This window comes from Chlorocebus sabaeus, chromosome 25 (genome assembly GCF_047675955.1).
Source record: "Chlorocebus sabaeus isolate Y175 chromosome 25, mChlSab1.0.hap1, whole genome shotgun sequence".
Lineage (NCBI taxonomy): Eukaryota > Metazoa > Chordata > Mammalia > Primates > Cercopithecidae > Chlorocebus > Chlorocebus sabaeus.
The window spans coordinates 48,746,320-49,300,391 of record NC_132928.1 but is presented as its reverse complement, the minus strand read 5'-3'; the positions used below and the strand labels follow the sequence as shown (position 1 = coordinate 49,300,391).

The following is a 554,072-nucleotide window of genomic DNA, read 5'->3' as shown; positions in this document are numbered from 1 at the left end:
GATATACACAGTTTGCCCTCATCTCTTTCAGGTCTTTGCTCAAATGTCACATTAATACAAACTTCCTTGACAACCCTATTAAAAACTTGCAACCCCACTCCCACCAACACTCCCTAGTCTATTTCTTTAGCACTCGTTGCATCTAATACATGGTATCTTTTACTCATTTATTACATCTAATCTATATAAGTTTCATGAGGGAAGGGATTTTTGTCTGTTTATATTGCTGCTATACTCTCCAGAGTTGACACATAGCTAAATATTTTCTTTTCTTTTCTTTTTTTTTTTTGAGATGGGGTCTCACTGTCACCCAGGCTGGAGTGCAGTGGCACGATCTTGGCTTGCTGCTGATACGGCTCCAACGAGTAGAGGAACACCTGGGTTGTTTGTCTCAAGTCAAATTAGATAAAACGGCACGGACACACCTGTAGTGGTTTTAAGAGCAGAGAGTTTAATAGGCAAGTAAGGAGGAAGAAGCTCTCCCATATACAGACGCGGGCGGGAGCCGGGGGTGGGGGGTGCTCCAAAGCCAAGAGAGAAAACCCCACCAGCAGTGGAAAAGTGGCTGCTTATATGAATAGACTGGAGGAGGTGGTGTCTGATTTGCATAGGGCTCAAGGGACTGGTTTGACCAGCCATGTCATTCATGATAGCCTGAGGAAAAAACTGGCCCTCCCACCCTAGCCTTCTGAAACGCAAATGCGGGGTGCCATGATGTTCTACATAGGTAGGGATATGTGGGAGCAGCCGTGTTACCAGGCACATGTTTGGGCAAGGACAGGAATCGCCATGTTTGGGTGGACCCGGTTTCTAATGGCCTGTATTTGCGTATCAAAGGGTGCTGGCCTAGCTCTAAGAGCCAGGACTTTCCTGCTAGACAAGAAATGTTTCTGGAGCTGCTTTAAGAGAAGTAACTTTACAACAACTCCTTTTCCTCTCTATCTGCCCAACATAATCTTAGTAACTCTTGTAACGCTGCAACCTCCCCCTCCTGGACTCAAGCAATCCTCCTACCTCAGCCTCCCGAGTAGCTGGAACTACAAGCGTGCACCACCACGCCTGGGTAACTTTTGAATTTTGGTACAGATGGCGTTTCGCCATGTTGCCCAGGCTGGTCTCCAACTCCTGACCTCAAGTGATCTGCCCGCCTTAGCCTCCAAAGGGCTGGGATTACAGGGGTAACCCACTTCGCCCAGCCAGCTAAATCTTTATTGAATAAATAAATGAGTGAAGTGAGTGTATAAAAGACACAGTCGTTGTTCTTTTTTTTTTTTTTTTTTTTTTTTTTTTTTTTTTTTTTTTGAGACGGAGTCTCAGTCTGTCGCCCAGGCTCCTCCGCCTCTGCTCCGCCTCCCGGGTTCACGCCATTCTCCTGCCTCATCCTCCGGTGTAGGTGGGACTACAGGCGCCCGCCACAACGCCCAGCTAATTTTTTTGGTATTTTTAGTAGAGACGGGGTTTCACCGTATTAGCCAGGATGGTCTGGATCTTCTGACCTTGTGATCCGCCCGCCTGGGACTTCCAAAGTGCTGGGATTACAGGCGTGAGCCACCGCGCCCGGCCCCAGTAGTAGTTCTTTAAGGGTTTATAGATAGTAAATTAATAAGGTCAATAAAATACCGCAAGTGATGCAGAAAAGGGCATGCCACGCAGAAGCTGTACGGGCAAAGGCACAGTAGTAGCGGAAAAACAACAACCGGTGTTGCTTGTTTTCACTTGAAAATAAGTAAGATTCAATAAGCAAACAGCAGAAATGCAGTTAGCTGTTTTCCTCTCTTATCTAGCATACATTTGTAATTGGGATGGGTGTTATATTCTTAACAAGATAAAACTTGCCTAACAAAGGCTGCCTTATTTTGCAAATATTTATAATTTAAAAGAGGAGAGTTGTTATAAGTGTAAACAAATATGAACCTGAAAGACCCAATCCTTCAAGATAAATCCGGACCGGCTAACTGGGCCTAAATTTAAAATCAAGCCAAGCAGTCATTTGCTGACCATGTCATACATGTACCCTGAGTTCCCCAGAAATCCACACCTCTGTTCAACTCTGTCAGTTTCAGAGCTCACCCAAACAGACAAATTAGGGCTCACCTACCTCTGCCAGTCAGGGCTCAGCTGTCAATCAATCGGAACTAAGCAAATTTGAATCATTCATTTTTGTAAACAGACCTGATTGGGAACCAGGTCAGGAACTTTATAAAAGCCAAACCCTCACTTTATTCTCTGACAGGCACCTTGGTTTCACGCTGGAAGCTGTATATTCCTGATTTGTAAACTGGTCACTAAAATAAAATCTTGCATTTTTACTGCACTAAGTCAAATTGGCAGTATTTACTGAAGACATAATCTCCTAGGAAATCCATGACCTCTAATCCAACTCTTTAAGCACATTAGCAGGACTCTAGCATATAGGCAGATAAACAGGTAGAGATATTAGACAGCATTATCTAATTTGCATAATCTGGAAGTTCATTTGACAACCTTCAAATAAAATAATTACAGATTTTTATTAAATGCAAAAAAAGGAATCACAACAGGAAAACCAGAGTCTTGACCTTGGAGTCTTTGTGAAATCTGTATAATGAGCAAAATTTAATGAAAAAAATCACATCTTCAAGTTCTCAGAAATAGGTATTTCCTACTAAAAATTAAGAAGAAGAAATGGGCCAAGCATGGTGGCTCATGCCTATAATCCCAGCACTGTAGGAGGCCAAGGTGGGTGAATTGCTTGAGTCCAGGAGTTCAAGACCAGCCTGAGAAAAATATCGCTACCCTGTCTCTACAAAAAATACAAAAATTAGCTGGGCGTAGTGGGATGCACCTGTGGTCCCAGCTACTCTGGAGGCTGAGGTGGGAGGATTTCTTGAGCCCAGGAGGTGGAGGCTGCAGTGAGCTGTGATAATGCCACTGCACTCCAGCCTGGGTGACAGGTTTCAAGGAGGAGGAGGAGGAGAAAAAGGGGAAGGAGGAGGAGGAGAAGGACGAGGAGGAGAAAATGTCGTGAATTTTGAAACCCCCTCGGCAGAGGCCGTTTGATGATGATGGACAACTTAAGAGGCTGTTTGATGATGATGGACCACTCAGCATGAATAAGAAAGACTTCTGGGGAATGTGTTTGTGGGTTTACAGGCTGACTTTAGCGATGTTATTTATCATTACATGATACAAATATAGAGGCAAATCAAACGCCACAAAGCAAAATAGGATTAGATCATAAAAGCCTAGCATACTCTTAGACACCAGTCCTGAAGAAGTTCCACTGTGCTTGATAAGTATGGAACCACTGAGGAAAGCAAATTTGGTGGACTCAATTAAGGACATAGTGGCTAGCTGACTTCTGCCCACATTTGTAACATTTTTGTTGTTGAAAATACAGTAGCTATTATATTAAATGTGCTCAGTGTGTATTTATTAGTAAATATATTTTTAAATGTTCATATCATTTTGACTCCCTAAAAATTGATCAACAATAACTTATTAAATGCTGACACTAATCTTTCAGGTAATGTAATACAGTAAAAAGTACACAGACGGGAGTCTGATGTCATCCTTGCCATTAAGTAACTTAAATTTTAGTCGGAGAAACAAAATTAGTGCTCATGAAACAATTAGAAAGTCCAACAAGACAATAAAATTAAGTACTAAGTTTTGTGGTACATACTGAGGTTAAATTATAATAGGATTTTTTAAGCTGGATATCCTCTCCATAAAAAGTTCTCCACTGAACCCCATTATTTTCCAGAAGAGGCCCCTTAAATACTAGGTGACTTGCCTTAGACCTTACATTTAGGTGAGTATCCAAGTGGATCTAATTCCCAGGTCTTCTAAGGAGTGTGGGCCTTTTATATCTACTAAAACACATTCTGCTCCATTGGCAGAAGGTGCTATTGAACTATTTGCAGGTGCATTTGAAGTAAAGTTTTTTGTTTGTTTGTTTGTTTTGAGATAGGATCTCATTCTGTCATCCAGGCTGGAGTGTAGTGACAGGCTCAAAGGGCAATGTAACTTTGAACTCCTGGCCTCAAACGATGCTCCCGCCTCAGTCACACAAAGCACTGGGATTACAGGCATGAGCCACTGAGCCTGGCCTGGAGTAAAGATCTTTAAGGAAAGTATCCCTGAACTTGAAGCTAAGAAACATTTTTTAATCAATTTCTGCAATATCTTTCTGGTTTCACTTACTGGTTTGAAGAATAAAGGGTCTCAGTAAGACATAACATAATATCTAATTTTATATTGTGCCTTCATAAAATATAATTTCTTTGCATGAAAAATGAGTCCTTAGGGTTTGAATTCCATTCTGGGTGGTGGTTCAGGATTCCGGACATCCATCGTCTTCTGCGCACTGCCCGAGTGCAAGTGGAATATACATATTGACCAGATGATGGCGGCATGGAGCTAGGTTTGGGTTCTGCCCGTGTAACGGGCTAGCTGGATTATCTTTGTTCTTTGGGTCCTTAGACTTGGCAAAGAGAGGCGTTGCCGTTGTATGACATAGTAAATGGAACAAATTGTTTATGTATTTATATCTTTATTTTAAACAGCAGCCAAATCCTAATTTTGTTTCTTCTTTGGACTTAGAACCCAAGAACTGAGAGTAAAGAGGAAAACAGACTTTAAGATGTGCTTGATTTAAAAAAAAAACATGCTCTGACAAGTCCACTTACCATTCTGAATGTTGCAACAATGAGAAATAAAGGTCATACTGTGTAGGCTGAGATCAACTTAGCTCTGAACCTACATCATTACCCCCTTTGGATTGTTGTTTTCGCTTTTGTTTGGATTTTCTTTCCTTATGTGTAAATTAACATTTTTACCATTCCCCAGTTCCTGTGCCTCACCCTCTTCTCCCAGATATTTTGGGGAACTTTAAATTTAAAATTGACATTCTAAGATATGCAAAGAAGATGAAATGTTTAGCATGTGTATGTTAACACTTGTTTGCTAAAGTTTAAAAACTGCAAATGAAAATGTACTAAAAACTAAAATTTTTTATTTGGTAAATTTTCTTTAAGTTTGTATTCATTAAAATATCCCTTCTTTGTTGATACTAATGTCCACAGCTGAGTATCATCCTGGGAAAAAAACCACAACTTTGATTAATTTTGTGGCATTTATGTTTGGAAGAGTTAATCAGACGTTAGTCTTCAAAAGCTGGGAATGGTTTTTATCATCAAGAAAATTTGGTCAGGCACACACAATCAGATATAAACAATTTTATTTATTTTACCTTAAAAACAGGAAATAACATTGAAATGGTTCTGAAGACATTCAAAAAAATGTCTTTAGATTAAAAATAAAATTACCCATGTATTTTTCTGGTTGAAGTCTTGTTATGTTTTAAATTTCTATTGCTTCAAATGTCATATGACCGTGAATACCTTTAGGCCATTATTTTGGCTGTAGAATTAAACCTCTCCTCCCTCATCCTCTAGATGAGTCAAGAAAATAGTAATATTTATTTGAGTGCATCAAATATAGCTTTGAAATGACAGCACTGTAAACCTTACAGGCAGGTATACCATCACACACACACACACACACACACACACACACAGAGAACACTGGTTCTTTTAATTGGTCTGAATATTGATGTTTCTGCTTCTGATGTTTTTTTCATGATAACTTGTTTTTTTAAATAAACCATTATGAAAATTCTCAAACGTACAGAAAAGTTGACAGAATAGTAAATGACCACTCATATATCTACTTCCTGAATTCAACAATTGTTAACATTTTGCCATATTTGCTTTATCACCAATATTTTTGATAAATGACTTGAAAACAAGTTGCAGACATTATGATCTTTCAATCCTGAACACTGTAATATGTATCATCTAAAAATAAATTCTATTATAGAGCTATATTGACATTATCATACCTAAGAAAATTGACAAATATCGTCTAGAATGCAGTCCTCGGTATTCAAATTTTCCATATTTCTTTTTTTTTTGGTTGGGGGACGGAATTTAGCTCTTGTTGCCCAGGCTGAAATACAATGGCGTGATCTCAGCTCACTGCAACCTCCGCCTCCCGAGTTCAAACGATTCTCCTGCTTCAGCCTCCTGAGTAGCTGAGATTACGCCCCCCATCACGCCTAGTTAATTTTTGTATTTTTAATAGAGACGGGGTTTTGCCATGTTGGCCAGGCTGGTCTCGAACTCCTGACCTCCTGATCCACCCGCCTCGGCCTCCCAAAGTGCTGGGATTACAGGCGTGAGCTAACACGCCCAGCCCAAATTTCCCAGTTTTCAAAGAAAGCTTTTAAATACACACACAGGCCAGACATGGTGGCTCATGCCTGTAATCCTAGCACCTTGGGAGGCTAAGGTGGGAGAACTGTTTGAGGCTAGGAGTTCGAGTCCAGCCTGGGCAACATGACAAAAACCAATCTCTACCAAAAAATAAAAAATAAAAAATAAAAAATATATATATATACACACACACACACAAAATTATATAATATGTATACAAAAATTAGCAGAGCATTTTGGCTCACACCTGTAGTCTCAGCTACTTGAAAGGCTGAGGTGGGAGGATTACTTGAACCCAGGAGGTTCAGGCTACAGGGAGCCATGATTGTATCACAACACTCCAGCCTGGGTGACAGAGCAAGACCCTGTCTCAAAAAACCTATATTTTTAAAAAGAAAAGTAAATGGCCAGATGCAGTGGCTCATGCCTGTAATCCTAGCACTTTGGGAGGTCGAGGCAAGTGGATTGCTTGACCCCAGGAGTTGAGAACAGCCTGGGAAACATGGCAAGACCCCGTCTCTACAAAAAAATCCAAAAACTTAGCCAGGAATGATGGCACACACCTGTGGTTCCAGCTACTCAGGAGGCTGAGGTGGGAGGGATTGCTTGAGTCCCAGGAGGTCGAGGCTGCAGCGAGCTGTGATTGTGCCACTGCACTCCAGCCTGGGTGACAGAGTAAGACCCTGTCTCAAAATAAATAAATAAATACACACAAACACAAATTATACATGACTAATACGCACACACCCCTCACATATACAGCGTCGGTAAAAGCTAGCATATGAAAGCCAGAGCTTTTTGAAAAGGATTGGTGAAAAAAATCACTTTGTATGGAAGGTGAATAATCAGCAAGAATTTAATGACAACTGCCCTCATGTTAATTACCACTTCTGAGTCTATGAGTATGTAAAAGCATCAAAGGCATTGAGTCTATGTTTACACTTAATATAACTAATATTTTGAGCCTATAATATAACTAATATTTTGAGCCTTAATATAATAAAAGCATAACATATCAGTGAAAGGCTCCCCAAATTTCTTTTTATTTGGCATGTTTAAAAAATGTTTCAAAGAGACATAATTTCATATAAAATATCCAGAATATAGAAATAAAGTGTATTTGTGATATTTTATCCTAAATAAGTAATTTGTTCTTTGCTTGCTTTCATTTTTATTATTGTTTTTAAGCCTAGTCAAGTGAAGCAGTGGGAGTGGAGAAGGAACAAAGAAATCTGTAACTGACTGTGTGATCAATGAGTTGTAAACACCACTGCATTTGGACCAGCCTTTTTCTTGCTTTTGTTTAAAAGCATTTTCACTGTTTAGTGAAATAGCTTCCATGTGATAGTCGTCTTACATAGATCATACTTTTATGAAAGGGCATATTATCTATCATAAGTAAAGGTAATATTTGAATTATTTTGAGTACATTATATTGTCATGCTCTTTTTGTTTTGGAGACAGAGTCTCACTCTGTTACCAGGCTGGAGTGCAGTGGTGCGATCTTAGCTCACTGCAACCTCTGCCTCCCGGGTTCAAGCGATTCTCCTGCCTCAGCCTCCCCACCTGGGACTATAATCATGCACCACCACGCTCAGCAAATTTTTGTATTTTTAGTAGAGATGGGGTTTCACCATGTTGGCCGGGATGGGCTCGATCTCTTGACCTCATGATCTGCCCCGCTTGGCCTCGGAAAGTGCTGGGATTACAGGCATGAGCCACCACGCCCAGCCGTCATGCTCTTTTTAATAGTAAGGTCTGTTTCCTGTTGCATTTCAATGCATGGTACAGGGTGAGTTGTTTATGAAGAGAGAAGACTGAGAAAGAAGAGTTGGAAAAGGAAGAGAATTCTTGAGGTGTGCACAGATGCATATAGCAGCAGTCCCCAACCTTTTTGGCACCAGGGATGGATTTTGTGGAAGACAAGAAGGGAGGTGGTTTCGGGATGAACTGTTCCACCTCAGATCATCAGGCGTTAGATTCTCATAAGGAGCGTGCAACCTGGATCCCTTGCACTTCACAATAGGGCTTGTAGTCCTGTGAGAATCTAACACCACTGCTGATCTGACAGGAGGCAGAGCTCAGGGTTGGGGTCCCTGCCATAGAGTGATTGAGAGACAGGACTGCCACACATGAAAGAGGGAGACCCGTTATGTAAGTCAGCACTAAATAGTGTGCTCAGAATTTTTGCTGCCTCAGGAATTCAGGAAAGAGGAAAAATCCATGAGGCCTGGAGTTGAGAAAGAGGCCAGTGCTTCCTGGAGATGGGAGCTGAGCCCAGAGGGATGGTCAGATTTGAATAGAAAAAAAGTGAGAGAGATGGGCATTTGGCAGGTGAGTGAAGGCGTGGGAGGAAGGCCATTAGGACGCACCTGCAGGACAGTGGTTTAGGGTAAAATGAATTGATTGGGAAGCTGGGAGGGAAAAGGAAAAATGGTCAGTGAAATGATAAAGCCATGGCAGAGTAAACCTCCCGTTTTCCTAGGATAAAGAAATAGTTTTAGTCTGGGTCTTTCATTTGTACCCTGCCTTCACCCTGGAGGTTGTTTATTTGTTGATTGAGACAGGGTCTTACCCTGTCACCCAGGCTGGAGTGCAGTGGCACTTTTATAGCTCACTGGAGCCTCGAACCCCTGTGTTCAAGCAATCCTCCTGTCTCAGCCTCTCAAATAACTGGGACTACAGGCATGCACCACCACTTCTGGCCCCCTGGAAGTAATTTTAGGTAGCTGTGGAAGTTATTGTCGAAGTGTTGGAGTAGAATTTTGGCTTTGTTAAAATAATTGAGAACAGGAAGACTTTGACATTAATTTAATTTGATGACTACAGTCCATCTATTAAAATGACATTCAGCTGACTTGTTTTTCTTCTTCCTTTTTCCTTTATCCCTTTGCTTTTCATAATATTCTCAGGACTTTATTGCTCAGTATTGGCTAGAATGAAGTTGTATTAACCTTTATCATATCAAGGTATTTCATAGTTATCCAATGCATCTATTTCAACTCAGCAGTAAAAATAAATGTGTTCTAGTACTTCCTGCTAAAACCTGTACAGCCTCTCTGGAGCCCAACCTTGGCCTTCCTGACAGATCTGCTGTGGCAGGTGAACACCCAGGAGAATCTGCTCTAGGGAGCCCTTTTCATGCATCTGAGAACTCTGTCTCATTAACACTGACGATGTAGGTTAGTTGGTCCACAGGAGTTGACATGCAGAATTCACTGTCAATTTTAGTCAGGACAGGACAGGTTATATGGCAGTAACAACAACAACAACAACACCCCAAAACTTCAATTGCTTAACCCCACAAATCTTTTATTTTATTGTATTTATTATTATTATTATTTTATTTATTTATTTATTTTTTTATTACACTTTAAGTTCTAGGGTACATGTGCATAACGTGCAGGTTTGTTACATATGTATATTTGTGCCATGTTGGTGTGCTGCACCCATCAACTCATCAGCACCCATCAACTCGTCATATACATCACATATAACTCCCAAAGCAATCCCTCCCCCCTCCCCCCATTTATTATTATTATTACTATTTTTGAGAAAGAATTTTGCTCTGTCGCCAAGCTGGAGTGCAGTGGCGCGATCTTGGCTCACTGCAACTTCTGCCTCCTGGATTCAAGCGATTCTCCTGCCTCAGCCTCCCGAGTAGCTGGGATTACAGGTGCCTGCCACCACACCTGGCTAATTTTTTTGTATTTTTAGTAGAGACAGGGTTTCACCATGTTGGCCCGTCTGGGCTTGAACTCCTGACCTCAGGTGATCTGCCCACCTCACCCTCCCAAAGTGCTGGTATTACAAGCGTGAGCCACTGTGCCCGGCAAATCTTTTATTTTCGCTCGTGTTCTGTTGCTCTGCTCGTCAGCATCACTTGGGGAAGCATGCTGACAAGACCCCTCTTGACATCTGCTCCCACAATCTCAAAGGCAGCAGTAAAGGAGAATGCAGCATATTGTGACTCTTAAAGCTTTCACTCAGGAAGGACATAGGTCACTTCTGCACACATTTCATCAGCCAAAGTGAGTCACATGGTCAAACCCAACTTCAAAGGGGGCAGTTACGTGCAGTCTTACTACATTCCTGGAAAGAGAGGAAAGCCAGAATATTTGTGAATGTCATTAGGGATGTTCTTTTTATTTTCTCTTCCTTCTCCCCTCCTTTTTGTGAAAACATATAATATTATTTAATGGAAAACTCCCTGCCAGGATAGGATCACTTGCTGAATGGTAAGAGGTGAGATACCTCACGCACATTATTACTTTGAAAAGTAATTCCATGCGGTGTTTTCAAGGACTATAGCACAATTTCTGCAAATGTAGCCCAATCCAGAGACCATCTATAGTTTATGGAAAATATTAACTTTAGTGACTATAATTATGCTGAGCCACATGTCAGTAGCGCCCTGTTTTCCATGGAAACATGAGACACTTTGCAATTTATCAACAAGTGTGCTGACCAGATTCCAGTCGAAGGCTTGCTTCCAATCCATGGGGCTTGTCCAGGCATGATCACTTAACCCTAATGCATGGGAGAAGAAGCTATGTATTTCCCACTGGACTCCTTGATCTTCAGCTACTGGTTGAGGACTGGGCAATGTGTTACGTTGTCACCTTCCGGCAGGGTTACTGTGAGGGTTTTCTATTTGCATTACGGGAATGACGGGAATGACGAGCATGCCTTAGCAATTTGGAGGAGTTAGTTATCTGATACCATAAAGGACACTGGCTTTGACACAGAAAGCTTTGCACGGGCTTGTCATTCGCCTGGGGATATGTCTACTTATTTTCTGCTTTTAAAATGATTTCTCATTTTGTTTCACAATTTTGCCACCCGTCTATTTTTAATTTATCTACCTTGGAATTCCTTCTAGACATCATTATATGTTGATAATGAAGGTCATGACTGAAGACGAGTCAAACCATACTTTGAGCTGTTTTTCTAGGAGAGCAGCAGTCATGTCTGTCTGGTTTGCCACTGAATCCCTATTGCTTGGGATAGTTCCTGGCACATGGTGCTCAATAAATATTATTGAATAAATACATGAATGAACGACAGATAGAGAAGACATTATTGGCTCACGTGCAAGGTAGTTGTCTATCTTTCTTTTGACCAATGGCAAAAAGTTGCAAGTTATTGGACTGGAATGAGAGATGCAGAGACCTTCACCACAGTAAACTAAGCTAATAAGTCCACAGCTTTGCTTTCCGATTATTTTAGTTGCTAGATTGTTTTCCTCTCGCGCCACACTCTAGTCATACCCAACTTTCCAGCCAAATGGAACTACTGGCCATTCTCAGAATAGGCATGTTTCTTTTTATGGGTTGGATTTTGTCCCCACCCCGCCCCCCCTCCAAAAAAATATGTTGAAGTCCTGATCCCTGTACCTGAGAATATGACCTGATTTGGAAATAAGGTCATTGCAAATGTAATTAATTAAGATGAGGTCATACTGGATTACGGTGGGCCTGAGAAGGTGCCACTGTATAAGAAGATGTCCTTATAAGAAGATGGCCATGTGAAGAGAGACACACAGAGGGAACACCATGTGACAATGCAGGCAGAGATTGAGGTGGTGCAGCTGTGAGCCAAGGAATGCTAAGAACTGCCAGTGAACCACCAGTAGCCAGAAGAGGCAAGGAAGGATTCTCTCCTCTGCGTTTTATTGGGAGCATGGCCCTGCCAACACCTTGGTTTTGGACTTCTAGCCACTGGAACTGTAAGACAATAAATGTCTCCTGTTTTAAGCCCCTTATTCTGTGGTTCTTTGTTATAGCAGCCCTAGAAAACACACACTCCTCAAGCCTGTATGTTTTGTTTGCTCCATCTGATCCATGCCCCATTGTCCGTCCGAGGACCTCCTTTGTTGTGATGCAATCAAATTCTCTCCTTTTGGGTAAAAAAAAATCTCTAAATCCTTTCTAAACTATCATAAGAAAACCGCCTGCAATGGCAATTACTCGAGAGTAAAGACAGCCATAAGTGGTACAACCGTTCCACTTGGTTCAAAGGAAGGTGTGAGAAGTTTAGGGAGGATTGTGCCACAAAGAATGAAATCATCAGATCAAGATTTTGAGTTAGGCATAAAAAGTAGGTTCAGGTTTGAATTCACTTTGAAAAAAAAAGAAAGAGAAGGGTCGGGGAGAGGGAGACAGAGAACAAAGGAGGGAGGAAGGGAAGGAGAGAGTGAGAAGCCTCCTAGGCATGCCTGTTATTCCTCTCATGGCCTTTTAGTCAATCAATTTGATAATAAATTATTCATAACCTTCTCTGCTGGCATTCAGGTACTTGTAGTGAGAAATGATGGATGTTCTGGTGACCCATGTAAATTTGCTTGGGTTCAGAACCATTGTCTCAGCCTGTTGTTCAAATTGCTTTCTCTATTCCTAGTATCACATTGGGCCTGGCTGCAGGAGGGACTGTTAAGTCAATACATACCTCTAGCATAATGCCTGCCACCAGGTGTTTTAGTCATCTTTGTCCCTACACCAATGAGTAGCAATCAAGTCAATGAGAATATGTTGAAGAGACAAAACAGATACACGCATTGTCACTCTGTCTTGAGTGGATGGGAAAGAAGAGAAGACGTGGCTTTGCTGGGGGAATGAGCTAGAAGCAAGGTATGTGGTGAGCCCACAAGCTGGACCGAACAGTGCAGCCCAGATGGTCAGTCCTTACAGGTGCCTTTGGTCAGCTGAGCACGGGGCTAGAGAGGAACATGCATCCATCACCAGTGGACAGGGTAAGCATGGGCTTTTGGTATCAGCAAATCAGGCGTCCAAAATATTTGAGCTGGAGGAGCTTTTGACAGTTAAGAAAGCATTTAAAGGGTCATCATTTAATTTGTTGGGGTTTATATTTATTTTATAATTTATAATGTAAAATGTATAGTTTACATATTTCATCGCTTAGATGTTTTAAAGGCTTTAGTCCACTCCTAAGTGTTTGAGGTGGAGGAAAGCTGGGACTCTGTCCAACAGGTGCTGGAGTTTGAGCCAGAGAAATGAGTTTCTAATATGAAGGACAGAAGCTGACATGTGGAATCAGAAGTAGAGAGGAGGATGAGTAGGAAAGCAGAGGTCACTGATGGGAAAGCTGAGAATGACTAATGAGTAACAGAGTGAGCAAGTGGGAGAGGGTCTGGAGGGATCCTGAAGACTTAGGACACAGGCCTGCAAAGGCTTTCAAGCCACATGTGAGGGTGGACTGGGTTCACTGAAAGAGGTAGGAAAGAATGAGTGACAGCAGTTCACTCCTGCCCTTAGCAGAGCTGCTTACCTTCCAGAAGACATCACAGGCAGAGTAGGGAGACTCAACAGTACCACAGGATAAGGTGAGAGCCTGAGAATAGCAAGGCCCTGCTCCTGCTTGTATATGAGGATGGGCCCTGTCCCCAGAACCAGGCAAAGGAAGCACGTGTGTGCAAGGGCATTCCCCCAGAGGGAAGTCAATCATGAGGGTAGTGGCCACAGTGGCTGGTTCGTCATCTGAGGAGCTTTGTGAATTGTTTCACTGGTAGGTGCTGGAGCAGCCAGTCAAGGAAGGGTCACTGCTGCCCTGGACACAACACAACAGCAGTTGTGAGCCATCCTAGAAATCCTTCCTCATTTGGAGCCAAATCATTGTTGTGCTATTATTAATTTGCCTCCTTGCTTAGACCTGAGGCTGGCCACCTGGGGAAACCCTCCTGTCACAGACAGGAGAAGTATGAGTGCATGGAGCAACAACTGACACTTGGCAATGCTGGCCTCATAAACTGCACAGGTACAGACTAATTAGAACGTGCTAGAGCTACTCCAGGTGAATCTATCTTACTCTGTAAGGGATAAACTGCCGTTAGGCAAAGGGCCTAAGAAAGCCTTCTTACCAACTCTCAGCTCTGGGTTGATTCATTCAACAACAAATGGTATTTCCTGATTCCTTCTTCCTGTTTCAGTTATGAATGTGATTGTAACCTGGTTGTTACCAAGTCCAGTTTGCTTCTGAGACCTCCTGCCTTTGCTGTTCATTGTGGAAACACCGTTGCCCTTGATGCATCCATCACCTCTGGCTCTGGAATCCTGCTTCCTGCTCAATCCTTGCTGCTTGCTCTTTCCCCCGTCTCGAGGTAGCCAAAGCAGACACAGCCTGTCTCCTCTCTGTTGCAGAGCACCACTAACACAGAGCAGTTGCATGAAACAGATTTTTCTGAAGATGTCATAACTAATGAGAACAGACAGAGCTATTATAGCCTGGAGTAGGAAATAATTTCAAATACAACATCACAGATGATTGTTTCTAGAAATGCATTGGCCATTCCCTCCATGAGGAATTTCTTTCTGTCTGTGTCCCTCCTTGGCACCCCCAGGGCACTCCAATGCCAGAATTGCCTAAAAAGAGATCAAGAAATAGCCTTCCGTATGGATGGAACTACCATGTATTACATGCCAGGGACTGAGTGCACTAACAGTCTGATTCTGTCACTTAATCCTCTCAGCAGTACTCTGTGGTAGACATTCCTATTTTATAGATGAGGAAACTGAGTCTCAGAGATGGTAACTTGGCCAGGAACCCACCGCTGAGATTTGAATCCAGTTCCTTCTACCCCACACCCATGCCCCTCACTGTGACGCTTGCTGTCTCCCTGTGTAGTCCTAGTCTTCGCAGACTCCTTAGGCCATCAGAATTGAAATCTATTACTTTACCCCTTAACTCAGCAAAGCTTTCTGTAGAGTCAGGTAAAATTTCTCCCTAACACTTTCTTCCATGCAATTGAATCCCTTCTCCAAGAGCTCCCTTGCAAAAACGGCCCTCCCTCTCCCGAGATAAGTTTCATATTCACTCTGATCTCCTTTGCGCTGAAGTGTTTCTCCTCACTTACTCTTCTAGATAACTTTCTGCTGTCTCTGCTTCCCCCACTCCCCTTTTCTCTGCTTTGTCAGCACTTCTAAGCAAAGAGCCTCATTTAATGCCAGGAACTAGGATCCATTTGCCTCCCTCCCCTCTTGAAGCAGGTGAATCAAGACCCATAGGTAAGGCCACAGGACGGTGGACTCTGAACTGAATTTCTCAGGTGCCTTTTCCAGTGGTGCGGGAGAGAAGGGGGACCCCTCCCCAACCCAAAGCCATATTGTCTTCCTGAGCTTGGCCCTCCATTAAGCCAGGACTTTCAGCCCCACTGAATTCTCATAATTCTTAACTATGTGCTTGCCGCTGGTTGGGATAACAGCCACAGATAAAAGGGAGCAGACATTCAAATGGAGTCATAAAGTACACACTGTGGTTCTCCTCCCTTGACCTTGTTTTACACACTGTCACTACACATATCCACAGTCCCACAGAGACCTTAACCCAGAGGATGGTGAGAAACAACCCAAACTAATATATAGCCCTGTCTCTCGGTGCCAAGAGATGACAATGACAGCAGTTGGTTACACGGAGGCATGAACCAATCATTGGGTTTTTTTGAGAACCAATTTGGTAGGAGGCATGCTATCAGGGACATTAAAAAAAAAAAAAAAGGATGAAAGATAAGCTGCACTGATGGAATTTACAGCCTGTTTCCAAAGATAGGATAGAAAAGAATAATTATCCGTTCCGGAGAGGATGTGCCAAGTTATAAATGTGTTAGGTAGACAGCGAGGGCTCCGGGAGTTCAGAGAGGGGAGGCAGCCTTGACCTGGGGAAGGACAAGGAAACTTTCACTGAGAAGAGATAAGGTTTGTGCATAGCCTTCTTCAGTAGACCAGAGGGGGAAGGACATACAGGGTCTGGTGTGGAGAACGGCATGAGCAAATGTGCGGGGGCAGGAATGTGAATGGTGTATTCAAGGGACAATGACTCATCCACTTGGCTTTCTTTACAGCTGCCACATAATAGTGAACACATAACTGGTTATTATTTTTTTCTGCTTTTAAAGACCTCAAGAATAAAGCAAGAGATCCAGCTCTCAATTTAGTGCTCAGTGACCCCAGTGCTCAGTGACCCCGAGGAGGTCAAGGTGAAATCTGAACCCTGTCAAAACTCTCACCCTCATTTACTGGAAACTCCATTGATTTAATGCTGTGGTTCAGGACTCTAATCTTTGGAAAACCTAAAAAATAACCTGGTTAAATCTTATTTACTAAGCATAGCATCATTTATGGTTTTGACTTTGTCAGAATTGGTCATAAACTTTCCCCCGTTTTAAAACACTTCAGAGCTATTTGGAGTCAGGAAATATATCTACGAGGAGGCTAATCCTGTTAGGAAACATTTTTGTCCTTTTTTTTTTTTTTCCTTGAGAAGGAATCTCACTTTGTTATCCAGGCTGGAGTGCAGTGGTGTGATCTCGGCTTACTACAACCTCCACCTCCCAGGTTCAAGCGATTCTCCTGCCTCAGCCTCCCTAGTAGCTGGGATTACAGGTGCACACCACCACACCCGGCTAATTTTTCTATTTTTAGTAGAGGCAGGGTTTTACCACGTTGGCCAGGCTGTTCTCGAACTCCTGACCTTAGGTGATCTGCCCACCTTGGCCTCCCAAAGGCTGGGATTACAGGTGTGAGCCACTGCACCTGCTGTTGCCCTCTTTAATGAGTGCTAGCTACACAAATGTCTTGGTGATTTCACATCCGCGGTTGTTGTGGGGTGTGTTTTTTGTTTGTTTGTTTTTTATTTTATTTTATTTTATTTTGAGATGGAGTCTCGCTCTGTTGCCCAGGCTGGAGTGCAGTGGTGCGATCTCGGCTCACTGCAAGCTCCGCCTCCTGGGTTCACACCATTCTCCTGCCTCAGCCTCCCGAGTAGCTGGGACTACAGGCATGTGCCACCACGCCTGGCTAATTTTTTTTTTTTTTTTGTATTTTTAGTAGAGATGGGGTTTCACGTGTTAGCCATGCGTTTCTTGAGGATTAGACTGCTGTTGCAGATGAGCGCCATCCTCCGTCTCTGAGTTCCCGGGTTTGTGTTCACGGCAGTGGTTTGTGTGGTAGTTCCCCAGCGCTGACCCAGTCTCACCCCCATGACAGAAGCAGGAAGATTTTTTTTTTGTTTTTCTGATATTTTCTATGGAAGACTCTTTTGTTTTCCAGTATTGAGGAATACTAGCTACCTCTAACTCAAAACATACACGAAGCTCTCTATACTTATCATCTTTTTAAAATATTTTTTAACCAACCTAGCTTTCCTAAATAGTTACTACACATTTCCAGTGTATTTAGAAAGGAAATTAATTCTCACTTCATGACTTTAGCAAAATAAAAAGCAAAACAAACACCAGAGTACTAAAGGAACAACTACTCGAGACATTGTGTTCTCTTAGTCACAGGCACATAGGAGGGAAAATTCAACTAAGCCTCATTTGGATGTATTAAAATAGCCTTTTTCCTAGCTCAGAATCACATTTCAAAGGGTGCCTAGGTGCAAAGCTAAGCCAAGTATAACCTAGCCACAAAGTAGTGCCAAGGGTAATACGCCGTTTTCCATTTTGTTTTGAGCAACGAAATGCAGCAGGAAACTGTGAACATGCACAGAACTAGCAGCAAGCAAACCCGAGCTGCAGTGTCCTTGGCCAACTCACCCAACCTCTCGGATCATCTTCATTAGAAAATAAGTGGCTGGGCACAGGGCCTCACGCCTGCAATCCCAGCACTGTGGGAGGCCAAGGCAGGCGGATCATTTGAGACCAGCCTGGGCAACACAGAGAGACCTCGTCTCTACACAAAATACAAAATATAAAAAAATTAACTGGGCATGGTGGTGTGTACCTGTAGTCTCAGCTACTCGGGAGGCTGAGGTGGGAGGATCACTTGAGCCCACAAATTTGAAGCTACAGTGAGCTAAGATTTGTGCTCTAGCCTGCCTTAACACATAATGACCAAGTGAGAAAATGTATACAAAAGCACTTTGTAAATGACAGGTTTTTCTACCACACAAAGGAATTATAGAGGTGGCTATTTGGGGGAAAATGAGGTATGTGCAAAGCTTCTTTTTAAAAGGTGACTTTAATGTCTAGCATTTTTGTGTGATTTAAATTCAGCAATTAGAGGATCATTATTTAATACCCTAAGAAAATACTGTTATATTGTGTCTTCCAAATGAACTATTTCTCTTTTTACTGTCACTTGGAATTTTCTCCATGAAAGAAAAGTATTTAAAGGACAAATTACCTGGAAGATAATGGGCGAGATTTTTCTAAGTGCCTTCTGTATGGGGACAAAGGGCTTTTTCTGCTAAACCTCCAGTACGCCAGCTGAACAGAGTTTGATTTATTTGACAATATAATACATTTTTTTCAAATAAGATAAGGAAATAGGTGTTCCAGCAAGTGATATGGGGGTGACAGAGCGGGGAGGTGTTGAGGGGAGGGTGTCAGAGAGGGAGGAGAAAAGAATATTGGGAGGAGCTGACCGGGAGAAGTCTCAGGCAATCATACTGAGTATCTTCAGAATTGTAGTCGGGTACACAAGGACTCTCCCAGGTGAATAAAGCCTCCATCATCCTGTGAAGGTGTCCGGGCTTCGGCCGGCCCAGAGGACTGAGGGAGACTGGTCCTACCTCTCCTCCCCACTGCTGTGCTCTTTTTTGAAGGCTGATCAATAAAACGTCACTGAGCACTTTTCTAAGAAGGCCATGATCTGATATTCAGGCAAAGACAGAATGCTTCAAGGCAAAGTCGATACGACACTCTCCCAATAACTGACTTTGCTGCCTAAAGCATGAGGCACCCGAAATCCCAATCGCTCAGTCCCTATTTAGAGCTTATCCTTAAAGAGCTGGATTTCTAATTCATTTTCATTGAGGCAAAATCATTAACAATAGTTGATCTTAATACGTTGGCAACTGTGACCTCAATCTTACTAAATGGAATATTATTTCTTAGCTACTTTTCAATATTACTTAACAAATGTCTTTGCCCATTTGCAGGAAACTCAGGTTTCCTGACTGTCAGTCCTGACCACTCCCACCAGCGAGCCTCCTCCTCACATAGTTGTGGGACCGCATTTGCTGCCCTCCTAAGAAGCCAAGAGACAAAGCAATCCTGGAAATTCCCTTTTGACTCTGTACTGTAAGGAAATGCCATGTAGCAATAGCAGGAGGGCAGAGTTTAACCAAAGCACCACTTTCTCCATTCATTGCCCATGTTTAGCTGCTGGAATCTCATATCCACCAGAAGCCTAAAGTCTTGATTCCTTTTTTTTTTTTTCTGGGGGGGGGGGTGGGGTGGGTGGTGGAGTCTCGCTCTGTTGCCCAGGCTGGAGTGCAGTGGTGCGATCTTGGCTCACTGCAACCTCCACCTCCCTGGTTCAAGCAATTCCCCTGCCTCAGCCTCCCAAGTAGCTGGGATTACAGGCATGCGCCACCACACCTGGCTAATATTTGTGTTTTTAGTAGAGAAAGGGTTTCACCATGTTGGCCAGGCTGGTCACAAACTCCTGACCTCAGGTGATCCACCCTCCCTGGCTTCCCAAAGTGCTGGGATTACAGGCGTGAGCCACCAAGCCCAGCCCATTCTTTTTTTTTTTTTTTTTAAAAAAAAAACAAAACAAAACCTGGGAAGGCACATCCAATTCATGAACTTAGTCAAACCAGGTTTGTTGAGTAAAAAGAGGGCTATTAGTCTTGTTAAATAGCAGATTGTGGAATCTGATAGGAATTACCTGGGATTTTGCTCTCGGGGCTATTGAAGACACCACTCTCTGACTTCCCAGCCCATGCAACTAGAGACAGAACTGGGGGTCAAATCTAAGAAATTGCCCTGAGTTTGCATGATTCTGCCAGCCACTTCATGATGCCTCTCCCGGTGTCTGTCCAAGTCCCATTTCTTGACAGAGTTAGGAGGGAAGAGGAGATGTTTTCCACTGTGAATCCATCTGGTCTCCTGATATCTTCATCACAATTGGCAAGCACCCTTCTCAGCCACAGGCTCTCCCAAAACCCTGGTGCATCTACTGCATTTCTAAGTGTTCAGGATATATATGCTACCCACTTTCCCAACTCCTAACTCCAGTTTTCCTCCCATCAGATACGCTGTTTTACTGTTACCAACCCAGTTCACATCTCAGCATCTCAGAAATTGATTGCATTGTCTGGTGAAGCATAGGAAATTGTTCTCGAGGATAAGGGTCACGGTAAGAAAATATTAATGTTTCAAATGAGAAGCTAAAGAATCACACATATTTCCAAAGGAGGAAGTCCTAATGGTTTTCTGAATGCACAAATGACAGCTTGTGAGAAGCATTTAAAGAGCTTTCCTGCTAACTCTAAAGGCCCAAGGTTTGTTTTCTTTGAGGTTTCTTAATGGAGTCTAAACACTTCATTGTGTTCACCGGAGCAGTGAATTGAATATAAAGTGGCAGGCCTTAAAAGGGAAGCCAGTGACTTGGAGCATCATTTGTGTGAAATATATTATTATTGTATGTTTTCGTCAATGGTATTTAAATGCTTTTATGAGAAATGAGTATGACCTCTTCTCAGATTGTTTCCTTTTTTCATTACAGTCACCCTAGCGGGGTCATCCCTCCCACTGCTTTCAAGGCATCATGCCCAAGTCGCCACTTGGGGGCAGTCTAATGCCTCCGTCCCTTCCCATCGCCATTTTCCCGCCTGCCTTCTCTCCTAAGGTGTTTGACCTGGTTTCTGGTCTCTATAATAGAATAGTCATTACCAATCTCTGCAGTTTATTTAAAAAGAAACAAAGGGTGGCATTCTAAACATATGGAAAAATACTACATTGCACTCATACCGTTTTTCAAGGAGCATTCAGGAGTACTATGTCTCAGAAGGACGTAGGTGGGGCAGTCATGGAGATCACCTGTTTCAGAACAGATACCTTGGCTTGGGAAGGTTAAATCAATGTTTAAACCTCAAATGGCTCTGAAGGGGTAGGTTCTCTGATTCTTTGGTCAGTGTTCTTTCCTCCAATCATGCTGAAATAAAACCCAGCTTTTATTTTGCAGGAAGATCGTTGTTTAATGAAGACAGCCAAACAACAAATAGCAGTACAAATAATTCAACAGAAAAAGGAAATCACATAATCACATCATTTTCCTGTATGTGCTCATAAAATGGTTTTAACTCAGGGAAGAAAAAAAAATCTCAATTCCCTTTCAAAGTTTAATAAAAATTCACTTAAACATGGGAATAAACAGCTTGCGCAGATCCTTTCCCCATCCTTCCATGCTCACCAGGCAATTTAATGAATGGGCAAACAGCCCGATGGTAGATTTTTCTGATACAGTGTCATGAACGAGTGAGATCCATCTTTGCACATAGCTTGTTGGCATCTCACTCTGGCTGCATTACAGAAACAGAACAGAGTCGTATGGTTCCTGGAAAGTAATTATTTGGCAGGGTTCTACCCCTGGGTGAATCCACACAGAAAAGGTACTCAGGTGGCCCTCACTGGTGCCAGGGCCTGGAGTGGATGGCAGAGGGTGTACATTGAATATGTGTGTAATGGTTTGAGTTCCTGAGGTGGGGAGGGAGAACACAGCAAGGGAATACAAACCCATAAGAACAGGGCTGTAGATCATGCCTACTTCCTCTGAGCCTGTAATTTATTCATTTAGCCATCAAATATGCATGGACTATTACATGCTCAGCACTGAGCAAAGGGTTTTGCATAAGTGAGCACAAGAAATGAACCTTTTTTTTTTTTTTTTTTTGAGAGACAGGATCTTGCTCTGTTGCCCAGGCTGGAGTGCAGTGGTACTTCTCACTGCAGCCTCAACCTCCTGAGCTCAAGTGACCCTCCTACCTCACTTTTTTAAAAGTCTAAGTTACCATCTTTTTAAGGAATAGCATGGGAAGCAGGTTTGCCCTAAGTAGCTCCCAGCTTGGCTTTTCCCTTTGGCTTAGTGATTTGGGGGTCCCAACATTTATATTCCTTTCACAGGATTAAAAGAAATAAAAAGGTTCAGCACTTTGGAAGGCCAAGGCAGGCAGATCACTTGAGCTCAGGAGTTTGAGACCAGCCCGGACAACATGGTGAAACCCCATCTCATCTCTACATACAAAAATGATCTAGGCATGGTCGCACATACTTATAGTTCCAGCTACCTGGGAGGCTGAGGTAGGAGGATCGCTTGAGCGCAGGAGGCAGAGGTTGTAGTGAGCCAAGATCAGCCACTGCACTCCAATCTTTGAGTGAGACCCTGTCTGAAAAAAAAAAAAAGTTCATACTTTGGATCAGCTTTCATTTCAAATGAGGAAGTAGTTTTCAAAGTTATTTTAAAAATGTTTATTGAACTTCTACTCTGTGCACTGGTGATGTCTGAAAAGCCCCAAGGCTCCAAACTGAAATATTGATATATTACAGTGAAGAGAAGCAGCTGCTTTTAAACCCCATTTTATTGACATGATCAAGGTTATACAGAAGTGCTGATGAGATGGTGGGGGTGAAGCGAGTACTGCTTTTAAAACTGCTCCCAAGATTACACTCAATATTAAAGTTACGATCAGTTAGAGAACCGTTCAAGGAATTTGCCAGAAGTCTTTCCAGGATTCTAAATCTGAGTAGGCAGAAGGGCCAGATTTTTGGCTAATTAGGCATTTGCCCCGTTCCTAACACCGAGACTTGCTCTGAGAGATACCCCACTACCTTTGTATCAATGTCTCTACAAAGTGTAGGTCAAATATCAGCCTCTAGCACAGTCAGTGTTGTGTAACCTGGTTAACAGAAATGCCCTAAGCACCGTGGTTCACAATGGACAGGATGCCATGTCCCTGTCCACTTCTAGCGAATGGAAGGAGCATGCCTGTGATCTTACATCCCACACAAACCAATAGTACATCAGCCTCTTACTGAAGACAGGAGCTGGTCAGATTCTCAGCCAGTGTTTGATCTGTCCCTTGCTACCTTCTGTCCCTCTGAGCTCGGTCTTCTGGGTGCTGCATCAAGTGTGTGTCTTCGCTGCTTCTATCCATCATTTCTCCAAGCATAGGAACTGTCCTGTGATGCAGATACAGGTCAATGCACCATCATGAAGTGATTACGACAGGAGACTGGAAGAGCAGCAGCTGCAGCCACCAAAGGAGGAAGAGGCCAGGCTTCCGTTGCTACCTGACAACACCAGCATTGCCCAGCAGCTCTATATGCAACCCCAAACCCAGATGTCCAGCTTGATGCAAAAGCTGCCACAAAGGCACTCTGCAAAATAACGTCTGCACAGAGAGCAGAACATACCTTGGTTTCCCCCGTCCCTAGCTTTGATTTTAAGCAAGTCATTTATACTTTTTGGACCTTATTTTTTCTGATTCTTGAGACAAAAGAGTAGGACCAATGACTTCGGATGTCCTTTTCAGCTCTAACTTTTTATGATTCTGTGTATGTAAAAGTCAAAGGAGAAAAAATATCTGGCACGAGCTATTGACTCACTGCCCTGTAGCAGAATCAAGAGAATCAGTATTAATATTTTTCAGGCAATTAGCACAGGGTTAGCATAACAATTAGTGGTTTTTGTACACAGAAGAGCCTCAGACTGTGAATCAAAAGACATAAGTTCCATGCCATCAAGGAGGCATTGTGCACTACAGAACTGAGAAAATCCTGATTTTGGAGCTGAGTTCAAATTCTGACTCCATCATTTGCTAGGGTGACTTCGTGCAAGTTACTTAACTTTTCTGAATCTGTTAACTTTGTTAGTAAAGGAGACTAAACAATACTTCACAGAATTGTAGCTTCAGATTCAGACGCAGACTTGAAGATTTGTTATAAGCTCTTCGCACATTGTAGGAACACACACAATACATATGCATTTATCTAAAAGGCTTTTGTAAGATATCTTAGAGAAGGAAAACTAACCTATCTTAAGTTCCAGCTTTGTGCCAGAAACTTCCATGACTTTTGTCATTTAATCTTGATGAAGTGGCTGTTATCTATATTTAACCTAAATTTACTTTCCCCAGAAATAACATTAACCTAATACCTTTCCTACCTAGCCTAAAGAGTTCTTATGAAGATGGAAAAAATTTAATGTGAAATGATCTTGCAAATTGTCCATTTTTATTTGTGAATATAATAGCTATTCTTTCATGAAACACTCTTTATAGTACTATGAAAAGAATGTTCAATTGCACAACATGCATTTATTCAGATCCTACTATTTGGCCATTTATTCAGAACATGATCTCTGTGCTTGGAGGCTTTATAACCAGGGATCCAAAAATGACACCCAGGAAACCAATGAGAATGGTCAGAAGCAGCTGAGCTACCATCGAAGAAGAAAGGAATTAAAAGAGAATGATCTGACTTAAAGAATAAATAGATTTAAGGAGAAGCGATTGAGAGGAGACATTTTATATAAAGGGGTTAGCATGAAAATAGGAACACAGGCAGGAAAAAAAGTCTCTTTTGAAGCCTGTGAAGAAATTAGAATTTTTCCCCTTGTAATTTACAGGAACATTAAGCATTGAATCATGCATGCAGAAAATATTCATTGAGCACCTCCTATGTGCCAGGCACTACTCTAAGTGCTAGGGATACATTAGTGGACAAATTAAAAGGTTGAGGAGCTTATGTGCTAGTGGGTGAGACTGTCACTAAACATAATAAATAAATTATACAGAATGTCAGAAGGTTATGAGTGCAATAGAAAAGAAATACTACAGTAGGGTAGGGTGATCTAAAGTGCCAGGAGTTTGAGATATTAGGTGGCAATATAGGGTGGTCAAGGTGGGCTTCATTGAGATGGTAACATGTAAGAAAGGCTTGAAAGAGGTGAAGGAGTGAGTCAAGCAGATATATGGAGAAGGAGCTTCGAGCAGAAGGAACAGCTAGAGTGATAGTTCTCAAAATGTGATTCCCCATCCAGACAAGGAGCATTAACATAATCTGGGAACTTGATGGAAATACACATTTTCAGGCCCCATCTGAAACTCTGGAAGTCCCAGCAATCCTTCACTGGAGGGCTCTGGTGTTCTGTAAAATTTGAGAGCTACTGAGCAAGAGGAAAGGTCTAGTGGGTTTGTGCTGAGCTTGTGCCAGGCGTGTACAAGGCCTGTATAACTAAAGTGAAATGCACCAGATAAAGAGAAGCGATAGCAGAGATTGGAGGGGCTCTATTGAATGCTCTCATGCTAGACGTCGCATTTTTATCTGAAGTTCTACTTATGTAGTAATTTCAGAAGCCTCTCCCCCAAAGGAAAAAAAAAGAAGTACGGTAGCATTAGCTGGCCCTGCTCAGAGTACATGACAAGAAGCTCCCATCATAGACCAGTTGAAAGTGTATGTTACAGAGAAGCCAAACACCTCACTATAATTAACTGTTTTATCAGCTGCTTTGAAAACCTATCATTGAGAATTTCCAAACCAAAAAGACTTGGGTTTCCCAGCTGAGACTGTTTGGAACCTGGTTGATGGGGTTTTCCACAAACTAAGTTATCATTAAATATTTCTACCCCTGAAGGGGGTCATTAGGTGTGCAAGCCCATTCAATTTAAATTCCTACTTATTTTGGTTGCGGATCTCGATATAGATTTGTGTCCCTAAGGCAGAAAAGAAGATGTTGGCATTTATGGATCTTAAAAATGTATTTTTTTCCCAAAGATTTTAATGGATAAAGTAACTAGGGCTACAACAAGTGGTGGAAGCTTACATCCAAATATTTTGCCTGAACAATGGCTCCTTGTTTTATTTCTCAGTTAAGAAAAATGACCAGGGACTGGCCAGGATAAGCAGTTCTTCCCTCATACTCATCCACCTGGCCATGCAGTAATGTTCAGCTCTGTGGACACTGACAGCAAGAGGAGGTAGGCTGGGAAAGGGCTTGCAGGGGAGGCCTATGGGGAAGACACTGGGCTCAGAGAGCAATGTCTTTAAAGTAGACATACAGCCTGGCCAACATGGTGAGACTCCATCTCTACTAAAAATACAAAAATTAGCCTGGCATTGTGGTGGGCTCCTGTAATCCCAGCTACTTGGGAGGCTGAGGCAAGAGGATCACTTGAACCTGGGAGGTGGAGGTTGCAGTGAGCCAAGGTCACACCACTACACTCCAGCCTGGGTAAGAGAGCGAGACTGTCTAAATAAATAAATAGATAGATAGATAGATAGATAGATAGATAGATAGATAGATAGATAGATAAATAAAGTAGACATAGGCCTGCTAACCGTGTCAGGTCCTCTGGTCTTCAACAGGGGCCAGACGGAAAAGAATTTTAATGGGTCTGTGCTGACTGGTGCCATCCCAATTTTATGCCTTATCTTCCTGACATATTTTGCCAGCTTGTTTACAGATATACCCTGAAGTTTTATACATATATATATATATATCCACCTGGGATTCTGATTTGAGCAGGTACCGAACCTTGGACTGTATCAACTCTACTTTGGTTTCATGGACTAAATTCTAGTGTCCAGCCCAGCCTTTCCCAGCACCAATCTTGGTCTGTCCCCACTTTATCTTGACAGTATCCCAGTAGCTAAGTTCCCCTGTGAGCCCCTCACTCTGACTCACCTGGAGCTCAGAGGTTTCCCTGTGCTTAGGTCCATCTCCCGTGGTGCCTCTACCTAGAGTCCTTCAGCTGCAGTTTTGGCTTCACTGTATACTCCTTATTTTTTTGAGGTCTGACCTCAGAGTATCTTAAGAATGCAATATTTAACAACACGTATCCCTCCAAGCTTTCCAATATCCCCTGTGATCCCACTTCATGGGTAAGAAACCAAAATGATTATAGTTGATGAATAATAACCCCACTGATTCACAGGAGCATGAAGAAAACCTTGCCAGGCTACGTAATTCCCGGCAGCCTTCAGCCGCCACCACCGGCGATGAATCACAGAGGCTGCCGCCAGAGATGGGACATTTTGGGACTCTGCACATACGACTTAAGACACAGGATGAGAGTGGAGGTGAGAAAGAGAAGACATAGATCTGTCCAGGGCAAAGGATCCAAAGGTCACCAGGACTCCGCTCACCTCCTGAGACCTGGTGACAGCAAAAACATTTCCTCGACGTGACTTCTGTTTGGGAGTTGAGGAGACACTTCAGCCATCCTGTAGAGTAGTTTGCATCAGCGAATGCTCCCTGGCCTGACACACTCACAAACTCTGACCCATTTAGATAACCTCCCCTCAACCAAAAAAGGCAGCACTTTCACCAGCCCCTGAAAATCCCCCAATGAAGTTATCTTTTTAAAATGAGATAATTACACACGAAGCACTTAGAACAATGCCTTAGCACTTAGAACATATTCAGCACTGACTACATGCTAGCTCTAGTTGTTATTTTTGTCTCTGGTCTGAAGACAGATGCAGTGCCACTTGTCTCCTCAGATGCCAGTATCTCAATGCCCCTCTTCACCCCTACCACACCCAGCCTACCAGGTCTCATCTCATCGAAAAACAAACAACAATAACGACAACCCTCCAGCCCCCAAGCATTCTAATCAAACACTGCCTCTATATGCTATTCAGATTGCTTTTAAAAAATTAAAATAGAGCTCAAAATGAAACAAATCAGGGATGCTTAATGATAGCCAAAATGCAATGTGGGGACCTTTTTTGGGTCCTGAGTCAAACAAACCAATTATAAGAAGACACTTTAGAGACAATCAGGGAACCTTAATTACAGACTGGGTAGCCATAATACCAAAGCACTGTGGTTACTTTTGTTAGGTGTGATAATGGCATTATGGTTATTTATTTGTTTTGTTTTCAAAAAAAAAATATTTTGAGAGATTCAGAGGTGAAATAATATGATGTCTGGAATTTGCTTGAAAGGAGCTCAGCAAATAAACAATAAACAAAAAAGGGAGGATACATCAAATATATGTAGCAAAAACTTCATAATTATGGATATGGGGGGGTGGGCATATAGCAGTTTCTCCTATTTTTTTCTCTACTGAATTAGCTCTCATGCAAAAAAACCAAAAAACAAACAACAACAAAAAAGTTGTTGACCAAAAGTTTTTGGCAGTGGAAACTCAAGGTTGGGAGGCCATGAGCGACGGATTGAATGCTGACAGCAAGGGAGGCCGTGAGGGGCGACTGAAACCTGCGTCAGAGGTGCACATTACCGGGGCTGGAGGTAGTGAGAGTTTTTGGTGAAAGTGAATTCTGTATCCTGGAGTCTAGGGGAGGGAAAGGGATGTAAAGTGAGACAGGCCAGTGCTGTGTCAAGGACTGGAGGAAGAGGAGAGAGATCCAACCGAGACACAGGCTGCAGGATTCCACCTCTGCTCGCTGGGTGCCATCCAGGCCATGTTACAGCCCTGTTGCTTCTTGGAATGTGCTAGCCTGTCTCCAGCAGAGCAGGGCTAGTCTTTGGCTAGTTTTTCCTCTGGAAACAGAGAAAATGTGTAGGGAGAAAAAAATAGAAATTACTGTTTTCTCTGGAGTTCACATGCCCTAAAATGACAAGATTCTCTTAACAGTGCTTTTTAGGAATAGGCATGGTGTGATTGTGGGAGGCTTGGGAAGGGCTGTCTCTGCTCCCAAAATATTTCCCCTCCCTCTTTCTTTACCTAAAATTCTACCCAAAGGGGTGAGGTCTTGCTTTTTCACATCTAGAGCTCAGTTTACAGTGTTAAAATTCTTAGGCTGTGACTGGAGCTTATTCACCCTAATGCAGAAAGGGCTAAGATCACGTTCTTCCTTCCCTTGCTGGCAAAAACTAGAGACAGCAGAGGGCCCTGGGCATAGGGAGGATGAAAACAAACTTAAATTTCCTACAACGTGGCCGAGCACTGTTTCCCTGAATCTACTGGACAAATAGAAGTGGATGAAGAGTATGCAGCCATGTCTAGTCTCAGATGGCACTCTGAGGAAGACTAAAGGATCTGCATTCCCTTAATGACTCAAGCATCAGAGACGTCTCTTCTCTCCCAGGCCCCACTCAGAAAAAATGTCAGATGCTGAACATATCCATAGCAACCAAGAACACTCCTCGGTGCCACCTTGGCCTCAGTTCCTGAATTTCTGAAATGGATTGAGAGAGAGGGGGAGAGGAGGAGGGGGAGAGGGAGAAGAAGAGGCGAGGAGGGAGGAGGGGGGAGGGAGAAAAAGGGGGAGAGGGAGTAAGGGAGAGGGAGAGGGAGAAGGAGAGGGAGAGGAAGAATCGTACTTCTATATTTATCTCTTCCCTCCCTACTCTGGGATTTTATAAAAATTAATAAAACAGTGACTGCACCTGGCCCCCTGGAAGAAGACCCCTTTCTGTGCCATGGGAATGATGCCGTTTTCTTCTCATACTCTCCTCAGATGTCTTTTCATTAATCACCTGATTTTGAGAAGCATAAAGGAATTTGGTTTCCTTTCTATTTTAGTCCATCATATTATTTTCTAACTCAACCATATTTGTAAAGAAAAGCTAGGTTGTATTCCAACTAACAGTTCAACAGAGCAATGTTCCAAGTGGGTTGTAGTAAAATAATGTTAATCTTTTACTTGGAGCAGGAAGAAATATAGCGTCCCTTTGTCAGTCTTCCACTTGCTGCAAGAAATGGGAATCTTGCAGAAACACTGGACTTGCATAGGCAATGGGAAAGCATTGAAAGAATAGTTCACCGAGAAATGGTATTTTCCCTTTTATTTTTTATTTTTTTTGAGACAGAGTTTCGCTCTTGTTGCTCAGGCTGGAGTGCAATGGTGTGATCTCGGCTCACTGCAACTTCTGCCTCCCGGGTTCAAGTGATTCTCCAGCCTCAGACTCCCGAGTAGCTGGGATTACAGGCATGTGCCACCACACCCACCTAATTTTGTATTTTTAGTAGAGGCAGTGTTCCTCCATGTTGGTCAGGCTGGTCGCGAACTCCTGACCTCAGGTAATCCGCCCACCTCAGCCTCCCAAAGTGCTGGGATTACAGGCATAAGCCACCACCCCCGGCCGGCAGTTCCCCTTTTATTCTGATGACGTACTCCCTCTTTTCTTTAGGAATATATCCCTTCTCACCCCCTCAGGCCCTGGTGAGGTTGTCAATCACAGTACCCCATCCGTCTTCTGGCTCCACTGGGAAATATGCTGACCCAGATTGGCCAATCTGAGTACACCATCATTCTGACTATTGTCATTAGTTCAGGGAAGGCAAATGACCCAAGCAGGTCAATCAGGGCTGTCAAAAGCTGGCACTGCACAATCCAACAGAACTTGTTTACTCTGCAGCAACGTCCTTGCCAACTCAGGTCCCTGCTGCGATGGACTCCTGGCCTGGCTCTGAGGTTTGTTCACACTCTCCATGCCCAGCCAGGGCAGCTACATGCCGAGGGGCTTCCTGCCTGTACCACATGTTCACCAGAGCACTGCCAAGCTTCCAGGGAAATGGAACCGCCTGAGTGTGTCAAAGCCAGGTCTCACACAATACTTTCGGATCTGCTGTGGTCGGGATGAACCAGTCCCTCTGAGGAAAGAATATTCCTGTGATGTGTAAGAAATACATTTTTTTGGCTGGGCGCAGTGGCTCATGCCTCTAACCCAGCACTTTGGGTGGCTGAGGTGGGAGGATTGCTTGAACCCAGGAGTTCATGACTGGACTGGGCAACATAGCAAAAACTATCTCTACAAAAAGCACAAAGGTTAGCTGGATGTGGTGGTACACACCTGTAGTCCCAGCTACTTGGGAGACTGAGGTGGGAGGATCGACTGAACCCTGGAGGTCGAGGTTGTAGTGGGCCATAGTTGTGCCACTGCACTCCAGCCCGGTGACAAAGCAAGACCCTCTCTAAACAAACAACAGTAGCAGCAGCAAAACAGAGAGAGAGAGAGAGAGAAATACATATTTGTTCTCTGCCCTCTTGGACCCCATGAGTAGACACTGGAAACTTTTAGTCCCATCCTTTGTCCTTCAGGGAGGGGAGAGGAGCTAGAGATTGAATTAATAATGCCTACCTAACGAAGCCTCCATACAAATCCCCAAAGCTCTCTTTGGAGAGCTTTGGGGTTGGTGAGCCAGACTGCACCCACACACTGAGAGGGTTGCAGAACTCGTCCATGGGGACAGAAGCTTCCTACGCTCAAGACCCTTCCAGACCTTGCCCTGTGTGTCTCTTCATGTGGCTGTTTGTTTGTATTCTTTAATATGCCCTTGGTAATAAACTGGTAATCTAGTAAGGAAACTGTTCTCCTGAGTTCTGCGAGCTGCAATAGCAAATGGTCAAACCTTTGGAGAGGGTCCTGGGAACCTCCGATCTGGAGCCAAGTCAGGCAAAGTTGTGGGTAAACTGGGGGGACACCACTTGCAGTTGACATCTAGGGTAGGGGGCAGTCTCATGAAATCGTGTCCTTAGCTTGTGAGATCAGATGCTAACTTCAGATAGATAGTGTCAGAATTGAGTTCACCTGTGGGACACCTGGTGGGCATCTTCTGAGAAGTGAGGAATTGGTGTTGGGAAAAAAATCCCACACATCTGGCATCAGAAGTGCTCTGTAGTAAGCATGACTATAGAGAAAAACAGTCTATTTTTTCCATATCACCCCCAAAGGGAGACTCACCAGGACAGAAGGAAGATTTGGAGCTGGTGACCTGGGCTTTGTGCTGAGACCTAAAGATTTTTCAGCTGGGCTGCAGTGGCTCAAGCCTGTAATCCCAGTGCTTTGGGAGACCAAGGCAGGAGGATTGTTTGACTACAGGAGTTTGAGACCAGCCTGGGCAACATAGTGAGACCCCCATCTCTACAAAAAATTTTAAAAATTAGCCAGGTAAGGTAGTGTGTGCTTGTAGTGTCAGCTGCTTGGGAGGCTGAGATGGGAGGATCGCTCGAGCCTGGGAGGATGAGGCCGCAGTGAACCATGATAACACCACTGCACTCCAGCCTGGGTGACAGAGCAAGATCCTGTCTCAAACCAACCAACCAACCAAAAAACAAATCAATAAATATATTTGAGCTAAAAGTATCATTGATCGGCTTTGGCAGATCATAAAAAGACCTACCCCTTCCCCCAAGGTAACAGATGCTTGTGCACAGCCGCAGCTGACTAACGAGGCAGGGATTATACAAGAGAGAAAAAAGATGCTGCAGAGGGACCTTAGTCACCTCTAGGCATATGATAGATAGGCTGTCATAACTTTGAAGCCCCTTTTTCAAGGCCCACAGAGTTATACCACACTGTTTCCATCTGAATGCTTCAGAGAACAAGTTTCACGAAAGACAACCTGGTAGCCAGAAGTAGAGGCAGGGCACTCTTAACCAGCATGCACCTGGCATGAGAAATACTCTAGGCCTTTCTATACAGCAGATTAAGAAATATGGGGATCGGCCGGGCGCGGTGGCTCACGCCTGTAATCCCAGCACTTTGGGAGGCCGAGGCGGGCGGATCACAAGGTCAGGAGATCGAGACCATGGTGAAACCCCGTCTCTACTAACAAATAGAAAAAAATTAGCCGGGCGCAGTGGCGGGCGCCTGTAGTCCCAGCTACTCGGGAGGCTGAGGGAGGAGAATGGCGTGAACCCGGGAGGCGGAGCTTGCAGTGAGCCGAGATTGCGCCACTGCACTCCAGCCTGGGCGACAGAGCGAGACTCCGTCTCAAAAAAAAAAAAAAAAAATTAAAAAAAAAAAAAAAAAAAAGAAATATGGGGATCCCAGTTGGGTTAGGAATTAAGTGCCTTTCGAATTGACTTAGCGCTGGTGAGGGGAGACAGTGGGGAATGGTGGTGTCTTATTTTCACTGAAGGACATGGTCTACTTCACTGAAGTAAGGCCAGTTTGCATTTTTTCCAGTTATATGTGGAGCCTTGTGTTGGACTTAGCTGGCACTGTATTTCTACTTTATTCTTTTTTTTGAGACAGTCTCGTTCTGTTGCCCAGACTGGAGTGCAGTGGCGCGATCTCTGCTCACTGCAACCTCCACCTCCCAGGTTCAAGCAATTCTCTTGCCTCAGCCTCCCAGGTAGCTGGGAGTGAGGCTCATGCCACCAAGCCTAGCTAATTTTTTTTTTTTTTTTTTTTTGAGACAGAGTCTTGCTCTGTTGCCTGGCTGGAGTGCAGTGGCGCAATCTTGGTTCACTACAACCTCCACCTCCTGGGTTCAAGCTGTTCTGCCTCAGTCTCCTAAGCAGCTGGGGCCACAGATGTGCAACACCATGCCCAGCTAATTTTTGTAATATTGGTAGAGACGGGGTTTCACCATGTTGGTCAGGGCGGTCTTGAACTCCTGACCTCAAGTGATCCACCCGCCTCGGCCCCCCAAAGTGCTGGGATTATGGGTGGGAATCACCATGCCTGGCCATCTACTTTATTCTTAAAAGTGGTCTTTAGAAATTGACCCCTAGGGCAGCTGTCCTGCCTGCCCCTCAGTCCAGTTCTGCATCTGTGCCATTGCTTCTTGGCACCCTCTCTGCTTCTCTAACCGTCTTTAAATAGGTCGCTATCTCCCACCAGAGGGCAATGGAATGAATGTGTTAAGAAGAATTCTGCAGATAAAGCCCAATCTGATTTTTCCACTGTTACCTGCTGTGTGTTTAGAGCCTGCTTGCCCATTGACCTGAGGCCTCACACCACTGGGCCTTGCCAGTGACTGCCTCACTGAGACCCCTTCGGATTTTTCATCCTGTAATGCTAATGAAAGCTTTATCCAGTTGATGGCATCCCACTAATAACAATGTTGGCATGCATGGCCCTTTCATATCCTCTTGGCTAGTGATAAGTAGTCTGTGATTCCAGTTGGAAACGATTTTGACTCAAGGGGTTTCTTGGCCAGAGGTAAATTGTCTCTTTATATCCATACTGGTGGCCATCTGAATTGTATAAGTTTAAACATTTTTCTGTCAAAGAAAATATCTCAGATATAAAGTGTGACTTTTGGCTAAAGTATTCTAGGGAGACAGAGAATGGTGTCCAGGTTGGATTACTTCATATAAAAATAGAATAATATTCTCTTACTTGCATTTTTCTTTAAGCCACGTTTTTGACACACAGTACCAAAAGCATTTCAGAGGTCAGTAGCAGGCATCTGAATCCCCTCAAATGGAGCAACAACAAACAATCAACTAGTAAATACTATTTTTAAGGGATTTTTTTTTTTTTTTTTTTTTGAGATAGAGTCTTGGTCTGTCGCCCAGCCTGGAGTGCAGTGGTGTGATCTTGGCTCACTGCAACCTCCGCCTCCCAGGTTCAAGAGATTCTCCTGCTTCAGCCTCCTGAGTAGCTGGGATTACAGACACATGCCACCAAGCCTGGGGTATTTTTGTATTTTTAGTAGAAAAGGGGTTTCACCATGTTGGCCAGGCTGGTCTCAAACTCCTGACCTCAGGTGATCCACCTGCCTCAGCCTCCCAAAGTGCTGGGATTACAGGCGTGAACCACCACTCCCAGTCTAAGGATTTTAAGGCAGCAAAAAACCCAGTTTCAGGCTCTGCCTTCTTAAACACAGCAAGATAAGACAGAATAGGATAAAAATATATGGATCCATATTTAAAATATGCAGATAGAAATTGCCAAGTATTAGTGCCATGCACAGGGTTTAAGGTGACCAATTGCCTCAGTTTTCCCAGTATTGTCTGGGTTTTAGCACTGTAAGTCCCACATCCCAGGAAACACCTTGGTCCCAGGCAAACTGGAACATTTGGTCACCCGGGAGCAGGCCAATTCACAGAACTCAGGCCATGGCCAAAATGAATAGACTGTCCAGGTATTTTTATGGTTGATGTATATTATTTGTCTCAATTTATTTGTGTCTTAGTAAAAGAAGGGTTAAAATCTGAACCTCACACTCAGAATTGTTGTAAGAAACTGCCTTAATTAGTCACTAGGCAATTTGCAAATGTGAGATGGTATGAAATTATAAATAATAGCTTGGAGTGATTTTAATGTAGCTAGTAGACCTAACCTGGCTGATGCCAAGGTCTTGCTGTGTAACTATTAGAGCTTTCCCTATGAAGAAAATCTAGTCCATTGTGAGCAATTTCACATTTCTTTCATTCCTGCTAATGCTAGGCCACCTCTCGGGACAATCCAGGGCAACCTTGGCTCCAATTTTGTTTAACCCGGCTGGATGCAGCCAAATTATGGGCTTCTTTTTAGGTGGAGCATATTTTTGTGGGCTGTGGGAGACCTGTAATTCTTTTTTTTTTTCCCTCGTGCAAACCATTTATAGCTTTGGGGATGTAAAATCCACAGGGTGCCCACAACAGTGTCACGCAACCAAAGGGCTTCCCACATGATCCATCTGGGACACAGTGGAGCCAGGGCCTCACCCAAGTCTCTGTCCACCCACTTTCAACTCCTCCTGCCCCCTCCCCCAATCCCCCAAGTGGGGCAGCAGCCTACAGAGCCTTTGACTTCTTTCACCGCTTGTGGTTCAGCAGCTTCAATTATCAGCCAGGTTTTCTTTTCATCGACAGAGCTATTGTTTGATGCTGCGCATTCATCCATCCATAAGCACCTCAAATCTGTCTGACTCGCTACTTTCAGAACCATGGCAACAGCACAGCTTTGTGCAGGAGTCCTAGATTAGGAGGCAAAACCTCACTTTTAGGTCCAGCTCTGTCATAGCCTTGCTGAGATGTCTCAGGCAAATTGCCCCACCTCTCAGGACTTCTGTTTCCTCATCTATTAAATGAGAGGTTTGGATTAAATTAACTCTAAAGCACCTATAGCCTCTAAAATTCGATGATTCAATATAAGAGTGCTAACTGGCAGGGAAAATAGGAATGAGAGGGAAGAGATTAAGAGATACAAAGCCCAATAAGGTGGAAGCCAGGGCTCGTGTAAGATCCTCAGTCAAAGGGCTGGCCAACTACTGTTTAGAACAGAAATATGTGCTACTGGATTCCAAGGAGTTTGTTGGGCTGTGGTGTGATTTTACTCTTTTCCCACCATCATCCTAAACTTTTAGTCAAAGGGCTACTCAACCAGCCTTCCCTTGGGGCTAATATGGAGAAAAGTTTACCATGAAGTAAACAAAGATAACAGTAAAAAATTGGTTCTGGCCGGGCGTGGTGGCTCACCCCTGTAATCCCAGAAAGTTGGGAGGCCAAGGCACGTGGATCACGAGGTCAGGAGATGGAGACCATCCTGGCCAACATGGCAAAACCCTGTCTCTACTAAAATAAAATAAAATAAAATAAATTTAGCTGGGCATGGTGCACTCCTATAGTCCCTGCTACTCCGGAGGCTGAGGCAAGGGAATCGCTTGAACCCGGGAGGCAGAGAGTGCAGTGATCCAAGATCATGCCACTGCACTCTAGCCTGGAGACAGAGCGAGACTCTGTCTCTAACAAAACAAAACAAAACCAAAAAAATTGGTTCTAAGGAAACAACCCAGAAACCTATTAAATTGAAATCTATTTACAAATAGCTTATTTTCTCAGAACATTAAAAACAAAACAAAAAAAATTGCAGTTCGATACATCTCAGCAGGAGACCTTGCATTTAGCAAACAGTCCTACAAATGCAGATTCTTGGAAATTACTACACACAGCATGGCTGTACTGAGAGGAAGCAAGGAAACAGACATCATCACTGTTGTGTCCACTGGCCTTTACTCTGGGCTCTACAGCCCTGGTCCTTTGTTCTTTATTTTAGGCATTCAGGAATTTTACTTTACTGGGATCTGATAACTCCTATGATTATAAAGGATCTAATTAATTAAAGCAGGCTCCAGAGGAAGATTACCACTGGAACTCTTCAGTTCCTGCTGTTATTGGTGGGCCTCAATTATTGCTATTCCCTTTACCCTAATTAACTTCTTGGATATAGTCCACAAAGGAAAATAGCAATTTAGATAGCTATTCTAGATTCTTTCATCCTGGGGTCTCTAGAATCCCAAGGGTATGCACAATAGTAATAATCTTGGAACTACTTTTGTAATTTCAAACCTCATATTAACAATTATGATTTTCTCTGAATCTGTTCCATTCTTTTTTGAATGTAGCTACCTTTGCATTCACTATACTCAAGCATGCACATTAAATAATGTCTGTCCAGGAATTCACTCAGGTCCAGTCTCTATTTACTATTTCATTCCACTGCTGGCTACATTTATAATCCCAACCTTGTGATGCCTCCAGATACAAGCACTCGATAGCTTGCATTTGGTCTCTCTAATTTTTAAAAACTTTTTATTATGAAAAAATACATCGGCCGGGCACGGTGGCTCAAGCCTGTAATCCCAGCACTTTGGGAGGCCGAGACGGGCGGATCACGAGGTCAGGAGATCGAGACCATCCTGGCTAACATGGTGAAACCCCGTCTCTACTAAAAAATACAAAAAACTAGTCGGGCGAGGTGGCGGGCGCCTGTAGTCCCAGCTACTCGGGAGGCTGAGGCAGGAGAATGGCGTAAACTTGGGAGGCGGAGCTTGCAGTGAGCTGAGATCCAGCCACTGCACTCCAGCCTGGGCGACAGAGCCAGACTCTGTCTCAAAAAAAAAAAAAAAAGAAAGAAAGAAAGAAAAAATACATCGAAGTAGAGAAGGTAGATTAACAAACCTCCGTGAACCTATCACAGAGTTTCCATATTACCAACTCACTTGATGCCCAACTACATTTGATGCCCAGAACAGTCATTTTTAACACACCCCTCCTCTACACGATGAAGTTAGTTTTGGTAATCCTTATAAAATGAAACAAACAATAATAATGATCAAAATAGAAAGGCAGAAAGTGAAAATTTTCTTTTATTGAACTTTATAGATGTAATCATCTCAGTAAAAAAATTATAGTACTAAAAAAGAAAAAGGCACGATATTTATTCAATACTGTTTATATTTCCCTAGCAATTTGAACTTTGACCCTTTGGTTACAGCCTGATATAATAGTATATTATGTACATAAGTGTCCACTAGCTAGTAAGTAAATATGAATAAAACCAAAATGTTTACAAAAGGTTCAACTCAGGCAACTACTAAATCATAAGGCATATATATATATATATATATATATATATATATTTTTTTTTTTTTGAGTCAAGGTCTTGCTCTGTCACCCAGGCTGGAGTGCAGTGGCGCAATCTCAGCTCATTGCAACCTCTGCTTCCCTGGCTTAAATGATCTTCCTGCCTCAGCCTCCCAAGTAGCTGGGACTACAGGCACACCATCATGCCTGGCTGATTTTTGTATTTTTAGTAGAGGCAGAGTTTCGCCTTGTTGCCCAGGCTGCTCTCAACCTCCTGAGCTCAAGGAATCTGCCTGCCTCGGCCTCCCAAAGTGCTGTGATTATAGGCATGAGTCGCCGTGCCTAGCCAAAATGTCATATTTTATTTTCTTGATCCATTCTTCAGTTTTTAAAATAATTAATAATCAAGAAAGCAAAATACATTTCTATTTTAAAGATATTCAAAATCAGTAAAATGTTTCAGGTATGAACTATAATTTATATTTATCAACAACAAAATTACACCTTGCAGTTTATTCCGTTTCACTATTTCACAATTTTAAGCAGAAATAAACATTCCAAAATGTCACATAGAATGACAGAATTGAAGTACCTCAAGTTCTTTCTTTCTTTCTTTCTTTTGACTTTTACAATTGCTACACTTTTCTAGTTAATTTCAAATCTACTTTTTAAAGACAGGCACATGTGTTCCACAGGGCTAAAGACATGCACTGCCGCAGAAGGGAGCTTTAATGATTCCTCACTAGTATAGACGTTTACACTTTCATTTTCTCTACAGACAATGGATATTTTTATTGTCTGCATCTGGGGTGACCTGCTCCAACCACCCTTGCCCTTGGTGTGCCAATGCTCCATACATTTTAACACAGCCTGGGCACTATGTTATATAGTTACCCATAGTGACTTGGGGACCATGTCCTTCCCATTACTCTGGCTCTACCCAAGGCTTTGTCTTGTGATTCCTTATGATGAGTCAGCATGCCTGACTTTGTTCACACTAATTTTAGATTGGACCAGAAAATTCAGCTTTGACAATTCTGTAAGGTGCATGACTTTTCTGGCCATGCAGAAAGGGCCTCTCTTTAATAAAACTGCCTGTTTTTTCTTTCTGTTCTCAGTGGACCAGCTAAAATAGAAGGTTTGTTTTTGTTTTTGTTTTTGTTTTTAAAGACATAATTGAAAGCTTTAAGAAGCAGCCAACATACCCAAAATCCTACCTGATACCTTTTTACAAAGTGCTCTAAATTTCCAGCCTTAGGAGGCACATTGTCTGACCCCATGAAACAATAGGAAACAATATAACCAGTTACTTTGCTACTTTCTGAAAGGGTTGCCATTTTCCCTCTAGAGAAAGAGGGAGGCGCTAGCAAACTCAGTTCAGCAAATTCCACATTTTAGCGCCCATTACTTTAAATACCCCGTAAGTATTTACCAGGACACCAAATGGAAAAGAGATTAACTCAGGGAAATTTTGATAACAGCTAGGACATAAAGAAAATCAGTTGAGAGCCATAGTGTGGACAAGGACAGGTCGGCAAGACTAGATCAAGACAGGTTCGGAAGGCTAATAATTCAGTTCCTCTTCAAGCCAATGCTTTTAGATGTTCATTCAATATTTATTTTGTGGGAGAGAAATATTTTAAAATTTCCATTTGAGATTACTATCTGGTTTGATGAGAGTATGACTGAATTATATTTTAGCCAGCTATATAAAAATTCTCTTGTGGAGACCTGCGTTAACTGCCACCATATAGCCAATGTATTCTATTGATGTTTTCTTGCCTACTTATTACTGGGTGCCCTGGGCATCTGCACAGCTGGTACACTCCTTAATCCAAAGTTTGATCAGGACAAAGGAAAAAATAATTAGGAGCTCAGGGTAAAAGAGTATGATAAAGCCTGGTGGGCTATGGGCTATTGCCTTGTTTTTTGTTTCTGTTCATTTTTTCTTTTTTCTTTTTGTTATTTTAACTGTTGTGCTCTACTTGTTTTGCAACTATACTATTTATTTATTTATTTATTTTTGAGACGGAGTCTCACTCTGTCACCCAGGCTGGAGTGCAGTGGTGAGATCTCGGCTCACTGCAACCTCTGCCTCCTGGGTTCAAGCTATTCACCTGCCCGGGCCTCCCCAGTAGCTGGGATTACAGGCACCCGCCACCATGCTTGGCTAGTTATTGTATTTTTAGTAGAGATGGGGTTTCACCATGTTGGCCAGCTGTTCTTGAACTTCTGACCTTAGGTGATCCACCTGCCCCGGCCTCCCGAAGAGTTGGAATTACAGGTGTAAGCCACTGCCCCCAGCCGCAACTATACCCTTCATGAACCAAAGCAGCCAGTTCCATGCCAACTGTTAAGTATACTGAAAAATTCTGCAACCTAAAGTTAGTTATTTTTAAAAATATCTTTTGAAGTTCTTTTAGAGGTATGCTGCAGTAATTCAGTGTTTGTTGCCCCCAGAATTAATTTCATGTGCCCCCTCAGTCAGTTGCCATGTCTTAGCCAATTCAGCGATCCATAGCCCCTTGGCTGAAAAGGAGATTGGGCCATTTTGAAGAAGAATACTACAATGCTGCAACAAAAAGATAGTATAAGTCTTCCTACAACCCTTCTGCAAAGGATCTACATTCACTTACTAGACTGCTTGTACGTGGGAAAAAGGGGAAAACCCCATAATTTTATGAAATTATGAGACACTGGCTCTGTAGTAGGTTGAATAATGTCCCCCCAAATTCGTTTCCACTTGGAACCTCAGAATGTGATCTATATGGAAATAGAGTCTTTACAGATGTTATTATAAAGTAAGGGTAAAATGAGATCATACTGGACTAGAGGAGGACCCAAATCTATGAAAATACTCTTTTTTGAGATACAGAGTAAGGGAAGAAGGCCATGTGTAGATGGAGGCAAAGTTTGGAGTTATACAGCCATAAGCCAAGGACTTCCAGGAGCTGCCAAGAGCTACCAGAAGCCAACAGAAGCTGGAAGCACCCTCCCCTACAGCATTTGGAGGCAGAATAGCCCTGCCAACACCTTAATTTTAGACTTCTGGCCTCCAGAATTATGAGAAATTATATTTCTGTTGTTTAAAACCACCAAATTTGTGGTAATTTGTTATTGCAGCCCTAAGAAATTAATACAGGTTCTAACTTGATGCTGATCTCTGAGGACCCAAAAGCCCACCAGAGGGAATATGGAGGTCAGGTAAACAAATGACATTTTGGCATAAGGCCATCCCACAGTGAGCCCAGTAGGTCCATGGACCCCTGTATGGTTATTTTCCAAGTTCCTAAATGTATAGTTGGAATAGACATGCTAGGCAACTGACAGAATATCCACATTGACTTCCTGACCCATGGAGTTGTGGCTATCATAATAGGAACAGCTAAGTAGAGCATCTTGGAGCATTCACTCCTGATCAGAATAGTAAACCAAAACCAATACTGCACCCCTGGTGGCAACTGTCAATTTTAGTGATACCATCCAAAACCAGAAAGATCCCAAGGCAGTGATCACTATCGTATCCCCGTTTAACTCACCTGTTTGGATTGTGCAAGAGGTAGATACATTTTAGAAAATGACTATAGATTATTATAAAGTAATTGGGTTTTTTTTGCAGCTGTTTTTCCCAATTTGGTATATATATTGGGGCAAATCATCTCAGACCTTGGCTCCCAATATACAGTTATTGATCTGGTGAGTGCTTTTTTCCTCACATCAATTTAAAAGACCCACCAGCAATGGTTTGTTTTCAATTGGCAAGGATTTGCCTCAGGGTTATATCAACTCTTTTGCTTTCTGCAATTATCTAGGCTCAAGATACCTTAGTCATCTTACCACTCCATGTAACTTTATGATGCTCTATTAATTGATAATTTGCTAATTAGGCCTGAGGAGCAGGAGATAGCACGTACCAAAGACGTCAGCTAAACAGATGCACGCTATAGAGTAGCATGATATAAACCTCATGAAAATGCATCTTTTTACGAATCTTAGAGGTAATACGCGCCTAATTTTGGTAGGTGACCACAAGCTGGTTTACTGAATCACCCAAAGGCTGGCAGTTCTGAATGGGGCTCAAAACAAGAGAAGGTTCTACAGCAATTTGTGGTCATGTGACCTGGCAGATCCAGTGATACTCAAAGTATCTGTGGCAAATAGGGACACTTCTGGCAACTTCGAACAGGAGAATCACAATGCAGACTCCTAGGATTTGTGGGCAAAGCTGTGTTCTCTTCTTCAGATGACAATTCTCGTCCCATGGAATTCCTTACTTGCTATTGGGCTTTGCTAGAGGCAGCAAGTGACAATGTAAACCAAGATGCCTATCATGAACTTGGTGGTATCTGGTCCAGCAGGTTCTAAGTTGGGAGTATGCCCAGCACTAATCCATCACCACATGAAAATAATATATGAGATGGGACTCAAGAAGATCCTAAAGACACAAGTAAGTTGCATGAGCAGTGCCTTAGACTCATACAGCACTTAGTCCTGTGGCATTGCCTCCTGTTTCTCAGTACAAACCTTATGGTGTCATGGGGAGTTTCTTTTAATCAGCTGACTGAGGGAGAAAAACTCATATTTAGTTTACAAATGGTTCCAGAAGTAGACTGCTGCAGGATTACAGCCCAAATCAGGTGCATGTAAGAGAGTAGTAAAGAGAAATTCTTCCAATGGGCAAAACTGAGAGAAGCACATTTGGTTACCCACCCTGTCAGAACTGCAAATAGGGAGTCATTCATAAGCAGTGGATCGATGGTCAGAGAGAACAGGATTGGAAAGAACAGGATTGGAAGATTGGTGATTGGAGGACTGGAAAATGGCATAAGGATAGACATCTTGAAGCGGGCAGGGGGTATGAGGATATTTGTTTCCCTTGTGAATGCTCACTGCAGAGAAGGCCATCAAAAAATCAAAGTGATGGGTAGAAGTATTCTGTGGCTTTCAGACACTCCAGCCCTTACTCGATGGGTCCATGTCCTAAGTAGTTGTGGGCTCAACTATACGAGCTTCTCACCAAGGTCGATATGGCTACTGCCATTGCTAAGTGCCTCATTTGCCAATAGCAGGGACCCATGCAGAGTTCCTGGGGGGACCCAGCAGCCACCTGGTGATGGGTTTATTACATTCAACCTTATCCACTATAGGAGAGGCAAAAGAAGAATAGAGAAAATCAGTGAAACTAAAGTAAAAGAAATTGCTGCATTTTGCATTCTCTACCAAAAGGAAGAAAACACAGCTCCTGGTCTGCCCACTTTGAGTTTTGGAGGCAACACATTTCACACCTAGATATGTTGCTCCAGTCAGTATTCAAGGTGACACCAAAGGTTTTCAGTTTTTGAGTAGAGCCCAGAGCAGGAAGACTCTGCAGCAAGTCCAGGCTTTGCTGCAATCAACCCTGCCACGTGGGCCACATAATCCACCAGATCTTATGTTATTGGAAAAATCATAGGTAAGGGAACACACAGTAAGAAGTTTATGGCAAGCTCCAGAAAGAATCATCCCAGTGCAGACCTCTGAGATTCTGGAGTAAGTTCATGCCAACCACATCAGAAACGATGTGCCCTTTGAGAAGCAGCTCTTGGTGTGTTACTGGCAGGGGTAGGGCACTTGATCATGAAACACCAAGTGACTATGATTCTGGAACTATTAACTATGAGCTGGGCTTGTCACATACACCAAGTCATAAAGTCAGATAGTCTCGGCAAAGCAGCACAAGCAAACAGTGGTACTCGGGATTGAGCCCAGGCAGGACTTGACGGTATAAGACAGCTGCATGACCAGGTAGCCTGGAGCCCCATGTCACCCACTATAGTTGCGATCATATGGGAGGTCCCACTGAACCAGCGGAAAGACCTGCCCAAGTTTAGCTTATAAACTGGTGAGTTTTATTTGTGGGTGTTTTAAGGGGTGGCCTTGAAAGACAGTTGAAAAGGGAAAATCTTCCCAATGGGTGGTCCGGAGAGCAGTACATCTGGTCATCCAGTGTGTGTGGAAGAAGGCATTCAAGGTAAGAGTACATACAGGTTCCCAGAGAGTGGATCCGATCAGGGGCTTAGAAGAAGAAAAAAGACAAAATGACTGAAGACAAGGAGGTCTGGGGTGAGGGTATGTGGCTGGATGTAGACATGGGCACATGCATAAGGATATTTGGATCACACATTAATACTTGCACTTTCATGGCCCTAATAGTGAATGCCTATCAATTTTGCAACCTAGGCACCTCCGTTGATTCACCCTACTCCTAATCTTGCAAAGAAAAATCACACATTTTCACCAAACCCTGTTGTCTATACATGCCCAGATTCAAGTAAAAGGGACATAGATCCAACCTCTCAACAGGCGGAATAGCAAAGACGTTTGAAATGATCACATAAACACCATGCTTAACATAGATGCTTGGTGGCCAATGTCAATATTTTTCTGGAAATGACATACAAAGAGGCTCCCATTCTATCTCAAAGTGAACAAATGGGCCATGAATGAAAGCATGCTATTCTCCAAACAGAAAAAATTGTGGTGGCTCAAACCCAAGTCATAGTAAAGTCTTCCCCAACTACCACTTTAACTTAGACTAATATTAGATGAATTTGTAGGATTATAGAAAGCATACTTCTCTGCAGTTTCATGGGTTACTATTTAGATTTAAATTTCATAAATGGAGTCAACAACCAGCTGAAAGCATTACTGACTATAAAATTATTTCAGGCCAGGTACAGTGGTTCACGCCTGTAATCCCAGCACTTTGAGAGTCTGAGGTGGGCAGATCACTTGAGGTCAGGAGTTCAAGACCAGCCTGGCGAACATGGTGAAACCCCGCCTCTACTAAAAATACAAAAGAGTAGCCGACATGTTGACGGGCAGCTGTAATCCTAGCTACTCAAGAGGGTAAGGGAGGTGAATCACTTGAACCCAGGAGGTGGAGGTTGCAGTCAGCCGAGATCGCGCCACTGCACTCAAGCCTGAGTGACAGAATGAGACTCCATCTCAAAAATAAATAAATAAATAAATAAATAAATAAATATTTCAGTGTACCCATTTGGAGAATTTTATAGGTGCTATCCTTGATAAGATCAACATTAGATCATCCTGAATTTGACATTTATAATAAACACCCTCAAAATGTGCTTCTTTCTTGTTTTTGTTTTTGAGATAGGGTTTCACTTTGTCACCCAGGCTGGAGTGCAGTGGTGCAATCACAGCTCACTGCAGCCTTGAACTCCTGGGCTGAGGTGATCCACCTCAGTTTCCAGGGTAGCTGGGACTACAGGTGTGTGCCACCACACCCAATTAATTTTTTATATTTTTTTTGTAGAGATTGGGTTTTGTCATATTGCTTGGGCTGCTCTTGAACTCCTGGGCTCTAACAATCAGCCTGCCTTGGCCTCCCAAAATTCTGGGATTACAGGTGTGAGCTACTGTGCCCGGCCTGTGTTTCTTGATTTAATAAAATTTGGCATTTGTGATCATGAAGTGATCATGTAAAACTTATCTCTACTGCTTCCTTCCATGTTGATGTGGTTTGACTGTGTCTCCACATAAATCTCAACTTGAATTGTATCTCCCAGAATTCCCATGTGTTGTGGGAGGGACCCAGGGGGAGGTAACTGAATCATGGGGGCTGGTCTTTCCTATGCTATTCTTGCAATACTGAATAAGTCTCACGAGATCCGATGGGTGTATGAGGAGTTTCCACTTTTGCTTCTTCCTCATTTTTTCTTGCCACTGCCATGTACGAAGTGTCTTTCACCACCCCCACACCCTACCACGACTCTGAGGCCTCCCCAGCCATGTGGAACTGTAAGTCCAATTAAATAAACCTTTTTCTTCCCAGTCTCAGGTGTGTCTTTATCAGCAGTGTGAAAACAGACTAATCCAGTAAATTGGTACCGGTAGAATGTGGCGTTGCTGAAAAGATACCCCAAAAAGTGGAAACAACTTTGGAACTGGGTAACAGGCAGAGGTTGGAACAGTTTGGAGGGCTCAGAAGAAGATGGGAAAATGTGGGAAAGTTTGGAACCTCCTAGACACTTGGTGAATGACTGACAAAAATGCTGATAGTGATATAGACAATAAGGTCCAGGCTGAGGTGGTCTCAGATGGAGATGAGGAACTTGCTGGGAACTGGAGCAAAGGTGACGCTTGTTATGTTTTCTCAAATAGACTGGTGGCTTTTTTGCCTCTGCCCTAGAGATTTGTGGAACTTTGAACTTAAGAGAGACAATTTTAGGTATCTGGTAGAAGAAATTTCTAAGCAGCAAAGCATTCAAGAGGTGACTTGGGTGCTGTTAAAAGCATTCCATTTTAAAAGGGAAACAGAGCATAAAAGTTCAGAAAATTTGCAGCCTGACAAACCAGTAGAAAAGAAAAACCCGGACGGGCACAGTGGCTCACATCTGTAATCCCAGCACTTTGGGAGGCCGAGGTGGGTGGATCACGAGGTCAGGAGTTTGAGACCAGTCTGACCAACATGGTGAAACCCCTTCTCTACTAAAAATACAAAAATTAGCTGGGCGTGGTGGTGTGCGCCTGTAATCCCATCTACTCAGGAGGCTGAGGCAGTAGAATCGCTTGAACCCAGGAGGCGGAGGTTGCAGTAAGCCGAGATCATGACACTGCACTCCAGCCTGGGTGACAGAGCCAGACTCCGTCTAAAAAAAAAAAAAAAGAATGACGAATGACTGAAACTATAGCCAGCTCAGGAAAGCAAAATAATAGTAATAATAGCTAACATTGATTGAACGGTTACTATGTGCCAGGCACTTCGCTAAGTACCTTCCATGCTTTGTCTCCTTTAACCTTCATAATAACCATATGAGAAGATACATTAGTATTATTACAGAGGAAAAAAGTGAGGCTTAGAGAGGGTAAGTTGACAAGAATTAGTAAGTGGCAGAATTGGAATCAAAATGCTATTTTGGTCTCCCCAAGATGTGAGCTGAGGGAGCAAAACAAAATAAGAATGTAAGGGCCTCCAGGGTGGAGGTGAAACGGATCAACAGAATGAGGGTGAGGTACAGAGATAAAGTAGGTGAGATCAAGTAGTTCAGAAAATGAAGCCCACAAGCACTCGATACAAGAACCGTGTATCTCTTCAGAGCAGGGGCAGTTCGTGGGAGGCACTGTGCCAGCCAGGAGGTAGTTAGAATCTACAGGAATGCGAGGTCATAGAACCAGGATCATACAAAGTCGAGAGTGCACAGGGCATTACACTACTGTTTAGCTGTTCCTCCTGGGGTGTCTCAAAAAGAGAAGATACACTAGAAGTTACATTTAGAGGTACCTGGCATTTGGATTTTTAGCTATATCTCAGAGTTCCAAAGAAATAAAGATATGTCTCTTCTCAGGCCCAGCAGCTACTGAAATGGTTTTATTTTATAGATCTATATAGTTGACATATATTGGAAATGACTTTGTATAACCTATACCTTTACTGGCTAAGTTAGCAGAGAGAACATTCAGCTCATTAAATATTCAGCAGTATTTACTTAGTTTACAAGCTGTTGCGACTTTGCCCTGCAACAAATTAGGTTAGTATTAACCTAACAGCTTATAAAATACTACTTCTATAGTTAGTAACTTACATAGTAATCAAATTCCTTTTAAAACTGTATAGTTTTTGGCAAATCAAATTATGTTTTAAATATCTGCTGAATCCAAAACACCAAGCTTACATTTTTTAAAGGTTTTATATGGTAAGTCATCTTAGGGTAGAGAAAACCTGAATTGGCCTTTCTATTTTCAGTCCCATAGTGGGGCTTGAGTCACTGCGTTCCAGGCTCATTGAATTAGTGATAATAGAAAAGGGCACAAAAAGGTTATCAGGAACCAGGGTTATCTGGTATATTTGCTCTGCTCTCCCCGGCACCTCTCAGTGGTTGCTCCTGCCTGAGCATGTTCCTCTTTTCCATCTGTGTTGTTTTTCACCCCAGTATACTGTTGGAAGGGGTGTTCAGAAGGCATTTGACTGAAGGGTACTTGGAAAGACCAAACCCAAACCACAGTAATGACCAGATACTTAGTGGCAGCCCCAGCTGCAGGTATGGCAAGAAGTGGCCAAGGAGGGGGAATCTCCATGACCACAGAGGATGCAGTGGGCATTAGGGACCTGGCATTTGCTGTCAGAACCATCCAGCCAGGGTAACAGGTGGTGTTGCAGGAGGTGGGTGGAGTACACAGCAGGGATTTGGGGAACAGGAGATCCATGGAGATCCAGACATGCTGACAGCTCTCAGCATAGGGTTATCTGGCAGCTCAGAGCAGTTGCTTTGCCTGGAGAGGTTGGGTACTCAGCCTGGCTGAGGCTTGTCTGGGAGAACTTTCTCTGTCATTGTTGATCCTGATTGTGAGGAGCTGTAGGTGCCCCTACAGCTCAGTGGGAAGATAAAAGCCCAACAAGTTGGTCTGGAAAATTGAAGACCAGCAAGCGGGTATGGTCATAATAATTTTAATTTTTTTTTTTTAATTAGAGTTCTGGCCAGGCCCAGTGGCTCACACCTGTAATCCCAGCACTTTGGGAGGTCGAGGCTGGCAGATCATCAGAGGTCAGGAGTTCGAGACCAGCCTGGCCAATGTGGTAAAACCCCATCTCTATTAATAATACAAAAATTAGCCAGACATGGTGGCGAGCACCTGTGATCCCAGCTGCTTGGGAGGCTGAGGCAGGAGAATCACTTGAACCGGGGATGCTGAGGTTGCAGTGAGCTGAGATTGCACCACTGCACTCCAGCCTGGGCGAGAAGAGTGAAACTCCATCTCAAAAAAAAAAAAAAAAATTAGAGTTCTCTTTTCATTTTTGGCATTCGTAGACGGTGCAGGTGTCAGCAGGAAGACCAGCCATCCACTTTGGCTACGGCAGCGAGGCTTTCTGGTCAGTCTAGAAATCAGTAGGTATAGAGATTGGCTTGCAAGTACTTATCAGAGCTCCTATTTTCTTTTCAGGAGGCATCTGTATGGAGGCCAATATGCAGACAAGGGAAGTAACTCAGGCATTTTGGGGGAGAGGTACAGAAAGAAGAGAAACAAACTGACTGCTGTTCTGAACAAGAACTATGACTATATGTGGTATTCTCAGAATGGTGAGGTCTAGGACACTTGAATAATTTGGCTATACTGTGAATGATGTTACCTAGACAGAATGTTTATCCCAATTAAGTGACAGATAGGGAACTAAGGTACTGAGGGTCTCAGGTATAATGTCCTGAGTGGTCCCATGAAAGCAAAGATAACAGAAGGTGTATCTCTTATGCCTCTTAGAGCTGTACGAATGCTGTAACTCAGGGACCTATAAAGCCCTAACTCAAGCAGAGGCACAGGTGGAAAAAGGAGCAAATTTGATAACTGAGAGAAGAAAGCCTGGTGATCAAAGCAAGGAGACAAACCTGAGGCTGCCATCAGGTGCTGAGTATGAAGTTTGGCTGTCATGGGACACATGGTATTCAGTAGCGGATGGGGTGTGCACAGAGAGGAAGGCTGGACAAATATCTGAATCAGGGCCATGGCCCAGGGCTGATATTTTCTGAAATGCCTAAGGCGTGATGTGTGGGCAGGCCACTATAGTTAGAGTGACACAGACAGAGTGACAGAATAGAACAAACAGCAGAATCAGTTTAGTGTTGAGTGTGTTCATCTGGTTAGACTAATTTCCTAGTCACAAAGATAAAACTGAGAACATGTTTTTCTCCTCTAGCCAAGTGGTCCTTTACAGGCAGATTAAAGACACCAGCTATAGATAAACACGAAAGCAGCTTTACTGCTACTTCCCTTCGTTTTCAGTTCTGGTGGGCAAGTAAGGCGTCTCCCACTCCAAGAGAGAGCAAAGGTTTATAGCTCTTGCTACTCCCAGCAGGGTGCAGGGCATGCCTGTGGCAGAGAGGGGACTTGCCATCCCAGCCTCCTGCAGGCCCTAGGATGGCCTGGGTCTAGCCAGAGAAGGGCAAGAGTGAGTCAGCAAGTTATAATGGGTTTAACAGTAACAGCAGGGGTGGAGTTCACGTTCTGTTTCCTCAGGCTTCCAGAAAGAAAACCAGAGATCTGTTATGTAGGACTAAGCAAGTATAATCTTGTCTTACTGAATACAGCCAAGTATTCACAGTTTGGGTCACCGTGCATGGAACTGTTAGCAGTGGAGAATCTGTACGGGTCGGCAGCAATCTCAGTTCTTGCCTCCTCTGAAGAAAGAATTCCACTGAGGGGCATAAGGCAGAGGGAGAGACCAAGGCAAGTTTTAGAGCAGGAGTGAAAGTTTATTAAAAAGCTTTAGAGCAGGATTGAAAGGAAAAGATACTTGGAAGAGGTCCAAGTGGGCCACTTGAAGGACAAGTGAGGTTTGACTTAGGGTTTTATATGTTGGCATACTTCTGGGGTCTTCTCCCCTGATTCTTTCCTTGAGGGTGGTTTGTCCATATGTGTGGTGACCTGCTAGCACTTGGGAGGTGAGCATGCACAGTGTGTTTACTGGAGTTGTACTCATGCTCACTTGAAACATTCTTCCCTTTACTGGTGACATGCCACCGGAAGATCATATACCAGTTAAACTCTGCCATTTTGCCTCTTACTGCACATGTGTGAGTCCCCAAGCCCAACTCCTGGGATCTTATCAGGAAGCTGATCACCAGTTTCAGGTTTCTTCTATCTATAGGGAGACTGCCTTTCCCTGGAGCTGGCTGCAACCAATTATTATTTTAGAGAGACAGTTAACAATGGCCCGACCATTACCCGATGGTCACCTGACTTTCCCCGGTGGGGTGTGGGGGCCCTCTTCTGTTCTGTTTGTGTTTGACTAGCTACCTACTGTAACAGGATGACCATATAATTTATCATTCAAACTACCAGACACTTTTGAGAGTGAAGGGGGGCACTATTAGTTATGTTGGCAAAACAGGTGTGGATATGGCTGTCTCTGGATAATCAATATCTACAGCCACCCAACTCATATGTGATAACCCAATCCTTTCCATTTTTTCTAAAAAGCTAGCCATGCTCTTAAATTAAAACACAGCATTTGAGTCTAAAGTCGGATTGCCAGTTAAAATACAAGATGCTCTGTTAAATTTGAATTTCAGATAAATGAATACTTGTAAGTATAAATATGTCCTAAATATTTCATAAGACATACTAAAAATTATCATGGTTTATTTGAAATTCAAATTTAACTGGGCATTTTGTATTCTTATTTGCTGCTGACAACCCTAGTCTAACTACGATTAGACTAGTTTAACTAGTCTAAAGTTAAACCAGTGTGTTGTATTCAATTCTATCATCCTGCTTACGATGTAAGTCTTTTAGGCTCCAAGTGATTTAGGACATAGGCTGGTTAGCAAAAGGAGAAAATTGAGGCATCTGTTTCAATTGGACCAGTCACCTGAGTCACTAAAATCAGCTTTCTTAAATGTCACTGAACTAGGAATAGGCTGAGACTAAGTCCCAGTGCCTGGGGTGAACCAGGCCAGCAGGTGAGTGTCCTCAGCTGTGGGACAAGGAGCTTAGTAGATAAGCATCTTCTCCCCACTCAATGTCCACCTTTGTTTGATCTCCTACGCCAGCAGTTCTCACCACTCAATGTCCACCTTTGCTTGATCTCCTAGGCCAGCGGTTTTCACCACTCAATGTCCACCTTTGCTTGATCTCCTAGGCCAGCGGTTCTCACCACTCAATGTTCACCTTTGCTTGATCTCCTAGGCCAGCGGTTCTCACCACTCAATGTCCACCTTTGCTTGATCTCCTAGGCCAGCAGTTCTCACCACTCAATGTCCACCTTTGCTTGATCTCCTAGGCCAGCGGTTCTCACCACTCAATGTTCACCTTTGCTTGATCTCCTAGGCCAGCGGTTCTCACCACTCAATGTCCACCTTTGCTTGATCTCCTAGGCCAGCGGTTCTCACCACTCAATGTTCACCTTTGCTTGATCTCCTAGGCCAGCGGTTCTCACCACTCAATGTCCACCTTTGCTTGATCTCCTAGGCCAGCGGTTCTCCCCACTCAATGTCCACCTTTGCTTGATCTCCTAGGCCAGCGGTTCTCACCACTCAATGACCACTTTTGCTTGATCTCCTAGGCCAGCGGTTCTCACCACTCAACGTCCACCTTTGCTTGATCTCCTAGGCCAGTGGTTCTCACCCCTGGCTGCTTATTAGAATCTCCTGCGGAGCTTGTAAACCCACTGATGTTTGAGCCCCACTCCAGACCAATTAGATTGGGATCTCCAGGGGCAGGCTGTGGCATCCATGGGTTCCAAAAGATACCCAGGTGATTTTAAGGTTCTAACAAGAACGATTGTCCTATACCCTCACTCTGTTCCCAGTGGCATCAGTTCTTCTTATTTATTTATTTCTTCTCCTTTAAATGCCCTCCTTGTAGTATTGGACATTTTATAGCCCAGAAAATATGACTGGAGCACCTGTTCTGTGTTAAAATGGTGGCATGGATGGGATTTGCCCAGAAGGGTTCCTTGTCCTTCTATGACCTTGTCTTGTGCTGACTCCTGGCTCTCTCCAAACCTCCCTTCTCCTCCCTCCTGCTTCCGCCTCTTTTCAGCTTTGGCTTTCCTTGTCTCCTCCTTCATTGCTTGTAACAAATCAATTTCCATTTTGCAGCTGACTTCCTTTCAGACCCATCCAGTGGCTGTCCTCTTGGCTTGGACTGAAGACCCCCTCTGGAGAACTATCTCTGCAGCCTATACTGATGACACTGGCCACTGTCCAGGGCTCCACCCCAACGAGTCCAAGCCCCAGACATTTAGCCTCAGAGAGAATCCAGATTTTGCATTTCCAGTGCAGGGATTGATGGAGCCTTCAGGGATAGTGTATCAAAGTGCCAATTTCTTTCTAACAAGCTGAGGAGGATACCGCTGACAGCAGCAGAAAGGGGTAGCAGTGCTTTGCTTTCCAAATGGTAATAAGAAGGGCCTGGCAGTGGCACCCTGTCCACGCATCATTAAAAATGGACTCTCCTGCTTCATTTGGAATTCGACCCAATGAACTTGAATAAACTCTGGACAATGACCAGCACAGAGCTCTGAGCAGGATACAGCAAGATTATTTGCTTTACTTATCCACTGAGTACCTACCATATGGCAAATACTATGCTATATGCAGAGTGTACACTGGTAAGTAAAACAGATACAGTCCCTGGAGCCTATGAATCTTACCATCTAGCCATAAATAATAAAAAGTAAGAAGAATCTGAAGGACAACTGGGACAGAAATGATCTTAGCCAAAAGGCCGAGAAGAGATCACAGTGCTTTTTAAAGGTAGCATTTCACCCAGACAATAATCAGTCCCTCTGGCCTTCTTGAGGTGCAGGGCCACACATTCAAATTCTTTAATCAAACAACAGGCTAGTGCAAATGGAGCTATTTCTTAAACCCAGCTGTTTACGCAGCAGCTACAAATCTGTTCAGAAAGAATCCCCCACCATCCACAACTGTCTATCGAGCAGATGTGCAAGAGTATTTGTCTCTCACCGCCAGGGCTGCAGTCAGGACAAGAGAGCAGGTTTGAACGTCTTCGGCTCCTAGAACTTCACAAGCTGTGTCTTCAGTGCCCAGAGGCGGCTGCAACCTCTTCCCAGTTCTCCTCTCAGAACAATGGCGATTTTTTTTAGAGGTGTAATAAGGAAGGTTTGCATTGAATTATTAAACAATGGGCATTGAAAAATATGTTTTCTTTGACCTCTGTACCTCTAGCTTTTACCAGTCAGTGTTTACTTGTACCAAGGCTAAGATATGTATAACACTGAAGTGGATGTCTTCTTATATAATATTTTACAAGCTTTTGAAAACCTGTGCCCTTTAATAAATTTTAAAACATCTCATGCCCTTCTTTCATTTTCTGAAATTCAAAATAAATTAAATATCAGGGGACACAAAAGCACGAGAAGAAAGCACTGCTTTGTTTTCAAACCAGGCCCCAAGCCACTGCCCTTGAGATTCTTGTGGGTGAGCACAAGCGCCCCTCCCCCCTCCAGTTCCTGAGACTCATTGTTCCAAATGGTAATATTAACATTTGCCATGTTCACTCGTGGATAACTTTCCATTATTTCAGTTGTAAACATTTCCTATGTGAAATAAAATATGAGATGCGACCAATGAAACAATAGAGTTTAAACAAATCAAACAAGAATTTTTGCAAGCAAAGCAGCATCATGCCTTTGAAATGGCCACTTTTGGGGGCCATGCTTCTAGGGCTAAAATACACATGCTTCTAGGGCTAATAGTTTGGCTCCAAAAATTGGGAGGTGCTCATTTAGTGCAGCGGAAAGGAGTATAAGCTGCGGAAGCAGGTGATCTGGATGCAAATCACATTCTGCCACATTTTAACTGTTGCCACTTTGACCTAGTTGTTTAACTTCTTTCTGAGCCTCAGTTTCCTCAATGGTAAAAGGAGAAAAAAGATAAGAAAAAATGAATGCAAAATGTCTGCACATCTCAGGAAGCTAGTAGTTACCAAGATTAGAACTATCACTAATGATATGTCTTTTCCTTAGAGATCTTTTAGGAATATATATACATATATATATAATCTCATGTCTTTTAAAGTCTAATTAAGAGAATAGAAGTGGATAATAAATGGCTGGCCATTCTAGTTTTAGTGGGAAAAAAGACTGTTGCTATAGTCACTATCCTACAATTTTATGTGGTTCATTAAATGACTCTGAAGTTCACTCCAAAACATGTTTCCTAAATGTTCTGAACGACCACATTCTCCTTAGAATTGTGCACAGACTGGCTGGGTGGCCACTTTGAAGGGATTCAATTCCTTTGAATGTTTAAGTAAGTTGTTTGGTGTTAAAGAAATTCTCTTTGTTTTATGGTCACACCACAAATATGGACCCTGTAAAAAAGGCTTAATTATTGTAAATCTGCCTTGTCATTTCCTCTGTGTCCAGATATATGCCTTTTTAGAATAGTGATGTATAGTAAGTAGACTTTATTTTTCCTTTTTAATTTTTTTCCCTTTGATTCCTGAACCTTTGTCATCGACACAGGAAGATTAGACCCAGTCCCTGCTACTAAAAGCTACCACGATCATTCCACAGTTTCACACGCTTTCAGGTTTCCATTTTCCTTCTCTCACCCCAGATGCCTGGCATACGCGATAGCAGCAAAAACAAAGTCTGTTGCATTTTTGGAATGTTATTAACACTAAAGCAGCCCAAGGATTGCAACAGCTAAGATAGGGATCCCCACCCCCAACTTTTTTCTCACTAGAGAGCAAAGAGCAACTCTTAAATCCAGAGAGCGAGGAGCACTTTTTCCAGAAGAGGCACCCAAATGCATTGAATCCACTGATTTCCCTCTGCTTGCCACCCCAGCCTTCACCACCCCATCTCGACTTTCCTACAGGAAAACCATGTTAGGTGTTAGACAATGATGCTACACAATAGAAATATAAATCCAGTGTTTGTCTAGGATAATATAAATGGTACTGCTGAACTCCACCCTTCCTCCCATTGACAACATCAGAGAGAGAGAGTTAGTGAGGGGCAAAATCTTCTGTGATTGTCTCTGTATGGATGTTGAAATTGCTTCCCCCCAGGGTCTTCTAGGGTTTTTAAGCATAAAGGTGTTCATCCAACTGAAAAAATTGTATGTCTATAAGCAATTTGAGATTCAGCGTGTCTGGCAATGCACATTTTTTTAAGGATGAGAAAATGCAGCATGAAATGTGTTTATGTATGCTGCGTCGGGGAACTTCTGAACCTATCACTGTCATCTGGAAGCCTTTAAGAGGGAAGCTCTTGAGGCTGTTGGATTATAAAAGTCATTCTCTCATTTCTGGGACTTAAGGACATGTCTCTGAGCATAACAAATGTACGATCCCAAATGAAGGTGCTTTGAGCTTAACGGAAGAAAGGTTAATCTTCAACACTGACATTTCTACTTCTCTAATAAAATCATATTGTGCCTCTCTTTTTATTAAAAGGTTTCTTTGCCCTTCCCCTTTCCTAGGGCTGATGGGATTCATCCCCTAAAGCTGGTGTGGTTGGCAGTAACAGGACTGAGTAGATTTAGCTAGTATGATCAGGAGGTTGGTTACAGGGTAATTGAGCAAATAAGTAAACATATTGAGAATGATGGCAGCCAGGCCACTCACTGTTGGAGAGATCTGCATTTGAGGAGTTACAAATATAGAATGAAAGAAGGCTAGAATAAATGCTGTGGTGTTGGAATAGAACTGAAAGTATTGGTGTGAACTCCTGATTTTTAACGTAAATACATGACAAAGATTTATGTGTATTATGTGTGTATATATAAATATATACATATATAGAGATACACATATACATGCGTAGACATATCTATCTATCTACCTACATACCTAATTTCCTAGCTCTATCTCCACAGAGTGCCTGAAAGTAAAGGCACCCAAGTAGCAATAAGCATACATAGCATCCACATCTTGGCTTCTAGATATTATTCTTTATTAAAAGGAAATAGGACTCCATCAGGAAATGGCTGATTCCAGGATGTGGTAGGCTTAAAACTGGCCCACTCGAAGATACCTACATCTTAACCCCTGGAATCTGTAAATGTTACCTTATTTGGAAAAAGGATTTTTGCAGATGTGATTAAGTTAAAGATTTTTAAATGCGATTATCCTGGATTAGGCAAGTGGGTCCTAAATGCCATCACAAGTGTCCTTATAAGAGAAAGACAGGGGGAGATTACAGACAGAAGAGGAGACAGCGTGACTATGGAGGCAGTGATTCAGTCACAAGTCAAGGAGTGCCAGCAGTTACCCCAAACTGGAAGGGGCAAGAGATAGATTCTCCCCTAGAGCCTCTGGAGGGAGTGTGGTCCTGCCAATACCTAATTTCAGCCCAGTAATACTGGTTTCAGACTCCTGGCCTCCAAATTTTTAAGGGAATAGTTTCTGTTGTTTCCAAATCTGCGGTAATTTGAAACGGCAGTCAAAGGAAGCTAATATACAGGCGTGGGGCAGGGAATGTCCAAGATGAGCCTGGAGCATCTTCTTGGGCCAGAAAGTGAGGTGATGCTCAGGATGAAAAAGGACACAGGGACCAGCCTGAAGGGACTTCCACGGGCCAAAGTGAGGGCAATAAAGAATCAAAGGGAATATCAAGAATAAAAGACAGGTGCAGTGGCTCATCCCAATAATCCTAGCACTTTAGGAGGCTGAGGCTGGTGGATCAGCTAAGGTCAGGAGTTCGAGACCAACCTGACCAACATGGTGAAACCCCATCTCTACCAAAAGATTACAAAAATTAGCCAGGCATGGTAGTATGTGCCTGTAGTCCTAGCTATTCAGGAGACTGAGGTGGGAGGATTGCTTGAACCCAGGATGTTCAGGTTTCAGTGAGCCGTGATTGTGCCACTGCACTCCAGCCTGAGCAACAGAATGAGATCCTGTCTCAAAAACAAGAAAGCAGAGAGAGAACGAGAGGAGAGAGAGAGAGAGAGAGAGAAGAAAGAAAGAGAAATGGAATTAGAATATCACCATTTGGCAACCATCAGAATGGAAATTAATTTGGACAAGAATCATCAATGGATGCAAAAACTAGTGGATGACAGTTTGATGAGAAACGGGATCTTTACATCATCTCACAGTATCTTTTAACAAAATACTTGTTAACTCTTATTACTCCTTTTTAATTTAACATCACCAGTAATGGGACAAATGGACATCATGTACCCTTGATATGATAGACTGAGAACAAAGCATTACTCTGTGGTGTTCCTGCCAAAAATGCATGACCTAAAGCTAATCATGAGGCAGTATCAGACAAACCTGAACTGAGGAGTATTCTACAGACAATTGGCTGAACCCTTTGTAAATGTCAAAGGCATGCAGAACAAGGAAAGGCTGAGAAACTTTTCCCAATTAATTGCTTCCAACAACCAATCCTTAACTGCATTCTGGACCCATAAAGGATATTATCAGGACAGATGGTAAAATTGGAAGTTTATTTGTGAATAAGTGGTAACATTGTATTGATGTTTCTATTTAGTTATGTAGGAGAATGTCCTGCTTTTAAGAAATGCACACTAAGATATTAGATAATGAGACATTATGTCTGCACCTGCCTCTCAAATTGTTCAGCATAGAAATGTATAAAAATACGCAGAAAGATTAAAAGACAAATGTGGTAAAATGTTAACAATTAAGGAATCGAGGTAAAGGACATATGGGAGTTTGTTGTAGCATTCTTGGAACATTTTTGTAAGTTTGAAATGATTTCTAAATGAAAAGTTAAAAAGAAAAAAAGATAATTATTCTACCATGGTACCCTGTAACTTTCATTCAAAAAGTACTCATGGAATTCCCATTCAGAAAGTGAAAGGGCGTGAGGGGAAAATCCAGGGTACCTGGTTCTGCCACTCTCTGGGTCCCCTTGGGCAGGTAACTTAACCTCTCGGAACCTCCATCTCCTCAGCTTTATTATTCTCTGCTTTTCTACACCTAAGGCAATTGATTTCACTAGTTGGTTTAGTTCTGATTTAGAAGGAACCAACAATGGCATAGTGAAAAATCATTACTGTGGAATGGGGAGTGGCTGCTAGTGAATAATTGAATGTCATTTCTTTTTGCAGGCAAAAATGTTCTAAAATTAGATTGTGGTGATGGCTGAATAACTCCATGAAAATAGTCAAAAACATTGAATCATGCACTTGAATGGGTGAATTATTTGGTATGTAAATGATATCTCAAGAAAGCCGTAGAACTCATTGCTGTTGCTTTTCTCACCCCACAGCCAACCGTGATTCTATAAGGTTAGACCGAAGAAGCCTGTGATGTAATGGTGATGGTTTAACAGCTGGGTGAGTAGAGAAGACATTCTCATTCCAGAGGCAGGGTGCGAAAGAAAAGAAAAAATGCTAAAGGAACGTTTCCCAATGGCCGAAGGAAAGAGTGTGAGGGACACTTCAAGTGCCTGCCCCTAGCCTCTGTCATCATCCTTTGCCCTCTCACTCTACAAGGTCCTTGGCTGACCTGATCCTTTACTGTGGTTTCAACTTCCTCCCATAGGTTGGTGACTCCCTGTGTGATTTAGGATTACATGTGGCTGCAAGAGGAAAAGGAAACTAAAATGCTGGGAGCTTAAGAGCTTAAGCAAAAGCTAAGTTTTAGAATGTCTTTTTCTTTCTCACATAATGTCTAAGTAAACAGTCCAGAAGCTCCGTGAGGTCTGAGATGGTCTCTTTGGGCCTCCCTTTACAGCCTCAGAGGCTGAGTGCTGAGCAGCTCTCGGAAGCGTGATTCCCATAGACAGCCTGCGTGGTTCCTTCCGGAGTAGAGCAATGTGATGGCCCTGCCTAGGACCCTTCTCTCTTGTCTTCTTTAAGTGGTCTCATCTGTGTTGTCCAAGATGGCAGCATTTATCTTCCAGGAGGGAAAATGGCAGAAGGGACAGAGGCAGATGAAGGGGCGCAGGGTACACGTGGGCTGAATCTTAAGTAAGGTTTTCAGAACTTCGCATTGTCTTAGTCATGTGACCAGACTCAGCCTTAATCATACATGTCTTAGTCATAGGACCATACTCAGTTGCAGGTGAAGCGGGGAAATGTAGTTTTTATTCCAGATGGCCATGCACCCTGCCCCCCACAAAAAAGGGAAGGGAGGGAAGGAATCCTATTACCATAAGAATAAACTAATATTAGGGGACAACTAGCAGCCTTGGTTACTATTTCCAATCTATGCTTCTAGTGCACACCCATATATATAGTCAATTGTCTCCTGGACACCTCTACACAGATGACTCACAGACAGCGAAAGCAAACCAGCCTGAAAGGGAAAGCACCGTGCTTCCCCACCTACTCCCATCCCAGACTTGCTCCTCCTCCTGTAATCACCACCTCAGTGAATGGTAATGTCATTCATCTACTTGGATGAGAATCATCTTAGACTCTTTCACTGCCTTCACTGCCTGTCCTCTCCCCCTGCCCCGAGAGTGCCACCCCTGCAAACCTCCTCCTCTCATCCCCATGACTTTAACTGAGACTCATTTTTTTACCAGTCTGGATTACTGTAGGGGCCTTAAACTGGACCTCTTACCTGCAGGTTGTCCCCACTACAGTCCTTTCCCTGCCTTGTGTCCAGAGTGCTCTTGGTGAAGAGAAACCTAATTTTCACCTACCCCTCCTTCAAACTCTTGGGTTTCTCCATACCTTTGGTGGTAAAGGGGCTTCCCCGTACCTTTGGTGGTGAAGTTCACTCTGTTTAAGCATAGCACCCGAGGCTCGTCAAGATCTGGCCTCTGCCTGCCTCTCCTGCTCCATATGCTACCTCTCCCCACCACACAACCTTTGATCCAGTCCAGTGGTGCTGAACTATGGGCAACAGTTCCCTAAACAGTCAGCTGATGCACGCCGCTCTGCCTCTGCACAGCTGCCCATTCAGTCTGAAATGACCTTCCCTTTTTTGTCTAATTCCTACTTCTTCAAATCTCAGTGTGAGCAGCACTGCGTCCCCAAGGAAGATTTCCTGGGTTCCCCAGTCCAATTTAGGCATTCTTCCTTTTACTGCCCTAATACACCATCCATAATTATCTCAGTACTCATGTATTTGTATATCTTTCCCACTATACTACAAACTCTTCAAAGGCTGGGATCTTGTCTTTTTTTTTTTTGCTTTTTTATCTCATATGCCTGGCACATGAATATTTGTTGAGTAAATAAATATGCCGGGCTCAATCCTACACATGCTTATATGTCATTTATATGGGGAAACAGGCTCAGAAGAATTGCATGACATGTCAAAGACCACAGCGCTAATAGTACAAATGGAAATTAAATCCAATATTTGTGTCTCCTTGTATGTTCCTACTTAGACAAATAACATTTATGACTGTTTTGAATTGAAATATGGATGCATCCACTTTGGAGGTGATTAACCTTCATCCTAAGTCTATTTTCAGAGGTGTGTATTTCTTCTCTTCCTCTAAATTCTTGAGTCTATGAACACATTTCTAGGGTACTTACAAAAAACAGAGTCTTATCCAGGCACGGGGGCTCACGCCTGTAATCCCAGCACTCTGGAAGGCTGAGGCAGGTGGATCACCTGAGGTCAAGAGTTTGAGACCAGCCTGACCAACATGGTGAAACCCCGTCTCTACTGAAGATACAAAATTAGCTGGACATAGTGGCACATGCCTGTAGTCTCAGCTACTTGGGAGGCTGAGGCAGGAGAATCGTTTGAACCCATGAGGCGGAGTTTGCAGTGAGCCGAGATTGCACCATTGCATTCCAGCCTGTGCAACAAGACTGAAACTCCATCTCAAAAAAAAAAAAGAAGAGTCTAGGCTGAGCACAGTGGCTCATGCTTGTAATCCCAGCACTTTGGGAGGCAAAGGTGGAAGGGTCACTGTGCCCAGTAGTTTGAGACTAGCCTGGGCAACATAGTGAGACCCACATCTCTACAAAAAATATTTAAAAATTAGTGGTGTGTGCCTGTAGTCTTAGCGATGAGAGAGGATTGCTTGAGCCCAGGAGTTCAAGACTCCAGGGAGCCATGATTGCACCAATGCACTCCGGCTTGGGCAAGATAGAGTCTAGAGTCTTTGCCTCCTCCTAGAAAACTGTTTTCATTGTTCTCTACCAGTGGAGTCTGTTTCTTTACTCCTCCACTCCTTCAATGAACATTTGTTAAACACAGCTCTGTGTTAATGCCTAATTGACACATAAACATGCAGAAACTAAGATGTTTCAGACATTATCAGAACCTTTTAATCTTTTTGTTAGAGCCAAGGAGATTCAGCCTTGTCTAAGGATACAGTTACAAATGAAGAACAAGGAGAAGGACTGTATGTGCAAGTTCAAGGTTGCATGCTATTATTGTTCCTTCTGAAGCAAGGCAAGTATAATCCTTGTACTGGAAACAGGTTTCAGGTACAATAAACAATGTGCTTCCTTATCTCAGAAGCACAAAGGTGGTTCAGCCAGTTGTTTACCACTCAGGTATCCCTTATTCAGCAGTTTTCGTACAAAAATGCTACCTTTTAAATTTCCTAATGCTCTGCCCTCCCAAAAGGTAATAAGAAATAGAAACTAGGTACTGCCTAAATGAATTCACTTGTGTGGAAAACAAAGTCATTTTTATATACTCCTGCAATGTGCATTTGACTACAAGCCAGAATATTTTACACAAGCAGTGGAATTCATCTCTTGAAATTGATTCAGGTTTTCTCTGATAGGAGGGGCGGAAAAGGAAAATGAAAAGCACGTGATTATAATTGCACTTGGAAGCAGTCCCAGTTACAAGAGCAGTTCTTTAAAATTATTCTTTTGGTTTCATCTTAAATTATCTTAATGGGAGAGTAAAGTTTAGTAGGAACAAGGAAAAGTGGGAAAAGGAAACCTGGGAGCTTTTTCTTTCCTTTTCTTTTCTTTCTCTCTCTTCCCCTTCCCCTTCCCCTTCCCCTTCCCTTCCTTTCCCTTCACTTCCCAAGTCTATCACCCAGGTTGGAGTGCAATGGCATGATCATAGTCCACTTCAAGCTCAAATTCCTAGGCTCAAATGATCTTCCTGCCTCAGTCTCCCAAGTATCTGGGATTACAGGTGTCTACCACCCCAACTAGCTTTTTATTATTATTATTATTATTTTTAGTAGGAGTCACTGTGTTGCCCAGGCTGTTCTTGAGGGCTCAAGCAATCCTCCTGCCTCAGCTTCCCAAAGTGCTGAGATTACAGATGTGAGCCACTGTTCCCAGCCTGGAAGTTTTTATTTATTCATTCAATAAATATTTAGCACTCACCACATGGAAAGCACCACATTGGGACCTGTGGAAACATGTTGATTAGTCAGACGAGAGGTCTACCTTCAAGAGAGCACAATACTGCAGGCAAGTTAATACATACACACACACATATTATTCTCACTAATCTAATTCAGTCTTAAAATTTTTGCTACCTAAACCCAAGAACTAAATAGATTCAGATACATTTTAGAATAAATCCATCTCCACCCCAACTTTCACTACTTGCTTTATAAAACTCAAGAACCTCCAGTCATCAGTACTTGGACTCACCATTCAAAATTTGAAGTCTCCAAATTCAGGAACCTGATCGGTGTGGCTGGCAGGATACTTTAGTACTATGTAAACGTGATTAGGGCTATAAGAGTGGCCCCAAATGCCATGAAGCTTGGAAGAGTGTGAGACAGGGGTACAACCTGGTGGAGAATATATTTTACCTTTGCCTTGAGCAGTGGGTAGAATGTTTCATCACCAACCTCAGTGCCATGACATGTCAAAGACCACATCACTAATAGTATACATGGAACCTAAATCCAACGTTCACGCCTCCTTATGTGTTCCTACTTAGACAAATAACAACCTCAATCTCAGCGCCCTCTAGCAATCCTTTTATTTCTCCCCTATATGTCCCTTCCCCAACACTCCCCTTTCTAAGCCTTTCACCACTCTTTCAAGTCCCCTACTTCTACTTTCCTCCATTCACTCTCAGAAAATGACCTTCCCTCTTACTTGATAGAGAGCGTGGGGACTGCCAGCCCTGCATGACCTCGTTTTCCTGACCACATTCACCTCTCCCCAGTAAAACTGCCCACCTGTCTACATTTCATCCATCCTTCCTGAAGCCATCCTTCCAGCGTTAACAAGAATTCTGGACAGAAATATAGTTATAATTAAGCGTTAATCAGGCTGCACGTTGACTCACTTACTTGTAACTGAAAGTCACGTAACACTAGATATTAACCATTTGTATCCCTATTATGCCAATAGATAGAATTTCTGACATTAGAATCATAAGGCTTTCATTTAAGAGTTGTTTAAGCAGATCCTAAATTCCAGGAGAACAGCTAACAACCAGTTTAGAGGCTCTCACGGAGGAATCAGTTCAGCATGAGAATAGAGTTTCTTCATCTCCCTATCCCAAGACTTCATCCTGCACTCTTGGACCAGTTAATGATGACACTTCAGCCCACTCCAAAACCCTTAAAAACCCTAGCCCTAAACTTCTTGAGGAGATGGATTTGAGGTTTCCTCCTCTCTCCTTGTTCAGTGGCCTTATGATTAAACCTCTTTCTGTGCTGCAACTCAGTGTCTCAGTGTACTGACTTGCTGTGCATGGCGGGCAGCAAACTTACTACAGTTACATTATCTCATTCCCATCTCTGTTCGAATGAGATCATGAGAAGGGATGTTAGACTTTGCTAAAGAAACAGAACCAATAGGATATATATATATATATGTGTGTGTGTGTGTGTATATATATATCCCAAAAATTATATATATATATATATATATATATATATATATATGTTATGAGAATTAGCTTACACAATTCTGGAGGACGAGAAGTTCCACAATCTGCTGTTTGCAAGCTGGAGAAGCAGGTCTAATTCATTCTGAGTCTGAAGGCCTGGGAACCAGGAGAGCCAATGGTACATCTCCCAGTCCAAGGCTAAAGGCTGGAGAACCTGGGGGGCCACTGCTGTAAGTGCTAGATTTCAAAGGCCTGAGAACCAGGAGCACTGATGTCCAAAAGCAGGAGAAGATGGATGTCCCAGCTCAAGAAGAGAGAGAGTAAATGCACCCTTCTTCCACCTTTTTGTTCTATTTGGGCCTCGAAGGATTGGATGGTGCCTGTGCACACTGGTGGGAGAGGATCTTCACTGTGTCCACCAATTGAAATGCTGATCTATTCTAGAACTGCCCTCACAGACACACCCAGAAATTATGTTTTTATGAGGTACCTGGCCAACTCTTAGCTCAGTCAAGTTGAAAAAACATTAACTGTCATAAAAGTAATCCCCTAGAATTTGACCTTTGAATTTCTACTTTGAATTTCATCCTCTCCCAAATCTGTAGGTCTGTGACAAACACCTACTGTCACTTTTTTCTGCCTTCAGGGCATTCCTTCCTTTTCTAATTCCCGCTTCCCCTTTCCATGTGCTTTGAGCTGCCAATAATATGACTTTTCCTCCCTAGCATGGGTTGGCCCATGTCCCAAACAAGGCCAATTAGAGTCTGTTTCAAGGGTGGGTATGGGCCCTGGTGGGCAGAGTCAGTTGCATTATTTTCTTTGGGATTGCACCTATCTGCCTAATATAAGCCTGACCATCTTATACAGGGTGAGTCTGCCTGAGAACAAAGCCAAGGAGAGGCTAATGCCAAGAAATACAGAGCTAGAGCACTGACAACATTGTTTTTAAAGCCTTGGAGTTTTCAGTTATGTGAGCCAAAAATGTCTCTTTTAGCTTAAGGTTGTTTGAATTGGGTTTCTGTTGTTTGCCACCAAGAATTCTGATTAGCGTTCTTATCTGTCAGTCAACTCTCCTCTCTTTCCAGTAACTTTGGTCTCTCCCCTCAAAATTAACTTGTTCCCTTCACCTAAACACATGCTCCAGACTCCACCTGTTTAGGAAAACCCTCCTTTAGTCCTGTAGCCCCTGCCTGCTCTCCCTCATTCCCTTCCTAGCTACAGGCCAGAGTTGTAAGTGATGAGGTCTTCCCTAGTCTGTGGCATAATCAACAAAATTAGTAAATGAATAAGAATAATGATAATGCATTGAGGTGGTTTTTGTTTGTTTGTTTTGTTTTTAGAGATAAGGTCTCACTCTGTTGTCTGGGCTAGAGTACAGTGGCACAATCCTAGCTCACTGCAGCCGCCAGCTCCTGGCCTCAGGCAATCCTCCCACCTCAGCCCCCCACCAGCAGTTAGGACTACAGGTGTGTGCCACGATGCCCAGCTACATTTTTTTCTATATATATTTTTGATAGAGACAGGAGTCTTGCTATGTTGCCCAGGCAGGTCTTGAACCCCTGGCCTCAAACAATCCTCCCTCTTCAGCCTTCTAAAGGGCTGGGATTACAAGTGCGAGCCACCCACCATAGCCAGCCCCCCAAATCTCATGTTGAAATGTAATCCCCAATGTTGGAGGTGGGGCCTGCTGGGGGGTGTTTGGGTCATGGGGGTAGATCCCTCCTGGCTTGATGCTGTTCTTGAGACATCGAGTGAGTTTTCATGAGATCTAGTTTTGTAAAGTGTGGCACCTCCCCACCAGCCAACACATCTTGCTCCCATTCTTGCCATGTGAGATGCAGTCTCCCCCTTTGTCTTCTGCTGTGAATAAAAGCTCCCTGAGGCCTCCCTGGAAGCCAAGCAGATGCCAGCACTATACTCGTACAGCCTGTAGAACCATGAGCCAGTTTAACCTTTTTTCTTTATAAATTACCCAGTCTCAAGTGTTTTTTTTGTTTGTTTGTTTTTTATAGCAATGTAAGAACGGCTGCTATAAACATTTGTGTACAGGTCTTTGTGTGGACATATGTTTTTGTTTCTCTTGGGTAAACAGTAAGGAGTGGGATTGCTGGGTCATATGGCAAATGCATGTTTAATCTTATAAAAAAACTGCCAAACTCTTTTCCAATGTTGCTGTGCCATTTTGTATTCCTATCAGCAATGTGTGACAATTCAAATTACTCCACGTCTGTGTCAGTACTCGGATTATCAATGTTTGTTTGTTTTGCCCTTTTAATGGGTGTGTAGCAATGTTTCATTGTGATTTTAATTTGCATTTCCTTAATAATTAATGATGTTTAGCATATTTTTATGGCCTTATTTGCCACCCATGTCTCTTCTTTAATGAAGGGATCTTTTGCTCATTTAACAAATTGGATTGTTTATATTCTTATTGTTTTGTGAGAGTGCTTTATATATTCTAGATATAAGTCCTTTATCAGATATATTTTTGTCATATAGTTTCCTCTTAATCTGTAGCTTGTCTTTGAATGACATTCAATGAGTGGAGTTTTAAATTTTGATAAAGTCCAATTTATCAAATGTTTCTTTTATGTTTCATGCTTTTTGTGTCCTATCTAAGAAATCTTTAATCAGTGATTTTGTTTTTAAACTATGCTTATTTAATCAAAGCATTTACATTTAGAGATTGTGATTCTTTCTTTATTGGACTTAAAGTATCTTTTGAAAATAATAAAATAACAATGATAGCTAGAATTGTGTATGTGCATGCACGCATGTGCACACATTTTCATGCCTAGTAAAATAGAGTTGACCAACGTTTCTATGTGGGCATCATAGGTCAGTTTCAAGAAACATACATGTGACAAATATTCTCTCCTTGACTAAACTTTAGTAAGGCTTCTCTAACCCCTTTCCTCAATCAGGCTTTGACCTTGGGCTTCAGTGTCCTTTCTTGTCAGAGTCGCATCACCCAGTTTAGCAAGAATCCTGTTAATTCAGTTCAGAGAGAATCTACTACTCTCTTTATCTGATCACCCTCGATATCAAATCAAATTTCTCATCCCCCGCCATCTCCTAGGTAGTATCTGATCACCCTTGTCAGCCTTCAGCAAGAATCTTGTTGAGTCGGTATAGCCAGATTCCCTTACCCCTGAGTTTTCATCTTAGTGGTTTTTCACCCACTGAACCCTGACCCTGGTCCTGGCCTATAAATCCACACTTGTCCTTGTTGTGTTCAAAACTGAGCCCTCTTCTATACTGAGGCCTCTTTCTCCCCGTTACGATAGTTCCTGAATGAAATCTGTTTTTATCACTTTAACTACTGCTCAGGAATTGTATTGGGAAGTGCTACCAGAAACAACACCTCTAAAGGTGTGGGCGAAAGCACACTGAAAAAGGGAGACGAATGATGCTGTGGCAGCAGAGGCCTCGGCTGCTCCCGTGGGGAGTTCTGGAGCTTGGATGACCCTGCGGAGCTGCACAGAATAGAGGGAACGGTCTGGACTTGCATCCCTCAGCCCCTCTGCCCATTGAAGGAGATAATGTGAGAAATTAATATAAAATGTGGTGTAGAAATGGGAGAGAAAAATTATTTGAAGTGTAGTGAGTTTGGTGAGGCAATCCTTCTATAAGGACAAATAAAACAAAACTAATTAGTCATTTGTGAAACCCTTCCCATGGCTCTGTGACCTCTGCCACCCAGCAACCCGGTATCCTGGCAACAGTCTCTGGGCCTTTTGCCTGGTTTGCCTCATTCCCCCAGGGTGAGCACACCACTTTTACCTGTTCTGTTTTGTCTTACCCTCAGAAGAAAAGGAATGACTATTTGTCATTGCACATGGCTGCCCTTCTAGGCCAGCAGGTCTAGGTGATAAAGAAACTGCTGAGGGGAAAGACCCTCATGCCCAGTAGCAAATCCAAGGAGATGTGGGCAAGGCTTTTACAATAACTTTAATGAAGAATAACTCGGCCAGGCATGGAGGCTCATGCCTGTAATCCCAGCACTTTGGGAGGCCAAGGTAGGTGGATCACCTGAGGTCAAGGGTTCGAGACCAGCTTGGCTAACATGGTGAAACCCCGTCTCTACTAAAAATGCAAAAATTAGCCAGGCGTGGTGGTGCATGCCTATAATCCCAGCTACTCGAGAGGCTGAGGCAGGAGAATCACGACAGAGAGACTCCGTCTCAAAAAAAAAAAAAAAAAAATTAACTCCTGGCTAGGCACAGAGGCTCGTGCTTATAACCCCAGCACTTCGAAAGGCCGAGGCAGAAGGGCCCTTTGAGGCCAGGAGGTCAAGACTAGCCTGGGCAACATAGTGAGATCCTACCTCTACAAAATAAAAATAAAAATTTTAACTTGGTACACACCTATAGTCCTAGCTCTTCAGGAAGCTGAGGCAGGAGGATTGCTTGAGCCCAGGAGTTGGAGGCTGCAGTGAGCTATGATCATGATCTTGCCTTTTGGCCTGGACAACAGAGTGAGACTTGTCTTCAGAAAAAAAAAAAAAAAAAAAAAGAATAACCCTTGAGTGTATGTGGGAAATGACGGTTTGCTGGTTTTAATTCACATACTTGGTCATCACCCATGCATCATTAAGCCCTCTGCTCCACTTCTCAAATCATTAAAAATTGCTGTTAGTCTAAGCCGAAAGGCAGACAAAAGCTTAACGTTATCTACCAAACAACTCTACACAAATAAATACAGTAGAGGAAGAGGGGTTTTTCCTTCCCCAGAGTGGCCTAACCTCTTTTAGTACTCTCAGCAAAAAAGAACTCCTAGCCAGGCACGGTGGCTCACACCTATAATCCCAGGAATTTTGGAGGCCTAGGCAGGAGGATTGCTTGATCCCAGAAGTTCGAGACCAGTCTAGGGCAACATAATGAGACCCCATCTCTCTCTCTATATATATATATAAAGAGCTCCTGGGCATTGGAGGAGTCAGGGGAGATAAGGTCAATCTGCTATCATTTTTTTTTTTTTTTGAGACGGAGTCTCACTCTGTCGCCCGGGCTGGAGTGCAGTGGCGCGATCTCCGCTCACTGCAAGCTCCGCCTCCCTGGTTCACGGCATTCTCCTGCCTCAGCCTCCCGAGTAGCTGGGACTACAGGCGCCCACCACCACGCACGGCTAATTTTTAACATTTTTAGTAGAGATGAGGTTTCACCATGTCAGCCAGGATGGTCCCGATCTCCTAACCTCATGATCCACCGGCCTCGGCCTCCCAAAGTGCTGGGATTACAAGCGTGAGCCACCGCGCCCGGCCCCTGCTATCATATTTTTAATCTGACCCACTAGAAATGAGGAAACCAGCCTAGAATTGCTCAACTAGCTTGTGGCAAAGCCAGAATTAGACTCAGATCTCCTCCCAGCCAAACCAGAAGCCCAAGCAATCCTTGATTATCCTAGCTTCCCCACTCTCACATCCACTGAGTCACCAAGTTACATTATTTTGACTTAAAATAGCTCTCAGGCTTATCTCCTCCTTTCCAATGATCATTGCTTCTGTTTTTGCTGAGGTTCTACCTAATCTCTTAGATAGTTGCAGTAACTTCAAAACTGGTCTCTTTCCTTGGTTTATCCATTGCCAGTCCAATCTGCACACAGCAGCCAGTGTAATAATTTCTAAGCACAAATCTGACAACTCATTCCGTCACCTAAACCTTTCCACAGCTCCCATTCCTCTTCATGGTAAGTTCCATCCTTGAAATGACAGCAGTTATAACAAATGTGGCTGCAAGCACAACTGATGGTGACTTTAACTATAAAGACATTTATTATTTTCTTAGTTAAACGTTCTAATATAGGCCATCTCAAACTTGTTTTGGTGATATTGTTGAAGACCCAAATGTTTTCTGTCCTTTCTCTCCTTTTTTTTTTCTTGGGGGGACAGAGTCTCGCTTTTGTTCACTCAGGCTGGAGTGTAGTGGCACAATCTCAGCTCACCACAACCTCTGCCTCAGACTCCTGAGTCGAGTGATTTTCCTGCCTCAGACTTCTGAGTAGCTGGGATTACAGGCACGCACCACCACGCCTGGCTAATTTTTGTGTTTTTAGTAGAAGACGGGGTTGGCCAGGCTGTTCTCGAACCCCTGACCTCAAGTGATCTGCCCACCTCAGCCTCCCAAAGTGCTGGGAATAGAGGCAGGAGCCACTGTGTCTGGCCTGTCCTTTCTCTTTCATCCTTAGGGTGAGGTTTGCATCCTCAGGCTTCTCATTCTCACTACGGTGGTAAGATGGCTACTGTAACTCTAGATATTGCATCTTCATATGACAGCATCTAGATCACAAAGGAAGGGGAGGAGCAAAGGAAGAACTTCTGTTACAGAATTCTTCTGTTTTTAATCAGGGAGGAAATTCTTTCCTTGATGCCTTCCTCCAGACTTCTTATATTTTAGGCCAGAATTGAATGCCATATGCAGCCCTAAACCATGCATTATCATCAAAAGTAAAGGGGATTGCTATGATTGGTGCTATGGTTTGACTGGGCTCTCCAAAGTTCTTGTGTTGAAAACCTAATCCTTAACGTGGTGGTGCTGGGAGGCGTGGCCTAATGGAAGGTGTTTGGGTCATGGGGGCACCATTAGTATCAAGAATAGATTAATGCTTGGGAATGGCTTATCTTACAAGCATTATAAGCATTCCCTTATTCTTGGGAATGGGTTCCCTATAAGAAGATCTTGGGAGTGGGTTCCCTATAAGAAGATGAGTTCAGCCCCCTTTCTCGCTCTCTCTCACCCTCTCTTGCCCTTCAGCCTTCTGCCACAGGATGATGGAGTAAGAAGGCCATTTCAAGATGCTGGTCCCTCAATCTTGGACTTCCCCTTCTCCAGGCCCGTAAGAAATAAATTCCTTTTCTTTATAAACTCCTCAATCTCTGACATTCTGTTATAGCAGCACAGAACAAACTAAGACAATTGGCTTAGGCCAACTGCAATTTATACTCTCTCCTGGGCACTCTGCCACCTGAACAAAATCAAACTCTTTTAGCAGTAAGAAGAAATGGCAAATGTGATGACAGCCCAACCTATAATGTGTGCACCCCAACCTATAAGACTTGCGTGAGCTAGCCTCTACCTACTTCTTCAGCTTCATATTCTGCCACACTCCTTTATACAGCCTTTCACTCTAGCCACATGGAACCACTCACATTTCCCACAGCAGTCCTCCATGACTTTGCACATGCTGTTTCCCCTGCCTGAAGTATCCTGCTGTCCTGGATAATCTTATAAACTCTCTTTCTTCTTGGAGAGCTTGACTGAACTGTAAGACTTCTTGATCCTCCAAAGCAGGGTCAGTCTCCCTGACCTTTCCTGGTCTAGACAGTGCTGGCACATTGTAGTTGCACAATAAATGGATGTTAAATGAATCTTTTCATCATTCCAATGTGCTACTATTTTGAACCCTCATAATTGCCACTGCTTATAGTTTAACTAAAATCATTACTTTCATCATAGAGCCAGTTAACAGATTCCTTAGCATGTGAAAAATATTTCTAAATAGTAGGATTGGGTTACTTCTCAATTTAAGTAAGAAGTTGTCTGATATAGAATGTGATTTTGAGGGAGCTAAAATACCCTAATTTGATGTTAAGTCTCATATTTTATCCTATGGTACCTGTGACAAATCATTTTTTCACTGCTGTGTATCAGGCATATGTTTTCTTGCTGTCAGACAATTTTTATTTTTATTTTTATTTTTATTTTTTTTTTGAGATGGAGTCTTACTCTTGTCACCCAGGCTGGAGTGCAGTGGCACGATCTCAGCTCACCACAACCTCCACCTCCCGGGTTCAAGTGATTCTCCTGCCTCAGCCTCCTGAGTAGCTGGGGTTACAGGTACCTGCCACCACGCCCGGCTAATTTTTGTATTTTTAAGTAGAAACGGGGTTTTACCACGTTTGCTAGGCTGGTCTCCAATTCCTGACCTCAGGTGATGCACCCGCCTCAGCCTCCCAAAGTTCTGGGATTACAGGTGTGAGCCACTGTGCCCAGCCAGACAAATTATCTTACACATGTTATACAGAGGTATGGATACTTAGAAATGCTAATTTGTACTGGGGCTAATACTATTCAGAGAGTGCATACAGAAAATGTATTCAAATACAAGCAGTGAGATAGAGGGGGAAAGGATGAGAGAATAGGAAATAGGAAATGATATTTAGAATGTAGTTTATCACAGAGTACAGGAAGCAAATTCAAAATAATTTCAGATGCTACAGGTATTTAGCCTTAAATAACACTAATGTATACAGAGCTTATTTCCTTTACAATTCTTCTCAATTATTGTAAATGGTTCATTTCCGCAAGTCTTCAGGCTCAGAAAGTGGCGTTCCACCTTCTCTGGAGCTCTGTGCTAGCTGACCTAGCTGACAGTGGCTTAGAGCCATTTCAGCAAAGTAGATGGTACAAATATTTGGCATTCTGCTGCCTTACCAGTGTTAGTAATGAAAAGAAACAAAAAATGTCAATGTAGCCACAGAATGGGACTTCGAGCTGGAAATTACACATGTCAACAGAATGAGACTTTGGCATGGGATGGTATGTATGATTAAAAAGAAAACTGGCCGGGAACAGTGGCTCATGCCTGTAATTCCAACTCTTTGGGTGGCTGAGGCAGGAGGATCACCTGAGGTCAGGAGTTCGAGACCAGCCTAACCAACATGGTGAAACTCCATCTTTACTAAAAATACAAAAATTAGCCAGCCCTGGTGGTGGGCACCTGTAATCCCAGCTACTTGGGAGGCTGAGGCAGGAGAGTCGCTTGAACCTGGAAGGTGGAGGTTGCAGTGAGCTGAGATCACGCCACTGCACTCCAGCCTGGGTGACAGTGAGACTCTGTCTCATAAGAAAAAAAAAAAAAAAAAAGGAAAACTGGAGCTAAAAGCGAACTAAAGAGAAAAGGAAAGAAAGATAAGAGAAAGGAAGGAATTCAAACCTCTCGGGGTAAACTGGATGTCTGAAGTTGTTTAGACCGTGGCTTCCAGGAAGCTCTGCCTCATTTCTTTGAAATATGACTCAGGTTCTTACCCAGGAGCATGTCTGACCTTGTTCCAAGAGACCTTTAAAATATTTACTCTGTACTCCCTCTAGGCAGCTTCTCCATTCTTAGTCTCCAGCCATCTGCTTGGCAAGGCAAGAATCACAGATGACTAAGGTACCTCCTCTCACATACCTGACAAGAGAAAAGCTTTGATTCTCTTGTCACGGGCCCCAACACCTTGGGCTGCTTCTGCTGCAAAGGGCAGGATCTGTGGGCAGAAGAAGAGGACTGGGCTACATACTGTGCTTGTTTAACAACGGTTTTGGGGGGCCATTTTAGCCAAAGATCCTTCTTTAAGTTTAGAAAAGTTACACACCTTTTAAAATCTGAGGCTGGAGCTTCTTGAGGGTGCCTAGCAAGGACAGCCAGGCCAAAACTGCATAGGAAGATGGCAGGAGTTTCCGTCGGCCACATCTTCTGGGTGTGGCTGTGTCTGTCTTCATCTCTCAGGGCAGCCAGGGGACTCTGCTATCTCTATAGGCCACTCAAAATCTGCCCTCAGGAATGGAGCTCATGGATTCATTCATGCAGGTGCTATAGCTAAAAGATAAACTTCTCTTTCAATGTCTGAAAACAAAGGGATTGACGACAATTTTTGACAGCTGGGGCTATCAGTGCCGAGAAGGCAGAGAGGTGTTAGGATAGGAAAGACTTCTTGAAATTGCTGATTTCGTATCTCGTGGGATTCAACCTACCAATAAGACTGGCCCTTCACCATGCCTGAAAGAGTTCACTTGATATTCACGATAATTATGGAGTCCTCTCTTTTCTGAATTAAATTCCATAATAGGCACAATTAAGCTAACCTTTACTGAGCACTTACTATACCAGGTATTTTGCTAAGCACTTTACATTATTTTCTTTAATTCTCAAATTTAGGTAGAATACCACTTAGGATCCTCTTGATAGATCTGAACCAAATGGGTGTAAATGCAAAGAGCATTTATTGGTTTACAAAACTGGGGAGCTCAGGCATAGTGCTGCCTTCATACATGACTGGACTCAAACAACATTATCAGAACCTTGACTCTCTCCATCTCCTGGCATGGCTCCACCTTCCTTTATGTGTTGGCTTTGTTCTCAGGTTCCCTGTGGGGGCAGGTGGCTGGAGCTGCTCCAGCCAGACAGTCTTCCGGCATCTCCATTTCAGCAGGAAGTAGAAAGCAGCACTCAAGAGTGGCACTCAGCTTCCTCCTGAGTGCTCAGATGTACTCTAATTAGACAGCATCACATGCTCATCTCTGAATTGGCCTCATGGCCAGGGGCTTTGAAGAATCTGTCCTGAGTCATAGTCTGCATTCTTATTATTTTTTTTTAGACTTTTTTTTTTTCCTCTGTTGCCCGGGCTGGAATGCAGTGGTGCAATCACAGCTCACTGCAGCCTTGACCTCCTGGGCTCAAGGGATCCTCTCACCTCAGCCTCCAGGGTAGCTGGGACTACAGGCGCACTCCACCATGCCTGGCTAACTTTTGTATTTATTGTAGAGGTGGTGTTTCACTATGTTGCCCAGACTGGTGTCAAACTCCTGGACTCAAGTAATCCTCCTGCCTTGGCTTCCCAAAGTGCTGGGATTACTGGCGTGAGCCACCGTGTCTGGTCTATGTTCCTGGAGTGAGGTGGAGGAGCCTTAACTAGGCAGGATAGAGACTAGGGGAGAAGGATCTCCAGATGGAAATTTGAGGTATAGATGTAGAGCAAGCAATGAAAAATAACCCCTGTGAGTGTTAATATTCCACTTTGATAGATGAGGAAACTAAGGTTCAGGGGTGTACCCTGCTGGTAATTGACAGAGCAGGAGCTCAAATCCTGTCAGTTACATTTAACAAGAGGTTAAGGTGATGGATATTTGTGAGGTGAGGTGAGGTGAGGGTGATGGATATTCAAGCCAAAAGAATCAACCAAGTGCTGTGGCTCATGCCTGTAATCCTACCATTCTGGGAGGCTGAACTGGGAGAATTGCTTGAGCCCAGGAGGTTGAGGCTGCTGTGAGCCATGATTGTGCCACCACGCTTGAGCCTGGGAGACAGAGTGAGATCCTGTTTCAAAAAAAAAAAAAAAATTAAAGAAAGGAAAGAATAACCTGAACTGAGGAGAGACACAGAAGACCAGGATGCATTTAGAACATTTATGTCCATATAACTGGACTACAGAGTGTATGTGGCTCACAGGAAGCTGGAAAAAGCGAATAGAGAGGTAGGCAGAGGCTGGATCATGAAGAGCCTTGTAAGACAGGTTTTTAAATTAGCTTTGATCATGAGGGCAATGCAAAGACATCAGGGAGGTTTCAGCATAGAAGTGATATGATCAGATGTGCAGTTGAATAATAACAAGTAGTATGTATTCCAAACAAAATTTGGAAAATCAGAAAAACACAAAAAAAGTGTAACAGATGTTGTTGAAAGTCCAGGCCACACTATAGGTCTAAGAATGTTTTTGTAGACCTATAGTGTTGCCTGGACATTCGTGACATGACCTTTTTATTTATTTTTTTCTGTTGCTTCAGAAAAATCCATTCTAGGATAAAATCCTTGCTTCTCTGATCCCATTCTGTCACAAAAATGCTCTCATTTGAGTACCGCAAAAGTTGTGTGAAATGTAATATTACACCTTCAATATTTTATTCATTGGAAAACTCTTCTCATCCATCTGGCTAGGCTTGCTTTAGTCTTGGAAGCTTGAAGAGAACAAAGGGTGCACAGTCAGCTTTTTCCCTCTTCTGCTACCCACTAACTGCTCTTTCCTCAGGCCTCTGGGGATGGATTTAGGGGCAAATTACTCGGATTTATGTGACTGACACATATGGTGTGCCATTTGTACCTTGGAGATCCTTCTCCTAGAGAAGTCATATGGTATGCCATTTGTACCTTGGAGATCCTTCTCCTAGAGACCCCTGGCTAGAGTGCCCTTCTGCCAGGTAGCTTCACCCTGCGGGTGGTTTTCTTGGGCAGTGTCTCTTTTGACATGGACTGTGAGTGGGTCCTCATTCCATGATCCACCCATCAATAACAGTGCCAATGAATCCTCTCTCTTTATTCTGTTGCAGGGTAGGCCCTTCTAGACTTTCACCTTTAGACTTCTTCTGGTGAAAGTCAGTCCTGTGTCTCTCAAACTCCAGGAGACTCAGATCAAGGACTCACTCCCAATGACTCTTGTGAAACCTCCTCACTTGGCTTAAAGGGAGGTGGTGTTTCCTGTGGCAGGAGTAGGGTGGGTTTGGAATGGTGCACCAGGACCACTGTCTATAAAGAAGACCTTGCTCTGGCTTCTTAAGCCCCCAAAGGATGTTTCTAGCTTCTCTTCTATAGCCTAAAGTGGGTAATGGGCGTATACTGACAGAGCCCAGTTCACAATCTCTTTGGGTGCCCTGAACATAGCTAGGGGGTCTAGCAATTCTGTTAAAAATTGGTCTAGCAATTGTTTTAGAATGTGCCAGTGTAGGACCTACCTTAGTATTCTTAGTCTTTGAAGGGTTGAGAAAATAGAGGAAGCGATTTTCTTTAAAAAATGAAAATCACTCATAATTCCACTAGTTGTTTTTTTTTTTTTCTTTTCTCCTTTGGAAGTATAGAGAATAAGGAGAGAAAATTCTGCTTCTACCTTTCAACTATAAAAGTTTGGTGTGTATCTTTCAAAAATGTTTTATGCTTATACAAATACAGACAATAGATAGACAGGTGATTGTGAAACGTAGCTATGGCCAGGTGCAGTGGCTCACGCCTATAATCCCAACAATTTGGGAGGGCGGAGCAAGAAGATTGCTTAAACCCAAGAGTTCAAGACCAGCTTGGAAAACATAGAGACACCCTATAGTCTCTACAAAATTTTAAAAATTATCCAGGCATGATGCCATGTGCCTGTAGTCCTAGCTACTCAGAAGGCTGAGGTTAGAGGATCACTTGAGCCAGGGAGGTCAAGGCTGCAGTAAGCTGGGATTGTGCCACTGTGCTCCAGCCTGGGTAACAGAGAGGAACCCTGTATCAAAAAATAAAATAAAATAAACAAATAAATAAAACATAGCTACACAGTGTTTGACATTTTTTCTATTAAGAGGTGGAGTTTATGTTCCCTTCCCTTGAATTGGTGCAGGCTTGTGACTGCTTTGACCAATGGAATATAGTGAGAATGAAGGTTGTGACTTATGAAGCGGGGTCCTAAAAGGCATGAAGCTTCCACCTTGATCCCTGGGGACACTAGCATTTGAAGCATTGGGCCACCATGGAAGAAGTCTGACTACCCCAAGGACATGATGTTGGGGAGGCCACACATAGGTCAGTGCCAGCTGAACCCATCGTTCAGCATTGCAGGCCAGGTGTCAGGACATGTGCATAAAGAAAAATGTAAGGAGTACCTCTTCTAACTCCAGCTGTTCCACTCCCAGCCATTCAAGTCATCTCAGCTCTAGATATCATGGAGCAGAGAAAAACCAACCCTGCTATGCCCTGTCTGAATTCCCGCGCCACAGAATCTGCAAGCATAATGAAATGGTGGTTGCTTTATGCTACTAAATTTTGGGGTGACTTGTTACACAGTGACAGGTAACAGGACCAGACAGAGCTATTTAGAAAGTTCACTGAACAGCAAATGGTAAAGATGGAGTCGAAGCGGGCAAGACTGGGAGCAGAAAGACGAGGGAGGAGAGTTCTGCAGTAATCCACATGAGAGACAGGGGCTAAATTAAGGCAGTGGTAGTAGGGAAGGAGAGATAGGGCCCAGTGGAGAAATATTCGGGCTCACACTTACGGCCCCACTGGCCGGTATCAACAGCACAAAACACAAGAGATGGGCTAGGAAAAGAAGGTGTAGAGCAGGGGTCTTGTGCATGCTGCTAGCGTGATTCCTTTGGTATATCTCAGCTTTTTCCTCTGTGTGCAGACCCGTCTTTGTTACCCCAGGCTGTGATTACATGGTTTAGTTTCTCAAACGGGATGCCCTGAATGTTAGGCTGTGGATTACATTAATCAATCTATTTTGTTTTATCTTACATGCTTACTTAAAAGCCCCTTGTACTTAGAAAGAAAATATATGCAAAGTAATGTACAAAGCAGAGACTTGTCATTGTTTTAAGCCGAGCCCTTCTACCCTGTCAGTGAACAAAGAGGCCCCTGGGTGAGCAGGATCAGTTTATAGTGGTCAGCCTCTGAGAGATCCACCTCCCTGCACTAGGGCAGTGAAGGAGGGTGGGAAGGACAGGGTGTGTGGAACAGAAAGATAGAAAAAAATTGCTCACAGCCAGCTTACTGGCACGTTTCAAGATATGCTAGGCCTAGACTGCAGGACAGTGTGTTCTAGAGATACAGGTGCAGTCTACAAAAGGTCTGCACATGTGTAAGTATGGACAGACAAAAGCCCGTGCTGCCCAAAATGGTAAGGCTTGTTACCTCTGGGGGATGGAATTACTTCTGGTTTTTTTTTTTTGGAGACAGGGTCTCGTTCTGTCACCCAGGCTGGAGTGCAGTGGCATGATCTTGGCTCACTGCAACCTCCGCCTCCTGGAGCAATTCTCCAGTTTCAAGCAATTCTCCTGCCTCAGTCTTCCGAGTAGCTGGGATTACAGGCGCCTGCCACCACACTTGGCTAATTTTTGTATCTTTAGTAGAGACAGGGTTTCACCATGTTGGCCAAGTTGGTCTCGAACTCCTGACCTCAGGTGATCAGCCCGCCTTAGCCTCCTAAACTATTGGGATTACAGGTGTGAGCCACTGTGCCCGGTCTTCTTCTGATTTTGTTGATGTGTTGGGTCCTTTGTGCTTTTTTATATTTTCCAAATTTTCTGCATATATATTACTTCTGAAAATAATTTTTGAAAAAACTACATTCTTTTAAAAATGATAAGGCCCTCACAATTTCACCCATGTGGTTTTTATCGGCACTAGTGTTTCCTGCAAGTTTCACCCTAGATCGTCTTACTACTCCTCATCTTCCTAGACTAGGGGACTGCACACACAATAAGGGACCACTTCATACACAGTTTAGGGTCATCTGAGTCTCCCTTTCAGAATTCTTTCCTGAGCACTTCTTGAATACTCAGCTCATTCTCCAAGTGCTCAGGATAGCCTCTGAGTCCCCCCAGCCCTCTCTGCAGCGCCAAGTCTGTGGTCTTTAGCAACCCATGTCTGTGCTCCCAAATCACTTCTCTCTCTCTCCTATTCTCCCATTTCCTACCCTCCATGCAAGTGCCCACTTAACTTCCCAGGAAGAATCTCAGTTGGACGTTAGAAACAGAGCTAATAAATATTAAACTCATTCACAACGTTTGAATGAGTAGCTAATAGCTTCATACTCACTGAGTTTTAAAAGAGGTTGCCCAATTAATGTTAGTGTCTCTAATTGGTGATATTAAAGCTATAGTTGAATGCAGATTTTCCCGCTCCCATTAAATCTATGTGCAAGTAGGTCACAACCTCTTTTAGCCAAGCCGGAAGGGTTTCCTGTAGCCAGGAGCCATCACCATTAATATCAGATAGAGTAGTAACTAATTCAGTCATGTTGATGGACGCCGAGATGGTGCCTAGACTCATCTGCAGTGGGAGCTACGAAGCTAGCGCACGAGAAACCAATTTCCTCCAGCCTGAAGTGCTCTAGGTCACCCCTGGTTACAGAGAAAATGACATGAGTCACTGCATCTCCTAAGCCAGCTTATCCAGAATGTTGTGCACAGCTAAGCCAACAAATAACAATAGCTGTACACAGAATACACATTATCTCACCCCATTAGTCCTGAAGATCTATTCTGATTTCCCAGAAAAAAAGGTTAGGGAAACTGCAACGTGTGGCAGTTACAAAAACACTTCAAACCAATACCCAGCAGGGGAAGAAATGCAGACACGCTCTGAAGTCCAGCCAGCATGCCAGTTCAAAACAAGGCTTTACCTGCCCAAGGAAATCCGTTCCCTGGGGGACATTGAAAATGGCTTAGAGGCTTTCTTTCTTTCTTTCTATAAAGCAGATGTTGGGGTGCTCTCTTGCTCTCGGGGTACTCCTCTCTCTCTCTTTGTCTCTCAGTTTCGTGCATAAGTATCTACTATGTGATAAGTATTATGCCAGGCACTGAGACTTCTAGCATAAATATGACTCAGTCCCTGCTCTAAAAGAAGCCGAAATTCAGTTAGTGGGTGGCAATGGGCATAGGTACAAATGATGGAACAAACAATACAATCAATTAAGTCCTATAAGAGAAGATAGAAGAACAGGGACAAGGAAGTGTTGAAGTCCTCCTGCCAGGACTGAGGCACAGGTGGGAATCGGGTGGGTGGAGAGGCAGGAAGCTGTGAGGCAGGGAGGCGCAGGTGACCCTGGAGGAAAGGCTTCAAGGATAATTAGTTAACCAAGTGGCTAAGTGAGGTACAGGAGAAGAGAGGGAGATAAACTCTCCTCTACTCGGGAGAGTTCCAACCCTAGATTTTTATGTTTTTATATTAGCTTATTTTTCTTTTGTTTCTCATTTAACTCTAAAATCAAAACTAAGTGCAAACAACATTTTGTAACCCTTGAAAATGGAAATGGTACACTATGACCTGTTCATTTCACACAGTTAAGCTTCTTCAAATCTTCCATTCTCTGATCCTAGACTTTTGGATTCACATTTGTCCTAGAAGATAGATCAGAGAGATGCAAGAAAAAAAAAAGTGAAAATCACTCATTTTTAAGTAGTTAATGCTTTATAATCTACTTCCAAAAAAACTCAGAGGAAACAATTAATGTATCTGTTTAACTGATCCGGTTAAAATGATTGTGAAAAAGTTAGAAACGAAAAGCTACATTTCAACTTTATTTCCCCAAGCTATTCCTTTCCTCAATTAGCCTGATAATTGGGAGATAACTACAGAGCATGCCACATCCACTTTAAAGCATATTTATAGGAAAAATGCCAGAGATCTGGCTGTCTATTCTTTAGTTCTAAATAAAGCATTTCCAGATGCCCAAAATGCACCTAAAATATGTTATGTGTATATGTGTGTGTATATATATATATTTTCTTTTTTTCTTTCTTCTTTCTTTCTTTCTTTTTCTTTCTTTCCTTCCTTCTTTCTTTTCCTTCCTTCCTTCCTTCCTTTCTTCTTCCCTCCCTCTCCTTCCTTCCTTCCTTCCTTCCTTCCTTCCTTCCTTCCTTCCTTCCTTCCTTCCTTCCTTCCCTCTCTCTCTCTTTCTTTCTTTCTTTCATTTTTCTTTCTTTCTTTCTTTGAGATAAAGTTTCACTCTTGTTGCCCAGGCTGGAGTGCAGTGGCACGCACAATCTCAGCTCACTGCAACCTCCACCTCCCGGGTTCAAGTGATTCTCCTGTCTCAGCCTCCAGAGTAGCTGGGATTACAAGTGTGCGCTACTATGCCTGGCTAATTTTTGTATTTTGAGTAGAGATGGGGTTTCACCATGTTGGTCAGGCTGGTCTCGAACTCTTGACCTTGTGATCCACCCACCTCAGCCTCCCAAAATGTTGGGATTACAAATGTGAGCCACCATGCCTGGCCAAATTTATTTTTTTATATAGCAAATTGACTATGGGTGTATTCCTTTTAAGTTCATTTTAAAAAGTATAAGTGCTAGGCTGGGCATGGTGGCTCACACCTGTAATCCCAGCACTTTGGGAAGCTGAGGCGGATGGATCACCTGAGGTCAGGAGTTCGAGACCAGCCTGGCCAACATGGCAAAACCCTGTCTCTACTAAAAATACAAAAATTAGTCGGGCATGGTGGCACACACCTGTAATCCCAGATACTTGGGAGGCTGAGGCATGAGAATTACTTGAACCCGGGAGGGAGAGGTTATAGTGAGCCGAGATCACACCACTGCACTCCAGCCTGGGTGACAGAGTGAGACTCCATCTCAAAAAAAAAGTATAAGTGCTATATACTTATAGATTAAAATAGAAGTGCAGAGCGAATAACAGTCACTCCCCAGAAGTAATCACAGTCAACAACTTTGTGAATCTCTTTCCAATATACATATGTTTATTGTATACATATGTATATTAGAAATATAATACAAGAAGATTGTACTGTAGACCATGGCATCTCCACAATTTCTATACTGGAGAGGCTCAGGGGAGACATCTCGTTAAATGGAAAGGCTAGGAGAGAAGCTGCCTTTTCATAGTAAGCAATTAGTATTTTATATTGAATTGATTTGACATGGTTTGTGGGGATAGGGGCTGGAGGAATTATGGGAGGAGCTAAAAGCTTTCCTGAGCCAGCCATAGCAAGCACTGCCACATATTTCCACAACCTGCTTTTTTGACTTAAAAATGTCTTGAACATTTTACCATGTCACCAACACATATAGACCTACCACCTTCTTTTATAACAGTTATATTGAATTCCACTGCATTTAATTAATCTCTTATTGATAAACATTTAGATGTTTTCCAGTTTTCACTAAGCATTCCTCTCTCTTTCTCTCTTTCTCCCTCTCTCTCTCTCTGTGTGTGTGTGTATGTCTTCTGTTTATAACATGAGATTTCTGTAGAATAGATTCATAGAAAGAAGATTTATAGGACGAATTATATGTACACTTAAAATTTTGACAGAAAACTGTCATTATTTAATATACAGTTGTTATATGACTCTGCTGCCACTGTGATGGCAGAATACTGTCTTCTATGATTAATAGAGTGACCATATAATTTAGCAGCCAAACCAGAACACTTTTGAGAGAGAAAGTGGATGCGATTAATTATCATGCTGGAACCACAGGCATAAACCAGGACTACTTCTGGGCAAACTGGAACATTTGGTCACCCTAATAATTATTAATATAAACATCATTAGTGAGAATCAAATCACTGAAAAATTGACAGATCTGTAAATAATTTAAGAAATTTCAATTATCCTCCTTTTATCCTTCCAAAACCTACTTTATTACTCCCATGGTGTATTATCGTGAAAGAGTATATGAATCTTCCAGCAATCTACTTGTTGGATCTTGTGTTAATGACAACAAACACAAAATCTGGGGGGAAAAGGGGAGATTCTGCTTCTAAATATTTAGCACTATTCAACTTTTCAGTTGAAAAAGGGGAGATTCCCAAAGCAGGAATCATAGTTGGATATCAAAATATCTCATGGAATACAGAAATAATATGAAGAGAGGAAAAAAGTGTAAGAAGATAGTATAGAACACAATGGTATAGAAAATAGTATCACAAAACATTTGTTTCTAGTAAATCTAGGCTCAGTATTCTCTAATAAGCCCAGACATTACATAAAAGCCATGAAAAAGAAGATAGCAGAGTCAGTTTTCTGAGGTCTATGACTTGGGTTCCAGCAGACCAAATTTTAGGTAGTTCCTGGACTAATGTTGATTTTTGTGGCTCAACCTGAGAACATATATTCTCTTTGGTGTCCTGTGAAGTACTGGCAGGGCTTGGCCTGCTTCCTTGGTTCTTTATGGACAGTCCAAACCCTGGGATACCAGACATATGGCCTTCTGTGAGTGTGGTCTACCAAACATGTCACTTCCCATTTCCAAGACAGCTGGGAAAAAAAAAAAACAAAAAACACCAAACTTATTTTGCTGCCAGGCAGGATCAATCTATGGTAAAAATCTGTGTAAGTTCAGAGACAACTGGTTGTTCCAGATGGAAAAGGAGAGCCCATCTCGTGTCTTGTCTGTGTGTGTTCCCATCCTTCCAGCAGTGGCCTTTGTTGCTCATTAGGGATTAGATTCCTTTTTCTGCCTGTTATCCCAGGCTCAGGAAAAAAAGCCCTTGATGGGTTAATGAATTGCCCAGCACACTGAATCATCTGTCTTGTGTTTCTCACTAAAAGAGAGGCTTTAACAGATCAGCGCTGAGGTGTTGGGAAGTGTGTTTCTAGCAAATGGCAAGCTGATGAAAATGCCTCAGAGCCTTACAATTCACGACCTGAAGGCGACTCCATCAGAGGATAGTTTCCAAAACATCCCTCCTTTCAGCTCTTGTCCATTGGCTGCAAATTCAAAAGGGGGATGTAATTGCCAAGTTTTTTTCAAGGGCTGAGTTAGTTACAACAATGTACTGTTTACTAGTAGCAACTATTAACCTACTTTTTTTTTTCAGGAGTGACAATGGGTATAATACATAGCAGTATCCCCACTTTCTCACCTTGACTTTGCTTTAATTAAAGCGTGCATTGGCAAAACATTTGAAATGTATTCTCTTTTTGTGAAATGGATGTTTTCCTTTGTCAAAGGCCATCTGAAAGCTGAGATCAACCTATAGGTACTGACAAAGATAGTTAAGATGTTAAGTCAAAAACAAACAAACAAATTGCCAAATAGTACGTATGGCAGATCCCATTTATGTAAAAATATGTGTAAATATAGTATGTGTTAGTATTTGAGTAGAAGGAATTTGAAACACTATGAACCACATTATTAATAGCTGTTATGTCTGAGGGTGGAATTGCCAGGGCTTTTTACTTTCTAAGACATCTGTATGGTTTGCCTTTTATATAATAAGCATCTGTTACTTTCCAATCTGAAAGGGAATGGGGGTGCAAAAATAAAGTTACTCCAGAAAATTCAACTGATTTCTTAGTCCCACAGTCAAACTAGCTGAGCTATCCAAACGCAAACATAAGAAGCTTACCAATGGGGAATGGACTGCACATATTGTAAAAGGCAGCATTGTTATATATTAATAAATATTACACAGGATAGGCTTCTGAGGGCAGAAGCAAAGAACAAATGCCAGAGAGAAAGAATTTTTTTATAAGTATTTCTCATTAAAAATTAACTTGTTAAAAAATAAACTTATTTAATTTGCTTGGAGAACTTTTTCAAATTCACAGACTTATTTTGGAAGATTACTCGTTTTAGTTGTGTAACCTGAACCCTCAGTTTAGGAAAACGTTCAGCAAGAATACGACAGATGTTAATCAGTAGCATTTAATGGCAAATTGCTGATACTGTTCAATTAATCATATCAGATCTAACGTCCTATTTTTCTGTGATTTGTGAGTCATCCCAGTGTGGTGTAATGAAAAGTACATAAGTTTTAGAGATTCCACCTAGGTTCAAATCTCCCCTCTCCCACTACGCTTCCAATTTGATTTTGGATCAATTACTTAACCCCCTTAAGCCTCAGTTGTTTGATTAAAGGTATTTTGTAATAATAACTACTTAATAGGCTCGTGATAAGGCCTAAACAAAATGATCTATAAAATACATTTTATAAACTGTAAAATGCTGTAGCATATAGTAGGCACTGAATATTGAGTGAATAAATGAATTAATTAGGGAATATTATTCTAGACTTTGTTTAATGCCAACACAAAATGAGAGAGAGAGAAAAAGAAAAACAGAGACAGAGAGAGTGAAAAGAGAGTGAGAAAAGAAGAGAGAGAGAGAAAAGAGAGAAGAAAGGAGAAAGTTCCAGTTCCTTCAGGTGTGGTTTCCTAAGAATGAAAGTGACTCATGATGTAGAAAAGGAAAAAAGTGAACGAGCAATAATTGAATGAAGGTCCTAGGTTTGGAATAGTGCTGCAACATTCTGAAACTGCCACACAAGTCACACATAACACCTACTCTCCTTTAAGGCCGTCTCAAATGTCACAGCCATGATGAGGCCTTTCCTAATTTCCCAGGCAGTGGTAGGAGCTTCCTCTACATGCTCCACAGCTAAGCGCTGGAGGTGTCAGCCATGAGCAACTTTGCCTTCCATCATAAAGTGCACTGCTCACAGCTCCTTCCTAGGGAATTACTGCTAGGATGCTCTTTGCACAAAGGTAACTTTGGATTAGACTTGGGGGGTACGTGCCTGACCCAAGGTGGCCCATCTAATGAGGTCCTAGCATGAAAAGATTAGCTGGGCCAATCAGATTCTCTTTCAGAGAAATTGAAACTAATAGAATCAAAAGAATTTGCTGGTTGGAGAGTGGAGCCCACTTGCAGAGTGAGTTCCCTTAATGGCAGCACTCCAGAATGACAATTCTGTGACCCAAGTCTACTCTTGGTTCCATAGTTAGGAAATAGGTAAAGCTGAGCATACACTCAAGGATCTCTTAACTTAGTTATCCAACACAGGTGGTTTTGGCGTGTGTAAGCACTTCAGAGAGAAGTTTAAAAGCCCTGTTCTTTTAGAAATAAGTTGATCTAGCAGCTTGTTTTTAGCTAATCACCCATTACTTTTCTTTCCTTATCCTACAGCTCTTCTCACCCTCCTGTTTTTCACCTAACATACTTGCACAGCAATCTAGACACTAGTAACACTTGAAGGACCACAGAGCCAAACAGTTCAGGTGTGAATCTGATGGCCAGTAGACAGGTAGGGACCAGATATATAGGTTGGGAAATTAACAAAACTGCTGATTTAAACTCCGCAAAAGTAGAGGAAGATGCCCAGTGATTGTAAGGGTGGTTAGAAGAGCCTAGAAGAAATTCTGTAGATATAAATGCTTAAACAATGAGCAACAGAGAAGGAGGAGGAGGAACTGGTGGAGGAACACTCAGAGAAGAGGCCAATATAGAGACAACTCGTAATCCTTTCCCAAGAGGTTTCAGTGGGAAGGTAGAGATAGAATTGAGACTGCAATGTGTTTTGAAATGAAGCTGAACTAAGGAAGTGGAACAGTGATTGTTGCTAATCCTTTAAAAGAGATTAGCAGAGGAGGAAGTGTCCAGGAAGGCTTGGCATCCTTAAATGCTCCCTCTCCACCCATGGGCAAGGCTACAGACATCCTATAAATGCAGGCTTGAACTAGCTATTCAGACTTGAGAAATCTTTCTGCTCTGGCTCTCATCCAACTTTCTAAAACTTTTGGTTCTATTCTTCTATCCCTACTTACTTATCTTTTAACTCCCATCCATTTTTTCCCTCTTTGCCCAGCACATTTTAGATTGATACAGTGGTGGCTGTCTCTTTGGTTCTGACCCTATTTCACCTGGAACGCTGTCTTTAGTTCCCTTTTTGTTTCATGGCCTGAGCTCTACCCTACTCCCTTTCCATCTGAGCACCCAGACCCTGGCTCCTGGCCTCCCTGAGCCTCCCATTTTGCCAAAGTTTGGAACAGAATTGGTTCATAAGGAGAGATATAGGGCAGTGATAGAGAAGGATAGAACCAAAGAAGAATTTCACTCTGAGAGAAACCGGTTAGAGGGTGAAAAAAAACCAGTAGAGGATGTTAAAGGTAGAAGAGAGGAGGCAAGACTGCTGGGACACATTTCCTGCAGGTGGAGTGGAAAGGGATTAAGGACATAGATGTTGGCCTTGACCCAGGGAAGGGACCTTACCCTCTAAGGCAAGAGGGAAGGAGATGATAATAAGGATGAGTACAACTAAGTTTGTAGGAGGTAAGGATTCCCCTGAGAGTTAGGAACCTGAAAGTTAGGTTGGGCAAGAGGTTTGAAGACTTGCGAAGGTTTGGTGCCACTCATATGAAAGGTAAAGTGAATTAATCAAGGAACAGGATTATGGAGTAGCACTGCAAGAGCTGTAGAAGCTAAAGACTCAGCACTCATACCAGTACCTCCTGTGCCAGTGTATGATTTTCTCCAGCAGTGCTTCAGCCAGTAAGGATCATCTCTTATTATCCAGGCTGACCATCAATCCTAGTGGTTAAGACTAGCATTCCCAGGACCTGCCTTGGTTCTGGGCCAGGGGTCAGATGCACTGTCCTAAGGACACTGGGGGAGTCAGAATGGAAGAATATTTATTTATTTATTTATTTATTTATTTATTTGAGATGGAGCCTGGCTCTGTCGCCCAGGCTGGAGTGCAATGGCATAATCTCAGCTCACTGCAGCTTCCGCCTCCCGGGTTCAAGTGATTCTCCTGCCTCAGCCTCCTGAGTAGCTGGGATTATAGGTGCATGCCACCACCCCTGGCTAATTTTTGTATTTTGATGATGAGATGAGGGTTCACCATGTTGGTCAGACTGGTCTTGAACTCCTGACCTCATAATCCGCCTGCCTCGGCCTCCCAAAGTGTTGGGATGACAGGCGTGAGCCACCGCGCGGGGCAGAATGAAAGAATCTTAACATCCCTTCAACTCATCTGTTCACTCTGTGGACATACATGAATTTGACAGGAGAATAGAAGACTATATGGAGGAATTATTATTTTGCATGATCAAGACCAGTCTCCTACTTGCTGCACATCATCAGCTCTGTCCAGATTGAACCCTGATGGAGACCCAGTCTGCTTGCTGGGCTTCCTGCCACAACTGGAAATTCTTGTGACCCTTATAACCCAGGCTGCCCATTTTCCAGTGGGGACTGAGCATGTGGCTTTCCTGGTGTTTCTGCCATACGGAACATGACGCATTCTTGGGCAGGCTGTGCTTCATGTATGGAAGTTTGATCCAAGTGAGGAGTATCGGCTGAGCCATTCACAAGCTCCAGCAGGGTTAAGACCTTATCAGTCACTCTGCAACAGGGCTCTGGATCCTGGCCTGTGACCTGCCTGGAGCAGTGCTGCTCTGAGTTTCATTTCCAACAGCCTGTCTGGATGCTCCACAATGAGCTGCCTGAGACCGTTAAGGGGCTGAGGGCATAGCTGCCATGGTTCTCTGGAATGAAGTACCACTCTATCCAAGGGTGTCTTGCTTGGGGAACTGCATTTCCACAAAGAAATATCATGTTCTCTCAGCAGAGAAGGAAGCCAGCCAGGACTGAGGGGATCCCACCTCCTTCCTTACCTGTCCATCTACCTTCCTTGGAATGTTCTGGCACACTTGTGGTTGCACGGGGCCAAAGGTCCCTTAGAGCCTAGGCCCTGTGGGTGCTTCAGCTTCACTTTGCTAGTTATTGCATTCTGATCTGGATACACAGCTACCCATCTGCCAGAGTTTATCATTTCCTTCTTGGGATGATTGAATGCCCTAAATTGGCCTCTGCTAGTCAGGGCAGGGTATTACAAAGTAACGATCACATGTTTTATAATATGCCCCTTCTGATTCTTGCTGATGCAGGACCTGGCATGCCTGCCAATGCAAGACCTCACCATAACCTGCATCCCAGGTGTGAGGCTGCACATTTCATAAATTCCCCAGGCACATGATGCTCATCCTGCCTACCCTGTTATAGCCTCTGAATCAGTGGCCAACACAGCAATGTTATGCTCAAAAGGCCAAGGAGACTTAGCTTGAAAGTGGGCTGGGCACACAGACAACTCTGCCACATGGATATGCTAAGTTTGTCTCTCCTACATACACAGATCCCCTTGTGTCACCTATTTAACCATTTGGTATAAAAGTAAACCCATCTTAGAAAAAAATCATATCTAGAAGTGTAATAGGGAAGGAGAGGGGTTGTGTAGAGGTGAAAAAAATCACATTTGTGCCTCCACTGTACATTGAGAACATGAAGATGTAAGAAACTCTGTGGAACTTAGCTTTTTATATGCAGAAAGAACTAAGTTTCATCTGCACATTCTTGTATATACCTGTACACACACACACACACACACACACACACACACACACACGCAGAGAGAGAGAGTGAGAGAGCATCCTAAAACTTCTGGCACACATAAATGAGTTTAAGTCCTGCAGGACCTTACACACCCAGCGCTTTCTGTACATTGATGAGTAACAAGATATTAAAATGGGATCCTTGGGAGGTTGAGGTCGGGGGATCACTTGAGGCCAAAAGATTGAGACAAGTCTGGACAACATAGTGAGACCCTGTCTCTCAAAAAAAAAAAATTAGCCAGGTGTGATGGCGTGTGCCTGTAGTCCTAGCTACTCAGGAGACTGAGGCTGGAGGATCAATTGAGCCCAGGAGTTTCAGGCTGCAGTGAGTTAAAATCACGCCACTGCACTCCAGCCTGGGTGACAGAGTGAGACCCTGTCTCAAAATAAAGATAAAATGGTATTCTTTTAGTTACAGTCTCAAAGTTCCAAATGCAAAGGACAAAAATAAAATAAAATAAAATAAAATAAAATAAAATAAAATAAGCGCCAAGTACCTACGCATTCCAAAACAAGGTGCTAGACCACCTATGCAGAACCTGCCGGCCTAGCCATCACCTATCTCTGCTCTATAAAAGAGTGGAGGGAAAGAAGCTGACTGGGAGATGGTGGGTGGTGTGATGTGGATCCTGCCTCGTCTATGGGAGATGGGAGTTGGGTTCCCCCTTCATCTCAGGTCCAGGGGAAGAGGCGTCAAGGAAATACTCAGCTAACTTGACACATCCTCATGACTGGCTAACTAATTTGTGGGATCCAGTACAAAATGCAAATGTGGGGCCCCTTTTTCAGAAAGTAGGAAAAGATGGCATTAGAAGTACCAAATTATTTAAAGGGAAAAAAATCGTGCCATTACTCTTGAAAACAAATCCTGGTGAAGCAGGCCTTGAGGCCCACTTTGGGCAAAACACAAGGCCCAGGCCCCTCAGGAATTCAGAGATGAAAAGCAAGTATGTTTTTCGTTAATTGCCTACTGTGTGCCAGGCATTGTGGGAGGAATTTTACATGTGTTATCTTGTTTGACCTTCATGACAATCCTCGTTTTTTCTACACTAGATGCTACAAGGTCATGTAGATGGTTAGTGGCAGAGACAGGATATGGTCCCAGGTGTTACAGGTTCTCAAGTCTGAGTTCTTTCTACTGGACTTCAGTGTCTCCCAGGGAAGATGGGAAAGGATGGGATGCTGGCACTTTTGAAGCATCTCCTGGTGCCAACACTGTACTTGATGGAGTTGATCCAACTTTTTGAGAATAAGCTTCTGTTTCTGGGGGATTCTTTCTAGGCTCTCTAGAGATGCCCCTAATTTCCACTATTCACCATAGTGGCCTGACTGCCAAGCAGAGGAACTGGAATGCTGGTGGAGAAGACAACAGAAATGTCTGTCTCTCATACATTCATTTGTTCATTCATGTACATCACTTGCTTGAGCCTTTCTCCTTTGCATCCGTGATTTCCCAGGGCAATTGTGACTCTCTCTCTCTCTCTTTCTTTAAACTTCCTCTTTGTTTAGGGCCAGTAGAATTTAATGAAAAGACAACTGGGAGGTTATGTACATGATGAAAGGAAAATAAATTATTTCCGGATAGCATGCTTTCTGAAATGAGATTTCAATGTATTAAACAAACAAACAAAAAAATGACCTGTCTGGCTAATTATCTTCTTTGTCCAAGAATTATTTTATTACTCAATTCAATCATGAGGTCCATATAACTAACTGCGATCAGATAAAACAAAAAGGGTCATAATTAAGCAGAAGCTGGGCAATGAGGTTAATGATCCTTTTCCCTTAAGGTTATGATCTTGGAATGTTTGTAAATTCATGACTGTATTTGATGCCTTGTCTAAAACGTGGCCTGAAATGCTGGAGCTGCAAGTAACCTTAGCAACAAAGCAAGTAAGGAGAATGGCTCATTGTGGAATCCAAGGATTTTAACAGCTTAACAGTTCATGGTGGTCATTTAGTCCAGTCCCCTTGTTTGAAAGACAAGGCAACTGAGGACCAGAGATGCTGGATAAATTTTCCATACACATCCAGCTCATTAAGGTAGAACTGGTATGCCTCCCAGATATAAGTCCAGGACTTTCCCATTATATCCTATTATTTTACTTATGGTTTCTTTTCAGAGGTTACATTTGCTTAATTGCTTATTTATATTTAAATGCTTTTGTTTTCGTTTTTGTTGCTTTTATTGCAAAGAAATTTACAACAGAAGTATAAGTCTCCCTCTAACTTCTCTCTTTCAGCAGATACATTCTCTCCAGTGGTAATCTCTGTTAATGAACTGGTGTGTATTCTTCCTGACTTTCCCCATGCATTTATAAGCACATATATTGTTTTCTTTTTCACAAGTGGAAACATATTATTCATATTGTTCTGAGGCTTGCTTTTTTCATTTAACATTCTACTGCATCAGTACAAAGATACCAATCTCATTCTTTTTAAAAAGTAAGCTATAACCCACATAATATAAAATTAATCATTTTAAAGTGTACAATTCAATGGTTTTTAGTATACTCACTATGTTTTGCAATCTTCACTATGACCTTAATTCCAGAACATTTCCATCACCCAAAAGAAGTCCTGGTATTAGTCATGTTTCTTCAGAGAAACAAAACCAATAAGATAAATCTAGATGTAGCTGTAGATCTATAGATATGTAGATATATATAGATGTGTGTAAATATACACAGATATGTATAAAAGGAAATGTATTATGGGAATTGGCTCATGCAATCATAGAGGCCAAGAAGTCCTACGATATGTCATCTGAAAGTTAGAGACCCAGGAAGGCCAGCAACAATTTAGTGAGAGGCCAAAGGCTTGAGAACCAGGGAAGGGCTGGGGAGGGGTTGCTGGTGTAAGTCCCAGAGTCTAAAGGTTAAAGGTCCAAGAACCAGGAGCTCCAATCTCTAAGGATGGGAGAAGATGGATGTCAAAACTGAGAGATGGAGAGAGAGAACTCGCCCTTACTCTGTCTTTTTGGTCTATCTGGACCCTCAGTGGATTGGATGTTGGCCACCCACATTGGTGAGGGCAGATCCTCTTAACTCAGTCTACGGATGCAAATGCTACTCTCTTCTGGAAACACCCTCGCAGATACAACCCAAAATAATGCACTACCAGAGAACCTGGCATCACTTAACTTAGTCAAGTTGGCAATAAACTCAACCATCACATCCTGTTCTTATTAGCAGTTAGTCTCAATTCTCCCCATCTTTTCAATCCCATGGCAACCACTAATCTACTTCATGTCTGTCTAGATTTGCCTATTCTGGACATTTCATATAAATGGAATCATGCAATATGTGGACTTTTGTGTCTGACTTCTTTTACTAAGCATAACGTTTTCAAGGTTCATCCATATGCTAGCACTGAATAGTACTTCATTTCTTTTGATACCTCATCAATATCCATTGTATGTATGTGCCACATTTTGTGGTTCATTCATCAGTTGATGGACATTGGGTTGTTCCTACTTTTTGATTATCATGAATGCTGCTACTATGAACATTCTACATGTTTTTGTGTGGCAGTATGTTTTCAATTCTTTGGGGTTCATTCTTTTGAATTACTGCATAATATTCTATAAATCTGAATTTACCACTTGTAACCATTTCTCAAGTTGGTGAACGTTTACATTTTATTCATTTTTTATCAATTATGAATAATGGCACAATGAAAATCCCCATGCATATTTCTCTGAGAGAGACACTCCAGTGTAAAGAGAGCACTTTATCTGAATCCCTGCACAGCAACTTCCTAGTTAAGCCAGTTGCTTATCCTGTTTCTTCATCTGTAAAATGGGAAAGGAATAGAACTTAACTCTCAGGGATAATGATTAATATAAATAAAGCAGTTAGATGGGGATTGACACATGGCATGTGTTCAGTAAATATTGTTAATATTATATGTAAATGTTTCTATAGTTTAGATTACTAAAAACAGATTTTTCAGTCAAGGTATTTATATTTTAAAAATATTGCTGGGCCCGGGCATGTTGACTCATGCCTGTAATCCTAGCACTTTGGGAGGCCAAGGTGGGCAGATCACCTGAGGTCAAGAGTTCAAGACCAGCCTGGCCAACATGGTGAAACCCTGTCTCTACTAAAAATACAAAAATTACCTGGGTGTGGTGGCACATGACATGCCTGTAATCCCAGCTACTTGGGAGGCTGAGGCAGGAGAATTGCTTGAACCTGGGAGGCAGGGGTTGCAGTGAGCTGACATCACACCACTGCACTCCAGCCTAGGTAGCAGAGCGAGACTCTGTCTCAAAATAAATAAATAAATACATGCATAAATAAATTGTGCTAATTGTCCTCCAATAAGGTTATACCAGCAGGAATGAGAATGTCAGTTTTCCCACACCTTGGCGAATTCTGGAAATTATTAAGCTTCTTTTTGTTTGTTTTTCAGAGACAGGGTCTTGCTTTATTTTCCAGGCTGGAGTGCAGTGGCACAATAATAGCTAAGACTCCTGCACCCAAGCAATCCTCCTGCCTCAGCCTCCTGGATAGCTGAGACTACACATATTAAGCTTTTTAAGTTTTAACTTTTGTCTATCTCACAGGTAAGAATGGTATCTTGTTGCTATGATTTTCATTTCTCTAAATTACAACTGGGGTTAAGTATCTTTTTTTTTTTTTTTTTTTTTTAAAGATGGAGTCTTACTCTGTCGCCCAGGCTGGAGTGCAGTGGCACAATCTTTGCTCACTGCAACCTCCGCCTCCCAGGTTCAAGAGATTCTTCTGCCTCAGCCTCGCCTAAGTAGCTGGGACTACAAACACGTACCACCACGCATGGCTAATTTTTTGTATTTTTAGTAGAGATGGGGTTTCACCGTGTTAGCCAGGATGGTCTCGATCTCCTGACCTCGTGATCTGCCTGCCTCAGCCTCCCAAAGTGCTGGGATTACAGGTGTAAGTTACCACACCCAGCCTGAGGTGAAGTATCTTTTAACATATTTATTGGCTACTTATATTTCTCCTACTGTGAAATATCTATTTATATCTGAGGCACACTTTTCTACTGATTTGCAGACTCTCTATATAGTTACTAGCTTTTTCCTGTATATTTTGATGCCAATTTCTCTTAGTTTGGTTCTTACCTTTTAACTTTTTCCCTCAGAAAGAGTTCATCACAGTGAGCCATGAACTTTGTCCTCATAATCACTCAAGTTCTCAGGCTGATGGAGCAACTGCTATTTTGAGAATTACTGGTTGCCTTTCTGGAGGGAAGAGATTTCTGGAAGGTCTCTCATTGGCCATTGAAAGCTCAACCTAGAAATGACACAGACTACTTCTGCTTACAACTCATGGTTTAGAACTGGTCATATGGCCCCACCCAACCATACAGGGATCAGGAAGTATAATCTTAGCCTGAGCCCAGAAGGTGAAAAGCTGGAAATGTTCTGTGAGCAGCTTGAGACAGATGGGAACAAGAGAAGAAACAGTGGAGTGGTAACGGAAGTGTTGACATGACTCCAGATACTAGGCAAGAAGGCTGTGATCAAGTAATAGAGAAGTAATTTCAGTTGTGTTAGAAAGATGTGGCTTCAGGATGGCATTTCATATGAAGTAACTCTGGAACAGGAATCCGAGAAGGGCCACATTTTCTGAAATGTTTCTGAAGCTGATAGATTTCTTAACATTTAAAGAGTGAGCATTCAAAGAGTGTTTTTGCTCATCAGCCATTGATTCAATCCTGATGTGAGGAGTTTATATAGATCATCCAAATATTAAGTCACCAAGCCAGACGGTATTTTGAGTACATTTGGGGAATGGCAGAGCTGTCTGTTCTTGACTAAGTGTCTACCCAACCCCCATCCTCTATAAGCACTCTTAGTATGTGTGTGTGCACTTCGGGGAGAGAAAAATCAATACCTTCTTGGATAGGTGGAAATTGAGCTATGTCAACGCATACGTGCATTGTCTGATAGCATCTTTCTGCCAGGAATCTAATATATTGATCAAACTTCCCTAGCAGGACAGCCATGCAATATACAATAGCAATACAGGCTAACGGTAGGAATGTTGGCTATGCATTTCTTTTGAAATAGTTCCTTCACCCAAGAAAACAAAGCTTGAGATTTCCATGCAGGGCACTGCCCCTCCTGATGAGTGTCTTAATCTCCTTGCAACTTCTGGCAGAAGAACAACATGCTCTCCTATCTGTTTCTGTGGTTCACCTGCTCCTCACTGAGGGTGAGAAATGATCTTCTCAGTTGGAACACTCCTGTCAAACACAGTGTTCTGCCCCTTTCTCTTGTTTGCCTCCTCCTCTTCCTCCACGGTTCTTTATTTTTACTTTTTTAGATGGTCTTGCTGTGCCACCCAGGCTGGAGTGCAGTGGTATGATCATGGCTCACTGCAGCCTCGACCTCCCAGGCTCAAGCAATCCTCCCACCTCAGCCTCCCGTGTAGCTAGGACTACAGGTGGTCCTGCCATGCCCAGCTAATTAAAAAAAAAAAATTCTTTGTAGAGACAGGGTCTCACCATGTTGCCATGGTGGGTGTGCCAGTCTGGTTTCCAACTCCTGAGCTCAAGCGATCCACCTGCCTGGGTCTCCCAAAGTGCTGGGATTATAGGCATGAGCCATCGCCCCCCAGCCCCTCCCCTCTTCTTTGAACCAAAGCAACATTTCCTTTCTTCCCCAACAACAGCAGCAAACACGTGGCTGGCTATTTGGCTGCAGCTCTATATAGCTATAGAGGTTGTACCTTTGCATTGTGCCCATGCTGTTTTGATTGTTGTTAATAACTTTTGTTTGTTGTTGTTGTTGTTGTTAAAATGATGACGGAGAAGAGGAAAAGAGCTCTCTGCCTTGGGCCTTTCAAATATGCCCGTGCTCATTCCTATCTTAGAATGATGACACAGAAGCACAACCGGCATTGGCTGACACCCTGTTCATCGATGATAGGCCTGCCTTCAGCTGCTAAAGAGGAAGTGACATGGAGAAGCAGAGAAGAGGATGTGCCTGTATTTTTAAATAAACTGCCTTGTGATGCAGAAGGCCTGTGAAACATTTGAGATATTGAACCCTAGATACATGGAAAATTACTCACATGATTTTGTATTTTTTTCCCCCTAATGACTCCAGTAATCCAAAGGAAGATTATTCTGGTTAAATGACTCATCTAAAACACATTTTTCAACTGTATCTTGGGCAAAGATGAATCTATTCAGAGATAACAATTTATTATTTAACGTTTTGACAGGTCTACAGAAGTAAAAGTCAATTGAGTCCAAATAAAGAACTGTGCTATTTTTAACGACTTCTAGATGTTCTTGGCAGAAGCAAGGCCAGGTTTTGTTAGAGGAAAGAACAGGTTTATGGTTTTCTTCCTTCAGGTTTTCACATAAAATTTGATAATCAAAATAATATTTTAAAGGAAAAGTCAAGAAGTAGCCTTGGTAATGTTTATGAAAATATGATGAAAGGGTTAGCAAGGAAAAAAGAGTAATGTGAAAACTAACTGTACCCTGGAACTAGAAATAGACGCATCTGTTAAAAGAGAAAAAATTGTAATATTTTTACTACTTCATTTCTATTATTGCATAGACTGTTGGAGGATTATGTACATTATAATATGCTTTTCCTTTCCCTATAACAAAGCCATCCCATCCTTTATAGATGAAAAATATCATCCTATTTCAACTTTATCATTCAAATGTACAACAAATCTAATATAGTATTTTAATATTTTTACAATGTTTTCAAACATTTTAGAGTTGTTATTTTACTTGATAAGCATGCATTATTGTCAGGTAGGTAGGCATGGTTATTATTCTTATTTTATTAAGGAGGCAATGAAGACCAAGGTCACATAGCAAAGTAATAATAAAATTGTAACATACTTCTTTAGACCAAAAACTAACCATATTTTTAGGCGTAAACCTATCTTCATTTTCTTTCTTTTCTCTGGCACTGAGTTAAGAGTCCACAGAAGTCTTTGAAAAGTTTTTTTGATGTATAATTTTTTAAATCTTTCTTCTGAAAGAGTGACAAATGAGGGTTTTATTCCCTTTGCGGTGAAAATTGATATTATATTGCACTTTGAAGGCCCAAAGAGAGGGAATTGGCCCAATTTGGCCTTATACCACTTTCCAATACCTTCACTTGGAGTGACTTACACTGTGGTTAATTGCAGTTACAACGAAAAGATTAACATGGGAATGTCATAATAATTGAATCTAGAGAAGACATAATTTCAAAATAAGAGCTTGAGTAATAATATCATTGTGTAACAATCTGATTTCCATCCCTCTTATTTTCCCTATATTATGCAGTTTAGTTCTTTACTATCATATGTGTTTCACGTTTGTTCGGTTTTACCAACACATCATAAGTAAATTGAATGTAGGACTTCTCATTTCTTTTGTAACCCTACATCTAAAAGATTTTAGTCTTTAGAATCCTCTTGAAATGTTCTCAATTTAAAATGGAGAAATAGTTCATGCTTTCTCATCTAAGTAGGAGCTAAAATCTAAAAAATAAATAAATAAATTAAGATAGTCCATCCTCTATTATTATTACTGAATACTGTATTTTAAAATTATTATTTATTTTTTGAGATGGAGTTTCACTATTGTTGCCCAGGCTGGAGTGCAGTGGCATGATCTCGGCTCATTGTAACCTCTGCCTCCTGGGTTCAAGTGATTCTCCAGCTTCAACCTCCAAAGTAGCTGGAATTACAGGCCCATGCCACCATGCATGGCTAATTTTGTATGTTTAGTAAAGATGGGGTTTCACCATGTTAGACAGGCTGGTCCCAAACTCCTGACCTCAGGTGATCCACCTGCCTCGGCCTCCCTAACTGCTGATATTACAGATTACAGGGTTCTTTTTTGTTTGTTTGTTTGAGACAGAGTCTTGCTCTGTCACACAGACTGGAGGAGAGCAATGGCGCAGTCTTAGCTCACTGCAACCTCCACCTCCCGAGTTCAAGAGATTCTCCTGCCTCAGCCTCCTGAGTTGCTGGGATTACAGGCACCCACCACCATACCCAGCTAATTTTTTTGTATTTTTAGTAGAGATGGAGTTTCACTATGTTGGCCAGGCTGGTTTTGAACTCCTGACCTCAGGTGATCTGCCTGCCTCGGCCTCCCAAAGTGCCGGGATTACAGGCATGAGCCACTGCGCCCAGCCTGAATACTGTGTATTTATTGCCTGTGTTTCATGTCGATTTTATTATGCTCTGAAATTTTCCATGCTCATTCATTCATTTCTTCATTTATACATCTATACATCTAGTACAGTAAACATGTAGTGTACTCCCATGATACTTACCACACTATGTTGTAACTATTTGTTTCTAGATTTGAATGTATGGAGCAGAGACTGTGTGTCTATAATCTTTTCATCTGAGGAAGTACCTAGTAGATCATAGGTGCACAATGAATGTATTTTGATAAATGGCATCTAGTAAAATACCACGTACCTGGCGGGTAATGATTGAATGCTATCTACTGGCAAAGACAACACTGCTTTCTTTTACTTTCTGTTTTAATCATTTTTCTCATAAATGAAATCTTGAAATATTTGAAAAAAAAAACTCTACCTTTTGACTGGAGTTTAAAATTGCATTACCACGCAAGATCCTATTTAGATAAAACAGACAAACAACCTATTTGGGAGGTGGGTGAATATTGAATGCCCCTGAAGCATTAAATATTTTATCAATATGCATGATTTTTCAGTAGATTGATATATGCATAAAGGCAAGAAACCTTAGGTGGGGATCAATAGGTACTATATTTTAAATCCTATTAGAATAAACAGAAAATAATGAAAAAAGCAGTGAATAATTATTTCTATGTTCATTTGAAATTCTGCCTCTGGTTAAACTGAGCAGCCTTTTCAAAATCACTGGAACTGTAATAACACGCCACTAAATGCATCTGCTTGTTCAATTTTTCATTTGCAAAGGTAATCCATGCTTTAAAACCTGGAAACTTTTGAAATATGCATCAAGCAGGAGGCTGGTGTGGAGATTGCCTTGAGGTCAGGGCTTTCAGCTCCTTGGTTGCTGAGTCTGAGGTTTTTGCCAAAGGCCATGAAATAGCCCTTCATTAACGGATTCTTGGCGGCAAATATAATTAAGAGCTAGCCATAGATCAGAATGTTGTAAAGGGATAAATGTCTCCTGTGGTGTGAAAATAGGACCAAAGACGCTGATCCTATGACAAGAGTTCTATACACTCATCACCCTATAGTTGGTGGGGATTTGATTTAACGAAATGGTTTGGGATAAAGCACCTTTGTAATGGTGGTGGTTTCTGACACATAGCACAATCTTTTGTGGTTCTGGCCTGTATAGAGCGCAGCGGCTTGACTCCACATGTTGGCAATTGCTGTTTTACCAAAGCCCTTTCCCAAGGACTCTCACGGCAGGCCAGTTAGATGCACGTTTGTACAGATGGTAAATCGGCTGTTTTCCCTGGGTGTTATCTTCTTCTCTTTCCAGTTTTTCCTTAGAGGGTCACTCAAGGGTGACAAGAAGTTTACTGCTCCTTGAAGGGTGAGTCTGCTGTCGCCAGGGCTGCCAAAACACAGCCTCAAAGAGACAATGATTTGAACCTGGTTTGCTGACTGCTGTCTCTAGACTCCCTGGCACCATGCAGTTGGGGGAAGAAAAAAATATACCTGGTAGCATTCAAGTCTAGAATTGTAATGAAGTTAGGGTGTCCAGATGTATCTTTTTAAAGGGATTAACCCAGTGTTCCAGGAAGGCTTTTGAGGATAATACATTTACTTTCTCCAAAGGAGATAGGGATAGGAAATCTTTTATTGTGCTCATAGAGATTAGATTTTTTTGATAATCAGACCCTTTATGAGTAGGGAGGAGGTAGCTGTTTGTGTTATATAAATACACCCAAGCAGACCTTTGTTTTCACCTGGGTCATTAGTGCATGAGTCTTTTATGCCAGGGTCCCATGAGCATGCCAATTACACTTTGCAGAAGTAACATGATTGGGTGGCGTGTTTAAAAGAAAAATTCAGAACCATCATGGGCTGAGAAGGAGGGATTTTGAAATGCTAGTATTTGCCTTTGCAAGATTATATACTGCTGATAACCCCTTTCTTCTATCATGGAACTCCCTCCTCTTTTGGCTCAACCATTTGCCAAAACCTCTTTTCACACCCTTGACACTAGTCAAACTGGATTCCTTGCCATTTCTGGAACACAATATCAAATAAATATTTATCAAGTCCATGTTATGTGCCAGGTATGATGTTATGTGTTCTATATACACAGAAATTCTTCAAGGTGATTAGTTATTACTTGTTCTTTCATTAAATCAAAAAATGCTTAATGAGCACCTACTATCTGTCAAGTATATGCTAAGAAGTGAAGGTGTGGCTATCAATAGAGCAGATATGTTTCCTGTCCTCATGGAACTGACAGCGTAGCAGAGGAGATAGATATTTAACAATATTATAATATGGAGGATGGGAAGATATGAGACAGAGCAAGGAGATCTGACGCTGAGGAAGGGATGTTTATACTGAGTCATGAGGGAATTATAGGAATCAGCCAAATATAAAGGATGGTAGTGAATGCTGGGACTGAGGGAGGAGTCTAGAGGCATGCAGGTAAGATCAGAGAACAGAACAGGGGCTGGACTGCACTGCAGCATTTGAACATTTGGTTCAAATCCTGGCTTGCTATTACTTTCCTTGCACTTTGGGCAAATCACTTAACTTCTGTGCCTCCCTTTCCTTATCATTAAATGACGATAGCAATAGTACTAATCTCATTGTTGCCCTGAGAAGTGAGTTGCTATATGCCCAGTTCACAGTAAGCATTATGTGAATGTTATTATTTTAATGAGGAAGTGACAGTATTTTGAGTTACTCTCTAGCCTAGAGTGTAGCATGTTAGAAGTACAGAACAGAGTAAGAGGTGAGGCTACAAAAGCTGATAGAGCTTGGATTATGAGGGATCCAGCCTGGAGAGAGGTCTTGTAAACATGTGAAGGATTTTCTTGATCGGTACGGCACTAGGAAATCACTGAAACAGTTTAAGCAGAACAGTGACAAAATGAGGCTTGTTTGGGCCAAGCTGGTGGCCATGGCGAGAAGCAAAAATGTGTGGCTTGGCAAGCTATCTGGTAAGTAGACTTAACATTTGCTTATGGATTGAAAGTGTGAATGAGGAAGAGGGAAGAATAAAGAATGACTATCTGGACCAGAAAAGTGCTTTCGTGTCCAAATAACAGGGAGAAATCCACGACAGCTGTGGATATATGCGGGTTGGTAGGTTTAGTGGTGAGAGTTGGGGGATATTTTTTCTAAGGTTTTGTCTTTGTTCAGTGCTAGGAATGCCCTGCTGGGGATGAGCTGAGAAATGGGGGTGGTGGAGGTTTGAGGAACCACAATTTAGAATACATCGTAGTGAATAGGAGAAGGCATTTACTAGGGAAACCAAGGCAGGGTGAAGGACTCTGGTGAGATTGGTGATATTTACCTTTTAGTGACACCAGATTGCCTAGGTGTGAGGTTTTCTCAGCAGCTTTCGGCAGATCTTAGATGCAGAGGAGATGAGCAGCTGAGAGCTCAAGGATTAGGACAATTAGATGACAATATTACTGACACTATCCAACATATATTGAAGCTTTACTAGGTGCCAGGTACTGTTTTAAGAGCTTTACATACATTATCTCATTTAATTAGATGCAGGCTGGTCTTAAAGTTGCATGAAATGTACTAGTTAGTGGCACATTGACCAAATTCAAGTCAGCAAATAAAAACTTAGCTCTTTGGCATGTTTATTTTTATAGTTTTATATGTAAGTTGTGTTTCTGTGGCTTTGAAAATCTATGGGGGAAAATTAGGGTCAAAATGGCTCTGTCCTATTCACTCTGAAAAACTCTCCTCCTGAAATTCTGTGTTAGTTCCCCAGGGCCGCTAGAGCAAAGCACCACAGTGGCTTAAACCAACACGAAGTGATTGTCTCACAGTTCTGGAGGCTACTCTGAATCCAGGTGTCAACAGGGCTATGTTCCCTCTGAAACCTATAGAGAAGGCCCCGTCCTTGCCTCTTCCTAGCATCTGGTGGTGGTTGCCAATCCTTGGCACACCTTGGCTTGCAGCTTCATCACTCTAGTCTCTGCTTCTGTAGTCACGTGGCATTGTCTGTGCATCTCTGTCTTCACGTGGCATTTTAATCTTCTTATAAGGACACCAGTAATATTGGACTGGGGCCCACCCTAATGGCCTCATCCTAACTTGATTACATCTGCAATGACCTTATTTCCAAATAAGGTCACGTTCTGAGGTACTGGCGGTTAGGCCTCTAATATATCTTTCCAGGGCACACAATTCAACCCATAATCAATTCCTTCCAATTAGTTCTGAAAGTGCCCAGGAGTGCTCCTGGGTGGTCATGAGCTAGTATTCTTTGTTTCCGCATGCATTTCCCCTCTCTTGTTTTGGTTTGTCACAGCACTGTCTCCCATTCTGCAGCCAAGGTCAATATACTGCTGCAAATGCTTCCAAAGCTGCAAAGAAGCATCACAGGCACAATGCTCACCAAAGGTACCAGGGGCTCCTTGATGCTATTGCAGCCTGGTCTCCAGTCCTGTGCCCTCTCTGATCCAAGCTATAGGTTGTTCTGCTGTGTCAATTCTGAGTTCTCACGTGCTCCACATTGCAACCTGCCCGCCTTCCCATAGTCCCCAGTTATTTTGTAGATTGCAAAGTAGTGCTCTACATTATGCTTTGTTTTCGTTCACTCCTCTGATTGTCCCTGAGCTACACTGGACTAGGGGACAATCAGAATGACAGATGCTGTCTGGGACTTAATTATGCCTCCTGCTGATACTGACCTTGAACCAAAGTTGTGAGCCTCACCTCTTTTTCCCCCTGGTCTGATGGCTATTATAGGGCCTCTTGGTACATAAACTTCTGCTATACCCAGACATGTCCTGAAATATTAACAGGAAACCTAGGGTGAATGCAGCTTAGCTTCTCAAGCCAAGACTATGGGTTCCCATGATATATTTAAATTAATTATACCACAAAATATTTAACCACAGCATGAGGCTTATCATCAATAACTGTCGGATTGGGCTGTCAACTGGGACTGCTGCTGAAGATATAAAATATCATTTTCTGCCCAAGTAGAAAGGGCTTTCTCTATGCCCCTCATATTTAACATCTACTCTCCTTCTTTTTCCAGGCCTGCTGAATAAACTGAGATGTTTGATTTCAGTCCACAGCCCTTTTTAGTCAATGATAGCTTCTCATTGCGTGTAACATAACCATGCCCAGTAATATTCAGCTATAGCACATCTTGCTTTCTTTTTCTTATGAGAGATCCTATCATTAAAGTAATTATAAATGTTTGTACCTAATCCTCACTATGATAATTTATACTTTCACCACAATAAGAAAAGGGTTGACTGTCATTATATCTCAGTATCTTTGATCCTAACCTACCTCTAGGTGTGATACCTTTCTTCCCACCCAAAATATCAATCTAAAGTTAGTTAGTCAATTAATTAACCAACAAATATTTGTTAGGTGTTTCTTATGTATTAGCAGAAAACAGACACAGCAAATTATTTTTTTGGTAATTATTATTTTAAGCTCTTCAAACCCTTGGCTAAATCATCCATTCTAGAAACACTGAGTACCTACTCTTCATCTAGAGGATAAAACAGAAGCCAACAGAAGCAAAACAAACAAAATCTCTACCTACTAAGAATCCGTTATCCAGGAGGAGGACCCAGACCTTAACAATCTTAGAAATAATATTTATCCACAAACTGTAATAAGAATGGTAAAAGAAATGTACAGGGTTCTATGTATGATAGGGAGAACCTGAGTTAGAAGGGGCATGGATAGTCAGTAATAGCTAAGTTGAAGTTTGAAAGTTGTGCAGGAAGAAAGGGAGGAGAACATCTCATGCAGAAAAATAATACATGCAAAAGACCTAACAAAGATAAGAGCTTGCTAGTTGGGTTTGGTGGCTCATGACTGTAATCCCAGTGCTTTGGGAGGCTGAAGCAGGAGGATCACTTATAGTCAGGAGTTTGGAACCAGCCTGGGCAACATAGTGAGACCCTGTCTCTACAAAAAAAAAAAATTAAAAATGAGCCGAGTGTGGTGCCATGCACTTGTAGTCCCAACTACTTGGGAGGCTTAGGCAGAAGGATTACTTGAGCCCAGTAGTTTGAGCTTACAGTGAGCTATGATCATGGCACTGCACTCCACCCAGTGACAGAGCAGAACTCTGTCTCTAAAAAGAAAAGAAAAGAAAAGAGCTTGATGCCTCAAAGAAAGACGAGTGAAACTGGAGCACAGTGGAAGCACAGGAGTCGGGTGGAAAAAGATGATGGAGAGAGAGAACAAGAGCCAGATTCTCTGTGGCCATGGTAAGTGCTGTGGCTTGAATATGTTCCCAAAAGGGCATATGTTGAAAACTGAATCCCAATGCAACAGTGTTGAGAGGTAAGACCTAAAAAGAGGTAATTGGGTCATTAGGTCAGAGCCTTCATGAATAGATTAATGTCACTATTGTGAGAGCAGGTTAGTCATCACAAGAGTGGGCTGTTACAAAATGAGTCCAGCCCCTGCTGCCTTTCTCTTTCTTATGTGCTCACCTTCCACCTTCTACCATTGGGATTACCCTCTCCAGATGCCAGCAGCACGATCTTGGACTTCCAAGCCGCCAAAACCATAATCCAAATAAATACCGGTTCTTTGTAAATTACCCAGACTGTGATATTCCATTATAACAGCAGAAAATGGACTAAGACAGAAAATTGGTACCAGAAGTGGAGTTGTTGCTATAATGGACACCTGAAAATGTGGAAAGGGCTTTGAAACTGGATAGTGGGTAGAAGCTAGGAGACTTTAGAGAAGCAGGATAGAAAAAGACTAGGTTGTCATGAACAGAACATTAAGCATGATCCTGGTGAGGGCTCAGAAGAGAAGACTAGAGAAAGTATGGAACTTCTTAGAGATTACTTAAGTGGTTGTGACCAGAATGTTGGCAGAAAAATGGACAGTAACGGCCTTTCTGATTGGGTCTCAAGTGGAAATGATCTGATGAGGTCTCGGTTGGAGATGAGGAAACTGGAGTACAGGCCATCCTTGCTATAAAGTAGCAAAGACCTCGGCCAAATTGTGTTCATATCCTAGGACTTCATGAAATGCAGAATTTAAGAGCAATAAGCTGAGATATATGGCAGAATAAATACCTAAGCAGCAAAGCATTCAGGCTGCTGCGTGGCTACTTTGAACTGCATGCAGTGAGATGTGAGTGCAAAGATATGACTTAAAGACATAATTAATAGTTAAGAGGATGGCAAGATTTGGAAAGTTTGCAGACTGGCCATGTAGAGTGAAGAAGCATGTTCTCCACGGACACTTTGCTAAAAGATTGGTTCAGATAGAAGGGAGCCAGAGGCTAATCATGAGACAATGGGAGAAAGACCCCAAAGGCATTTCAGAGATCTTTAAGGCTGCCCCACATCACAGGCCCAGAAATCTAGGAGGTCATAGACCCTCAAATCACCATGCTTATTACTCCAGGAAAAAATAAAAGCATATATTGAAGAATCTATTCATGTTGCTATGTGGAGTCTACTGTGTTAAGTGCTGTTAAGAGTGAGTAACATAGGCATGATTCCTATCCCTAAGGAGCTAGCTGCAATTTGGGAAAGGTTATTTCTCCAACTTTAGAGATTTAAGTGTTGGCAGAAAATAGTGTTTCTTTCCTTTGATCAAAACATTTGTGAGACTCATAAAAGACAAAGTCATGTCAAAGGGAGCTACATAATGGCCTACGGCAATTTTTATAGCCTGAATAAAAAGCAAAGAGCTCTTTTAAGTAACTGAAAGAAATAATCTAAACCACTGTTCCCTAATCATTTTGATTCAATAACAAAATAACCATGGCTTATGCCTTTTCATAGTTTGCATGATTGTTTTGTTTGCTTTGCTTTTTGGTCAGAGCTTACGTGCAGATAACAGAAAACCACTCTAGCAATTTTAAGCAGGAAGGGCTAAATACGGGGCATGAGGTGCTTACAAATTCATTAGAGGGGCTGGAGGAGTGGGCTGCTGTCTGAGAAATCAGGAAGGCCCAAGAGAAATTCCTGACTCCAAGGGGATGTTCATTCCTATTCTAGTTTGCTCACAATGGCACTTTTATATCCTATAACCTGAGGTATAACTTAAAAAGTGCGCTACCTCCAACACAGTAATATAAAATGGTATAGAAAGAGGAAAAACTAAACAAAGGAAATTTATTACTATATTCAAAGCAAGGAAGAAAATTGGAGTAGCTAGGACAGACCATATTTCTGCATCTGGTCCCAAGCCCATAGTTGATATTTTTCACTTTCTTCTACTTCCACCTCATGTTCCTTTTTAACCCTCAGCCAGCACCTCAGCTAGTCATGCTACTTTACTTGATGCAGTAACTCAAACTTTCATTTTAAGGGGTTTGAACCCTTGCTGATCCTGCCTGTTGAGTCTCTAAGTGGAAGCCATCTTTTTCTCATTATTAAGTCTTCTAAGTCAGCAGAGAGCCAAGAGCCATGAGAAACAGATACAAAACCTTTGTGTCTGGGTCCTTATATGAAGTAATGGAGGGTGATACTACCACTCCTTGGTTTCTAGACTCCTGCTGTTATACTGGGAGAAGCAGCAGTATGTATTGGCTATTGGTTAGAGCATTATCTCATTCTATAGCACAGCACCCCAATGTATCAGGTGGCTGTTGTCTAGCTGGTACCATAACTGAGTCTCAAGTAGGTTATTCTACCATTCTGTAAGGGCATGTGCTTGTAGGTGATGGTACACATGGTGAGACCAGTGAAATCCATAGACATCTCTTTCTCTCACTTCTTTGGTAGAAGCAATGCTCAATGGGACAATGTTTCTGTGGTGATGAATAAAGGTGTTCACAGTCAGTATTGCTGGCAGAAACATAGCTGGCAGGAAAGTCAAAAATACGTCTATAATGAGTATCCTATTCCAGTGATGATAAATTACTGCCTCTCTCCCTCGCCTCCATGATGAAAAGAAATTGATGTAACTAACCTGCCACCACATATTTCACTGATCTACTTCTACTTCAAATATGGTATTATATTAGGGACTCAATGTTGGTTTCTGTCATCAGCAGGTTAGACAATCAGCAGTTGCCAAACCAGCCTTGGTGAAGGAAGGCAGTATTTTTGAGCCCTTGCATATCTTCCATCTCTGTTACTATGGCTACATTATGCATGAGCCCATTGACTAAGCCCCAGGGTGGCTGGGGAAAGAGGCTAACTGACATCTATGGAAAAGAATTTTGTGTATCTGATTATTGGATGTCTCTTTGGTAAGAGCTGTGGGCAAAATTCTTAATCCTTAAGACCCATTCAGGGTTTTTGGCTACAAATAGGAAAATCTGACTCAATTTAAGCACAAATAGACTTGATTGGATGGCTTTGGGTAGCTCTCAGTATGAATGTGAAGGTAGGTAAATGACTCTAAGGAGAAGGCAGAGCCCAAGAAAATTTTATAGTTAAGAACAGAAGAGAGGTCATGCCAGGGGAAGTCAGGTTAGGACCTTGACTCTGGTAGTCCAGCTTAGGACACTACTGCCATTTTCACTGCTGGACTCCTTTTTTTTTTTTTTTTTAAGATGGAGTCTTGCCCTTTTGCCCAGGCAGGAGTGCAATGGCGTGATCTCGGCTCACTGCAACCTCCCCCACACTGCCCTCATTGGTTCAAGCGATTCTCCTGCCTCACCCTCCCAAGAAGTTGGGATTACAGGTGCCCCGCCACCATGCCCAGCTATTTTTCGTATTTTTAGTAGAGATGGTGTTTCACCATGTTGGCCAGGCTGGTCTTGAACTCCTGACCTCAGGTGATCCACATGCCTTGGCCTCCCAAAGTGCTGGGATTACAGGTGTGAGCCACCGCACCTGGCCACTGCTGGACTCTTAAATCTGCTGCAGCCTCAGAGAATGTTCTCTGCCTATTGCTGTCATTGAGTACTTACACATGAGGCAAAATCCCTGACAGGAGCATCTGTTTGGCCAAATCTGGGCCACATGCTTCTTGTCAAGGGATTGGGATAGGGATATATGCTCACTTCAGGCATAGTGAATTTGGATCTTGCCTCCCAACAAGACTTGAGAGATGGGGATCCTTCCATCTAGGAAGAATGCAGATAGGCAAAACCTGACAGATGTCAACCACACCCTCTAAGCCTCAGTTTTCTTTTTCTTTCTTTCTTTTTTTTTTTTTTTTTTTTTTTTTTGAGACGGAGTCTCGCTCTGTCGCCCAGGCTGGAGTGCAGTGGCGCCATCTCGGCTCACTGCAAGCTCCGCCTCCCGGGTTTACGCCATTCTCCTGCCTCAGCCTCCCGAGTAGCTGGGACTACAGGCGCCCGCCACCTCGCCCGGCTAGTTTTTTGTATTTTTTTTTCAGTAGAGACGGGGTTTCACCGGTTAGCCAGGATAGTCTCGATCTCCTGACTTCGTGATCCGCCCGTCTCGGCCTCCCAAAGCGCTGGGATTACAGGCTTGAGCCACCGCGCCCGACCTTTTCTTTTTTTTTAAAATTATACTTCAAGTTCTAGGGTACATGTGCACAACATGCAGGTTTGTTACATATGTATACATGTGCCATGTTGGTGTGCTGCACCCATTAACTCGTCATTTACATTAGGTATATCTCCTAATGCTATCCCTCCCTGCTCCCCTCTCCCCACAATAGGCCCCGGTGTGTGATGTTCCCCTTCCTGTGTCCAAGTGATCTCATTGTTCAATTCCCACCTATGAGTGAGAACATGCGGTGTTTGGTTTTCTGTCCTTGCGATAGTTTGCTGAGAATGATGGTTTCCAGCTGCATCCATGTCCCTACAAAGGACATGAACTCATCCTTTTTTATGGCTGCATAGTATTCTATGGTATATATGTGCCACATTTTCTTAATCCAGTCTGTCATTGATGGACATTTGGGTTGATTCCAAGTCTTTGCTATCGTGAATAGTGCTGCAATAATCATATGTGTGCATGTGCCTTTACAGCAGCATGATTTATAATCCTTTGGGTATATACCCAGTAATGGGATGGCTGGGTCAAATGGTATTTCGAGTTCTAGATCCCTGAGGAATCGCCACACTGTTTTCCACAACGGTTGAACTAGTTTACAGTCCCACCAACAGTGTAAGCGTGTTCCTATTTCTCCACATCCTCTCCAGCACCTGTTGCTTCCTGATTTTTTAATGATTGCTGGTGTGAGATGGTATCTCATTGTGGTTTTGATTTGCATTTCTCTGATGGCGAGTGGTGATGAGCATTTTTTCATGTGTCTGTTGGCTGTATGAATGTCTTTTGAGAAGTGTCTGTTCACATCCTTTGCCCACTTTTTGATGGGGTTGTTTGTTTTTTTCTTGTAAATTTGTTTGAGTTCTTTGTAGGTTCTGGGTATTAGCCCTTTGTCAGATGAGTAGATTGCAAAAATTTTTTCCCATTCTGTAGGTTGCCTGTTCACTCTGATGATAGTTTCTTTTGCTGTGCAGAAGCTCTTTAGTTTAATTAGATCCCATTTGTCAATTTTGGCTTTTGTTGCCGTTGCTTTAGGTGTTTTAGACATGAAGTCCTTGCCAATGCCTATGTCCTGAATGGTATTACCCAGGTTTTCTTCTAGGGTTTTTATGGTTTTAGGTCTAACATTTAAGTCTCTAATCCATCTTGAATTAATTTTCGTATAAGGAGTAAGGAAAGGATCCAGTTTCAGCTTTCTACTTATGGCTAGCCAATTTTCCCAGCACCATTTATTAAATAGGGAATCCTTTCCCCATTTCTTCTTTTTGTCAGGTTTGTCAAAGATCAGATGACTGTAGATGTGTGGTATTATTTCTGAGGGCTCTGTTCTGTTCCATTGGTCTATGTCTCTGTTTTGGTACCAGTACCATGCTGTTTTGGTTACTGTAGCCTTGTAGCATAGTTTGAAGTCAGGTAGCGTGATGCCTCCAGCTTTGTTCTTTTGTAAGCCTCAGTTTTCTTATCTGTTCAATGCAAACAATACACTTTTAAAATCCTTGTCCTTTGCTATGATATTTTATCTGAATATCCTTTTCATCCTTATCCATTGCTGAGGATTAAATTAAATAATGCATGTAAAATGCAATAAATCTTAGTTTTTATTGTTTTTATTATTACCTCAATGTCTTTATGTCCTTGTCCTGAAGCAATTTCTGCAATTCCTAATCTTGGATCAATCCAACTATCCTTCCCCTCAATTCCTGCTCTGGATTGCTGGAATAACTGGTAAAATCATCCCAGATGATTCTGTTACAAATGATTGTAATAGAATCACAACCACAAGGGGCCCTCAGTGCTGCCTGCATACCTCTTGCCCAACTCTGTTCACATTTCCCCGAACCAGTGGATTAACTTGTCTCCTTTAGAGAGGAAAGACAGATTTTGCATGTAAACTCCCTTAAATTCCCTCCCATCCATCTACTAATTCATGTATATTCGTGCTAATTATTGCTATCATCCCCACTCCCACGTCAGAAGTGATGTCAGATCTCTCCTCCTTTTAAGGGCCAATTCCTCCCTGTCTGGACTATTTTGCCTTCTTTGGGCTCTTGCTTGGGCTTCCCTTCCTGGATTTTCTTTTCTTTTTTTTTTTTTTTTGAGATGGAGTCTTGCTCTATCACCCAGGCTGGAGTGCACTGGTGTGATCCCAGCTCACTGCAACCTCTGCCTCCTGGGTTCAAGCGTTTCTCCTGCCTCAGCCTCCCAAATAGCTGGGATTATAGGCGCACACCACCATGGCTGGCTAATTTTTGTATTTTTAGTAGAGACAGGGTTTCACCATGTTGGCCAGGCTGGTCTGAAACTCCTGACCTCAAGCGATCCATCCACTTGGGCCTCCCAAAGTGTGGGGATTACAGGTGTGAGTCACTAGGCCTGGCCTTGATTTTCTGTATCTCTTGGTCTACTGGTTTCATCTCTGTGGCTTGCAGTATCGAATACTGCACAGACACTTTGTGACACTTATTGGATACCACTGGTTCTGGGGTTACTGAAATAGAACTCTTACTGTTTTTGTAGATTTGATAAAGGTATCTTGTAAAAATTAAAAGCAACATAGAAAAGTGCAAGGAGTAAAAATCAGTTGAAATTTCTAACCCAGAGAAAACCATTCTGAACATCATTCTTGATGTTGTCTCCCTGTTCTAATCCATGTGTATTTTATATCTGGTTTTACATACAGAAAATGTATATCCTCTTTCTTTCCTGTATAATCACTTTTTTCTTTCTTCACTGAATCATTCCCATTAGAATATATACACGATGTTATTTCTCCCCTTCGAAAAGCACCCTCTTTTATTCAATTCTAATCTATATAGCACCTTATTACTCTACTCCCTTTTATGGAGATATTTCTTAAAATAATGATGAATTTCACTGCATGGATTTCATCTCCTCCAGTCTCCTTTGTGAATTTCTCCTCATCTTTCCAACCTTTAAGCATTGCCCAGGGATCTGACTTACATCGTCTTCTCTTTACGTGAACGCCTGGCATCAAACAATCCTTTCACCTTGGCCTCCCAAAGTGCTGGGATTACAGGTGTGAGCCATCATGCCCAGTCATTCTTCTCTTTTCTGTCTACACTTACTCTTTGGGTGATCTCATGGAGTTTTGTGGCTGTAAATACTATTCTTATTCTGTTGACTCATACATTTATATTTCTATCTAGGGCTTCTCTGCTGACCTCCAGACACCAAGTTGCCTATTGGACATTTCCACCTGCATGTTTGACCTGCATCCTCAACATAACATACCTGAAACTGAATTCTTGAGTTACTCCCTCCACTCCAAACCTGCTTTTTTTGCAATATTCCCAACCTTATTCTTCTGGTCACTCAGACAAAAGATCTTGGAGTCATCCTTAATGCCTCTCTTTTTTTCACATCCCCCATCTAATCTGCCAACAAATCCAGTTTAATCTACCTTCAAAATATATTGAATTTCCAACTGTTTCTTTTCACCTCTGTTGCTTACCCTCTGATCAAAACCACCATCATCTCTTCCTTGGATTATTTCAGTAGTGCCATTACACTCCCTGTGTTGTGGGTGGACCGTGTTTCCCCAAAAAAGATAAATAGAAATCCTCATCCTCGGTACCTCTGAATGTAATCTTATTTGGATAAAAGGTCTTTGCCAACGTAATCAAGTTAAGATGAAGTCATACTGGATTAAGGTGAGTTCTACTCCAATAAAACTGATGCCTTTATAAGAAGAGAAAACAGACACAAGGAGTGAGAACACCATGTGAAGATGCTGAGACACATGGTGGGAGAACAGCATGTGATGATGGAGGCAGAGACTGGAGTTACGTAGCTACAAGCCAAGGAATGCCATGGATTGCCAGTGACAATAGAAGCTAAGAGAAAGGCGTGGAATGGGTTCTTTGCTAGAGTCTGTGAGAAAGCATAAGCCTACTAAAACCTTGATTTTTAGACTTCTGGCCTCGAGAACTGTCAGAGAATACGTTTCTGTTGTTTTAAGCACCCAGTTTGGGGTAATTTGTTATGGTAGCCCTGGGAAACCTAATATACCCTGCTTCTTCCTTCTCTCCCCTGAAGACTATTTTCCACTCAGCAAAAAAAAGCGTATGATTTATCTGATTAAAGATGTCACTCAAAAATCTTCATTTCCTCAAAAGGTTAAACATAGAATTCCCATATGATCTGGCAATTCCACTGCTGGATATATGCCCAAAAGAACTGAATGCAGGGACTCAAACGGTTGATAAGTCTATTGTATTTTAAAACTGAACTGGGTCCCGTATAATTCTGAGTCTAAGCTATACTGAAAATGTGGTATTTACTCCTGAGACACCTTAGCTTATTCAGTTTCAATGGGAGATATTGCTTAAGATTTTAATCTCTCTGCAGGTCAGTTCTTCACCTTTCAGCATGATCCCCAGTCTTGTTTTTTCAAGCAACAATTTGACTTTATATTTATCACACATAATTCTAAGTTTTAGAATAGTTACTTTGTGGTAAGTATAACTCTTCCAGAACTTAGCATTATGTGTGATAAATATAAAGTGTTTTGACTCAGCACTTATGAATTTCTAGATAAACTGCTGAGTATACTATTAAGTTCTCATTCCTGGTCATCTTAAAACTTGTACATGGAATAAACACAGTTTATGATATACAAAAACAAAATACTGTTCAGCCGTTTGTAGCCCTTTGTGCTATCAAAGCCATTTTTCTGAGGTTACTAATGACTCTCTACTTGCTAAAAACCCAATGGCTTAGAAGTCACCCTACTCAATTTCTCTGTGACATTTGACATTGTTGATCACTGCCTCCTTTATGAAAGTTTCATCTTTTTATGGCTTCCTTGACACTACTCTCTCCTAATAGTCTTGCTGCCCACTCTGACCACATCTCAGCCTCCCTCCTTGACCCATTGTCTTTATCGGGCTCACGCAAGGATGTTCCCTTGGGCTCTTTTCCTTTTCACTCTATTCTCTCTCTCAGCAGATTTACCAAACTTAATTATCACTTAAATGCAAATAGCTCCTCAGTTTTCAGTCTGAACTTCTCTTTCTAGAGCTCTAGATCAGTATTTCCAACTGGAGTACTGCATGTTCCATTGATTCCTTCATATTTCCCACATCTCATAGGGCCCCAGACTTGCTCTCTACTTTCATTTCTCATCTCAGCTCACGGCAGCAGCCTCTACCCAGTCACTAGAGTTAGAGTCACATGTCACACCTCCTTCTGTCCTTGATCCTAACTGGCTGGAGCTGTTGTATCCACAGTCAGCATAACACTCATAGTACTCAAGAGCAAGGACTCTGCATCTGGGTTGCCAGGGCTCAGACCCAGGTCTACTGCTTAATAGGGGGGTGATCTTGAGTAAGTTGCTTAACCTCTATGTCTAACTTTACTCAAGTATAAAATGAAGATAACAATGTAGCTACCTCTTAGAGTTCTTGTGAAGATTAAATACATTTATATTTGTAAAGTGCTTAGAACAGTGCCCGGCACATCATAAGTGTTACATAGGTGCTTGTTAATAAATTGGTCTTGAGTTTGTCCCTGCCCTAGTTCATCCTTCACACCGTTGACAGATGTTTTTGAGGGGCTACCAATTTTTATCTTAAACCAGGGGCCAGTCATTATGTTAAATGTTTTTTATATAGAATCTCATTTAATTCTCCAAACAACTTGTGAGGAAGGTGTGGTAATACCCACTTAAGAGATGAGGAAACTGGGGCTTTAAGAGCTAGTGCACTTTGCCAGAGGTCACACAGTTTGTAAATGCCAGAGCTGGAATTTTAATTCAGGCCTGTTTACTCCCAGGGCTAGTGTTCAAACCCAGGAAGCTACACTAGCCTACTTTTCCAAACCTGAGTTAGTCACTCGCTGCTTAACCTTCTTCAAAGGCCCCACACTGCCTATGCTGTCATGAACTATTCCTTCACAATTTTGTTGCAACTTAACTTCATTTCCTACAACTCTCCTCCATGTGGCCTACTGTTTCCTTCTTCCTTCCCCCTCTTGCCCTCCTTTCCTTTGTTCCTTCAACATTTATTGAATGCCTGAGTGCCAGGCACTGCGCTAAATTGGAGAAAACAGGAGATAAGCAGTTTATTTTCAAGGACCTCATAGTCTAATACAAATTATTATTGACAATAAGGGGACTGCACTCGGGCAATGTGGGAGCCAGACTGGGAAGACAAAAGACAGGAGCAAGGAGAGTGTATTAGCCCATTTTCACACTGCTAATAAGGACATACCCAAGACTGGATAACTTATAAAAGAAAAGAGGTTTAATGGACTCACAGTTCCACATGGCTGGGGAGGCTTCACAATTATGGTGGAATGTGAAGAAGGAGCAAAGGCACGTCTTATGTGGTGGCAGGCAAGAGAGTATGTGCAGGGGAGCTGCCCTTTATAAACCCATCAGATCTCATGAGCCTTATCCACTATCACGAGAACAGCATAGGAAAACTTGCTTCCATGATTCAATTACCTGCCACTGGGTCCCTCCCAAGATGTGTAGAGATTATAGGAACTACGATTCAAGTTAAGATTTGGGTGGGGACACAGCCAAACCACACCAGGCAGTTTCTTTGAGAGGGGTCATTTGACTGCCTTAAAGGGTACTCTGGTCAGAAAATTTCTTGTCATTCTTTAACAATTCTGACTTTTTGCCTTTTGCCTTTGGGGTGATCTTTGGGGTGTCTTTTTCCCTGCCAGATGATTGACTAAGACTGGATTTCAAAATCAGCTTCTCTGATCCTTGGATGTTTGTTTCTTTACACATACCTCAATTATAGCATGTATCGCACTGTAGTCTAAGAGCTATTGGTCTATCTGCCCAACTTTTTTTTTTGTTGTTGTTGTTGGTTTTTTTTTTTTTTTTTGCGAGAGAGTCTTGCTCTGTCTCCCAGGCTGGAGTACAGTGGTGAAATCTCGGTTCACTCCAACCTCCGCCTCCTGAGTTCAAGCAATTCTTGTGCCTCAGCCTCTTGAGTAGCTGGGATTATAGGTGTGTGCCACCAGGCCTGGCTAATTTTTTTTTTTTTTTTTTTTTTTTTTAGTACAGATGGTTTCTCACCATGTTGGACAGGCTGGTCTTGAACTCCTGACCTCAAATGATCCACCCACCTCGGCCTCTCAAAGTGCTGGGATTACAGGTGTGAACCACCACCCCGGCCCCATCTTTTTGACTGAATTATGATTTCCTCCAAGGAAAAAACAGTCTTAATTTATTTTTGAACTGTCCTTCATTCCTAAAGTGACATGATTGGAATATCACAGGCCTCAATGAAGTTTTGTTAAATGAAGGGTTGCTTGCCTATCCACAAAAGAAAGTCTAAGTCAGGGGGCTCTTCTGATTCAGAGTAAATCAGAGAGTTGGTGTTCAATAAATACTAAGTATTTGATGGTTCTATCACTAAAATATCCAAAAATAATGCTGGGAATAAGGAAATGTATTTATTTATTTATTTTTAGATGGAGTCTTGCTCTGTCACCTAGGCTGGAGTACAGTGGTGCAATCTTGGCTCACTGCAACCTCCACCTCCCGGGTTCAAGTGATTCTCTCACCTTAGTCTCCTGAGTAGCTGGGACTACAGGTGTGCACTGCCATATCCAGGTAATTTTTGTATTTTTAGTAGAGATGGGGTTTCACCATGTTGGGCAGGCTGGTCTTGAACTCCTGACCTCAGGTGATCCTCCCGCCTCAGCCTCTCAAAGTGCTGGGATTACAGGTGTGAGTCACTGCGCCTGGCAGGAAATTTATTATTAAATCTTCTTCTGTGGATGAATTAAGATTGTCATGTCCTAGGTGGCAGGGCTCTGGATCAGGCATGAGAAAAATCAAGAATTTTAGAGTGAGTTTTGAGGGTTTCCTTACTTTCTTGGGTTGGGCCATGGTTCCAGAATTTTGTGCACAATTAAGGCATGGAGGTATGGTGCTGCTGGGAGCAGTGTGCCATGGTCCACCAGGGTTGCTACTAAGAATTTCCCATTCTAGTCCATGACTGGCTAAAGGCAGGAATCTCTTTTGTAGCTGTCCCTGGTTCCCTTTTCCCAGGCGCAACATACAGCCATTTCCTTTCTGTGGTCTCGCCTTCTTCCTGGTAGTACAGACATTCTTTTTTGCTGGTTTCTTTCTCCTGGCAAGGTTTACCTCCAGCAGAGGGGAATCTTGATGGTGAGCAGAGGGAGGTCTGAGGTGAGAGGAGTCCTCACTCTTATTCCTTTATTTTTTTGACCTTGATTACCTTTTTACCAGAGGTTAAGGCTTTTATACAGAAAAAGCCAGAAAGACTCATAGTCTATGCCTATTTTCCATCTTGTGTCATCCCTCTCCTGGGAAGTGATTGCAGAATCCCTACTGGCATGAATAAAGGGGAAGGGAAAGGGGGAAAGTACATGGAGAAAAAAAAAAGACAGCAGAGAATGGTATCTCAGAATACTGCTCCAGGCATAGTAGTTCCTTACGAAGTCTTGAAGTCTCATCGAAATTGTGAGGGTTAGGCTGAGCAAGGTGGCTCATGCCTGTAATTCCAGCACTTTAGGAGGCCTGGGTGGGAGGACTGTTTTAGCTCAGGAGCTCAAGACCAGCCGGGCAACATAGCAAGAACCTCATCTCTCCCAAAACTAAACAAAAAAATTAGTTGGGCATGGTGGCATGCACCTGTATTCCCAGCTACTCAGGGGGCTGAGGTGGGAGGATTGCTTAAGTTTGTGAGGTCAAGGCTGCAGTGAGCCATGATAGTGTGACTGCACTCCAGCCTGGGCAACAAAACGAGACTAAAAAAAAACCCAAAAAACTGTTAGAACTAAGGGACAAAGTCATGTAAGAGGTTTAGAATGGTACTTGGTACAGGAACAGTGAGTGCTCAATAAATTATTATTAGGTCTCTTCCACCCAGGGCAGGACCTGGATTTCTGTCTTGAATCAGGACTTCCAAGACTGTCACTCCCACATTTAACGTAGTACAGAGCTCTGTGAGTGATCGCTGCCCAAGTTCCCCAGGGACAGCTCAGCCTGGATGCTGGGCCTGTTTCTGGTTTTACTGGGGTGGGCTTACAGCTGTACTTCTAGGGGGTTCTCTTTCCTCTCAACATTGGTTTCCCTGCCAACCCTCACCCCCAACCCCAGGAAGCTCAGTTTTACAAGTGCAGTTGGTACCCGCACTTGGTGTTTTTATTGGCCTTTCTGATAGTCCCGGGACTAGACAACTACATTGAAATTCAGAAATAGCAAACACTTTTTGTCATGGATGTCTTTAATTAAATTCAGTGAGCATTTATTGAGCACCTAGAGTATGTAAAATACTGTTCCTTTAAATACATTTAGTTCTGAACTATCTGTTTCAGCTTCTTAGTTTGGATTAGTGCTGATCCATTTCTTAAGGGTTTTATGAAGAATAAATATCAAAATGGAAAAATATTTGCACAGTTCTTTGTAAATATAAACGTCTTGTGTGGATTATTGTTGCTACAGTATTAATATTAATTGCAATAACAACACTGCTGCTTCCCAGACTGGCGGTAGAGAGCAGCTGTAGGCCAACAGGAGCCAGACTGAAGAGGTCCGGGGAGGTGCCTCCAGCACGTACAGCCCACAAGGGGCGGAGTCTTAAGAAACGTATCTAAGCCCCACCCCTTACAGCACCCCCTTCGTCAGGGCGGTGTAGGCGGTTACCATGGCGATGACGTCTAGAGGGCGGGGAGGGGCGGGGCTATGGAGAGGAGGAGGAAGATGGCGGGCGGGCGGCTCTGAAGAGACCTCGGCGGCGGCGGAGGAGGAGAGAAGCGCAGCGCCGCGCCGCGCCGGGGCCCATGTGGGGAGGAGTCGGAGTCGCTGTTGCCGCCGCCGCCGCCGCCGCCTGTAGCTGCTGGACCCGAGTGGGAGTGAGGGGGAAACGGCAGGATGAAGTTCGCCGAGCACCTCTCCGCGCACATCACTCCCGAGTGGAGGAAGCAATACATCCAGTATGAGGTACCGGCAGCGGCTGGGGTGTGGGAGGGCTCGGAGGGGCCACCATCTCACCAGTCCTGACGTCCACCGCCGCCTTCCGCTTCGGCTGCCTCCCTGTGCCCGGGCAGACTTTGACCCGCTGCCGCGGGGAGCCACTGCGGCATCCCTGCCGCGGCCGGCCGCCTCCCGGATCCGCTGTCCTTCCCCTCCCCCGCAGCCCCGCTGCCGCCGGGGTAACGGATATGCAGGCGGAGGGCCGGGAGGAAAGGCGCTCCCCGGGCTGGGGCCGGGGAACGGTGGGAGGGTGAGCTGCAGGTGGGGGAGTCACGGTGCGAGGGCAGCCCCGGGTCGCACCGGTTCCGCGCTAATCCCCTTCTCCCCACTCGCCCTGACCTCTTGTCCTCACCCTGGGCGAGCGCCCCCTCGCCAAGGTTAGGTCTTGTTTCTCTCCACCTCTCACCAAGGAATCCTTCTCTTCCAAGAGAAACCCCTCCAGTGATTTCCTTCATTCCAAAGAGCCCTTCGGCTTTTTCCCTCTTGCCCACTGTTGACAAAGGCTTTGTAACGGGGTTGAAACTTGACTTAAGTGTGTATCACATAGGCAGTGGTTATAGTTTTTGTAAACACGTTGTAATCAACTATTCTGCTTTGATAATAAGACTCTTTACTGATTGCATGAAGTCTACAGAGTAGTAAAATCTTTGTTTTTGCCTCTTGTTTTGGAATGGAGGGAAGAGGAAGGAGTGAAGAGAATTATTTACATTTTTATATTTTCTGCTAAGTTTTTGCTAGCTGGGGAGATAATTAGTATATTGTAAACAATATACCTTACCTGTGTATTACGGGAATCGTGCTCCCCATTCCCTCCCAATTTCTGTGCTAACACTCCTGGAAGGTTAGATAATAAGGAATCTTACCTTAATACAGGGAAAAATAAAGATAATGAACCCATTTATATGTTCAGAAGACAAGATACCTAAGAGGCTTTAAGCATTGCAGTAGGTTATTCTCAGTAGCTGGCAATTCTCAGTAGCTGGATAGAGAAAGACCGACTTATCTGTAACCTCCAGGAATTCACATCTATTTTGTGTGCAGGAACAAAGAATATAAAAATCAGTATGAACACACATAACCTAGCTAGATTTTATGAATTAAACTATTTTAGTTCTCCATTTGATTTTTTATATGAGCTTAGTGATAGGATGTTTGGGCAATAGTAGTGAGTGTATTTATTCATATAGCCATTGTAGTAATTGAAGAAGACAGAGAAAGAGATGCAGGTAGGTTAAACAGAATCTTGAATATTGTGAAATAAATTCACTTGCAACCTAGAGTATTTGATTATTGCTAGAAGTGAAAGGCCTGGAATTATTAATGCTTTATTGTCACTGAATTTCTTACAGTGTTTTGTGCCCATGCTTTGTAAGAATGAATGAAATAAGGGACTACCATTTCAGCCCGCAGAGTTGATTTATTGTTTCTAATAACATTCAGTTTTAAAACCTTGGCTAGAGTCCAAGTGATGGTTTTTATTGAAAGAAGGGTATTGGTCTTTCATCTTTCTAGTAGTAATTTTCAGCACCACTGCCAGTTCTTCATAGAGGCACAGGACAGGAGCATGCTGAAGCACATCTTATATTTGTTATATAGCATGGAATGCTTTGGGCTGAAGATATTGGCTGGATGTATGCCATGATTCGTTTTAGGTATTTCAACACTTAACTATTTCATAGAATTTGCAATATCTGAAGCTGGAAGGAGAAGCATACGATTTAGTTTGAAAATGCAACCCTCTTAATTTGTAATGTCACTTTTGTGGCTGGAGGAACCACAGTGATTCTTGGGCTCCTCGTTCACATAGTTCACTTGGATACTGTTCCTAAATGTTTACTGTAGGTTGGTCACAGAGGGGCAAAGTTCCTGAGATTATGTTGTGTCTGCATTATTTTTCTCAGGCCAGTTATAAATTATGTTTTGAAAAGTTCATTTATTCCGGATAATTGAAATTTGATTCTGCAGAGTTCCTACTATATGGCTCCTGTCCTAGATAAACTCATCGTTTGGTAGGCAAAATTAAATAAGGCACACTTTTCTTTGTAAGTTGAAATCAACGAATATTTTATAGGGTTGGAATCTCCGTTTTGTATGTTGTTTCCGAAGAGTTGGTGCTATTCCTTTAAAAGTAATAGAGAGATGTAAATGAGAGTCTTTAGAGTTCAGGAATTTTAACAGTTTAAAAGTTTGGGGAAAAAGGACATCCATAAAAATTCGCTAGAGGAAAAAGGACCTTTTCACAGTGAATTAAACTGTAGTTTCTCATATGAGGATGATGCTCTTAAAACACTATCAGTAGAACAGATGCTGGGGTTTGTTTTTCAAGCACTGATGGTGAAATTTTGGTATTTTACCTTTGGTTTCTAGCCTAGGGTGCTTTCTAGTGTTGTGAATCAATATGAACTGTTCAGCTTCTTTGGTTTTTATGTCATTTTGCTATATTAAATATTACTTGAAATAAACAGAGAATTAGAATCTGAAAATTGTGTTTTACATCTATAATCATATTTAATTATACATAATATGTATATATGGTAATACAATAAATACTAGTGTTTGTATATGTTAGCCATGAGACCTGGGGACAATCTTTTTTGCCTTTCCCGGGCTCGTTCTTCTTCCATAAAGTAAGTATATAGGGCCAGAGCTTTTCAAGGTTCATTCTAGGTCATGTTTTTGATTTAACTTTTAATGGTTTTTATTCCTTGAATTGATAAAATTGTTAATGGTAATAACCCATCAATATCCTGAAAATTATTATATTTTTTAATTGAAAAGTAAGTTGTGGTGTTCGTAGATTCAGTCTTCATAGGCAGAATAATAAAGCATAAAATAATAGACCAACATGGAGAAGCCATATAAAGAAAATCTATTCGATCCATTTGTAAGTAGTTTTTCCAAAGAATAAACACAAACAAGCTGAGACTATTCCTGTTTCCAGTAATCTGTTTGAGTATAAATCTTGGCATATAAAATAGAACACTGGTAAATCTTTGTAAGAGCTTTTTTAAAATTTAGAATTAGTGACTATATATTTTAAATCTCTGCAATTGATTTATCAAAATTAACTGAGCCTGGTTTCAACCAAATACACTAATATGACCATGTTAATATTTTGCAGAATATTAGCAGAAGACGCAAATGTATTTGGTTCCTTAGGCTGCTGACTTTCCCTAGGGCCTTGTGTTTCTTTGGTTTCTCGGGATCCATGAATGATTCTTTTCAGTGTACCCTTTGTTTTGTAATAAAATAACAAGGTTTCTAAATTACAGGATTTTGGAGCTAAAGGGAATTTAAAGATTATCTACCTTGTTTTTCCAGGCAAGGAAACTAAGGTTCAGAGGGGTTGAGCCACTTGTTTAGGAATATGTGTATGTCTCTTGAGCATGTGTAAGCATTGAGAGTCAGGTCACACTGTGTGATCCTGATGAAATCATTTGTTCTTTCAGCTAAGACACATCTTAAGTTTCTTTAATGTTAGAGAATTGGACTTGATTTCTAAGCTCACAACCCCATATTATTTAAGGACTCATCCAGCTCTAAAATTCTGTGTTTTTTAATGGTTTAATTATGTTTGATGTATGAAGAGGACAGAACTTAACAGGACTATTAATAGCATCCTTTAAAATTAATAATATCCTTTCAAAAATTTTTGATATTTTGATCTGTGAATAAGATGTTAACCCAGTGAAACTCTCATATTTAACTTAAAAAGGGATGATGATGAGTTCATTTTTTATTGCAGGATTTTGGAAAGGAGAGGTTCTGCGTGAACTACACTTCCCTTATATTCAAGTATAAGGAGACATTATTACAATTTTCATTTATAGAACTCTCCCATGGGAACACTTGTGTTACAGGCTTCAGTTTCCCAAAGGTATTATGTTGGTTAGGTAGAGTTAACTTGCCTTGCTGCAACTTGTTTGAAATTTCCAGTTTGGCCACCCGATGGGGCACAAACCACACTTTTTCTTTCAGACACTTTTGTAAATGAAAGTATAGTGTAGTGTATTTAAGATAACACTTGTAAATGATTGCGTCAATGAGTTGGTTGGCATTTACAAATGTTTCTTGAGTGGAATGAATGTTGTAAAGACAGGAAGCTATAACTATTTTTTATCATCTTTAAGTGTGTTAGCATGAGTATCCTGAAAAGATTATACTTGTCTGTTTATCCTGAAGGTTGGTTTTGGATCAGCTTTTGGGTGAAGGCCCAGATCATAAGAACCTGAGAATCTTATTTGACCTGGGGTGACCATGGAAATTTAGTCCTAGCTTCAAATTCAATCCTAATCTGGGAAGCATTTAAGAGAATGATTGAGTGTGCTGGTTAGGGATTTCAGGTATGTTTGAGTTGTAGGCCTCAAAGGAGTGTGCCCAAAACTCCCATGGAGTAAGAGAAGACAGTATTAGAAAAGTAAGGGGGCCAGACACAGTAGCTCACGCCTGTAATCCCAGCACTTTGGGAGGCCAAGGCAGGCAGATCACTTGAGGTCAAGAAATCGAGACCATTCTGGCCAACATGGTGAAACCCCGTCTCTACTAAAAATTCAAAAATTAGCTGGGTGTGGTGGTGCACGCCTGTAGTCCCAGCTACTCGGGAGGCTGAGGCAGGAGAATTACTTGCACTGGGGAGGCAGAGGTTGCAGTGAGCTGAGATTGTGCCACTGCATTCCAACCTGGCAACCGAGTGAGACTTTGTCTCAAAAAAAAAGGAAAGAAAAGAAAAGTAAGGACATGTCTTAAAAAGACTCCTGTAAAGATTCCGTAACAGTAATACCAATAATGCAAGCACAAGTGAACAACAAGAAAATGACAACAGAGCTGAGGTTTCTCCTTCTAGTACTAGCTTTTTGGCAGCCAAATTACAGATAAAAACAATGACACTTTAGTAAACTTGACAAGAAGTTTGCCAAAAATTTAAAAATTGTTAAATTAATGCTTTTTTTTTTTTTTTTTTTTTTTTTCCGGAGACAGAGTCTTGCTCTGTCACTCAGGCTGGAGTGCAGTGGCCTGATCTCAGCTCACTGCAACCTCCGTCTCCCAGGTTCAAGCCATTCTTGTGCCTCAGCTTCCCAGGTAGCTGAGATTATAGGCGCGCACCCCTACACCCAGCTAATTTTTGTATTTTTAGTAGAGACAGAGCTTCACCACGCTGGCCAGGCTGGTCTCGAACTCCTATTCTCAAATGATCCGCCCACCTCAGCCTCCCAAAGTGCTGAGATTACAGGCATGAGCCACCACTCCTGGCCTAAGCTAACTCTTTGAAGTAAGGTTTTACATCTACTGTCAGTCACAATGAACTTGACTGTAAGTATATATATTATGCATTCATGAGGTCTGTTTTTTCAGTTTATAGCCATTATAATTAAGTTTCAAAATCAAATTAATCCTGAACTTTGAACCAGACTTTTGAAATACTGTATCATAAAATGTTAAATGAAGATTTTATTTATTTAAAAAACTTTTTTGTTTTTTTAATGAAGATTAAAAAAAAGTGAAACTTTTCAGTTTTGTTCTGAAGGCATTGTTATTGATGATTTCTTAGATCAAAAATATTTTTGTACTATTCATAAATGAAAGGTAGAAATTATTTCATCCTTTTGTCATCTTTTTAAAACTTCTATTTTGAACAGTTTTACATTGGTACATAGGTATAGATGGGTATAATTAATACATAAATATGCATATATTGGAGATACATAAAGCTTTTTTAAAATAGGGATTTGACCTAATAAAAGTTTGGAAACTTTGCCCAACTTGTACAGATTAACCACAGCTGGTTTGTGGGTTGCCTGGTATTGAGGTGGCCTTTGGGAATGAGAGAGTGTCAGAATTCAGCAGGATTCCTGCCCAGCATATTTGCCTTTTCAGGTCTTTCCTTTTCTAGTAAATGCTAAAAGAAGCCAGCAGAGAAAGCTCATGAACAAATACCTTACAAATCATTCGTTCATTCCACAAGTTTATAGAAGTCTTCCTTTGCTATAGGCTGATTTGTCATTAAATGCTAGCTTTCAGTACCTTAAAAATAGCAGGAAAAAACCAAAACACACACACACCAAATTTGTGTGTATGTGTGTGTTTGGTTTTGTATTTCAGTCAACATAGTATTTTTAAAATTAAAAAATGGTATAGAAAGGGAAGACTGAAGATTGAGGACTTGAAACATGGTTATAAATTTGTAACATGGTTACAAATTACTTTTGTATAAATTTGTATTACTTTTGTAATACAAATAAGTCTTGTATTACTTTATACTTTTGTATAAATTTGGATTACTTTTGTAACTTAAGTTATATATCTTTAAAGTCTTAGTTGTTTACTCAGACTGATATTTAGTCACCTATTTCTTCCCATCACCAAGCAAGTGTGGTATGTATAGAGACTGATCAGAAAATCTTTTAAAAATTGGGCTGAGCATGGTGACTCACACCTGTAATCCCAGTACTTTGGGAGGCCAAGGCTGGCAGATCGCCTGAGATCAGGAGTTCAAGACCAGCCTGGCCAACATGGTGAAACCCCATTTCTACTAAAAATACAAAAATTAGCTGAGTGTAGTGGCATGTGCCTGCTACTTGGGAGGCTGAGGCACAAAACTTGCTTGAACCCAGGAGGCGGAGGTTGCAGTGAGCTGAGATAGCACCACTGCTCTCCAACGTGGGTGACAGAGTGAGACACTGTCTGGAAAAAAAAAACACACAAAAAACTAAAACCCTTTAAAAATTGGTTGTTTGCTAGGGAGTCAAAGGAAAATATAATTAATCTACTGTAAACATAACATTTTCATAATCTCTATAACAAGAGGCTTAATATATTGATTAAGAAAACATAGTCATCTCTTATTAATTGAGGATGACCTGCTGTATTAGAAAGACCTCGGACTAGAAATCAGATATAAATCCTAAAATCCAGTTCTATCATTGACTGTTCATAAATAACTAGTGAACAAGTGATTTTTTTGAAGATTGAAGGACTGAAATTTAATCATAAAGTGGGAAGTTTTTAGGTTATTTTTGTGTGAGTTACTTATTTAGGCTAAATTTGGTAAAGTTGTAATTCATAGAGTAATCCATGTGCTTTGTGGGCTTTTTTGGTACCTTAGAGTAGTGGTTCTCAAACTTTTTGGTCTCAGGACCACTTGAAACTCTTACCAGTTATTGAGGATTCCAGTGTACATTGATACATATGCTGTATTAGAAGTTTGAAGATAGCCTGAAAAAAAGGTTCTCTAGTCTTATCAAACATGGAAGAGGATAAAGGAGTCCCGTGGTTGAGGAGTGTCTGGTATCTGCCCCACAGCCAGGACAATAGAGAAAAGAAAGTTGGCTTCCTTGGATCTCATAATTCTACTTTCCTTTCTTTAAATTGAATTAGCAGAAGTGTGGTAAGCTTGTCATTAAGGAGAAAGGAATTAACATTTATTGAGCAGTTAGGAACCAGGTGTCAACTGTTTTACATATGTTATCTCAATGTTCACAACAGTTTTGTAAGATAGATGATATATTATCTCCATTTTACTGATGAGGAAACCCAGGCTTAGAGAGATCAGTAATTTGCTTAAGGCTATATGCTTAGTAAGTAAATAGAACCAGAATTTGAAATCAAATCAAATCAGACTGTGGAGCTTTTGCTTTTATATGGAAATTGTAAATAACAACAATGATGGTAGTAGTGGCAATAACAGCAGCTGTTATTTTTTGAGTGCTTATTGTATCAGGCGCCGTGGTAAGCTCTGTAAAAACACCTCTTACAGCGTAGGTTGTTGGCTCTGTTTCTAGATGGGGGAGACTGAATCTTGGAGCCATTAGGTAACTGATTATGTCGATAGTAATTGTGGATAGCTAACTGTGGAGATTGTAAGAGCCCATGCTCTTCGTTCCTATATCCTACTGTTTTATGAAAAATGAATAAATCCATCCACTTATACATACATACATTTAGGTCTGGTCTGACCTGTTCTCAGGCACCACTGACCTTTCTACAGCCCAGTGAAGTAATGGCTGGTCTATTTTTAGTCCCAGGTCTTAGTCTGCATAGTTTGGAGATAGTAGAGTGTGATCTGTGAGATAGTGTTCACCTCTGTTAAATTATATTTCCCTCAAGGTTATCAGTGTAACTATTACTGGACAGCCAGCTGGTAAATAAAGGAACTTAGGAAGATGAATCAGAAGAAAAAGGTAAGGAGATAAGGTGATAAGGGTAAAAAGAGGAGGACAAAAGTGGACAGCTGTTTGCTATGCCACAGTTTTAGTGTTTGGCTTCTGGATCATAAATCATGGAATGTTAGACTTGCAAGGAACTTTAAAATTTAGCTCAACTTCCTTTTTTACCCAAATGGGAAAAGAGGTTAAATGATTCAGGTTATATGGTTTGGTTCGTAGCTGAGTTAACACAATCACCCTGATTCATTTTATTGCTCATTATTTTATTTAATATGCTAGTATATTAATAACACATAGAGAGGAAAAACTCTGAAGCCAGTCTGCCTACGTTTATATTCCAGCTCCACCACCTGACTAGTTGAGTGACTTCAGGCAAGTCAGTTAACCTTTTTGTGCTTCAGTTTCCTCATCTGTAAAACAGGGATAATAATAGTACTTATGGGATTATTGTGAGGATTAAATGAGTTAAAAATATGAAAAGTGTTTAGAACAATGCCTGGCACATAGTAAGAGCAATAAATTTCCTATTAGAATTATTTCTTCTGCAGAGCTCAACAATACTAAATAATGATTGACTAATATTAGTTTTGACTGGGAAAATAAGACTCAAAGCTTGTTCTCCAGATTGGTCTAGTTTAGGTTTTCATGGAAAATGGCTTTGTTGATTTTTTGCTAATATTTTTCTTATCTTAATAAATCCCACTTAACCTTTTTGTATAGATTAAGAAAACCAGGTGAGAACAATTATGTGGCTGTGAGGTAAATTAGTTCTCTTGTAACTTGTATTCATCTCAGTTATAGACTGTGTCTGTATATTCATTTTTAAAATTGAGGTGAAGTTTGCATGTGTATTCTTAAGTATGTCTGAATGGCTTAAGTGAGTTGCTTGTGTTTTTAGTGGATATCTGATTTTGGTTCTTTTCAATTTTCTAGTGAAAATTTAATTTTTAATCCTTTTTAGAGTTGAAAGAGACCTTCTCAACCCCTCTGTTTTACAAATGAATAAATAAAGAGCAGAGATGCCAAGATACCTGGTCAGAGTCTCACAACTAGCTGATGGCAGAGCCTGATGTAAGAATATTGGCCTTCTGCTTACTGCTGTACCTTGTTAAGGCTTATCATTGCTATATAAACATTGCTTTTAAATTTTAAGAATGAAGTTTCTTTGTAAGAGTCAGTAGGGATTTAAATGTTCTTACTAATGATTACTCAGATACTCTGCATTAATACATTTATCTGTATCTAATCCATTAGATCCCATTAACCTGAAATAGTTCTTGCAAATGCCAATTAAAAAACTGGGTAAATTAATGATGTTATTATTTACCCAACAACAAGAAAGTTAGGCATTGCCCTATTTACGTATGGTCACAAGTGGAAACCTATCTTGAGTGAGGAGATAGGACCAAGGAATTAATGGGGAGGCTTGAGGGGTCAGGTAACAATGAAAGCAAGACTCAGGAAGGTTTAGAAATGGATTGGCCTTGTTCCTCTGTAACATACCTGTATTTGAATGTTAGCACAGGTTACATGTGTTACCTGTACATGAAGAGTATATCCTCCACTTGTAACCCAAATTGCCAAGCCAAAGTCAGAGCATATATGGGTAGAGAAGAAAAGGATATGAATGAAACCAGTTTACTAAGTATACATGAGTGTCCCGTCTTTTTTTTTTTTTTTTTTAAATAGTAAAACAATAATGATGATAATAACAACTCATGTTTGTTGAGTGCTCTAGTGTGCCAGGCATTTTACATTTAATCCTTACCTTCTAAGGTAGGTTTTGTTATCCCCTTTATAAGAAGATACTGAGTCTGAGATTAAGTAGATTGCCGAAGGTCATGTAGCTAGGGAGTGGTCGAACCAGAATTCAGACACAGGTATGACACAGATATTTCAGACACTGAATTCTTGGTATTTTGCTGTCAGGCAATATAATAGGTAAGCCTTAGTTCCTGCCTTAGAGGAGTTCTTAATTTGGGTGGTCTCCTAATCACAGTATATGCTGTGATTATGTTATAGAGGAATGACCAATTGATTTTGCCCTAGAGTGCAAAGACATTTATCTTGGAAAGATCTACAGAGGTGGTGTTTGAACTGGGTACTAGAGATTGAGTATGATTTTAACACATAGTGAAGAGGGGAAAGGGCACCTGGGGAAGTCTAGGCAGTTAGAGCAATAGAGAACAGAGGCAAAGATGAGTGGAAGTATCCAAACATAGTTAATGCAATCTGGTTTAGTTAGATCTGTTGAAGAGCTGGTAAGGTGAAGTTGAGAAGGTGAGCTGGGAGGGATGAAAGGGTGAAGGGCCTGCAATACCATTCTAAGAAGTTTAAACATTTTCCTGGTGTGAAGCATGAAGGATTTTAAATAAGAGATTGGGAGAGGGGTTAGTTTAAAGTGAGGTGTGTAATCTAGATCTTGGAGGATACTTTGGAGAGTGCAAGACCAAAGACAAGAAAACCAAACAGCATAGCCAAAGATAATGAAGGCTTGAATTAATACCTTATTTAATCAATTTTAATATGTGGTTTTTTCACATTTTAACATCTGAAATCAGGGTATGTCAGGGTATGTCTTATAATTAATACTATGCCATAGTTTAATTGGCAGATATTTTTCCGTTCTTAGAAGCACATAAAATAATGGTGTATGTTATTATTAGTGGCATTCTAGATTTGATGAAATACAATAGTGGTAACATAACATTCACTGAATGCCTACTATTTGTCAGGCAGAGTAGTAGATAGTTGTCAGTGTCCATCATCTAGCACAGTGTGTCTGTCACATTTAGCAACTCACATATTTGTTGAATGAATTATCTCGTGATCCTTACAACAGGCCTGTTGGCATAGGTGTTTAGCACATTTTATATGAAAATAGAGTCTTATATTTAAGTAATTGTCCAAAGTCAAACAGCTAGTTAATGGTGGAGTTAAGATAATGAACCTAGGTCTGCCTTACTCCAAATTCCATTTTTTTAATCACTATGGATGCTCTGTGGTTTTACTGAGATAGGAAGAGGGTTCAAGAAGAAGAGTGGATTTGAAATTTGGTAGAAATATTAGGACTTTCACTGATGGAGTTCAAGTAGAGGGTGCATTTGAGGTCACTGTGTTGCTTGGGAACACCATTTGACTGGCTGCCAAGAAGCCTCTTAGAATGTCTTTACCGTGGTGAATTCAGTGTGGCCCAGGTTCTCATCAGAATTTGGTCTTTTCCGTAACTCTGGTTTGATGGGGCTTGGGCAATAGTATATAACTGATTGATTGAATGATATTAAGCTCACGTGGGAGTGATGTATAAACATGTGGGTGCCAAATTACTAATTTACAATGAGAAATGTACCTAACGTTCACATTCCAGGCTAAAATATGTTTTTCCTGTCACCAAGCTGTGAAAGGAGATACATAATAACTAGAAGGTGGCTGGCTGTTTATATACTATAATTAGAAAGAGAGAATTAATGGTGCATTTATTTAATGCTGTTAGGCCAGTGTCCCATAATGTTTAAATGGGTCAGGTCCTCGGTTAGGGTTGTCTTCTTCCTGGATTATGCTTGTATGTGCTGCCATTGTTTTGAGACTTTCCTTTTCCTATACTTTTAACGCTGACCTCTCCCTCTTCTGATTTACTTACTTATTTATTTTTTTTTAAAGATAACGTCAATACTACTGATACTGGTCTGTGACTGTTTTTTTAACTTTGTATCTATCTTCTGATCTATTGTATGTGAAGTTTAGAGTTTAGTTAGATTCCAACAGACTAATTTGAATTTTGGTCTCATTGTTCATTAGATATAAGACCTCTCTGAGCCTTAGATTCTATCTGTAAAACAGTGGAAATATCTTTCTCAGTAGTTGTGATGTTGAGATATTTTGTATGTAAAACACCTGGCCTATATGTTGTAGGCCAGTGGTTCGCAACCTTTTTGGCACCAGGGACCGGTTTTGTGGAAGACAGCTTTTCCACATACGAAGGGGAGAGGGAATGGTTTTGGGATGATTCAAGCATATTACGTTTATTGTGCACTTTATTTTTATTATATTTACATTGTAGTATATAATGAAATAATTATACAGCTCAACATAATGTAGAATCAGTGGGAGGCAGAGCTTGTTTTCCTGCAACTAGATGGTCCCATCTGGGACTGAGGGGAGACAGTGACACACAAAGTGTGTTGCTTATGTTCAGTCTACTCCGTAATCTGGTTTTGGTTGCTGTCACTGCAGAAAACCTGCTTCACAAAGATAGGAAGTTGGAAATAGAAGCAGGCTTTTCAGTGCTTTTGTGACAATCTCAGGATATTCTGCCTTGACTTGAATCCAGAATATATGGAAATTTGAAGTTGTCTCAGACAGACTTTTAAGTCCACCGTCATTTGTGATCTCAAGCAGTTGTTCTTCTAGCATGGACAAAGCCGATTCACCTGGTTTATTCGCAAATAGGTTGCGGATCCATTCTTTCCCAGTTTGGGGGTCTTTTGTGGTTGGGAGGTAATGCTTAAACTGTTTTGAAAGCTGAGATAGGTGATCATGCACCAGCTGGGAGAAAGAAGGCCCTGGCTGAGTCTCTTTCAGAATCTCTGCTATGTTTGAAACATGTCAGAAATCTCAGTGTTCACTTGTCGCCCCCATAATTCCAGTTTGGCTTTGAATGCAGCTACTTTATCTGCAGACTTGAACACAGTTGTCCATCTCTCCCGAAGTGACAGATTGAGTTTGTTGAGCAGGTTGAATGTGTCACACAAGTTTTGCAACCCATTCTGTGTCACAGAAATGTGCTGCTAGTGGTGACTGTTTTTCTGAAATCTCTGGAGCGGCTCTTGTAACCAAGAAACTCTCACCAGTGATCTACCTTTAGAAAGCCCTCTCGCTGAGAGAAGATGTGTGTGCTCTGCATCCATCTCCTCACAGAGCTGTGCAAACAGATGTGAGATAAGGACATGTACTTTAATGTTAATAATTTTAGTCACATCTTGCAAAATATTGTTCAGGCGACATTTTTCAGCTAGCCAACATTTCTCTATGGATGACACAGTGCATAGACTTGACATTCAGAAGTGACCTCTTTGACCTGAGTAGTGAAACCAGAAAGCCGTCCAGTCATGGCAGCTGCTCTGTCCATGCATATACCAACACAAAATGGCCAATTCAGTTTTCCTGATATGTAATCATTCAAAAACTTGAATAGTTCTGCAGTTGTGGTGTTGGTTGGCAACAGAAGTGCACATAACATATCCTTATGCATATCCTCCTGAAAACATGTAACACAAAAACAGGCATTGTTGCCTTATTGTCAACATCGGTAGACTTGTCAACCTGGATTCCATACCACGGTTCCCATTAATGTTAACAATTGTGCCTCAGTGTCCTCTGCTATTTCATCCATTCGTCTAGTTACAGTGCAAGCCAAAAGAGGAATACGTGCCACCTTTTGAACTGCAGCCTTTCCTTAAAGGTCATGACAAACGTCCTCAGCAGCAGACACGATCAACTCTTCACCAATAGTAAAGGGCTTCTTAGCTTTATCAGTGCGGTTAGCCACTAAGAATGATGCTGTCAGTGCAGACACATTTGATGAAGTGGTGGCTTTCAATAACTGCTTCTGTTCTTCATGTTCGTGTTTTGTTTTGTTTTGTTTTCTTTCGAAAAAAACTTGTCTTTTAATGCAGGGTGCTTGGTCTCCATGTGATGAAGCAGTTTTGAAGGTTTCATGGCTTTCTTGGATAGCTGGTCGCCACATATACAAAGCTGGCTTGGAGAATGTGAATCACCTGTTGCAATGGACCCATTATTTAAGTAGGAGCCTTGGTATTTTCTTTTAAATGCAGCTTGCTTTTTGTTGACAGTCTGAGAATCGTCTGCTGTCTCATCATTGGGTCTTTTCCCCTTTTCAAAGAAGCTCTCTGCTCACATTTGTTTTTTACTCATTTTGGCTAGGGTTAGCTTGTGGGCTTACCAAAACTATGACTGAGACAAGTGCGCAGTGCAGGAAAGAGGTGTGGATGGAAGTAGTAAATAAAATAAAATAATGGGTGGGCCATGTGCGGACTGAAGTAAGTGTCAGATTCTGACTTAAAGCCTGCCACCAGATGCAGCTGTACAATTGATGTACATCAATCCCTGTGCTGCTATAAAGCCTGCCACAAGGTGCAGCTTAATTGTCACTTACCACTCACTGGTAGGGTTTTGTTATGAGTCTGTGCAGTCAAACCTCTCTGCTAATGTTAATCTGTATTTGCAGCTACTTCACAGCACTAGCATCACTGCCTCAGCTCCACCTCAGATCATCAGACATTAGATTCTCATAAGGAGCAGCAACCTAGATCCCTCACATGCGCAGTTCACAATATGGTTCACCCTCCTATAAGACTCTAATGGGGCTGCTGATCTGCAGAGCTCTGGCCGTAATTTGAGCAATGGGGAGCCGCTGTAAATACGGATGAAACTTCGCTTGCTTACTTGCCCACTGCTCACCTCCTGCTGTACACTACTGTAGATTTTATGTAAACACTGTACAGTTAGGCTACACTAAATTCATAAAAATTGTGCTTTAACATTATGATGGCTACAACAGCTGTGACTTTACTAAGGCAATAGAAATTTTTCAGTTCTATTATAATCTTATGGGACCACTGTTGTATATGTGGTCTATTGTTGACCAAAACATTATTATGCTGTGCATGACTATATTTTATTATCAAACTAGGCCAGGCGCTTAACTACTGTAGGTTTTATCATTGTCATTTTTCTTCATTGCTTTCTAAGGAAAGCAGCCTTGGTGACTGTCTAAGTAGGTAAGCTTTAGAATATAGCACTAGCCAGGCTGGGCCCCGTGGCTCACCCCTGTAATTTCAGCATTTTGGGAGGCCAAGGTGGGCAGATCACCTGAGGCTGGGAGTTTGAGACCAGCCTGGCCCAATGTGGTGAAACCCCATCTCTACTAAAAATACAAAATGAGCCAGATATGATGGTGCATGTCTGTAATCCCAGCTACTCCAGAGGCTGAGGCACGAGAATCGCTTGAACCCAGGAAGTGGAGGTTGCAGTGAGCCGAGATTGCGCCACTGCGCTCCAGCCTGGGTGACAGAGTGAGACTCTTATCTCAAAAAAAAAAAAAAAAAAAAAAGGAAAAAGAAAAAGAATATGGCACTAGCCAGTAGATCTTTTCTGCAGTGTGGGTGTTCTATATCTGCATTGTCCAATATGTGGCCACTAGTCAGATGTGGTTGTTTAGCATTTGAAATTTGGTTAGATAGACCAAGGACCTGAATGTTTAATTTTAGTTTATTAAAATTAAAAAAATTTGCTTTTGATGGCAACATGTTGGTAGTGGCTATTGCTCAGCTCTAAAACTTTCACTAAGTCATGGCAAAAAGGACAAATTATTCTAATTCAGTTTCCCTTCATTGTTGTGTGTATGTATTTGTGTGTGTATCTCTCATTTTGGGATTTTCCGAGAATTTGTAGCAGCAGAGGTTAAGGTCTAGGTCTGTCTCTGCCATTAAGTGGCAGTGCCTGTTTAGCTGCACTAGATGAGAGTCTCTCATTTCTGAAATGTAGGATAGTGTTTTTCAAAGATTGGTTCACTGCCCATGTGCATCAGAATTAACTGGGCTGCTTCTAAAAATACAGAAATGCAAATATGTGGACCCCACTAAATATCTATAGAAAGTAGAATTTCTGGGGGTTCAAACCTGAGAAATCTGATTTTTTGTTTTGAAACGAAGTCTCACTCTATTGCCTCGGCTGGAGTGCAGTGGCACAATCTCGGCTCACTGCAACCTCCACCTCTTGGGTTCAAGCGATTCTCCTGCCTCAGCCTCCTGAGTAGCTGGGATTACAGGTGCACACCACCACACTCAGCTCATTTTTTGTATTTTTGGTAGAGATGGGGTTTCACCATGTTGGCCAGGCTGGTCTCAGACTCCTGACCTCAGATGATCCACCCGGCTCAGCCTCCCAAAGTGCTGGGATTACAGGTGTAAGCCACTGCGCCCAGCCAGAAATCTGATTTTTAAAATTGTTTTCTATAAATTCCTGAGACGATCCTGATTGCTATACTGATTACATCTGTTCCTTTCATCGCTGATAATTTTTGACATCTCTGATAATAATCTTTTAGCTATTTGTTATTTAGTTTTTATATGCATTTTTTGCAGTTAGCATCTTTTGGGGGGACTTACACACTGGGTTCCTGAAAATTACATTGTATTTCTCACAATTTTCAGATGTTTGTGGGAGGAGTATAAATCCTTGTGTTTGTGAAACTAATCCCCAAGAGCATTTTCTAGTGCAAACTAATAGCCATTTAGTATTTTGATTAAACAATTAAAGATGCAGGCCAGGCGTGGTGACTCACACCTGTAATCCCAGCACTTTGGGAGGCCAAGGTGGGCGGATCACGAGGTCAGGTGATCGAGACCATCCTGCCTAAGACAGTGAAACCCCGTCTCTACTAAAAATACAAAAAAAATTTATCTGGGCGTGGTGGCGGCTACTCAGGAGGCTGAGGCAGGAGAATGGTGTGAACCCAGAGGTGGAGCTTGCAGTGAGCCGAGATCATGCCACTGCACTCCAGCCTGGGCGACAGAGTGAGACTCCGTCTCAAAAAAAAGAAAAAAAGGAAAAAAAAAAGGTGCATAACTAAATATTAAGTGCTTAACTTTAGAGGTCACTCTTGAATGATACATGCAAATACTCTGTGTTGTGGACAGTCTGTAATTCATGTGTCATTGTTGAAATAATGGATATTTGGAACACACAGCCAATATCCTAGTTTTCTTGCAGTTAGACTTTTTAAGTAAACATACTCCTAGTTGTGGGTGTTATGGAGTTAGCTAAAGGAAGCAGGCTAGAGATCCTACTATTTAGTATGTAGACATATTTTCAATCTGTGTTTCTCACCTTTGCCTTCTGCTGAGTCTGGAGTGATACCCCTGAGTCCTTCCTCCATCCTTTAATTGACTGCAGGCTCCTGGGTATAGTGTAGTGAGGATGGAGGTGGTGGAGGTGGGAGTTGAGTGGACCTGTTAACTGCTTCTTCAGCCAGTCGTCCTATATTTAGCCCTGTCCCCTTAACTCTACCTTCTCAAGTACCTGATACTTCCACTTCCTCAACATTTCTGGGGTCTAGGGGCTAAAATGACTTGCTTCCTGTTGGTATCCCTTTTTGAAGGTGTTTCAGGTTTTCCATTTTGTGTGCTGTCAGTTTACTACTATCTCTGCTTTCTGTCTTCTAAAAATTTATTAAAACCTCTTATCTGCTGCTGTCACCTTCCCCATTCTTTTTATTCTTAGAGTTTTATACTTAAAAAAATTCCTAGATTGTCATTTTAGTGGGGTTTGGGGACAGAAAGAAGATAAATGTATGTAGTCAGTCTGTCATTTTTTGCTGGAATATCTGCTGTCCTCCCCCAACTTTTTTTTCTTTCTTAGAGACAGGGGTTTTGCTTTGTTGCCTAGGCTGGAGTGCAGTGGCATGATCATAGCTTACTGCAGTCTTGAATTCCTGGGCTCTAGGGATCCTCCCTCCTGAGCTTCCTGAGTGGCTGGGACTACAGGTGCACAGCACTATGCCTGGCTCCCCACACACTTCTTGATTAAACAGAGTTATTTGATCACCTGTATTAGTACTGTCACTAGCTAAATTTCTCAGATGAAAAGTACACATTTGTTGTCTCAATGCCCTTTACCTCTTAAAGCCTAGAAAAAAGCCAAAAACAATTTATGTTGAGAATTCACTATGAGCTCTTTCTGTCATTTCCAAAGGCCTATCCTTAATCTTCATTTTCATTATTATCTCTAGTAACAAGAGTGAGGAAGATAAGACAGAATCTTTAGGAATGAGAAGGGGTTCTTTAAGGATATATGAGATCTATTCATATTTGAAGGCAGTAGAGAAAGTAGCTGAATTTAAATTTGTTGCAATTCAGCTTTTTTTCATTTATTATCTGTGAGACCTTTAAACAGTGATTTTCTCTTTCTGAATCTTAGTTTTCTTGTGTATAAAATGGAGGCAATATTTACTTTGTAAAGTTGCGGTAATTAGATATAATATTTGAAAGTGCTGCAAGGGCCTGGCCTGTAGAATATACTTTCTGATAAATTGTAACTGTTAATTTCTGTTATCATTAAAAATAAGCCATAGAAATAACTTTTTTAAAATCAACAGATATTTATTTTAAAGTATTAGTACTCAGTCTTTTTTGCATAACAGGACCCCTTTTCAATGTCATAAAGTTTCTTAGAAACTGAATGATGGTAGCTGAACATTTGGAATCCATTTCTTTTTTTTTTTTTTGAGACGGAATTTCGCTCTTGCCGCCCAGGCCTGATCTCGGCTCACTGCAACCTGTGCCTCCTGGGTTCAAGCAATTCTCCTGCCTCAGCCTCACGAGTAGCTGGGATTACAGGCACCTGCCACCACACCCGGCTGATTTTTGTATTTTTAGTAGAGGAGGGCTTTCACCATTTTGGCCAGGCTGGTCTCAAACTCCTGACCTCAGGTCGTCTGCCCACCTCAGCCTCCCGAAGTGCTGGGATTACAGGCGTGAGCCACGCGCCTGGCCTGGAATCCATTTCTTAAACAACACTGTGATAAGATGAATGACTGTATTTCATGGATACTAAGAGGCACATTGCCCTGTTCCACATTTGAACATCTTTAACATTGGGATGCATCTTATGGATGTCACAGTTGAATTGGTAATGTTTTTCTTTCTTAATAGTACGTAAAGTAATGGTGACTCTTATTTTAGATTTGATAAAATACAGTAGTATTTTATTAGTACAACTATCTTCTTATATTTTGAAATACAATAGTGTATTTGTAGTTTATTAGCCTGCAGATAATGCCTAGTTTATTAAGGGCTTACAGTATTTAAATTGGAGCCCAGAAGTGATCTGGGACCCACGGATTAGAAACTATGTTTATAACCATATAGGAAATAACATTGTAGAACCTTTTGGTTCTACAAATGAAAAAGGACTTTGCATTTTGATGTTTCATGAAACTGGAAATGCTGTAAACTAATTCAATAAAAATAACAATAGCTCACACTTAAATTAACTGATGCGCTGATTTTAGACATTTAGATCATGCAATACAAAGCCTGTGCAGTTTACAAACATATTTTGAACTGTACTAAATCCTGTGGCCTATAAAAGTTGAAGTGACAGGCCGGGTGCGGTGGCTCACGCCTGTAATTTCAGCACTTTGTGAGGCTGAGGCACGCGGATCACATGAGGTCTGGAGTTTGAGACCAGCCTGGTCAACATGGTGAAACCCCGTCTCTACTAAAAATACAAAAATTAGCTGGGCGTGGTGGCGGGTGCCTGTAATCCCAACTACTTGGGAGGCTGAGGCAGGAGAATTGCTTTAACCTGGGAGATGGAGGTTGCAGTAGCCGAGATGGCGCCATTGCACTCCGGCCTAGGAGATAGAACAAAACTTCGTCTCAAAAAAAAAAAAAAAGGTTGAAATGACATTGCTCTCTGCCCTCAGAGAATTTACAGCTATTACCACAATCATGTAAGAATGAGCTATATAGATTTAATTTTTAGAAGAGAACATTTTGTTAATCATCAGCTCTATTATATCATCAGAATAGGATTGGTAGAAAAAGAAGATGATGACTTAGTCTTCTGTCTGGTCTGCTCCAGCCTCCAGCCCAGGAGTGTGTCCGTGTGACTTTCCAAGAGCATTTAGTGGAAGTTAAATTACAGTGTTGGTAGCTTTGACATATGGGAATGTCATTTTATTATGGTTAAATAAATCACTTATTTGAAATTGTAATAGTTTTCCTTTCCATACTTTTTATAAGAAGTAAAGATTTTAGCTACTTTGATCAAGACAAACCAAAGATGTCACATGTGATGTAATAACATGTAAATTTTGTGGTATGAAGTATTTTTCAAATCTAGCCTGATGTATTAATTATCTATGACTGGTTAGCAGATTACCTCAAAACTTAGTGGCTTAAAACAATAATAAACATTTATTGTCTCACACAGTTTCTGTGTAGCGTGAGTTTTGGAGCTGCTTACCTGGGTAATTCTGGCTCAGGGTATTTTGTGAGATTGCAGTCAAGATGTTAGCTGGGGCTGCAGTCATCTCAAGGCTTGACTGGTCTAGAGGATCCAATTCTAGGCTGACTCACTCAGATGGTTTGCAATTTGTGCTGGCTTTTCAAAAGGCCTCAGTTCTTCACCACTTCGACCTCTGCTTAGGACTGCTTGAATTTTTTCATGGCTAGCTTACCCCAGAGTGGGTGAACTAAGAGAGAACTAGATGAACACCACAGTATCTTTTATGACCTAGCCTTGGAAGTCGTACTCTGTTATTTGTACAGTATTCTGATTGTACAGATACAAGGCTAACCTCTACAGGGTTAGCTTTACCTGTACAGGGCTAACCTTTGTAATCAGTAGAATATTGTAGAGGTAAAAATCACTGGGAGGTGGAAGGTGGTGTTATTTCAGAGGCTAGGGTCCACCAGATATACAAATCTAATGGTATAGAAAAGTCTTGGAAATAAAAGGGGAAATATTGGAAAATTGAGAGGCCCAAAGTAAGAGGTAAATTTTAAAAAGTAAGATGGCACTTCAAATTGGTGGGCTATTTTGTTGTCTTTCTCAAAGAAGCATGGATTATAGAATGAGCAATACTTGGCAGTTATTGGGCAAGGTACAGTAGTCCCCCCCTTATCCACAGGGGATACTTTCCAAGACCCCCAGTGGATGCCTAAAACCATGGATAATACTGAACTCCATATTAATACTATGATTGTTTCTATACATACATACCTATGATAAAGTTTAATAAATTAGGTACAGTAAGAGATTAACAATAATTAATAATAAAATAGAACAATTAAAATAATATGCCAGAATCACCACTCTCCTACTTTGAGGCCATTACTGAGTAAAGTAATGGTTACTTGAATATAAGCACTGCAAAAAAATACTGTGGCAGTTGATCTGGTAACTGAATTAACTACTAAGTGACTAATGGGTGGGTATCCTGTATAACGTGGATATACTACATGCTACTCAGAATGGTGTGAAATCTAAAACATATGAATTACTTACTTCTGGAATTTTCCACTTATGTTTTTGGACTTTGGTTGACCATGGGTAACTGAAACTGAGGAAAGCGAAACCTCGGATAAGGGGGGACTACTGTACTTTAATAATCTTTCTGAATCTCAGTTCTTCAGTGGTAAAATGAGAATCATTTACCTTAGAGAATTGTAAGTTTTGTTAAAGTAGTGTGTTTCAAATATTCAGAACATTATCTGAGAGTAGGCATTCAATAAATGTTAACTATTACAGTTTTAATATTGATAAGTATTTGTGGCCGTCATAGTCTCAGCTCTCATGTGTAGTCAGCCTAATATAACCTAGCTTCTGCCCCATCACACTACTAAAACTACTTTCCTGCAAGTTGCTGGAGAGCAATAATCCTCAGATCTAATCACCTCTTCTCATCTTCTTTGATTCTAAGCAACTTTTAATAGTTTTTAATATCTATTCCTTCTTGAAATGCTTGTCCCTGAAGGTTTTTTAAAAATTGTGGTAAAATATGCATAACATAAAATGTATCATCTTCATCATTTTTAAGTACAGTTCAGTGGCATTAAGTACTTTCACATTGTTGTGCAACCATCTTTACCATCCATCTCAATTCTTTTCATCTTGTAAAACCTAAACTCTTTCCTCTTAAACAACAACTCCCTATTTATTACTCCCTCTGGTTCCTGGCAACCACCATTCTACTTTCTGTCTTCTTGATTTTGACTACTCTAAGTACCTCGTATAAGTAGAATCATACAATATTTGTCCTTTTGTGATGCCTTAGATCACTTAGTGTAATGTCCTCAAGGTGCATCCATGTTGTGCATAATGTAGAATTTCCTTCCTTTTTAAGGCTATTATTCTACTATATGGATATATAATATTTTGCTTATCCATTCATCTATTGAAAGACGCTTGGGTTGCCTTCATGAGTTTAGCTATTGTGAATGCTAAAATATGAAGGCAAAATATCTCTCTGTGTTCAAAGAGCTATTTCAACACAGGTGTACAAATATCTATCTGAGATCCTGGTTTCAGTACTTTTGGGTATATACTCAGAAGTATAATTGCTGGATCTTATAAAAAATGAAAATCTATAGTTTTGATTTTTTGAGGAACCACCATAGTGTTTTCCACAGCAGTTGTACCATTTTACATTTCCACCAACAGTGCACAATTTCTCCACATTTTTGCCAACACTTACTTCCTGTTCTTTTTTTAAGTAGTAGCCATCCTATCAAATGAATATGATATCTCACTGTAGTTTTGATATGCACTTCCCTGATGATTAGTAATGTTGAGGCTCTTTTTATGTGGTTAGTTTGGTTATTTCTTTATCTTCATTGGAGAAATAATCTGTTCAAGTCTTTTGTCCATTTTTGAATTGGATTGTTTTTTATTGTTGAGTTTAAGGAGTTCTCTGTCTCTTCTGGATATGAACCCCTTATCAGATATATGATTTGTAACTATTTTTTCCCATTCAATGTGTTGCTTTTCAATTCTGTTGATAGTCTTTCTCTCTCTTTGTTTATTGAGACGGGGTCTCATTCTGTCGCCCAGGCTGAAGTGTAGTGGTGCGATCTTGGCTCACTGCAACCTCTGCTTCCTGGGCTCAAGCAGTCCTCCCACCTCAGCCTCCTGAGTAGCTGGGACTATAGTCATGCACCTCCATACCTGGCTAAGATAGTGTCTTTTGATGTACAATTTTTATAAGTTTTCATGAAGTCCAATTTGTCCATTTTTGTTGTTGTTGCCTATGCCTTTGGTGTCTTATGCTAGATCCAGTGGTGTTAAACTTTTGTCCTGTGCTTTCTTTTAAGAATTTTATAGCTTTAAGTCTTACATTTAGGTCTTTTATCCTTTTTGAGTTAATTTTTAAAAAAATTTGCACAATTTTTCTTATCCTTGATTACTGAGTACCATCTTTTTTTAATTTTTAATTTTTGTGGATGCATAGTAGGTGTATATATTTATGGAGTATATAGCTTATTTTGATATGGGCGTACAGTGTATAATATTTATCAGGGTTCATGAGGTATTCCTTACTTCAAACATTTATTCTTTTTCTTACAAACAATCTAATTATCCTCTCTGAGTTATTTTAAAATGTACAATGAAATTATTATTGACTATAGTCAGCCTATTGCATTATCAGATACTAGATCTTATTCAGTTTTTATAACTATTTTTTGGTACCCATTAACTATCTGCCCCCCACTACCCTCCTGAGCCTCTAGTAATTATCCTTCTACTTTCTATCTCCATTAGTTCAGTGGTATTAATTTTTAGCTTCCACAAATAAGTGAGAAGATGCAAAGTTTGTCTTTCTGTGCCTGGCCTCTTTGACTTAACCTAATGACTTCTAGTTCTATCCATGTTGTTACAGGTGCCAAATCATTCTTTTTAATGGCTTAATAGTATTCCATTGTGTGTGTGTGTGTGTGTGTGTGTGTGTGTATGTGTGTGTGTATATATATATATCATATTTTCATTATCCATTCATCTGTTGACAGACACTTGGGTTGCTTCCAAATCTTGGCTATGGTGAACAGTGCTGCAGCAAATGTGGGAGTGCAGATGTCTCTTGAATATACTGATTTTCTTTATTTCAGGTATATACCTAGCAATGGGATTGCTGGATCATATGGTAGTTATATTTTTAGTTTTTGAGGAAGCTCCAAACTGTTCTCCATAGTGAATGTACTAATTTACATTTCCACCAATAGCGTTTAAGGGTTCCCTTTTCTCCACATCCTTGCCAGCATTTATTATTGCCTGCCTTTTGGATACAATTCATTTTAAATGAGGTAAGATGATATCTTGTTGTAGTTTTGATTTGCATTTCTCTGATGATCAGTGATGTTGAGCACCTTTTCATATGCCTGTTTGCCATTTGCATGTGTTCTTTTGAGAAATGTCTGTTCAGATCTTTGGTTCATTTCTTAATTGGATTATTAGATTTTATTTTCCTATAGAGTTGTTATAGGAGATAGTTTTTCCCATTCTGTGGGATATCTCTTCATTTTGTTGATTGTTTCCTTTGCTGTGCAGAAGATTTTTAACTTGATGTAATCCCATTCGTCCATTTTGCTTTGGTTGCCTGTGCTTGTGGGGTATTGAAGAAATCTTAGCCTAGTTCAGTGTCCTGGAGACTTTCCTCAGTGTTTTCTTTTAGTAGTTTCATAACTTGAGGTTTTAGATTTAAGCCTTTAATCCACTTTTATTTGATTTTTGTATATGATGAGAGTTGGGATCTAGTTTTGTTCTTCTGCATGGGTATATCCAGTTTTCCCAGTACCATTTACTGAAGAGACTGTCCTTTCTCCAATGTATCTTCTTGGCACCTTTGTTGAAAATGAGTTCACCTTAGATGTATGGATTTGTTTCTGGATTCCTTATTCTTTTCCATTGTTCTGTGTGTCTGTTTTTATGCTAGTACCATGCTATTTTCGTCACTATAGCTCTGTGGTATAATTTGAAGTCAGGTGATGTGATTCCTCCAGTTTTCTTTTTGCTCAGGATTACTTTGGCTATTCTGGGTCTTTTGTGGTTTCATATAAATTTTAGGATTTTTTTTTTCTATTTCTGTGAAGAATGTCATTGGTATTTTGATAGGGATTGCATTGAATCTATAGATTGTTTTGGGTAATATGGACATTTTAACAATATTGATTCTTCCAATTCATGAACCTGGAATATCTTTCCATTTTTTGCATGTGTGTCCTCTTTAGTTTCTTTCATCAATGTTTTATAGTTTTATTGTAGAGATCTATCACTTCTTTGGTTAATTCCTAGGTATTTAATTTTATTTGTAACTACTATAAATGGGATTACTTTCTTGATTTCTTTTTCAGATCATTTGCTGTTGACATACAGAAATGCTACTGATTTTTGTATGTTGATTTTGTATCCTGCAATTTTACTGAATTTGTTTAGCAGTTCTAATAGTCTTTTCGGTGGGATGTTTAGGTTTTTCCAATTATAAGATCATATCATCTGCAAACAAGAATAGTTTGACTTCTTTCTTTCCAGCTTGGATGCCCTTTATTTCTTTCTCTTGTCTGATTGCTCTAGCTAGCACTTCTAGTACTATGTTGAACAACAATGGTGAAAGTGGGCATCCTTGTCTTGTTTTAGATCTTAGAGGAAAGGCTTTCAGTTTTTCCCCATTCAGTATGATACTAGCTGTAAGTCTGTTGCGTATGGCTTTAAATTGTGTTGAGGTATGTTTCTTGTATATGGAGGTTTTTGAGGGTTTTTATTGTGAGAGGATGTTGAATTTTATCAAATGCTTATTTGGCATCAACCAAAGTGATTGTATGGTTTTTATCCTTTACTCCATTGGTATGATGTATCACATTGATTTGTGTGTGTTGAACCGTCCTTGCATCCCTGGGATAAATCTCACTTGGTCATGATGAATGATCTTTTAAATGTGTTGTTGAGTATTTTGTTGAGGATTTTTACATCAATGTTCATTAAGGATATTGGCCTGTAGTCAGTCTGCCTGCCTGCCTGCCTGCCTGCCTGCCTGCTTTCCTTCCTTCCTTCCTTCCTTCCTTCCATGTTCATTAGGGATATTGTCCTGTACCCACCCTTCCTTCCTTCCTTCTATCCATCCATCAATGTTCATTAGGGATATTGGCCTGTACACTCCCTCCCTCCCTCCCTCCCTTCCTTCCTTCCTTCCTTCCTTCCTTCCTTCCTTCCTTCCTTCCTTCTTTCCTTCCTCCCTCCCTTCCTTCCTTCCTTCTTTCCTCCCTCCCTCCCTCCCTCCCTCCCTTCCTTCCTTCTTTCCTTTCTTCCTTCCTTCCTTCCTTCCTTCCTTCCTTCCTTCCTTCCTTCCTTCCTTCTTTCCTTCCTCCCTCCCTTCCTTCCTTCCTTCCTTCCTTCCTTCCTTCCTTCCTTCCTTCCTTCCTTCCTTCCTCCCTCCCTCCCTCCCTCCCTCCCTCCCTCCCTTCCTTCCTTCCATATTGGCCTGTACCCTTTCTTCCTTCCTTCCTTCCTTCCTTCCTTCCTTCCTTCCTTCCTTCCTTCCTTCCATCCATCCATCGGTCTGTCTGTCTGTCACCCAGGCAGGAGTGCAGTAGTGCATTCTCAGCTCACTGCAACCTCCACCGCCCAGGTTCAAGCAATTCTCCTGCCTTAGCCTCCCGAGTAGCTGGGATTACAGGCGCCTGCCACCATGCCTGGCTAATTTTTGTATTTTTAGTAGAGATGGGGTTTCACCCTCTTGGCCAGGCTGGTCTTGAACTCCTGACCTCGTGATAAACCCACCTGGGCCTCCCAAAGTGCTGGGATTACAGGCGTGAGCCACCACGCAACCTAGTTTTCTTTTTTTTGATGGATCTTTTTCTGGTTGTGGTATCAAGATAATAACTGACCTCATAGAATGAGTTTTGGAAGTATTCCCTTTTCCTCTATTTTTTGGAATAGTGTGAGTAGGATTGGTATTAGTTCTTCTTTAAATGTCTGGTAGATTTCAGTAGTGAAACCATTGGGTCCCAGTCTTTTCTTTGCTGGGAGACTTTTTATTACAGCTTCGATCTTCTTACTTGTTATTGGTCTGTTCAGGTTTTAAATTTTTTCATGGTTCAGTCTTGTTCGGTTGTATGTGTCTAGGAATTTATCAGTTTTCTCTAGATTTTCTAATTTATTGGCATATAGTTGCTCATAGTAGCCTTCAATGATCCTTTGAATTTCTGTGGTATTGGTTATATTGTCTCCTTTTTTATCTCTGATTTTATTTATTTGGGTCTTCTCTTTTTTTCTTAGTCTGGCTGAAAGGTTTGTCAATTTTGTTTATCTTTTCAAAAAACCAACTTTTTGTTTCATTTATTTTATATTTTGTTTCAATTTCATTTATTTCTGCTCTGATCTTTATTATTTCTTTTCTTCTAGTTACTTTGGGTTTGGTTAACTCTTGCTTTTGTAGTTCTTTAAGATGCATCATTAGGATATTTGAAGTTTTTCTTCTTCTTCTTTTTTTTTTTTTTTTTGAGACGGAGTCTCGCTGTGTCTCCCAGGCTGGAGTGCAGTGGTGCGATCTCAGCTCACTGCAAGCTCCGCCTCCCGGGTTTACGCCATTCTCCTGCCTCAGCCTCCCGAGTAGCTGGGACTACAGGCGCCCGCCACCACACCCGGCTAGTTTTTTGTATTTTTAGTAGAGACGGGGTTTCACCATGTTAGCTGGGATAGTCTCGATCTCCTGACCTCGTGATCCACCTGGCTCGGCCTCCCAAAGTGCTGGGATTACAGGCTTGAGCCACCGCACCCGGCCGTTTTTCTTCTTTTTTGATGCAGGCACTTATAGCTATAAACTTTCCTCTTAGTACTTCTTTTGCTGTTTCCCATAGGTTTTGGTATGTTGTGTTTCCATTATCATTTGTTTCAATAAATTTTTCCCTTCTTAATCTGTTTGTTGACCCACTGGTCATTCAGGAACATATTGTTTCATTTTCATGTGTTTGTATAGTCTCCAAAATTTCTCTCGTTATTGATTTCTAGTTTTATTCCATTGTGATCAAATAAGATACTTGATATTATTTCAGTTATTTTGAATGTTTTAAGACTTATTTCGTGGCCTAACATATGGTCTGGCCTTGAGAATGATCCATGTGCCGAGGAATAAGAATGTGTATTCTGCATCCATTGGATGAAATGTTCTGTAAATATCTATTAGGTTCATTTGGTCTGTAGTGCAGATTAAGTCTGATGTTTCTTTGTTGATTTTCTGTCTTGATGATCTGTCTAGTGCTGAAAGTGGGGTGTTGAGGTCTCCAGTTCTTATTGTACTGGAGGTAATCGCTCTCTTTAGCTCTAAAAATATTTGCTGTATATATCTGGGTGCTCCAGTGTTTCATGCATATATATTTATAATTGTTATAACCTGTTTCTGAACTGAACTTCTTATTGTATAGGGACCATTTTTATCTCTTCTTGTATTTTTTGTTTTGGAATCTTTGGTATATTTTGTATTTTCTGTAGCTACTCCTGCTCTTTTTGGTTTCCATTGGCATGGAATATCTTTTTCTATTCCTTTATTTTCAGTCTTAGAGTGTCTTTATAGGTAAAGCGCGTTTCTTGTAGGCAACAAATTATTGGGTCTTGTTTTTTTTAATCCATTCAATCACTGTTTGTCTTTTGATTATAGACTTTAGTCCATTTATGTTCATGTTATTATTGATAAGTAAGGACTTTTGCCATTTCGTTGTCTTCTGGTAGTCTCTTCCTTCTTTCCTTCCTTCTTGTATTCTTTTTAGTGAAGGTGATTTTCTCTGCTGGTATGTTTTAATTTTTCTTTGTGTGTGTGTGTGTGTGTGTGTGTGTGTATCTGTTGTATGTTTTTTGATTTGAGGTGACCATGAGGCTTGCAAATATTATCTAATAACTCATTATTTTAAACTGACTGGGCATAGTGGCTCACACCTGTAATCCCAGCACTTTGGGAGGCCAGTGGGGGCAGGTCACCTGAGGTCAGGAGTTCAAGACCAGCCTGGCTAACATGGTGAAACCCAGTCTGTACTAAAAAAAATATATGCAAAAATTAGCTAGGCATGGTGGCACGTGCCTGTAGTCCCAGCTACTCAGGAGGCTGTGGAAGGAGAATTGCTTGAATGCGGGAGGCGGAGGTTGCAGTTAGCCAAGATTGTGCCACTATACTCCAGACTGGATGACAGAATGAGACTCCGTCTCAAAAACACAACAAAACAAAACAAAAACCCCTCGTTATTTTAAACTGATGACAACACTGATTGCATAAAAAAACAAGCAAAAAGAAAACTAATAAAAACTCTACACTTTAACTTTGTCTCCCCACTTTTTAACTTTGTTTGTTTCTATTTATATCTTATGTTATTATGTGTTAAAAAGTTGTTGTAGTTATTTTTCATCAGTTAATCTTTTCATCTTTCTACTTCAGATATGAGTAGTTTACACACCACAGTAACAGTGTTATAATATTCTGTGTGTGTCTGTGTACTTACTATTACCAGTTGGTTTTGTACATTGGGATGATTTCTTATTGCTCATTCTTGTCTTTTTTTTTCTGGTTGAAGAACTTCTTTTAGCATTTCTTACAGAACAGTTCTGGTGTTGGTGAAATCTTTTATTTGTCTTCAAATAATCTTTTATTTTTATTTTATTATTCCAGATGAAATAATCAGCTTTTATTTGACCGGAAAAGTCTTCATTTCTTCTTCATATCTGAATGATATTTTTGTCAGATATACTATACTATTCTAGGATGAAAGTTTTTTTCATTCAGTGCTTTAAATATGTCATGCCACTCTCTTGGTCTGTAAGGTTTCCACTGAAAAGCATGCTGCCAGGTGTATTGAAGCTCCATTGTATGTTATTTGTTTCTTTTCTGTTGCTGCTTTTATGATCTTTTCTTTATCCTTGACCTTTGGGAGTTTCATTATGAAATGCCTTAAGGTAATCTTCTTTGGTTTAATTCTGCTTGGTGTTCTATAACCTTCTTGTAGTTGAATATTGATATCCTTCTTTAGGTTTGGGAAGTTCTCTGTTATTATCTCTTTGAATAAACTTTCTAATCCTCTTTAAGGCCAATAACTCTTAGATTTGCCCTTTTGAGGTTCTTGTCTAGATCTTGTAGGCATGCTTTACTCTTTTTTATTCCGTTTTCTTTCATCTCTGCTGACTATGTGTTTATAAATAGCCTGTCTTTAAGCTCACTAATATTTTCTGCTTGATCACTTCTGCTATTAAGAGACTGTCATGCATTCTTCAGTACGTCAGCTGCATTTTCAGCTCCAGAATTTCTGCATGATTCTTTCTGATTATTTCAATTTCTTTGTTAAATTTATCTGATAAGTTTCTGAATTCCTCCTCTGCTTTATCTTGAATTTCTTGGAGTTTCCTCAAAACAACTGGTTTGAATTCTCTCTGAAAGATCACATATCTCCATTTCTCTGGGATTGGTTCCTGGTGCCTTATTTAGTTCCTTTGGCGAGTTCATATTTTCCTGGATGTCTTAATGCTTGTGGATTGTTCATTGGTGTCTGGACATTCAAGAGTTGTTTATTGCAGTCTTTGCAATCTGGGCTTGTTTATACCCACCCTTCTTGCAAAGGTTTTCCAGATATTCAAAGAGACTTGGGTGTAGTGATACAAGTTTTTAGTCACTGCATCTGTATCTGCATTGGGGGGTTCCCCAAGCCCAGTAACATTGTGGTTCTTGTAGAATCATAGAGTGTACCACCTTGGTGGTGTTGGATAAGATCTAGAAGAATTCTCTGGATTGCCAGGTAGAGACTCTTGTTCTCATCTTTTACTTTCTCCCAGAAAAACAAGAGTTTATCTTTCTGTGCTGAGGTGCCTGGAGCTTGGGGATGGGTGACGCAAGCACCCCTTGGGCCACCATCACTGGGACCACACTGCGTCAGACCCGAAGCTAGCACAACACTGGGTGTTTCTGAAGGACTGCTGTAACCACCACCTGTCTATTACCTATATTTGCTCAAGGACCTAGGGCTGTATATTCAGCAGGTAGTGAAGCCAGCCAGGCTTGTGTTCTTCCCTTAAGGGTGGCAAGTTCCCCAAGGCCCCGGGCAGGTCCAGAGATGCTGTCTGGGAGCCAGGGCCTGTATTCTGAAACCTTAGAAATCTACCTGGTGCTCTATTCTACCTCAACTGAGCTGGCGCTGAAACCACTGTTCTTTCTACTCTTTCCTTCCCTTTTCTCAGGCAGAGGAGTCTTCCCATGTCCACCACACTATAGGGCCACAGGAAGTACTGCCAGGATACCACCAATGTGCACTTATGGCCCAAGGGTTCTTCAGTTAGTTTGTGGTGAACGCTGCCAGACCCGGGACTCATGCTTCAGGGCAGTGGCCTCCCCTCTGGCACAGGGTAGGTCTAGAGATGCTGTCTAAGAGCCAAGGCTTGGAACTGGGGACCCCAAAAGCCTGCTTAGTGCTCTTTCCTACTGTGGATGAGCTGGTACCTAAGCTCAAGACAAAGTTCCTTTTGCTCTTCCCTCTGTTTTTCTCAAGCTGAAGTGGTCTCTCCTCATAGCCACCACAGCGATGAATGTGCTGGCTTACACGTGAAGCCAGCATGTCTCAGAGTCTCACCCAAGGCCCATGGTGTATACTACCTGTTTACACAGGGTTCTGTGTTCCGCAGATGATGAATCCTGCCAGGACTAGGTTTTTCCCTTCAAGGCAGCTGTTTCCCTTCAGGTCCAGGGTGTGTCTAGAAGTGTTGTCTGAGAGCCCCGGCCTGGAATGGGGGGCCTCATGACATTGCCCAGTGTCTTTTCCTACTGTAGCTCAGCTGGTATCCCAGTTGCAAGATGAAGTCCTCTTTACTCTTCCCTATTCTCTCTTCACACAGAAGGAAGGAGTTTCTTTTGGAGCTTCAATCCTTGCTGCCTGGCACTGGGGGACAGATGACATGAGCACCCCCTTAGTTGCCCTGGCTGCTGTCTTACTAGGTCACGTGTCCTCCCAGTTGACTGGCTCTGATCCTAGCACAGCACTAGGTCCTGCCTAAGAGTTGCAGTCTTTTTTTGTGTAGATAGTCATTAAATTTGATGTTCCTGTGGGGATGATGATTGATGGAGGCTTCTGTTCTACCATCTTGCTCCGCCTCCCCTAACTATGATTTTTGAGTTAATTTTTGTGTGCGGTGTTAGGTAAGGGTTCACCTTCCTTCTTTTGGGTGTAGATATCCTTGTGGCCTAGACCAGCATTCCCCAACATTTTTAGCACCAGGGGCCAGTTTCATGGAAGACAATTTTTCAATGGGGTAGAGGAAGAGAAATGGTTTCTTGATGAAACCGTTCTACCTCAGATCATCAGGCATTAGATTCTCACAAGGAGCACACAACCTATAATTCCTTCCATGTGCTGTTCACAATAGGGTTCATGCTCCTGTGAGAATCTAATGCTGCCGCTGATCTGACAGGAGGTGGAGTTCAGGCGGTAATGCTCACTTGGCCACCTCTCACTTCCTGTGTTTGTCCATTCTCACGCTGTTATGAAGAAATACCGAAGACTGGGTAATTTATTAATAATATAAAGGAAAGAGGTTTAATTGACTCATAGTTCCCCATTGCTGAGGAGGCCTTAGGAAACTTACAATTGTGGTGGAAGACAAAGGAGAAGTAAACACTTTCTTCAAAGGGTGGCAAGATGGAGTGAGTGCAAGCAAAGGAAATGCCAGACGCTTATAAAACCATCAGACCTTATGAGACTCACTCACTATCACAAGAACAGCATGGGGAAAACCACCACCATGATCCAAGTACCTCCACCTGGTTGCACCGTTGACATGTGGGGATTATGGGAATTTCAATTCAAGATGAGATTTTGGGTGGGGGACACAGCCAAACCATATTACCTCCTGCTGTGTGGCCTGGTTTCTAACAGGCCAAAGACCAGTACTGGTCCAGGGCCTGGGGTTTGGGAACCACTGGCCTAGACAGTCTTTCAGGTTTATTTAGAGTGACAGAGCACTTTAGCCCTTGGTGGCAAGGCTTGCTGAAACTCAAGTTCCTGCTACTAGGATAGACGATTCCCCTCTGGCTAGGGCTGGACTAAATGCTCCCTCCATGGGTGCTGGCTGAATTCAGCCTGGTGTTGGCAGCACTGGGTTCCAATGTGAAATCTCACAACTCTCCCTCCTTCAAGTGCAGAGATTCTCTCTCTGTGCCACACAGCTGGCCACACTGGGGGGGATGGGAGAGGGGTAGTGTCAGCAATTCAAGACTGTCCTTCCTGCCTTCTTCAGTACCTCTTTCAGTGATATGAAGTAAAAACCAGTTACTGTGTTTACTCCCCTGATTTCTGATTCATATGAAGGCTTTTTTTGTGTAGATAGTCATTAAATTTGATGTTTCTGTGGGGATGATGATTGATGGAGGCTTCTGTTCTACCATCTTGCTCCGCCTCCCCTAACTGTGATTTTTGAGTTAATTTTTGTGTGTGGTGTTAGGTAAGGGTTCACCTTCCTTCTTTTGGGTGTAGATATCCAATTTTCCCAATACTACTTGTTGAAAAGACTGTTTTCTACATTAAATGATCTTGGCACCTTCATCAAAATTTGTTTGACCATATATAGGAGGGTTTATTTCTGAACTCTCTATTCCATTGGTTTAACTCTATGTCACTACCGTACTATTTGGATTATTGTAGTTTTGTAGTAAGTTTGGAAATCAGGAAGTGTGAGTCCTCTGGCTTTGTGCTTCTTCTAAGATTCTTGTAGCTGTTCAGCGTCCCTTGAGATTCCATTTGAATTTCATAATGGGTTTTTTCTGTTTCTGCAAGAAAAATGTTTAGGATTTCGATAGGTATTGAACTGAATTGTAGATCGCTTTAAGTAGTATTGGCATCTTAACAATATTAAGTCTTATGATACACATGAACGTGGGATGCGTTTCCATTTATTTGTCTTTCATTTCTTTCAGCAAGATTTTCTTGTTTATATTGTACAAGTCTTTCCCTTATTTGGGTAAGTTAATTACTAAGTATTTTATTCTTTTTGATGCTATTGTTAAATGGAATTGCTCTCGTTTTCAGATTGTTTCTGCAATTTGTTTCCTTTTCAGATTGTTGGTTGTTAGTGTATAGAAATGCAACTGATTTTTGCATGTTGACTTCATATCCCACTTTGCGTCAGCTTTGTATCAGCTACTTTGCTGAATTCATTGATTAGTTTTTATTTTTTTGGTATGGAATCTTTAGGGTTTGCTACATGTAAAATTAGCATATGCAAATAGAGATAATTTTACTTTCCAGTTTGGATGTCTCATTTCTTTTTCTTGCCTAATTGCCCTGTCTAGAACTTACATTGAACACAAATGATGAAAATGGGCATCCTTTCCTTGTTCCTGATCTTAGAGGAAACCATTTTCAGTCTTTTTTTTTTTTTTATGACAAGGTCTCACTCTGTCACCCAGGCTGGAGTGCAGTGGTGCAATCTTGGCTCATTGCAACCTCCACCTCCCAGGCTTAAGTTTTCCTCCCACCTCAGGCTCCCGAGTTGCTGGAACTACAGGTGCGTGCCATACTCAGCTAATTTTTGTATTTTTTTTTTTTTTGTAGCAGCAGGGTTTCCTTATGTTGCATGGGCTGGTCTCAAACTCCTGAACTCAAGCGATCTGCCTGCCTTGGCCTCCCCGCCCTGGGATTACAGGCGTGAGCCATTGAGCCTGGCCAAATTTCAGTCTTCTTTCACAACTCATTGTGGGTTTTTCAGATATGGCTTTATTATCTTGAGGTAGTTTCTATACCTAGTATTTTGAATTTTTTTTTAAATCATGGTTTTGTCAAATGTGTTTCTTTATCAATTGAAGTGATCATGTGATATCCCCCCTTCATTCTGTTAATGTGGTATGTTACATTGATTGATTTCCCTACGTTGAGCCATCATTTCAACACAGGAATAACTTCATTTTAGCAATAAATCCCACTTGGTCATGGTGTATAATCCTTCTAATATGATGCTGAATTTGGTTTTATGGTATTTTGTTGAGGATTTTTGCATTAAAGTTCATTGGAGATATTTGTCTATAGTTTTGTTTTCTTGTAGTGTATTTGTCTGACTTTGGTATCAAAGTAATACTGGCCTCATAGCATGAGTTAGGAAGGATTTCCTCCTGTTCAGTTTTTGGAAAAGTTTGGGAAGGGTTGGTATTCTTTAAATGTTGGGTAGAATTCACCAAAGAGCCATGAAGTCCAGGGCTTTTCTTTTTATGGAGTCAATCTTCTTACTAATTATAGATCTATTCGGATTTTCTGTTTCTTCATGGCTTAGTCTTAACAGGTTTTATGTTCCTAGGAATTTGTCCGTTTCATCTGGATTATCCAATTTGTTGGTGCATAGTTGTTCACAGTACTCTTTTATAATGCTTTTTATTTCTATGGAATCAGTAGTAATGTCCCTACTTTCATTTCTGATTTTAGTAACTTGAGTCTTCTCTCTCTTATTTCTCAGTCCATCTAGCTAAAGGTTTGTCAGTTTTGTTAATCATTTCAAAGAACCGACTTTTGGTTTCATTAATTTTTCTCTATTGTTTTTCTATTCTCTATTTTATTTATCTTTGCTCTCATTTATTTCCCTCGATCTTTTTTTTTTTTTTTGAGACAGAGTCTTGCTCTGTTGCCTAGGTTGGAGTGCAGTGGTGTGATCTCGGCCAACTGCAACCTCCACCTTCTGGGCTCAAGCAATTCGCCTGCCTCAGCCTCCCAAGTAGTTGGGATTACAAGCATATGCCACCATGTCTGGCTAATTTGTGGGTTTTTAGTAGAGACGGGGTTTTACCATGTTGGCCAGGCTGGTCTTGAACTCCTGACCTCAAGTGATCTGCCTGTCTCAGCCTCCCAAAGCACTGGGATTACAGGCGTGAGCCACTGCACCCAGCCTGTTTCCCTCTTTCTGTTACCTTTGGGTTTAGTTTGTTCTTCTTTTTCTAGTTCCTTAAGTTGTCACGTTAGGTTTGAAATCCATTTGAGATTTGAATTTGAAATCCATTCACAGCTATAAATTTGCCCCTAACACTGCTTTCACAGTGTCTTACAGATTTTGGTATGTTGTGTTTTTATTTTCATTCCTCTGTAAATATTTTACAATTTTCCTTGTGTTTTCTTCTTTGATCTATGAGTTATTGAAGTATGTGTTGTTTTCTTTCCACAATTTTGTGAATTTTCAAGTTTTATTTCTGTTAATTGATTTCTAATTTCATATTGTTGTGATCAGAGAAAATACTTTCTTTGTATGATTATCTCTTTTAAAGTCTATTGAGATCGAGCGTGGTGGCTCACACCTATAATCCCAGCACTTTGGGAGGCTGAGGTGGGTAGATCACCTGAGGTCAGGAGTTCAGGAGCAGCCTGGCCAACATGGTGAAACCCCATCTCTACTAAAAATGTAAAAATTAGCTGGGTTGCTGACAGGCACCTGTAATCCCAGCTACTTGGGAGGCTGAGGCAGGAGAATCGCTTGAACCCAGGAGGTGGAGGTTGCAGAGAGCTGAGATCGCACCAGTGGACTCCAGCCTGGGCAACAAGAGCGAAACTCTGTCCAAAAAAAAAAAAAGTATTGAGGCTTAATTTCTGGCCTAACAAATAATCGATCCTGGAAAATGTACCACATGCACTTGAAAAGAATGCGTATGTTGTTTTCATTGGATAGAGTGTTACATGTGTGTCTGCTGTCTGGTTACTTTATCTGTTACTGGTCGGGGGATATTGAAGTCTCCAGCTGTTATTGTGTAAGTATCTATTTTTCTCTCTTTAATTCTGTTAATTTTTGCTCCATATATTCTGATGGTCTGTCTTTAGTATATAAATTTTTTTTTTTGTTTTTTAGAGATGGAGTCTCGCTATGTCTCCCAGGCTGGAGTGCAGTGGCACAATCTCAGCTCACTGCAACCTCCGCCTTCCAGGTTCAAACGATTCTCCCACCTCAGTCTCCTGAGTAGCTGGGATTTACAGGCATGCGCCACCATTTAGTAGAGATGGAGTTTCACCATGTTGACCAGGCTGGTCTTGAGCTCCTGACTTCAGGTGATCCGTCTGGTTTGACCTCCCAACGTGCTGGGATTACAGATGTGAGCCACTGTGTATAAATGTTTATACAGTAGTTCTTGCTTCTCCATGGGGGATGTTCCAAGACCCCCAGTGGATACTTGAAACCATGGATAGTACCAAACCCTATAGGTACTGTTTTTTCCCATACATATATATGTATGATGAAGTTTAATTTATAAAGCAGGCACAGTAAGAGATTAACAGTAATAACTAATAATAATATAGAACCGTTACAACAATATACCATGATAAAAGTTATGTGAATGTGGTCTCTCTGTCTTAAAATATCTCAATGTACTGTACTATGGGTAAACAAAACTCTGGAAAGTGAAACTGGATGAGGGGTGACTATTGTAAATGTTATATTTTCTTGCTGTATTGAACCTTTAAAAAAATATGATGTTCTCCTTTGTGTCATTTAGGTTTTTCTTAAAATCTTTGTTGTTACTATTTGTACAGAGTATCTATTTCCATCCTTTCACTTTCAATCTGTTTGTGTCTTTAGATCTAAACTGAGTGTCTTGTAGACAGCTTATAGTTGGAGCATGTGTTTTTATCTATTCTGCCAATCTCTGTTTTTTTAATTGGAGAATTTAATTCATTTACATCTAAAGTAATTACTGATAAGGTGTAATTACGTCATTTTCCAATTTTATGTATTCTTTATAGTTTTTTTGGCCCTCATTTCCTCCTTCTGTGTTTAGTTGATTTTTTTGTAGTGAAATGTTTACATTTCTTTTTCATTTGCTTTTATGTATGCACTATAAATATTTTCTTTGTGGTTATGATGAGGAGTACGTTTAACATCCTATAGTTAAAACACTGTAATTTGAATTTTTACCAGCTTAACTTTAATAGCATACAAAAACTGCTTCTTTACAGTTCCATCTCCATCACTTTCAGTTGTGCAGATGTCATAAAATTATATTTTTGTAGGCTGTGTGCCCAGAAACTTAAAACAATAATTCTTTTGAATGTGTTAGACTCTTAAATCATGTAGAAAACAAAAATGTAGTTAAAAACCGTTCTTACAATAATACCAGCTTTTATAACTGCCTGTATATTTATCTTTATTGAGATCTTTTATTTCTTTATACAGCTTTGAGTTACTGTCCAGTGTTCTTTAATTTCTTTTTGTAGGATTCCCTTAACTGCTTCTTACAGGGCAAACCTAGCAGTAACAAACTTCTTCGGCTGTTTGAGAATGTCCTAATTTCTCCCTCAATTTTGAAGGACATTTTTGCTGAATATAGGATTCTTGGTTGATAGCTTTTCTCTTTTAGCACTTTGACTATGTTGGAAATTTGACCTGGATCTTGAAGGATGGTTAAGATTTACAAGATGGGTTAAAAGATGGGGGTAAAGGGGAAGGATTCCAGGTGGAGGCAACAGTAAAAAAAAAGGCAAAGATAGAAGAAATACTGAGGTTTCTAAAATGAGTAATATGTAATTTATTTTGTTTTGAGGGTTAGATTATGAAAATCAAAGTGGTTTTCTCCATTTTGAAAGATAAGCCTAGAAAGGTGGATTGGACCATTCTCTGTGTTTTAGAGGCCAGCAGAGGAGTATAGATTTTATTTTGTGGCCATGAGGAAATCTTTGCAAGTTTTTGGATAGGAGAATGAGGCTGCTGGTTTGGAAAGATTGATTTGGCAGCATTTTATAAGATGTGTGAGAGAGATGAAAACTCATAGGTGGTTAAACCAGTTAAAATTCTGTTGAAATAGTTTAGGTAGAAGGATAGGAGAGTATGAAGGCAAAAGAGGATGTGGCAGTGGAATTAATTGACTGTATCAGATCTGTACATGCATGAGTGGAAAGAAGGAAAATGTAATAATGTTAACTACACTAGGGCAGTGTTTTTTATTTTCCTCATGATGTATCCGAAGTGTCTAATACAGTTCCTGGCACACAATATATTCCTTTTGTTGTTGTTGTTGTTTTGAGACGGAGTCTCACCCTGTCGCCCAGGCTGGAGTGCAATGGCGCAATCTTGGCTCACTGCAGCCCCCACCTCCTGGGTTCAAATGATTCTCTTGCCTCAGCCTCCCAAGTAGCTGGGATTACAAGTGTCTGCACCACACCCAGCTAATTTTTGTATTTTTAGTAGAGACCAGGTCTTACCATGTTGGCCAGGCTGGTCTTGAGCTCCTGACCTTGTGATCCACCTGCTTCGGCCTCCCAAAGTGCTGGCATTACAGGTGTCAGTCACTGCACATAGCCAACTTTTTTTTTCTTTTCTTTTCTTTTTTTTTTGAAGGAAAATTTGTATTTTAATTATTTTTATGTACAGAAAACTCAACAGTGTACATTTAACCCAGCTTAGTGGCAGGTTCTTTAGCCTTTGCCTTTTCGAGCTTGGCGATACGAGCCACAGACTTGGAACCCAGGACGTTGCCGCCCCAGTGACGGCGGATCTCATCGTATCTGTCGTTGTAATTGGTCCTGATAGCTTCCACCAGCTTAGCCAAAGTGCCTTTGTCTTCCGAGTTCACCTGTGTGAAGGCGACAGTGGTGCAGGTCTTTCTGTGGACTAGACGGCCCAGTCTGGCCTTCCCCTTGATAATGCAGTAAGGGACCCCCATTTTACCACACAGGGCGGGCAAGAAGACAACCAGCTCGATGGGATCCACGTCATGTGCAATCACTACCAGCTGAGCTTTCTTGTTCTCCACCAAGGTGGTGACGGTGTTAACTCCTGCTTGAAGGACAGGTGGTCTCTTAGTGGGGACGTCCCCTTTGCCAGCAGCTTTCTTCTCGGCCCGGGCCAACAGCCTCTGCTGCTTCTCTTGCTTTGTCTCTGGTCTGTACTTGTGGGCTAGCTTAAGCAGCTGAGTAGCTGTTTGGCGGTCCAGGGCCTGGGTGAACTGGTTAATAGCAGGAGGCACTTTCAGCCGCTTATAGAGGATGGCTCTCTGCCGCTGCAACCTGATATAGCGAGGCCATTTCACAAAGCGGGTGAGGTCTCTTTTGGGCTGGATGTCCTGTCCAATGCCGAAATTCTTAGGTCTTTTCTCAAACAGGGGATTCACCACTTTCTTGGCCTCCTGCTTTTTCACGACAGCAGGGGCCGGAGCCACCTTCTTTCCCTTGGCCTTTCCTTTCGGCATCTTGGGCGGTGGGAGGAGCTTCTTTTTTTTTTTTTTTTTTTTAAAGAGACAGAGTTTTGCTGGTATTACAGGTGTGAGCCACCATGTCTAGCCAATATATTCTTAAATATTTGTTGAATGAGTGAGACTGTTTTGACCGAGGTTATTAATCTGTGTGATTTAGATACTGGTGATGACATTAACAGAAATAAAGCCTTGAGAAGAAAATGAATTGAATTTTGAACATTGTGAGTTTGTGTTATCAGACATGTGGCCAGGGATCTAGATTCAGGAGATACCCACATGGAAAGAATAAAAACCATGTCAGTAGATGTCAGGGAATATTAGTGCAAAAATTTGTAAGTGTGAATATAACATGACATATTCCAAATTAATTCCTCCTATTACAAATTACGTATATCTTATATATTTAATATACATTTAGTTTAATCAATTCAATAAAATTTTAGTGTTGTAACAACTTCTCCATATTGAATTGCCATTTACTGACTGGGTTCTTTTGAATTCCATGAAAATGAGTCAGGCTTAATGCTTATATACTCTAGGCTTTGGCTCGTTAAGTATGTACAAGAGTATATTAATGTTAAATTTTAATATGATAATTTGTGTAAAAGTTTTTCTTGGCTTTGCTGATTATTTCTATCATCAGAATCAAAGCTAAGTAAGTTTATTCATATTTTGGGATAGAAATGAAGATTATTTGGTATGTTGATTCTTTGTACAGTACACATGAGAATGCTAGATGTCCTCTTTTGAGGTTTATAATTTGATTTACAAAACTGTCCTGTTTATTTTAGTATTAGGAAAACATTTCTAATTTTCAGATGATGAGACAAACCATATTAGATGTAACTGACTTGTACATTATTCACCCAATATTTCTGGTGAAGTAACTTAAAAAGAGAATACAAAAAGAGGAAGTGGAAACTGAAAAAGATAATTGGGGAATATTTCTAGGGTATTGTAGATGAGCCTATATGCACATATTTAAAATAATATATTCAAATTTTATTTTTCAAGGTTTCCATTTGGAAAGGTTGTTCAAATAAAAAAGTATCTGATGTAATTTTATTCAGTTGTGAAACATTATTAACAGGGATTATGACTCCTTTAAGGTTTATGTGAACAAATATTCCTTGCCCTTTCTCTTAATATGCTTGTCTTTATTTATTTTATTATTTATTAATCCAGTAGATTGTAAAGTGCTAACTTTGAATGACTGTTGAAGCGAATGAGAGCAACATAACAGTAGACATTTTGTTGATGATTGTCATAATATTTATAGTATATTGTGTATGAGGCAATGGTTAGCTGATAGGAAGTAGGAGTTTTTCTAGCTTCGGATCTCCTTTAAATGGTCTGTGAAACGCATTTGTGCCTTGGAAAGGAGATTAGAGATGATCTAATGTGGGTTATTAAAAATGAACAACATAAGAAATTTGTTCTCATTGAATATACATGTTAACTTTTAACTAAACCCTATTTGTACAAAAAAAGGTATATTGTACAAAATTTAAATAATTTTTTAGATTGAATAATATAATTAGGATATGTTATTATTAAAATCATACTCAAACTGGCATCTGCATATATTTTCTTTGGAGTCTGTAGGTTTCCTATGAGAATGAAAGATATTGTGTGTTCACACCAGCACTCATCTAAAAATAAAGTAGGAACATATTTTATATCATCTAGATCAGGGGTCTCCAACCCCCAGGCCACGGACCAGTACTGGTCCATGGCCTGTTAGGAACCAAGCTACACAGCAGGAGATAAGCAGTGTGTATTACTTCCTGAGCTCTGCCTCCTGTCACATCAGCAACGGCATTAGATTCTCACAGGAGCGCGACCCCTATTGAGAACTGTGCACGTAAGGGATCTAGGTTGTGCGCTTTTTATGAGAATCTAACTAATTATCTGAAGTGGAACAGTTTCATTTCCCCTGCCAACCCAGTCTTTGGAAAAATTGTCTTCCATGAAACCAGTCCCTGGAGCCAGAAGGGTTGGGGACCACTGATCTAGAGGACCATTTAATAAACCAGTAATACCAGTAGATTGCAGTGCCCTTGTGTATGCTTGTTTTGCTATTGGTTCCAGATAGAACCGTACTTTGTGATGAGCTTAAAAGAACTGAGACATACCTCATGCATAAATGATGCATTTGTGGACAATACAGGGTCAAATAATGTCATAATATTGTGATGTAAGTTTTGTGGTAGTTCATATTCTATTAGCTAACATTTTGAGCATCTTCCACGTTCTTGGCACTATTCTAAGTGTTCTTCATGTATCATCATGAATCAAACTTAGTATTGTTTTAAGAGTTTTTTTGATAGTCCTCATTAAAGACTTGTGTGATATGTGCCATCACTGTTCCTGTTTTATAGATGAGGGTGCTAAAGTACAGAGAAGTTAATTTTCCTAAGGTTATACAATTTTTGTTGTTGTTGTTGTTTGTTTTTGTTTTTGAGATGGAGTCTCGCTCTGTTGCTCAGGCTGGAGTGCAGTGGCACGATCTCAGCTCACCACAACCATCGCCTCCCAGGTTCAAGTGATTCTGCTGCCTCAGCCTCCCGAGTAGCTGGGATTACAGGTGCCCGCCACCCTGGCAGAGGCAGATTTTTGTATTTTTAGTAGAGACGAGGTTTCACCATGTTGGCCAGGCTGGTATCGAACTCCTGACCTCAGGTGACCCAGCTGCCTTGGCCTCCAAAAGTGCTTGGATTACAGGCATGAGCCACCACACCCAGCCAACTTTTTTTTTTTTTTTTTTTTTTAAAGAGACAGGGTTTTGCTATGTTGTGCAGGCTGGACTTGAACTCCCAGGCTCAAGTGGTCCTGCCCCAGCCTCCTTAGAAGCTGGGCCTTCAAATACATACCACCATGCCTGGCTAAGAGTTAGTTTTCGTAGACATTGTCTGACATCATAGCTCCCAGCCATTCTGTTATGTTGCCTCACTGTAAAGACAAGTACTTGTACAATTACATCACATTTGACACAGTAATATAGCCATTCCAAGCTCAAAAGAATGTGTATGTTGGCAGTCAACACCACATTCATGTTACAATTTGAGATTTTGTTTTAGCCAAACACCATCTTTTTTCCTGTCATGGTAATGTTGTTGGTTGAATATTATTGGTTTGTGGTTATCTTTGGATTCAGTTTGTAAGATTTTACTGTTATATGAGTTGTTATAAGTACTAGGAGTTTGTCCTAGTTTACGTTTATATATATTTTAATAACAGTATATAAACCAAACAGTATCTGAGACATGTCTTAACCAATTTAGAAGTTTATTTTACCAAGTTGAAGATATGCCTGGAAGAAATAAACACAGAATCACAGAAACTGTGGTCTGTGCCTTTCTCCAAAGATAATTCTGAGGGCTTCAATATTTAAAGGGAAAAAATGGACTGGAGGAGAAAGAGGGAGGGTATGGTAATCCCCATGTTGCAAGAGAAAAGGAGCAGACAGGGGAATAGTCAATTATGTATTAGTCTCATGCTCAGTAAAGCAGCACTTTACACAAGATAAGGAGAACATAGAGTAGCTACCTCTGGAGATATTTAACCTTTTATCTGTAGCTATCTGCCAAGGAACAAAAGGAAAGGCCTTTTCTTGCATTACTTAGCTTTCAGCTTAATTTTTTTCTTTTGGCATAGTGAATTGGGGTCGCAAGTTTTATTTTCCTTTCACAATTATAACAGAAATAACAGAAATTAGAGTAGGGATGCTGATGCAAAGGATTGCTTTTAATCCTTTGGAAATCAAAGAACTCATGTAATGCATATGAATACATATTGATTTATTTACTGTACAAATTCAGAGTTTTATATAAAGTGCTGGATTTCCTTAAACAGCATGAGTTGAGGAAACACTTTTAATTTGTTGTTCTGTGACTTGGATGTATTGCTCCCAACCCAGGCATGTGGTCTGGGTGACTCATAGACAAACGGTCCATAGGTAATAATATAGACAATACTTTAGAGGGTTTGTTTCCCCCCTTGTTTCTAATTGGGAACTATTCTCTTGTCACAGGCCTAGAATGTTATCTTACTTATGGAATTCTTTTAGAGATCATTACTACCAAAAATATAGGGCCTCTTAATCAGATGAACACAAAGTAGTAAGAAGCGAAAAGAGTTCCCTATGATTTCAGTGAGATTTCTTACTTAAACGAAACTTTGATTCAGTTTTATAATCAGAATGAAGACTATCGTCATTTTTCTCCTTATAAAATTCAAATTCATCGTCTTCAGAATTTAATTTGGAAAGGTTTCCTTTTGCAAATTAAATTTATGTGTATTACATGCCAGAGATTCTACTTAATGTGCTTTGTTAATCATCTTTGAAGTAATTTCTCCAGAGACGGAATGATTTTGAATTCAGTATTTATTGAGCGCCTACTGTGTACAAGTCATTGCAAGGCAGTGGTGATGTATTTTGTTCCTGATAGCATTATTTAATTTTGCTACACATTCCTAGTATACCCAAGAAGTGGAAGAACTTCATTCAAACATTTGAATCTCTGATATTATTTGTTCCCATAATGGATTTATTTCTGTAACTATTCTCTGGCTGGATCAATTTGTTCCTTTCTCCTTACATTTTTCTAGTACTTTTTTGTTTTTAACTTCTAGAGATTTACTCTGATTTTAGCAGTCTTTTGTTCATTGACCTTCTGGAAATATTCTATTGAAGAACCAAAATATTACCACCACTCTATACTTGTAGAGGACTTTAATATCAAATTCTAATGTGGGTACAAAAGACTTTCTGATGTTTGATAAGCTCTTCTTGACTAACCTCTTATTTTAGTCTGGCAGTTAGTTAATGTTCCCTGAGACACATGAAATTATAAAGAAAATACTGAGTATATATATATTTTAAGAAGAGGTTTCATAATTTTGTCATATTCAGCCTCATATTTACAGGGTATTCTTAAACATGTTTGTATGTTGAATTAATAACATGTTTAAGAATGTGATCTTAGAAAATGTAATGTAATCTTAGAAAAGATGTGGTCAATACACCCTCCCAAGACTAGACCAGGAAGAAGTTGAATCCCTGAATAGACCAATAACAGGCTCTGAAGTTGAGGCCGTAATTAATAGCCTACCAACCAAAAAAAGTCCAGGACCAGACAGATTCACAGCCAAATTCTACCAGAGGTACAAGGAGGAGCTGGTACCATTCCTTCTGAAACTATTCCAATTGATAGAAAAAGAGAGAATCCTCCCTAACTCATTTTTTGAGGCCAGCATCATCCTGATACCAAAGCCTGGCAGAGACGCAACAAAAAAAGAGAACTTTAGACCAATATCCCTCATCAACATTGATGCAAAAATCCTCAGTAAAATACAGGCAAACCGAATCCAGCAGCACATCAAAAAGCTTATCCACCACGATCAAGTGGGCTTCATCCCTGGGATGCAAGGCTGGTTCAACATATGCAAATCAATAAATGTAATCCATCATATAAACAAAACCAAAGACAAAAACCACATGATTATCTCAATAGATGCAGAAAACGCCTTCGACAAAATTCAACAGCGCTTCATGCTAAAAACTCTCAATAAATTCAGTATTGATGGAATGTATCTCAAAATAATAAGAGCTATTTATGACAAACCCACAGCCAATATCATACTGAATGGGCAAAAACTGGAAGCGTTCCCTTTGAAGGCAGGGATGCCCTCTCTCACCACTCCTATTCAACATAGTGTTGGAAGTTCTGGCCAGGGCAGTCAGGCAGGAGAAAAAAATAAAGGGTATTCAAATAGGAGAAGAGGAAGTCAAATTGTCCCTGTTTGCAGATGACGTGATTGTATATTTAGAAAACCCCATCATCTCAGTCCAAAATCTCCTTAACCTGATAAGCAACTTCAGCAAAGTCTCAGGATACAAAATCAATGTGCAAAAATTACAAGCATGCCTACACACCAGTAAGAGACAGAGAGCATGAATGAACTCCCATTCACAATTGCTTCAAAGAGAATAAAATACCTAGGAATCCAACTTACAAGGGATGTGAAGGACCTCTTCAAGGAGAACTACAAACCACTGCTCAACGAAGTAAAAGAGGACACAAACAAATGGAAGATCATGGATAGGAAGAATCAATATTGTGAAAATGACCATACTGCCCAAGGTAATTTACAGATTCAATGTCATCCCCATCAATCTACCAATGACTTTCTTCACAGAATTGGAAAAAACTGCTTTAAAGTTCATATGGAACCAAAAAAGAACCCTCATTGCTAAGACAATCCTAAGCCAAAAGAACAAAGCTGGAGGCATCACGCTACCTGACTTCAAACTATACTACAAGGCTACAGTAACCAAAACAGCATGGTACTGGTACCAAAACAGAGATATAGACCAATGGAACAGAACAGAGCCCTCAGAAATAATACCATGCATCTACAACCATCTGATCTTTGACAAACCTGACAAAAACAAGAAATGGGGAAAGGATTCCTTATTTAATAAATGGTGCTGGGAAAACTGGCTAGCCGTTTGTAGAAAGCTGAAACTGGATCCCTTCCTTACACCTTACACAAAAATTAATTCAAGATGGATTAGAAACTTAAATGTTAGACCTAAAACCATAAAAACCCTAAAAGAAAACCTAGGCAATACCATTCAGGACATAGGCATGGGCAAGGACTTCATGTCTAAAACACCAAAAGCAACGGCAACAAAAGCCAAAATTGACAAATGGGACCTAATTAAACTAAAGAGCTTCTGCACATCAAAAGAAACTACCATCAGAGTGAACAGGCAACCTACAGAGTGGGAGAAAATTTTTGTAATCTATGCATCTGACAAAGGGCTAATATCCAGAGTCTACAAAGAACTTAAACAAATTTACAAGAAAAAAAAAACTCCATCAAAAAGTGGGCAAAGGATATCAACAGACGCTTCTCAAAAGAAGACATTTATGCAGCCAACAGACACATGAAAAAAATGCTCATCATCACTGACCATCAGAGAAATGCAAATCAAAACCACAATGAGATACTATCTCACACCAGTTAGAATGGTGATCATTAAAAAGTCAGGAAACACAGGTGCTGGAGAAGATGTGGAGAAATAGGAACACTTTTACACTGTTGGTGGGACTGTAAACTAGTTCAACCATTGTGGAAGAAAGTGTGACGATTCCTCAAGATCTAGAACTAGAAATACCATTTGACCCAGCCATCCCATTACTGGGTATATACCCAAAGGATTATAAATCATGCTGCTATAAAGACACATGCACACGTATGTTTACTGCGGCACTATTCACAATAGCAAAGACTTGAAACCAACCCACATGCCCATCAATGATAGACTGAATTAAGAAAATGTGGCACATATGCACCATGGAATACTATGCAGCCATAAAAAAGGATGAGTTCACGTCCTTTGTAGGGACATGGATGAAGCTGGAAACCAATATTCTCAGCAAACTATCGCAAGGACAGAAAACTAAACACTGCATGCTCTCACTCATAGGTGGGAATTGAACAATGAGAACACTTGGACGCGGGAAGGGGAACATCACACACTGGGGCCTGTTGTGGGGTAGGGGGAGGGGTTAGGGATAGCATTTAGGAGATATACCTAATGTAAATGACGAGTTAATGGGTGCAGCACACCAACATGGCACAAGTATACATACATAACAAACCTGCACGTTGTGCCCATGTACCCTAGAACTTAAAGTACAATAATAATAATAATAATAATAATAATAATAATAACAACTCAGAATCTAATTGTGGACCTTAGCAACTATTTTATTGAAAATGAAACAATTTTTCCTTTGTCATGTATTAAAGAAAATAGCTGCTTTGAGTTATAATTCACATACCATAAAGTTCACATATTGAAAGTAAAAAAATAAATAAATAAAAGAAAAGATGTGGTCCATTAATAAAGGTTTCCCCACAGGGTTAATCTGTGGTGGGGTGTTTTTTGTTTGTGGGTGGGGGTGGGGTTCTGGTTTTAACAGAATAGTATGATGTTTGATGACACCACTTCTGGGACCAAATGTGTTATCTTTTTTGTGACACCAGAAACCAAATTTCTAACATTAGCTGGGTGTCCAACAATTGAGTTCAATTCTGACACTGATTACCTGGAGGTAGTACAGATCCCACAGCTTAAGGGCTCCATTTCATAAGACTGCCCCTGCTTAAGATGCTAGCTGCAAATGGGATGCCCGGGCTACCCACATTTTGTAACCGCCCAACTGTTTCTCCTTGCCCACTGCCTAGACAGAGCCAGTTTGTTATGACAGGGGAATTGCAATAGTGAAAGAGTTTAATTCACATAGAACCGGCTACACAGGAGACCAGAGTTTTATTATTTCTCAAATCAGTCTCCCCGAAAATTCGGGGATTGGAGTTTATAAGGATAATTTGGTAGGTAGTGGGCCAGTGAGTCGGGAGTGCTGATCGGTTGGGTTGGAGATGAAATCATAGAAAGTCGAAGCTGTCCTCTTGGTGCTGAGTCAGTTCCTGAGTGGGGACCACCATACCAGATGAGCCAGTTTATTGATCTGGGTGGTGCCAGCTCAGAGGACAGGGTCTGCGAAGTATCTCAGGCAGTGATCTTAGTTTTGTAATAGTGATGTTATCCCCAAGAGCAATTTGAGGAGGTTCAGAATCTTGCAACCTCCAGCTGCATGACTTCTAAACCATAATTTCTAATCTTTTGACTAGTTAGTACTACAAAGACAGTCTAGTCTCCAGGCAGGAAGGTAGTTTGTTTTGGGAAAGGGTTAATATTGTCTTTGTTTCAAAGTAGAACTCTAAACTATGTTCCTCCCAAAGTTAGTTTGGCCTATGCCCTGGAATGAACAAGGACAGTTTGGAGGTTAGAAGCAAGGTGGAGTTGGTTAGGTCAGATCTGTTGCACTGTAATAGTTTTCTAAGTTATAGTTTTTGCAAAGGTGTTTTCAGTTTCTTCCTGCCTCTGCAAATTTGAGGATTCCCATGATTTCCACCTCCAGGTTTGATAATTTGCTAGAACTACCCACAGTACTTAGGAAAGCACTGTACTTACCATTACAGATTTATTATAGAGGATACAACTTAAAAACAGCCTAATGGAGAGATGCACAGTGCAAGATGTTAGGATGGGGATGGCACACAGCCTGCACATTCTTGTGTTCACTAACTTGGAAGCTCTCTGAACCTTGATGTTTAAGGGTTTTTATGGTGGTTTCATTACACAGGCACAGTTGATTAAATGCTTTTCTACTAGTGATTGAGCTCAATCTTCAACCCTTCTCCATTCTTCAGAGGTCTGGAGGTGGGGCTGAAAGTTATAATCCTCTAATCACTTGATTTTTTTTGGTGACCAGCCACCATGAAGCATCTAGGACCCTTTGTCCCACTTCCTCCCATTGAGCGATCTCATTAGTATATAAAAGACAGTACATTCCAAAGGCTTTTGGAGCTCTATGCCAGGTACTGGACACAAAGACCAAATATTAATTTTTTATTATACCTCAGTTGCATTTTTGTATTGCTTCAGATTCTGTATAAGTAGTGAATATTACTGAATATTTTTTGGATTTAAGTATATGCGACATTAAAAAATTTTGTACATACATCATTTTCCATTTTTGTACATCCAGTATTTCAATAAAACTTTGGTTAAAATGAACAAAAATGCATTGATTTAAAATTTTTAATTTCTCTTGTTTCATTGGAAATTTTTTACTTTATATTATTAGGCCTGGTTAGTCATGGATCTGACAGTTTGGCCACTAATAGAGCAAATAGTAAATTCACTTGGGAAGAATATAATTTACTGGACTTGAGTACCTGTATTCTTTTCTTTGAAAGAGTGGGTTACTCTGGAAGTTTACTTCTTCCTTTTTGGTATTTATATGCTTGAATATTTGTGCTGGTTCTGGGGAGGGACGTTTTTGACTTCAAGGGCCATTCGGCAATGTTTAGTTTTCACAGCTGGAGGATGGGGATTGGTACTGTTATCTAATGGGTCTCTGGATGCCAGGAATGCTACTAAAAATTCTATAATTCACAGAGCAGCCCCTGCAACAAAGAATTATCTGGCCCAAAATGCTAATATTAACTGAGTTTGAGGAATCCTGCTATAGGCCAATATGGGCATCACCAGTGTTTAGATGGTATTTGAAGCTTTGAAACTGTGGATATCCTCATCCACTGAATTGATTTTACCATTTTGATAGATACAGAGAAATATTTCTCGTTCCTGTTCCCCAACGACTTATTGAGAGATTAATCTGCAGCCATCCAAATTACCTAAATACAGTTGTTAGCTAATCTAGAGTGTGGTTTTGGGGGGGGGGGAAGCAAACTATAAACCATACTATCTTTATACTCCTAAACCTTAGGGAAGACTTTCCAGATCACCACTGAAAAATGCTTTAGGACATTGGTCTGGGAAAAGATTTCATGAGTAAGAACTTAAAATCACAGGCAACAAAAACAAAAACAAAAACAAAAATGGGTTTATGTCAAACTACAAAGCTCCTGGACAGCAAAGGAAACAACAGAGTGAAAAAAGAACTTATAAAATAAGAGAAAATATTTGCACACTACTCACACTACAGGGGATTAATATCTGGAATATACAAGGAACTCAAACATCTTAACAGCAAAAAAAAATTGATTTAAAAATGGGCAAGTGATCTGAGCAGACATTTTTCAAAAGAAGATGTACAAGTGGCTAACAAATAAATGAAGAAAATGCTTAACATCACTCTTCATCAAAGAAATGCAAATCATAACCACAGTAAGGTATCATCTCACCCTAGTTAGGCTGTTATCAAAATGGCAAAAAACAAAACAAAACAAAAAAGCAATAAAAATGCTAGTAAGGATGCAGAGAGAAAGTAAGTTTTATACTCTGTTGGTAGGAATGTAAACTAGTACAGCTACTATGGAGAACAGTATGGAGATTCCTCAAATAACTACAAATAGAATTTTTTTTTTTAGACGGAGTCTCACTCTGTTGCCAGGCTGGAGTGCAGTGGTGCAGTCTCGGGTCACTGCAACCTCTGCCTCCTAGGTTCGAGCAATTCTCCTGCCTCAGCCTCCTGAGTAGCTGGGACTACAGGCACGTGCCACCATGTCCAGCTAATTTTTGTATTTTTAGTAGAGATGAGGTTTCACCATGTTGGCCAGGATCTCGATCTCTTGACTTCATGATCCACCCGCCTCTGCCTCCTGAAATGCTGGGATTGCAGGCGTGTGAGCACTGTGCCCGGCCCAAATAGAACTATTAATATGATATGATTCAGCAATGCCACTACTGGGCATGTATTCAAAGGAAAGAAAGTCAGTAAACCAAAGAGACATCTGTACCCCATTCTTACTGCAACACTAGCCAATAGCCAAGATAGGGAATCAACCTAAGTGTCCAACAACAGATGAATGACTAAAGATGTGGTGTATATACACAAAGGAACATTATTCAGTATAAGAAGGATGCAATTCTATTATTTGTGACAACATGAATGGAACTAGAAGACATTAGGTTAAATGAAATAAGCCAGGAACAGAAAGTTAAACACCACGTGTTCTCACTCACATGTGGAACCTAAGAATAGTTGATCTCATAGAAATAAAAAGTAGTGCAGAGGATACTAGAGGCTGGGAAGGGAAGAGGGCAGGGGGGAGGATAGGGAGAGATTTGTTAAAGGATACAGAATTACACAGCTAGATAGGAGGAATAAATTCTAGTGTTCTGTACCACTGTAGGATGACTATAGTTAACAATGGTATATAGTTTCAAATAGCTAGAAGGAGGATATTGAATGTTCTCAATACAAAAAATTATAGATGTTTTACATGATGGATATCCTAATTACCCTGATCTGATCACTATAGACCATATGTATTGAAATGTCACTGTGTACTCCAGGCATATGTACAGTTATTATTTGTGGATTAAAAATAAAATTTCTTAAAAAAATTATTTTTTTATTTTTTATTTATTTTTGAGATGGTTAAAATGAACATCATTTTAACCTGTCTCCCAGGCTGGGGATGTGGTAGCACACTCTGTGTCTGTCTCCCAGGCTGGAGTGTGGTAGCACAGTCTGTCTCCCAGGCTGGGGTGTGGTAGCACAGTCTTGACTTACTGCAACTTCCGCCTCCTGGGTTCAAGCGATCCTCCCACCTCAGCCTCCTGAGTAGCTAGGATTACAGGTGTGCATCACCATGCCCGGCTATAAAAAATAAAATTTCATTAGAAAAAGTATTGAAGGTGAAAAGAGTTCTGGAGAATGGTTGCACAACAGTGTGAATGTGCTGAACACTATTGAACTGTACATTTAAATATGGTTAAGATGGTGAGTTTTATGTTACATATACCTTACTACAATTTTAAAAAGATACTTGTATCCAGTTCTTGATAGTTTCTTATGCAGTTTTCTAGTTTTTTTCTCTAGGACTTTTGCTCTGTTTTCTTCAGTGTTTTTTCTTAGTCAAGAGAGTTTATAATCTCTCAGGTGATTTTTCATCCTTTTCCAGCTGTTCCTTAATTTTAAAGTATACAAGTTAGCCCTCATCCTAAAAATTGGACAATACTGGACTGATGTGAAGGTATAATGTTTGGATTTTAGTTTATAAATGTTAATTGAAGTGTTTATCAATATAGGGAACTATGTGTGTTCACTGAATATTGAAAAAGAACTATTTAGCTTCAGATACTTTCAGTATAAAGCTTACTCATGATTTCATATATTGTTTTTCTTTCTTTCTAATAGGCTTTTAAGGATATGCTGTATTCAGCTCAGGACCAGGCACCTTCTGTGGAAGGTAAGATGAATTAACCCTTAAGTTTAATCACAGAAAACCTCTTTTTAAGGAAAGATATTTTGTACCGCAGAGTATAAAACTAATATGATGATAAAACTAAAACTGTCCTATTATATAGGTCTTTTTTTCCTTTTAATAATATATATTATGATTATTTTCTATTTTATTCTAAATTTTTCTCTTGTCTAGTTCACCTTTACCCTATGACAGATCTTTTACTATGTCCTTATGTCATCTTAGGACTGTGTATCATATGTATTGGTTTAGTCAGAAGTTTTTCTCTGTAATGCTTCCTTACTTCCCCTCCCCTCTCCTCCCCTCCCCTCCTTCCTTCGTCCATAATATGCACAACACAGCTTTTCCTTTCTATTTATGTCATGCCTTTAGAGTGGGACCAGTAAAACAATGGAGAATGTTTACAATGGATGTATGTGTGTGTAAGCATGTTTATGTATACATGTGTACATGTTCTCATGTCAGTAAATAGGAGTTAATTCAACAACTGTTCTTGAGGGAGAATGTTCCTTCTGAGGCTGGATATTCTTTTTTTTTATTATTATACTTTAAGTTCTAGGGTACATGTGCACAACATGCAGGTTTGTTACATCTGTATACATGTGCCATGTTGTGCTGCACCCATTAACTCTTCATTTACATTAGGCATATCTCCTAATGCTATCCCTCCCCGCTTCCCCCAACCCCTCACAATAGGACCCAGTGTGTGATGATCCCCTTCCTGTGTCCAAGTGATCTCATTGTTCAGTTCCCACCTATGAGTGAGAACATGCGGAATTTGGTTTTCTGTTCTTGCGATAGTTTGCTGAGAATGATGGCTTCCTGTTCTTGCAATAGTTTGCTGAGAATGATGGTTTCCAGCTGCATCCATGTCCCTACAAAGGACACGAACTCATCCTTTTTTAATGGCTGCATGGTATTCCATGGTGTATATGTGCCACATTTTCTTAATCCAGTCTGTCACTGATGGATGTTTGGGTTGATTCCAAGTCTTTGCTTTTGTGAATAGTGCCGCAATAAACACACGTGTGCATGTGTCTTTACAGCAGCATGATTTATAATCCTTTGGGTATATCCCCAGTAGTGGGATCACTGGGTCAAATGGTATTTCTAGTTCTAGATCCATGAGGAATCGCCACATTGTTTTCCACAATGGTTGAACTAGTTTATTCTTTTAAAATTCCACATCAGGTTTTTAAAATGAGAGTTGAGTGTGAAAAAATATGTATCGAGAATATTCTAAGTTGGATGTACAGAATAATATCTTTATAAGACACCAATTCTGTGAAGTTATTCTAGTGACAAGCTATTAGAGACTTGTTCTTATGACAACAGATAGTGAAGTTGTTTAATAAAACTGTAGATTTATAGTGAAAAGTATCATTTCATCAGTCATATAGAAATATCCATCTTTCATCTCAAACCATTCTGAATTAAAAACATATTTCCTCTGAACACGTAAAAATCTTTTCTCTTATATTAAGTCAGGAATTGGCAGTTAGTTTCATGTCACTGAATTTTAGACTATAATATATGTAATTCTCTAATATTTAACTCAGGACACTTAAGGTTTATCAATATGTTTGGTTTTTTATTTGGTTATCTCTTATAAAGAATACCTCCTTTAACTATTTAAAAAATATAAGAAAAATGAAATTCCATAGAAGCTGAACTGATTCCTAACCCTGTGTAACTTGCTTTAATATTGGTTCACTTATTTTACTATTCTGTTTGCAACAAAGATACTCTGAGATATATTGAAAATGATGATGATATTTATTCATCCCTTTTAGTCTGGAGCATGTTTCTAGTATTTTAAAATTTTCTTTCAGCAGTTATTAGAGAAAAACTGAATTTTGTGAAAGTATGTTCAAAATGACAAACATTTATAGTTAAGAGCCTTTTCTTTCTCTCATTCTCCAGAGACATTAACTTCTTTGGACCATGTTATAGGGGAAGTATTGTAGGAACATGTACTACTTTCACAAGAAAAACATCTGCACACATTCTTTCTTTATACTTTCATGTAAACATACTATACAACTATAGTTTTATAGTGAATTATTACTTTCTTCTTAGTAGGACATTTCAGGGTACTACCTTAACTTCATTGATAAAATGGGCTTTTTCTCAAAAGCAAGTCAGTATAACAATTTCAGTGTATTGAGAAATTATTTTACTTTAATTTGCTCTCTATGACTCAAACAGACACATTCAAATTCCTAGTTATTTTGTTTCATCCTTTGAGAGTGAATTTTAATGAATCAGTTATACATTGCAAAAAAATCTCTATTTAAAATAAATGATTTATGATTATAACTAGGAAGTGCTAATATTCTGAAATAATATAGATAAGGACTTACTCTCAGGTATTCCTTATCAATTTATATGTAAATATATATTTCAGATATATTTCTGATACATTTCATTATCTACTCTTCTATGTAATCACTGGTATTTCTGATATATTTCTGACGTATATCATTACCTACTCTTCTATGTAATTGCTGGTATTTTTGTGTAACCATTTACATTGGAAATATATGACTGAGATATTGACTTAGAATTCTGTGTTACAGATTATACAGTATGTTATTAATTTTTCTTTTCTTTTTCTTTTTTTTTTTTTTTTTTTGAGACAGGGCCTTGCTCTGTCACCCAGGCTGGCTTGCAGTGGCGTGATCTTGGCTCACTGCAACCTCCGCCTCCTGGGGGTTCAAGTGATTCTCCTGCCTCAGCCTCCTGTGTAGCTGGGATTATAGTATAGGCGCCTGCCACCATGCCCAGCTAATTTTCGTATTTTTAGTAGAGATGGAGTTTTGCCATGTTGACCTGCCTGGCCAGTTTTACCATGTTGGCCAGGCTGGTCTCAAACTCCTGACCTCAACTGATCCACCCACCTTGGCCTCCCAAGTGCTAGGATTACAGTCATGAGCCACTGTGCCCAGCCTATTGATTTTTTAAATAATGGCATATTTAAATTTTTACTATTTTGTTATGCTTTTCTGCAGAAAGACTTATAAATATAGAATACATGGCAGTAGATTAGGGGATTAAAGTGACTAGAATTGTGAGGTTTTTTAATTCCTGATGTCAGTGAGTATACTACCTCTTGATATTTGTAACAAATTAAATTAAACTGCAAATTGGAGGTTTCCCATCAGTGCGTCAATCAATTATACCTTAATAATCAGGATTGTTCTGAGGCAAGATAATTTTTTACCTTTATAGATTAAGTATAACAATTCTTACATATAGTACCCATTTGACATTGTAAGTGTCAAGTTTTCAGTGATATAGAACTGTGGAAAATATAAATTGAAATATCTTTTACCTTTTCTCATGTTCCCTACTCCCAGTTTACTGTCTCAGTAATTTTATGGAATTAATCTACTTGGGTAAATGCTCACATCCTTACATCTTTATTTTTTTTTAAACTGTCTTCCCTCTTTCCCAGGATACTTTTGAAATTATATATATATAAATTATGTGCTGTATTTGTTTAATCTATTTTAGTTTTTCCTCTGAATTAATTTCAAGAAAAGCTTCAAACTTCATTTTGTCATATTCTTTTTAAATGTATTTTTTGCTTAAAAGTATCAATGTTTTCTACTCTTCATTTGTGATGGAAAAATATGAGAATCCAATAGTCAATCTAGGTAACGGAACTAAGAAATTTATATTTCTAATGGAAAGGGACATTAAAAGATCATTTTGCTTAACCTTTGTTTTAGATTTGTGTATTGTGAGACCACTTTAAGGTTGCATGACTCAATAATGACAGTTGGGATTATTATTGCTCTATTTGACAACAAAAGAGAATTCTGGAGATTAAACTAATATAAAAAGACTTTTTAAAAAATGACTTTGCATTTTTCTCCAAATGATATATTTGAATATAATTTTAATTTGGACATTTCCTTGTGTCTCTATTTTTAAAAGATTTAAGAATTTTTAAAAACATTACTTTGAAAAATACTAGGCTATTTAACTTGTTAGAATAAAGCAAATTGTATCTTTCAATAAATTTCTCTCCTCATTTTTTTATTACTCCATATAGTTCCCAGAAGTATTGGGGAAGGTTTATAGAATAAGATCGCACATATTAGATAGGAATAGTTACAGAACTTAGAATAAGGGGAAAATGAAGATAGAATAGTGAGAGTAAAACTAGAGTAAATTTAATAGAATAGATACCATGAAGATTCTGGAACAGAAAAAGAACATCAGGCATAAACTAGAGAAATCTGGGTAATGTATGGATTTTAGTTAATAATAATATATCATTATTGATTCATTGATTATGACAAATGTACCATATTTATGCAAGATGTTAATGATAGAGGGGCAGCTGGGTTGAGGGAATATTGGAACTCTCTGTACTATCTTTGCACCTTTTCTGTAAGTCTAAAACTATTCTAAGGTTAAAAGTTTATTTGGCCAGTTGCAATGGTTCACACCTGTAGTCTCCTGACTACTTGAGGTCAGGAGTTCGAAACCAGCCTGGACAACATGGTGAAATCGTGGCTCTACTAAAAATATAAAAATTAGCTGAGTGTGGTGGCGCATGCCTGTAGTCCCAGCTACTCTGGAGGCTAAGCAGTGGGAATTGCTTGAACGTGGAAGATGGAGGTTGCGGTGAGCTGAGATCGTGCCACTGTACTGCAGCCTGGGCAAAAGAGTGAGACTGTGTCTAAAAAAAAAAAAGTGTATTTAAATAAAATAGATACCATAAGATTTTGTACAATTGACACAATGTAAATTCAACTCTGAATTTTCAGAGGACAAAGATATTATTTCAAAATTGATATAAGGTGAATTTACACTAGTTCCTCAAAAAACATAGCTTTTACTGGAGTTGAAATTTGAGAGGAAATTCTTCCTTGGACTCTCATGGAGAGTCTTTTGTTTGTGTGTTGAATAGTATCTCCAACAATAGTTTTACAAAGAGCATGACAGTGAGTTTTAAAAGACTGCTTCTTATAATCCAAGGATGTAATGTAAAAATGTGTTACTTGTGACCTACAATCCCTAAATAATCTGGTCCTAAATCATAAATGTCCATGATCTCACCTTCTACATTTCCCCCATTTTTTCCTAGGCTCCTTTCTTTCTTTACCTAAATCAGGCCAAGCTTCCTCTTGCGGTCTGATGTAGCCACTTAGTCACTTTATATTGCGTCACTCTAGTTTATTTCTTTGCATAGCATTTGTTACTTTCTGATATCTTGTTTTAAAAAATTGATTAATTCTCTTAATGGAATGTAAGTCTCTTGTGACTAGTGATTATGACTTTTTAAAATTTTTACATGTAGTATCTGAAATAGGCACGTAAGTTTATGTATTTACTGGACACATCATTGAGTAGGAATAAAAGTGAATCATTTTCCTCAATTCCTTGAAGCCAACGTACTGTTTATGAAAAAAGGAGTAAATTAACCTAGCTTGCTTCTCTATGTGTGTGTGTGTGTTTTAAAATTTTTTCAAATTCTCTTGATCTATTATGTTTAGATGCAGAATTTTACCTGCTGGTTAGATGACCAAACATATTATTATTAGTTGTTTTACAGTACTAGCATTTTGATTTCATAAGGTATAGTCTGAGATGACACATAGGGTATTTTTAAAAAATTAGTAGAGGAGCAGATGATACAAGATCATAATTTTAAAGGTTTTTTGTTTTTGTAGCATCATGTTTTATTGCTGAGAAACTATATTTTATGAAGTATTGAGAGTATTTTGTTAAAACACTAATTAAACCGTTTCTAAAGTTTTTATGTTTAGTATGCCTCCTTTCAAAGATACATGAAATCGGCATAGATTTGAAAGACCATATGTAAGTTGTTAGAGGATTTTTAAGTATCTACTCAGTGGAATGTATTTTTTAGACTAAATTAAAATAGACCTATTGACTGATAATTTTCCTTTTATATTTTGTTTCTGTTTTTATCTTATAATACATTCCTTTTGATGGAGAGTATACATAGCTAATGTTAGCTTAATTCATCTCTGAGTCAGTTAGCTTAATACAGCTATCTGACTTTCTGAAATTGGATAAATAAATAGAGATAAGGACATAAGTAAATGGCCACCACACTAGTCTCTGTTTTTCTGCCGTTTCTTCTTTAGTCTCCCTGTTCCCTCCCCAGTCTTGTGAACAGGTTTTGTTAGAAATTTTGGCTTAGGTTCTCTCTGCTTATTCTATTTGGTTAGCAGATGTGTTACAGTCTCCCTAAGCTCCTTAGAATTCAGTTCTTAGTGACATTGAAGATGAAAGTGTGCTTGTAAATTATTCATTCTTATTATACGCTTCAATGGACAGGGTCCACTTCAAGCATCTTCTTCCATGTCACCCCTGTCCCCAGATCTTTGTTGTTTTAACAGATGTGAGCTTGCTTTTTAGTTCTGGAGAATGGAAGACTGAATTGCATTTCTAAAATTCATGAAGTAGTTTTCGCATTTATAGGATTACTGTCAAATATGTGCATTTATATAACATTACTTTTTCATGTTATTTTAAACCTTGTCCCCCCCCCCCCCCCGCCGTTTCCACTTTGTTATCCTGCATATTTATTTCGAAAAAAATTATTTACATGACTTTTCTGACCTAGGTATAAAACAATTTGGTGTTTATAATAGGCAGAGCTATATTTAATCTGCTACATTTTCAGCTGGGCAAAGGCAGGAGAATAGCTTTTCTAAGTTCTATTTTTCTGTTAATGTTGTTTTGTCAGTAAGGTATCCTAGTCATTTACTGTCTCTGCTTGAAGTGAGTTAATGTTGCATGAGAAGACTATACAAGGGATTAGTAATGAGGTTAACCCCAAGAATGAAATGGTAGATCTATCTGTAGGCACTGAGCCTTGTTGTGAGAGCCATAAAGAAATACAGATGGCTAAGATTGGAGGTTGATACAATAGCCAAGCCAACAAAATAATTGCCATCTCTTTAAGAATGATATATTTTATTCTTCATTAACTCCCTTTAGAAAGGATGAAAAGACCTGATTGATACTCAAAAGTCATGTAATGGAGTTACTGCTGAAGGATGTGCCTTATTGATTATTTGTTTCATGTTTACATTGGAAAATGATTTGCGTGTTCATTTGTGTTATGGCAGTGACAACTTGTAGATAACAAGAACTATTAACTTCAAAAATGGACTCGTATATTCTATAAAGATGTCAGTAACCTCAGTGTAGTTCGCTAATAGGCAAGGTGTACTTCTGAAGAACAGATAGCATTGATACTTGATTTGAAGAAATATCTACTTCTTTTTCACAGAAAGAGAATTAGATCTAATTTAATGCCCATTGTTATGACATTAGATAATGATATAAATAGTAAAATTATGTTATGAAAACAAATACGGTTTTTAGTAGCATACAGGTAGGAAGCTGGAAGCGGTGAAGAAATGTTGTGAACACAGGTTTATAATCCTTTCTTCGTGACACTGTATTTAATAAATCTTTAGTGTTTAAAGTATTTCATCACCTGTAAAAGTCACTAATATATAAAGTCACTGTTTTAGTTATCACACAGTGTCATTTCTTTTTTATTACCAAGTTTGAGAGAAGGTCATGAAATAGGGAAGAGATAATGATAAAACATTAAATCATGGAACAAAAAAGGTCTGGGAATTAAAAATGTAGACTCTACACTGTAGAGGAAAAGGTAACAGCAGATGGATATGATGATTTCAGATAGAATTTCCTGAAGTAGACATTAGAAAGCTGGAGCAATTGTTAAAGTTTAAAGTTGGCAGAGTTCAAAGTAAGGGAAGTTCCTCCTTGAGTTCTTTTCATTTTCTTTAGGCAAGACCACCTAAGGTGTTTAGTAAAGAAGCAATGAGAAAGCTAGAAAGAAGCATATGAAGTTGTGATCAGAGAGTAGTGGTTTTCCAGTACTAGGTATCATTGAATAAAAGAAAAATTCCTGCCATTGAAATGGAAGAGATGCTCTAAAAATCATTTAGAGTAGCATCGACTTCAATTATCTGAGGCAGTATGAAGAAAAAAGAGGAAGTCAATAATTGGAAAAGTAGATAATCTCTTGTGTTAGTTTCCTTCAGTTGCTGTAATAACCACAAACTTGGTGGCTTAAAATGACAGACATTTATTCTCTCACAGTTTTGGAGGCCAGAAGTCTGAAATCAAGGTGTCTGCAGGGCTACCTTCCTTCTGGAATTCTGGGGGAGAATCCGTTTTTTGCCTCTTCCAGCTTCTGATTATTGCTGGCTTTCTTGGCCTGTGGCCACTCCAATTCATGCCTCTTTACCTTATCCTTTGTCTGTCCTCTGGGTATCTAAGGACATTTGTCATTGGATTTAAGGTCTGCCTGGACAATCTAGGATGATGTCATCTCAAGATCTAGAATTACATTACAAAGACTCTTTTTCCCAGTAAGATCACATCACAGATTCTAGGGATTTGATATAGATATCTTTTTTGGTGGAGGGGAAGGGACACTTTTATGCCTACCATATTCTTAAAAAAATTTTTTTTAGTTGTTGTTTTAGAGACAGGATCATACTCTGTCATCCAGGCTGTAGTGCAGTGGCACAATCATAGCCCACTGCAGCCTCAAACTCCTGAGCTCAGGAGACTGTCCCATCTCAGTCTCTCGAGTTGCTAGGACTACAGGCCCATGCCACTGTGCCTGGATAATTTAAGAAATTTTTTTGTAGAGACAGGGTATTGCTATGTTTCCCAGGCTGATCTTGAACTCCTGGGCTCAAGCGATCCTCTCGCCTTGGCCTCCCAAAGTGCTGGGATTATAGGCATGAGCTGCCATTCTCAGCCTACTATATTCATGCATTTACATTTAAAAAATACATTTTAATGTTCTTCAAATTGTGAACTAGAGCTTGAAGTCCAAATGAGGCATTTGCTTCAAGTGTTTCTACCTGCTGTATTTTGAAAGGAGCAGTCAAATGGTGTCAAAGAAAAATTCAGGTATGATTCCAGAAAGTGAAAAACTGGCCAATAGATATTAGTCAGACTTGAGTGTATAAAATATAGTAAAGGACCATTTATCTGTCTCTAGTGATAGTTACCTACAAAATATTCCAAGTTATATCTCAAATTTATCTTTATTTCCAATATCCTTCACGGGGGAAACAAGGACCACAGATCTCTTTTTAGTACACAGGATCAATGTATTCCCCTCCCCCAATTTTTTTTGATTGTGGAACTTTTAAAGACATACAAAAGTAGTGAGGATGTATAAAGAACCCCACTTTTCAATAATTGAACTTTAACCATTATCAGTGAAAGGGCTAATTGTGTTTCACCCTACTCCTGATTGTTGTGTGTGCGCGCGTGCATACACACACACACACACACACACACACCCACCATGTTTTCTTTATCCATTCATCTGTTGATTCCATATCTTGGCTATTGTGAGTAGTGCTGCAGTATGCATGTTGGTGCTGATATCCCTTTGATATAATTTCCTTTTCTTTGGATTGGTGGATTAAGTGGTCGTTCTATTTTTAGTTTTTTTAAGAACCCTCCAATCTGTCGTTCACAGTGGCTGTAGTAATTTACATTCCCACCAACAGTGAATAAGAGTCCCCTTTTCTCTGCATCTTCAGCAGTATTTGTTATTTTTTATCTTTTTGATAATAGTTATTCTAACTGGGGTAAGTTGATATCTCATTGTGGTTTTGATTTGCATATCCCTGATGATTAGTGATATTGAGCACTTTTTTCATGTACCTGTTGGCCATTTGTATGTCGTCTTTTGAGAACTGTCCATTCAAATCCTTTGCCCAGTTTTTAATGGGATTATTTGTTTTTTCATCATTGAGTTGTTTGAGTTCCTTGTGTATTCTGGATACTAGTTGCTTTTCAGATGAATAGTTAGCAGATATTTTCTCCCACTCTGCAGGTGCTCTCTTCACTCTGTTGATTGTTTCCTTCGCTGTGCAGAAGCCTTTTAGTTTAATATAGTCCCATTTGTGTGTGTGTGTGTGTGTGTGTGTGTGTTTTACTTTTGTTACCTGCACTTTTGAAGTCTTAACCGTGAAATGTTTTCTCAGACCAATGTTCTGAAGCATATCCCTTTGTTTTCTTCTGGTAGTTTTATAGTTTCAGGTCTTACATTTAAGTCTTCTATCCATTTTGAGTTGATTTTTGTATGTGGTAAGAGAGGGGGATCTAGTTTCATTCTTCTGCATATGGATATCCAGTTTTCCCAGCATCATTTTTTGAAGAGGTTATTCTTTCTCAAGTGTATGTTCTGGAGCCCTTGTTGAAAGTCAGTTTTCTGTAAATATGTGGGTTTATTTTTGGATTCTTTATTCTGTTCCACTGGCCTGTGTATATGTGTTTAGTCCAATATCTTGCTATTTTGGTTACTATAGCTTTGTAGTATACTTTGAAGTCAGGTAGTGTGATGCCTTCAGCTTTGTTCTTTTTGCTTGGGATTGCTTTGATTATTTGGAGTCTTTTGTGGTTCCATGCAAATTTTGGGATTTTTTTTTCCTATTTCTGTGAAGAATATCATTGCATTTTGATAGGGGTTGTATTGAATCTGTAGATTGCTTTGGGTAGTATGGTCATTTTAATGCTATTAATTCTTCTGACCCATGAGCATGGGATATCTTTCTGTTTGTGTTGTCTTCACTTTCTTTCATTGGTGTTGTTTAGTTCTTATTGTAGAGGCCTTTTGCCTCCTTGGTAAAATTTATTCTTGGGGGTGTGTGTGTGTGTGTGTGTGTGTGTGTGTATACATATGTATGTATGTATATGTATATATATGTAGCTATTGTAAATTAGATTGCTTTCTTTTCAGTTAGTTCATTATTGATATATAGAAATGCTACTGATTTTTCATATGCTAATTTTGTATCCTACAGCTTTACAGAATTTATCAGTTCTAAGAGGTTTTTTGGTGAAATCTTTAGGTTTTTCCATATCTAAGATCATGTCATCTATAAAGCAGGACAACTTGACTTTCTCTTTTCCAATTTGGATTCTTTTTTATTTCTTTCTCTTGTCTGATTGCTCTGGGTAGGAATTTCAGTTCTATGTTCAATAAGAATGATGAAAGTGGGCAGTTCTTATAAGAAAGGCTTTCACCTTTCCCCCTTCAGTATGATGTTAGCTGTGGCTTTGTCATATATGGCCTTTGTTATGTTGAGATACGCTCTTTCTGTGCCTAGTTTGTTGAGAGTTTTTATCATGAAAGGACATTGAATTTTATCAGATGCTTTTTTTGTGTGTCTGTTGAGATAAGCATATGTTTTTGTTTTCTGTTGATGTGGTATTTCATATTTATTGATTTGTATATGTTGAGCCATCCTTGCATCCCTGGGATAAATCCCACTTGATCATGGTGTATTATCTTTTTGATGTATTGATAGATTTTGTTTGTTAATATTTTGTTGAGGATTTTTGCTTCTGTGTTTGTCAGAGATATTGGCCTACAGTTTTTTTTGTTGTGTCTTTGTCTGATTTTGTTATTGGAGTAATGCTGGGCTTGTAGAATGAGTTAAGAAGAGTTTTCTCCTCTCCAGTTTTTTGGAATAGCTTGAGGAGAACTGTTGTTAGTTCTTTACAAGTTTGGTAGGATTCAGCAGTAAAGCCATCCAATCCTGGAATTTTCTTGGTTGGGAGACTATTTTTTATTATTGATTCGGTCTTACTACTCGTTATTGGTCTGTTCAGGTTTTCTGTTTCTTCCTGATTCAATCTTGGTAGGTTGTTCAGGAACTTATTCATTTTCTCCAGGTTTTAAAATTTGTTAGCATTAATTTGTTTATAATATTAGCACTAATTTGTTCATAATAGTCTCTAATAAGTTTGTATTTCTGTGGGATCAGTTGTAATGTCTCCTTTTTTCTTTCTAATTTTATATGGGTATTCTTTTTTTCTTGGTTAGTCTTACTAGTGGTTTATCCATTTTACTTTTTCAAAAACTTATTTTGCTGATCCTTTATATATTTTTTTAGTCTCTATTTTTTGTTTATTTCTGCTCTGATCTTTATTATTGCTTTTTTTTTTTTTTTTTTTTTTGAGACGGAGTTTCACTCTGTCACCCTGGCTGGAGTGCAGTGGTGCGGTCTCGGCTCACTGCAACCTCCGCCTCCTGGGTTCATGCCATTCTCCTGCCTCAGCCTCCTGAGTAGCTGGGACTACAGGCGCCAGCCACAACGCCCGGCTAATTTTTTGTATTTTTAGTAGAGACGGGGTTTTAATGTTTTGCATTTTTAGTAGAGACGGGGTTTCACTGTGTTAGCCAGGATGATCTCGATCTCATGACCTTGTGATCTGCCCACCTCAGCCTCCCAAAGTGCTGGAATTACAGGTGTGAGCCACTGCACCTGGCCTATTATTGCTTTTCTTCTACTGATTTGGGCTTGACTTGTTCTTGTTTTTCTAGTTCATTGAGGTGTATCATTAAATAATTTGAAATCCCCCTACTTGTTTGATGTAGGTGTTTATTGCTATAAACTTTCCTCTTAGCACTGTTTTAACAGTGCCTGTAGGTTTGGGTATGTTGTGGTTCTATTTTCATTTGTTTTAAGACATTTAAAATTTTTCTTTTTAATTTCTGTATTGACCCAGTGGTCATTGAGGAGCATGTTGCTAATTTTCATGTATTTGCGTAGATTACAAAGTTCTTCTTGTTATTGATTTATAGTTTTATTCCATTGTAGTCTGAGAAGTTACTTGACATGATTTTGACTTTTAAAAAATTTTTGAGATTTGTTTTGTGGCCTGACATATGGTCTGTCCTAGAGAATGTTCCATGTGCTGATGAGAAGAATGTTTATTCTGCACCTGTTGGGTGAAATGTTCTGTAAGTGTCTGTTGGGTCCATCTAGTTTAAGTGCAGTTAAGATGTTTATTTGTTTATTTTCTGTCGAGATGATTGATCCAATGGTGAGAGTGGCGTGTTGAAGTTCCCAACTATTAGTGTATTGGAATCTCTTTCTTTAGGTCTAGCATTTGCCTTAAATATCTGGGTGCTCTGGTGTTGGTACATACATATTTAGAATTGTTGTATCTTCTTGCTGAATTTTTTTTATCATTATTTAATGACCTTCTTTGTCTCATTTTACAGTTTTTGACTTAAAGTTTGTTTTATCTGATGCTGACTTACTCACTTTTGGTTTCCATTTGCATGAGATATCTTTTTCCTTCCCTTTGAGTCTATATGTGTCTTTACAGGTGAAATGGGTTTCTAGTAGGCAGCATATAGGTGAATCATGTTTTAAAAATCCATTCAGCTAGTATATATCTTTTAAGTGGGGAATTTAATCCATCTACGTTCAAGATTATTATTGATAGTTGAGGACTTATTCCTGTAATTTTGTTCATTGTTTTCTGTTAATTTTATAAATCCTTTGCTTTTTTATTCTGTTCTTGTTTATCATGTGGTTTGGTGGTTTCCTGTAATGACAACATTTGTTTCCATTTTCTTTCTCATGTTTGTGTATCTGCTGTACCCGTGATTTTTATACTTTAGTGTGTTTTCATGATGGTAGATATTATTCTTTAGCTTTCAGATGTAGAATTCCCTTAAGTATTTCTTTTAGGACTGGTTTAGTGGTGATGAATGAATGCCCTCAGTTTTTGCACATTTGGAAAAAAAAAATTCTCCTTCATTTTTTAAGGATAGCTTTGTTGGGCATAGTATTTTGGCTGGTGGATTTTTTTTTTCCTTCCAGCACTTTGAATATATCATCTCATTGTCTTCTGACCTGTAAGGTTTGTAGTGAGAAATCTACTGTTAGTCTGATGTTAATTACTGTATATGTGACTTGACAATTTTCTCTTGATGTTTTTAGAATTCTCTCTTTGACTTTTGATAGTTTGATTATAATATGCTTTGGGGAGGACCTTTGTGGGTTGAATCTGTTTGGGAATTCTTGAGCTTCTGGATCTGGATAACCAAATCTCTTGCAAGACTTGGAGAGTTTTCAATTATTTTGTTAAATAGGCTTTTTATATCTTTATCCATCATTTCACCTTCTGGGATTCCTAGAATTAGAATATTTATCTGCTTTATGGTGTCCCATATGTCACATAGGCTTTCTTTAGTTTCTTTTATTCTTTCTTTCTTTTTTTTTTAGACTAACTGGGTTATTGAAAAGTATTTGTCTTCAAGTTCAGAAATTCTTTCTTCTGCTTGATCTAGTCTATTGTTGAAGCTCTTTATTGTATCCTTCATTTCATTCATTGACTTCTTCAGTTCTAGGATTTGTTTGATTTTTTTAAAAATGGTATCTTTTTGTTACTTTCTCATTCTGATCATGAATTGTTTTCCTGATTTCTTTATATTGTTTATCTATGTTCTCTTGTGTCTCATGGAGTTTCTTTAATACTATTTTGAATTATTTTTCAGGCATTTAATAAATTTCTCTTTTTTGGGATTTTTTTTTTTTTTCCTGGAGAACTTGTGTTTCTTTCATATTTTCTTGCTTTTTCATGTTTCTTGCATCCTTATGCTGATGTCTGCACCTCTGATGTAACAGTCACTTCTTCCAATTTTATGTATTGACTTTCTTGGAGAAAGACTTTTTCCTATAGGCATAACTATAGTGTTGATTGGGTAGGTTGCTTTGGTTTTGATTGTAGGTAGGGCAGTAGTGTAGTTTCTGAATTATTTATTTAGCTTTAATCAGTGTCAGTGGTATCTATGAGTTTCTCATTGGCTTAGACTGTGTTTTTTAGTGAAGGCTGTTTTGAGGCTTTGCTGGGGATGAAAACACTAGACCAACTAGTCCTTGGGCACCAGTGGTGGTGGCACTGGGCAAGGTGGGCAAGGTGGACATGTTCCCAAGCCACTGGATGGCATATATGGATGCCAGCAGTAGTGATCAGGGTCACCAGGTCAGTAGTTGGCACACTCATACTCAAGCAGTGGTGGTGGTGGGCGGAGTGGGCTTGTCTTCAGTTCCTGGACATCATATGTGTATGTCAGCAGTGGGCAGAGCAGACCTATCTGCAGGCCTCTGGATAATGCATATGGGTGCCAGCATCTGTTGGGGTGGGTCATTCCCAGTTCTTAGGCTCCCAGATGATGTGTGTAGGTGCTGGCCATGGTAAGCAGGGTAGACCTCTTCTCAGGCCCCTGATTATGCACATAATGCACCAATGGCAGGCAGGGCAGATCAATTCTCAGTCATGCTGATGACAGGCACAGCTACTGGCAGCAGTGGTGGACGAGGGCAGGACTCCCCTCATGCCCCCAGATTTTTTACATGGCCCCTAATTGTTTTATGTGTATTTTGAGATTTATTAGCTTAAATAGGGACCCAAATAAGAGTCATCATACAATATATTGTGATTGATTAGTAGGTCTCTTAATTTTTCATTGGTCTATAATGTTACCATTCAGTACAGAAGGCACTAGCCATATGTAGCTATTTACATTGATTAAAACTGAAATGAAATCATCTGGTCCTTAGTTGCCCTACCCATATATCGAGTACTCAGTAGCGATGTGAGGTTAGGGGCTACCATACTGGACAGTACAGATTATTTCTGTTATTACAGAAAATTCTGTTTGTTAGAGCTGATTTATAGGTTTCCGCTCCATCTCTTTTTTTTCTTGAATTTTTTGTTTGTCTTTTTACAGTTTTGTTATTATTGTTGTTATTTTTTGATGGAAGAAACTGGCTTATTCAGGTTTTTTTGTTTTTGTCTCCTAGAGTCTGGATTTTGCTGATTGTACTCCTGTGGTGCATCTTAGCGTAGTTTCTGTTCTCTTTATTTACTGTAAATTTGTAGTTAAATCTAGAGGCTTGTTTCCATTCTGACTATATATAATGTGTATATGTTTTTTTCTCAAGAACACTTTATAGGTGCTGGAGTGTATTTCTATCAGGAGGAATATATATATATATATATATATATAAAAATCAAACTATCTGTTTTGTTACTACTGATGATCATTGCCTAACCCTAGATCTTTTAATTCATTATGGTTTACAAAATAGTGGTATCCTAACGCTCCTGTGTTTATTAGCCAGAATTCTTCTATAAAGGGAAACTTCCCTTTGTCAATTATTTGGTTATTCTTACATACAGATTGTATAGGAAAGAGAGCATAAATGCTTAATTATTTCCCTTAGTTTATCTTTTTCAAAATAATGTCGATTCTCTAACATTTTCCAAAGATGACAGTGAAACGTTTTAAGTGTCTTATTCAATTTGTATATTTCAATGTATTTGGTACAATGCAGTTTTATCCCTATTAATGATTAAATTCCCATCTTTGGCCAATGGGAGCCTATTCAGTTTGTTTTCTCATTCCTTTTGATAGAATCCTAGTATCCTATTATAGCTTCTTTTCTATTTGATATGACAAAATTTTCCAGACTTATCATATGTATTTCCAGCCTGGGACCTCCAATCAGCCAGTTTTCCAGGGACTGTTGGTTTGTTTTTTGTTTTTTTTTTCAGTCATAATCATGGAATCTTACTTCCTTTTAGACGCCACATACTGGAAACTGCTTTGGAAGTATCATTGCTACTGGGTTATTCACTGTTTCAGGCTTTCTGTTTCATGGAATAGAAATGCATGCATGTACACACTCTTATAAATATAAATGTATATATATATTTAAGGATACAATTCTTTATTCTTTAAAGCTTAAATTCTTAGTAAGTACACTTTGGATTTGACAAAATGTGTCTACTGTAGATGAAAAGATAAACTGTGATGATTTTAATCTTTGAGTAATACTCTTAGGCCTGGCAACCACAAGCATAACTTTTTGGGATTAGGGTGTTGGGGTGGGGGATCTACCTGTATTGATTAAAATTTCATTTTCTTGTTGAAGGTTGAAAGGTAAAAGATTGTTTATCACCTTGGAAACAGAGTGCCAATTCGTGTTTCCTGATGAGAAATTGACCAGCTATATGTTTACTATAAGAGGTACAATCAGTGAAATTGGAAAAGGAAATTAAATTTATATTGGTATATTATCACACGCAGTTAATTTTGCAAATGCCCTAACGCACATGAATTTTGTGTGAGGTTGAGATGTCTATACGTACTCTGAAACAAGGTGTTGGAAATGTAGTGTGATTAAATATATTTCAAATTTCCTCTTGTTCCACAATTGCTGTGCAGTTCCAAAATATGTTCTTATTAGATTCCTCACAAAGTAATCTTTTGACCATTACAACAAGAAAATGAGATAGTTAATTTTAAAGGATACATCAAAATAAGATAACTTACATTGTAAGATTTATTATTTTCACATTCCTGTTTTTTCTATGTGGGATCCTCTAGCATGTTAGTCAAACAATATGTCATTTTTCTATAAGACTATAATTTCCACTTAAGGAAAAATATGATATGGTTCACTCTTGATATGGCAAAAAAAATTAGGTTAATAAATTTACAGCAAAGAAGAATTTTTAACAATACCAAAATAACACAATATATTATGTAGATATCCTCAGAAGCAGCTTATTCACAATGGCCATGAAAGAATCCTCCTAAAAGTAGTAGTAAGAGAATGACTAATGGAGAAAAAGGGAATTGAACTGGATCTTGAAGCACGGTTAACATTTAGATAGCCTTAGAAGAGGGCCTTCTAAGCACAGAGAAGCCATAAGACAAAACCAGAAGAGTGGACATTTATAAGACATTCAGGGAATATTTAGTAGAATACTTGAAATGAAGCATGGAGGGTTATTACTGGAGAAGAGTTAGCTGTATGGATAAAGCCAGCTTCCCAAGGGGCTTAAATAATTTAAAAAGTTGGACTTTATTTGGTAGACTAGTGTATTCTAACATTTGGAGTTACTAGTTTAATGCAGACTGGATTTAGAGACCTTCATGGGTTCCTTGTTCTGGTTCAGAAGTATCCATAAAAATATAGGCTTTGTGCTATCTTGAACTGATTAAGTCTAAGGAATGCAGGCTTCAGGTATGGTACCATTGAGTTTCCAGCTCAAATGATTCTCATGGCTGTGTCATTATTCATGTTGGAGTTTTCCAGGTGTCTGCCAGGAACAATTAGAGCCATATGCTCCCTTCTTCAGGAATATTGGAAAAAATAGATGCATGATTTTTAATTAGCTATATGACCCAGAATATGCATAGAAATATTATCTTTTTCACATGAAAGTTCACATAACACAAAATTAACTATTTTAATTGCATTTAGTACATTCACTGTTTTACAATATCTACATCTATCAGGACACAGAAGCCTTTTTTTTTTTTTCCCCAAGACAGAGTTTCGCTCTCTCACCCAGGCTGGAGTACAGTGGCATGATCTAAGCTTATTGCAACCTCTGCCTTCTGGGTTCAAGCAATTCTCCTGCCTCAGCCTCCTGAGTAGCTGGGATTACAGGCACGAGCCATCATGCCTGGCTATTTTTTATGTTTTTTCTTTTTGGTAGAGACAGGGTTTTATCATGTTGGCCAGGCTGGTCTCGAACTCCTGACCTCGTGATCTGCCCATCTTGGCATCCCAAAGTGTTGGGATTACAGGCGTGAGCCACCATGCCCAGCCCCACAGAAGCATTGTTAAATGGAATTTATTTAAGCTGAAAACAGTATTTCCTATAAAGTAACTTTTTGGCATATGTTTTTCTAGCTAATTTTTCAGTTGATATCAGTTGTAGAAATATGTGTTTTAAAAAAGCAATCCTTATTCATATTAAGAGTTAAGATTTCTAATTTTGGAGAATCAACAAAAGTAACTATCAGAATAGAATTTTTGTCTTGATAGTAGTTGGAAGAATAGTTACACGGTGAGAAAACCAGGATAGATTTTTAAATCGAACTTACATGTGCAGGTTTGTTACATAGGTAAGTTTACATCACGGGGATTTGTTGTATAGATTATTTCATCAACCAGGTACCGAGCCTAGTACCCATTAGTTATTTTTCCTGATCCTCTCACTTCTCCTACCCTCCACCCTGTGATAGGCCCCAGTGTGTGTTGTTCCCCTCTATGTGTCCATGTGTTCTCATCATTTAGCTCCCACTTATAAGTGAGAACACGAATATAATGATGTGCAGTAGTTTAATTTTAATAGTGGAATTGTTTTTCAAGTTAGACCTGTCCCTGGTGTCCTTTGGACTTGGAGAGATTCTACCTTTTTAAAGTACCTACGTAACACTATCTGAATAGGGCTGTGGAATATAGGCAGACCTAATTCTCCCCTGTTCCTGTTTATAGGTTGTGTGTTGTGAACCTAGAAGGATTGTGCTTCCTGATTTTAGTTTTCTTTTTCTTGTTTTTACTGCAGCTCTCCAGAAAACCTACAGAATGTTTATTGGAAACACCTTGGTAGAAGAAAAGTGTTGTTTGTTGTAAACATAAATCCTAATCTTTTGTGCAAAATATTTTAGAAATATTTTAACTTTTATTTCTTAGTAAGAGACCTTTCAGGGTCCTGATTATGGTTGTGGAGATCTTTAATATCCATTGGTAATTTTTCTCATGGTTTCTTTTTGTCTTTTTGGAGGTAGTGGTATTGGTGCTGAAGTAGTGATGTGAGGATGATGACAGTAATATTTCTAATTAGCATTTCTTATTGAGGTCTTTTAGAACGCCTAGTAAGAAATTTAAATAAAACAATTAGGTCAAATGAATTTAGAAAAGCTGAATGGACTATTTAGGCACAATATTCGGCCAATATAAAAAATTTGGAAAAAATAGATACATGATTTTCAATTAGCTGCATGGTACTGTTTTTAGATTAATAAGTAAAAGGAAGTTTAATTGAACATCTGTTACAAATAGGAGTTTTCAGAATTTTCAGGTGGATGTAATCAGTAGCCAGTGGTTTTTGCCTACTGTTTTTGTGGATAGTAGCATCTGACTCTCATATCATCTGTGATTTACAAGAATGCATCTAAAGAAGTATGTTCAATTTCCTGTTTTTGTTTTGTCTAATAAACACTTTGTAATTCCTTACTATGTGTGTTTGAGGTGATGAAAATTTTGGAGGTAATAATGGTGATGGTTGCCCAACATTATGAATATACGTAATGCCATTGAATTGTATTCTTAATATTGGTTAAAATGGTAGAATTAATGTTGTATATATTTTACCACAATAAATAAAAGGTAGGAAAAATTTTATCAGTAAATTTACATTTCTGGAAGATTTAGTTCTGAAATTTTTTAGTGGAGATTTTATTGCAAGGTGATTTTTTTTTTAACCTATATTCCTGGCATAACTGACTTCTATTTTTAGCCCTAAATATTCAAAAGAACAGGAAAACGTGACTCTGCCTATGACTTTCCTTAAATATTTTTATGGATGGTTTATTTGAAATATGCAACTAAAATTACAAACTCTTTCCTAAAGGTAATGTTTAATTTTATATGTTGTAAAATTAAATATTGTTTTTTAACAAAAATTTTCCCCAAAATGAAATGTCTAATTTGCATTTTTAAAAGATAATTTTTAAATCTTTATCTTCAGATAGCTGTAGTCTTACAAGCATGTAAAGTTTTTTTGTTTTTGTTTTTGTTTTTTTCCAGAGACAAGTGTCGCTCTTTCTCCTAGGCTGGAGTGCAGTGGCATGATCTCGGCTCACTGCAACCTCCATCTCTCAGGGTCAAGCAATTCCCCTGCCTCAGTCTCCTGAGTAGCTCCTTTTACAGGCACCCACCACCACACCCGGCTGATTTTTGTATTTTTACTAGAGACGGGGTTTCACCATGTTGGCCAGGCTGGTCTCAAACTCCTGACCTCAGGTAATACACCTTCCTTGGCCTCCCAAAGTGCTGGGATTACAGGCATGAGCCACTGTGCCTGGCCATAAGTATGTAAAGTTTTAAAGAAAAACAGCTTTTATCTCTCCTGGTTAGTGAGTTTTTTAAACCGCTTTTTTGAAGTATAATTGACATTTAATAAACTGTATATATTTAAAGTGTGCAATTTGGTAAGTTATGACATTTGTATACACTGGCGAAACCATAACCACACTCAAGATAGTGAACATATCCATCATCCCCAAGAGTTTCATCATACCTTTTTGTAATCTCTCCTTCCCACCCTGTCTCACTCTATCCCTTCTCAGTCAAACACTGATTGGCTTTCTTTCATTGTTTATCAGTTTACATTTTCCAAAGTTTTATGTGTATTTATATAGTATGTACTCTTGTTTGTCTGGCTTCTTTCAGTCAACCTAATTATTTCGAGATTCCAAAGTAGCAGTGCAATTTTACGTTCACTTGGAATGTGTGAATGTTCCATTTTTTTTCTATGTCTTCACCAATACTTGGTATTGTCAGTCTATTTAATTTTAGTCATTAGAATAGGAATGTAGTGTTATCTCATTAGGCTTTTAATTTACATTTTCCAAATGACTAGTGATATTGAGACTTTTCCTATTGTTTATTTGCCATTGGTATATCTTTAGGAAAATATTCAAATCTTTTTCCTTTTTAAAAAACTGGGTGTTTTTTCTCCTATTCTTGAGTTTTGAGAGTTCTTTTTATATTTTAGATACAATACCTTTATCAGATGTAGATTTTGCAAAGATTTTTCAAAAGTAGAACTTTTGTATTTTGATGTAGTCCAATTTATCAGTTCTTTTATGGATCATGCTTTTGGTCAAATCTTATAATTCTTTGCCTAATTCAAGGTCACAAAGATTTTCTCCTCTGTTTGCATCTAACAGCTTTGTAGTTTTAGGTTTTACATTTAGATCTGTGTCCATTTTGAGTTAATTTTTTGTATGTGGTGTGAGGCATGGAACAAAGTTCATTTTTTATATACACATATCAGTTGTTCTAACACCATTTGTTGAAAAGACCATCCTGTCTCCACTGTATTGCTTTTGTATGCAGTAGTTCCCCCTTATCTGCTGGGGATACATTTCAAGACCCCCAGTGGATGCCTAAAACTGTGGATAGTACCAAATTACATATACAGTATTTTTTCTATATATTTATACATACATATGATAAAGTTTAATTTATCAGTTAGGCACAATAAGAGACTAACAGTAATAAAATACAACAATTATAACAGTATGTCAGCATCATTACTCTTGCCCTTTGTGGCCATTAAGTAAAATAAGTGTTACTTGAACAGAAGCACTGAAGTACCGTGATAACCTGATAACTGAGATGGCTACTAAGTGACTAAGGGGTGGTAGTGTTGTTCCCTAGACGAAGGGATGATTCTCATCCCAGGCAATATGGAGCAGGATGGTGTGAGATTTCATACTGCTATTCAGAATGACATGCAGTTTAAAACTTATGAATTGTTTATTTCTGGAATTTTCTATTTAATATTTTCAGACAGCTGTTGACAATGGTAACTGAAACCATGGAAAGTGAAACCATGGTTTAAGGGGACTATTTTATTTGTCAAAAAATCAGGCTGGGCACGGTGGCTCACACCTGTAATCCCAGCACTTTGGGAGGCTGAGGCAGTGGATTACCTGAGGTGAGGAGTTCGAGACCAGGCTGATCAATGTGGTATAACCCTATTTCTACTAAAAATATAAACATCAGCTGGGTGTAGTGGCATACGCCTGTAGTGCCAGCTACTCGGGAGGCTGAGACAGGAAAATCGCTTGAACCTGGGAGGCGGAGGTTGCAGTGAACCGAGATGATGCCACTGCCCTCCAGCCTGGGCGACAGAATGAAACTCTGTCTCAAATAAATAAATAAATAAATAAATAAAATAAATCAGTTGTTCATGTATATGTAGGTCTATTTCTTAATTACTGTAGCTTTAATAATAGTCTTGAAATCAGTTAACATTGTTCTTATTCTAGCTTTGTTCTTTTTTTTTTTTTTTTTCAAAGTAGTTTTGTCTATTCTAGGTCCTTTGCATTTTCTTACGTATTTTGGAATACTCTATCCGTTTCTATAAAAAAAAAAAGCCTGGTAAGATTTTTATTGGGATTCTATTGAATCTCTAGATAAATTTGGGGAAAACTGACGGCTTAACATTTAATCTTTCAACCTGAGAGTAAGGTATATATTTCCCTTTGGTCTTCTTTAATTTTTCTCAGCAGTGTTTTATAGTATATGAGTTTTCCACATCTTTAATCAGATTTATTTCTAAGTATTCAGTATTTTTTGATGCTCTTGCAAATGATACTGTCTTTCCATTTCAGTTTCCAATTGTTCATTGCTAGTATGCAGAAGTACTATATATATGAAGATTTTTACATATTGATCTTGTATTGTGCAAGTTTGCTAAACTTATTTTTTAGTTTCAGTAGCTTTTTAAAAATAGATTGATCAGATTTTCTATATAGACCACGTGTCATCTGCCAGTAAAGACAGTTTTACTTCTACCTTTCCAAGCTGGGTGCCTTTTTATTTCTTTTACTTGCCTGGTTACACTGGGCTGAATCTCTAAAACAATGTTGGATAGAAGTGGTGTGAATGGGCATCCCTTGTTTGCTGAGAGTTTTTATTTTTATTTATTTTTATTTTTATTATACTTTAAGTTCTAGGGTACACGTGCACAACGTGCAGGTTTGTTACATATGTATACATGTGCCATGTTGGTGTGCTGCACCCATCAACCCGTCATTTACATTAGGTATATCTCCTAGTGCTATCCCTCCCTGTCCTCCCCACAATAGGACCCGGTGTGTGATGTTCCCCTTCCTGTGTCCAAGTGATCTCATTGTTCAATTCCCACCTATGAGTGAGAACATGCGGTGTTTGGTTTTCTGTCCTTGCGATAGTTTGCTGAGAATGATGGTTTCCAGCTGCATCCATGTCCCTACAAAGGATGTGAACTCATCCTTTTTTATGGCTGCATAGTATTCCATGGTGTATATGTGCCACATTTTCTTAATCCAGTCTGTCATTGATGGACATTTGGGTTGATTCCAAGTCTTTGCTATTGTGAATAGTGCTGCAATAAACATAAGTGTGCATGTGTCATTATAGCAGCATGACTTATAATCCTTTGGGTATATCCGCAGTAATGGGATGGCTGGGTTAAATGGTGTTTCTAGTTCTAGATCCTTGAGGAATCGTCACACTGTTTTCCACAATGGTAGAACTAGTTTACAGTTCCACCAACAGTGTAAAAGTGTTCCTGTTTCTCCATATCCTCTCCAGCACCTGTTGTTTCCTGATTTTTTAATGATTGCCATTCTAACTGGCATGAGATGGTATCTCATTGTGATTTTGATTTGCATTTCTCTGATGGCAAGTGATGATGAGCATTTTTTCATGTGTCTGTTGGCTGTATGAATGTCTTCTTTTGAGAAGTGTTGGTTCATATCCTTTGCCCACTTTTTTGATGAGTTTTTATTAGAAGTAAACATTGCACTTTGTTAGGTGCTTTTTTCATATTTATTGAGATGATCATACAGCTTCTGTCTTTTAGTTTGTTAATATGGTGAATTAAATTGATTTTTACATGTTAAATTGACCCTGCCTTCTTAGGATAAGCCCCACTTTGTCATTACATATCCTTTTTATATATTGTTGACTTAGATTTGCTAAAATTGTATTAGAATTTTTACATCTACATCTATATTTATATGGGATATTTTTCTCTAGAAGTCTTATAATGTCTTTGTCTTGTTTTGGTATCAGGGTAATGTTTACCTCATAGAAGGAGGTGTAAAGAATTCTTTTCATTAGTGCGGAAGAGTTTATATATATCTGATGTTATTATTTTTAACTATTTGGTAGAATCCACTTATAAAGTCATCTGGACCTGGAACTTTCTTCATGGGAAGATTTTAATAGGAGTGTTTAGGTTATCTGTTTTTTCTTGAGTGAACTCTTGATAGTTGGTATCTTTCAAGGAATTTGTCTATTTAATTTAAATTGTCAAATTTATTGGCATAAAGTTATTCATAATATTTCCTTATTATCCTTTACATAGTGATAGAAGCTATAACCTTGACAACTTTCACATTCCTGATACTGGCCATTTGTGTTGTCTTCGTCCCCTTCCTCCTCCTCCTCATCCTTCTCCTCTAGCATCATCATTATCAGTCTGGTTAGAGATTTATCAATTTTACTGTCTTAGTCAAAGGACCAGCCACTTTTCTTGATTTTTCTTGCAGATTTTTTCCTGTTCTCTTTTTCTCTCATTCTGTTCTCTCTCTCTCTGTCTCTCATTCTCTCTCTCTCTCTCGCTCTCTCGTCTGTCTGTCTGTCTGTCTGTCTGTCTTGTCTCATCTTGTTGCCCAGGCTGGAGTGCAGTGGCACAATCATAGCACACTGTAACCTCAACCTCCTGGGCTCAAGCATTCCTCCAATCTCAGCCTCCTGCATAATTGGGGCTACAGATGCATGCCACCATGCCCAGCTAAGTTTTCCATTTTTTGTAGAGACAGGGTCTCACTATGTTGCCCAGCCTGGTGTTGACCTCCTGGGCTCAAGAGATCCTCCTGCCTTGGCCTTCCAGAGTGCTCAGATTACAGGTGTGAGCCACCACACCTGACCCTATTTTCTTTTTAATTGATTTCCTCTTCGATTGTTATTATTTTCTTCCTTCTTTCTTTGAGTTTAATTTCCTCTTTTTCTAGTTTCTTTTTTTTTTTAACCGGAAACTATATTTCTGTTGCAACCCTTTTCTGTTGTTTGGCAATTTTAATGAGCATTTTAATCAGTGTTTTTGATGAGAATGCTGATATACAGTAGTATGCGATTCAGAATCAATTTACTTTATTAGCTGGAAAGAATAGCTGATATTCTGGAATGTCAGAATCCAAGAAGCTAAGATGGTAGCCTAAATATATTAAGATGTGGGCTAATTAAGAAAAATCTCAAATTCTCTGCTCAATACCAAAAATCATTTAGGAAAATAAGGGAAAAGGGAGAACAAGATTTTTAGGGCAGTATTGGTTAATTGTAGTCAGTAGCATCCAAAGTGCCTGGTTTGGATACTACTAAGTATATGGTTGTTTAAATGTAATATAGCCCCAGATAATCTAATCTGATGAAAGTATTAATGTAAATAAAGTGTTCAGAAATAAGGAAGTAATTATCTCTCACTTCTTTACTGAATAGACTACTTCAGGAATCTTGTATTTATTTATGAGCATCACCCTGCTGGGTTTAGACACACTAGAACTCTGTTGGCCAGAGTAGGCAAATTAGTCAGTGGACAGACCATGCCATAACGAATCCTGGACTCATAGAATGTTAGAATGGATAGGGATCTTAGAGATTGCCTTATTTTTCATCATAGGAAACCAAAGCTGGGAGCTGTCTGCTGGTTTACCCAGTGTTACACAAATAATTGGTGACAGTGTTGAAGATCGGATTTTCAGTTTCTGGAGGGCATTCACCGTGCCCAGCCGAGAAGTTGTTTTAATGAAAGCTTCTTGAGCTCTGTATGTGGTTCTCAATTCTTGGAGGTAGCCATCAAGGGAATGGACAATCCCTAGAGTGGAATGTCATATAATAGATAAATCAGATAAACTTTGGGCTATATCAGCTATAGCGTTTTGGTTTCTTTTCGTTTGTTTGTTGGAGTCAGGGTCTCACTCTGTCGCCAAGGCTGGAGTTCAGTGGCGCAGCCTCAAACTACTGGGCACAAGTGATACAAGTGGATGCCACCATGCCTGGCTAGTTTTTTGGTTTTTGTTTGTTTGTTTGTTTGTTTGTTTTTGTAGTGATGGGTCTCACTGTGTTGCCCAGACTGGTCTTGAACTCCTGGCCTCAAGTGATCCTCCTGCCTCAGCCTCGCAGAGTGTTAGGATTATAGACATGAGCCACCGCATGGCCTTAGATTTTTTTTGTTGTCTAATTTTCAAGCCTGTGTGGTCTTTTCAAACTAACCTGTTTTGGTATCATCACTTTTCTTTATTGTTTACCTATGTTGTATTTTATTGATTTCCACTCTTTATTATTTCCTTGCTCTGTGCTCTTTGGGTTTAATTTATCCTTCTTTTTCTAGTTTTTAAAAGTGTAAGCTTTTTTCTCTGCTAAAATCTCTGTTGCTTTATTTTTGGCTCTTAGCATCAGCCCTCTGCAGGTATAAATTTCAGGTTCTAGGCTTCACACCTGATTGTCAAATTGGTAAATGTTCTAGGCTAAGTGTCTTCAGAAGGTAAGTTCACCTCTCTAAGATTCTTCCCTCTCTGGAATTAGGTCCTTTACCTCTAGTTTTTGCTCTTTCAGCAGCTATTTGTTACCTTGAAACAAATGACTTAGGTATATTATTCAGTTTTCTGTTTGTTTAACTTATAGGTGGTAGTTGGCCTTCAGGTCCTCCTTCTGACCTGGAAGTGGACCGTCCTTAAATGGATTATTTTTCAATATTCAGTAATCTGCTCATCTTCTAGAAGCTCCTATTGATTCACAAAAGCAAGCCATGCCAAACACATATAATTTTCTTTTTCCTTTTTTTGGAGACGGAGTTTCACTCTTGTTACCCAGGCTGGAGTGCAGTGGCACAATCTCGGCTCACTGCAACTTCTGCCTCCCGGGTTCAAGCGATTCTCCTGCCTCAGCTTCCCAAGTAAAGCTGGGATTACAGGTGCCTGCCACCATACTCAGCTAATTTTTGTATTTTTAGTAGAGAAGGGGTTTCACTATGTTGGTCAGCCTGGTCTCCAACTCCTGACCTCAGGTGATCCACCCACTTTGGCCTCCTGAAGTGCTGGGATTACAGGCATGAGCCACCATGCCTAGCCCTAATTTTCTTTTGAAGTTAGTTCTCTTAATTGAATAGGAGAATGTCATGGGCATAAAATTTGTTTTTTAAAACCTGTTCTTGTGGAGGATCAAAATATGCGAGATTAATGATAATATAGTTAGGAGGATTTGGAGTTGATTGAACAACTTATAACCAGAGTATTGACAGATTAGTGGCAGCCAAAAGTGTTTTTTTTTTCTGAGCATGTGCCTCAGAACTACCTGGGGATTGTTAAAAATATGCAAATACCCAGATCCCACTCTGTATCTCCTACATAGAATCTTAGGTGTGGATTGGGAAATATTATTTTCAAAATATGTTTTTAGAGTCTGTGATGGAAAACTCTGGCTAAGGATGATGAATTAAATTTAGTGGTGTGCTGGAACTGTCTCACACGAGATTATGATAATTGTCTTTATCTCTTCTCAACCCAGTGTTCACTGCTGGTAGCTTGAAATTGGCCACAATGGGAGTATTTACACTATAGAAATTGGCAAACCTGCCTAAAAACACCCCAGGAAACATTTTCTAGCACACTACTATTAGGTTGGTACAAAAGTAAGTGTGTTTTTTGTCATTGTGGCAAAAACCGCAATTACTTTTGCACCAACCCAATAGTTACATTTAATAGAATTGAATAGATATGAAGTTTAAAAAAATCTGTAGGATAGAAGAATGGTAGCATGATTGCAATTAATATAATCTAAGGGTTTAGCTGTTTCTTTGGTATGAGCCAGTAATAAGATACAACTTTAAAAAACATTAATGCTATGTATTAAGTTTTATACAGCAACAACAAAAAGGTGATAGTACTACTGTGCAGAGCATTAATCAGACTGTCCTTTTTTGGAGTATTGGGTATTGGTTATAGGTGCTGTGTTTTTAAAAGATCACTGAACTTTTCTAGAAATGAGCCATCACCACATGGGAATGGGTTTGAAAATTGTTGTAAAGATAATAGTTGAAGAAAAGTTTAACATAGAGTACTTAGGGGATACTTCATAACTGATAATGAACAAAACTTAGAATCATTTTATGTGACCACATAAAACAGAATTTGAACCAGTGGGTATGGCGTGGCAAATTTTGCTTGTTAGAACTTTCACATAGTGCAATTTGCCCCCAAATAAAATTGTTGGAGATGTCGTAAGTTTTGGAATTGAATGTTATGTAGCTACCACATAGGGACATTGGGGAGAAGTTTTGTATTTGGCAGGAAGAGGACTAGATCAGTGATTCATAACTGTGGTTGCACATTAGAATCACCTGGGCAACATTAAAAAACAAAAATCTGAACTGACTGCATGCACCTTAAGCTGACTAAATCAGAATCTTGGGACTTGACCATCTGTATTTTTTTTTTTTCAGACAGAGTCTCACTCTGTCGCCCAGGCTGGAGTGCAGTGGCATAATCTTGGCTCACCACAACCTCCACCTCCTGGGTTCAAGCGATTCTTCTGCCTCATCCTCCCAAGTAGCTGGGATTACGGGTGCCCACCACCACACCTGGCTAATTTTTGTATTTTTAGTAGAGGCGAGGTTTCACCCTGTTGGCCAGGCTCGTCTCGATCTCCTGACCTCGTGATCCGCCCAGCTGGGCCTCCCAAAGTCTGGGATTACAGGCATGAACCACCGCGCCCAGCTGGATCTGTATGTTTTAAAGCTCTTCGGGTCACGATAATGTGCAGCAACATTTGAGAATTGCTGAATTAGATTATAATGTATTTTCCCACTTAATTTTACAACATAATTCTGACTATTCAGTGGTAACACTTTGTTTTCCTGGAACAGATTTTGAATGATCTTCATTTGTAAAATATATAGAAAACCTGGGATGTATAAATACCAAGGAAATGTACAGACATAGATTTATTGAATCTGAGAACAGAGATTCTAATTCTGGAAACACTAGTCAAATGTTTGTTTGATAATTTCATAATGATTATCAGTAATTTATTTAAAGTCCAATATGATTAAATAAAAATGCATTTTAAAAATTTATGAAACTAATAAAGAAAAAAGTTGGAAGTGTATTTAGAATTTTATTTCTTATGGTTAAAATGTGACTGATGACATTGGCATCAGTTGATGACACTGGCAAAGTGTTAATAATTGTTGAAGCTCAGCATTGGACATGTTGGGGCTTAGAATATTATTCTCTGTACTTTTTCCTTTATTAGTTTCGGAATTTCAATAAACAGCTAAAAAAACCACCCAAAACTAAATTAATGCTTGTCTTATATCACTTTGAAAGGAAATGTGTAGCTGGTATGTCCTAAAAACAGAATGCAGTCAAATTTAATATTCTTTTAAAATTGGTTCCTCTGTAATTTTATGTGATTATATCTTTCTAGGAAAAACAAATTATTGGCATATTATATTGGATGCTTGGAGCAGAGACTCTTGGAAGCTCACAAGGCTCCATGAAATTCTATGAGAATATTAATATCTAAAGTAAGAGAATATAGATTATATTTGCTAATAATATGCAAAGAGAGAGTCTCTTCTCCGACCAAAAAACCCTGAAGTATATGGAACTCGGTGTCTTTAATAATTATTGTGATAATTTGTACTTCTTTTTCATATACTAGTAGACTGTAGGGGTCATTCCTTTAAGTAATGAATTTATGAGTGCAATCCCTGTTCCCCAAGGTTGGAGTGATGTGAGGGGGAGCTTCTTTCCCCTTCCTCTTCTGATTTTCTTGAGTTCCTTTTCTTCCTGCCTCCTTTCCTTTCTTCTCGCATGTGTGCCCACTTCCTCTCTGTCTCACTCTTAGTGTTTCTTCCTTTTGCCTACTCCTTCTCAGTCCTCATATCTGCATCTATCCTTGCCTGTCTTCCTCCTTGACAGTGTTGCCTTGTCTCTCTGACTCACTCTTCCCTCTTTATCATTCCTGTCTGCCTAATTCTGTCTCACTTTTTTTCTGATCCTCTCTCTCCCATGTGTCCCCTGTTTGCCCCCTGTTTCAGTCTCACTACCCAATCATTGTCTCTCCTCCTTCACTGTTAGTCCGTTTCTCCCTGCCCCTGCCTTTTGGTCTGTTTTTCTCTCCCTGTCCATTTGTCTCCCTGTTCATCATTTTGTCCCTCCTTATTCATCTTTCTCTATGCATCTGTCTCTTCCTGACCATCTGTCTGTTTCTTTCTTTCTGTCTTTGTCTTGCTTTATTGTTTTCTCTGTGTTCTGTTCTATCCTTGCTACTCTCTCTTGCTCCCCCATGCCTCTTGTCTTGTCTTTGCTTTTGCTCTCCCTCTATGTCCCTTACCCTGTTTTTCTCCCTTGCTCATATCTGTTACTTGTTCAGTTTCTGTCACTAGCTTTTCACCTGTTCTTTCTCAGAATAGAGTCATCGCTGATAGCTTGTATACCTGAGGAGCCCAAACTGTGCAGAGATATCCTGGGGGTGCCATAGGAGTACCAATGGGATATTTTACGTTTTTGAGGGAAGTACAGCATTACTTGACATCTGTTGGGAACTGCCAAAACTACTAGTGCAAGGTAATTAACAGTTTTGACATTAGATCTCACTGCATTTATTTTGACGTCATGTATTTGTAAAGATGGATTTTTAATGGTTTCTGAGATAAAACGTGAGTACTGTGTGAAAACCAGTGAAATCAGGAAATGAGAGTGGTAGTGTCCAATGTGATTTCAAAGTTTGAGAAGTTGTGTAGTGTCCAGCAGGACATAAATATTTATTAAGCTGCTTGGACCTAACTGCTTAATAAATAGAAATATTTGTTTTTTCTTTTGGCCTAGGATCACCATGAAGATATTATGGGAACAAAATGTGGTATGATTCAGATAGGTTCTGAAGCTATGTCTCCAAATACAAACTGAGGTATATTATGTGACACGTGGGTACAATGAGGGACCAGATGAAAGCACAAATTTCTTGTGTAGGGACAGTTCAGGTAAAGGTGAGATACTTCCTGAATATAATTCCTTAAATGTATCATCTTAAAAATTTCCTATTGGCCAGGTGTGGTGGCTTATGCCTGTAATCTCAGCACTTTGGGAGGCCAAGGCAGGAGGATCACTTGAACCCAGGAGTTTGAGACCAACCTGGGCAATATGTGAGACAAAAAAATTTTTTTAAATTTCCAGGCATGGTGATATGTGGCTGTGATCCTAGCTACTCTGAAGGCTGAGGGGGGAGGATCGCTTGTGCCCAGGAGGTCGAGGCTACAGTGACCTGTGTTTGCATCACTGCACTTCAGCTTAGGTGACAGAGCAAGACCCTGTATCAAAAAATATATATATATAATATATAAAATGCATAAAAATATATAATATAAAAATATATTTAAATATATAATATAAAAATAAAAATATAAAAATATATATTACATATATATATTTCCTATCAACTTGGAGGAGAACTTTGGTAATTTTATGACTTTAATCACTCCAAGTTCTTAGACTACATCTTTTTTATGCATGTGTGTGTGATTTACTACCCTCTGTGGCCAAAGACTTGCAACTACTTTACCCCAGTAAATGTCCTTGTATAGAAAACATCGGCTACAGGTCTTCTTGGGTCATCTCTAAGTAGGGCCAAAATTTTTGCCCAGTGCCTGTGTGAATATGAAGTAAGCATGTCTCTCCAGCATCCTTTCCTCTTGATTACAGTGTTAGACTATCTTTTTTGGTTTTGTTTTGTGTTTTTGTTTTTATTTTGTTTGCTTTTGAAACGGAGTTTAGCTCTTAGTTGCCCAGGCTGGAGTGCAATGGCACGATCTCTGCTCACCACAACCTCCGCCTCCCAGGTTCAAGGGATTCTCCTGCCTCAGCCTCCCAAGTAGCTGGGATTACAGGCATGTGCCACCACACCCGGCTAATTTTGTATTTTTAGTAGAGACGGTGTTTCTCCATGTTGGTCAGGCTGGTCTTAAACTCCCAACCTCAGGTGATCCACCTGCCTCAGCCTCCCTAAGTGCTGGGATTATAGGCGTGAGCCACTGCGCTCTGCTCTAGACTGTCTTTCTTCAGGTGACTCTACCAACTTCTTTCCCTTTATGGCTGCCACTCTAAACATATCTGTGTTATATTTATAGCAGCTTTTTTAGTTTTATACCTGCAATCTTTCTCTCAGGATAAAAGGTTTCTACTGGACTTATCTTACCCTATCAAGTTTATTAATTTTTGCAAATTTATATCAACAGTCATTTGTTTGGCTTTGAGATTATGTTTTCTGTATTATAATTAACTCGGAACTATTTACCAGCTATATAGTTCATGATTTTATGATGGCAGATCTTTAACATTTGCATTTTTCTAGAAGCCGATAGAATTACATTTTTTAACACTGGAGATTACAGAATGCATTCTTGAATTATTAAATATGATACAAATTACTACTTTTTAACCATTTCCCCAGTAGAACTTTAGAGCCTTTAATACTTCATCTGTCACCCTTCACTATTATATATTGTTTTCACATATTTTGATTCTACACATATTTTAAATTTTGCAAAACACTGTGGGTTTGTTTTACAGTTAATATTCCTTTATCTCATTTTTCCGTTTTTTGGTATTGATTATCTCTCCATTTCCATTTTTCCATCTGAGCCCATTTTCCTTTTTTTTTTTTTTTTTTTTTTTTAAAGAACTGCCAGGTCTGCTGGCAGCAAATTCTGCCAGGTTTTCTTTATTAAAAAAACTTTATATCACCATTACTTTTCAAGATTGTTTTCACCAGGAATATAATGCAAAGTAGACCTTTGTTCTTTCAGCAATTTAAAGATGCTGTTCTGTTGCTTTCCAGCTTTGGTATTTTCTTTTTGTGCTGTCTTTTATTTTTAGTTGACACTTAATAATTGTACATATTTGTGGGGTACAGAGTGATATTTAGATACATGTATGCAATGTGTAATGATCAAATCAGGATAGTTAGATTTTTACTTTCAACATTTTATCATTTCTTTATATTGAGAGCATCTTAAAAAATCACCCATTAAACCTGCACGTTATGCACATGTACCCTAGAACTTAAAGTATAATAATAATAAATAAATTTAAAAAAAATCACCCATTTAAATTAGCTGTAATTTAGAGGAAATGATTAGATAAATAATAATCCTACCTTACATAAACTGTTCAGTCATTTCATCTCATTGTAAGTTAGATGCTCTTAAGTATTTTCTTTTGAGCAAATAAAACACTGGACTTATGAAAGGATCAGACATATCTGAAAGATAAGATTGAACAGGTATGTTAGGGCTCTGTCTAGTAGACCAAAATGTTTGAATTTGATATTTAATGAATATTGATGTGTTTTAGCATCTTTCACATTTTTTTTCTTGGGGATTAGTAGAGCCAAAATATTTAGAATGGTTTATAACAAGGTAAGCGGTTCTGACAGAAAGAAGAAAAGCAGGGAGCAGGGCTTGGGAGGGGGTGTTAGTAGATAGGAGAGGGGATGCTTTTAAAAAAGAAGATGGTAATAAAGTTCATTAGATTATCTTTCAATAATTATTAAAAAGAAAAAATAATTAAACCAAGGCAGAGTGTCTTGGAGAATAAACCTGATTGATGAGGGATGGCAAATGTAATAATATGTTGACATAGGGTAGAATTTCTAGACTTTCAGATTCCATTGTCTTAAAACAGTTGGTAATGTGATAGTTCTTTAGCCTTTTTGGAAGTTTTTCTTTTTTGGTAGAGATACAACATAAAAGACTTGAGGAAATAAGTCATGGTAATTATCTGTCATCCAGTAAAAGAAATTTGAAAATCATTGGCATAAAGCAGCATTTATAAATTGATGAATTAGAGTAATCTGAGGTATGGTTTTATATGACATGAAAAGTGAATATTATAATTTAATATATTACTAGAGTGGTGATTTTCAAAGTGTGGTTCTTAGACCAACAGCATCACCTGGGTACTTGTTATAAATGCTAATTCTTGGACCTCACCGCAGACCTACTAAATCAGAAACTTTTGGGGTGGGGCCTGGCTATTGGTGTTTTAACAAAGTCTTCAGGGGACTTGAATTCATGCTTAAGTTTGAAAACCATGGATTTAGAATACTATTGCCTTTTGTTGTACCAGCCAATAAATTAAATTTTATATATGCTATTCTATTCAAGAGTTATGTGCCCTTATGCCTTTGTGTATATATATCCATATCAGTATGTTTAAAAGAATCAGAGGGTAAAATGAGAGCCTTTTGTGGTTAAACGTCTTTCAGAGTTAGAAGGAGGCCAGGTGTGGTGGCTCATGTCTGTAATCCCAGCACTTTGGGAGGCTGAGGTGAACAGATCTCTTCAGGTCTGGAGTTCGAGACCAGCCTGGCCAACATGGTGAAAACCCATCTCTAGTAAAAACAAAGATGGGACATGGTGGTGTGCACCCATAATTCCAGCTACTTGGAAGGCTGAGGCAGGAGAATTGCTTGAACTCAGGAGGTGGAGATTGCAGTGAGCTGAGATTACACCATGGCACTGTAGCCTAGGTGACAAGATCAAAACTCTGTCTCAAAAAGAAAAAAAAAATTAGAAGGAAATTCTCCCATTTTGCACTGACATTGGTGAAATCCAGGTTCAATATTAGTGTTTTAAATAAATTTATCATATCATTTTTTCTTTTTGGTGCCATTTGTTGACATTGAGCTAACAAGTCTGAGAGTGTTGAATTTGACAGACTGTGGGTTGACTCAGGTGGTTGTTCTTAATTGATCTGGAATGTCAGTTGGCATAAAATATTAAAGTAAGTTTTGAGAAAAGGGAAGAAAGAAATTATGCCTGCCTTGAATTTGAGCAGGGATTGAAACCGTCATTTTACTTCTGGCTATGCGGTTCATAGTTTGAAAGTCATTGTCCTACTATATGTAAAACATGTCTTACTAAAATTTATATTTTATTATATAGTTGACCATTGAACAACATAGATTTGATCTGTGCAGGTCTACTTATATTGGATTTCCTTTCACCTCTGCCACCCCTGAGATGGCAAGACCAACCTCCCATTTTACTCTTCTTCCTTTTCCTTAGCATATTCAATGTGAAGTCATTGAGGATAAAGACTTTTATAGTAACCACTTCTGCTTAATTAATAGTAAATATATTTTTCTTATGACTTCCTTTTCTCTAGCTTACTTTATTGTAAGAATACAGTATATAATACATAAAACATACAAAATATGTGTTAATTGATTGTTTATGTTACCACTAAGGCTTCTGGTCAGCAGAAGGGTATTAGTAGTTATGTTTTGGGGGAGTCAAAAGATATACGTGAGGCCAGGCTTGGTGACTCCTGCCTGTAATCCTAACACCTTGAGAGGCTGAGGTTGGCGAATTGCTTGAGCTCAGGAGTTGAAAACCATCCTGGGCAAGGTGGTGAAACTTCGTGTCTACAAAAAATAGAAAAAAAATTAGCCATGTGTGGTGGTGCATGCCTGTATTCCCATATTCCCAGTTATTCTGGAGGCTGAGATGGAAGGATGGCTTGAGCCCGGGAGGTCAAGGCTGCAGTGAGCCTCCCAAGTAGCTGGAATTACAGGAGCCCACCACCACACCCAGCTAATTTTTGTATTTTTAGTAGAGACAGGGTTTTGCCATCTTGGTCAGGCTGGTCTTGAACTCCTGACCTAGTGATCTACCCGCCTCAGCCTCCCAAAGTGCTGGGATTACAGATGTGAGCCACTGCGCCCGACCTTTAAAATGTTACTTTAAATTAACATACATACTCAGTTATATGTTTTGATTTTATTTAGAACTTTTATTTTAAGACAAGACTAAGTGAAATTGTAGAAATTAGTTGAGAAATGAGACTGTGCATTTCATATTGGCCCATGGTGTAAAATGATCTGATGTATAATGAAACTTAGTTGAATACAAATGTTATTTTATCAGTTTTGTTTTTAGCTGATAAGTTAATTTATAATTATTAACCTTGATTTGACTGTCCTTTTGAAAAATCTTGCCTAAGAAAACTAAATGACCATCAAAACACTGGTCTTAAAATAGAGTTCAGACTATTTTTTAGCTTGACACAGTTGTCTCTCTTGCTTTGCTTTCCTTCTGAAATGATGTTTCCATTTTGGGGACTGGGAAGAGCAATGATTATTTATAGACTAGTGTGTTTTGGACAGGTGGTATATTTACACAGATCAGTGGAATTATTTGTCCCTTAAGACCTTTAATATGAATGCATTTCATTTTATCACTTTTTGTAATTAAAAGAGCAAAATAATTATGCGGGTGAGTAGAGAACATCGTCTTTAATTTTGTCTGTTAATGCAACAGGTGTCCACTATGTATCAGGAATTTTTCAGAGTTTTGGGGTTACCGATAAACCACATAGCTTTGTCACTGAAAAATTTTAAAGACCATTTTTGTATTTTCTTACGGAGCATACAACGTAAAAATATCTCTCTGTCTTCCCCGTTTCGGCTTTCTGTTTGATAGAAGTATTCTAGGGAGTCAAACCCTGTAGAAAATTGGAGCATTCATACATTGCTGAAACTTTTTATGCTACATTCTATATTTGAAAACTTAAAGTTATAAAGTAACCATTAGCAGTACTGCATAACAAAAGCTTTACAACTTAAAATACTTCTGAAATTTAGCATGTGCACATATTTTTGAGATTTACAACTATTGTTATATTAATTATGTAGGTAACGTCAGAGTTACACACTCTGGTTATTATACCAGGGGCTTTTTGCCATAAAAGATACCAAATCAAATATCATCAAGTGAAATTCTTTCCGTCAATCTATATATGGTAGCGGTTTTCTCTATTAAAATTCTATATAAAGAACTGCTTTCTTCCTTGTAGCAGGAACTACTTTCATTTTATTCCTTTTTGAGAGCCCCTGACTCTTGAGAAAATACTTTCCATCTTGTTAGAGACTAGATGACATAATATAGTCCCATTCAGAAAGATATTGATAGTAAAATAGTCTCTTCCTTTTCTCTTCCCTTACCTGTCTTCAACTCTTCTGGAACCTCCTCTCTGTCCTTTATCTATTATGCCCTGGTTATCCAGAGCCATCTTAATTTTAAAATTCTCCATCATATTTTTTTATTATATTGAATTCACAGTTCATTCTAGGGTCATCCAGATACATCATTTACCAGGAGAAGCAGTTAGCTTGCCTCTTGAGTTATTTGGCCATTTCATTATCTTGCGTCACAAGGTTGAAAACCTTTCTTTTTGGATGTTGTATATGACTATTAGTGCTTTTCAGTCTTTTCTGTTCTTACAGTTCATATTTTTACCCTTCTTTTTACAAACAAAGTTGGAGAGAAAATTAAATACTCTTCTGAATATGTTAATACTTAGTTTAATAAAAAACCAGAATTACATCTCAATTTCTGGAGGTGAGGCGGTAGTCAAAAAACTGAGTAAGCTATGGTCCTATAGGGGAGAGAATAGATTAGAATACTTATCTAATGTGAGACACATGTTCTAAAAGAAAAGAGAATCAAGTGCTGTCAGAAAAAAAGGTGGCATACTGACTTGAGGTGAATTTGGGATATCAAAGAATATCTAGAGGAAGTGACCTTTGAGCAGGGCCTTGGAGCAGGGCCAACTTACCCATTAAGCACAGTAAGCACAGTGCTTTGGGCCCATGCTATTTATAGGAGCCCATAAAATTCACTTTAATTTTAATTAATTTTTACAGGAGAAAAAATGAGTATAATAGTGATGAATAATGAATCCAGCCTGAATTATATTTGTCTTCATATTAATGAAGTTGTAAAATATAATTTTTAATATACACTATTTTTAAATGGAGGAAGTGACTTACAGAAGTGAAAGTGCCTGGGACTTGGAAAAGTCATAATGTAAACTGCCTATAAAGTTAAGTAAGGGTTTGTGGGTGTAAGTGGCTAAAGTTGGCAAAATGTTGAGTAAGAAATTGATAATTAAACAATAAATTCATTTTAAGGAGTTAAATATATATGATTTCTTTTCCATGTGCTGCCACTCGTTGAAGCACAGCAATGACCAGATAAACGTTATTTAGCTAGAACTAATAAACACCACTTGATATGCTGAACAAGAAAGATGCCTTCAGTTAGTCAATGTAAAAGTCATTGTATTGAGAGGCAATATCTGCTTCAATATTTCCTCAGTTATCAATTTAATATTAGTTTGTAAACATTTAAGGTGTATATACATCATTGATAACAGAAACATAGTTAAAATGTGGTGGTATGGAGAATACATTTTAGATTCTAAGACGTGCTGCAATTTTTTGTTTCTACAAATCCATTGCCATAAAACTCATACCATAGCATAGAATGAGCCTCCATGGTGAAACAAGGATTGAACATTTCAGACCTTGACTTTATTCATGCTTATAAACAGTTACAGAGTCTATATATAGGTGGTACTGAGTAAGGATCCCTAAAGGTATCGAACACATTCAAGTATAAGTTAGAAATACTGAGGCTTCCCTTTCTCAAAGGGTAATCTGTGAGGCATCTGGAGAGTCTGGTTAAAAATCTTAACCATACCCAGGATTTATTGTAGCATCATTTTAGTGGATACATCCTGGAATAATGTGCATTTTAAATGTTATTTTTAAGGACTCAAAAGTTGGAGAACCAGTAAGATAGTGTGAATTTTTTTTGAAGATCTGACTAATCTTCCTGATGAAAGATACTAAGAGAGAATAGGGATAGGGAGTAAAGGGTAAAAATGTGGGGAAAAAAGGATGTAGAGTGATTTAGTGGTAGGTGACCACTATTGCACTGTCACCCTGACATGAATAAAAAAGCCCCATCTCTATCCATTAATCTTTTATGACTTCCAAACCTTTCTTGTATTGTACTTATTTTTTATCCTTCACTGTTTGCTTTGATTCCCCCAGCTAAATTATAAGCTAATTAAGGAGAAACATATTTTTGCATTCTCTTGCAAAAGACTACACATAGTAACTGCTTAAACTGATTTTACTGAATAAGAACAAATTCACCAAAGTCTCATTGAACTTACCTATATATAGTATCTCTCATTTTAACACTTTTGTTGTAAGTAAATCTGAATTTCCCCTGGCATCTCTTGCTTTAAAAGGGGATACTGCAAAGTAACTCCAAGTGTGGGCTTCAGTGTCAGAAAACCTGGATTGAAATACTGGCCCCACTCCTTAATTGCTATGTGCCCTTAAGCAAGTTTTGTACTCTTTGAACCTTAGTGCACTCGACTATGACATGGCCCTAATAGTATCTACTTCAAATTATTATTAGAATTAAATGAGATAATGTATGTTAAATATTTAACATAATGCTTGGCATACTTAATGAATGTTAGTGGTTCTGAGAGGTGAAGCCAGCTGGACTTCTTGGGTTGAGTGGGGACTTGGAGAACTTTTCTGTGTAGCTAGAGGATTGTAAACGCACCAATCAGCGCTCTGTGTCTAGCTAAAGGATTGTAAATGCACCAATTAGCCGTTTGTGAAAACCCACCAATCAGCACTGTGTGTCTAGCTAAAGGATTGTAAACGCACCAATCAGCATGCTGTAAAAACGCACCAGTCAGCGCTCTGTGTCTAGCTAAAGGTTTGGGAATGGACCAATCAGCACTCTGTAAAATGGACCAATCAGCATGACGTGGGCAGGGACAAATAAGGGAGTAAAAGCTGGCCACCCCCAGCCAGCAGGGGCAAGCTGCTAGGATCCCCTTCCAGGCTGTGGAAGCTTTGTTCTTTCACTCCTCACAGTAAATCTTGCTGCTGCTCACTCTTTGGGTCTGTACCACCTTTAAGAGCCGTGACACTCACCATGAAGGTCCGCGGCTTCGTTCTTGAAGTCAGCAAGAGCAAGAACCCACTGGAAGGAACCAACTGCGGAAACTCGGGACATAGTTCTGTTTCTTATAAGCCAGCAGTTATCAAAGTGTTATCCATTCAACCTCTTGGGGTCCCTGAGACTGAAAACTATTTACATAATAATGCTGAGGCTTTATTTGCCTTTTTCACTCTCATTTTCTTATGTGTAGAAAGTGGAGTTTTCCGGAGGCTAGCTGAAGCAGATGTGAGAATCCAGCTTCTATAAATCCAGACAGACACCAGAGAGATTTGTACACATGTAAAATAATGCCACTTTTCTCACCATTTGGGAGGGAGGTAGAGGGAATGCTTATTTTTGTAAAATTGACTCATTTATGTTAACATGTAATGGATTTATTTTTGTTATTTTTAAATTGATAGGTAAATATTTTAAAATGTGTGTTTTAATTTCTTCTTCTTTTTTTCTTTTTTTTAAAGACAGAGTCTCGCTGTCACCCAGGCTGGAGTGCAGTGGCGTGATCTCGGCTCACTGCAAGCTCCGCCTCCTGGGTTCACGCCATTCTCCTGCCTCAGCCTCCAGAGTAGCTGGGACTTAACGGGCGCCTGTGACCGCACCTGGCTAATTTTTTTGTATTTTTAGTAGAGACGGGGTTTCACCGTGGTCTCGACCGTCTGACCTCATGATCTGCCCGCCTCAGCCTCTCAAAGTGCTGGGATTACAGGTGTGAGCCACCGCTCCTAGCCATATGTTTTAATTTCTAATATGATAAAGAACAAGAAATAATACAATGTAACTGGGATATAGGATGCCTGAAGAGGTTATGTTGTAACTGTTACCAGAAAGGGGTCCTGATCCAGACCTTAAGAGAGGGTTCTTAGATCTTGCACAAGAAAGAATGTGAGGCGAGTCCACAGAGTAAAGTGAAAGCAAGTTTAATAAAGTAAAGGAATGTCACGCCTGTAATCCAGCACTTTGGGAGGCTGAGGTGGGTGGATCTCCTGAGATCAGGAGTTCAAGACCAGCCTGGCCAACATGGTGAAACCCTGCCTCTACTAGAAATACAAAAATTAGCCAGGGGTGGTGGCGGATGCCTGTAATCCCAGCTACTTGGGAGGTTGAGACAGGAGAATCACTTGAACCCAGGGGGCAGAGGTTGCAGTGAACCGAGATCACACCATTGCACTGCAGCATGGGCAACAAGAGCGAAAATCTGTCTCAAAAACCAACCAACCAAACAAACAAAAATAAAAGAAAATAAAGGAATGAAAGAATGACTGCTCCATAGACAAGAGCATACTCAAGGGCTGCTGTTTGCTCATTTTTATGGTTATTTCTTGATTATATGCTAAACAAGGGGTGGATTATTCATGCCTCCTCCTTTTAGACCAGATAAGGTAACTTCTTGACCTTTCCATGGCATTTGTAAACTGTCATGGTGCTGGTGGGAGTGTAGCAGTAAGGATGACCAGAGGTCACTTTCATCATCATCTTGATTTTGGTCGCCTTCTTTACTGCAACCTGTTTTATCAGCAAGGTCTTTATGCCTGTATCTTGTATCAACCTCCTATCTTATCCTGTGACTTAGAATGCCTAACTATCTGGGAATGCAGCCCAGTAGGTTTCAGCCTCATTTTACCCAGCCCTTATTCAAGATGGAGTTGCTCTGGTTCACATGCTTCTGATATAACCAGTCTTTCTGTAAAGCAAAAGGATTTATGTTTAATGTGTATTCAGGGGCAATTTTAAAGAAAATTAAGATTTTTTAAAAGATATGGATGATTTAGGAAAAAGTCTTAGAGACAGAAAATATGAATGAAAAAGTAACACTGGTATATGGCGGTAGTGAGAAAAAGGAGTTGTTTATAATTGGGGGGGTGGTAATGAAAACTATGTTGATGGGGCTACAAGCTGTGGGCAGTGAGAGAGGATACCATAAACTGATACCAGCCAGCTGTGAATACTTGAAAGTAAAACTCAGCTACTTAGAGGAACTGCTGGAAACAAGATCGTAGGTAGTATTTATCCTCAAAGTCAGTACTTTTCAGACTTAATTGGACAGATGTATCATCTAGGAGCTTGTTAAAGTTCATATTCCGATTAACTGATTCCAATTAACTAATTCTGTATTTCAAATAAGCTCCCAGAGGCTGCTAAAACTTTAGGCATCACTTGATAAGTCGTATATGCACATTAGAGTTTGAGAAGCATTGCTCTATGTCATTATTTTACAGGTGAGGTAATGGAAGCTCAGAGAACTTAGTTGATTTGCTCAGGATTCCAAAGTTTTCTAAGAACAAAACCTGGATTAGAATACAAATGGCTTCATACCAGACTTCACAATGTTTCCCTAATTTCTTAGAAAGATCGAATGCCAAAATTAGGAATTACAATAATTGTTAAATTAATTTTCAAGTTCTTTTTTGTTGAATGTTTATTTTAGATTCAGAGATATATGTACAGGCTTGTGATATAGGTAAATTATGTGTCATAGGAGTTTAGTGTACAGATTATTTCATCAGCCAGGTAATAAGCATAGTATATGATAGGCAGTTTTTTGGTCCCCACTCTCCTCCCACCCTCCAGCCTTAAGTAGGCCCCAGTGTTTGTTGTTTTCTTTGTATGCATGTGTACTGAATGTTTAACTCCTGCTTATAAATGAGAACATGAGGTATTTGTTTTTTTGTTCCTGTGTTAGTTTGCTTAGGATAATGGCCTCCAGCTCCATACATGCTCCTGCAAAGGACATAATCTCATTCTTTTTCATGGCTAGATAGTATTCCATGGTGTTATATGTATCACATTTTAAAAATCCAGTCTACCATTGATGGGCATTTAGGTTGATTCCATGTCTTTGCTGTTGTGAATAGTACTGCGATTAACGTATGTGTGCATTTGTCTTTATGGCAGAACATTTTACATTCCTTTGGGTGTATACGCGGTAATGCGAATGATAGTTCTGTTTTAAGTGGGAATGGTAGTTCTGGGTCATTCCCAATAGTGGGAATGATAGTTCTGGGTCAGATGGCAGTTCTGTTTTAAGTTCTTTGAGAAAACACCAAACTGCTTTCCACAGTGGTTGAACTAATTTACATTCCCACCAGCAGTTTATGTGTTCCCTTTTGTCCTCAACCTCGCCAGCGTCTATTATTTTTTGACTTTTTAATAATGCCATTCTGACTGGTGTGAGATGGTATCTCATTGTGGTTTTCATTTGCATTTCTCTAAGGAGTGGTAATGTTGAGTATTTTTTAATATACTTGTTGGCCGTGTGTATTTTCTTTTGTAAAGTGTCTGTTCATGTCCTTAACCCACTTTTTAATGGGATTATTCGTTTTTTGCTTGTGAATTTAAGTTCCTTATAGATTCTGGATATTAGACTTTGGTTGGATGCATAGTTTGCAAATATTTTCTCCCATTCTGTAAGTTATTTACTGTTTATATTTTCTTTTGCTGTGCAAGAAGCTCTTTAAGTCCCATTTGTCAGTGTTTGAGTTTGTTGCCATTACTTTTGGCACCTTCAGCATGAAATCTTTGCCAAGGGCTCTGTCCAGAATGGTATTTCCTAGGTTATCTTCCAGGGGTTTTATTGTTTTAGGTTTTACATGTAAGTCTGCAATCCATCTTGAGTTGATTTTTACATATGGTGTTAGGAAGGGGTCCAGTTTCAGTCTTCTGCATATGGCTACTCAGTTATCCTAGCACCATTTATGGAATAGGTACTCCTTTTCCCATTGCTTGTTTTTGTCAACTTTGTCAAAGATCAGATTGGTAGGTGTTGCAACTTTATTTCTGGGCTCTCTATTCTCTTCCATTGATCTGTGTGTCTGCTTTTGTACCAATACCATGCTGTTTTGGTTACTGTACCCTCATAGTATAGTTTGAAGTTAGGTAACAGGATGCCTCTGAATTTCAAGTTCTTGACTTTCATTTTCTAAAAGAAGGATTTATAGAGAAACCTTTATGATGAATTTTTTTATCAGTACATTAGCAAATATTTATTGAAATTGTATATTCTACACATGAAATATATATGACACAAATTCTGCCTCCAGTAAGCTTACTGTTTAGAAGAGGTGTTAAGATTTACATGAATAATTTCCCCCCTATATTCCATACTTAAAGTTTCCATCATTTCCTGAATGTGCCAGAGTCTGGCAGCCAGGCTCTATCATAGCCCCTTGCCTTTGCATATTAAGTCCTTCTCCTTTTGGCAAATTTTTCCCCCACTGTGGTATTTTTGTTTTGTTTTGTTTTGTTTTTTTAGATAGGGTCTCACTCCGTCACTCAGGCTGGAGTACAGTGGCACAATCACAGCTCACTGCAGCCTTGACATCCATGCTCAAGTGATCCTCCCCGCTCAGCCTCCTGCATAGCTAGGACCATAAGTATTCACCACCATGCCTAGCTAATTTTTTTATTTTTTGCAGAGATGAGGTCTTGCTATGTTACCTAGGCTGGTCTTGAACTCCTGGGCTCAAGTGATCCTCCTGCCTTGGCCTCCTGGATCAAAAACTTTCTTCTTTAAAAATTCAATGCAAGTATCCTTGCTCTGGTGAATCTTTGTGTATTTAGATGATTCTCTGTTCCCTGCATCTATAACACTTCATTCATTACTCTAGAATTTATTACATTGTATTAATATATTAGGTTATTCAGATAATTAAAGTGGTTGTGATATGCCGTTTTACTAGTGCCTAGTTTAGAATTATTGGTGTTGATCTGCACCATTCAATAGAAATACAGTGTGAACCACATATGCAGTTTAAAATTTTCTGTATGTAGACATTTTAAAAATAAAAAGAAGTGTTACGGAAACACCAGAAGTTAGGTCTAGGTCCTGCTACTTGCCACACAGAAAGCTAATCACCGATAAAAGTATTGCTAAGGAAGGAGGCTTTAATCAGGTGCTGCAGCCGAGAAGATGGGAGTTCAGTCTCAAATCCGTCTCCCTGACTGACCAAAAGAAGGAGTTTATATAGCAGGGAAAAAAATGTAACAATATGTAAGAAAGCAAGAACTAGGGAGGGGCAAGGAGGCATATGGTGCTGTGATCTGGTGACTTTCAGTTCTTTGATACCTTTTTTGAGAGACCTGAAGGTCCTTTCCTGAGGAACTCAGATAAAACAACTACAAGTGTCAAACTTTAACAGCAGAAGGGTTAATTTCTATGTCCATCCAAAAGGACAGTCCATGGGAATATTGGACTGGTTTCAGAAGCAAGGTGAAATTAAATTTAATAGTATTTTATTTAACTCATATCCAAAGTATGATCATTTTAACACATAATCAATATAAAAATTGTTAATGAGATATCTTACATTTTTATGTTGTCTTCAAAATCTGCTATGTTTTTAATTCTTAAAGCACATCTCAATTTGAACTGGCTACCACATTTCAGGTATTCATGTGGCTAGTGGCTGTTGTATTGGACAGCACGGATCTAGAGTTTTTACAGGTTTTAAAAATGCTTTTTGAAATGCCTTTCTGGGCTGGGCGTGGTGGCTCATGCCTGTAATCCCAGCACTTTGGGAGGCCGAGGTGGGCACATCACCTGAGGTGAGGAGTTCAAGACCAGCCTGGCCAACAGGGCAAAGCCCTGCCTCTACTGAAAATACAGAAATTAGCCAGGCATGGTTGCCTGTGCCTCTAATCCCAGCTATTTGGGAGCCTGAGGCAGGAGAATTGCTTGAACCCTGGAGGCAGAGGTTGCAGTGAGCCGAGATTCCCCCACTGCACTCTAGCCTGAGTGACAAAGTGAGACTCCATCTCAAAAAAAAAGTAAAGTAAAATAAAATGCCTTTCTGAAGTAAGACATTTTTTTCAATATGTCAAGTAAAAATAACTTTCTGGGTCTTGATGATTAAAATTTTCCCTTTTACTATGAATTTGATATATTTTCTCATGGTTATTTGTATCTTAATTAATATGCTTAACTCCTAGTAAGATTTTTCAGAAGCTTACGTTTTTTTTATTACTGTTTTGTACTAGATAATACTCTCATAATTTTAAGGTGGCCTTTTAATTGAATATTCCAGAAGTAGATCTTAATGAAATATTGGTGTGAAACTATTGATGGTGATTTTTGACAAAGAGATGTTGTTTTTGAAATGGGGAAAGTTCCCGTGTCCCCCTCACAGGATGTGCGATGGGGGAGTGGCTTGATTCTTCAGTGCCCCAGTGCTCAGACTTCTAGGGGAGCATACAGATGGGCAGGTTGTGGGCTCTGACCCCATGGCAGTGTCTAGGAGTAAATGTTTACAGGTGAAGCCTCAGTGGGCATGTGTTACCTTGTGCTCTTTTAGTTTTGCCATCTCTAGGCGGCTTGTGTTCACCAGCTCAATTAGACCTTTCACCTTGTCGCAAGGACAGAGGGCTTTCTGTATCCCGGTTCTTACCTTGGTGTACGGGAAGAATCCGATCACATTTGGGCTTGAAGAATAACTACAAGATTTGATTGAGTGGCGGTGGCTCTCAGCAGACCAGAAGGGAGATGGAGTGGGGACGATTTCTCCTGGAGTCGGGCCGCTCAGCGGCCTGGGCTCTCTTTACGGCAGCCAACCTGAGCATCTTTCTGCTTCTAGTTGTTGGTGGCTCGTCGGTGTCCCCATGTATGTCGGTGCATTCCTCTCGACGTCCAGCCGCCTGCGTGTTCCTTCACTGATGTGCTCCTTTCCATGTCTAGTGGCTTGTGTGCCTGCCTGCTACGGTCTTGGGGGTTTCTATAGGCACTGGATAGGGGCGTGGCAGGCCAAGGTGGTCTTGGGAAATGCAACATTTGGGCAGGAAAACAAAAATGCCTGTCCTTACCTATGTCCATGGGGACTATTTTTGTTCCTACCCCTAGCTAGGAACCATGCCCTCCTCTACCCCGCACTTCCCTTCTCCACTTGCATATCATTTAAAAGGGCCATGCTCTTCCCTTCCCAGCACTCCTCTTATCATTTTGGCTCTTTCCAAATTATAAATTGACTATAAATTTGCAGAGTTTCCTTGTTCATCCAACAAATACAATCAGTATTGTGCTATATTTGGTAGGTACAGAGGGTAAAAAGCACTAGGTGGAGATACGCGTGGAACTAGAAGCTTTTAACTGAGAAAGGGGATAAGAGAGATGAAGGAAGGGTTTGGCAGCAATAGATTAGAAGAAGGGCTCATCTGGAAACAAGGAAGACAGTTCAGAATCTGTGTTAATAATCTAGAAAGAAGTAAAAGGAGAGGTATATGGAGATAGAGGTGGTAGAAATGTAGAGCAGTGGCTTTAAGAACTATTAAAGGAACTAGGGAAGACAGGATTTTATTTGGTAGAAAAGTAATAGGAAGGAATCAAGGATAACTTTCCAGTTTCTAGTTTAGGCAATTGATAGCCAGTTAAGGCAACTGAATTAAGAAAACCAGAAAAAGATGTTTTTGAGGGAAGTTTGAAGATGATGATAATGTTAATAGTAGCTGATATTTTGAGTGCTTCCTGTATGTCAGGCATTTTGCTAAATGCTTTATATACATAATTTCATTTAATTTTCGTAACAGTCCTTTGAGGACACTTATAATTATTATTTTGGTTTTACTGATGAGAGAAACAGTTAAAAAAAGATTAGAGTATCTTCTTCAGGGTCAGATATTTAATAAGAAAGAGGCAGAGCCAGAATTTCAACCCAGGCAGTCTTTATTCCTGAGCTTTTGCTTCTAACTATTACACTTCCAGGTTACTGAAATTAGTGTTGGACATGTTAAGTTTAAGGTGCATGTGTTACCAAAACACTGGGGGTTTAATTGAGGGCCTGCTGCTTGCTACTCAGAAAGCCAACCACTGAGAAAGGAGTATTGCCAGGGGAAGGCTTTAATCAGGTGCTGCAGCCGTGATAGGAGACCGGTCTCAAATCCATCTCTCTGACCAACTAAAATTAGGGGTTTGTTTATATAGCAAAAGAAATGTAACCATGTGTGGAAAAGCAGGAATTAGGGACGGGTAAGGAAGAGGAGTTGGTCAACAGCAAACAGGCAGTGGGTTAGGCAATCATGATGGGTCAGGGGTCTGGCATCTTATTGTTCAGATGCAATGATCTGGGAAGTTTCAATTCCTTGATCTGAGAGGCCTGATAGTTGGTTTCCAGAGAAAGGAACTCAGATAAGACAAATGTAACTTGAAACTTTCTCAAGTTTCAAGACTGAGAGGGTCCATTTCTATGTGGTACAGTGGACCAGTTTCACATGTGGGACAGCCAGTGGCAGATCTTCAGTATGGCGTATCAGCCCAGTAAGTAAGTGGCTAGAGAACAAGATTTTGAAACCTTCATTGTATAGGCGAAAGATTTTAGTAGGAAGACCCTATCGTGAAGATTGGTATCTTGGAAACGAAGATGGGGTTTTGAGGGGGCAGGGTATCAAGAACTATGAGTGATCAGAATTGTGAAATACAGTGGAGGAGGTCTCAGAAAATAAGTACTGAAAAGGGACCATTGTCTTAGCAGCAAGGATATCATTATGTTACCCAGAATATGACCTCATTTGGAAATAGGATCTTGGCAGATGTACATAATTAGTAGAATTCCTCATCTGTAATGAGTGAGCTAGTGAGGAATCACAGAAATAAAAATTAGTTCTCTTGACTACTGATAGGAATTGGTCTTGAATATGTTTTTATTGTGGCTCTTTTCGATAATGCATTTGAAGTGCAGAAACACTTCATTTCAGAAATAGATATTGTCAGACAGAATGTGTCTGTTCTGTATTTAATAGTCCAAGTCTATTTGAAAACTGTCTAATCAAATAGTAACTTTAAATGGTTTTAAACAGATTTGAGTATTCCATTATGGCTCTTGCTAGACATTTAACTTGTTTAGACTGAAGAAAAAAATGATTTCCAATTAACACCAGATTTTATAAGAAAGAAAATATTAACTAAATAATTAATTCCATGAAATGACTTGTATTCCAAACAAAAACAGGCAACATCTGTTAATTCAATTGGGAAGACAAGATTGAGCTTGATCCTTTACGTTTTTAATTAAGTGTTGTTCAGAATTTTTATTTCAAAAATGTTTTAAGTACCTTTAGTGAATAAGACTGTGTCACACCACAACTTGAAGCATTTGATTTGTGTACAGTCACTAAATTTAACATTTTATTTATTGATTAAATAGTGAAAGCTGATCAATCTGACATTCTCTTGAACTCTGTTAACTATTCCCTTCATCTACAATTTAATGATAATGCTTTTAACAAATCCGAATCTCTAGAGTTTGTAAAACAGACTTCTAAATAAGACAGTTAAGAATAAGTTATGTTCACAAGTTTCATTATAATTTCCACTGTATTCTAATTATTTGACAATTTACTTTTTAAAATATATATACTTTAAGTTCTAGGGTACATGTGCACAACATGCAGGTTTGTTACATATGTATACATGTGCCATGTTGGTGTGCTACACCCATGAACTCATTTACATTAGGTATATCTCCTAATGCTATTCCTCATCCCTCCCCCAACCCCACGACAGGCCCTGGTGTGTGATGTTCCCCTTCCTGTGTCCAAGTGTTCTCATTGTTCAGTTCCCACCTATGAGTGAGAACATGCGGTGTCTGGTTTTCTGTCCTTGCGATAGTTTGCTGAGAATGATGGTTTCCAGCTGCATCCATGTCCCTACAAAGGACATGAACTCATCATTTTTAAAGGCTGCATAGTATTCCATGGTGTATATGTGCCACATTTTCTTAATCCAGTCTGTCATTGATGGGCATTTGGGTTGGTTCCAAGTCTTTGCTGTGTGAATAGTGCCGCAGTAAACATATGTGTGCATGTGTCTTTATAGCAGCATGATTTATAATCCTTTGGGTATACATCCAGTAATGGGATGGCTGGGTCAAATGGTATTTCTAGTTCTAGATCCTTGAGGAATCATCACACTGTCTTCCACAATGGTTGAACTAGTTTACAGTCCCACCAACAGTGTAAAAGTGTTCCTATTTCTCTGCATCCTCACCAGCACCTGTTGTTTCCTGACTTTTTAATGATCACCATTCTAACTGGTGTGAGATGGTATCTCATTGTGGTTTTGATTTGCATTTCTCTGATGGCCAGTGATGATGAGCATTTTTTTCATGTGTCTGTTGGCTGCATAAATGTCTTCTTTTGAGAAGTGTCTGTTCATATCCTTTGCCCACTTTTTGATGGGGTTGTGTGTTTTTTACTTGTAAATTTGTTTGAGTTCTTTGTAGGTTCTGGATATTAGTCCTGTGTCAGATAAGTAGATTGCAAAAATTTTCTCCCATTCTGTAGGTTGCCTGTTCACTCTCATGGTAGTTTCTTTTGCTGTGCAGAAGCTCTTTAGTTTAATTAGATCTCATTGGTCAATTTTGGCTTTTGTTGTCATTGCTTTTGGTGTTTTAGTCATGAAGTCCTTGCCCATGCCTATGTCCTGAATGGTATTGCCTAGGTTTTCTTTTAGGGTTTTTATGGTTTTAGGTCTAACATTTAAGTCTTTAATCTATCTTGAATTAATTTTTGTGTAAGGTGTAAGGAAGGGATCCAGTTTCAGCTTTCTACATGTGGCTAGCCAGTTTTCGGTAATCCAAATTATAGTAAAAATATCATTTTTATTTGTTGAAGGTCTTCTAGTTTCAGTTCCCATCCTTTACATGAATCTCTTTTATATTATTACTGAGATGGATGGTCACATATCCTTCTTTTCACATCTCTGGAGTTCATTACCCCTCAGCGCATACAGCAACCAGTCATGAGTATCTATGAATACTAGACACCAGGATACGGGATATGGCAATGAATAAAATAGATACTAGCCCTGTCCTCCTGGAGTCTATAACTTCATTCTGATTTTAAATACATAATTAGAAGTATGTAAACAATGTGAAGAAGAAATAGAATGCTACAGAAGAACATGATGGGAATTTAACATAATGGGGGATGGTCAGAAAACATTGCCTTATGTTATTAATGTTTTAGCTGATACTTGAAGGTTGAATTAACTAGGGGGAAGGATAGGGAGGTTTTTCAAGCTGAGGAAATAGCACGTACCAAGATCTAGTGTTGACAACATGGTATATTAAAGCTACCTGAAATAATTACAGTGAGAGGGTATTTTCCTCATTTTTGCAGGAACCTAGCATGGCTCTTATGAGGACTAAAGGACTCTTTTAAGGGTTTGCAGCTTTGGAAGGGCAGCATTAGCAAACCTTCACAGATGCACATTAGAGTTTGAGATGCATTGTTTTACAAATGAGATAATTGAAGCCCAGAGAACTTAGTATCATGGTTTGCTCAGTATTCCACAGTTATAGAATACCTGGATTGGAATCAAGATGTCTTCACACCATGGTCTAGGGCTTGTTTGTCTAATGTCACAAAAAGATAGAATGCCAAAATTCTCTCTGTATGTCAGGCACTGAGCTAAATGCTTTACATAGATTATTTCATTTAATAATGTGTTAAGTGACTTTATAAGAATGAGACATCAACAAAATAGAGACAAGAAATGAATAACATATAAACACTTGTAAGACATCTTGGCCTTCTGTAAATAACTGGATTTGGGGTTGGGGTTGGGGTTGGGGTGAAGAGTGGAGACCAAAAAGAGATTAGACATTATGTGTTCAACAGTGAGCAGATATATGCAGATTTACCCCCAAGGCTGAGGGAGCTGGAAGGCCATAGAAAGAGCCTGACAAGTCCAGTTTCTCGGAAAGAAATACTTAATAGGAACTTAGGAAAAGAAGGGCTGTCTCAAGCAACCGCAAGATAGTGGATACCCACACCTGCTCTATGGAAAATATTCTTTATAGAGCAAGCTTTTAAGGTAAAACATGTGCACCTGGTCCTATCTTCGGACTTTCTTGCCAAGACTTGTGACCACTGGGGAGTTTAGATAAGCATCTTTATGAGAGTTATGTATGTTATAGGCCTTTGTTTAAAGACTTTACTGCAGAACACCTTGGTATGTGGTGGAGGGAGAAGCAAGTGGATCAAACACTAGTTATCAGGGCAGTTTTGCTTCAAGATGGCATCACCCTTGCCATGGAATAGTCTGTTTTCCTACGTTATATAAGGGCAATGAGTAGCAAACATTGGAGTTATCATTGAAACACCTACAGGTTGGTGAGGCTGGGGAAAATTCAGGCTATGTATACCTATTATAGCATTTTCTAAAACGTGATATACTGTTTTCCCCTTTTTATTTAATTTTCTCTTTGCTCGGAAATGGCCTCTTGAAATAGTAATCATATAAATTGATATTGTAAATTTTTTTAAGTTAACATATAGTGACATTGACTTCTTCTTGTACAGTTGTATGAATTTAAACACAGATATAAATCCATGTAATCAGCACCCCAATGAAGATACAGAAGAGTTCCATCAGCCTAAAACATTCCTACTGTTATTCCTTTGTAGTTATACACTCCTCCTATGCATAACCCCCACCAACTGCTGATCTGTTTATCATTACTATATTTTTAACATTTTGAGAATGTCATATAAATAGAATGAGACAGTATGTAATATTTTGATACTTGGCTCTTTCCATATAGCATAATCCTCTGAGATTCATGCCAGTGTTGCTTAAGTCAATAATTCATTACTTTTTATTGCTGAGTAGCATTCCATGCATAATGGGTATACCATGATTTGTTTATCCAGTAGGACATTTGGGTTGTTTCCAGTTTTTGGTGATTATGAAAAGAAGCTGCTTCAAATATTTGTGTACAGGTTTTTGTGTGAAGTTAAGTTTTTATTTCTGTAGATACTAAGGAGTGGGATTGCTGGGTTATTTGGTAAGTACATAACTTTATTTATTTTATTTATTTATCTTTATTTTTTTGAGACAGCGTCTCGCTCTGTCACCCAGGCTGGAGTGCAATGGCGTGATCTCAGCTCACTGCAACCTCCTGGGTTCAAGTGATTCTCCTGTATCAGCCTCCCGAGTAGCTGAGATTACAGGCATGCGCCACCATGCCCAACTAATTTTTGTATTTTTAGTAGAGATGAAGTTTGGCCATGTTGGCCAGGCTGGTCTCAAACTCCTGAACTCAAGTGATCTGCACACCTTGGCCTCCCAAAGTGCTAGGATTACAGGTGTGAGCCACTGCACCTGGCCCATAGCTTTATGAGAAACTGCCACACTGTTTTCCAGAGTAGCTGTACCATTCTGCATTCCCACCAGCAATATATGAGTTGGAGTTGCTCTGTATCTTTATCATTTGATACTGTTAGGATGTTTTATTTTAGCTATCTTAATATTTTTATAAATAGTATCTCATTGCATATTTAATTTTTTAGAATCTTTATTGAGGTCTAATTCACCTAACATAAAAATTGCTCATTTAAAATGTTCAACCGTTCAGTGGTTTTAGTATATTCAGAGTTATGTAACCGTCACAATCTTGTTAGAACATTTTCATCACTATGGTTTTAATTTGCATTTCTCTAATGGCTCATGGTAGTGAACATCTTTTTATGTACTTCTTTGCCATTAGTATTTTCCAGTCTTTTGTCCATTTTTAAATTTGGGTTTTCTGTGTTCTCACTCTTGAGTTTTGAGAGTGTTTATATATTCTAGATACAAGTCCTTTTGTTGATTTTGTGACTTGCAAACATTTTGTCCAAGTCTGTAACTTGTAGTTTTTTCATTCTTTAACAGTGGCCTTCACATAGCACAGTTTTTTTATTTTGATTGAGTTCAATTTATCAGTTTTTTTTTCATTTTGATGTCGTGTCTTAAGATCTTTTTGTCTAACCCCTGGTCACAAAGATTTTCTCCTTTGTTTTCTTCTAAAAGGTTTATAGTTTTTCATTTTACATTTCACTCTGTCATCCATTTTGAGTTAATTTTTGTAAAAGTTGTGGGGTTTAGACCAGTTCATTTTCTTAGATGTGAACATCCAGTTGTTGTAACATAATTTGTTAAAAGAGTCTCTCTCCCTTGTCCTTTGAATTGCCTGTGGACCTTTGTCAAAAATCAATTTACCTTATTTGTTTGGGTTTATTTCTGAACTGTCTATTCTGTTTCATTGGTTTGTATGTCTATTCCTTTGCTAATACCACGGTGTCCACTTTGTCTTAATTATGACTTAAAATTGTCTAGGATGATTTCTCTGACTTTATTGTTTTTCAAAAATTTTATGGCTATTTTCATTCTTTTGTCTTTCTATTGGCTTTTGCCTTTTTATCTAGTTATTTTAGTTGTTTTGCCCTTATATTTTGCCTAATATAAAATTTAGACTCCATTTGTCTATATAAAAAAATATTTCTGGCATATCGATTAGAACTGTGTTAAATCTGTAGATCAATTTAGGGAGAATTGACATCTTTACTGCATTTTGGCTTCCAATACGTGATTATGGAAAGTGTCTCCATTTAGGTCTTCTTTGATAAATTTTATCAGTGATTTGTAGTTTTCCGTATACAGATCCTATACAAGTTTTGTTAAATTTATACCCAATTATTTCCTTTTAAAACTGTTGTAAATGGTATGTTGTTTAATCTCCCAGTTGTGCATTGCCAGTGTATAAAATTATGATTGATTTTTTTTTTCCAGACAAGGTCTCACTATGTTGCCCAGGCTGCAATACAGTGGCACGATCTTGGCTTACTGCAACCTCTGCCTCCAAGATTCAAGCGATTCCCCCACCTTAGCCTCCTGAGTAGCTGAGACTACAGGCACTTTTGATGGAAACAGGGTTTCACCATATTGGCCAGGCTGGTCTCGAACTCCTGACCTCAAGTGATATGCCCACTTTGGCCTCCCAGAGTGCTGGGATTACAGGTGTGAGCCACTGTGCCTGATCAATTTTTTAAAAAATGTATTGACCTTGTATATTGTGACCCTAATAAACTCGCCTACTATTTCTAAGAGTTTTTGATAAATTCCTTGGGTTTCTCTACACGGTCATCTTGTCTACAGTTTTATGTCTTCCTTTTCAAACTATATGCATTTATTTCTTTTTCTCATATTATTGCCCTGACCAGGATATTCAATGTGATGTTGAATAGGTGTGAAGAGTAGCCATTCTTTCTCCTTGTTCCCATCTTAGTCTTTACTATTAGTTATAATGTTTGCTGCAGGGTTTTTCCCCTCTTCCATAGATGCCTTTTGTCAAGTCGGGGAACTTTTTTCCTATTTCTAATTTGCTGAGAGATTTTATTGTTGATGGACATGGAGTTTTGTCACATGCTTTTTATGCGTCAAGTCATACGACCATGTGTTTTTTTTTCTTTACACTGTAATTTAGATTACATTTTTTGATTTTCAAATATTAAGCTAGTTTTGCATTCCTGGGATCTACTCCCACTAGGTTGTGGTATGCTATTCTTTTTACATATTGTTGGACTCAGTTACCTAATATTTTCTCAATGATTTTTACATCTCTATTTATAAGGGATATTGGTTTATAGTTTCCTTTGTGTACTGTCTTTGTCTGATTTTGGTGTCAAGATAGCATTGACGACCTGAAATGAGTTGGGAATTGTTCTCTCCCATCTTGGTCCTTTTGGACTACTATAACAAGAATGCCACATCGACGGTGCCGCATATAAACAACAGAAATTTAAGATTAGGAAAATTTGTTTATCTTAGCACTCGAGGCTGTGAATTCTTAGGTCAGAGCATCAGCAGATTCCATGTCAGAAGGGCCTGCTTTCTGGCCCCTAGATGACTGTCTCCTCACTCTGTCCTCACATGGTAAAAGGGGCATGGAAGCTTCCTGGGGTCTCCTTTATAAAGGCATTAATCTCTATCAAGAGGGCTCTGTCCTCATCACCAAATTGTTCACCAAAGGCCCACCTCCTAATACTATCACACTGGGGGTTAGGATGTCAGTGTATTTATGAATTTTGGGGTGACACATTCAATCTATAATACCTCCTTCTGTTTTCTGAGATTATACTGTATAGAGTTGGTATCACTTTGTTGAATGTTGGGTTGATCACCTCCTTGAAATTATCTGCGTCTAGAGATTTCTGCTTTTTTTTTTTTTTTGAGGCGGAGTCTCACTCTGTTGCCCAGGCTGGAGTGCAGTGGCGCGATCTCTGCTCACTGCAACCTCTGCCACCAGGGTTCTAGTGATTCTTCTACCTCAGCCTCCTGAGTAGCTGGGATTATAGGCGCCTGCCACCATGCCCAGCTAATTTTTTTGTATTTTTAGTAGAGGCAGGGTTTCACCATATTGGCCAGGCTGGTCTGAAACTCCTGATCTCAGGTGATCCACACCCCTCGGCCTCCCAAAGGGCTAGGATTACAGACATGAGCCACCACACCCAGCCAAGATTTCTTTCTTGGAAGGTTTTTTTTTTTCTTTTTTTGAGATAGAGTCTCACTGTCGCCCAGGTTGGAGTACAGTGTCACAGTCTTGATTCACTGCAGCCTCTGCCTCCCGGGTTCAAGTGATTCTCCTGCCCTCAGCCTCCTGAGTAGCTGGGTTTACAGGTATGTGCCACCATGCCCAGCTAATTTTTGTATTTTTAGTAGAGATGGGATTTCACCATGTTGACCAGGCTGGTTTCAGACTTCTGACCCCAGGTGATCTGCCCACCTCAGCCTTCCAAAGTGCTGGCATTACAGGCGTGAGCCACCACGCCTGGCCATTTTGGAAGGTTTTTAATAATGACTCAATTTCTTTAATACTTATAACTCTATTTAGGTTGTCTATTTCATTTTGGGTGAAGTTTGGTAGTGTATGGTTTTTGAGGAATTGACCAGTTTTATCTAAGATGTCAAATGTAGGCACATAGAGTTGTTTGTAGTTTTCTCAGTATCCTTGAATGTCTGCAGTGTCTGTAGTTCTTCTCTATTTCATTTTTATTGTTGGTAATTTGTGTCTTTTCTTTTTTCTCTGTCAGTCTTCCTTGAGTTTTTTTGTTTTTTAAATGAGTTACATTACTGTTTCTGAAGAACCACCTTTTGATTTCACTGATTATTAGGGTTTTTTTTTTTTGGTTTGTTTTCAATGTTGGTCATTTCCATTATTTCTTCCATTTGCTTTTGGGTTCATTTTGTTTACATTTTCTATTTTCTTAAAGTGGAAGCTTAGGTTAGTGGTTTGAGATTTCTCATATAAACATTTAATATCATAAATTCCCCTCTAAGCACTGTTTTAGCAGTATCCCTCAAATTTTGATAGGTTGTATTTTTATTCAAAATATTTTCTGATTTCCCTTGATATTCCTTTTTGACTCATGGATTATATAGAATTGTGTCATTTAATTTCCATGTGTTTGGAGAATTTGCTCTTATCCTTTCATTATTGATTTCTAATTTTGTTACAGTTTAGGAGAACATACTTCGCATAATTTCAATTCTTTTAAATTTGATAAGGCTTATGACCCAGGATATAGTCTATCTTGGTACATAGTTCCATGTGCATTTTGAAAAGGATAAGTATGTATATTCTGGTGGTGTTCTTGAAGTTTTCTTTAAAGGTTAATTACATCCACCTGGTTAATTGATGTTCGGTTCTTCTATATTCTTGCTGATTTTCTGTCTACTCATACTCATTTTATTGATTACTAAGAGTTATGTTGAAGTCTCCAGCTATAATTGTATATTTGTCTCTTTCTCCTTTCATTTCTGTCAGTTTTTGATTCATACATCTTGAAGCTCTGTTGTAGGTGCATCTGCATTTTCAAAGTATTTTTTTTTTTATGATTCTTTTATGGTTATTGATATCTCTATCCTTGGTAATTTTGTTTACTTTGATGCTTGCTTTGATATTAATATAACAGTTTCATCTTCCTTTTGATTAGTATTTGCATGGTATATCTTTTCCCATCATTTTACTTTCAAACTTCACTTTATATTATGTTTGAAGTGAGTTTCTTGCAGGCGACATACATAGTTGGTCATTTAAAAAACTCATTGTGACAGTACATCTTTTAATTGGCATGTTTAGATAGGTCATTTACATTTAATGTAATAATTGTTATGTTTGGATTTAGATCTACCATTTTATTATTATTATTATTATTATTATTATTATTATTTTGCTTTTCTGTATGTTTTCTGTTCATTTTCCCATTCTTGTTTTTTTTGGGGGTGGGGGGAGTATTTTAATATTTTTTGTATTTTAATGTATCAGTTGTATTTTTTCTTGTATCTGTTTCTACAGTTATTTCTAATGGTTGCTTTAGGGATTATAATATACATACTTTAAACAGTCTGCTTAGGATTAATATTTTACAATTTTGTATAGAATGTAGAAACCTTTACACCAAATAGATCTCTTTCCCTTTCCTCTTAAGCTGTGATTGTCTTATGTTGACATCCACATACATTGAAAACTCCATTAGACAATATTATAATTTTTGCTTTCAGCTGACAAAGATTTTATAGAACTCAAGAAGAATACTTCATTATATATATACCCAGATATTTGCTGCTTCTGTTGATTTTCCTTCATTCCTGATGAGGTTTTGAGTTTCCTGATTATTATTTCTCGCCCATCCAAAGAAATTCCTTTAACAATTTTTTTAGAGTAGTCTGCTGGCTACAAATTCTCTTAGATTTTCTTTCTCTCAGATTATCTTTATTTCACCTTCATTCCTGAAGGATGTTTTCAGTGGATATATATTCTGGGCTGACAGTTCTTTTCTTGTTGCACTTTAAAAATTTTGATCTACCTCCATGTGTGGAGATTTCAATAAAAATTTCACAGTTGTTAAAATAAGCAATGAGTTGTTTTTCTCTGGCTACTTTCAAGAGTTATTTTATCTTTAGTTTTTTGCAGTTTGATTATGATCCATCTGGGCTTGGACTTCTTTGGATTTATCCCATTTGGAGTTTACTTAGCTTCTTGAATATGTAGGTTTATGTCTTTCACCAAATTTGGGGTGTTTTTAACTATTATGTCTTAAGATTTTTTTTATGTACTGTATTCTATTTCTTTTCCTTTGGGAACCTGGTTGACATGAATGTTAGATTTTTTGTAGTCCCTCAAGTCCCTGAGATCCTCCGTCTTCCTCTCCCCATCATTTATTCCTCTGTGGCTTAGAGTGAATAATTTCTATTGATGTGTCTTCAGGTGTACTCACTCTTTGCTCTGTCATCTCTATTTCTGCTTGCATTTGGTGAGTTTTTATTTTATTTGTTAAATTTTTCAGTTCAAAATTTTTTATTTGATTCTTCTTTTGATCTTCTATTTTTGTGCCAGAGCATTCCTTTCTATTCCTTTCAAGCATATTTGTACTTCCTTGGTGAAGCATTTTAATGATAGTTTTTGTTACATAATTCCAACATCTGTGTCATCTTGGAGTTGGCATTTGTTGTCTTCTGCCATGTGTTGAGATTTTCCAGGTTATTTGTATGCCAGGTGATTTTTGGATTGTATCTTGGGCATTTTGGATATTACGTTAGGAGATTCAAGGTCTTGCTTATATCCTGTATAGAGTGTTGACTGACTTGTTCAGGTTTAGGCACAATTTCTTTTTCTTTTTTTTTTTTTTTTTTGAGACAGTGTTTCACTGTGTCGCCCAGGCTGGAGTGCAATGGAGCAATCTCAGCTCACTGCAACCCTCTTCTCCTGGGTTCTCCTACCTCAGCCTCTTGAGTAGCTGGGATTACAGGCACATGCCGCCATGCCCGGCTAGTTTTTTTGTATTTTTAGTAGAGATGGGGTTTCACCGTGTTAGCCAGGATGGTCTCGATCTCCTGACCTCATGATCCACCTTCCTCGGCCTCACAAAGTGCTGAGATTACAGGTGTGAGCCACTGTGCCCAGCTGGTTTAGGCACAATTTCTAACTAACCTTGTGTGATTTGTGATTTCAATATTAGTGTTGTTTTCAAAGCCTTTGATACGCTATTCAGATATGTCCCACATGATATGCTATCCAGATATGTCCCACATATGACTAGATATGTGTCAGGTGCCTGGACAGCAGTATATTCATAGTTTAATTTTCAGAGTCTCTGGTGTGCTGTTTAGGTTCAGATCCAATTATGCAAGCTTTTCTCTCTATGCATTCTCCTTGATCTCTGAAGTGTCCCTTTTCTGTTCTCTGGTCCCTTTTCTGTTCTCTGGTCCCTTTTCTGTTCTCTGGTCCCTTTTCTGTTCTCTGGTTAGATAACTAGGGCTTTATTTACCCCGCTCTGCAGAGCAATTCCTGTGACTTTCCTTGCTTCCAAAGTTAAACAGTGGAACAGGAGGGAGGGAGGGGAAGAGAGAGAGACAGAGAGAGACTGCAAGAGAGAGAGCACGAGTGAGCAAGAGAGTCCGAGAATGAGAGTGAACATGCAATATGCAGTAGGGGTCAATTTCACTCTCTGGGGAGTACTACTTCTCTGCTGTAAGAAGAAAATTTCTTTTCCTCAGTGTTTTAGGCTCTTCCAGGCTCCTGTTACTACTGTTCTCACTGCCATGACTACCACAGAGTTTCATGGGAGTTTGGTTACAAGAGAATGGATAAAAGAAAAAAAGGGGGAATGTTTCCTCACTGAGTGTTAAGAAATCCCTTTCCTACACCTCAAGACAGATTTAGAGGATTTTTGGAACGCAGTCTGTCTGCACTGATGCCTATATCTTGGTTTTGGGCAGCATTGAGTACAGGCCCGCAGATACTGAAGAGGAAAAATATATGGTAAACTGACTGCTGGTTTGGTGGCACTTTGATTCTTGTCTTTTTCTGCAAACCTTAAGAGTCTTCAGATAGCTGCTGCTTACATTTTTGTTTAGGTTTTATGGATGAATTCACTGGGAGAGACAGGTGGAATAAACTTACTTCACTTTATTCAGAACCAAAACTTTGCTTGCTTTTTGTTCTGTTTTGTTTTTAGCTTAGAACAACACACATTTATCATCTCATAGTTCTGTAGGTCAGAAGTCCAAAATGGATCTCTCAGGGCTAAAACCAAGGCAGGGCTATGTCCTTCTGGAGTCTGTGTTCCTTTTTTCTTTTTCTGCCATACTTTTATTTTACTAATTTTTTTATTTAAATAGCTTTAGGTGTACAAGTGGGTTTTGGTTACATGGATGCATTGTATAGTGGTGAAGTTTCAGATTTTAGTATACCTGTCACCTGAGTAGTGTACATTTTACCCAATATGTAGTATTTTATCTCAGCTCCCCCACCCTCCTCTCTTCTGAGTCTCCAGTGTCCATTATACCATTCTGTATGTCTTCGAGTACCCATAGCTTAGCTTCCACTTATAAGTGAGAACATACAGTATTTGGTTTTCCATTCCTGAGTTACTTCACTTAGAATAATGGCCTCCAGTTCCATCCAAGTTGCTGCAAAAGACATTATTTTGTTCTTTCTTATGACTGAGTAGTATTCCATGGTGTGTATATACCACATTTTTTTTTTATCTACTCCACTTGATGGGCACTTAGGTTGCTTCCCTATCTTTGCAGTTGTGCTGCAGTTAACATATTTGTATAGGTGTTTTTTTGATATAATGACTTCCTTTGGGTAGATACATAGTAGTAGGATTACTGGATCGAATGGTAGATCTACTTTTGGTTCTTTGAGAAATCTCCATAGTAAAACTTTGCTTGATTTTTTTTTGATAGGACATTTAAAAAACTATCCCCTTTATTCCTAGACAAGCAAAAACCAAACAGTTGAGCAAAAAGTCAGACCTTGCTAGAACTCAGCTATTCATTAATACATCCCGTGGAGTAATCTTCATAAACCTTTGAAAGATGATCTTTTTTGGGGGTTGGGGACCTGAGTACAGGAATTACTTAAAAGTTTGTTGTTTTGTATGTAAAATGTCTATCTACCTAACTGGATTTAAAATATATTTTTTTGTACAGCACCATTAAAATCATCTTTATAATTTTTATGGTTAATATTTCAAATTGAAATTTAATAATCATATTGCCTTTATGTCAAATAGTGGTCTTTTGTTCTTAATCATTAGTAATTAATACAAAGTTACTTAATATTTGAAATGGTTAACATATTCCTTCTCTTAACATCTACTTTTCCACAACCGTTTAGTGGATTTAACCAAAGAAGCTAAGTGTTATTTAATTTCATTGACTGAATCCTAAAACTTTGACAAAAGTATACATTTTTTATAAAAGAATACTAGTAATCTTAACAGTTTAGCTTCATAGGGTTATTGTAGTTACCTATAACCAGCTTTTATCTTAGTCTTTGTCTTCCTTGGCTTTCAGAAGGTGCTCAGGGCATGAGAAAAAAAGGAAACTGATTGTGAGGCACCTATTGTTTCAAACCTCTAATCCATTTAGTTGCTACTGCATTGTTTATTTGTACTTATTAGTCAGTAAAAGTTTTCAGAGGAATCTTATTCTTTGTTTGTAATTTGCCTTGTTAGATTTTTAGTGATCTTAAGTACAGAAATTATCTGTTATTTATTTAGTATTTACTATTTCCCACCTAATGGCTTCTCAGTGAAGAATGATAAATTGATTAGACTTTGGATAGTGAAGATTTTTTAAAGTAAGTTAATAGGGAAGGCTTTTTACTATCTAATTATTACATGATACAGAAAATTTAATCTGATTTTAATTGAACTCTACAAGGTAGAAACAATGAGACAGCACAGATATCTGTACAGAGAGAATAGAATATATGTAGAAAGAAAAATAGAGGCTTTATAGCCACGAAAGAGAAGCAAGCTGGTCAGTTTCTCAATTGCCATGGCTTTCCAATTCCCATGAAGCATGCCTCTATCAAGGTTTCTGTGGTTGGCACCCCAGCTCACCAACTGAAACCATTATATCTGTGAAGCAAACCTTTTATTTAAAGTGATTGTCTGTTCTTTGAAATCAAAAGAACAACAACAACAACAAAAACAACTAAATACAAAAAACATAACAGATTTTCCACTTAAACATTTACAAACAAAAAAATCTTATGTGAATCATATTATAAAAGTTTACTGTAAATTATATCTTTGATAACCTGGTATGGTAGCGTAAACATTTAAAGTCATTCATACCCCAGCTTGAATCACTATGTTACCATTTACCAACTGTGTGATTTTTGGACAAATCATTGCTACATTTTAGTTCTCTTGTCTGTGAAACATTTCTATGGTGTCCAGTCAGTAGTATATTGGAGCTGGCTTGTACCAGCTCACAAGAGCCAATTGTTAAATTTTCAGAAATCTTGTGAGCTGATTGTTAAACACAGCCATTATTAAAAATTGTATAAACTTATAATTAAATAAGTTAAATTAAAAGCAAAGTCAATAAATGCTCAAAACTCTTCACTTAATTATTTTGCTACACTGTGTTGTTATTTATGTCTGTGTGTGTGTGTGTGTGTGTGTGTGTGTGTGTGTTTTTTTTTTTTTTTGAGATGGAGTTTCACTCTTGTTGCCCAGGCTGGAGTGCAATGGCGTGATCTTGGCTCACCGCAGCCTCTGCCTCCCGGGTTCAAGCAATTCTCCTGCTTAAGCCTTCTGAGTAGCTGGGATTACAGGCATACGCCACCATGCCAGGCTAATTTTGTATTTTTAGTAGAGACGAGATTTCTCCATGTTGGTCAGGCTGGCCTCAAACTCCCGACCTCAGGTGATCCACCTGCCTTGGCCTCCCAAAGTGCTGGGTTTACAGCATGAGCCACTGTGCCTGGCCATTTATGTCTGTTATATCTGTATGGTGAAATACTGTATAAAGATGTGCTGCTTGCATATCTCTTCCCAACTCTGTATTCAGTGATGTCATATTAATAGCTTGAAATCTGCAATTGTAGTATGTATGTTATGGAAATTGGTAAATATAAAAATCACGGCTTGGATTTGTTTTGTTGACTGTCTAGATTTAAGAAATTGACAAAAGCTGGACGAAGTGACTCATGCCTATGATCCCAGCACTTTGGGAGTCCGAGGCAGGAGAATCACTTGAGCTCAGGATTTTGAGACCAGCCTGGGCAACATAGCAAGACCTTGTCTCTACTAAAAATTTTAAAAATTTAGCCAGGCATGGAGACGCATACCGTTAAGTCCCAGTTACTCAAGAGGCTGAGGTGGGAGGATTGTTTTGAGTCTGAGAGAGGCTGCAGTGAGCTATGATTGCATCACTGCACTCCAGTCTAGGCAACAGAGCAAGACCCTATCTAAAAAAATAGAAGAAAAGGAAGAAATTGACATGCAAAATGCCAATAAAGCAGATTAAACTTAATTTTTTATGTCTGTTTTTCATTATTGTGAATAGCACAAAACATTGAGGACAAGTTCTAAACTATTGTCTAATTTAGCAAAGAAGTTGCTTATGTCATTAGTGAACAAGTGAAGTTATGATATATATCTTTGTTGTTTCTTTTTTCAATGTAAGTGAAAATATCATGCATTCAGATTGGACCCATACTCATTCATTAGTTGCAACCTTAGGTTGATTTCTCATGAGTTTTCCAAATCATGAGATTTGTAAGATTCACCTGGCTTTATGAAATTACAAAAAAGAGTATTGTATTTTTATTATACTTTGTAAATTATGTGCTATATATCCTGTATATCAGTAAAATTTATAATAAACACATATACATCACACACACACACACACACACACAGAGCTGGTTGTTAAACATTTATTAGCATACTACTACATCTAGCACAGAGTAGGCATTCATTATATACTGCTTTCCCCTTTACTTTTCTCCCATTTGACCTTTTCAAACATAATCAAAATGTCTGCCATACTTAACGTAATCAGGGTTGTTGAAAGAAAACCAACCTTTAGCTTCAAGTCTGTTGTATCCTTTAATATTATCACTTTTCACCAGTATTAAAATTTAACATACCTACATAAAAGGCCAAATGAAGGGATGAGGGTATATGGTTTTCTTTTGAATTCAATATGCGGGAGCTTTCAGATCTAAAAATACCAATACTTCATTATGTTTCAAAGAGGGATAGTAGAAGCTTGAATAACATAATGTTTATTGAATATTGAAAACACTATGAATCATAGCACTTGTCAGTATTTTCTTGGAAATACTTTTTAAGAAATAGAAGTAATTTAATCTTTGCTTTTAAATTGGAAACTTTTTATTCTTTTTTATCTTTTTTCTCCTTTCTCATGTTAATAAGAAAATGATTTTATAAGAAGCATTGCAACATTGGATACAGTCACAGGCCCATTTTCTTTTTCAGTCATACCAAAGAGATGTTACGGATTATTTCACAATGTTAAATTTTCCATCATTATGCTAGTTTTTCTGTTGTTTTTCTTGCCATTTTAAATCTGGAATAAAACATTTTCTAAGGCTCCTATTTCTCAGGTTTTGGTTTTGTTTTCCTTACACATTGAGAATTTACCATAGGAGTCATTTAGTCTTCTCACTTCCTCTATCATCGTGTAGTTTAAAGAAAAGAAAGGGCAGCTTTATTTCTGTAGTGCATGGCTGATGTTTTTCCAGCTCCCAAAGGAGAAGAACTAATTGCTGATCATTCACAAAATGGAACATGGGGATCCCTTTCTATGTGGATTTAATATGTTACTAATCAGGGAAAAGTAAGCCTTTACACGTTTTTGGTTCTGTTTATTTCCAAAAGAATGGCATGGAATAATCGTGTTTTCCCCTAACATGTTTGCAAATATATTAAGGAAGAATTGAATTATGTTGACACCTTTGTAGGAAATCAATTGACCATGCATGTGTAGGTCTGTTTCTCGGCTCTCTTATTCCATAGGGTTTATCTTTATGCTGGTGCAACACTTGTCTTCATTACTGTAGCTTTATAGTAAGTCTTGAAATCAAACAGTATACATTTAATATTTTTCATTTTCAAAATTGTTTGACTTAACTTTTCTTGAATTTCCATATAAATTTTTAAATCTACTTGTCAGTTTTTGCAAAACAGCCTCCTGGGATTTTGATTGTAATTGCACTGAATCTATAGATTATTTTGTAGAAATTGACATATTAACATTGATAAGTATTCAACAATTCTAGTCCACGAACATGATACACTTTTCCATTTGTTTAGGTCTTCTTTAGTTTGTCTTAGCAACATTTTTAGTTTTCCATATAGTTTTAGTTTTCTACATTTCCATATACAGATCTTGCACATATTTTGCTAAATTTATCCCTATTTCATATATTAATGCTGTCATCAATGGTAATGATTTTAAATTTATTTTGCAATCATTTATTGCTAGTTTATAGAAATACAGTTGAATTTTGGATATTGTCTTTAACCTGAAACCTAGTGAAATTCATTTGCTCTAGAAGTGCTTTTGTAGGTTCTGATAATTTTTTACATAATATGTTATATTGTCTAGGAAGAAACAGTTTTACAGTTTTCCTTTCCTATCAGTATGCCTTATATTTTTTATACTTTTCAACCCACAAGCTACAAGGCATTTTATTTATGTCTTTTGTCTAATCATTAATAACTTTAATTTGAGATCATCATGACCAAATTTTCTTGCCTAATAATAAATAGAGGAATTCTTTGTTACAATTCTTCTAATAAAGCCAGTTATTTAAACATGCTTTTTATATCAGTACCTAATAAATAATAGTTGGAATGAATTTATTAGAAAATATGGGGTTCTGATTTTTACAGAAAACTGAGGTCTCTCTCAAGCTTCTTTGAAGCCATATCTTTTATCCACTACTGTTTAAAAACTTAAGACAAATATTTTAGCAAGATATTTTACAGTAAACACATTTGGTGAGCATTAACATTAGTTTTATAAATAAAATCACAATAAAAGGGAATTCAAACCTACTGCTAGTGTTTAAAATTTTTGTTTCATCTTCCATACTTGCCACAGTGCGTAATTACTGGAAAATCAAATATAGGTCACTACCTGAAGTAGAATAATTTAAATAAATCAGTATTTTAATTTCCAATGGTAGACTCTCTCTCTTGTCAAGTAGAAAGAGCAGATGACAATAATCATTGAAATAAATCTCACAAGCTTGTCTATAATGTTAAGTATGTAAAGGGACAGTGAGCTCATCTTTCACATAGACTATTGAAAATTGTTTCCATCAAGGAGGAAGGAGAAAGGAAGAGTTAATGTCTAAGGGGAATAAACGTGTCGCCCATAAGTCTGGGGATATGAACTTGGAACCTTATAATACAAAAAAAAACAATATAATGATATCATCATCTATGACACTTAGTAGTGGAAACACAAGAGTGCTAGAAAATGTGAAAGGAAATAGCATGAGTGAAAATATGATTGAAGCTAAGTAAAAGTTGAATATTTATGGCATGAATTAACACTTACTTGCAGGCTCAGATGCTAACCATGGCTGGCAGAAGATGCAATGGGATAGAAAAGGAATGTTGGTTATAAAAACAGAAGAAATGTGACAAAATAAAGGATAGTTGTTAACTTAGAAAACTACATTTTAAAAAGGATTATTTATTCTTTTCTTTTTTTGATATTATGTAGTTAAATTAGTTGGTTCTCTGGTATAATTTTAGTGTGGATGCTAAAAGTATGCATATGAAAATTTGGATTTGAAAGTTTACCATAAAACTGGACAGTATTGGTATCTCCCTATTTTTATCTGTATCTTTTCTGAGAGCTTTAGCAATAATAACTTTTTACCAAAAGTCTTAGCTTATATGTTTGATATTCAGCATATGAAACTTCCCTGATTTTTATTTTCTATATGTAAGTCTCACTACCATGTTTCTTTGGAGATTTTAGGAATTTTTCCTTTGTTCTTCAGTGGCCATACATCTTGTTTGGGGTGAAGGGGCTTGATGAACTATAATTTTAACTAAGGATTAACATGTTTTGATTAATAGATCCCAGAGGAAGAATTCTCTTCCATAGTCTGTACCTCTGGAATGTTTTGGCTGTACAGTAAAATTCAACGTTTGGTTATTATTTTTAGAAATATAACAATTTCTAAAACACAGCTCTTCTGGCCTGTCACTTGTGGCCTATACTCTTTAAAAGTACTCAAAATAATAAAGGTCAGGTTATTGATAATGATTTTAGATAATAGAACTTAAAAATAATTCTGTAATTTTATATTGAAACATTAAGCCTTAGAAGTTGAAAGAAGTATTATGTATTACGGAAGTACCAAGTAGTTAAAAGTTGCTCTTAATGATTTAAAAAATAAAAGCAGAAGATAGTTTAGCCATACATCATGTAGAAAGAACATTGTGTTAGCAGCATAATCTGAATTTGAATCCATATTCTGCCCCTTAGTCAACTGTTGGCAATCACTTTGAGCCAACTTTGCTTACTACAAAATGATAATTGCAGTACTCACATTTCAAGATTGTTATATGCAAGTTCCTAGCAAAGGACCTAGCATGTCGTAGAGATTCAACAAATAATAAAGTAGAGCAATTGAAAAGTACTTGTTAAGGCAATCATCTTTAAAGAGGCACTGCAGGCTGGTCATGCTGGTTTACTCCTGTAATCCCAGCAGTTTGGGAGGCCAGGGCTGGTGAATCGCTTGAGCTCAGAAGTTCAAGACTAGCCTGTGCAACATGGTAAAACCCCATCTCAACAAAAATTAGCTGGGCATGGTGGTGTACCTGTAGTCTCAGTTACTTGAGAGGCTAAAGTGAGAGGATGGCTTGAGCCCAGGAGGCGGGAGTTGCAGTGAGCTGAGATTGTGCCACCGTACTCCAGCTTGGGCAACAGAGTCAGACCCTGTCTTTAAAAAAAAAAAAAAAAAAAAAAGGCAGTGCTGAAAATGTTAGAAGTATCACTTTAGTTGCATTACTAATAAATAAGCTGAGAGGAAGACTAATTTTCTCTTTTTTGGTAGTTTTATAATACTCATTTCAGTTACTCAATTATGTGACATATTAACTATCAATTTGATATATATCTATATAGTCAGTATATTGTATTTTGGCTGAGAGAAGGAAGTGTTCTACTTATAGTCCTAGCACACAGCTAAACATATATTTGTTTGTGTGGTTAACAAATTGGTGAATATGTGTTTTAAATTGTACTTTTACTTCGTTTTCACAACTACTGTTCTTAAAGTTGTTTTATAGTGCTATTTCCCACCATTCAAACCTATCTGTCCTGAAATATGTCAAGCATTCTTTAGAGCCTTTAGATTTTCTGTACCTTCTGCTCTTACAACTTTGCAAGGCTGACTCCTTGCCTTTCAGCTCTCAGGTCAAATGCCACCTTCTCCAAGTTTTTCTTTGACTACCGATTCTAAAGTCACTCTCCCGACACTTGTTCAAGTATCATATCACCTAGTTTCATTTTCTTCATCGCCATTATGACTATTTGAAAGCGTCTCAATTTATTTAGTTACTTATCTTCCAATAGAATGTGAGTTTCCTAAGAGCAAGATCCTAGTATGCCTTATAACTAGTATCTATTCTGGCTACTAGGTTCTTTCTCTGTCTCTAATTTATTTGTTGTATTCCTTTTCATTGATAGGTATATGAGAGCTCATTGTACTTTCCCCTCTAGTTTTGTATATGTGTGAAATTTTCCACAATAAAAAGTTCTTTTTGTAAAGGATGAAATGGATTTATAGTATAGAAAAATATTTAATACAGAATGATACAAAACCCAAGTTTGTCCTGTACTCTTCTCCTTTCTTGTATTTTTTGTTTTTACCTTTTTTTTTTTTTTTTTTGAGACAGAGTCTCCCTATGTCACCCTGGCTGGAGTATACTGGTGCGATCTCATCTCACTGCATCTTGGACCTCCTGGGCTCAATGAATCTGCCCACCTAGGCCTCCCGAGTAGCTGGACTATAGGTGCGCATCACTATGCCCAGCTGCTTTTTGTATTTTTTGTAGAGATGGGATTTTGCCGTGGTGCCCAGGCTGGTCTTGAGCTCCTGAGCTCAAGCAATCTGCCTGCCTCAGCCTCCCAAAGTACTGGGATTACAGGTGTGAGCCATTGTGCCCGGCCTCCTTTCTTGTATTTTAAAATGTGGTGAGAGTAGGTTTTCTCCTTTCTCGTGTCTTCCTTTCTTTAAAAAGTCTTTTGTCCCCCTCACTCCCCCGTTATAATTTAGTCCAAAAGCTCAGCACATGGTGTTAAGCCTGAATGGAATGAGGATAATATCTGCATGGGTGGGGGTGGGTCACTGCAACCATGGGATATTACACACATAGAATGGATCGAATAAGGAAATATGTTCAAAGTAATGGGAACCAGGTTTCTAACTTTTAGAGAAGGAAGTTACCGATATGGAGAAGGAGAAAACTAGAATGAACCCTAATGGTGTTAGATTGGCTAAGAGATATTACTATAAACTCCTGGTTTTCAACATATGTCGGTAGATGTAGCATGTGTCTATGTATACACATATGCCTAGCTCTGTCCACTGAGAGGGCCTAGGAAGCAACATCCCAATAACAATGAGCACACTCAGTGTCCAGTTGTTGGTTTCTAAATGTAATTAGTTCTGCTATAACATTTGTTTTGAAACATGAGGTTTCAGTGTAATTAATACATTAAGAAATAGGTGAAATACAATGTAAATTTTACATTTATTTCTGCATGATTTTGTGTTTGAGAAACACTAGGTGAACTCAGGATACTGTATGTAGCTGAACCAAGCTGTGTAGAAATACACAAAATGCATACATGTGCACATCTCAGACATCTACCAGCTACTTCAGTTACTGCTTGTGTTATGTGTCACACACATTTACAGCTGGTGTAAACTTTCCCTGATTTCATATAGCTAGCCCTCTGCACTATTTCACAATAATTCATAAACTAAAACCCTTCTGATACCCACCTCCACAAGCAAACCTCAGGTCTTTTTCAAAGGTAAAATGCCATGTTTATTATGGTATTTGTGTATTTTAACATGTATAAAACTGTGATGCCATTTTTATTAGGTTCCTATTTGTTTTTATGTGCCCTGATGAAGGCTTTTAGCTTTGTGCTTCTAACTTCACTTTTCTCATAAGCCCTGTGGTTTTATTGAATGACTTTGCATAGTGCAGTGATCTTTAGGAACATGTATATTACCTTGTAGATCTGACTGAACCTCTCTTCATTAAAACAAATCAGACCTCCTTGAAGAAGGTACTCAGGAGCTCCTCCTGATTCCAGGGCTGGGAGAGCGTCAGAGTACCTCCTCACAAAATGCTTATTAATTACAAGAGGAAAACAAATTAATTTACCATGGCGATGCCTCCCACTTAAGTCATCACCTTAATCAAGAGATCACAGTCACCAATAATCAGACAAGTCTGTCATGTGCCATCGATTAAATGCAGTGAGAAGAATAGAGCATCACTTTTGTGATATTCCTGCCAAAGATGCATAACTTAAATCCAATCATGAGGAATCATCAGACAAACCTGAATTGAGGGGCATTTTACAAAATAACTGCCTTGCAATCTTTAAAAAATCAAAGAAATATTGAAGCTGTGTTTCAGATTGCCACACTTGTTATTTTCTAAGTTATAAAATTATTGCCATCTCAGAGGATATTGATATCTCATTGCAGTTTTTATTTGCATTTATCTTCTGGGTAATGATGCTGAGCATGTTTTCATATGCTTATTAGCCATTTTTATTTCTTCTTTGGGATAAGACTATTCACATCCTCTGCCCATTTTAAAATTGTGTAGTCTTTATATTATTGCATTATAAGGGTTCCTCATAAATACAAGTCCTTCGTCAGTTGTATTGGCAAATATTTCTCCCATTCTGTGTTTATCTTTTCATGTTCTTGATGGTGTCCTTTGAATAATAAAAGTTATAAATTTGGATGAAGTCTAATTTATCTCATTTTTCTTTCAGTGTTTAACTTTTCATGTTCTTGATGGTGTCCTTTGAATAACAAAAGTTATAAATTTCGATCAAGTCTAATTTATCTCATTTTTCTTTCATTCCTTGTGCTTTTAGTATCATATATAAGAGAGGTTTGTCTTATCTTCAGTCATGAAGATTTTCCTGTTTTGATTTTCTAAGAGCAATGTAATGATAGTGTCGTGGATGATACTTAGTAGTGAAAACAATACTGGAAAAAGAGGAAGGTTTTTGCTCCATTTTGAGTTAATTTTTGCACATGATAGAAAGACTCTCCCTTCATTCTTTTGCATATGGATATTCAGTTGTCCCACCACCATTTATTGAAAAGACTATTCTTTCTCACATTGAATTATCTTGTCACCCTTGTTGAAAATCAGTTGAACACAAGTGTGAGAATTTATTTCTGGACTCTGAATTCTTTTTCATCGACCTATGTTTATTCTTACGTCAGTACTATGCTATCGTGATATGATAGCTTTATGGTAAGTTTTAATATCAGGAAGTATTAATTCATCAACTTTACTCTTCTTTTTCAAAGTTATTTTGGCTATTTTGGGTTCCTTGCATTTCCACATGTATTTTAGCATCAGCTAAAATTTAATCTGTCTTTCAAGGTAGGGGTGACATTTCAACAAAAAGAAAGAAAGTATGTTTTTCAAAAGCATACTAACTGGAGACAGCACTTTGGAAAAGGGTGTTTGGAAATGGAATTTTTTTGTTGTTGCTGCTCCTGAAAAATACACACATAAATCCTTCTGCCTCTACACTAAAAAATTTGGAAACAACTTTTTAGATTTTAAAAGATCTCACAAATGAATGTCAGTGGGTTTTGAATACATCTGAAAAAAACTAGAGATGCAGCTAATGCTATTGGTTTGGAACAGCAACTGATGGCTTTCAAAGAAGACGGAAATTTACTAGGCCTTTTTTTTTTTTTTTTTTTTTTTTTTTAAGAGATAAGGTCTTGCTCTTTGTCCATGCTGGAGTGCAGTGGCCCACTCATGGCTCACTGCATCATTACAGCCTCAAACTCCTGGGCTGAAGAAAGCCTTCCACCTCAGCCTTTTGAGTAGCTAGGACTACAGGTGCACACCACTATGCCAGGATAATTTTTACAAATTCTTTTGTAGGGATAGAATCTTGCTGTGTTGCCCAGACTGGTCTCAAACTTCTGGCCTCAAGCGATTCTCCTGCCTCCCAAAACACTGGGATTGCAGGTGTGAGTCACCACCCCTTGCTTCACTGTCTTTTTGCTTATTCTCTTCTCTGTGGTATAAAGATATTGTTGGAAATGTCAAAAAAAAAAAAACCAAAAAAGGCCTGTACATACCCCTATGGGTTATAAGATAAGAAAAAGAGGAAGCCTTTATGTTGATGTTGATCTATAGTACAGAAAGCCCTGCTATTGGAGAAACTGGATAGTAGTTTAAGTGTGAAATGTCTTACAGAAGAGTATGGTGTTGGAATGACCACCATATATGACCTAAATAAATAGAAGGATATATGTATACATATATATGAAGATATAGAAGGATACCCACACACACACACACACACACATATACATTATTCAGCCACATAAAAAAAAAAAGAACAAAATCCTGTCATTTGCAGCAATGTGGATGGACCTGCAGGGCATTGTGTTAAGTGAAATAAACTAAGCACAAAAAGATATAGTATGTTCTCATTCATATGTGGGAGCTAAAACAGTGGATCTCATGAAAATAAGGAATAGATTGGTAGTTACCAGAGCCTGGGAAGGGGAGGGGAGATATGAAGGGAAAATAAATAATATAAATGTATTTATTATCACTGAAGTATGCACTTAAAAATGGTAAAGATGGACCAGGCACGGTGGCTTATGCCTGTAATCCCAGCACTTTGGGAGGCCAGGGTGCACGAATCACTTGAGATCAGGAGTTCAAGACCAACCTGGTCAATGTGGTGAAACCCATCTCTACTAAAAATGCAAAAATTAGCCAGGCATGGTGGCACATGCCTGTAATCCCAGTTACTCGGGAGGCTGAGGCAGGAGAATAGCCTGAACCCGGGAGGCAGAGGTTGCAGTGAGCTGAGACGGTGCCGCTGCACTCCATCCTGGACAGTAGACCAAGACTCCTTCTCAAAGAATAAAGGTAAAGATGGCAAATTATGCATGTATATTTTACCTCAATAAAACATGAAGAAGAAACAGAAAGATAAACTGTTGAAGTTCTGTGGTGAAGGTTACGAACAGGAGTTAATCAAAAATAGAAAAACTGCATAAAGCTAAAAATGATTATCTAGATCATATATTGAAAGAGTGGATCCATCAGCATTCCAGTGAATACATGCCATTTAATGGTATGCTGTTCATAAAACAAGCAAAGATCTTTCATGGTGGACTAAAAATTAAAGGGAACTGTGAACCAGAAAGTTAAGGGAACAGGCTGGTTGCAGAAATTTAAGAAAAGACATGACATTAACTTTTTAAAGATTTGTGGTGAATGAGCATCTGCTGATCACAAAGCAGCAGAGAAATTGGCTAGTTTGCCAAGGGACTGCTGATGAAAGTCAGACACCAGAATAAGTCTATAATGCTAATGAAACATTCCTGTTTGGTGTTAACTGCCCCAGGAAGACACTGACTACAGCTGATGAGATAGTTCCTATAGGAATTAAGGATGCCAATGACAGAGTAACTCTACTGGGATGTGCTAATACAGCAGGCACGTATAAGTATAAACTTGCTGTGATAGTAAAAAGCTTGCATCCTTACACTTTTTTTAAGGAATGAATCTCTTGCCAGTCTGTTCTTAATGCTAACAAAAAGGCATGGATTACCAGCGACATCTTTTCTGACTGGTTTCACAAACATTTTACACGAATGACTTGCGTTTACTGAGAAGCTGGACTGTATGACAACTGGAAGATTTTGTTATTTCTCGACAGCTTATTATCCTCCAGCTGAAATTGTCATCAAAATAGTGTTTATGCCATGGAATTCCCCTCAAATGTTAGTTCATTAATTCACCCATGTGAGCAAGGTATATTTAGATTAATGAAGAATAAATATAAAAACACTTGTCTTGAACAGCATGCTAGAAACAGTGAACAGAGGCATGGATGTAGAATGTTTGCAGAAGGAGTTTAGCATGAAGGATGCTGTGTATGCTGTTGCCAGTACTGGGAACACAGTGACTAAAGACACAGTTGTGCATACTTGGCATAATCCCTGGCCTGTGACTATTTTCGATGATGATGATGAACAAGGTGGTGACTTTGAAGGATTTTATGTCAAGTGAGGAAAAAATGATATCTGACCTCCTTACGACTATGCAAAAAGTATACCTTCAGAGGCTGTGGGTGAACTGGGAGAAATAGATATTGAAGACATTTTTAACATCAGTCCTGAGACTCCAGTTGTTCATTCATTGACCAGTGGTGAAATAGCTAAAATGTTTCTGAATCAAGGTGATTGTGATAATAGCGATGATGAAGATGATGATGTTTAACACTGCAGAAAAAGTACCCATACATGACACGGCAAAAATGTGTGATGGGCTTATTGAAGGACTAGTGCAGCATGCATTCATAACAGAACAAGATATATTGGTTAGCTTATAAAATTAAAGGGTGACTTCTAAGTCAAAAACTGTTGCTAATGAAGCAGATGACTCCGGAGGTAACATTTTAAAAAGCCATCCAGCAGATGTGTCCTCACCCCTAGAGGACCCGCTTCCTGGTCCCTCAGTTGCTTCCAATATTTCATCTCACCTAAAAATATAAACTACTGTGTACACAATAACCTTTTAATCAAAACATAGAATTGGAGGTTGTTGCTGTTGTCTAACAACTGATACAGATATTCTGGTGATGCTACTGTGCTGTTACCCTGAATGCATTATTTTTCACTTTGTTAATGGTATTTCTTAATTTTTTCTGATAAGTACTTATGTGTGAATATGTGTAAGAAAGTGATTGCTTGTCAGTATAGCATATAAATTCCAAGTTGGGATTGATGGTGATGCCAAACAACCACAGATTGTTTACGAGGGTGGCTGAGACAGTGACACCTTTGCTTTCTGATGGTTCAGTGTACACAAACTGTTTTATGTGCAAAATTATTTAAAATATTGTATAAAATTGCCTTCAGCCAATGTGTGTAAATATATATATAAATATATATTTATATTTATAAATATATAAAACATTTATGTTTTATATATAAAGTGTATATATAAAACATAAATGAATTTCATGTTTAGACTTGGATTTTATTTCCAAGATACCTCGTTATATATATGCAAATATTCCAAAATCCAAAAAAATTCAAAACCTGAAACACTTCTAGTCCCAAGCATTTTGGAAAAGGGTACTAAACCTGTAATCTTTTTTTTTTTTAACTGTTAAAACTTCCTTTTTTTGTTGTTTCTGTTTTTATTTTTTGAAATGGGGGTCTCACTCTCTTGCCCAGGCTTGATTGCAGTAGTGCGATCATGGCTCACTGCAGCCTCGACTTCCTGGGCTCAAGCAATCCTCCCACCTCAGCCTCCCATATAGCTGAGACTACAGGCATGTACTACCATGGCTGACTAATGTTTGTATTTTTTGTAGAGATGGGGTTTTGCTATGTTGCCCAGGCTGGTCTTAAACTCCTGAGCTCAAGTGATCCACCCGCCTCAGCCTCCCAAAGTGCTGGGATTACAGGTATGAACCACCATGCCCAGCATTATGGATAATTTTTTATGTGCAGGAACTGTTACAAGAATTTTACAAGCATTGCCTCCTTTAACCCTCGTAACAGTGCTATGGATGAGGTAAGTGCAAAGAGTAAGTGACTTGTGCGAGCACCCAGTTAGTGAGTGGAAGAGCTAGCATTTAAACCTAGGTTGTCTGGCTCTAGTCATTTTTTTATAGCCACAGTATAGTCTACCAAATTCCAGATTATCTTTATATTTGCCTCAATGCCATCCAATCTAATCTTCTTATTAACTTGCTCATACATTGTGCTGGACTGATTTCAGTATTCTGTTCTAAGTCAGTTATGCAAACTATTTTCCTTATTTGTTTGTATCTCTTCTATTCTCTCTGACTACTAGATCTTTCTTAGCCTCCAAAAATCCAGGTCAAGTTCCATCTACAACTGCTTTCAAATACAGTTGTCCCTTGGTATGTGTTGGGGGTTGGTTTCAGGACTCCCCTCAGATATCAAAATCTGTGGGTGCCCATGTTCCTTATATAAAATGGCATAGTATTTACATATAAGCACATTTTCCTGTACATTTTAAATCTTCTCTGGATTACTTATCATACCTTATGCAATGTAAATACTATGTAGTTATATTGTTTTTAAATTTATATTATTTTTTATTGTTTTCTTTTTCTTTTTCCAAATATTTTCGTTCTGCAGTTGGTTGAATCTGAGGTTGGTTGAATACAAGGATGGGGAACCCATGGATACAGAGGGCTTACTGAATATGCTCCCTTTTTTTCTGAACTTTTTAGTGTATTGGTAATATTGTGAGTTTTACCATTTCATCATTCACATGCACACGTATGTTTATTGCAGCGCTATTCACAATAGCAAAGACTTGGAATCAACCCAAATGTCCATCAGTGACAGATTGGATTAAGAAAATGTGGCACATATACACCATGGAATACTATGCAGCCACAAAAAAGGATGAGTTTGTGTCCTTTGTAGGGACATGGATGCAGCTGGAAACCATCATTCTTAGCAAATCACAAGAACAGAAAACCAAACACCGCATGTTCTCACTCATAGGTGGGAACTGAACAATGAGATCACTTGGACTCGGGAAGGGGAACATCACACACCGGGGACTATCATGGGGAGGGGGGAGGGGGGAGGGATTGCATTGGGAGTTATACCTGATGTAAATGACGAGTTGATGGGTGCAGCACACCAACATGGCACAAGTATACATATGTAACAAACCTGCACATTATGCACATGTACCCTACAACTTAAAGTATAATAATAATAAATAAATTTAAAAAAAAATTCTCATTTTCTTTATGGTGCTAACATATTTTTCAAGGAGACAATCAATTCTTTGGAGTAGAAATTTAAGAGACAGTAGGAAAAAAGAAAAAACAAAAGACACCTGAGGTATAAAGAGTTTAACTAGCTGTAGTCTTATAAGTTATCATTAATGGATTTATAGTAGAACTTAACTTTTCTTCTCCTGGTTCATTATCTGTTTCATCATTCTGTCCTGCCTCCCAATTTAGTGAATTTTGATTTAGTTTTTGTTGTCTTATTTAATATCTGCATTTGTTGGTAATATAGACATACCCTCATGGTATGAGACCAATGAGGCAATAATGATGCGTATTTCCAAAAAAATGCAACCTAGGCATGTAAGAGATATTTTCTGTACAGATTGGTGCTAATGGGAAGGACTGAAATTAACGTTAGCAAGAATGAAGATAGTTTTGGCAAATCACATTGCTTTTCTCATGCACACAGTGTATTTCAATGTCATTAAGGAAAGAAATGTTGAATCTGGTACATAATAAACATGCAGTAGACATTATTTGGGTATGTTTGATTATCAAATATAATTCTAGGTATTAATAAACTTTTGTGCTTCTAGCCCAGGTTTGAGATGTAAACTAAAGGGAAGAAATATAATTTCAAAAAGTATTTTAGAAGAAATTGTCATCACACCCATAAGTGAGTTATTGTAAAGTATTTCTAACATTTTAAAAAAACCTTTTGTGAAATTGTAATTGAAAATAAATTGTGAATAAGTTCAGAGTTCTGGTGGCTTAAAACTAAGAAGATGTATTTGTTCTGGAGAGGAGAATTGATTTCAGGGAGAAAAAGTACAAATGAAAATCAACAATAAGTACATTTTCATTTTGTATCCCTAACTTAGCATCTATTTTTTATGCCTTATATTTCTTACATTTGGAGTGAAATAGTGAAACCGTGATCCATAAATTTGTTGATTATTTTTGCTTCCTAACTTCATTTGACAAAAGTTTTATTCATACCCTGGCTTAATGTAGGTATTGTTATCAGATAAGTACATTTGTCCCATATATGGTGACCATAGTCATTATGCTACATAAAGCTTCTGATGGTGAAGCTATAAAGACATGCTCAGCTCGAAAGACAAAAAGTAAATTCTGAAGGACATCCTCTTTTTCTTTCTTTTCTCGCTCTCTCCATTTCTTACTTGACCAAGTTCTTGTTAGAGCTTACAAATGGCTATTTGGATTTAAAAGGGGGAGAGGAATCCTACTAATTGAGTTCTAGACAAGTTCTGTTTGTTACTTTTCAATAAGAAGGAAGTTTTTATATCTTTGTAGTAAACTTTCCAGCTTAAAAGCAATATAATCAGAAGAATTTTAACGAGTAAAAGCTCCCACTCACTGCCTTCAAAATAAAACCATCATAGTAAGAAGCTGAGTTTAGATGTCATAGGCATAACTATTAGAAAATAATTGAAATTTTGTTCATTAAAATGGTAACAGGAATTGCTGTTTTCGAGCAAGAATAAACTGTTGAAGGATGGATCTGTTCAGTAATTTTGATAGTGTAGGAATTTTTAAAATACATAACTGGTGATTCTTAGTGCATTCTCTTTTCTTGCAGGATTCCTATAGCATGGGTAAAATAGTTTATTCTAACATTGTCTAAAGTAGCAAAAAAATGTAAATTTTAAATAATATGAAATGAAATAAATTCTAGAACATGCAGGTGAAAGAACATTATGAAGCTGTTAAAATTATGATTTTAAAGAGTATATAATATGGGAAAGTATACCTCACATAATATTACATAAAAGGGTATTTTACACACAGATTATTACCCTGATTCTGTACAGTATGTATACATGCATATGTATTAATAGAAAAATATGCCAATATAGTGGCTGAGATTGTCATGAGGATTAGGAGCACTGCTATTTTTATAGGAATGAAGGTTTATTACTCTTATCATAAGAAACTTTTTAATCAAATTTTCTTTTAAACTGAATGAGTAGAGGTTTGACCTAAAACTAAGATTTACTGTAGAGGGTTTTTTTTTGTTTTTTTTTTTAAAGTTTGAGTGCTGTGTAAACTCTAGAGACTGTGTATTATGTCCTGTTCATAGCTTTCTAGGAGGATTTGCTTCATTCATAGACGATTTGTAGGTTTCTGAACTTCATGTGCCAAAAATAAATGGTCAGAATCGATGCTTCTATAGGAGAACCTCAAGTTCCATAATGACATTTATTTCTACTATAATCTTTTGGGGAATGCCATGTGAGTGGCATTTAGATTGAAAACATGAGTACAATTACATTTATGTAATGCTCTGTGACTGTGAGAAGGATTTTTGTGAGGAGGATTTTACACAATGAAATGATAATTATCAGCTCTTGCATTCTGCAGGATTTAGGAATGCCACCCTTTACCAAAGTTAAGTAGAAAATATTAAGGGTAGGGCTAGTGAGTCTGAGGAGCACATAAGCTTTGCTACAAGGGCCAAAGGCTTCTTGTCCCACTGAATCTATTCTAACACCATAGACATGTCATACTCCTTGCTTTTAGTAACAAGAGCCAGAGCCGTTCATTTCTCAGTATCCTTAAGGCTTTTAACTGTTACTGTTCATAGTGATTCTCTGAATCTTGCTCAAAGAAAAGAACTTTATTTCCCTTATGTGAATAAAAATTCTATGACTAAATATTTCAGTAAGCTCAGGAAAGCAACACTTTACCCTAACATTTAATAAGTTTAGTGAACTGTAGTCTACTTGGACTAATTTGTTCCAGGCTTCCTGGAATAGAAAGAATTACTGTTGTATCTCTCTCTCTGTCTCTCTCTCTTTTTTTGGAGGTGGAGTCTTGCTGTGTCACCCAGGCTGGAGTGCCAGTGGCGTGATCTCAGCTCACTGCAACCTATGCCTCCTGGGTTCAAGTTATTTTCCTGCATCAGCCTCCCAAGTAGCTGGGACTACAGGTGCATGCCACCACGCATGGCTAATTTTTTGTATTTTTAGTAGCGATGGGGTTTTGCCATGTTGGCCAGGCTGGTCTTGAACTCCTGATCTCCTGACCTCATGATCCGCCCGCCTCGACCTGCTGAAGTGCTGGGATTACAGGCATGAGCCACCGCGCCCGGCCATCTTCTTCTCTTTACTTAGAGATTTTAGCATTCTGAAGCAGTGTTTCTTTAAGGTGAATGAACCAGTTTAAGCATCTTAAGAAAAATACAGAGCATCTCCAGGGTCTTTAACATTTTACATCCAGTTTTAGAAGCAGTTCATAGTTCATCTGGGAACCTCTGGTTAAGAATGCCAGTTTTAGGGGTGTCTTTGTATCTTTATTTTTGGGTCTTGGGAACTCTTTGCATAATTTTTGTCCTTTTGTAAATTAGAATTCCCACCCTTTTGCGTCCTAGAAACTGTATTAATTAATGGCTTACATTTTAATACTAGTTTTCCTCAATTTGATGCTTTTAAAACATTAAACAAAAGGTCTAGTTTTCTTATCAGAGAGTCAGTGAGGTACTAAAATGCATTTTCAGGGTTAAACCTGGAAAGTGTGGAGTTGCAGCCCTGCATACACAGAGTATGTCCTTCTGTTTTGCAAAGGAACAGATCATTACCTTGAGCTTGACAAAGCAAAAATAGGATTAAGTGCCCCCTACTCTCAAATTAAGGGCAATCTTGATTGGAATAATTATGATTTATCCTAAAACTTACTGAATAAGAAGTATATGCTAACTCAAGCCCCTTGGAGGAACCTGGGAGCCAAGTACTCTATAAAAGAGTCCAGTGACCTTGGCATAAGATAAAAATGAGAGGTAAAAGATGTTGAGACGAAATGAGTGTTATTATGATAGCTAAATCACCTGAAGAGCATTTCATTTATACTAAGGAATTTACTCCTTGCATTTAGCTGTAGATTGTAAAATAAAGTTGCCTAACTAAGGTTTTACTGTCTCAACTCCCCTAAACACATGTTGTGTTTCACTTGGTTAACAGATATCCTAAATGTAGGTAGAAATTAATTCACCTCCATGTACTACTTTAGGTTATATAAATGCTTATTGGTTGGGTTCTTTCATTGCAAGCAACTGAAGTTGGATGACAAAGTAAAATGGGCATTTATTGAAGGATGTTATGGTGGCACATAGAATTGAAAGAACAGAATATTCAGATCAATTCGAAAGAAAAAAGTAGGTCAGCGTTGGTGCTCCCAGCAGTGCAATGCATGAACTTATTTGTGGAAGAATGTTTCTCAAATTGTCTACAGCCAAGAACATCTATATCTGTTGTTTTTTTAACTCAATATTTTTTCCTTTTTTAAAAAAAGTATTTTTAATTTTTGTAGGCACATAGTAGGTATACATACAGGGTACATGAGATGCTTTCATACAGGGATGCAATGCATAGTAATCACATCATGGAGAATGAGGTCTCCATCCCTTCAAGCATTTATCCTGTGTGTTACAAACAATCTAATTAAACTCTTTTAAGTTATTTTAAAATGTACAATTAAATTATTATTGACTATAGTTACCATGTTGTGCTATCAAATAGTAGGTCTTATTCATTATTTCTGGTGGTTATTTATTTATTTATTTATTTATTTTTGTATCAGTTAACCATCCCCACCACCCCCTAACCTCCCCACTAAAACCTTCCCAGCCTTTGGTAACCATCCTTCTTCCTCGCTCTCTCTCTCTCTCTCTCTCTCTCTCTCTCTGTGAGTTCATTTGTTTCCATTTTTAGATCCCACAAATAAGTGAGAACCTGCAATATTTGTGTTTCTGTGCCTGGCTTATTTTGTGTAACATAATGATCTCCAGTTCCATCCATGTTGTTGCAAATGCCAGGATCATATTCTTTTTTATGGCTAAATAGTACTCCATTGTGTGTATGTACTACATTTTCTTTCTCCATTCATCTGTCAATGGACGTTTAGGTTGTTTCCAAGTCTTGGCTATTGCAAACGGCTGCAACAAACATGGGAGTGCACATACCTTTTCAATATGCTGATTTCCTTTCTTTTGGGTATACCCAGCAGTGGGATTGCTGGGTCATATGGTAACTCTACTTTTAATTTTTTTGAGGAGCCTCCAAACTGTTCTCCATAGTGGTTGTACTAATTTACTTTCCCATCAACAGTGTATGAGGGTTCCCTTTTCTCCACATCCTTGTCAGCATTTGTTATTGCCTGTCTTTTGGATATAAGCCCTTTATATCCAAAAACTGGGGTGAGTCAGTATTTTTTCTCTTAAATAATTATTTTGGTTTTGAGCTTATTACTATGTTTATATATAAATACTGGTTAATTTTGATAGTTTTATTATTTCATTAGTCATAGCATATCTCTGTAGTCGTCTTTGACATAGCCTTTTGCGCCAGTGCCCAGCTACCTTCCTGTATTTTGTTTTATGTTTTTGTCTTCTGAAAATTTCCCTTTCAGTTACACATTTAAAGAGATGATGTTTTAGTTTGGGCTGCTACAGCAGATTATCATAGACTGGTTGGCTTAAACAGCAGACAGTTATTTTTCATGGTTCTGGAGTCTGAAAGTGTAAGATCAGAGTGCCAGCATGGTTGCGTTCTGGTGAGGGCTTCCTGATTATGTCCTCACGTGCCATTTCCTTGATTTCTGCATGCGGAGAAAGATCTTATGTGTTTTTCTCTTTTTAATTTCATCATAAGGGCTCTATCCCCATGGGTTCATCCAAACCTCAATAGCTCCTAAAGGCCCCACCTCCAAATCCCATCATATTGGGGATTAAGTCTTCAAGATGTGAAGGGAGGCTGGGGAGACACACAAACATTTAGTCTACAGCAGATGGTTTTTACATTTTATCCAGCATTTTTAGATGTTCTGTGCTATGAAGGTTGCTCAGAATATCTGATTTACTTTGTTTCCAGAAATGAAAGTCTCAGTCTTTTCAACCTCAACTAAAAATAACTTTGTTTAAAAATGCACCAGATTATGTTACTCCCCTGCTTACTGTCTTTTAAAGTGTTACATGGCCCCTTCATCTGGCCATCCCTCTCTCTTCAGCCTCATTTTACATTACTTTCTCTTTCATTTGGTATTGTTAATCACTATTGGTTTTCTTTCCCAAGTCAGCCTTGCTCTCAACTCCTGCTTAATGTTATTTTTCCTGCCCTGCATCCCTCAGCTCCTTCTTTATATCTCAACTGAAGTGTTCCTTCCTCAGGAAGACTTTCTGGATCTTTTTGTAATGGGTTAGTGCCTGTTCATGTGCTCCCCTAGCATTCTGTGCCTTCCTATTTATTACATACATTGATTGTTCTTCTAATTACTTATGTCTGTTTTCCCTCAAAGCACAGGGAACGTGTTTGCCTTCTTCATCACTGTATCCTTAGTTAATATCATGGTGCCTGGCATATAGTAGACATTTTAAAAATATTTGCTGTTGAATATATAACATTGATATTTAAGATTCATTATTAGCCTATCTTATGAATTAAGTAGCTCAGGTAATGGTATTATAATTAATTAAATCATTCTCTTGATTAAGTTTGTATTTTTTTTTTAATTTGTCTTTAGGCCCTAGACATTTTGAATTAATCTGTTTTTATATGAAATAATTTAAAACTTACAGAAAAGTTGCAAGAATATTACAGAAAGAGTTCATATATACTCTTTATCCAGCTTTCCTTAATGTTAAAACGTGCTCAACCATAGTGCAATTACCAAAACCAGGAAGTTAACATGTTGGTATGATATTACTGACTAAACTACAGACCTTATTAAAGTTTTACCAGATTTTTTTCTTCATGTCCTTCTTGGTGCCAGGATCCAATTCAGGATCTGCCTTTGCATTTGATTGTTGTGACTCTTCAGTATCCTTCACTCTGTGACACTTCGTTAGTCATTACTTTAATACTTTGATGAGTATTGTACTTTGATAATTGATTTGTACAGCATCTAAGTTTATTTCTGCCTGATGTTTTCTCATTTTTGGATTTAGGTTGTACCTTTTTATCAAGAATACCAGAGAAGTGATGTTGTGTCCTTCATAGTGCATTATTTCAGGGAGTACCTGTAGTTGCTATGTCTTACTTTATTGGTAGTATTAACCTTGATTACTTGTTTAAAGTGGTGTCTACCAAGTTTCTCCATGGTAAAGTTACTGTTTCTCCCTTTGGATGGATAAATATCTTCTTGTTCCTCAAACTTTGACCCATTGATTTTTATTATCTATGGATGGATCCTGCTCACAAGAGTTACTACTGTGGTATTTGCCTAGTGGTGATTTTGTATTTTTCTCGTTCCTTCTACATTTATTAATTAGAATTATTCTATAAGGAAGAGTTGTTCTTTCTCACACATTTATTTATTCAGTTATTTATTTATACCAACATGGACCTTTGAATATGTGCTTTATTCTATGGGTTATAATCTAGTACTGTTACTGTCATTTATTTTATTGCATTGGTCATTGGGAGCTTCTTCAAGTTGGCAGAATTTAATTTATGTCATTTTGACCTGCCACCATTCTTTTGCAAAAGTTTCTTATTTTCTGGTATCATAAGGTATTCCAGGTTCACCTTGTATTTTCCTTGACCCAGCCCTGGAAATCAACTTCTTCTCCTAAGACCCCTGACTCCTTTTTTTGGAGAATGGTATTTAGGAACCAAGATCTGAGTGCTAGACTTATTGTTACTAGAGCATTATTGCTGCTAGATTCTACCAGCAGAGGAGCTAAGAAATGTGTGTATGTGTATGTGTTTGTGTGTGTGTGTGTGTGTGTGTCTTTGTGTTTGAACTTTGTATACACACTGATAGGGTTTGGCTCTGTGTTCCCACTCAAATCCCTTCTTGTAGCTCCCATAAATCCCACTTGTTATGGAAGGGACCTGGTGGGAGATGATTGAATCATGAGGGCAGGTCTTTCCCATGCTGTTCTCATGATAGTGAATGGGTCCCATGAGATCTGATGGTTTCAAAAATGAGAGTTTTTCTGCACAAGCTCTCTCTTTGCCTGCTGCCATCCAGGTGAGATGTGACTTGCTCCTCCTTGCCTTCCACCGTGATTGTGAGGCCTCCTCAGCCATGTGGAACTGTAAATCCAATAAACCACTTTCTTTTGTAAATTGCCCAGTTTTGGGTATGTCTTTATCAGCATGATGAAAACTCACTAATTCATACACGTGTCTGTATTTCTATATCTATTTGCATATATATTAACAACCGTAAGTTCACACTGTTACTCTGATTTTACTCTATCACTCTAGCATACAAATTTTATTGTAGCACCCCAGGTTTTCTGGCTCCCCAAAGTACAGTTCCCCAGTACCCTTTCTCCTATTGTGTACCTGAAATTTACCTGATACTCCTTATATCAAGACATACAGACTAGTAAATAGTCAATCATTTAAGGTGTTGAATACGCTAAGGGTTATGTTGGTCAATAATGTCTCTGAGAAGGGTTATTTAAGAGGGTAAGTGTCAGATGACTAGGGAGAAAATGTGACTATGAATGTTGGGATTTGGGAAAAGAGATGGTTTGGGGATACTTAGGGAAAAAAATGTTCAGACAGGAGAATAAACATCGTGTATTTACGGTCCAGAGATAAGGAAAGTATGGCTGCTCCCAGGAACTGAAAATCGCTCAGGATAGTTATATAGGTTGAGATATAGGGTGAATTAAAGCTAAAGAGATGTAGTACTGACTCTTGTAAGACTTTATAAACTATGTTGCAGGGTATGAACATTATCCTGAGAACAACAGAGAGTTATTATTTTAAGCTAAATAATTATATTCCCTTTCCTTTCACAATAGAAAACCATTTTTAGCATAACTTTTTGTTATTAGACTTATAAATGTAAAATTGTACTCATACTTATTTGTATCTCATATAATGCTACAAAGGTTTTGACATAACATTTTCTTTGAAAGAGAGTCCCAAGGAAAGGAATTTAGTCATTCTTATGAGTCAGTGAATGTGTGTCATTGAAATACTGAGGATTATTTTTTCCCTTTTCTAAGATGCCATGTTTTTTTTTTCCTTTTTCCCTCTATGTTTTGCTTTAAGAGCAATGCAGCTATAAAGTATGTTTCAGTTGCTTAGATGATACATTTGTCTATATGTAATTAAAAGCCAAAACTGTGATTTTACATTAGAAATGAATTAAGGTTTATTAATTGAATGTGTAATCTCTTCTTCAAGAAAATAGAGATTTTATCACCTGTCCAGATCTTCTATTTAAATATATAATCACTAAACTTTTTTTAAAAATTGCGTTTTTATAGTCAGTTGTTTCCTTAATTTCATTGTTTCATATGCTTTTCCTTTGTTCTCTCATCTTTCTCAGTATGATTCTGTGATGTATTTTGTCGGTTTTCTTTTAGTCATTGGAAGAGTCTCTTTATCAGACAAACAAGTGGCTACATTTCTGGTCTAATTTGAAGAATATTGAAATGTCCCAGAATATAGAGGAAGAGAGAAGTGTATAAAACCCTGACTCTGAGGGAATTTGAGCTAAGAACTTAATTTTCTTTAGTTGGTTATGTTGCTGTGAAATCAGAAGAAAAGAACATTGCAGGAATTTTACAACAAAGATGCAGTTTATGGATATTAAAGAATTAACAAAGGATAACCCATATCTGGATTTTTAAAATACTTTTTTTTTTTTTTTTTTTTTTTTTTTTGAGACGGAGTCTCGCTCTGTCGCCCAGGCTGGAGTGAAGTGGCGTGCTTTCGGCTCACTGCAAGCTCCGCCTCCCGGGTTCCTGCCATTCTTCTGCCTCAGCCTCCTGCGTAGCTGGGACTACAGGCGCCCACCACCACACCCGGCTAATTTGTGTGTGTGTGTGTGTGTGTGTGTGTGTGTGTGTGTGTGTGTTTGTAGTAGAGACGGGGTTTCACCGTGTTGGCCAGGATAGTCTCCATCTCCTGACCTCGTGATCCGCCCACCTCGGCCTCCCAAAGTACTGGGATTACAGGTGTGAGCCACCGCTCCCGGCCTGTCTTTCTTATCTTTTTATATCTGACCAGAATATTGATGTTCGTCATACATTCTCTCTTTAGCTATATGTCTTAGTCCATCCTTTCTGCTACAACAAAATACTTTAGTCTGGTTAATATATAAATATAATAGAAATTTATTTCTCCTAGTTCTAGAGGCTGGGAAGTCCAGGATCAAGGAACCAGCAGACCTAGTGCCTGATAAGGGCTTGCTTTCTGCGTAAGGGCTTGCTTTCTGCTTTCAAGATGGCGTCTTGTTGCTGTGTCCTCTGGAGGGGTCCAACACTAGGTCCTTAGTGGCAGAAAGGATGAAAGGGACTAGGGAGATTTCTTCAGCCTCTTTGATAAAGTCACTAATCCCGTTCACCAAAACACCTTTTAAAGCTGCATCTCTAAATACTATGGCATGGGTGATTAAGTTTTATCATTAATTTGGGGGGACACATTCAGACCACAACATTACATATATGCTTGGCACTTTGGAGACAAATTTGATGGTTACCTAACTATCATTCTTTGAAAACTTTTTCCCTGGCGTAAGTCACCAGAGTAATTAAGACTCTTAGGGTTCATTGTTTTACTCGTCTTTGCAACAGTGAGACTGAGAAGTCAGGGCCGAGCACCGTGGCTCCCACCTGTAATCCCAGCACGTTGGGAGGCTGAGGCAGGGGGATCCCTTGAGCCCAGGAGTTTGAGACCAGACTGGGCAACAAAGCATGACGCTGTCTCTATATAAAACTGAAAAAAAAAAAAAAAAAAAAAAAAAAAAAAAGGACTGAGAATTCAGTTAAGCTAATAGTAGTATTCATCTTGGATTATCCTCAGGTATTTTTTGTTTGCTTTGTTTATTGTAACTTCAGTCTTAATAATAATTTTGATCTGTTGCTTTGCAAGAGTGAAAAAGAACTAGGATTACTAATGGTTCAGTTAAAAGTGGATCTAACTAGATAGATTACTTAACAAAATGACTTTAAATAATGGTATAGTTTGTGGTATATAAAGTAATTAATTAGCTGAAAGAATTAGAAAATAAAAGGCCTTCAGCTAAAAATAGCTAATTCTCTTGAAACTATCATCGGTATACAAAGTAGTGTTTTGTCATATTTGTTAAATGGAGAAGAGTGCTGGAAAAAAATCCCCTTTTTATTGTCCTTTAAGGGAATTCATTTCCAGATGTATATCCAGATATATATGGATATATTCATTTACATATGTGCTAATTCCTGAAATTGATTGGTCTGAATAATTAGTCTACAGTCAAGAAGTCCTTTTTCAAATTGTCTTTCCTTGACTTTATAAAAGAAAGGCTTGTGTGTTACACAATCCAAATTTTGCTATGATACGTTGTTACCATTCTGGACCCCAAACAAAGGAATTCTCTGAAATACTCAAATATTCATTGTAGGTATTAAGAAGGTGAGTAACAGGATAACAGATCCTTTAGAAGTTCAATTTATTTTTTGTTTTCACTGAAACTGAAAGAAGACTTAATTGTAAGCTTATTTATCATTAAAATTAATTTTCAATAATAGATCATCAGGTGACTTTTGGAAAATATGTAGGCATTCAAAGATTGACATTGCTGCAACAAACTTTCATTCTGATCTACTTATTTATGTTAACAAGATTTTTTAGCATTTATGTCTGTAATATGAAAAATAGGAATAGAAATTCTTAATTGTGTCATTCTATAATATTTGTAATATTCTCGCAAATAATGTAATATGTATCATTTTAACAGTAATGTGACATTTATCAATGGATATCTGAAGTAATTAGAAAAAACTCTGTTCATTTAACTGTAAGATTTATTTTCAAATTTCCAATAACATTTTGCTTTTTATGTTTAATATTTATCAAAACTTAGTACATATATATGTTTCAATGCAGTGTGCTGTAACTGATATCTCAATCCAGAAGAAATTTTAACATTTAAAGGTTGATGATTAGAAAGGGTTTTTATTTGTTTTAATTTATATACATATTTAATGACTAGGAAGTATAAAATGATCAATAATTGACTCCAAACTTTAAAATATATTAGGATAAATCCTGTAATGTAGGTAGAGTGGAAGTACAAATTCAAGAAGAAAATAGAATGATGTGAATCTTCCAACTGTTAAAGAAGAGCTTCTTTATGTATTTGGTAGTGAGCTAGCATCAAGTAATTATTGAATTATTGTGGCAGTTAATTTCCATTATACAATTAAAACAATGTCCTTGTATTTTAAAATGCAATTATGAATGTCTTCTTTTGAGAAATGTCTGTTCATATCCTTTGCCCACTTTTGGATGGGGTTGTTTGTTTTTTTCTTGTAAATTTGTTTGAGTTCTTTGTAGGTTCTGGATATTAGCCCTTTGTCAGATGAGTAGATTGCAAAAATTTTCTCCCATTCTGTAGGTTGCCTGCTCACTCTGATGGTAGTTTCTTTTGCTGTGCAGAAGCTCTTTAGTTTGATGAGATCCCATTTGTCAATTTTGGCTTTTGTTGCCGTTGCTTTTGGTGTTTTAGACATGAAGTCTTTGCCCATGCCTATGTCCTGAATGGTACTACCTAGGTTTTCCTCTAGGATTTTTATGGTATTAGGTCTAACATTTAAGTCTCTAATCCATCTTGAATTAATTTTCGTATAAGGAGTAAGGAAAGGATCCAGTTTCAGCTTTCTACTTATGGCTAGCCAGTTTTCCCAGCACCATTTATTAAATAGGGAATCCTTTCCCCATTTCTTGTTTCTCTCAGGTTTGTCAAAGATCAGATGGCTGTAGATGTGTGGTATTATTTCTGAGGACTCTGTTCTGTTCCATTGGTCTATATCTCTGTTTTGGTACCAGTACCATGCTGTTTTGGTTACTGTAGCCTTGTAGTATAGTTTGAAGTCAGGTAGCGTGATGCCTCCAGCTTTGTTCTTTTGACTTAGGATTGTCTTGGAGATGCGGGCTCTTTTTTGGTTCCATATGAACTTTAAAGCAGTTTTTTCCAATTCTGTGAAGAAGCTCATTGGTAGCTTGATGGGGATGGCATTGAATCTATAAATTACCTTGGGCAGTATGGCCATTTTCACGATATTGATTCTTCCTATCCATGAGCATGGTATGTTCTTCCATTTGTTTGTGTCCTCTTTGATTTCACTGAGCAGTGGTTTGTAGTTCTCCTTGAAGAGGTCCTTTACATCCCTTGTAAGTTGGATTCCTAGGTATTTTATTCTCTTTGAAGCAATTGTGAATGGAAGTTCATTCCTGATTTGGCTCTCTGTTTGACTGTCACTGGTGTATAAGAATGCTTGTGATTTTTGCACATTAATTTTGTATCCTGAGACTTTGCTGAAGTTTCTTATCAGCTTAAGGAGATTTTGGGCTGAGACAATGGGGTTTTCTAAATATACAATCATGTCGTCTGCAAACAGGGACAATTTGACTTCTTCTTTTCCTAACTGAATCCCCTTGATTTCTTTCTCTTGCCTGATTGCCCTAGCCAGAACTTCCAACACTATGTTGAATAGGAGTGGTGAGAGAGGGCATCCCTGTCTTGTGCCAGTTTTCAAAGGGAATTTTTCCAGTTTTTGCCCATTCAGTATGATATTGGCTGTGGGTTTGTCATAAATAGCTCTTCTTATTTTGAGGTACGTTCCATCAATACCGAATTTATTGAGCGTTTTTAGCATGAAGGGCTGTTGAATTTTGTCAAAAGCCTTTTCTGCATCTATTGAGATAATGATGTGGTTCTTGTCTTTGGTTCTGTTTATATGCTGGATTATGATACAGCCAACAGACACATGAAAAAATGCTCATCATCACTGGCCATCAGAGAAATGCAAATCAAAACCACAATGAGATACCATCTCACACCAGTTAGAATGGCTATCATTAAAAAGTCAGGAAACAACAGGTGCTGGAGAGGATGTGGAGAAATAGGAACACTTTTACACTGTTGGTGGGACTGTAAACTAGTTCAACCAGTATGGAAAACAGTATGGCGATTCCTCAAGGATCTAGAACTAGATGTACCATATGACCCAGCCATCCCATTACTGGGTATATACCCAAAGGATTATAAATTATGCTGCTATAAGGACACATGCACACGTATGTTTATTGCAGCACTATTCACAATAGCAAAGACTTGGAATCAACCCAAATGTCCATCAGTGACAGATTGGATTAAGAAAATGTGGCACATATACACCATGGAATACTATGCAGCCATAAAAAAGGATGAGTTTGTGTCCTTTGTAGGGACATGGATGCAGCTGGAAACCATCATTCTTAGCAAACTATCACAAGAACAGAAAACCAAACACCGCATGTTCTCACTCGTAGGTGGGAACTGAACAATGAGATCACTTGGACTCGGGAAGGGGAACATCACACACCGGGGCCTATCATGGGGAGGGGGGAGGGGGGAGGGATTGCATTGGGAGTTATACCTGATGTAAATGACGAGTTGATGGGTGCAGCACACCAACATGGCACAAGTATACATATGTAGCAAACCTGCACGTTGTGCACATGTACCCTACAACTTGAAGTTTAATAATAATAAATAAATTTTAAAAATAAATAAATAAATAAAAAATAAAAATAAAAATAAAAAATGCAATTAATTACAGCATGCCAGAAATTACATTGTTTATAACTATTTAAATGTGTTCAAAATCAGTTATCATGACTTAACAATTGCAAGATAGTTATTCAAAATTATTTTAGAAGTTACAAGAGCAAAAATAATTTGAAAACCACTGTTACATACCTCCCACTTTACTAATGAATTATACCCTTGCTTGAATTATTTATTGATATTTCATTTATTGTTGATCTTTACCTAGCAGATATTAGGTAAATACTCATTGGGATATTAAATAGCTTGGATTGTATTATATCTAGTGCTAGTGAGATTGATTTTTTTCTCACTTACATGTCACTATTATAAGTGAAAAGACTTTTTTGTGTATGTTCTACCAAGAATATTTTAAAACCACATTTAGTTAAACCTCATCTGATAAAACCTTAAGATAGACTCAGATCAGAACATATTGTCTACGGACTGCTTAAGCCTAGTTAGATTCAGAATCATTTTGCAGAAATAAGCAGTTTTAGTTAGAAATTTGCAATTAGGAAAAGACTTAGAGGTTACCTATTCAAATGCCCTTATTTTTCATGGTGAAAACAGGCCCAGAGTGTTACTTGCTCAAGCTAATATAGGTAGTTGGCAACAGAACCATGTCCAGTCTGCACTAAAACCTACTGATTTTACCTCCAGAATATCTTTTGAATGTTTTCACTTCTCTGTCTCCAGTGCCCTCACTCTAGTTGAGGCTGAGGCTGTTGTAATCTCTCCCTTGGTATGTACTGTACTATGTCTCGTTGGTCTCCCGACAACCTCATTTGGAAAGCATATTTGATCATGCTATTCCCTCTGCTTAAAATCCTTCAAAAATGGCTCATTGGTCTCAGGAAGAAATCTAATCCTTTATTCTACCCTTTGTATATTTGTATGATTATTTGATTAAAGTTTTTTTCCTCAGACTGTAGACTGTAATCTCAAAGGGCAGAATTTATGTTTATTTTGCTTATCACTGTATCCCTACCCCTGCCACATTGCCTGGTACATAGGAGGGACTTGATACTTGTTGAATGAATGACTCCTGATTTAGCTCTATTTCTACTACACCAATGATTTTAGAGTAACATTTTTATCTTTGAAATCTTTGCCATATGCTTTATATAATTCGTCTACCCATCTGTTGATGTAATAGCATCTGGAAAAAAAGGATTTCAAGTTAGTTATTCTCAGTTTATAAATCACACTCTTAAAAAAACACACACCTTTTTTTTGGTACAAGCATGAAACAGTAGTGCTAAATATTCTTTCTATATTTGATGGAGCCTGGTCATATATTTAATTTTTATTTCTCTGCTGTTATAAGCAGGAGAAACTAAGAAATCATAGAAACTATTGTGTAGGGAATATAATTAAAATGCAAATAGGTGGTGTGATAGTAAAGTTAGTGCCTCTCAAACTGGTATTCCACAGAATACTGTTTCAGGAGATCTTTTTTTTAATTTTAATTTTATGTTTTGAGACAGGGTCTTAGTCTGTCACTCAGGCTAGTGTATAACATGATCACAGCTCACTGCATCCTTCATCTCCCAGGCTCAAGCGATCCTCCCACCTCAACCTCCCAAGTAGCTGGGACCACAGGCGCACACTACGACACCCAGCTAATTAAAAAAAATTTTTTTTGTAGAGACTGGGTCTCCCTAAGTTGTCCAGGCTGGTCTCCAACTCCTGGGCTCAAGCAGTTCTCCCACCTCAGTCTCCTGAAACGCTGAGATTACAGGCATGAGCCATCACGCCTGGCCTATTCCTGCAGATTTTAATAGGTATTCTACAACCCTTTCTCCGTCTTTCTGCCGTCATTCCCCCTCTACCACCAAGGATTGTCTTCTTATAAATAACTTTGGGAAACACAATGTATTAGTTCCACTTCTCATAGAATAACAGTGTATATTAGCATAGTCAAGCTTTTTTTTTTTTTTTGCCTTAAAACAGAGTTTCTCAACCTTGATACTGTTGACATTTTGGACTGGATAATTCTGTGTTTGGAGCAGGCAGTGGGAAGGATTGCTCTCCTGGAAATTGTAGACTATTTAGCAGCATCCTTGACCCCTACCCATTAGACTCTAGTAACACTAATATACTCGTGGTTGCCCAGCTGTGACAACCACAAGTATCTCCAGATATTGCCAAATGCCCCTTTGTCCCCTGGAAGCCAACCCACCCAAGAGTGAGAACTACCTTTAAAAAGTCAGTTTTATCCTGTTTTATATTCATAATTCCCAGATTTATTTGAGGATAGAATACTTCTCCTTCTCCTTCATTTTCTCACCTAATTTCCTAGGAAATGTGATTTTAAAATTATCATTTAATAAAACAAAAACTAATTCTCCTATTTAGGCTTCCCCCTAAAACTCATCAATATTTTCTATGGCACTCAGAATAAAGTTCAAACTTCGTAACATGGGCTTTGTGCATGAAAGGGCGTTTATCTGCCTCCGTTACCTCACCTCCTATCACCACCTGGTGGCAGTCACATAGTGAGCTTCTTTCAGTTCTTTAGGCATCTCAGTTTCTTTTCTAACATGCTGTTCCCTCTGTTGGGAATTATTTTGTCCTTGTTCTTTCGTATCCTTTAGGTTCAGTCTTAGATTAAATGTCATCTCTTAAAAAGAGATATTTTCTGATCATTTTTTACCCTGCCAGAAAGGATAGCTATCTATCCCAGTTCTTACGCTCTGTCTCATCACCCTATTTGTTGTCTTCATTCACTTTTTATAGTTTGTAATTCTTTGTTTACTTGTGTAGATTTCTTTCTGCCTCAGTCGCTAGAATGTAAACTGTATGAGGGCAGGAGCCACATTTATCTCATTCATCATATCCCTAGCATTTAATAGAGAGCCTAGCATCTAATAGGTACAATAATTATTTGTTGAATAAATACATTTTGTTAATATAATTCACATATTATAAAATTCACTCTTTTAAAGTGTATAATTCAAGACTGGGCGTGGTGGCTCATACCTGTAATCCCAGCACTTTGGGAGGCTGAGGTGGGTGGATCACCTGAGGTCAGAAGTTAGAGACCAGCCTGGCCAACATGGTGAAACCTCATCTCCAGTAGAAATACAAAAATTGGGTGTGGTGGTGGGCACCTATAATCCCACCTACTCAGGAGGCTGAGGCAGGACAATCACTTGAACCCGGAAGGCAGAGGTTGCAGTGAGCCAAGATCACGCCATTCCACTACAGTCTCGGCAACAGAGCAAGACTTTGTCTCAAAAATAAATAAATAAATAAATAAATAAATAAATAAATAAATAAAGTGTATAATTCAAAGGTTTCTAATATATTCACAAGTTTGTGCAGCCATCACCACTATCTAATTCAAGGACATTTTCATCACTCTCCACTCCTCCTTCCCCCAGCCCCTGCCTGCCACACCACTCTACTCTCTGTCTCTATGGATTTGTATATTCTGGACATTTCATATAAATGGACTCATACAACATGTGATCTTTACTGTCTGGCTTCTTTCTCTTAGCATAATATTTCCAGAGTTCATCCATGTCGTAGCATGGAACCGTACATTATTCCTTTCTGTGACTGAATTGTATTCAGTTGTATGGATATACTACATTTTGTTTATCCACTTATCCATCGGGAGACATTTGGGTTGTTTCTACTTTTTGATATTATAAATAATGCTGCTATGAACATTCATATATGAGTTTTTCTGTGAACATATGTTTTTACTTCTCTTGGGTATGTACCTAGAAGTAGAACTGTTGAATCATATGGTAATCTGTTTTTAACTTGTTGAGGAACTACCGAACTGGCTTCCCAAGTAGCTGCATCATTTAACATTCTTACCAGTAATATATGAGGATTCTAATTTCTCCATATTCTTACCAACCCTTATTATTGCCTTTTTAAATTATAGCTATTCTAGTGGGTATGAGATGGTATCTCATCGTCATTTGATTTTTATTTCACTAATGACTGATGTGTTGAAATATTTTCATGTACTTATTGGTCATTTATGTGTCTTCTTTGGAGAAATGTTTATTCAGATTCTTTGTCCATTTTTAAAAATTTGGTTATATGTCTTATTGTTGAGTTAGAGGAGTCTTTTTGGCATATTTTCTAAAAGAGATGAAAGAGTTTTAAGTCTTTTTATATTCTGGATACTAAACCCTTGTCAGATAGTTTTGATATGGGTTTGCAAATGTTTTCTCCCATTGTGTTTGTCCTTTACTTTTTTGATAGTGCCCTTTTAAGCAGAAAAGTTTTTAATTTTGATAAAGTTCAATCTATCAATTTTTTTATTTATTGCTTATGTGTTTGGTGTCATATCTAAGAAACCATTATCCCATCTGAGATCAGGAAGATTTTTACCTGTGTTTTCTTCTAAGAGCTAATGTAGTTTTAGCTCTTACATTTAGATCTTTGATCACTTTTGACTTAATTTTTGTATCTGTGTGGGAGTCTAACTTCATTCTTTTGCATGTGACTATCCAATTATTGGAGGGTTTTTTTTTTACTTTAATAAAGTATCATAATTTTCAAAAAATGTGAACATGGTTTCAACATTTACAATTTTAAAAATAGTGTGTGGAGCACATACTGTGTATCAGACATTATGTTGGGTATATATCATCTATACAGATTTTAAAAAGACATAATCCCCGTCCTAAACGTCTCACAGATCTGGAAATTAAGAAAATTGAGAATAGTAATAAAAACTTGAATGGAACATTAAAGATATTTGATGGTGTTAATAGTGGTTTTAAAGAATGGTTTTTGAGAAGATTGGCCTTTTATGTATTTAACCCAGAGATTGCATGAGAAAATTTGATGACATTAATAGTATAAAAATGAAAATATTCCTGAATGTTGCTGTAAAAAGCACTTGATGGTGGCTGCTATGCAGTAGGAGTATTTTACCTTGATCGGTACTCTTAAAGAATTATTTTCTTTTTGAGACAGTCTCTGACACCCAGGCTGGAGTGTGGTGGCGCGATCTCAGCTCACTGCAACCTCCGCCTCCTGGGTTCAAGCAAAGAATCATTTTCTATTAATGGTTTGCGGGGTGGATGAGAAAGCAATTGTCTGTCATCCACAAATGCAAGTTGGAGATAAGACGATTATAGAGATGACAAAGAAATCAGTCTCTCTTTCTCTCTCTCTCAGTGTAACTGTGGGTCTCTATTTTAGTATAACTGATTTAATATTTATTTAACTCAGAGCAAGGGAATCTCTAAGACAGTGTTCTTTAAGTCGTTCTTTACCTGTTTTTAATTTTTTTCACTCGTTTGACTTCCTTTTTTCTGTTACTGCTAATCTTATCATTGTTAATATAGCTTGCTATTATTTGTACTTATTTATGCTAGCTCTCTCTAAACTAAGCTTAGTCTTTTGTGACTAATTATTGAATTCAGGACATGTTTAGCCCATTGTATTAGTCTACTCAGACTGCCGTACCATAATAGTACAGACTGGGTGCCTTAAACAACAGAAATTTGTTTTCTCATATTTCTGGAGGCTTGAAAGTCCATGATCAAGATGCAGGCAGAAATGGTTTCTAGTAAGGCCTCTTTTCCTCTTTGCAAGCATTTCCCCACACATGGCCTATCCTCTGTGTGTGACTGGAGTGAGGGAGGCAGAGGGAGAGAGAGAGCACGCACTTATGTGTTGGGCGGGGGCAGTGGGGAATCTCTGGTGTCTCTTTTTTTATAGGAACATTAGTTTTGTGGGATTAAGGTTCCATTAATCTTAAGTCCTCGTTTAACCTTAATTGCCTCTTTAAAGGCCCAGTCTCCAAATACAAGTCACATTGTGGGGTTAGGGCTTCCACATATGATTTTGGGTGAGACACAGTTCACTCATAATACCCATGTAGCTCTTAGTAGTCACTTTTATACAGTTAATATGTTTATATTCCCTATTTTATAAAATACAGTGATTTTTCTATAAAACTTATATTGATATTGGGGAGGGGAAAACTCACGTCACCTAGGCTCTTTGTACCTCAGTTTTCTCATCTGTAAAATAAGAATATTGGGCTAGTTGATTTGAATGCTGAAATTCTCTGATTCTCCAATTCAGAGTTACTGATTTCTAACATTCAGCAGGTACATTATTGGAAGCATCTTATAATAGAAATTGATGTTCTGTACATTAGCATTCTGTAAGTTTCTCATAACTGAAGTGAAAGGCTTAATCATTCTATATACCGCTATATTCTGGTATAGATAATCTATTTCCTGTGGTCCCAGCTACTAGGGAGGCTAAGGTGGGAGGCTCGATTGAGCCTGGGAGGTTGAGGCTGTAGTGAGCCATGAATATGCCACTGCACTTCAGCCTGGGTGACACAGCTAGGCGCTGTCTCAAAACAAACAAACGAAAAAACTCTATTCAACTAGCTATGCTGGGCTGATTAGTTTTTACTATATATAGTTTAAAGGTCTGGATATGGTGTGTTTCTTTTTTTCTTCCAGTTCATAATATCCTTTATTTATACAGTATAATTTATTTATCCTTTATGAATACCTTTTCATTTTAATGGGTTCACAGTATAATAATTGAAGATAGCAAAATGTGAGAATCTTTCTCATACCTACTCCCCTTTCAAAGGAGGTAACCACAACAGATTGTTATGCATCCTTGCAGTCTTTCTATGAATGCATATATGAATATTAACTTATGTACATATTTTTCATTAATGGGATCATGCTATATATATTCTGTTATTTATTTTTTCCTCAACAGTGTTTCTTGATTTTTTATACACACCAGGATGTATGTATATTATTTTTTAAATGCATAGTGTTACGTAATATCATAATTTACTTAACCACTCCCCTTTTGGACATCAATTTGTTTCTTTTTCACTATTAAAAACAGTGGTGAGGCAGGGCGTGGTAACTCACACCTGTAATCCCAGCACTTTGGGAGGTTGAGGCAGGTGGATCACCTGAGATCAGGAGTTTGAGACCAGCCTGACCAACATGGTGAAACCCCATCTCTACTAAAAATACAAAAATTAGCTGGGCATGATGGCGGGCACTTGTAATCCCAGCTACTTGGGAAGCTGAGACAGGAGAATCGCTTGAACCCGGGAAGTGTAGGTTGCAGTGAGCCAAGATCGTGCCGTTTCACTCCAGCCTGTCTGTTTCAGTCCAGACAGAGCAAGACTGTGTCTCGAAAAAAAAAAAAAAAGTGAATGAAGATCCTTGGAAATACATCCACTTGTATAGAGATTCCTTTAGAATACATTTCCTACATGAGGGATTAAACACTGAAAATTTTGATAGCTACTGCCAAATTGTCTTCCTAAAATTTACACTTCCATCAACAAGGAATGAGTATGTTCATTTATCCTTACCATTGCCAAATGATACCACTATTTTAAAACTCTTTCTAACCTGATGGTTGAAGAGCTGTATTTCCTTTTTTAAAAAAGTTGCATTTATATGACATCTGGCATCCTTTCATTTGTTCGTTGGCCATTTATATTTCTTTTTCTATGAATTGCTGTAATTAACCTACTTTTCTTACAGAATCAAATTATCTTTTTAATATTGACTTGTAAGAATTTTAAAAAATATATTTTGCATGTTATCATTTATTTTAAATGTTGTAGATATATATTTCTGCTGCTTTTCTTTTAATTTGCTTGTGGTGTTTTGTGAAATGGAAATTTTTATTTTGTGTAAGTGTCAATCATTTCCTTTATGGCTTCTGTGTTTTGTGTAATATTAAGAAGGCCTTCCCCATGTGGAATTATTTAAATGTTCTGTTTTTTATAGTGTTTTATATCATTTCTTTAACTCCATTTTGAGTTTCTTCTAAATTGATGGCTGGTTGACCCAGCCCTATTGATGTATAATTCATTCTTTTCTCACTAAGATTTGAGGCCTCCTTTATCGTAATCTAAATTTCTATATATATGAAGATTTACTTCTGGACTCTGTTCTTTTTGCTGTGTTTTTCTTACTTACTAAAAGTGTACTTTTAATTACAGTAGTTTACCAAGTCTTTTGATATCTGAGAAGGCAAAAACATTGTCCTTCATTTAACTTATTTTGCACACAATTCTTGCTGTTTTTATTTATATTTTTCTCCTTCTCTCTGTTAGTTTTTTTTTTTTTTGTCTTGGTCTGTGTGTGTGCATGTTACTGTAACCTTACTCTACCTTCTTCTGATTAGTGGCTATTTTATGTCTGAACTAGAAAACTAAACAAACTGCCGTTTTAGATAAAACAATCTCTCTCTCTTCTTTTTTTTTTTTTTTTCCTTTTGAGATGAAGTCTTGCTCTGTCACCCAGGCTGGAGTCCAGTGGTAGGATCTCAGCTCACTGCAACCTCCACCTCCTCCCAGGTTCAAGCAATTCTCCTGCCTCAGCCTCCCGAGTAGCTAGGATTACAGGCAGGAGCCACCATGCCCAACTAATTTTTATATTTTTAGCAGAGACAGGACGGGGTTTCACCATGTTGGTCAGGCTGGTCTTGAACTTCTGACCTCAGGTGATCCCCTCTGCCTCGGCCTCCCAAAATGCTGGGATTACAGGCATGAGCCATCACACCTGGCCAGATAAAACAATCTTTAAAGCAAAGAAATAAATTCTTAGGAGACTGATTCATGGGTAGAATATTCATGCTTTAACACATGGAGTTTATGTATATTTTAGTTTCTCAGAGGCCTAGATTTTTTGTTTCTGAATTCTTGGTCATACTATAAATAGCTGATGTTGAATATACAACCTATGTGAACATTAATATATATTAAAAATTATTTTAAGAACAGAAGCTATGTTTAAATCATTTTGCTGAACAGTTGTATTTCTTTTTTTTTTTGAGACGGAGTCTCGCTCTGTCGCCCAGGCTGGAGTGCAGTGGCGCAATCTCGGCTCACTGCAAGCTCCGCCTCCCGGGTTCACGCCATTCTCCTGCCTCAGCCTCCTGAGTAGCTGGGACTACAGGCGCCCACCACCGCGCCCGGCTAATTTTTTCTATTTTTTGTAGAGACGGGGTTTCACCATGGTCTCGATCTCCTGACTTTGTGATCCGCCCGCCTCGGCCTCCCAAAGTGCTGGGATTACAGGCGTGAGCCACGGCGCCCGGCCTGAACAGTTGTATTTCTATTGCTTTATGTTAATAAAAGTTGTCTGTTAAGAGGAAAACACAGTAAATATGACCAACCAAGCCCATGTTTTACTTTTGGGTTTTCTTTCCTAACAATAGAGAATAAAATAAAAATAATTAGGTAATTAATTAGAATAAGCTGTTACTCTTATTTTAAATCAGCTATTCAGATGCTATTGTAAGAGCTGCATCTGTTACCATGGAGTTTCCTTAACTCAAACTCAGCTTTAAAAAAAAAAAAGGCAGGAAAGAAAGAAAGAAAGAAAAGCTGTGACCTGCTTCATGCTTTGAAAAAAATAATTCCCAGTGACCTTGGGCAGCTGTAGCCCTTATTGTACCTAGATTGCAGAGTTTAAAGTGGCCATCCTGTTTTACTGCAGAATCAATACAACATCCTGCATTATCTGCTCAGGTCTAAAGCATAGGAATTAGAGAAGCAGGTATGTTTAAATAAAAGTTTTGTGCAGTGTTATTCAAATAAAATGAATGGATTCAGCATGCTTTTTAGAACCTTAAGCTTTTGTTCTTTTTTTTTTTTTTGAGACGGAGTCTTGCTCTGTCTCCCAGGCTGGGGTGCAGTGGCCGGATCTCAGCTCACTGCAAGCTCCACCTCCCGGGTTTATGCCATTCTCCTGCCTTAGCCTCCCAAGTAGCTGGGACTACAGGCACCCGCCACCACGCCCGGCTAGTTTTTTGTATTTTTTAGTAGAGACGGGGTTTCACCGTGTTAGCCAGGATGGTCTCGATCTCCTGACCTCGTGATCTGCCCGTCTCAGCCTCCCAAAGGGCTGGGATTACAGGTGTGAGCCACCGCACCGGCCTTGTTTTTCTTTAAAATATCTCTGGTACTACAAATTATACCATGCAATAATATGAATTTATGTATATGTGTATGTGTATCACATACTGTTTTTGGACCATTTTCCTTATTCCTAGACAGGTGGAGTATTTTAAGAGTTTCTGGGACTGCACTGAGTTTTGGGAGACCTGGGGTTCAGAAAGGAACCTATACTTTTTCTACACTTTTCAATCTTAGAGTACCTCAGAGATCCAGAAATAGGATAGTTCTATATTATTAATATTATTAGCATCTAGAGAGTCTACATAGATCTCACTTGGCCAAGAAACCTACCCTTTTAGGCTTGGGTTCCTGAAGTTACATATATCTCTACATATGGGATTCAGTAGGTTGATAGGCTACATGACAGAACTGACAAAGTGAATCCAGCCTGCAGAGACAGGTATTGATTGGCCCACACAGTATTTTTAAAATATCTGGATTTATAGCTTCTCCTGAAAAATGGAAAGATTTGACAAACTGGGCCGACATCACCACATGGCAGCAACTAGACAGACATATCCTTTCCAGCTTGTCAGAATCCCAACCACTCCTTCTCCTGAAGGTGTCACTTTGTCATTTCTGACCACGTTTGCACAATCATCTACTTGCTCAACACATTTATGTTACCTTCCCAGCTCCTGAAGATTTGGAACTTGTAATTTACACTATTCAGTGCACAGTTCTTTCTCTGTATGTGGTACAGTTAAAGTAAAATAGATAGCAATTTAATATAGAATAAAATCAACTTGTTTTCCCCAGAAACATATTATACATTCATGTCTTCATACCTTTGCTTTGCATTTTTTCCTTCCCTGAGATATTTATTCTCTTGCTGAATGAATTCTACTCAGCTCAGCCCCTAGTACCTTGAATCTTCCTTGATCAATTCTGTCTACAGTTTTTGATCTCTTCTACAGTCTTAGAACCTTATTTTCTCCCACATTATAAATTTATTATAGTAGAGCTTTAGGAAACTCTCATTCACTTAAAGAAGGCTTGTGTGTGGTCTTATGAAGAGGTTTTTTTGTTTTGTTTTTGTTTCTGTTTTTTTGAAATAGGGTCTTGCTCTGTTACCCAGGATGGAGTGCAGTAGTGCAATCTTGGCTCACTGCAGCCTCCACCTCCCTCAGCCTCCCAAGTAGGTGGGATTACAGGTGCCCACCACCACGCCCAGCTAAGTTTTGTCTTTTTAGTAGAGACGGGGTTTCACCATGTTGGCCAGGCTGGTCTTGAATGCCTGACCTCAAGTGATCTGCCCGCCTTGGCCCCCAGAAGTACTGGGATTACAGGCGTGAGCCACCGCACTTGGCCTGAAGAGGCCTTTGATTAGTCTTTTCTTAATATGGTTCACAATTCATTTTTTCAGAGAAATATATATAAAGTTGTCATTTTAAAAACTCAAAAAGTAATCTTAGTTTTTGTTTCCTTAGTTTTCTCAATTGGCCTTTGGGCATTAAATTTAAATACCATTTTCCTGTCTTTCAGTTACAGATGAGGACACAGTAAAGAGGTATTTTGCCAAGTTTGAAGAGAAATTTTTCCAAACCTGTGAAAAAGAACTTGCCAAAATCAATACATTTTATTCAGGTGAGTAATTAAGAGACTGGTTTTTTTTTTTTCCTGCCAGGGAAGGATAAATTGTACCATATCATTGTTGAAACTTCTGATCAATGATCATTGTTTTTAAATTGAGTCTTGTTTTCCTTACTATACTACACTTAAGAGGTATTTTCTTAGCTGGGATAAGAACACATCTGGTTTCTCAATGTTTAAGCTTTCTGTGGTCATTGCCTAGAATCTTCAGTCAAAAGGATATTGGGACTTCATTGAGAGGCAGTAGCTTGGTATAGCTTCACTGTGGCCCAGTTCAAAGCTTAAAGAGTCAGAAACTTGATATTATCATTTTAGCCAGAGATGAATTACATAGTTCCAGCTTATCAATGGTGGCAGTTTTATACCTTTTCATTGCCTAGAACACTCATACTTATTTCTCTAAAGCACTGGCCTCCAGAGTAGCATCTACAGTATGCCATTTGAATGTGAGAAGAAAATGTTGGAACTTATATAAATTTATGTCTGAGTCTTTTGAATTTTATTTTTCATACATGTATTGTTGTAACGTACCTAATATACATTACTAAAACAATGTCTTTATAGTGAAAAATTTTGGAAACTTTACTCTAGAGCACTACCTTAGACATCAAGAGTCCTGTGAGACCTAGTTAATAATCAGATAGTTTCATGAGTACAGAATCTGAACAAAGTGAGTTCGATTCAGAAGGATATTTCATCTAGACTTGAAACCTTACACATAGTTCCTGTTACACTGCCAAATTTACAGCCTAGTAACTGGAATACCTATCCCTTTGAATGTAATGTATCTATCCCCTGAGCAGTAATTTATGAAAAAAATTTTAGTCTGTAATTGTATTTAATATCAAAAATATAAAATTACTCTATTTTTTCTTTTCATATTTAATATGTAAATTACATGCCTGCTATTGAGAATATACTCTCATCTCTTGGCAAAGACTTTAGAAATACCATAATCTTATAACTAGCATAATCATAAACCAGATATTAGTGTGAATTAGTCTAAAGATGAAGAGTTTCATGACTTTACTAATTTGTTTTTTGGATGATTTTTTTCCTGGCTTGTCCACAACTTCTGGAAGCATCTTACTCAGATAACCTTTTTCAGCAGCCCCTTCAACTAGAGGCTGATCATTCTCTTTTACAGAGTATTGAGAGTCAGGAGATGGAAAAAGGTAAAAAGAGTCAGTGAGAAAGAGCTGCCAGAAGACAAGAGACTGAGTCTAGCATTCTCTTAGCTACCATTGTTCTTCCAAATCAGCATTTCTGTGTATTTCTATAAAAATGAATCTTCTTCTAAGCATCAGTATTGTTCTATTTCTGCCACTCCTGTTCGTTAGCATCTGCTGACCTCTTGGTTGCTCACTGTGAACTTGGACTCCTGGCTCCCAGTCAATCTCTATCTTAATTTTTCGTATCATGCTGGATGACTTCATTGTCCTTGTGGACAGTCATTTTCAGTTACACTGTACTTTAGCCCCATACACACATAGCCATACCCATCACCCAGAATTCCTCTCCTCTAAAATACCAAAACCTAATATGAGTCTATGACCATGTCTCCCAGCCTTTTAGCTTTTTACTCCCCTACTCCTTTAATATCTGTTTTTCCATGTCACAGAGCTCTAGTTTCTTGACTCTCCCATTTTATTTCAGTTTATCACACACCTCTTATAATTATTTCCTACTTTTTTTTTGTCTTCTTTTTTCCTTTTTTTGGAGAATGGGGTCTCACTATGTTGCCCAGGCAGGTCTTGAATTCCTACGCCCAAGCTATCTTCTTGCCTCTGTCTTCCTAAGTGCTGGGATTATAGGCATGGCCACCACACCCAGCCAGAATTATTTTCTTCTCCATCAATCATTTTAACCATTTTGACCCCTGTGTTTTTAATCCCTTTGCCTTCATTGCCTTATGTTGCATCTGCCTAGTAAAACTCAATCAATTGATCCTTTACCTTCTTCATGCCTACCCCAGAGGCTGCGTAGGACAACAGCAGAAGAAATTGGAACCACAATCAATTCGTTGTTGCACCCTTAACTACACCCTCAAAGCTTCCTGCGGGTCCTAATCAGTATCCTTTTTCATGCTCCAAAGTGCTTTTGTAAACTTTGTATCATTCTCCAGAATTCTCTAACCCCACCACCTTCCCCATCATGCTCATTATACCTGCTGCTTTACAAATAAAAATAAAGGCCATCAGCTTCTGTTGATGTATAATGCCATGCAGATATATGGTATTATATCTGTACCTCTCTCCCAAATGCCTATAGACATTCTCATCCTTATTTATATTCCTCCAGTCTTTGTAGAAGAGATATATCCCTCTTTATTCCATCCGAGATCTTTACAACTACTGACTAAATTTCAGCTCTTCAAGACCTTGCTCCAGTAATTATTTCCTCTAAGAATGATTAAATAAATATAACTTCCCTTTTTGTTGATTCAATCTCCTTAGCAAGTCATTCCCTTCAAAAAAAAAAAAAAATGAGCAAGCAAATTTCTTAACTTTATATCCTCCTCCTCCTCATCTTTCATTTGTAGCTGGGCTTTTTCCTTTGGCAGAGGGAACAGTTTATGCACAAGCAAGAGCCATGAAAGAGCATAGCATGTATATATGTCTCTTTCACAAGGATAGAGGCACCTAGAAGACAGAGACAAAATATAAATTTTTTTTTTTTTTTTGAGACAGAGTCTTGCTCTGTTGCCCAGGCTGGAGTGCAGTGGTGTAATCTCAGCCCACTGTAAACTCCGCCTCCCAGGTTCCTGCCATTCTCCTGCCTCAGCCTCCTGAGTAGCTGGAACTACAGGTACCCGCCACCATGCCTGGCTAATTTTTTTTGTATTTTTAGTTGAGACGGAGTTTCACCATGTTAGCCAGGATGGTCTCGATCTCCTGACTTCGTGATCCACCTGCCTCGTCCTCCCAAAGGGCTGGGATGACAGGTGTGAGCCACCGTGCCCAGTCAAAATATAAATATTATTTAAAGCCATGCAAACAGGTAGATTTTCTGCAAGGGAAAAATGTACAGAAGGGATTGCAGTGTTCTCAAGGAGAAAGATAATTTCTATAATTAGGAGATAGCAGGATTAAGAGCAATCAGCGATGTAGACAGAGAAGACCATATAGTAGGAGGAGGAGGAGACTAAAAGAGGAGGGCATTTGCAGTGAAACAAATGTTTAGATTGAGAAAGGGTATTGGAAATGATGTAAGGCTGTAAACTATGAATATATAAAATCAAGTTTATTAGCTTTTTTCTTTTACTATGACATTTTTTTGAAAAAGAAGAATCTCTTAAGGTTAACTCTAAATGGATGATTTGTTTCACAAAGAATAGAAAATGCTTCTTTGTTTATGAAGAAAAATATCTACTCTTGGTAGTACTTCGTTTTTTTTGTTTGTTTTTAAGACAGGGTCTCACTCTAGGCTAGAGTGCAGTGGTGTGATCTTGGCTCACGGCAACCTCTGCCTCCCGGTTCAAGTGATCCTCCTGCCTCAGCCTCCTGTGTAGCTGGAACTACAGGCATGTGCCACACACCTGGCTAATTTTTTATTTTTATTTTTAGTAGAGATGAGGTTTCACCATGTTGGCCAGGCAGGTCTTGAACTCCTGACCTCAGGTGATCCACCACCCTCGGCCTCCCAAAGTGCTGGGATTACAGGCATGAGCCACTGCGCCTGGCCAGTAGACACTTTTTATATTTTGAGTTATAGTAAAAAAAAAAACTACCTTATGATCCAGCACACATATACAGATACATTTGTTTTATATATGTTTGTATGCATCTATATGTGTGTGACTACACAATGTATTTAAATAATTTAAGATTTTTTTCATGAAACAGTACTTATCTTTAGTACTTGTAGTATATTCCGTTTTCTATATTTTTCTATTCTGTTCGATTTTTTTTTTATTACACTTTAAGTTCTAGGGTACCTGTGCATAACGTGCAGGTTTGTTACATATGTATACTTGTGCCATGTTGGTGTGCTGCACCCATCCACTCGTCAGCACCCATCAACTCATCATTTACATCAGGTATAACTCCCAATGCAATCCCTCCCCCCTCCCCGCTCCCCGTGATAGGCCCCGGTGTGTGATGTTCCCCTTCCCAAGTCCAAGTGATCTCATTGTTCAGTTCCCACCTATGAGTGAGAACATGCGGTGTTTGGTTTTCTGTTCTTGCGATAGTTTGCTGAGAATGATGGTTTCCAGCTGCATCCATGTCCCTACAAAGGACACAAACTCATCCTTTTTTATGGCTGCATAGTATTCCATGGTGTATATGTGCCACATTTTCTTAATCCAGTCTGTCACTGATGGATATTTGGGTTGATTCCAAGTCTTTGCTATTGTGAATAGTGCCGCAGTAAACAAATGTGTGCATGTGTCTTTATCGCAGCATGATTTGAAATCCTTAGGGTATATACCCAGTAATGGGATGGCTGAGTCCTATGGTACTTCTAGTTCTAGATCCTTGAGGAATCGCCATACTGTTTTCCATAGTGGTTGAACTAGTTTACAGTCCCACCAACAGTGTAAAAGTGTTCCTATTTCTCCACATCCTCTCCAGCACCTGTTGTTTCCTGACTTTTTAATGATTGCCATTCTAACTGGTGTGAGATGATATCTCATTGTGGTTTTGATTTGCATTTCTCTGATGGCCAGTGATGATGAGCATTTTTTCATGTGTCTGTTGGCTATATGAATGTCCTCTTTTGAGAAATGTCTGTTCATATCCTTTGCCCACTTTTTGATGGGGTTGTTTGTTTTTTTCTTGTAAATTTGTTTGAGTTCTTTGTAGGTTCTGGGTATTAGCCCTTTGTCTGATGAGTAGATTGCAAAAATTTTCTCCTGTTCTGTAGGTTGCCTGTTCACTCTGATGGTAGTTTCTTTTGCTGTGCAGAAGCTCTTTAGTTTAATTAGATCCCATTTGTCAATTTTGGCTTTTGTTGTCATTGGTTTTGGTGTTTTAGACATGAAGTCCTTGCCCATGCCTATGTCCTGAATGGTATTACCTAGGTTTTCTTATAGGGGTTTTATGGTATTAGGCCTAACATTTAAGTCTCTGATCCATCTTCAATTAATTTTTGTATAAGGAGTAAGGAAAGGATCCAGTTTCAGCTTTCTACTTATGGCTAGCCAATTATCCCAGCACCGTTTATTAAATAGGGAATCCTTTCCCCATTTCTTGTTTTTCTCAGGTTTATCAAAGATCAGATGGCTGTAGATGTGTAGTATTATTTCTGAGGACTCTGTTCTGTTCCATTGGTCTATATCTCTGTTTTGGTACTAGTACCATGCTGTTTTGGTTACTGTAGCCTTGTAGTATAGTTTGAAGTCAGGTAGCGTGATGCCTCCAGCTTTGTTCTTTTGACTTAGGATTGATTGTCTTGGAGATGCGGGCTCTTTTTTGGTTCCATACGAACTTTAAAGCAGTTTTTTCCAGTTCTGTGAAGAAACTCATTGGTAGCTTGATGGGGATGGCATTGAATCTATAAATTACCTTGGGCAGTATGGCCATTTTCACAATATTGATTCTTCCTATCCATGAGCATAGTATGTTCTTCCATTTGTTTATGTCCTCTTTTATTTCACTGAGCAGTGGTTTGTAGTTCTCCTTGAAGAGGTCCTTTACATCCCTTGTAAGTTGGATTCCTAGGTATTTTATTCTCTTTGAAGCAATTGTGAATGGAAGTTCATTCATGATTTGGCTCTCTGTCTGTCTGTTACTGGTGTATAGGAATGCTTGTGATTTTTGCACATTAATTTTGTATCCTGAGACTTTGCTGAAGTTTCTTATCAGCTTAAGGAGATTTTGGGCTGAGACAATGGGTTTTCTAAATATACAATCATGTCATCTGCAAACAGGGACAATTTGACTTCTTCTTTTCCTAACTGAATCCCCTTGATTTCTTTCTCTTGCCTGATTGCCCTAGCCAGAACTTCCAACACTATGTTGAATAGGAGTGGTGAGAGAGGGCATCCCTGTCTTGTGCCAGTTTTCAAAGGGAATTTTTCCAGTTTTTGCCCATTCAGTATGATATTGGCTGTGGGTTTGTCATAAATAGCTCTTATTATTTTGAGATACATTCCATCAATACCGAATTTATTGAGAGTTTTTAGCATGAAGGGCTGCTGAATTTTGGCAAAGGCCTTTTCTGCATCTATTGAGATAATCATGTGGTTTTTGTCTTTGGTTCTGTTTATATGCTGAATTACGTTTATTGATTTGCATATGTTGAACCAGCCTTGCATCCCAGAGATGAAGCCAACTTGATCATGGTGGATAAGCTTTTTGATGTGCTGCTGGATCCGGTTTGCCAGTATTTTATTGAGGATTTTTGCATCGATGTTCATCAGGGATATTGGTCTAAAATTCTCTTTTTTTGTTGTGTCTCTGCCAGGCTTTGGTATCAGGATGATGTTGGCCTCATAAAATGAGTTAGGGAGGATTCCCTCTTTTTCTATTGATTGGAATAGTTTCAGAAGGAATGGTACCAGCTCCTCCTTGTACCTCTGGTAGAATTCAGCTGTGAATCCACCTGGTCCTGGACTTTTTTTGGTTGGTAAGCTATTAATTATTGCCTCAATTTCAGAGCCTGCTATTGGTCTATTCAGGGATTCAGCTTCTTCCTGGTTTAGTCTTGGGAGAGTGTAAGTGTCCAGGAAATTATCCATTTCTTCTAGATTTTCTAGTTTATTTGCGTAGAGGTGTTTATAGTATTCTCTGATGGTAGTTTGTATTTCTGTGGGGTCGGTGGTGATATCCCTTTTATCATTTTTTATTGCGTCTATTTGATTCTTCTCTCTTTTCTTCTTTGTTAGTCTTGCTAGCAGTCTGTCAATTTTGTTGATCTTTTCAAAAAACCAGCTCCTGGATTCATTGATTTTTTGTAGAGTTTTTTGTGTCTCTATCTCCTTCAGTTCTGCTCTGATCTTAGTTATTTCTTGACTTCTGCTAGCTTTTGAATGTGTTTGCTCTTGCTTCTCTAGTTCTTTTAATTGTGATGTTAAAGTGTCAATTTTAGATCTTTCCTGCTTTCTCTTGTGGGCATTTAGTGCTATAAATTTCCCTCTACACACTGCTTTAAATGTGTCCCAGAGATTCTGGTATGTTGTATCTTTGTTCTCATTGGTTTCAAAGAACATCTTTATTTCTGCCTTCATTTCTTTGTGTACCCAGTAGTCATTCAGGAGCAGGTTATTCAGTTTCCATGTAGTTGAGCGGTTTTGATTGACTTTCTTAGTCCTGAGTTCTAGTTTGATTGCACTGTGGTCTGAGAGACAGTTTGGTATGATTTCTGTTCTTGTACGTTTGCTGAGGAGTGCTTTACTTCCAATTATGTGGTCAATTTTGGAATAAGTGCGATGTGGTGCTGAGAAGAATGTATATTCTGTTGATTTGGGGTGGAGAGTTCTGTAGATGTCTATTAGGTCTGCTTGCTGCAGAGATGAGTTCAATTCCTGGATATCCTTGTTAACTTGCTGTCTCGTTGTTCTGTCTAATGTTGACAGTGGGGTGTTGAAGTCTCCCATTATTATTGTATGGGAGTCTAAGTCTCTTTGTAAGTCTCTAAGGACTTGCTTTTTGAATCTGGGTGCTCCTATATTGGGTGCATATATATTTAGGATAGTTAGCTCTTCCTGTTGAATTGATCCCTTTACCATTATGTAATGGCCTTCTTTGTCTCTTTTGATCTTTGATGGTTTAAAGTCTGTTTTATCAGAGACTAGTATTGCAACCCCTGCTTTTTTTGGTTCTCCATTTGCTTGGTAGATCTTCCTCCATCCCTTTATTTTGAGCCTATGTATGTCTCTGCATGTGAGATGGGTCTCCTGAATACAGCAGACTGATGGGTCTTGACTCTTTATCCAGTTTGCCAGTCTGTGTCTTTTAATTGGAGCATTTAGTCCATTTACATTTAAGGTTAATATTGTTATGTGTGAACTTGATCCTGCCATTATGATATTAACTGGTTATTTTGCTTGTTAGTTGATGCAGTTTCTTCCTAGCCTCGATGGTCTTTACATTTTGGCATGTTTTTGCAATGGCTGGTACCAGTTGTTCCTTTCCATGTTTAGTGCTTCCTTCACGGTCTCTTGTAAGGCAGGCCTGGTGGTGACAAAATCTCTAAGCATTTGCTTATCTGTAAAGGATTTTATTTCTCCTTCACTTATGAAACTTAGTTTGGCTGGATATGAAATTCTGGGTTTAAAATTCTTTTCTTTAAGAATGTTGAATATTGGCCCCCACTCTCTTCTGGCTTGTAGAGTTTCTGCCGAGAGATCTGCTGTTAGTCTGATGGGCTTCCCTTTGTGGGTAACCCGACCTTTCTCTCTGGCTGCCCTTAAGATTTTTTCCTTCATTTCAACTTTGGTGAATCTAGCAATTATGTGTCTTGGAGTTGCTCTTCTCGAGGAGTATCTTTGTGGCGTTCTCTGTATTTCCTGAATTTGAATGTTGGCCTGCCCTACTAGGTTGGGGAAGTTCTCCTGGATGATATCCTGAAGAGTGTTTTCCAACTTGGTTCCATTTTCCCCCTCACTTTCAGGCACCCCAATCAGACGTAGATTTGGTCTTTTTACATAATCCCATACTTCTTGCAGGCTTTGTTCATTTCTTTTTCTTCTTTTTTCTTTAGATTTCTCTTCTCGCTTCATTTCATTCATTTGATCCTCAATCGTTGATACTCTTTCTTCCAGTTGATCGAGTCGGTTACTGAAGCTTGTGCATTTGTCATGTATTTCTCGTGTCATGGTTTTCATCTCTGTCCGTTCGTTTATGGCCTTCTCTGCATTAATTATTCTGGTTATCAATTCTTCCACTCTTTTTTCAAGATCTTTAGTTTCTTTGCGCTGGGTACGTTATTCCTCCTTTAGCTCTGAGAAGTTTGATGGACTGAATCCTTCTTCTCTCATCTCGTCAAAGTCATTCTCCGTCCAACTTTGATCTGTTGCTGGTGATGAGCTGCATTCCTTTGGAGGGGGAGATGTGCTCTTATTTTTTGAATTTCCAGCTTTTCTGCCCTGCTTTTTCCCCATCTTTGTGGTTTTATCTGCTTCTGGTCTTTGATGATGGTGACGTACTGATGGGGTTTTGGTGTGGGTGTCCTTCCTGTTTGTTAGTTTTCCTTCTAAGAGTCAGGACCCTCAGCTGTAGGTCTGTTGGAGATAGCTTGAGGTCCACTCCAGACCCTGTTTGCCTGGGTGTCAGCAGCAGAGGCTGCAGAAGATAGAATACTGCTGAACAGCGAGTGTACCTGTCTGATTCTTGCTTTGGAAGCTTCCTCTCAGGGGTGTACTCCACTGTGTGAGGTGTGGGGTGTCAGTCTGCCCCTAGTGGAGGATATCTCTCAGTTAGGCTACTCAGGGGTGAGGGACCCAGTTGAGCAGGCAGTCTGTCCCTTCTCAGATCTCAGCCTCCGTGTTGGGAGATCCACCGCTCTCTTCAAAGCTGTCAAAGTCGCTTGCGTCTGCAGAGGTTTCTGCTGCTTTTTTGCTGCTGTTGTTGTTGTTGTTGTCATTGTTGTTTAGCTGTGCCCTGTCCCCAAAGGTGGAGTCTACAGAGACTGGCAGGCCTCCTTGAACTGCTGTGAGCTCCATCCAGTTTGATCTTCCCAGGGCTTTGTTTACCTACTTAAGCCTCAGCAATGGCGGGCGCCCCTCCCCCAGCCTGGCTGCTGCCTTGCGGTTAGATGGCAGACTGCTGTGCTAGTAATGAGGAAGGCTCTGTGGGCGTGGGACCCTCCCGGCCAGGTGTGGGATATAATCTCCTGGTGTGCCCGTTTGCTTAAAGCGCAGTATTGGGGTGGGAGTTACCCGATTTTCCAGGTGTTGTGTGTCTCAGTTCCCCTGGCTAGGAAAAGGGATTCCCTTCCCCCTTGCGCTTCCCAGGTGAGGCGATGCCTCGTCCTGCTTCAGCTCTCGCTGGTGGGGCTGCAGCAGCTGACCAGCACCGATTGTCCGGCACTCCCCAGTGAGATGAACCCAGTACCTCAGTTGATAATGCAGAAATCACCTGTCTTCTGTGTTACTCGCGCTGGGAGCTGGAGACTGGAGCTGTTCCTATTCGGCCATCTTGCTCCGCCCCCCCTCGATTTTTTTTAAATGCTGATTATGATCCACTAAATTGGTTTTATGACCTCATACTGGGTTGCAACCCTCAGTTGGAAACATGATTTCTTTAAGTTAGGTTGCTTCTCAAAAATAATTTTAGGCTAGCTACTATTAAAAATTTTGGTGCTATAATTTGATGACTTCCTGTTTTGTGTGTGTATTGGCAGGGCCAGTGAGGCATGCCTCTTGATGTCCTCACTGGTACAAATTGATAGTCTCTAGAGTGACTCTTGCCAGATCAGGAAGTGGTAGGTAATACGAAGACATGATTGACAGAAATATAATTTGGTTCTGGTCCTCAACAGTATCTTTTTTCCCTCCTTATTTAGCAACCTTCTCCCCAGAAGATTGTAGACTGCAGTTCTCAGACACTAGGGCACAAGAAAAACTGTAAACAATATGGGGTGAGTTTAGCTTAATAACCCGCCTCCACCCACTTATATCTCACACATTAAGTAGTTTAAAATGCTCCATTTTTAAGTGAGATGTTTTTGACTAAAAAACTTTAAATGTCCTGAAACAAATTGCTGTATTTTATTTGTCTGTTTCTAATCACATTCAAAAGGCCAAACAATCAAAATATAGCATGAATGCTGCTAAAATTTGGAATGTTTTTCTTGCTGATGCTATTTACTGTTGAACCTTCCTAGGCTTCCACGCACTCGCTTATAAAACAAGCAGATTGATTCCCAACTCTGTAGGGTTCCACACGTTAGGATCAGAAGTTATTTTCAATATTCAGAAAACCTGATGTAAGTTATTTTGTTAGTCTTTATTTTTTATTATGTGTTTTTGATTGAAAATTGACATTTATTTAGATGACATTTATTTAGATTTACAGATAAAATCAGTATTCGAAGATCATAGGAAGAGAGGGGAATTGTGAAAGGGAGAGGTTCTTCATGGTAAAAACATTGCTAATCCCTAACCTGGAAGTCTCTTAGGTCTCTTCTGTCACTAGACAAGGTATCAATCTTGAAGTCTACACCATTAGAAACCTTTTTATTTGTGTTAACCAGTAATGTCTTTTTCCAGTGGACAACTGATCCAACTGATCACTTCACTTTTTTCAAACCAGTTTGCCTTTTCTCTTTATTAAAAATACTTAGCTTCTAAACAGTGTTTATGTGCCTAATGTTAAAAAAAAAAGTCAGAATATATGTGTTGCTTCTAATATTTCACAAAACATTCAAGCCTCTTTTATTGGCTGGAATTTTGAAATAGCTAAGTGCTTTTTCTTTGTTTTTGAATAATTTCATTTTTTTTTCTGGCTGACTTTTTTTGGCTTCAGTGACATTGGGAAGTCACAGCGGTGTTAATATGCTGTCTCTTTCTTTACTAAAAAGGATAGGAGGGAGAGAGGGAAGAAGGAAGGTAATTGCATTGGTGTTTTATTAGTAGGAAAATTATAATAGAAACAGACTTATTTCTTGCCTGTAAAATATGTTCTTGATTCATGTAAATGCAAGACCAATTAGATAATAGTTACTAAGAGCTATTCTTATTACATAGTTATTCCTGTTATTCCTGTAATCCTTTTACAATGTCTTGCTGTATGTTTTTTTCATTATTGATTTATATTGTTTTTATACAAAAGGAATTTGAGGCACTGTATATTGTTATACCACTAAATGTGTGCAATTAATAATTAGAATCTTTTACACTGAAATAGTAAATGTTCATTTTACAAATAATACATGTGTCTAGTATGCATGTATTTAAACTATGACTTAATGACTGGTTTTGTTCTTTGCTCGTGTGTGTGTTAAAATGTGAATTAAGTAGGTATTTTCAATGAGAGTGGTCATAGGTTGGTATATTGTTTTAAATTCCCATGTCTTAACATGTCTTCCTGCGTCATGAGTCTCTTGAGTTCATTACAGTAGAATCAGTTACTTAAGAACTGTTTAAAGGAGTAGGGAGGGTAGTAGGGGAAGTGAAATTAAAGCAGCCACTCTTGCTTGCTTTCTTGTTAATACATCTAAAGGAAATTACAATTACAATATTTGTATTGTCCACAATAAATTTTCCTTTATTCTGTTAAAAAAAAAAAGTGTTTGATAAGCCTCTATTAAAAACAAGCCATGTGAAAACCAGACTCATTTTCTTTCTCTCCTTTTTTTCTCTCAGCCTCATTTTCTTTCTCTCCTTCCTTCGTTCTGTGTCTCTCCTATTTTTCATTTTTTCTTTCTGAGACTGAAAGAAAGGATGAGGAATGTCTATGGTCATGAGTAACACAGTTTCCAAATGGCATCTTCACAAACAAATACAATATCATGTAAATTAATTTTTTTAAAAAATTGTAGGTCACAACCCAATAAATTGGTCAGAAAATTAAAATACAGTCACGTGTCACTTAATGACAGGGATAATTCTGAGAAATACGTCATGAGGTGATTTCATTTTGGGAACATCATGTGTACTTACACAAACATAGATGGTCTATCCTGTTACACATGTAGCCTATATAATATAGCCGGTTGCTCCTAGGCTATAAAACTGTCCAGCATGTTACTACAGAGAATACTGTAGGCAATTGTAAAACAATGGTAAGTATTTATTTATCTAAACATAGAAAAGGTACAGTAAAAATAAAGTATTATATCTTACGGGGCTCCTGTTGTACGTGCTGTCAGTTGTTGACCAGAATGTTGTTCTGTGGCGCTACGACTGTACGTGGGTCATTGCAGGCATTTTTTAAAAAATATAGATAGAATATAGTAGAATAGAAAATATCAGAGTGTTATTTACTAAATACATCTGTTGTGTTTATTTACAAATTATATGTATTTTTTAAAGTTTATGTGCAATATAGCATTTAGTATTTTACAGTTATGCAAAGTACTGTGAAAACTGACATGAAGAAGCATTGACTTTACTTGGAGGAAGAAAGCAGGATTGAGGAAAAGCCTTTAGAAGAAGTGAAATTTAAATTGGGTCTTTGAAAATGTGTAGGCATTGGCCAAATGCTCTTAAGGGAGGTTGTTTGGGGATGGCTGTAGGGGGAGGTGGAATTTAGTGCTTCAGAGCAAGGGAAAAAAATCTATCCAGATGCATAGTGGCATTAAAGTACGTGACATATTTGGGGATGAAGACAATAACAAATAGTCTTTTGAGGCTGAATTTGTAAGATATCAAGGAGTAAGTTGCTGATTAGAGAGAAAAGCGGAAAAATTAGATGTTTTATTCACATACAGATTTCAGACTTCAGTATCTGAGGTACACAGTTTCAAGTGTGTAGGAATTCCAGATAAAAGCAGTATAAAAAATGCATGTAATGTAACAAGATTAACTACCCTGAATCATCTGTGATGGGTCAACATTCTCATTAACTTACTTTATATTTTGAATAACACTAAGGTCCATAAATTGAATTAGCAAGATAGTAATATTGTAAGATGGGTAAACAAATAATAAAAATACTCTAAGACATTAATTTTATTTTAAAAAGAATTATTCTTCAATTGCATAACAACAGCATTGCCATTCTGAAGATAGCTTGTAGTTCTTGAAATAACTTTTTCCAAAAGTAAAAGAACAATGAATTTGGTGAAAGCAAAAGATATTGGTAACCCTTATTCTAGCTGTTTGAGGGATACATAGGTTCTTTGAAAATTCTTGAATGGTTACTGGAAATTTTTATCAAATATTTAGTATGAGAGCCTATGGCGTTAACATATTAAAATAATCATATTTGTTCTCATATTCAGGGTCACTTGATTTACTGGCATAAGTAGAAATTGTAGTTTATTGGCAAAATAGTCTATTTTCATCAATATTTATAAAATTGCTTAGAAGTATTGTGTGTAATATTTTTTCAGATAGCTTCTAAGTTGTTAGGACATAAATGCTTAAAGTTGTTTGAACCTGACTACTTAATAAATAGAAGCATTAGGTATTCTTTTGGCCTAGAAGCATCATGAAAATATTACTGAGACACAAAGTACACCATGAACCAAGAAAGAACCTAGAAGTTCTACATTGTTTTTGATCTTGAGGATAAGACAGACACATTTGCAATAGAAATGTTTAACATATGTAAAAAGAGCTGTAAGATTCATTCATTCATTCATTCATTCATTCATTCACTTATTTATTTATTTTGAGATTGAGTCTTGCTTTGTCGCCCAGGCTGGAGTGCAGTAGTGCGATCTCAGCTCACTGCAACCTCTGCCTCCTGGGTTCAAGCAATTCTCTGCCTCAGCCTCCTGAGTAGCTGGGATTACAGGCGCCCACCACCACGCCTGGCTAATTTTTTTGTATTTTTAGTAGAGACGAAGTTTCACCATCTTGACTAGGCTGGTCTTGAACTCCAGACCTTGTGATCCACCCACCTCGGCCTCCCAAAGTGTTGGGATTACAGGCGTGAGCCACTGCGCCTGGCCTCATTTTTATAAGTGTGTTTGTAGATACTCATCGTAGATCAAAGTATACACTTTCATACACACACACACACACCCTTTTCCAGAATCTGTGCAATCCCATGTGTTTGAGCTTTCTGGCGATCTGGCTCTAGAAAACTGAAGTGTCATTACAAAATAGATTGGGATACTTGGTGTCAAAAGCAGTATTTCTTATTCTTTTTAAACCTATACCCCTTTGATAGATATGAAAATCTCATACCATAGCTGTAGTAATATTTTTTTTTTTTTTTTTTTTTTTTTTTTTTTTTTTTTTTGAGACGGAGTCTAGCTCTGTCGCCCAGGCTGGAGTGCAGTGGCGCAATCTCGGCTCACTGCAAGCTCCGCCTCCCGGGTTCACGCCATTCTCCTGCCTCAGCCTCCCAAGTAGCTGGGACTACAGGCGCCTGCCACCGCGCCCGGCTAATTTTTTTTTCTATTTTTTGTAGACGGGGTTTCACCATGGTCTCGATCTCCTGACCTTGTGATCCGCCCGCCTCGGCCTCCCAAAGTGCTGGGATTACAGGCGTGAGCCACCGCGCCCGGCCAGCTGTAGTAATATTGAATATGATTTTTTCAAACTACATATGCTTTATATTCCCCTACCCCCACCCAGGGATTTTCATAGACTCCTCTACATAGTTATGCCCTTAAGGAAGAGAATCATTACTTTAAAGAAAGTAGCAAAATACACCTGAAATGTTGATTTCTTCTCCATTTCTATTTGGGAATGTAGGTTACTAGAGAGAACTTTTACCTATTTATTCATTTATTCAACAAACGTGGATCGAGTATACTATATGCAAGCTCTTTATGGTACAAAGATAATGATGATAGGCCACACAAAAACTTGTATGAGAATGTTAATAGCAGCATTATTTATATAGTTTAAAAAACTAGAAACAATTCAAATGTCTGCAGACTGAAGATTATTTAAACAAAATATATATTCACACAATGAAATACTATTTGGCAATAAAAGGAGTTCAGTATAACAGACTTACATTATGGTACAAAATGGATGAACGTCAAAATTATCATGCTAAGTAAAAGAACCCAGACAAACACAAAAGATTACATATTGTGTGATTCTTTTATATGGAATGTTCAGAAAAGGCAATTCAACAGAAATGGAATACAGATCAGTGTTTGCCTGGGGTAGGGGCTGGAAGTGGGGATTGAGAGCTAATGGACATGATGGAAGTATATGAGGTGACAGAAATGTTGTTCTAAAATTGGATTTTTATGATGATTGCACAACTCTATAAATTTACTAAAAGTCAATGAATTGCATGTTTACAGTAGATGAATCCTGTGGTAGGTAAGTTATACCTCAAACATTATTTAAAATAAATTTTCATTATGAATAAAGATAAAGATTTTAGAACTGTTACCTTTAGAGTTCAGTCAGTCAGTGAAGCAGACATAAACGAAGAATTATATGTAGTGTGCTTTGGCTGCATGTATGTGGTCCCAAAAGAGCCCTAAGGTGGGAGTTTCATTTGTGACTGAGAGAGTTGTTAAATATGAAAAACTTTATATAGAAAACAGTGTTTGAGATTAGCCTTGCAAAATAAGTAAGGAGTTTTCCAGATGGAGAGGCATTTGTGTCTTGACTTATTGTTGGCACACAGGAAGTAACAGTCCTCTTTCTTTTCATTTTTGGGCTTCTTACATTTTTAATATGCATGTAATGAGAAGTGTAAGTGTATTGACAGTTCTGACTAAGGACGCTAAACAGTTAGCAAATTTATATACTAATCTTTTAACAATTAAAGTTAAGCAATCTTATTACATATGATATTCTGTCTTCTGGCTAATTTACCTGAGGTTTTTTTGTCAGCAGAATAATTTATAGTTGCCCTTAGATAAACCCTTGTATTATTTCATTTTATGTTTGTGTGCATATTGTGTGTAATATTTTTTCAGATAACTTCTAAGTCATTAGGACATAAATACTTAAGTTGTTTGAACCTGACTACTTAATAAATAGAAGCATTAGTTATTTCTTTTGGCCTAGACAGATGAAAATATTACTGGAACACTAAGGGCATCGTGAACCAAGAAAGCACCAAGAAGTTCTATACTGTTTTTGATCTTAAGGATGATAAGACAAACATATTTACAATAGAAATGCTTAACATGTGTAAAAGAAGCCCTGAGATTCATTTTCTGTTGACTTCAGTAAGAGATTTTAAAATATGTGAATTGTTCTGTTTTTTACAATATGGAAGACTAGAAAGAAATCCTAACAATCTCTTCGAAACACTAAAGTGACACATAAAATATACAAAATTATCAGGAAAATAATAAAAATATGTATCTAATATGATTAAAAACATAAAGGAGAGCACAAAAACCATAAACAAAGAAGAAATCATTAAAATTGACTAGGCATATTTTTTAATCGACCAATTAGATCTTCTACAAATGAAAATATAATCACGGTAATTAGTACCTTAATAGATCAATTAAACTGTAGATTAGGTAGAGTTAAAGGGACAATTTATAAACCGGAAGATAGAGCTGAAAATTTACTCAGAATGCAACACAAATTGATAAAGAGAAGAAAATATGAGAGATGTAAGAGACAAAGTAAAAAGATCAAGGGGTTATAATTGGTATCTTTATTTTCCCATGACCCATTCCATATTTCCTTTGCCCTCAGCCAGAGCCCCAACTGGTTATTGGGTGACATGACCTAGACTTTAATTCGTAAAGGATCTGAATCTCAATAGTTCTTTTATTAATTACTGTAGGTTTTTTTTTGTTTTTGAGACATAGTCTCACTCTGTCACCCAGGCTGGAGTGTGTGGTGCCACAATCTCAGCTCACTGCACCCTCCACCTCCTGGGTTCAAGTGATTCTCACGCCTCAGCCTTCTGAGCACCTGGGATCACAGTCGTGCACCACCACACCCGGCTAATTTTTGTAATCTTTGTAGAGACAGGATTTTACCATGTTGGTCAGGCTGGTCTCGAACTCCTGGCCTCAAGTGGTCCACCTGCCTCAGTCTTCCAGAGTGTCAGGATTACAGGCGTGAGCCACCATGCCCGGCCTGTTGTAGTTTTCCATTAACATATATTATTGATCATGGAAGTAATCGAAGGTGTTCCAAAGTCTCCTGGGTTCCATACCTTGTTGCTCCTATTATGTTTCAGCAATTCACCTTTCCCTTGGTAATCAGGATCAGTCACTTTTAGCTAGTAAACCCCTTCTTTGTCTATTGTTTCATAGCACAAAGAACCCAAAATGGCCAGGTGGCAGTTGCATCTTCCAATTCAGTGGAACCATTGTTGTATTCCTCTGATGGAAGCATTTTCCCCTTGAGAACTAACCGACAGTCAGAGTTTTTAAGTCGTAGATTGGGAAGCAAAAATTATGTGAGTGGATTATTACAGTATTGAGAGGAGCCACTCCTTCTTCTACCCCTTGATTCCTAGACTGGATATTTTGGTTATGGTAGAGACATATGGCCTCGTTATTGTATCCTGTAAGACAGAACCCCATCCTTTCAGAGTCTTGTCTCCCAACTTTTCTGTTAGGCCGTTGATTAGCTTTTCTATTAGGCCATCTATTTCTGGGTATACAATAAAAGACTATTTTATTCCATGGCTATGAGCCCATTGCTTTTACTATTGTTGCTGTGAAATGAGTTCCTTGATCAGAAGCAAGGCTGTATATAATACCATGATAGTGAATAAAGCATTTCAGGAGATGGTGGTGCTAGAGAATCATTATAGGTAGGGAAGGTACATCCATATCAAGAATGCTTTTATTCCAGGGAGGACAAATCTCTGTCCCCTGCCCAATAGAAGACATCCAACACAATCAACCTGCCAGTAGGTAGCTGGCCAGTCCCAAGGAATAATGGTAACATGTCTGGGGTTCAGTGCTAGTCTCTGCTGCCTGGTGAGTAGCTGCATTATCAGATGTGTAGCTGCATGCCAGGTGCTAGAGGTTGTATTGATTTTCCTCAGTGAAAATACCATATCCAGAATAGCAACTGCCATCACAGAGACCACCTGGTTTACACCCATCCAGTTATTTGCCAAGATTCATCAAACTTCCGTGTAAACAAATGAGTTGAGAGAGGATGTGGTAGATATCCTATCCCTTTGTCTTTAAAGTCTGTGATTGTTGTACTAATTTCTGCAGTTCTATCTTGATAGGAAAAGTTCCAGGAACTGTCACAGCCCTTCCTTTCATCATGTTTCTTACCTGTGGGTCAGAATCACTGGAGAGTCTACCAGGAGCCTAGTAGTTCTATTCTAATTATACATCTTGGAACTGAAAAAGGAATCATAGGATGAATCTGTGGACCAACTGGGTCTTCTGTGAGTCTAATCTGGGCTGACATTTCATCTGTCACCTGAATATCATAAGTGTATAGTTTGATTGCTAAACCACAGTGATGGCTGGAGTCTCCAGAAGTTTGCCACTCCTAAGGAAAACACTCCTAGGGAAAAAGATTCAAAGTATGAGAGGGACTTGAAATGAGCAAGTTTCTCAATGGTTGACTTTGAAGATAGAGTTAAGAGTAGTCTCGAGGAGCTAAAAGCAGACCACAGATGAGAGACAGCAAGGAAATGGGAACCTCACTCTTAAAACTACAGAGAACTGAATTCTGCCACAACCAAGTGAGCTTGAATGTGAGCTTGAGAAAGCAGCCTAGCTAACACCTTGCATTTAGCCTTAGGAGAGCCTGACAGAGAACCTAGCCACATCATCCTTGGACTTCTAACCTACAAAACTGTGAGCTAATAAATGGAGTTTCTTTAAGACACTATGTGTGTGATAATTTGTTATACAACAATACAAAGCTAATATACAAAAGCCAGTGAATAGTAATCTTTGCAAAGTCTGGATATTTCCCTTTCCCCAGTGCACAGTCACTCTAGTAAAAAGACACGAGGCCCTCTGAGGAAGGATTAGAGGAAGATCTACAGTATATACTTGTGACAGTGCTGCAGGAACAACCCGAAAGCAAGGCCAGCTTCCACTTCAGTCAGGGGTCTCTGGGTTTTTGAACTAGCATAGGTCTGGAGCTAGTGAGAGGTAGTGACTCTCTCTTGTAGTGACTAATATCAAGTATTTGGCCACCAGACCTGGAGTTTTTTTCTGTTACATCAGTCAAGCAATATTCTAGTAGGTTGCCCATTTCTGTCTTTCCTGGGGATAACCATGACCAATTAACCACAGCCGAAATCTCAGCGGGCAAAAACATCTGTCCTCTTGCCTTTTATGGTAAATGTATCCACTTTGTTTTGACAGTTAAGTGCTGCCCTCTGGCCCTTCTGTTCCAAGGATCATTGAGTGTGCATTGCAATTAGGGAACCCATCTCAGTGGATACATCTCTCATGGCCATTCCTGGCCTTCAATGGAGAGTAAACGTAGAACTTTTTAAGGATGCAGGTGCTCTTCTCACTAACGTAATTCTGGATGCCTTAATGAAGGGATTATTTTCTGGGCCCCCTCAGGAGGATGTGATTGGTGTTGGAGAGGCGTAAGAGTGGTCCCTAGGAGCTAAAAGCAGGTCCCAGATGGGTTGACCCACATAGATGGATGAAATTTATTTGTAAAGAGGAATGGAAACATGATTTTGGTTTTGAATGCAATCTTAGATCATAGGAAATACAAGAAGTTATAAATAGATTATAAAAGTTAAGAAAATGAAGGTCATGTAAAGGATTAAGAATAGAGATGAATCTTGGAAACATCCTATAGAAGGAAATTCTCTAGGAGGAGAAAGAGTGAATCATGAAGCAGTGCCAGACAGGACAAAAATACTAAAGGTTAGTTAAAGACAACAGCAAGACAGTATAGCAGTAGATAAAGCAAGGAATGGGAGAACTTTGATAAAGAATAAGTTGTAAATAATTCTTTGTTATTATTATATAATTTTTATCATTATTTATTGAGTGCTATGTCCCTTGGCATTTCTTTTTTTTTTTCTTTTGAGATGGTGTCTTGCTCTGTCACCCAGGCTGGAGTGCAGGGCCACAATCTCGGCTCACTGTAACCTCCGCTCACTGCAGCCTCCGCCTCGCGAATTCAAGCAATTCTCCTGCCTCAGCCTACCAAGTAGCTGGGATTACAGGAGTGCGCCGCCACACCTGGCTAATTTTGTATTTTTAGTAGAGACGGGATTTCACTATGTTGACCAGGCTGGTCTCGAAATCGTGACCTCAGGTGATCCGCCTGCCTCAGCCTCCCCAAGTGCTGGGATTACAGGCATGAGCCATCGCACCCTTCCGGTCCCTTGGCATTTCTATGCTTCATTTAATCTTTACAACCACTTTATGAGGGAGTTGGTATTTCCATTTCATATGAAAGTTGTAGAAGAGTTATAAAAAAAGAAAACTCAGTAAAATCATACAGCTAGTTAATGAGGCAAGAATTTGAACCCAAATCTTCCTAGTTCCAGTGAACTAAATTGTGACCTTGGAAGAAAAATTATAGAGTACTATTTTTAAATGTATGTGTAACACAAACACATATATTCAGATATACCTAATATTTTAAACACATAGCTTGCAAGTCTTAATCTCTTATAATACCTGTCTTAGAAAAGTAATGAAGGATAGTGGGAAATACAGGAGATTAAAAATCTAAAGCCCAAATTCGAATCCTGTTTCTGACCTGAACTGTATAGCCAGAAACATTTCTTAATGGCTTTTTAAAATTGAGATATTTCTATACCATAAAATTTGCCTCCTTAAAGTTTGTAATTCCATGGTTTTTCGTATATTCACAAGGTTGTACACCCATCACTACCAATTCTGGAACATTTTCATCATCCTAAAGACATATCTTGTACCCATTAGCAATCACTTCCCATTCGCCTTCCGCTTAGCCCATGGCAAGCATTAATCTTCTATCTGTGTGGATTTCGTGATTCTGGACATTTCATATTAATGGAATCATACGGTATTGGGTATTTTGTGTCTGATTTCTTTCACTTAATGTCTTCAAGGCTCATCTATGTCATAGCGTGAATTAGCACTTCATTCTTTTTTAATGGCTGATTCTATTGTGTGTTTATATGCACACACATGCATGCACACCACATTTTGTTTATTTGTTCCTCAGTTGATGGACATTTGGATTGTTTCCACTTTCTGGCTATTATAAATGCAAGTTAGTGTGTGTATGCAAGTTTTCTTGTGAACATATGTTTTCACCTCTCTTAGGTATATGCCTAGGAATGGAATTGCTGAATCATATGTTTAACCTTTCGAGAACTGCCAGCTTTCTTCCAAATACCGGAGAGGCTGCATTTTCACTCTTAGTGGCTCTTTACATTTTATTTATTCATTTTGTAAAAAGAAAGGTACATGAGGTTTTGTAGGGGGTAAAATGAAAGGAGTGTGTTACACAAAAATATTTTTTCCTATCGAGTTCTAAATATTACAAGTAGCAGTTTTTTTTTCCTAGAAATTCTAGGGGAACAAATGGGAATTATTATTAAAAATTCAGAAGTCAGTAGGAACTTTTTTATCTTACTGATTTGACAATTCTGTTTTATTTCTTATAGAGAAGCTCGCAGAGGCTCAGCGCAGGTTTGCTACACTTCAGAACGAGCTTCAGTCATCGCTGGATGCGCAGAAAGAAAGCACTGGTGTAACTACGCTGCGACAACGCAGAAAGCCAGTCTTCCACTTGTCCCATGAGGAACGTGTCCAACATAGAAACATTAAAGACCTTAAACTGGCCTTCAGCGAGTTCTACCTCAGTCTCATCCTGCTGCAGAACTATCAGGTACTTAGATTCTTACCCTAGAAAATGGCACTTTCAAGTAAATGAGAAATTTCAATAAATGGAAATACCCTAAAGTATTACTAGTGGGTCAGTTCCAAAAAGGAAAATCCTTAACATGTTATTATTCTTGGGGTTCCTACTGACTAAAAGCCATGTGTCAGAGGCGATAAAACTGTGTTAACAAGACTTCTATGTTTGAGGATTCATATTCTAAAAACTTTTGTATAATATTTAGGGGTAGCCCACAACTCAGGGACTAACAATTTGCTTCCTGTTTTTAGAGGCAGCTCTGATAGTCATGAATAGAAATAATATGTCTCTCCAGTCACAGCCACTGTTGGCTATGTAAGGGCTTTTTTTTTTTTTTTTTCTTTTTTGAAACAGAGTCTTACTGTGTCACTCAGGCTGGAGTACAATGGCATGATCTCGGCTCAGTGCAACCTCTGCCTCCTGGGTTCAAGTAGTTCTCCTACCTCAGCCTCCTGAGTAGCTGGGATTACAGATGCACGCCACCGTCCCCGGCTAATTTTTGTATTTTTAGTAGAGATGGGGTTTCACCATGTTGACCGGGCTGGTCTTGAACTCCTGACCTAAAGTGATCTGCTTGCCTTGGCCTCCCAAGCTTTGGGATTACTGGCATGAGCCAATACTCCTGGCCCGTACGGGCTTTTATAGTCCTCCTAACCAATAGCAAAATTTCTACAAAAGCTATCAGATAGTTAATTTTTCTGAAGCTGACACTAATAAAACAAAGACCCTGACTTTTCAACTTGCAGCTGAAAGAATCCTTCCAATCTTCCTGTCCATAGGCTGCAATAAAATCATATTTTTTAAAGTTATTGAGAAAAGCATCTCCCTGATCTTTAAAGAGACCTTATGCGCTATTTTTTTTTTTTCGTTTTATTCTTGTGATTATTACTTATAGTGAGTGGTTAGGATCATCACAGGATGGTATACCATGTTAAAACTAAAGATTATGTAACAAAAGTATTACCTGGAGTGTTAGAATTTTAAAATGAAAAGTAATTCAAGTCCCATATCTGCAGTAACCTTAAATTGCTAATGCATGTGCTTATTTTTATCATTTTCTTCTATAATTCTACTTTGTTCTTTAGTGATTTAATATTTTATCATTTGAAGACAAACCTAGTAAGAAAACAATTTCGTAGAAAAATAATTACATATGTTTATATAGTGATAAATTCCTTTGCTTTGAGATTTGTTCATTGCTTTATAATTTAAAAAACAAACAATGTATTTCCTCTTTCCTATAATGGTATAACAACGTTACCATATCATAGTTCATAAATTATGTTTGTGTGTTACATGGAAAAATCTTTGTTAAATTTCATTGTATTAACTTTCCTAGCAACTTTTGTTTGGGGTCATTATAAAATGCTCCTTGGGAAAACAAAAGTAATAGTTAATTATGAAAGTTCTGCTTTATCTTCTATTCTTTGGGGGTCGTCTATTCTGTAAGAATACATTTATTTTGAGAATGAAGGAGAAAGGAAGATTGATTAAAAGCTATCTCTAAGTCATGATATATGTATGCACCCCACACAGATTTTAAGATCATACATTAAAGCATGAGGGAAAAATATGTAAACAAATAAGTAAGGAAAGCCTATTTTGGAGTGAGTGCACAATATTTTACTGTTAGGAACATGTAATCAGCAAATTTGGGAGACCTCTGGTTTGAAGATCTAACCTTGCAATTTGAGTTTTCAGCTTTCTTGCATGCTGGGCAAAGAACAGCAGAATTTGAGATGTTGAAAGTATAGTATTTTGTTATTGTAGAAATTGGGGAAAAGTAGGGACTTCTACCCATTATAAACTGAACCCTGTACGTATGATCACTGCTTTGTTTCTATTTACTCTTCTTAGCACTCCCATATGCAAACTGAGAATGGGTGGAAGGAACATGAAAGTGAAGAGCACTGGGTGATCTTCCGTTTTCCTTACTGGAACATGCGTGACTGCATGGCAGGGAGAGATGCGTACTCCTGTACCAGTCCTTCAGAAAACAAAGAACTAAATAAATGTGTTCCATGCATGGCAAATGCAAAACATTTTCTGAAGATAATTCTTTTGACCAAAGCAGCAAAATAATAGAAATTAGCTATTTTGAAAATAAATATACACAGAAAACAGGAAATAAAAACATTTTGAGCTTAGGACTTTCATTAATTTACTTGGAAGAGAAATAATAGTGTTCATAGTTCAGGGTTTCTTTGTGTTACTAATAGCATACTACCTTGAAATAAATAAAAGAAATAAAAAAGAAGAGTCATCCTTTTAGTAGTAGATGCTTTTATGAAAGCTTTGCCATTTCCTTGAGTACTCAATCTTTGTCCAGCCAGCTCTGTCAGTGCTTAGTGCTTATTCTTTTTCATCTTTTTTGATGGTAGTAGAAATTATAGTTGTGTTTCTCATTTCTTTCTGTAGAATCTGAATTTTACAGGGTTTCGAAAAATCCTTAAAAAGCATGACAAGATCCTGGAAACATCTCGTGGAGCAGATTGGCGAGTGGCTCATGTAGAAGTGGCCCCATTTTATACTTGCAAGAAAATCAACCAGCTTATCTCTGAAACTGAGGTATAATAATCTCGTTTATTTACCACATATTTTCAGTTACATGCTTTATTTTTAGGGAAGCAATTCCTTATTTCTGTTGTTTTGTAACTAGTTGCTAGCTTTGAATATATATGCCTTGTGATTTGTTTTTCATTTTCTTTTATCAGTATACATTCACCAAAAAGTTGTCAGAATATCATATATATAAATGGTGCAGAATTATTTGTGCATCACTCAAGTTTAGTATAACGTAACCAAAATGTAATACTTTGTCTTTCTAGGCTGTAGTGACCAATGAACTTGAAGATGGTGACAGACAAAAGGCTATGAAGCGTTTACGTGTGCCCCCTTTGGGAGCTGCTCAGGTTAGCATTTGGTTCCCGCAGTTTGTTTGGTTTCACCTATTAATAATCAGCATGATATTTAGCTGGCCCCATTACCTTAAAAAAATTTTCAGCCAAAGTTTGTAAGTAGTTGCTACTTTTCTTATTTTAGTTTTTAAAATATTATATGCTATATTTTACTTCATTCTGAATTATAATGTCTTCCACATTTCTCTTCTCATACTGTACTTTTCTCTTGTTTATTCTTACTGACATGTTAACTTATTGGTATCATCAAATGATTAAGATGTGACTAAAAAAAAATGGTCTGGTGGGTTCAGATGTGCTAGATTGCTATATAGCTTCATCCAAAATGCAGCAGTTACTCCACAAGAGCATTTATTAAATGATATCTACACAGTAGTTATAAAAAAAGAAAGCATTTATTAAGTGATATCTTCTGTGTCATAAAACAAGTCTCAATAAATATAGAAGGATTTAAGTCATACAAAGTATATTTTCAGGCAATAGTGGAATAGAAATCAATAACAGAAAGAGCTTCCATAACCTAATGAAAGGCATCTATTAAAAAAAAATAAAACCTCTACAGTTATTATCATACTCAATGATGAACACTGCATGCTTTTTCCCTAAGACGTGGCCCAAAAAAGGGTATTCACTTTTAACACCTGTATTCAACATCGTGCTGGAGATTACAGCCAGTATGGTAAGGGAAGAAAAAGAAATGAAAGTCATTCAGGGTAGAAAGGAAGAAGTAAAACCAGTGGGGTTTTGCCAGCGACGTGATGATCTATGTAGAAAATCTAGTGAATCTATAGAATAGCTACTAGAACTAATAAATGAGTTTAGCAAGGTCACCAAATATAAGACCAATATGTAAAATCATTTGTCTAGATACTTGCAAGAACAATAAAAAATGTTTTGAAACATTTTTGAATGGAAATCAAAAAATGTTAAAGCAATGTTATTTATAATATGATCAAAATATACAATGCTTAGTAATAATTCTGACAAAAGATGTGTAAGGCCTTTACATTGAAAACAACAAAACACTGCTGAGCAAAATTAAAGACTTGAATGAGAGAGATCCTGTGTTCATGGGTATCTTGCACAAACCCAGTATTTTACAGATACATTATTTCTTCCTCAGGTGATCTATAGATATAATACTGTCCAGCTCAGAAATCTCAGAACACTTTTTTTTTTGTAAAATTGGTAAACAGATTTAAAATTTTATTTGGAAGCCAGGCACGATGGCTCATGCCTGTAATCTCAGAACTTTGGGAAGCTGAGGCAGGTGGATCACTTGAGGCCAGGAGTTCAATACTAGCCTGGCCAACATGATGAAACCCCATCTCGACTAAAATACAAAAATTAGCTGGGCTTGGTGGCACATGCCTGTAATCCCAGCTACTTGAGAGACTGAAGTACAAGAATCACTTGAACCCAGGAGGTGGAGGTTGCAGTGAGCTGAGATTACACTGAGTGACAGAGCAAGACTCTGTCTCAAAAAAAAAAAAAAGTATATGGAAAGGCAGAGGACCTAGAATAGCCAAAGCAACTTTGGAACATAAATTGAAGGATTAACATTATCTTATGAAAGCTTATTAAAGCTACAGTAATCAAGAGAGTGTGGTAGTAATGTCATGGTAGGCAAATAGATCAATGGACCAGAACAGAGTGTCCAAAAATAGAATAGCATATTACAGACAACAGATATTTAATACAGATATAAAGCAGATTAGTGGAGAAAGATAGCATTTTCAACTAATGATACTGAAACAGTTGAATTCCATATACGAAAAAAAAAATGAACTTTCATCCATTCTTCGCACCATACAGTTCTAAATGTACCATAGATCTAAATGAAAACTGAAAACTGAAAATTTCTAGAAGAAAATATGGAAGAAAGTCCTAATGACTTTGAGTTATGCAAAGATTTCTTAGAAGTGACACCAAAAGCACCTCATCAAAGTTAAAAATGTATGCTCTCCAAAAGACACATAAGAGAATGAAAAGCAAAGCAAGAGACTAGCAGAAAATATTTATAAAACATATCTGTTAAAGGACTGATATTTAGAATATGTAAGGAACTCCCGTACTCAATAGAAGGAAAACAATAAAATGGGCAAAATGGGCAAAAGACCTGAACAGTTCTTCACAGATGTACAGGTGGCAAATTAGCATGTGACGAAATGCTCAGTATCATTAGGCATTATGGAAATACCAGTTAAAATCACAGTAAGATAATACATTCTCTGTTAGATGACTAAAAACGACTAATCATACTAAATGATGGAGGAGTAGGAACTCTCTTTTCTAATACGCTGTGTTGAATATAAAATGTATAATGAATAAACACATTTGAAAACAGTTTGGAAGTTTCTTAAAAGTACATCTACCATATGATCTAACTGTTACACTCCTAGGTATTTACCCAAGACAAATGCAAATACATGTTCATATAAAGACTTCAACACAAATGTTCATAGCATCTAAACAACCTAAATGTCTATCAGTAGGTGAATGGATAAACAATTTGTGGTATGTCCATACAATGAAATACTACTCAGCAATAAAAAGCAACAATCTATTGATAAATGTAACAACGTGGATAAACCTCAGATTAATTATATGGAGAGAAAGAAAGCATAAAAAAAAAGTGCCTACTATATGATATCATTAACCTAAGACTCCAGGAAAACTGCCAACTAATAAATAGTGACAGAAAGCAGATCAGCGGTTGCTTGTGGATAGAGTGAGGTAGGGTAGGCTGGGAGGAAAGGATTACAAAGGCACATGGGAAATTCTTGGGAGTCATGGATATGTTCTTTGTCTTGATTATGCTGATGGTTTTGTAGATATTTATACAGTATCAAAACTTATCAAAACATACACTTTAAATATATACAGTTTATTGTATATCAATTTAGGCAGTAAAGCAGTTTTTAAAAATCCTAAGCATATTGTTGTCAAACTGCTTGTAAATAAAGAGAAGAATCTTAAAAGCATCCAGGGAGCAAAGACACAAATTCTATACTTTAAGTGTGTGTAATTTATTTATGTCAGTTGTTTTTGAATAAACATTTTAAAATTGGTTTCAAAAAATTAGGGTGTTTAAGAATGCCTATAGATGTGGTAAGCTAAAGAAAACATAGAAATGGTTATCTCTGGTGAGGAGGGAAGGTTTTGGGATCAGGGAGGAATAGGGACTTCAAAGTTAATGGAAATGTTCAGCTCCTAAATATGGATAATAGTTATAGGTTCACTTTATTATTATTTGATATCCTATGGATACCAAAATCCATGGATGCTCAAGTCCCTTATAAAATGGCATAGTATTGCATATAACCTGTACACATCCTCCTACATACTTTAAATGATCTCTGGGTTACTTATAAGACCTAATATAGTGTAAATGCTGTGTAAATAGTTGTTAATACTCAGTGTTTTTATTTGTATTACTTTTTCTTGTTGTTTTGTTATTTTTTACTGGTTTTTGTTCCTGAATATTTTCAATCCACAGTTGGTTGATTCCTCGAATGTAGAATCCACATACTATAATTTAAGCCTAAGATTGTAATCTTGCTTATTTCATGACACAGATTTCTATAAAAAAAAAACCTCAATTAATTGGCAACTTGAATAGTATTATAGTATGATGAAGGTTGATTCTCTTGTTCCAATTTATAAAAATTTAGAACATAAAATATTATTTTCATAGTAGAATGTTGAGACTCACTCTACTATTTTATTACAGCATATTAGTAAATACAGTCAGTGTTTTGTCCTATACTCAAAATGCTATTTTTCTGTCCACAGCCTGCACCAGCATGGACTACTTTTAGAGTTGGCCTATTTTGTGGAATATTCATTGTACTGAATATTACCCTTGTGCTTGCCGGTAAGTAGTTTAAATTTTGAATTAATTTATTCTTACCAATATGCCTGTGTCATATTCTGCCCCTCTGTAAGGAATTATGCATGCAACTACCAAAGCTACTGAAAGATAAATCTATCAGGGCTAAGTTTCTTGTCCTTATAAATGTGTGGGGTTTTTTTAGCTGTTTGTTTTGTTGGAGTTTTTCCCCTTATGAGGATGGTTATTCTCTAAAACATTGCTTGTTTATGACCTCTTTTTCTTCATCATTTTCTAGTTTCTGTATGTAACTTCCATATAATTTTTTAGAGTTTATCAAAAACCTTGGCTGTCTTGATCATAGATGAGGATAAATAATGTTACCAAATTCATTCACAAAGCTCTTTCACTTTGCTCATTGGAGACCCTCTCACATCGTTTTCAAAATCTATTTAAAATTACTTTGCTTATAGTGTTAAGAAGCTTGGTTGTATAATTTCCTATTATAGAAGTAAAAACAATTAGAAAGAGGTAGGAAGGATTCCTAGGAGCAGCTGTACTCCCAACATCAAGAAATGATATAACAGCAAAGGAAGCATAATCTTACTAAATCGCCCCAAAGAATTTGACACACCCCACAGTAGCATTTGACATAATCAGTCACCACTTCTTGAAACACTCTGTTTGATTGTTTTTTCTGGAGAAACCATACTCTGCTGGTTTTCCTGTTAAATTTTACTGGCAGTTTGTTCCCAATCTCCTTTGCTAGCTATACTTTTCTTTGTGACATCAAAATGTTGGGGTATAGTGCTGGGCTGAATCCTTCAATCTCCTCTGTCTATATTTGTTTCCTATCTAGGCAATCTTATTCAAGCCTATGGCTATAAATACCGTCTATATGCTAATGCCTCCCAAATACATGTTTTCTCTTCTGAAATATGTCTACTTGGCTGGTTGGATTTGTCTAGTAGATACCTCAAACTTACACAGACAAAAGATCCCTTGATTTTTACCCCCAAATATGCTCTTCTGTCTGGCATCACCTTTCATCCATTTCCCAGTCCAAAATCTTTTAGTTTCTCTTTTCCTTCATATTTAATCTTTAGTCCATCAGCAAATCTTGTTGGTCTGTCTTCAAAATATGTTCTAAATGTGTTTACTTCTCACCACCTTGGCCAGTGCCACTCTTGTCTAAGCAGCCATTTCTTTTTTTTTTTTTTTTTTTTTTTGACATGAAGTCTCGCACTGTCGCCCGGGCTGGGATGCAATGGTCCGATCTCGGCTCACTGTAACCTCCGCCTCCTGGGTTCACGTGATTCTTCTGCCTCAGCATCCTGAATAACGGCTTACAGGCACACACCACCACACCTGCCTAATTTTTTGTATTTTTAGTAGAGACAGGGTTTCACTATGTTGGCCACTGGTCTTGAACTCCTGACCTTGTTATCCACCCACCTCAGCCTCCCAAAGTGCTGGGGTTACAGGCATGATCTGCTGCGCCTGGCCAGCAGCCATTTCTTGTTTAGTATATAGCATCCTTCTGGACTCGGGTCTCCTTGCATCTACTCTTGCCTCCTTATAGCCACTAGTGTCTTTCCCCTCCTCCCCCAATGGAAGTTAGATCATGTCACTCTCCTATTCAAAATTCATTCATGGCTACTCTTAAAATAAAATTTGAACTCCTTACCATTGCCTACAAGACCCTACAGGATCTCACCTCTGTGGGCCTTTCCGATATTATATTCTGTCATCTTCCCCCACACTCAGCTTCACTTTATTTCCAACCACACTTGTGCTAGTATTTCTTAGATGCATCAAGCTCATTCTAATCTAAGAGACTTTGCAGTTGCCTAAAGAGCTCTTCCCCAAGATGTCTATCTAGCTTATTTCATCACTTCATATAGGTCTGTATTCAAATGCTATATTCTTAGTAGGGTGTTCCCTGATCACCCAACCCTAAACTAATCTATTCTGTCCCTTTAGCCTACGTTAGTTTTCTTCTGAGTACATATACTTACCTGACATTATATATTTATATTTCTTGTGATCTGTTTTCCCACTGGAATATATATTTTCTTGATGCCTGGGCTTTTTTGTCTCTCCTATATCTCTAGCACCTAGAACACTGCTTAGACCATAGTAGGGGCTCGAAAAGTATTGGGGAAGTTTGAATGGCTGGAAGAGGAAGAGAAAGATGAAATTAAATGATATTCAGAAAACACATGCACAAACAGCAGAAAAACAGACACAAATCTCAAACCTTCTTATAGTCAAGGACTTTTAAGGGCAGATAACCTTGGTATACCTAAGGGTCTATGTAATTGGGCTCATAATAACTGAATCATTAATAAAGGCCTAAATTTTGTTCAGTGAAGTCTGCAAAGAAATATTAGGTTGGTGCAAAAGTTGCCATTACTTTTAATGGAAAAAACTGCAATTACTTTTGCATCAACCTGTATGATTTAGAAATAGATGTTATTATTTGAATATCCATAATATTCCATTTCAGACTTTTAGTAATCATCATAATGCCCAAATAAGGAAGCTTTATGTCACTGTCATACTTACTGTTCTTGATTGCAGGGACTATGTATTGTTGCATTTTAAGTTCCCAACACATTGTCCAGGTTTATAGCAGATATTCAAGAGATAAACTGAACTAATTATTCCTCATAAACATTCTGCTTAAGACTATCAATTGTATATTATGAAATGATAACCTACATTGTAATGGCTTTTAGAGAGCATATGAATTTTACCTATTAACAGTATGTTTTCATTTGTATTGTTAGAGTTCTTTCTACCAGTTACTAAAAATCAACTCTAATAGTTATTGTCAACCCTGAGTTTATGATGTAGTGTTGCTCTAATTTATGATCATATTTTGATCTGGTTCTATTTCCTTAAGTGAATACAGTCTACTTATGTAGAATACATGAAAATAATACAACTAAAAAACTCAGATCTGTGTTACCAAGCTAGCTGTAGTGGAAGGAACAAGAGGTCTGCCTGGGTTTCAGTTTCAGCTCCACTGTTAGTTGTTTTGGTTTTAAGGACATCATTTAACTTCCCTGAAACAGTTCCCTCATCTGTTAAATGAGTTTAACACCTTAAATTTGCAGGGTTCTTTAGAGTTCATTCATTCATTCAACAAGTAAATTTTATGTGTCTAAAGGTTATGCTTGATGCCCACAAGTCTTAAGTAAGAGAATCCCTTTCCTTATGAAATGTATTATGCCAGGGAGATTAAGGCAAATATTAAAGCAATATACTGCAAGATAGGAGGTGTTAAATATTCTAAGCAGTTCAAAGAGACAAGTGATTACTTTTAAATGAGAGCATCAGGGAAGACTTCATGGGAGAGATAATGTTTATGCTAGACAATGGTGGAATGAAAGCCATTTCAAGAGAAGGAGACAGATGAGCAAAGAGATTTAGTTGGCCTGGGGTGGGGATGGAGTGTAGAATGAGGGAGTGAGTTATGAAGGAGAGAAGTGATAAATGGGCCAGAGTGGGGAATATTAGATGAGAAGGGTGAAAATGTAGCTTGAGGCCAGCTCATAGGGATCAGATAAGAAGTGTAAGTAAAACATGTTTGTAGTTGCAAAGTGCTATGTCAATATAAGGTATAGATGGTGGGGAATGTTCTTTCTGTAAAAAATGCCTTAGTCATTTGTAGGTGGAATTTTTTTTTTGTTGTTTAATTTTCAAGATGAGCATGGTGGTATTATCATTAAAAAAAGACATAAGAAAAAAATAAATTTTTCCATTCTTTTTATGTGAATTAATTGAAAGTTTTACAATTTGAGGTTTTTTTCTTTAGTATGTACAGACTATGTTTTTGTAAGACATTCTGATTTGTTTTTTATGTGTGCGGTGTATGCATTTAGTGTTATGCATTATGTTGTCTCACCTCAGAACCTTTCTTTGTTTGATCTTTGTGTGTGTTGTAGCGGGGAGGGTAAATATAGTTAAAGCCAGCTGTCTATCCTTTTTTATCTCCCAGTGGGTGCTTGAGAGACAACAGTGTTGAGAGTCAAAGAGAAACACAGTTGTAGTATGCATGTACAAGCACGATTCTTTTTTTCAAACACTCACGTTAAAAAAAATGTGCATAATTGCTGTGGTTTTTCAAGAGGATGTGACCTAGTGTTTAATAATTTCTCTGAAAATCACATATTTCAGATTTTAATTTCATGAAGATGAAAAGTTGACTATTTAGATTTTTTTTCAAACTTGTTTCTTTTGCAGGTTCCTACTAACATATATAACTTAATTTGGTACAATAACAGTATACCATATTTCACTTACTGGTTTGATCGTTTACAGTGAGTATAAGGCGTGAAATAGGCACTGGTACACTAGTGGTAAGAGTACTCATTGTTGCTATCTCTTTGGAGGATAATTTGGCAGTGTGTGTAAAAATTTTAAGCCTAATTACATTGATTAAGCAGTTTTGTTTCTGGAAATTTATCCTACAAACATACTTGTACATGGTTGCAAAGACATGTATGCCAGGAGGATAGTCATTGCCATTTTGTTTATAGTAGAAAAATCCTAGAAACCACTCAAATATTCATAAATTGATATCTCTTTAAATTGTATTACCTCTATATGGTGGAATACCATGGAGATAATGAAATGAACGAGGTAGTGGTGGGAGTGAAAATGGACACAGCACTTTGGAGAAGTTTTTGGCAACAGGAATCGGTTTTGTGGAAGACAATTTTTTCACTGGGCTGGCGGGTAGCAGGGGGAATGGTTTCAAGATGAAACCCTTCCACCTCTAATCATCAATCATTAGTAGAGATCCCTCCCATGCGCAGCTGACAATAGGGTTCGTGCTCCTATGGGAATCTAATGCCGATTATCTAACAGGAGGCGGAGCTCAGGCGGTAAAGCTCTCACCAGCTGCTCACCTCCTGCTGTGTGGCCTGGTTCCTGACAGAGCACAGACCAGTACTGGTCCGTGGCCTGGAGATTGGAAACCCCTGTACTAACCTATGACCCAGTTCTAATAGAAATGCTTACATATGTCCACCAAAAGACATGTATGAGAACACTTAAGTAATATTGTTTGTAATAGTATCCAGTCATGCACGATGTAACAATGTCTTGGTCAGCAGCAGACTGCAGATATGAAGGTAGTCCCATAAGATTATAATGGAGCTGAAAAATTCCTATTGCATAATGGAGTAGGAATCATAGCTGTCATAGCATAACACATTACTCACATGCTTGTGGCGATGTTGGTGTAAACAAACCTATTGCACTGCCAGCCACATAAAAGTTTAGCACTTAAAATTAATGTGCATAATACTTGATCATAATAAATATTACCGATTTATGTATATACTATACTATACTTTTTATTATTTTAGAGTGAACTCCTCCTACTTATTAATAAAAGAGTTAACTGTAAAACAGCCTCAGGCAGGTCCTTCAGGAGGTGTTCCAGAAGAAGGCGTTAGTAGAATAGGAGATGACAGCTCCCTGTGTGTTATTGCCCCTGAAGACCTTCCAGTGGGACAAAATGTGGAGTTGGAAGACAGTGATATTGGTGATTCTGATCCTGTGTAGGCCTAGGCTAATATGTGTGTTAATGCCTTAGTTTTTAACAAAGTTTAAAAAGTAAAAATAAAAATGTAAAAGCAGAAAAAAGTTTATAAATAAGGATATAAAGAAAAAATATGTCTGTTTTGTTATATAGTGTGTCCATGTTTTAGGCTAGGTATTATTACAGAAAGTTAAAAGGCTTAAAAATTTTTTAAGTTTATAAAGTTAAAAAGTTACAGTGAGCTAAGGTTAATTTATTATTGAAGAAAGAAAAAAATTTTTTTTTGATTCAGTGTAGCCTAAGTGTGCAGTGTATATAAAGTCCACAGTAGTATAAATTAATGTCCTAGGTCTTCACATTTACTCGCCACTCACTCACTGACTCACCCAGAGCAACTTCCAGTCCTATAGCTCCATTCATTCTAAGTACCCTATACAGGTGTACCATTTTTTTAAGCTTTTATATTGTATTTTTACTGTGTCTTTTCTATGTTTAGATATGTTTAGAGACACAAATACTACCATTGTGTTACAGTTGCCTACAGTATTCAGTACAGTAACATGGTGGACAGGTTTGTAGTCTAGGAGCAATAGGCTCACATAACTGTAAGTGATGAGAATAACAAACTAACTACATACAAGAACATGATGGCGCTAACAAATGTTGAACAAAACAAGCCAGACACAAAGAGTACATATTACATTATTCCATTTACATAGAGTTCAAAAAACAGGCAAGAATCAGGAGTTTACCCTTGGGGAATGGATAGCAATTAGAAAGAATATGAGCAGGAGCTTCTAGGATGCTTGTAATATGCTGTGTTCTGGGTGCTGATACACTTCATTCTTCATCATGCTGTATACTTAGGATTTATCCATTTTTCTATATGTATGTAACACTTAGATTCAAAAAGTTTACATTAGAAAATGAGTGAGATCTTTGTGCACTGATACTGGAAAATCTCCACTCCAGGACGTAAGTGAAAAAAAAAAAAGATATGGAATAGCATATATAGCATGCTCCCAGTTGTAATTGGTGATTTGTTTTTTAAAAAATAGTATGTGTTTCTCTATGCATCAAGAAGTTCTTGAAAGATAATAGACAATTTTGTTAACATGTTTTTCTTCAGAAGATCTGGAGTGAGACAAGGCTTCTCATAATCTTTATAATATTTGAGGTTATTTTCCTATACACATATATTACTTGTTAAAATGTTTTTAATGTTCCTTTAAAGAAAAGTGATTTGGCAACTTGATACAGAGAGGACTGTAATTTTGTAAGTTTTAGAACAAATTTCTGTTTGATTTTTTTTTTTAAACAGGTACATTTTGGCTTATGTACACAACCTAGCGCCATTGTTAAGTGTGCAGGCTTTGGTGCCAGATTGTAGGGTTATTAAATCCTTGTGATCCTGGGCAAGGAACCTATTTTGAGTAAGCCTTAGTTTCTTCATGTATCTGCTGAGGAAAACCAATATATAGTGTTGCAGTGAGAACTAATGAAATTTTGCCTGAAAAACATTGAGCACATTGCTTACCCCAAAATAAATGCTTGAGGAATGTTAGCTGATTTTTAAGTTAAAAATTCATGAAGCCATGGGGAGTTTGTGATGGGACCTTATATATCTTTTATTCTTGGGACTCACAGATCAGAGAGTTGATATAGTTATTCTTAAAAAGAAATGACACTAATTTGTTTTTTGATTCCCTGGAATCTTTTATGATGATCTTGTCTAGCAAGAGTTATTATGGTTTAATCCCCAGTAAATTTACAAAAGCTTACTTCAGGGAGATCATGCCAAATGAAAGAGGTTTCATTGTATTGCTTATATATGCCCTTAGGTTTTAGATTTATTTGCAATTGAAAGTTTTGGATCTTTGATGAATAACTTGACTATTAACAGTTAAAATTGCTTTTTGCTTTTTGAAACTCTTTCTCCTTCAGAGACAGGGTCTCTCTCTATTGCCCAGGCTGAAGTGCAGTGGCCCCATCCTAGCTCAGTGGAGCCTAGACTAGACCTCCTGGGCTCAGGCGATCCTCCTGCCTTAGACTCCTGAGTAGCTAGGAATAAAAGCATGCAGTAGCACCGTGCCTGGCTAATTTTTTAACTTTTTTGTAGAGACAGGGTCTCACTATATTGCCTAGGCTGGTCTTGAACTCTTTGTGATCCTCCCACTTTGGCCTCCCAAAACACTGGGATTACAGGAGCCACCAGGCCTGGTCCCTGTTTTTTGAATCATTTTGAAAGTAAATGAGTTCATTAGCTTAAATATAGTATTTGCATTCAGAAGAATATATCTTTAGCATTTACTGTTTTACAAAGGTCCTTGAGGTTTTTGTTGTTGTTGCTGCTGTTTTGGTTTTTACTGGCTTTTCTAACAAATTGTGGAGTTCAAGGATATTTTATTCAGATCATATTTGCTGAAAGCCTTAGAGATTTTTCTAGTTCCTGTGTTGTCAAGTAGAACTTAGGTAAACATGTGTTTAGATTTTTATAAATATGGATTACATTTTCTGTTCATGGCAATTTTTTTCCTGTGTAGAACAGAATACTACTTTTGCTAAGGTCGTGAATATTTGAACCCTAACCAGGCTATTTTGCTTTCTTTTGTGTATGGCCACAGATATTACCTAGACAGAATTAGAAGATTTTGATATATTAGAGCAAATCTATCATCACCACTACTAAAACGGTTCAAAATATATACCTAGGCCAGGCGCAGTGGCTCACGCCTGTAATCCTAGCACTTTGGGAGGCCAAGGCAGGTGGATTACCTGAGCTCAGGAGTTGGAGACCAGCCTAGGCAACATGGCAAAACCCTGTCTCTACTAAAAATACAAAACAATTCCCTGGGTGTGGTGGTGTGTGCCTGTAATACCAGGTACTTGGGAAGCTGAGGCAGGAGAATCACTCGAACCCAGGAGGCCGAGGGTGCAGAGAGTCAAGATCGTGCCATTGCACTCCAGCCTGGGCGACAGTGCAAGAGTCTGTCTCAAAAAAAAAAAAAAATTACATATATATATGCGCCTAACATAGGAATTAGTAATGACATCGTAAGATGTATTTATTACTTTTTTCCTTTTCTATTTTTTTTTGAGGTGAAGTTCACATAACATAAAATTAACCATTTTAAAGTTAACAATTCAGTGACATTCAAGTACATTCACAGTGTTGTACAACCACATCTATCTAGTTCCCAGACATTTTCATCAGCCCAAAAGGAAACCTCACTCTCCATTCCCTGTCCTCAGCTGCTGGCAACCACTAATCTGCCTTCTGTCTCTATGAATGTTCCTATTCTGGGTATGTCCATAAATGGTGTCACACAATATGTGGTATTTTGTGTTTGGCTTCTTTTACTTGGCATAATGTTTTCAAGGTTCATCCATGTTGTAGTATGTATTAGTACCTCATTCTTTTTTTGGCTGAGTAATATTCCATTTTTTGTATGTATCACAATTTGTTTATCCATTCATTCATTGACATTTGGGTTATTTCTATCTTTTGGCTGTTGTGAATGGTACTGTTAGAAACATGCATAAACATGGATTTGTTTAGTACCTGTTTAATTTTCTGAGGCGCCACCAAACTGTTTTTCACAGAGTCTTTACCATTTTCCATTCCTACTAGCAGTTTATGAGGATTCTGTTTTCTGCACATCCTTTCCAACACTTGTTTTCTGTATTTTTATTTTCTTCATTATATCTATCCAAATGGGTATGAAGTGGTATCTCATTGTGGTTCTAATTTGCATTTCTCTAATGACTAATCATATTAAGCATCTTTTCATGTGCTCATTGGCCATTTATATATATGTTTGGACAAATGTCTATCCAAGTCCTTTGCCCTATTTTAATTGAGTTGTTCATCTTTTCATTGTTAAGTTATAAGAGTTCTTCATGTATTCTAGATACTAGACCCTCATTAGATAAATGATTTGCAAATATTTCTCCCTTTTTTTTTTTTTTATTTTCTTGATAATGTCTACTGATGTTTTAATTTTTGATGAAGTCTCATTTATCTATTTTTCCTTTTGTTGTGTGTACTTTTGTTGTGATACCTAAGAATCCATGGCTAAATTCAAGGTCATGAAGATTTATCCTTATGTTTTCTTCAGAATTTTATGGTTTGAATTCCTATATTGAAGTCATCGATGAGTTTTGAATTGATTTTTATATATGACGTGAGACAAGGGACCAACTTCATTTTTTTTGCATATCCAGTTGTCCCAGGACTGTTGTTGAAGAGAATATTCTTTTCCACTGAATGATGTTGGCACTCATGTTAAAAATCAATCAGCCATCAATGTATAGGTTTATCCCTGGATTCTCAGTGCTATTCCATTCATCTATATGTCTGTTTTCATACCAGTGCCACAATGTTTTGATTACTATAGCTTTGTATTAAGTTTTAAAACCACAAGGTATGAGTCCCTAACTTTGTTCTTTTTTCATTATTGTTTTGGCTATTTGGGACCTCTTGGAATTCCATATGAATTTAAGGATTGACTTTTCCAGTTCTGAAAAAAAAGCCATTGGAATTTTGGTAGGGATTGCATTAAATCTGTAGATTGCTTTGGATAGTATTGCCATCTTAGCAATATTAAATCTTTCCATGAACACAGGATTCTTTTCTACTTTAATTTCTTTCAGCAATGTTTTGAGTTTGTAGTATACAAGTCTTTCACTTACTTGGTTAGTTATTTCTAGATGTTTTGTTCTTTTGAATGTTATTGTAGTTGCTATTGTAGTTAGAATTATTTTCTTTTTTTTTTTTTTTTTTTTTTAAGATGGAGTCTCACTGTGTCGCCCAGGCTGAAGTGCAGTGGCTGGATCTCAGCTCACTGCAAGCTCCGCCTCCCGGGTTTATGCCATTCTCCTACCTCAGCCTCCTGAGTAGCTGGGACTACAGGCGCCCGCCACCTTGCCCAGCTAGTTTTTTGTATTTTTTTTTAGCAGAGACGGGGTTTCACCGTGTTCACCAGGATGGTCTCGATCTTCTGACCTCGTGATCCACCCGTCTCAGCCTCCCAAAGTGCTGGGATTACAGGCTTGAGCCACCGCACCCGGCCAGAATTATTTTCTTGATTTCATTTTCAGATTGCTCATTGCTGATGTATGTGAACACAACTGAATTTTGTGTGTTGATCTACAACTGTGATGAATTTACTAACTCTAGTAGTTTTATTGTGGATTCTTTGGGATTTGTGTTATTTTTGTTTCCTGACTGTTGTAATGTATCTGTGGTCTTTGCTTAGGATTCAGGATGTAAAACTATATATCATTTTCCATTTATAAGTTCCTAACTAATCTTGCCTTTGTACTTGTTCCCTGGTAGTCTGTTCACATAACAGCTAGAGTAGCTCTTTAAAATAATTCATGAGGTCATGCCATGTATATACAAAACCTTCTACAGGCTTGTACATAAGAGTAAAAGCTTAAGTCTTGACAAAGTACTGCAGAGCTCTGTCTGATCTGCCGCTGGCCAATTCTTTACCACTATACCTTTGTTTATTCCAATCATAGCAACCTGACTTTCTTCCTAGAGCAATCTGTCTTAAGGCCCTTTGTACTTTCCTTCTCTACATGGAGCCATCTTCCCCCAAACATTCCAATGCTTTGTTCTGTATTTCCTTAAGGTCATCTCCTTAAATGTCATCTCCTGAGAGTCTTCCCTGACCAGCCCTACCTAAAATAACACCTAACATCATTATTTATCTCCTTACTCTATTTTTCCTTCAAATCCCTTATCTGACTTTATGCAGAAGAGAAATTTCCTGAAGATGTGTATTTTGTCTGTTGTTCATCACTGAATCGCTACCTCTTAGAATGGTGTCAGGTATAATAGGCACCTAATCAATACTTGTCAAATGAAAGAATAAAGTTTTCTCAAGTAAAAGGAAAAAGAAACTAATATATACTGAATACTCATAATGAGCCAAACATTATTCTAGGCCTTTGATATATGTTGTTCACATTTAATCTTCTTAATAAAGTTATGAGAATAGATATTATGCCCATTGATCAACAAAGAAACAGAGACTTAAAAAAATAAATAATTTGGCATAGCTAGGATTTGAAATCTGGTCTGTAGTACTTGATTCCAAAGCAAAGGCTTTCTCTACCCTGTTATTTTAAAATTATTAAATCTTCTATATACTGCAGAGAATGCAAAGATAAGCAATAAATGGTTATTTAATTAAGTATATAAATTAGTATACAGGCCGGGCACGGTGGCTCACACCTGTAATCCTAGCACTTTGGGAGGCCGAAGAGAGCTGATCACCTGAGGTCAGGAGTTCAAGACCACCCTGGCCGACATGATGAAACCCCATCTCTACTAAAAATACAAAAAATTAGCCGAGTGTGGTGTCATGCACCTGTAATTCCAGCCACTCGGGAGGCTGAGGCAGGAGAATCATTTGAATGCAGGAGGCGGAGGTTGCAGTGAGCCAAGATGACACCACTGCACTCCAGTCTGAGCGATAGAGCAAGACTCCATCTCAAAACAAAACAAAACAAAACTTGTATATAATTAAATTCCAAATGAGCAGTACTGTCAATACATTCTATAGTTATTTGGAAAATCATTAGGCCAAATGGAAATGTTTCTCATATAGTGGGCTCAAAACCAAATACGTTGATTCAGTGAATTTATGAACAGGTAAGGATCTGGCTCTTAAATAGTAAGTAGAATTTGAATTAGTGGAGAGAAAGAACAAGGCCGTTTTAAGTACAGGGAACAACATAAGGAAATGTGAAAAGCAAACTTATTAAAAGGATAGTAAAATTCATCAAGAGTCAAGAATTAATATTTTAGGGGTGCTGCGAGATAAGTTTGGGAAAAGTGAGTTGGTGATTATGAAGAATTTGAATCATGAGGCTAAGGGATCTAAAGTATTTGAACATTATAATTACTGGTGAGCCATAGAATAATGATGATATTGAACATTTGTGTGGACATATAGGCAACAGAATGTAGTGCTTAGGAGTATGAGCTTTGGGCCGAGTGCAGTGGCTCACATCTGTAATCCCAGCACTTTGGGAGGATGAGGAGGGCAGATCACGAGGTCAGGAGATCGAGACCACGGTGAAACCCCGTCTCTACTAAAAATACAAAAAATTAGCCGGGTGCGGCCGCAGGCACCTGTAGTCCCAGCTAGTTGGGAGGCTGAGGCAGGAGAAAGGCATGAACCCGGGACGTGGAGCTTGCAGTGAGCTGAGATTGCACCACTGCACTCCAGCCTAGGCGGCAGAGCGAGACTCCATCTCAAAAAAAAAAAAAAAAAAAAAAAAGTATGAGCTTTGGAGCAAAACTGGGTTCAAATCCTGGCTTAGCTCAGTAACTAAGCAAATGACTTAACCTCTCTGTGCTCTAGTTTCCTAATCAAATAGAGATCATGGTTTTTAACTCAAAGAGCCACTATGCTGGTTAAATGAATTACCAATTATTCTATGTAAAAATACTGAGAACAGTGCTTAGCACATAGTAAGCATTCCATAAATATTAACTATTGTTATTTATATGACATTTAAATTTTCACACTACTTTCATGTGTACTGTTCCTTTTCATTTTCATGGCTACTCTGTGAGATAGGTATTACTATATCCAGTTTAATAATGGAGTAAATGAAGCCAAAGAGGTTTTGTCATGCCAGATCCTCAGCTGACAGAACCGATCACATGATTTTAAGCCATTTCACCATGATTCTCTATAATCTAAAAAACTAATGGAACAGTGGGATGACATACTGAAAGTCAAATTTTAGGGAAATTACTCTAGTGACAGTCTGTGGAGTCAAATAAAGAAGAGAAAGAACCCACAGGCAACTTTATAAGGCTCTTAAAATAATCTAGGTTTGGCCAAGTACAGTGGTTCATGCCTGTAATCCCAACACTTTGGGAGGCCGAGGTGGGTGAATCACAAGATCAGGAGATCGAGACCATCCTGGCCAACGTGGTGAAATCCTGTCTCTACTAAAAATACAAAAATTACCTGGGCATGGTGGTGCATGCCTGTAATCCCTGCTACTAGGGAGACTGAGGCAGGAGACTCGCCTGAACCAGGGAGTCAGAGGTTGCAGTGAGCCAAGATCGCGCCACTGCACTCCAGCCAGGTGACAGAGTAAGACTCTGTCTCAAAAAATAAATAGATAGATAGATAGATAGATAGATAGATAGATAGATAGATAGGTTTAGGTTTCATTTATGAAAAATTTCTATGCCAGGACTATATCATTGAGAATGAAGACAAAGGATTTTTAATTCATGGGATGTTATGAATTTTATAACTAACCAATATATTAATATTCTTTCAGCTGTATTTAAACTTGAAACAGATAGAAGTATATGGCCCTTGATAAGAATATATCGGGGTGGCTTTCTTCTGATTGAATTCCTTTTTCTACTGGGCATCAACACATATGGTTGGAGACAGGCTGGAGTAAACCATGTACTCATCTTTGAACTCAATCCAAGAAGCAATTTGTCTCATCAACATCTCTTTGAGGTAATCAAGGCAAGACATAACACCTCATGAATATAGTTTGCATTCGCTATATAGCTATCTGGTTTAGTGTAATCCATCTTCTACTTGAAGAGGATTGTTGACTTAATAACAAATCATGTTTCTTTTGTTTTATTAAAGATATTTTAAGTAATGATAAAAGTAAAAATAATGATTTTCTGTATCTTTCTGTCTTCCCCATCCTTTACTAGATTGCTGGATTCCTTGGGATATTGTGGTGCCTGAGCCTTCTGGCATGCTTCTTTGCTCCAATTAGCGTCATCCCCACATATGTGTATCCACTTGCCCTTTATGGATTTATGGTTTTCTTCCTTATCAACCCCACCAAAACTTTCTACTATAAATCCCGGTTTTGGCTGCTTAAACTGCTGGTAAGTCCAGAAACTTGTGTACCACTTTTAGAGGGGTATATTGGTTATTGACTTCCTCTAAGATAAAAACCGAGGCTGCTAGGTTGTACAACTGCAAAGGCCATGTTTCACATTATAGTTTATGTGAATGGTGACCCAGCTCCAGGGCAAAGAATATAGTGTAACTAATAGCCCTGAAGTTGTGCAACTTGGAGGCCCTGGAAAAAAGCACTCATGTATATTTTCCTCCTAAGATCGAGTATCAAGTGGCCAAATATTGAGATGATTTTGTAAATTATAAACATTTTTTACTTGTTTAACTAGCTGAGATAAGTTGTAGAACTCTGTAAGTTTCCTTCCCCCAAAAAAATTTGGTAAAAGAATTATTTTCCTATTAAGTTGACATGATTATCAACCGAACATTTTATTTTAGGAAAGATTTGTTCTCTAAAAGCAGTAGGAATATCTTACCAGATTACCAAATTTAATTTGAAAAATTGACTTTGGGCCGGGCGTGGTGGCTCATGCCTGTAATCCCAGCACTTTGGGAAGGCAAGGCTGATGGATCATCCGAGGTCAAGAGTTTGAGACCAGCCTGACCAACATGGTGAAACCCCGTCTCTGCTGAAAATATCAGATTAGCTGGGGGTGGTGCACATGCCTGTAATCCTAGCTACTTGGGAGGCTGAGGCAGGGGAATCGCTAGAACCCCAGAGGTGGAAGTTGCAGTGAGCCACGATTGTGCCATTGTACTCCAACCTGGGCAACAAGAGCAAAGCTCCATCTCAAAGATAAGAAAAAGAAAAATTGACTTTGATTCTTGTTTAGAATAAGTTCTTTTTTTCCTTCCACTTTACCTGTTTCTTAATGGTCTCAAAATCATTTAGCTTCCGCAGTGATATAAAATTTCCTGCAAAACTGTAAAACTTTCTCCTGTAAAGATAACTCTGGAAGGGGATTTCTGTTTACTTGTAAATTGAGCCAGCTCTTTTTGAAAATCATTTGAGGCCAGGCGCGGTCGCTCACGCCTGTAATCCCAATACTCGGGAGGCTGAGGTGGGTGGATCCCTTGAGCCCAGGAGTTTCAGACCAGCCTGGGCAACATGGTGTAAACCCTGTCTACAAAAATTTAAAAATTAGCTGGGTGTGATGGTGCACACCTGTAGTCCCAGCTACTCGCGGCACTCAGGTGAGAGGATTGCTTGAGCCAGGAACGTCAAGGCTCCAGTGAACCACGTTAGTGCACTCCCAGCCCGGGCAACAGACTGAGACCATGTCTCTAAAGAAGAAAAAAGGAAAGAAACAAAGAAAGTACATCAATTGAGAAAACTTTCATGTAATTGTTTCTTAGATTATGAATTACAGCTAACAATAAAGATTAGTGATTAAATTGACCAATCACTATAAAAACTTTAAGAATTACTGTATTTTCTCCCCTCTTTCTTACTTTATAAGTATACCTCCATGAAAACTGTAGTTCCTATTGTTTTTCTTTTGTATGCCCCTTAGGTTAGCAGAGGTTTTTTTTGTTCTTAGCCAAACATAACAATTTTTCTTTTTAATCTGAAGACATAAAATATGGCTCTTTATTAAGAAAAACTGTAGAACCAGGTGCAGTGGCTCACCCCTGTAATCCCAGCACTTTGGGAGGCCAAGGTGGGTGGATCACCTGAAGTCAGGAGTTTAAGACCAACCTGGCTAACATGGCGAAATCCCGTCTCTACTAAAAATACAAAAATTAGCCGGGTGAGGTGGCAGGTGCCTGTAATCCCAGCTACTTGGGAGGCTGAGGCAGGAGAATCGCTTGAACCCAGGAAGCGGAAGTTGCAATGAGCCAGGATGGTGCTGCTGCACTCCAGCCTAGGTGACAGAGCGAGACTCCTTCTCAAAAAAGAAGAAGAAAAAAAAAAGATAGGGTCTCCTTTGTTGCCCAGGCTTGTCTCAGACCTCGTGGCTTCAGGTGTTCCTCCCACCTTGGCCTCCCAAAGTGCTGGGATTACAGGCATGAGCCACCGTGCCTGGCCATAAATTATTTTTAAATGAGACTTTGGAAGATTCAGAAAACTCAAGTTTTACTATGATTGCATAATTACAGTAACAGGATAATATAGTTGTCTACATTGTGTGCTAAGTGAGCATTTCCCCAGTATATCCTTCTTTGTTTAAATAGCAAGCTGTGATTCATGCATGACCAGTTACTCTTGTTAGCAGAATGATTGCCCATTGAGTAGACATTTATCTGTGCATCTGCTATGTTTTTGTTAATAAATGAGGACTTGTTGATGGAATAGGTTGACAATGGTATAAGCAGTAATAGAATAATAAAATGTACTATCAGATACAGTGAAATATAAAAGGAAGCATTGTGGTTTGTTGTTTTTGTAGTAACTTATAAATAGAACAATGTTACCATTTATAGATAATTTTAGTATTAATTGACTTGCTGACTTATTTTAATTTAAATCTCCCTGGGAAAACTACCCTTAGACTGATTCTTAGTGAATTAACAAGAATGTGTCCACTCTAGTTATGTTTTTCTGATACCACTTCATCCTAAAGTAAAAGTACATTTTTTTTCTTTCTTTTTTTCTTTTCTTTTCTTTTCTTTCTTTTTTTTTTTTTTTTTTTTTGGAGACAGGATCTGGCTCTATTGCCCAGACTGGAGTGCAGTGGCGTGTTCTCGGCTCATTGCAACCTCCACCTCCCAGATTCAAATGATCCTCCCACTTCAACCTCTCCAGTAGTTAGGACCACAGGTGTGTGCCAATGTGCCTGGCCAATTTTTTAGTAGAGACGGGGTTTTGCCATGTTGCCCAGGCTGGTCTCGAATTCCTGGGCTCAAGTCGCTTGCCTGCCTTGCCTCCCAAAGTGCTGGGATTGTAAGTGTGAGCCACCACGCTCAGCCTTTTCTTTAATTTTCAGTGAGAAAAGCACATGTCGTTTAGCCATAGTGGTAGGCGCTGGGTGCCATTTATATCCATATTTATATTGGAATCTATGGAATTGATATATGCTATGCTCCCAAAAACAAAGCTAAAAAAAATTTGTAAGACATTGATTTTGATGTGAATATTGTATGTCAAATTAGTACAGATTATTTACATCCATAGGTTATACTTTCTTTCCGTAAATCTGTATTTACCTCAGTCAGAAATCTAATTGGGTAGCATAAACAGTGTCTCAGATTTTCTAAACAAAAATATCAAAGTATAACTCACTATATTAAAAGTAAGCTCATTAAAAATTTTAAATTATAGTCCTTTATTATATAATTTAGACATCAATTTTTACCAACAGTTTCTTTAGTTGTATAGTAAAAATTTTACACATTTCTATTATAAGAATAGAGAGGTGTTCTCATTTAGTAACTACTTTATGTATTTTAATTTTTAAAATAACCCACAAGTTGGAACTGCTATTAATTAATCCCCATTTTATAAATGAAGAAACCTACATTCAGAGAAGTTAATTAACTTGCCTAAGGTCACATAGCCGGTAAGTGATGAAGATGAGTTATGAATCCAGGCAGTCGGGCTTTATAATCTGTACTCTTAAACACTAACATTTAACACTTAGCCCTATTAGTCATTTATGTAAGATGTTTAACTTTGATCTAGTAGATCAAACTAGTAGAATATAAAAATCAAATTTGAGGCCAGGCACGGTAGCTCATGCCTGTAATCCTAGCACTTTGGGAGGTGGAGGTGGGAGGATCACTTAAGCCCAGGAGTTTGAGACCAGCCTGGGCAACATGGCAAAACCCTTTCTTTACAAAAAATGAAAAATCAGTGGTACGTGGTAGCACGCACCTGTAGCCCTGGTTACTTGGGAGGCTGAGGGAGGAGGATCGCTTGAGTCCAGCAGGTTGAGGTTGCAATGAGCTGAAATTGCACCACTGCACTCCGTGAAAAGTAGAAATTAAAACTTCATCTTCTTAGCTATTTATCAGTATTAACTTAAAAGATGATGTTAACATGTTCTTTGTAATAACTTAATAGTGGCTTTTTTGTGTATGTGGTAAAATATCAGCTATCCAGAATTGCCTCTGGCTTCCATAATACTGTTACTCTAGGAATTGTCATTTTAATCAGAATTACAGGGTAGAAGTGGAAAAGTTAGAAGGTCTTATCCAGATTAAGAAGAGAAGGAGGGACGAGTTACAGAATTCTCTCTCAGAAGGCGAAATCAGATAAATCTAGAATGAATTTGACTGTGTGTAAATGTCAGTGAGTAAATATGATCTGTTTATGATCTTCCTCTCACCCTGCCTCTGACAGAGTGACTTCTTCTTTTCTCTGTATTTCCAGGGTATTTTGTGTGTATCTCTGTAATATGGTGCTATAATTATACCTTTATGTATTTATTTACCCAACTAGACTGTGGATCATTAAGGCCTTTAAGCCTCAGTGCCTGATATATAATAAATACTTGATAAGTCTTTGTTAAATACATGAATGGCTGTAATTGTGTTCTTTCCTTCATTGGTTATATTATACTAACATTTACTACTCCCTTCTTTCTTCCTTTTTTTCGTTTTCTCTTTTTGTAAATTTTCCCTTCTTCCCAGTTTTTTTTTTTTTTTTTTTTTTTTAATTTTCACATCACTCCTATCCTTTTCCAGTCCCATCCCACCATCCCTTTGTTCCTTATTTAATGCATTATCTTTCTCTTCTGCTCTTATGGAGATTTTCTGAATTAGCCACATTTTGAGGATGGGGTTGGAAGAGTGTGAGAGTAATGATAGTTTGTCTCATGTCAGTTATAAAGAAATTGTCCTAGGCTACCAGTTTCATAATAGTTCATGATTAGAGATGGATTTAGACTTCTGATCCTTTGGTGTTATATCCTAAATTCTATATTTTCATCACTTTGAATTCTTTAAGTCCATTCTGCACCCTGGAATTTCTTAAAATATTACAAAAACTGATGCCAGAATTTCTTCGTGCATAGATGACTACCATCCTACACTCCCCCACTTCCCCACAAAAAGTTTGCTTTATCAGGAGCTTATGGCTGCAAATGTACAGATTGTCTCTCTGGTTTGTTGAACTCATAGAAAGAGTATGATAATGATTAAGAGACTGAGCCATGGAATGAAAATATAGCAGCACCAGAAAATAATGTCTCAAAGCCTGTATGATGTCCCACAGACACCTGGTCTAGCTTCCAAAGCTCCACGAAAGTACCTGTCATAGGCGGTTGACACCCAGGATTGAGTCATAATATGACCATCTCCCTGAAATAATAAAGATACATATTTAGAGAAAGAGTGGAAAGATCCAGATAAGTCTGAGAAGATAGTTATAGACTCTCAAGTTGAATATGTCTATGAAATGAATATAACTAGATCTCCAGAGAGTTAGAGATTAGATTCATTTTCTCAAAACTTCTACTTACTCAGAATTTCTTTTTTCAGGAGTCACATTTCCTCCTGTATAAGATAAAAAGGGGTCCTTTAGGATGAGGATTAAGGCTTCATCCCATCTTCACTTCACACATCGCTTATCAAGACAGTCTGCACAATTTGAGCCTATTTCTGGTAATTGCATTGGTACCTACTTCCCTTCTCTGCAATGCCAAGATTTCCCTTTGTAGTGATAAACAGGCTTACACAGAATAGGTTAGGAAGAGTCTGTGTCGGTCTTCTGTAAAATGGGGATATGAATAGTTCCTAGCTCATGGAATTGTTGTGAAGATTGAGTTAATGCCTGCATAAGCCTTGAAGAGAATATACTGCATGAGTTACTGCCCAGTACATTTAATACATTTATCATGTGTTCAGAACAGTGGGAAGAGGGCTGATTTCTGTGGTGTAATTTCAAGATGAACACAGTCATTACCATGTCATTAGTGAAAAGAAAGTGACTTTGGTTAGAGAATGAAGCATGCCTCAGATGGAGTACCATCCTTTCCTACTTAATCATTTGTAAGCAAAGAAGAGCTTTGTATTCAGTTAGGTAAGATGGAGAACAGTCTAGAAATTTTAACACTTGCCTCTCCAGCAAAACTTCCTAACTTTAGAGCCTCTCAGTGCTTCTATCTTTTGCTGCTCTCTGCTTTCAAATTCAACTCTCCACCTTTTTGCTTTCTATTTTCTTTCTTTCTTTTTTTTTTTTTTAGATAACATGGGTGAATTTCTTTTTTTTTTTTTTTTTTTTTTTTTTTTTTTTGATACTTTGAGTTCTGGGGTACATGTGCAGAACGTGCAGATTTGTTACATAGGAGTACATGTGCCATGGTGGTTGGCTGCACCCTTCAACCCATCATCTGCATTAGGTATTTCTCCTAATGTTATCCCTCCCCACTTCACTGGCCCCCCACCCAACGACAAGTGTGTAATGTTCCCCTCCCTGTGTCCGATGTTCCTCTCCCTGTGTCCATGTGTCCTCATTGCTCAGCTCCCACTTACAAATGAGAACATTCGGTGTTGGTTTTCTGTGCATGTGTTAGTTTGCTGAGAATGATGCTTTCTAGCTTCATCCATATCCCTGCAAAGGACATGAACACATCCTTTTTTGTGGCTGCATGGTATTCCATGGTGTATATGTGCCATATTTCCTTTATCCAGTCTATCATTGATGGGCATTTGGGTTGGTTCCAAATCTTTGCTATTGTGAACAGTGCCACAGTAAACATACATGTGCATGTGTCTTTATAGTAGCATGATTTATAATCCTTTGGGTATATACCCAGTAATGGAATTGCTGGGTCAAATGGTATTTCTAGTTCTAGATCCTTGAGGAATTGCCACACTGTGTTCCACAATGGTTGAACTAATTTACATTCCCACTAACAGTGCAAAAGCGTTCCTGTTTCTCCACATCCTCTCCAGCATCTGTGGTTTCCTGACTTTTTAATGATTGCCATTCTAACTGGCATGAGATGGTATCTCATTGTGGTTTTGATTTGCATTTCACTAATGACCAGTGATGATGAGCATTCTTTCAAACGTTTGTTGGCTGCATAAATGTCTTCATTTGAGAAGTGTCTGTTCATATCCTTTGCCCACTTTTTGATGGGGTTGTTTTTTTTCTTGTAAGTTTGTTTAGGTTCTTTGTAGATTCTGGATATTAGCCCTTCATCAGATGGATAGATGGCAAAAATTTTCTCCCATTCTGTAGGTTGCCTGTTCACTCTGATGATAGCTTCTTTTGCTGTGCAGAAGCTCTTTGGTTTAATTAGATCCCATTTGTCAATTTTCATTTTTGTTGCCATTGCTTTTGCTTTTTTAGTCATGAAGTCTCTGCCCATGCCTGTGTCTTGAATGGTATTGCCTAGATTTTCTTCTAGAGTTTTTATGGTTTTAGGTCTTATGTTTAAATCTTTAATCCATCTTGAGTTAATTTTTGTATAAGGTGTAAGGAAGAGATCCAGTTTCACCTTTCTGCATATGGCTACCCAGTTTTTCCAACACCATTTATTAAATAGGGAATCCTTTCCCCATTGCCTGTTTTTGTCAGGTTTGTCAAAGATCAGATGGTTGTAGATGGTGTGATGTTATTTCTGATGCCTCTGTTCTGTTCCATTGGTCTATATATCTGTTTTGGTACCAGTACCATGCTGTTTTGGTTACTGTAGTCTTGTAGTATAGTTTGAAGTCGGGTAGCGTGATGCTTCTAGCTTTGTTCATTTTGCTTACGATTGTCTTGGCTATGCCAGCTCTTTTTTGGTTCCATATGAAGTTTGAAGTAGTTTTTTCCGATTCTGTAAAGAAAGTCAATGGTAGTTTGATGGGGATAGCATTGAATCTATAAATTACTTTGGGCAGTATGGCCATTTTCACGATATGGATTCTTCCTATCCATGAGCATGAGTGTTTTTCCACTTGTTTGTGTCCTCTCTTATTTCCTTGAGCAGTGGTTTGTAGTTCTCCTTGAAGAGGTCCTTCACATCCCTTGTAAGTTGCATTCCTAGGTATTTTATTCTCTTTATAGCAATTGTGAATGGGAGTTCACTCATGATTTGGCTCTCTGTTTGTCTGTTACTGAAAGCACTAAACATGGAAAGGAACAACCAGTACCAGCCACTGCAAAAACATACCAAAATGTAAAGACCATTGACATTATGAAGAAACTGCATCAACTAATGGGCGAAATAACTAGCTAGCCTCATAATGACAGGATCAAATTCACATATAACAATATTAACCTTAAATGTAAATGGGCTAAATGCCCCAATTAGAAGACACAGACTGACAAATTGGATAGAGTCAAGACCCATCAGTGTGCTGTATTCAAGAGACCCATCTCACATGCAAAGATACACATAGGCTCAAAATAAAGGGCCGGAGGAAGATTTACCAAGCAAATGTAAGGCAAGAAAAAAAACGAAAAACAAAAAAACAGGGGTTGCAATCCTAATCTCTGATAAAACAGACTTTAAACCAACAAAGATCAAGAGAGACAAGGGCATTACATAATTGTAAAGGGGTGAATTTATTTCTTAAGATTTGAGTGCAAACTTAAGAACAAAGCTTTTATCAAGAATAAACACAAAAGCTAAACAATTCTTCAGTTGTGCATTTTAACAAAGTACAAATATGAATGCATTATAATTTATAACTGCATTTAAAAAATTAAAATATTTCTCTCCAAATCCAAAACAGTACACGGTCTTTAATCTGTGCTCATCTTGTTTAGATGAATTAGAAACATTTGTCGTATGCTATCAAGAAAATATAGACAAGAATTACTAATCAGTTCTTTATGATCAAAGAAACATTCTTCTCCTTAACTGTGACTTTTTGAATCACTTATCTGTATTTCAGTTCTGAAATACCACACAATTATACCTCCACTCTAGAGAAAAAAAGAATGAATACAAATATCAAGGAGATAGGAACATTCATGGAATTAAAGCAAAAGTCACAAGTGTTTGACTTAGAAATGTACATATTGTAATAATTTTTTATTTGTTTTTGTTTTGTTTTGTTTTGTTTTTTTGAGACGGAGCCTCATTCTGTCGCCAGGCTGGAGTGCAGTGGCGTGATCTCAGCTCACTGCAACTTCTGCCTCCTGGGTTCAAGCAATTCTCTTGCCTCAGTCTCCTGAGTACCTGGGACTACAGGTGGCCACCACCATGCCCAGCTAATTTTTTGTATTTTAATAGAGATGGGATTTCACTATGTTGGCCAGGCTGGTCTCAAACTCTTGACCTCGTGATACACCCACCTTAGCCTCCCAAAGTGCTGAGATTACAGACGTGAGCCACCACACCCAGCCCTGTAATAATTTTTTTTTTTTTTTTTTTTTTTTTTTTTTGAGATGAAGTCTCGCTCTGTTACCCAGGCTGGAGTGCAGTGGCATGATCTCGGCTCACTGCAAGCTCCGCCTCCCAGGTTCACGCCATTCTCCTGCCTCAGCCTCCCAAGTAGCTGGGACTACAGGTGCCTGCCACCATGCCTGGCTAACTTTTTTGTATTTTTTAGTAGAAATTGGGTTTCACCATGTTAGCTAGGATGGTCTCGATTTCCTGACCTCGTGATCCGCCCATCTTGGCTTCCAAAGTGCTGGGATTACAGGCGTGAGCCACCGTGCCCAGCCGATAAATTTTTAAAGTACAACTTTAGTTGATGGCTGACATGTATGTAAAAATTGTGAACAATTTAAACGGGTATAAAAATGTGAGATCAAAATCTTTAGGCCCAAATACTTGAAAAGTCACTATGAATATGGAAAGATTTGTTTATATAGATTTTTAGATGAAAAATCAGGGGGTAATGGCATCTCCCTGATCCCTTAACAATATTTGGATTTTTGCAAAGAATTAGCAGCACCCATGCTTTCTGTTTTCTAACTATAGTTATTCCTGCTTTTTTTCCTCCTTTACTTCCTTTCTTAGTTATCCATTCAACTGATTCCCTTCACTGCTAATTCTCAACCACTATAACCACTGTTGCCAGGTCTCTGTGTTTATGATTGGTTCTTTGGTTTCCATTTTATCAACTAAAGTAATCATGCTGAATGGTCAGACATGAAATGGAGACATTTAATATGACTTTTCTTGTTTCTGTGTTTTCTGATTTTTTTTTTCTTTCTCTCAGTTTCGAGTATTTACAGCCCCCTTCCATAAAGTAGGCTTTGCTGATTTCTGGCTGGCTGATCAGCTGAACAGCCTGTCAGTGATACTGATGGACCTGGAATATATGATCTGCTTCTACAGTTTGGAGCTCAAATGGGATGAAAGTGAGGGCCTGTTGCCAAATAATTCAGAAGGTAGGATATGAATTTGCCTCTGTACTACTAAATCTCTGGTGTAAACCAAGAAATATTGGGAAGGATAAATGAGAAAGTTAAGGTCATGATGAAAACTTACCCAATAATATTACAAACTTAATTAAATGTACTTGGCATTCTGTTAGCAGTCTCTTTATCTGATATAATTTGGCTTTTAAATTATGCATTAGGATTTCGTCTGTCCATTTGCCAAGAGATTTACAACTTACACTTAAAGAATTCTAAAACTTTTTCTAGCACATTGGTAGTTATATTGCAAATACTTTCATGCCAACAATTTGTTGTCACACTATTGCTGTGTAATGTAACCCAGATACCAGTGATCAAAAATACTGATTATTTAGAAATAGATCAAGTGCTTTGAGAGTAATTACAGATTGCTTTTTAATTCTTACTTGGGGTGTTATTTTTCTTCTGGCTCTTCCCCCCCCCCCCCCCCCCCCCCGCCACCTTAGTTTATTCCAGCAGTTCAAGTTATTAAGGAATTTTGCCTTCATGACAAAGATCTAATTTAGATAGATTATGTAACATGTGACTAACGAAAGTTAATGATGAAGCCGATGCTGACACATTTTTATTGATTGCCAGTGGATCACAATTCTATTGTAAGTTGATCACACTCAATTCTGAATTTCAGAATTCAAGGAAAAATTGATTTACCAACTCTATTCTTATTTAAACACACAGTTTGTTCTTGGTTTAAAAAAAGAGGGGAGGTAGGTGAACAAGAGCATGTGCTCTTGGGTGTCTTGTGTTGTGGTGGTTTGGAATTCACAAAATTGTATAGAATCACTGGTGATACTTGTAGGCTTTCCAGATGTTTCAAATTACAGAGCAAACCTGTTTTTTCCTCCTACTGTATACTCATCTTCTAATTTTCTTACAGTTTTATCACACTCCAAAGAAAGTGATTCCTGGACAGATATCCATAAATCTGAGAGAGCAGATTTCCCCACTAGTTCCCCCACAACACATTTTACCTTCTCTCCTTGACTTATCTATCACTAAAAAGCTTGAGAATAGACTGGGCGCGGTGGCTAACGCCTGTAATCCTAGCACTGTGGAAGTCTGAGGTGGGCAGATCACTTGAGGTCAGGAGTTTGAGACCAGCCTTGGCAACATGGCAAAACCCCATGTCTACTAAAAATACAAAATTAGCTGGGTGTGGTGGTGTGCACCTGTAATCCCAGCTACTCAGAAGGCTGAGGCAAGAGAATCACTGGAACCGGGAGGCAGAGGTTGCAGTGAGCTGAGATTGTGCCACTGCACTCCAGCCTGGACCACAGAGAGAGACTCAGTCTCAAAAAAAATAAAAAGCTTGAGAATATGATAGTTGCAAAGAAGAAAGTGATTCTGAAGCCCAGGTTTCTTGCTTTTTCAGACTTGGTAGTGGCTACGCTATATGACTAAATGATGTGAACAAGTTATTTTTTACAATTGTAATGTTTCTTCTTTGAAATCTTCACAGAATCAGGAATTTGCCACAAATATACATATGGTGTGCGGGCCATTGTTCAGTGCATTCCTGCTTGGCTTCGCTTCATCCAGTGCCTGCGCCGATATCGAGACACAAAAAGGGCCTTTCCTCATTTAGTTAATGCTGGCAAATACTCCACAACTTTCTTCATGGTGACGTTTGCAGCCCTTTACAGCACTCACAAAGGTATTCTGTGATTGACTATGAAGAGATTTTTTTAAACCTGGATTTTTACTACCTGAATCTATTTCTTACTCTGGCTACTTTTCCATTTGTCATGCTCTTTTTTTTCCACTGAAATTTCAGTTCCTTCAGTTATACCAGTTTGTTCTTGAATGCTTTTAGTCTCATTCCAGTATCTACTGATAAAAGTACCACTGAAAAGAAGCACAGTCACCCAGAATAAGAATTTGTGATAATGTTTAAAATTCTGAATTATGTTTAATGGGTTCAATCTATGGATATCTTGGGTTTCCATTTGTTTTTAGACTTCCTTGTTCATTAATGAGGTTGGGAAATGGCTTGGTGAAAAAAAATTCCCTGTGGCAATCAAGTATGTTTTTAATCGCTTTCCTTCACCAAGTAGTAAGAATTGTTTCCAGCCCATTTAACTGCAAATTGAGTTCTCTGATTCCTCTAGTTTCTCATCTCCATGGCAACCTATTATTACTTGAGACTGCGCTTCTGTTGGGAAGAGAAAAGGCTTTTAAGTTCTGAGCCACATGCAGTCACTCCTTTTGAATTTTTAACCTTTTTCCAAGAACTGTCAGTCAGCAATCTCACTTCCTTTTTGTAAAATGCGTTCCATCTTTGTCTTTTTAAGTCAATATCAGCCCACACCTTAGATGCTGCACTTTCTCATCTGTAGGTTGTAAAGAGATGTTACTATTTGAAATTATTCGTTATTTTTAAATACTTTGCAAAGTTTTTTTTCAGTGATCTTTTTTTTTCCCTTAATTGAGAGACTGTATTTTAGGAGCTTTGGCCAGTGCTACAAAATTCCTGCTAATCTAAAGTGTGTCTAACGGTCATAAAAGATCAGAACATTGCTTCAATAAACCTTGAGATTTGATGCAGCAGATGATATTTATAATATAATTCCACTTTTTCCAGTAGATTCTGTGGTTGGAGTAGGATTGATAAATGTAGCCAATAATTTTACCACGATGTAGGCATTCTCGTTAAATGATATAATTTAACTAAGTATGTCAGTGAAGGAAACACATCCCCAAAACTCCCATAATTTTAACTCATACTGTGGAATGCTGTTAAGTCCAGGCATGTATCATAATTCAGGAGGTTGTTACTAGAGAATTTATAAATTGGGCAGCTGATTTAATATAGTATTTATGACTCCATTTACTAAGTTATAAAGAACCCTTTACTTTTCTTCCATCCCAGGTAAAAATGAGTACTGTTTTTCTGGCTGAATATTTTAGAACATAATATACCTTTAACTGCAGTTGATCCTTGAACAACTTGGAGATTAGGGGAACCAGCCTCGCACACAGTTGAAAATCCACAGATAACTTTTAACTCCCAAAAACACTACTAATAGTTACCATTGACCGGAAGCCATACTGATAAAATAAATGGTCTATTAACACTTATTTGGTATGTCATATGTATTATATACTGTTCTCTTATAATCAAGTAAGCTAGATAAAATAAAATCTTATCAAGAACATCATAGGGAAGAGAAAATATCTTTCCTATTCATTAAGTGGAAATGGATCATCATGAAGGTCTTCATCCTTGTCATCTTCACATTGAGTAGGCTGAGGTCTTGCTATCTCATGGGTAGCAGAGGCAGAAGAAAATTCGTATGTTAAGTGGATCTGTGAAGTTCAAACCCATATTATTCAGGGGTCAACTGTATACTGATAGCATTCAGTAAAAAGCTGAAAATCCAAATTCATCAAATCTGTGAACAGTCCACATCTAAAATGTCTAAACCAAAAAAGTAATAGTTTAAATAGCATTGTGGGCTTAAGACATTCCTTACTCACGTACTTCTTCAAAGAATTTTATAAACCATATTACCTTTTGGACATTTTTAAGTTTACAACCAAAATTTTTCATCTTAAGTTTAAGTAATTACAAAAGATATAGTTTTAGTGTATTTTAAATGTTCACATTTTAAAATAAAACTGCTAAATGTTTCTATTGTGTAATAGTCAGAAAATTTCCATCTCTTTGCTCTTGAACTATAATGTATATTTTAATATAATATATTTTTGTTTTAATGACTTGTCTGCTACATAAACATGTAAATTGAAATTAAATTCTTTCTGTCACTAAGAGATTAATTTGTTTTCTGTTCTGGGTTGTAATCACCATTACCCTGATAATTACCCACAGTTGATCAAAGCAACATTACAAATGTATTACAAATTTAATTTTTATAAGTAATTGTTGCAGGTAAACATTTCTTAACGAGATAAATTTATGTTATTACTGTTTCCTTTTTCAGTTTTTATATAAGTAAACTCAGAAATCTTGTGGCTATGTAGACGAGAATAGAAGGAGTTTTGTTGTTGCAGTAACACTCAGTTTTATGAGTTCAGTGAGTTATTTATGGGTTATTTACCCAATTCTGAGTTATTTGTTCAAAAAATTGTATAGTGATCTGTCACCAATAAATATTTTTAGCAATTAGATTTTCTTGGTTGAAAGCAAAGAGTTGAAAATAAATAAAGCAAATAATTGAACATAAACTGAATGAAAAAGGATTTGATAACCAGCCATTGGAATCATTAACTTTCTAACCTAGACAGTGGACCATCATGTTATTGTTACTTTTAGAAGCTCTTTGTCTAACCCAGCATATGCAAATAATTGTTAGGAAAATAAAAATATTGTTAATTTCAGTACGCATTTTCCAGTGCAATATTTTATGATGAAATACTTTTATCATATTCTTTAAATGTCCTTTTGCAAAAAATCTGGAACTTCAGATTACACTCATCTGAGCTATGGAAAATATCTGCAATATACCTGTAGGGGAGGAAAAACTTACTCCTCTACCCGCTTAAGTAATTGGGGCCTGCAAATGAAATTGACAGCAGACAGATGAGTAAAAGAAAAGGTTTGTTATGGACACAGAGGTCTTCATAGAAAAGAAGACCCAAAAGAAATGTTTAGACCAGGGGGTGGAGGGGGCTTTTACACCATTTTTATAAAGAGTGATAAATTGTGAAAAAGTAAGTTTAGACAAAGGTAGGGGGTTGGGCTTCTGGGTGGTAAATTGTGAAAAGGTAAAAATATGGGGATTCTAATGAAAGAAAAGGATTATTTAGTAAGGTTTGTTATGCGTACCAAAGTTGATGTCTTCTCTATTGATAAGTGTCATCTCTGGTGAAGAAGTGTTGCTGTCCTCTTCCTAGTATGGGAGTGAGAGCATCAGCTTTAGAAATGGAAGTTTATATTACATTTACAAAAGGAATGTATGCCCTGCTTTTAGACAAAAAGAGGGAGGGCAGATATATTTCCCTTCATCTGAGAGTTTCTCAGTTGCCTTCAGCTCAAAATAATAATCCTTATGCCAAAGTGGCATATTTGGGGATGGCATACTCTGATCCTCTTCATACCCTAATTGGGAAATCAGTCAGACAAGTGGAAAAAATTTTGACTTCAGGTTTACATGTTTATTTTTATGTGTGTGTGTGTGTATTTATATATATATATAAATTGGACACAGTTTTTTGCCCACAGTAAAAGTTTTTTAAAAACCAGAAACAAAAATATTTTTTGATGGACCATTGGTTATATATCTTAATCTTATTGCTAAAATTTAAAAAAAAAAAAAACTGTATGGTTACTACATGTTAAATATTCATATCACTAAAATTTTTAACCAAAAAGCTTAAAACAGACGAAAAAATTGAAAAAAATATATATATATATCCATGTGTAAGCACCTCATTCCTTCATTCTAGTTCTGAGTTAGATGCATGACCACGTAGATAGGTGGACAGACAGGCAGGCAAAGCAAGGATACATTCACCAAGTACTTATTAAGAATATTTTATGTAACATGCCATGCTAAGCACTAAAAATATAGTGACAAAACACAATTCTTGCCCTTTATAATCTAGTAGGGGAATAGACAAAAAGACATTAATTGGTTCTTAATACTACTGTTAAGTATACTGTTTTAGACATGGCTAAAATGGTAAATTTTATTTGTTTTTACCACAGTTTTTTTTTTAAGGCATAAAAATAGAGTATAAAGAGATAAGCAGGGTACCGGAAGAACCCCCAGCACAGGTCTCTAACTCAGTCTCCTAGGCCTTAGGATGGGAGGAAGACTTCTGTGAGGTAACATCTAAGCTGTATCCTATTGTTTATATTAAGTTAAGGAGGATTCAAGTTACCCGTTATGTGCCTTGCTCAAGGCCATGTGATTTGTGAGTGGTAGAGGTGTAGTATTTCTCAATTCTATTCTTCAGCCTAGGGATTTTTTTTTTTTTCAGACAAAGCCACATCTTTAAAGTGGAGATAATGGTACCTGTTCTTTTTGTTTCACAAGTTTGTTTTAAATAGCAAATAAAAGAGTACACATGAAATCTCCTTAGACTCTTAGTATGCTACAGGGGAATTTATGATAAAATGAAATATTTTCTTTGCTGACTAGAGCTGCTATATGTCTTGCTTTACAGAGTCTTTTAAAGAGAAACCCTTAATGATTGTCTTGGCGAGGGGAGTTGCACAGGGCAAGTATCGATTAGAAATGTATTTGGCTTTTTGCCCAAGTAACATAGCTACTTACTCACTGAACATTATTCAGTACTCACTGTCGAAGTTTTTTAAAAAACAGAAACGAAAACACTTTTTAGATGGACCATTGGTTATATATCTTAATCATATTGGTAAAATAAAATTTTAAAAATGTCATGGTTGCTACATGTTAAATATTCATATCACTAAAATTTTTAATCAAAAAGCTTCAAATCGAGGCAAAAAAATTGAAAAGACAGCTCAGAGGAACCATTGACAGAAAAATTGGTATTGAATATTGATCAGAAGTAGAATTTGTTAAAGAACATGGGAAATGGGAAAAATAAAAACATCAAACAAGTGGAATTTGATTTGTTTTTTTTTTGTTTTTTTTGTTTTTTTTTTGTGTGGATACTATTCCAAGAGAAAAGGCACTAGAAAACATGGACTTTAGAAATAATCATTGAGCCAAAAGAATAGATTCAATATGATTAATTGGGTAGATACTTTTCTATGAAATGTATGTGTACTGTTACAAGTGATAAATTTTAGAGGGGCAAGGAGTAAAAGATGGTGAGGTAACCTTGTTCGGATTCAGAGATCTGAGTCTTTTCAAAGAACTAGCCTGCAGGAGTTACCATAGCAACAGCATTATATTAGGGGCATTTTCAAGATTGTTCTAAAGTGTCTCATGTTATGCTGCATGATTTGTAAAAATGGAGGTGTAAGAGTTAACTGTGTGCCTAGACTCGTTTTTTGAAAAGTAAGGGAGGAGGTTGGAGGTTTAGGCAGCCCATTTGAGGGAAATTAAGGATGATAATATTTCAGCCAGCACTCACTTGTATTAAAAAGGAAAACACATTTGAAATATTTAGTTTATTTTTTCTATCATTGATTTTAGAAACAAAGGAATTTAGCTAGCAGCCAATCTCCACATTTTAAGAATTCACATTTCATTGCATGGCTAAATTTGAAGGCAACTCCTACAAGTGTTTTGTTGGAATTGGGATTGGAGGAGGCACAAAAGTGTTTTAAATGGTTTTTGTGTGTCCTTGAGGTTTCTTGGCTTTAGCAAAGAAAAGCCTGTGGGAAGTACAATAATAGAAAAGGCCATTATGTTGTTATTTCTAAGTGGTTGTTGAGGGAGAGCATTTCATTAGATTTTCTATTTTTCATTTACAGTTTGTAACATTCTAAAATATTTGTAAATTTTTAGTGGTTTAGTTAGCTCTTTGTTACTCTTTGATTTCATATTTTACTTTAGACTTTTTGTTAGTGTTTGCTAAAAAGCATTTGCTACTAGATTTTATAAAATATTTGGAACAAAGAAGTATTCTCAGCACAATTAAGAGTTCATTTATGTCTGTGTGGTTGTTTTCCAGTGCCCAGATCTTTCTAGATCCCTTCTTAACATTCTCTAAGGGCTGCTGTGCCCCCTAATGAGGATTCCTCAGCAATAGCTCAGGGCCTTCAGTGCAATAGTCCTATCATTGTTTGAGTGAGCACACATAGTCCTGAAGTGCTTCCTCCCTGGGGTATGACCAGTTTATTACCCTCTTTCTACCCTGAATAATAGGCTGTTATGCCAGAATTTCCACATTTTAGTCTTGTTATACAGTAATAGAAACAGTAATTGTTTTTCATTCTCTAGGGAAATTTTTGTTTCATTAACTTTTTTTAAAAAAAGATATACACACATTTAAAAAAACTCATTTGGATAAATGCTCTCATTCTTGGCTTACTATTAAAGTAGTTCAAATCTTTAACTCTTTCGAAATTGATATATTTCCGCTGTAATTTCCTAGCGTAACTAATAATGTAGAAAATAAACAAATTATTTTAGAATTTATCTTGACAATATTTGCTTCAGAACTGCCGATGCCATAAAGCCAAATAGGAGACTTTTTTCCTGATTATTAATTTTACTTTAATTCAACAAATATTTCTTGAGTGGTTTTTATCTACTTGGCGTTGTCAATTTTAAATGGTTTTATAATTATATCCCATCTTAAATTGCTTTTAAAATATTAATTATAGCTTTGAATAAATTAAATTTCCTTTACATCTTCTTTGTCACTTAAAAGTCTTTGAAAAAAAGAACACATATGCTCACACCCTGATACCATTTTCTTTTTTTTTTTTTTTTTGAGGTGGAGTCTCGCTCTGTCGCCCAGGCTGGAGTGCAGTGGCCAGATCTCAGCTCACTGCAAGCTCCGCCTCTCGGGTTTACGCCATTCTCCTGCCTCAGCCTCCCAAGTAGCTGGGACTACAGACGCCCGCCACCTCGCCCGGCTAGTTTTTTGTATTTTTTAGTAGAGACGGGGTTTCACCGTGTTAGCCAGGATGGTCTCGATCTCCTGACCTCGTGATCCGCCTGTCTCGGCCTCCCAAAGTGCTGGGATTACAGGCTTGAGCCACCGCGCCCAGCCCTGATACCATTTTCATAGTCCTATCTCTAGTCACCTTTGTTTTCTTAATTGCTCTTAAAACTGATAGATGTAATTGGCATTTCTACATAAATTATGTTGCTTTTGGAACACTCATGCACAAACGTTTCAAGTTTAAAAAGTCTCTACTATTTTATTGCTTAGAAATTGAGAGAGGATCTGTGATGTTTAAAAGAAATAGTTGACTAGTCACAATAGCTTACACCTGTAATCCCAGCACTTTGGGAGGCTGAGGTGGGTGGATCACGAGGTCAGGAGTTTGAGACCAGCCTGGCCAACATGGTGAAACCCCATCTCTACTAAAAATACAAAAATTAGCCGGGTGTGGTGGCAGGCACCTGTAATCCCAGCTACTCAGGAGGTGAGGCAGGAGAATCATTTGAACCCTGGAGGCAGAGGTTGCAGTGAGCCGAGATCATGCCATTGCACTCCAGCCTGGGCAACAGGGCAAAACTCCATCTCAAAAAAAAGAAAAAAGAAAGAAAAAAAGAAATGGTTGAAAAATTTTTATACAAGAGTTTGTCTAATTGAAGAGAAATGTAAAGACCAATTGCTTGAAAGTCGAATTTTTTATTTTCGCTTTAATTTATATACTTTATATTATATATAATTTTACATGAGAAAGCTATGGTGAAAAGTATAAACATCAGAAAATGTCATTGTATCTAGGTATTTACAGCAAAAAGAAAAGAAAGAGAAAAAAATGAGCAGGCAAATGTACTTACAGACCTTGAGTTCCTGCTAAGTATATGGTACTCTAAAGAACATAATAGATTGTATGCGACTGTCTTTCCCTTAGAGTTTTATAGTATAATACAGTAAGTGTACTCATCGGCTATTAACAGCATAATAAACCAACCCTTCAAAACTCAGTAGCTTAAAAACAGCTTTAATCCATTCTTGCTTATGCATCTGTAGGTCAGCTGGGAATTGATTGGTCTCGTCTGGGCTCAGCTGGATAGGCTTCAGGCTGCTATTCTGGCAGGGTTTGGCTCCTCACTGCAGGTTGGGTTTCCATCTAATCATGTGTCTTCATTCTGGCGCCTCAACTGAAAGAGCAGCACTTACCCAGGAGAAACTCTTCACATGGGACTGACAGAAACAAGACCTATTACACAGATTTTAAGCCTCTGCTTGCTCCATATCTGCTAGCTTCCAAAGGCCCTTGCAACTGCTCGGCCAAAGCAAGTCACCACACCCTACATTAATGGGGCAAGAAAGTATACTTCTGTCGTGGAAACAGGGATGGGTTGAAAAGAAGAGAAGAGTTTTAAAATGTAATCTAATCTACTATGATACAGAAAACAATTTAAACTGATTTGTCTAAAGTGGCAAAGGACTTAAAACAGTTAATTTTGTAGAATAAACATAACTAATAAACATGAAAAATTTTCCACTTTGGTAATAAAAACAGAAATACAAATTAAAATAATATTTAATCAAAGAAGTGATGATGCCTATCACTGGCAAGGTTACGGAGAGATGAAAACTCATTCTGTTGGTAGAGTATAAATTTGTAAGCAATTTGGGAATTCTGTTGAGTCTTAAAATCATTCATACCTTTTGACCTAGTAACTACCTTTCCACAACTTTTTCCTAAGTAGCGAATTGGACAAAAACGAATGTATCTTTGTAACATTATATAGTAAAAAACTGAAATAATCTAACAAATGTTCAGCAATAGGAGAATAGTTTACTTATAGTAACTGCATCATATATGAAATATTATACAGTGGCTTGTTAAAAGTCACACAATGCACCTGCAAATAGTAGATGAAGAATAATGATTGTGTGCGTGTGTCTGTTTTCACAGATAGTCTTGCTCTCTCACCCAGGCTGGAGTGCAGTGAGTAGCTTGGTCATATCTCACTGTAGCCTCAAACTCCTAGGCTCAAGGGATCCTCCCACCTCAGCCTCCTGAGTAGCTGGGACTACCCAGGCTAGTCTCAAACTCAGTCTCCCAAAGCTGGGATTACAGGCCTGAGCCACTTCACACAGCTGGCACACTTTAATTAAGAGCAATGTGGACTCGGCCAAAATATGAAAATAATTTCTCTCTGCTGGAAAATCGAAAAGTCATTCTTGAATTGGAAGGAAACAAAACTAACATTAATGTTGTTTCAAGTGATGGCAGAATAGTTGACATGATTAATTTGCTTAGTGTTGTATTCTTTTTTAGATTTTAAGAAATATCAAGGGGGCCGGATGCTATGACTCACGCCTGTAGTCCTAACACTTTGGGAGGCCAAGGCGGGCAGATTACCTGAGGTTGGGAGTTCAAGACCAGCCTGGCCAACATGGCAAAAGCCTGTCTCTACTAAAAAATACAAAAAATTAGCCAGGTGGAGTGGCATGCACCTGTAATTCCAGCTACCGGGAGGTGGAGGTTGCAGTGACCTGAGATCATGCCACTGCACTCTAGCCTGGGCTACAGAGCGAGACTTCGTCTCAAAAAAAAAAAAAAAAAAAAGAAATATCAAGGGTAGTTAGGGTAATTTGTTAAAGCTGGCTAGCAATTTTCTCAATGTATATTGTTAATAAATAAGGAATGTTGTGAGCATGCTTCTTAGAATGTAATGAACAAAAGACCAGTGGGCTAATGTTGAATTTCTTTTTTTTTTTTTTTTTTTTTTTTTTTTTTTTTTTTTTGAGATGGAATCTTGCTCTGTCACGCATACTGGAGTCTAGTGGTACAATCTCGGCTCACCGCAACCTCCACCTTCCAGGTTCAAGCAATTCTCCTGCCTCAGCCTCCTGAGTAGCTGGGATTACAGATGCCCACCACCACACCCAGCTTGTTTTTGTATTATTAGTAGAGATGGGGTTTCACCATGTTGGCCATGCTGGTCTCGAACTCCTGACCTTACCACAGGTGACCTGCCCAGCTTGGGCTCCCAAAGTGTTGGGATTACAGGCGTGAGCCACCGCACCTGGCTAATACTTACTTTCATTGATACTTTGGATAGGTATAAGATAACAGTTTTCATGAAAATATTCAGAGTGAAGAAACTTTTCATACACTACAGCTAATTCTTAATTTCATTGATACTTTGGATAGGTATCAGATATGGTTTTCATGAAAATATTCAGAGGGAAAAAACTTTTCATACACTACACATGGTATTTTCTTCGCACAGTAAAACAAACACAAAAAAACAATGGTGCCACTTAATAGGAAGGAAAATAAAACATCTACCTAAATATCTCATTGATAAGTAGCATTTGTATTTCTACTTGTTCCTCTCCTGTGGGCTTCTCAGGCCTCTCTCTAAATACTTTTTAGTTGCTTCTGAATAATACCCCACAACATATTTCTTTTAAAGGTCGAATTGTACTACTTGTAACTATTTTATCCTTACCAGGAATCTTCTCACACCAATAAATATCTCCCAAACAAAGTAGAATATTGAAGTCTACACAACACATTTCACAGCTGGTATAGAAAACACTGAATCACTGAAGAAAATTAGGCAGAAACTCTAAGATCTGTTATATAGTCTTCTCACTTATGAATATTAGACTAATTCTATTTCCTTTCTCAATAACTGAAAAAGTTGATATTTGAAATTAATTTTTAAAATCTGTCATTAAACTTTCTATTGCAGAAAGTAGTACTTCTTACCTAAAGAGCAAAACACCTCCCTCTTCTCAATTTAATCAACTCCTCTGCCAGTAAGAATTTTAAAAGCACTGTCTTAGTGAAAGGCACGTTTTCACATTGAGAACTAGAATACGGGCTTTGGAGTCAGGACTAGGTTAATTTAGCCACTTACTAATTATGTTACCCTGAGAAAGTGACTAGATTTCTTTGGTTTAAAATTAGTAAAATTGAGGTAGTAATTCCCAACTCATAAGCTTATTATAAAGATTAAGTTGTATAAGTACACTATAACTAGTGTTAATTGGTATTGATATCCTTTCTACCATCTGTGATGACAGCGTGAAAAAACTTACATGCAAAATATTAGGGAAGGGGTTTTAACTATAGATGTAGAAGAATTTAAAATAATTATGAATAAATGTCTAGGTAAAATGGACAATTTATCTTTAGAAAGTTAGAAGTTAACAAAATAAATGCAGGAAGACAGACACTCTAAATTATGGACTAACAGCTATTGCAGGAATAGGGAAAGTTGTCTTTAAAGTGTCAGACCACAGTGTTTTCACAAGTGAAACTTTGTAAAACCTTTCAAACCTTCAAGGAATGGTTTGTGCCATTTAAACCATTTAGAAACGTAAAAAGAAAGCGTCTTATTTCTCTTTACAAAGCTAGCATAATTCTGAAAAATACCACACTCAATAAAACTGTAGTCTAATGTTACTTATTAATATAACATACAAAAATTCCTTATTTTAAAAAAAATTGATACAAGGTAATTATACATTTATAGAGTACATAGTGATGTTTCTGTATATGTGATCAGATCAAAGTAATTAGGATATCCATCTCAAACATTTATCATTAGTGTTAGTAACACTCACTATCCTTTTAGCTCTTTGAAACTGTATATTGTTGTCAACTGTAGTCATCCTACTGTGGTATATAGAACACTAGAACTTATTCCTCCTATCTAGATGTAATTTTGTATCCTTTAACAAATCTCTCCCTATCCTTCTCTCCCCTATGCTTCCGAGCTTCTTGTAACCTCTGTTGGACGTTGTACTTCTATGAGATTAACATTTTTAGCTTCTACATATGAGTGAGACCATGTTGTGTTTAACTTTCTGTGCCTGGCTTATTTAACGTAATGTAATGTACTTCAGTTCCATCTGTTTTGCTAGGATTTCATTCTTTTTTATGACTGAATAGTATGCCATTGTGTGTATATACACTACATTTTCTTTATCCGTTTATCTGTTGTTGGACACCTATGTTGATTTTTTAATCTTGGCTATTGTAAATAGTGCTGCTGTAAACATGGCGCAGCAGATGTCTCTTTGTTATACTGATTTCCTTTTCTTTGGATTGAAATGCCCAGTAGTGAAATTGCTAGATCATATGGTAGTTCCTATATGCAGTTTTTTGAGGAACCTCCATACTGCTCCCCATAGTGGCTATACTAGTTTACATTCCCACCAACATTGTAAAAAGTCTTAATAAAATATTTGCAGCTAGAACTGAGCAGTATATTAAAAGAATAATATACTATGACTAAGATATTTTAGGAATGCAAAAAATAGTTCAGTGTTAGGAATCCTTAAAAATTAAATTTTACCATATCACTAGACCAAAGGAGAAAAGCCATGTGGTCAGCTCTGTAGGTGCCAAGGAGACATTTGTTAATTTTTTTAAGAAAGAATATAAGAATACTTTGTAAGTATAGCAAAATACTATACACACATGTGCATATAATCTGTCACTCTATATCTTAGACCAATGGCTAGAATCATGATTAAAGGTAAAGTATCAGAGACATTCCCTTTAAAATTTGGACTAACATAAGGATGTCTGCAGTCATCACTATTATTCTACTGATCATTGCTATTACACAATAAAATGAAATAATAGTAAAATTTTTAGGCCGGGTGCGGTGGCTCACGCCTGTAATCCCAGCACTTTGAGAGGCCAAGGCGGGTGGATCACGAGGTCAGGAGATCGAGACCATCCTGGCTAACATGATGAAACCCCGTCTCTGCTAAAAATAATAATTTTAAAAAATTAGCCGGGCATGGTGGCGGGCGCCTGTAGTTCCAGCTACTGGGGAGGCTGAGGCAGAAGAACAGCGTGAACCCAGGAGGCGGAGCTTGCAGTGAGTGGAGATTGCACTACTGCAGTCCAGCCTGGGAGACACAGCGAAACTCCATCTCAAAAGAAAAAACTGTAGTAAAATTTTTAAAAAACAAAAATAAAATCTCAACATTTGTAATGTGACCATCCAGTGCTCTCACTTTATTTGCCCGTTAATGAATTTTATGATGAGCATGCAATTGTTTTACAAATGGGGAGAAAAAATAGTTCCTTTTATTAAAAAATTTTTTTGAGTTGTTGGCCTAGACTTTCTAAGACCCCTTTAGCTCTTTACATTCTATTAGTCTAATAGAGCTATTTGCAAATATGTCATGTGTTGTCAGACATTATTTCATTTTGAACCTGATACCAACTTTGAAAGAAAGGAAAACAGATGTTATTCTCATTTTGCTTGCCCAAGGTCACATGACAGTAAGTAGCAAAACCAGAATTTTGACTCTGGATTGATTCCTTTTTTTACTCTAAAAGGTCATTTCCTACAAGGCAGCATGCTGTAATGCTGTGATCCTCACATTTTGGTGTGTATCTGAATTACTTTGGATGCTTGCTTTAAAATGCATTATCTTGGGTTTTACTTTCGGTCTAATTCAGTAGGATTAGGGTGATCCAAAATTTGCATTTTTACCATGTCTTCTGCTAAAGGTGATTCACTGAGGACACATTAAGTAGCATGCAGACAAAAGATGTTGTAAACAGATGTGGTGTTGAGCAAATATAGAGACAAGTAAAAGTAGATTTGAATACTACTTCCTCCTACTGAACTGTTTGTAAGATCTTAGCAGTCGAGTGATGAATGGTACATAGGCAATAAAGCAAACTGGGTAGGAGTATATGGGCTTTGGATCAGTGAATCTTGGGCATGTTACCTGATGATAATGGTACTCACTTCATAAGGAGGTTTTAAGGACACGTGTAAATTTTCATAGAGAGGAATGAGAAAGAGCAGAGACAGTCAAGTGTTAGTTACTTCAGTGGAAGTCTTAATACAGGTACCTGCATGTACACACCCACAAAGCACATCAAGAAAGGGGACCCAGGAGTTCCCCACCAACAAAAAGATTTTGTTTCTCCTATCAGCTTCTATTCTGCTGAAAGTCATTAGAGACTATTGAAATTTTTTATTTTTAATTATATCTCAAAGTGGATTGAGACTAATTGATGAAGTGGAAATCCCAGAGTAAATATCTGAATAGGTGTTTCAGAAGTACTGACTTTGATTTTTTGGTAGCGTTTGAGATAATACAGGTTTTACTCTACTTCTAAAAATATTTTATTTAAAAGAAAAATTAAATGAAGGTTTATATAAAAAGGCATAACAGTTTTGTACTGTTTTACTCTGAGATTTAGAATTGTTTCAGATGGATCTCTTTATATCTGGTATGTTATACTGGTGTAGAATATTGGCAGGCTGTATGAAGAAAACGTGGAAGACATTTTGGCTTTCCTTCTCTCTGTGCATATCTCCTATTATATTTCTTCTCACTCCCTTTTTAGGTTTGTTAACTAACCATAATGTGGAATACATATTGTTATTTCTCACATTTCTAGAATACATCTTTGTGATCTGCATTTATTTTATATTCAATTCTAATTACTATATTCTGTGTTATAGCTGCTTAAAGATGTACTCCAATTTATTTCCATTTTTAAATGACTATAATTTTAGCTTATGTTTGCCACTTTTTTCAGTTCAATTAAGAAAAATGTTGGTGCCCATATGTATGTACTACCTGAAGCTTTCATAAAATGAGCAACTTGAGACATTGTGTAAAATGTGTAGAATCCTGGCTGGGCATGGTAGCTAACACCTGTAATCTCAGCATTTTGGGATGCCAGGGTGAGAGGATCACTTAAGGCCTGGAGTTCGAGACCAACTTGGGCAACATAGCGAGACCTCATCTCTAAAAAAAAAAAAAAAAAGGTTCTTTTTTAATTAACCAAGTGTGGTGGTACACACCTGTAGTCCTAGCTACTTGGGAGGCTGAGGCAGGAGGATCACTTGAGCCCAGGAGTTCAAGGTTAGAGTGAGTTATTATTGTACCACTGTACTCCTGCCTGGGCAACAGATTGAGACTCTGTGTCAAAAAAAAAAAAAAAAGAAACGTTTATAGTATCCTTATATTTATTTTAAAGTGGTTATAGTTGTTAGCATTTCATTTAAATAAGTGAAATTGTGTCTTTTCTAGGAGAGAAGGCAGAAACACATAGTTTATCTGCTCCAGAATTGTTATTTGGTTATAAAAGAAAAGGAGTGGGGAAAAGCAGAAATAGATATTTTTTAATACAACAACACCAAACTTCTATTTAACTCATGAATTAAAGAGGAAACCAACCAGTTGTCACAACTAGTTCAAAGGAGAGGCAATATATTTTCCATATTATGACTAGTTAACAAACCCTTACTATGGAGTAAAGGAATGCTGATACCCATTTACAAATGGACACAAAACTGGCTTTTTCCACTGGAGGTGGGATGTGGTGGAGAAGTAGAGGGTGAGATGGAATTGTTGGACCTCCGTCAGACAGAATTTATTTGTGTGCCTATAGACAGAGTTATTTGCATTTATCCACAATTTATACAGAATTATAAAATAGCTCCAGGACCAGAAAAGGCACAAACTCCATAGAAACATAGCCTAGAAAGGTATGGTGTAAACAATGCAATCCATTTTATATACACAGTAATTATTTTTGCTTATTCCAAAGTCTTAACTTTTCCTTACAGCAATAACCTACTGCAGGAATGTTTCCAAGGCTTTTGATCAAATATGTGACAGAAAGGGATTTTTAAAAATAAGCCTAGACACACATACATAAGAAAGATATTGGAAGAGGTGCTGATGATCTGATCTGGGAAGGGGTGTCTGATACAGCAGAAGAAAAGTTGCTCAAACTCTGTCAAGAAGGGAAGTCCTAAATGGTGTCATTGATGCTTTTATAATCACTGAAGAGATAATTTTGTTATTGAGGAGCCAGTAAATAAGGATCTATATAAATAATAAATTGAATATAAATACAGTTTAATAATCGAATTGCCTCCTTGATTACATCTGTCACATCCAGTTTTATTCAACAAACATTTACAAAACATCTTCAGCGTATCAGGCACTGCTAGATACTAGGCATGCATAGATGAACAAAACATATCTTGCCTTTAAAACCTACTCTTGGAGCTCACAGTTTGGTAAGGGAGATAGACTACAATAGTACATGGAAGTGCAATAATACTATACTATCAGCGTTGTATAGAGTGTGAGGGGGTTTGAAAGAGGAAGTGGTTAACTCTGAAGGTTTTGAGGAACAGTCAAGTTTTGTGTTTTTTTTAAATTAAGCATTTTGTTTTGAGATAATTGTAGAATCACATGCAGTTGCAAGAAGTAATACGGAGAGATCCCGTATACCCTTTGCACAGTTTCTCCAGTGGTAACATTTTACAAACATGTAGTACGATATCACAACCAGAATATTGACATTCATACAGTCAAGATACAGAACATTTCCATCACCACAAGGATCCCTCTTGTTGCCTTTTTTGCACAGTATTCCCCCTGACCCTATCCATACCTTCACTTTCTGCAGTTTTACTTATCCATGGTCCACCACAGTCTGAAAACTTTATGCTATTTTGAAAGAGAAAGAGACCACAGTCACATAACTTCTATGGTTTTTGTTTTGTTTTTTGAGACATGGTCTCACTCTGTCACCCAGGCAGGAGTACAATGGTGTAATCTCAGCTCACTGCAGCCTTGACGTCTTGGGCTCATGCAGCCCTCTCACCTCAGTCTCCTGAGTAGCTAGGGCTACAGGTTTGCGCCACCACAGTGGTCTAATTTTGTTTATTTTTTGTAAAGGTGAGGTCTCCAACTCCTGAACTGAAGCAGTCTTCTCACCTTGGCCTCCCAAAATGTTGGGATTACAGGCGTGAGCCACCACGTCCAGCCTTCCACATAACTTATTACAGTGTATTATGATTGTTCTATTTTATTATTATTGTTGTTAGTCTCTTACTGTGCTTAATTTATAGATTAAACTTTATCAAAGGAGTACTATTCATGGTTTCAGGCACCAACTGGGGGTTTTGGAATGGTTGGAATGTATCCCCCACAGATAAGGGGGAAATACTGTATTCATGTTAGGGTATAAGTCTTTTTGTTTTGTTTTGTTTTGTTTTGTTTTGTTTTGTTTTTGAGACGGAGTCTCGCCCAGGCTGGAGTGCAGTGGCCAGATCTCAGCTCACTGCAACCTCCGCCTCCCGGGTTTACGCCATTCTCCTGCCTCAGCCTCCCGAGTAGCTGGGACTACAGGCGCCCGCCACCTCGCCCAGCTAGTTTTTTTGTATTTTTTAGTAGAGACGGGGTTTCACCGGGTTAGCCAGGATGGTCTCGATCTCATGACCTCGTGATTCGCCCGTCTCGGCCTCCCAAAGTGCTGGGATTACAGGCTTGAGCCACCGCGCCCGGCCTAGTCTTTTATTTTATTTGTGTTTTGTGTTGGTTTTCCCTAATTTTTGGTTTCTCTCATTTCTTTTCCCTGCCTTCCTGTGGACTACTTGAATATTTTTTAAAATTCCATTTTGAGTTGTCTATAGTGTTTTTAATGTATGTCTGTATAGCTGCTTACGTGGTTGCTCTAAGTATGTATGTGTAAATATATACACATATATATGTAAAATGTTGAAGAGTTGGATGCCTTCATTTAACAGATTATGTTAAATGTAGCAACCTAATCACCCTTTACATTGCTTTATCCTCCCCCATTTATCATCTTATTGTCTTAACTATTTTCTCTAAATATATTGATAACTACATCAGACAGTGTTACAATTTTTGCTTCAACCTTCAAACATAATATAGAAAACTCAAGAAGGAAAATATCTTGCCTTTACCCATATTTTTGCATATTATGTCTTTTCTTCTGATGTTACAAGATTTCTTCTTTTATTATTTTCTATTTAAAGAATTTCCTTTGACCATTCTTTTAGGGGAGAGGCCTACTGGGTGACAAATTCTGTGAGTTTCTCTTCATCCGAGAATGCCTTGCCTTTGCCCTCATTCCTGAAGGGTGTTTTGGCTGGATGTAGGATTCTACATTAAAGGTCTCTTTGTAGTGCTTGAAAACTGTCTCTTCCCTCTGTTCTCCCTAGTTTCTAGTGAAAAATCCTGTCATTAAATAGCTTTTCCCTTATAGATAAGGTATCATTTCTGTCTTACTGTTTTCAAGATTATTTTCTTTGTCTTTAGTTCTCAGATGTTTGACTATGATATATGGTATTGTATTTTTAAATTTTGGTGTCTGTATGTTCATTGCTAGTATATAGAAATACAATTGATTTTTGTTTGTTTATCTTATCTCCTATGACCCTGTTGAACTCTTGCATTCTGAGAGGTTTTTTTGTAGATTCCTTGGGATTTTCTACATAGACAATTATGTCATCTACAAAAGAGACAGTTGTATTTCCTTCTCTTCAATCTATATGCCTTTTACTTCCTTTATTTTTATTTTTTATTATTTTTTTTGCCTTACTGTTCTGGCTTGAGGTTCCAGTACCATATTGAGTAAGAGTAATGAGAGCAGATATCCTTGCCTTGTTCCCAATCTTAGAGGGAAAGCATTTGGTTTTTCACCATTAAGTATAATAAATAAAACATTTATTGCAGTAGGTGTTCTGTTGAGGAAGTTCCCCTCTATTCTTGTTTTAATTTTTTCAAATTCTTGTTCTAAATAATTTGATATGATCCTGTGATTTTCTTCTAAGCTTACTTAGCCCATTAAGATGTTGAATTAACATTACTGATTTTCAAATGTTGAATCAGCCTGAAACTCTGAAATAAAGTTCACTTGGTGTATATTTCTTGTTATATATTGCTGAATTCTATTTGCTAATATTTTGTTAACAGTTTTTGTGTCTGTATGAGGTGTATTTCTCTATATTTTTCTGTTTTTATATACTGTCTTTGGTTTTAGAATCAAAGTAATACTAATTTTGTAAAATTATTTGTGCAGTTTACCCTCCTCTTCTAATTTGTGGAAGATTTATTTAAAAATTTTGTAGAATTCCCCAGTGAAATCATCTAGGCCTGGAGGTGTACTTGGGAGGAGTTTTAAAATTACAAATTTGATTCCCTTAATAGCTATAGGATTGTTTAAATAATATCATATTGGCCGGGTGTGGTGGCTCACGCCTGTAATCCTAGCACTTTGGGAAGCTGAGGCGGGCGGATCACCTGAGATCAGAAGTTCAAGACCAGCCTGGTCAACATGGTGAAACCCCGTTTCTATTAAAAATGCAAAATTAGCTGGATATGATGGTGTATGCCTCTATGAATCCTAGCTACTCAGGAGGCTGAGGCACAAGAATTGCTTGAACCTGGGAAGCGGAAGTTGCAGTGAGCTGAGATCACACCACTGCACTCCAGCCTGGGCAACGGAGCATGACTCCATCTCAAAAAAATAAATAAATAAAATAAAATAAAATAAAAATATATATAGTGAGTCGTGATAGTCTGTGTTCATTGAGGAATTTTATTTCATTTAAGTCGTCAAATTTCTGTGCATTGACTTGTCTAAGGTATTTCATTATTTTGATATCTTCGAAGTCTTTAGTGATACCCTCTCTTTTGTTCCTCATATTGGTAATTTGTGTCTTCTCATTTGTCTTTGTCAGTTGTGCTAGATGTTTGCCAATTTTATTACTTCTTTATTTTATTCATTTTTCTGTATTTCTCTTTTAAATTTAATTAACTTGTTGATTATTATTATTATTATTATTTCCTTCTTGTTTTGGATTTATTTTACTCTTCTAGGTTTTTGAAGTGAGAGCTTAGTTTATTAAGACTTTCTCTGTTTTCTAATGTATGCAGTTGTGTGTGTAATGTATGTATAATGCTGTGCATTTCCCTGTCAGCACTGCTTTAGCTGTATCCCACAAATTTTGATATGTTGTAATGTCATTTTCATTTAGTTCAATGTATTTTTTTTTAATTTTCCTTCAGACTTTCTGTTTGCTTCATGAATTATTTAGCAGTGTACCATTTAGTTCACAAGTATTTGGAAATTTTTCTATCGTCTTTCTGTTATTGATTTCTGTGACCTCTCTTGGTACCTGTATATGTTCCATGGACACTTGAAAAGTATTTTCTACTGTTTTTGGATGGAGTGATCTATAAATGTTGATTAGATCCTGTTGGTTGATGGTGTTGTTGAGTTCTCTATCCTTGTTTATTTTCTGTTTATTTGTTCTGTCAGTTACTGGGAATGAGTATTGAAATCTTAACTGTACCTGTGGATTTGCCTGTTTCCTCTTTCAGTTCTGCCAGTTTTTGCTTCACATATTTTGCTGCTCTGTTGTTTGGCGTACACACAACTAGGATTGCTGCTACTTCTTAGTAGGTTAATTATTTTATCATTATACAATGTTCCTCTCTGTCTGTAGTAATTTTCCTTGCTCTGAAGTCTGCTTTACCTGGTAGTAATATAGCCGTTGATGCTTTTCATTGATTAATGTTTACATTATATATTTTTTTCATCATTTTACTTTCTTTTTTTTTGTTTGTTTTTGTTTTTGTTTGAGATGGAGTCTCATTCTCTTGCCCAGGCTGGAGTGCAGTGGCACGATCTCAACTCACTGCAACCTCTGCCTCCCAGGTTCAAGCGATTCTCCTGCCTCAACCTCCTGAGTAGCTGGGAGTACAAGTGTGTGCCACCATGCCCAACTAATTTTTATATTTTTAGTGGCGCCATGTTGGCCAGGCTGGTCTTGAACTTCTGACCTTAGGTGATCCGCCTGCCTCAACCTCCCAAAGTGCTGGGATTACAGGCCTGAACCACTGTGCCTGACCATTTTACTTTCAACCTATTTTTTGTAGACAGAATATCCTTGGGTCATGGTTTTTAATCCACTCTGCCAATCTCTGTCTTTTAATTGGCTTATTTAAACCATTGACATTTGATGTAATATAAATGTTAGGGTATAAGTGTGCCATTTTCTTCTTTGGTTTTCTGTTTGTTCTCTCTGCTTTTTATTTATGTTTTTACTTGCATATTTTTTATAGTTCTGTTTTATCTATACTGTTGTGTTTGTCTTTAAGAGTTAGGGTCTTGCTCTGTAGCCCAGGCTGGAGTGCAGTGGCATAATCATGGCTCACTGCAGCCTTATATTCCTGGGCTTAAGCAATCCCAAGTAGCTAGGACTAAAGTGCCACCATGCCTGGCTAAGTTTACAAAACTCTTTTAGAGACAGAGCCTCACTATGTTGCCCAGGCTGATCTCAAACTCCTGGCCTCAAGTGATCCCCCTGCCTCGGCCTCCTAAATTGTTGGAATTACAGCTATGAGCCACTACATTTGGCAGTGTTTCTGAGTGTGTGTGTGTGTGTGTGTGTGTGTGTGTGTATATATATATATATTTTTTTTCTTGAGACGAGTCTCGCTCTGTTGCCCAGACTGGAGTGCAGTGGTGTGATCTTGGCTCATTACAACCTCCGCCTCCCGGGTTCAAGCAATTCCCCTGCCTCAACCTCCCGAGTAGCTGGGATTATAGGTACGTGATGCCCAGCTAATTTTTGTATTTTTAGTAGAGACAGGGTTTTGCCATGTTGGTCAGGCTGGTCTCGAACTCCTGACCTCAGGTGATCCACCTGCCTTGGCCTTTTAAGTGGCTGTCCTAAGTATTATATAAATAAATATTGGTCTTAGTGTCATTATTTTATCAGTTTGAGTATCTTACAGAAACTTCGTCTCCCTTTACATCCCTTTACCCCTTTTTTTTTTTTTTTTTTTTTTTTTCCTTTTTTTGAGACAAGGTCTTGCTGTATCACCCAAGCTGGAGTGCAGTGGTATGATCTCGGCTCACTGCAACCTCCACCTCCCGGGCTCAAGCAGTTCTCATGCCTCAGCCTCCTGAGTAATTGGGACTACAGGTGTGTGCCACCACTCCTGGCTAATGTTTGTATTTTTAGTAGAGGTGGGTTTTTGCCATGTTGGCCAGGGTGGTCTGGAACTCCTGACCTCAGGTGATCGGCCTGCCCTGGCCTCCCAAAGTGCTGAGATTGCAGGTGTGAGTCATCATGCCTGGCCTTTGATAGTGGTCTTAAGGGTTTTCTACCTTCTCCCTACATACTTATTTAATCTAAACCCCTTCTCACTGTATTTTCCCCAGTCTAAAGTAACAAGGTGTCCTTCCTCCTGTGCACTGATCTCATTTCCTCTGGTCCCAGGATCTAGCTCTGGCAGTCATCCCTTGTTTCTCCCAAATCTTCAAACTGTTTGTCATTACTGGTTCCTGCCTTCTAGCCTGTATACATGCTTAAGAGTCCCCCACTCTAAAAAGATTTGCCTTACCTCATTAAGCCATCTGGTCTAGTCTCTTTGCCTTTTCTCTATCCTACATCTCAAAACAGTAGTCTATCTATTATTCTTACTGTCTCCATTCCTATAACTGTAATAACTCTATAGTAATTAAAACATATTTAGAAACCTTGAAATGTAAACAAACATAGAATTAGAATTTAAATTTTCTGAGAGATAAAGAGAAGCTCGGCCGGGCGCGGTGGCTCAAGCCTGTAATCCCAGCACTTTGGGAGGCCGAGACGGGCGGATCACGAGGTCAGGAGATGGAGACCATCCTGGCTAACACAGTGAAACCCCGTCTCTACTTAAAAAATACAAAAAACTAGCCGGGCGAGGTGGCGGGCCCCTGTAGTCCCAGCTACTGGGGAGGCTGAGGCAGGAGAATGGCGTGAACCCGGGAGGCGGAGCTTGCTGTGAGCCGAGATCCGGCCACTGCACTCCAGCCTGGGCGACAAAGCGAGACTCCGTCTCAAAAAAAAAAAAAAAAACAAAGAGAAGCTCTGTAACATTTCAGAAAGTTTTCATCTCTTTGAGTCTTTGATATTAAAAAAAAAAACACTGGAAAGATAAACTCAACCAAGTGTAGTCAAATGCACTGTGATTCCCTTTATAGATGGAAGACTTATTTCTCATTGTAGCCTGTCCTTTTCATAGAAGGAGCTTCTAAATTATTTTGATGATTCCAACCACTGTCTGTGTGACTCCCCAGTCTATATCTGAAACTTTTTAGTTTTTTCCACTTGTTTCCTGGGCATTCTCCACCTTGGTGTTTCGTAAGTACCTTAAAGTCAACACGTCAAAAACTAAACTCATTTTTTTTCCTAAGCGTGCTTCAAGCCCCATGTTCTCTAACCTAGTTTATGGCACCATCCCACTCACCCAGGTTAAAAACTAGGAGTTATTATTTTCGAGTGTATCCTTTATCTCACCTTCAAAATTTACCAAGTCCTGCCAATGTTAGTTCCTAAATATTTCTTAATTTTTGCCTTACCTCTCTGTTCCTTAAACTTATACTCAATTATAGTCTTCATTTTTTCTCACTGGGCTGTTGCCACAGCATTATTAAATACACTGCTTTCAATCTTTACACCTCAAACTCATCTCCCTGAAGATACCTAGAACTGCACTGCTGCATAATATAACTACCAGCTGCATCTATCTGTCGAGGATTTGAAATGTGCCTAATCTAAGTCAAAATGTGCTGTAAGTATAACATACAAAGTGGATCTTGAAGACTTAGTTTGAAACAAAAAACTATGAAAGATATCAATTTTATTTTGACTATATATTAAATATAAAAGTGATAACATTTTATGTATAGATTACATAAAATATATTATTAATTTTACCTGTTTCCACCTTTTTGGATATGGTTACTAGAAATTTTAGTATTACATATACTCTTTCTCCAGCTTTTCATGTGTCTGGTTCCTTCTCAGTACCTAAGTCTCAACTTAAGAAACCTCTCTGCCTGAATGCTGTTTGTGCCTGAATACTGTCTAAAGGAATTTTGTCGTATCATCCTGTTCTGTTTTCTTCATGGTATTTTTCACTGTGTGAAATCGTCTTGTTTACTTGTGTATCTGATCATTGTCTACCCCTACAAAACAGGAGGCTTTACTGAGGCAGGAAATTTGTCTGACCATTAGTAAATAAGATTTACTGTTGTGTACCTGGTACCTAGAATAGTATCTGGCATATGCCAGTGCTCTTTATTGAATGAATGGTTTCTATTCTACTTGAAATGGTTCTCTCTGCCCCATAAACCTGTTTAACTCAAGTCCTTTCATGATTCAGCTCAAGTAGTACCTCCTTCAGGAAGATTTTCCTGGCTGTTTCCCCTCCGGGCTTATTGATTCCTTTTCTATGCAAAGTTCCACAATTGTACCTGCACATTGTGTTTTTAACTACGTTCTCTCTCCTCTTTTAGACTTAGCCCTTAGTAGTTCTTCAGTACATTCTCATTCCCTAGAATATACCTGGTTAGGTTACCCAATAGACATTCAGTATTTGTTTGCTGAATATACAAGCGAGCAGATTTTTTTTTGGAGTTAGTCTTTAGTATTGTAATTATACAATAAATAATGCAGGTATATATTCAGTAAACATTCAGTATATACTCAGTAACCATTCTTGAATTAGTAAAGAAATTCCTATGTACTATTTTTATTATAAAAACAATATAGTGTCTAGGCGCAGTGGCTCATACCTGTAGTCCCAGCACTTTGGGAGGCCAGGGCAGGTGGGTCACCTGAGGGTGGGAGTTTGAGACCAGCCTGACTAACATGGAGAAACCCTGTCTCTACTAAAAATACAAAATTAGCCGGGCGTGGTGGTGCATGCCTGTAATCCCAGCTACTCAGGAGGCTGAGGCAGGAGAATCGCTTGAACCCAGGAGGCGGAGGTTGCAGTGAGCCTAGATTGCACCATTGCACTCCAGCCTGGGCAACAAGAGCGAAACTCCATCTCAAAAAAAACACAAACAAACAAACAAACAAATAATATAGCAAAGTTAAAGTCTTATTTAAATCATTTGTATCACTACCCTAATAACGATTATTTTCCTCAGCCCACTTTCTTCCTTAATCTTACTTCCCTCATCTGAGATAATCACTTCTGGTTTTTTTTCCATAAACATAATTTTATATACAGTATGAAATAAGCAATAATATGTGTAATAACTTTTAAATTCTGTTTTTCCACACTATGTTAGAAATTTTGTAATGTTACTTCATGGTTTTATGAAACTGCTTTTTTCATTTTCAAGTTGAGATGGACTTAGAGAAGCAATGCTGTCTAGTAGAAAATGTTCCTTGGATGAGGATTGTTCTTTCTGGTTCCCCCATTTAGCCCGAGGACTTATGAGTTCCTTTTTTGTCTCAATCATTTTAAGAATGTGAATTTTCTATAACCACAAAGCTTGGAGGAGGCGGTCTGTATTCAAACCCAGACTTTGAATCTAGTTATCTTTCCATTTATTAACTATCTCCCTCAACTTCAGTTCCCTTAACTGTAAAATGGGAATAATAATGTCTGTCTTGTCTGCCCTGAGGATAAAGATGATAATCACCTGAGGGATTAATATATGTGATCGCACATGTAACTAAAACACACTAAAGATCGGGGAATATCTATATTTGTTCATTTTTTGGAGAACAATATTAATCTCACAATTCAAAGGTTTGATTTTTCTTTTTTTCGGTAATAGAAATAGATCCAGGATTTGCTAGATCCTAAACTCAGTCATAATTCAGTTTACCTTTATAGGTTTGGGCTTTGAAAACTATGTCCAGTCTGTTGTGTTTTCTTATTTTATTTCAAACTAGTAAATTATTACCAGAAGAGAAAGGTTTTAGGTGAAAAGAAAACGATTCCATTTCTCTCTGCACGTGGTGCCACATTTTTCATTTTTAAAATATCCACCCTGCAACATAATTCAAGTTGATTTCCATATGTAATTTTTCTGATTTCTCTTTTTAGTACTTTTCCTTCTCTCTTTCAAAAAATCATTCCCACATTGTCTCTTTAGTACTTTAATCCTTTTCCTTTTTTCTTTTTTAATCATTCACACAATGACTATGGGTACAAAACTGTAAGAAATTTATTTTTTATTTGTTTTAAATTCATGGATACCATTGCCGTAAATATGTCCAATATGAATTATGCTTCGAATGTGGCAGGTGTATAATGGATAGCAGCTTAGAGCAGAATAGCAATGACTTGATTTTCTGTGATTCTGAACATCACTAAAGTATGCTGCCAGGGTTAGCCAAGAGAGAATAAGATGTAATTGCTTGCCTAAAGTGATAATATCTTTCCAGGACATCTCCTGAATACCAATGAAGGCAGATGATTTCAGGGAGAGAGGCATTCTTCACTTGAGAGATGGGAAAGATCAAATAATGGTAGTAATTAAAATGAGACCAAAATGTAGCATTTGTAGACCAAGTGTATGCTAATCATTGTTTGAAGAAGTTAGTCAGATAAAATATTACTTACTCTGAAATATTCTGTAAGAATATTTATTTAAAAGTCAGTAAGTCCTCATGTATGTTTCATAGACATTACATAGAAATGATATGGACTTCTAATATAAAAAATCAAAGTGTGATTCAGAAAAGAAAGATGCTTTTAAATGATTTTTAATCAAAATTGTCTTAATCAAAATTTTAAACTTGTGAATAAACACATTCAAAAATGTTGTTTGGAAAACAAAAAGACAAGCCACACATTAACAGAAAATATTTGCAGGAAACCTATCAGAAAGAGAACTGGAATACAGAATAAATTTTAAAATTTCACACAACGCAATAATAGTAAGACAAGAAATTCATCCTCAAAATTTTTGGCCAAATATTTTACCAAATCCATCACCAAAAAAGATACACATATGACAATTAAACACATAAAAAGATGTCTAGTCATCAGAGGAGTAAAGATTAATATCACAACTAGATACTACAACATGGCTATTAGAATGGCTAAATTTTTTTTAGTGACATTATCAAATACTGTTGAAGAAGGAGAGAAACTAAATTTCTCTTACATTGCTGGTGAAAATGCAAAATGGTACAATGACTCTTTAAAACAGTTTGAAAGATTTTCATAAAGTTAAACATCTACTTACCATACAACCCTACAGTCTCACTCCTACCCAAGGGAAATGAAAACATATTACATGAAGTCTTGTGTATGAATATTTATAAAGTGACTTTTTTGGAATTGTCAAAAACTGAAAACAGTCTGTACATCAGCAAGTAAATGGATAAACAATGTGTATACATCCTTACAAAGTAATACTATTTAGCAAGAAAAAGAAATAAGCCACTGATACATGCAACAACATGGACGAATCTTTAATATATTATGTTAAGTGAAAACAACCAGACTCGAAATGCTACATACTGAGTGGTTCCATTTTATGTGACCCTCTCAAAAAGGCAAAACTACCAGAAGAGAACACAAACTGGTGGTTGTCCATGAGGCTACAATGGGGTGGTGGGAATTCTTTGGATTTATGGAGATGGTCTGTATCTTGATTGCAGTGTTGGGTACATGACTCTGCGTTTGTCAAAATGAGCAGGATGTGACTAAAAAGAAAAAAAAAAACAAGAAACAAGAAATAATATGAGCTTACAAAAGAGAAACACCAGATCCATTGTACCGCTGTAAGAATTACACTCTAAGGATAAGACTTATACTTAAAATCTAAGAGAAATACCAGAAAATTAGCACATTGTTTTTAGTTTCATTATTAATTCCTTTTTTCATGTAACATTTTTACTCCTCTCCACAATCTCCTTTTATGTAATAATTTACACTTGATTATTTCTTCAGTAATTAGTAAAGAAAGAAAGATAATCAGCTTTCTGTAATAAGACTCAATATCACCTATATTCACTTGAGAAATACTCATTTTGTTATCTCCTACTGAATGTATCTATTACTCTATTTTCATGTCCTTTTACTAGCAGACAAAATGATAGCTTATCATCCGGAAAATTAAGTGAGACAATACTTGTAAAATACGTGGCACATACCTCACATTCAGTTTTTTTTAAGTGTTGTAAATATAAATAACAGTTAAGTTCCTTGTCTTTTTCTGTCTCAGTGTTGATCTTGTTTTGAAAATATGAGAAGAGTGAATTTTACTAAGTTGTCAAATTTGCTTTATTCTTTGCGAACCTTAGTAGATGAATTGTAGTATCTTTTTTAATGCAGCCATGATGTGAATTATTGAATGACACTTCTCAGCTAGACCCTATATCTGCACATAGAATGAAATAAATACATTTCAGAACACATGAACTGTACCTAGATAATAAGTAAATGATTTTTTAGGTATTTTAAGTTGATAATTTATGACATAATGTTGTAGTATAAATGTTCAGTTCAGTTTGCTTTTGATGAAGAAAAATTTTTGTGGAAATAGTTTAAATGTGAAAATGTGATTATATCAAAGCTGGGCTATTCATGAGAATCACATGTGGACCATTTTTAAAAATACCAATTTCTTTCCCTACCACTGCCTTTCTAAGAGAAGCAGCTAAACAGTGATGTGCTAGTGTATGTTCAACAAACCAGCTCTTGGGTGGGAGTGGGGATAAGGGGCATTGATTCATAGTGTTTGCTGATTTCCACAGTGTAAATACTTCTACCATAGCCAATTTCAAGCTACTAAGATGATAACACTGAATGTGGAGTGAGGAAAAGATGTACAGTAGCACAGTATTATACAGTATTTCCATCATACAAGTACAATAAATATATACAACCTCGAGAATAAAAGCAAAAATTAATAAAATAATTAAAAAGTAATGAATTTTGAGTATCTGTTACCTTTGTTTTAAAAGTTATATAAGTTAATTTTTAATAATGACTGAGTTTCACAACCAGCTTCCAGAGTTTCTGAAAATTTAACAATTGGCTCTCATGAGCTGATGAGAACTGATGTTCACACAACACTGAAGCTCCAAGGCATCTATTTTTTTTAACCAATTGGTTGCAAGTAATTTGCCAACCAGTTGTTTTTCTAAAATACAGATCTGATCCTAAAGCCCACGAAGGCATTCCACAGTCAGACCCAAATGAGTCTTTTTCAGCCTCATTTTAAATCATACCATTTCTCTCACATCCTCTGTATGTCACCAACACTAGATGTAGATAACTTGTAACTTCTCAGACACACTTGTTCTTCCCCCCCACCCCCGCCTTCTCATTATCTACCTTCTCAGTATCTTCCTTCAGCCCTGAATGACCTCACCTTATCTGCCTGAGTTTTGCAATACTGTTTATTTATCCTTCTAGAAATAACTCAAATGCTGCTTTCTCTTACTTGCTACTGTTGGAAACATTCCCATTTGCCTTGGTGCTCTCATAGCCCTTTGTTTATATTCCTTTTGAGCTCAAATGTATCAATAACGAATGTTTGATTAACTCTCTAGATTATAAACTTCTAAGGGGTGCCTTTAAATCATACTGTACTTAACACATTAATATAACCTAAAAGTGGTTAATAAACATTTGTTTATTTTAACAGAAAAAAATTATGAAGGATGCATGGTATATCCTTTGCTTTCTATATCTTTGAGAAACTGACCAAAATTTAAACTTTTTTGAATTAGATTTGTATGCCTTTTTTTCCTCGTGATGCAGAACCATATTAGTAGTTATATACCTATCACACAACTAGAGACATTCCACAATGACTCTAGAGCTGACCAAAGAGGAATTTCATTAGATAGTGTATGAAGCAGAAATGATTAAATTGTATAACTACATTTGTGAATCATTTTTCTCATTTAGTGTGCATAGTATTTTCAGCATAAAGCCAAAAGTTACTTTATAATGTTCCCAGCAAATTAGACCTTTGTATCAATAAACACCCTCTAAGAAAGGCTAAAATACCATACTTTGCTTTGTGACTTGAGAGAAATTTGCTTTCATATATATCATTAAGGGTAAAATCTTTATCAATCTGTTGTTTTCAGGCATTTTATCTAGACTTAGAATTATCTGGTTGCCATCATGATAAGTATGGACAACATCTAAGTGTATGAAGGAAGTGTTCTAAAGTAAAAACAATCCAAGAATTTCTTGAAGCAAATGCAGCACATTCCTTGTTAGTAGTGGTTCGGGAATCTTTTTCATATTTTACACTAAGCTGCCACCTGATGGAAAAAGTTAAAATTGCATCTTCTGTAACATTCAACACCTTCATTGCAATTATACAGATTTTTATGTATTCAGCATAAAGCCTCCAAAACTTTTATACATTTGTGCAAGTGTTATGTATTCAGCAAATGTTTGATGATTGCTTTGGACCTCAGGGAAATCATATTTATTGTTTAACCTTTGTTAGACAATGATCTTCCTACGATTTGTTTAAAACTTTGCTTTCTTATGGAGCTATTTTAAGAATCTGTTTTAATTAGTGTTATTTAATGAAAAATTTTACTTAAATGTAAATTTTCTCATTTCTCTTTCCCTTTTCTTTCTTCAGAACGAGGTCACTCGGACACCATGGTGTTCTTTTACCTGTGGATTGTCTTTTATATCATCAGTTCCTGCTATACCCTCATCTGGGATCTCAAGATGGACTGGGGTCTCTTTGATAAGAATGCTGGAGAGAACACTTTCCTCCGGGAAGAGATTGTATACCCCCAGAAAGTATGTATAAAGAGTGTGTTTGTTTAAAAGAACAAACAAACTTAGGTATACCACTAGCTAATCCTGTTGCAGTACAGACCCAACCTCTAATTATATTACTGTAATATAATTAGAAAAAGAATTAACAAAACTACTAATTCATTCAGCCAACAAAAATATATTAGATGTTTACTATATGCTAGGTACTATAGGAAATAAAAACAAAGTAAAATTCTTGTTCTCAAGGAAAGCCATAAACTATGTTCAGATAAGTAAACAAATTGCAATACAATGTGATAAAGACTGGAATAGAATAATAAATAACTTACTGTAGTTTATGATTTGTTTTTGAACATGGAATGCCCTCAGTCTGAAACACTCTGTCTCTCTTGTCTGCTTTGTAAACACCTGTTCCTCCTTTTTAAAAGTCAGTTTCAGTGTTACTTTCTCCAAGAAGCCTTTCTTTATTTTTCCTAGCATAGTCAGCTGTTCGTCTTAATCTTTTTTTACCCTATATAAACTACCATTATAGCAGTTATCACACTGCATTATAATAATGTGTTTAGGCGTCCATATTCTTCACTTCCCAGCATAGTTCCTGGTATATAGCAGACTTAACGTTTCTGGAATGAATGAATAAATACTTGATTAAATGAAAAATGTTATGAAAAGACCAAGGAGAAGGAGTGCCTGACTCTGCTTGATTGCATCAGGAAGACTTCTCCTTTCATTTGTTTCATCTAATATTTGTTAAAATCAAGTGCCATTTCAATCAGAAAATATAGATAATTCTTTAGGAATAATTCTTTAGGAATTATCTTAGGATTTTATCTGTGTATTAATAAAAAGACAAGAGGGGCTGAATTAAAAAATCAAAAATATATTTACTCAGATATTTTAGAAAAGGATAAATATCACGAGTAGACCTTGAAAGAAATTAAACACTGAACTGGTAATCCTGAAAGTGAATGTGAATTCTAATCCCAGCTCTTTCACTAACTAGCTGTATGATTTTCTGCAACCAGACTATAGTGGATTCTTGTTTATAAGGGTAAGTATGTTAAACTAGATTATCTCTTGATCTTTTCCCAGTTTAAAATTCTGTGATGGAGAGGGAAGTGTAGATTAGGTCACTAACATTTTATACTCTTATCAGCGTGTCACCAGTACCTTAAAATTGTATTTGGAAAAGTGTATGGATACGTAATATTCAATTAGTAAGTAGGGAAGGCATTTTCAGGTGTGAGGAATAGTGAATTCAAAGAATGATACGTAGAGTGACTTCAGATGAACATATAAAGGGGAAAAGGGGAAATTGTTGACAGTGATCTTTTTTACCTAAACTATAGCAATACCCCAGATGTGAAAAATTAGAATATATGACCAAGATATTAGACATATTTTTATAAATCTAATTTGAAAAGAAAATTAATCAGAGAGTAGATATGAGCTCAGTTAAAGATGGCCCTTTTGTGCTCACCAAATAAGTGTGTTTTATTTCTGTTTATATTGTTCTTGCCCTCTGAGAGCTATAAAACATTTGTTTTTTGTTTTTTGTTTTGAGTCAGAGTCTCGCTCTGTCGCCCAGGCTAGAGTGCAGTGGTGCAATCTCAGCTCACTGCCAGCTCCGCCTCCCAGATTCACACCATTCTCCAGCCTCAGCCTCCCAAGTTGCTGGGACTACAGGTGCCCACCACCACACCTGGCTAATTTTTTGTATTTTAGTAGAGACGGGGTTTCACCGTGTTAGCCAGGATGGTCTTGATCCCCTGACCTCGTGATCCGCCTGCCTCGGCCTCCCAAAACATTTGTTTCTTATTATGATAATTGCTTAGATAAATTGTTTATGTCTTTATATAAATGTTAATCCATTCCCCCTTTTAAATAGTTCTAACATAGTGATTTCTAGGTAATAAAATTAGTGAATAGAATTTTTCACTCAGTTCCTTTGTTGTTACATATTTTCATGACTCTAAAAAACAAAATACTTTCCTACATTATAATTTACAAACTTATAAGAAAGATGTTCTGCTGGATCACCACGTTCCTTTAATTTTAAAAAATACTGGCCAGACATGGTGGCTCATACCTGTAATCCCAGCACTTTGGGAAGCCAGGACAGGAGAACTGCTTGAGTTCCAGACCAGCCTAGGCATCATAGTGTGAGACCCTGACTCTACTAAAAAATAAAATAAAATAAAAATAACTGGATGTGGTGGCACACGCCTGTAGCCCCAACTACTCGGGATGCTGAGGCAGGAGGATCACTTGAGCCCAGGAGTTCAACACTGCAGTGAGCTATGTTCATGCCACTGTACTCCAGCCTGGGTGATGGAGCAAGACCCTGTCTTAAAAAAACTAAAACAAAAAACTAAAACAAAAGGCAAATACTTGAAATAAAATTAATCTAGCTTGAAAAGTGTGGAATCCAGTGGAGCTTCGTTAAAAATTTAGAACACAGGTATATGAACCTTAAAATCAGTTCTTATGAATGCATAATATTAAGCACCACACCCCAGGTCCAGGAACAATTTTTGTTATCTTTATATTCAAACTTAACTTTTCTGTGTCTCTTGACCTCAAGATAAGTGTATTCCTCCCAAAAGACTTCCACATTTTTGGTGACATCAGCTCCCACATTGCTCAGTGGTGAATAGCTTAAGACTGACTCTGAAAGGCACATGAAATTGCAGTTCTTCAATTAAGCCTAATAATAAATCAAATGTGGATTTACCCAAAAATTGCATTATCACTATATTGCGAGGATGGGAGAGGGAATAGTGAGCCATGTGAATGTGTTAAAATCCTCATAATCTCATTAAATTTATCATAATCATCAGTGAATAATGTCTAAAATTGAGTAATCGAGATAAAACACTATACACATACTATTTTAATATATGGAGGCTAAGTAGAAGAAATAGCTACAAATTTTGAAAATGTTTGGTCTCTAGGGATGGAAAGAGAAGGTGGCCAGGGGCCTTTTTTTTTTTTTTTTTTTAAACAATAGCTTTCTCACAATGACTAGTATTACTTTGTTTAAAAATTTTTTAAGTAAAATAAATATTATGGCTTAATACATAGTATTTCCCTTCCCAAAAATTTCACATTCTTTAAATACATATATTTAAAGAGCTAATTTCCTTGAGATTAATAATGAGCAAATCTATGAATTATATAGTTCTGGTCTATTGGCAGTTTGTGTACTTAAGACTTTTGTGTAGCTAAAACTGGACTGGACTCCTAAATCCTGGGTGCTAGTACCTGCAAGTATTACTTGAGCACCGTCTTCCCCATGTAAAAATAGAACATTTCTTAAATTCGACCATGGTTGTGAAATCCAAGCTTAATTTCATTCACATCAAAAAGCAAGACAAAACTTTCTTCAAATACAGGGTAAGGCAAATGGAGAATAAAAGTACAAATAACACAGTGAATAAATCTGCTAATCTTTTCTGATATTAGCTATTAAGTCTACTGTACCTGTTAGAATGTAATCTCAATTGATCAAGGATCTTAACCAGCTTATATTTCTGGGCCCTAGAAGAAAGCCTGGTATGCAGTATGGCAGTGAAATATATTTGTTAATGATTACTCAAATTCAGTAATACTTCATATTGCATATTATACCATTTAAGAAAAAACTAAATTGGTAGAAATAATTCTAAAATATAATGTGTACTTTCCTGCAAAATAAAATGCAACTTTCCTCTTGAACCTGTGCTTATTCGTAGGACATGTGTGAGTCTTGTTGGTAGGACATGTGCTCATTAGTATGCCTGTTTATGAGAAATGTGATGGGAAACATACTCAATTTGTTTATTTCTCAGGCCTACTACTACTGTGCCATAATAGAGGATGTGATTCTGCGCTTTGCTTGGACTATCCAAATCTCGATTACCTCTACAACTTTGTTGCCTCATTCTGGGGACATAATTGCTACTGTCTTTGCCCCCCTTGAGGTTTTCCGGTAAGCAAACTACTGAAAAGTTTATTAAAGATTCTTTTTAACCTAAAAGACACTCAATACTTACAAATTAGAATTTATTATAACTTGTACTTGAAAATCTTAAATTTTCCAACTTTTCTCAAATTTCTCATCAGCCTTAGAATTGGAAAACCATGTTGGCCAGGCTGATCTCAAACTCCTGACCTCAGTTGATCCACCCACCTCAGCCTCCCAAATAAGATGATATAAAGATATTTTCAGACAGGTGTATAACATTCCTCTGAGTCAGGATAGACAAATACTGTCTGTTAAAATAAGATAGAAGCTGGAAACCAAAAGATAAACCAGTACTCCTTCCCTTCCTTCCCTTCCTGAATGCCTCGGCCTGGCACCTCAACTCCCCATCGCTGCTGCCACCTCCCCACCCACTTCTTTCTCTTTCATGGGTGCTACTTCATCAATTTTTTAAAAGAAATTCTAGTAAAAAAAAATACCTCATGACTATTGTATTTCTTTTTTAAAAATCATTTGCTTACTAATTAAATCAAATGTTCTATCCCATTTAAAACAAACAAAAAACCCCATCTTTAGATCAGCTTTCTCCCTCCAACTGTTGCCGATCTTTCTGCTGTCCTTTATAGCAAAACTCTTCAAGAGATGTCTGCACTTGCTGTCTCCACTCTCACTTCTCTCCCATTCTCTTTTTCATTCAAATATGTATTCCCAATACTCAAACTAAACCATTTTTGTTAATAATCTATAATAATAATATTGTAGTGCCTACTATGTAGCTGACAGCATTCTAAGCCTTTTACCTTTATTAAATCCTCACAGCAATGTTAGGAAGTAGGTACTGTTATCATGTCTTTTACTGATGACACCGAAGCGTAGGTTAAGTAACTAATCCAAGGTCATTACAGCTAGCAAATGGTAAAGTCATGATTTGAATCTAGACAGTCACCCAGAGCCTATGCTATTAGATTCATACTCCCCATTTTGCTAAATCCCCTGGTCAGTTCTCTGTACTTATCTTACTTTACTTCCCAGCAAAGCACTTTCTTCTCTTGACTTCTCAGAAACTACAGTCTCCTGTCTCACTAGCTATTCCTTGTCCACTCCTTTACTGGTTCTTCCTCCTCCTCCCAAACTTTTAAGTGTTAGAGTGTTCCAGGATTTAATCTTCTGCGCTCTTCTCTCCTCTAGTTGTATTATTCCTAAACCTATTATTTGAAGTGCTGTCTTTATGCTATCTCTAGCCATAAACTTTCCCTTGAACTGCAGACTCTCGTCCACCTCTCTACTGAATTCTCCCATATCTGATGAGTAACTCTAACCTAGCATCTCTGATCTTAGTAAATGGTGTCACCTTTCACTTAGACCGAAAACCCTAAGACCACTTACATCCCATGTCAGTAAGTTCTGTCAGCTCCATCTTTATAAATAAATCCTTTGTCTGTCTGCTTCTCATCAATTCTGTTATTACCACCTTTAAGTCACCATCATCTCTTTTCTGGGCTGCTGCAACAGCCCTTCTAATTGGTCTGTCTTCAGCCGTTCTTGTCTCCCTTTGATCTCTTCACCATTCAGCAGGACCTTTTTCAAACAAATCACTTTATTCTCCTGTTGTTCTCTCATTGTTCTCCATTAGACCTAAAATTTAAACTATGGTTTATAAGGCCCTCTGTGGATGGGCCCTCTTCCACCCCTCCATCATTATCTCCTGCTATTTTAACCTCACTTATTCTTAGCCCCACTGACCTTGCTGTTTCCAACTTGCCTTTTTATACTTGCCATTTTCCTCTGCCTGGGAGGCTTTCCTCCAGGATTTTTACATGACTTGCTTCTTTATATCATTCAGGTTTTCAATAGCTGCCATGTCTTCAAAGCTTTCCCTAACCAGTCTTAATGACGGCATACTCTATTCCCTTGTCCTGCTTTATTTTCTTCATAGTACTTATCATTAGCCGATTGATTGTTTACTTGCTCATTGTCTATCTCCACTACTAGAAATTATACCCCATAAGGACAAAAAGGCTTTGTGTCATTCTGTGCCTTTACTGCCTTATGGTAGACATTCAGTAACTATTTGTCAAATAAGTTGAAAGAATGAGCACTCTAAAACTGCATTCCATGAGTCCCTTCCTTTTTCATAGTCTAGTCTTATTTCCCTTACCCGTCCCCCACCCCCAACCTCCCCGCAACACCATCTTTCCCTATTTTAATATTCAGGCCCTTAATTCTGTGTTTTTGTTTCCATGAGTGGAAACTTGATACCCTGGGAGGTTTACAAGTAGCAGAAGTATCTTACAATTTCATAAGTACTTTGATCTACCCCATTTTGCTAAGGCGATTTGTGTGGAACTTCTTCCGCCTGGAGAATGAACATCTGAATAACTGTGGTGAATTCCGTGCTGTGCGGGACATCTCTGTGGCCCCCCTGAACGCAGATGATCAGACTCTCCTAGAACAGATGATGGACCAGGATGATGGGGTACGAAACCGCCAGAAGAATCGGTCATGGAAGTACAACCAGAGCATATCCCTGCGCCGGCCTCGCCTCGCTTCTCAGTATGTATGGCTTCTACTTCTGTGAGGCATATTTCCTTTGGGTTTTAGCATTGGGTAACATGTAAGCTACGAAGCTATCAGGTTGAACCAAATGAAATTGCCAATACTCAGCCATTTTTCGCCTACAAAAAAAACAGTAATAAGCAGCAATTCCATATGATACAACCTATAGACTATCTAAATGAGCATATAGAGTAAATGTCATCAATGCATAACCTAGTAATTTGGCATTAAAGATCCACTGTCTGGAGGAAAATGTTGTTGGAGAGTGATTTATTAATACTTGACTCTTCTGTATGTTTTGTATACAAATGATTTTTATGTTATAAACTTTAGGAATCCTGCCATCTGTGCCTTGACGAAATTACTTAATTTCTGTTTTCTGCCCCTCATCTGTAAACTGGAATTAATATGGTTCTTGCTCATAGGGCAGTTAAGTGGATTATATTCATTATTACATAGAACTTGGACCAGTTCCCTCACAGAAAGAGCCTACTAAATATAAACTATTATTATTTGTATCTTCTTATTAAATACCTACAGCAATGTTTTTATCAGTCATTGACTACATATGTTGCTAAAAGTTACCATAAATATACAGTATATGGTGACTGCATTCAAAATTTAGAGACAATAGATAGCACAGTAGATTGGAATGAAGGAGACTTAGGTTGAGGATGAACAGTTTTCTAAAGGATAAGGGAATGAATAGACTAGAGACACAGTAAAGAACATAAAGATAGAAATGAAGTGCAGAAAGAACAACCATGTGACTAGAATTATAGTAAGAATAATTTTTCTGAATAGATGAAGTATGATTGTAAAAGGCTGAAAATGCAAACTTGATCTTGTAGGCTGAGTTACAGAGAATTTTTTTTTTTTTTTTTTTTTTTTTTTTTTTTTTTTTTTTTTTTTTTGAGATGGAGTCTTGTTCTGTCACCTAGGCTGGAGTGCAGTGGTGCAATCTCCACTCACTGCAAGCTCCACCCCCCGGATTCACACCATTCTTCTGCCCCAGCCTCCCGAGTAGCTGGGACTACAGGCGCCCGCTACCACGCCCGGCTAATTTTTTGTATTTTTAATAGAGACTGGCTTTCACCATGTTAGCCAGGATGGTCTCGATCTCCTGACCTCATGATCCGTCCGCCTTGGCCTCCCAAAGTGCTGGGATTATAGGTGTGAGCCACTGCACCCGGCCACGAATCACAGATAATTTTTTTGCAGAAGAATGACATTGTGAAAGTAGTATCCTAGGAAGTTTTAATAGCACTGTGTAAGATAGATTAGGCAAGGGAAAACTCAAGGCCAGAAAGCCAGATGAAAAGCTATGCAGTACTTTAATGTATGGGGCAGTGAAGATTCAGATTAGGATGCTTAGAGTTGGACCAAAAGGAATGTAAGGAGAGGTTTCGAAGGAAGTAAGAAACAGAAGGTAGTATCAGTAACTCACTGGATATGGAAGAGTAGAGTAGAACCTGCTGAGCTTTACATAGAGATTTGGAAGTTCTCTGAAGAAGGTAGAGAAAAGCAGAGAGCAGGGAACTGAGTCTTATTCCCTGGCTCAACCACATTAGCCAGGGAAGAAACACAGACAAGAGAAAAAATGAAAATAAAAGAGGCAGGAGTAGTCAGGGAGGTAGTAGGAAGGGCATCAAAACGAAGCATGGTTGGTACTGTGATCCCAAGGAAGCAGAGTTTGAAGAAGCTGGGGCAGGGGAGCATTGAGTGGGTCAGCGAGATAAGTGCCACAAAGGACTGGAAGAAAATGCTGAGTGTGGTTGGTGACCTCACTGAGCTCCTGATTTTGAAGTCTAATTATCCTTGTTAGTTACCAGCAGAGGGCAATCTAAACATAGACTATTTCTGCTTCAGAAATAAGGGGCTCTTTGGCAATAGATTATTCTGTTCCCTTTCAGGTGTTTAATGGAGAAACACTGGGAAACCAGATTGCACCAAGAGTAAGACATTAGGAATGAAGTGGTTGATGTGCAGCGGAGAGAGCAGGGAATCCAAAATAAGATCTGAGTTTCAGTATTGACTTTATCACTCATGCAACCTTTAGCATATCCTTAATGTGTGTGGTTTTTTTGTTTGTTCGTTTGTTTGAAACAATATCTCACTCTATTGCCCAGGTTGGATCAGTGCAGCAGCACGATCATGACTCACTGCAGCCTCAACCTCCTGGGTTCAAGCACTCCTCCCACCTCAGCCTCCCAAGGAGCTGAGACTACAAGCCTGCACCACTCTACCCAGCTAATTTTTTATTTTTTGTAGAGACAGGGTCTTACTATGTTGCCCAGGCTAGTCTCAAACTCCTAACCTCAAGGAATCTTCCCTCCTTGGCCTCCCAAAGTGCTGGGATTACAGGCATGAGCCACCACACTCAGCCACTCGATTTTATTGTTGGTATTTATAGTGGTAGATGGTTTATGTTGGGCTGAAATATGCTTCACTGTAATTTCACTGTAACTTTAACCATTTGATCCTAGTTGGGCTCTCTCACATAACTAATAATGAGTCTCCTCCCTCTTCTGCATTTTATGTTGTCAACTCTTTGAAGAGAAATAACTGTTATGCCTCTCCTTAGGTCTTCTCTTCTGCTGGCTAACTCTTTTAGTTTCTCATGTATGCCTCAAGTGGTGTTATATCTGTCATCCTCCTCATCCTTATCACAATGCCTTACATTTGTTTTGTAGGGTTTTGTTTTTGTTTTTGTTTTTGAGATGTGGTCTCAGTCTGTCACCTAGGCTGGAGCGCAGTAGTGTGATCATAGCTTACTGCAGCCTTGAGCTCCTGGGCTGAAGTGATCCTCCTGCCTCAGCTTCCTGAGTAGCTGGGGCTACAGGTGTGCACTATCATACCTGGCTTTTTTTTTTTTTTTTTTTTTTTTTAAAGAGACAGAGTCTCACTGTGATGCTCAGACTGGTCTCAAACTCCCGGGCTCAGGCCATCCTCTTATGTCAGCCTCCCAAGGAGCTGGGATTTTAGGAACCAACCAGTTTCTTGTTTGTTTAATGCTTTTTTCATCCATGTTCTCACTTGATAATGCACACCGTCTCCAAAAGGTGAAAGTGGTATTAAGTGAAATTGGTATTATCATTCCTGCCTTACAGAGATGGAAACAGGCACTCAAAGGGTTAAATAGATGCCTCATAAAATCAAAGTCAGGTGGCCAGGTTCAGTGGCTCACACCTATAATCCTAACACTTTGGGAGGCCAAGGTGGACAGATTACCTGAGGTCAGGAGTTTGAGACCAGCCTGGCCAACATGGTGAAAGCCCATCTCTACTAAAAATACAAAAATTAGCTGGGCATGGTGGCACATGCCTGTAATCCCAGCTACTCAGGAGGCGGAGGCAGGAGAATTGCTTGAGCCTGGGAGATGGAGGTTGCAGTGAGCTGAGATCGCACCACTGCACTCCAGCCTGGCTGACAGAGCGAGACTCTGTCTCAAAAAAAAAAAAAAAAAAAAAAAATCAATGTCAGTACTCAAACCCAGATGACTACCCTCTGCGTTGCGCATATCCTGCCATTGTTCTTGTTACCTTCCTCTGGCTGTGATCTAGTTTCTTAGTGTATTTCCAGTAATATCTGAAATTGAATTGGAAACTCTAGAATAATCCATCTGGTACAGCAGATAGTCCCTGTTTGGGATGTATGTTTAATGGTGGTAAGACTGGAAATGTGTCTAATACAGTGCAAGTGTTTATATTTGAGTAATGGACTAAGTGCTTTTTGTCCCCCTTGTTACCACTAGATCCAAGGCTCGTGACACTAAGGTATTGATAGAAGACACAGATGATGAAGCTAACACTTGAATTTTCTGAAGTCTAGATTCACGTCTTTGGTTTTCCTACTCTACAATCCTTTCCTCGACCAACGCAACCTCTAGTACCTTTCCAGCCGAAAACAGGAGAAAACACGTAACACATTTTCCGAGCTCTTCCGGATCGGATCCTATGGACTCCAAACAAGCTCACTGTGTTTCTTTTCTTTTCTTCTGGTTTAATTTTAATTTTCTATTTTTAAAACAAATATTTACTTCATTTGCCAATCAGAGGATGTTTTAAGGAACAAAACATAGTATCTTATGGATTGTTTACAATCACAAGGACATAGATACCTATCAGGATGAAGAACAGGCATTGCAGGGACCCTCTGATGGGACGGTACTGAGATATCTCGGCTTCCGCTCAACCCGGTTTTGACTGGTTGAAACCGGACATTGGTTTTTAAATTTTTTGTCAGTTTATGTGGAGAATTTTTTTCTTTCCTTCATACCCAGCGCAAAGGCACTGGCCGCACTTGCAGGAAAAGTGCAACTTAAAGCAGTACCTTCATTCATGAAGCTACTTTTTAATTTGGTGTAACTTTTCTTATTTTGGGAAGGGTTGCTGGGTGGGTGGGAAATATGATGTATTTGTTACACATAGTTTTCTCATTATTTATGAAACTTAACCATAAAGAATGATATAACTCCTGTGCAATGAAGGTGATAACAGTAAAAGAAGGCAGGGGAAACTTATGTTGGATGACATTTATGAGGGTCAGTCCCACATACCTCTTTCAGGAGACAACTTGTACCAGTTTGACCTTTTCTTTCCTTTGTTTTTATTTTAAACCAAAGTTTCATTGCTAACTTCTTAAGTTGCTGCTGCTTTAGAGTCCTGAGCATATCTCTCATAACAAGGAATCCCACACCACACCACCAGCTGAATTTCATGGAAGAGGTTCTGATAATTTTTTTAACTTTTTAAGGAACAGATGTGGAATACACTGGCCCATATTTCAACCTTAACAGCTGAAGCTATGCCTTATTATGCATCCGCATGTATGGTCACTGTAGCATGACCTTTGCTAGCTCTGAATCAGAAGACAGAGGTATTTCAGAGGCTCTGTGTGCCCTCACTAGATAGTTTTTCTTCTGGGCTCAACCACTTTAGCCAGAATTTGATCAAATTAAAAGTCTGTCATGGGGAAACTATATTTTTGAGCACATGGAACAAATTATCCTTCCTCATTCACATTATGTTGATACAAAAGACCTTGGCAGCCATTTCTCCCAGCAGTTTTAAAGGATGATCATTGGATTTCATGCCATCCCATGATAGAAAACCTGTTTTAAAATTGTAGGGATCTAAACTTGGTCATACATGAGAAGTACACTGCTTAGAAATAGTAGACTATTATGATCTGTCCACAGTGCCCATTGTCACTTCTTTGTCTCATTTCTTCCCTTTGTTCCTTAGTCATCCAAATAAGCCTGAAAGCCGTAAGAGATATTACATTATTGAATATGGTTGGCATTAAATTTAGCATTTCGTTATATAACAAAATTAATATAAATTCCAGGACATGGTAAAATGTGTTTTAATAACCCCCAGACCAAGATGAAAATTCCAAGTCAATCCCAGCAGATTCATGAAAGTAAATTTAGTCCTATAATTTTCAGCTTAATTGAAACAAAGGAACAAATAAGTGGAAGGGCAGCTATTATTACCATTTGCTTTGTCAAAACATTCGGTTACTGCCCTTTAATACACTCCTTCTATCATCAGCACTTCCACCATGTATTAAAGTCTTTACCCATCACTGTTGTAACTCCAGTAAGATTAAAGTTACTGTTACTAGAAAATTTTTATCAATTAACTGACAAATAGTTTCTTTTTAAAGTAGTTTCTTCCATCTTTATTCTGACTAGCTTCCAAAATTTGTTCCCTTTTTGAATCGAGGTTTTTTTGTTTTGTTTTGTTTTCTGGAAAAAATCATACAACTTTGTGCTTCTATTGCTTTTTTGTGTTTTGTCAAGCATGTCCCTTGACCCAAAATGGAAGAGTAAATGTTTAATTAATGCTTTTTAGTTTAAATAAATTGAATCATTTATGATAATCAGTGTTAACAAGTTAGTGACCCTTGGTAGATTAAAGGTTGCATTATTTATACTTGAGGGTTTTTTTTCCCCTGAGTATTCTGTTTTTTGTACTTTAAAACTATGGGGGAAATATCACTGGTCTGTCAAGAAACAGCAGTAATTATTACTGAGTTAAATTGAAAAGTCCAGTGGACCAGGCATTTCTTACATAAATAAAATTGGTGGTACTAATGTGTATCCAGAGCCATTTGAATTGTTAACTTTATTCTTTATTAGTGAATCTCTGTGATGGCACACATAAAATCTTACCATTGACTTCTGCTGTTTGAATTCCCCAGTGTTTTTACATTAATGTATCCTATGGCCAGTTTAGTCTTTCTTCAACTGTTACGATTCTAGGCCCTAATCGGTCTTATTGTTTCACATATGATGCAATGATAGATGTAATCCTTTTCTGAAGTGTTTGTCAGATTAGCATAGTCTATTCAAAAATAAGGGTTATGTAACTTTCAGCTTGCTGTGTGACAGAAGTTTAAATATGTATTTAAGTACACAGCTTTATGTTCCTCTTAAAGCTGTGAAGAGAAAAGAGGGCTTTTCCTCATCAAGAGACCTTGGGAGACAAAGCATACATTTAATTTTTTTCTTTCAAAAAAGGCAATGTGCACTTTCCTCTCCTAAATTTTATATGCCCTAGCAGTTGCGAATGTTGTGTCCACCCTGCAATTTGGTTGGAGGCTCCCATACGCTGAAATTCTCAATAGAACTCTTAAAAATGAACATTGGCTGGGCGCAGTGGCTCACATCTGTAATCCCAGCACTTTGGGAGGCCAAGGTGGGCAGGTCACGATCTCAGGAGTTTGAGACCAGCCTGACCAACATGGTGAAACCCCATCTCTACTAAAAATACAAAAATTAGCTGGGCGTGGTGGCGCATGCCTGTAATCTCAGCTACTTGGGAGGCTGAGGCAGGAGAATTGCTTGAACCCGGGAAGCAGAGGTCGCAGTGAGACGAGATCATGCCACTGCACTCCAGCCTGGGCAACAGAGCAAGACTCCGTCTAAAAAAAAAAAAAAATCACATACTCATTTTAAAGGAGCAGCAACCTAACCAAAGTTAAAACTTCATTTGATTTTAGGTTTAGAAATTCTAGTTTTATTTTGGAGAATCACTCAGTTTTTAATATCAATTAAAATACTCTTCAAAGGAATGAAAAGGAAGTCTAAGTAAATGAATAAAACTCGTTTTTCATTTTATGATAGTATAGAAAGCATTGATGTGTATAGAGAAATTAAAAGACAAAAGTGGTTTACTGTCTATGCACAAATGAGTGCCTATATTTAAGGCTGCCTATGCCATTACAGTGGCATAATCGTTGATTTCACAGCATACAGAGAAACAATGAAATCAAAGATTAAATCATTAATTAGGTTACGATGGTCATTTGTAAGACTGGAAAGTAGTCAAAAACCCAGGTGCAACTTTTTTTCAGCACTCTGCCATTAGGCTCCTTAGGCAAGCTGCTTAACTTCAGTCAGAAGCAATGGTGTGGGAGAACACCATTCACCTCAGTAGTAACTTATAAAAACCATTTAAAGAGGAAAATGGGCCCCAGCCGCTAGGATCCCTGACTTCCTGATATTCTAAACATGAGAGTTCTATGACTTTAACTGAGCTTTTTACCAGAAGTAACGTGTTGATATGTATTATCTTTCTACCATGCTTTGACCAAAGTACATTCACAGTAACTAGAGAAAGCAGTTCATCCATTTCTGGATAGGTGAACCAGGGCAAGGTAAGAACAGAAAAAAAGTAAAGTAGTACTGAGTCATACAGGTATCAGATTGACAGACATTTGTTGATGATAAGTAAAATAACTTTGGAGATAGCAGAGAAGAGCAAGATGTTGGACGTTGGCAGTAAGCCTCAGCAAGGCAGTTAGGAAATTACATGAGCCTGATGACTCGAAGGTGATGCCTCCATCTCTCCGCTCAGTGGTTATTAAATTGCTGGGAAAGACCTGCCTTTATTTTCCTATCATCTTTTCCCCATTACTTTGCATTATTCAGGAAATAGTTCTTTATTCTCAAATGTAATTTTCTAAGCAGTGACTACAAAAATTTCTTATTCTAAGGAAAATAATTAAGAAAATAACCTTATCTGTGGCATTATTTTAAAACGTGGGATACTCTGGAACAACTCTCCTTTATCTGGTAAGCAGATTTCAGGTTATTGTTTTCTTTTAATGGTTTACATGAAATTTTCCTCTCAAAAAACAAGTACCTCTTACTGTACAACATTTGAGTTTTTAAAATTGAGATAGCTTCTGAGAGAAAAAAAAAAGTTGAATTTGTAGCTCTGTCAACGACAAAATCACCACACTTTTCTCAAATATAATAGGAATTCAGTGTCAATACAGATAAGATCTCTAATGACCAGATGAAGACAATTGAAGGTTTGGTAGAACTTCTGCAAAAGTTAGGTAAAGAAGAATAAATCCAGTTTGTCAGCTTTGTTCATATTCTTTTTCTGAGTGATCTAAATTTTTCTTGCTTGTGATCATGAGCCAAGACAAGGAGTGTTAAAGGTTTTCTGAATGCAAACACGTATATGTTTCTGCATTTCAGAAATCAGTCTTAATAGTAAATCCTACAAACTCTCAACTTTCTGCATTGTATTTTAAGTCTATACAATGTTAGAGCACATGGTAATGTGGGACAGAGTTGATTATATGATAGCATAAGAAATTTGCACTTGTTGTGTTACAAACCAATGATTTAACCAGCATACTCACCAAATAAGAAAAAGTGAAAACATCTCATTAGGTTTGGAAGAGCCTAAGTTAGTCCATACAGGAAGTTTGCCTGAGAACGGAGAGGAGCCTGTTGATTGGCATGACTCATGATGCCTTTCTTGTATGAATTATCAAAACTCTGATATTGAGTTGCCCCTAGAAAACAGCCTTCCAGAATATATTTGCTTATTTATGGTGGAAGATGAAGTGAGAACAAGATGAGAGTTTCCCGTAAAGTGAGGAGAATCATTATACTAATTTGCAACTGAAGTATGTTTCCTTGTAGCAAACCTTTGGTTTATTTTATCGTCAAATCAAAGCCACCTTCAGTTTTTTGTATGGTGCCATCAACCTAAGGAGGACAATCAAATAACCTGTTGTTTGCCTTGGATTCAGTATATCTACTAAGTACACAGTCTCATATTGTATACCTTCAAACCAGTTACTTGACTATACTTCCACCATATTACCTTAGTTCTTCCTATGCCCTTTCCTCTGTGCCACCACAAGTCGGAGGGAAAGACTGCAGTACTTCTAGAAAGATGTGGACGTCTAAGAAAGAGCCAGGCTTCCATCTCACTATCCCTTGATCATTATCTCTGAAGTCCCTACCTGCACTTCCCTGATTGCCCTATAGCAACACCAGCATGGTGGGAATAGGGGGAAAGATTGTGAAAAATCCCTAAAGGGTAATTGTTCATGACATTGTTATTTTGAATTGTAAAATTGTGAGCCACTCACATTTCAATTGCAAAAAGAACAGAACTCTTTATCATGTTGTGAAGATTAATTTCTTGCCATTTTCTGGATTAGCACAGAAGCTTGTATCAATGAAGAGTATTTAGGAGGGGAATAGGGTGAAGATTGTATTTTTCTGTTCAAACTCTCTCCTTCTATTTGTGTTTCCTTCACCCTTCTCCCTCCACCACACTGTGTTGGTCAAACGATACTATTCTATGAAACCCTGAGCTATAGTTGTCAAAAGTAACTATGGATTGTGATTAGTCTTCTGTGGGTGCTTCTTTCCCTCTTTTTTCTCCCTTACTCTCTTTCTCAGTCTCCACTCTGGTAAATGGAAAAGGTGACGTCGGAGAATTGATGCTTGCTTGGACTCATGTTGTATCTGTGACTATGCTATTAGCTGTCTCCTTTTTCCTTCCTATATGGGTAGAATTCTTACGACTTATGAAGTTCCCTTCTTGATAAGTAGGTTAAATGCACAATGTGGTACTGTTTTATAGTTTCTAGATGGTTGTATAAAGCAAAAAGTTAATGTGGTTATGTGTTTTTAAAAGAAAATAAGTGATTGGTTACTAAACTCTGTCCTTTTTTCATTATTACAAGTTCTCTCTGTTTTCCAACAGTTTGCTGACTCCTTTGTCACTGGTGAATGGTTTGTGTGACTGTGTTTTTCTCTCTGGGTTTCTTGAATTCCTGAACATAGTTCCCCTTAGGACTAATTTTCATATGGGGTTAGGGCAAACAGACTACAGTGGTAAAAATTTTAAACTATCCTACCAAGTTAAAAAAAAGTTTAAATGGCCTTTTATCTTCAGGTAATATGTGAGGTGTGACTCTAAAGCAATGGGATTATTGCAACAAATCTTTCTTTTACTCACACAAAGAATCTCAAATATTACAACTATGAGGTGAAATGATGTGTCCAGTTACATTTTGGAGAGGTGGACACTGCTATCACTGCATACCCATGCCCTGTGAGGGAACATAGCACTTCTCTGCAGAATTCCTGGACTAATTAGTATTCCTTATATATGTCTAGGAAAGATTACAAAATTAACTGACCCTAAGATGAATATGCCCACAATGCAAAGAGAAAAATAATTTATTGACTAAAGCATCAAAGCCTTTTCATCTTACTTCAGTGCCATAAACTCTGTTATTACTATATTTCTGTGTAGGCTAATTCAGAATATGATAATATGGAGTTCCCAGGCCAAAGTCAGGATATGAATATATAAGAATCACTAGATACTCAACACCACTTTTACAATTTGATAGTACATACTCAACATTTGTATGCCTATAGTATTTTCTATTTTTCCAAATATGTAGCATCTCAGAAATATTTAGATTAATGAGTCATCTCAGTTTGTTGATGAAGAGACAAAGACCTCGCTAGAGCAGCAGTCCACAATCCCAGATGGTGCTAGGAGGCTGCTCTGTCTTGTATCCATCCTAGACACATCCAGAAGAATCCTTAAAGTTTCAGTGACCTGCATCTTTATATGGATAATTTTTATTAGATATTTTTAAGGTTATTGGAATAATGACCAATTTTATACCTTATTTATTAAGAGATGGGGTATTTTTCTATGTTGCCCAGGCTGGCCTCAAACTCCTGGGCACAAGTGGTCCCAATTAGCTGGGAGTGCAGGCATGCACCACCATGCCTGGCTTATACTTTTTGATTCACTTCTTTTTCTAGTGTCCTACCTTTTCCCTTAGAAGAATTGTGGAGTTCTTATATTCTTAAAAATTAATGTGTGTTTATTGAGTATGTGTTAATCCTATCATATACTAGGCATTACTTTAATATTTAGTTTTAGTTGAAGTTGGTTTTATTATCGTTAGTTTTATGGAGACAAGAAGGGAAAGGTGATAAAATTATTTCTAAACTACATACTTATCTGAAACCACTGCCAGAAAAGCCAGACCATCCTCCTACTAGGTATCACTGCCTCAGGGTAAGCTGAATTTTGTATCTCAAGTTACAGATTACTCTTCACCCCTTTCCAGGCAGATATTAAAGCCTCTTATTCTGTTTTTTTCCTTTAAAAAATAAAAAGTATCAGATCTGTCAAGAGCTATTTCTTCAGAATCTTCTGTTGCCAAAAACTGTCCTTATAATCCATCTTATCATTCACTTACTCTGTCAGTGAGTCACATATTAGCACCACAGTTCAACCAATGCTTACCTTTATAAAATGAGAATTTCCCCTTATTTAAATAAATTGCATATTAACTGCACTGCTGAATGGGAATGATAGTAAAGTATTCTGCCTTGCTCCACCTAGAGCACACCTATGGTCCATTCTACCTATGTGAATAATCAAAGTCAAGGCATGATTTTTGGCGATAGATGTACTATGCTACTTTGCTTCCTTATGACCAGTTTCTAGGTTAAGGAGAAAACCAAGTAGCTCAAGAGAACAGGCGGGTAACAGAAGAGAACCAAGGAGAAGCATATTAATATTCCCAAACCCTCTGCCCTTTTACTAACTTTCAAATTATCATGTATTCTAAATATCACAATATTTTATGTTGTGTGGTTGAAGTAAACAAATTTGCTTATTTGTGGTTACTCAAAGCCTGTCTTCTGACTAGATGGGACAATACAGTTTTTAAAGTTCTGTTAATCAGGGCTTTTGTATCCCTTCAGCAAGGAAATACATGAGGTAATTTAGAAACATCAGTTCTTCAAATATTCCTATCAACTGTTGGATTTAAATGTTTTTTCTACACTTTCATAGATATTGTAGGAAATTTTAGCCCCTCTCCAGGCAGCCATGGTCAAAAGACTTGCCGGGCTGGATGTGTGCCTGCTGCTAGCTATTGACTGTCCATGAGGACGTAGCCTGGCTTCCTTCTGTGGCAATCCTCTAGTCTTAACCAGCCTGCAACCCTAATAGGAACACAGTTCAGAGGAGAGGAGACATCCTCTGTCAGCAGGAGGTGCTTCATCATTCTGTGGACTTTCTGTTTTATCCCAGGAGCAGTGTAATCACAGCTGACCCTTCCTGGCTGCTGCAGGGGAGGCACCTCTCCTATTAGTGCATGCCCGTGTGGTGCCTGTCCCGTATATAGAGGAGAAAAGTGACTGGCTCTGGACACCAACAATTACTGAACCTGGACGAGGACCCAAATCTAACTAGCTCTGTAGCCCACATACTGTCTCCCTTGAAAAAAGAAGGAAGGGGGAATTTTTTTTTTTTTTCCCTGCTTGGCAGACAAGACTAGGAAGTGCCTTGTGAATTACTGTTTCTTTCTAAAGTTATGCCTGCTCAAGTCTGAATATAACCATTTAAAAGAAAATCAAAGAACATCCCCCTCCCTCCCATAAATGCATACATAATATAGGTTTCTCTAAAAGTCTGGGTCCCGCTGACGATAGCTTTTTGGGAATTTGTCCTCTGCCCCTCCATGGAAGACAAATCTTAGCATTTAAAAAAAAATTAAACAGTAAGGCCGGGCGCAGTGGCTGACACCTGTAATCCCAGCACTTTGGGAGGCTGAAGTGGGCAGATCATGAGGTCAGGAGATCGACACCATCCTGGCTAACAAGGTGAAAACCCGTCTCTATTAAAAATTCAAAAAATTAGCCGGGTGTGGTGGCGGGCACCTGTAGTCCCAGCTATTCTGGAGGCTGAGGCAGGAGAATGGCATGAACCCAGGAGGCGGAGCTTGCAGTGAGCCGAGATCGAGCCACTGCACTCCAGTCTGGGCGACAGAGCGAGACTCCGTCTCAAAAAAAAAAGAAAAAAAGAAAAAACAGTAACAACAAACAGCTCCCTACTGACTGCTTTTCACAGGAGTCCTCTCCTTGAAGCAGCCACCCTCTTTCCCTAAACGCTTATCTCCCCTCCCCTCCCCTTCTAGTTGTTAAAACTTTCACCAGTGAGGAGGATGGTATGCTGCAGTAAGGCAAGCACTTGCAGTGTGTCAGGCATTTGAGATACAGGGAGGAGACAGCAACTATGGGGTAATGAGGGTGGGTGGCTATTGCTAAGTGCCACTGATGCCTGAAGAAGGATAATGAACATCAGAGAGCAACTACCAGGCAACTGGAAGCCAGATGTGGAAGCCTGAGGACCACTAGTTGCATATAGAGAATCTCATCTGCAGTGGAAGAGAAGAGAAAATGAGGACTAAGCCCAGGACTTCATAGAGTGGCAGAATTTCAGACAGTTAAACACCCAACCAAGGCAGGTCTGACATGTAAGGTCAAGGACCCGATTGGGAAAACCTAACACATGAGATGGCAATATCTGCTTGGATTCCCGCCAAAGATTTTTACTTCCTGAACCCCTCAACATTCTGAGCCTATACATATGCCTCCCCCATTGCTTGCTAGCACTCTCCCAATATTACACAGGCCCTTCTTGTGCAAGACAATGTGTGCACCTTTCAGAGTCCTCCATGACTCAGCTGGGGACATGCTGGGCTTGCCAAGGAAGAATAGGGACTATACTGAACTGGAAGATGTAGTCAGCATGGACTAACAGGAGCTGGAGGAGATTCCAAGAGTGCTTGAAGACCAGGACCAGAACATAAGGTAGAAGAGAGGACAATTTTTGACTTGAAAGGGTTTTCTAAGATACAGAATTTAACTCCCTAGCATAAGTATCCCAGGTGTTGGTGTAAACTTGCTGCTAGCATGGCTTCTAGAAAGCTGGAAAAAGCGATGGCCCATGTTGAGCAAAGTTAAAATTCCAGAATTTATATGGGAGACAATGGAGGAAGAGAAGGAAAGAAGAGGGAAGGAGGGAGGGAGACCATATTGTGGGGAGACAGAGGAACAGAGACTGTTGCCACATCCTATGCCTCTTCTTTCCACTCTTGTTTAATTGACCACTCGGGCCCCTGAAGAAACTGGATGGGTTAGGGAGGGTCATTGTAGACCATCACAAGCTCCATCAAGTATAATCCCAATTGCATGCTGCCAGATGTGTTTTCATTAGACCAGATCTATACTGCCTGACGTACATGGGATACAGCTGTTGATTCAGTGCAGGCATTCTTTTCTCTTCCAATCATAATCAGAAGCAGTTCACATTTTAATGATAATACACATTAACAGTTTTGCTTCAAGGCCATGCTAAGTCCAAAGAAGTGTGGACCAGCTGGACATCCACAGAACATCACATTGATCCATTACAACAATGCCACCATGTTGACTGGGCTGGATGAGCAAGAAGTGGCTAGCACACTGCAGACCTTGGTAGGATATGTGTACCCCTGAGGGTTGGAGCTAATCCTGAGAAGATTCAGGAGCCTGCTACGTCTGTAATATTTTCAGGAGTTCAGCAATCAAATCCAGTAACCATAGACATCTTCTCCAAAGTGAAAGACAAATTACTGCATTTTGTACCTCCTAAGGAAGAAGAAAGCATAGTGCCTGGAAGCCTCAATGTCTTGAGTCACCATATTCTGCACCTGGAGATACTACTCCAACTCATGTCAGGTGACATCACAGACTGCCATCTTTGAGTGGGTCCCAGAGCAGGAAGGGGCTCTGCAATCAGCTCAGGCTATCAAGCAAGCAATCCTGTGGCTTAGGCTGTATGATCTGACAGACTCTATGGAGGTATCAGTGGTGGGAAAAGATATTGTGCAAAGTTTGTGGCAAGACCCAGTGGGAATTAGAATGCAAGCTGCCGAAGCTCTAGAGTAAGACCCTGCCATCTTCAGTGAAGAATTGCATACCTTTGAAAAACAACTCCTATCCTGCTAGCGAGCCCTGGTAGGGGAGAAAGAGTGTCTGACCATGGTCACCATGGACAATGTGGCTAGAACTGTCCAAAAAGTACTGTGTCCTATCAAGCCCAACAAGTCAGATGGCCCCAGCAACAATCCATCGTAAGATGGATGTGGTACCTCCAGAAATGAGCGCAAGCGGGGTCAGAGGACACACGCAGGCTGCCTGAGCAGAAAACCCAGACCCTGTCATCTGCTACCATTGTACCAGAGCTCCCCCTTCAGAGCACACTGTGGCTGTCCGGGGGACCCTATGAGACCAGCTGAAAGAGGAGGGGAAAGCCCGAGCTTGTTTCATGGATGGGTGAGCTCCACATGTGAGTGCGAGCTGCAATCAGAGGGTAGGTACACTGCAGCCTCACCTGGGTGGTGTGAAAAGACAGTAGTGAAGGAAAAGCTTCCTAATGATCAGAGCTTTGAGTAGTGCAACTGGTCACCCACTTAGTGTGGGAAAGAGAAGTGAGCTAAGGTTAGTACTCTAACCTTAGAGTGTACTCTAACCTATAGTGGCAAATAACCTGGCCCAGATGGTCAGGAAAAAAAACAGATCAGAGATAAGGAGGCTGGGGCAGAGGCACATGGATGGACCTAAGGAAGTGGGCAAGTCTTTGTATCACATGTTAACAACCACCAGAGAGCATCCACCATTGACAACTAAACAGCCAGGTAGTCAGGTGACTCAGCCCACTGACTGCAGCTAGCCAGGCTTGCCAGTGTTGGCATGATGGCAACATGAACTAAGTGGCAGAGATGGAGACTCTTCTTGCATGAACCAACAGCATGGAGTCTCAATCAAGATAATTTGTCTCCTGCTGCTTCAAGGCCCAAACTACCTGCAACAGAGACCAACACTGAGTCCCCAATATGGCACCCATTCCTCAAGAAAACCAACCAGCTACTTGGTGGCAAGTTGGCAAGATGGGGCCTTTCCATCCTGGAAGGTCCAGTAGTTTGTTCTCACAGGAATAGGCACATATGGAGGGTATGGGTTTCCCTTTCCTAACCATAGAGTCTCAACCAGCACCACCATCCAAAGGCTCAGAGAGTGTTTGATCCACTAGCATGAGATTCCATATATCACCTTAGACCAGAGGACCAACTTCACAGCAACGGAGGAGTGGGAGAGAGCCCATGACCATGAGATTCATTAATGGTAGCGCATAATGCATGATCTAGAAGCTGCCAGCCTGAATGAGCATTGGAATGGTATGCTGAAGACATAGCTAAAGTGCCGGATAAAAGGCAATACTCCGTGAGCATGGGTGACATCCTCCAGGATTCAGTAATGCGTTGGATCAAAGACTCATACATACTACTGTCCCCTAAGGAAGGACACATGGGAGGAAGGAAGGAAGCGAGGGAGGAAGGGAGGGAGGGAGAGACAGGGGAAAGGAAGGGAAGGGAAGGGAAAGCAGGGGAGGGGAGGGGAAGGGAAGGGAGGAGGGAGGGAGGGAGGGAGGGAGGAAGGAAGGAAGGAAGGAAGGAAGGAAGGAAGGAAGGAAGGAAGGAAGGAAGGAAGGAAGGAAGGAAGGGAGGGAGGGAGGGAGGGAGGGAGGGAGGGAGGGAGGGAGGGAGGGAGGGAAAGAAATGAAAAGGAAAGAGCCTAGCTACCTTTTTGGTGGTTTGTAAGGATCTAGCAGCAATAATCGTCACCACTGCTCTCCTAGGAGACAGAGACAAGTCTCCAGGGCCCAGCTCCACGGCTGCTGCCACAATGGAGTGGGGTGTTGGTGGAGAGGTCTAAGGGACAGAAAGGGACTGGAGAGGTGAGTCTGTGTGAACAGCGTATTGGAGAGAAAAGTGAACACCCATGAACCTTTCAGATGCAGCTTCTGAATGAGGGTTGTGGGCCCAATGGGACAGGGCATTACACAAACAATATAAAAACAGCTCTGAAGAGCTTGAAAAACCTTCAGTGTGTGTCACTTGGGAAGGCTTCTAAGCAAGTCGTGAAAGACACATTGGGGATCCCTGAGCCCACTGGCCCCCTCAGGGCTCGGCTCTGCTCGGCACAGTACAGGCGGCGCCCAGCACCCTGTCTCAGCCCGCGGACACCGTTCCCTACTACGCTCTGACAAGAGCCACTACGTTGCAGCCACTTAACACATTAAACACCCACGCTGCACACAACTCCAGGCGTCCCCAGGGGCTCCTTGGGACAGCAGCTCCCTCAGCAGACCCTAACCTTCCTCCCGCCCCTTCACCCCCACCATGCTGCTTTTAAACTGGTTTTGCACCTGATTTCCTGAGTCAACAGCTCCTTACCATTTCATTACCAACTGACCCTTTTATCACTGCCCTGAACCCTATGTTTTTAAAGATTTTGTCTAATTAGCCAGCCATATTTATTGCATAATAATTCTCATCCCCATGACAACCAATGTTATCAAACTGAGTTGATACAATGCCAGTCAGAAGCAAAGACACTTCTCATGGCAAACATAATTTCCATTAGACTTCTTCTTCAAATATTGGAAATCGCTTGTGCCCTTCTTTCCATTAGGCATCCAGGGACCGCAGGGTGGAAATTTCTTTCTGAGGGTTACCTTTGAGTGCCCACCGAATCTCCATGGTTCTCCCTTTTCACAGATGGGCAAACCAGGCTGTTTTGACATGAGTTAGCTTAAATTGACAAAGGATCAGAGTGGAAACAGATTTTTAAAATTTCCCCTTTTTTGGTCCCTAACTCCTCAGAGCACTATTGTTTCCAAAAAATAAAAATAAGAAAGCTGCAATCAGCTGCCACTGGCCCCTGAGGGAGCCTTCTCTGGGCGCAGCCTGGCCCTTCCCCCGGGATCCTGGGAATCGCTGGCCAGCAGCTGCCTCAGCTCCCCACAGCTAGAGTCTGGAGCAACGTGGCAGACAGAGCCTGAGAGGTTATCTGGTCTAGGCTGTCCCCAAGTGTGTTTCCTGGGATGCTAATTGCTATTTTGAGGGAAAAGGCTTCTGTGGTCATTTACTTATGAGAAAGACAGAGTTAAACAAAGGTAAACTGGTTGAGTTTAGTTTTTGTTTTGTTTTTACTTCAGGCCTTCCCAGAGCCTTTAAAATGCCTTTGGTCCCAAGTCTCTGACAGGAGGGTGAGGTGGTGTCCATTATCTCCGCACTTATTGGACCCGAATGCCCTTTTTCATAGGGAAGCTATGAACAAGAGGAACGTGGTTTGGAAATGTTAGTCCCAGCCGCCATGTCCAGATGAGGCAGTGTTCAAGGGGCTGTCCACAGTAAAAGAGATGGGACTGGGCTCCATCTCCAGAGAGGCCTCCCCGAGCCAGCACAGAGGAAGGACAAAGAAAAGATTGAAAAAAGCAGAGTTGGGGCTCTCTGGTGCCATCGCGCTGCCTCCATTCAGCTAAGATGCGCCGCCTCTCCCCTCGCCCAAAGCAGCTTCTGCCACTCAGAAGCCCCCTCTCCCCCAACACTGAACAGCACGGGTTGGCCAGCTTAGGAACTCCGTTGACAAAGCCAGACCTTCCTCCTTTCCGCCTGCCCCTAGAGTGTGGGAAGGCACATCGAGCAGCTGTCCTCCCTGCTGGCGATCACCACCTCCAGCCCTGGCTGTTTCCCTTTGAACATTAATTAATTAGCAGGTGGGCTCTGATTTGAGAGGGAAGCATTCTTTGGGGGTGCCCAGCTGAGAACAGTGGTCTGATGGAGCAGCGTGTGGGACTCTCTGGAAGGTTCTTGCCATTATGGTAGAGCTGGAAATGTGATTTCCAGGCCTGAGTCGGATGGTGGGGGTGGGTCGCTCTCCAGCCTGGTGACTGGAGGTGAATTCCTGGAGGACCTCCTTGGTTCTTGGCTTCTTCCTCTGTGAACTCTGACTTGGGGGTTGTTGGGAGGTGATTTAGTGCTGTTCTTACACACATTCCGGTATCTGCCCTTCACAACTCGAGGACAGAGGCGAAAGGCAGTGTTTTCGCTGCTGTCCCTGCAGACATGGAGGGTGCTGTGTGGGGAAAAGTGCCACAACCCCAGATCCCAGCACATCAGTCCTGAGTGGAAAACCTCCTCTAAGAGTTTCTGCAGCAAGCAAAGTGCATTTCTACTGTGCTGATCACCCTCATCCCACTTGATCATGTTCATACCCAGACCTGAGCTAGACCCTCAACCAAATTAGTCCCCAGCCACTCTGGGACCTCTTGGAGACTGTAGGGTAAGGAAAAGGGGTGAGGGACATAACTTACTTGAGCTTAGGATTCCTTTGGTTCCTGAAGGTAAGGAGGGAAACACTTGGGCTGATGGAGGGCCTATTTCAGGTCTCACCAACAAAGAAGGCACAGGTGAAATAAGAATACATGGGGCTGGGCACGGTGGCTCACGCCTGTAATCCCAGCATTGTTGGGAGGCCAAGGCGGGTGGATCACTTGAGGTGAGGAGTTCGAGACCAGCCTGGCCAACGTGGTGAAACCCCATCTCTACTAAAAATACAAAAATTAGCTGGGCAGTAGTAACATGCACCTGTAATCCCAGCTACTCGGGAGGCTGAGGCAGGAGAATTGCACCACTGCACTTTTGAGACAGAGCGAGACCCTGTCTCAAAAAAAAAAAAGAATACATGGGCCACATGAACAAACAGACTCTCTTCAAATAGAAGCTGGTTGGTCACATCACCCCATTGACAAGATCCCTGTCTAGCTACAGATAGCCTTCCGAGATATGTCACCAGCCTTTGAATCCTGGGACCACCACTTACACCTGGGGGGCCTTGGGCAAAATAGTTGGCCTAAGCCTCAGTTTACCCATCTATATAACAGGGATGAAAAAAATCAACTCTAAGGATTGCCTTGTGAATCAGGCTAAGTGGTGTAGCCAGTGTTGGCCCGATTCCAAAAACTCAAGGCTGTAACCAATGAAAAGCGCTTATGGTCTCATGGAAGAGACAAAGAAACCCACCGGGCAGGAGCTGCAGACAGTGAGTACTGTTGGAACACCAGAAATGGGTACTTCACTCTGGCTGGGGGTGATCCGAAGGGCCCCCCAGGTAGGGAAGGAGGGAACCATCCAGGTATGGACTGCACACGTGTTCATGGAACTGCAAGCAGGGTGGGGGATGAAAAGGAAGCGTGAGGTGTATACAGAACACCTGTACTGTGGGAGGAGGTGGATTGAGAAGGTCTCAGTGCCCTGAGCCAAAGCTGTGAACCACATTTCAGTGGTCACAAGAACTACAAGCTGGGAAGGCACGATCGCCTTTGGGTTTTAGAAAGGTTATTTGGCCAGCTGTAAGAAAAGGAGGCAGGGCACCCTGGAGGCAGGGAGGCCAGGTGGGAGGTGGTTCTGTTCTGTGGTGGAGGATCCTGGGCTCGGAACTGAGGTAGAGGCAGTGGAGAGGGAAGATGAGGTGGCTCCAACACCTGGGACTGTCACTGTGGAGGCTAAGGGAGAGCGAATCACTCAAGTTGCTGGTGTGGGTGGTTGATGGTACCATTTACTGGAAGAGGGTTCAGAGAGGGGAAAGGTGACCCTTTCCATTCCTAACGTGTCAAAATTGAAGTGCCCAAACAAGTAGAGACATTCAGTTACACAGCATATAGTAGGAACTTTATAAATACCTGTTGAATGAATATGGTTGGGATCCAGGCTGGAGCTCAGCAGGGATGGCAGCCCAAGGTGACAGAGTATGAGTCTTCACACACGAGGATGGACAGCGTGGAGCTCTTGGGTTCAGAAGATGCTCCTTGGCCAGGCGCAGTGGCTCATACCTGTAATCCCAGCACTTTGGGAGGCCGAGGTGGGAGGATTGCTTGAGCCCACGAGTTTCAGACCAGCCTTGGGCAACGTGGAATAAACCCTATGTCTACAAAAAATACAAAAAAAATTATCTGAGTGGTGGTATGTGCCTATAGTCCCAGCTACTCGAGTGGCTGAGGTGGGAGGATGGATTGAGGCCACGCGGTTGAGGCTGTAGTGAGCCATGATTGCACCAGTGCACTCCAGCTTGGGTGACAAAGTGAGACCTTGTCTCAAAACAAAAAACAAAAACAAAATCTGTTGTAATTTTTTATCAGAATGCATTTAATCCTGTTATGAGTTGAATTGTGTCCCTCCAAAATTCATGTGGAAGTCCTCAGTGTCTCAAAATGACATTATTTGGAAATAAGATCATTAGAGATGCAATCAATTAAGATGAATATAGTAGGGTGGGCCCCTAGTCCAATACTACTGGTGTCCTTATAAAATGAGGGCAATTGGACACAGACACTACAGAGAGAATGCCATGTGAAGGCTGGAGTCACACTTCCACAAACCAAACAAAGCCAGCTCTTAGCACGGAGTCCTGGAACAGACCCTTCCCTGGGGCCTTCAGAGGAAGCATGGCCCTGTCAGTACCTTGATTTGGGGCTTCTTTTTTTTTTTTTTTTTTTTGAGACGGAGTCTCGCTCTGTCACCCAGGCTGGAGTGCAGTGGCCGGATCTCAGCTCACTGCAAGCTCTGCCTCCCGGGTTCACGCCATTCTCCTGCCTCAGCCTCCCGAGTAGCTGGGATTACAGGCGCCTGCCACCGCGCCCGGCTAGTTTTTTTTTTTTTTTTTTTTTTTTTTTTTTTTTTTTTTTTTTTTAGTAGAGACAGGGTTTCACCGGTTTAGCCAGGATGGTCTCCATCTCCTGACCTCGTGATCCGCCCGTCTCGGCCTCCCAAAGTGCTGGGATTACAGGCTTGAGCCACCGCGCCTGGCCGGGGCTGCTTCTTATATACTGACTTTGTATCCAGATCCCTGCTCAATTTAGTTCTTAATTTTGAGAGTGTGGAGATTCTTTTGGATTTTCCTACATCCAAAATCATGCAATCTGCAAATAATAACACTTTTATTTCTTCCATTTTTATACTTTCCCCCCACTTTTTCTAGCTTTATTGCACTGGTTAGAACTTTTGTGACAAGCCTGAGTAGAAGTGGCACACTGAACATCCTTTCCCTGCTCCTGAACTTGGGGAAAGTGTCTGTATTAGTCAGTTTTCGTGCTGCTGATAAAGACATACCCAAGACCGGGTAATTTATAAAGCGAAAGAGGTTTACTGGATTCACAGTTCCGCGTGACTGGGGAGGCCTCACAATTGTGGTGGAAGGCGAAAGGTATGTCTTACATACTGGCAGACAAGAGAGAATGTGTGCAGGGGAACTCCTCTTTATAAAACCATCAGATCTCATGAGACATTCACTATCATGAAAAAAGACCCGCCCCAGTGATTCAATTACCTCCCACCAGGTTCCTCCCAAGACATGTGGGAATTATGAGATCTACAATTCAAGACGAGATTTGAGTGAGGACACAGCCAAACCATATCCGTGTCCAATATTTCAGCACTGAATATCATGTTAGCTACAGGCTTTTTAATAGCTACCTTTTATCAGATGAAGAAAAGTTAGGGTCTGTTTTTATACTCTCTGTTACGTGACATTACTCTGGTTGTTTATTTTTGTATTAGTTCCTATTTTAATTACTATAACCTTATGATACAATTTTATATTTTATAGAATAAGCCCCCCTCCATATTTCTTCTTTTGCAAAACTGTTATGAAATATTTTTGCCAATTTATGGGATTTTTTTTTTTTTTTTTTTTGAGATGGAGTCTCACTCTGTTGCCCAGATTGGAGTGCAGTGGAGTGATCTCAGCTTGCTGCAACCTCTGCCCCTGGGTTCAAGCAATTCTCCTGCCTCAGCATCCTGAGTAGCTGGGATTACAGGTGCACACAAGCACGCCTGGCTAATTTTTGTATTTTTGGTAGAGATGGGTTTTTTTCATGTTGGCCAGGCTGGTCTCGAACTCCTGACCTCAGGTGATCTGCCCGCCTCGGCCTCCCAAAGTGCTGGGATTACAGGCATGAGCCACCACGCCTGGCCTGTTTATGGGATCTTGACTGAAATTACACTAAATTTTTAAATTAATTTGGGGAAAAATTTCACCTTCATAATATCTAATAAGTATCCAGGAGTACTGAATAAATATTTCTCCATTTACCCAGATTTTCTTTCATATACATGGTGATATGGTTTGGCTGTGTACCCCACCCAAATCTCACTTTGAATTGTAATAATCCCCACGTGTCAAGGGCAGGACCAGGTGGAGATAATTGAATCATGGGGGTGGTTTCCCCCACGCTGTTCTCATGATAGTGAGTGAGTTCTCACGAGATCTGATGGTTTTATAAGGGGCATCCACCTTTGTTCAGCTCTCATTCTCTTTCCTGCTGCCATGTGAAGAAGGATGTGTTTGCTTCCCCTTCTGCCATGCTTATAATTTTCCTGAGGCCTCCCCAGCCATGCGAAACTGTGAGTCAATTAAACCTGTTTTCTTTATAAATGACCCAGTCTTGGGTATGTCTTTATTAGCAGTGCGAGAATGGATTAATATACATGGTAAAGATGTTTCACGATTTCCACATTCTAAAAAATTATATGTTATGTATACATACAAGATATTTATCTTGTACATATATTTATCAATATATATCTCTCACAATGTTAAGAAGAATAACATGAACACCCACACAGTCATCACCCAACAAAGGAAGGCATTGCCTTTGCCTTTGCCTTTGGACCCCTCCACGTCCTTCTCCCAATTTCTATCCCCTTTCTCTTCCCACCTTCAGTAGGGCACTACCGTGAGTCTGTGTTAATAATTCTCTTGCTTTTTATTACAGTTTCACTCCAAATGTATGTGTCCCAAAATAATGCATCTTTTAATTTTGTGTTTCTTTTTTACTTGCTTTGCTTGTTCAACATGTTAGTGATAATCAGTGATATTTTCCCTGTAGCTATATTTTCTTTTCTTTTCTTTTCTTTTCTTTCTTTCTTTTCTTTTTTTTTTTTTTTTTTTTTTTTTTTTTTTTTTGAGATGGAGTTTTGCTCTTTCACCCAGGCTGGAGTGCAGTGGCACGATCTCGGCTCACTGCAACCTCTGACTTCCGGTTTCAAGCAATTCTCCTGCCTCATCTTCCCGAGTAGCTGGGCTTACAGGCACCCACCATGACCAGCTAATTTTTGTATTATTAGTAAAGACGGGGTTTCACCATGTTGGCCACACTGGTCTCGAGCTCCTGACCTCGTGATCCACCCACCTTGGCCTCCCAAAGTGCTGGGATTATAGGTGTGAGCCACCGTGCCTGGCCTGTAGCTATATTTTCATTACTATGTAATATTCCATTTCACAAATATGCCACAATTATCCTTTCTACCATCAATGGCTATTTGAGTTGTTTTCAATTATTTTATATTATGAACAATGTAGCTATTAACATCCTTGTAAATGTCTTTAGTGTGAAGGTTTTTTTCTAAATGGGCCATTATTTTTCTGGCTGAGTTTTTTTGTTCTTTCAGTTCTGTCTTCTACTTGATTAATGTTGGTATTTAGGAAAACTAGAATCTTTTTTTTTTTTTTTTTTTTTGGTGGAAACAGGGTCTCACTATGTTGACCAGGCTAGTCTTAAACTACTAGCCTCAAGTGATCCTCCCACCTTGGCCTCCCAAAGTGTCAGGATTACAGGCATGAGCCACACACCTGGCCTGGTAAACTAGATTTGAACATTTATCTTGTGTCCAATTTGAGTACAATTTACTTGGGTTTTTCATCATAAACAATAATATCTTCTATAAAGCAGAATTATTTTGGCTACTCCCTTTTAATAATTACACATTTCAGAATCATAGACCATTGTTAAATTAATATGGTGATATGAAGCATTCCAGTGTCGTTCCTAACTGGGGGGACTGTGCTGGAGTTTGACTATGCTGTAACTATGCTGGCTGTTAAATGTTGGCTTTGAGATATAATATTTGTGTTGTATTAAGGAAAGCTTCTATTTCTAGGTACAGTGTTGAATTTTGTCAAATACTTTTTTTAGCTTGAACTGTTGGGGTGAGAGTCATGCTAATATATGTTTTCATAGTCTCTCATATTAAATAAGCCAATCATTAATACAGTATGGACACTTTCTTATTTTTCTCAAGATCAAAAACGGTCACAAATATGACTTCAGGTCTTAGTCATCCTCCAAGATCTTTCTCCGTGAGTCTCTTTTCATTTGTAGCTGAGACAATTGACTTGGCCAACCTGACAGTGGCTGTTGACAGACAGGTTAAAGCCGGGTGACCTCCCTTATACTGATGATGGCCTCCTACAGAGCAAGCATGGGAGACTAGGAGGGAGAGTATTAAAGTATTTCCCGGCTGGGCACAGTGGCTCACAGCTGTAATTCCAGCACTTTGGGAGGACGAGGTGGGCAGATCACGAGGTCAGGAGTTCGAGACCAGCCTGGTCAACATGGTGAAACCTCATCTCTACTAAAAATACAAACATTAGCCGGGCATGATGGCGGGCATCTGTAATCCTAGGTACTCAGGAAGCTGAGGCAGGAGAATTGCTTGAAGCCGGGAGGCGGAGGTTGCAGTGAGCCAAGATCGCACCATTGCACTCCAACTCTGGGCTACAGAGCAAGACTCTGTCTCAGAAAAAACAAAACAAAGCGAAACAAAAAAAATCCCTAATCCCAGTCATTTCCCTGTGATTAGGATTATGAAATGAAAAGCTGCAGCTGGAGTCAGGCATGGGAAAAGATGCCTGGCAGAGTCAGAGTTGATGCAGAGTGAGCGGGCAGAGAGAGTGAGGTCTGCAGTTAAAATCCCTGGCCAGGGTCCTGGTCCCATCCCAGTGGGCTTCCTGCCTGCCAGCCTGGGGGAGTGGTGCAGGATGACCCCGACCAGGTAAGAGCCACACGTCTGTTTTCCTTCGGGCGTCTGTAGATTCACGGTGGTGCAGCAACCAGAGCTGATGTGTGCGAGTGTGTGTGTCCATGTGTGCTGCAGCACGCAGAGGGGCGTGTCCGGGGGCTGCAGTCTGGAGGTGTCCAACTGTCCTCTGACAGCATCTCTCCTAGTATTCTCTCCCAGCCTGTTTCCACACACTTTTCTCTCATTACCTTCTCCTCTCCCCTACCCCCATCCATTTCTTCTTCTGATAGGTATTTTATTTCCAAATTTCCAGGCTCATTCAGAATTGAAGTATAAGTCCAATGCTGTTGGTGGTGATGGATGGCATTTTGGGGAAGAGAAAAGAGGGAAGGGGGCCAGGGGCCAGGAGGCCTGGGCATCGGACGTAAGCAGGGCTCAGTCAGGAAGTCTGGGCACAGCTCCCGGCCCTGCTGGTGGCTGCCTTTCTCACAGGGCCTAGGGCAGGACTGGCCATACTGTGTGGACGAACCAAATCCTTTGGAGAGGACCTTGATTCTCTTAGCAAGCCGTGGCCCCTCTCTCTCTTAGGCATTGCTATCTGATAGGGATTTTTTCTTTTATTTAATCACCTGGCATTTGGTCCACACCTTTTGTGTGGTGGGCACCTCTTAGAGGCCAGGGACACAGGAAGGACCAGACACGGTGCTGCTCGCAAGAAGTCTCTGTGAAGTGAGAGACACACGGGCTTAGATGTGTACAACTGCGGACAGGTGCTCTGACAGGTGAGGGCTGTGGAGGGAGTGGGGGAAGGCTTCCTGAGGAGGTGACATGTGAGCTGAGTGTGGAAGGTCTAGGAGACAGCCAAGTTGGGATGGGGACGTCAGTCTGCTCGGGTTGCCATAACAAAACGCCATAGACTGGGTGGCTTAAAACACAGGAAATTATTTCTATGGTTCTGGAGGCTGATGTCTGAGGTCACATGCCAGCTCAGTGAAGCGCTGGTGAGGGCTCCCCTCCTGGCCGGCAGACAGCTGCCTTCTCATTATATCCTCACATGATGAGGAGGGTGCGCAGGGAGAGAGCTCTCTGGGGTCTCTTCTCGTCAGGATGCTAATCCCATCGTGGGGGCCCCACCGTCATGACCTCCTCTAACCCTAATCACCTCCCAAAGGCCCCGCCTCCTAATACTATCCCACAGAGGGGTTAGGGCATCAACATATGAGTTTGGAGGGGGCCCCAGTTCAGTCCACAGCAGGATGTGTGCGTGTGGAGTGAAGCAGGTATTTCAGGCTGAAGGAATGCCTGGGCAAAGGCAAGGAGACAGGACTCAGTGTCACCAGTCAGGGAACTGGAAACAACTCAATATGGTGAGGAAGCAGGGCAGGCTCTCGGGGCTGGGATGAGAGATGAGCCCACGTGCCATGCAAAGGCTTTGGAGTTTTAACTCGAGGCCCTGCGCTTCCCCAAACTGACCGGGCCTCAACATCACCTGGGAAGCTTGGAAGGAAACAGGTTCCTGGGCCTTGCTGCAACCTTAGGAATCAAAATCTGCACAGGTGAGGCCTCAGAATCAGCCTTCCCAGCAGCGCGGTGGGGAGTACAGGGGAGCGTGGGAGGGTTTTGGGAGAGGAAGCAGCTGCGTGGTAGACCCTGCACGCGCCCTCACTCCTCTGCTGGAGGAAGTGATGAGGGCAGACCTGGGGCTGGGAATGGGGTCCTCAGCAGTTGCTGCTCAGATCAGTTGCCTCCTTGGACCATGTTCCTGTGAGCAAGACAGGAGCCACTAGGAAATGCAGGTTTCCATTTGGACAAGCTCCTTTAGGCTGGACAGTCGAGGGATGCTAGAAGTGTGCCCCCACCCCATTCCTGCCCCACTCTGCTCTAATGGTGTGAGCTGGAAGAACCATCTCCCTCACTTTTCCCTTCATCCTAAGTGAAACCTAGTTTCCGCAGCCCACGTGGCGCCGTATTTCCAACCTTCAGAGCAGGCTGGAAAATTGGGAGGAAGGGTGAGGCTTGTATTTTCACTCAGAGTAAGTCAAAGGGGCTTCTTGGGATGGTCCATTTCCCTAGTTGTTCAGCAGAGGAAGGGGCTTTGTGATCACTGTTTACATTTTATTTGTTTTCCTCCTAGACTTCCCTCCAGAAGATAATGAAAGTGTCTGACGCATAAGGAAATAAATAAGATTGTTATGTGCCAGGCTCAAGGGCTAAGGTGTTGGTCAAGACCACACCCGAGGGGCTGCCAGTCACAGGGTGGGGTCCAAGGTCCTTACCCAAACCCAACCTCCCCTGCCCTGCAACTTCATCCTTCCCCTGCCTTTCCTGGGTAAAGTTTACACTTAGTAACACTGAAACTAGGCAGTTTCACACCTCTGAGCCTGTGTTTATGCTCATCTCTTTACCTGAAATGCCTTCTCTCACCCCTCCCCCTCTGGCTAATTCCTGCTCATTCTCCAAGACCCAGTTCTCCGTGGTACCCCTTCTCACCCAACACACATTCCTCAATCTAGCCTTTTCTGTGAGCACCCTACACTACCTTATGCTGACCTGGATGGGAGCACGTATACAGAAAGTTTGTGTGCCTGCCCTTCCCCAACTCGACCAGAAATTCCTCAAAAGTAGGGTCTGCGGTGCTAAATTTTGTCTCTGCAGTCTCTGACATTTCATAGGAGCTCAACAAATATCTGCTAAACCAAACAGAATCCAGATGAACAAGAATGCCCTCGACATGTAGATGTCATAATTCAACAGCATTCTAAGGATGTGCCCATGGGTATCTTTAGGACAGGTGGCTTTTAAGGCCTTGGTATAGATGTGATGCCCCACTCCCCTGGGGGGTGGGGAAAGCTGTAACCCAAATAAACTGAAAGTGATTATTTGCATCTCAAAAGATTGGGGGGAGGCAGGTTTTCTTTAAACATTAAACTTTTGCTGGAACTTTCAGAAACTTGCCTTATAGATCATTAACTTCTGGGGGAGGGTGGGAGCAGAAGCCGTGGAGTCTGAATTCAGAGGTGCCTCTGTAAAGAGGAAGCAAGGCAGAAAATCTTGGAACCAGACAGAGCTGCGTTCAGGTTCTAGCTATACTAGCTGTGTGGCCTTAGGCAAGCTACTTAACCTCTCTGCAGCTCGATTTCATTATCACTTAAGTGGAGATACACTATACCTATTTTGCGTGGTTGTTGTAAAGATGTAAAGGATCCTACGTGGGGTACCTTAGCTCATAGGATGCCCCCAATAATAGTAACAGTGTTGCTGCTGTCAGGCTTCACACTGGGCATGCAGGAGAGGAAGGAGTCTTGAGGGGCTTTTAACTTAGACGGCTGGAATAAGCAAGCCAGGAAGGGCCAAGCCACTGTGCCAGCACATTTTCAGTATCACAGCACTTCATGATTTTTTTCACCAATCTTTTGACTTTTTTTAAACTAAATCTTTCCATGTGGAACAGGCAGATGCTGTGCAGTGTATTGGCATGAGGGCCTGGACTCTAGGAGACTGGACTGCCACCTACTCAGCTGTGGATCCTGGGGCGTTCACTTACACTCAGTGTCTACAGAAAGGAGACAATAGCCAGTGCCCACTTCTTAAGGCTGAAATACGAGATAACGAATTTAAACTGCTTAGCCAATGTCTGGTGCCCAGTATGCCCTCTGCAAACAGTGCAGGCACCACTCTTTGAAGCAATCAATACTAAGAAGCAAAAGCAGCCAACGCTTTGTTAGAGGAACTTCTTGTTCTGGGAACATGGTGAGTTTTGGGGAGGGAAGAGGCCACCCAGGACCCTGCAGACCACCTGTCACCAGAGCTGTGTAACTGCTACAGGAGAGGCGTCCCAATCCGGACCACAAGGGAGGGTTCTTGGATCTCTCACAAGAAAGAATTCAGGGCAAGGCTGGGCACAGTGGCTTATGCCTGTAATCCCAGAACTTTGGGAGGCCAAGGCAGGTGGATCACTTGAGGTCAGGACTTCGAGATCAGCCTGGCCAACATGGTGAAACCCCATCTCTACTAAAAATACAAAAATTAACTGGGTGTGGTGGTGCATGTCTGTAGTCCCAGCTATTCAAGAGGCTGAGGGGGGAGAATCAATCGCCCCACTGAACTCCAGCCTGGGCAACAGAGCAAGACTCTGTCTCAAAAAAAAAAAAAAGGCAAGGTGAGTTCACAGTGCAATGCAAAAGCAAGTTTAGTAAGAATGTAAAGTGGTGAAAGTACAACTACTCCATAGACAGAGGAGGGAGTTCTGGAAAGAGGAGGAACGCGTCCACCCTAGGTACAATACTTAATACTTACATAGGATAAAAAAGATCATGGGGAGATGTGCTCTGCTACAAGGGTTTGTGATAAAGGATTAATTTTCTAAATTACTATATTTTGCAATAATCGATATTATTAACTTTAAAGCATAATTAGGAATGAGTCTGTTCTCAAGATATCAGGACACTCCTAAGTCTAGGTCTGTTTAGTAAACGTTATTAATTTGTCCTCTTAACCGTAAATATCTAGAAGCTGTGAATAGCTAACTCACTGGGAATGCGGCCCAGCAAGTCCCAGCCTCATTTTCCTCACCCTCACACAAGATGGAGTCGCTCTGGTTCGAAGCCTCTGACACAACCTTGGGCCTGTACTGTGAGGGTTTGCACTGGATAATCTCTCAAGCTCCTAAATTGCCAAGAGGCCAATCCACTCACAGTTCCCCAGGCTCCGCTCTCCTGTTGCCCTGCCAGACGCCCCTTCCCCACCCTGTGACAGTAACCCTCTCCTTACTCAAGAGGCAGCCCCTCTAGAAAACGTCCTTCCCCTCCTCGCCTGCACGGGTACATTGAGCGGCCCTTACTGTTGCTGTGTCTGTCCTGCCATCTGGAGGTGCACAACTACCCCATGCTTGACAGCGAAGCCTGTCGGCTGAAGGGAAGATGAACGGGCACTTTCTCTTTGTAGAGATTTCCGGAATCTCCTGAGGCCACTTTTATTGCTTCCCGTCTGTGAAAAACTAGGCTTGGAAATAGGTGAGGCTCGGTCACCCCCTCTGGGTGGAAGGAGAAAGCAAGCTCTGCTGGTTTGGGCGGTGGCTGCAGGGAGTGTCCCTGGCTGCGGCCCCTGGCTGCGACCCCCGCCCTGCGCTGCAGAAAGTGGTCTGCTCGGGAGTCCCCAGGACCATGAGAACCAGTCCCCACCCAAGGCGGAGGCGGGCAATGCCGGCACCGGGGCAGATGGGATGCGCGGACCGTGTTCCCTCCGGGTTTCCCTCACGCCTCTGGAGAGCGGGAACCATCGACCTTGGTCTCGGAGGAAACGGCTCCACGGAGCGATGGACGGCCCCACAGAGAGGGCGGCCGGCTCCTCCGGAAAACTTGTCCACACAAAAGGCATTCCTCAGCTTCCACCCCGAAAGGCGAGCCCTGGGTGTAGGGTTACCAGCGGCGCGCGGAGCCCGGCGAGAACGTGGTGCGCCCCCAGCTCCTGCCCGCGGTCCCCGTCCTCCGTGCGCCCCGCGCGCCTCCGCTCTCGCACCCGCTTTCCCGCGGGGAAGGGGCCACCGCCCTGCGAGGCTGGCGACCGCCCCGTCGTCCCCAATCTCGGGGCCGCCCTGGACTTCCCTCCGGCGCCTCTGACGGCCGGGGACACTCGCTCCCTGGGCCGCGGCGCGGGAGAGGCGGCCCCGCTAGGCTCCGGGCGGGGTGGGAGGCCGAGGCCCGGCTCCTCCAGCCCCTCCCGCGGCCCCTCCTCTCCGCGCTCCGCTCCCTCTGCCCGCCGCGGGCCGGGAAGGCGCGGGCTTGGCCGCTTTCCCTTCTACGGCAAAGCCGCGAACGGACAGCCGATGCCACTTCCTTCTCTGCCGGCGCCTTCCCTGCCCGACCCCGCTTCCCCTCCTCTCGCCGGGAGGGAGTGCGGCCCGCGGGGCGCTGCGCGGGCCGGACCCACCCGGGAACCAGGGGCTGCCCGCAGAGCCGGGAGCTGGCCCGGCCTCGGCGCCATCCCGGACCCCCGGTCGGCCGCGCCCCGAGGGGCGAGGCCTGCGGGCCGCACTCCGGCCCCGGATTCGGGGCTGGAAGTCCCTCCCCGAACCCAGCAGCGGGCCTGGGAGGGAGAAGGGGCTGGAGAGGGCCTGGCCTCTCCAAGGGATGGAGGGGACAGAGGCGGCAGCGGCCAAACCCGCGGGCAGCAGCCCCCAGTGAGTATAGAGGAAGCAACGCCAGGCCGGCCGGGCGGGGGTGGCGGACCGGCGGGGCGGCGGAGCGGGGAGCCCAGGTCGCCCCAACACTGGGAGGCAGGCCTCCTGCAGGCTCAGAGCTGGAAGGGTCGTGGGGAGGCCTGCCCTTCACGTCCATCTTCGTTTGGCCCCTCTGAGTTAGAGGAAATACATCACAGTGCTTGAGCCACAGAACCAGGCGGCTCCGAGCTGACCGATCTTCCCGAAAGCCCATGCCCAGGGGACTCCAGTGGGAGGGTCTCATTTTTAAGGTCTCTGGCGTGCTGTTCCACAGTTTACCCATTAACAATTCTTACTTTAATTTTTTGGAGCCAGGGTCTCGCTCTGTCGCCCAGGCTGGAGTGCGGTGGTGTGATCTTGGCTCACTGCAACCTCTACCTTCCGGGCTCAAGCCCGGCCTCCTCTGGCTTCAGCCTCCCCCAAAACAAAAATTTCTTTTAACTTTACACAAATTGCTCATATTACATTCTAATCCCCTGTTTTCTGGATTGGACTTGAGAAGAGAAGAAGGAGATGCAAAGAGAAACTTGCTGCATTCTAGATTAACTCAGAGAACAAATTATTTCTGTCCTCCTAAAGATAATCCTTAAACTTTACTGGCTTAAAACTGATGTGACATTTCGCATTATACGTGTGTTTTGCTTTATAAAATGTGTGCATTCCTGAAAGCTTGTGTATAAATTGAATTGTAATAAACAACTACAGAGGGACTTGCCATTTAAGAGGATTTTGTGGTGAATCCTTGGTCAGTGTTATGAAGTGGATAACTCCTAATTTGAAGTTTATACACATACGGATTTTTATGCACAAAGTTTACTTCAAGTGGGGCACATCTAGATGTATGATAGTAAAGCTGCATTTTTCTCAGAAGGTAGAATCAACATTAAAACGCTGTGGCATGTAGATATGCATGCAACACCCTGAGTCAAACCCCTGCTCACCTTCGTTCCTTGTGAAGGGGTAACATCAGCCATGCTGCTAAGGATCTGTGCAGCGCTGGCAAGCCACCCAACCTCTGGGGATGGAACATTCTCATTTGCGGAATAAGGGGAATAGGGTTAAGTGATCACTATATGTTTTGGAAAAGGCCTGGGCTTGGAATGAGAAGCTTTGGATTCCAAACTGGGCCTCCCCTTAGCACCTCTGTGTTGTAATCTGTGCCTCAATTTCTCCATCTGTAGAAGTATATAACAAAGCCTTTTTTTTTTTGAGACAGAGTCTCGCTCTATCGCCCAGGCTGGAGTGCAGTGGCGGGATCTCGGCTCACTGTAACCTCCGCCTCCTGGATTCAAGTGATTCTCCTGCCTCTGCCTCCCAAGTAGCTGGGACTACAAGTGCCTGCCACCACACCCAGCTAATTTTTTGTATTTTTTACTTATTTTATTTATTTATTTATTTATTTGAGACAGAGTCTCTCTCTGTTGCCCAGGCTGGAGTGCAGTGGCGCATTCTTGGCTCGCTGCAACCTCTGCCTCCCGAGTTCAAGCAATTACCCTGCCTCCGCCTCCAAATAGCTGGGACTACAGGCACAAAGCACTCCTGGCCTCGTGATCCACCTGCTTCGGCCTCCCAAAGTGCTGGGATTACAGGTGTGAGCCACCGTGCCTGGCAAATTTTTTGTATTTTTAATGGAGGTGAGGTTTCACCATGTTGGCCAGGCTGGTTTCAAACTCCTGACCTCAAGTGACCCACCCACCTCAGCCTCCCAAAGTGTTGGGACTACAGCCTGAGCCACTGTGCCTAGTCAATAATGCCAATCTGTTAGGGACAGGATTAGTGGGGGGAGTGTGTTTGAAAGCACTTGCAGTCCCGCCTGGCATAGAGCAGATGCCTGATCAGCATTCCTGACTGGTCAAGGTCTCCCTTTGAGCTCAACCCCATACTGTGCTCCTGTGGCTTGGGCATCAAGGGTCGGGGTGAGGTTGGATGCAGCACCTTCTACCGGAGGTCAGATCCTGCTTGGTGTCTTCCTGATGTCCATCATCCTCATTGGCTCCCCTTGGAGAGGGAAGAGCATGTTGCCTGTTAGCAGATGCGGGCATCCTCCACTGAAACTACCCTTCAGGAAAGCAAGAGGCCAAGGACTGGGAAATCACCCTGGTTTTCACTGTGGTACACATTTGGCATAGGATTAGTTGTCCTCTGAAGCCTCATTTTGCCCATCTGTAAAATGGGGATAGAAAAACTAGAACACTACTCAGACTTGGAAGAAAACATTCAACAATAACTTATTTGCACTCTTCAATGATTTGCATTTTTAAAAAAGCGCTTTCACATTATCAAGAGCAGGCGTCCCCAACCCCCAGGCCACAAACCAATAGTGGTCCACAGACCATAGCAGTCCGTGGCCTATTAGGAACCAGGCCACACAGCAGGAAGTGAGTGGCAGCGAGCAAGTGAACATTACCGCCTGAGCTCCGCCTCCTGTCAGATCAGCGGCGGCATTAGATTTTCATAGGAGCACAAAAGTCACTGTGAACTGCGCATGTGAGGGGGCCAGGGTGCAAGCTCCTTATGAGAATCTAATGCCTTATGATGTGAGGTGGAACAGTTTCCTTCCAAAACCATTGCACTCCACCCTGCCCCCGATACGTGGAAAAACTGTCTTCCATGAAACCAGTCCCTCTGGTGCCAAAAAGGTTGGGGACCACTGATCTAGAGGGCATGCCCTGCTCTGTCTCCAGGTTACTTTCATCTGGACAGGACTCAACACCAAGACACTTTGGGGCCCCAGGAGGTTGTGGGGGTTTGTCCTGTGCTGGGTCTCAGGAGCTCTGTCTGTTTTCTCCTCCAGAGGGCCCAAGACAGGGAGTGGAAGAGCCAGCCCCATGGAGGGGACCTCAGCTGTGGAGTGGAGTGGTCTTGAGCCACAGATGGATAATGGACACCCCCCAAGACCCTGGCCTTGCCCTCAGGAAAACAGAACATCCAGCTCGATGGCCCCCCGGCCTCCCAGAGTATGGGGGGTACAGCTCCAAGGCCCCTCTGTGCTGGAATCCAAGGTGAGGGCTTTGAAGGAGAAGATGACAGCAGCCAAACAGGGAGTGAGCCCTTGCTCTGCTTCCCATGAGCGGTCATCCCCCAAGAAACCCAAATGCAGACGAGGCAAGGCAGGGGGAGCCGGGACTTCATCAGAGGGGTCTTTCCTGCCAGGTACTGTGGTGGCTCCTCATACCCAAAAGCTGCCTGATGGGCAGCTGGACGGCAGCGCCAATGAGGAGGAACCCGCCAGGGATGGGGGCCCTGGGCCTCTCAGGCCGCCTGCCCCTGGGCGTGAGTGCTGCAACAGGGGGAGCCCGTGGCCTCCAGAAGCCGAATGGACGCTGCCTGACCATGAGAGAGGTCCGCTGCTGGGGCCCAGCTCTTTGCAAGAGAGCCCCATCCATGGAGTTACTCCCGGACGGCCTGGGGATCCTGGGCCTTGTAACAAAATCATCCACATTCCTAGCCCGAGGACAGGAAGATCCTCCCCTTTTCCAGATGGTGTGGTCACAGATGCAGATTTGGATAGCACATCCCTGACCTCTGAGGAGGAATCTGTCCTCGGGACAGCCCTGCTGGGCGAGCGCTGGAGAGCTGGAGACCTGGAGGCTCTGGGCACTGGGAGCAGTGCCTTGTCCCTGTCTGATCGGGTGGAGAGAAACCGCCTGTTGCTGCAGGAGATGCTCAGTGTTTCTGGGCAGAGCCCCCGCAAGGCGGGACCCCCCGCCCGGACTCCGTCCTGGGACACAGCTGCACCAGGTGAAGCTCACTATGGAGGTTCAGGTGGTGGAGGGAGCAGGAGGGAATCCAGAGGGAGGAAAAGGGGAGGAGCGGGTCCCACAGAGGGAATGGGGCAGGAAAGGAGGGAGAGCCTGACAGCTGCCTGTCCCCAGAGTCATCAGGATGGCCTCTTATTCTTGGCTCTGACATAGATTCTTTGCAGCCTCACAGGCAGCCTGTCTGCTGAAGCCCCCCATGACCCTGCAGACCAATGGGAGGCCACCCTGTGTGCTTGGGGTTAGAGGCCAATGATGTCTTCCTTGCGGCTTGGATTCCTTTCCGGAGTGGCTTTTTGCCTCTCCCTCCAGTGACATGCCCTCACCCTCAGTGAGGACCCTCTGGTGGGGCAAGCAGACAGGAACCCCTTCCTAAAAGGAGGCTGGGCATTCTAGCAGCTGGGCTGAGCTCAGACGGTAGCACCAATGGGATGTACAAGTGTCCAGACCCGAGAGGACAGCCTCTTTCCCCTCCTGCCTTCTCATTCCAAAATCTCACAAGCTCATTCATCACCGCATGCCTGAGCCCCGGCATGTGGTCCTCTCAGCATATGGCTGTGTCCACAGCAGTCATCGTGACAGGCTCGGCCTCCAATTTTCAGGCAAGGTGTTGGATTTATCTGGGGAGTAAGTTGCTTCTGGAGAAACCCTTCTCAGTGTTCACTAAGTGGCAGCTGAGACCCCTGTTTCTGGCTCTGTCCTGATCTCTGCTTCTGTTCTGGATCCTAGAGCGACCAGTGGGGAATGTGGACTGGGCCTTGGGCACCTCCCTGCAGGACTCCGGCCAGAACAGGTAAGAGCTCAGAGCCCACATTTTCTCTCCCTCTCTCCTCGCCATGGTCCCTCTGTTTACTCAGCATCAGGACAGTAGGAGACCTCCCAAAATGAGAGGGCAGGCAGACTCCTGCACCAGCAGACCAGTGGACATCATCATCCCTGAGACCCTGTAGAAACTGCCAGTAACCCCCACCGCCACATCCCCCAGGCTGGTGCTTCCCTGCTACTTAAGCAAAACCACCAGGGAACAAAGCGCATTGCTAACTCCCTGTTCCGTGTCCATGGAGCCATTTCCCTTGCCCAGGCCTCTTTATCTGTGAAGTTGGGGAACTAGCATCTGTCTGGTTCACTTCACAGGACCATTATGAGGCTGAAGTGAGATCGTGGGTGTGAAAATCCTTGGGGAAAGTGTATAAAGCCTTACCCCAATTCCGTTCCCAGTCAAGGGGTTGTGCTGGGATCATGTCAAAGATTTCACCTCCTACCTCACCATGCTATCCCGCGGCCTTCGCTCCAGCCCCTCCACCAAATATTTTGGGGTAGCTGGACCCACCGAGGTGTAGCGGGGAAAATGGGGCTGCCTGTCCTTCATGGGCAATGTCCTGAGCCAGGCAGGGTGAGAAGAGTACACTCAAGGTGGGAGTGGGGCCATCTGCAGGCCTGACTGCAGCTGGCGCCTGCACAGAGGTTGAACCCAGCCTCAGTCTTTGCCAGGGTCCTGGTCCACGAGGCTGAGAGGTCCTGGAGCTCTCGTTTCCCCAGCTGTCTGGTGATGTCAGCCTCCGCGAGGTCTTGTGGTTTCTGCGGAGGGCAGAGGTCGACACAGTTGCTGCACTGCTGTAAGGCAGCTCCTGCACAAATCCCACTCAGTTAGAACCGCCCTCTAGAAAGTGTGGACAGACCTCTGTCTTAGTCTATTTGGGCTGCTATAACAAAAAGCCTATACAGGCTGGGTGGCTTACCAACAACAGAAACTTACTGTGAGGTCCAGGATCAAGGCACAAGCAGATTCAGTGTCTGGTGAGGACTGCCTTTGGTTGATTCATAGATGGTGCCTTCTTACTGTGCCCTCAGGTGGAGGAAGGGGCAAGGAAGCCCTCTGGGGCCTCTTAGAAGGGCACTAATCCCATTCATGAGGGCCATGCCCCATGACCTACTCACCTCCCAAAGCCCCACCTCCCAACACCCTCACACTGGGGATATGGTTTCAACATAGGAATCTTGGGGAGACACAAACATTGAGCCCATCGCAGTCCCTACCCCCACACCTGCCTTAACCAAGTAAGGGCAGCCCAGGTTCATGTGATTGGGCTTCTGCTTGCTTAAGGGTCTGATGGAGAGGGGGATGTCTGGCTCCTTCCTCCCTTGCTATTTATGATTTGGAATCACAGTTGCCTCCCCTTCCGCCAGGTATCCCTTCCCCCACCTCCCTGGCTGCTGTTTCCAGGCCCTCCTCTGGTCCCCAGTTGGCCCTGCCACAGCGTTGAGAAGCGTGACTGCAGAAAGGCCCGTGGGCCTCAGCTGGCTCTGCTCCCCTGTCTGCCCCTGTTCAAGTCGCCTTCTGTCTTTTTCCCTCTTTCTGTGCGGAGCCCTGGAGGAGAGGGCTGGGGCAGATGCCCTCTGCTGCAGAGGTGGTGCTGCCTCTGCCTGCAGCTGCTCCCACCCCCTGCACACTTCCTCCCTAGATGAGGGAAGGGCCCAGTGGGAAGATACAGCCACTGGGGATTCTGCTCAGTGGTCACTGCTGAAAGGAGAAGCCAAAGCTCCTGACAGCCTGTTGCATACTAAGGAATAAGGCCCACTCATTTTCAAGGAGGAGACCTCAACCGTGGGGTAAGGAGGGACTTTCCCTTAGTGCTGTGAGGAGCTGGTATTTGTGTAGAATCCTCAGGACTGGGGTCTCTGGGCTGTTGTTTAACCTGCCAGGCCTCTAGCAGCCACGGGCTGCATTTCAGAGTTCAGGCAGGGTGTGCGCACCTGTGTACTGTATGGTGTGTGTGGAGAGAGAGAAAAGGTCTCTTAGCGAGTTTTAGGACCCTGTTCAAAGAGTGTTAACAAAATGTTCCCTTAGAGTGTCCAGCAATCAGGGCACAGAGTGTTGTGGGGAAACACACCTTGTCTGGGAGTCATTCCGAGTACCCTGCTGGCCTCACTTAGCGCTCTGCAGTGAGGTCCCTGCTGAGTAGATGCCCAGGCTGAAGGGCCATGTCTTGAAGCCCCTCAGATAGGGTTCCCTGCCTGGCTGTATCCCAGCGTCTCCTGGGCAGACATTAAAGGTGGTCCCCAAGACCATGCAGGGCTCCCTCTCTCCCCGGAGCAGGATGGAGTGATTGATGTTACTTCTGTATCAATGAACTTCCCAAGAGACCTCTGGAGTAAGGCAAGCTTCCCTCAGCTCTATGCCCCGGGAGTGCCACTCGAGGCCAGGGTTCTGGGGCTTACTGTCTGTTCTAAGGGGCTTAGGACCTTGGGCAGAGAATGCTGAGGCTGTGGCAGACCATTTGATGGCCACCCCGAAGGGGGCCCCAGGACATCAGTCAGGACATGCTCTGGCAGGAGGAAAGCACAGGACCTCACTCATGAGGTCATGAGCCCCTTGGATCTTCTGAGGGTTTGAGGTCCTGCTTCACATTCAGTCAAGTGTTGCAATCAGATAATCATTACAACCAAGTTAACCCGGCATGCATCTGGTGGTGTCCGTAATGGTTACTGCTCTGCAGGCAATGGGACAAGGAGCTCATGATGTGACGGTGACAGCAGAGCTCAACACAGCAGCAGGCTGGGAGCAGGCTGGGGCGGGCCTGGCTTGTGAGGGGCAGTCACCAGGAGTCAGCCTGGGAGGCAAGCACTCAGGACCTTAGAGGCTAAGGGTCAGATGCGGAGGAGACCCCTGGCCGCCAACCCCAAGGTTGTGCCCCCTCTAACGAGGGGCAAAAGAAGGCTCAGTTGCGGAGGACGGGAGCCTCCCAGTGGCAGGCAAAAGCCCATGCCAGTAGCTGCCATTTTTGAGCTCTTGCGTGGCAAGAGCTATGCTAAGTGCTGTTCCTTCTTTCCCATTATATCCTAATAACAAATTGTATTTATTGTTCCTGTTTCACTGACAGAGAGACCTCTCTGGGGGGAGTTAAGTGACTTGCCCAGGATCCTCCAGCTGCCAAGTATTGGAGCTAGGATTCGCACTCAGGGCTGCTGGCCCCAAGGGCTGCGCTCTCACCATCGTGCGGCACTGCCACAAGCCGCCCTGTCCCTGCTCCCACAGGCCACGCCTTGGGCTAGGGATCTGGGGGTCTCCTTCCCCTCCCAACCTGCTCTGTTCTCAGTGTGGGCAAAGAAGGGCAGGTGATGGACTCCATGGGATACGCTTATTTTTCTCCTAGGTCACTACTGGATGATTCAGGATATGGGGTTTGGATTTTGGGAGAGAGGATGAGGTGAGAGGTTGGGCCTCACAGAGGGCAAAGGGGATCTGTGCCTGGAAGGACTCATAAGAGAGAAGTGGGAGGACATTGAAATGGGGGGCGCTGTGCTCTCACTGTCTCTGTACCAGCTCTGGCCCCTTCCCTTCCTTGAGCCTCTGAGAGACATACTGGGATCGCAGATTACCTTAGGATCCCAGTAACCCAGTGCAAGTGAAAGGGTGTGACAGTGAGGAGCACAGCAATCAGGGCAATGCTGGCTCCAGACCCTGCACCAAATCCACTTCGGAGGCTCAGGAGCCCACGCCAGGGAAGCCGGCCCTAGGCCCTTGGCCTCCTCGGCCATCTCCATGGAGGCGGTGCTGCTGCGTGGCCCAGGTCACGCAAATCAGAACCTTCTGTGTGTGCGTGTGATTTAGGAGGCCCCAGGTCCTGAGTGTGTCTGCAGGGCCTTTAGTTACTGGTCGCTGTGGGGAGAAGGGAGCAGAGGTCTCCGTTTTGTTTTATGTGTGCCCTAGTGATGAGAGAAGTGCAGGGAACATCGTAGGTTATTTTCCCCTCGTCCATGTGGTGGAGTCGTGCCCCTGTGGGGATCCACAAGCCCAGTCCCTGGTGTACACACCCTTCAGGGAACCCCTGTGAGTGATCGTTGGACCAGAACCCTTCACATGTGGTGGGGTGGGGGGGAGGGAGAGGAGAGGGTGGGTCCCGATCTTCAGGCCCCTGCTGGGATTCCTGGGAGTTCAAAACTCCCTCCCCTGAAGCAGTTTCTAGACTCTAAGTTAAAGACAGGCGGCCCTAAAGAATTTCAGGAGCTTGGCCTGTGGTTCAAGTGGTCAGGCCCACAGTTGTGAGAAAAATCTCAGGCTTTTAAAGCTTAATATGTTAATTAGCATTTTTGGAAACTGAGATGGGAAAAAACAAAATGTTTTTCCTACTTTCACACACTCGACACAGCACAGAGCACTTCGCCTCGAGCCGCCAGAGCCAGAGCGTGCGCAGGTGTTTCCCGCACGCCAAGCAACGTTCTGGCCGACCCAGCTGGCTGCCCTCTGATTCCACCCAGTTCCGACGCTGTCTGCCTGCAGATAGGATCGGGCCCCACAGGTTGAGGGCTCGGCTCCACAGGACTGCGCCCACTGCAGATGCCAATCGCAAGTCCCAGGTTGTGACCTGCATTTCGGACCAACTAGCTGTAAATCGGGGTTCCCACTGTGCCTTCCTTGGGTTTAATTTTATAGGACGGCTCACAGAATTCAGGGAAACACTTGACTTGCATTTACCTATTTCTTATGAAGAATGTTACAAAAGACACGAACAGCCACGTGAGGAGAGACATGGGGCAAGGTACAGGAGATGGGACACCACCCCCTAGAAACCTTCACAAGCCCAGCTGTCCCGAAGCTCTCCTGCCAGTGCTTTCGGTGTTTGTGGAGGCCTCATTATGTAGGCATGATTGATTACATCATTGGCCACTGGGAGTCAGCTCAAACTTCAGCCCCTCTCCCTGCCAGAGGTTAGGGGGTGGGGCTGAATGTTCCAACCCTCAAAATGATTGGTCTTTCTGGTGACCAGCCCACATCCCGAAGCTATCTAGGGACGCTCAGCCACCAGCCGTCTCATTACCATACAAAAGACACTCTGATCATTCCTGAGATTCCAAGGGTTTAGGAGCTGTGTGCCAGGCGCCAAGAGCAGGGATCAAATCCATATTTATTAGATCACAGAAGCACAGAGCTCCCCCGCGAGCCGGCCACTGGGTGTGATCCAGTACAATTTCACATGGAACTGGTCACTTTTGCTCTCACTGTGCCCTGCACCGGCTGCAGCCATAGCTGGCACTGGTGTATCTCCTCCCTGAGCTCCTGGGGCAAGAACTGTGCTGTTGTTGTCTCCGGGACCCAGTGCCTGCAAGTGTGTGCAGGGAAAAGGCTCTTAGAAATGTCTGACAGAGGCACGTAGTACACAGTGTGAGTGAGGGCTCAGCAAGGAGGCATGGGGAGTCCCGGCTGAGTGCTGGAGAAGAGACACTCTGGCACCACCCCAGCATGCCCAGGGCTATAGAGGTGCCTGAGAACACCCCGGGGCATGGGTGTAACCAAGAACGGCAGAGCCCCTGCCTGTCCTTACCACCCCCAGCTCCCATCCCACCCCACTGATATACACGCACAAAGGAAAGCCCCCTTACCACTCCCAGTCCCACCGAGACTAAAGCAAAAGAAAAAATTAAATGTAACCACTCAACAATGTTTTCGGATACTTAACACGCTCCCAGTGTCTGAGTGGAGAAGGAAGCCCTACCACAAACCCAGTGCCACCTGGAGCCTCCAGATACCCTGTCCCATGCTGCGTCATTGCCACGCCCACATACACATGAAAAATCTCATGATGTTCCCAATCTTGACCAATCAAGGAGCTCAAGAAAGTCCATTTACCCAAGGCCATTCAACTTGTGGGAGCTCATCTGAAATTCTAGGAAAGGAAACCCTCTCCCCTGCCCACCAGAGTTAAACAGGCCACTGGTCCCCTATCTGAGGGCATCTCAGAAACCTGCCTCCTCTGTGGCCACCCAGGTCCCACACCTGAGGCCAGGGGGTTCTCACCAAAGGGCCAGCCCGAAGCCTCCTTCTGGAGCTCAGCAGGGAATCTGTTCATCTTCCGGAAGGCAGGAACAGGGTGGTTCTGCTGTCCTCAGAAGTCGGCGTCTTAGGTGCACCCTGCAGGCCTCCACGCAGATCCTTTCGAAGGTGTTGCAGGAGGTGGGTTCTCCCAGCTGCCATTCCTAAGGACTCCCACTCCTCCTTCTCCATTGACAGGAGGGCCTATTGCCTGTCTGGGAGTCAGCTTTCCTCCACGACCAGCCGGCCACCTCCTGTTTTCTATCCTGTGGAAGCCACCTTTTCTATAGAGCCCTGTCAAAGGCTTTTCAAAGTCCAGAGCAAAGCCACCAGGCCCCCTCCAGCTACAAGATGGTGTTTGTCACTTCAAACATGCCTTCTCCTTGCTGATGACAAGGTGATCTCTTTGCAGGTGACTTTAGTACATATTCGGGGATTCCATCCTTTGCTTAGTAAGGGGGTGAGAGTAATTTCACAAAACAATGGTGCTAATGATAAAATAATGATAATAAATGCTAACATTTACAGACTCTTACCAAGAGCCCAGCTCTGTGCTCATCTCTTTTAAAGGAGCCACTCTCACTTAACAACTGGGCCCTTATTTAGCAGATAGGGAAACTGAGGCTGAACTCCTAAGTAACCTGCCAGGGTGACACAGCTAGGAAGTGGCTGTCCAGGGTAGAACCCCAGGCAGGGGTTGTACCCCAAGCCACACACTTCCCCGCCACTCTAGGCTGTGTCCTGTCCATGTCCTGCAGACCTGGGAAGAAGGGACCGGTGCAACCAAGCTGACAGTCTGAGGCTAGGTCCCTGCCCTCATGGAGCACATGACCCAGAACCAGTTCCAGGTGCACCTTTTCCACTTCCCCTCATTCAGAAAATTGCACACAGAATCACAGTAGGAGAGCTCTATCCATGGTCATCAGAAAGCTTTCAAATACGCAAACGTGGAACAAATGCTAAGTAGAAAAGTTTCTCTATGTTCTGTACGCTCCATATTCTCCCTGTACTGGGTGCATCCTGGAACCTGGGAAGCGGCAGATCCCTGTATATTCCCAATGATTTCTCCATCCATGTACCTGAGTTGAAAGGGTTGAACACAGACTCGCTGAGCTTATTATTTTAATCCAGGATTTTGATGACTGCAGAAGAAGGCCACTCTGTCCCCTTGACCTCCTTGGCTAGGAGAGCAATGGTGGTTCTCCTGCCCCAGCTGGCTGGAGGGAGAGCAAAGCCATAGCTAAGCCTGTCCCTCCACCAGGAAACTGGCCGAGACGGGAGTACCCAGAGCAGGAGGGGACCGCACGCCGCCCTTTGTCCTTGTGAACCAGTGGAGGACACAGGTGGCTGGAGGGGTGGGGGAAGGGCCAGCATACGCTAATGGAACTCTAGTTTTCCTCAACAATGAGCTCTTTACAGGCTCTGCCACTTGGTGGGGGCCAAACATCTGTTGTGGGACCTCCCCCAAGGGGGGAACCTCGAAATCCCATACCCCACCTTATGGCATATCAGACTATGTGGCCAAAGATCTGGGCTCACAGGGTAGCACTGTGAGTTCTCTCCCCTCTCCAGTCCCCACTGCTTGCAGCTGGGGAAACTGAGGCCCAGGGAGGAAAAGCACTCAGCCACTTTATTCCTATGCTCCACCCTCTGAGCTAATGAGCTCCAGAAGTGCAGGCTTTCAAGAGAGTGGCAAAAGCCGTCTATTCTTAGGTGGGAACTGCCTTTGCCTGGCCATGGCACTGACCACCCCAGCCCTTCTAGGAATTTTCCAGAGCAACTGTGGGAGCTGAAGGTGGGCAGTGAGACGGGACAGACTCAGCACCCACCCCATTTCTCCTGCTTACTCCCTGCCTCAGAGGAAGACCACCTTCTCTCCACAGGGCTGGTCAGGCCCCCGCTTCCCCAGGGTGCACAGTGACCTTGGCTGCAGGCTGTGAAGGTGACTGCCACTCCTCTGTGCTCAGTGTGGTACTGCATGGATGCCTCCAGGCGCCTAAAAAGCCCTGCTTTTCTAATCAGTGGAGAACCAGCTTGTCTGCCAGGAACTGAAGCAAGACAGCTGATGAGAGGAAAAAAAAAAGCAACAGCTCCAAGAGGAGGGAGCAGAAAGGAAATAGCAAAGCTGGAAAATGGCTTAAAAACCTGGGGGCAAGGCTGATCCTGGCAGCATCTGGCCAGCTGCCTGGGCGCCCTCCTGCCTGCCCACCAAGCCTTGTGACAAATGCCCTCCGACAGCCGCGGAGCCACAGCTGCCACCGGAAGGCTCCGGGTGTGCGGGCTGGCAGCCAGAGGCCCACGGCTGCAGGGGGAAGGCTCCGGGTGTGCGGGCTGGCAGCCAGAGGCCCACGGCTGCAGGGGAAAGGCTCCGGGTGTGCGGGCTGGCAGCCAGAGGCCCACGGCTGCAGGGGGAAGGCTCCGGGTGTGCGGGCTGGCAGCCAGAGGCCCACGGCTGCAGGGGGAAGGCTCCGGGTGTGCGGGCTGGCAGCCAGAGGCCCACGGCTGCAGGGGAAAGGCTCCGGGTGTGCGGGCTGGCAGCCAGAGGCCCACGGCTGCAGGGGGAAGGCTCCGGGTGTGCGGGCTGGCAGCCAGAGGCCCACGGCTGCAGGGGGAAGGCTCCGGGTGTGCGGGCTGGCAGCCAGAGGCCCACGGCTGCAGGGGGAAGGCTCCGGGTGTGCGGGCTGGCAGCCAGAGGCCCACGGCTGCAGGGGGAAGGCTCCGGGTGTGCGGGCTGGCAGCCAGAGGCCCACGGCTGCAGGGGGAAGGCTCCGGGTGTGCGGGCTGGCAGCCAGAGGCCCACGGCTGCAGGGGGAAGGCTCCGGGTGTGCGGGCTGGCAGCCAGAGGCCCACGGCTGCAGGGGGAAGGCTCCGGGTGTGCGGGCTGGCAGCCAGAGGCCCACGGCTGCAGGGGGAAGGCTCCGGGTGTGCGGGCTGGCAGCCAGAGGCCCACGGCTGCAGGGGGAAGGCTCCGGGTGTGCGGGCTGGCAGCCAGAGGCCCACGGCTGCAGGGGGAAGGCTCCGGGTGTGCGGGCTGGCAGCCAGAGGCCCACGGCTGCAGGGGGAAGGCTCCGGGTGTGCGGGCTGGCAGCCAGAGGCCCACGGCTGCAGGGGCGCCTCTCCGGGCTGGTAGCCTCATTATCTCTGCTGTTGGAGCAAGAGCCCCAGGGAGCACAGCTGCTCTCAGCCACCTTGGAGGAGCTGTCTGCTCGGGAAGCTGTGCAGAGGGAGGCCTCTCCTGCCAAAGCAGGCTTCATGGGGCAGCGGGCCTGGAGATTCGCTTTCACATCACTCCAGTAAAGCCCTCCTTGTTCCAAAGCCATGCCTGGGCCCTGCCAGGGTTCACAGGCACAGATGGTGCCTTTCTTCTAGCAGTCTCCTCCTGCTCCCCAGCGGCCTCAAAGCAGGGTTCGATGCAAATAGTGAGAAGAAAAAGAAAAGGAAACAAGAAAAGAAATCATCGTCTGCCCAGAGTTTGTCCAAGGATGTCCAAGGAAGCCCTCCTTGGAGGCCTCAGAGCTGTGCCATTTCCACTCACATCTCTGTCATCCAAGAAAACTGCCTGGTCCCTTCCCCTAGTCAGGACCAGGCCCCCTTTTTCATGTGGAATACAGGGTGGGGTGAGGGGCTGCAGGTCTGAGATCAGGACCTGCTGGAGCCCTGTGGACCCTCACTGTTGAGGACAGCCCAGCATATGTGACGGTGAGGACAGGGGCAGCCAGTGGGGATGATGAAGTTACCCCGAAGAGCGTGTCTGCCCCCAGCCACAAACATCCTCTGCCTGCTCTGAGACCCAAGGCGGGAGGGGACAGAGGGTGCGGAACGATGCTGGAGGCAGTGGGCTGGCTGTCGTGTGCTCTGCTCAGCTTGCAATTGAGGTTCGACCTTGAACAATGTGCCAGTGTTCCTCTCTGCTCTGGACACCCTCATCTGTCAAGTGGAGAGAACACCTGCCCTCGGCCAGCCTGGCTGCAGAGAGCAAGCTCTGTGGAGAACGACGGCTTGTCACTGGGAGATTGTGGGTTGCTGTTATAGCTGTAACCCAGCGCAGGCTGTGTGTCAGTGGCTGAGAGACAGCTTTGAAAAAGGACTGCTGTCATTTTCTGCAACTCTGGACTGGCCAGGGAGGCAGCACATCTGGTAGGGGGTGGGGGCTAGTGGAGGACCCTTATTATTACGAAAATCAAGCCATTTGCTGACTTGGTTTGGGTCCAGCTTAATGTCTCTCAGCCCTGAGCCTGTGAGCCCTGAGCTGGTGCCTGATGGTTTTGGATTGGGACTAAGGCAAGAAAACACCAGGATTTATAAAAATGCCATTCCCCCAAAGGGCCCAATCTATGCTGGACAGAGCCCTGATTCTTTGCATCTGCAGGGGGAACTAGTGTGGTGCTGTGTGTGGGTGCAGAGAGACAGAAGGAGAGAGAGGTGATGCGTGGAGAGACCATCTGTCTGGGCACAGGCCCAGCCCAACAACCCCAAGCCCTTTCTCCCTCCTCCTCCCAGATAGCTCCTGCTGTCTGCCTGGGGAAGGAAACAATAGAATAATCTGGAGACTCTCCCACCCTTTCTAGATCCTCTTGAGGTCTCTGCCTCCAGTGCCTGAGCAGATGTCCAAGGCCAGGCCAGCTCCCCAGCCCCCATCCAGAGCCACGTAGGGCCATTTTCCAGCCCCAGGCCCCAGGCCCCCAGGCTGGGTTCCCTGTGCGTGGGTGCTAGAGGAGGAAGGCGGCACATGCAGCGCTTTTTCTGGCAGAGCCAGTGCTTAACACTGCTAAAGCCCTCCTAATCCGCATTATTTTCTTCTAATCCCTCCCCCTCCACCCTGGCCTGTGTGCCACCCTGCAGGACCGTTGGTCCCAAGCCGGAGCCTGTGCTGAGCCCCAGGCATGAGGAAGCCACGCATCTGCTGCAGCGTGCCCGCATGAAGGCCAGGACCCGGCCCCTCCGTGCCAGCCATGACATCGTGCCCACCATTACCCAGGGCAGCCGGTGAGTGGGACCTGGGCCAGGCTAGCCTGGGAGGGCCATAGCAGGGAAGAGTCAGCAGTGGGAAGAAGTAGGATCTAGCCAAATGCCGCTGCTCACTCCTTGTGCGTGTGTGTGTTTTCCATATAAGGCTCTTGCTTTGATCATTTAGTCAGTCAACACACCTTTCCTGAGGGCCTGCAGTCAGGCACTAAGATACAAAGATGAATGAAACATGATCTGGATCCCTGGGGGGATGGAGGTCACAGTCTCCAGGGAGAGAGGCAAAGAGATATTCAATTCTGTGGACTGTGGTGTAAGAGAGGAAAAATGTGTGTGCTGAGCTGGAAACTGTTAACTCCACCTGGAAAGGACAGGTGAGGCTCTTGAGAGAAGGTGACTTCTCAGCTGAGGCTTGATGGAGGTGTAGATACGCACTGGGTAGATGAGAGAGGCAAGGGTAAGCGTCCTGGTAATGGAAACTGAGCAGAAGTGCTGTGCTCAGGAATTCAGCCAGGCTAGAGGGTAAGGATGTGCAGGCTGTGGCGTGAAGGCTGGAGGGCTCATTAGGGCCAGGTCATGGAGGCCTCCAGGCCTGCAGAACAGCTGGACAACTGGATGTCTGCTGCAATATCTGGGAGCCGCTGGAGGACTCTGGGCAGGGGGCAGCACGATCACACCTCAGTGATGCCTTTCTAGCTGCCGAGATGTGTTGAATCTGGGAGACTGGTGCGCTGAGGAGGATGCTGCCATGGCCATGCTGAGCGGTACAGAGAGGAGAGTCTGGAGACCTCACACAGACCTCAAGCACCAGAAGCAAGCAGGCTTAATGAGGCGACAAAGGAGCGCAGTACCTAGAGCCAGACCACGCGGGCTTGACTTCTGGTTCTGGCCCTTAGCTGGGTGCCTCTGCGGAAGTCTCTGTGCCTCAGTTTCCTCACCCACGAAATGGGAATTGTAATAGTGCCTGTCTTACAGGGTCACTGTGGAGCGATGTGAGCTAACACACGTGAAGTTTAGAACAGCACCCGCCATGCAAAAACTGTGAGCTCTAACCACTTCTCATTTAGTTGCAGGGGTGTGGGCAGTGTGAGAAGGGAGGAATCTGGAATGAGCCCAGGGTTCTGACTCGGTGTCTGTGTGTTTGGTGGGGGCGAGGCCTCAGTGCAGGGTCAGGCATTGGAGGGAGAGGTGCTCCCAGAACATCCACTGGAAATGAGCACCAGGCAGTTGGATACAGGATCTTTAGAGGAGGGGAGATCAGAACTGAAGATTTGGACGTCATCCCTGATTTCATAATGCTACAGCCATGGCAAGGGTGAGCTTGTCAGGAGTGAAGAGGTAGGAAAACAACAAGGTTAAGGATATTCAGACCAGCACATCACACACGTGACTGCCCCCTGAGCAACACGCTGCATCCCCATCTTCCTGCCTATGGTACACCTTGAAGAATCACTTACACGTGGACTTCACCACCACATAGGGCTGTCTTCCAGTTATGCACCTGGGCCTGAGATGAGGCTGCCAGGCTATGCCAGGTCTCACCAGGCCCAAGCAGGATCACTTCTGCAGCTAGCAAAGTCTGTGGCTTCACTGGCATGGTGGACATGCTGCATCTGCCTGTTTGAATCACCACGTGGCACTGGAGGGAGCAGGCGTTCTTAGGGAGCAGGGATCTTGGTGGAACTGGACCACCTGCTCTTTGATGGAGGGTGCCGAACTGCTCATTAAAGGCTAAGGACCTTTATGGAATCACTGAGATGACTCCTTCATGAGCAGAGGTCGTTGTGACCCTTAGAAGAGAGGCTCAGAAGACCCTAAATCCTGGCAAGGGGTGCCAAACAGACTGTCCTTGTATTTCCACATTTTGGGCCTTGCCTCTCTCTCTAGATGGAGGGTACTCATTAGGAATGGGCATGGTTGGCCGGGCACAGTGGCTCACGCCTGTAATCCCACCACTTTGGGAGGCCAAGGTGGGCAGATCACAAGGTCAGGAGATTGAGATCATCCTGGCTAACGCAGTGAAACCCTGTCTCTACTAAAAGTACAAAAAATTAGCTGGGCGTGATGGTGGGCTCCTGTAGTCCCAGCTACTCGGGAGGCTGAGGCAGGAGAATCATTTGAACCTGGGAGGCAGAGGTTGCAGTGAGCCGAGATCACACCACTGCACTCTAGTGTGGGCGACAGAGCAAGACTCTGTCTCAAAAAAGAAAGAAAAGAAAAGAAAAGAAAAGAAAAGAAAAGAAAAGAAAAGAAAAGAAAAGAAAAGAAAAGAAGAGTATGGCTTCTTCAGGGCATCCTAACTATTCTTCTTCTTCACATACATATGGTGAGAAACCTTAGACTTCCAAGCAACTCTCCTGTTGTGCTTTGTAGAGGCATTTAGGTTAGGTCGGATAGCCTCAAAATAGTCAAGACTATCTACAAAACAGATTGCATTGTGTAAAGGTCCTCTTGGACACTTCTTCCTCAGATCACTTTAACAGCTCAGAACAACCCCAATAACTAACTTTAAAGTAGGCTCCCTTTTGCGGGCTGTCTCCAGGCCATAGAAATGCTATAGAATTGCAAGGTGACCCACTTTAGCAGCTGCCGTGTCCAGAAAAGAATTACTATGACTTGGCAGCGCTGGCGAATCCTCAGAGGGTATAGCTGAAAAATCAACGCCAGATGGCTTGCTGCAGATGCTTCTAAAGGTTACGCTCCGTCAGATCACCCTGGAGGGCCGTGCTGAGTTAACATGGCAATGGCACACAGGCCCCAGGTCTCAGTTAGATGCAGGAGGCCCCATCCCTAGCCCAGATGCATCACTTCTAAAGAGCCGCTTGGTGAAAGGTGATGGAAGAGGAGGGGCAGGCAGAGCTGTCTCAGAGGGCCTTCTTTACCCTAGGTCTGGCTAGAGGCAGCTGGGGCAAGCCTGAACAGACAGGGATTCCAGGAGGTGAAGAGGTAGCAGCAGCTGCATTTTTCTGGAAATAAATTAATACAGAAATGGAGCAGCTCCTGGAAGCACAAGATCTTGCCGTATAGGGGCTAGACATGCCTAGATTGGTGTTTCTGTTGGCAGGAGGACAGGACATGTCAGCAAGAGGCAGGGCTGGGTGGTGACACTGTAAGTGGTACTGTCCCAGGTCAGAGAGAGTGGCTGTGTTGAGACTGCAGAGCTTGCATACATCACATTGACTGTATGGTTAGGGAAGCAATGCTATGGAAAGAGGGACTCTGGAAAGGGGTCCCTGTGAAGCCATATGTCTCCAGGACTGTGGTGGGATCCTCCCCTACAGGAGTGACTGCTGGGGCCTCTGTGCAGCGTCACCTTGAGAACTTGGCAGGCATGGGATTTGCTCACCGCTTAGCTGCCTCATTCGTCCTGCACTTGTCTCCAAAATCCTCATCCTGCCTTTACACACTGTTGCTGACACTGCTGGTGGGGGCTTCTGGGTTTGAATAATTGGGTTGAAAGCACCTTATGTGATTAAGCGCTCCTTAATTTCTCTTTTTAGAACAAAAATATCTGCCTCTGCAGTGAATTCCAGGATTGCTCACCATCCTGTGTGTGAAAGTTAAGACCACTAATGTGGCTCATGGGACCTGGGCTCCTTTGTTAGATTAGGACCGCACTGCCTTTAAAGCTGGGCTCTTTTCCTCCCTAGAAATTACAGCCCACGTCCTGCCAGCAGACAGGGCACTAGCTCTTGGGACCTGTGGAGGGTTCGTTGTGTGAAACTGTGTGCAGAATCTCCCCGTGGGCCTTTCCCTGCATTGGGTCGGCCGGGCTGGGAAGGGATCCTTTCTGTGCAGTGGGGGTAAAGCATCTGCTCAGCAGGGAACCTCCTGTTTCTGGGGTAGGGGTGAGGGAGGCTGTTTCTCTGGATGGAGTCTTCCTTTCGGGGGCTATGGGGAGGGAAGCGTGCTTCTGAAGAGCTGACTGTGAGCGCCACATGAACAGGGACCCCACAGCTGACCTAGATACAAGTGCGGATAGGGCCCAGAATCCTTGCGTGGGCTCTCTGGGGCTCAGAGTCCCAGCGCTTTACAATCCCCAACAGAAAATCATCACCACCACAGTTATTAATCTCAGCGGGGCCTCCCCACGGCGGTATTGAGATGAGCAGTGAGATCCTGCACCGTCTTCAGCAGCGGGCGTCCTGCTCACTAGCCCACATATCTTGGCTACAAAGGCCCCTCTGAAAGCAGGGCTGTGTTGTGACTTTTGGGGGCCCTGGCACTTTTGCCTTCATGGGCCTCTTGTTCCATACAAAAACATTAAAAAATATATATTTCATGACCATGCTGGTTGAAAGGTAAATACGTCATTCTATATTAAAATGTTGTATTTGACCCAAAAGTTTATTTTCTTCTGATTTTAAAAGAAATTACAACATTGTCCTGGGCCCCTGTCCATATTGTGGGTCCTCAGCATAGCGGCTGTTGTGCCTGATGAATGAGTAGCCATGGCTGAATGTGAGTTCCAGCAAACAGGCTGACCAACACCTCTTCAGTGTTCCCCAGAGCACCCTTTTTAAGCACAGGATCTGCTGAAATCTCAAAGCAGGCAGATCTACTTGCTTAGCAGGAGTTTGTGTGTTTTTCTGTTTTGTTTTGTTTTGTTTTGAGACAGGGTCTTGCTCTGTTGCCCACGATGGAGTGTAGCGGCACGATCTTGGCTCACTGCAACCTCTGCCTCCTGGGTTCAAGCAATTCTCATGCCTCAGCCTCCCAAGTAGCTGGGACTATAGGCACGCATCACCACGCCCGGCTAATTTTTTCTATTTTTAGTAGAGACAGGGTTTCATCGTGTTGCCCAGGCTGGTCTTGAACTCCTGAGCTCAAGCAATCTGCCCACCTCGGCCTTCGAAGTGCTAGGATCACAGGCGTGAGCCACTGCGCCTGCCCAGCAGGAGTTCTTCTTTAAAAAAAAGTTTCGTCCTGGAGCAGTGCTTATGGGGGGAAATGACGAGTCAGGGGTAGGCACAGGTGTGGAGCCCCAGTTGCCCATTGCCTTTTGCATTCCAGTGAGCATTCAGCATCTAATAAATAGAAGTCAAATGCTAGTAGGCTAAGAAGAAAGATCCAGGAAATGAGGCAGGAGGGTTGCATGAGGTCAGGGAAGGAGGCCTGGAGGCCCTGAAGGCCCAGGAGCGTAAGAGGAAGCAGGAAGAAATGTGGGGGGCCTGCATTTTCCCTCCAAAGTGTATGCACTTGACCCTGTGGCCTCTTCTGGGTTGGTGTGATAAAATAAAGGCTGTGCTTCAGTTGGATCTACAGACAGGAGGCAGTGGAGAGGCTGGATAAGAGGCCACGGCAGGGGTCCAGTGTGAGTGATAAAGAAGTGATAAATGCAAGAAACAAGAAATGGAATCCCAACACTTAGCAGTGGATTGGTGGGGAGGCCACTGCCAGGAAAAGGAAGGGAGAACTATGGTTCTTACTTGGGTGCCTTCTGATAGAAAATGGCCTATGGTCCTGGGTCCATTTTCATAGTGGCCTGAAACTCCGGTTACCTGGCTCCATGAGGCCGTGGTGTGAGATGTGTATAGGTGCCTTCCAGAACTGAGCAGGACTTGACTATTCGCCACAGTGTCTCCCAGAGCCAGAGTGGATGACAGGTGGGCAGACTCCCCAGCACAGCAGTGCCATCCCCCAAAAAAGCAGGACAAAAGTATGTGTGAGGGCTGGGGAGGGGCAGTGCCTGGAGTGGGGTTGGAACAGTCAAGACTCAGGAGCCAAGGAGAAACATCACCGTTGCCTTGTCTGAATTTTGCGTAAGCAAGGTGATGTGGAACCCTACATGGAAACTTCAGGAGCAATTGCTTAGAAACCCTGACTTTAGGCCGGGTACAGTAGTGCATACCTGTAATCCCAGAACTTTGGGAGGCTGAGGTGGGAGGATCACTTGTGCCCAGGAGTTTGAGGCCAGCCTGGCCAACATAGTGAGACCTCATCTGTACAAAAAATAACCAAAATAAGCCAGATATGGTGAAGCACACCTGTGGTCCCAGCTACTTGGGAAGCTGAGATGGGAGGATCACTTGAGCCCCAGAGGTCGAGGCTATAGTGAGCCAAGATCATGTCACTGCACTCCAGCCTGGGCATCATAGAGAGATCCTGCCAAAAAAAAAATCTCTGACTTCAGTTCTCACACAGCCTCTCCTTTAAGTGGAGACTTAAAATATCCTGTTCCCGTGACAGCATTATAGCAAATACATATTTCCACAATCACTACCAAAAATACATGGTGGTCAGGCTCACTTCCTCTCCTTAACAGACACACACACACACAGACACCGCCCCTGCCCCCAACTCCCCAACACACACATGTAAGGACTTCAGCATATTCCCATTCAATAGTGTTTCATCTTAACTCAGGCTGAGCCATGCAAGAGAGGCAAAGCCAAAAGCAGGGAAGGTGGCCGTGGTTTTGTTTAGCGCTGTGTTAGGAACAGGATGGGCTTGCAAGCTACTCTGGTTTGCCCAGACGCCCCAGAAATCCGCTTTGGAGTAACCTTGTGGGTTGCGGTTGCCACAGAGCACGGTGGGAGACTGTAGCCCAGGGTGAAGGGGTAGGGCCGATGGGTGTTCATACCTCCCCATGTTTCTGCCCTTGACCTCTCTCCTCCTGTCGCTTCATCAGAGATGGCCACAGAAGCCCAGCCCGGGACCCCAGAACGACCCTTGCCTGCATAGACAACCTCCAGAACGGGCACACGAGCGATTCCTCCAGCGGAGAGTCCAGCGGCGGGCAGAGGCCGAGGCGGGGCCCCTCGCCGTCGCATGTGCGTTTTGAGGATGAGTCGGCCCGCGAAGCCGAGTTCCGCCACCTGGAGCGGCTGCAGCAGCGCCAGCGCCAAGTGCTGAGCACCGTGCTGCAGGCCGCGGACCAAGGCCCCCTGCGCTCCAAGCCCGACCTCGCGCACTACATCAACGGGGCCCCCCGGCTCCGGGACGCGGGGCAGGGGGCGTTCCACCCGCTTGTGGGCAGCCTGGATCGCGGAGGACCCCCGGCGCCGCCGGCACGGGGCAGCGAGAGGAGGTGCCAGGCCTGTGGCAGCTGCATCGACAACCCGCGCCCCGCCCAGGGGAAGGCGTCCCCCGACCCCAGGACCCTCCAGGAGCTCCAGGCTGCCCGTGGGATGGAGAGGGTGCTGGGTCGCCTGAGCTCCCCACTCCGGCTCCTTCCTGCAGAGCCCGGGCTCCGCATGGAATGGATCCGGGAAACACACATCGGAGACACCCTGTGCCCTGCGGAGGTGGATTCTGCCCTGGACAGCACAGACAACTCTGACAGCTGCAGGACGGACAGTGAGGAGGCGGGGACCACTCAGGCTGGCGGGGCATGTAGGCGGACCCGAGGCAGCAGCCCGCGACTGCGACTGCGGGGCTCCAGGCCTCGAGGCCACAGGTGGTCCAAGAAGGCTGAGGTGGAGCTGCCTTGGGGCCTTCAGGCCCAGCAACACCTGCCTAGGGCTGATGATATGGAGGTGGAAAATGAGGTGAAGGAGGGCAGAGGACACAGGCCTGGGGGAACTCTATTTTTGAGAGAAGATGCTGTCCCTAAGCCTCCTGACCTGGAGTTGAAGCAGGTGCCCCTGGGACCCCAGTGGCAGCCTGGACCACGGCTGGGAAGTCACCAGGCTCACCTTTTGGATTCCCGGACTCCATGCAGGACAGCCTACGTCACCACCTCCCCCAGGACGCCTGAATCACTGGGGCCAGGCCAGGCCCAGGTTATAGAAAGCGACCAGTCCCTGGAAATTGTCTCTCCTTCCTCCCTGCAACAGAGCCATGCAGAGCCTTCTGCCCTGCGCCAAGCCCGGCAGCCAACAGTTTCCTTTTGTCCTGAAGGCTGGGCGCCAACCCCTCCCCCTTCAAGGAAGGCCACCTCGCCGGCGTCTCACAGGAAGGCAGCCCTGGCTGGATCGTGCAGGCCGGGTGACCAGGGAGAACCTGTGCGTATCCCCCAGCCTCCTTCAAGAAGCACGATTCTCAGGACCTGTGAGCTGCCCCCATCACAGACCCAGCCCAGCTGCCCTCAGGTCAGGCACCCACTCCTGGCCCTGTCCACCAACAACTGCAACAACAGCGCACCTCGGGGGCTGCAGGAGCCCTACGGGGGAGCCGTCCACGAGGGTAGGGTGGAGAGGGGCCCCTGCAGCCGGGAGCCGGAGCCGCCCCTGGAGAACAGCAGAGATGGTAAGGGGCTGCCGTTGGTTCCTGCCCAGCCCAGGCCTGGTGTGGTTCTGGAGCAGAGGCCCAGACCCGACCTGTGACACCCAGGCCTTCAGAGTCATTCCCTTTTATCTCAATAGTCAGATGGCAGCATCACACACCACCTTGGCAGCTCCTTGGAGCCGCTCTGAGGTGTCAGGGGTGCTGGCAGAGGCCAGATGCAGGATTGACCACCAGCCTGGAGGCAGACTAAGCAACTCCCTCCTGGGGGAGGCAGAGCCATGGGGAAGGTGGTGGAGACATCCTCTTCCTGTTGGGAACCCTGAGGTTCCAAGATCCAAGCTCCAAGCTGCATGGCTGCTAGAGGCCTGGGCTTTAAGGGATTTACTCCCAACAGTGCAGGAAGAGGCAGCAGTTCCAGGATTTACTATTTGTTTGGAACAATAGATGCCCACTAATCACATGGCTGAGACCCTGCCCCTTCAGCATCATCATTTCATTTCATTTCATTTCATTCACTCATTCATTCCTTCAGTATTGGCAGAGCACCTGTTACGTGCCAGGCACTGTACTAGGCACTGTGGGGAATGCACATGTGAATACTTGAGCAGGAGTCCTGCTCTTGAGGCTTTCTGTGGCCAGGCAGACACGCTGTCCGGAGGGTCCTGTGACCAAAGGCGTGTGCTTTCTGGTACCAGACCCTCCCTGGCCCCTGGGCCTGTTGGTGGAGCAGTAGGTTTCAGCAGGCAAGGCTGCTGAAGGGTGTGGGTCTCACCACTTTGTCTTTGGAAGGGGTCCTCATATTGTGGGAGAATCCTGGGGGGTGGTGGGCTCAGGCCCTGATCCCTAGTGTTGTGATCCCAGGTGACCAACGCTGCTGTTCACTTTTAGGCAGAGATAACAGGCTCACTCCACACGTGCCCACGGCTCTGACAGTCTTGGGGCTGGGATGGCTCGAGGGACCCAGGGCTTGGCAACAGAGTGGAGGGAGAAAGGGCAGAGAGATGACAGACCTTATTGAGGATGTGGATGCAAAGTCCCCTCCACTGCATGGGGACACACAGACTTGGTCCCTCTCCCTCCCTTGCTTACACAAACCTTGAGGCAACCCCCTCCCCCTGGGGTCCCTCCCACCCTGTGCTGAGTGGCGGTTTCCTTCTCTGGTGGGCTCTAGGCAGGCTGTGGGCTTGCCCCTAACCACTTCCTGCAGGGCTTCCCTTCTGAGACCTGCTGACCTCTCTGGGCAGCCCAAGCGTTTACCTCGGAGCTTGAAGCAGAGCGAGTGAGGCCCTGAGTGACTCCCTCAACCCCTTAGCCTGCCAGCATCCTCCTCTGTAAAGTGAGGACGATGATGGCACCATCTCCTAGGGCCCTGTGAACTCATCTCTGGAGAGGATTCCACTTGTTACCTAGCACATAATAGATCTCCAGAAATGATGGCTATTTTAAAGCTCTTAGAAATCACAGCTGACAAGATTGTGGGTTTTGTCCCAGGAATATAAAATTTTCCCCTGCTCCCACTATGTCCCTTGATATGGAAGGGACATGGCTTATCACAGTCAACCCTTTCACTTAACAAACAGTGATCATCTACTGTGGACTAGATGCTGTGCTGGGTGATGAGCTTACAGCAGTCGACAAGACTCAGTCCCTGTCCTCAAATAGTTTCCAGCCTCGAGGACACTCACGAGGGGTCCTCAGCCCTGGTCATCTAAGAGGCCACCCCACCTTCCCTTGCTGCTTCCCAGGTCTCTCCACTGCTGTCTTTGGGCTCTGCCTCTCCAGCTTCTTCTCACCCTCCCCCTGTTGGGAATGTCCCTTTCCCCCACAGGACCTGTGGGATGAGCTGGTATGACTCAGGTGGGATGTTGTGCTTGTTTCAGGAGGACCCCAGGGCTTTCCCGGCTCAGCAGATGTTGCCACCATCAACTCCACGGGCATCACCCTCTCCCTGTCCTCAGAGGAGCCAGAGTCCAGCCAGGAATCAGAGGGAAGCCTGCAGAGGACAGGGTCGGGATCTGGAGGACATGTGCTGTCAAGGTGAGTGACAGGAGAAAGAGCCAGACTGCAGAAGGAGGTGGAAATGGGGGCTCTGGGAGGGGAGAGACCCCCTGGAGTGGTGGCATGACCCACCTCACTGCTCCTAGTCCTCAGAGGCTCCCTAGACTGTGAACAAGCCTGGCAGCCCTCTCACTCCTCTCCCAATGTCGTTTAGTCTGATGTACCTGATCATTCATTCATGAAGCATCCATTGAACGGCCTCTAGCTGCAGACACTGTGCTGGTTCCTGGGGCAAAGCTAGCAGAGCCCCAGCCCTGGGGAGGGGCCCAGGATGGGCTTGCTTCTGCTTCTGCTCTGCTTGGATGCTTGAAAGTAACCAGATGTTGAGGAAAGGGAGCCCAGCAGTCACATTTCCCTTCTCTCCTTCAGCTCGGGGGGCAGCGGGGGGGGCCGGTGCAGGGTGGTGGGGTGGGGTGGTGGGGGTGGGGGCTGAGTCCTGGCCCTTTGGGACCTCCTCAACTTGCCTCAAAGCCTTGGTGAGCCCGGAGCTCTGGCCAGGGCCTTTTCTTCCCTGTGACACACTATGCCTGGTGGCTGCAGGCAGCTCTAGGCCTGAAGAGGCACCAGAGCCAACTCTCCATTCCTAGCGCCATCTGCTTTCCAGAACTTCAGAGCTGCATGCTCAGTTTCTCCTGGACATCTCCATTAGGGGGTCTGATGGGCCCCTCAAAGAGAAAGCTCAACAACTGCTTCCCCCGTGTCCCCTTCCCTGCAAACACGTCACTGTCTGTCTGCACAGCGCACAAGCCCGAATCCAGGAGTCCTGGACTACTTCCTCTTCCTTCTCTCCCACCGCAGCCTTCTGCCAGTCATTGCCAGCTCCAGAACCCCCTGCCTCCCACCACTTTTCCTGGCCTGAACTCATGGCTTCTTTGCTATACAACTCTAGTAGCCCCTACCTGCTCTCTGCCTTCACCCTTGCCCCTATATTTCCTTCCCACACAATAGTCAAGGGTCGCTTTTTAAAACTTGGATTAAATGGTGTCCTTCTCCTACTGAAAACCCTGAATGCAATGGTTTTTCCCTGCACTTGGAGTAGACTTCACACCCTGGCTATGGCTGGTCCTGCTTTGTGGAATTCGCCTTGCCTGCCTGTCTGACCTCATCTTGTCCTGCCTCTTGCCCTTTTCTCATCACCTACACCCAAGCCTCATGGCCTGGCCCCTTTCTGTTCTTAAACACGCAGAGCTCTTCCTGCCCCAGGGCGGCGGCACCAGCTATTCCCCGCACCTGGACTACTCACCTCCAGGCGTGGCAGCCCTGGCTGCTTCTTGCCACTCAGCTCTCAGTTTAAAGCTCCTCTTCTCAGAGAGACCTTCCCCACCACTCCATTTTAAAGAAGCGCCTGGTCACCCTCTGCTTCACCCACATGGGACGGGTCTCCTTGGTTTTCCTGGTCTGTTGTTCATAAGCTCCTGAGAGTAGGCACCTTGTTTGTCTTGCATACACACACCCCAGGGCCTAGAAGAGGCTGGCACATAGTAGGCTGTTAAGAAATGTTGAATGAATGGGCCATGCACAGTGGCTCATGCCTGTAATCCCAGCACATTGGGAGGATGAGGCAGGTGGATCACTTGAGGTCAGGAGTTCGAGACCAACCTCGTCAACATAGTGAAGCCCTGTCTCTACTAAAAATACAAAAAGTAGCCGGGCGTGGTGGTGTGCGTCTGCAATCCCAGCTACTCGCGAGGCTGAGGTGGGAGAATAGCTTGGACCTGGGAGGCAGAGGTTGCAGTGAGCCAAGATGGTGCCATTGCATTCCAGCCTGGGCAGCAGAGCAAGACTCCGTCTCAAAAAATAAAAAATATATATACTGAATGAATGATTGGGTGGACCCTTAGCTGAGTGTTATGGCAGGCGGCTTGCCTGAGCTATTGTCCCCAAAAGCAACCCAAGCAGAGTATCTGGCAGTCTTTCTTTTCTTTTCCTTTCCTTTTCTTTTCTTTTTTCTTTTCTTTTCTCTTTTCCTTTTCTCTCTCTCTCTCCCTCCCTCCTTCCTGCCTCCCTCCCTTCCTCCCTCCCTCCCTTCCTTCCTTCCTTTCTCTTTCTTCCTTTTCTCTTTCTTTCTTTTTTTCGGGGGAGTCTCACTGTGTCGCCCAGGTTGAGTGCAGTGGCGTGATCACAGCTCACTGCAGCCTCGACCTCCAGGCTCAAGTGATCCTCCTGCCTCCATCTCCCAAGTAGCTGGGACCACAGACAGGAGCCACCACATCCGGCTTCCACTTGACCTTTCTTTCTACGCCTGGTTGTCAGTTCCTGGCCCCAAACGTGCCAGAGACATTGGTGCTGGCCCATCTGCGGCCCTCGAGATGGCCCCAGGGTACAGTTTGCCTGGCCACCCTCCCGGCCCTCCCCTGCCCCCTCACCTCCACCCTTGTGTTTCAGAGCATCAGCAGGGGCTGACACAGGACCTGGCTCCCCCTTGGCTGCCCCTTTGGACCAGAACAAGAAAAGGAGCAGCAGCATCGCCTCCACCTTGGGGCTGAAAAAGCTCTTCTCAGCCCTCGGCCAGAGTTCCCGGCCCAAGCTGGGCAAGTCCCGCAGCTACAGTGTGGAGCAGCTGCAGCCTGCCGTGCCTGGCCTGGCGTCACACTCCAGGTCCCCGTCGTTACAATCCCTGCACCCGGTGAGTCCAGGGGCCCCAGCCCAGGGAGTGAAGCCAGCAGTGGTGCAGCCACCATCAGAATGAAAGGTGAATGGAGGGAGGAGGTGCTGAGGATGCCTCTCAAGGAGCCCACAGTAGGGAGAGGGAAGCTGCTGGCATCCCCACGGTTGATCCATGAGACTTGGATTCCCCTAGACAAAGGGTGGGTCGGCAGCATCTCACACTGCTGAGATGACCCTGCCAGCTGCCCAGGCCTGGGGTCACTCTAGGTTCCTCCCTCTCCCTCAACTTTGCCACCTCAGCCAAGCCCCAGAGAGTTGACAGCCTGATGGTTCTGGAACCTTCTCCATGGCCATAGTGACTCTGAGCCCAGGCACAGATCACTTCCCACGTGGATTCTCTCAGCAGCCCCTTGACTGGCCTCCCTGCCATGGTCCTGCATGTGGCTTCCAGAGTGGTCCTTTCTGATATGCAAATCTGGCCACGCCACCCCCTCACCGAACAGCTATCATTGGTCCCTTATTGCCTTCAAGATAAAGTTCAGACCACTCAGCATGACCAGAGTTTTTGGGATCTGTCTGCTTTCATCCCTCGTCGTTCTTCTTTTAACACACTTGACCCCGGTTGCAGCTGATGGCTTGCAGTTCTGTCGGCAGATCGCACGCTGACTCTGAACCCTCAGCTGGGCTCTTTCTCCTGCCTTCCCCGAATGCCACCTGCCCACTCATCCATCCTTACTGCAGGCACGTGCCCCTCAGGGAGCCACTCCCAACCCTGCCTCAGGCCGAACTGGGCCTCTGCCCCCTGCTCCTGTTGCTACTGTGCCTCCCTCCTTTGTGGCACTCCCTGCATCATGTTTAGTTGGGTTTTGTCTCTCAGCCCTCACTGGAGTGTGAGTTATTTGAGGGAACACCGCTTGATCTTCACATTCTGGTACTTTCTAGGGAAGCTAGTGCGGTACGCACAATACACACCGAGTAGTGAGTGGGTGGGAAGTGCAGGGCAGCTCGCTCAGGCTCTCCCTCCCCAAGCACTCCACACTCTGCAACCAGGAGCAGCACCCGCTGGACACCCCTTCTGTTCCAGGGAGCTCCAGGTGGTCTGTTTCTCCTAATTCCCTCCCCACTCTCCTAGGGAGAGTGAAGCAGGTGAGAGTGGTTTGCGTTGCTGGCGCCTTTCATTTCCCAGGCTGCAGGTGAGAAGAGGATGCAGACTGAATGAAGGTCCCATTGACTGTCTTCCACCAAAGACCGTCCTAGGCACATGGTCAGTGCTCAACAAATATTTGCCGGTTGAATGAATGGAAGGCAAAGAAACAGCGGCAGAGATTGAAGCTGGCAAAATCAGCAGCAGTGACTTGTGCTCCAGGAACTCGCTGTTCTCATGAAGTTAGATTTATCCAAAGCATGTCTGAGCCGTGGCACCCAGATTTACTGTCATCAGGACTTCTATCTCTGTAAACCCCCCAAAGGAAACACCACCCCCGTCGGTGTCATGGAGAGGTTCATAGGCAATCTGAGCTGAATGGACAGAGATAAGAAGTCCTGATGACAGTAAATCTGGGTGCAAGAAAGGGAGGCAGAGCAGGGAGGATGAACAGCAGAAATACATTTTCAAGAACTGAAAAAAGACAGAAATTTTCAATAACATGGCAGATAAAGGAAGAATCTGTCTCCCCGCCACAGTATTTGTGACATTCCTCAGGGTAAAATACTTGGTATTGGTGTGTGCTGCTGCCAAGAGTGTGTTTGCTGGGAGGTTTAGTTTTTTGGGTTTTTGTTTGTTTTTTTTTTAAGATGGAGTCTCACTCTGTCACCCAGGCTGGAGTGCAGTGGCACGATGTCTGCTCACTGCAACCTCGACCTCCTAGGTTCAAGCAATTTTCCTGCCTCAGCCTCCTGAGTAGCTGAGAGTACAGGCATAGCTCACCACACCCAGCTAATTTTTGTATTTTTAGTAGAGAGGGGGTTTTACCATGTTGGCCAAGCTAGTCTAAAACTCCTGACCTCATGTAATCCACCTGCCTTGGTCTCCCAAAGTCCTGGGATTAAAGGCATGAGCCACTGCGCCCAGCCATATATATACCCCATTTTCTTTATCCACTTGTTAGTTGATGGGCACTCAGGTTGGTTCCATATCACAGCAGCACAATTGACAATCGCAAAGATATGGAACTAACCTTTCTCTTATAATGACTTCTTTCCTTTGGTAGACACCCAGTAGTGAATTGTAGGATTGAATGGTAGTAGATCCTTTTTTTTTTTTTTTTTTTTGAGACAGGGTCTCATTCTGTCACTCAGGTTGGAGTGCAATGGCACGATCTCGGCTCACTGCAACCTTCGCCTCCGGGTTCAAGTGATTCTCCTGCCTCAGCCTCCTGAGTAGCTGGGATTACAGGCACCTGCCACCAGGCCCGGCTAATTTTTGTAATTTTAGTAGAGACAGGGTTTCACCATGTTGGCCAGGCTGGTCTTGAACTCCTGACCTCAGGTGATCTGCCCACCTCAGCCTCCTAAAGTGCTGGGATTACAGGTGTGAGTCACCACACACGGCACACACTATCTCCTTTTAAAGTGCACTGAAACCTTTTAACTTACCTGTGCTCAGCCCTGCCCCCATCGTTTTGTGAACTCCTTGAAGGATTTCTTGTCTATCTTTTGATCCACAATGTTTGAAAGTACAGTGTTCAATTTAAATTTTTGAATGAAAGCAATCACAAAAGACATACTAAAGAATCATAAAATAATATTTCGAATTTTAACTCTAAAGTGGTATTTGTTACTCTGTAATAAACTTACTTTCATTTCTTCCTTAATGAGTAGTTAGATTTCCTTAATCAATGAGGTAATTAGTATAGCACTGAAGTTGTTATTGCAGCTAAAAAACAAAACAAAAAATCCCTTGACTCCTCAGATGGTCTATGTAGACCCATCTCCTTGAGTAAGTCATGGTGGTTCCTGTTGAATTCTTGGAAGCAATGATAAAAGCTTGTGCTGTCACTTTCTTACAGGGCCCTCACATTCATGGTGGGGGCCAAGTCCTCTGTCAGCACCTCCCAGGTGGCTTTTCTCACCTACAATATTGTCCCTTTCTCATCAGGTGTCACCCTCCCACCAGCGTCGGAAAGCTGCCTCTTTTCAGAACCTCCATTCTCTGCTGAGCGGCAAGGGGGAGCGGTCCCGCCTCTACCTGGTAGCGGGGCCAGGGGACCACAGTGCGGCTGGCAGGTAAGAGGAGCACCCATGATTTGGAGGATAAACTCAGAGAGTGACCAGTGGAGCCAAAAGCTTGACTCCTTCCGGCCTCAGCATCATGGCTCTGAGCAGGGTCCGCTGAAGGGAAAGCAAGGCCTCCACCCAGAACATCTGATGTGTGGAGACAAGGCTGCCGCAGGAGTCTCAGCACCTCAGTGTCCTGCCCCGACCCTCGGTGCACTGGGCTCTGAGAAGGCCTGGGGTTGCCGGAGAGGGTAGAGTTGGCCGGTTTGAGTCCACTGTCCCTCTGCTGTCCAGTGACATCTTGAAATCAGAAAGTTTAGACAGCTTTCTTAGCCCAGCTAAAGATCCAAATAAACGTGTGGAGACAGAGACCCCCAGAAAGGCCCAGGACGCATGACCTGCTTGGAAACATCCCGTCCTGTCTGACGAGGCCCTGTAGGCTGGCTGCTCTTTCCTGGGGCATGGATGCACTTCGGGGTGTATGTTAGCTCCTGGAAATGTGACATAAACTTATACCTTTTGTCAGATTCTTACAAAGGTCTCTGTACCCCCCCAAATTTGAAACCACTGCTTTGGGAGGGTGGGGTTTCTAGTTCCACAGCAGGCTCTGGGGGGCCTTGCACAGCCGTGGAAACGCACCAGTTTTGGCCCTAGCAGGTTCTCTTTGCTGGTTGAGGTCAGCAGAACCCCAGCCTCCAATGCCAGACTCTGGTGTTGGATGTCCATGAGGCATCAGTCATCTGTAAGCTAGGGAAGAGTTGTGCCCAGTGCCTGACGCTTTTTGCCCTCACTGTGTCTCTGGTTCCCTCGCAGGCCAGCCAAGGCTTCACCACAGCGTGCCCTCAGCGTGGAGGACGTGGGTGCTCCCAGCCTGGCTCGCACCGTGGGCCGCCTGGTGGAGGTGTTCCCGGACGGCACGAGCCAGCTGCAGCTGCAGCGCTCCCCGGGGGGCACTTTCGGCTTCTGCGTGGCCTCTGGGAATGGGCGCCCAGACTCAGGTATGCCCTCTCCCCTTCCTCAGCCCCATAGCCGGGGCAGCCTCAGCAAACCACGGCAGGGCCTTCTGGCTGTGTCAGAGGCTTTTCTGGTCCTTGGCTGAGCCGTGGAGCTCTGGGAATTCAGAAAGCCCCTGACCACAGGACTAGGCTTCTCCCCTCAGGGGCTCTTTCTGAATTGTCCAGGGCTGTCTAGGAGTCTGCACCTGCAGAGCCTTTGCCCTGGGCAGCTGCAGCTCAGAGGGCGTTGGTGGGGAGTGTACGGGAGGGGGTAGAGTTGGCAGGTTTGACTCCACTGTCCCCCTGCTGTCTGATGATATCTTGAAATTAGAATCTTAGGCAGGCGCGGTGGCTCACGCCTGTAATCCCAGCACTTTGGGAGGCTGAGGCGCCCGGATCACCTGAGGTTAGGAGTTCGAGACCAGTCCGGCCCACATGGTGAAACCCCATGTCTACTAAAAATACAAAATTAGCTGGGCCTGGTGGTGCATGCCTGTAATCCCAGCTACTCAGGAGGCTGAGGCAGGAGAATTGCTCGAACCCAGGAGGTGGAGGTTGCAGTGAGCCAAGATTGCGCCATTGTACTCCAGCCTGGGCAACAAGAGCAAAACTTTGTCTCAAAGGAAAAAAAAAAAGAAAGAAATTAGAATTTTGAAGGCCATCTTAGCAGAGGAGAGCCAGAGGGAAACTGTCTGTGCCTGCCGGTTCTCAGCAGTCCCTTTGATGTGGCTGCGTTGAAACGGTTCCTTTCCTCCGGCTGTGGAGTATGTCTGGGCAGGTGGAGCGTGCCTGTCTGTCTCTGCATCCCGTCCCTCCCTCAGGCCTATGCCTGAGGATTATGTTCAGATGAATCCTGGCTGCAGGCTTCTGGCTGGGGTGTGCTCTGGGTCTCAATTCAACGCAGGCAAGGGCAGGGAGGAGTCCTGGACATCATTCTGCACTCTGGCCAGTTCTCAGTTCCGCCCCATCCATGAGTCTTTCAGGGCAACGTGACTTGCCAAGGCCCACACCCAAGGTCTGTGGTCCAGAATGCATCTCAGGGCAAGGGCCCATAAAAGAAAGACATTCCCCAGAGGAGCAGGGAAGACAGGTATGCGAGGGTGGGCAAGGAGAGGAGGGGAGGGAGGAAGAGAGAAAGGGAGAGACAGATACAGAAAGACGCGCACGGAAGCCTGCTGCAGCTGGGCTCTGCCAATGGGGGGTTGAGTCCTATGCTTTGATCTCCTAGGTCCATGCTGTTTAGCCTGGAAAAAAGTCTGCTGCCGCCACATTTGCAGACTGCAGCATGAGTTCCCATGTCTGTTCCATCAATTGTTTCAGCAAATATATACTAAGCACCTACTATGTGTCATAGATACGGGGGATACAGCAGTAAGTGGAACAGACCAAATCCCTGTCCTCATGAATATACTACCCAGTGAGCAGTTAGATGGTATCTATAAAATGTGTACTCTTGTTATGTATAATGTGCTACGTATGTCAGATGGTGAAAAGGAAGTTCTGAGAAACATACAGATAAAGCAGGTGTGGCAGATGCTGGTATAGACAGGAGTGTGGGGAGGCTTTTCTGAGAAGATGACACTTGAGCAGGGCCGTGGATGGGGCAAAGGAGGGGCCCTGCGGGTGTCTGGGGAAGAGCATTCCGGCAGATTGAACAGCAAGTGCAGAGCCCTCGTGGAGGGGTGAGCCTGGCCTGTGAGAACTGTGAGGAGGTCAGGTTGGACACCGCAGAGCAGGCAAGGGGTTGGGAGGAGCAGTTTGGAAAGATGGGGTTGTGCCACTGTAAGGGGCTTTGGCTTTCATGCCGAATGAGATGGGAGCCACTAGAGGGCTCGGAGCGAGCACTGAGGCTCTCTAATGTCTATGCGAATAGACCCCAGAGGGACACAGGTGGAGCCAGGGAGCCCTGTGTTGAAGCTATTTCAGCAGTCCGGGACAGAGATGGTAGTACTTGGGCTGGGAATGGCTGTGGAAATGGGGAGAGGGGAGAAGGTTGGATTCTGGTTGATTTGACTCTGCTGATGAGCTGGACATGTGTGTAAGAGGAAGAGAGGACAGGTTTCTGCCCACTCTGGACCTCAGGAGGATAAAACGTCCTTCCTCACAGGCCTTCCCGTAGCCTCCTCTCCCGTTAGGCGAGCAGGACAGGCCCCCGGACAGGTGTGTGAAGGCGGAGGCAGACAACCCAGCATGTTTGTGCTCCGGCACCTCTGCTGGCTGTGTGACCTAGAGCGGGCGACATCCCTGCTGAGCCTCAGTTCCCTAATCTGTGAAATGAGGATGACAAAACCTACCTAGAAGAGTCATAAGGAGCATTTGATAAGGCACACAGGAAAGGGCCTAGCATTTTTCTTCCCTCCCCTTCAGAAAGAGGTGGTCTGGGGAAGAAAACCCCAGACAGGGACCAGTGTGATCTGCGTTCCCCTGTCGATGTGAGTGCACACACAACAGGGCATTGTACTCTGCCCCCCACCATCCCCCAGAGTCCCTTTTGGCTCCCTTGTAGGCAGTGGGAGCCCCTCCCCGTCACCCGTCTGGGAGCTCTGATGGGCAGGGGTCTCTAGTGACCCACGGTCCCCGGCACCCTTGCCTGAGTTGGTGCCAGCTCCCTGTTCTGCCCAAGCATTCCCTGGTCCTGCTGCCATCATGGGTCACTGGATGGCACACAGGGGTCCCCACGCACATGAAGCCTGGCGAGTGCTGGGGCCTCCGTTCCCCAGGCCATCCTCCAACAGCAGAGGGTCACTTCTTCCAGGCTCCGAGGGGCTGTGAAGACGGCTGGCTTGTGCCCTGCGCTGAACCGGCAGGATGCTGGTAGTAACTTGCTGGCTTTCACATCTGACTCTACATGAGTCTGTGAGAACAGCGGGCTTTGCCTTCTGCTTCTAATTGGATACAACATAGAGATGACACATCCTCAACAAAGGCCATTTCCAGCAGACAATAAATGCCTACGACAGCAGGCTGTCATATTTGTGTCACGAATTTCAGTCGCGAAATCTACACGAGTCTCCCCAAAATGGCAGGAGTGACGTCAGTGTCTGGCCTAGCTCTGGCTGCATTCTTTCAGGGTTTATCATTAGTCCCCACCTGCAACTCCCACAGCACATCAGACACGTCTCTGGGTTTGCCCCAGGGGCCCCTTCTTACCTGCCCTCTCCCCGTGCCACCAACCCGTAGACAGGGAGGGCAAGCAGTCCAGCTAGAGGAGGTAAAAGACAGGGTTGAGGGAAAACGCCTTGTACAGTCAGGATGGCAGACGTACCGTCAGGGAAGACAGCCCCGCCGAAAAGGCTCGGCTTGGCCAAGAAGCAACAAAAGGGATTCTATACCTCCGACCGGGGGTGGGGAATGTGTGCAAAGATTGGATTTGCTAAATTCAGAGCCACAGACTTTCAGGTGCCTCGGTGAAGATCAGTGCTCTTTCAAAGCCGCATTTCAGAGGCAGGCTTTAAAATGCCTGACTTCTGTCAGGGCCAGAGGCTGGGGGGACCCGAGAGAGGACTTCCCACTAGTCCAAGATGTGGTGACTAGTTTCAAGCCAGAGATTGAGGAGCAGACCTGATGCCCCTTCGGGCCCCTGCTAGGAACCCGATTGGAGGAAAAGGAAGTGGAGACAGTAACTCGTGGGCAGTGGCCTCATGTTTGAAATGCAGAGTGAGCCGAGCTGGGCTTGGAACAGCGAGGGTGCCAAAGGCTGCACTGAGCAGCCTGAATTCCGCCAGTGCTGATGCCCATGCCAGGGGTGTGTCCTGCAGTCCTCCAGCAAACTCAGCCTGTGTCTCAGCCCCTGTGTCCACCCAGCACGGAGCATGGGCATCAGGGGCTCCAGCCTGCCCTGGAAGAGCCAGCACCTCACTTACTTTCTCCCAGGTAGGAGCAGCTGGAGGGGAATTTGAAAGGTTTCCAGCCACAGCTGAGGCCGGTGGGGGGGATGGGGGCGAGGGGGGCCTCCTCAGCTGGACGCTTCCCAGAGATGCCAGAGGGAGCCAGCCCAGCCAGCCCAAGCCCCACAGGGCCTGCCCCACTGACAGGGGGCTCCCTGAGAGCTGGAGCTTGGGAAAGAAACAGAGAAGCTGGTTCCTCCAGGCTGACTCTTGGCACCTTCTAGACCCAGGCAGGGCCTCTTTGGGGTGGGGAGGAGGGGACATGTGCAGAAGAGGAGAGGGAGCCGCCGGAGCTTTGAAATATGTGGCTAGAATTTTTATTTTTCCTGGGTTTTTTTGCTCAGATGTTTTCCCATCCCAATTGAGGAACCATATCTGAGTAAGACTGAGGCCAGGGTCACTCTTTGGCAATAGAGTGCAGCAAACCAGGCTTGGATGTGGCTCAGCCACTTTTGCTTTTCCGATGATACCTTCCCACCACCCCGGCCTTTCTGCTGGGCCTGGGCGACGTGAGGCAGCAACTGGATCATAGTGCCAGGCACCGAGGAGGTATGGTTCCTAATTTTTAAAAACTATTTCCTTCCTATTCTACAAGCAAAGCTCATCTCAGAAAAAGATTAGCTCACTCACAGTCAGGTATAAACAAATAACAACAATTTAACGCGTTATTTGCACTAGGAGCATTTCCACTTTACAAGCAGAGACAGTGGAATGAAGTTAGACTGTGGAGGAGGCGCACTGTCTAAAGCCAGCTGCGGCTGTGAGGTGGAATAATAAGGGGTATGTGTGTGTGTGTGTGTGTGCATGTGTGAAGAGAAGTGCCCGCTATGAGCACCTCCTCCCTGTGCCACACAAACAGCACCTCACCAACATGGTCAGCGTTCCAGAGATGCACTTCTTCGATTTGGGTGTCATTGTGAAATTCTCCCGTTTTCCTTTGCAGGGATCTACGTGCAGGAGATGGCTGACATGAGCACGGCCAAGCTGTACTCAGGGCTGCTGGGGGTGGGCGACGAGATCCTGGAGATGAATGGGGCCAAGGTGGCAGGGCTGGGCTTGGCTCACATTAAGGAGCTCCTGGCCCACTCAGAGAGCTTGTCAATCCGTGTCTTGAGGCAGAGACCTGTCCCACGGTGACCCAGAAGTGCCGCTGCCCTCACTGTCACTGCCTCGGAAGCCCTGAAGCACTTGGGGTGGTTGGCAGGAATGTGCTGCACAGAGCTGCTCTGTGGCGGAAACAGATCCTGGCAGCATCTAACCTCTTGGGCTGTGGCAGGGCTTCTGTGGTGGGCTGCCTTCGGGAGAGGCAAGGAACCTGTTTGCGTATTTTGTTTAAGGCCATTTGTGCAGAACTAGAAAAAGAAAAACATGGATCTCCTTCCATGTCTGAGGGGGTGTCAACATCTACTTGAACCTTTGTTGGCAGGCGAAGGAGGGAGATGCAGTGGGTCCTTTGGTTGATGTCTGAGAGCTGGCCTCACCTCCGGGTCCCACTCCTGGTGAAAGGCTACCCCAGCCTCCAACACTGTGGAACCAAAGAAAGCACATGTCCATATTGGCCTTGACCCTTCCCTTTTTCAGCCACGTTCCTCCCTACTCCATTCACTGCCTTTGCCCTTTATCCAGCAATGGGCAGAGTGTCCTGGAGTACCAGCCTTACAGCCATTGACCATATATGCCAAACCAAAATTGGAATGTGTCATCTGACAGGAGTTTTATGCCCCTTCTGGGTGTGGGAACATCTGGGAGATGTTATCTGGTAGCCAGAATATTAAAAATTTCTAGGAAATTTGTTTTATACATAAAGTTGAAAACAACAACAAAACTGATTTCAGGACATGCTACTGTGGTAGCCAGGATCCAGCCAGTGGGACCAGCCAGACCAGCCCCACGCCACCCTAGCCGCTGCCTCTGCTGCAGCCTGGCCTGTGGCAGCCTCCATCTTAGTTCTTCTGTCCAGCTTGGAGACAGGGCTGCAGCGGGTGCCTGGCTGTCACACAGCTGCATGCTTTCTGCCCAGACGTCCTGGCAGTGCTGTCGGTGGGCATGTGGGTGGATGGGCAGCAGGGAGGCTGCGGAGAGCGGGGATGGGCCATCTGCCTGGGCCTCAGTGCTGCCTGGAGGGCTGGGACTCTTTGGGAGTGGATGGCCATGTGTGAGTCTTAACTTATTAAAAAGCAAAGCTGAAGCTTCTCTCACTCTGAGTTGCAAAATTCTGGGCTCGACACTCACTTGACCCTCACTAGCCACGGGCAGGACTGGGGAGTGGGGGAAGGCACGGGTGCTGGTGGTGGGCATGCGAGAGGAAAGGTGGGGGAGGCCCCGGGTTAGGGTGATAGCCAGGGTAGATGCAGAAGCCTCCAGACTGTCCTTTGGCAGAAGAAAAGCCCTGGGCAAGGTTTATGATCAGGAGAGAAGAAGCCAAGGGACCCTAGCTGGGCACAACTGAGGAGTGTAATAGGAAGTTCAGGGCTGCTTTAGAACTGGCCAGGGTGCCAGCTGTGGTTTAAAAAAAAAAAAGGCCTGGAAACAAGAAACCCAACCTTCAGCAGAATCGGGTTTAAATGAGTGTCAGGGCAGCTTTCATTGGACAAGGACACTGAAGCAGGCCTGTGGCCCAGGGAGAAGGTCGTGGGGGTGGGGAGGCAGTCCTGTGCAGTGTTTGGGGTATGTTCCCTGCCCAGGGCCTTTGCAGCAGGAGCCAGGTCCCTGTCTTCATGATGCCCATGCGGGGAGAGGGAGGCGCTGAGCCCCATAGGGTAGGCGGGTGAAGGAGGAATGAGGGAGCTCTGACAGGTGAGCAGAGGGGCCAGAGGAACAAGTGCTTGGGGCTTCAGGCTGTGAAGAGGGCACTGGCACACCTCAAAGTGTAGAAATGACCCCACAGCAAGAAACCTCCAGTGTGGGGAAACCCTGGCTCCTCCTATACTGCAATTCTTGGCCTATGGTCACAAAACTGGAGAAATCTCATGTTGAAAAAAGCTCCTGGGGGCCAAAGACAGCTCCATTTTTCTCTGTATGGCAAGGACAACTTGCCTTCCTAGGTGGGAGGAGGTGGAAGGGGGTGGCTGGGGCTGGGAGGACAGGAAAAGGCTCAGGCATATCACCTCCCAGGCTGATGACATACTTAGTCCTTAAATAGTCCTGCCAGGTGTGTCCTGCTCATTGTCTTCATTTTGCATAGACGGGGAACCAAGTTCAGCAGCACTGACAGGGCATGCAATCCTGCCCCTCTGACTCGGGGCCCCTTTTCCCACTGCAGCTGCCTCCCCATGCCAGAAAAGGATTGCTGCTAGGGGAGGGGCAAGAGGCACACAGGACACCGGAGGCTCCCAGGCCTCTGGACGGTGACCTAATTCCAAGGAGGAAAGGCGCTGGCATCCCAGCTCTTCCCTGGGGCAGCCTGATGTGCAGGCCCTGCCTTGTGTGGATGGGAGGGGGCTTTGGTTTCTCCAGCCTCCTGTTTGACCTTCCCCAATTGCCTGCATCTGCCTGCCTGGAGAGCTGCTGACCTTGAAGGCCTGGGGCAGCCCTGCCTCACTCACACACTGGAGCATCAGAACCTAGTGTCTCACTCTGTTACCCAGGCTGGAGTGCAATGGCATAATCTCAGCTCACTGCAACCTCCGATTCCTGAGTTCAAGTGATTCTCCTTCCCCAGCCTCCCGAGTAGCTGAGACTACAGGCACCTGCCACTATGTCTGGCTATTTTTTGTATTTTTAGTAGAGACAGGGTTTAACTGTGTTGGCCAGGCTGGTCTCGAACTCCTGACATGTGATCCGCCCGCCTCGGCCTACCAAAGTGCTGGCCTGCGCCCTAGTGCCTGGGCCATCAGAACCTTCTTACTGAGAGCTTATTAACCAGGAGCCAGGCCTAGGCCAGGCAAGAGCCCCCGGATATGAGAGACCAGCAGCCTCAAGGGGCCCCAGCCTAGGGGGAGGCACACACATATTACAGAGCCAAGGCAGGGTGTGTTGCAAGGGGGGCTGCAGCCGGTGTAGCCTGTGGACAGCCTGGGGCCATGATTCGTGGTTGGCCAGGTGGTTGGCAAGGGCGCCAACCGGACAGGTGAGCACAAGCAGGGCTTTGTAAAACGAGTAGGAAGCTACAGCAAGGGCCAAGTGACTCAGGCACAGAAACCAAAACAGCCATGTGCAAAGGTGTGGGTTTTCCCAGTGTCTAACTTATGTCCCTACCGTGGTTCACAGAAGGCCCCTGACCCTGGGACTACACGGAGCAGAAAGTGGCACCACCTTTGCCTCAGGCACCGCAATCTCCTTGGGGCTTGGGAGCACTTTCTGAAGCCACCTGCAGAACGGTCGTCCTGGGTGGCCGCTGGTTTTCTTCTCTTTCCCGGGGGCCCCCTCTGTAGCTGCGGGGTGCAGCAGAGGCGAGAGGTCTCCGCAGCTGGCACCCGGTATCCCGGGAGGGAGGACCGGGGTCTGTCGCGGGCCCTGAGACCAGGAGGCGACTGTGCCCTCGGCAGTCGCCCCACACCCGTCCCGCCCTCAGGCCACCTCACAGCGACGTCGGTGCCGCCCCCAAGTCTCCCCGGCGGGGTGGGCGGTCCCTACGGGCCCTGGCAGGCAGCGGGCGGCCGCTTGTTCTGCACCCGCAGGCTCCCCGCCAGCCGCGCCTTCCCGGCCACGCGGCCGCCCCGCGGCGTGGGGCCAGACAGTGCGGCCAACAGCCTTTGTCTGCGTCCTCCCGCGGGGTCTCGCGCAGACGGGGGTGAGAGGGGCGAGGGCCCGTTGCCCTGCCTGGGGGTCGCCAGGGCCTTCATGCCAAGGCCGTTTCCGCGAGGCGGGGTGTGTCCAGCAGGACACCAGCTGTTAAGAGCCGCGGGGGCCTGCAGCCTGAGGGTGGACGGAAGGCGGGCTCACGGGGGTTTTGCACGCCCCTGTCCCCAGCGCGCGCGCGCGCGCGCACACACACACACACACACACACACACACTGCTGGGCTCACCCTGCCCCTGAGGAACGCACGACTGGGGAGGAGGACAGGAGCCGACTGGTGCATCGCAAGGTCCCGGGCCTTGCTGAAAGGTGCTGTGGAGTCTGCGCGCCGAGCCAGACTGGGAGGATGAGCTGGAGCTGGCTGGAGGGATGGGGAGGAAGTGGGGCGAACTATGGACCCTCAAGTTCGTGGGGCGGGCGCGGGGTGTGCAGGAATGACTACCTGGTGCATGCAGTGTCCCCAGCTTTCAGGCGAGCTGGAGAAACCACAGGCTGGCTCGAATTTTGGAAACCCGTGTTAACCAGGACTTCAGGGACCTGCCTTCGTTGGGCTGTCCCTCACCTTGCCCTGCCAGCTCCACAAATGTTCCAGAGCTCTGCTGGGGTCATTAAATAACCCTGAATCCACACAGCAACACTGCGAGGGAGAGACTATTATACCAGGCTTAGGCAGGAGGAGTCGGAGGCTCAAAGGTTAATTCACAGATCCAAGGTCTGGGAGCCAATAAATAGCAGAGGCAGGATTTGAACCTGGCCCTCTGCGACTTCCAGCCAGCATCCTTCCACCCTCCTGGGTCCCTCTGCAGTTCACCTCGCTTGGAGGTCCTCGAGCACCAGAGTACCCACTCCCCGGCCCGCAGGCACAGCCTATGGGGCGGAGTGGTGCCCTCGAGCAGCTCCGGCGGCCCAGCTTGGCCTGCCCACCACTGACCTTCACCAGGACACAGGCGCCCTCATTTCGGTGTTCCTTCCAGGAAGAGGGGCTGGAGAAGAGCAGGCAGATGCCTTTCCAGGGCAGTGTTTCCAAACTGCAGGTACAATTCACTCATGGGTTATAAAAGCAATTTTGTGGGTTGAGACAAGCATTGAAAAAAAAAAAAAAAGGACAGGATAGAAAATAAAAATTAGAGTGCTTTATACAAGCCGAGGGTAGCTTAGGTTTTGAGAAATGCTGCTTCTGTGGGTATGTACCGAGTTGTAATTTAAGGTGGGTTATGGTGCTGTTCTGCAGGGAGACAGAAGAAACCTCAGGGCCATGGCCTGGCCCCTGGGGTAGTGGGGAAGAGGCCTCCACCCTAGATAGGTGTCCTGGGCAGCCGTTTGTTTTCACCTTTTCTGGAGGTGCCAAGAAGAGGCTTAGGACCCAGGAGAGGAAGGCAGTGACGCAACTGTGGACTTCTTAGTCCTCCAAACTGCCTCTGGGCACAGGATTCTCATGTGGGTATTACTGGCAGGAGCTTTGTTTGTTGGCTCCTGGATCTCACCAGCCCCAACTTCACCCATCCATGCACCCACCTACTCTCTCATGCTTATGCATGTGTCTTGGTTGGAATGCCCTTTCCCTGTCCACCCACAGACCCCGTGGCAGCCTTCAAAAATATTAGAGGTGTCTGTCTCTGGAAGCATTCCCAATACTGCATGCTGACTTCGGCTCCTCCCCTTAGATCCCATAGGATCTTGTACCAAGGGCTCTTTACTGTGACTCTTTAGGCAGAATTGCTTGTTTATCCTCCACCAAACTTACCTGGCAACAAGTGGACTTCCCTACTCCATCTGCCCAACCCATTTCCCACCCCAAGTCCCCAGGCTAGTTCTGGAGCGACTCAAAACGCCCTGCTGCCACCTGCATGAACAGGCCTTCCCTTTCTCCCTCCCTCCCCCACATATCCACAGAGAAGCTTCCCTCTTTCCTACAGAGCCAGAGCACCTGCTTAGAAATGGCAAGAGCCTTCCTTGGCAAGAAGCTCTGCCCAGCGTGCTCTGGCTGTGGGTTGGCCAGGTCGGAGTGCTGGACCCCAAGGAAGGGGGCTGCGGGGACTGGCGCTGATATGTGCCCATGGAGCCAGGGCTTAACAGCTGCCCTGCCAGTGCTGGAGGGTATCCGGAGCTCTCCTGTGGCTGCCAGGCTGCCTGCCGGGCCTGCCTTTGTCTTGTCCTTCTGCAGTCTGGGCTCAGGCCCCTACTCACAGTGTGGAGCTGCCCTTAGGGTTCTGGCCCAGTGCCAGGCACTGGGGAGAGGCCTGCCCTGCCCTTAGGGTACCCACATCCCCAGGATGGATACAGCTTCAGTTACGAAAAAAGGCCAGCGTGCAGGGCTACAATGGAAGCCCCAAGGCAGGAGACCCCACTCTATCTGAGGAGCAGAAAGGCTCCCAGGAGAGCCCACTCTAGGACCCCATGGCCCCCAAGACCCCAAGCTCACCAGCCTCCATCCAGCTCTGGTGTTAACTCAGGAACAAGAGGTGCTGGCATCCACGGGAGCGGCATTCAGAGGCCACAATTTGCTTTCTCATCCTGAGCCCCCCAGACTAAGTCTCCAGGATTTTCTGGGTTTATACAATAAGGGGTTTGGCTCATTTTATTTTTTGCTTATTTCCAGCCAAATACACAAAAACTCCAAAACATTTATCAGCAAGGCAGACCTGTGTGAAACCCGGAGCCAGTAGATCTCTTGAACCCTACAGTGGACTCGAAATGTGGTCAAGTCCAAGGCAACTGGTATCCATGCTTTATCCCAGGTACTTCTGGTTCAGTGCTTTAATCCACCACTAACTGGCACAGCTGTTGTGTCCCCTCTCCCCCCTCCTCAGCCTTATGCTACCACTTCTCAGGTTAGAGGGATGGCTTAGTGAGACATCTGCTTGCCACCACTGAAGTCAGGCCAGTGTCTTTTCTCTTCATGGAGGCCTCGTGTGGTCCAGGCCAACCTGGACTCCGATTCTGTCTCTACCATTTACTAGTTGTAGCCTTACACAAATTTCTTTATTGCTCCATGCCCCAGTTTTCAGGTGTAAAGTTGGTCTCAACAGTATTTCTCTTGTCGGGTTGAGAACTGAATGAAAATGTTTTGCTCCTTACCGCATCCCTACAGCCTTGGTCAAAGACCTACCCCACACATCAGATTTGCATCAAATATTGGCCAGAACTATTGGTGACTGTTTAGATAAAACTTTTAGGAAGTGTAGAGTTATTGACCTCTTCGAAGGCCAGCCAATCTTACTGTGCCCAGAGAAAGCATCTGATGGTATGTGAGCAAGTGGGCTGGGAAGGGAGGTGGGGAGAAAACACCATCCAAAGAGGCTGGAATAGGAAGCACATGCCCACACTGGCTTCTGGAGCCCACTGCCCCCTCTCTGAAGTGCATCTGTGGTGATGCTTGCTCAGGCTCAGCCTGCCCCTGCACAAACAGTCACTGCTAATGCTCCATGTAGCAGCACCTGGGCAGGTGGGCATACAGCTGACACCTGGAGGCACCAAGGATCATTTACTGATTTGAAATTTGTCCTCTAGGACAGTGACCTATTATGGTGCCATGACAGGCCCTCCCTTCCTGTGAGTTTCATTTTTGCCTCAGGTCTTGCCTTTTAACATTTTGGGACCTTTGGAATGATGGCAAATCACTGTTTTGCTGCACAGCAAAGCCATGAGTAGAATCGTGTCACTGTCCACCTGTGGAACTGGACCCCTCAGGCTTGCAGATGCAAACTGTCTCCCTCTGCCAAAGCGACAGTCCATCGGGTCGGGGAGATGATCTGCCTTTATTAGAGGATACGTATAACCTTAACTCTCTAAGCACTCGTTTCTCTGGTGAGGCTGGTCAGTATGTTTATTTGCCATCACCTTTTCTCCCTAGCTACTATGTCTGGGAGAAATCAAGCTAAGGACTTAGCAAGCTCTGATATGGCACCTTCTGTGCTAGGCACTAGGGTCACAGTAAGCAGCTCTGCCTCTCACCACCTGTGTGACCTTTGGAAAATGACTTTTCTGTGTCCCAATTTCCTTATCTGCAGATTTAACAGATGAGGAAACTTCTCATTTTTAGAATTCTGTGTGTTAGTACACAGTACTTAGAACAGTGCCTGGCACATAGAAATTAGTATCAGTGAGGATGATGATGGCAAATGGAATGATCAAGATCTCTCTGCCCTTAAGGACCTTATGTAGCCTCATCACCTCATCACCTCATCCCCACAGAATTTAGGGTAGGCTCTTTCAACTACCAATTTGCTTGGGCAATATTGTTGTTTGCCAGCACTTCAGTGAGGGGGGGAATGAAGGACTCATTCCTTTCTGTTCTGGTCTGTTCTCCCAAGTTCACTGTCTCATTGAAACTCTGTGCTGTGTAATATTTTGCATACACAGTATGGTTATGTATTAGTCCATTTTTGTGCTGCTGAAAAAGATATACCTGAGACTGGGAAGAAAAGGAGCTTTAATTTGACTTACAGCTCCACATGGATGGGGAGGATCATGGCAGAGTGCGAAAGGCACTTCTTACATGGCAGCAGCAAGAGAGAAATGAGGAGGAAGCAACAGTGGAAGCCCCTGATAAACCCATCAGATCTTGTGAGACTTTTTCACTATCATGAGAATATATCATGATATATATATAGCACTGGAAAGACTGGCCTCCATGATTCATTTACCTCCCCCTGGGTCCCTCTCAAAACACGTGGGAATTCTGGGAGATACAATTCAAGTTAAGAGTTGAATGGGGACACAGCCAAACCATATCATTCCACCCCTGTGCCTTCCAAATCTCATGTCTTCACATTTCAAAACCAATCATGCCTTCCCAACAGTCCCCCCAAAGTCTTAACTCATTTCTAGCATTAATCCAAAAGTCCACAGTCCAAAGTCTCATCTGAGACAAGAAAAGTCCCTTCCATCAATGAGCCTGTAAAATCAAAAGCAAGCTAGTTACTTCCTAGATACAATGGGGGTACAGGCATTGGGTAAATTCAGCTGTTCCAAATGGGAGAAATTGGCCAAAACAAAGGGGCTACAAGGCCCCATGCAAGTCTGAAATCCAGCAGGGCAGTCACATTTTAAAGCTCTAAAATAGTGTTCTTTGACTCTGTATCTCATATCCAACTCATGCTGACAGCAAGAGGTGGGTTCCCATAGTCTTGGGCAGCTCTGCCCCTGTGGCTTTGCAGGGTATACCCACCCTCCTGGCTGCTTTCATGGGCTGGCATTGAGTGTCTGTGGCTTTTCCAGGTGCACAGTGCAAACTGTAAATGGATCTACCATTCTGGGATCTGGAGGACGGTGGCCCTCTTCTCACAACTCCACTAGGCAGTGCCCCAGTAGGGGCTCTATGTGGGGGATCTAACCCCACATTTCCCGTCTGCACTACTCTAGCAGAGGTTCTCCATGAGGGCCCCGCCCCTGCAGCAATCTTCTGCCTGGGCATCCAGGCATTTCCATACATCTTCTGAAATTTAGGTGGAGGTTCCCAACACATTCAACACCACATGGATGCTGCCCAGGCTTGGGGCTTCCACCCTCTGAAGCCACAGCCCAAGCTGTACATTGGTCCCTTTCAGTCATGGCTGGAGTGGCTGGGACACAGGGCACCAAGTCCCTAGGCTGCACACAGCACGGGGACCCTGGGCCTGGCCCATGAAATCACTTTTTCCTCCTGGGCCTCCAGGCCTGTGATGGGAGGGGTTGCTGTGAAGGTCTCTGACATGGCCTGGAGACACTTTCCCCATGGTCTTAGAGATTAACATTAGGCTCTTTGCTACTTAGGCAAATTTCTGCAGCTGGCTTGAATTTCTCCCCAGAAAATGGAGTTTTCTTTTCTACTGTATCATCAAGCTGCAAATTTTCTGAACTTTTATGCTCTGTTTCCCTTTTTAAACAGAATGCTTTTAACAGCACCTAAGTCACAATGTGAATGCTTTGCTGCTTAGAAATTTCTTCTGCCAGATACCTGAAATCATCTCTCTCAAGTTCAAAGCTCCACAAATCTCTAGGGCAAGGGCAAAATGCAGCCAATCTCTTTGCTAGAACATAAAAAGAATCACCTTTGCACCAGTTCCCAACAAGTTCTTCATCTCCATCTGAGACCACCTCAGCCTGGACCTTATTGTTCATATCACTATCAGGCTTTTGGTCAAAGCCATTCCACAAGTCTCTAGGAAGTTCCAAACTTTCCCACATTTTCCTGTTTTCTTCTGAGCCCTCTAAACTGTTCCAACCTCTGTCTGTTACCCAGTTCCAAAGTCACTTCCACATTTTCGGGTATCTTTTCAGCAATGTCCCACTCTACTGGTACCAATTTACTGTACTAGTCCATTTTTACACTGCTGACAAAGACATACCCGAGACTGGGAAGAAAAGGAAGTTTAATTGGACTTACAGTTTCACCTGGCTGGGGAGGATCATGGCGGAGGGTGAAAGGCACTTCTTACATGGCAGCAGCAAGAGAGAAATGAGGAGGAAGCACAAGCAGAAATCTGATAAAACCCATCAGATCTCATGAGATTTATTCACTATCACGAGAATAGCATGGGAAAGACCAGCCCCCATGATTCAATTACCTCCCCCTGGGTCTCTCCCACAACATGTGGGAATTCTAGGAGATACAATTCAAGTTGAGATTTGAATGTGGACACAGCCAAACCATATCAGGCTACTTGGGGGTTTAAGAATTCATATAACTTGCTCAGCCAGAGAAAGCATAATTGATAATTCAGATATTCCAGCAGTTACAAACTTTTCCTACCCCAGGCAGATGCACATGTCTTTTATTAGAGGGGGTGGGAGGAAAAGAACAGAGCTGTGCTTAGGTATGAAAAGAACTAAAAACAAAACTAAGAAACAATTAACAAACAAAAAACACCCAGGCCAAGGCTCGTGGCATCTCCACTTCTTTAATGCTGAACAATATTCTTCATATAGTTGTAATATGATCTCAAGAGTAACTGAGACTTCATGGTGTAAAAATATTACTTTTAAGGATGGCTAGTTTTTTGTTTTACACAGTACTGTGGGGGGATTAGGGTTTTAAGTTTATAGTGTCATCAGATTTTATTTCACATTATGATGAAAATCAAAGCCATGGATAATGTTTCATTTTGCAGGGGTTATTGTTTTACTGTAACCTAAAGTCCATGTAGCAGTGGTTCTCAAACTAGAGCATGCAACAGAACCCCCAGGAGGGCATGGTGAAACACACTGCAGGCCTCGCCTTGCATTTCCAGCAAGTCCTCCATGCAGAGATGCGACTGCTGGTCCCACACCACACCTGGAGACCCGCCATACACAGGAAACACAAATTTACCTGTGTCTCACGGTTGTAAACCATGGCACTAGGGCTCTGGCCCTCCTCTCTTTATGTCGAGGAGTCAGGCACCATCTGGAAACCACCCAGGGATTTGTAATTCTAATTCTTGATCCTACTTCTTTGGTTTGTATCTTCTAGTTATTTAACATGAAAACACCATAAGGTTATTTATCCTTGGAAAAAACATAATAGTTTATTCCTGCTGACTTTTGTCACATATTACACATTCTGTCTTTGAATTAGACTAATTTCTGATTACGAATGAGCCGGTGAAAGGATAGTTCCAGCTAGAGAAACAGAACCCATAATCGGTTTCAGCTTGCTTTCTCTGGCCCTTTCCTAGATGGCTTCTAGGTCACCCGTCACCCCCAGCATTCTCTGAAGTCTGTTTGTTGAGAGCTGGAGCCCAGCCTGTGTCAGTTACGAAGTAATCACATGGAGTCTAAAAGCAATTCCAAAAACATATTAGCGGGACACCTGGCTGTCCTCTCCTTGCCCCACACAGATGACAGGGCACAGATATTCTACTTTCCTGAAGATGAAGACATCTGCTTTTCCCAGAACAGACTTTAACTGCAGGGTCACAGTTGTCCTTCAGTAGGATGATCTCAGCTAAAATCTGCTTTCTGCAGAGCAGGAAAAAACCCTGAACTCGGTCCCACCCCAGGGCTGATGGAAAGCTTGGCTGGAGCGGAGCGCTGGGCTGCCACAAAAGCCAGGGAACAGGGCCTTGGTCAGCAAAGAACGAAGCCGGGTGGTCTTATTCCAAACACCCCCTGAATAACCAAGTGGCCTCCAGGTTTGACAGCTCATAACCTTTTAAAAAGTGGTAAAATACAATTTTGCACAAAGGTCTGGCCGCAGTTGGCAAACCAGGTGCATTGCATGAAATGTTCATGTGAAACCCAAGCAGTAGGGCAGGCAGCTGGAACAATCGCTGTCTAAGCACAGTTAACGCCCACACAGCCCTGGGGAAGGGCAGCTCTGCACAAAGGGCATGTCTGAAGGAAAACAGCACCAACATGTTCATTTATGGCAGAGAAAAACCAAGCTGCTTCTTTCTTCCTCTTCCCCTCAATCTGTATTAATAAAGAGTCTTTAATATAATAAAGAACTCCAAAATTTATCTAGATTGCAGCAACCTGACCAAGGTGCCACTATACCTTTCAGAACTTCGGTATTTGCAAAAGGCAAGTCACCAGCGGTGAGGAGGACATATGACAAGTTAGCATCAGTCTGCCCCCTGGTAAGTGCCTTAGGGTCGTCCCAGAGAAAATGCAGTCCTAATGGCCAAATCCAAAATGCATTGCACCAAATGGCTACCATGTATGTATGTTGGGGTGAGCTGTAATTGTTTTCATGGCTAATAAGGGGCTGAGCCTCTGAGTCTGTCCTTAAAGATGATAACTACAGAAGGCAGCTGTTTTGGAGTTTGACCTCCACCCTGTGTTACGGAGCATGCGCTTCCATCATGAGATTCATAGCAATGCTGCTCAGGGCTGAAGGATCATTCTACTCTACTCGAAACTCTCTTTGTGTTCTGGATTCAACACCAGAGAGCACAGTTTCCCAGTGAGCATTAATTAATTGGCAAATAAACAGGTGAGAATGGCATCCTGTTTATATACAGCAGACCAATGTGAGCCCCACAAGAATAAGACCTCACTATTTGAAGTATAAGCTTTTTTTTTTTTTTTTTTTTTTAAGGCTGGCAGTTGGGTGCAGGCAGCTGGACATTAAAGGAAGACCATCTTGGACAGGCACGGTGGTTCATGCCTATAACCCAGCATGTTGTGGGGCCAAGACGAGTGAACCACTTGAGGCCAGGAGTTCAAGACCATCCTGGCCAACATGGTGAAACCCCATCTCTACTAAAAATACAAAAATTAGCCAGGTGTTGGGGGGCACGCCTGTAATCCCAGCTACTTGGAAGGTTGAGGCATCAGAATTGCTTGAACCCAAGAGGTGGAGGTTGCAGTGAGTTGAGATCGCACCACTGCACTCCAGTCTGGGTGACAGAGAGAGACTTCATCTCCAAAAAAAAAAAAAAAAAAAATCATCTCTATGTGAATGATATGAGGTAATACAGTTGTTAGGAAGCTAGATCTAACCATTCCACAATGTACAAACAGTAGTAGCCCCTTATCTTCGCTGTTACTTTCCATGGTTTCAGCTACCAGTGGTCAACTGCATTCCAAAAATTTAAATGGAAAATTCCAGAAATACACAATTCATAAGTTTTAAATTGCACACTATTCTGGGTAGTGTGAAGAAATCTCACATGGTTCCATTCAGAAAATGAATCATCCCTTTGTCCAACATCTCCACACTATAGACACTACCTGCCCGATAGTCACTTAGGCCTGAGTCCTAACAGGAATCTCGTTCTGACCGAGCTGCTGTATATGCGCACGTGTTTGTGTGTGTGTTCTCACACGGGCACACAGAAGTGGAGTGGGGATCCTCATTTATCCACCCACAGACTTCTCTGGTAAAACAAGAGGGCTGGATTATCAGGGTTTTCAAGACCTCAGAGTTTTTGAGGGCTCCCGCAGGGATAGCTCCCCCTGTGTCTTCCCCATTCCCCCTATAACCAGAGCAGCACTCTATACCAGGGGTGTCCAATCTTTTGGTTTTCCTGGGCCACATTAGAAGAATTGTCATGGGCCACACATAAAATACACTAACAATAGCTGATAAGCTAAAAAAAAAAAAAAAAAAAAAAAAAAAATCACAAAAAAACCTCATGTTTTAAGAACGTTTACAAATTCTGTGTTGGCCACATTCAAAGCCATCCTGGGCCGTGGGTTGGACAAGCTTGCTCTGTACTTTGCTTATGAGTTGAGATTACCTATAAAATTCCATCCTGCATTTGCAAACCTGAACAAGAAAGGTTCCAAGTCACTGGGCTGGAGCTCTGTTCTTGTCCAGGCCCTGGTTCCTGGGTTCTGTGGTTCTGTAAGCGGAAACAGCAGCTGGGGCCTGGAGGCCTCGGTATAGCTGAGTAGGGAGCACTCGTGTGGGGCTAAATGAATGCAGTTGAAGAATCTGGATAGTCTGGGACCCTACATGTCTTCCTTCTTTGCTTCCTTCCCAGGGACGCACTCTCTGAGATATTTTCTGGGCGTTTCGGATCCTGGCCATGGGGTCCCTGAATTTATTTCAGTTGGGTATGTGGACTCACACCCTATTACCACATATGACAGTGTCACTCGGCAGAAGGAGCCACGGGCCCCATGGATGGCAGAGAACCTCGCGCCTGATCACTGGGAGAGGTACACTCAGCTGCTGAGGGGCTGGCAGCAGATGTTCAAGGCGGAACTGAAGCGCCTGCAGAGGCACTACAATCACTCAGGTGTGCATGCGGCAGAGATGGGCGCTTCCCCCATCCCACCCCACCCCGCCGAGGGCCCTGGGCTGACCTCCAATGAGCAATGCTGACTTGTACCTGCTGTGGCTTTTGGCAAAACCTGGGAAATCCGGTTGGTGGAGTTCAGAGCTTCCCATTTGCCTGTGCATCTTCTGGACTGTTCCTCTCTCCCCCAGAAGCCCTTTATCTTCTGCCGCATCCCCCTTCCCAATATCCCCATCTCCTTTCCCATTCTAAATTTGCCCATTCTGTGTCTCACTTCCTGGTAGCCAGGCCTGGTGACTTGCTTGCTTATGCATAATGACATTAACTTTCTCAGTGATATTTCTGGCTCCTGCCTCTCTCTCCCTCCTCCACTGCACTCAAATAGCCACAGTTTATCAATCAATCATTCCTATTACAGGATAACTTCCCAAGGCAGGAATTATTACACATCACATTCCTTTGGCATGCAGTAGGTACTTCACAAATACCTGTTGTCAGAGTGGTATAATGGACACTGGCGACTCAGGAAGGGTAAGGGTGGAAGGTGGGCGAGGGGTGAAAATAATCACCTACCGAGTACAACATACACGATTCGGGCGACAGATACACTAAAAGCCCAGACTTCACCACTACACAATTCATCCATGCAACCAAAACCTACTTGTATCCCTAAAGCTATTTGAACAACCACCAAAAAAAATTTAAAAAACAACCTTGCTGTCAGGTGGGCTTCCACAAGAGGGACCTCCTGGGGACTCAGCAATGCCACAGCAGGCCTGGGGGGTGAGGTAATGTAGACCAGAGGATGCTTCCAGCCATGCCCCCACTCCCAGCACTTGAGAGTCCACCTCTGTCCCTGTGTGGACCCCCCTGGGCTTGCATGTGTGTTCCAGGGTCTCACACTTACCAGAGAATGATTGGCTGTGAGCTGCTGGAGGATGGAAGCACCACAGGATTTCTGCAGTATGCATATGACGGGCAGGATTTCCTGATCTTCAATAAAGACAGCCTCTCCTGGCTGGCTGTAGATAATGTGGCTCACACCGTCAAGCGGGCATGGGAGGCCAATCAGCATGAGCTGCGATATCAAAAGAATTGGCTGGAAAAAGAATGTATTGCCTGGCTAAAGAGATTCCACAGCCCCAGCCTCTCTCTCCTCCAGCTCTCTGGTCTTTTTTGAGGATGCTCATTGCAGTGGCCAAAACCAACCAGAGGCCGGGGGCTCTGGAAGTGCAGTCTGATGTGTATAGCCTCCTGGGGCACGGAAGGGCAGAGATGAGATGAGATCGGGGCTCACAGGGAGAGCCTATGGGAAAGACACCCTACAAAGAACAGGTAAAGAGAGGAGGCCTTGTTCCTGCATTGCCTGAACAACTGTTTCTGTACATAACTCCTCTAATCTAGGTTACATCCACCCTATCCTGAAGCCATCTCTTTAGTTGGCCTGTTGTGATCTCATGGCTAGAGCCCCCCCATGAACTTTCTCTGGTTACTTTTGGGTAGCATCTTGACAAGATTTGACAGTTCCCCTTTTCTTGACAGAGTGGAGTACCTCCAAGGGCACCTTGTTTTTGGGGATCCATTGAGGCAAATTCTTCCATCAATGATAAGCTGGGAAATTCTTTGGGAGGTAGAGCAATTCTTACAAATTTTTTAGTTAACAAAGAGCTCACACACCACCAGTAGGAGTGAAAATCTGGATTTACCAGGACAAACAGAGGGTCTCTGCTTTACTAATGGCTTAATGACAAGATTCCTTCCAGCAAAGAGCTCTTCTTATACCTTAAAGATACGATTCAATTGGTCAACTTTTAGTTAATACAGAACTTTTTGTGTATGATCTTATTATTCAAAATGAATTACCCCTGCATCATGCTACAGGAAATACCTAGACACGGTGCCTTTCCTCACAGGAGTAGGAGGGGTTTTCTCAGTTGTGGCCAATAGCAGGGGAGGTATCTGGCCACAGTTATGAATATGGAGCCTCTGCCAAAAGTACAGGCTTTGGAGGCAGATGACTGGAGTCTGAGCTTTGACTCTCCCATTTCCTAGCTGAAAAACTATCTCTTAATGGTTGCAGGTAACAGAAACCTATGTAAACCGGCTCAAGCACAAAGTAGGATGCTATTTTAAAGGTGGGAATCAGGGCAGTGTGGGGACCTGAGAGATCAAAACCAAGATGTGAATGATTTTATCCATGAGGTAGGGACATGGCTGCCAATACAAAGCTCATATCTTCCACGCATCACCACTCTATAAGAATGGGCGTCTCTCTCCCGGCTCTGGTTATTAAAAGGAAAAGGAAGTCACAGGAGGACTCTGATGTGCGTTAGATCATGTGGCACCTCTGGACCTAATCACCAAGACCATCAGGATAAGCCTCTAAGACAAGCCATAGCTAACAGTCCTGGCAAGAACTAAATGGTACACTCAATATGGTTTAAATGAATTCAACAAAGACAGCATCTGTAGGGGGATAATCAGGACTGAGGAAACCAGTATGGGATGGTGAAGTGTCCAGAGATGTGTCACAGAGGGAAGCATTACCTCCACCAGAGGTGAAGGGTAAAAGAGAATACTGTTATCATAGTTCAGCAAGAGCTGCTCCCCAGGCAGAGGATGCTCCTTGTGAGAGCTGTGATCGTGGCCCCCGGTGGGACTGTAGTGAGGTGGGTTGGGGAATGAAGCCCCAAACTCTCTCTCCTCCAGCTCTCTGGTCTTTTTTGAGGATGCTCATTGCAATGGCCGAACCCCACCAGAGGCCGGGGGCTCTGGAAGTGCAGTCTGATGCGTACAGCCTCCTGGGGCACGGAAGGGCAGAGATGAGATTAGCTGGGGACTCACAGGGAGAACCCAACCAGCACACACACTGTTTTAGGCTAGGGCTGGGCAGGAGGATTAAGACTGGTGCCTCTCAACACAAGCACATGTTGGAATGGGGTAGGGTCATTTTCCAAAATATGCTATGTTTGGCAGAAGGGGTTCCTGTAGTTAGAAAAAGTGAGGCTAACAGATGGTAGGCCAAAAAAGCAATAAACTTGAGTAAAATCAACAGGTATGTTAAAGCCTACCCTACAGAAATGGATAAGAAAAATGTGCATAAAAGCACTGTGTAAACTGTAGGGCTCTGTTCCCTTTTCATGACGCCATCAGTCATACTGGATTAGGGGCCCACCCTACTACTGCAGGATGACCTCACCTTCCCAAATTACATCAACCCTATTTCCAGAGAAGGCCACATTCTGAGGTACTGGGGGTTACAACTTCATGAATTTTTTTCGGGGGGGAACAATTCAACTCCTACTACATCTCTACCCAACCTCTGTAGGTTCCCTCAATCCACCAAAACTTTCTGGCTCCCCTGGATTATCTAGCAGTTAGGAAACCAAGATTAGGAAACTTAGCTTACCTCTGTGAGAGGAGTTAAGCCAAGGGAATCTGTGGAATTTTGGAGGGTTTGGGGGCATTTGGGGGCAGGCGGCAAATGTCCTTCCTTTAAATCCCAACACTTAGTTCTCTTCCATTTATAAGACTTGCCCCTCCATCCCAACCCCTGCACCACAGGACAAGGAAGTGTTCTTGGCCTTCAACTTTCATCCCTGATGGTGAAAGCAGTTGCTCCTGATCTATTTGCTCACCAGCTTCTCCTCTGGAGCCTGAGGCATCTGATGCCTGCCTGGCTGGTTCTCAGTAAGAAGGTCAAGTTCAACCAGAGGGCAAGTGCTGATGCCTTTCAGTAGTTAAATATGAGTTCAGACCCCGGGGTCTGGACAGAAGATTTGGAGTCGCACCAGCTGGGCATAAGTGGCTCACACTTGTAATCCCAGCACTTGGGGAGGCTGAGGCGGGTGGATCACTTGAGGTCAGGAGTTCGAGACCAACCTGGCCAACAAGGTAAAACCTCATCTCTACTAAAAATACAAAAATTAGCCCGGCTTGGTGGAGCGGACCTGTAGTCCCAGCTACTAGGCAGGAGGCTGAAGCACGAGTATTACTTGAGCCCAGGAGTCGGAGGTTGCAGTGAGCCGAGATTACACCATTGCACTTTGGCCTGGGCGACAGAGTGAGGCTCTACCACAAAAAAAAAAAAAAAAAAAAAACCTTGGGGTCCCTTGGACCCAAGATTTCTGAAAAGCACTCAGACTGTGGGGACCCCTGCTGAGGGAGAAGCCCCCAACTATGGCTTCAGGGGAATGCACCAAGGCTCTCACTAAGGCTGCCTTCTCCAACAAGCTCCCCTCCTGCTTCCCCATGGCTGGCATGGCTGAGTAAAAAGGACACTGAGCACAGCCCATGCATGAAAGCCTTGCCATGCAACAGGATAAAACCCATAATGCCACTCAGCGTGCCTTGGTTGTAAATCTAGTTTGATTACAACACTAATCTCTGGCCATTTGTTCTGTTTCTGGTTTGTGAACCAACCGAAGACGTGAGCAGGGCCTCAGCTAACCCACAAATAGCACATGTGCAAACTGGAAAAATGAACCCTTCTTCTGGGAGGACGCAGCCCAGGCCAGGTCACCTGGCTTGGCCAGCAGAACACAGAGTGGATTTTGGTCCCATTTGTTCCCCAGTGGAGTATCTATCCTTGTGCAGGGCACAAGCTTACATGGCAGCTCTGGTCATATCATTAGAAAACAGACAGAAATGGGCTGCACACCCCAGAATGAATGATTTGGAAGGGAGGGGTGATGGTATAAAGAACAGGCCAATTCATTCAAAATGGTAGAAGCAGAATGCCAAATTCCACCCACTCTTACCAATGCTCTGAGCTGGGAAGCACAGGAAGCTGTTGCTTTTCCTCTTCCCCTTGGCCCCACTCCGTGTTGGCTGCACCAGCAGAGTCTTCTGCATTTGCCCCTGGGTGGGAGTTGGGAGTGAAAGTCTGGGCCAGAAGGTTCTGCTGAGCTGAGCTGCTGGGTGGCAGCTGGAACCAGGCTGGCTGAAGCCCTGGCGAGGTGACACTGGGCCTGAGGCAGGTGCAGTGGCAGCAGCCAGACCTCTGAGGACACAAATGGGCCAGAGAGGGAAGAATGGAGCTGGGGGGCGGAGGGGTGGGACAGCCTCTGAGAGGAGGCTACGGGATGAAATGGGAAGCCACCAAAATGGAAAAGGAAGTGAAACCAAGGGAGAAATAAGACTGCCACCCAAGTCAAAGCCGTACTGGCCTTTCTTCCTTTCTGAGGCATCAGCGCAGATTCTAAGGTTACCTGAACTGACTGAAAGCTCTGTTGTTTTCTGAGCAACACGGCAGTGGTATACAGAATTTCCGGAACGCACTGGGAAGACACACGCTCTAGAAGGTGACAATTCTGGGGAAATCTGAAGGGCTGGAATAATAAAAAGTCAAACATTTGGCATCCCATCAGCTGCTGAAACAACCCTCTCACGTACTTTAAAATACCCAAGACACGCACTGTGTATATTACTCACGAAACAGCTACGAATGCACAGTCTGTGCATTACCAGTTCATGTCACACTGTGCCTCAGGAAGCCGCTGAGTGGCCTGGTCATGCAGCTTATCAATCTTCTGGGAGAGGTTCTGCCTGACTGAATTGGCTTCCATAGTATTTGCACTTCACGGTTGAAATCCTTAAGACAGTAGGTCAGCTTCTGGCTCTGTAACGAGTTGGTCTTGGCCACCCGACGGCCGCCCTTCCTAGCTGGAGCCGTGGTGCTTGGGTGGAGACAACAGGTGTAAAATGGGTCAAGTGAAACTGTGCTTGCTGCTGTGGCTGAGAGGGAGCAGCTCTATGGCTACCCTAACACGCGATGGCCACCACCAAATTCAAACTCAGCTGCCACAGGCTGCCAAATGAGAAGTCGCCATCTTAGGACAGTCCCTTAATGTCCAATACGAGGACACTCCACAGTCAGGCAGCCAGTCCACAGGTAGGACTACAGTGCCCAGAAGTCATGGCGATTTTGTTTTCAGATTGACAGATAACACTGTATGTTTTCATCGTGTACATATTTTGAAGTATACAGAAGTGCCCCCTGCCCTAGTGCCTTTTTGCAGGGATACAATCCAAGACCCACAGTGGATGCTTGAAATCACAGATTGTACTGACTAGATGATAAACTGTTTCTTCCCTTATATATATAGGGACTCCCTTGCTGAAGTCTTCGTATAGGCTCGTGCTTTCTGGTGCAACCCATTCTGATAACTGAAACCTCAGAAAGTGAAACCACAGATAAGATGGGACTCCTGTGCAAGTGAGCGACAGGATAGTGGAAGAAGAAAATAAACATAAAGGTCGTCCTTTACCCAAGAAGGGAACTCAGTTCAGACAAGGAAGAGGAAGAGCAAAAGGTCAAGACACACAATAACAGTTACCCCAGCTGCAGGGCAACAAGGGTTATCTATGGTGAAACCAACTGCAGGCCTGACACTCAAGTTTGACACGAGGGTCTTCAAGACCCCCTCGCCTGTGCACTCCAGCAGCCAGGGAGCGGACTTACAGCATGTTAGTGAATGGCAGCCCTCTCTGACAGCAAAAAGATCTTCCTCACTGTCAGTGGGTGGTGGAACGAGCATACTACTACTGGCCAGTGATGTGTGGAGGATTGATTTTGCACAACGGCATCTAGAGGCCTTGGGAAACCTCCAGCCCTCTAGCCATCTTGCCCAAATCTGCAGACCCAAAAACGAGAAGCAGCCAGACTTGTTCTGATGGGCCACCAATGGGCACTTCTGGGGTCCTGAAAAGACTTCTTCCCATCAGGTGCATTGTTTCTTTGATGTGAAGTTCTACAGCAGGGAGTAGGTTCCTCTGGGGAATTTGAAAAAGGGGAGACACACTGTTCTCACATCAGTTTTAAAGCTTTGCTGTTTATGCCTCATAACCGAGGTGACCCCAGAAATCCGCTGCTGAGTCCATGCAATGGAAACTTCTCGTCATTTTCCCAGCTGTATTCTCCTCCCTGCTCTTTGACTGACTGCTCTCTGCCTCCTGTAACTCAGCATCCCCTTTGGCCTGCCCCACCTGCAACTGACATGGCATGGAAGGACCCCATGTTCTCAAAAACACTGCCACCTCACCCTCCTCAGAGAACCCTCAGGATCTGGCATTTCTACTCTGTGTATGCAGGAGTCCAGGAGGATCAGGCTCAGAAAGGTGAGAGCTCTGGGCCATGAGAGTGCACATCTAGGAAGTAGGGGGAAACGTACCAATCAAGGCCCGGATGGTACAGCAGGACAGGTCACAGGGGTGCCCACAGCAGCAGAACAGGATATCTCACCACTCACACCCATCCCCCTCCTTCAGTGGGGGTTACTAAATGGGGCTTTGGGATCTCTCACCTTCTTTGCCCACTAGTTCCTTTGAAGCTGGCCTGTGGAATGGTGTTTTATGTTTATCCTTGTTTACTGTAGACCAAAAATTGGTTTGGAAGCAGCTTCCAAGTCTTGCTCCTCTCTCTCACTGGTTAGTGGGCATTTGGAAAAGGGAACTGTAGGGCTTAGACCAGTCTAGGGTCTTATGTGACCAGCTGCAGAGTAAGTACCTCTAAGCTATCCATGGTCCCCTGCCAGGTCTACAGACTCTGCAGAGAGCACCGCTCTCATGGGTTCATGTGTACCCTGTCTGGTGGCCTCGTTCTGTGTGTTTAGCGTCTGCCCAACGCATGGATGTGTTACATGCAGTTAGTGGTGAGATCCTCATGCTGAAGCCAGCCTCTGTGCCCCAAAAAGTCATGGGCTGTGATCCAAGAATCTGGGAAGTAGAGTTCTTACCCTCAGGCTTGGGTGGCTCTTCGTTGCATTTTGTGTTATTCTGCAATATGATCATTCTAGTGATTCAATCCTTTTCAAGTTGAATTGTTTTCAGGTTGTTTTGTTTTCCTCTTCCGGAGACTTTTGTACATACTGTTGTCCTGAGTAACAGTATCTCTAAGCTGAGTTACCCTAATCGGAGCTACCGGAAGTTACCTGCTTTCAATAAATTCTGGTTTGGTTTTATTTTTTTAATCAAAAAAAAAAAAAAAAAAAAGGAGAGAAAGAAAGAAAGACCACCCCCTATTCAGGCCAGCCAGTAATGAAATGTCCCCTTAACCAGAAGCAAAGGCCCTGGGAGGAGCAAGGCCTGTCACTGGGGCAGGGGCACTGTCCTCAGAGGCGGACTTTGCTCAGGGATGACGCACAGTGACTGTGGGGGCTTCAGTCCGGTAACCCTTTGGTTTTATTTCTTTTTATTCTTGATGGGCAAAAAGCCTCCTTTCAAAAACATTATTCTTAAGAAACCTGGGAGAGAAAAAATGCCAATGAGAGGAAGACAAAGAAAAATTAGAGGCAGTACATTCCATATTTTAGAACTTTAGCTTTCCAGACAGTCCAATTTTGTTTTGTTTACAAATTCATCTTGCAGTACAAGGTAAAGCCAAACGGTACAAAGCCCACAGAATTGAAAAGCCATTCATATTTATCATTCAATTTTTTGATCTTCAAATGTTATGAATTCTCCAAAAAGGTAACAGGGAACAGATATCCCTCTGGTCTCATTTTATAGACAGGGAAATTACCAAAAGAAAAATCTTGGCTCTACCATCTCTACTTACAGAAGGTAAAACACTTAACAGAGACAGATTTCTGTTGGAGTTAGACTAGATTTCTTTTCACAGCCCTTAATCTCACGAGGTGAGAAGGAGTGGAAGTTGCCAAGTTGTTGGCTACCAGACCCATCAGTCTGTTTAACTCTGGCTAAAAGCAGAGAATAATGGGCAAGTTACCAAGTTTCCCCTACAGCTCTGGCGTGCATTCTGAAATTGTGGAAGATCCTCATGTAACACACACGCTGCAACCTGCATTTGCCACACAGTCCAGGGCACACAGAGCATTGTGATTCTTCACCGTCCGCAGAGACACCACCAAAAATTAGGACTAAAAACTAAAGGTAGTTTAGTTTTTCAGATGGATTTTCACTCTGGCAAACTCAAAAGTTCGTTCCCTCCCACCCCTCAAATCATTTAAGTAAAATGTTCTTCCAATAAACATAAATTGAGCTCTTTCTCTGTTATCCATCACATTCTGCCAGTTCTTTAAAACTGGAATATGGTACTAGGTACAGAAGGCGAAAGGGGAAAGAAAGCCCCAAGTGCTCTAAGGATGCGCTTATAAGTAGCGTGGGGTTATCACCGCTGTCTACTTACTCTCCCATTCTAGGACACAGGGTGAAGAGATCACCTGGGTTCCCTCTAAAGCCCTGAACATTAGCATCACTGAGGAGGAAATATTTGTCCTTAAAAATAAATGTAGGTTCCCCGGCTTGTTCTCTTTGGCTGCCACATTTGGAGCCTGAGTGGAGGCCCTTCAAATTAACACTGGTTCTGTAGGGACTGCCCAGTCAGGGTGCAACAGGATCAGACCCAGGATCAAGTCAGCCAGGGGCAGAAGGGCATGGTGGCCTTACGGGGAGAATGCCCTGTATTTTCAGTTAACTTTCTAAATTGTTATCTATTTAGCTTCAGCCTGAGTCAGGTCTACAATGGCCACTATTTAGAAAATACCTTAAATCAGTGATGTAAGCACGTCGATTTGAAATATATCCAAACATCATTAAGCCTCTGGGTCATAAAACTTGGTCCCTGAACTAACAGGAGTATCTTACTCATTAATGACTAGGTTTGTTCCAAACGGCCCCTGCTGACACACATGATCCTTTTGTGTGGCACAATAAATCTGGTAATAGCAGAACAATAGCATGGCTTTTAAATAAGGTAATTTTATAATTCTTTAAGATGCTGGTTTGCTTCTTATAATGTGTTGTGTGGATTACAGTACTTAGACAAGGTCCACATTCACTTTAAAAGATTTCTGTATTTTAATGCAAATCTAAGGATCATCCCCTTTCTTAGTTTATAGACGATTCAAACTTTGTAAAACATAAATAACTGAGTACTCTACACATCTGAAGCCCTTTGTAATACTCACTTTTTTTCCCTAATTTGAAAATAACTTATTTATATATCAAACATTAGAGTGGAGTGTAAACATGGATGTCAATCACCCTTTTAGTTTCACAAATTTGCTTTTAAGCTTTCATCAACAGGCATATTTTCTTAACCTACCATGATCTCAAATGAGATAAAATATCCTTCTTCAAAAATTGTTACGAATATTTATTAAAAAGTGCAATTCAAAAGTTAGCTGGGCAAGCACATCATTGCAAATCACAAAAAAGGGTGAAAAAACCAAAACCCCCAAACAAAACCACACGAAATACAAACAAAAAGGTTAAAAAAAAAAGTATGCTGAGGAATGCACCCAAAAACATGAGGAAATGAGAAGTCAAAGCTAGAACTCTATCCAGATGTTGCTGTTCTTTCCAAGTGCAAAAGAAGGTGGTGAGGAGAGACCAGCAGCCTCCACCACCGAGTTCTGGCTCTGGGTCCAAATACTACTTTAATATCAGATAATTCATCAGGGAAGTTATAAAAATATCCTATATACATGTGCACATTTGAGGCATTTAAAAAGTCATCAGAAGCTTAAAGTTTAGTGTCTCAGCAGTTTCAGCTACTTCAACTCAATTAAAGCATCTATCATTTAAATTTGGATTGGCTCAGTTATTTGACTGCAGATGATAAAATCAAGTTGTCATCTTAGGGGAAAAAAAAGAACCAAGCTCACCTACACATCCTTGCCATTACCCACAGGGTAAGAGAAGTCTGGCCCAGAGCTAATCTTTTATGTCATTATGTTTCTGAATAAATGTAATAACTGTACTAACCACTCCCAACCCCCACCCCCAATGTAGAGTGCCCTAGGAGTAAAAGAACTGTAATGAGGACAATCTGGTATCCAAATCTATTCAAGTGTGTTACTGAGCTGTTTAGCAACAACATATGTAGGAATTACCCTCAAAACGCAAGCTGCACCTCTCGGGAGGAAGCCCTGGTACAGCAACATCAAGTCAGCAAGGATCAGGAGCTGACCTCTGGCGACATCATCAACCCTTGCCTAAGCTATGCCAATGCAGAGCCCTCTTGCTCTTTTTAATTGCTCCTGTCAGTTAAAGCCACAAGTTGTTAGCATCCCCAAGCCCCAGGGTGTTTCATTATTCTTCATTAGTTATTCTTACCACAAAATAAAATGACCTGGAAAAGCAATTTTATCTTAGCATTTATCCCTGAAAAATGAAACACTGCATTTTCTGTCACAAACTGTTTCTGAGCCTTCTGTCCTCAATAATCGTCAGCTCTCAGGGGCTAAGAAATGCTACAGCGATGGGAAACGCTACATACCCAGAAGCTTGCATTCCTGACAGGTTTCTTTTGATGGGGCAGCGGCGCACTGTCTGAGCACGGGGAAGGGTCTGAGCAGAAGAAAAGAGCTGCCAAAGACGCATGGAATGAGCAACAGCAAAACACCAGTGAAGTCTGTGAGTCCCTCCTCAGCAAACGAGGTCCCAGAAAGCAAGGCAGCAGCTAGTTCTCCTCAGAACTGGACAGGTGGCATGGGGCTTCTGTTGTCCAGCTGCAGCCAGGAGTGCAGACATCTATTTCCTCTTCCCACTGGCCCTTCCAGCGCTGGGACGGAGAAGCCGTGTCAATTGTGGGGTCACACGGAGACAAGTCAGTGCAGCAGTATGTTTCCAGGATAGGAATGTGAGTAGACGGCAATGTCACACGTGCTCAGCTTCTCCTCCTCCCCTTGGTTCATATGCAGGAGGAACTCGCACCCAGAGGCCCCGCCGTCACAGCACTAAGAAGAGGATCAGCACAACCAACAGGACTGCAAAGAGGATGGCTATGGCACACCACTGGCGCCGATCTGGAAGGCAGGACATGGGGATTAGCTCTCACAGGGACTCCACGTTCCCCAAGAAACAGTTACATGGAATTTATGGCACCCTTTGAAGCAGAAAAGGGGCAGAACGTGCAAATGACGGGGCCATGATCTTACACCTGCCTAGGTGCCTGATACTCTAATGCTGTTCTGTTCTTGGCCTGCACTTCGCATGCAGTCACAATTTTGCCAGTCCCCTGAAAATGTCTCGTAATAATTACATGCTTTGTGTCTCAAGTCTTTAATTACAATCTGCGGATCTTAGCTTTCTGCTGGTGGTTAGCATATCCTCAAAAAAGGTGTTGGCACTGGTGTTACAGATCAAAGCCTGCCTGCTTTAATATCCCATAAAAGTCAAGTCATTTAATTAAACAATAATCACATTCTTTTCTCAATGAGCACAAGGGGAGGAGGGAAAGGAGATGAAAGCTACTGCTGGTCACTTCAGGAAATAAACAGCTGAAAAAGCAAGCTCCAGTGAGACAGCATGATCAATTTCACACCACACCTGGTCAAGTAAGATTACTTAACTAGTAACTGTGTTAAAATACCTTATACAGTTTCTCTGTAAATGAAAGTGGAATGTTTTTTCTGAAACTTCCTGCCCTACCAACAATTTGGAACAGCAGGCACAGGAAACAAAGTGGCTAGAGTCCATCCAAATGGCTGAGAGCAGGGAGGCCCTGTGAGACAGAAGGGAGCCCTGCTGTAGCTCACAATCCTGTGGTCCCAACTCTACAACAGCTGCCCCGCAGGGTTGTTGTGAGAATTAAACAACACAAACCCTGTCATACACACACTGTGCAGTGCCCAAACCTAGGGCATAGAGGATGCTGTCAACATCAGGATGCTTCCTTAATTTGGAGACACGTAGAAAAAATGAGCAGTCTTTCCACTGATGAGTTTTGGCATCTTCCACAAAGGGCCCGACTGATAACAGAATTCACAGAATTCATGAAAACGCAGTTCAACCACTAGGAATAAGAGTTCCATTTAAATAGAAATATAAAGACATATTGATTCACTAAAGTGTCTTTGAAAGCCCACTGATTTTAGCACACTATAGCTATTGATAATCACATTGTAAAAAGATCTCAGTCTATGAAAATAAACTGCTAAACTCTCCACAAGGCAAAACATGTACTTAAAATTATTTTAAATATTATGGATATCAAAGTCTTAGAACTGGACAAGAGAACTGCCACCAAATTATAAGTAAAGCAAATACCTTCTAAGTGGTGATCACCTTGGTCTACCTCAGACATACTAGAAACTCATTTAGTTAACTCTGTGAGTAGGACCAAGACCCCAGGTCCATCACTCCCTGTTCTCAGGTAGGACTGTTCCAAAGGTCTAGGGGAGGCAGAGTTGGCTTACTGCAGGTCACACTTTGACCTGTTTATTACTTCAATGGTCAAGAAAACTTTTATAGCTGGCATTCTCTCATCTGATAAAAAATGTTAAATTTTTAATTTCCAGCCAAGTATGTAAGAAGCTTAGAAGTCATCATTCTGTCATAACAAGTAAAAATCTGAACAAACTGAAAAAGCAACAACTCTTCTTAGATCCATCAGAGAAGTGAGGTCACATGGTAAACTGCTGCCCCTAAAACTGCAGAAACCTACAGGTGCATACAGAGAATCACAGCTTATCAGAGCAGAAACCCACGAAGCAACAAACTCCATAGGAACCAAAATCCCGGTAGGAAAAGCTTAACTTTAATTGATGAGTCACTGAAGGCTCAGTGTGGACAAGTCTGAGATGAAAAAAAAAAAAAAAAAAAAACCAAAACACTCCAAGGGGACCCAGGCAAAGGGGATCCCCACACTTCTGTGGGTTTTACCTCCAGGAGCTTGACCAGGTTCTCAGCAAATATTGGGAAAAATCCTCTCATGCTTCCAGCAGGCGGAGGGAAAAAAGAACCATTATGAAATACTCCAGAGCACTCTGTTCTAAACAAAAGTCTGACCTCAAAAGAAACTAACCAGAATCTAACCTGGGGGAAGGAAAATACCCAACTCCAGTTTTCTCTAGCCATCCAGTTCCACCTAACAGTAGAAAAACTGGGAAGCACTGGTGAAGTTCACAGGCCAGGGGCACAGGCTCACCAGAAGCTAAGACCTAATCATAGGACTAGAAGTTGCCAACCCCCGACCTCACCACCCCATCTATGGTAAAAGTCTATTTACCACAGTTCCTTTTACCCAGTATATCAAGTCCACTTTTCAACAAAAAGTTGTAAGGCACACTAAAAGGAAAAAGCAACAGTCTGAAGAAACTGAAAACGCATCGGAACCAGAGTCAGATACAGCAGGAACGCTGGAATTATCAGAAGAGGAATTTTTTAAACTGTGGTTAATATGCTACAGGCTTTAACGGAAAAAGTAAACATGCAAGAACACATGGATAACGTAGGCAGAGACGCGGAAATTCTAAAACGAAAAAAAAAATAGAGATCAAAAAGACTAACACAAATGAAGAATGCCCCTGATGGGCTCATTAGTAGGCTAAACACAGAGAAGGAAAGGATCTCTGAGCTTCACACAATTTGTCAACAGAAACCTGAAAAAAGAAAAAAAGACTAAAAAAAAAAACCTCGCACAGAATATTCCCAAAATGTGGACCAACTATAAGACTTACCATAACATCAATCAAGACATGGTAGTATTAGGAAAATAGACAAATAGATCAATGGAACAGACAGTCCAGAAATAGACTGACATAAATACAGTCAACTGATCTTTCACAAAGGAGCAAGTGCAATACAACAGAGCAAAGAGAGTCTTTTTAACAAATGGTGCTGAAACAACTGCACATCCATGCCAAAAAAATGAAGCTGGACTCAGACTTTACACTTTAACAAAAATTAACTCAAAATGTATCCACAGACCTAAATGTAAAATGCAAAACTATCAAACTCCTGGAAGAAAACACAGGAGAAAACCTAGATGACCTTGGACATGGCAATCACTTTTTAGCTACAACACCAAAGGCACTATATATCCATGAAATAATTGAAATCGGGATGTCATTAAAACTAAAAACTTATGCTCTGTAAAAGTCACTGTCAAAGGAATGAGAAGACAAGCCACAGACTGGGGTAGAATATTTGCAAAAGATTCATCTGATAAAGGACTGTTGTCCAGAATGTATTATACAAAGAATTTTTAAAACTCACCAGTATGAAAACTAACATTGATTTTAAAAATGGACAAAAGACCTGAACAGACATCTCATCAAAAAAGAGATGGGGCTGGGCACAGTGGCTCACACCTGTAATCTCAGCACTTTGGGAAGCCAAGGCAGGCAGATCACTTGAGGCTAGGAGTTCAAGAACAGCCTGGCCAACATGGTGAAACCCTGTCTCTACTAAATATACAAAAATTAGCTCGGCGTGGTGGTGAAGGCCTGTAATCCCAGCTACTCAGGAGGCTGAGGCACGAGAATCACTTGAACCTGGAAGGCAGAAGTTGCAGTGAGCTGAGATCGCACTCTGCACTCTAGCCTAGGTGACAGAGTCAGGCTCTGTCTCAAAAAAAAAAAAAAAAAACACAAAAAAAAAAAAACAAAAAGAAAGAAAAACCATGAAAGAGATGCCAGGGAAGCATATGAAAAGATGTTCAACATTAGATGTCACTGGGGAAATACAAACTAAAACAAGAAACAATACACACCTATTGGAATGGTCAAAACCCCAAACAGTGACACCACCACATGCTAGCAAGGATGTGGGGCAATAGGAACTCCTAGTGGGAATTCAAACTGGTACAGCCACTTTGTAAAATAGGTTGGCAGTTTCTTACAAAACCCAAACATACTCTTACCATAACCATTCAGCAATCACATACCTTGTCACTTATCCAAATGAACTTAAAAACTTATGTCCATATAAAAACCTGCACTTTTCTTTCTTTTTTTTGAGACAGAGTCTCCCTCTGTCACCCAGGCTAGAATGCAGTGGTGCGATCTTGGCTCACTGCAACCTCAGCCTCCTGGGTTCAAGCAATTCTCCTGCCTCAGCCTCCCAAGTAGCTGGGGTTATAGGCACACGCCACCACGCCTGGCTAATTTGCACATAGGGGTTTACAGCAGTTTTATTCATCATTGACAAAACTTGGAAGCAACCAAGATGTCCTTCAATAGGTAAATGGATAAATTGTGGTACATTCATACAATCGAATATTATTCAGTGTTAAAACAGAAATAAGCTATCAAGCCATGAAAAAGCATAGTGGAAACTTAGATGCACATTGCTAAGTGAGAGAAGTCAATCTGAAAAGGATCTGTGATATATGATTCCAACCATATGCATGCTGGAAAAGCAAAACTATGGAGACAGTCAAAGGATCAGTAGTTGGGGGATTAGGGGAAAGGAGGGATAAACAGGTGAAACACAGGATTTTTAGGGCAGTGAAACTGCTCTGTGTGATGCTACAATGATGGATACATGTCATTTATACATTTGTTCAAACCCACAGAACGTACAATACCAAGAGTGAATCCCAATGTAAACAATGGTCTTTGCAGATGATTAATGATGTGTTAGTGTAGGCTGACTGTAACAAATGTACCACCGTGATGCTGGATATCAATAGTCAGGGAGGTTATGCGTGGGGGAAGGGGGCTATATGGGAACTCTACTTCCTGCTCAATTTTGCTAGGAACGTAAAACTGTTCTAAAAATAGTTTATTAATTTTTTAAAAAGATTAAAATGCTTACAGTAATTTAAAGTCACTTTGCTAAAATGATTGTGATTCTTTCAGGATGAAAACAGAGAAAGTATTCCTTCTCCAACCCCTCTCTCAACCTCACACACTCCTATGGTTACCCCCTTCCCTCAGGCATCTCGCCATTTTCAGCACCAGATTTCCAACACTGAACCAGATTTCCACTTTTTGGCTTTCCATCAGCCTCGACTCACGCCCCCTACTACCCTCCAACCACTTCCTCTTCCACAACTGTATTATAAAGTAGGAATTTTCACCAAGGAGAAGCATATACCACATAAGCCAGCACAACCCGAGGATGCTCTTTTAAAGCCGTTTTCCTCTGAAGTGGCTACGCTGCCTCTACGAAGCATGAACTAGGTAACCCCAGGGAGCTGTTACCCCAGCAGACTTCTCAGCACTTCCCACAGAGGCTTCATGCATAGAAGGAACGGGTACTAACCACAGGGGCTTTTGTGACCTCAAGTGGAAAGTTTTAAGCAGCATTGCAAGCTCAGGACCTGCCTCAAAAAGTCAGAGGGGAACAAAAGAACTCCAATGGTAGTTTTTTCTCTCTCTCAAAATATTTTTCTCCCCTAAAGAGAAAAGACGAATGGAATGTCAGAAAGTGAGAGGGAAAAAAATCTCAGTATCTACTTAAAATAAAATACTTCTGTGGGTAAGAGAATACAATTAGTGTCTCTCTTGGGTCATTCAAAAAAGTAAATGTGGAGTCTTGGTTGGTTTCTCCCCATGAAGCAGACAACCATGGGGAGCGGAGATGGTCTGCCGCTGAAGAATCATGAGGCCTGTGTGTCCGTAACTACGTAATCACACTTCGCTGCGCCTCCGTAGGATTCCTTTATGTACAGGTTTGATCACAAAGCAGTGAACTTCTGCAAAAATTATGGAGCAGAGCAGAGACCAATACAAATTGCTTGTTTGTCAAATCGAAGCAGAAAGCACCAAGCAGGAGGAGATCCTTAGGGAGTATTTCTTTGGGTAGCAAGCAAAGATTAAAATGAAAACACAAGCAACCTGTCAAAAGTGAAGCACCATTCAGGATAAATGCTCTGTTTCCTGGCTCTTTCTCTTATACAAATATAACAAAAGTTATTACATTGCTTCCCCAATTTTTCTTTTGGGAAAAAGTAGAATACAGCATAAGCAAACTTCAGTGCTATTTATACACACTGGGCCGCTTCTCACAATGCAAGTACTTTTCTAAATTATTCATACCCAGAATGCTGGGAAACAAAGACAGTGCATCTTTGTTCACTTGCTCTTCCCCAAACAGAACTGGTGCTGAAGTAGCTACTTGACTTTGCAACTAATACATACATGAGTGAGAGGCCTGGAGGTTAAACTGGTTATACAATTCTTCATTAAAACACTTTTTTTTTTTTTTTTTTTTTTAAGTCGAGGGGAGAAGGTAGAAGAAGAGACAACAGAGGGAATCAGAAAAGACTTTGCAAACCTTTCTCTAAATGTGTGACAGATGAACTAAGCTGGTGCCTGCTTCCCATATATGCAGTTTCAGGCAATGAAGAGCCTGCTAGAAACAAAGATACTTGTCCCTAGAGAGAAAGAAGAAAATGACTCTAGAGAGGAGTTTCTCTTTGTTTTGGATATAATAGGTCCTTTGCCCCTTGGGGCCATTGCAATTTTTCTTGCCTTACAATTTCTTAAAAACATTTACTAAGTACCAATAAATACATGGTAAATCCAGTTAATTCTACTTTATTGGTATTTCATTTAATCCTCACAATTACCTGGAGAGGTAGGACTCAACCTATTTTTATAGATAAGAAACTGAACCCTAGAGAACTGTTACGTAACCTGACTATGAGTTAAACTTCTAAAAAGTAAACATGCATATGTATTTAAATCTTGCCTCAAAAAGCTAACCTATTAGACCTTATAACATGTACCTGACAGTAGGAAACCAACAGAAGAAAGAGGTGTCAAGAAACGGGGGATATTCTAACGCAAGGGAGGTGTTCTACAGTCAGGGAACATCCAGATTACCTCAAGGAGCATCTCAGTTTCTCCTTCCAACAAGCCACCCCCACCAGATAAAGAAAAGATACCAGGCCGGGCGTGGTGGCTCAAGCCTGTAATCCCAGCACTTTGGGAGGCCGAGACGGGCGGACCACGAGGTCAGGAGATCGAGACCATCCTGGCTAACCCGGTGAAACCCCGTCTCTACTAAAAAATACAAAAAACTAGCCGGGCGACGTGGTGGGCACCTGTAGTCCCAGCTACTCAGGAGGCTGAGGCAGGAGAATGGCGTAAACCCGGGAGGCGGAGCTTGCAGTGAGCTGAGATCCGGCCACTGCACTCCAGCCTGGGCGACAGAGCGAGACTCCACCTCAAAAAAAAAAAAAAAAAAAAAAGATACTGGATATTTTAAAACTAAAATATATTATTTCCCATGAAAAGAGTCACTGGAACATATCTTATACAGTAACTAATCAGAAAATTGTTTCTTCATCCTCATCCTGGCACAAATTTGCTGAAATATTTCAGTATTGATTCAAATATAACGATTTAAAATAGATCCACACATGCCATCTTATTCCGAAGTAGTAGGTGTCTTTCTATCAATGAAAGAATGTCCAGGAGAAACAGTAACTCACTTAACTGTTGTTTTAAATAAGTTCCCTATTTTGGCAAGGAAATCTTAAAACAGTAAAATAAAGAAGGATTTTGTAATTGCAAACAAAGTTACTCTACTGGGCTGTGTGCGGTGGCTCACGCCTGTAATCCCAGCACTTTGGGAGGCCAAGGTGGGTGGATCACAAGGTCAGGAGATCGAGACCATCCTGGCTAACACAGTGAAACCCCATCTCTACTAAAAATACAAAAAATTAGCCAGGCATGGTGGCAGGCACCTGTAGTCCCAGCTACTCGGGAGGCTGAGGCAGAAGAATGGTGTGAACCTGGGAGGTAGAGCTTGCAGTGAGCTAAGATTATGTTACTGCACTCCAGCCTGGGCAACAGAGTGAGACTGCATCTCAAAAAAAAAAAAAAAGAAAAAAAGAAAGTTACTCTACTGGGAAAAAACCAAACCAAACACCGTGGGGGAACGCAAAGACCTTCTCCCGAGTTAAGGCTACAAGCAGCAGATAAAGACTGAACATACAAGTCTTCCATTCTCTGATTCTAAGGCATCACAAAAAAAAAAAAAAAAAGTGCCATAAGAAAGGGATCAGCCAGGCACGGTGGCTCACGCCTGTAATCTCGGCATTTTGGGAGGCTGACGCGGGCGGATCACCTGAGGTCAAGAGTTCGAGACTAGCCTAGCCAACACGGTGAAACCCCGTCTCTACTAAAAATACAAAAATTAGGTGGGCATGGTGGCATGCAACTGTAATCCCAGCTACTCAGGAGGTCAAGGCATCAGAATCGCTTGAACCCAGGAGGCGGTGGAGGTTGCAGTGAGCTGAGATGGCACCACTGCACTCCAGCCTGGGTGAAAGAGTGAGACTCTGTCTCAAAAAAAAAAAAGAGAAAGGGATCTGTAAAGAAACAAGAAAGGGATCTGGATGGGCATAACTATGAGACAACGCCTCCAAGACAGAGTTCTAGAATTAAGTACAAATACTTAAGCTTTAAACACCATACATACCACTGGTCATATGAGATACTTTTGCAAGTTTCTTCATCACATTGTCCAGCCGGGACTGAGTGCTCTCCAATTCGTGAGAGAAATCTTCCAACATACTAGAGAGAAGCAGACACAGAAGGTAGCTGGTAAGCACGAAGCCTTGGCAGTGCACGTGCGCTGGGTTAACAGGACTAGGCCTCCATTTTAGCAAACAAAATAGGCAATGCTGGGTTTCAGGACCTCACTCTATTATCCAAAATCCTTGGGACAAGATAGGATTTTGATTTGGGAATTCTCTGGATTTTAAAAAAGCCTAAATTACATATGCTTTGCATTAGTCAATACCGCCAGGAGGGTCTGGGGCAGTCCCCGTAATCAGATACTTAATATTTCTGCAGAAAAAACTATGAGGAGTCAGAGTTGGAGTCAGTTCAGGTGAGGTTCTTCTGTAACATGAGCTTGCTGCAAATTTAAAGAAAAAAAAAAACAAAAAATGAAAGGCGATTTTAGAGCTTTCTAGATTTCAGAACTGCAGACAAGGCAGTGTGGACCTGTCTATACAATAACACAAACTCAGTGGCAGTGCAATGTGGTAGAAACACTATCTGAGGCAGACTGCCAGGCTTTGCCACTTGTTTACACTGCTACCTTGGACAACGCACCCTACAGCTCTTTGGGACTGGTTCCTCACCTGTAAAACAGGGCAATCCTATCAGCCCAACTTCCCTCACACAACTCTTGTGAGAAACAGGTAATACACAAAAGCACTTTATGTCAATATGAGTTAAGGAATGTACTTTAATAAAACAATCTCCTGTAAAGTACTATGTGCTTTATTATAAACCCAGAAGACCTTGGCACTAACATCCCTGATGGGGTGTGTGAGTGTGTGTGTGTGTGTGTGTGTGTGCACGCACATGCACATCTCCCCATCTGTCCTCACAGAGAAACGAGTATTTCCCACTAGGAAAACTGACTCCAGCAGGCTTACACTATTTGCTGTCCAATGTGCAGCTGGGAAAGAAAACCCCAAAATACGATTTCAGCAATGCCTATTTCATAAGTCACTAAATATTCCAGACTTTTCAACTTTTGATTAGTAAATGATTATTCTGAGGCTAGAATGTAATATACCAATTAGTACTATCAGTCTTACTAAAAAGGCTATATTAACTCTGACAGCATCAATGGCAGTCAGAAACTGCTGGTCTTGATCTGTGCCCAACTAGACACCTGACAGTCTTGCAGGATTCAGGGCAACCAACTCTTTATTAAATCAACTATTACATGAACTCCATATTGACAACTAAAACAAGTCTTTGTCCCTTACCTAAATTTTCAAATTAAAACATATTTAGCTCATTTTAGACCCTGGCAGCATCTTGGATCTAAATCCAGACAGGGTCAAACTCTGAAAAGCAAGAGCTACCTTTCTGCGCTGGGTGTGACTTTTCATACTGAAGACAAAACAGGCACATCACCCCACCTTCAGTCCATGGACACTCACCAACCAAGTTGCTAGCCCAAATCTATCTCAGTACCATCCAACAAAAATATGAATCACATATGCCATTTTACATTTTCTAGTAGCCACATTTTTAAAAATTTCAAAAGAAACAGGTGAAATTAATTCTGTTGTATTTAGCCTAATACAGTCAAAATACTATCATTTCAACATGTAATATAAAAATTATTAATAAGCTATTTTATATTTTTTCATACTAAGTCTTCAAAATCCAGTAAGCATTTTATCTCTGGAGCACATCTCAATTCAGACTGGCCACATAAAACTTACTTAACAGCTAGCCACATGTGGCTAGTAGCTATTATACTAGATAGCACAGGTCTAAGTCCAAATCCCACGCTTTTTCCCAGTTATCTGTTATTTTTACCTTTTTAGAGACAGGGTCTCCTCTGTCATCCAGGTTGGAGTACAACCTGGAGGTGCCATCATAGCTCACTGCAGCCTCAAACACGTGGGCTCAAGCAATTCTCCCACCTCAGCCTCCTTCCCCCTAGTACTTGGGACTACAGGTGTGAACCACCATGCCCTTAAAACAAACCCCTTTACTACTTTTCTAGTGAGCTGTGGATAGGGAGTGGAGGTAGGGGTGTGTCAATTCACCATCTTTAACTGGAAGTCCCTCAGACTCTATTACCCACGGCCCCGCCAGGCTGCTTCACCAACAGAGAAGCTCAGGCCATTAGTCCCTTCCCCTCCTCAAACTGAACTTTAGGGTCAGGACCCATTTTAGATAGACATGAAACAGATTCTGGCTACTCCAGCTTCCTGCCTGGTCTCCCTACCTGGCTCCACTGCAGCACATCATCTAAATCACACCTGATCACACCATCACTCCTAACCTCACCTCCACTGGTCTCTCATCATGCTCAGAATAAGTAGTCGTACCTCCTGACCATGCTGACAAGACCTGCCCTGGTTTGTTCTCTGCCTCCAGACACATGGAACCTCCCTGCTCCATGCATGTGTGCACCTCTCCATCTTCACAGGCGCACTTTCTTCCTCCTTGTCTATGCTCCCCACACCACCTGCCTCCACACCAACGCTCACCTCGCCTGGCTAACATCCACACATCCTTCAGACTTCAGTTAAACCCCTCTTCCTCAGGGACCTTGGGCTAAGTCAGGGCTCTCCAGGCAGCATGCACTGTCCCCATCACAGGGGCCCTCCCACGTCACTGCCATCATCTAATGACCCCTCACCACTCACACAATGTCTGTTCTACCCAGCAAGCGGCAAACTCTTTGGCAGAGATGGGCTGTCTTGTCTGCTCTGTTCCCTTCTACATCCCTTGGCTTCCAGAAGGCCTGGTGTAGAATAGGGGCCCATTAAGAATTTATAATGAATCAATGTGTCATGATAAATGTAACATCAAGACAGGAAAGTTTCTGAAATATCCTAGTGGACTGTTTTATTATTTTTCTCTTTAAAAAGATTTGTAAAATGATAAAGGTATCCTATGGCAGCATTTAAGAATGCAGTTTTTGCCATCAAACTTCTGAGTGCAAAAGGGACTGTTCATAAGGAAAAACAAACTGAGGTTATGTTTTGTTTTTATTTTTTTGAGACGAAAGAGTTTTTGTTAACTGGCGTTAAATTTGTAAGTTTTAAAAACAACAACAACAACAACAAAAACCAAAGTTACAATAATTTAAGATGCAAAGCAGAGTGTTTGCTCAATGTAGCGGGAGAGTCATGGGATGATAAAGTCAGCTCAAAAATCCCCACAGGTTACAGAGGCTTCTCTGTTTCACATTCCCATTCATAACTATACTTCGAGTATCTGCTCAGAGAAATCTGTGTCTGTTTTTGGAGGTGTTTAAAAATAACAACAACTTTGCCTAAAGCCTGTAGTAAAATTTACGAAGCAGATTTGCTTCTTTTGGGGAGGCTAGTCTGCAAAACAGAATAAAAATGCAGCTATGAATAAAACAGCTTTTGATCTTACCAGCCACGTAGCTGCCAGGCTTTTTAGGGGTCTCGTAGGATGGCTTTGCCCCTGAATTTCACTGCAGCGAGAGGGGTGTCTCAATACTCACACTGCCTGTTCCTCCAGCTCCCCTCCGATGCGCTGGGACATGTTCTTCAGCACCCCGATGCTGCCAGAGACCAGCTCCAACTGCTCATCCTGCTGTTCCACGATCAACTGGTGCCAGAGAAATGGGAAATAAGCAATTAAAATCCATCTTACCTGGTTCCAAGCCCAGCACTCTAGCAGCTGCTAGTTTCTTTGCCAACTTGGGACAATTCACATTCAGAAGCAAAGCCCAGAAATCAAAGGACCAGACCGTTGCCTCTGAGAACACACTGCTCAAAAGGCTGGATTGTCAAGCTACTGATATCTCCTGCTGATCCAACTTGTGAACAGTCAGCGGGGCTTGAAACCACCAAGAGAGATTTACTCTGGTTGGCTGACGTCCAATAATGGAGCAGACAATGGCTGAAAGCACACGTGCAGATGACCACTGAGATGTGGGGATGTTTGGGAGGAGGAAGCTCATTGCCAAGATCAAGGTCTCAATCCACAACAGACTGCCACAGCTTAAATACAAGAGAGTCTGGCAAATCTCTGGATATGGGGAACTATGCACACAGTCTCTCCTCCCTCTTCAAGGACAAACTAAAGGACGCCCTGTGGCAATAAGTTACCTCAAGGACAACTTCTGACTGACAAATATTTACTTTTAGTTGTGTTGCATTCTCCTCACTTTCTATAGAAAAAAATTTTCCTGGGTTTAATAGCAATTTAAGTAAACAACTGGTTAAGCAGACATACTAATGTAAAGAACAAAAGAACATATAAACTACATGTATACATAAAACACAATATCTAAGAATCAATAGTTTCAATGGGTATATGCTCCTCAAATCCCCAGACACATTATCATTAACTTCCTTTTATTAATATAGCTACATATCAAAGGCAACACCAGACATAATCAACTTCATTTTCCTCCTACCCCTTAATCTACACAAAAGCAGTCAACTTTACATATAACAAAACTAACCAAGAGGCCAGGCGCAGTAGCTCACACCTGTAATCCTAGCACTTTGGGAGGCTGAGGCAGGTGAATTGCCTGAGTTCAAGAGTTCGAGACCAGCCTGGGCAACAAGGTGAAACCCCATCTCTACTAAAATAGAAAAAAAAAAAAATTAGCCGGGCGTGGCAGTGTGCGCCTGTAGTCCCAGCTACTCAGGAGGCTGAGGCAGGAGAACTGTCTGAACTCGGGCGGCAGAGTTTGCAGTGAGCTAAGATGGTGCCACTGCACTCCAGCCTGGTGACAGAGCAAGACTCTTGTCTCAAAAAAAAAAAAAAAAAAGGAAACCAACCAATAATTTTCAACGAAAAAAATGAGATATCTTTCTGAAAGTATCTCTGCTGAGATGAACAAAGGTCTGTTTTTTCCTAAGAGAACTGAGCTTGGTTCTTTTTTTAGAGAAAGGGTCTTGCTCTGTCACCCAGGCTAGAGTGCAATGGCATGATCGAAGCTCACTGTAGCCTTGAACTCCTGGGCTCAAGGGATCCTCTGGCCTCAGCCTCCTGAGTAGCTGGGACTAAAGGTGCGAGCCACCATGTCTGGCTGAGCTTGGTTCTCTTGAAGCAGTCACGCTGTGGAGATTTTGAAACCCTTTACATATGCAATCATTAAACACAATCAACACAGGACAAGCTCTGGCTTACCCTGCTTGTCACTAAACCACAAGACTCCATGGCTGGCAAAGGAACTAAGGGCGTGTCTTGTTTCCCACTGCCCTGTCCTAAGCCCGGGGTTCTCGGGGTACCTGCTGCTGTGCCTGCTGCTCCTCAATGAAATGAGAATTGGCTCGCTGGAGCTCTCGGTCCAGGCGCCCGTATTTATCTGCTGTTCCAGTGCTCCAGTTCTGGCTGCCACTGTCTCCCAGCAGTGCCTGTGTGAGCAGAACAACCAGAGGAGTCAGGAGAAACAATTACTATCACTGAACAAGTGATGCATCAAGAGTGATATAAAGAGTTTTCACATTTCTTATCTATTTTTCCCTAAGCAAGGCTTTTATGTAGTGGTGTAGGTTGGTGCCTGGGTGGTACAATTTAAGGAATACCAGGAAGGGCCCTCTATGTCTTTAAGTTCTCCCAATAGCACTCACAATGGGCTTTGTCTCCTTAAAGTGCAAACAGATGCCTGCTAAATCAACAAACACCCATTTATATACTGTCTTATAATTGAAAAGCATTCAATTTCTTGTAAAAGAGCTCTTCCTGGTACCTGTGGAACTTCAACAACCCACAGGTTCCAGTCAACCTGATTCCAAATATCTAGAGTACTTTTTAAAGAAAAGTGTGACCCAGGGAAGTTTTGAGTTTTTTTGGTGGGGGGAAGGGGAGAGTTCTCTGAATGACAAGAAGGTAAGCCATAGCTCTTCACACACAAATGCACAAGAACCATCAATGTCTGTTAAGTTTAATCCATGAATGGAATCTAGGGTCCTTCAGGCTTTCCAGATGATGACTGGGGGTTACTTTACCAGGCAGGTATGATCACAAGGAATGCCTGACCCTGGCAACCTAGGGAAGGGCTGCCCTAAAGTGTCCACCAGGGCTCCCGGACACCAGGGTCGGGTTTCCCAAGTATGAATTCAAGGAGGTTTGCAGCCATAAACGGGTAAGGTTGGGTATGTCTTCCTCACATGAAGAGGACAGGCACGAATGTGAGAGCTCAGTCTCGGCAGTTGTTCTGACCAGATCCTGACAAGCCTTTCTGACTGGTCAAAATAACTGCTCACACCAGCCCTGCAGCCAGAGCCAGAAGACGCTAGCAACTAAGACTCTTTTTCCTTGTAGAGTTGCCAAATTTTCCTATCAGGTAATTTTTAAAAATCTCAGACACTATTAAAAGCCTGCCTGGTTAATTGGTTCTGTCTGAAAACCCTTCCAACAGCCCCATGATCTTCCTCCATGCTGACACTGACCTCTTCTCAGACTGAGAGGGGTGAACTCTATCAAATGGCCAGACTTCGGGGGCTAGGATGAGGGAAGCTCAGTTATTAGAAGCTTTTCTTACAAGAGCTTCCAGGGGCCCAGAGCTTCAGTCCAGTCGAGGCTGGATGGTGACTGTCTCTGGTGTAAAGCAGATCCAAGGCTTTTTGTGGGTGGCTCTGCCCTGACCTGGTCATAGGGTTATCAAGACTGAAAAGATCCTGCTCATTCTGATCCAGACTCTAAGGACCTCTATGGAAGACATGAGGAACTAATGACAATTTTTTTAGGGTCAGAAAAAGGCTATAATGCATCACTGGCCTAAGCACAGAGAACTGGGACACCACCAGGGCCTTGTGTGCTCCTGAGGTCACACGGCTATTTTTCCTACGTTTTCCATGGTGTACACTTAGGCAGAACTAAGTATAGGGCAAATCATCCACATTTTACTGTAAAATAGCTTAAAGTTCATTGGTCTAACCCCACATGTCTGTGATAATAGGACAGAGATTGAGAGAGGGCCCAAGGACTGGAAGATGCACCTGTGTGTGGGTGCCAGAGCAGGGGTGCTGGTGAGGCAGGGAGCAGAACAGCGCCTGGTACCTGGCATGATGTGACAAGGCCCATGCCTGCTGGAGTGCTTAGAGAGCCCTGGCCCTGCTTTTCCTTGAAAATTTGCAACTTGACATTTCACTCATGGCCTAAAACAAAATTCCAAGCCATACTTGGACAGGCAATATATAGATATATGTATATATATTTTATATAAATATATTGTGTGTATATATACACATTTATATATATAAATCTCAGGTACTATTATATATATTTATATAAGTTATATAAATATTTATATATATTTATAAATAAATATAAATATATATTTATAACTTAAATATATATTTATATAAATGTATTTATAAATAATATAAATTTTATTTACATTAGCCCAACTATACTATCCAGAGAATAAAACATTCAAATTAAGAGTAACAGCATAGGTGTTACCAACCTCACTGTCACAACTACTTCAGGTACTTCCACTTCCTATAAGCTTAAGTGCAAATGAGAAGAGAACTCCAAAACTAGCCAACTTGAGGCCATTCACTAGCTTCTTTCAAGAGAGGGAGCCAGATGGAATGGACCAGCTAGTGGCTTTTCCTAGCTGTATTGATCAAAAAGAAAGCAAATGAGGCAAATAAGATTAAAAAGCCAAAAACAGAACAATGACTTGAAAAATGGAATGCAGGAAAAGAAAATAGGAAAATTAAGTTAGGCAATATTTATAGAACCCTCCCCCTTCTTCAAGCTTCCATAATATTTGTTTTCAAAATTAATTGGCTTGACAAATACCCACAGGTATGAAGTACTGATTGCTAGTTAGTAAAAACAGTGAAATTTCTCAAAAGCCTACTCAAGAGACAATTCATAATTTTCTGGAATCTTAATAAAATGAGGCTAAGACAAGTCATTTAAAGCAAATATTATCATTTTTCATGAAGTCTTTTTTACTCCTAAGGAAAATGGATATCCACAGAATTTAAAAACTACTTCTGTCAAAAAATCACCTAACAGTTTAGCAACAGGCAAAAAACATTCTACCCTACCAAAAAAGTCTAAATCAAATCTCAATCTAAATGAAAGTCCAAATTCTAGATGACCATTCTACATTTTTTAAAAGGACTGTATTTTAACAATTAGGAGCTTCTATTGATATGCCAAAGTATGTAATTTTTTAAAACTACTTAAAACAAAGAGAAATGTAATTTAACACACAAGTTTAAGGTTTCTCTAATGTCTTTATATCAAATGTCAATCCTTAGATGTCTAATGCATTTCATGGGTAGGCAAGGTAGTAACTGCTAGAGAGCTAAAACAAACAAACAAACAAACAAACAAAAAACAAAAAACCATGACACACATCTCTCCTCACTGTCAAGGGGCCTGGGGCCCAGCAGAGAGAAAGACAGTGAGTAATTATAGCCTTTCAAAGAACCTGGCACACAGAGTGTATTCAACAGGTACAGAATAAACACATTAAAAAAGTAAAAGTACTCTGTGATAAGTGCTATAGTAAGGGTAGGCAAAAGGTGCTATGGAGCCCAGAGGAGAAGACCAGAGGGTAAGAGGAGGGGAGGGAAACGCTGACAGTGTGCTGGGACAGGCTGCTGGGACTGTCACAAAACCTCCCATGGTCACACCAGGCCCTGCAAGCAGAAGTCTTCCTCTCGATTACACGATCCATGGATGGTCACCATTTTTAAATTCCAAATATCTAACTGTATGCTTTCTCTCATTGATAATTATATTCTGATGTTTTCTTACCTGTCTATTTTTCCTTTCGGCTAATGCCTGCACAGATGAAGTTGACATCTGATCTTTCATGTCCTAATGAGAAACAAGATATGAAAACAAATGAAAAAAATCCTCAAACAAAATCACAGTTAACATTTCATATATTAGCAAAACACACAATTTATTATTGATTTTTTAAAAAGACGACTGCATTTCTTGGCTTTATTTTCAGTCTCAAAAATAAAGAAAAGAAAAAGAAAGATGGTCCCTTAAAAAGAAGTAACCTGGATACTAATTTAAATAGGAGGAAAGAGAAAGGGAATTAACATTTACCAGGTACCTATCACAGGTCAGAAACAGGGCTAAACACGCACACGCATTATCACTGAATTTTCACAAGGACCCTGTGAAGCTGGTACTATCTCCATTTTAAGGTTGAGGAGACCTAGGTCCAAAAAGACGATGATACTTTCTCAAAGCCATATCACTAACAAAGAACATCCCTGGGGTACAAACACAAAAGCACGTGTTCAAGCGCTTGCATCTTTTTTACAATATATGTAAAAAACCATCTGCTTTTAGTATAAAGTATATTTACCATTAAACACCAAAGAATAACTTCCAAGTAGTGGTACAATAAGTCACTTATTTTATTTCTGAGTTGGATTCATGAAAGGTATAGACTATTCCTAACATCAGAGTGAATTTCCAGAGTAGTGTCAAAAATAATTTTGTATGGAATGAAAAATGAATAGATCCAGTACTTTATCTGAAGCAAAACATTTTATTAAATTTGAGTCATTTTGCTTATTTAGCTACAATCCAATGTACTATAGAATGATTTGAACACATAACTGTAACAAAATTTTTTTAACAGGTTGTCAAAATATAATTTATGCAAACGTCAAGGTATAAGACTTTTAGAAACTTCTTTAAAGACCCATGACAAGTAAACAGTAGATCAGACAGTGCCACCGCTTCTACAATCCCAGAACTGTGGTGAGTGAGTGAGAACCACCTGATTCAACTTTCAAACCACTCATCTAACCATTTAGCAAACACTCACTGATGTCTACTATCTGGCCAGGCATACAGCAGTGAATGATACTAACTAGGCCCCTGCCCACATGGAGTTCACATCATGATGATGTGCCTAAGTCAGTCATGTGAGTGTTGTTAAAGATGCAGTTCCCCTGGATGTCACTATGCTCAGTGAAATAAGCCAGGCACAGAAAGACAAATACTGCATGTTGTCACTCATAAGTGGATGATTTTTCGCTCATGGTGGATTTCATGAAGACAAAGAATAGACAGGTGGTTACCTGAGGCCAGAAGAGTGCAGGGGGAAAGGAGGATGAAGAGAGGTTGATTAATGGGAAAAAATACAGTTAGAAGAAATAAGACCTAGTGCTCAACAGATCAGTAGGGTGACTATAGTTCAACAGTAATCTATTGTGTATTTCAAAATAGCAAGAGAATTCAAATGTTTGCGGCATAAAGATAAATGTTTAAAATGATTGATATTCCAATTACCTTCATTTGATCATTACACACTATATATGTGTATCAAAATATCACATGTACCCTAAAAACATGCACAACCATTATGTATTAAGAAATTAAAAAAAAAAAAATTTTTTTTTTTTTTTTGAGACATAGTCTCACCTCTGTCACCAGGCTGGAATGCAGTGGCGTGATCTTGGCTCACTGCAACCTCTGCCTCCTGGGTTCAAGCGATTCTCCTGCATCCGCCTCCTGAGCAGCTGGGACTACAGGCACACACCACCACACCCAGCTAATTTTTTATTTTTAGTAGAGACATGGTTTCAGTATGTTAGCCAGGATGGTCTCGATCTCCTGACCTCGTGATCCGCCCGCCTCGGCCTCCCAAAGTGCTGGGATTACAGGCGTGAGCCACCATGCCCAGCCTAAAAATATTTTTTAAATGTAGTTCCCTAGGCCCCTCTGAGACCTATGAAGTCAGACTCTTGACGGCACATTTTTAACAAGCGCCCCCCAACCCCAACTCCTTGTCTTACGATGGAAATCTAGAAGCCTCAAAGAGAGACTGATCATTATGCTAGTATCTCCTGGACTGCAGGATTCCTTTTCTGATAGTCAATCCAACAGCCTGATTTATTTAATATACATTAAAAACTACGCAGAGCAACATTCACTAGGGGGATAATACATGCTTTTAAAAATATACTCAGCTGGGCACTGGGGCTTGCGCCTATAGTCCCAGCACTTTGGGAAGCCAAGGTAGTCGGAACGCTTGAGGCCAGGAGTTGCAGACCTGCCTGGGCAACATAGCAAAACCCCATCTCTACAAAATAAATAAAATAGAAATATAGTCAGTGCATTTTATAATAGTCTTTTTTTAAAACAATGAACACATTACTTGCATAATAAAGATATCAACATGCACGTATGGAAAAGTGACATGTTAACCTTTGAACATTAGATATACAACATACTTTTGCTGTTAGAAGTCAGTGCAGTCAGGGTAGAGACATTAGCTGAAAAGGAGCACAGGCACGCTTCTGGGGGTGCTGGTAACACTCTGCAATGCTTCTGGGTGCTGTTTAGATGGCTGTGTTCAGTTTATAAATTTATTAAGCTATATATTTAGGTTAATTACACTTTTCTACATTGTTATATTTTAATAAATATATATATTTTAATACTACTGGTCCCAAACAATGACTGGATGGCAAACTAGACCAGTACTTTGAAAATAAATTTGTCATTCCATACCATGAGTCTCAAAGTATTCACTGCCTTGACCCAGGAATTCCACTAACAAGAATTTATTTTAAGGAAATAACATAAAATAGATACAAAAAAAGACATGCAGAGATGTGCACTGCAGTATTATTTATAATATGAAAAAAGCAGAAATAAGCAGCAAGTCCAAATAAGGGAACAGCAACACAAGCCACACAATGCAGTATTATATACTAGGCATTATGTACTAGGCACTGTGCTTATGAAGAGAGTTCAGTGAACAGACAATTCACAAAAAAACCCACAAATGATCAAACATGAATAGATACAATAACCCACTGGTAATCAAAGAAGTGTAGCTAAGAGACGTTTTCTCCAATTAGACCAAGAAAGATGAAAAAGACTGATAATACTTAGTGAAGGTGTATTCTGATACTCTATTAGAAATATGACTGATAAGGTCTTTTTGTAGGATACCTTGAAAACAATTTTTTTATCTTTATTTTTTGAGACAGGATCTCACTCTGATGCCCAGGCTAGAGTACGGTGGTGCCACCACAGCTCACTGCAGCCTCAACCTCCCGGGCTCAAACGATCCTCCCACCTCAGCCTCCCAAGTAGCTGGGACTACAGGCATATGCTGCCACACCTATTTTTTTTTTTAATTTTTGGTAGAGATGAGGTCTCACTATGTTGCCCAAGCTGGTCTTGAATTCCTGAATTCAACTGATCTTCCTGCCTTGGCCTCCCAAAGTCCTAGGACTATAGGCATGAGCCACCATGACTGGCTATGAATATTTAAAATGTGTATTCTCATTGAATTTTTTACGAAACAATTATGTAAGTTATGCTCACAAAGATGGTCACTGAAGTATGGTTTGCAACTGCCAATAATAAACAATAATCAAAATATCTACTGGTAGGTCAATGATTAAAGAAATCATAACAGAGCCACATTAGGGGAGAGGGAAAGACCATGATCTTTCATGTCAAAGACCTAGGTTTAAGACTTAGTTATGCTTTTTAATAGTTGCACTAAGTTTCTATTTCTTCTGTACATTCAGAGTAATATCCTTTGGGATCACTGTAGGTGTTAATAAAGGTAATACACAAAGTCTGATTAACAGTAGCCAACAATACAGCAAGCACTCAATGAACATTATCAGCAAATAAAAGTACGCAACAATTAAAAAGGATAGTCGCTCCCGGGTAATACAGGACCCACTAGCTAGTGAGCACCTCAAATGTGGTCAGTGCCACTGAGGAACTGAATTTTATTTTAATTAATTGATACTCGGTTATCAGAAAACTTTAAAGTATGCCTGGAAAAAATTGGGTTTGTGATTCCCCTTTTTCAATTGTAAGTTTTGTAAACTCTAAATACAGATCAAGTATTTCCAATGAAAATTTCACATCTGAATTGAGATGTGCTTGAGTGTAAAATACATGTCAGATTTATTACAAAAAGTTTAAAAAATTTAAATCTCTCATTAATATCTCTTATGTTGACTACATGTTTAAATGATCATGTTTTAGATATATCAGGTTAAATAAAATATAGTAAGCTCACCTATTTTTACTCTTTTAACATGGCAACTAGAAAACAGCCCTTCTCTAGATTTACCTGTGTCATTGTAGGACTAGGTCCACAATGTAATTTTTCATAGAAAAAAGTTACAGATTATCATGCCACTGCTTTTTAAAAGTTTGCATATTTCAATGTCCATAAAATGGCTGTGAAAAATAAAATTGACACTAATTATTTCTAGGGAGTGAAATTAGAGAACGAAGAGGCATTTTCTCTTTTCTTTTACATCAAAAGTATTTGCATTTTATAAATACCAAGTACAGATTATTTTTAACCTAAGAAAATAAAATGCTATGATTGCATAATGGTATGATCACAACTGTGTAAAAACACAACTGCCCTGCATTGGGAGGAAAATTATGAAGAAAACATGTATTATTTTGAGTTTAGGTTCCTTTTTCTACTTTTTACTCTTGAAAATTTTCTCTCATTTTATTTGAGCTTGCATTATCATAATTAAATATATATTTAAAGTTGCAGTTTTTAAGTTTTATGCTTAATAAAAACCATGTGGGGTTATGTGTGCCTGCATGGGTGTTGCCCTGATGAGGCAGATTCTTCCAACAGCCATGTAGGTCGGCATCCTGTATGTGACCAGTGACCACCACCACCTACAGGTAAGGATCTATGGCTTTCATTTTTTTTTTTTTTTTTTTTTTTTTTGAGAAGGAGTCTCACTGTGTCTCCCAGGCTGGAGTGCAGTGGCACAACCTCAGTTCACTGCAACCTCTGTCTCTGAGTTCAAACAATTCTCCCACTCTGCCTCCCAAGTAGCTGGGACTGCAGGAGTCTGCCACCACACCCAGCTAATTTTTGTATTTTTAGTAGAGACAGAGTTTCACCCTGTTGGCCAGGGTGGTCTCAAACTCCTGACCTCAAGTGATCTGCCCGCCTCAGCCTCCCAAAGTGCTGGGATTACTGGTGTGAGCCACCACACCCCACTGGCTTTCACTTCTAAGATGGCACTTTATTCATGTAGGTCAAAAGTCAGCAGATACCACACAACAGAACACCTTCATATTGGAATTTGGGATCTTAAACTATGTTACTAAATAGTTTCAAACATCTTGTAACAATCTATCATGCCAAAAACATAATTACTCATCTTCTTTTTAACACATGAGGTTTAGAACCAGCAGTCAAGCAGTGAGTCCCAATAAAATATGGTTCATCTGCCAAAGGAACAACAAATGTCCTGGTTATTTATGCTTCTGTTCCCATTTCACACTGTCTTCCAAGCTGAATGAATGAGACATCATAAATCCCAGTGCTTCCCACTCATAACTCTTACATTTCAAGGTCATCTGTGCACACACTGGATACTTCACCCTTTTTGATTAACCAAAGCCATTTCCATCTTGACTTATAATTGACTGTAAACAATTCTCACATTGGAGCAGGTTCAGTTTTTTCGTGGAGAGGGTAATAGTTCTGATTCTAACTTTTAAAGTAAAAGTCAGAGAATGTTAGTGAGGATTATTTCATAGATAAAACTGAGATCTAGGGAGGTTGAATGACTTACCATAGTTAAGATTTATTAAGGTCACAGCTTAGCCTAGAACTCAGGTTCCCTTACCCCTTATATTCACACTGTTGTTCCGCCATATACTGCAAAACCTCTTGATCCTAAATTAAACCAAAGTCACTTCTAGGATATATTTCCAAAACACAAAAATTTCACATGCAGAATCTTTGTGTATAGGTGACTCCACAAGAATAAAAATGATTACCTCAAAAACATGAAAGCTATTTACATGAAAACTTGAATATTTTGGTTTCTTCACTAAAAACTGCCAGCAAAACTGAATTTGTACGGACTTAAAAAATGCTTGGAAAAACATACACAAGATTCTAAACAAGGAAGGCTTACTAAAGGCATAACCAATGGACATTAATCAAGAAGAAACAGGCAATTTACTTCTTCAGGTTGAAGCAAAAAGAGAAAAAAAAAACAAAAAACAAAATGCGTAGAGTATCACTGACTCCCCTGCCTATGAAAGAGAAAGCATAAGTAGAATACACTGTTTGAAAGACAAAGTCAATCAAAATTTTGCAGCAACATTAAATGAAAGCCCACTAGTAATAGTAACAGAAGAGCTAACATAAATTTGTACAAATTCCTAGTTTGAACTTCATTTCATCTCATTTTCCAAATCTACTAACTCTCTGCTCCCTATTGAGCTCCTCCACCCAGAACCCAGAAATCTCTACGTACAAACACTGTTTAGCTAAATGTGGTAATATGGAATTACACAAAGTGTATTTTGTTTTTATTTTTAATCGAGTTAGCACCATTGCTATTTCCTTCTCTTCTACAGGACTTTCAACTAGAATATATTAAAATCATATCAGCAAAAGCTCAGTTAGGTACTGTTAGCCTACCACTGGTAAATACTAACAGCTTCCCCTAGAGGGGTCATAAATTTAAACAAAAATGATTTAGAACCCTAAAATATTCAGGTGGATCACATAGTTAAGTATAGTTTAGATCTCAACTCTAAAAGGACAGTAAGATTTTGAAGTACTAACTTGATTTAGAATACCTCTTATTACTCTGTTCTCACACTGCTATGAATAACTGCCCAAGACTGGGTAATTTATAAGGGAAAGAGGTTTAATTGACTCACAATTCAGCATGGCTGGGGAAGCCTCAGGAAACTTACAATCATGGCAGCAGGTGAAGCAAGGCAACTTCTTCACAAGGCAGCAGGCAAGAGTGACAGAGCAAAGTGGGAAGAGCCCCTTATGAAACCATCAGACCTCATGAGACTCACTCACTATCATGAGAACAGCATGGGAGAAACTGCCCCCTTGATTCAATTACCTCCACCTGGTCTCTCCTTTGACCCATGGGGATTACAGGGATCACAATTCAAGATGAGATTCTCGGTGAGGAAACAGCTAAACCATATCAACCTCTTTCTAAGAATGTACTTTAAAAAGCTTTTCAAATACTAGAAAATGAACTTTGGATTCTTCTTTCCATTATACCAACGAACTTAATTTTCAATATATGAACCTCTAAATTTCAATCTGAAAACTTCCTAAGTCTACCTTGCAGAAAGAATACATATAATGATTAAGGTTAAGGACATATGCTTCACTGCAAGGCCCCACTTAAATATTAACGTCTATAGGAGTATCCTTCAAAAAACCTACTACAAAAAAAAAAAAAAAAGAAAAACTTATACAAAATAATTGGGGATGTACTTATCTTACAAAAAATATGTCACCTAACAACAAGGCTTCCTCATCCGAACAGTATTTTGAACTGGCTAGAAATTAAGAATGTCTAATCCAAACACTCACTGTGGATGGGGTATCTGAGGTTCAGAAAGGTTTCTCCCTCACTAAAATGTGGGTTTCTTTATAAACAATTTACATCTATGTATATAGAAAGGCAACTAATGAATAAAACAAGTAACAAGAACATATAAAGTTCAGTGATAATCTACCATTTGAAATAATTTCCAAAGGAAATCACATGATATTAAAGACTTTGGCAAACACATACTAAGGTTCCTGCCTAAGATGACTCTTAAAAAGCCATATGTTAGCACTGGTATGATCCCAAGTCTTTTTATTCAAGGAAGCTGCTTTCTAGTACATATGTTAAAGACAGCTGGTTCTCTTACATCTAGTTATGCTAATCAAATGGCTTAGCCATATAGTTTCAAAATATGAAACATTTTAATGACACAAGATTGTACTTAAATAATATTTTTTCTTGGATTATTTAATAATGGGTATCATTCTAAATAACTTAGAACTAAAGATTTGTCACTTGGATCAATTTTTTACACTCTGATAGATGCTTGTTTGCTCTGGATAACTCTGGAATGGCTGTCAAGTAGTTACATATGGAAATGTCAGTAACATAGGTTGCAAGAGTTCCAGAAGCAATTCAGATGGCGGAAGAGGCCGCTATCCAAACCCAGTAAGAGTCACTCTTCAACAATGCAAAGTGATTACCAATCAATCAAAAAACCAAATGGTTTCTACAATAGTAATTGTTTTGTTCATCAAGAAATAGAGTACACTAAGAAATAAAAAGTGAGAAAGATAACCAGCTTGAAGAAACTAGAGATATGGACAAGGGTCTAATCATTCAGGATGACACCATTTGAATGTACCCTGCCCAAAGCCAGCAGATTACTGTCTTATTTTTACTCTCGGAAATAAGCCTGACGGGCCGGGCATGGTGGCTCACGCAGGTAATCCTAGCACCTTCAGAGGCCGAGGCAGGCGAACTGCTTGAGTTCAGGAGTTCAAGACCAGCCTGAGCAACATGGTGAACCCTGTCTCTACAAAAAATTAGCTTGGTGTGGTAGTGCACGCCTGTAGTCCCAGCTACTTGGGAGGCTGAGGCAGGAGAAACACTTGAGCCGGAAGGCAGAGGCTGCAGTCAGCCAAGATCGTGCCACCGCACTTCAGCCTGGGCAACACAGTGAGACCTCGTGTCAAAAAAAGAAAGGCTAAAAACAGATTTCTTTTTCTTCAATCACAGAATTTTTTTTTTTGAGGGTGCAGTCACATGATCACAGCTTTCATGATCCTCCCACCTCGGCCTCCCATCTTGGTCTTCCATGTAGTTGAGACTACAGGTGTCCACCACCATGTCCAGCTAATTTTTCTAATTTTTTTTTTGTAGAGACGGGGTTTCATCATGTTGCCCGGACTGGTTTCAAATTCCTGGGCTCAAGTGATCCACCCACCTCTGCCTCCCAAAGTGCTGGGATTACAGGCATGAGCCACTATGTCCAGCCAATAAGAGAAATTATATGTGGGGAAGCTCATATTTAAAAAGTGGTTTCAGAGGTGACCTATTAGTTTACGATTAAGGGAAAGAGCTCTAAGAAGTCTGGCTATTTCTTATACAGATAACACAATAAGATCATATTCCTTACCCTGACAACTTGCCGAGTACTTGTAATGAAGGCTTTTCTTATACTCAATTCAGTTGCATCGAGGTTAAATTTTCTAGGATTTGCTTCAACTATGCGTAGGTCAAAAAGTCAAGGTAAAACAATTTCATCATCAAAGCCTGACAACATCCTGTTAACTCACTGAATCTCTCACATGCAAACAAATAAAATCTGGCTCACACTTTCTGAAAACATAGTCAGCTGGACACCAATCATTCTCTGACTTCCTCTGCCTGCAGCCACTGGAGGGAGGATCCCTTTGCCCCAAGACAGAGATGGCCTGTCGGATTAGGAAGCACAGCCCCTGCTGATGAGCTTTACTACAAACACTTAGGGCTATCTGACGACAGCTGAGCTGGGTTCTTCCTGTTTGCCAACACTTGAGTCTATCCTTTTTTGACTCCTGATCATCTTTACTAAGCCAGCTTTTGCATGTCTTTTTCTCCTGCCATTCCACACCACTTCCAATTATGCCAAGATGCTAACCCTACTTCTTAATCGAGGGAGATCAGGCCTTCTTCAGAGAAGGTGCCCTCATTCCCTTACCCTCTGGCCTGGTCCGCCGCACCATGTCAGACACTCGCATAGCTCTCTACACTTCTCTTTCATAGTCTGCAGGTATCTATTTGTGTTATTATTTGATTACCATCTGTCCCCCATCCCTATCCACTCAAAGTTCTGTGAGGGCTGGTATAGTGTTTATTAATCTAATCTCCATAACCAACAAAATGCCTGGCACATAGTATACTCAATAAACATTTGCTGGTTGAATGATGAGTATATATTAAAACTTTTGTATTTTTAATCTCACATTTTCTCTATCTCCCCTAACTTTTTTTCCTTCCCTCCTGTCTCAACGGAAGAATTATCTCCCTGTAACTGTGCTTTTGATCCTGCCCCCTCACATATTTGCCACTAATCTTAGAGAACATACTTGCCTTTTAATAATTTAAAAGGTACCCGGGGTCATCATGAATAACAAAAATTTACTCCATGTATCAACTGCATACGAATCTGTGCTAACTATAGGGTGATCCTGACAGAAGCTGGTTTTCTTGATGCTTTATCTCACTTAGAGAAAAAAACAAAACAGAACTCAGAGCATGCAAGTGGCGTATCTTCCTTCTAAAGTTTTGGTTAAGTGGGATTTCCAGTTGAAAAGAAAAGGCCATATAATGAAGTTTTTACAGTTCTCCAGTGCATGAGTCAGATCAGTGGACTCACTTCATATCAACACCATGAATTAGCAGAACAGATCTGCTTTTACTAAATGCAGTTTCATGGAACAAGATGCCTCTTCAATGGACGGCGCCCATTGAACATCACTGCTTAAACATGACAGTCTACAAAAAGATTTTTTGATCTCTAATTACCAAAGTGTAACACTGGCCTATATGTAACTCTATATGATAATGACTGCTAGCACTATTACATAAGCTGTTTGCCAGGCACCATTCTAAACTCTTTACCTGTATAATCCCAATAATCCTATGAGCTAGGTACTCTTGTTATCCTAACTTTCCACTAAAGAGGAAACTGAAGCACAGGGGGTTAAGTGAAGGGCCCAAGTAACATGGTAACTGGTTGTGATACTATAACATAATAAATACAAATTTGGTCTCTGCACCTCATTCCTGGCAAACAGCTCCTAGATCCCTTAGAATCTCCAGAGTGATGAGTATCTTTTGTATGTTAATGGCATAACTGATGGCGGGGGATGGGGGTGGGGGGAGGGTTTCTAGATAGCCTCAGGATGAGGGCTGGTCCCCAGAGAAACCAACCATGTGATTAGACAGTTGAAGCTTTCAGCCCCCTGCTCAACCCCACCCCAGGGGAAAGGGACTGACGGCTGAGTTGATCACCAATGGCCAACTGATGCGATCAATCATGCCTACGAAATGAATCCTCCCCAAACACCCAAAAGGACAGAGTTCAGGAAGCTTCCAGATAGGTGAACATGTGGAGGTTCCTGGAGGCACCTGAAGAGGGCCTGGAAGTGCTGCACCTCTTCTCCTACACCTTGCAAGCATCTCTTCCATCTGGTCATTCATCTGTATCCTTTGTAATATCCTTTACAATAAACGGATAAACCTAAGGAAACTGTTTCCCAGAGTTCTGTGAACTGCTCTTGCAAATCAAATTAATTTGATCTATGGAGGGAGTTGTGGAAACTCCTATTTATACCTGGTCAACCTGGGGCTTGCAACTGGCATCTGAAGTGGGAGCAGTCTTGTGGGACCTGATGCTATTTCCACGTAGACAGTGTCAGAAATATCATACCGAGTTGTGAGGGTAGAGACATTTTTAAAAAAAAAAAGAAAAACAGGGTTTTTTTTCCCCCCCTTTACATTGGTGGAGCCAGGACTTGAACACCGGCAATCTGATTCCGGGGTCCAGAGTCATAATCATTACACCATGCTGCCTTTATATATATATATTTATAGTACAGGATGTGTCACACACTGTACAAGAATGTGGCTACTCTACCTTTACTGGGCAAATACTTTAAACATATCATGGTACAAGGAAGAGCAACAAACATCAATCAATTATAAAAGAAAATGTTTCATCTACATAGTGGAAACAACTGGAGAAAAACTTGTCCATTTGTCTGTTTACCCAAAATGGCACAGACAGCACAGAAAAGGATATTGATGGTTTCATCAAGGTCCTCTAGATCCCACTCTATGCTCCGGAGGTTGTTTCTCAGCTCGTTGGTGGTCCAGTCGATTTCTTCCCTTGTTGCTGTGGAGGGGTCCTGGAGGAGCTCTGTCCATCTCTGAAACAATCCCTGGGCAGTGTTGACAGCTTTCTGTACCTCTCTGTAATCAAGATGAGGCAAAGGAGAGAAATTACAGGCAACATTTCATGGACAAGTTACTGAAGGATTTAGGCTAACATTTATGATCATACACCATCCTCAGCAACCACCATTCCCACAGAAGGCTCTTCACAGACAAATATCAAAGTTCAAAACTTTGATACACAGTCTGAGTATGATGTTCTCAGCTGATGCTTGGAATACAATATCCATTATTTAAGCAGCTACAATATCAAGTTTGTTGGGGAAGGACAAATTTAATATTTTTCTCTGAACAGACTATACATAATAGTATAATGAAGCAATCCTACAAATCAACTAAAGGGCAATGGGTATTCCCACATGCTTTCACTTGGTGTGATAGTATTAATAATTTATACTCAGATGAAGAAGTCCTAATATAGCCTTTCTTTTCTTGGTATGGGAGGAATGAGAATGCTGGAGGGAAGGTTACTCTTATATAGCTCCCGTTTTATTATAGGTTAACAATTTTAATCCGAGAAATTTTTAAACCCAAAATCTCATTCAATTTCCAAACATTATTAGCTTTAAATATACCTACTTTCCTTAATTAAGCAATACCATATACCAGATTAGCATTTGTTTTTGTTTTGTTTTTGAGATGGAGTCTTACTCTTTTGCCCAGGCTGGAGTGAAGTGGTGCGATCTCGGCTCACTGCAACCTCCATCTCCTGGGTTCAAGCAACTCTTCTGCCTTAGCCTCCCAAGTAGCTGGGATTACAGGCGCCTGCCACCACGCCTGGCTAATTTTTGTATTTTTAGTAGAGACGGGGTTTCGCCATCTTGGCCAGGCTGGTCTCGAACTCCTGACCTCAGGTGATCCACCTGCCTCGGCCTCCCAAAGTACTAGGATTACAGGCATGAGCCACCGCACCCAGCCAGATGAGTGTTTTTCTTGTTCAGAAAATGAGACGAGGCCATTAAGTGCTATGATCTAGCGTGTTTTTAGATTAGATATAGTCACAAGATTTTAAGAACTTTTACCCCCACCATTGGGCCAATATCCACGATTTAAATGTTATAATCTAATACTACCACATATAAAAGTCAAAAAGGAGTCATTTTATAACCATATGGTCTCTCATGTTTAATATCCCACTGCTCCCAAACTATAAGAACTGTTTTGATCCTTCTATGATTTCTTCTGGAACAAAGACGAGAAAAAAGTGTTCTAGATGATTAGGGTGTTTGTTGTCTATGGCTTTAAGACAGAATTCACACGCATCCTATACCCTATGACGTTTCAAGTACTGGAAAAAAGAAAGCACTAACAAAAATGAAGAAAAGCACCTTACAATATTTAGGTCTATGGCGTACTGATGAGAGCTAAGAGGCTGAATGTTAAACAGAGAATACAGCTACTAGGCGCAGGCTGAGTAAATAAGCAAGCCAAATGGACAACAAATCTACCAAGGTCTATTCACATCTAGTTTATAGCTTAGGCAAGTCACCTCATTGTTCCTTTCATGTCAGCCTTTAGACTTTCAGTGCTAACGAGCAACCCTATTTAAGACAAAATGGGGAAGAATTAAGTGAGGTGCAAATCTATTTTCTTTACTCTTTATGGGATCTGGGTGATTCAGTGGAGAAAGAGCTATGTATCATTCCTTAATGCAAAGTAAGTCATCCTTTGGTATCCTGGGGGGATTGGTTCCAGGACCCCCACAGGATACCAAATCTGCAGATTCTGAAGTCCTTATATAAAGTGGCATAGTATTTGCATACAACCTACGCACATCCTCCTACATACTTTAAATCATCTCTAGATTTATAATACCTAATGTAATTTAAATGCTATGTAAATTGCTGTTATACTGTATTGTTTAGGGAGTAAGAAAAAAAAAGTCTGTACATGTTCAGCAAAGATGCAACCATTCTTCTTTTTACTGAATATATTCAATCCTGAGTTGGCTGAATCCACAGATTTAGAACCCACAGAGATGGAGGGCTGACTGTATTGGTTTATTTGTAAGTACTGAGTATCATCTGTGATAATGCAAGACAGAGTTAAAGAGGTATCTGTAAAGACATCTTTTAAAGAATATAAAATTTATCAATTCTGTAAAGTAAATATGAATTCCTTTTTGAGAAATAGAAGCCTCAAACCAAGAAGCCTTGGGCTAAGGCTTAGGTTTGTTCTCCACCACCAGTACACAATTATGCTGGAATTAAATTCTAAGTAGCAATCTACGAACTTCTTTGGTCTCAGGAGACTCTTGAACTCTTCAAAATTATTGAAGACCCCAAAGAGCTTAGAGTTATGTATACTATATATCTAATGCTATTTACTATATCAGGAATTCAAACAGACATTTTAAAAATATTTGTCAACTTTAAAATGTGAGCTTACATGTTAACAATGTTTTTATTTAAAAAATTATTTTATTTTATTTAAAAAATTCTAAAACAAAAAAAAATGTAGTGAGAATCGCATTGTTTTACATTTGTGCAAATCTCCTTAATAAATGTGGACTCTCATATCCACTTATACCATCAGTCTGTGGACATACATTTTGGTAGAAGCATATGATAAGAATCCAGCCTCATACAGATATATACTTGGAAAACGGAGGAGAATTTTAATAGCCTTTTCGGACAATTGTGAATGTACTTTTCTGATCGTATACCAATACTTGACAACTGGCTGTTAAAGGTTAGCTGCAATGTGGATCCTAAAATTGTATTAAAGAACTTTTTAGACTTTATTTTATAATAATAATTTTCTTGTTTTTTGTAGTTTACCAAGTAAAATGGGAAGGAGTATCTCAGTCATTAGGGAGCTTTGTTTCCCATACACTACGATCCATTGGTCAATTTTATATAGGTTGAGATTCCGTTATCCAAAATGCTTGGGACCAGAAATATTTGGGATTTTTTCAGATTTAGAATATTTGCATTATACTTACCAGTTGAGCACCCCAATCTGAAAATCCAAAATCCAAAACGCTCCGATGAGCATTTCTTTTGAGCATCTTATTGGTGCTTAAAAAGTTTTGGATTTTGGAACATTCCATATTTGAGATGCTCAACCTGTACTTTGGATCTTTCACTTTTGGATGATTTTATAACATCATGTACTGGTCATTAGGAAAGTATTAGTCTACTGAGTACTGCAGAACCTCCAAATACCAGCTCATTTCATTACACAGTATCCAAAATCATATTTGTTACTATCACCACCAATTTCATCAGAAAAACTTAAGTACTGGAAATCTGTAAGAGCACAGCAGTTGATATAGGCTCTCCAAATTTTTTTTTTTTTTTTTTAACAAAAGGCTTTAATTTTATCACTAGTAAAAATACTGTCAGTTATGTTCCATGAAGTGACAGGTTCACCTCATTCATTTGTGAGAAAATATCTTGAGAATTTTTTAGATAATTCTGAGATTTGAGAAAGCCTGCAAGTCTGAGGAACCAGTTTATCATTCTCTCCAGTAAAAATGAGATTTTGCTACAGGGAAAAACAGCTATTTCAACTCACAACTCAATCACATAAGTGCTTTTCCTAGAGACAACCATCTTATTTAACAATACATCACAAAAAAGCTTCATGTACATTTCCATTTTGCCAGTGGAATATTAAAATATATACTAAGGGAGAAGATATTTACAAATTACATATCTGATGAATGACATATCCAGAATATATTTTTTTAAAACTCTCAAAACTTAATAAGAAAAACCCAATTAAACAAGGCCAGGCGCAGTGGCTCATGCCTGTAATCCCAGCACTTTGGGAGGTCAAGGCGGGTAGATCACTTGAGGTCAGGAGTTCAAGACCAGCCTGATCAACATGGTGAAACCTCCTCTCTCCTAAAAATACCAAAAAATTAGCCTGGCATGGTGGCAGGTGCCTGTAATCCCAGCTACTCAGGAGGCTGAGGCAGGAGGATCCCTTGAACCTGGGAGGCAGAGGTTGCAGTGAACCGAGATGATGCCATTGCACTCCAGTCTGCGTGACAGAGCAAAACTGTGTTAAAAAAAAAAAAAAAAAAAGGCAAAAGATTTGACCAGTCACCTCAGCAAAGACATACATATGACAAACAGCACAGGAAAAGATGCCCAATATCATTAATGACATGTAAATTAAATCTTCAATTAGATACTACTACATATTTAGAATGGATTACAATGAAAACAAAACTGACAATGCGAAGTGCCTGAAAGGTGGTGGTGTAACCGGAACCCTCATACCTTACTGGTGGAAAGGCACAATAGTACAGCCATTTGGAAGAGAGTTTGGTTGTTTCTTAAACATATATTTAACATATGACCCAAAAGTCCCACTCCTAAGTGAAATGAAAACTTGTGTTCACACAGCCTGCACATTTTTATAGTAGTTTTACTAATAACAGCCAAAAATTGTAAACAACCCACATGTCCTTCAACTAGTGAGTGGATAAACTGTAGTGTGTATATATATAAAATAGAATACTATTCAGCAATAAAAAGGAACAAACTACAGCTACATACAACAACATAGACGCATCTCAAATGCGTTAGGCTAAGTGAAAAAGCTAGACTCAGAAGGCCATGTACTATACAATTTCACTGACACAACATTCCGGAAAAGGCAACATTATAGGAACAGGAAACAGTTCAGTGTTTGCCAGGTGCTGGACATGGGGGAAGGACCAGAAGGCATACAGAGAAACGTTTTGGGGTGATGGGTCTGTGCTATATCCTACTTGTGGAAGTGATGATTACACAACTATGTGAATCTGTCAATTTCACAGACCTGTATGCCAAAAAAGGTTGCTTTTCACTGTAGGTAAATTGTAACTTTAAAAAAATGAGGAAAATTATACTTGAGGGTCAAGATTTTATAAAATTAATAAGTTTTACTGTTTCATGAAGAATATTCTTTTGTTTGTTTGTTTGAGACAGAATCTCACTCCGTCACCCAGACTGGAGTGCAGTGGTGCTATCTCAGCTCACCGCAACCTCCACCTCCCGGGTTCGATCGCTTCTCCTGCGTCAGCCTCCCAAGTAGCTGAATTACAGGTGTGCACCACCACACTCAGCTAATTTCTGTATTTTTAGTAGAAACGGGGTTTCACTACGTTGGCCACGCTGGTCTCAAACTCCCGACTTCAAGTGATCCGACTGGCTCAGCCTCCCAATGTGCTAGGATTATAGGCATGAGCCACCGTGCCTGGCGTCATAAAGAATATTAAGGGAATATATGACTTTTTTTTTCCTTTTTTTACTGTTAGTACAAAGTGATGAGGAATAGGACAGAAAGCATGGCACGGCACCACTGCCTTGATTTTTGGTAAGGCACCAGGAGTTTTAGCCACCACAGCTTTGGTACCATCAGTGCAAATGTCAATACAGTGAAAAAGGCAGATAATATCTGAATATTATCATGAAAAGAGTTTTGAGCTGGTAGATCCTTCTGTGATCTACAACGTCTTAGGACACCGATAGTCAGATTGGAGTCGGGGAGTGTGCATGGGTGGATTCTAGTGGCACTTAGTGTGAAGCAAGGAATCCTTAAGCATGCAAGAAGTAAAGCATGTCGTGAGTAAAAAATGAAAGAAATGGCAGGAATTAGAAAAATGCTACAAAGCAATTGCAGAATAAAGCTCAGCACCCGACAGGCCTGACCAGTGAGTTGGCTTATTCCACTCTAAAGCTCTTACTTTTAAAAACAGGATTTCTGTTTAGTTTTTGTTTAGTAACACAGACATAAGAAAGGTAAACCAGTCGCTATTTTATATTTTTAAGATGGATGTTTTAAGGGATTACAAAGGTAGAAACTGCCAACAATGGCTCAGATCTTGAAAGACAGCCAGAATCTGCAGTGTATCAAGGAATCCCATTACAATAGCAAAGAGGTCTCTCTAAGTGTAAAACCTCCCAACCATTCTTCCAATATCATTTCAGCTCAGCATTAGCCTGAAAAAGAAGGCATGAACTGGGAGCAGAAATAATGTTGGTCACAAGTCTTACTTGGAAGCCAACTATTAACGGTAACCAGCATTTTTGAAAGCACGTGGGATTTCTAAACAGCTTCAAAAGCCACAAGACACACCTAATAATGTACAAATCTAACCAGGGAGACAACCCTCTCAATTCAGAACCACTTGTTAAGTACTTGCAACTAAAAAGTGAAGGTTACTTGGCATTCCAAGTAAGTCAATTCATAAAACAGTAGCATATCATCATGTCACCTATTTGAGATTTGTGAGGGTTTTTACAAGAGAAGTGCCCATCTACGTGATTTCACATTTCTTTCTCAGGAAAGGCAAGGGACTTTAGGATCAGTTGGCTAGTGATGCATGACCCACAAATGCCCACCCACCACTGCTGTCTGTTCTACACAGCTAGCCCATGTGAGCACTGCACTCTGTGCGGAGCACTTCATTTTGAGAAGCGCTTCCCGCTGAGTGAGCAGCTACAGCTACTGACTTCTTAGGCAACAGAGATCCATTTTTGTCTGTCTCCAGAAAAGTGACAATTGCAGATAGTGCTTCTTTATCCCTTATCTTTATGTCTGATTTAGCTATTTTTTTTCCCAACTATGTAATCAGAAAAATTAAAGTCTGATACCCAGAACTTTCCATGAGGGAGTATACCTTGAAGCAGGTACACCTTGAATTTTCAGAGTTCTTCAGCTTAGCAAACTCTTGGTAAATAACAATCTGCGCACCCACAGCTTGGAGAATCATGTCCGGCAGCATTTCACTGAAAACTTGCTGATGATTTTCCTAGGAATTATAGTTTTAGCTGCTGACCCAGAGAAGCCTTTTTCAAATCCTTGAAAGACAGCTATCTCCACACATCAGGCAAATCTTGCACTATTTGTCACACATGCTGCCCAAATCAGTCTCATCTGATACAGGTAGCATTTCGTGGATACCAAGAACCAGTGTTGGCAATACTAGGGATGTGGCTTTTCCCCCTTGCTGTCTACAGAACAGCCCATCAAAATCATGGGACCTGTCATCTTCTCATGGACTGAATTCCCTACAGACACCAGAATGAAGGCTCTTCACGGCAATTCACTACAATGCCCACAGGACCACTCACAATGCAGAGCTTTCCCAGTAAGTAGCTGTCAAAAATGGAAACACTGCCCACATCTTTGAAGAATGTATCTTTTGGGAAAAACAAAATAAAGTCATCCAAGCATCCAGATTCTTTTTTTTTATTTATTTATTTTTGAGATGGAGTTTCACTCTTTGCCCAGGCTGGAGTGCAATGGCACGATCTCAGCTCAGTTCACCGCAACCTCTGCCTCCCAGGTTCAAGCGATTCTCCTGCCTCAGCCTCCCGAGTAGCTGGGATTACAGGCGTGCGACACCACGCCCGGCTAATTTTGTAATTTTAGTAGAGACAGGGTTTCTCCACGTTGGTCAGGCTGGTCTAGACCAAACTCCTGATCTCAGGTGATCCACCCACCTTGACCTCCCAAAGTATTGGGATTACAGGTGTGAGCCACCGCGCCCAGCCAATTCTTCCATTCTTCATAAATAAAAAGTTGATGCTGGCAGAACCAACCTCATTTGTTTTTGAAGTTAGCCCAACATTGATCCCTTGTCACTGACAGTTGAGCCTCTTTCATACAACCTCCCAATCTGGTACACCACCAAACTAGCCTCTGGGGCCACAAGTAACACATCCAGATGTCCAAAAAAAATCACAAAGTTTTCTTACTTGTATCTAACCACGTTTGCCAAGTAAAATGAGAAGAATATCTCATTTTACATGGTTAGATACAAAAAAGCCATTAGGGTGCTTTTTTCCCCAGTATTTGTCATTCAGTTGTACCAACAAATTGCATAATTGTAGCCACAACCCCCATCATCCTTTTCCCTGTTGTGGTTGAGCCAGGGTCTATGTCACCCAGGTTGGAGTGCAGTGGTGCAATCACAGCTCACTGTAATCTTGAATTCCTGGGCTCAAAGGATTCTCCCGTCTCAGCCTCCCAAGTCGCTAGGACTTCAGGTGCACACCGCCATGCCAAATTAATTTTTTTTTATTTATTGTAAAGACAGGGTCTTCTTGTTGCCCAGGCTGACCTCAAACTCTTGGCCTCAAGTGATCCTCCTGCCTTGGCCTCCCCCTTCAGCCTTTTTATTTCTCCTTTCTTCTTTGCCCATGCTGGCAGACTCTGAATTGGCATCTGTTCAAGTTATCGTGGTTATTTAACAATGACCCCAAAATGTAGTGGTGTAAAACAACCATTTATCATGTCATGTCATGGAGTCTGTAGATCAGGAATCAGACACAGCACAGCTGACCTGTCCCTGTTCCACAATATCTGGGACCTCAGCTGAAAAGATTAAACAGGCTGGGGCTGTAAAGGCATCACATCTTTCCATCTCTCCACAGTCTGCATGCATGTTCTAACAGAGTGGCTTCAATGTAACTGGACTTGTTACATGTTAGCTCAGGGTAGCCTACGCTTGTGTCCCAAGATGAAAGATGCAGACAGAAGGTATACTGGTTGTCTTTTATGACTTAAGCTTTAGGATTCAAGCAGAGTCACTTCTGCTTCAATCTGTTAGTCAAAGCAGTTTATAAAGGTCTGCCCAGGTTCAAAGGAAGGGAATACAAACTCCAGTTTGATAAAAGAATGCCAGCTTCACAATTTAAGAAAAGCAAACAGCGGGGCGTGGTGGCTCACGCCTGTAATCCCAGCACTTTGGGAGGCCGAGGTGGGTAGATCATCAGGTCAGGAGTTCCAGACCAGCCTGGCCAATATGGTGAAACCCTGTCTCTACTAAACATACAAAAATTAGCCGGGTATGGTGGCATGTGCCTGTAAATCCAGCTACTTGGGAGGCTGAGGCAGAAGAATCGCTTGAACCTGGGAGAAGGAGGTTGCAGTGAGCCGAGACTGCACCACTGCACTCCACTGTGGGCCACAAGAGCGAGACTCGAAAGAGGAAGGAAGGATGGAAGGATGGATAGACGGAAGGAAGGCAGGCAGGCAGGCAGAAAAGTAACACAGGACAGAACATTTATTGGTGCAGCCATCGTTGGAAAAAATACAATCTGCCACAACTCCTTTACCTGGGACAGCACCTACTCTGCAAGTCTCTTTACAGAGGGATACCCATTTCATCAATACAGTAAAAGAGGCTAGTCGAGGCTGAAAGTTTCCATTCTAGTAATGAAACGTGAAAAACTCAGGTTGAGCGAGCCTCTGCAACCACATCAGACTCCTACTCCTCACTCTCCTCCAACTGGTTCCTGCCCCACACCCCACAAACCTGGTTTCACCAGCAATCTCTCTGGAAAGAGAGGAGCTCTTTTTATTGCTTGACTTCTACATTCACGTCATTTGTATTTGAAAGGAAACACATGCACAGGCACACCCTTTACTTGACTTTACTGCCATTTCCAAATTCAACCACACTGTAACATATTTTGTAATTACTCTTGTGAAAATGAAACATCATCTTTACTCAGTTACCTACAACGATATACAATTTTGGACCCTAACTTACTGCTGCTTCCACAACTCCACCAATGACACTGCAGGTCAAAGTCAGGAGTGAATTTAACTTGTCCCCATTTTTGGTACACTTGACACCATGGCCCATTATATCTATTTTCTTGAAACTCTCACTTCCTCTGTCTCCGTGACATTGTGCTATTGTAGTTTTCTACCAGTTTTCTCCTTCCTCTTCCTCCACTGGATCCCAGTGTTTCTCAGCACTCTTTTCGTGGCCTCTATGTGCTCATCAGCATTCACTAGTTCAAAGTACCCCTCTTAAGTTGATGACTCCCCCACTACACTTCCAACCTTAACCACTCAGCGAGGCTTAATTCCTGTACCTTTAGATGCCTAGAGGATCATTCCATTGGCCTAAAACCAAACTAATCATATCCTCCCTACAGAACATAATGTATTCAAAACAAACAAAATAGGAAAATCTGCTTTCCTTTCTAGCTTCCTCATTTCAGCCAACAGTGCCACCGTTTTCCAAGTTTCAACTCTTGTCTAGACAAGAGTCATTTTTGACTCCTCCTCCTACCTCTCACCTTGCACAACCTCTACGTAAATCCAATCACTGAATTTTTAGATCTGGATGGAACTTTCAAGATAATCTAGTTTGTGCTCATTAAACAAATAAGAGACCTTGGGGCTCAGACATATTGGCTGCTTGCCTCAAGTTCTTCCAACCCTGATTATGAGACACTTTCTATTACCAAGATTTATTTAGTTGCATTTTTGCAAAGCTTCCACAGAGACGGAGTCTTGCACTGTCACCGGGGCTGGAGTGCAGTGGCATGATCTCGGCTCACTGCAAAAGAGGGTTCAAGCGATTCTCCTGCCTCACCCTCCCAAGTAGCTGGGACTACAGGTGCCTGCCACCACGCCCAGCTAATTTTTTGTATTTTTAGTAGAGATGGGGTTTCACCATTTTGGCCAGGGTGGTCTCGAACTCCTGACCTCATCATTCGCCCGCCTCAGCCTCTCAAAGTGCTGGGATTACTGGCATGAGCCATCGCACTTGGCCCACAAATCTATTTTCTTTGTGGAATCAGAACATCTGGGTTTGAACTCTTAACAGCTGACTATAAGCAAGTGAATAGTAACTGCTAGTTTAAAAACTGCCTCCTGATTTAGAATTTATGATAGAAATCAGATTAAATTTAAACTCCTCAGGCAGGTATTCAAACCCCCTCCCACTCCTACTCCTAACCCAAACTGGCTGACTTTAATACCAAGCATGGTTTCTCACTCAAACAAATTCTGTTTCAGTTGGCAGGTCTTCTTCCCATCTTTATCTTTCTCATTCCTGGTTCTAGACTTCTGCTGAGTTGTTTCCTCAGCCTGGAAGAGCCTTACACCTTAGCAGACACTTCCTTCAAGGCCCAGACTGACCCGCATTCCCAGTATGGGTCTTTCTTTTCTTTCAAATCTCCACAGCATCTCAACTCTACTGCAAAATCTTACACAATGTATCTTTCACATATCTGCACAGTGTTCTCCAAACTAGATGGCAATTTGAGGAGCTAAATAATATTAAGCACTCAATAAATTTATAATAAAAGCTTGCAAAGTTGTTTTTACAATGAAACACTGGATTCTGCTTTTCAGAAAGTATTAAATGAGCCTTGATTTACATTCAATTTTACTGGGCCAAAATTAACAAACAAGGGTTATTTTTTCACAGTGACTCTACCAATAAACAGTCTTTCGACGTGAACAGAATGCATGATGCCCTCGAGGAGCTCATAATCGAGTGTTAATAAAGCTAGATATGCAGACAGAGAAGGTTAAAGAATACAACATATACCATCTTACTCATTTGCTTACATTATTTCAACATCAATCCACAGCCAAAAACCTGGAAATAAAACTATTACCATGCTGGGCACGGTGGCTCATGCCTATAATCCCAGCATTTTGGGAGGCCCAGGTGGGCAGATCACTTGAGGTCAGGAGTTTAAGACCAGCCTGGCCAACATGGCAAAACCCCATCTCTACCAAAAATGCAAAAATTAGCCGGGCATGGTGGCGGACTACTCGGGAGGCTGAGGCAGGGAGAATAGCTTGAACCCGGGAAGCAGAGGTTGCAGTGAGCCGAGACATGCCACTACACTCCAGTCTGGGTGACAGAGTGAGACTGTCTCAAAAAAAAAAACAAAAAAAACCAAAAAAACCTATCCTCATCAGACACACAAAACCTCCAAAGCAATAAAACAACAAAGAGCCATGACATTCATGCCTTTTATCCATAGGAGTGGCTCACTTACACTCTATCTCCACATGCTCAGTTACATGGTTTTCTTCTGGGTCTGATTAGAAGCTGCAAATTCTAAAAGGAGGCTAATTCTAAAAGCTTGTTAGCAAGGGAGGAAAAAAACTACAGAACTAAACGGTCAAAATGGGTTCACTCAACAAACACTGAGTACGTCCCTACTGAATACAAAGAAGAAGACTACAAGATTTAAATATGATATTTTCACCCAGTAGATTAGTAAAGATTTTTTTAAATGAAAATTCCAGTACTGGGAGACAGGGAACTGGGTCCCTCAAACACTTTGTGGGGCATAGGGGAATATTCTGGAGGACAATGTGGTAGTATGCATCCAACGCTTTGCTGTGCATGCCCTCTGAATTAGCAATTATGCTCCAGGAATACAGGCTATGAAAATCAGAAGCAGCAATACAGACCTATGACAAGTAGGCTTATCACCACATTAATTGTAGTGTGATCATAAATATAATTTATCCTCCAGGATGGACATTTATGTGACAAAATATAATGCAGTCATTAAAAGCTGCCACCCAGAAGTTTGAAGGATATAAAGAAATACAGATGAAAATGTCATAAAACAGGCCAGGCGTGGTGGCTCACGCCTATGATTCCAACACTTTGAGAAGCCAAGGTGTTTGGATCACCTGAGGTCAAAAGTTCAAGACCAGCCTGGCTAACAGGGTGAAACCCATCTCTACTAAAAATACAAAATTAGCCAGGAGTAGTGGCGCACATCTGTAGTCCCAGCTACTCGGGAGGTGTGGCAGGAGAATCACTTGAACCTAGGAGATAGAGGTTACAAGGTTACAGTGAGCTGAGATCATGCCACTTCACACGAGCCTAGGCGACAGAGTGAGACTCTGTCCCCCCCGCCCAAAAAAAAGTCATAAAACCATATATAAAGTATGATCCCAATTTTTAAAATGACCATATGATATATATATATAATATATATTTATAATAAATATATAAATCCTGGCCTTTCCACATATAAGCTTATAAAGTTGTTTTTTACTAAGTTTCATTCTCCTTATTGTGAAATGATGACAATAATAATACCTACTTCATAAGGATAAAAAAGAGCAATCCCTGTTGTGGGATTCTGTTCTGAACAGGACATTGACAATGTCAAAACCCGCCAAAAGGAGCTTCAAACATTCAAGCACTAACCACTGCATGTTTAAGTTACAACAGCTTTCTAACTGGTCTGCTTTTTCATTTTTCCTCACACTGATGTATCCAACACTACTGCCAAATCAATATTCCTAAAATCCCAATTTCATGTCATTTCCTTGCTTTAAAAATCTGCAATGGCCTCAAGATGAGATTCTCCTTAGGCCAACATAACTTGACCCTTTTTGACCTGCACTGGGAAGCATTGACAGTAGCTGTGAAATCAGGTTGTTCTAATTTGAATCCTGAGTACACCACTTATTAGCTTTGTGACCCTGGGCAAGCAAGTTAACCCCTCTAATACTTCCTCAGCTTCTCATCTCTAAAATATGGCTAGTATTCATCATATGGGTGTTTTTACAGAGTGAAAATTCATATAAAGTGCTTACTTAGCACTTCATATGAATGCCTGGCACTGGAGATGCATCCTTTAAATGTGAGCTGTTACTACTGCTTCCCTAAACTGTATACTCCACCTGGGCTGCTCTTCTAGATCATTTCTAACACACACTGCCCAACTTAGGACTTTTGCTGGTGGTGGTCTCACCCATGAGGCACCATTCCATCACAATCACCACCACCAACAAAGAGTATGTGTTCAACATTTACACTAAATATTCAAGGTGTAAGCTGGAAATACAGGAAAAAACAAAAAAAAAAAACACAGTCTCAACCCTCAGAGCTCCTAGTCTAATAAAGACAGAGGAAGAGGTCCAATAATTTGGGGAAGCACTTGCTGGAGGCAAGGGAGATGCTTACACTGACTCCAGAAGGCTGTGTGGGTGAAGCAGGCAGTGTGGGTGCACGTAGAGTAAGAGCATCCAGTACAGCAATCATAGTCACTGTATTGAGTCTGGCACTGCTGGAGTACTAAGGCAAAGGGAGAGCAGAGGCTAGATCAGCGAGGTCAGGAAGTGCTGGCACTTTATTCTGCAGGCCAACAGCAGCCACTGAATAATATTAAGTAGGGTACACCTGCCTGGGGCTCTAGAAAAGCTTACACTGTGCTGTCCAATACGGAAGCCACATACAACTACTGACTGGAAATGTGGCTAGTGTGACAGAAATTAAATTTTAATTAATGTAAACTTGGTGACTGACATGCAATTTAGTTATCAAAAAACTTTTATGTATATTTGGAACAATTAAGAGTATGTAGACCACGTGCGGTGGCTCACGCCTGTAATCCCAGCACTTTGGGAGGCCAAGGCAGGCAGATCGAAGGTCAGGAGATTGAGACCATCCTGGCTAACATGGTGAAACCCCATCTCTACTAAAAAATACAAAAAATTAGCCAGGCATGGTGGCGGCCACCTGTAGTCCTAAAAATAAAAAAAAAAAAATTACCCAGGAAATACAAAAATTAGCAGGGAAATACAAAAATTAGCCAGGTGAGGTGGCACCCACCTGTAGTCCCAGCTACTCAGGAGGCTGAGGCGCAAGAATCGCTTGAACCTGGGAGGCAGAGGTTGCAGTGAGCCGAGATTGCACCACTGCACTCCAGTCTGAGCAACAGAACGAGACTCGTCTCAAAAAAAAAAAAAAAAAAGAAAGGAAAAAAAAGAGTATTTAATGAACTTTAAATACAGATAAATTATTTCTGATGAAAATTTAATGTCCAAATTTAAATGTGCAGTAAGTGTAAAATATGTATTAGATTTAGAAGACTTAGTGCAAAAGTAAAATATCTCATCAATCTTTATATTAATCACACGTCGAATATTTTGAATGTATTAGAGATTACATTAGAATTAATTTCACCTCTTCCTTTTTATTTTACTGTGGCTACTAGAAAATGTAAAATGACGTACGTGGCTGGCATTATACTTCTATTGGACAGCACTGATCCAATAGATCCCAGGACAGCTGAAAGAGGAAATGAGACCAGAAGCAGGAAGAACAATTAAAAGACTCTTTGATAAGCATCCAGGTAAGAGAGACAGGCTTGATTATCTAAATTCTGCCCATCTCCAAAACGTAATTCAAGATATACTTACTGCCTCCAAAAGCTTTCCTAATCCTAACAATTTCCAAGGAGATGCCTTTCTCTGAACTCCTGGGGCACTCATCATCTGCAGCATTCACTTCAACACTCATTCGCCACCTGTCATTTCTACTTAATTTTGGGGTAATTTGTTTCTCAGATTAGACTAGAAGCTCCTAGGCCATAATTTAGGCATCTTTAATTTTTCCATGCTGTGTAATGCATTCTTGATACTTTTAATAAACACAGGTGCATGACTCCCAAAAAATCTGGATACACCTTCATGGGTGACTTTACCTTTCCACAGTAGAAGGCACTGAGAATCTCTTTTCCTTCAAGAACCTTAAAGACAGGAGCTAAAATGATGTAAAAGTCAATCAAAACTCCGAACCAATGTTCCAATAAAGTAGTGATATTTAATCAGTGAACAAGCATTAGACGACTGTATTGGATACCGTCAAGAAAAAAAAAAAAAATGCCACGACGGCAGAAGAATTCAGGCTTTTGACAAATTTCATAAAAAGTCAAACAAAAAATTTCTGGTCATCTCTGATCTCCACTGCCAGAGATAACCTTTGCCAACCTAAGCATTAAGAACTTTCAATCAAGGAAAAAACACATTTTTAAAATTAACCCCTAATCAATTCTTCTAATAAACATCACATTTTCCAGGTAGGGAGTCACATATTACCAGTAAATCTACAACTCAGCATTTTCCCATCTAAATTAGAGTAAGGTGAAGAAAAAGAGCTTTCCAGGGAAATGTTAAGAAATATTATAAGTGTATTTTACTGCATCATCGATAAAATCTTTCACCTAAAATGCCATTTAAATTTTCTACAATACTTGAGTATACAACAGCCAGCTTGTACCACTACAAAAATAGGAAGCTAGCAGCAACTCGTTAAAAGCAAGGGACATTCTGTGGTGATCAGTACTGATTTGGGAACTTTGCAGTTTTCAGATTTTTCATGTTTGACATTTAAAACAGAAAACTGACATGTTTCTAATAAGAAAATAAAAGTTACATCAGAATTAATCTTCTTGCATTTGTTTAATGGCTACAAAGTGGATATTACAAAGTGCAGTTGAAGTTTCTATCTCCAAAGAAACAATCGAGCAATATGGAGTTAGGACAGCTTATAAGGGAACAGAAGGCAGTTCTATTCTGAAAGGCAGAAGAAATAGGAGAAACCTGTCAAACAGCCTGGATGAAATCAAGGAGTTAACAAGCAACACTCATTTCCTTTAGCACTGTGAGAAAATTCCGGTTGCTAATAGAAAGCTGAGGAAAGTTTGGTTTGGCTTGTTTCATTTTGTTTTCCTTCCAAATCATCACTGAGTATGAACGACTGCTTTCCTCTCCTCACATTACTCAGTAAAAACTCCCCCCATTGAATTGTCTTCCTGTGCCCTGCTCCCCAGCCTCCCAGATCGGCCCCCGCCCCCGCCTCCCTCCCAGCAAACGTGCTCAGACGCCTCTGGGCTTGTTGTGGTCTCGCCAGTCCTGCGGACGAGCGCTCCAAACTCAATGGACAATGGAGTTCACCCCCGTCAACACGAACTACAAAGCTCAGGAGGGCCATTTCCCTTTTCCTGCCCAGATGCTGTTTTCGCTCCTTCGAAGCAAGGTCCCATGCTCGAATAGACGGCCAGTGTGAGCCGGGACCTGCGTGTCTCCTTCTCACCTGCAGAGCTGCTGAACCCCTCGACCCCCAAATAAGTTGTACCGCAGCGCACAGGTCAAAAAGACCCCACCACCACCAGGGGCTTGGCTGGGGACAGTGGCTTCACCGTCCAGGTAGGGATGCAGGAGACGTCTCTGGACGCTTGGTCATGGCCCTCAAGACTAAGCCGTCTCCACTGTGACCCCTCCCCAGCTCCAACTTGCCTCCCCTCCCCCTACTGCGAGAAGACCGAGGAGGTGCGGGCAGGCAGCACCGCCACCTCTTCCTCCGGTGGAGCCCTCGGCCGACACTCACCCTTTCACCACAAAGAAGGGGTCCTCCATGGACATGGCGTCCCGGCCCCGGCCGCCTCCACCTCCACCGCGCACAGAGCGCCCGTGCCTCCCGGCCTCCCTCCGCCCACCCGGCCTGTTCCTGCAGCCGCCCGCGCCTTAGACTGGGGGACGCCGAGCAGCGGGCACGGGCGCAGGCCAGGTGTACGGGACCGCCGCGGGTCCAGCACTCGCTCAGCACCACTGGCCGAATCCCGCACTCCAGAGCCGGCCCCCTCTGCAGCCTCCAGTCCCGGCTCCTCCCGGCGCGTCGGAGAGCCTGACCCCACCCCCAGGACCCTCGGCTGCGGCCAATCACGAAAGCCGCCTGAAGCACGACTTCCGTACCCCACTCACGTGATCAGGGCCTGCCCCTCCCCAGTGGGCGGGGCCTGGGCCTGCGTCCCTCGGCCCTGGAGGCGGAGCCCTCGAGGCGGAGGAGGTGGGCGGCCTTCTACCGCCCTCAGGCTTGAAGGTGAAGAGCGGCTTGTTCCCTCAGAGGTAGGCAGTCGGCTTTTTAGGATAAGCTGTAGTTGTACCTGTTTTGCAAAATCCTCTTACCTTTCCTCTACTTTTAATACTTGATTTTGACAGTATGTAATTTATAAATCTATCTGGTCCTCGACTTAAAATGAAGCATAGTATTTGATTATGATGCTACACAGCTCCTTCAAGTAGGGTCTTACTTTGTGTTGGAGAGTGTGCTAAAAAGTTGTGTATGCATCATCTCAGTATTCTTTGGGGGAAGGTATTATTCCCCTCCTTCCCCTTTTTGGGGGGCAGGGACTCTCTCTGTCACCCAGGCTGGAGTGCAGTGGCACAATCACAGCTCACTGCACCCTCGACCTCCTGGGCTCAAGCGGTCCTCTCGCCTCAGCCTCCCGAGTAGCTGGGACTACAGGTGAGAGCCACCACGCCCGGCTGATTTTTAAATTTTTTGTAGAGATAGAGTTCTCAGTATATTGCCTAGGCTGGCCTCGAACACCTGAGCTCACAAGATCCTCCTGCCTCTGCCTCCCAAAGTGGTGGGATTACGGACGTGAGCCCCTACGCCATCCATTTCTCCCATTTTGTAGATGAGAAAATAAGTTCAGAGAGGCTTCACTGACTACTTCCTGTAGTCACACAGCCTGGACAGAGCAGAACTGCAGATTCTGTGCACTTTCCACCAGATGGGGTGTACTTTATGTTGCTGTACATTCTGCAAGTAACCATGTAAATTTTCATACAGCATATGGTGCCTCCCAGGAGAGCACACCTACAAGGAATAAAGAAGGGGCCAGGTATGACAACTTCCTCTCACTGTGGTTCAAGGACTGTTCTAGAAAACATTTTGCCCAGAACCTTAGCCAACTCATATGCTAGATATGCTGTGGAGTTTGTGGATGAGGATTGTGGACTTTGATTGCTGAAAATCATTGAGCACTTAGTGTGTGTGTGTCAGGCAGGGTGTTAAGTGTTATCTCGGTTGCTCTTACAATGCGATAATTACTGCCATCATGCCCATTTTATAAATGAGAAATCTGAGACTCTGGGAGGGTAAGTGACTTGCCCAAGGTCACCAGTCTGGAGATGGCACAGTCCTTGGAGCAACACAAACCCCGTTTAAACCTTGGCTCTATCGTTCAGCTCCTCATCTATAAAACATAAATAATAATAGCTAGTTCATGGGTTGTTGTGATAGTTAAATAAAAATGTGTGTAAACCTCAAGATCCCAAAGGACTAAGTTACTGAAGTCAGGAAAACCAGTAAGGACGCTGCTAAGGTCATGTGGTGTGAAGGGATGAGGGCCAGACCAGGATGACAGCGATTGAGGACAGAGAGGAAGGAGTGAACCTGACAGATGTTTCAAAAGGAAAACAAGACTAAACACCTAGACATGATGAGGGGCTGAATGGGTTTTGAGAGGGGAGAGAAGAGAGGTGAAAGCCAAAATCCCTGGAGGAGGGAACAATGGAAGGCAGACGCAGGGAAAGGAAGCAGCATCCAGTACTAGTGATGCTAATGTTTAGTGGGAGAGAACTGTTTACTTAGTTGGGGAGGTGGAAATGGGTTATCGTTCATTCATTCAACAAGCACACGTAAATTGAGGGGCAGGTGAGCATGGTGTTGAAGAGCCATCCTTGGAGCCCAATTGCTTGAGTTTAAATCTCAGTTCTGCTACTTCCTGATTGTTGCATCTCAGGCAAGCTGCTTAATCTCTCACTATCCTCAAGTGTGAAATAGACACTGTAATAACAGTGTCTATTTTTTCTTTTCTCTTTTCTTTTTTTCTTTTTTTTTTTTTAATTTATTTATTATTATTAAACTTCAAGTTGTAGGGTACATGTGCACAACGTGCAGGTTTGCTACATATGTATACTTGTGCCATGTTGGTGTGCTGCACCCATCAACTCGTCATTTACATCAGGTATAACTCCCAATGCAATCCTGATTCTCGCTCTGTCCCCCAGGCTGGAGTGCAGTGGTGCAACCTTGGCTCACTGCAAGCTCCGCCTCCCGAGTTTACGCCATTCTCCTGCCTCAGCCTCCTGAGTAGCTGGGACTACAGGCGCCCGCCACCACGCCCGGCTAATTTTTTGTATTTTTTAGTAGAGACGGGGTTTCACTGTATTAGCCAGGATGGTCTCAATCTCCTGACCTCATGATCCACCCGCCTGGGCCTCCCAAAGTGCTGGGATTACAGGCATGAGCCACCGCACCCGGCCCTAATAACAACTTCCTCATACAGTGTCATGAGGTGATGTGTGAAAAGTGCTTAAAACAGTGCCTGATACATGTGCTCCTACTGTGTGCTAAGCACTGAGGACACAGGCATGAGCAAGGCTTGGTTCTTGCCTTCAAGGAACTGTCAGACTGGTGGGAGAGACAGACTGGTGGGAGAGATGCACAGTGAGAGAAGGGCACAGGTTGCCATAGAAACAGTGACAAGATACCAGTATATTTGTGTGTTTTCGGGGCTGGGGCGAGGGGTTCCTAAGCAGTGACGAGAAGCAGCCAGCAAACGGGGGCCATGTTGCTGGAGTGGAAGGAAAAGGATGGGGGCAGCAGCAGCTAAGCCTGGAGGTGGACAGGGTCAGATTATCGGGGCCCTTGTTTGTGGTGTTCAGAATAGTGGATGCTTCCTATGGACAGTTGTCCATGGGGACTGAGGGAATGACAGGGTCAGATTGGCATTTGAGACAGATGCTTCAGTGGCAAGGTGGTCATGGTCCAGGTGAGAGTATCCTGAGCTGGGCTCGTGACAACTAAGGTGGAGAAGAGTGATGCATTTGAGACATACTTTAGGGGCAAAGTTAGTGGACTTGGTGACTGACTGGTTCAGCGTATGGAGGCATTGATGAAAGAAGAGGGAGGAAGGCTTCTGGAGTTGTAAGTGGGTAGTATTGGTTCCAACCATCAAGAAAGAGAGCACAAGAGGAGGATTTGATTTAGGGTGAATGTAAATTAGCTGTTAGCATGTCGGTTGTCCCCACCAAACAGTAAACTGCTGGAGGGACAGGATACTACGTTAATGTTATTACCACCTAAGTGCCTGTTATGTCCTCTTATTATCTATTCCATGAATTTCTTAATTGGACCACATGTGACAGGTCAGAGTTTTATATGTAGTAATAGAAGATAGAGGACAGAAACTTGGGAAATTCCCATAGTTAGGGGATTTAGAAAAAGCACCAACAATGGAGATAGTGGAATGTCGAGATATAAAATGTGTGTGTGTGTTTGTGTTTGTGTGTGTGGTGTTCCTTTCTTTAATGTGTCACCCTCCTTTACCCTCTATTGAATTAGACCTTGGCCTCTACTGCCCCCAACGAAAGGGAAGCTATGGCTAAAATGCATGGAGAAACAAAGGAAGTTATTTCTCTCTTCTTCTTCTTCTTTTTTTTTTTTTTTTTTCATTTAATAGGACCCACGTCCTAGCATAAACAATAGCTTGGGAAGAATACTCAGCAAAAAGCCATGTCTTCCCACACCCCCACCCCTACCCCATCCCCAACCCAAAAGAATAATTCAAATTTCTCAGGGAGTAAAAAATCAAAACAGTGGTTGTCTTGGGGGAGAGAGTTTGACTGGGAAGGGAAACTTTCTTGGGTACTAGAAATGCTCTGTATCTTGACGGAGTGTGTGTTACATGAGAGTGTCATTTGTCAGAACTCCTCAAACCGAAACTCTTAATTGGACTTAACTTCTGTTCATTTTTCTGGGGGAGGTTGACATGCCAACACTGAGCTTTCTGTAGAGTTCTGAGCAGGCAGCCAGGAGAACCTCTGGTTCCTGAGTGAGTCTCCAAAGTTAGGAGAATGAATGAGGAAGGCAGCACACTGGGTCCTGCAATGCATCTTCTGCAGAAATAAGGAGATGGCAACACAGAGAATAAGGCACAGGCAGCCAAATGAGCTGAGGATCAGAAAGGAGCAAGCCATATCGCTGGGGATGCCAGGATAGACCTGAGAGGGATTGCAGTGGGTAGTCACCCCCTGCCCCTAGAAGCTGCGGGAATGCCATGACACCCCTACAAGGGGATCTCCCCTACTCTAAAATGAAATAATGACACTCAACCTGTTCCCTCACTAGGTTGTTGTAAGGAACAACTGGATCATATGTTGGAATAATTTTTTATTTTTTTAAATTTTAATTATGAGGCCAGACACCGTGGCTCACGCCTGTAAATCCCAGCATTTTGGGAGGCCGAGACAGGCAGATCACAAGGTCAAGAGATCAAGACTATCCTGGCCAACATGGTGAAACCCCAACTCTACTAAAAATACAAAAATTAGTTGGGCTTGGTGGTGCATGCCTGTAGTCGCAGCTACTTGGGAGGCTGAGGCAGGAGAATTGCTTGAACCTGGGAGGCAGAGGTTGCAGTGAGCCGAGATCGCACTGCTGCCCTCCAACCTGGCAACAGAGTGAGAGTCCATCTCAAAAAAAAAAAAATTTAATTGTGGTAAAATACACATAAAATTTACTATCTTAACCATGTTTAAGTGTACAATTCAGTAGTGTTAAATATATTTGCCTTCTTGTGCAACCAATGTCCAGAACTCTTTTCATCTTGCAGAGCTGAAACTCTATACCCATTAAACAACTCCCCATTCTCCCCCAACAATCTCCGGCAACCACCGTTCTACTGTGTGTCTGTATGAATTTGACTACTCTGGGTACCTCATATAAGTGGAATCATACAGGATCTGACTTTTTATTATTTGCTTCTTTCAGTTAGCATGATATCTTCAGGTTCATTCATTCATTCTGCATATTGCAGAATTTCCTTCCTTTGTAAGCCTGACTAATATTCCATTGTATATATACTACATTGTGCTTGTCCATTCATCCATCAGTGGACACTTGGCTTTCTTTTACCTTTTGGCTATAATGAATAATGCTGATATGAACACAGGTGTACAAATATCTCTTTGAGACCCTGCTTTCCATTATTTTGGATATATACGCAGAAGTGGAACTACTGGATAATATGGTAATTCTATTTTAAATTTTTTTGAAGAACAGTCATTGTTTTCCATAGTGACTGCACCATTTTACATTCCTACTAAAAGACACAGGCATTCCAATTTCCTCACATCTTCATCAACACTTGTTATTTTCTAGGTTTTCTTTTCCCTTATCGTAGTTGTACTAATGGGTGTAAGGTGGTATCTCACTATGGTTTTGATTCACATTTCTTTAATAATTAGTGATGTTAAGCACCTATTCATGTGCTTATTGGCCATTTGTATATCTGTTTTGGGGGGTGGGGAGAAATGTCTATTCAAGTCCTTTGCCCATTTTTGATTGGGTTGTTTTGTTTTTGTTGAGTTCACCCTAAATCCTTCTTGAAACAAGGTAAAGAAAGGGAGAAAAGTGTTAACATAGATGTAAGGTATCATACTCTTCATCATTATCCAATCTTTTAGAAACTGTGATATGCACGTACATGTTCCAGAACATTCCAGGAAACATTCACTTATGTTAAGTTCCATTGATCTGGCTATGACTGTCTGTGTTTCCTACCCCCAACCACAGAAAATATCCATACACATATCGAAAACACACTGGTCATGATTTATTTCCTCTTCTTGTTTGTTACCAACACCTCCACCATTGTCACCCTCTACATACTGATTTAAAATAAACAAGGAGGAATTCCAGTCAGTTTACATATTCAGCACTAAGAAATGATGGAGAATTTGTGGAACATCCATTTGGTGGTCATTAGAAATACTGTTTAAAAGTGTGTAATGACATAGGAATGACTTGAGTAAAAATAGCAAGACACAAAATTATACATATGATACAATTTCAGCTCTGTTCTTATACATTGAAATGTTTTGGTACATAGAAAATTTTTACACGTAGAAAAAAGAAATGTATTTAAAGTTTGTCAACTACTACAATGAAATATTTACTTGGATAATCAGAAATACAAAAAGTTTTTTAAAAAGAAGAGAAAAATTAATAAAAGAGAAGTTAAAAGCCAAGTGACAACATATGAAAAAGTACATCAAAAGTTAGCAGTTTTCATCCTGAGCAACATGGCAAAACCCCATCTCTACAAAAAAATTCAAAAATTAGCTAAGTGTAGTGGCTCATGCCTATGGCCCCAGCTACCCGTGAGGGTGAGGTGAGAGGATCACTTGAGCCAGGAGGCAGAGGTTGTAGTGAGCCATGTTCACGCCACCGCACTCCAGCCTAGGTGACAGTGAGACCCTGTCTCAAAAAAAAAAAAAAAAGTTTTAAATCCTTTTTAGAATAAGGCAAGTTAGGAAGGTATGACTGAATGGAAATTGATGAGTACTAAAAAGCTGAAATACATTATTGGAATTCAGTGCATTTCTTGACAAGACAGTGTATTTGAACCACTGTAGTAAGGGGAGGTATGTTCTTTAGCATCCTTTATGAATTTAACTATGTATAAGGAAAGAAAAATCAACTCTGTGTTGGCAAACTGGTTCATTGCCATAATAGTACTAGTGATTGCTAATGTTTACGTACTATGTACCAGGCATTGTGCTAAGTGACTTGATATGGTTGGGCTGTGTCCCCAACCGAATCTCATCTTGAATTCTCTTGTGTTGTGGTGGGAGGGACCTGGTGGGAAGTAATTGAATAGTGGAGACAGGTCTTTCCTGTGCTGTTCTCGTGATAGTGAATAAGTCTCATGAAATCTGACAGTAAGGGGAGTTTCCCTACACAAGCTTCTCTCTGCCTGCTGCCATCCACGTAAGATGTGACTTGCTCTTCCTTGCCTTCAGCCATGATTGTGAGGCCTCCCCAGCCATGAGAAACTATAAGTCCAATAAACCTCTTTCTTTTGTAAATTGCCCAGTCTTGGGTATATCTTTATCAGCAGTGTGAAAACAGACATATACAGTGACACACATGCACTATCTTCAGAGGATCCAGAATCCCCATATGGGGCAGGTTTGAGAATGTAATTTGGTTGGAGAGCAGGGCTAGGGGACTTGAGGTGGCATGGGAGACCCACTGTCTTTTCTTAAACTATAGGTGTATTTGGAATTGCTTAAGAGAGCTGATGGCGATTATGCATGTGTAGTAATAGTGCTCTAAAGCCCCAAAAAGTGACAAGTCACTTCTTGGTTCCACCACTGCTGATTTAATTGAATCCTCACAATAATCCAGTAAGGCAGAATCAGTTATTACTCCCATTTTCTACATGAGAAATCCCAGACTTAGAGAGGTTAATAATTTGGTTAAAGGTCACATAGGTAGGAAATGTCAGAACCGCATTTGAAAATAAGTCGGACTCCTGAACCCGTGTTCTTTGCTACGGTATTCTACTCCCATTCGTACAAGGACTAGCCTTGGCCAAAAGTTGGCAAATGGATTTTACCTACCCACAGAAAATGGCTCAGATCAGACTCAACACACACACACACACACACACACACACACACACACACACACACACGCACTCTTCTTCTGAATTAAAAAAGAAATAGCCAAGGGGAAACTACTGATTAAATATAATAAAATATATTATGTTGAAAACAACATTATTTAACAAACAAGACCCTTTCACTAACTTGATAATTCATCATTTGGTTTTCGAGGATGAATTGCACTGACTACGAATGAGTCAGATTCCTCAGAAGGGTCTTAAAATACATATAATAAATCAGGTATTAAAAAGCCAAACACATAAAGGGATTTGTGATGAACAGGATAAGCACAACCCACTCTGAAAAGTGCGGCCTGAGGTTTAAGTTTAGACTATTGCTCAGTGGTGAGGCTTGTTTTTCCACAAAGAGGATGCAAGGGATTCTCCCTACCTCGGTGCCCCCCAGCTTAGTGGGGCAGTCTTACCTGTCCTTGAAGATCTTGGTCGCAATTGGATCTATTAAAAATTTTAAGGACTATTAAAGCTATGATATTAAAAACTGCATATTAATGTTGGAAAACATCAATTTGAAAAGAATTTACAAAGTACTATTAGGATGTAAAACCCTTTTTTGATAAAATGAACAATTAAAGATATGCTTATATGCAGAAATAGGTAGTCAGCAAAACCACTGAAAAGAAATACACTAAAATATGTTAACAGCAAATTTTTTTCCTCCCTTCTCTTCCCTTCCCTTCCCTTCCCATCTCTCCTTCCTTCCTTCCCTCCCTCCCTCCCTCCCTCCTTCCCTCCTTCCTTCCTTCCCTTCACTCTGTTGCCATGGTTGTAGTGCAGTGGCATGATCTCAGCTGACTGCAGCCTTGACCTCCCAGGCTCAAGCGACCCTGCCACCTCAGCCTCCTGAGTAGCTGAGACTACAGGCGCGTGCACCACACCTGGCTAATTTTTTGTATTTTTAGTAGAGATGGGGGTTTCACCATGTTGCCCAGGCTGGTCTCGAACTCCTGGGCTCAAGCAATCTGCCCACCTCAGTCTCCCAAAATGTTGGGATTACAGGTGTGAGCCACCATGCCCGGCCAACAGCAATTTTTTCTGATGTTCTGATGGGTGATTTTTATCTTATTACTCTAGGGTTTTTTGTGTGTATTTGCCTAGTATTCTGGATTAAATTTACTAATTTGCAATTAGAGTAAAATGACTTAAAATGAAAGTCATTGGTCAGGTGTGGTGGCTCACACCTGTAATCCCAGCACTTTGGGAGGCCAAGGTGGATGGATCACATGAGGTCAGGAGCTTGAGACCAGCCTGGCCAACATGGCAAAACCCTATCTCTACTAAAAAGACAAAAGTTAGCCGGGTGTGGTGGCACATGTCTGTAACCCCAGCTACTTGGGAGGCTGAGTCAGGAGAATTGCTTGAATCCGGGAGGTGGAGGTTGCAGTGAGCCGAGGTGGCACCACTGCATTTCAGCCTGGGCGACAGAGTGAGAGACTCCATGTCAAAAAAAAAAAAAAGACATCATTGCCATACCTACTTTTTAATGTCAGTACAGCGGGTTATGGTATGGAATGCATTTTTGGAACAAGATATTAACAAAAATTCAAAGGAACAAATACACAGCCATGGAATTCCAGTACTGAGAGACATTTGGGAATATTGGGGGAGTTTTCCAAAAGAGGGACCCAGGTGACCATATTTGTTCAATGAATAACAAAAGGAAACAGAAAGGAAAGGAAGAGAGAAGTACAAAGATCTGAGAAGAGAAGGTGCCAGGGGCTGCTGAGAAATGGCCAAATGTTAATTTCATTATTTGGCTTCTTATTTTATTCTGGGTAAAGGTAGACCTATTAGTTTCCTGTTGCCACCATAATAAATTACCACTAACTTAGTGGCCTCGAGCAACGCAAATTTATTCTTTCAAAGTTCTGGAGGACAGAAGTCCAAAAATGTGTCTTAGCAGCTGAAATCAAAGTGTCGTGTTCCTTCTGGAGGCTCTAAGGAGAATCTCTTCCTTCTCTTTTCTAGTTCTAGAGGCCATCTGTATTCCTTGGCTCATGTCCTTCTTTCAGCAATGGCATCACTCTGACCTTTGCTTCCATTGTCACATCTCCTCAACTCTGACCCTTTTGCCTCCCTCTAACAAGGCCCCTCTGATTACACTGGGCCCACCAGATTATCCAGGATAGCCTCTTTGTCTCAAGATCCTTAATTTAATCATATCTGCCAAGGGTTTGGTTTTGTTTTGTTTTTGCCATTTAAGGTAACATATCCACAGGTTCTAGGGATTAGGACGTGGACATCTTTGAGGCAGACATTTCCCAACCTACCATACAAGGAAACCAGTAGGTAAGGTTCTACTACCTACTAAATGCATCATAAACAGCACTTCTTCTGATCCTTCAACAACTCTGTGAAATATATGACAGAATTTGCTTTTAAAGTTGAAGAAATCAAGCCTTGGTGCAATTTGTGATTCTGCCCATGGTTAAATAGTGGGGAGGCAAACCCAGGTCCCTGAACCCAGCTCAAGTCTGCCTGCCTCATGGCCCTGCCTCCATTCACCTCTCCCCTTCATGTCTACTTCCCCTTTCCTGTCTGGGCCTGTTTCCCAGCTCCCTGGACAAGCTTAAGCTTCTGTTTTCTAGCTTGTCATGTGCTCCTGATGACAGTGTAGCCACAGGTTGATCTTAGCGATTGCTGATTGAGCGAGCTGAGTGGCTGTCCCTCAGAATCTTCTCTTAGGCCTTTCTCTTGCCTTCCTTTATTCAGTAAGTGTTTTGAGCTTATTGTGCTGGGTGCTAGAGTAGCAGGGAGGACAGACCTAAGCTGAAGATTACCGGACAATCTAAGTCACACCTGCTATCTCAGACATAGAGACTACAGCATCATAGGGAGCCAGAGCAGGGAGTTCCAAGCACTGGGAACTGTGTGACTCTTTCTTATTGACCCTTAAGCAAAAACCTAAGCTCCAGGGAAGCAGAGGCAGCAGCTTGAGCTCCCTGATTGGCCAGATATGATTCATCTTTGTTTCTCTGTGCTTTGAACATGACTGTGCTCCATAAATATTAAAAAGTTGGGAAGAGGGTGAAGACAGATACACCAAAAGGAGCAAACAGCGTCTGAAACCAGCAAAGGGTTAAAAGTTACCAAAGAAGGTACTCATGCTTTCGTTTTGTCTTTTTTTTAACCTAGCAACTGATGACATTGCATATTTTCCCCTGTTCTTATTGGGAGAAGGCCCTGTGTGTCACTCAGTTGCTAAATCACCCAAGAGGTTCTCAGAAGGGACCTGTCAGTTTTAGGTTTAAAGAACCCAGAAAGAGAAGGACTATAGGGGAACTGATGGTGTTCCTGTTACCTCTCATCGTTGTAGTAATGGTGAAGCACAGCGATTCCCGTGAGTATGCCACGTTCTCTTCTCTCCTAACTCCAAGTTGAGGCAGCCTAGAAGGAACAGCTTTTCTTCCTAAAACTTGTGGCGAAAAATATAGAAGCCGGGGGCAGAAAAGTGTATATATTACACTCAGGACTCCAGGAGCAATGGACTACCTGAACAGTTTCCCAGTTCATATTTGTAGGATTTTGATATCACCACCTTCTGAGGGAGGGGGTTCTAGAAAGACTCTGGAACTTCCTCACTTTCCCTCTGAGCATGGCCTCCTTTCTTTTCTGCTCATATTTTTTCTTTTACTTTTGTTTCTCCTCTTTTCTAACTTCCAGAGTCTCATGAGGATGTAGTCAAGAGTTTCAGGGGCGTTAACAGTGGAGCAGATCCATTGTTCAGGTTTATTTATGTTTTCCCTCCTCAACACAAGCCCTACCTGTAACAAAAGATCCAAGAAAGATAAAACCATGGCTCTGGCTTTGTTTGCTGGCAGTGAGAAATATTAATCAAGTAGAAGGGAGAGTTTTTCATTGGGGAGCTCAAGTCACTGGGGAAGCAAATGCCTTCTGTTGCCTCAAATAGGCGAAAAGGCCCATGGGCTAGAACCATCAGGCTTCTCTGCCCTAGGCACCTGCTCTCTGGGCTGAGGACTGGCATTGGTGGGCAGTGTACCACCAGTAGACTTGGCCACCACCGTAAGTGTGACTGATGGACATGAGAGGAAGGAGTTCTTTCAAATCACCCATGCACATAGAAAGTGGAATGATTGACAATGGAGATTTGGAAGGGCGAGGGGGGTGGATGATGAGAAATTATTTAATGGGTACAGTGTTACTTGGGTGATGGATACCTTAAAGCCCCAACTTGACCACTACACAGTCTATGCTATAATAAAATTGCACGTTTACATAGTAAACTTACACAAATTAAAAAATTTAAAAATCATATGGCTGGGAGTGGTGGCTTACGCCTGTAATTTTAGCACATTGGGAGGCCAAGGCAGGTGGATCACTTGAGGTCAGGAGTTTGAAACCAGCTTGGCCATCATGGTGAAACCCCATCTCTACTAAAAATACAAAAAATTAGTTGGGCATGGTGGTGCACGCCTGTGATCCCAGCTACTCAGGAGACTGAGACAGGAGAATCACTTGAACCTAGGAGGCGGAGGTTGCAGTGAGCTGAGATCATGCCACTGCACTCCAGCCTGGGTGATGGAGTAAGACTCCCTCTCAAAAAAAAAAATCCATGTGTTAATTGTTCAAATATTGATTGATGGCCTACTATGTGCCAGGCACTTTGGGGATACGGCAGCAAAGAAGACAGACATAGTCTCTGCTTCCATGAAAATTTAATCCAGAAAGTCTCATCATTTACGGGAAAGATTGGGGTGAGGGTAAGAGGCAGAAGATGAAAGAGGAAAGGAGGAGGGAGGTAAAGGGTGATATTTTTGGAAGTAAAAAAGCTTATATATTACCTGCATGTGATTCTCAAAGAGCTCTCCAATAATATGGAATAATATTCCTTAAACATATTGTCTCCTATGACAATCTCACTATTTGTAGTAGGTGAAGAAAATATCCCCATGAAAGATGAGGTCTAGATTTTTCTCTAGGCCTAGAGAGTGACCACACTCAACATAAGGAGCAACCTGAAGGAGACTGCAGATCTTCCGGCCCTCTGTCCAGGGATGTTCCACAATGTCACTGCACCTCTCGGTATGAAGACTTGTCACTTTGGTAATTAGGGGGACAGGAAATAAAACAAGTAAGTTGTAAAGGCAAGAGAAGGTCACTTGGTGCTGGCTGTTCTCTTTTGACTTCTTAGAGTGCGTCCTTCTCTGTTCTGTTCTGTGTCCTTGAGGCTGACTGCTAGACTGCATCACCTAGATTCTCTTGCAAACTGATGTGTGCTTGGGTTCACACAATGGGAGACACTGAAGGGAGAGAGGTCAGAGAGCAGGGAGGAAAGAGAGGCTGGGATACAACTTTCTTGCTCCTTCCCCACTTTCAATAATGTCTTTGGCAGTAGCTGTGTTCTTCTGTAATGCTGTCTTTCCTAAATAACCCGTTCTTCATGGTTCTAGCTCCATTGGGCTTCAGTAACAGTATTTGCTGTTCTTCTGTCTTAAGCCCTAGGGGTGATAATGGCTTCCCATAGTTGTTAGCCTGTGAGTGCCCATCATCCTTGCTTGTTCCTTTAACCTTCACCATATCTCTGCAAGGAGTCCCATTAAGGTCTCCTCACATGACCCATCTGGCCTGAAGGCTGTTTCCTGCTAGGACCCTAACTGAACATTCCTGGGCTTTGAGGGACACTGGCTGGGAAAGGATGAGATTATGAAAAAAGACCTGGTCTACTTGGTATTTATGCCTAGTGCTAGCCCTGAATGGGAGCTATATACCAGTAATAGATGGGGAAACACAGGAGGAGATACTGAAGTGTTGTAGGCATACTCCAGGAAATGTCAACATAACTCCAATATCACTTTCAGTGTGTTGCTTTCATCGACTCCATAGCCTGCAGTTGACTCCTCCTTCCTTTGTGCTCCCGTAGCTCCTGTTCACAGTTCTATAATTTTCCATTTACAAAAATCTTCCCTTTGAGGCTCTCCTTAAAGACAGAAAGAGATATCTTCATTTTCTTCTTATTTCTCTGGTACTACCTAGTGCCCAACAGGCACTTAGTAAATGTTTGCTGGGTGAATTTATGTTCAGAGGTAATGTCCCTAAGAAATCACAGTTATTTGACTCGGAGCCGTAGAAAGCTTGGGCAGTAATAATGACTGCAAATTCAAAACTGTGGCTTACTGTAGTTGCAGGATTTGTATTAAAAAGGTGTTTCATGCTTTTACAACTCATCTTGTTCTTCATTTCAGCCTGCGTGAAACTGTGAATTGGTGATATAGGTGGGTGTAATCAGACTGGGGGCTGGCATGAGATTTCTCATTCATAGCCATATGTGGTTTGTGTGTTTCATCTTGACATAACCAAGGTCAGTCTCTTGATATTACTCATAATTTTATGGCTGTATCAATCTGCTATATCAATCTACTTCATGAATGGTGGAGTCCTTCACAGGCGAGGTCTGATGATGGATAAGCTCCCTAGGCTGCCAACTGGGCTAGTGTTAAAAAACAGACTTGCATATTATCTGCTTAGAAGTGACCTTGAGTTCAAAGAGTTAACATGAGAAAATATGGGCGTTTTCTACAGACTTTATTAGATAGACTTCAGTCTGTTTCCATGGAGCTGTTGCCAAGGTACAGGCCATAGAAATTTCTCCAAGACAATGTTTCACTCCCTTAAGGCCCTCTTCTTAATTGGCATTGAATCTATCTAAATTTGAGAAATTCAACTAATTTGTAAATTTTTCTTTTGACTAGTTGAAATAGCTGTCTATCATCACTTGACCGGAATCCTCCTACCCCACAGTATTGCTAAGAACTGGAGGGAAGGAACCTAAGTTAAAGATCGAACACATGACTCTTTGAACACTTATTTTAGGGAACTCAAATTGAAACAGATGACAAAGGATGTTTTTTCTGATGTCTGAATTTATATTTATTGGGGAAAATCTTTGAAGAGTATACATATTAAGTCACGTTTTGTTATAACTTCAAAGGATCATTTTAGAAGACTAAAATTTATAGAATTGGGATTTTCAGGGAGACATGAGACATATAGTCATCATTGTGTACAGAGAGTACTGAGGGAAAAAAGACAGCAGAGCTCATTCATTCGTTTTCCAAAACTCCACATGGTCCTACAGGGCTCACTTCCTTACTCCGTTCATATCTCTGCTCAAATGCCACCTGCTCTGGTCCCTCTATCTAAAAGATCAGGCCTCCTCTCCACTCTCTCTTTTCTCTGCTTTACTTTTCTTCATAACCTTTATCTCCACCTGACCTTGTATTATATATACATTTATTGGTGATCTCCTGCCTAGAAATTAGCTCAGAGGGCTGGGACTTTCATGTGTTCCAGCAGCTAGGACTGTGCTTCCAGCAACTAGGACTGTGCTTACTGGACATTCAGTAAAGAATAAACCTATATGAAGTGAGACACTGGCAACCTTCAAAAGGGTAGCCTTAGAAAAGTAGCTCACAAGCCAAACTTGTCACAGTCACCACTTTTATGCTCTCAGTAAATTCCTGTAGTTAGACAAGTCATTAGGAGAGGGGACTAATGGTTCTTGCTGCACATAGAACCATCCATAAACATGGTCTGAGATGTGTCCAAAGGTCCCCTTAACTAAAAACATCGCCACCTACTTCTCCCCTCATTCCCACGATGCTCGAAATTCCAAAGAGTAGTTCCCAGGAATCATCATCATTTTGACCTTAGTAAGGCATTGGACTGCTTGAGAGAGCCAGCAAATAATCAGACTCTGTTGACCTGGTTATCCAATCAGGACTCACGGCCACCTGTGTGTAGGAAGGTCTGGAGCCTGTGGCTCCAGGGACTGGGCAATCAGAGGCAGTGAGTCATCCTTGACACAAGGGGGCAGAAGAGAGCAGTGATAATCCAGGGGCTGGAAGCCTGAGACAGCCTGGCCTAGGAGGCGCCCCCTACACTAGGGAGAGTTGGGTAGTCTTAAGGTAGAGGGACTTCCCATGGAGAGATCACAGTGTGATTCCTGGTTCCTTCACTTATGGATTCTAAGGATGATCTTGGGCAATTAATATCTCTACACCTGTTTTCTTTTCTTTTTCTTTGTTTTGAGATGGAGTTTTGCTCTTTTTGCCCAGGCTGGAGTACAACAGCGCGATCTTGGCTCACTGCAACCTCCGCCTCTGGGGTTCAAGCGATTCTCCTGCCTCAGCCTCCCGAGTAGCTGGGATTACAGGCATGCGCCACCACACCCAGCTAATTTTTTGTAATTTTAGTAGAGACAGGATTTCTCCATGTTGGCCAGGCTGGTCTTGAACTCCTGACCTCAGGTGATCTGCCCGCCTTGGCCTCCCAAAGTGCTGAGATTACAGGTGTGAGCCACCATACCCGGCCTCTCTGCACCTATTTTCTATCTGTGGGTTGGAATTATAAGACCTACCTCAAAGGTTTGTTAGAAGAATAAGTGAAACCCGTGTTTATTAAGGACTTAGAATGGTACCTAACACGAGGTACGTGCTCAAGAAACAAATGCAGTTGTGATGACGATGGTTAAGATGCTGCTGCCCTTTATGCCTCATTGAAAGCCCATCTGATCTGCCACCTTCTCCTTGGAACATTTCCCAGTGGATCCCTTCTCATGGGACCACGGTCTCTCTTCTCCGACTGGCTGGAGCACTCCATTGGTATTCTTTTCTGGCACTTGCTGCTTGTTGCTGTGTGTGGTGGCATTGCATTTATTTGTTATGTGCTTTAGCTCCCCAGTAATACTGTAAGTTCCTAGAGGAAAGGGCTGGTATCTGATTTGTTCTTCTCTTCTTAACATTGACTTGAATTCCTTATACATAATAGACACTAAATAGATAAGAATTACCCACATGAGGCTGGGTGCAGTGGCTCACGCCTGTAATCCCAACACTTTGGGAGGCTGAGGTGGGTGGACCACATGAGGTCAGGAGTTCGAGACCAGCCTGACCAACACGGTGAAACCCCGTCTCTACTAAAAATACAAAAATTAGCTGAGTGTGGTAGTGGGCGCCTATAATCCCAACTACTCAGGAGGCTGAGGCAGGAGAATCGCTTGAACCCGGGAGGCGGAGGTTGCAGTGAGCCAAGATCATGCCATTGCACTCTAGCCTGGGTGTCACAGCGAGACTCTGTCTCAAAAAAAAAAAAAAAAAGAAAAGAAAAGAAAGAAAGAAAAAAAAATTGCCCTCATGGATGAATGTGTGAAAACACTTTATCAATTATTTTACAATCCAGTGATTTTCACATTCTTTTGTAAGAATGGCCCAACTGGTTAACAGACAGGTTAAAGGAAACATGATTTAGAACTATCAAGTAGCCATTGCACCTGGCCTAAGAGCTGTTTGGTTGTGTTGTTCTGGTTCTCCAGCACTATCTGTCAGAAGCTGATGAGACGGGGCAGGAGATGCCCTTTGAGAAGTAGCTTGACTGGCTTAGACAGAAGACCAAATTCTAAATTGTATATTTCAGCTTAATAAGTGAGTTGGTGCTGACGATCTGTTCATCGAAAGGGAGAGAGAGACTTAATTTCAAAATTATTAGGGCAAGAAAAGAGAAATGGAAGATTAGATCAAATGATATGAAATTACCATTTTTGTAGGTCAAATATTGGCCTTTCCAAATGATTCGAAATCTGATTATCTCTGCCACAAATCCTGGTAGGATATAAATTATCACAAGGTTTAATGTACTATGAGAGAGAGGGTACCTGGACTTTTCCTCATCTTTTCTGTTGTGAGTTATTGACTGAACATGTGTCAATCAACTTCCCACCACAGCAGAGGTAACATTTTAAAAGCCCAGCCAGGAGCAAGCATGACTTGTTCCTGTGGAGGCACCAGATGGGTAACTGGGCCCATGGCAAATGAAGAGGAGACGGCTGTGATGTCCTGGAGCAGAGCCACGCTGGCCTGAACCAGTGGTGGATGGGTGTGACTGACAGAGCGAGTCCAGCCTTTTGGGGCCTGGACTTTGAAGTCAAGGCTAGCTGGTGGAGAACAACTGTTTCAAAACCAAGAATCAGAATTAGATTGAAGTTGAAAAGTAAAAAAAGGAAAGACACAGCCAGGCACTGTGCCTCATACCTGTAATCCCAGCACTTTGGGAGGTCAAGGCAGGGGGAATCATGAGGGAGGAGTTCAAGACCAGCCTGGCCAACATGGTGAAACCACATCTCTACTAAAAATACAAAAAATTAGCTGGGTGTAGTAGCAGACACCTGTAATCCCAGCTACTTGGGAGGCTGAGGCAGAATCGCATGAACCTGGGAGGCAGAGGTTGCAGTGAGCAGAGATCGCGCCACTGCACTCCAGCCCGGGTGACAGAGTGAGACTCTGTCTCAAAAAAAAAAAAAAAAAGACACAATACTTACTTGGACAGTATTTTCAACAGATCGTATTTCTCTCTATCTACCTCTTTTAACTTCAGATAATGTAAATTCTTGTGAAAATTACATTTTTGTCAGAAGGCAAAGTTACATGAATTGTAAATACTATGTTTGGAGATGATGCTGGTGATACTTACCTGCAATAAATCCTGCTACTGGGCACTAATGCCCCAAGTTGTTAATACTGGAGGTTTTTTTGCTTTTTGGCATCTACCAGGAATGTAGACCCCAGAGATCATAAAAATAGAAAACCCAGATTCCAGGGGGTGTTCTACACCAACCCAGCTTAGCTCAGCAACACAGCATCTTTTTTTTCTTCCTGCTTTTTTCTCCTTTCCACATTCTCTGCCTGGAGTCTGCTCTCTGTGGGGTTTTTTTTCCCATGAATAACTATGGAAGTGATTCCTCCCTCTTTCTTTTCCCCTCACTCCCTCAACTCCAGCCATAAGCCTTTGTGCTGCTCCTGGAATGTGCCAGGCATGTTCTTTCCTGGGGCCTTGGCATGGCCCTTCTTGCCCAGACTGCTGTCCCCAGATACCTGCCTGTCTCCCCAACTCCTTGCAGGCACTTGCTCAGAATTCAGCTTTGTGGGAGACCTTCCTTAACAGGCCTTCCTTTTTTAAATAGTGTTGCCCATTCCTCTTTGCAGTTTTATTTTTCTCCACTGTACTTTAAAAAAATTGTATATTTTATTTTGTAGTCTGTCTTCTCCCCTTCCCCCCACTAGGGTATAGACTCCATGAGGGCAGACATTTTTATCTGTTTGGTCTGGTACAAGCTTAGGGCCTAGAAGAGTGGCTATCACAGAAAAAGCATTGGATATACAAATGAATATTAAGGAAGTGTGAGAACTAATATTCACAACTTGTTCCTCCTTTTGGGGCCTCCTCCTTTAGACAGTTGCATTCCTCCAGAGTAGCCACAAAACTTTCCAGATGTGAAAAAATAGAGCTATTTCAAAATCAATTTCAGATTTGCATATATATACATAGTATATATATATATAGTACCTTTTGCAGATCCCAGATTACAGTTCAACTCTCCATTCACCAGCCTTCCCTTGAATCAAAAATAATTTTTTTTTTTGAGATGGGAAAAAAAAAATTTGCTCTTGTTGCCCAGGCTGGAGTGCAGTGGCATGATCTCGGCTCACCACAACTTCTGCCTCCCAGGTTCAAGCGATTCTCCTGCCTCACCTCCTGAGTAGCTGGGATTACAGGCATGCGCCACCACACCTGGCTAATTTTGTATTTTTAGTAGAGACGGGGTTTCTGCATGTTGGTCAGGCTGGTCTTGAACTCCCGACCTCAGGTGATCCGCCTGCCTCAGCCTCTGAAATTGCTGGGATTACGGTTTGAGCCACCGCACCCAGCCAAATCAAAAATATTTTTTAGGGGCTGGGCACGGTGGCTCACGCCTGTAATCCCAGCACTTTGGGAGGCCTAGGCGGGTGGATCACGAGGTCAGGAGATCGAGACCATCCTGGTTAACACAGTGAAACCCCATCTCTACCAAAAATACAAAAAAATTAGCTGGGTGTGGTGGCAGGCGCCTGTAGTCCCAGCTATTCGGGAAGCTGAGGCAGGAGACTGGCGTGAACCTGGGAGGTGGAAGTTGCAGTGAGCCGAGATCGTGCCACTGCACTCCAGCCTGTGCAACAGAGAGAGACTCCGTGTCAAAAAAAACCAAAAAAACGAAAAAACATGTGTGTGTGTGTGTGTGTGTGTGTGTGTGTGTGTGTGTGTATATTTTTTTTTTTTTTTTTTTTTTTGGCCAGGTGCAGTGGCTCACGCATGTAATCCCAGCACTTTGGGAGACCAAGGCAGGTAGATCACCTGAGGTTCAAGACCAGCCTGACCAACATGGCGAAACCCCATCTATACTAAAAAAAATACAAAAAATAACCAGGCATGATGGTGGGTGCCTGTAATCCCAGCTACTTGGGAGGCTGGGGCAGGGAAAATTGCTTGAACCAGGGAGGCAGAGGTTGCAGTGAGCCGAGATCATGCCACTGCACTCCAGCCTGGGCGACAGAGCAAGACTATGTCTCAAAAAAGATCCAGGTTAAATAGATTCATATTCATTTCAGCATATTTCATTATTCCAAACCACAGAAATAAAGTGTTTCACCAACAATTTAATTCACCAAATATTTACCAAGCTACTACCATGTGCCAAGCTCCCTGTGCTAAGCTTTGCAGGAAATACAAAGGAAAAAAGCTAAGTCCCTGTTCTTAAGTGCTTTAAGATTGAGAAGCAGATAGAAGGTAGTAAGCAGAGGGAAACAGAAGGCAGAATCTGGTAGCTATTGGTTTTACGACAGAACTCATGCTCTGATGCAATCTCTGGTCCTTGTTTGCATAAGAACCAACACTTTTATGAAGAGGCTCTCATGACCACCCCAGAGGCTTCCGCTGTCTTCCCTCCCAACCCAAGCCCCTACCCACCACAGGAAGGGAAGAGGGAAGTAAAGGTCAAAGCAATACAGAGGGACATTGGGACCTTATGCTGCCCCAGCCTGTGGGAGGCCAGCCTCCATCCCGTTCAGTATTGTAGCTGACATGCAGGATAACACCTGCAAAGGAGGAGCCCACGGGGCGGGGATACCTACTCTGAACCCTACCAAACTGCTACACCCCAGCTCCAGCAACAGGGAGAAAGAAGTGCTAACAATGATTTTACAGAACAGGTACAATCAGTTGCTGGGCGTGGTGGCTCATGTCTCTAATCCTAGCACTTTGGGAGGCCAAAGTGGGAGGATCACTTAAGGCCAGGAATTTAAGACCAGCCTGGGCAACATAGACCCTATCTCTATTAAAAAGAAGTGGTGACATGTGCTTGTAGTCCCAGCTACTCAGGAGGCTGAGGTGAGAGGACCACTTCAGCCCAGGAATTCAAGGCTCCAGTGAGCTGTGATCATGCCGCTGCACTCCAACTTGGCCAACAGAGCAAAACCCTGTCTCACACACACACACACACACACAGGCACACACATACAATAACTAGTACAATCAGTTGCTCTGGGAGACACCTCTCAGGGCCTCCTGTTTCTCCTCGTAGGCAAGGTAAGGGTACCCTGGCCTTGGGGTGGTCAATTCTAAAAGATAACCTGCACGTTAAGAGTTATTTCATAAGCAGTTTTAGAGAGAAGAGAAATATAAACCAACTTGCTTGCACAGAAGCTAACCCAACTATTTAACTATTTTGTGAGCTGATTTTGTTGTTGTTGTTGTCGTCTGATCTTTTTTCTTTTTTTCTTTTTTTTGAGACAGAGTCTCTCTCTGTTGCCCTGGCTGGAGTGCAGTGGCACGATCTCGGCTCACTGCAAGCTCTGCCTCCCGGGTTCACGCCATTCTCGTGCCTCAGCCTCCTGAGTAGTTGGGACTACAGGCGCCCGCCACAACGCCTGGCTAATTTTTTTGTATTTTTAGTAGAGACGGGGTTTCACCGTGTTAGCCAGGATGGTCTCGATCTCCTGACCTCGTGATCCGCCCGCCTCAGCCTCCCAAAATGCTGCGATTACAGGCATGAGCCACCGCGCCCGGCCTGATCTTTTTTCTTAACTATATGCTTATAAATGAGGAGGAAGGAATGAATATCATTAAGTGGTATTCACCCTTGCAAGGTTCTCTATAGTGGCAAGGGCCGTGTTAGAAGATCCGAATATAGGGGAGGTCCTAAAGGTGATGGCAGCAGGTTGAGCAATCTGGAAAGACTTTGGGGAAGTGTTGTGTAGTACAGCTGTTAGACACAGGCAAGAGAAGCCTGCGGATATGGCCCCACATTCAGAGAGCCCCACTCTGGCCCTCTACTACCCACATCCCTCCCCACAGAGCAAGGAATGCGTGAGGCTGAGGGGAGGTGGTCACCCTGTGTCTGGGCCCCTCCACTCTAGACCAGACTCCAGGCACCCAGGAACCTAGAGTCCCCCACTCAGCTAACTCAGAGCTGATGAGGTTTACACAACAAACTCTCACTTGGCCCATCCTCCTAAGGGTGGACTGGCTGCCCTTGAGGGCCCTGCTAGGCCCGAGGGGTGGTCAAGAGGTGGGAGGATCACTTAAGCCCAGGACAAGTTCAGACAAGAGGCAGTTTGTGGCCTGAGCCTGAATAAAAAAGTAGAGGTGTTTAATTGTGGGAGGCCCTTGGCAGTGCTGGAAGGAGCAAGAAATAGGAAAAAGAAGAGGTGAGTCACAGGCTGAGGGCTGGGAACTGGCGGGAGAAACCAGCTTTCTCTGTGCCACCCCATTCAGGCCCAGAATTTCACACAGCGTGAGATTTTTTAATTTGAACTTGGCCTGCAAAGCCATACAAAGGGCAGTCTCTCAAGGTGGGGGGATAGAACATATTTCACAGTTTGTTTGATTGATTGATTCCTTTTAAATATCTGGATCTCTGGTATGTGAGCCTCCATCTGTCATCTCGACTCAGCCATGAAATTTTAGGGATGATCCTGGAAATGTTTTTGGAGATGGGTTTTGAGGACTGGGAAGGATTTAGATGGGTTAGAATAGCAGGAGATAACGGGACAAAAGGCTTGGACATGGGCATCTGCAGACACCAGCAGGCAGAGTAGGGGAAGAAAGCCATTGCGGCTGCATGCCTTCTATTTGCCAGCTTTCGTGTGTGGCATAGGGTGCTTAGCTTTCTCAGCCTGGGCTCCACCTCCCAGGCACTGCCTCTCCCCATGACACCTGACACTGTGCTCCAGCCTTCCCAGGCCATCTGGTTCCCATGCACGCCCCGCCTTCTCGCGCCTCCTGCTTGCACATGTGGTCTCTGCCCTGCTCCCCCTGCCCTCCCTCCTGTATCCCCTCCCAGCCCCTCTGCCTAGTCACCTCCTACCTGTCCCTGAGACCTCCCTAAGACGTCACCTTCTCTGGAAGTCTCTCCTAAAGGCCCACACCAGCTTGGATCCCATACCACCACCCATAATGCTACCTTGAAACCACTTTGTCAGGCCCTAAGCTTCTTGGACAAGCTGAGAGAAGTTCGGTGTGGCAGCAGCAGAGAGGGCCAAGCAGTTCTGTTTCATTTTGGTTTACTTTTAACCCTTATTACAATCCTTGTAACTATTTAGTAAGAAGAAAAAGTGGAAAAAGAATGAGAAAATGGTTAACAGAGGTGGTTTGACATAATAGGAAAAGCACTGTGCTTTAAAAAAAAAAAAAAATTTGGCTGGCCACAGTGGCTCATGCCTGTAATCCCAGCACTTTGAGAGGCCGAGGTGGGCAGATCACGAGGTCAGGAGTTCGAGACCAGCCTGACCAACATGGTAAACCCCGTTTTTACTAAAAATACAAAAATTAGCTGGGCATGGTGGTACGTACCTGTAATCCCAGCTACTCAGTAGGCTGAGGCAGGAGAAACACTTGAACCCAGGAGGCAGAGGTTGCAGTGAGCCAAGATCATGCCACTGCACTCTAGCCTGGGCAACAGAGTGAGACTCTGTCTCAAATAAATAAATAAATAAATAAATAAATAAATAAATAGGCTGGGTGCGGTGGCTCACACCTGTAATCCCAGCACTTTGGGAGGCCAAGGCGGGCGGACCACGAGGTCAGGAGTTTCAGACCAGCCTGGTCAATATGGTGAAACCCCATCTCTACTTTAAAAATATACAAAAATTAGCTGGGCATGGTGGCATGTGCCTGTAGTCCCAGCTACTCAGGAGGCTGAGGCAGGAGAATCACTTGAACCTGGGAGGCGGAGGTTGTAGTGAGCTGAGATCACACCACTGCACTCCAGCCTGGGCGACAGAGTGAGATTCTGTCTCAAAAAAATAAAAAATAAATAAAAAGTAAATAAAATAAATAGGCCAGGCGTGGTGGCTCACACTCGTAATCCCAGCACTTTGGGAGGCCGAGGTGGGTGGATCACGAGGTCAAGAGTTCAAGACCAGCCTGGCCAAGATGTTGAAACCCTGTCTCTACTAAAAATACAAAAAAATTAGCTGGGCATGGTGGTGAGTGCCTTTTATCCCAGCTACTCCGGAGGCTGAGGCAGAGAATTGCTTCAACCCGGTAGGCAGAGGTTGCCATGAGCTGAGATTGCACCACTGCACTCCAGCCGGGGCAACAGAGCGAGACTCCGTCTCAAAAACATAAATAAATTAAATTAAGTAAATAAATAAATTTCGACTGGGCGCGGTGGCCCATGTCTATAATCCCAGCACTTTGGGAGGCCGAGGTTGGCGGATCATGAGGTCAGGAGTTGGAGACCAGCCTGGCCAACATGATGAAACACCGTCTCTACTAAAACTACAAAAAATTAGCCAGGCGTGGTGGTATGTGCCTGTAATCTCAGCTACGTGGGAGGCTGAAGCAGGATAATCACTTGAACCCAGGAGGCGGCGGTTGCGGTGAACAGAGATCGTGCCATTGCACTCCAGCCTGGGCGACAGAGCAAGACTCCATCTCAAAATAAATAAATAAATAAAAATAAAACATTCTCAGGAACCCGGAGTCCATAGGAAAGTTCTTGTTCTGAATGACCTGGCGTATGCATGCATGTGTTTGTGTGCCTGTGTGTATATGCCCACATGCGCACACACACAGATGGAGTGGGGGTCCTCATTTATTCACCAGAGGCTTCTTCGGTAAAAGAAGAGGTCTGCGTTATCAGGGTTTTCAAGCCTTCAGAGTTCTCGAGGGTTCCCGCAGGGACAGCTCCCCCTGTATCCCCAGTGAGTGTTCTTCCCCCTTCCCCCTACAACCAGAGCAGCACTCTATATTTTGTCTACAAGTTGAGATTACCTATACAATTCCATCCTGCATTTGCAAACCTGAACAAGAAAGGCTCCAAGTCACTGGGCTGGAGCTCTGTTCTTGTCCAGGCCCTGGTTCCTGGGTTCTGTGGTTCTGTAAGCGGAAACAGCAGCTGGGGCCTGGAGGCCTGGGTGTAGCTGAGTAGGGAGCACTCGTGTGGGGCTAAATGAATGCAGTTGAAGAATCTGGATAGTCTGGGACCCTACATGTCTTCCTTCTTTGCTTCCTTCCCAGGGACGCACTCTTTGAGATATTTTCGCCTGGGCATTTCGGATCCTGGCCATGGGGTCCCTGAATTTATTTCAGTTGGGTATGTGGACTCGCAGCCTATCACCACATATGACAGTGTCACTCGGCAGAAGGAGCCGCGGGCCCCATGGATGGCAGAGAACCTCGCGCCTGATCACTGGGAGAGGTACACTCAGCTGCTGAGGGGCTGGCAACAGATGTTCAAGGTGGAACTGAAGCGCCTACAGAGGCACTACAATCACTCAGGTGTGCATGCGGCAGAGATGGGCGCTTCCCCCATCCCACCCCACCCTGCAGAGGGCCCTGGGCTGACCTCCAATGAGCAATGCTGACTTGCACCTGCTGTGGCTTTCGGCAAAACCTGGGAAATCCAGTTGGTGGAGTTTAGGGACTCCCATCTGCCTGTGCATCTTCTGAATTGTCCCTCTCTCCCCCAGGAGCACTCTGTCATTTGTCCCACCCACTCTTCCCCATCTCTGTATTCGTATCCACATCCCATTTCCACTCAGGCTTCTGATATGCATCTCCTTTCCCATTCTAAATTTGCCTATTCTGTATCTCACTTCCTGGTAGCCATGCCTAGTGACTTGCTTATGCGTAATGACAGTAACTTTCCCAGGGGTATTTCTGGCTCCTCTCTCTCTCTCCCTCCTCCACTGCACTCAGAATAGCCACAAAGCTTATCAGTCATTCCCATTACAGGATAATTCCCCAAGGTGGGAATTAGCACATTCCTTTGACAGGCAGTATGTACTTCACAGATACCTGCTGTCAGGTGGGCTTCCACAAGAGGGACCTCCTGGGGACTCAGCAATGCCACAGCAGGCCTGGGGGGTGAGGTAATGTAGACCAGAGGATGCTTCCAGCCATGCCCCCACTCCCAGCACTTGAGAGTCCACCTCTGTCCCTGTGTGGACCCCCCTGGGCTTGCATGTGTGTTCCAGGGTCTCACACTTACCAGAGAATGATTGGCTGTGAGCTGCTGGAGGATGGAAGCACCACAGGATTTCTGCAGTATGCATATGACGGGCAGGATTTCCTGATCTTCAATAAAGACAGCCTCTCCTGGCTGGCTGTAGATAATGTGGCTCACACCGTCAAGCGGGCATGGGAGGCCAATCAGCATGAGCTGCGATATCAAAAGAATTGGCTGGAAAAAGAATGTATTGCCTGGCTAAAGAGATTCCTGGAGTATGGAAACGACACCCTACAAAGAACAGGTAAAGAGAAGGAGAAGGCCTCATTCCCACATTGCCTGAACAACTATTTCCATACGTAACTCTTTTAATCTAGGTTATATCGACTGTATCCTGAAAGCCATCTCTTTAGTTGGCCTATTGTGATATTGGCTACAGCCCCCATGAGAACTTTCCCTGGTTACTTTTGAGTGGCATCTTGACAAGATTTGACAGTTCCCCTTGTCTTGACAGAGTGGAGTACCTCCGAGGGCACCTTGTTTTGGGGGGTCTATTGAGGCAAATTCTTCCGTCAGTGATAAGCTGGGAAATTCTTTAGGTGATAGAGCAAGTCTTACAAACTGTTTAGTTAACAAAGGGCTCACACACCACCAGTAGGAGTAAAAATCTGGATTTACCAAGACAAACAGAGGGCCTCTGCTTTACTAAAGGATTAATGAGGTTGGGCATGGTGGCTCACGCCTGTAATCCTAGCACTTTGGGAGGCTGAGGCAAGAGGATTGCTTGACGCCAGGAGTTTAAGACTGGCCTGGGTAACATTGTGAGACCCAATCTCTATTAGAAAAAAAAAAAAAAGGCTGAACATGGGGCACATGCCTGTAGTCCCAGATACTCGGGAGGCTGAGGTGGGAGGATCTCTTGAGCCTGGAAGGTCAAGGCTGCAGTGAGCCATGATCATGATCAGCCGAGGTCACAGAGTAAGACACTAAAAAAAAAAGTACTAATGATAAGATTCCTTTCAGCAAAGAGTTCATTAAAGATATGATTCAATTGGTCAACTTTTAGTTCATATAGAACTTTTCATGTATGATCTTGTTATTCAAAATTAATCATGTCTGTATGACACTCCAGGAAACTCCTAGATAAAATGTGTGTGGGAAGAGTATGGGAAGCTCCCCTCTCCAGGCCTCTATCTACATTCAGTGTCCTAACGGATTTTCAACCTTTTGGTCAAAACACATTCCTAAACAAACAAACAAACAAAAAAAGAAAAAGCACTCTTAGAAAAGGATATTGGATTCATTTCTTACAGGCCCTGTCAAAAAGCTTAATCCCTCCTAGTAGCATTTATTTTACTTTTAATGTTGGAAAGCCTTCTTCTGCTACCAAATATCATGCCTTGGTAAAGAGACAAGGAAAGCATTGCTGGAGTAAAGGCTCTTCTCCGTATTGGATTGGTCGATGATAAGGAAGTTAGGAGGCAAGTCAGAGATGAGCGGGAGGCAGTTCCCCCAGATAGTGTCTTTGGTCTCAGTATGACTGCATGACCCAATTTCAGCAAGAAACATTAAGGACAGGACTGTATGGAAAATTAACAGAGTAGTCACCAGGAAGCAAGGCCACACGTGGATACTTCTTTGGTGTCACTGCTAGAGCCCTTCTATGATATCATTTTCTTTGAAGGGACAACCATGGCACGATCTACTACATATGTTTGTGCCTGATGGCAGTCATCAAAATGCCAGCCCAAGTACACAAGGCAATTCGGAGCCAAAACTGAGTAGGGATAGCTGTGTTATTTATGTGCACTAAACACAGAGCTGAGAAGGAGGAGTTCTAATCTCCAGTCCATTACTGACTTACTTATAGGGAACCGTCACTTACACGTTTTGTGGGTCGGTTTTCCTTGACACATAAAGGTATTTCAAAGGTTACTAGTAAACAACCCCAGCACACTTTCCAAACAGTCAAAGCTGTATGACTTTCCCCTCTTAGAGGATGGAGCATGGCCCAACTCCACATTCTTCACTACCTATCGCCTTGCCATTGTGGCAGGTACACATCAATAAGTTTGTTGTTGATGAACCTGAGTTCTGGGTCATTCTTAACTTTAGAAGTTTTCTGCAATAAAGAAAAATTAGGAAAGCCAGCTGCCAAGTTCTAATATTATACGCTTAGTACATAAGGCACTTGGATTTAACTTTAGCTTCTTTTTCCTAGAGCCCCCACTGGTCAGAGTGAATTGCAAAGAAACTTTCCCAGGGGTTACAACTCTCTTCTGCAAAGCTCATGGCTTTTACCCCCCAGAAATTTACGTGACATGGATGAAAAATGGGGAAGAAATTGTCCAAGAAATGGATTATGGAGACATTCTTCCCAGTGGGGATGGAACCTATCAGACGTGGGCATCAGTTGAGCTTGATCCTAAGAGCAGCAACCTTTACTCCTGCCATGTAGAGCACTGCGGTGTCCATATGGTTCTTCAGGTCCCCCAGGGTAAGGACGGGGATCGTGGCTGTCTGGGGAGAGCCTAGAGAAAGGGGTGAGCAGGAAGCCATGCTCCCTGCCATGGAGGGGAGGGGAGGATAGATCACTGCCTCACCCAGTGTGCCTTAGAATGGGTCTTTTAAATAAGTGGTTCTCACACTTTTTAGAACCAGGACACCTTCACACTATTAAAAAAATTATTGAGGACCCCAAAGAGCTTTTGTTGATGTGTGTTATATCTATTGCTATTTACCACATTACAAATTAAAGATTTAAAAATTAAACACGAACGGGCGCAGTGGCTCACGCCTGTGATCCCAGCACTTTGGGAGGCTGAGGCAGGTGGATCACTTTAGGTGAGGAGTTTGAGGCCAGCCTGGCCAACATGGTGAAACCACATCTTTACTAAAAATACAAAAATTAACCAGGCATGGTGGTGCACACCTGTAATCCCAGCTACTCAGGAGGCTGAGGCAGGAGAATTGCTTGAACCTGGGAGGTGGAAATTGCAGTGAGCCAAGATCACACCACTGTACTCCAGCCTGTGCAAAGGGAGCAAGACTCCATCTCAAAAAAAACAAAACAAAACAAAACATAATCCAGGCACAGTGGCTCACTCCTGGGCATCATGGCATGCACCTGTAGTCCCAGCTACTCAGGAGGCTAAGGTGGGAGGATTGCTTGAGCCCAGGAGGTCAAGGCTGCAGTGAGCTGTAATGGCACCACTGCACTTCCACCTGGACAACAAAGTGAGATCCTGTCTCAAAAAAAAAAAAAAAAATTAACACAAGAAAACACAAGCACATATTCCATTAGCAGTCAGATTGATGAGTGAGAAGCAACAGTAAGGAAAATGGTGTTGGGTTTCCTGATGATCACAGGGACAAAAGTCCCAGAAAGGTAACACAGAAGGGACTTGTGAATTTTTTCTTATTTGCTTGCTTTCAGAATCAGAAACCATCCCTCTTGTAATGAAAGCTGTCTCTGGGTCCATTATCCTTGTCATTGTGCTGGCTGGAGTTGGTGTTCTAGTCTGGAGAAGAAGGCCCCGAGGTGAGAGGCACATGGAAGGGACCCAGGGGACTGCAGACTCTCCTGCGCCTCTCCAGAGTTTTATTTTCTGCACCTGCTGCTCCATGCTCCATTCAGAAATGGCTTGGCTCTCAGGCTGGGATCACAGAAGGATCCGGGACAACCCTCCCACCACGTAGGGGACACAAAGCATGGATAAAGCTTGCAGGGAGAGTGGTCTCTTTTCATAGGTGATGCCTGACATCAACAAAATAGTACAACATCTGTCCAGGGGAACTGCCCTCTAGAAGTTGGGTCAGAGAAGATATGGGGATCCTGATTTGTCTTTTTCCAAACCATCTTTTTATTATTAATTACTATTGACCTCTGAGGCAGTGCCCTTTGTTTCAAGACTTCAGTCAGTTTTCCCATTTTGACCACCATTCTTTCATCCCAAGCATATGAAAGTCCTTTTCCTTGTAAATTCATTTTTCAAAACGTTAAATGTGTAAGAGTAGATACCTTCAGAGAATGGGACTTAGAGTAAGGAAAAGGAGGAGAAGTAGGAGATATATAGGCTCTTGATAATGTGGAATAACATAAATTCATTCAATAAGTATACATTATTGACCTACTGTGCTCCAGGCACTGTACTGGTTGCTGGGATGTAACAATGAACAAGACAGACAGGATCCATGTTGTCATAGAGCTTACAACAGAGCCTGGTAAGGTTATCTCCTGCCTCTAGCTTCACTAATTGCTCAAATTGATCACAGGATAGTACTGATGAGACCATGCTTTGAACCCAAAGTGGACCAGAAGGTTGGTTTTCCTTCATAGACATAGACCTCAACTCCAATTCAGGTGATAACTGTACAAAAGCATGTTGTTAGATCAAAGTAAAACCAACCCCTTTACTAGAAAATCAGCTCAGAGGCTGGGCGTGGTGACTCACAATTTGTAATCCCAGCACTTTGGGAGGCTGAGGCAGGCAGATCACTTGAGGTCAGGAGTTTGAGATCAGCCTGGCCAACATGGAGAAACCCTGCCTCTATTGAAAATATTTTTTTAAAAAAAATTAGCTGGGCGTGGTGGCACGTGCCTGTAATCTCAGCTACTCAGGAGGCTGAGAGGAGAATCGCTTGAACCCAGGGGGCGGAGGTTGCAGTGAACAAAGATTGCTCCGTTGCACTCCAGCCTGGGCAACAAGAGTGAGACTCCGTCTCAAAAAAAAAAAAAAAAAGAAAAGAAAAAGAAAAGAAAATCAGCTCAGAGAGTTAGTTAATGGGTCGTTAATGTTTTCTTTATAGATGAAGTACAGCACTAATCCTCATCCAATAAATGACAGTGAAACAAACAAAATTTTTCTTACAATGACATCTCTCTCAATAATTGAGTTCCTGCTTTTTATCTTATAGAGTTTACAGATTTGAGCTAAAGTTTGTCAAGTACTAAGAGAATCTTGACAAAGCAGGCTAAAACTGTCGATGCCTGTTTCTCAGATTTTGCTGAACACTGCATACTTTATTTTTGAGCTGTGAGGAAACATTCTTGTAATCTGACTAAAAACCTCTCTCTTTTCAGAGCAAAATGGAGCCATGTACCTTCCGACACCAGATCGATGATTGCAGATCCCTCTTTTCCAGTTCTCCTTCCTGTAGGAGCCATGTTCTCCTCTGTCCCCCATAGACTCAAACCCAGTGCTTGAAGCTCCTAACTACACCCACAACATACCTGAGGGTAATGGGATTGAGCATTTATGGCAGCAACATAGGAGCCACAAAATGTTCTTTGTTCTTTGGCTCCAGAAAGACTGTCAGATTTCAGCCTCTTCTGATGGACCGTTTTATCACAGTTGACTTTAAATACAGCTTGTCTCATGACACAGCTTCCCTACACTCCATTTGTCAATGATGATTTGCAACTAGTTGGAGATGCTCAAAGCAGGAAGGAATCTTTTCATCCAGAGCAGGAACTGTCTTCTGCAATGCCTTGGACTTGAGCCTCCAGCCTCCACTTGAACACCATATGAAGGGAACCTCAATACCTCATAAAATGGCCTTTTTCATTCATCTCCTTTCATGGGAACATTATTGTACAAGAGCTTTGAATGTCATGGGCACCATGACTATGACCCTGCAGGTAGGATTGGATCACCCCATGAGAGTAGCCAGCAGGTTTCTACAATGGCCTGGGAATGGACTGATTATTATTATACATTTTCTGGCCTGAGAGAAAGCCAGAGTCCCCTGCTATTAACAGCAGCCGTGCCTGGGAGCTTGGAATCTTGGTAATCTGCCCGATTGGATCTATGGAGGTAGTCTCACCCTTTTTTTCTTTTGTGGGAAATTGAGAGAAATAATTATCAGACATCATCACCTACAGTGGAACTACAGAGACCTGGACCCAGCTGCACTATTTTAGTGTAAAAATAAACATTAAAAACTAAATAAACATTAAAAACAAATAACTGTGCTATTACCACAATTATGTTTTGGCTTTGAATTGTCTTTACTGAATATGGCCGGGTGCAGTGGCTCACGCCTGTAATCCCAACACTTTGAGAGGCCAAGGCGGGCAGATCACAAGGTCAGGAGATTGAGACCATCCTGGTCAACATGGTGAAACCCCGTCTCTACTAAAATACAGAAATTTAGCTGGGCATGGTGTTGTGTGCCTGTAGTCCCAGCAACTCAGGAGGCTGAGGCAGGGGAATTGCTTGAACCTGGGAGGGAGAGATTGCAGTGAGCCAAGATCGGGCCACTGCACTCCAGCCTGGCGACAGAGTGAGACTCTGTCTCAATAATAATAATAACAACAACAACAACAACAACAACAGTATGTTTGGTGTCAGGAGAGGCTCAATTCTCATTTCTGCCTTTCCCATGCTGACTCATGGTGGCTGGGCATAACTTGCCTTCCTGCATAGGCTTAGTCTTCATACATATGCACTGGGAATCAATAGAAGCCCATGGTGAGGATGAACATCCCCTTAGTGTTTCTTACTCTGCCCAATCCCTGAAGTCTCACCTGACTCACCTCCTGCTCTGCCACCTGGAGCTACTTGCCCTGGGGCTGCCAGTCACACATTCCTTGGTCCCACTTCTCTGACCCCGTTTTGACTCCGCACCTGAGCCTAATGCTTACTTCAGTGACCCCAACTTTGACAAGTGGCTTTTCTCCTGTACCTCAGGTTTGACCTCTGCTGTCCCTTGACCTTGACTGTGACATTTGACCTTTGGCTTTAATCATTACAGCCTCAGATAAAGATACCTTCAGCCCAGGCACAGTGGCTCATGCCTATAATCCTAGCTCTTTGGGAGACCGTGACAGGCGGATTCCCTGAGCTCAGGAGTTCAAGACCAGCCTGGGCAACACAGGGAAACCCTGTCTCTACTAAAATACAAAAAATTATCTGGGTGTGGTGGTGTGTGCCTATAGTCCCAGCTACCCGGGAGGCTAAGGCAGGAGAATCACTTGAATCTAGAAGGCAGAGGTTACAGTGAGCCGAGATCACACCACTGCACTCCAGCCTGGGCAACAGAGCAAGACTCCGTCTCCAAAAAAAAAAAAAAGATACCCTCAGTGTGTCAGGCCTCTAAGAGCTCACCTGCCAGGCTTCTTCCTTGCTCCACTGTCCCATTTAATTCCACATATGAAGCTACCACTGTACATCTCTCTTTCCCGGTGCCTGTTGAGTTGCATAGAAGCACACTTGTGTTTATTTTGTTTTTAGGGTTGCCATGGGCAATTTCCATGCCATCTTTTAAGCAGTGTTGCACTGTGAAGAGAATATAGGCAAGTTTATTTCTGGAATGGCTTCTTCTTACAATCAGAATAGTTGGGATGTAATATATTTTTGAATGGGCATTTAAAGTGAAAAGGTACATATTTACATAGACACAGGTGATGATGTATCTATGTAAATGCCTTTTGATTCTGCAACTGCAGGATACTCTCATTAAAGACACAGATAGTCAAAAACTTCTTTGTGTTCCCAAGGCCTTGCCCTACACCTAACACATAATATGTGCAAATGGATGAAGAAGAGGAGGCAAGGACAAGGATATGATGACCAAACATTCTGTTATGCATTTGCAGCATTTATGTTTCTTCCTGGGGGATTTTATAATATAAAAAGAATCATAATATAAAGAGATGATTTTAAAAAAAAATACTGCCAGGCATGGTGGCTCATGCCTGTAATCCCAGCAATTTGGGAGGCCAAGGTGGGCGGATCACCTGAGGTGGGGAGTTCGAGAATAGCCTGACCAACATGGAGAAACCCTGTCTCTACTAAAAATACAAAATTAGCCGGGGATGGTGGCGCATGCCTGTAATCCCAGCTACTCAGGAGTCTGAGGCAGAAGAATCGCGTGAACCCAGGGGGCGGAGGTTGTTGTGAGCCGAGATCGCACCATTGCACTCTAGCCTGGGTAAAGAGTGAAACTCCATCTTAAAAAAATAAAAATAAAATAAATAAATAACACATAAAATTTTGCAACCTTCATTTTACTATAGATGGTTCAAGATTATATTAGTTCTTAATTATTTTAGCCTTGTTGCTTCATTACTTCATGGTTGTTGAGTACAGCTGCTCAGTAATCATAACCTATGGAATATTTGATATCATGATCTAAATAAACATTAAAAACAAATAACTGTGCTATTACCACAATTATGTTTTGGCTTTGAATTGTCTTTACTGAATATTTTGTGTCAAGAACACTAGATGAGAAACCTGTTCAACTGTTCCTTTTTTTTTTTAACTCCACTATATTTATTACCTGTTTTTGTTTTTTTGTTTGTTTTTGATGTGCATATAGACAAAGATGTGGTACATTTAAATGGCAGATGTTTTTGAAGTGCATATAGACCAAGATGTGGTACATTTAAGGGAGAGAAAGCAGTTTAAAGAGCAGGGTGAAAATCCAACAAGACTCCTTCGAGGGTTTCTGAGCTCTCCCATCAGGGGCCTGGCCTCCTTTCCTCTCCCTTCTTACTCCCATGATTTCCGAGTTCTGATCCTTTCCTTATTTCTGAGGAATGGCTTGGTTTCTCCTCTTCTTTTTTTGACCTGAGAAAAAATGTTTTTGCACTTGTAGCTATGAGGAACAGTTGTCCACTAGGGAGGCCAGCTGATCATTTTCTGCCAGAGTTGCACAGAGCGGTCCCACCTTATTTTGATCACCACTGTCTGGGGTCTTTGTCCTCACATATACAGGTCTAGTGTCTCCACAAAGTGATCAGATGGATACATAAAGTGGAGTGCCAATGTATTAATTTACTGTGAGAAACACAATTGCTAAGTGGGTCAGATATTTGTCTCAGCTGGTCAGTACATCTTCCAGCAGGAAAATCTACATAAGAACAACTAAATCACAGTCTGTAGAGTGCTTGATGACCCCAGAATTGGTGCAAGGGGACACATTCTCGCTTGTTAGCACCTGCTTTCTGGAGTTTGCTATTTTCTCACACACAATGTATTAGTTCACAGAGTGTTCTCCAAGGAGGACAGGGGCTTTGCCCATAGCCATGTGCTGCAGGCAGCAGAGCTAGGAAGGAGCACAGGTGTCTCCCAGCCCAGGTGTTTCCCACTTAACTGCATTGCCCTTTTCATCTTTTTTTTTTCCCCAGTAGCTTCATGACGTTCAGTGCATTGTGCTTTTTAGAGGTTGATGATTCCACTGCCCTTCCTGAGTTGCCTTCACCTCTCTTTCTTTGGAAATTGCCATCTTTGAGCCTTTTATGCCTCTGTAACATCTCTGCATCTCCTTTTCACTCTGGCCTCCCTTTCTCCAATGTCCTTCTAGCTTCTGGTTGCCCCAAACCCCACAGACTGTAACAAAACCCAAAACCTATTGGTTTAAAACAATACCCATTTTATTTTCTTTCATAGTTTCTATGGGTCAGGAATTTGGGTATGGCTTGGGTAGGCAGTTCTGACTTCTCATGGAGTTGGAGGCAAGTGGTGGCTGGAACAGAAATGGGGCAGCCAGGGGTGGTGGCCAGGCATCTCCTACATCTCCTCCATGTAGTCTCAGGAAGTCTCCATGTGATCTCTCTGTGTAGGTTAGTTGGGCTTCCTCACAACATGGTGGCCTCAGGGCAGTCACTGCTTACATGGCAGCTAGCTTCCCTCAGAATGAGTATCCCAAGAGATCACAGAGTGCATAGCATTTATATAATCTAATATTTGAAGTCACAAAGTGTCATTTTTGTAATAACTCTCACTGCTCAAGGAAGTCATAAAATCCTGCTCAGGTTCAAAAAGAGGGTGTATAGAACCCAACACTCAATAGGATGATTGTCAGAGTTACATTGTAAGAAGAGCATGTAGATGGGAGATATCATTGCGGCCATTTTGGGAAAGATGCAACATGTCACAATGTCATGCTCTCCATCATCTCCCCATTCCACCTTGTACTGGTTTCCAAGGGTAGTCACTTAAAAGTACCACAAAAACTGGGTGGCTTGGAACAACAGAAATGTATTGTCTCACAGTTCTGGAGGCCAGAAGTTCAAAATGAAATGTTGGCAGAACCATGCTCTCTCTAAAGGGACTGGGAAAGGATCTGTTCCAGGCTTCCCTCCTATCTTCTGGTTGTTCCTTGCCTTTTGGCTGCATAACTCTAGTTTTCATTTGGTGTTCTCCCTGCATGAATGACTTTGTGTCCAAATTTCCTTTTATCATGAGGCCATCAGTCATACTGGATTAGGGGCCCACCCTACTACCGCAGGATGACCTCACCTTCCCAAATTACATCTGCAGCAACCCTATTTCCAAAGAAGGCCACATTCTGAGGTACTGGGGTTACAACTTCATGAATTTTTTGCAGGGGAAACAATTCAACTCCTAATACATCTCTACCCAACCTCTGTAGGTTCCCTCAATCCACCAAAACTTTCTGGCTCCACTGGATTATCTAGCAGTTAGGAAACCAAGATTAGGAAACTTAGCTTACCTCTGTGAGAGGAGTTAAGCCAAGGGAATCTGTGGAATTTTGGCAGGTTTGGGGGCACTTGGGGGCAGGGGGCAAATGTCCTTCCTTTAAATCACAACACTTAGTTCTCTTCCATTTATAAGACTCGCCCCTCCATCCCAACCCCTGCACCACAGGACAAGGAAGTGTTCTTGGCCTTCAACTTTCATCCCTGATGGTGAAAGCAGTTGCTCCTGATCTATTTGCCCACCAGCTTCTCCTCTGGAGCCTGAGGCATCTGATGCCTGCCTGGCTGGTTCTCAGTAAGAAGGTCAAGTTCAACCAGAGGGGAGATCCTGATGCCTTTCAGTAGTTAAATATGAGTTCAGACCCCGGGGTCTGGACAGAAGATTTGGGGTCCTCTGGATATAAGATTTCCGGAAACACTCAGACTGTGGGGACCCCTGCTGAGGGAGAAGCCCCAAACTATGGCTTCAGGGGAATGCACCAAGGCTCTCACTGAGGCTGCCTTCTCCAACAAGCTCCCCTCCTGCTTCCCCATGGCTGGCATGGCTGAGTAAAAAGGACACTGAGCACAGCCCATGCATGAAAGCCTTGCCATGCAGCAGGATAAAACCCACAATGCCACTCAGCGTGCCTTGGTTGTAAATCTAGTTTGATTACAACACTAATCTCTGGCCATTTGTTCTGTTTCTGGTTTGTGAACCAACCGAAGACGTGAGCAGGGCCTCAGCTAACCCACAAATAGCACATGTGCAAACTGGAAAAATGAACCCCTCTTCTGGGAGGACGCCAGCCCAGGCCAGGTCACCCAGCTTGGCCAGCAGAACACAGAGTGGATTTTGGTCCCGTTTGTTCCCCAGTGGGGTATCTATCCTTGTGCAGGGCACAAGCTTACATGGCATTTCTGGTCATACCAATAGAAAATAAATAGAAACGGGCTGCACACCAGAATGAATGAATTGAATTGAAAGGGAGGAGTGATGGTGGAAAGAAAAACAAGTCAATTCATTTAGACTGGTAGAACCAAAACCACTGTGTGGTATATCCAAACGGTTAAAATTCCCTGAAAGATGTTACATAATCCTATCATGGTGTTTATTTATGGAAATCTATTTTTAAAATTTTATGTAATACGGCACAATCTGTTTGCATGATGCCTTGTACGTAGTAGCAACTCAGTAAATACTTTTTGAATGAACTAGTACAGTATTTTAATTAGCTAGTCTTCATGTACTGGTACAAAAGAACAGTGTCATCTTACAGCTGAAGTCATAGAGGGGAAATATCCGACTCAGGATCATATAACATTCCAGGTGCTCAGGATGAATGGTCCGAGGACTGGTCTGAATTCTTCAAAGGTTTCAGCTGTATTAACATTCTCTATCTAATAAACTTTATCTTGTCATTTTATTGTCTGTGAGATTAGTGATCTGAAACATTCCGTTAGTACCCCCCACCCCAGTCAACACATACATATTAAAGACAAAGACAGAATTCAGAGGTTCTTACAGGAGGCACTGTCTTTCTTGAAGGCTACAAGAAGAGGTGCTGAGAAGTGAGTTCTTGGCCATCTTGGGGGCCCAAATATCTGAAACCTTCCAGAAACATAACTAGTGCGAATTTGCTTTACTGTCACCATTTGGGTATTTGGTTAATGAAAGTTCTTAACATGTAAATTCCACCCACTCTTACCAATGCCCTGAGCTGAGAAGCACCTTGAGGACTCTTACCACACCCTGAGCTGTTGCTTTTCCTCTTCCCCTTGCCCCCACTCCCATGTTGGCTGCACCAGCAGAGGCTTCTGCATTTGCCCCTGGGCGGGAGTTGGGTATGAAGGTCTGGGCCAGAAGGTTCAGAGTTGCTGAGCTGAGCTGCTGGGTGGCAGCTGGAAGGCCAGGCTGGCTGAAGCCCTGGTGAGGTGACACTGGATCTGAGGTAGGTGCAGTGACAGCAGCCAGACCTCTGAGGACACAAATGGGCCAGAGAGTGGGAACAACTGGGGGAACAACCCAGGGACGGGGGTAACGGGGCAAACAGCCTCTGAGAGGAGGCTACGGGATGAAATGGGAAGCCACCAAAACGGAAAAGGAAGTGAAACCAAGGGAGAACTAAGACTGCCACCCAAGCCGAAGCCGTCCTGGCCTTTCTTCCTTTCTGAGGCATCAGCGCAGATTCTAAGGTTACCTGAACTGACTGAAAGCTCTGTTGTTTTCTAAGCAACATCGCGGTGGCATAAATAGAGAATTCCTGGAACACACTGGGAAGACACACGCTCTAGAAGGTGACAATTCTGGGGAAATCTGAAGGGCTGGAATAATAAAAAGTCAAACATTTGGCATCCCATCAGCTGCTGAAACAACCCTCTCACGTACTTTAAAATACCCAACACATACACTCTGCATATTACTCATGAAACAGCTACGGATGCACAGTCCGTGTGTTACAACAGGAAGTTTCCAAACCAGATGTAACCCACCAAGGCTGAGCACATGGGCTACCCTCCACTTACTGTTAAAAGACTGAATGGTCACTGGTCCCTGAGGATGCCTGAAGAAGACAGGCAAGCTGTTCTAATCCAATTTAGGTCTTTGCAACTGAAATTGAGATCAAATTTCAAAGATGTGTAAACTAGCACAGCTTCACAGACTTGAAATTAGTCTACAAGATGACATGTTTCTAGGCCTAATGATGACATTTTAATTAAAGACTGTCCCCAACCACAAGGAATTATTCGTTCTTTCTGTGTGACACGGTATACACCATATTTTCATTCAAGTCACAGAGTTTGTTTACCCTAGTTTCTTATTAATAATCTGCCACAAATATTGATGTTTAAATCAAATTATTATGGCCTTCATTAGTTAATCAAACATTCATGAAATGTATGCACCATGAGGCCTGACACATTAGTGCCTGGCACATAGTAGGCACTCAGTACATATGCATATTGACAAAATGAACTGCTGCTCCTACGAGCCAGACTCTGTAGGCAACAGAGCGCAGTGATGTTCTGAAAATTAGCAAGTATAAAAATGGCCCAGACATATACTTATAGAAAAATCAAGCTCACATCACAGAAAATAATTTTAGAGATTGTAATCTAGAGTGTATTTCTATGAAATAGTCCCTGGGTTTTCTGCTAAGAGAAGAAATACAACTCTGGCTGGGGGCGTGGTAGCTAACACCTGTAATCCCAGCACTTTGGGAGGCCGAGGCAGGCGGATCACTTGAGTTCAGGAGTTTGAGACCAGCCTGGGCAACATGGTGAAAACCCGTCTGTACTAAAATTACAAAAAAAAATAGCTGGGTGTGGTTGCTGGTGCCTATAATCCCAGCTACTTGGGAGGGTGAGGCAGGAGAATCACTTGAACCTGGGAGGCAGAGGTTGCAGTGAGCCAAGATTGCACCATTGCACTCCAGCCTGGGCGACAAGAGCGAAACTCTGTCTCAAAAAGAAAGAAAGAAAGAAATACAACTCTGACCGTGAGCTTTCATAGTAATACTGAAGACACAGGTTGAATAAAACTTTCAAGTGAGATGGGAAGGCCTGAGTATAAATATGCCATGAAACAAAGGACGTGGGGAGGATGAAGGGCTCAGTACTGCCTCCTTCCCTGCAGCCACTGGGCTGGGCTAAGAGGACCCATAGGCAGTTGCGATGGCGACAGCAAGGAACTCAGATGTTCAGCGAGACAGAGGAACTTCTAATCCTCTAGTTTCCTTTTGTCCTCCTGATAGCCTATCCTCAGATAAATAATTCCCTTACTAAACTCCTAAGTGCTTTTCAGCTCTGCCACTCAACTGACACTTAGCTATTCTGTGTTGGTATTTATCTGTTTCTGCATGGCTTATCTCCCTGGCTGGACTATAAACCCCTTAAGGGCACAATGTGAATTCTACATCCTTCACTTAGTATCAGGGTGATCTTAAGTTGTTTAACTTATCTGAGCCTCAGATTTATAAAAACTGGGGCTAGTCAATACCTGTCTTCCAGTGTCAATGTGGGGATTAAATGAGATGTGTGTGTGCAAGCATACTGCACAGGAAATGGCATCTGGGATGTGTCTTCCTCTACGTATTCTCCAGGGACTACTCCCCATGTCCCATACAATCACAGCCACCATTTATTGAGTGCTTTCTATGCACTGGGTACTTCACATATATTATTTCTATTCCTCATAACAACGTCGGCAGCAGGTATTATTATTATTATTTTGTTGAAGTTCAGATAAATTGTATTTCTTGACAAGGTCACATAGTTAATAAGTGGCAGAGGCATGATTCAGACTCAAGACAGTGTGTGCTCAGGGCACTGTCCTATCTGCACACAGTAGGCCCACTCCATCAATCCCTGACCAAAACTGTGAGGTGTCATCCACTTAAAACTATTGAGGACTAAACTCTGATTTTTTTATCTTGCCCAAATTCCTATCTAAGGGATCTGGGGAGTCATGACCTACAAATCATAAATTATCATCAGATGGTTTTATTTAACCCTACACATCATGATTTATTTTCCAACTTGACTCTGACATAACATTACCAGACAAAGAAGAAAATCAAAATATTTTAACCTGGCCAGGCGTGGTGGCTCATGCCTGTAATCTCAGCACTTTGGGAGGCCAAGGCAGGCAGATAATGAGGTTAGGAGTTCAAGACCAGCCTGGCCAACATAGTGAAACCCCGTCTCTACTAAAAATACAAAAATTAGCTGAGCATAGTGGTGTGTGCCTGTAATCCCAGCAACTCGGGAGGCTGAGGCAGGAGAATCACTTGAACCCGGCAGGAGTAGAGGTTGCAATGAGCCAAGATTGTGCCACTGCACTCTAGCCTGGGTGACAGAGTGAGATTCCATCTCAAAAAAAAATATATATAAAATAGGTAATATATTTAGTAATAATAATATTAATTTAAATATATCAATTTTAATATAATTTAAATATTAATAATATTAATTTAAATATATATACATTTTAAACCTCAAAATATGTTTCTTTGCCATATTTTGAAATGGTCCTGCAAAGCTGTTCTTTGTCGGGGGAAATTTGCATCTGTAAAGAATCTCTATTAACATAGCTAGATCTTTTTCTTCCAGACCCTCCCAATCCTAAAGAGACAACTAAGATCTTAATAGGAAACATTTGTCCTCTGTTGTTTCTAAGGGCAGCCACTGTAAGACTTCAAAAGAACTCTGGTCTCCACAATCTTTATCTTACCCTGAACATCCCCTTTCTATCTATCCCAGGTCTTTAGGGAAACTCAACCGTCAACCAGAAAATGTTTAAATTTACCTGTAGCCTGGAAGCCCCCACTTTGAGTTGTTCCATCTTTCTGGAGCAAACCAATGTATTTTTTAAATGCATTTGATTGATGTCTCATGCCCCCCTCAAATATATAAAACCAAGCTGCTCCTTGACCACCTTGCGTACATGTTCTCAGGACCTTCCGGGCCATGGTCACTCACATTTGGTTCAGAATAAATCTCTTCAAATATTTTACAGAGTTAGATTCTTTTCGTCGACACTATGTTCTGTACTTAATCTTGGGAACAAAGGAATTCAAACATCTGTTCAGTGAATCAAAAATTAATAAAGACCCTGATAAATTTATGAAAGTTTGAAACCTTTTGCCTCCAACTTTGATGATGTGACTTAAAGGCTGAACAAGGCCTAAAGGGCCAAATAGCAAGTTACCACACATTTCATGGAAATGTCAATGAAACCCATGGATAAGATTCACTACTTGTCGATTCTTGGTATATGGAGATGCTGGTGCATAAAGGAAAAAGTATAAGCTCCCTCACCTTGCAAAAACAACTTACCCAGGGTAGATCTATAGGCACGCAGAACTGTAGAGCTGGAGGGCCCATTAAGTGTCATATATATATAGTTCAGTTTTCTCATTTAACATATGAGAAAATTGAGGCTGGAGTGAGTAAAGTGATTTGCCAGAAGAAACCCTGAAACCAGGGATAAACCTTATGTCTTGACACAAATGTTCAACATCACTCGTCATTAGGGAAATGCAAATTAAGATCACAATGAGCTATCACTGCATATCTCTAAGAACAGCTAAAATAAAAGAAGGCTGGGTGCGGTGGCTCACACCTACAATCCCTGTGCTTTGGTAGGCTCAGGCGGGAGGATCACTTCAGTCCAGCAGTTCAGAATCAGCCTAAGGAACACAGTGAGGCTCTGACTCTATTTAAAAAAAAAAAAAAAAAAAAAAATTAGCTAGGCATGGTGAAACCTGCCTATAGTCCCAGCTGCCCAGGAGGCTGAGGCTGGAGGATCACTTGAGCCCAGGAGGTCAAGGAGGAAGTGAACTGTGTTTGTGTCACAGCACCCTAGCCTGTGCTGTAGGGGAAGGTACTCTAGCCTGGGGTGTGGAGGGTGGGGGAGGGAGAGGGAGAGGGAGAGAGAGACCTCTTCTCTTAACAAAAAAAAAAGTGATAATACCAAATGCTGGTGAGGATGTGGAAAACTCAAAACTGTTTGGCCATTTCTTTTTATAGTTTTTGTGAATATATTTATGGGGTAGATGAGATGTTTGAATACAGGCAGGCACTGTGAAATAAGCACATCATGGAGAATGGGGTATCCATCTCCTCAAACATTCATCCTTTAAATTATAATCTAATTACATTCTTTAGATTATTTTAAAATATACAATTACGTTATTGTTGACTATAGTCACCTTATTATGCTATCAAGTGTGGTTTCCTTATTCATTCTTTTTGTTTTTTTGTACCCATTAGTTTGGCCATTTCTTTAAAAATTTGATATACACTTACCCAGCAATTTTATGCCTGGGCATTTACCCTAGAGAAATGAAAAATTACATCCTCATAAACATCTGTATACGAATACTCATAGCAGCTTTATTTGTAATAGACTCAAACCAGAAACAATCAAACTGTCCCTTGATAAGTGAACTGTTAAACAACGGTACATCCATGCCATGGAATATTACTCAGCAATAGGAAGGAATGAACTACTGATATATGCAACAATTTGGATGAATCTCAAGGGTATCATGCTGAGTAAAAAACGCCAGTCTCAAAAGGGTCACCTACCATATAATTCCATTCATATAACATTCTCAAAATGACAAAATTATAGAGATGAAAAATGGATTAGTGGTTGCCAGGGTTAGGAATGGCTAGGGGGAGGGGATGAGTAGACTGTAAAGGGGTAGCATGAGAAAGAGCTTTGTGGTGATGGGATGGTCCTGCATCCTGATTGCAGTGGTGGTCATACAGATCTACATGTGTGATAAAATGACACAGAACTATACACATGTATTGAACCATATCAATTTCTTGGTTTTGATATTGTACCATAATTATGTAAGATATAACCATAGAGGAAACTTGGTGAACGGTACATGGAACCTCTCTGTGTTATCTTTGCACTTTCCTGCAAATCTCTAATTATTTCAAAGTAAATTTATTTTATTTTATTGTTTATTTATTTATTTTTTTTTTGAGACGGAGTTTTGCTGTTGTTGCTTAGGCTGGAGCGCAATGGCACAATCTCGGCTCACCGCAAACTCTGCCTCCTGGGTTCAAGTGATTCT

General features: G+C 41.2%; 5 protein-coding genes, 1 long non-coding RNA gene and 1 pseudogene across 11 annotated transcripts; 4 read left to right on the top strand and 3 right to left on the bottom strand.

The window, feature by feature from the left end:
• The first annotated feature begins 118,855 nt into the window (after window positions 1-118,855).
• On the top strand, window positions 118,856-378,140 carry XPR1 (xenotropic and polytropic retrovirus receptor 1). The gene is made up of 15 exons (XM_007989307.3): window positions 118,856-119,117; window positions 171,818-171,869; window positions 275,867-275,968; window positions 298,033-298,256; window positions 300,705-300,854; window positions 301,115-301,198; window positions 305,000-305,081; window positions 318,913-319,103; window positions 319,313-319,492; window positions 329,514-329,685; window positions 331,175-331,369; window positions 361,448-361,614; window positions 365,424-365,563; window positions 367,889-368,110; window positions 371,868-378,140. The coding sequence occupies exons 1-15, from the start codon at window positions 119,049-119,051 to the stop codon at window positions 371,926-371,928; spliced, it is 2,091 nt and encodes a 696-aa protein (XP_007987498.2). The 5' UTR covers window positions 118,856-119,048; the 3' UTR covers window positions 371,929-378,140.
• On the bottom strand, window positions 158,195-159,074 carry LOC103230493 (large ribosomal subunit protein eL8 pseudogene; annotated as a pseudogene).
• A 21,508-nt stretch (window positions 378,141-399,648) lies between the features above and the next one.
• Window positions 399,649-438,819, top strand: KIAA1614 (KIAA1614 ortholog). Of its 3 annotated transcripts, none has more exons than XM_037985860.2 (10): window positions 399,649-400,121; window positions 402,955-403,901; window positions 404,648-404,711; window positions 415,572-415,715; window positions 422,326-423,884; window positions 425,744-425,900; window positions 428,307-428,547; window positions 431,626-431,753; window positions 432,558-432,742; window positions 437,570-438,819. In XM_037985860.2, the coding sequence occupies exons 1-10, from the start codon at window positions 400,072-400,074 to the stop codon at window positions 437,761-437,763; spliced, it is 3,669 nt and encodes a 1,222-aa protein (XP_037841788.2). In that variant the 5' UTR covers window positions 399,649-400,071; the 3' UTR covers window positions 437,764-438,819. The 3 variants fall into 3 exon arrangements, with proteins under 3 accessions (XP_037841788.2, XP_072867820.1, XP_072867821.1); XM_073011720.1 differs by lacking the exon at window positions 399,649-400,121 and having other exon boundaries at window positions 403,018-403,162; window positions 403,641-403,901; XM_073011719.1 differs by lacking the exons at window positions 432,558-432,742; window positions 437,570-438,819 and adding an exon at window positions 429,715-429,792 and having other exon boundaries at window positions 431,626-431,732.
• On the bottom strand, window positions 437,917-442,289 carry LOC119619632 (uncharacterized). Its single transcript, XR_012091248.1, has 2 exons — window positions 441,595-442,289; window positions 437,917-438,151 (listed from the first exon to the last, which is right to left on the bottom strand). It is a non-coding gene; the product is annotated as an uncharacterized lncRNA (long non-coding RNA).
• Window positions 442,290-451,391: 9,102 nt separating this feature from the next.
• Window positions 451,392-454,971, top strand: LOC103230492 (major histocompatibility complex class I-related gene protein-like). Its single transcript, XM_073011721.1, has 2 exons — window positions 451,392-452,014; window positions 452,908-454,971. The coding sequence occupies exons 1-2, from the start codon at window positions 451,693-451,695 to the stop codon at window positions 453,192-453,194; spliced, it is 609 nt and encodes a 202-aa protein (XP_072867822.1). The 5' UTR covers window positions 451,392-451,692; the 3' UTR covers window positions 453,195-454,971.
• A 5,221-nt stretch (window positions 454,972-460,192) lies between these two features.
• STX6 (syntaxin 6) lies at window positions 460,193-510,130 on the bottom strand. The gene is made up of 8 exons (XM_007989303.3): window positions 509,836-510,130; window positions 492,781-492,950; window positions 490,111-490,205; window positions 480,919-480,981; window positions 477,423-477,548; window positions 475,679-475,785; window positions 472,139-472,233; window positions 460,193-463,785 (listed from the first exon to the last, which is right to left on the bottom strand). The coding sequence occupies exons 1-8, from the start codon at window positions 509,868-509,870 to the stop codon at window positions 463,709-463,711; spliced, it is 768 nt and encodes a 255-aa protein (XP_007987494.1). The 5' UTR covers window positions 509,871-510,130; the 3' UTR covers window positions 460,193-463,708.
• A 126-nt stretch (window positions 510,131-510,256) lies between these two features.
• Window positions 510,257-544,153, top strand: LOC103230489 (major histocompatibility complex class I-related gene protein). Of its 4 annotated transcripts, none has more exons than XM_037985862.2 (6): window positions 510,257-510,353; window positions 535,118-535,378; window positions 536,077-536,352; window positions 538,270-538,545; window positions 539,485-539,589; window positions 541,132-544,147. In XM_037985862.2, exons 2-6 carry the CDS (start codon window positions 535,264-535,266, stop codon window positions 541,170-541,172), a joined length of 813 nt encoding a protein of 270 aa, XP_037841790.2. In that variant the 5' UTR covers window positions 510,257-510,353; window positions 535,118-535,263; the 3' UTR covers window positions 541,173-544,147. The 4 variants fall into 4 exon arrangements, with proteins under 4 accessions (XP_037841790.2, XP_007987492.2, XP_007987491.3 ...); XM_007989300.3 differs by lacking the exon at window positions 510,257-510,353 and adding an exon at window positions 520,955-521,108 and having other exon boundaries at window positions 538,357-538,545; window positions 541,132-544,150; XM_007989299.3 differs by lacking the exon at window positions 510,257-510,353 and adding an exon at window positions 520,959-521,108.
• The last annotated feature ends 9,919 nt before the right edge of the window (window positions 544,154-554,072 follow it).

What these genes read in the sequence shown, in the direction of transcription:
- XPR1 (XM_007989307.3), top strand. Translation starts at nt 119,049, where the DNA reads ATGAAGTTCGCCGAGCACCTCTCCGCGCACATCACTCCCGAGTGGAGG. An exon ending in AGCAATACATCCAGTATGAG is followed by an intron (nt 119,118 to 171,817) that starts GTACCGGCAGCG and finishes TCTTTCTAATAG; the next exon opens with GCTTTTAAGGATATGCTGTA. An exon ending in AGATTGTATACCCCCAGAAA is followed by an intron (nt 361,615 to 365,423) that starts GTATGTATAAAG and finishes TTTATTTCTCAG; the next exon opens with GCCTACTACTACTGTGCCAT.
- KIAA1614 (XM_037985860.2), top strand. Translation starts at nt 400,072, where the DNA reads ATGGAGGGGACAGAGGCGGCAGCGGCCAAACCCGCGGGCAGCAGCCCC. An exon ending in CCCGCGGGCAGCAGCCCCCA is followed by an intron (nt 400,122 to 402,954) that starts GTGAGTATAGAG and finishes TTTCTCCTCCAG; the next exon opens with AGGGCCCAAGACAGGGAGTG. An exon ending in ACCATTACCCAGGGCAGCCG is followed by an intron (nt 415,716 to 422,325) that starts GTGAGTGGGACC and finishes TCGCTTCATCAG; the next exon opens with AGATGGCCACAGAAGCCCAG.
- LOC103230492 (XM_073011721.1), top strand. Translation starts at nt 451,693, where the DNA reads ATGCAGTTGAAGAATCTGGATAGTCTGGGACCCTACATGTCTTCCTTC. An exon ending in GAGGCACTACAATCACTCAG is followed by an intron (nt 452,015 to 452,907) that starts GTGTGCATGCGG and finishes TGTGTGTTCCAG; the next exon opens with GGTCTCACACTTACCAGAGA.
- STX6 (XM_007989303.3), bottom strand. Translation starts at nt 509,870, where the DNA reads ATGTCCATGGAGGACCCCTTCTTTGTGGTGAAAGG. An exon ending in GTACTCGGCAAGTTGTCAGG is followed by an intron (nt 480,982 to 490,110) that starts GTAAGGAATATG and finishes GTTTCTCATTAG; the next exon opens with GACATGAAAGATCAGATGTC. An exon ending in CCGAAAGGAAAAATAGACAG is followed by an intron (nt 477,549 to 480,918) that starts GTAAGAAAACAT and finishes CTGCTCACACAG; the next exon opens with GCACTGCTGGGAGACAGTGG.
- LOC103230489 (XM_007989299.3), top strand. Translation starts at nt 521,054, where the DNA reads ATGGTGTTCCTGTTACCTCTCATCGTTGTAGTAATGGTGAAGCACAGC. An exon ending in CGACACCCTACAAAGAACAG is followed by an intron (nt 536,353 to 538,269) that starts GTAAAGAGAAGG and finishes TCTTTTTCCTAG; the next exon opens with AGCCCCCACTGGTCAGAGTG. An exon ending in GGTTCTTCAGGTCCCCCAGG is followed by an intron (nt 538,546 to 539,484) that starts GTAAGGACGGGG and finishes GCTTGCTTTCAG; the next exon opens with AATCAGAAACCATCCCTCTT.